The 576716-nt window shown below is 38.9% G+C and overlaps 7 protein-coding genes across 27 annotated transcripts; 4 read left to right on the top strand and 3 right to left on the bottom strand.

Annotated features, from left to right (window-relative positions):
* The first annotated feature begins 10997 nt into the window (after positions 1-10997).
* ARL5A (ADP ribosylation factor like GTPase 5A) lies at positions 10998-32927 on the top strand. 2 transcript variants are annotated; one of them, XM_052635574.1, is made up of 6 exons: positions 10998-11172; positions 21537-21597; positions 22703-22850; positions 24607-24690; positions 29349-29500; positions 32089-32927. In XM_052635574.1, exons 1-6 carry the CDS (start codon positions 11127-11129, stop codon positions 32135-32137), a joined length of 540 nt encoding a protein of 179 aa, XP_052491534.1. In that variant the 5' UTR covers positions 10998-11126; the 3' UTR covers positions 32138-32927. The 2 variants fall into 2 exon arrangements, with proteins under 2 accessions (XP_052491534.1, XP_052491533.1); XM_052635573.1 differs by lacking the exon at positions 10998-11172 and having other exon boundaries at positions 21485-21597.
* Positions 32928-79803: 46876 nt separating this feature from the next.
* Positions 79804-296821, top strand: NEB (nebulin). 19 transcript variants are annotated; one of them, XM_052636102.1, is made up of 172 exons: positions 79804-79864; positions 80483-80567; positions 81115-81179; positions 84460-84501; positions 86257-86457; positions 88305-88412; positions 88884-88988; positions 89664-89768; positions 90662-90766; positions 96253-96357; positions 99669-99773; positions 100425-100532; positions 103295-103411; positions 105240-105344; positions 105434-105541; positions 105639-105743; positions 106157-106255; positions 107524-107628; positions 108691-108798; positions 108884-108997; positions 110152-110253; positions 110353-110460; positions 110550-110654; positions 111699-111797; positions 114417-114521; positions 115096-115203; positions 115289-115402; positions 119024-119221; positions 121220-121327; positions 123362-123460; positions 124247-124351; positions 124439-124546; positions 126021-126332; positions 126437-126643; positions 128703-128807; positions 129755-129862; positions 131764-132075; positions 133036-133242; positions 135040-135144; positions 136624-136731; positions 137826-138137; positions 138661-138867; positions 139334-139438; positions 139600-139707; positions 140564-140875; positions 142025-142231; positions 145263-145367; positions 146198-146305; positions 147802-148113; positions 148231-148437; positions 148835-148939; positions 149915-150022; positions 152848-153159; positions 153364-153567; positions 156994-157098; positions 158250-158357; positions 158713-159024; positions 159396-159599; positions 160101-160205; positions 160294-160401; positions 162024-162335; positions 162616-162819; positions 163291-163395; positions 166549-166656; positions 168278-168589; positions 170630-170833; positions 171171-171275; positions 172629-172736; positions 174517-174828; positions 175110-175313; positions 175785-175889; positions 179043-179150; positions 180772-181083; positions 183124-183327; positions 183665-183769; positions 185123-185230; positions 187011-187322; positions 187631-187834; positions 188861-188965; positions 192170-192277; positions 193384-193695; positions 194735-194938; positions 195398-195502; positions 196468-196575; positions 198107-198418; positions 199890-200093; positions 201468-201572; positions 201706-201813; positions 202175-202486; positions 203327-203530; positions 204342-204446; positions 205320-205427; positions 206797-207108; positions 208143-208346; positions 209781-209885; positions 210452-210559; positions 211404-211715; positions 213722-213925; positions 214267-214371; positions 218869-218973; positions 219074-219385; positions 220064-220168; positions 220703-220801; positions 221064-221165; positions 221291-221398; positions 221881-222192; positions 223487-223591; positions 223701-223805; positions 224161-224268; positions 225765-225872; positions 225974-226087; positions 226538-226735; positions 227301-227405; positions 228103-228207; positions 228304-228408; positions 231064-231171; positions 233262-233375; positions 233686-233883; positions 234205-234309; positions 234929-235033; positions 235991-236098; positions 237662-237769; positions 239101-239208; positions 239758-239862; positions 239962-240066; positions 240689-240787; positions 241110-241220; positions 245510-245614; positions 246289-246393; positions 246648-246752; positions 248921-249025; positions 249179-249283; positions 250010-250114; positions 251102-251206; positions 252447-252551; positions 254675-254779; positions 255151-255258; positions 257870-257974; positions 259522-259626; positions 260055-260159; positions 260798-260902; positions 260991-261101; positions 261984-262094; positions 262309-262410; positions 262518-262622; positions 266957-267067; positions 267666-267770; positions 268317-268421; positions 269946-270050; positions 271477-271587; positions 272004-272114; positions 272705-272818; positions 273365-273469; positions 276944-277048; positions 277589-277693; positions 278307-278399; positions 279345-279437; positions 281246-281338; positions 281821-281913; positions 282976-283068; positions 284692-284784; positions 285704-285796; positions 286316-286408; positions 287919-288011; positions 288307-288399; positions 288719-288811; positions 289650-289757; positions 289863-290046; positions 290179-290271; positions 291205-291351; positions 291637-291743; positions 296068-296821. In XM_052636102.1, the coding sequence occupies exons 3-172, from the start codon at positions 81144-81146 to the stop codon at positions 296239-296241; spliced, it is 23925 nt and encodes a 7974-aa protein (XP_052492062.1). In that variant the 5' UTR covers positions 79804-79864; positions 80483-80567; positions 81115-81143; the 3' UTR covers positions 296242-296821. The 19 variants fall into 19 exon arrangements, with proteins under 19 accessions (XP_052492062.1, XP_052492061.1, XP_052492064.1 ...); XM_052636101.1 differs by lacking the exon at positions 252447-252551 and adding an exon at positions 253177-253281; XM_052636104.1 differs by lacking the exons at positions 252447-252551; positions 285704-285796 and adding an exon at positions 253177-253281.
* Positions 296822-304450: 7629 nt separating this feature from the next.
* On the bottom strand, positions 304451-360292 carry RIF1 (replication timing regulatory factor 1). The gene is made up of 35 exons (XM_052659607.1): positions 360189-360292; positions 359141-359219; positions 355755-355851; positions 354163-354290; positions 353985-354079; positions 352788-352977; positions 350934-351026; positions 348686-348824; positions 346589-346740; positions 342196-342310; positions 341303-341473; positions 341013-341123; positions 340293-340355; positions 339958-340058; positions 338456-338542; positions 335770-335843; positions 335402-335582; positions 333976-334083; positions 333486-333635; positions 324586-324685; positions 322334-322598; positions 321214-321256; positions 320102-320304; positions 319460-319559; positions 318214-318333; positions 316770-316921; positions 315783-315863; positions 315647-315701; positions 312070-315282; positions 310014-310160; positions 309632-309709; positions 309427-309542; positions 308889-309042; positions 305258-305366; positions 304451-304784 (listed from the first exon to the last, which is right to left on the bottom strand). Exons 1-35 carry the CDS (start codon positions 360290-360292, stop codon positions 304570-304572), a joined length of 7389 nt encoding a protein of 2462 aa, XP_052515567.1. The 3' UTR covers positions 304451-304569.
* Positions 360293-395229: 34937 nt separating this feature from the next.
* Positions 395230-412276, bottom strand: TNFAIP6 (TNF alpha induced protein 6). The gene is made up of 6 exons (XM_052635873.1): positions 412154-412276; positions 407665-407802; positions 406075-406236; positions 401832-402060; positions 399438-399478; positions 395230-395408 (listed from the first exon to the last, which is right to left on the bottom strand). Exons 1-6 carry the CDS (start codon positions 412245-412247, stop codon positions 395230-395232), a joined length of 843 nt encoding a protein of 280 aa, XP_052491833.1. The 5' UTR covers positions 412248-412276.
* Positions 412277-465932: 53656 nt separating this feature from the next.
* LOC128060667 (60S ribosomal protein L5-like) lies at positions 465933-466843 on the bottom strand. The gene is given in 2 exon segments (XM_052653047.1): positions 465933-466294; positions 466297-466843. Coding segments are annotated over 2 exon segments (909 nt in total).
* A 3112-nt stretch (positions 466844-469955) lies between these two features.
* NMI (N-myc and STAT interactor) lies at positions 469956-490110 on the top strand. Of its 2 annotated transcripts, none has more exons than XM_052635833.1 (9): positions 469956-470011; positions 470138-470368; positions 478177-478266; positions 479781-479876; positions 482377-482539; positions 485701-485807; positions 485892-486078; positions 488965-489071; positions 489824-490110. In XM_052635833.1, exons 3-9 carry the CDS (start codon positions 478183-478185, stop codon positions 490007-490009), a joined length of 930 nt encoding a protein of 309 aa, XP_052491793.1. In that variant the 5' UTR covers positions 469956-470011; positions 470138-470368; positions 478177-478182; the 3' UTR covers positions 490010-490110. The 2 variants fall into 2 exon arrangements, with proteins under 2 accessions (XP_052491793.1, XP_052491792.1); XM_052635832.1 differs by lacking the exons at positions 469956-470011; positions 470138-470368 and adding exons at positions 473416-473443; positions 474811-474884.
* A 12813-nt stretch (positions 490111-502923) lies between these two features.
* Positions 502924-509455, top strand: RBM43 (RNA binding motif protein 43). Its single transcript, XM_052653057.1, has 4 exons — positions 502924-502932; positions 506520-506727; positions 507772-507860; positions 508615-509455. The coding sequence occupies exons 1-4, from the start codon at positions 502924-502926 to the stop codon at positions 509344-509346; spliced, it is 1038 nt and encodes a 345-aa protein (XP_052509017.1). The 3' UTR covers positions 509347-509455.
* The last annotated feature ends 67261 nt before the right edge of the window (positions 509456-576716 follow it).

Below are 576716 nucleotides of genomic sequence, written 5' to 3' on the forward strand. Positions count from 1 at the left end.
CTTTAGTCTCCTCAGATTTTAATATTTTTTATTTCTCTTCTGGCACAGCTGTTGTATTCAAAGTATTTTGCTTTTTTGTTTCGTCACAACTGTTACCATGTTTGAAGTTGGCAAATTCAACATTTCTTTAGCAGTGAGAGAGGATAGTAAAGAGAAGCCCAATCATAGTTGGTTATGCAACATTGAAAATGGGGTGTTGTTTCCCCTTTCATCAATTTGAGCACGACTACATCCATCCAGGAATCTGAAGTCAAACTCTAAGGATAACACAGATCCTCCCGAGTGCAAGGCTAAACATCTCCAGTTGAGATTTCATCTGTCCCACTTACCACAAATATGTTTGTGCTTCCCACCAGCACAATTCAGTATCTTTCCATTGCTTCCCTCAGTCTCTGCCTTTGAGTGTCTGAATGTGCTAGCCCTTCACCAAATTCTTCATAATCATGCTACGGGTTTTTTGTTTTACATGAACACATTGAATTTTGATATTGAAAGCTGTGTTTATACAAAATGATTAATTGAAAAACTGTGAAAACGAATTTAAAAGCTTGTAGTAAAAAAACTCGTAGATTCAGAATAGATTTGTTCACTAAAATATCTTTTTTATTTAAGAGAATTATAAAGAATTTGAAGATTGAACTGCCTTATTTCTAATGAACACTCTTCTTTACCTATTAAGTCTTCACAGTTTTTCCAGTGGCTATAAGAATGGAATCGGTGATCTTATGTCTTATATGATCAAAGAAGCCTTAGATTCACTCTGATTCAAGAAAACTATTGAAATTGACTCTTTTATACAATACACAAAAGTCTTTAGGAAAAGACTTTTGTTTCTAAGAGTCTGTTTTTCTAAAGCCCCCATAGGATCAGGCATAAAAATCCTTTTCTACTACTACGTCATAAAGCCTATTTTTTTGGAAAACAATGATAATTCATTTTCTGTTATCTTATTTCCCCCCATCCAAGCCTTTCAGTGTTTATGCTCTCAAAGCATGCACCAGTTAAATAATTTTCTGACCATGAAAATAGGTTCCCTACTCTTGATTAGTTATATCTTGAACCTCATTATTGACCCTCCGCAATGCCCTCTCCTTCTGTTGTTCACTGTGCATACCCCATTATGAACCTGTTTAGCTGATAATGAGGATATCCATAGTTATGTGAGTTATTGAAATATTTGATAGAATTAAAAACTGTGGGCTCAGTGAATTCTTGAAGTTAATATGTGATACTGGCTTGTGAGGTTCTTTCGTCATCTAGTGAAGCTTACAAAACTTTCAGTTAAGACATTTAAAAGACTTATATCCACTAGGCACTTTAATAAACATACAACCTACCATTATTAAATACTTTGTTAGAGCACAGAAGAGCATTTTCCAGCAAATATATTTATTACATGTACAGCACATATTTGCATGAGAAAGAAGACATTAGCCAAAACATTTTTCTATATGCTTTCCTGGTTTCTTGTTTGTGCGCATAAAAGTATTTAATTGCAAGGAGTGCACCAAGGTGTTTAAACTTAGACTAGACAGCTGTTCAGCTTTTTCTGCAGTAGCATTAGCAATCTGGTCATTTAACTACTTTAAGATACTTACATTTTACAGCAGGTAGCTGTAACAGCATTTACATATATTTCCTAGTCAGCAAGATTACCATATTCTTTCAACTTTTAAAAATCTATTATTTTTGAAGACCTCTCAATGCCTAGTTTCTGTGTCTTCCATGTTATGCTGATAAAAAGAGAGGTCTGTTCAATGTCTGTGCACAAGACCAGTCTTTCCTTTACCATCTAGCATCCACACCTGTTTTGCTTTGTGTTCTTATTAAAAAGCTAACAACCTTGGAAAGGGTATAATGTATATTTTCTTGATGGATATACTTAAATTTTTACTTGGCTTTGGCACATTCTTTCCCCTTCCTTTTCTAATAAGTTGTCTTTTCCAAATGAATAAGGGATATGCATTTTCCTTTTTTTTCTTAAGCCTTAGAGTTTATTGTGCAACTGATACTAAAATACAGGTACATACTAAATGAAAAGTTTTATTTTTGCCAAGCACATCAAGAATCTTTGGAAAATACATAGTCCACAAATACTTTGTTTTTAATGGGTTTCATCTAACAATAGCAAATGATAAGGAGGGGAAACAAGTCTTAGAACGTTTTGAGGCTGTATTAACTTGTAGTATAAACCACATATTCTGTACTTTCAGCATATATAATTTCAGAATATGTAAAACATATTCTGTAATTTCAGTCAGCAAACATGTAACAATGTAGACTCGTGTGACCGTGTGGAAATGCAGTCTTGGGAAAAAAAGGAATGCAATTTGTCAATCCTGATGTTGATTCTCAAGGCTGTAATGTGACTCCAGTATTATTATCAGCAATGTTTACTCCAGTATTTAAAGCAGCATTTAGATATGTTTTTAAATGACTGATAATTCTCTCTTATCTTTATACATTCTATTGGAAAGAAAATTAAAATTCACAATTCAGACCGATAGTCTTTCCTAATAAGAGAGTCTTAATTATGTGACAGTATGTCTTTGCACTTAGTTCTTAATGAAATGAATTTTTTAAATATAAAACAAATTCTGAGAAAATTTTATGTTCCCTTTGAATAATTTGTTAATTACTTTAATTATTATTGTTGTTGTTTGCAAAGTGTATTTTTGGAATGTTAACCTCTTTTCATACCTGCATACTTGAACTTGTCTTTTGTGTGAGGGCCTTAAAATTCATAATAGGAACCTAGGGCAGTGAAAGGGAGGGAGAGAAGGAATCAATGCCAAAAGATGGTTTGCAAATTTAAACTCCTTGGATGAACATATCATAACATGTTGCTGAGACCCAGGATGTCTGTTAAGAATGTTTCTAGGCAACCTTAATTTGCATGCCAGTGTACTTTCTTAATTACACAATTTTATTTTGGTATTGGGTAAAAAATAAAAACAACATAATGCCACTACAGAAGCTCAACTGGTAAAGAATCCACCTGCAATGCAGGAGACCCCAGTTCGATCCCTGGTTTGGGAAGATCTGCTGGAGAAGGGATAGGCTACCCACTCCAATATTCTTGGGCTTCCCTGGTGGCTCAGCTGGTAGAGAATCTGCCTGCAATGTGGGGGACCTGGGTTCTATCCTTGGGTTGGGAAGATCCCCTGGAGGAGGGAATGGTCACCCACTCCAGTATTCTGGCCTGGAGAATTCCATGAACTATACAGTCCATGGGTTACAAAGAGTGAGACATGACTGAGCAACTTTCACTTCACTATAGAAATTGCCCTATATATTGATATTTACACTACCTCTTCTCTAGAGAAGACAGTCTGTCTTTAAAGAGAAAAACACTTTTCAATAAGTAGTGAATTTATTACTCTTACTGCTAACCCTTGCTGCAAAGCTAACTGAATAAATTGTTAAAATATACTTTCCCTTTGGATTTTAAATTGTTGCCAAAATGCTCATCACCCTTTCATTTCTTCCATGTTAGTGAAATTTTCTTTGAATCGGTTCACAGTTTATCAAGAGGCAAGGTAAACATTTAGTAAGTCAGTAATCATAGGAAACAAGACAGACTGCAAGGAAATTGCTTTTTTATGCAATTTGTTATATCATCAAACTCTAAAAGCAGATTCAGAGACCTGATGTTTAAGTGCAGCTGGTTTGCAAATTCAAATTTTGTTGATCCTTGACTTTTCCTGCATACACTTGGCCATCTTGGAAGCCCAGGCCATTGGAACAAATTCATATGAATGTTTCAAATAAATGGGAATGTACCCCTATTTCTTTTATATTTTTGCCTATATTTCTGTCTTTCATAACATTGTTACATGTTCCTTTCTTTATGAATTATATAAAACTCACTCTTTGAATAACTATGAATGAAAACATGATAGAAAATTATATAATTAGTTTCTTCAATTCCTTATACCTTTAAATATTGTTAATGCCATAATTGTTAAGTTACTTACTAAAGCTATGTCTATGGGACAGAGCACAGAAAAGTCCTCTTCTTTTAAATTATAATCATAACCAAACCACTCAATATTATAGTTGTCAGACACCAAGGATAACTCTTTTGTTGCAGTCAAGTTAGTCAAATAGTTATCAGTTTTATATCAAACAGCAACAGCATTCAAAAATTACTTTTTAAAGGTTTATCCATTTGTTAAATAGACTTGCTCAAATGAAACTCATCCTCATATAGCAACTCTTTCTCTCTGCTTGCGGATGGTTTCATACCAAATGCTTCATGTAATTAAGGGATGATTTGAAAGGACTAGATAATATTTCATTGGATAATCTTGACTAAGGGCTGTAACTCCCACTTACCATGAAAACATATAAATAAGAGTGAATAGTCATGAGTTTGGGGGAGTCATAGTTACATATGAAATTTTCCTTTGTTTCTTTTGATGTATTTAAAACGTTCGTAGAAAGATGGTAGAAAATGTTACTAATGCATTTAGAGTGTCTGGGGAATACACTGATGCTTCCTCTTTGAATTACAGCGTAAAAGTGAAGACTATCTAGGAACTAAAAGTGGCTGGCCTCTAGCTTTTCAATACTTTGTAAGTGTTCTTGGTTATGTTCTGAACACTTAAATTTCTCAACAAATGGCTATGCGTATATGTAGGGGTCACTCTTGCACTGCTTGCATGCCACTTTCACACATCTTTAACTGAAATCAGTGTGAATTCTGTATGTATAAGGGATGTATTTAAAGATGCAGGATCATTAATGCTATATTGTTGCATACTCATTTTCATATGCCTTACAATATTTTCTGGGACATTATTAAAATGAAAGCATTTTATTGCCAAAATAAATCTATGTTGTTATTTCTAATCTGCATTAGCAGTAGAAAAATAATGTAGCAAAAACATATATTGTACAGTACGAAATTATAAAAGATATATATTTTGCCAATAATATAAAAATAAGTTGAGGAGAAAGAAGCACATTTGTTATAGCACAAACTTATAACAAAATCCACTGTTAAATTTGGCAGTTGTATTTTTTAAAAGTATATAGATTTAGTTCTAAGTTTTATCAGATTTATTTCAGCTACCATCTTTTTAACTTGCTGCTTGATACTTTTCCAGCAATTTACTTCAGAGCCTTGCAATCTGTGGATGTAATTTATTTTACTTTATTCCCTTCTATAAAACTCATTAAATTTTATTTTGTGATGACTCATACTATATTTACTGTTCTTATTTCTTCTCCTTCAATAACCACTACAAAAGGTAACATCCAGTGAGCTCACAGGGCTCCTCTGAATTGTGGACATGTTTGAAATGTTTTCTGTTTTTCGCAGCCTATAGTCAAAATGATAAATAAAGATGTCCCAATAAGTATTTAGGGATTCTTCAATTTGTTTTATACTGCATACTATTTTGAAACATAAGTAAAAGCCATTAGCAGTTGTTTTGAAAGGTTGGTGGGAGGGAAAAACAGATAAACTTATTAATACTAAAAGTAAACATGGCAAACTGATGTGAAAAGATTTCCCTGCTATTCCAAGAACTGTTGATACCCCAAGCTATTGCTGTGTTTCCAGCTACAAAGTGGAAAAACAAACAAAAAATAATAACAACAAAAAATACCTTTATCCAGTATTTTTCCTTTCTTTAAATTTTAATTATTTATTTTGATAATTTACCCCCTTTTATTTCCTTATATAGGTATATGTGTAGCATTCTACAAGGCATGCTGGGTAAAATATACTATGCAAATGTGTACAGTTCTGCATGTTTTGTTCTCCCTCTGCTTTAGTGGCTTTAAAGGAAAAAAAATGTGTTGTTATTTTTGTGAACCAGAACATTTAACAAAGAAAATGCAGAGTGCATGCATATAGTATTCTAATTTCTATGGATTTGTTTTATGGAATTTAAATGTGTACAAACCAACTGCATTAATTTTTTTTCTTTTATACAATAAATGAAAAAAAACAAAAACACTGAAACCAGCGTTATACCTCTCCTTTATATTATTCTGGAGATATACTGAAGATATACTGGAAATCAGTAGGTATATTCCTCTATCTCTTAAACAAAAAAAAGTCTAAACATTTAGCCTCAAAACTCAGAATCAATTAAATGACTCATACCTGAATACTCTGCTAGGTTATATGAAGTACTTCACAAAAGAAGTACTATTAATATATTGGGAAAGAGCATGTAGTTAAATACGTACACATACACACACAAATGCATAATCACGTGTGAAACAGAATGTTACAATATATGTATGAAATAGGATTGAATATAGAAAGATAAACAATAAACTGTATTGTTCACAAGAAACCTCTATATTATTAAAGAATTATCAGTAGTTTCCAAAGGTATTTTGCACTAGTAAGAATTCCATGGATGGCATGTAGCTTATGACGTGACGTTTCACAGGCTTAGTGTCAAGTGTCTGTGCTATGACTTGATCACACTTGACTTTTCTCTCAGTGTACAATAAGTTCAAAAGAAATGTGTTCTGTGTTTATTATTAACACAATATTGGGATTATACAGTGATTTATTATAGCCAAATTATTTCACAAGCATTATCACATTTGCTCCACCTGCCCTCCATCCCCATGGAAAATAGGCAGAGCATAGCTTGTTAGACACAACTAAAATGAATAAACCAAAGCTCACTGTAACCTTTCTCTGTGAAGTACTTTTATCTAAAAAATATATTAGATGCTTTTAAGCTGGTAGGCATCTGAAGCATACATAACCATGCCTGAAATACAATAAATATTACTGAGTGAATGGTACCTCAGTTATTGGAGACGTACTAAATAAGGATGCCCCAACTGTCAAGGAATTTCCACCAACAAACTGCAAGTTCCAACTGGAAGAATTGCAGCTCACTGCAGTCATTCCATCAGCCTGGCCCTATGCCTGAAGTCAATCAGTACATCTCCACTAATGAGATACTTGTAGAGGGAAGCGTCTTGCTTGTCCTGTCATACAACATACAGGTTAACATACTGGTTAGACTGTGGCCTCTAACCTTGGCTGGGTTCAAAGCCTAGATCCAGCGGTAACAAGCTATGGTTTTGGAGCAATCAATCACTTAACTTCCCTGGGCCTGTATCTATTTTGGTAGAGCAATTTTCTTTTGGTTATGGGTCATAACTCATGTTTCTTTGAATGTCCACTAATTTTTTATTGGATTCAAGGTATTGTAAATTTTCCACTGTGAATGATTTGATCTTGTCATCTTGATCTGTGAAGAATATTGGACTTGCTTTGATAGACAGCTATGAATTAGTTTGATCCTTTCAAGGTTTGTTTTTAAACTCCTTTAAAACTGGTCTAGGGTTTTCCTTGTAGCTCTGTTGGTAAAGAATCTGCCTGCAGTGCGATCTCTGGGTTGGGAAGATCCCCTGGAGAAGGAAATGGTAACCCACTCCAGTATCCTTATTTGGAAAATATCATGGACAGAGAAGCCTGGTGGGCTGCAGTCCATGGGGTTGCAACGAGTTGGCCACAACTGAGCGACTAACACACAAACACAGAGTAAGATTTATCTTTAGGTTAACTTAATTCCTCTTTAAGGCCTCTGGGGTATCCGCTGAATGTCCTATATATATTCTGTGTCTCCTCCTCACACCGGCCCTTTGTTATCTCTGGAGATTACTTGTTTTATAGCTCCTCAGTGCTTGCTTTTTCCTCAAGTCATTGTTGACTAGCCCCGTGGACGAGCCTCGTACTGGTTTCACATTACACACATACAGACTGATGTGCAGCGGAAGGCTCAAAGGCTCAACCTGTGTAGATTTCTGAAGATTTTATCTGGATAGTTTCTTCCTTTCAATCACTCTGCTTCACAGATTGTAGTAGCCTTGATCTCTCTCTGTTTTCATCTTAAGGAGATTGCCAGACTCTATCTGAGTTTCCTCTCCCACTGTAGCTAGCTAGGATTGCCTCCAGGCAGAAATCCACATAATAATAAAACTATCCCCATTTGTGTCTCTTATCAAGGATCTCAGTCCCGTGCTGGGTGTTGGCCAATATCTGAAAACAGTTGTTTTCTATATTTTGAACAGTTTCCTATTTATTAGTGGTAGGAGTGTAATTCAAGACCACCCCTCTCTCTTACGTATGGAAGCAGAAGTCTCTCCAATGATATTTTGCCCATCATTATAGTCATGAATAAATTAATCTTTAAAAAGTCTCACAATAAGTCTTTTTACAAACAGTTTCATAAACATTCAACAAACGTTCCCAATTACCTCTATAGTAGTTCCAAATTTGTATTTCACCCATGGGTCCTACAGTTGGACAAGACTGCATTAGGGAAAATTCTTTTCCCTGCCCTGCCATTTTTTTTTTGAGAGATACTTAAAAAATAAGCTGAGAGACCATCTCCTGGGTAATAATGTAGGTTTGTAAAATATGAAGCCCTAACTTCCTAAGTTAATGTGGCTATGACATCCATTTAATAAGTTGACACAGATGTATGAGGAGTTTGTAAAAAGTCTTAGAGCTGCCAAAAGCATTATCTACAGTGTGCAAGAATGGAAATATTAAGAGAATTAATATAAATTTGTTATGCAATTTTTTCCTAAACAGTACTTTATTATGTAAATATAAATATAACAATCCATAAATTAAAATGGATTAAATCCATAATCCATAAAATAAATTAATACTGTAATATTCTTTCCCTTCATATGTCTCCTATAAACTTTGGCTGTTTAACCATAAGCCCCAAAAGAAATCAAAGGAGTTTTTTTGAACAGTTGTTTAAAAGGAGACATGCTTCAGTCCTCAATGTTGCCCTTTGTTTTATAGGTAGAAGCTTTCTAGGTCAGACAACTAAGAAAAACTGTAGACTGTCTTAATGTCTTCCTTAAATGGGTTATTTTTCTATATATTGACATGGGATAGTGTATGACTAGGAGAAGTGGGGTGGGAAGGTGGAATTCATTGTTGATCTTGTTTCATTTCATTCAGCTCTTGCAGATGAGGGACAGAGCAGTTCCAAATGACTTTTACAGCTCTCTTACCTTTTTCTGTTCCTTTTTACCGGTTAAAGAGAATAGAATGGGTTGGAGCTGTTTTTCTTTGTGGAAGAGAAGTAAACAACCTTGGTTTCTTGTTTTCCCACCTCTTGACTCTAATAAATACAGACTAATTATCATAGACATCCAATGATCTAGAATCAAAAAAAGACCTTAGAGACAAACCCTCTGCTTCCATATGTCAAAATGGAAGCCTGGTGAGGCTAAGTAACTTGCCCAGCTAAAAAAAATAACACGTAAAACAAGAAGTTTGATATGTTACTTAATGATTCACTTGTATTCTAGCTTTCAGCTAAGTAAGTATCCCACACTAGAGGCTGGCTGAAATAGTGTGACACTTGCATAGTAGGTGACACAGCTGTTCAAGGTGTGCAAGCCTTAAAGAGCAGAGAGAACATTTCACCAGCTGTTTAACCAGCTGGGAATAATGGGAGTTACAGCTGGAAAGGACAGTTGAGGCCAAATTGTGGAGTCAATGCATATATCTCTAAGGTATTTGGACTTTACTGCTCAAACAGCTTTAGGTGCCACTACACATTTTTAAACCTGGGAGTGAACAAATCAAGATCGTTGTTTTGGGTAAAATTAATCTACAAGTGGAGGGATATTGGAACGCGAACAACCTTGAAGTACAGGACGGCCATAAGGCCACTGCTTAGGTAAAGCCACCCTTTTGGGTGTCGGCGTCGAGATTTGAAGGATAAAGGTATTCAGTTCAGTTCAGTTCAGTCGCTCACTCGTGTCCGACTCTTTGCGACCCCATGAATCACAGCACACCAGGCCTCCCTGTCCATCACCAACTCCCGGAGTTCACTCAGACTCGCGTCCATCGAGTCAGTGATGCCATCCAGCCATCTCATCCTCTGTCGTCCCCTTCTCCTCCTGCCCCCAATCCCTCCCAGCATCAGAGTCTTTTCCAGTGAGTCAACTCTTCGCATGAGGTGGCCAAAGTACTGGAGTTTCAGCTTTAGCATCATTCCTTCCAAAGATATCCCAGGGTTGATCTTCAGAATGGACTGGTTGGATCTCCTTGCAGTCCAAGGGACTCTCAAGAGTCTTCTCCAACACCACAGTTCAAAAGCATCGATTCTTCGGCGCTCAGCCTTCTTCACAGTCCAACTCTCACATCCATACATGACCCCAGGAAAAACCATAGCCTTGACTAGACGGACCTTTGTTGGCAAAGTAACGCCTCTGCTTTTGAATATACTCTCTAGGTTGGTCATAACTTTTCTTCCAAGGAGTAAGCGTCTTTTAATTTCATGGCTGCAGTCACCATCTGCAGTGATTTTGGAGCCCCCCAAAATAAAGTCAGCCACTGTTTCTACTGTTTCCCCATCTATTTCCCATGACGTGATAGGACCAGATGCCATGATCTTCGTTTTCAGAATGTTTAGCTTTAAGCCAACTTTTTCGCTCTCCTCTTGCACTTTCATCAAGAGGCTTTTAAAGACCCTGATGGAATTCACGTCTTCGAAGGCTAGGAGGTGGGGCTTTTGATGAAATGTGCGCGCAAGGTTGGGGAAGAGCATGACTTGTTCACACTATGGCTCTGTGGAAGAAAGGTAGAAAAAACGCCAAAGCAAGCAGTCCAGAGCCACCTGCCCCAATCCGGAGCCCGCTTTGCCTGACCCTGGGGTTCAGTCCCGCCGCCTACAGGTCGCTTCGATTGACAAGTAAGCCTGGGCCAGGCCGGCGCTCTTTCCCAAGCCCCTCCCCTCCGGCCGCGCGCCTGCGCCTTCCCGTCCCCTCCGCCCCGCCCCGCGCCTCCCCCGCCCGCCTGGTCGCCGCCGCCGCAGCCGCCCGAGAGGAGCTGGGGGAGGACGGTGGCCCGCGAGGTTCGTCGCACACAACGCGGCGGCGATGTCCGCGAGCCAGGCGGGAGCCGCGGCGGCAGCGGCGGGGCCTCGCGCACGGCACGGCGGCCTGGGCTTCGGCCTCTCTCCGGTTCCTAGGAAGCGGGCCGACGGCCAGCGCGGCAGCAGCAGCGGCAGAGACGGAGGCTCCGGCGCGTCTCTCTCCTCCCCTTGAGCCTGAGCCGGGGGAGGCCAGGCGGCCCGGGTGGCTGGAGAGGGGTCCGCTGCCCGAGAATGGGAATTCTCTTCACCAGGATATGGAGACTGTTCAATCACCAGGGTGAGGGGCACGGGCCGAGCGCGTACGGGTAGGGGAGAGGGTCACCCGTGGCCGGGTGGGTGGGTGGGGGTCTCCGAATACTTCCGGAATGTGGGCGCTGCGGTCTCGCGCGGTCTCTGCGCTGAGTGCGGGGTGTTGCGGCTGCGGGCCTGGGGCTGGTCGATCCCACTCCCAGCTCGGGAATGGTTCCCGACTCGCTGCCCTTTTGTCTTAGGAGACCTTCCTAAGAAATCCATTCCGCAAATACACCCATTGCTCCGATTTCTGTTGGGAGTGGAAAAGGTCTCTTGTCCCACGTTCGACGCCCTTTGAGTGGCCCAGCCTGGCTCACGTTTCGGTCCTTTTACCTTCGGCGATTGGGTTTGCACAGCACGAAGTACTGGGGTTCTCTGGGATGAAGGTTATAGGTTGTGGCCCCAAACGCACCCCTGAGCGACCGAGGATTGCAGAATGCGGAAAACACGAGAAATCTCTCTTGACTTAGCCGGTACGTTCAGGTTTATGAGCCTTCCTCGCGCCTCCACCTCCCCGTTCCTCCTCCCCCACGCCTTGGGAGGATTCTTCTGCATCCTGAGTAGTGATGTTCCTCTCTCCGTTTGCCAGATTTGTATCTGTGTTTAAGGTTAAGCTTAAGGTCATTTTCCTACTCGTGTTTCTTGTTTCTTATTTAAGTGGAGGTTTTTATGAATGGATTTAAAATGTTAAAGTATCACTGAAAGCACTTAAAAATCATACCATGTGAAACATCTGTTAACTGTAAGTGACTAGTAAGTTACCAGATATGGAGTGTATTATAAAGAGATGCTTAAGTTCATCTAAGCTCAAACATTACCTTGAAATGCAGATCCGATTTATTGACATTTGTTACAAAAATAGGTGTAAAACTGGGGGAAAGAGGATGCAATTTTAACAAAAAGAACACAGCCATTAAGATACAAAATAGTTACTGGTGTACTTTCATTTCTTTTTAACTCAAGTTGGGTGATTCATCATCCCGGCTGTCCATAACTTTGTGTTTTCCTCCTGTGAAGCTGGTGTTACTGTCACAGCCCAAAATTTTCCAGTAAAGATGTAAATGAATGGTGGCATCTATTATGTGCAACCATCCCTGCCTCCTCCTTGGTGATCCAGCTGCTCCTGCAAGAAGGCAATGGGAAGGGAGCAGAACTGGAACTTGTGATCTCTAGTTTATCTTTTAAAAAATAATGATAGTGTAGATCTCATGATACTAAATGGAAGAGCAACATTTCAAATGATTTTCAAATGTTGTGGAGAATTTTCATGAACTGGAGAAAGCCCCTTCTAATATACGCTGTCTCTAGCCAGCTGTTTCTGTTGAGAGAAGGGTGAATAGAAACCAGTCACTTAACCTTTGTCCGTCTGGGTCTCACCTAGAGTAGCAGGAAATCTTGACTGTATGACCATGGAGCCCACAAATCCTGAAAACTTAATCTGTAGGTCTTAAGAACTGAAACTTAACATTGCCATGATACTGGTGGTACTTACAGTAGATAGTCTGTTTTAATGCTTAAATCTGTAGTTTTGTATTATTTTTAGCAAAGCTAGTATTTCGACTCTACTGTGAAATTTAGAAAGGTTGTTAATTGATCTATAATCCTGCAAGAAAAATTAGATATCTCCACTTTCTATTTTGAGTCAATGATAAAATTGTCTCTGTTAGTGAAGAAAGAATTTGAGCTTTGCCAGCAGCTACTGGACAGTACTAAATAATGGTGTGTGCTTTGTTACCACTAAAAATCACTGAGTAGTGTTCTTATTACCTCTATTTTGTGGTAATTTTTGACTGGACCTTTTTTTCAGTATTGGGAAATAGTAAGAAATTAATGAAGTTCTAAAAATTTAGATGTCAGCATTATGAAAATATGAATAAACTGTCTCCTGTTAAATGATGTGATTGTCTTATCAGCAGGGTCACTTTAAATCCATCAGGTACTTGTTGGTCTTTTAGTTGTGCGTTAAACTTTGTTTTACCTCCAGAAGATACAGAACACCGTCCTATGTTCTTTTCACATAAACTCTTGGAAGGAAGTTTTGAGGGATAACAGAATTTGCTATGCTGACGAAACAAACTATGTGACATCGCTATCTCCCTTTAGACCAGCTTTTTCAATGTAAGCTTAGCTAGGTTGAGTGCATAGTGAAAACTAATAGAATATTGCTCAGACTTGAAAACCCAGAGGTTGCATTTACGTGATACTTAAATTAATAGGGTACAAAGTTTGTTCTAGATGCTGTTGTATATATCATTAAGTTTCTACAGTCCTTTAAAGTAGTTTTTCTTTTCTCCTGAAAATAGGAAACTGAGGTACCAGTGGAATGATTTTCCTGGGTGATGCAACTGTAAATACTGCAGAAATATTTTGCTGACACCGGCCTTAAAGAAGTGACTGGCATTGTTTTTGCATGTGAATTCTCCTCCCGCCCCCAGTCCCCACTGCTGTTTCTCAGTTACTAAACTTTAAGTCTTTACAACTTTAGGGCTTGGAAGAGTTGCCACTAGTATCTTTTAGTATAGAAGGGCTTTTGATCAGAACTCCATTTGTTCATTGAACAAGTATTTTGAACACCTGTTGTGTGCTGGGGTCAGTTGTAGAGGGCTTCCCAGGTGGCACTAGTGGTAAAAAAAAAAAAAAAACCTGCCTATCAATGCACGGAGACACAGAGATGCAGATGGGGTAGACCGAGAGCAAAACAGACAAGACCCCCTGCCTTTGTGTGGGGAGATAAGCTAACTTCATCTTTATAGATAAAATGATAGTTAATACTGACTTGCAAGGTTAGGGTCTATGTGTTTCATGCAGTTAATTTAGTCTTCACTTAATTGATTGATTCTTAATAAGAACCCTGTGAGCCTGATAGTCTCCAGTTTTTAAGGCAAAGAAACATTAGGTATTTGTTCCAGGCACTACAGTTAAAAGTGATAGACCTTTGGTGCTAAGTTGCTTCAGTCGTGTCTGACTCTTTGCTGCCCCACGGACTGTAGCCCACCAGGCTCCCCTGTCCATATGATTCTCCAGGCAAGAATACTGGAATGGGTTGCCATTTCCTTCTCCAGATTGAACTTGAGTCTCCTGCATCGGCAGGTGGATTCTTTACCGCTAGTGCCACCTGGGAAGCCCCTTTAGATTGAGACTTTAACCAGGATCATCTAGTGCTTGAGTTGGTACCCATGAAACCTAACAAAAACTTCTTTGTATAAGAAGGATTCATGTTAGATAGAAGGAACTTTTAGACTCTCATGTGAACTGTGAAAGAAGTTATGAAGTTTCCTCATGGGGAGCATTGTTTCATTCTCCTGATTAGCTCACAGAAAAGGAATGATCCATTGTGAATGAATTCTGTAGAAGCTGCTGGTGCCGCAGGACCTGGTGCTGGGAAAGCCACCTCTGCTTCTGTTGTTCTTTACATCGTGTGGGAATTCAAACATGTAAACAAGCATCTATAGAAGCTGAGTAGCCAAAGGGGTGAACTGTGCCAGTTATTAAAACTTTAGCTCCAAACTCACCTTTTTGGTGTGCTCTGTGCATACAGAGCTGGGTCTTTAAATACTAGTCTTTTAAAGGCATGGTGTCAGGCTTTGTTGGTAGGTGGCGCTGCAAGAGGAGGGGGTTTTCTTTCTGGATACGATGCGCCTCTCAGCAGGCCCTCTCCTGCTCGTGCAGTGTGGACGCCTTCTCCAGCCGCTGGCTCTTGCACTGTCTAGTGGTCACAGCAGCTTCCTCTAGTACCCACTTCAGTTGGTTTCAGAATGGAGGTCCTTCAGGGAAGCACTTCCCAATGAACAGCTTTCCCCAGCATGCTAGAGGGAGGATTTTGAGAAAGATCCACCGGCGAGTCCACACAGCTACTTCTCTGACATTCAGTGAACCATGGCCAGGCCCTCAGCAAGGTCTGCATCTCAGTCCTGGGGAGCTGTGGGGAGAAGCCCTGTCTCAGCCCTGGGGTGGTGAAAGCGCTGTGTGTTTGTCATTCCTTTAATCTTTATTGTTATTTCTTGTTAGCCAGTCCCTCATTACTCCAGTCCTCTGGAGTAGTTATTTTCAAGTTCAAATTGCTATGTGGTTTCTGTTTCCTAATTGGATCTCTACTTTTGTCATGTATAATTGTTGCTTTTCATCCAGCCAAGTTTTTTGTTCCCCCCCCAGCCGAAACTTCACTACCATTGCTGTAAGTTGCAAGTTTATTTTCAAACTTTGTTTTTTTTAATTGATGATGCTTTTAGATTTTGCAAATTGAATTTTTAGTATGAGGGACTTTTGTCGGTTATCTCCCTTCTAACCTGTATGTCTTCCAATTTTGATTTATTTATTCATTCATACTTTATTAAGCACATGGTTTACTCTAGATTCTGTGTTAAGACCTGTGAAAACTATAGTATACCTGACAGAAATGGGATTTTTTGTTCCTTGTGAGACAGAATCCATGGGACTTAGTTTGGATATGAGGTGAGAATGAAGAATCAGGGTGACTCTCAGTTTATCTGCCTTAGTATTTGTGTTTTCTAGCTTTGGTATGATTAACAGAGATAGAAGTTCTCCAGGATAACGATGACTTTTTTTTTTTCTTTGCTTAATTTACTAACTGGTAGTTGGCAGGATACATATTGACTTTTAGAACCTGTTAGTAAATAGAACTGGTAGGCTGCCTGAGTATATCAGAAGGAAATAAAGAAGGGAAACAAGCATTTTGATGAGAAGAGAGTCAAGTATTGATTGGGAGACTAAAGCCCAGGTGATAATGCAAAATTCATCCAGGTACTGTGACAAGTGTACAGTTGTTTGGGCTTATCTGAAAAACTGCAAGAATGCTGTGGCATGGATACTCTAAAAGAAAAATCATACTAAGTAGTAAACTTGTCATAAATCACAGGCATCAAAGCATTGAAACAGCCAAAAGTTCGGTTACATTTTCACATAACAACTCTCTCTTGTATACACATTGTATTTTAGGTTCTATGTAGTATTTGTTTTGAAGTGCATTGTAACACTTTAGCTGGAATATGTGTTTTTCATAGAAGGCTCTTCTATCCTGGTAGTGAGAGAAACAGGTTGAAGTGGTGAAAGAATCTAAGGCTATTCAGAGAAGGCCGATTATTAGAAAGTGTGAATAATCTAACCCTATAGTTGGGGATAAACCAACTCTTCACCTTTGACTTGGCACCTTTATCTTTGAGCCCATTGCACAATGATGTCTTAATCTTATAGTTCTCACTGCGACCCACATGCTATACCTCAGAATTAGGAAGCTATTGAAAATAGCCATGTTGCTTTACTGTAAAAACACAGAAATTCAAATAGAGAAAAAACAAATCTTGGGAGGAAGTAGATATAAGTTGGTATTGAATGTGGCTTGTGGGTGTTGGGATGATGAGGTGAAGGGCCTCTGACTCGTGGCCTCATTGGACTGTCCTGATCTCAAGACTGAGCCACAGAACGTGGGGCTCCCCAGAGGTTTTCTGGATTCTGCACATGTTTGATGGAGAAGGCAATGGCACCCCACTCCAGTATTCTTGCCTGGAAAATCCCATGGACGGAGGAGCCTAGTGGGCTGCAGTCCATGGGGTTGCTAAGAGTTGGACAGGACTGAGCGACTTCACTTTCACGTTTCACTTTCATGCATTGGAGAAGGAAATGGCAACCCACTCCAGTGTTCTTGCCTGGAGAATCCCAGGGACGGGGGAGCCTGGTGGGCTGCCGTCTTATGGGCTTGCACAGAGTCGGACACGACTGAAGTGACTTAGCGGCGGTAGCAGCAGTACTTGTTGGATGTGAGATCCTTTCTTCTTTTTCAAATATTTTAGCTGCTAAAAAACCTTCATGTGTTCAAATACGTTAGCTTGTATTTCCTTGATTGACGTTGGAAATCTGCTTTATGTCTTAAGAGTTTGGGGGAATATTTGCATATTTATGCTTTTGTAGGTGACGGTTATTCACTGAGTTTGTAAAATTAGTTAGAAGAGGGAGGTTGCTTCCAGTATGGAGAGTGGTTTGAGTTGCTTCTTTACTTCGTCTGTGAATATCTCTGACACTCTTTTCTCCTGTTTATTTTCTACCACACCAGGCATGAATTCTCGCCCTGTATCATCAACTATGCCTTCTCTCCCTAGTGTGCTGCTTTTATTTCTAGGCACTAGTGAAGAAAGACTTAACAAGACTTTACATCTTTATCCACCAAATTGTGTGACCTAATTTCGTCTTATTGATTCTCTAGTTCATTCATTCAGTGGCTTGTAAAAGACATTGTATCTTGAAACTGTTCAACCCATCCTATCTTCCACTTGTGTCAGGAGAAGATGAAATCCCACTGTGAACTTCTTGTGCCATCTGCTTTATCTCAGTGTATGTGTGTTATTTCACAATGGTTGGTTCACAGTAGTTTGACTTTATCAAGTTCATCTTGTGGTCAGGTATGACACAGATCCTTCTTTAGTTTTTTCTTTTTTTTGCCTAGTTAGTCTTTCCTCACAGAAATGGTAGAAAATGTGTTAGAAATCAAGAAATAAGTCCTATGGGGCCTGGCTAAATTAAGGAGACCACTTTAAAAACAAAACCAGTTAGGGTTGTTCCCTAAAAGCAGTTAGCCTAGGAGGCCAGATAGTTTTCTACTGATTACTTTTTCAAATACCTTTTGAAACTGCTTTTAGAATTTTTTTAGAGGCATATTTTAAAATTATCATTTAGGGATCACACCTCATTTAATAATGAAAAGGTATCACTCATCTTAACTGCTTTTTACCTTATGACTGAGATGATACCACGTGACTCCCCTCCCCTTTTAAAATCAGATTCATCTTCAGGGGTTAAACAGTGACCATTGGGAATGTTCAAAATAGTGTGTCTCAGGCTCTGAAAGCAATTGCAAGAGAAAATTGCAGAATATTTTGAAAAATGGCAGCATGGTTAGAGTGTTTAACCACCTTTAGGGACTAAGGACCTTGCCAGAGATAATGCTATTGTATTTGTGATCTCTCTGTGTGAGATTCATAAACACACACACATTTTTTAGTTACTGTGTAGTTATGTATAGATCCTTGCTTAAATTTGTATTGGTTTTGCCCCTATTAATTTCGTACTTTTTTTAGAGTACCATTTCTCTCATTGGTCAGGGTAATTGTATTTTCTTTCTGAGTACTGGCAAGTCTGTCTAAATTTAGTGCTGCAGCTAATACAAAGAGGTTAACAAAATAACATTCCTGAAACTTAAAAATAAGCTGATGTTTTATGAATTATATTATTAAAAACTGGTATTCTCTTCAAGTGGGAAACTAAAGTCAGAGGTCAGAGAATAGCCCAATGTGAATTCGGCTTATATTAAAATGTTTTTATAGTTGCTAGTATTAATAGAACTGAAAAAGATATCTGTCATCACAGGGGAAGTGCTCAATTTGAGGATATAGAAAAATATAGAGTCAGGCAGAATTGCCGTGCCATTTAAAAACTTCCCAGGTATAAAGGTTTCCCTGCTCCAAGGATTTAGTAATCTGGCCCTGTTCAGGTGTGCGCTTCCTGTGAAGATGGATTTGCCACTGCCTTTTTAACACTCTTTGAGGAAGCCCGTGCTTCTGATTTTAATCCAGTCACCCTGTACTTTTCCTTAGGGAGAAACTGCCCTTGTCAGGTAGTTCTCATTTTCTCAGTTCCTTCACCCTCAGTTCAGTTCAGTTCAGTCGCTCAATCGTGTCCGACTCTTTGCGACCCTAGTCATCTCTAAAGATGAAATAGACTGGGCCCTGCATTTTTAAAATGACTTTTAAGAACTTGTTTTGGGGGAGCATGGTCACGTCACTTTAGGATGCTAGTGGTTTTAAGCTGCCTGCTCTTCAAAGATATGAGTGACTGGACAAAACTGATTTTATTAAAACTTTCTGGGGCTTCCCTGGTGGTCCATTGGTTATGACTGTGCCTCCACTGCAAGGGGTGCAAGTTCCCTGATTGGTGAACAAAGATCCTGCATGCTGTGCAACCTAAAAAAGAAAGCACTGGCCTGCTAATGTGTATTATTTAAAACAATTTTTTTTCTGTTTACTTGATCTTCATATTTTTGTGGAATGGGAAGTACCTATATCACATTAGGAATTCCTCGTAATGGTAAATGTTGTGTTTGAAAGACATCTACCACCTGACTGCAAAAGCTTTCTCTTGAAGAGCTCCTTTATCCTTAGCATTTCTTATTTATAGAATGAATATTAATTCAGCATTTATTATACCAGAAAAGTTGCAGTTACTAGGAAGTACCCTTGCAGGGTGCCTCATTAAACTGAGATGATTAGTGTTCATGTAAATCATTTTAAGTGCTCTGTTAGAGGTGTGGCAGAAGAGCAGGAGAAAGTGATTTTTCTTGGGAAGCTATACCTTAAAGATTAGTAGGAATTCTTGAAATGGAGAATTGAAGACGATAATTCCAGCACAGGCAAACACCATGAGTAGAGGTAGAGAAGTGTTTGCTGTGGATGTAGGTGTCAGCTTGTGTAGGAAGAACAACTTGAACTCCAGCTTAGATGCCTGCTGGTCACGGTGAGGGATAAAGCTGAAGCATACTCATTTGGGACTGGCTTTGTATACAAGGCTTAGAACTTCTACTTTGTTTTCCTGTCAAAGTGGAGAGCCATCATTTAAATAAGAGTGTGGCATTATCAGCTTTATAGTATAGAAAAATTACTCAAGAAACAACAGGAAGATGGATTGGAGATAGTCCAGTTAAGTACAGTAAGAGATGAGGAGGACTGCAGCTAGGACGGTGGGGAGGAAGTAGGTCCAGAATATATTTTTGAGGGAAAATAGAACTTAGTGACAAATTAGATGTTGAGGTTGAGGGACTCCAAAGGCATCTGAAATCATGGTAATACCAGTAAGCAAATAAAGTAAGATAGAATCAGGAAGAGGTTTGAAAATTGGGTTTGGGGATGTGTTGAGGGGCACTGTCTCTATCCACTAAGATTGGAGCTTGGGAAAGATATGGGAACGTGGATTAGGAACTGTCTTTCTTGGTAGTGGGCTCTGCCCGAGTGCTGTCTTACTTATATAACCCTGAAAGATAGCATTGTCCCTCCCTGTTTTACAGTGAGGAGGCTTAGGGTTAGAGGACTGTCATTTGCTCAGCATCACACCACCACATGTGTTTTCCCATCTTGCTTCTGTTATCTGTTGCTGTGTAACAAGCCAATTCTTGTAAATTTGATGACTTAAAGGAATTATTTATTACTATCTCTCGTGGCCCTATGAGCTCACTAAGCTCAGCTAGGAAGTTCTGGCTTGGGGCTCATTTGATTACAGTTGGATGGCAGCTAGAACTGGAGTCATCTCCGGCTCCACCTGGCTGCATATCCAAGGGGGCTTCTTTGTGTGTCTGGCGTCTCAGCTGGAATGGTTAGAAGAGCTGAGGGCAACTGTCCATCTCCCGGGCTTCCTCACGTGTGCACAGCAATCTCGGGGTAGTCGGACTTGTTACCTGGTATCTGGCTTACTCCAGGGGGAGCTGTCCAAGAGCTGGGCAGCAGCTGCAAGGTGTGAGATGATCCAGGTGTGGAAGTCACACAGTCAATTCTGCATTTTGTTGGTTAAAAGCAAGTCATAGGACCAGCCAGGATTTAAGGGGGCATGAATATCCAGAGACCGTCTTTGGAGATTAGCTTCTTCCATGTACTGCTGTCTTTGGAAGTCGTTTTTAGACTGGATGGCAATAGATGGGCCCCAAGATACCTTGCTAAAATGTGAAAGGAATGAAAGAAAACAGCATGAGTGTTTGAAGGAGGGCCCAAGGAAAAGGAGTTGGTGGAAAAAATTAATCAAGAGAGGAAGAAAAAGTTGGAAAAAGTAATGCTGTAGAAGGCAAGGGGGCAGGGAGTCACTGCCGCCGTAGCCATAGGTCCTTAAATTTGGTTAGAAGGACCCTGTGGTTCACATGTGCTCAGATACGTAGAGATGCCTGACAGCAGCTTTAAAAGGCTGCCCTTTTTCTCCCTGCCATTCACCCGTCTCACCTGTACATACCCCATTAATGCCTTAAATTCATAATTAGAACTTAAGTAACTTAGTCCAGTGTGAAACATTAACACGTTAAGTCTTACATAAATTGTTGTGCTTGCGTTTGGGATAGTTGACTGAGAGTCGGCTTCCAAGGAGTGGAAAGAATGCAGAACTTCTGGCTTCCTAGACAGGTGAAACTTCTCAATGTAGAATGAGGGGTTAGACCAATAGCATAATTCTCCTGTTGCTGTGATGTTCTTTTCAGTTACAAAAAGGAATAAAATGCCATACACTGAATTATACCATGGTTGTAAAGAGTAGATGAAATGGGAAAATTTTTAATGAATAAATCACTGTCTGTTTGTTTTTTCCCCCCAGAGCACAAAGTTATCATTGTTGGGCTGGATAATGCAGGAAAAACTACCATCCTTTACCAATTGTAAGTACTACCTACCTAAAAAATTGTATCTTTTTGTTCATAGTTACTTTTTCTGCCTGAGTGATACTTAATTAGCAAAAGCAGTAAAAAATTGCATGGAATCCACCTTACTCTGTAAGAAAGCAGGTTGGCCATGAACCAAGAGCCCAATTTAAGCAACTGCTTCTAGAGAGCGAGAACTGTGTAAGACGTTGAGCGTGTGGTCCAGTTGTTTGCTTGTAGAGAGCAAAGAAATACTTGTTTCTGTCGTTTCTTGGAATGAAACTACTGAGTGTTCAAGCTAGTCCGCTACCTAGTTCCACCTCTGTTTTGAACTCTTCATTCACTCTTTTCTTTTTTTGAAGTTTCAAAGAGCTTAATTGTTTTTATACAACACATGATAGTGATGTATTTCAGATTTTACCAAAGAGCACATCTTATTAGGGATGGTTCATATCTGTGATTCCAGGAATATAGTTTTTTCAACACAGAGAGTCCAGTATGTGTATTTGTTAGTATTCTTCTGAACATAATTTATTTATGTGTGTTGTTATTGTTGTTTAGTCGCTAAGTTATGGCCGACTCTTCTGTGACCCAGTGGACGGTATTCTTCTAGGCTCCTCGGTTCGTGGGATTTCTCAGGCGAGAATTCTGGAGAATTCTTCTCCAGAGAATCTTCCCAACTCAGGGATCAAGCCTGCGTCTCCTGCATTGGCAGGCAGATTCTTTACCACTAAACCACCTGGGAAATCCTAGACATGTGTGTAATATATGTGTAATATGTAGTATCCTGTTTTATTTATTATTTTTTTAAATTTGGAGTACAGTTGCTTTACACGGGTATGTCAGTTTCAGCTCCTCAGCAAAGTGAATCAGCCATACATAAATACATATCTCCTTTTTTTGGATTTCTTTCCCGTTTAGGTCACCACAGAGCACCAACTAGAGCTCCCTGTGCTGTATATACAGTAGTGAACCTTTTGTTCAGTCTTAATAAACCTAGTGGAAAGGGGATATTTGGGTATAAAATATAAAAGGAGGTTATGCTGGTTTATCCCTTAGTTGAAAAATATTCAAACAATCTAGTTTTTTTGCTAATTGTGATATATTTGAACTTTTTCCCCAGTTCTATGAATGAAGTTGTACATACGTCCCCAACAATAGGAAGTAATGTAGAAGAGATAGTGATTAATAATACACGTTTTCTAATGTGGGATATTGGTGGCCAAGAATCTCTTCGTTCTTCCTGGAACACTTATTATACTAACACGGAGGTATGTTTCTTAATATACTAAGTCTTTTGTAAATATAATACTTGGGAAACACTTTCTAGATATGAACTCTTAAAGTTATCTTTTTGAAATATCACAGTATATTAATGTGAATATAAGTAGACTTTAAACATAATGGAATCTTTAATTCCCTCTTTCAGGGTCATTGTTCTGTATATCCATTCTCACTGAACCTCTGTAAGAAGAATTGGTGATTGATTAGTCTGATTTTATACTGATCTCAGAGCTTGTCTTAAATAGTTGTTTTTCTAAAGAACTCCATTTCACAGTTTGCAACTTCATTTTTCTCGTACTATTGACTTGTGTCTGTATAGAGGAAATCCGAGTTAAGTGAGAGGACTCTGGTAGTTTGAATCCTTATTCAAAATTTTACTGTGTATTTTCTTTTATGCAATGCAATTGCACATTAAAGAACTCTTTTTATTATAAAACAGTTTAGATATAATCATATGTTTCATTTACATATTATTTGTCAAGAGGAAATTTCTGACCAATTTGAGAGCTTGCCTCTATAGACCTTGTAAGATTAAAGGCTGTGACATTTGTTTTTGTAGTGCTGGTTATAAGTTAGTAAGTCTCCAATTGTATATATGGATGAATATGGTATCACTGAGGCACTATTAAATATCTCTAATGACCCGATTCCCTAACACTGTGTTAGGAATTTGATTATGTCTTTTGGAGAAAGAGGAGTATTTATATGATTAGTATTCCCATATAAAATGCTGCATGTATTATAAATTCGTGCCAACTTCTTGAAAATCAATAGCTTTGTTAAAAGGTTTAGAGTAGGACATGTCTTAGAGCAGAGCAATATAACCACATATCAGTAAAGTCTCAATGAGAGAAGAGGTCAGGTAGCAGTTCTCTTATCCATCCGCATTGTGGTTGATGAAATCTGAAGAATAGAAAAGATCCTGAAAATTAAGTGGTTTGTTTGGAAATGAAAAGCTAGTTCTAAACAATATATAGTGCATACTAATAATAGGCAGTCAAAATTGACTTGGACATAGCCAGTGCCATCATAAAGTGACTATGCCTCTTCCTGTTTCCCTGGTGCCTTTTGGTGCTCATGGAGTTGAAGGAGGGGCCACTGTAGCTCTGTCCTGCACAGCTCCTTTATGAGTCTTTGCATCTTCTGATGCTGGTCTCATCATCAGTTCAGGAAAGAGTTGTGCTTGCAGTAGCAGGGACCACTTACATAAGGAAGAGAGTATGGTTTTAGATACAAATTTATTCTTTAAATTTGTTGATTTTTTTTTTTTTGGAAATTAACTCTCGTATTACTTTATTCTCATATACCTGCCCTTTTAGATTTTTAAATTGACATTAATAAATAGTATCTGTCTAGAAGTAACTTAAATTTTGGGCCATATTTTTGTCTTATGGACTTACAGTGCAAATAAAATTAAGATACTAGATATTAAGATATTATAGAATTAAGATACTAATTTAGAAAACAAATGTTACATTTTGCTTAGTTTATTAGCAGAATATTCTAATAGAATGATGACATCATATTTTTTATTTTTTCTTAAAAATCAGTAAATATGTTTGAATTAAAGATTAGACCTTTAGGCTTCACAATGTATAGTGGATATCTCTGGTTTTCAATGATGTATACCATAAGGTTCTAATTTCTTGATAGTCGTTAGACTGTAAATCAAATAAAGACTTGATAAATTTTACAGATAGCAAATTATGTAATCACTAATGACTTTTTTTATAATTATTTTAGTTTGTAATAGTTGTTGTGGACAGTACAGACAGAGAAAGGATTTCTGTAACTAGAGAAGAACTCTATAAAATGTTAGCCCATGAGGTAAGTAGGATTCTGGCATTAGATGTGTGTTGGGGGGATATTTCTATCAGATTCTTACTTTCCATTTTCTCATGGGGATGCTATTTCAGATTTTCGGAAAAAACTACTTACCTGCTGAGTCTGTAATTTTGACGCTTTCCAATTTGGAAGTGTATCTGGAAGCAGTAGAAAGATTGTGGAGTGAGTTGTAGATTTTTAACTCCATTTGTCTTGGATAAATTTGGTTTAGAAGTTTTCCTGGACAAAAAGATCTAAAGTGGCTTTCATTTTTCATTTTAAATAGATTAATCATACAGAGGATTATTGTTAAGACTTTACAGCGTCTTATTTCTAAGACACACAGCAAGTTCTGATTATAACTCAGTTATCTGACTAATACTTAAATTTGTTGCCCTTTAGTCTCTGATAGTTTTCCCTCAACTGAATAAAACTATATAGCTACATTTTCTTAGTCCTTGAGAAATATAACTGTTAACATAATTTGAGAATTAAATGGACTGAATAATATAGTCAGTAATGATAATAGTAACTGTACCTCTGTGTTAGCAGAGTTTTGGTTCTAGGATGCCCGTAGGTACCAAAATCCAAAGATGTTCAAGTTCCTTGTATAAAATGGTACAGTATTTGCATATAACTTATGTACACTGTATACTTTGTTCTCTGTAGATTGCTTATAATGTCAAGTACAGTGTAAATGCTATGAAAATATGCAGCAAATCCAAGTTTTGTTTTTATCCAAGTTTTGCTTTTTGAACTCTGGAATTTTTTTCCCTGAGTATCTTCAACTTGAGGTTCACTGAATCTGTGACTGCAGAACCCATGGATAAGGAAGGCCAACAGTAGTGGCATCTGATTATTTTCTCTTGCCTTTTATCACAGATGTTACTTTCTCAACTTGAAGGTGGTAATAGAGTAGTAAATACTTAAATGTGTTGTATAATTTTTATTTGGGTGGAATTTTAATAAAGCTTAAGGAAACTGGGATATCTTTGTAATGAAGTTTTTATTAGTTTTAATTTTGATTCAATGTTTTCCTTTTGTGATTTTCATTAAGAATTTTGGTATGTTTCACATGTAAGGAAGCTTGGTGAAGTAGTTATGTAAATTGAAGTTCCTGTTTTGCTTGTGGTGGTCATACCTACCAAAATGCCATTTTGAACTGATTCTAGCAGCTGTTAAATCCTTTGGAATTTTTTTTAAAAAATTCATCTTGCCTTTGTAAATGTATTTAACAATTTTCAAATCTAGTTTGAGAAAGAGTAAACAGTAAAAGAGGCACGGGCTAAGGATTTTTAAAATTTTCCCTTTGCATTTTACAACAATGCATCATTCTTCAGTTTTTACCAAAGAGTTATTCTATTGTTGTTTTATCAAGACTTTAGAAAAAGAAAATTAAGACGCAAAACGTATTTGTCTCTTGACTATATTTTTTACTCTGTTAACAGGTAGCCTCCCTATTTGATTCTTACCCTAATGGGCCAATATGTAGGACATCAGTATTATAAGAAGTCCAGAGAGTAGAGCTCTAACAGAGTCGTTGGATTTTATGAGTTGAGTCGTTAACTTGCATAGATCAATTAACCTCGTCTTTTATGGATTATAACACTGAGGCCCAGTAGTTGATGTGACTTGGTGAGCTTTTTAATTTAAGCATTCACATCGTTCAGGCTCTTCACTAGGAAAAATAGTAAAAGTCAGAAATAGAGCCTAGCTGGAAAGTGAAAGGGGATGAGATTAACAGAAAAGAAAGAAATTACAGGTGAAGTTGGGAACTAGAGTTAAGTTACTTATTAGGGTCAGGAAGAGCCAATAGACAGAGTTCTGGGGAGGAGCTTCCAGCTCAAGGATGAGAATTTGTGAATGAAAAACAAATTGCAACATGGGTCAGTCACGTGCTTCATGCATACCACAATAAACAACAGTCTTCTTATCATCACCAGTAATGATTCTGTGTATTACGAAGTACAGAACTACAGCATTGAAATACATTTAAAGCTTCATCTTAAATGAAGCACAAAAACGTTGAAACTCATGAATTTTTTAAAAAATTCCAAAGACGAAAGAATAGATGAATTTTATTCAGAATGACTCAACTTCTAGTAATTATCTTTACAAATGGAGCTTGAGAAACAAATAGACAACTATATATGGCATATAGACAATGCTAATAAGTAAATATGTCTGTGTTGTGCTACTATTCATTTCCTTGACTAAACTAAAAACTATTTTTAGACTCGTTTAAAAACAGAAGTCTGTGGTATGGAGCAGAACTTTTTCAAACTGTTTAAAATGGGTGATGTACAAAAGATCACCACTCTTTATCTTGTACTTCGACCTCTTGTTAAGTTAACAGCCTTAATCCAGTGTATCTCTTTTCTACTATTAGCATAATGCATTGTTGTGAGGTTATTTTAAGAAAAAGTAAAGGAAGACTTAATTTTCCTCTTTTCCAAAATATTTAAATTTAGATAACAGAGCTTTAGAAGAAAATCAAGAACCTTAAATAAAATTTGAGCCTTTAATATCTAGAAAAGTTACATTCAGTATGGGTTTTTTTTCTTTTTTTTCAGATATTGCAGTACCTGGTTCTGTTTCTTAGGTTTTCCAATTTTCAGTCTACAGGCCTCTCCAAATAATTTTGTTACTAAAAGTGATGAATATAGGTTACTTATAAATAGCATAAACTATGTGTCCTAACTTGTGCCAAATATTTCTGTTGTCAGATATTTCTAAAGTTTGTTCCTTGAACATGCCAGCGTTACCTGGCATGACCTATATAAAGATTGCAACACATGCTGGCAAGAAGAGATAGTGAAACCTAAACGATAGGAAGATAGGAATTAAATCCCATGGAAAGTCCATCTACTCAGTGATTCAGCCATATATCAACTATTGATAACTGTTCCATTTTCCAATTAGGATCAGAGAAAAAAATCCATATACTTGATAATGCATATGAGCACTAGTTATAGGTCATCCCTTCAACTTTTTGCCTTATATAAATAGGCAGGTGATCTGAATTATAGGTGAAACAGATTGAATTGGAACTCTCTTGGGGGAGGGGTAGGTTTTTCTTTTTTAAATTTATTTTTATTTGAAGGATAATTGCTTTATAATACTGTGTTGGTTTCTGCCATATATCAGCATGAACCAACCACAGGTATACATATGCTCCCTCCCTCTTGAATCTCCCACCCCATCCCACCTTTCTAGGTTGTCACAGAGCATGGGTTTGAGCTCCCTGAGTCACACAGCAATAAATAGGAACTCTTAGAACTTAATGTTTTCAGAGCAGTGGTCCCTGACCTTTTTAGCACCAGGGACTAATTTTGTGGAAGACAATTTTCCCACAGTCCCGTGGAGGGGAAAGAGATGGTTTCCTGATGATTGAAGCACATTACATTTATTGTGCTCTTTTATTTCTGTTATTATTACATCAACTCCATCTCAGATCATCAGGCGTTAGATTCCAGAGGTTTGGGACCCTTGTTCTAGAGTATCCCTTTTCTGACCAAGTTATTCAGGTAACTCTGTCCTTGTCTGTAGTACTGTAGTGCCGTCCTGCAGAGGGCGCTGTAACTAAGTCAGTCTCCAGTGTTCATGGAAAGCATACAGCAGAACTCCTTTTAACCGAGTAAGAAATCTACTACTTCTGTTGTTTATTTACTTCAGAAAGAATGAAAAGCCATAGAGACTCTCTTCTAGCAAGAGTAAAATAATGTGGAACAGTCTGTTTAAATCTACTGAAGACTCTTGCTTCAAACACAGAAACACATGATTGAAACCAAAATATTCTCACTGAGATCCCTGAAAAGAAGATGGCATTCAACAGAGCTGGGAACACTTGCAGACATAGCACCAAAACCTTAGTTTTCTCTGTATCTCTTAAAATATATAGGCAGAGTTTTATGAGAGTTGAGTCCACTAGTTGAGTGGATCCATCATGGTTTCTTAGCCCAGTATTCACGAATGGACTTTAGGATATCTATGAACACCCTTAAATTGTACAAAAACTTTTTTGGGCATATATGCATACGCACATTTTCATGAGGGAGAAGTCTATAACTCTCCTTAGGTTTACCAAGGAAGCTCTACCTAAAGATAGATTGGGCAAGAATTTTGAAAAGCTCTTGAGTGCCATGCTAAAGAGTAATTAGGGTTGAGGTGGTTATTGTTTAGTTAAGTCACATCTGACTCTTTACAACCCCGTGGACTTAGCCCATCAGGCTCCTCTGTCCATGGGATTTCCCAGGCAAGAATACTGAAGTAGATTACCATTTCCTCTCCAGGGGATCTTCCTGACCCAGGGATCAAACCTCTGTCTCCTGCGTTAGGAGGTAGATTCTTTACCATTGAGCCGCTTGGGAATCCTGGGGGAATGGTTAGACACGTATTAAATTGGAAGGTGTGACTGTTAAATAGAGCACGTAGGACCATAAAAATGTAACCTAGGACTGTAAGAAATATGTAAATACATGCAAGTATAGATTGATTAATTTAAATGTGTTCAGTTTGATGTTTACGTTCCATCATAAGAGCTATGAGATACTTTTATGTAAAGTAGTTGAGACAATTTAGGTTACACAGATTATAATCTGTGTAGTTGGAAAGTATTGAAAAAAATGAACTGACCTTTACAGTTTTGTTTGCTTTTGTAGGACCTAAGGAAAGCTGGATTGCTGATTTTTGCTAACAAACAAGATGTTAAAGGATGCATGACTGTAGCAGAAATCTCCCAGTTTTTGAAACTGACTTCTATTAAAGATCACCAGTGGCACATCCAGGCATGCTGTGCTCTTACTGGCGAGGGGTAAGATGTCTTCTTCATGAATAACATGTATTTAGCTTTAAAACATGTATTTCTTTTAAAAATCAAATATTTAAGGTTACCACGTACAGAACTTTGTGAGGGAGAGATGTACGACACCACCCATGCAAGTCAGGAAGTAGTTCCTGCACTGTTGTTGAGCCTTACATTCTAAGAAAGAAACTGGCACTTGCTGAGCATGTCCTGTGCCTTGTGTGCTTTCTATAAAGTGTATCATTTATTCCTAACAGTCATGTAGACCAGTTGTTTTAAATTCATGTCTTATGCATAAAAAAGCTGAAATAGAAGATTTGCGTGAGGGACTAGTTTACAGATATGCTAACAGTGTTGCCCAAAGGAAGTTCCTGCACTTCAAAAAACAAAAGAGTTAGAATTGGAGAGAGCGTGGCAGAAGAGTCCTTGGCCCTGGAGGGAAGGGTGGTGCCTGCAGTAGAATTTTGCCCTAGCCTAAGGCCCAGGGGTGAAAGGATTTCAAGCAGGCAGAGCTTGTCAGCATTGTTATAGGTAAGATACAGAACATACAATGTTATATGAGGCATAGCCAGATAGTGTCAATAATTCAGTATTTGGTTTATCTTTCTCTGTGACCTTAAAAGGAAGGGAATTTCTGACACTGCAGGTAAATTCACATCTATGCGTCAAGCTTCTGCCCTTTTCTAACACCTGAAGAACCCCACCACCAAATTTAAGAACTAAATTGGAGATGAAGCCAAATCTTAGTGAAATAGAAGGTACCATTACCTGATTATAGGTATTTGAAAGAGCGTAGTTATTAGAACCTCAAAAAAACAAATCTGTTCATTAAAAAAAAAAAATCAGATAATACCGACTATCCACATACTCATTTAAGTAAAAATATCTTCTACATAGTTCTTTGTTAAATAGTTGATATACATATATACATATAGGATACATATATAGATATCGGTATATCTTTATTTGTATTATCTTTATGGAAAGTCTTAAAAGCACTGATTATAATACTAATCTGACAACAAAGATAAGTGATCTAGGACTGATAAAAGATTTAACTTGTATACTTTGAGTAATTGTGTGGAAAATATATCATTAGTTAGGATACATATGAATTCTGTGTTAAGAACATTACTTATTAAATTAATTTTTGTGGCAAAATATATGTAATATAAAACTGGTAATTTAACCGTTTTTAAGTGTACAATACATGGGCTTTAAGTACATTCACAGTGTGATACACCCATCACCCCCCTTTATTTTGAGTTCTGGCAGTTTTATTTTTAAAGGGGGACATCAGCAGATGGTGCCATCTTTTCAGCTTTGGGTTTATGTGGCCTTCCATTTGCAGGAGTTAGCAAATGGAGATGTTTGGTTTAGGGGAAATGTTGTTTCCTGTGTAAAGTCTTGGTTTTAGTATTGGTGACATTTTGACTCCGACCTGTCATTTGCTCACCTGTCTAAGTCAGGCTCCCTCTGTAATATGGGAAGGGTTCTGGTCCTAGTACTGTGAAGATTAGATAATGGATAGTAAGTGCTTAGTAAAGTCTCTAGTTTGCTCTTAAGTAACTCCTGTACCTTTAACAGTGTAGAATTGATTAATTTACTCATCTTGTTATTGTATCATTTCCTGTGAATAGTTGAAAGGTAACGAATTAATGGGGAAAAAGTATGGGCCTATACCAAAACAATTGTTTATTTACTTCATTGCCCTCTTTTCCTTCTATTTCTATTGTCTTAACATTTTTAAACTTAGGCACACAAATCTGAGTTCTGGCTTTTTAAATATTAATGGGGTAGCATTGTTTCTCATATCTGTAAAACCTCCTCATAGATGCTGATTGATGGTTCATAACAGTCCTTCATTTTGTTATATTTCCCTCTTGCTAAATAAACATTTAGATTCTTTTACCATAATATCTCTTTCTGTATTTTGGATTATGCTCAATTACCCATTGTTCAATGATAACTGGTGTTAGTAATATGAGATTTTATTTCCTTCAGATTTTTTTGATGTATAGATGTCACAAATACTACATGCATACTTTGTTTTAATAGCTACTGTATATTAAATATCCTGCCATTTCTACTTCATTTATATTGCGAGCATTTTGTCATATTGTAAAACAGTCTTTGAAAGGAATTTTTTAATACATCATCATTTATGTTCCATAATTTGTTAAATTTTTTCTCTTTTGCCAGACATCTAGATTTTACTATTTCCTATTAAAAATTTACTATTTCCTATTAATAATACATAAACATGTCTTTATCTTTTTTAGGATATATTTCTAAAAGTAGAAAAAAGGGTAGAGTGTTGGTATTTTAAGCATTTTTGATACTTCTTACTAAATTACTTTCTATGAGCATTCACTGTTGAGCTTCTCTTATGTATCAGGCAGTATTCTATGCACTAGAGACATAGCAGAACCAAAAATGTATGGTTGTACTGTATGGAAGTATAGCACCCACATTGAATATTACTGATTTTTCTAATCTTTGTTGTTTAGATAGATAAAAAATGGTACCTTCTTTTAATTTGCTCTTCATAGCTTTTTAGTTGGGAATTTGATCAAGATATTTTATTTTCTTTATAGATTATGCCAAGGACTTGAATGGATGATGTCACGACTTAAGATTAGATGATCTCTGCTGACCTCTTCTCATAGACTTTGTGTAAATGAAGTGCTGGACTTTACCTGAAAGCTGCAAAAATTAATGGTTTAGATATATTTATAATAAACTGATTTAAGCATTTAAACTTTTTCTATAAGAAGAAAAATTAAGACCACTTATTTGAAAACACAGATGAAGTTTCACCTTTCAATCTGCTTTCTCATTAGTTCCTTCCAAAGCAAGGTCTTAAAGCTGTGATTGACATTTTTCTCATAATGAATCCTCTCAGGACATTGTGTAGCCTGTGGTAAGTACAAAGGGAGAGGAAGACATTTTTAACTTTCCGAGCTTTATTATCAGCATAACCCTCCCTTGTTGAATGTTGTTCTTTTCCTGTTCCATTAAGTCAAAATGCAAATCAGCACAGATACTCAGTTTCCAATATTTTAAAATGTAATTATGAAAAGTATTTTGCATAAGGTTGTGTATGTATTGTGTATATACCTCAAGTTCGAGTTAATGGCTTTGATTTATGTTCTTAAAGAAAAGCAAATAACACAAAAACTAATATCCTTAGTTACAAACATAATGGGATGAGTACTGGCACTGATGGTGAGTGCCGTTTTATACTTCCCCTGTGTTCTCTGTATTATACTAACCCACCCCAAATCATTGAGCCACTCTTTAAAACAAAAAAGAAAGGAAAAGCTTCACATTGTGTCCCTAATCTTTTATTGAGCAAATCACATACATGGAAAGCTGTAACCTAGCTGAGTGGAGTATCTGTCATATTCTTGACTTAGTATTACTGGTGGACGGAATAGCACACTGAGCAGTTATCAGATTGCTCCCTTTATTGGACCTTATGCCATCTAAATTTACTGAGTGGAGTGTTAATCCATTAATTGGCCAATCATTAATTGTGATTAAAATTATAAAGTGATTTTTTTCAGCATTAATTGGAAACTGTTGTGTGAAATATGTCTACCAAGAGAAGTATCACACCATAAACATTGTCAAATAATTTAGCTACAATCTTCTTAGATACCAAATTATATGTCAAGCATTTAAAGTGAATTTGAGATGAAAGGTGAAGCATATTTTGTAAGCAGTGAAGATAATTTCTTAATTTAAAAATTTCTGATTTCTTATCTTAGGAGTTGAAATTGTTTGAGGTTTTATTTGTGTCTAAGTTTTCTTTTATCATCTTACACCACGTGAATGTATTGTTTGACAGTTACAAAATATGAATTTTTTCTAATACTTTTAAGAATTTGGTTTAAAAATTGATCAACATAATGTATTATTTTTATTAAGAAGTAACTTAGCCCCCAAACTTTTTATGTTTACTTGGATATTTCTTTTTTCTGCATCTGAAAATCTAAGGTGTTTCAGTTGTAACTGTAAGCAAACTTATCCTAAATATGTTAAAACATATTCTTGGGTACTATGTTGGTATATCTTTCATGCCCTGAAAACCTGATGACTAGTGCAAAACTGACGTGCTTAAGAATATTCAAGGGAAAAAAATTACTTTTAATACCAGCCTTTTAAATTTCAAAGATTTTGATGATAAATAGTACATACTAGAATTATTGACAAAACTCGGAAAATTCCTTTCTATAAAATACTCATTATATAAATCCAAGTCAGGCATGGGAGATCAGTGTTTAAAATTATATGTTATGTTTTCTTTTATATTCAAAATGCAAGCATAACACTTTAATATTTGTCAACTTCCTTTTAGAAAGTAAATCCTAAATTACTAACTTTAGTTGTTCATATGTCCTCATACTTTTTCAAATCACTGTAAGGAATTGCTTGTATATTAAAAACCCAGATCTATTTTGTAGATGTTGCAGCGTCATCAGAAACAAATAACTCTGTAAAGTAACCCAGCAAATCCACACCTTTTATCTTTTTTGCCTTTCAATTTGAGTAATTATAATTTAGTTCCTTGAATTGCTGCCACATCAGTTCAGCTGTATACCTGCACAATCTGTCCCTTGTCATCAAGGTGTTGGCCAAAATTTAATCCTAATTAGATGTTTAAAGCGTGTCTTACCTTGTTACAGTTGGTGTAGTGATTGACATGGCATCGTGAGAATGCATGTACTCTTACACCACATTGATAAAACATGCTTTCTTGGTTATATCTTACCCTCCAGGCCAAGCATTAGAAATAAGATGGGTACCTTTATTGTTGTTGTTTTAGTCGCTAAGTTGTGTCTGTCACTTTTGTGACCCCATGTACCGTGTAGGCTACCTTTATACTTGTGCATAAAACCAGAATTACAGCAGAAAAATTTTTTTAATTTGTAATGTGAAAATACATCAAAATCATTTTAACAGTATTACTTCTGAATAACATGGAGCACCTCATGAATAGTCATGTTGGCAATTTATATGTAGTTTTTAAGTGGAATTAAGCAAAGGGCATTGTTTTTGGTTTTTTAATATACTGCGTTTGGGTTAAACAAACATCTTATATAGGATTATTATGCTCAACTTTGGAAAGAACAAAGCTCCATACCTCTGTTCATGCGACTGGATTTAAATATCCTATGTTTGATACTAATTTTTAAAATTGTGTAACTTCTCTCAGCACCGTGATAAAAGGAACCATATTGCTAAATGCATTTAAATATGTTTAATTTTGTCATGCAGCGTGTAGAAAGCATATCTTACACATTCTAATGAGGATCCTCGTTTGAGATTTTCCAGTTCTGTCTTTTTTGGCCCTCATGGATGGGCAAAGAATACATGGAAGGCTGGTGGTTTGGGATGCAGAGGAAAGTGGGTAGGGAATATGACATTTTGCCTTAAGAATAAAAAAGTGCTTCACCTGCTGTCTGGCATTGCTAATGCAGGTAGTTAAAGTGATTTTAGAAGCACGGCATGAAATAGAAAAGTTTCTGCTTTCTGGTCTTCAGGAAGTGCCTGGTAGGTAGTGACAGTGGGATCAGGGGAGTGCAGGGCCCCGAGCAGAGGCAGGCAGTGCCTGAGGCATGCTTGGCTCTTTTGTCTGAGTGTATAGCACTAAGATGCCTAGAAGTGGGATTCGACTGTCCCATCTCTTAGGCCCTTTACATTTCTTGCTGTGACTACAGCAACCACATTCAGTACAGACAACCTCAAAATTTGTCTATATTTGTGTAAATAGAAAAACTGTAGACAAGTTTCTAGTTTTCTCTGCAGGCCTTTTCAGGAATTTATCTGTTGTGTTCTACTTTGTATATAGGGGATAGCAGCACATCCCAGACTACCTGTGAACTCTGGGGTTATCTTCTCTCAATTGCCCAGTCGTATCCTGAAATGAATCCATCTTTCAAGGCCGGGTTTTGCATGACTTAACTTTGAACCCTGCCACTGTCCAAGTATAATCTGGAACTTCTTGCTTTGGGATTGGCTTTCTTATAGCTTAGCATCCCCTGCACTCCTTTCCTCATCAACAAAGATATGTTCTCTTGGTCCTGGAGATATTCTCAACTTTACCTATATCCATTATTCTCCAAACTGCTAACCTCTGAGTTGGTTCTGTTGTCCTGTGCTATCCTCCACTGGCTTGATTCATTGATTTGCACTTTGCTTATTAGAGAGTATTGTCAGAGTTGTTGAGTACATCACAAACTGGCTTGCTGTGTGCACAGCACATAAATGCCTGCAGTAAAGTCCTTTAAATTATACTGTATTTAGCATTTTAATATCTTAACTTTAGCTTCTCACATTGAAAAGTAGATTCAGAAAGAAGAGAAGCACCTAGACTGCCAGCTCCTTGAGCTGCTAGTTAGATGTGAAAGGGATTGTTATGTACATGTATTCTCTTTCCATTACCAAAATAATATCAGTACAAATAATATGAGGAGAAAGATGACAAACCAAATCATACATGTAGTGTTTAACCTGAAGCCATCCCCACATCCTTAAAACCATAAACCACATCCCATTTTCCCCCCTGACGCTTACTTAAAGAACAGAGGTAAACATTAACTGTCTAAAGGAATTAGTAATGAGACACTTATCATTACAAACTAAACCTGTTGAAATGAACTTTAAAAGACATCAGAATTATCAGCCATCATGTTTCGACACTGTAAATGCAGATTTAATATAGAAAATAATTTTTTTTAAGTTCTGCTTATATAAAAATAATACTTCTGTATCATGCTCCTACAAAGAATATGTGATATTTAAGACCGGAATGGTGGAGTAAAGGAAAGAAAGAATTTAAAAACTTTGGATGCTAAAGAATGCTTCTATAAAACTCTAAAATTGTGTATGGAATTATGAAGAAATTGTAACAGGGTACAGTTGGGTTAATTATGCAATATATCTTATCAATTGTCTAGCCCTTATGTATTGTTCTAAAAACTAAAGTTTGAATCTTTATGGTCTTGCCTATTAGAAATTATGTTCTTTGGTAGAGAATTCCCATAGTCTGTACTCAACAAGTGCCTAAAATTGATTTGTGTTGATTTTTAAGTCCATCTAATAAATTATATGTGTTTTCTATGGTATTATATGTGCTTGGCTTACTGATGATACAGCCTTGAGGGTTTTTAAGTCATAATTTTTGCTTTGAATAAAAAGCCTTGAAAATGAAAATACCCATCCTAACCCTGAATAACTCATAGGTTAAGGAAGCGCGAGCAAATCCATTTTTTCTCTTTCCAAGTACAAATATTCCCTGACTCCGGTGTTAGTTAATGCCCAAACTAGAAAACACTCTGTTGCTGTTTTTTAAAATAGTTTTAACACACAGAAAATTATATTGTGTATTTTAAAGCCTTAGTAAAAGTTTGTTGCCTGGGTAAGAGTAGCCTCTTAATTCTCCTCGTGCTTAGTACTTTTAGTGGCTGGTAATTCCGTCATATCATTTAGATCTTGAGCCATTCCATGTGCATGCACACCAGAATCCTTCCTCTTTAGATTCTTCTTAAAAAATAAAATATTTGATAGGCTGCTGATATATTTCTCTAATTCATTCTTCTTTTTCTCTCATTTTTTTCTTTCCTTCTGCCTCCTTCCTTTCTCCCTCCCTCCCTTCCTTCTTTTTCCTTCCTCTTTTCCATCTTTCCTTCCTCCTTTCTCCCTTCCTCTCTCTCTCTCTTTGTTGACTGTGAACTCTAGGGGCAAAGACTTGACTGTTTTCTTCAATGATTTACAATTATATTTTGTTTCTATTTTAAACAATCTTGCATGAAAAGTAAAAGGTATATATGATTTTAATTATTATATACTACCCTCTTCCCAAACTTCTTACATTTGTGATATAAAGAATTCCTCTAATTATTTTTGCTTGAAATAGTCCTTTAGATTAGAGTAGCTTTTTCTTACTTTATGTCCCTCTGTGGTTCCTTAAGAGGAAGTGATACCTGCAGAGCACTTTTAAAGATATTTTTTAGGTTAATGTTCAAGATAACACATTGAAAAGAAAGCTATAATTATGTCCAATGAGGGCTCTTTTGGTTGCTAGAGATGAGGAAAATGTATACTGATTTTAATTTGTGCTTAAAATACATTTTACTAATTAACTTGATTTTTAAATATGATGGATTCTTCTTGTAGATATTAATCTTCCTTACTGTCTTTTCCTAGAGAAACCTAAATGAGGATGTATTCCAACTAGTCTCTGTATATTGGCATATATGCTGTATGTATATTGACATAATTGAAACTGCATTTAACACACCAAATTAGAAACTTTTTGAACATTTCTTGTATTAAATTTTATGATGTCATACAAGGTTTTGACTCAGGCTTTGTATGCAAGAAGAGGTGGACCTTTTTTCTTATCTCTTTGTCATTTTATTAACTTGTATTTCTCTGTATCCTAGGAAAATTTTACATTCAAGAAATGTTCCAAAGTAATGATCTTAGGGCACTTGGGTGCTTTTGTATTTCATCAGTGCTGATGTGTTAGTTATGTAGGGAAATAATGCTTCTGAACCTTCCTGACAAGACAACTTTGTGGGTGACTGGGGGATACTTATGTTGGTGCTCATGTTGGACGTCACGGCAGATGATGTAGGGACTTCTCCGTTGGTAAAATAGTGCAGTCAGCTTTTTTGCAGATGTGTTACTTCATTATACTTGTAACATCATTCTTGTGTCCATAACTGACTGAAATGTCAAGCTCCAGAAATGTAAGTTACTGGGTCAGGTGACTGATTGTAGGACCTTGTTTATATTGAAGTAAAGAAATAATGTTAAGGTATGTTTGAGGGGAAATAACAAATACGATTTTACTGGTGAATTTCCGTGTTTAATATGTATATTAACTTTTTTTAAAGTTGCATGTAAACCTGGTATAAAGTATTGTCTCTGCTTTATGCTTTGAGTAAAAAGAAAAAAAAGATGAGTTAAACTGTTACCCTATTATGTACTCTTACAGATCCTTTTCTTTTAGAAAAGGTTAATTACAGTTACTATTCACATGTCCAATGTTGTCAGTGTTTTCATTCTGGTTTTTTGTCTTAATGTGTTCAGACTTGGTGATGGCAGCTCTGTTAACTGCCCAGGACTGAGATCACCAGGGCAGTTGAAAAGGTACGACAGCTGTATTCTGCAAATGAAAACAAAAATGCTTGTCCTAATCTCTAGAATCCTTTTTGTGCAACTTAATTAATAGCATTCTATCTTTTATTTCTAGATATTTGAATTGGACATGAATGAACCTGATAAATAGTGACCAGTTTGTGTGATTGATTTGTCTTACAATGTGAGGAAAGTCCAGTCTTTTTGTTTTAACTGAAATTTTTAAAGTGAGCGTTCGTGAGAATGGTTGATAGTAAACAGAAGAAAAAGGAGGAAAAAAGTTATGGATGGCAGGAGCAACATTCCCATCTGCATGCTTATCTGATTATTGGTCTTTCTCTCTCCTAGAATATGCGCTGTGGACCACTGTGTTTACAGTCTGTGTCTCAGCACTGAACACAATGCCCTAGTACATAACACGTGTTCAATTTATATGTGTTGACCAATCAGTGAACAGACTATTAATATTTTTGTGCTCACTCCATGTATGAATTTTTCTTAACTATGTGATTGTAGCATAGAACTACCTCATTTAATTGTCTCAATTCTTACCTCAATTTTTATTTAATTCTGCCTTATTTCAAAAGGAATTCAAAGTCACTATATATTTTTCTAACTAGTTCTTCTAATAGAAATAAGATTTGTTTTCTTAAAAATGGCCTAAAAGCATCATGCAGAACAAATAAATATGTACAAATCTTATTTCTTTGAGATCTGTGTGACTCTGCATCTAGGAATGTCAGGAATGCACCAGAGTTTGTGGTTTAGCATCTGCAGACATTGAAATAATAAATGGTACAACAGCTCTTTTGGGAAAAGATCTGGGTCGTCATCATCTTGATCTTTTATGCCCTTTTTTTTAGTTTTCACATCTGAAATATCCTCTTTTTGGTGGTAAATAACCTTTGTCCCATGAAGAGAGTGATATTTTCATAACAGAAAATAGCCTCTGGCAGTCCTTTTGAATGTGTTCCTTATGACTTACACCGACTTTGGGGAGATTGCTTGAGTTGGGCTGCCTGAGTGACCAGTTTCTCATATCACTACATGCCTTACATTCTAGCATATCCTTCTGTATCAAAATGGATAAAGTCTTTGAAATAGATCCAGTGTTTGAATTCTTCTACTATTTAAATCCCCAAATAATGTTCTACTGTATTTCCATTATTTTCTTTTACAAGGAACATCGTGATGGACAGCTTCCACTGAAAGTTGTTTTCATACTTCAGAGTATTCTTTTATTTATTTTGGCTGGAATCCCAGCAGAAAAACGATTGGATTAAATGGTTTGATGGGATTTAAGAATGCCTATTTTTCCGTACTTATTAATATTGTATACTTGGAGGGGGGCCTTTTCCACTCTAATAAAAGGATAAGCATGTTGTCTTATTTTGCACTTATTTGATTATTGAGACTATTTTTCTTACATGCTTCAGTTTCTTAATTATTCTTTTGTTCATTTATTATTAGAATCTTAAGTGTTTTTCTTGTGAATGGAATAAGTTCTTTAAATAGAAAATATATTAGTCTTTAATCATTAGATTTTCCCATTTGTCCCTTTAATTTTTGTAATTATCTTTTTAGCATATAAAAGTGTTTGTGAATGTAAAAAAGTTAAGAAATGCATGATTTCTTCGAGTAAAAACTAGAAAAGAGACATAATAGCAAAAAGAAAATTCGTCCATTGCTCCATTGTTCTAATAAAACCACTGTCAGCACTTTGAAATGGGTATAAATTTGAGTCAATATTTTGAATGCAGAATTTTAAAACCCTGTAATTTTTTTCACAATGTACTATAAACATATCTTACATATAAGACATTATTTTAATGGATATATTGTGTTTGCTTGTTTGGATTGTTGTAATTTATTTAACCATTCTAATGTTGTTAAATTGTTCCTTATTTTTTACTACAAATAGTACAATTAATACTTAAATTTATTTTTTAATTCAGTTTACAAATTGAATTGCTGAGTAAAGGTGTGTCGATTTTTAAAAAGCATTATTTACATATTGCCCAATTATCTTCCCAAAAGAGTACCCACATCCTGGTCAATTCTATCTGAAGAGATTTTATAGTATAGTAAGATTTGTTAACCTGTTCATCTCTGTTCACAGGCAGTTCACAGGCCTGCTCTTTCCAGGCGTTTTCAGGTTGTGATACAAGCTCATTGGTTAGTTCTCCCTGGCTCAGCCAAGGGCAGTACAGAGCTTCTCTACCCTCAAGTTTTCTGTAATCTTTAACCTTTAATTATTGTGCAAAGTTTACTTGTTAATCCTCTTGTAATGTAACCATTGACTTAGCAACAACAGCAACAGTAAGCCAAACAGTAGGCTGAGCTACAACCCGGGCTCTAAACTTAGATGTACCACGTACACACTTTCCTAAGACCTCAACTTCCTACTTTTCAAAGTCGTTTTAGCAATGGAACTCTTTTTCCTTAAGTGATGTTCTGTGGAATGCGAAATGAAAACAGGTAAAATTGATGTTTTATTTCTGCAAGTTCCCATATTTACTAGGTGAAAAAAAAGGGGGAGAAGTATAATTAAAAATTAATTTCCAACTTAATTAAAATTTTACATTCATTTAGAATTTGTTAATGTGTTTACTTTTTGAAAGTATGAAAATAATTGACAAAAATGAAAAGATCAATTTACTAAAGATAGAAATAAATTTTAAATATTTAATAGTCTTTGTAAATAGTGTTAACATTTTGACTGTACAAAAAAGGATATATTTTAGAGAATCATTTTTTAAAGAAAATATAAAATCTTTGTTTCAGATTATAAAATTGCCTGTTTTTGTATTTAATAAATGAGAACCAAATTAAAATTATTTATAGTTTAATGGAATGCTTCACTAATATTTGCCAGATGGTAATATTACTTTAATGAAAGATGTTTATACATTTTTCATAGTAGTATGGCTCTCAAATATCTTATTTTTATATTATCATTTGATTAACAAATTCATTTAATTCAGACAAAATTATTTGCTACCCCTAAAAATGAACACATACAAGAGCCTATCCATGAAAAAGCAAAGCTGATACATAGGGGTGGTTAACAGATGCTCTCTATAAGCAGTGGGATTGCAGGAATGCAGTCTAACTTTTATGCCAGGTATAAAAATGACTTAGTTATAACTATTAAATTTTTATTTAATCATTAAATTTTGTAATTAGTACCAAATTTATTGTAATTAAACTATTATAATTTTGATGTAAAATTGGAATAGAGAAGTATAAAATATATCTAATGAATAATGACTATAAGCAAATAAAATTAATTTTCAGCTGACATCAAAATTCATGTGCTGAATCTGAAATATGAGAAAACATATCAAGCTAACATTTTAAACATTAGTAATGTATTAAAATGACTGTTACTTTAAAAGAGGATTCAGGTATTTCATGCCAACCTCTCTTTTAATTTCAAGTTGCTAACTGATAGAGTACCAGCATGATAACTTTGTGAGCACTGTTGCTGTCAACAAGCATATATTCGGTTCCTGCTCTGTGAAAAAGAGCCACATGTAATGATTGTGGTCTTATTCAAGGACAGAGTGCTGATGATATCATTTCCATAGACAGTACAATGCTGCAGCTGGCTCTGTCAGTCTAGGAGGAAAGTGTACTTAAAAAAAGACCATGAAGTAATTAGCAATTCAGGGGCAGTGTTTTAAAGGAAATGAGCTGGAAGTCTATTCATTAAAGTCAAAGGAAACCTGTGCTTTTTGTGTGTGTGTGTGTCTTCAAAGTACAACCAAGCCAGCTTGCATAGCCCACATTAGGAATTCAGGAAAGGCTGACAGGAAGAAAATAGAGGTGGCTAGAATTTAAATCTACATTACTAATTTCATCTAAGACAGTTAAGAAGTATGTTTCAGCGAGTACGTTTATTAGTTATCTGTTTCCTCACAGAGCAAGGCTGACAGGCATATAAGTGCACAGTCCCAACGGCATGAAAGCAAGGAGTCAGAATTCCCATCCTCCTTGGCTCAAAGGAAACACAAATGAAGTGAGTAGCATTCAGTGACCAACAACCTGGCCCAAAATCTGTAAAGAATATAGCTAGTTTTCCTAGGACAATATTTTAGCTACAAGTGACTTTTTGACACCATGTGTATCTCTTCACTCCCCTTCTCTAGTGTCCAAAAGTGCATCTTTCAACTTCCTGTATACAATAGCAAAATGAAATTCAATAGATACCTGAGTACTTACCATGTCTTAGAAATAGTGCTAGGAGACAGAGACAAGAGAGAATGAATGAAGCCACATATGTTCACAGGTTGCTTAATCTCATGGGGAAGACTTAGAAGCAAATAACTTATGCAGTGTTAGAAACATCTAACATACCACATGTAAGTATTTCTGTTTCTAGTTGTAAGGTTTCTGGCCCAGGATCTATAAGAAATAAATCTATGCCAGAGCGTCTCTCCCTTTTATTATGTATCAATTATATTGTTTGGTTCTTCTTTGGGATATTTTTTCATATGTGTGCCTACTGACTTCTTTTTTATCCTATATTGTGGGAGTTCCTCCCAATACACCACTGCTCTGCTACTCTAAGTCATTCGGGGTTTTACCAAACTTCCCTGTCTGTTCATGACAATTCGCTTTCTATTTAGACTCATGGCATCTACAGACGTATGTTGCCTATGTGTTCAGGTGTCTGAAATGTGATGTGTCTGTCAACAACTTATCTTCCCTACTCCTGACCTCTTGCTTCCTTCTCCCGTTCTCTGAAATTTCAGTACCATTGATTGAGTCCTCTCGGGTCTTAAAGTAACAACCTCCTTAAATAGAATAGCCTTCCCTTTTCCGTTCCCTCTCCCATTTTTCTTAGCAGTACATATGTTTCTTTCTTTCAGACTTCAAACAAATGTTTGAAAGGTTCTGGTTTGAGCTTGAAACTTTATTCCTTCCTGAAGTCTAGTGTAATGTTTTAGCTAATATTTCTTTCAGAATTACCATTCAAGTTATTTAATACTAATCAGTTACTTTATCACAGAAGTATACTAGTAAACCAAGTATCACTTTTAAAAGATTTAGTGGAACAGTGACAACATTTAAAATAATGTTTGCTAGTGATTATGCATTTAAATTAATGTTCTGTATGCGTGTGTTTCTTGAATTCCTAGTCCACTTGACAAAAATGGTATTAAAATTGATTTAAGATATTGTTTAAAAAGTAAGCTGGTAGGGAACAGCTCTGAGTTGAACTTTAACGTGTATTGAGAGATTTTCTAGTTGTCCAGATCTTTATTCTTTTCTACTCCAAATACTGGCACCAACCTAAATAAGCCCATTGAATCTTTCAGTATTCAAGAACCAAAAGTCCCATAAAATGATCAAATGGTGCTGAAATTAACTAATTTTCTACACATTTACTGTTTACCTGTAAACCGATCCTTTTTTAAAAAAACAACTTTTCTTTAAACAGAAGTCAGAGATTCCTTAAAGTTGTTTATTTCTCCCATAATTGTCCAAGGCAGGTGTTCCATTTTGATGGCCAGGTCCTTCCATCTTGTGGCTACCCGTCCCCTGGGCCTTGCTGTCAATTGCATCAAGATAGAAGAAGGAACAGACAGTGGAGGAGGTATGTCTGCTTCTTAAACTGTTTCAGCCCTAAAAGTAGCATGCCTCATTTCTGCTCACATTCCATTGGCAAGAGTTGGTCACATGGCCACCTCAGGATGCAAGGGAGGCTGGGAAATACAGTTCCTGTCGTAGAGCTGCTTCCTGGTCATCACTGTATCACAAGCCTTGGGAGCAGTGGGATTTGTAGACAACAACCCTCTGTCGTGTAGCACACTTTGACAAGTTGACAACAGTATGGCCATAAAGAATACATTAAACTCTGTTAATTCAGACTGGGAGAGAGGTCAAGAAAAGCTTTGGGGAGGGAGTGACATTTGAGCTTTGTTTTAAGAATCTAAGTAAACCAGGTGAAGAAGAAAGTGATTTGGGGCAGAAAAAGCTTGTGAAACATGAGTTATAGAAGTATATGGCCTATTCGGAGGACAAAAGTAGTGCAATATATGTGGATTGTATTGTGGAGTCAGGATAAGAAGGTGAGCCAAAATAGGTGGCTAAAGAGGTTTTAGATTCATAGGAAATGTTTGTAGGGTGTAGAATCCACAATGTTTGGCTGGGGGACGAGGTCTGAGAGGTAGTAAGAGGCCACACCACCTAAGGCCTTGTAACTGTGGGTGAATTTTCAATCTTACTGTAAATAAGACAAAACTAAGGAGAGCTGGACTGTGAAGAAAGCTGAGTGCTGAAGAATTGATGCTTTTGAACTGTGGTGTTGGAGAAGACTCTTGAGAGTCCCTTGGACTGCAAGGAGATCCAACCAGTCCATTCTAAAGGAGATCAATCCTGGGTGTTCTTTGGAAGGAATGATGCTAAAGCTGAAACTCCAGTACTTTGGCCACCTCATGCGAAAAGTTGACTCATTGGAAAAGACTGATGCTGGGAGGGATTGGGGGCAGGAGGAGAAGGGGACGACAGAGGATGAGATGGCTGGATGGCATTACTGACTCGATGGACGTGAGTTTGAGTGAACTCCGGGAGTCAGTGATGGACAGGGAGGCCTGGTGTGCTGCAATTCATGGGGTCGCAAAGAGTTGGACACAACCGAGTGAGTGAACTGAACTGAGCTGAAGGATACATATGTACTTATTCAATCAAACATACTTTGTCCCTACTTTCTGAAATACAACAGTTCCTAAATGGTTCATGTCAGTATAGTGTAGTAGTATGGAACTCTATTTTAGAGTGACATTGAGTTTATGCAAATGAATGTTCTCAGCTTTGCTGTCTCATGGTGCAATAGAAATAGATAAAAATAGGTATAGGGAGACGAGAGAGTGTGAAAACAATACCAAACAATGCTATTGTGAATTTTTTCTAAAAGTTTGGATATCGTTTTGCAAAAGCCAAGGAAAGATTCAGTGTTGGGGGAAATCTCCAAAAAGAAAGTTTTCCTCTCATGTAAGACAAAGGCGTCATTTCCCCCAAAGGCTGAGGCCCAATTCTTGCGGTGTCTGTGACAGCCCCTGACCCAACAACTCCCTGCAGAGGATTTGGGGAAGGTTCAAGAGAGGGTCAAGAGAATTTATATGAGAAAACACTTGCCTCTAAACAAGATTCTGGGATGTGATAATCCAAAAATGCAGTTTTCAAAAGTGCCTTCTTTAGACCCAAGGAATAATTTTAGAAAAGGGAAAGTCTCAGAGTTAAGGAGCAGATGTTGACACAGTTGCTTATAGTATATGATATGAGAGGCATTTCTGAGAGAACTTCCTATTCAAAACAACAATATATTAATAACTAACTTTGAATAACTAATCCCTGGACCCCTCGCTAACACCAGGAACTTTCCAAAGTGCTTGGTATTAAAATGGCTTTCCATTGGTTAAGGTGAAATTTTTATCTCTTAACAGTGGAATACCCTTACCTGAGTATGGTAGATACGATAATAACTGAGTAACAGATGGGAATCCCATTTTGTACAGAATGCATTCTGAAGTACCTAAATCCACACACAGCTGCTGCCCCCTCTCCTTGCCCGTATGAGGTATTGTAGCCCCTCAGTGGACAGCTAGGGTCTCCACCATTTTCCTTACTTTCCTTAGCCCAAGCTCAGCAGACAACCTTGCTTTGTAATTAAAAAAAAAAAAAGGCTATAAGGTGTTCATTTCTTGATTTTCCTGGCCTCTTCTCTACATAGTTACCTCCTCCTGCCCATTTTCTGATTATTTGTTTCCTCCACTCACAGAGGAAGACATATGGATTCTGCAAGATGTGTCCTTGAATCTCTAGATGTCTAGGCAAAAGGTGGATTCCCAAAAGGGAGGGGAGCAGGTGATGGTGCTTTGAGGAGAAAAATGACCTTGCCCTTTGGCCCCGTCTCTGCCAGGAGGAGGTGTAGGCTGCTGATGGCCAGGCAGGGTTTTAGCTGGATTCAGTTTTCAGTCTCTCCATCCCTGATTGGTTGTAGGATTTGGAGCAAATTATTCTCGGCCACCTCTTTTAGCTTCACTTTTCTTCTTCATGAATGGATGTAACGTCTACTTCATGAGGAGAATTAAATAAGGTCGTACAAATGTGGAGGAAAGAAAACATGATTTTAAAACCTAATTTCAGATGCTTCCACATGAAAGGTCCTCAACAGAGGAAAATTTATGCCTTTGATTAAGAAAAGATATTGATGGGCCATCTACTTCTGAGAGGCAAAGTCCAGACCCAGCTGGATGGGAGAGATCGGGATAGAGTGGGTATAAAAGTAGCTTGCTCTGAGAAATGAAGCAATGGGATTTTCAAATTTTCTCCCTGGAACCAGAGGGAAAAGCAATACAACCAGAGTGCTCTTCCTAATAGGCATGGTAGATAATAAAGTGAAGGCTGCGTTTTCTTTGGTGCTCCAGTTTCTTGTTACCCTTTCCTGTGTCTTTAGTGGAGCTTTGCAGCTTCCTTAGACTTGAATTAACACTGCTTTAAGGAATCAAGAGAAGGATTGATTGGGACAGGCTGGGGCATCCTGCAGACATTGATAAGGGATCAAGTGTTGTGTCTAGAGCAGAGACCAGGAACAAGTGGTGAGGAACCACCAGGAAAATGTAACTTCCTCTCTGGTGATCCTCAGAAACATTAAGAAGGGAACTGAACTCTCCTAGTTATTCATTTGCATTTGATGATCTTTGTGTCCCTTTGAGCCCAGAAGCCTGGAAGACTTCGGGACAAGTGAAATATATTGAGCACTTTTTACTGCTACCACCTTAGAATAAGTTACTACCCTTCTATCCTGAACTCCTGCAATTGCCTCTTTTTTTTGTTTTTTTTTTTAACTTCAAAAAGTTTTAATGGCAAATCTTATCTGTATGCAAATACACTACAAGTATATTTTAATATAAACATTTGTAATAATAAAAAGTATGCTATTTATAAATGCAATTATCTGATAATCTGAAGATTATCAATTCTTTGAGTGCAGGAGTGCTTGGCATGCTGTAAATTATCAATATGATCTCATTGAATTAAAATTTCATTTTCATTTATTTATTTTCAGTCATTGTTGAGAGATTAAGCTATTGCTTTTTGAATGTGCTGATTGAGGACCCCAAAGCAGAGAATTTATAAACAATAGGAAATCATTAAACGCTAATTTTAAGAATAATCAAGAGTGAATTTTTATATATGTTCTACCACAATTTGTTCCTATTTATATCTCTACAATATAATCTAATTTTATCATGTAAAAATAATATGCAGAAATAGGTATATTTCTGAATGAATAGTCACTTAAGCAAATGAAAAATAAAGCCAAACAATTACAATAAGAAATGTCTGTTTCAATCAGCCCCCTTAGCTTGATTTAAAATGCCATGTGGTATATTGATCTGTACTTGACATCTGCCCAATTTTTTTTATAATACTTTACAACATTGTATTGGTTTTGCCATATTTCAACATGAATGCGCCATGAGTGTACACGTGTTCCCAATCCTGAACTCCCCTCCCACCTCCCTCCCCATACCATCCCTCTGGGTCATCCCAGTGTACCAGCCCCAAGCATCCTGTATCCTGGATCGAAACTAGACTGGTGATTCGTTTCTTATATGATATTATACATGCTTCAATGCCATTCTCCCAAATCATCCCACCCTCTTGCAATTGCGTCTTAACTACAGAATCTTCCACTGTCCCTTCCAATCCATTCTTTACGCAGTTGCCAAAAAGACGTATTTTAAGCATAAAATGGATCAATCTGCCACTCTTTTTAAATCCTTTCTTTGGCTTCCCATTTGCCTTGAGTAAAATCTGAACTCCTTTTGACCTGTCAGGCCTGCATGTTTCCATGAACAGCCTCATATGGTATCCAGTGGTCCCCTTCACCAACAGTGCTCCAGGACCCTCAGGGTCTGTACCGACCCTTCTCTCTTCTGAAGTCCTGCTCCTCCTGGGTTTCATGCATCTGGCATATCACCCTCAGGTCTCTACACCAGTGTTACCTTCTTGGTGCAACCTTCCCTGGCCACTCCACATAAACTGGCCCCAGCCTCTCACCATTGCTATTATCTATTGCGATACTCTGGTGGTTTCTTTGGCCACCTGATGTGAAGAACTGACTCATTTGAAAAGACCGTGATGCTGGGAAAGATCGAAGGCAGGAGGAGAAGGGGGCGACAGAGGATGAGATGGTTGGATGGCATCACCAACTCAATGGACATGAGTTTGAGCAAGTTCCAGGAGTTGGTGATAGACAGGGAAGCCTGGCAATCTGCAGTGCGTGGGGTCACAAAGAGTCAGACACGACTGAGCGACTGAACTGAGGCTGTTTCTTTGTCGTACCTACCCTGTATTGTGATTATCCATCTTTCTGCCTTCTTATTTACTGTCTTTATGAGGCCAAAGGCTTGGCATACTTCACAAACCCCACCAATGCATGCTTTAGTGCCTGAACCCTAGTAGGCCGTCAATAATATTTGAAGGATGGGATGGATGAACACTTGTCCAGAGTAACGTCATCCAATAGAAATATAATGTGGGCCACATATGTAACTTTAAATTGTTCAGTAGTTACATGTAAAAAAGAAACAGTAAAATTAATTTTAATAATGTATTTTATTTACCCAGTGTATCTAAAATCTTATCATTCTAACATGCAATCAACATAAAAATTGTTAATGAGAAATTTTACAATTTTTTATACTAAGTCTTAAAAACCCATTGTGTATTTTACACTTTCAGTACATCTCAATTTGATGTAACCACATTTCAGGTGTCCAGTAGCCACATGAGGCTCTTGACTCCTGCACTGGACCGTGAGGTCTAGAGTGTATAGGGCTTGATACGCTGTAGCTATTAGATAATAAAAGTAATGCAAAGCTTCAGAGTAAGAAAGGCTCATTGCGAGAGCTGCAGAGAAGAGCTGTACCTACTGACCTGAGGCCTCTTCATTCACCTGCTAGCACCTGGAACCACAGGGAGACCTAGTGTGCCCTAATGGATAAGGCCATAGGATGAGGGACAAGATGGACATCTGTACAGAAGGCAGACACCCACAGAGCACGTGCAGAGAACACCAGAAGGACAGCAGCATTGTTGCCGGGGCGGGAGAAGAAAATGGGCAGCAGGCTTTGCCAGAAAGTTCTCTGCCAGCGGAGAATCTCAGAACGGAATCCATTGAGACACCATCGGAGATCTCGCAGAAAGATACTATTCTTGGGGTTTGTTGGTGACAAGAGTATGTAATGCTGATCATTTTTTCTTTTCTTATTATGAAAACTTCCTTTGGCTAATTTGTGGCCAGCAGGTTTTCAGTTAGGAATTTGAAACAAGTCAACTAGGCTGTCTACTGAAGACAGTTTTCCAGGTAGGAAATTGTCTCCTGAAATTGACTTTTAGATGAGAGCCTCTTGCTAGATAATATTCACCATTGCATCTATGGCACAGTGCTTGAGAGAAAAATCCATTGTGTGCATTTAAAACTCAGTTGTCATACTCTGAGAGTAATATGTGTGCAGTACAAGAGGTAAGCCACTCACTTGTATCCAAAGCAAGAACTGTCTTCCACCTGCACTTGACTAATGATTACATTTCGTTGGGTCAGAACCATCATCATCTCTTGTCACTGTGAGTTCCTGAATCAGAAGGACAAAAGGGCCATTAGTGCAGAGTCACTGAGCCCAGCTCTGCTCTGACAGGGCAAATCTGGGGGGTAGATTCTGAATCATTTTGCACAAAGTTCCTGAAGGTGTCATGGGGATCTGTGAACAAGAGCATGTTTAAGGATATTTAAGGGCAAATTCCACAATGCATATCTGAGAATGGTTTTAACGTGTTGACTTCTGAAAATGAAGACCCACTCTGCACAAGTTTCAAACAGTATCTGCCAGTAAAATTTTGTTAGAGACCCATGGTCTATCTATAAATGATCCAGTAATTTTCATGAGAGGTTTCCAAAGTGGGGTGAGGAACGTAAGACTGTTTCCCCAGCACAAAAGAAGCTGCAATTTGACAAAATACCAGCTCTCTTTGACAACAAACATGCTGTGAAAGCACAACTCTTATTTTCAGACTGTATTAATAGAAAAATCTAGTAAACAGAAAAGATTAGTACAAAAATGTTCTACTAAGTAGATCCGATTTCTCCAAGGAAAACTTAATCCATACTTGCTACCAGCTTTCACATTAAAAAAAAAAAAGAGTCATCATTGTCTCACTGATTATTTTAAGAGAGTTTATAAATGTTAATGGATGTTTGAGTCAAATGAGTCTTTTATTTTTTTCCTCTTCAAATATTTATAAAGAGTATTATGGTTGTATTCTTAATGAAACAAAACATTAAAATATATTTTTAAGTTCTTATGGGCTCCTTGCCAGTTTCAATCCTCTTCCCACCTAAACTATTTTATCATGTCTGTGCTCCTTGCATGTTTTCTACTTGCTACATATGCATATATTCCAGAGGTGAAATACAGTATTGCCTTTGCATATTTTGATTTTCAAATAAATAATTACTTTATATCTTCTTGCAGATTATGAATATGCAAGCATATATAATTTTTACATAAATAAGCTCATATGCACATTTCTACACCTTGTGTTTTCCCTTAATATGTCTTAGATATCTTTTGTTTTTACCCATGTAAATCTGCCTCATTTGACTTAGTAGCTCTGAGTATTCCATGCTAGGTGTAACTCAGTTTATTACCCTAGTTGCTTATCAATAGAAAGGAAAGTTGTTTACTTAACTTCTATTGCAAACATTCCTCTATTACAGATATTGCTGAAAATATTTCTATGCACTTACAAAAGTATATTTATGAACTAAATTTCATTTTTTAAAATAAATTTATTGATTTTAATTGGAGGTTAATTACTTTACAATATTGTAGTGGTTTTGCCATACATCAACATGTATCCCCCACAGGTATACGCGTGTTCCCTATCCTGAACCCCCCTCCCTTCTCCCTCCCTGTACCATCCCTCTGGGTTGTCCCAGTGCACCAGCCCCAAGCATCCAGTATCATGCATTGAACCTGGGCTGGCAACTCGTTTCATATATGATATTATACATGTTTCAATGCTATTCTCCCAAATCATCCCACCCTCTCCCTCTCCCACAGAGTCCAAAAGACGGTTCTATACATCTGTGTCTCTTTTGCTATCTCGCATACAGGGTTATTGTTATCATCTTTCTAAATTCCATATATCTGCATAAGTATACTGTATTGGTGTTTTTCTTTCTGGCTTACTTCACTCTGTACAATAGGTTCCAGTTTCATCCACCTCATTAGAACTGATTCAAATGTATTCTTTTTAATGGCTGAGTAACACTCCATTGTGTATATGTACCACAGCTTTCTTATCCATTCATCTGCTGATGGACATCTAGGTTGCTTCCATGTCCTGGCTATTATAAACAGTGCTGTGATGAACATTGGGGTACACGTGTCTCTTTCAATTCTGGTTTTCTCGGTGTGTATGCCCAGCAGTGGGATTGCTGGGTCATAAGGCAGTTCTATTTCCAGTTTTGTAAGGAATCTCCACACTGTTCTCCATAGTGGCTGTACTAGTTTGCATTCCCACCAACAGTGTAAGAGGGTTCCCTTTTCTCCACACCCTCTCCAGCATTCATTGCTTGTAGACTTTTGGATCGCAGCCATTCTGACTGGTGTGAAATGGTACCTCATTGTGGTTTTGAATTGTATTTCTCTGATAATGAGTGATGTTGAGCATCTTTTCATGTGTTTGTTAGCCATCTGTATGTTTTCTTTAGAGAATGTCTATTTAGTTCTTTGGTCCATTTTTTGTTTGGGTCGTTTATTTTTCTGGAATTGAGCTGTAGGAGTTGCTTGTATATTTTTGAGATTAGTTGTTTGTCAGTTGCTTCATTGGCTATTCTTTTCTCCCATTCAGAAGGCTGTCTTTTCACCTTGCTTATAGTTTCCTTTGTTGTGCGGAAGCTTTTTAAGTTTAATTAGGTCCCATTTGTTTATTTTTGCTTTTATTTCCAAAGGCTGTATTCATTTTAAATTTCAATAGTCATAACTGAATTGTTCATCAAGAAGAATGGTGTGTTTCCCCGTGTTGTTGGGTATTATCAGATGATTTGACATTAGTCAAGGATTGGTGAAAAATGGCATTTCATTGCTTGAATTTATATTTCTCTAATAATGTTTGTCACCCTGCTTATTTAACTTATATGCAGAGTACATTATGAGAAACTCTGGGCTGGAAGAAGCACAGCTGGAATCAAGATTGCTGGGAGAAGCATCAAGATTGCCGGGAGAAATATCAATAACCTCAGATATGCAGATGACACCACCCTATGACAGAAAATGAAGAAGAACTAAAGAGCCCCTTGATGAAAGTGAAAGAGGAGAGTGAAAAAGTTGGCTTAAAGCTCAACATTCAGAAAACGAAGATCATGGCATCTGGTCCCATCACTTCATGGCAAATAGATGGGGAAACAGTGGAAACAGTGTCAGACTTCATTTTTCTGGGTTCCAAAATCACTGCAGATGGTGACTGCAGCCATGAAATTAAAAGACGCTTACTCCTTGGAAGAAAAGTATGACCAACCTAGACAGCATATTGAAAAGCAGAGACATTACTTTGCCAACAAAGGTCCATCTAGTCAAGGCTATGGTTTTCCCAGTGGTCATGTATGGATGTGAGAGTTGGACTGTGAAGAAAGCTGAGCGCTGAAGAATTGATGCTTTTGAACTGTGGTGTTGGAGAAGACTCCTGAGAGTCCCTTGGACTGCAAGGAGATCCAACCAGTCCATTCTAAAGCAGATCAGTCCTGGGTGTTCATTGGAAGGACTGATGCTGAAGCTGAAACTTCAGTACTTTGGCCACCTCATGTGAAGAGTTGACTCATTGGAAAAGACTCTGATGCTGGGAGGGATTGGGGGCAGGAGGAAAAGGGGACGACAGAGGATGAGATGTCTGGATGGCATCACCGACTCAATGGACGTGAGTTTGAGTGAACTCTGGGAGCTGGTGATGGACAGGGAGGCCTGGCGTGCTGCGATTCATGGGGTTGCAAAGAGTCGGACACGACTGAGCGACTGAACTGAACTGAATAATGTTTGTAAGAGTTGGACCATAAAGAAAGCTGAGCGCAAAAGAATTGATGCTTTTGAACTGTGGTACTGGAGAAGACACTTGAGAGTCCTTTGGACAGCAAGGAGATCCAACCAGTCCATCCTAAAGGAAATCAATCCTGAATATTCATTGGAAGGACTCATGCTGAAGCTGAAACTCCACTACTTTGGACACCTGATACAAAGAGCTGTCTCATTTGAAAAGACCCCGATGCTCGGAAAGACTGAAGGTATGAGGACAACAGAGGATGAGATGGATGGATGGCATCACCGACTCGATGGATATGAGTTTGAGCAAGCTTTGGGAGTTGGTGATGGAAAGGGAAGCCTGGCATGCTGCAGTCCATGAGGTCACAAAGGGTCAGACACGACTGAGCGACCCAACTGAATAACGTTTGGAGTAAAAGCTCTTTTCATCTGCTTACTGGTCCATTTTTGTCTTGTGAACTCCCTATTCATAGCCTTTTCTCATTTTTAAACTTTGATTCTTTTATCAAATTGCTATATAAGTGCTTTCGTGTATTAGGAAAATTAACCCCATTCTTACATGTATCACAGGGTTTTTGCTTTTTTTTTTTAACCAGTTTGTTTTCTTTTGACTTTGTTTATGGTATTATTTAAGTTACTAAACCATACAGGATTTGATTCTTTCTTCTCTTTCTTCCTCTAGGCCGGGTCCTTGCTACTTAAAAGATTCTGTATTGAGGAATTACAGAACCAAAGCAGAGCATTACTAATAAACCTGCCTCAAAAAAACTGAGGAATCTCAGACCTTGGAATGGTTCAAACAGGCACTAAAATTTATCTCACAGGAATGTTGTGTGGAGGACAGGGAGATTAGATTTGAATATATTAAAAGTTCCTTTCACTTTTCTGTAAAACCCATGGTGCTATGAGGAGTCTGATAGGAATCATTTTTTGGAGTCTTTTCAGAGTGAGTGTTTTTTAGTTCACTTTGTAATCTGTAGTTACTTGTATTTATTCTAGGAGAGTTTACTGTCTTGGCTGCAATTGATGCACATGTGACCCTGTGGAAATAAAAGAGGGTGGAAATAAAATAGCCTGACTCAGGGCCTATGGCCAAACACCCTCCTCCCGCATCCCACACCTTTGCTGCCCTTGAAGGTCCCAGCACTTCCCTGACCCGGGTGGGGAACGAGTAAGTGGGTTTGTATGATGTGTGAGGCCTCCAAGGGCTGTAGAATGAAATGTACCCCCTTCCCAGCCCACATGTAGCGTGTTTGCCAGCTTCTTGACGATGGAGATGTTGCCTTTTCTGTTTACTCCATAGGCATTCAGTAGACAGCAAATGTTGGTAGTCATAATAATCCATGGTTGCCCTGAAAGACAAATTCTTGAGTAAAACCAGCATTAGTGGACTCCAAACAGATGTCATATCCCAGGCGCCTCCGAGCCAGCTTGCTGTTTGGTAGCCATGACCTTTCGGTGTGAGCCTGCCCCTGGGTGTCACTGGAGGGGGACCAGCTGCTTTCCCAGAGTGCTCAGAGGCAGCTTCCGACAGCTGTTTGCTCAACTGTTTGATGTCACCTCTCTATTTAGTCCATGAACTAGATCTGAGAAAAGAAAACACAACAGCAAGTTCTAAACTGTAAATATGACATGGCAATAAAATGGCTTATCTGCTTAGATATTGGGAATGCTCCATAGAGGCCAGGCTGAAGGCTGGAAAGGGAGGCAAGGCTAAGGCTTGGGGGTCCCTATTTCTAAATTAAGGCCTTCAGAAGTCTGGATTTGTTTAGCATGTAAATTCCTTAGAACTGGTTTTCCTTGATTGGAGAGTCTGAATCTGGGCTGCCCGCAGAGGGAAAGTTGATGGGTCCACCAGAGTTATTAATCATCTCAGGTTTCTTCAGTCCCCTAGTTCTGGCACTACCTGGGCCAAGATATTTTATCTATAGACATAGTTTATCTCAGTTTGCCTATCTGTGTAATGGAGAATCAGACCTCATTAGATTGTCCATAAGGCCTTTTCTGGCCTCTGACTCTCAGAGCTTCAGTAACCTTTGCAAAGTTAAACAGAGACCAGAAACTAGGAAGGTGCATGATTATCTTTCCCGTCTTCCTACTTCTTGGAATACAGATGAGGTGGTTTGAGCTATAGCATCCATCTTGGACCAGGAGGTGATTTGAGAATGGGTATCATGCTAAAGTTTCTAGAGAAAATGTAGGAGTCTGGGTTAATGTTATTAATTAATAATGCTTGAGAGCTGCATGCTAGCCCAAAACTGCTTATCTTCAGACTTTTTTTTACGTGAAAGAGCATTTTAAGGCATAGTTCCTTAGTATTTAAAAAAATTTTTTATTAAAATATAGTTGATATACAATATAACATAAGTTTTACAGGTGTACAATATAGTTATTCACAATTTTTAAAGGTCAGGCTCCATTTATAGTTTTTATAAAAGACATTCCCTGTGTTGAACAATATATCCTTGTAGCTTTTTTTTTTTGGCTGCATTGTGTCATGTGGGATCTTAGTTCCCTGACCAGGGATTGAACACAGACCCCTTGCAGGGGAAGCACAGGTTCCCACTGGACCACCAGAGAAATCCCCCTGGTAGCTTATTTCCTTTTATAGTTTGTACCTCTTAACTGCTATACCTATCTTGCTCCTCCCTCTCCCCACTGGTAACCACTAATTTGTTCTTTATGTCTGTGAGTCTGTATCTTTTTTTTATTATATTCACTAGTTTATTTTTTAGATTCCACTGATAAGTAATATCATACAGTATTTGTCTTTCTCTTTTTAACTTATTTCACTTAGCATAATGCCCTCCAAGTCCGTCCATGGTGTTGCAAATGCCAAAATTGCATTCTTTTTTATGACTGATTTATAGTTTCATAAAAATATATATTTTTTATGTAATTTCTAAAAAAGTTCCATGATTTTAAGAATAATAGTGGTAGCTAACTTTTTTTGCCATGTGTCAGATACTGCAAAAAGTATATTACATGTATTATTTAATGCTAACAGTAACTGTATGATAGATGCTATTATAGTCTCTATTTCACATGAAGAAACTGTGTCTTGGAGAAGCTAGTTTCCCAAGGTCACAGAACAGGTTACCAATAGAAATGGCAAGTATTTCCTTCCTTCTTTAAGAAGGTTAGTGAGTTCTTTCTGTCACCCCAGACAAGTGTAAGATGAGTATGGAGTGCTAAGCAGAGAGTTTTAGGCTAATGAGAGTATTTATCTGGCTAGTTCATAGAGCCAGGACATCAATTTTTGACTCCTGAGGTTTTGAGTACATTTGAGGGTCTCCAAGCATGCTGTCCGTAGTAACTTTTTTAAAAAATACATTACAGGAGAGAGTTGAAATGTGAGAAATATATGTAAGTTATCTCTGAAAGGCAAAAATAAACCCCCAGTTTATAAATTTATCTTCTTTCTTACAGATTCAAACTGAGCAATTTGGGGATATAGAGAGAAAAGTATTGCTTATAAACCCTATCTGAGTCATAGTGACTTTAGGAAGTGGTGATTCAGCAAAATGATTCAATGCAAGTTGACAGTAAGTGAACTATTTCGAGATCTCTTAGAGTCATAGAATCAGAAGGACTGCAGCATGCTGAGGCCTCCCCCAGCATCCCAAATCAGAGGCTTTGCAGCCATCTTCTTGTACCCTTTGAGTTACAGCAACTATCACCTTACCAAGCAGGCTGCCCCTTCGTCGGACAGCTCTGGTTATAAGAATGCCTGTCCATGTTAACCCCCAGTCTACCTCTGTGACCTGCCTCACCCTCCATTGAGTCTCATTCCAACATTTGGAGCTGCTTAGATTCTCCCTAATCCCTCATGCACGTAATATTAACCTATGACCCTATTTCCAAGTTTCAACCCTGAGGTTAGCTACCGCTGATCAAAAAATGAATGTGTGCGTTTGTGTGTGTGTGTGTGTGTGTGTGGCCAGGAGGAAGCAGAAAAGACAAGTGAGGTAACCACTCCAGGCCTGGCTGGTTCACTCTCGTGCTTGAATGTACACCTCCAAGCTCACATTTGCTCAGCGCAAAGATGGTAAAGTGTCTGCCTGCAATGGAGACCTGGGTTTGATCCCTGGGTCGGGAAGATCCCTGGAGAAGGAAATGGCAACCCACTCCAGTACTCTTGCCTGGAAAATTCCATGGATCCTGGTAGGATACAGTCCACGAGATCGTAAAGAGTCAGACACGACTGAGTGACTTCACTCACTCACTCAGGTTGGCTTGTTAGTCTCAAAGGTTGTCTTGCCCAGTGATCTCTAGCTTGGAACAGCCACCTGCTCTTCCTGTTGCCTGTAAGTTGACACACGAGGAGGGATGAGAGCAACTCCTTGGAAAGGTGAGTGGCTGAGTTCCCTCAGTCCATGGAACCCTCAAAGGATGGATATCTGGATGAGCTATCACTCCAGGAAGCACCTCTCTGCCTCAACCCACAACCCACATGCCCTGAACCCCAAATCAAAGGTAGGGCTATTGCCACAATGCTGATGAGGGTCAGTGCATGGCTCATGAAGAATCTGAGACTATAGCTCACCATGGCCCTGGGACATCGCAGTGCTGGAGACACTCAAAATGAGACTCAGCGTCTGAAGCAGGTGGGTCACGTAGGAGAGAGCTTTCTGGCAGCAGCACTGCAGCTAAACAGCCATGTTCCTTCCTTCCTTCTGCTGGCCAGTGTCTTCATTGGTCGCATTTGGTAGGAATCATTGCCTTGCAGGCTTTAGCACCAATATTTACTCAGTAGCTCTAAACTTACTTCATTTCTTGGAGGTAAGAAACTGAACTTTGAATGTTGAAACAGGAAGTAACTTACTGAATATCATTGAGTTTTCCCTTGTGGTTCATTATAAGGAAGAGAGACTATGAATGAATCAAAGGCAGCGGGGTTGGTAGGAGAATTTGGACCCCTGGACTTCTAGCCCTGGGCTCTGCGGCTAACTGGGTTGCTTTCCGCAGCTCCCCTGCATCTCTGGTGGTGCAGAGAGGTGAGAGGTGGTGGAGGTGAGAGGAGGGGGTTGCGGGGGGAGCCGGGAGGTTAGTAGGCCTGGTAGGGCCCTTGGGAAAACTTGTGAAGTTAATGAGTGCAGGCAGGAGGCTGGAAAGGGTATGCCTTCCAGTTCGTCTTGTATTTGCAAAGTCTGAGTTCACTGTTTGGTGTGATGAGAGAAGCCCTGTCATCTTCCACTTTTCCCTCTTCGGTTGTATTTTCTCCTCTCTGAGAACACAGATGCAGTTGATAGCAGTGCCTATTTTTTGTCTCTTAGCTTACTTTTAAAAATATTTGCTAAGCTGAATAATTACGTGTTGTAGATAAATTGTTCCCATAGTACCCTCGGTCATTATTTCAATAAAATTTTTTGAAAGCAAAGAACGAAAACCGCTGCTCTCCTGGCCTCAGTGTCTCTAGGGTGCGTGGCTTTGTGGGCTGATATATATGTGTACATCTTTTCAGAGGGGTAAGCCCTCTAAAATAAACAAAAGAAATAATAGAATAAAATAAACTGATAAATAAAAAGGGCCAGCGTGGGCCTGGATTCATGAAGCTAAAGCAAAAAGGACAGATACTACTGATGGACATGGATCAGCTACCTCCCAGACCTCAGATCAGATGTTTGTTCACTCTTCTTTCCCTATGCTTGGACCAAGTTGAAAGATTCAAACTGGATAACTTGCATTTTGCATTTTATCTCCTCTCCCCAGTTTACCTTTCCCAGAAGTCTAATGAGGAGGAACAGCTCCTAAGGGTGGGGAGCAGGAGGAAGGAGAGAAACAGTGGGTAGGGTGATTCCCACTCTTGAATTAGCCCCATGGGATCTAAGAGAACTTTTTTGCCTTTTCATACTGTTCATGGGGTTCTCCAGGCAAGAGAGTCCCCCTTGCACTGCAAGGAGATTAAACCAGTCAATCCTAAAGGAAATGAACCCCGAATATTCATTGGAAGGACTGATGCTGAATCTGAAGTTCCAATAGTCTGGCCACCTGATGCAAAGAGCCAACTCACTGGAAGAGACCCTGATGCTGGGAAAGATTGAAGGCTTAAAGGAGGAGGGGGCGGCAGAGGATGAGATGGTTGGATAGCATGGGCATTAATCGGAGCCAACTGAGAGATAGTGGAGGACAGAGGAGCCTGGCATGCTGCAGTCCATGGGGGTCACAAAGAGTCGGACGTGATTTAGTGACTGAACAATGACAACAATCCAAGATACTGGGATCAGAATTCATCCTCTACAAGGATTGCTGACTCTCTGGCTACCCCTGAGAAGTCTGCCAAGGACACCGAGTTGTTAGAACTAATGCCCTTTCCAGGATTATCCGTGTGGTTCAGTGTACATAGCTGCCACTCCCTGACTCAGAACCTACCAAAACTATAACAAGGGCCCATGGGATCTGACCCTAACATGAACCGCTCCTTGCTAATCTCCTCCATCAATCTCTTCCTGCTTCCTTGGCTCCACTCTTGCTTGAATAGGTCAGGCATATTCCTCTCTCAGGACCTTAGTATTTGCTGCTTCCTCTGCTCGGAATCAGAGAAGGCAAAGGCACCCCACTCCAGTACTCTTGCCTGGAAAACCCCACGGACAGAGGAGCCTGGTAGGCTGCAGTCCACGGAGTCGCTAAGAGTCGGACACGACTGAGCAACTTCACTTTCACTTTTCACTTTCATTCACTGGAGAAGGAAATGGCAACCCACTCCAGTGTTCTTGCCTGGAGAATCCCAGGGATGGGGGAGCCTGGTGGGCTGCCGTCAGTGGGGTTGCACAGAGTCAGACATGACTGAAGCAGCTTCGCAGCAGCAGCTGCTTGGAATGGTCTCCCTCAGACATTCATGTGGCTCTCTCATTTCACTGAGACCGGGCCCCAGCTTCACCTTATCGCAGAACTTCCATGGCTCTCCAGACGAGCAGCTTGCCTCGCCGCTCTTCCCTCGCCTGTTACAACTTTGATCAGTCCACTGTGTGCAGTCTGTCTTCCTTGCCAGAATGTAAATTTAAGAGGACAGAGACTTTGTCTTTTTCAGTCATCGCCATATCCGCATATCCACATTCCTAGCACATTGACTGCGTGCATGTGTGCTAAGTCACTCAGCCGTGTCTGACTCTTTGTGACCCTATGGACTGTAGTCCACCAGGCTCCTCTGTCCATGGGGTTCACTAGGCAAGAATACTGGAGTGGGTTGCCATGCCTCTTGCAGGGGACCTTCCCGACCCAGGGATTGAACTGGTGTCTCTTACATCTCCTGCATTGGCATGGGGGTTCTTTACCACTCGTGCCACCAGGGAAGCCTAGCACATTAATTGTCACTCAGCAGATGTTCACTGGATGCATACTTTGATTGAGGGGGTGGAATCATACTTGCTGGTCCAGCAGTGTCTCCAGCACAGCTAGCTACATGAGCTTATGGATGTCATCTTCATTGACTATATCCCCTGGTTACATGTGTGTATGTGTATTCATTTGAATGTTAAGAATAATAAAATTGCTACTTTTTTATTTTTAATTTTAAAAATTTAAAAAATAGGCACAGCTACATGTTCAGAAACCCATGTGGCCAAAAAGCAGAGGAAACTTTCAGAACTTCAGCCTCAAAGGCTTCCACTAGTGCTCAGGTTGCCAGACCTTCCCATTGTCCCCTAGCAGAGGGGAGATGCTGTTGAGGACATGTCTGGCCTCTGGGTAGTGCTGAGGATGCATCTCAAAGAGGGGATCCACTGGGCTAGTGGTGCTAGGAACTGTAACATATTGACCTAGATCTCTGTGCAGGGTCCTGGTATCTACCACACAGCCCCAGGGCCCTCTATGGTTTCAACCACATGTGGTTGATGAGTTTGCTTTTTTTTAAAAAAAAATTATTGGAATATAGTTGATTGCAATGTAGTGTTAGTTTTAGGTGTACAGCAAAGTGAATCAGTTATATATATATATATCTCCACTCTTTTTTGTTTGGTTGGTTGGTTGATCTGTTTCTATGAAGCTGTTAAAAGTTGTAAAAGGATTTCAAGACCTCTGAGTTTCCTCTCTCATCCGCAAGAGGACTAGTTGATGGTGCATGAAATACCCATAAAGCAGTACCAAGAGGAAGATCGTCACCTGTGTGTCATTCCTATAGATTTCGTTGACTAGATCTTTTTAGTCTGATTTGCATTCTTAAGCAGTGACATTATTTAACATTTGATTAATCCAAAATTCACTAAGCACATATATTTTGAATCTTTTGAGTCATTCAATAACTATTTACTGAGTAGCTACTATAATACATTCAAATTTAAAAAAATCTGGCTTGCTTATCAGGAGCAAAATTCAAACATGTAAAGGAGAGGTGGATATGGAGAAATTCTGTGTTGGCTATTCCTGGAGCAACCCCAAGAAAACTCCTTCCAACCACTAGGGTTCCAAGAATATTTTTAAATGCTCCAGAAGTATGTTTTGTATCAATCACTAATTTTGAGTAACATACCCCAGTTTAAAAAGCACAGTCTCTGTTAACCCTCTGGCAAACTACTGGATTTCACATTGCTTGATAGGTAGGCCAGAGTATGGATTCAGAGAAAGGAAGGTCCGTGGTAGCCAACCATCACATCTAAAAGGTGTGTGAAGGGGTACCCTCAATGGGTCAGCGTTCTCTCTGGCACTGTGTATCCCACTGTGCTCAGAGCAAGGATCTGAGCGTTGGTCGTCAGATGTGTTCATGGCAGCGTGGTCAGCGTAGCCAGTGGCAGGAGGCGGTTCTCCTGCAGGTGATTGATTCGAAGGCCAGGGGCCCTGAGAACATGGATTTTCTGAATTTTTTTCTCAGGCATATGGCGAACAGATGGTGAGCACACAGTCATTCTCTTTCCCATCTGATCCTCTGGGCAACTATTGAGGTTGCCTGGATGGTTCTGGTGTTCAAGTCACGACGATCCTGTTAGAAATAACTCAATTTGCATCTGGGGTAAATAACAAAATACAACTTTTTCTAGTACAGATTGGGTGTCTTTGAAGTTATATATTTTGAAGAACTTAAAATGTCCAGTACTTCTGAAAACAAATAACCTTTAATGGGTTGATTTTTATTTTACTGTTTCTTTTCCTTTTGTTACATATTTCATCTTTCCAGAACTGACATGGTTAATGATAACATGATTATTTTCAACCAAATGGTTGTGTATACAGTAGTGGCCTAGTTGTAAAGGTCATTGAATATCAACTCAAAGGCTGTTATCAGAAATTTATACACACAGCTACACACACACATGTACTTGTGTGTGTGTTCATATGTGTGTACATAATATATGGAGAAGGAGAAGTATCGGATACAGCTAATATCTGCTACATGTGCACTGAACATTGAAGTGATACTCATTTTTAATATCAAGGAGTTGTTTCCCAGGCAAATCAACTTACTTTTAAAAAGACCCAAAAGTGTGTGGCTGGAGGCTGGTCAGAGGTAAGGGGCGAATCTGAGATCAAGGCTGTGTGGCCAGCTTAGTGTATCAGATCCTATAGTGTCCTCCAGGGCCATTTGCTGCTGCCCTGGTTTCTCATCCCTGGCACCTTTGTATACCTACTAATCTGGAAAATAGTTCAGTATTCAAGGGCTAAAGGCTGAAGGTGGGCCAGCAGCCACGGTGAATCCCAGAGGCTCTTTAAGAATCATTCATTCAATTAAATATGCATTTATCAAACAACTATTACAGGCTGAGTTAAAGATGAATAAGCTCCTGCTTATAGCTTAGTGAGAGAAGACAAACAAGGCAACACTTGGGACCCTGTTCTAACAGATACCTGGCCCAGAGTCTGTGAAAATAGAGGGAAGATGTAACCTTGTGTAACAGTTTCCTAGGGCTGTAGTAACAAAGTCCCTCAAATTGAGTGGCTTAAAATAACAGAAATTTACCTATCTTACAGTTCTTGAGGCTGCAAGTCTGAAATCAAGGTGTTGGCAGGACCAGGCTCCCTCAGAAAACTGTAGTGGAGAATCCAATCTCACCTCTTCTTGCTACTGGTGTTTGCAGGTAATCCTTGGCTTATCGAGCTGCTTGTAGGCACATGGCTCCAGTCTCTGCCTCCACCTCTGTGTGGTCATTTTCTCCTTTGTGATTCTGTCTCTGCACATAGCACTCTCCTCTGTGTTGCTCGTCTTTTTATGAGGACACCAGTCACACTGTTTAAATGTCTATGCCGCTCCACTACAACCTCACTTCTTTAGTCACATCTTCAACAGCCCTGCTTCCACACGAGGTCACAGTCTCAGATCCCGGGGGATTAGAAGGTCAATTTACCCTTGTGGGGGGTGGGGGGCTGGGAGACACACAGATCCATAACATCCTGAGGTTCATTTTGTAAAAGTAACATAAAGCTTCAGGAGACTCAGTGCCTGGTCTGTTCCACTTTCACTCTGGAGATTCATGAAACAACTTTTAAAAAGCATTGCAGCAGGACTGCAAGATTATCAACATTGTGGGATACTTTGAATGTTTTCAATCAACAGATTAACTTATAACACAGAAACAGAGTGCAATATAATGTTATTCACCAGATAACTGTAGGACTTAACTTCAAAATCTTAATTTACAGTGTACTCTAAGAAGTGGGACCCAAGTTTTCAGTTCCCCAATGAACAGTGACTCATTTTAATCCTGTTGGTTTATCTTGGTCAACTATTGGTTACCTTATTAAACTTAAGTTCAGAGGCCTCTTCTTGAGATCCTTTGTGAAAATGAGGCTGGGCCACACAGACAGCACAGTCCCCCCACCCCCACCCCCACCTCAGAAAGAAGCCACTTTTGATTGAAATGCACTTGGTTTTCTTCCCTTCTGCCCACTGAGCCAACACACACTGCATTCGCTCTGGCTTAGCTTTCCTCACACCCTCGTGCCCCTGACTCAGAGCAGTGCCTGCTGTCTCCTGCCCGCTCCTCGTCGGCACCCTGCCTGCTCCTCGCCAGAGGGTGGGCACATTCTGTCCAGCCTGCAGGAGGCCGCTATTTGCAGCAGTGAGCTCCACATTCAGCACTGTACTGACCCCCGGTCTTGAGCCTGTTTGTTCTTGTCTGTTGACCCAAAGACAGGTCAAGGGCTCAAGACAATTTTCTTGGTACTGCAAGCATTCTCTGGAGACATGTGATGGCTCCTATAATGCATTCTTCACATTTTGGTAGAGAATATTGCTTTGCCTGACCGCATGGTTACTGCCCCCAGAGAAATGATAATAATAACCAACGCTGATTGAATACTTATAGATTAGACACAGTGTTCAACTTTTTACATAAATTCTTTCACTTAATCTGCACAAAATTTTGAGGCCAGTACAAATGTCTTCCTCATTTTACAGGAAAATAACCCAAGGTGCAAAGCAGGCAGGTTACTTGCTCAGGGTCACACTGTAGTGTCTTTTTACTCAGGCGCTCTGACCCAAGGAATATGACCCTTCACCACTCCAGCCACCAATGGAGGACAGTGAATGAGTGACCAGTGAGTAGGTAGACGGATGGATGGATGATAGAGCCATAGATTGATCCCTGTATAGTGAGTTTAACTGGCCTGTGCTAGAATATGTCAGGCCCTTTGAATAATGTCACATCCCTACAGTCACGGACATGCCCATAAAGAAGTAGCATATAGGAGTTAAGAAACTGGGCTCTGAGCTGACGGTACCTGGGTCTGAATCCTGGCTCCATTACTTTTAAGTAATGTTGGGCAGGTTATCTGTAATTTCTGCTGCCTCAGTTTCCTCTTATGTAAAATGGAATTATCGTAGTATGTTACTCATGGATCATTAAAGGGATAAAATAAAATGGTGCACTTTATGCTCAGATGAACCCTGGCAAATAATTAACGTCCACTAAATGTTGGCTAGTGTAATTGTTACAATTATATGACAGTGATACCTTACTTTTGTCTCGTACTTCAGAGTTTACAAACTTTATAAATGTTTTCTCATTTGAGCCTCAACCAGCCCCATGTTTTACACAAAGCAAGCATGTATCTCTAGTTTACAGAGGAGGAATTCATCTCAAAGAGTTTAGGGACAAAAGAAACCCTAGAGCCAAAGATAGGGAATGCAAAATGGGCTAGAAGCCAAGTGCCCTCACTGGTCCCTGAGAGGTAAGACCTGCCTGAAGCAAAACTGAAAATGTAGCGGGGGTGGGAGGGGGGGAAATCAAGCTTTGGCCCCTCCCTCTCCCTCTCTTCATCCCTGCAGCAGAGATTGACTTGAAGGGTTGTTTGATGCTGGGAAAGATTGAAGGCAGGAGGAGAAGGGGATGACAGAGGATGAGATGGTTGGATGGCATCACCAACTCGATGGACATGAGTTTGAGCAAGTTCCAGGAGTTGGTGATGAACAGGGAAGCCTAGCACACTGCAGTCCATGGGGTCACAAAGAGTCAGACGTGACTGAATGGCTGAACTGAACTGAACGGCTTAAGGAGGAGCTCTAGCGGGGTCTTTAAGATCCTAAGGAATGCACCTGTCATAGAGGTGGTTCAGCCACTCCTTGAGGGAGTGAATGGGGAGGTAAGCTGTAGGTACTTTGGCGTGTCTGAAATCCAGGAAAAGTTAGGCAGGATCCAAATCACCGATGGCCTTGGGTCATAAACTTACCTTTAGATGCCAGGCAGCACTGAAAGTGTTTGAAGCACTAGAAAGGACACAACAGGTTTGCATTTTAGACACACACACCTAAAGACTGATGGAGAATAGAGGGGAGACATATATTCAGGGAGACCAGTTGGGGGACTGCATTGATAATTCAAGAGAGAAATGTAGATTGGCCTGAATTAAACCAGTCGCATTGGAGAGGGAGAAAAGAGGTCCATGTGAGAGAGATTGAGGAGGCAGCAAGAGAGTTTGAAAAATTGTGGAAGAGGGCAGGGAACTGGAGTTGGAGGTTTTTACAGCTAGATTGTGGGTGGCAGGAAATACTTCCGAGAGCAGTAGTTCTCAAAGTTGATCATGCAGGAGAATCACTTGGAGGGTTTGTTAAAATAGAGATGCTGGGCCGCTACCCAAGAGAATCTAATTCAATAGCCTAGGGTAGGGACTCAAGAATGTACATTTCTAGCAAGTTCCCAGGTGATCCTAATACTGCTAGTCCTGGGACCACACTTTGGAAACTATCCTAGAGAATGGCATAGTCACTTTTTTACTTTGCTGTAGCATGCAGGATCTTAGTTCCCAGGGGTTGGGAGTGTAGCGTCCTAACCACTGGACCACCAGGATGTCCCTATAGCTTTTGATGTAGCTTCCAGAAAAGATTTAGACATAAATTAGCTGAGAAGATGGAGGGGACGTTTTGGGGAGAGGTCAAAGGGACAGGCAAGGCAATCATAAAAGCCCACTAGAGTGGCTTCTGGAGAGCTTGAGCATGATGGAAGAGGTTTTCCTGGACAAAGATGCACCTTTGCAGAACATATAATGTTTTAGAGAACTTCGCCTCCTCATTGTGAAATGGATATGCTGCTGCTGCTGCTAAACCACTTCAGTTGTGTCCGACTCTGTACGACCCCATAGACAGCAGCCCACCAGGCTCCCCTGTCCCTGGGATTCTCCAGGCAAGAACACTGGAGTGGGTTGCCATTTCCTTCTCCAATGCATGAAAGTGAAAAGTGAAAGTGAAGTCACTCAGTCGTGTCCAACTCTTTGCGATCCCATGGACTGCAGCCTACCAGGCTCCTCTGTCCATGGGATTTTCCAGGCAAGAGTACTGGAGTGGGGTGCCATTGCCTTCTCCAGTGAAATGGATATACTAATGTCTTAATGTGGATTTTCCCAGGTGCAGACACTGAAGATGGATTTAAGTGAAAGTACTTAAGAAGTGGTGATGAAACCAGTCAATCCTAAAGGAAATCAACCCTGAATATTCATTGGAAGGACTGATACTGAAGCTGAAGCTCTGATATTTTGGCTACCTGATGTGAAGAGCCAACTCACTGGGAAAGACTCTGATGCTGGGAAAGTTGAGGGCAGGAGAAGAGGGAGGCAGAGGATGGGATGGTTAGATAGCATCACCAACTCAATGGACATGAATTTGAGCGAACTCTGAGAGATAGTGGAGGATAGGGAGGCCGCCGTGCTGCAGTCCATGGGGTTGCAAAGAGTTCAGACACGACTAAACAACAATTTAGGAAGTGCAAACAACTCCAGTAAAGGAAGGCATGTAATACAAGGAAGGGAAGGCAGAACTGTTAAGCCACAGGGAACCTGGGATCAGAGCAAAACACGTGCCTCCGAATTATTCCTATCAAGGTGGGAGTGAACTGGGGTATTAATACAAAATTTCCTGACAGTCACAATTGAGTGTGGTAGCTGGTGACTGGTGTGGTATGCTAATTTCTTTTCACATAGGTCTGCAGCTTGCTGGGCAGTATGGCTTCCTCTAAGCCTGAGGAAAAGAGCCTCAGGGACAGAGATGCAGATTAGGCTTTAGAAATGATGGAATATGTCTAGAGGGCCAAGGGACAGATCATACATTGATAAAACACCACCTGTAGGTTTTCTTGAGCTGAGTGCCCAAAATGGTCTCTGATAAGGCCCCCAGTCTGGATTTTTAGGTGGCATGGCAAAGCAACAATCAGCTTTATAATTCAGTGTTTATTTCCATTTTGTGCATTTGGATAAAGAGAAAGTCAGGAAGGTGAACTGAGCTGAGGTCCGAGGAAGGATTCCTTTGTCTTTCTATGGATGCCAGGTATTTAGCCTCTGGGAATTGTGCATTTTAAAGCTAACAGTCTCTACCTATTCCCTGTGTATAGGACTTGACCTACTTGACTTACTCCTTATCTGTAGAACTATTTTTTGCTTATTTCACGAAGCAAGTTCCAAACTGCTAATGGGGTTAGAATTTTGTTTTGGATACTCACTTGAAATTAATACATTGCTAGTTTATTATCTCATAGTTTCTTGCTGGAAATACCATGACTTAAAATTAAGCAATATTTCTTTAAGTATTTTTCCTTGAAAGCCATGTTTTCCTGGGCATCTAAATTAGATTTGAACTTTACTATTGCTCCGTCTCAGCCTCTGCAACCTTAGATTCATTTTTATATCAGTTGGTGTTTAGACCCTTTTGTCACCATTCAGAGTTAAGCAAAATAATAGAGAAACAAAATGTTTCTGCTAGTTGTTAAACCCCTAGCATGGTTGAATGAGGCATACCTGTAACCAGTCAAGAAATGTACTAATCATGCTGAAGAGTCTTTTATTGGTTTCTGGAGTGGGTAGCCATTCCCTTCTCCAGGGGATCTTCCCAACCCAGGGACCAAACCCAGGTCGCCCACATTGCAGGCAGATTCTGTACCAGCTGAGCCATGAGGGAAGCCCAAAAATACAGGAGTGGGTATCCTATCCCTTCTCCAGCAGATCTTCCTGACCCAGGAATTGAACTGGGGTCTCCTGAATTGCAGGCAGATTCTTTGCCAACTGAGCTATCAGGGAAGCCCTTCATAAAGAACAGGAGGAAACAAATAGAAGTTTTCTAGGTTAAAAAGTCGTATTTAACCCTAGTGGCTCCTGGGATAGCTCTAAGGTGCATTGAAATGCCTCTTGGTCATTGACCTGTCTGGAGAAATTGCTTGGGAAGTACTGGTTAATTCTAAACATTTTTTATTTTTAAATAAAAGTTAGGACTGTGCTTTCATACTTCTTAAATTAAAACTGTACTATTGCTTTATAATATAATGTTTTTTAAATAGTGTAAAATGTTTTCTCATGGAGTTCAAATTGGTCTTGTTTGAAAGTTACTATGTGTCAATCTTCAGCTATAAATTTATCCTGAGACCCAAGATATGGAACATCTATTTATGGAAGATTAGCTGTGTTGTCTGTCACTCAGCAGCCCAAGGAGCAGTGGAGAGGTCAAGTTCTAAAGTGAACCTCACACATAGGAAGATATTTTATGCAATGACAGAACTGAAAGGGTCACAGAGCTCACTCATTTTACAGATAAAGAAAATGAGTCCTGAAGCACGGGGAGGATTTTCAAGAGTAATACAGTTAGTTCTCAATTAAATTACATGCAGGTCAGAGATGGGAAAGTTAGTAAACCAACTCTCTCTTCCCAGCCCTGGGAGCCAGTTTTTTCTGTGCTGGTCCCCAGGGTTTGTTTAGACTGAGGCAAGTCTGGAATTGCCACACTGGACAAGTCTTAATGTCAGGATCTGCAAAGTATATTCAGTGGGACAAAATTAAATATATTGTTCTGGGTCAAATAATTCTCAGACATCCAAGGTAAAACCAAACAAACCAGTAGATTTCTTTTCCTTGGAGGCCATTTCTTAGAGCCATTACAATTGAATGTGCCTGCAAATCGCATTGAGGGGTTAGAAAGCTCAGCACTTCCCATACTTCTTCACAATGGAACCCTCTTTCCATGGACCAACTTGTAAGGCTAATGATTCTCAAGAACTTCTATGGGGAAAGACCAGTCCCAATTTTCTTGGTTACTTTTAAGAAAAGGAAGTCATAGAGAGGTTCTATAGTACAAGCTTCCATTTTGGGAAAAAAACTATTTTCAAGAGTAACCAAGTACCAATTATGCCCGCTTAAGGCAGCTGTCTACTGAAATGATGATCCCAGGAGTGTAGCTCTTTAGGCTGCAGTTTGGATCTGAGATTATCTGTTTAATTCAGTTAATATTGCTACCCTCATCCTCCCTAAAGAATATCTTAAGTCACTGAAGAAGATAGAATTGACCCTGTTTTCCTGTGACCTCCAGACCACCAGTGTTCAATAGGTCAGATAGATTGCCCATCCCATGATGAACTGGATTTCAGGAACAGACCTGCATTTTGGGGTCTTCCTGGAACTACACTGAACTTGAGAATCAATTGGACAACTATTGTCCACTGTTTACCTGCCCATATTTTCTATCTTGTCAAACATCCAACTTCCAATGCTATGTGAGTGCTCATAAAAACATTACTGGCAAACTCTCTCCTCTTCACTTTCCTTCTTGAAAAATGAACTGTCCTGATCCCACTAACAGTGACAGACAGGTGAGTTAGATATTGGTTCAAACTCTGTCAAGTGAGTTATGCAGTTCTGGACTGCTTATAACTCAAAGAGCATTAGGAACTGGTTAACTTTTTTTTTTTTTAAAGATTAAAAAAAATCATTGTCCAAGAATGGCTTAGGTGGATTGGTTTGGCATATACAGGACCTCATAAAATCCCACCTCCTTCACAGTCTTTTCTTGCTAACTAGAAAGTGATACAGTGGCTACCTCCCCTAAGACCAATAAATATAAAAACTAATACATGGAAATATGTATTTAATTTTAAAAATTGTCATTTAAGCTACACGCTCCTATTGTAAATTCTATGGCTGCCTCTCTCTTTAGATTTACATATACACAAATATATATAATGAATAATTTTTGAACACTAGATCTTACTTTTAAGAACAATGTAATGGCATATATTCAAACTAGTATTTAGGAAGTCATTTCCCTCAAAAAGAAATACACACACATACTTATATATGCATGAAAGGATTCGCACCCACGCACACATGTGTTTGTGTATGAGGGCAAGAGTTGGAGGTATTACCTATGGAGTGAAATCACAAGAAAACCATCTTTGTTATTTTATTAATATCTTTATATCTCAAGTTGGAAACTTTTTAGGAATGTCAACAATTTAAGGCTGACATTTTTTTGACACTCATCCATTGCCAAAGTTTGGTTGGAAACGGGCAGTAAATTGTAAATTCTGTTAATTTACTCCATAACAATTGAATAACCATGGGTAGTGGGTTGAAAGGACAATTTGGGGTAGGCTGTGGAGAGAGAAGCACCCAAGGAAAAACAAAGAAAACCCTTGGCTGTTCTCAGTTCAGTGCAGAGATTCAGAGACATGCTGCTTCAAAGTCAAGACTCTAGAAAAAGGAAACTTAATGGAAATCTCACTTAAAAAATAAACCTGTGTCCAAGTCCTCCTAGAAAGCAGGGACAGGAGAGAAGGAACCCAGAAATGGGCCAGAAGGTAAGATAACATTTAAAAATTTCCCTCTTCCATGTTTATGTGTTTTTCATGGGTTCTGATTGCAGGAAAACTCAGTAAGAGGAGGTGGGAGAATTTAGAAGGGTGAGTAGGCAATATTGCTGAAATTTAGTGTGTCTGACATGGCTTTTGAAAAGCAAATAACACCTGGGAGTTTTGATAATTTGAGAAAGCTCCATTTCATACCTATATATCCTGCTATGTTGTTGAATTTGCATGTTTCACAATTGAATGTGTTTAATTGTATATGTAATGTGTTTCAGATGTATGTTTATTTAACTACTGCCTGACTAACTTAAAGCTCTACACTATGTAGAGGAGAACAGCAATACGACATTGTTGGAGCATTCCATTTTTCTACTCTTAGCTGGGCATTCAGGGTCCTTCACAGCATAGCTGCTGTTTTAGAGTCTTCCATTACTTCTCTACATATACCTTGAAGAAGTGAAGTGAAGTTGCTCAGTCGTGTCCAACTCTTTGCGACCCCATAGACTGTAGCCTACCAGGCTCCTCTGTCCATGGGATTTTCCAGGCAAGAGTACTGGGGTGGGTTACCATTTCCTTCTCCAGGGGATCTTCCCGACCCAGGGATCGAACCCAGGTCTCCCACATTGTAGGCAGATGCTTTACCGTCTGAGCCACCAGGGAAGCCTGCGTATACCTTACCTGACCTAAATCACGTTAATCTTCATTCCCTGAACATGACATACACTTTCCCATCCCTATGTGGTTGTTAATACTATCTACTAATGCTCTTCCTCCTATCATTTTTGGCTCTGAAGTTCTATCCAAAATTCCCTCAAAATTGCTGTGTCCATGCATTGGCTTCAAGACAGCTGACTGAGCACAGACATTTATTTCTACCTTTCTCAAGGTCCTAATAAGTTTTATTAAAAAGTTATTAAGGATAACAAATGATAAATCAATAATAGGAATAAAGAGAGGGACTTGATATGTAGTGTCTACCAGAAAGTCTATACAAAATTGAATTCACAATGAAAGTAAATGCTTTATATTTCTGGTGGTGGTTTAGTTGCAAAGTTGTATCCAACTCTTGTGACTTCATGGACTGTAGCCCACCAGTTTCCTCTGTCCATGGGGTTTTCCAGGCAAGAATACTGGAGTGCGTTGCCATTTAATATGCCTAGGAATACACTTATTTTCCTGGTGGCTCAGTGGTAAAGAATTTGCCTGCAATACAGGAGACCTGTGTTCAATCCCTGGGTGGGGAAGATCCCCTGGGGAAGGGAATGGCAACACACTCCAGTATTCTTGCCTGGAGAATCCCCACAGACAGAGGAACCTGGCGAGCTACAGTCCATAAGGTCACTAAGAGTTGGACACAACCGAGCCACTAAGCATGCACGCATGCTTAGTTTATTTAATGTATAAGATCTATATAACAAAAACCATAAAACTAATGGATGTAAAACATCTAGATGGGAAGATTACATTATAAAGTATCAATTCTTGCAAGATAAATCTACAAATTCAATGCAATTATTAAAAAAAGAATCCAAGGACAATTTTCATGGAACTGGATAAGCTTGTTCTCAGAACTTCTAAAAGAACAAAAGGATGAGGGTATCTAGATGATTTTTAGAAGTCTGTAAGCAACTTGCCCTACAGATACCAAAACGTAAAAGAGCTACAAGACCTAAAACAGTGTGATACTGACTTAGGAAGAGTCAAATAGATTAGTTGAATGAATGCTTTTTAGGGAAATTGATAAGCTGCTTCTAAAATTTAGTTAGAATATCTAAAATGAGTAGAGCCAAAACCCTGTTAAAGATAATATGGTGGGAAGACTTGTTCTTCCAGACATCAAGACAGATTGTAAAGCTAAGAAAAACAACAGTGTGGTATTGTAGACCAGTAGATAGAATAGAGAGTCTGGAAAGAACTCATATATATGTGGATAAGATTGATAGCAGAGGAGGAATTTCATCCAGTGGGGAAAGAATGGAATTTTCAATAAAATTGACACAATTGGCAATCCATAGGAAAAAAGTAAAATTAGATTTCTTGTTTGTGTTATACACAAAAATAATAATTTCCAGATAGATTAAACATAAATCTGAAAGGTAAAATGCCTAGTATCTGGAAGAGTATACAGGAACATAGCTTCATAATCTTATGGTAGAAGGATTTTTTTATTGAAAGCACTGGTCACAGTGGAGAAACTTATTAAGTTAATTACCTGAAAATTAAGAACTCCTGTTCATCAGATGTCAGTGTGAAACTAATGAAAAGAACCATAAAGAAGAGAAGATATTTGCAACACATAACTATCAAAGGATTCATATCCATATAAAGAGGGCTTATAGATCAATGAGCAAATGTCCAACAACCCAATGGAAAAATGGGCAAGAGAATTAATCAGATATTTCTCAAAAAACAACAAAATATCCAAATGTCTACTAGACGTATGAAAAAGAGTTCAACTTTACTAGCAGTAATGAAAATGCAAACTAGAACCACAAGATTAAATTATTGCATTGCCATCAGGCAGACAAAATTTAGAAAGCTTTACTACAGCCAGGTTAAAAGCATACATGACTGATGAGAATATAAATTGGTACCAGCTTTGGAACCCAGGTAACATTATTTAATAAAGTTGAAGATTAGCATATTGTTTGACCTATAATTTGCATGCCTACATACATACTCTGGTCATTTAATTGTCTGTGAGTACCAGAACACCTGTGCAAGAAGGTTCATCTTTGCTTTTACCTGACAAAAGCTGCAAATACTCCAGTCCTCCTCACCAGCTGACTGGATAAATAGAGGTAGAGTCATATTATAAAATATTTGAAGTATTACACAATAGTAAACATTATTACCTGGAGAAGGGGATGGCAACCCACACCAGTAATCTTGCCTGGAGAATTCCATAGACAGAGGAGCCTGGCGAGTTACAGTCCATGGGGCACAAAAAGTAGGACACAGCCGAGCAACTAACAAGCACACACACAAATATTATTATATAATTAAAAATCAACAAAGAGTGTTAAGTGAAAAGTTATACTGTAGAAATTGCATATAGCATGAATCCATTATGTAAAATTTAAAAACAAAACTAAATTGTTTAGGAGTGCATACAGAGGTGGTAAAATTAAAAATAAGAGCAAGGAAATTGTTACTCTCAAGGACAGGACAGAGATCATCTTTTTGTACCTGAGGGATATTTATATGAATGTTCACTTTACCCCATTTGCTAAATTGTTCACAGTGGCTCAGACGGTAAAGCGTCTGCCTGCAACGCAAGACACCCGGGCTCAATCCCTGGATCGGGAAGATCTCCTGGAGAAGGAAATAGCAACCCATTCCAGGACTCTGGCCTGGAAAATCCTATGGACTGAGGAGCCTGGTGGGTTACAGTCCATGGGGTTGCAAAGAGTCAGACACGACTGAGCGACTTCACTTTCACTTTCACACGTAAGTTTGGGAGAAGGAAATGGCAACCCACTCCAGTATCCTTGCCTGAGAAATCCCATGGACAGAGGAGCCTGGCAGGATACAGTCCATAGGGCCACGAAGAATCGGACACGACTGAGTGAATAACGCACACATAAGTTTTACATAGTTTTTTGTTTATATTAAAAGTCACAACAAACACAAACAGTAAAAAAGCAAAACTCCAGAAAGGAAAAGGAAAGTGAAACAAGAAAAAATACTAGACTCTAGAAACCGACATCCAATTTAATTCAAGAAGTACTAAAAGTGGCATTTAAATTCAATTCACCTATTAAGTAGTGTCAAAGTTGGAGAGGGATTTCCTGATTTGACTGCATATGGATTTAAAACATCTCTATGGCCACAGACACCACAAACAACTTAGAATGTTCACAACATACAGAAGAGACATATGGTCAATGTCTATAATATATTAAGAATGACTATAAATCAGGGTAGGCGGAGAGATATGGGCTGAAAATACACAGAATAAAATATACAAATAGTCAATAAACATGAAAAGATAACCAACTTTATTAGTGGCAAAGTGAAAAATAGAAAAAAATTAATATTAATACACTGCTGCTGCTACTGCTAAGTCACTTCAGTCGTGTCTGACTCTGTGCAGCATCATAGACGGCAGCCCACTAGGCTCCCCTGTCTCTGAGATTCTCCAGGCAAGAATACTGGAGTGGGTTGCCATTTCCTTCTCCAATGCATAAAAATGAAAAGTGAAAGTGAAGTTGCTCAGTTGTGTCCGACTCTTCGCAACCCCATGGACTTCAGCCAACCAGCCTCCTCCATCCATGGGATTTTCCAGGCAAGAGTACTGGAGCGGGGTGCCATTGCCTTCTCCGATATAATACACAGGAACATTTAAAATAATCACAATGTAATTATTTGTGCAATTATATATTTAACTCATTGAAGTATAAACTAATTATGAAATATAAAAATTAAGGAAGTCACTAAAGACTAAGGCCCCTTCTAGCTTTACATTTCTTAGTACATAACTTATACCCTCATAGTCTCAATGTGGCTGCTCTGCCCTTAGACATGATATCTGTGTTCTAGGTCTAGAGAAGGGAGGAATGGCAAGAGGAAAATAGTGCATGCCAACTGAATCTGACCCTGCTCATCAATAAAATCATACCTTTCCCAGAAGCCTTATTCTCTAGTATTGCACTTAAATCTTACTGGCAAAACTGTCACAGTTTTCCCCTAACATTTAAGGAATTGAAGAGGAGTATATTTTTTTAATTAGCATATTTTTGTCCAAAACTAAATTTTGGTTCTGTTAATAAGCAAGAAGTGGAGCATATATGTTGCGTAGTCAATGCCTGCTGCATGGTGGAAGCACCTAGAACAGTGCCTCTTATATTTTACATAATAAATATTAGTTCAATAAAGGAATGGGAATTTTCATATTATAATCCACATAATCCCCAGAATAACAGTGAAGGGGATTCAGAATAAGTCCTGAGCGCCAGCTACGGAAGAAACTAGGCCAGATGGATCAGATGGCTCCCTGAGAGGTCTAAGATGAATATAACTATAGAATGCTGGGTTTTCCCAGGTGGCGCTAGTGGTAAAGAATGCCACCTGCTTTTATGCTGGAGACTCAGGTTCAGTCCCTGGGTTGAGAAGATTCCCTGGAGGAAGGCATGGCAACCCATTCCAGTGTTCTTGCCTGGAGAATCCCATGGACAGAGGAGCCTGGCGGGCTGTGATCCATAGGGTCGCAAAGAGTCGGACATGATGGAAGCCGCTTAGCATAGAAACACACATAAAATGCTGCTTGATGTCTTTGAAAAGGACAAGAGCAGATTTAGACAGCAAGTCTGAGGTAGTGAAACATCTCTAGAATTGTGCTGTTCAACACCATAGCCACCAGCCACCATGTGGCTATTTAATCACAAATTAAACAAAATATATAAATCTCGGGTCTGCAGTCATGCTAGACATGTACTGAGTGTTCAATAACCACATGTGGCTAGTGGCTACCATCTTGGTAGTGGTATTAGAATGTTTCCAGTACTGCAGAAAGTTGTATTGGATACTGCTTGTCTATAAAAATGAAGCCAGTGGAGAAAAAACAGAAAGGAAAAAAAAAAAATCAACTTGCAGAAAAATTAACTGTTGGGCATGAAAAGGAAAATAATTATAATATATGGGGTTCCGCTGTGAACAGCCTTTTGTTAATTATAATAATGTAAACATTGAATTCTGAATTACATAAAAAAACCTTATTGGGAGTATAGAGATGGGAGGTGAGGCTTGTGTCTGGTGAGAGTGGGGTTTTATATAAAAGAAAACTAAAGCCTCATCTTCCAAGGTAGGAACCTGACAGATAATACCCATGACTGAAAAAAATCAGAAAAGAATAATAGAGACATTTTTGTTAACTGTGTAGAGATCAATAACAAATGATTCCGCTAAAATGGTTAAAATGATTGTCTCCAGGGTGGGGAGAAGAGAGGCATGATGGAAACAGGAGGCACTGATTTTAGTAAGAAGCCTTGCAAAACTATTTGATTCTTAAATAATGTGCAGATATAATTTGGTTAAAATAATGAAATCAAACTGCGACAACAGAAGCTCTAGTACAATGCCATCTCCTCCATAAAATCTATTATGGTCTCCAGACATGACACTTCTAAACTTTGGTATTTCAGAAAACATCATCTGAAGCTCTGCTACTGGTACCTAACTGTACCCTGCTTTGTCTTGTAGCCAGTTATACAGTCTTACAGGCTCCCCTGGTGGCTCAGTGGTTGAGAATCCACCTGACAATATAGAAGATGCGGATTTGATCCCTGGGTTGAAAAGATCCTCTGGAGAAGGAAATGGCAACCCACTCTGATCTTCTTGCCTAGGAAATCCCACGGACAGAGGAGCCTGGTGGGCTACAGTCCGTGGAGTTGCTAAAGAGCTGGACACAACTTAGCAACTAAACAACGTACAGTCTTACAGCCAAAGTCCTACTGATTCATAAATTCTTAGACTACAGTCTGATTTCAGAAGTTTCACAGTAAGTTAGCATTTCAGTCTAATATAAAGAGTAAAGATACCAATAAAATGTTTAAAAATGTATTAATAATTTAAAAAATAATAATGGTTAACATTTATTGAGCACTTATGTGAAAGGCACGTAAGGAGCTACTGATAAATCAAGGTATCAATTTATTCTTCTTCCACAGAAGAGGCCGTCAATAGGACTGAAAAATAGAGGAGTTCTTTCATCTTGAGGGCATAACTCCAGGTAAACATTAATCTATACGTATTTTTTACTTTATGTATTTTTGTACTATATGTTTTTTTAAAAGACCCATATTATTTTTCAATGTAACACCATCTTTTAAAAAGCACGTGGTGAATAGTAAGTCACCATTCTTCTAGTTTGCAGCTTCCAGGTAAATGATCATATTACACACAAATATTTCTTGGTGAGAAAACTTGTGAAAATAAATGAAATCAACCGGTATAACTAATTCAGACGGAAAGATGATGTTCAAATTTTACTACCATATGAATCACAGAAAAGGGAGAAGTACGTATGTTTGAAATGTGAGATTTCTTCCTAACATTTAACCTCCACCCCCCCAAAAAAACATAACAATATGTTTAGTTTCAAATCCACGTTAAGATGCAAGTGACCTATCGAGTTTTGCCTGAGAACAGGGAGTGGAAAGACATTAGTCAGAATCACCCGCAGGTAGAAAGCTGTTGGATAATTTTTATATAGTGTCTCACCCTCTGGCTTGCAAATAGAGCGTTATTTTCTAATAATTTACTGATTTCCATTTTATTTGCTCTTGCTCTTCAGAAATTGAGCCCCTTTGTACCTGCATTCATATTTTGCCCCTCAGAGTCACCTGAAATAAAAAAGAAATCAATAACCCAATTAGCTATATCTGAGGGAGGCTCTGTATTCCTAGCAGCTAGGCTTGCTTACAAAGGGCGAAGGTAATGAGTATGGTCTTGGCATTCCCCTCACTGGTTTAGTAATAGAAAAATGATGGGGCTAATCTCTCTAATTATGCCCTGTGGGTACCTTATCTAACGTCACCATGAAGTATTTTCACCTATCACATCATTTTATCACATTTTTAAAATTGGTTTTACCAACTTGATGTTTTCTGGATCCTATCCCTCTATTTCTTTCATATCAACACCTGTAACTTACCAGGCTCACCAGGTGAGCTGTATAAGAGCGAATTTATTTATCTCCATGAAGATGGAAAAACTGGTGAGAAAGCAGTTTACAGGAGGGTTAAAGCCCCTCAACGTCATGCTGATTTTCTTCTAAGTTCTTTTGCATGAATATGATATTAAACAGAGCAGTAGGAAATGAGAGATTAAATCTCAATTTGAACCCCATACGCTGGAAGTTAGGTAAAATTCCATTACATTTGAATACTTCTATGCAAGCAATTTGTTACCCTTTATCCTTTAGTGGAATTGATGAACAGGTGGTTTTCAGAAGATCACTTAGTATATTTAGCTTCTGAAATTTGAGCGACTTGGGATCTGATTGGCTGCTCTGGCCACATGATAATTCGGAGCCCATGCTCCACAGCGGCTCTTGTCTGGGGTTGTCAGGAGGGGAGAGTTGGGAGAGGCTTTGCTGCTGAGGAAATTTATTTGGTAGATTGAAGGTAAGGCCAATTTATGGCTTTTTTTCTGTAATATTCTTTTAGGAGAAATTTTACAACTTCCCTTGAGGTATTTTCCAAAATCTGGGTCTTAACTGGGGAAATGAGTGATGCAAACATGACTAGGAAAGTCTATAACCCTATGACCCAGCTCAGGTCTTACTTATACCTGACATGTAGTGTGTGATTAAAGTCCTATACTAACCAACTTACTGCTTGACCGAGTTGGCTATCTTGTCTAATGAATTTTTTTAAATGTTTTTGCTTTTGTTTTTCCTTTTTTCTAAATATATTAGGATGAAAAAAGATCTATGTCCTTCGTTCCTATATTTATCTGGTTCTACCGGACTTCATTTGACTCAGAAGGAGAGGCAGTTTTGCTAGCTTAACAAAACCAGCCACAGCTGGGGTATTGGTTTACAAGCAAATATCTTTGGGTGAAGGGACAGCTGCTTCAAAACATCATCTACTTTTACCAAGAGAGAGAGAGAGTCCTCCTCTCTGGCGTCAAAGACGGCCTTGGGAGATCCCTTTGCTGGTTCCTGAATTAGCAACTTGGGCCCAAGACCCACCATGTCGAATGAACTTCAGTCAATGCTTTAACCATTTGCTGTTTTTCAGGTTTGATCAGAGCTACAGAAACGAAAGAGGAAAAATCCGTACAAGCCAATGGTGTTTGGGAAGAAAATAACCCCGTTGCCTTGAGGTTTCTATTTTTTCTTTTCAAGTCCGTTGACAGATTTATTTTTATGTGTTCTAATTTGAAGCATAGGCTCTGTTGCATACAATGTGGTGTAACAGGATGGAGACCTAAGGCAGCCCTCTTAGAATTTTGGCGCTACCAGGAAAAACTCCAACTTTTTTCTGAAAGCCAAGTTGAACTTTCCCAAAAATTTTTCCTTGAAATTTTGCTTGAAAGTATTTTTTTTTCCTCCAAGTATTTGGAAACGTAAATACTCTGTTTCTTTGACTCCAAACCCTCTCACTCTGTCACCTCCGCTTCATTTTACAACTTTAACTAGGTTGATCATATAGCTATAAGTAGCAATACAAAACACATTCCTGAGGGAATTGAGAAATTGGAAGCCTGCTTTTTTAGACCAGAATTTACAGATCTCCTCTCACTTAGCCTGCAATAATACATGAGTATATAGAACAGATTAGCTTCTAGTTTTGTTTTTGTAATATTATAAGGTGATTTCATTCCTGGGGATAGATTCTAATGTATTTTCGTTTGTCTGGAATATGTTAAGTTTGTAGGTGCCACTACTACTCTGGGAAAATGGCAGATGACGAAGAATATGAGGAGGTGGTGGAGGTAAGATTTTTAAAACTCCTGACTCTGACAAGTGTATTTATGTGGCAATAGTCAAAGCCGTGTGGGTGAAAATCGTTTGAAAAATAAGTTGTCTATTATAACTTCACAAAGAGTCATTGTTAAAGCATAAGAAAAGGAGTATTTTACGTCCCGTTTCACTATAATTATGTGGGATTAGAACTGAAAAGAAGTATCACTGTTACCCACTTTTGCTTTTCTTTAAATTCCCCCCCCCCAAAAAAAGTATGGGGTAAAGGTGGATTTTCAACTGTCTTCTGAAACTACCTTCTTCCCCACTTCCCAGCCCCTGTGGCCAAAGAAACAGAGGAAATGAAGAGAAAGTTCTGAGAACTGAATCCTATTTCTTAATATTTGCACAGCCACAGAAGGAAAAACAGCTACTTACTCCTTGCTTCAGCAAGCTAATTATCTATGTTTAGGGTGAAATGGATTAAACATTCAGAGTTATTTATATATATATATGAGATATATATATATGTAAGGGTTTATACATGTGTATATGTGCACACACACAAACATGTAAAAATCATGGGGCTCACAAGTGACAGTTGGAGCCACACTTACCCACAAACTCTATCCTATTTACCCACGGGAACAAGACTAGCTTTTGCATTTGAATTTTGAAAAAGAACAAAAGACCATAGTGGGCACCTTGAAAAATTCCTTCAAGGTTATTGGGATATCTGACATGATTTATAAAGTTGTTGCTTTATATTTATTTTATTTTAGTTTTTATTGTGATTTTTCTTTACCACTTCTTGCCTTTAGCATCCATGTAAATATATTGCCAATGGAATCTGTAACTCCTTAACGATTACCAATTAACGATGATTTAAATATGTGAAAATATCTCTAAGTGCTCAAGATACGTGGAAGCAGTTTTGAAAATCTGTGCTTTTTAGTAAGAGTGAAATTTAAGTTACCCAGAATCAAATTCTGAATGAACATGCCAAAATCTATCTTTGGAACATTATTTTATTTGACAGTTTATACTTAGATCAAGAAAATTTTATTTTATTCTAAAAATACAATTGCTTTTATTATTGAAGGATATGAAGGAAAAAACAGACTGACCTTCATTCAATGTAACATTCAACCTCTCTGGTTCAAATGGCAAAGGCCAGATCTTCAGTGTGCAATATTTTCACTAGTGCACATTTTACATACATCCCTGCTGGTCACAATAATCACTGTCAAGCACTAACAGAATTATAAATTAAATTGCCTTCTGTATGATGGTAATACCAGGAATACCTTTTAGCCTCTATCTCAAATATACCTTGCCTTCCTTAGAATAATGGCATTAACTGGTCATTGGAAATTGCCCTTAGAGCTAGATTTGAAGGGTTTAACCAGATGTCATAAAAATGGAGGAGCCTATTTTTAGGCATCTTTTTCTTGCCATATTGTTCCCTGTTTCTGGGACTAGCAGGTGATAAACTAATAGACTTTCTGCCAGAAAGAATTGAACCAAGGTCTCTCTGACCTCAAAAGATGCCATGAGAATGGATTGGTGGCAGATTCAAGGAAATAGGTAGGGAAGAATTCACAAAACTAGGACTAGCTATAAAAACATTTCTCCTGGGGTTCTTGGACAGCTGAATGAAGTTGTACTGTCCTTCTCTAGTCAAACTTAAACTTAGAAAGAAAGGAAAAGGCAAAGATGCACTATCATACTGTCTATTTAGTGGCACAGCTCTAAAAAAAAAAGGTGAGATTTGGCTTACAAGTTAATGCCAACCATTTGGATAATGTTGCCTTTTTTGGTAAGCTTTTTTCTGACATATTTACTAATGATGAGAGCTTAGCAAAGGTAAAATTGGATGGCTACCAAAGAGCTGCTTTTACTTGGATGCTAAGAAAATCCAAAATAGTTGTGAATCATTCACTTTAGTTGAAAACTTCTTTTCAAGTCACTGCTGCTTTGTGTGGCCAGAAAAAGAGATGGTTCCATGTAGATCAGCATCAAACAGCATTCCCTAAAGTGTCTAAATGGTATTTCCCATGTGATGAAGACATAGCACATAAAAAAGTGATTCTCTGTCCCGTAAGAGCTTGTGATTTCTGTTGCTATGTGTAAGGACACAGAGACAAAATTAGATTTCAAAAATTAAAAAAAAAAAAAATAGTACAGGAGCAAAGGAAGCATAAGAGTGGGAGACATTAAGCAACTTTTATGCTAATTTTATTGCAAGTGAAACAGAGCATGTGGCCTATGGACCATAGTTCAGTAATTTGATGAGAGATCACTGAACCAAGGGCAAAAGAAAGGAGGCCTCTGAGGGAAAGTTTGCCTTCTATGTTTTTTTTCCCTCCATCCCAAGTATATGTTTTGGTGGTCAAGAAAAGATGAAGCATAAAATGTTACTCACTTTGTTAACTGCGAAAATGAGCTAAATGGTTTCATTTTATCCCTTTTCTGTATGCCTTGGCCTAAACCAGTCTTTCCTTCTGTTCATCCAGGAAAGCTGGGTGATGCTAGGGGCAGGATTCCACTCTCGTTACGCATCTGAAACAAAATGTCAGCCAGTTCTTATCCACATCTATTTATTGCTAGTGATGTCAGAAGTAGTACAAAAGTAGATTTGATTTCAGATCCAGCCTGCAGGCACCTCAGAACCATCAGTGGCAAATTGCTGCCTAACTTCCCCACAATTTGTGATGAGGAATCTCATTGCAGCACCCCTTTTAGGACCTTCATGTTACCAGAAGGGACCTATTCATAACTCCAGAAGAAACTCTTATTACTTAGTCAGCAAGGTGATATAGGGATAATTAAGATGTGTATATGCTTTCTGATCTATCATTTTCTATCATTTTAAAATTTTATTCACACTGAGGTTTCTGAGTTTTTTTTTTATAGTTAGCAAACAGTGAGTTTTTTTTTAATCACAGTTCCTCTCTGCCCAATCCACACACTCAAGATATTGTTATTATATTCTCAGCAAACTCTGAGAGTACCATAAGAAAACATTTTATTTCTCAAGCAAAATAGCTTCACCAGATAAATGGCCATCCTCAGATGCCTTTCTCATCACCCTGCATCTCCTTGTTCAATCTGATGGCTTTTACTGTGGCTACTCTGATGTTTCACATAGTTGAAATGGGTTCCAAAATATGTACAGCCCCCACCATCTACTTCCTTCCCACCAATGTTGGAAACCAACTGGACCAGTGAAATAACTAAGTGGTTTAACTGCGGCAAAGCAGAGGTGATTCCTGCTTTGGTTCTAATGATACCTTTGTTTTCTATTTATAGTATTACACAGAGGAAACAGTCTATGAAGAGGTGCCAGGGGAGGTAAGATCCAGCCCACATCTGAACAGGCTGCATGCTCAGTAAAGCAGAAAGTTTTCTCCTTTCTCAAACTCCCAGGGCCACCAAGCTGGCAAAACGGAGAATCTGGAGGTCACTCACCTATGTGCCCAGCAGTCAGCAGTATACGTATGAACGTTACCTGTTTTTACTATTCAGTATATCCAAAATGGCTAGGGATGGTTCCTCCATTACTTGGGTGATATTTTCGGTGTAAGTGATGTTTATTAGAATAATGCGATTGGCTGTCACCACTCTCTGCAACAAAGGTGGGGCCTTGGACTTGAGATCTGTGTGGGGACCAGCAGTTTCACTGTGTAGAGTCATAACTTCTTGGGCACCAACTCTGCTTAAAAGAAATGGAGCCTCCAAGCCTTTGTCCTTGACGATACGATAAAATGCTACTTAGAGTTTGGCACATTAGGAATTCTAAGAAAGTCATTTCCATAAATATTCTAAGCTGGGACTTTTTTTTTTTCCCCAAGCTGAAATCTCTCTCATGCTTAATTTCCTGCATGGAGCTGCTTCTCTTAAGCATGACACATGGTGATATGGATGGCTAACCCTGAAACCTGCATAAAAACTAACAACTGTAGATTTGGTAAACTGGTTAGTTTCTCACCATCAACCATACGTCAGTAGTAAGGGGTGGAGAGAAATCTATTAGCAGTGATCTGACCCAAATCAGGGTGTTTGTCACAGATGTACAATTTCCTTATTATTTAGGTTTCTCTTTTTCCTAATTGATGCTGGAACTCTTCCTTTGGTACAGATGATATAAGCTGAGATGCAGTGAAAATTTAACTGCTTATCTTCTTTTCTTACATATATATTTTTTTACTTTATTTTAATTTACAATACTGTATTGGTTTTGCCATACATTGACATGAATCCACCATGGGTGTACATGCGTTCCCAAACATGAACCCCCCTCCCACCTCCCTCCCCATAACTTCTTTTCTTACATATTTTTAAACTTTGGATTAGACCCAAACTTTGGACCTTGGTTTCTTCCACTATAAAGTCTATTGTAACAAGCAACAATTTCCCAGCTGCCACTTACTGTTGTGAAGCTAACTACCCCATTATGTTGTCATCATTATTTGTATTCACCTAGGCATTTATTAGTGTAAGTGGCACTCTAGTTCACTTTAATTAACTGACTAAGCCAAGAGAATGGTAATCACTTGCATTATTGATGTGATTCATTTTTTCAAATTCATCATTCTTTGTCTCATGTAACAGAATACTTAAACACCTGAAGAACAAGCAACTTTTTCTTAGAATCATTTAAAAGTTAATATTAAAGTCAAGAATTCAAGTTATTTGTTTGCCTTCATTTATTTTGTTCCCTGATCCTAGTTTGGTTTCACTTTACCCTGCAGTTTAAGAAGATTTTTAAATGATTGAGAATATTTTTGTTTTATTTTTTATCCTATCTTCAAGTGTTCCTTTAGGCAAATGGAGTTTTAAGGCAATGTTGCAAGTAGGTAAGAAGTAACCTTTTTGTTCCAGGCAATCTGACACAGTCAGCATTCAGACTTATGTAACATAATGTGCCTTCATGTGGATATAGCATGTGATTTCCTGCTTTGGCCTGTTTTAGATGTAAAGAAGTATTAATAACACCAGGAATATCAATCTGACTTGAAGTTAGAATAATGTATATCAAGATCATAGTATTACAGTTTTTACTTTCATAATGTCAAATTTTGATATAACTTCATGCCAAATTTTCAGACAATAACAGAATTCTATGAAACTACGACAACAAGGACATCTGACTATGAGCAATCAGACACCTCCAGACCGGCCTTGGCAAAGCCAGTACCTGAAAAGCCGGTGGAGAGGAAGAGGGTTATTCGAAAGAAGGTGGACCCTTCAAAGTTCATGACCCCCTACATTGCACACAGTCAGAAAATGCAGGATCTCTTTAGCACAGTAAGTTTCAAAAAACTTCTGCTTATCTGGTTTTACTACTGAGAAATTACTGATCACAACCAACTGTGTTTTGGATGCTGGCTGGACTTTGTTTCTCAACATTGTATGAGACAAAACTTATTTTATAGAAATATAATGTCTCAAAACTCTTGAATTCTGCTTTCCATTTACTTGCACCATTGCAGCCAGCATCAGGGAAAGCATCCTTATTGAAATTATCCCCGCAAAATAAGCATAAGGCCAATTGTAAAGAATTTACTGGTGTTTAATCATGATTTGTTGGCCAGTCTAGAATAATGAAATGAGAGTTACAAATTTATAGAGTTAGATATAGATTTAGATGAAATCAGTTCACATAAACTAAATAGCATTTATTTATGCTATGTCTGAGCATGATGCTTCTCAAATAGACTAGCTAACAGTGTCTCCAGGAGGTATAGAGTGAAAAAGAATGTGATCTTTTAAAAAGATCTTAAAAAACCAAGATCAGACTAAGAAAACTTATCTGAAATTGAGGATCAGAGTGCTCTACTGTAACCTGAAACAGAAGTTTTTTAACTGGCTGCACATTGGATTTCCCTAAGATTCTATGAGCTCTAAGACTACCGATGCCCAGGTTGTGCTAGTTTATTTGGTCCAGGCAGGCTTGGGACCTGTAGAGGATTTTGAAAACTTCCCAGGTTCTAATGGGCAGCGCACACTGAGAATCACTGCTCTTGAAGATGCCTGTCCTTAAATTTCCATGTCCAATTCTATAAGTTACACTGACTGGCAGCAGGTTTAAACCCTTTAAATGGAGCTAACTTGTTGATTGTCCAGGGTAGACTGACATCTCACTAGGTGGCCTGATTGCACATCTTCTGGAGGCTTAAAAAAAGATGAAAAGTACTCAAGGGAGCATCAGATTATATAGGATTAATGCTTATGTCAAAAGCATCATGTTGTGGTTGGCCAATAAGTATTCATTTCTGGTCGAGTGTTAACTACTGGGGACTATTTGGTAAATTTCTACTTCAGAGTCTTGAGTGATTCAAAATTTAGGTTTTCTAAGACTTAGATTTTTAAAAACAAAATTATCTTGCCTCTTTTATCACTGTAGTATTCACCAAAGATAGAAAAATTAATTGTCAATTTATTGCCATAAACACCTCATTAATTCAAACAGCAATATCCTAGAATTTCTGATAGTCTGAACAAAATGTTGGCAAATGTTTGCAATATTTTTAAAGTGGTTAGAAATGAAATCAGTAGTATAATTTGGATTGTTGACTATTCCACTCAAGAGTCTTCTTGAAATATTAATAATGATAAATTATGCATATTATTGTTAAAGCAAGAACTCATATATTTAGTAGAAATAATAAAATTTCATTCCTTTTCAAAATTCTTCATAATTTATACTTCCCATTAATTCAGCTGGTGTCTCAGTTATCCAAATCACTGAGATTTAGCTGCAACTTCTGAACTGAATATTTTTTCATTGTATTAGCAATCAGATCTTTTTAGACTTGACTAAATTTCTATATTTCCTAAAATTATTGAGGTTCCAGCTTTTCATGTGTGAATTCAGACAATAAAAATATTGAAAGAATCATTTGAGGGCATTTCCAAGACAATATAATGAAATTTCTACTGTCTCCAATATTCAGCCATGCTTGGGAAGAACAATTAACATGTCTATTTTAGTTTCTGTTGAGAATCAGAGTAGGGGACAAAAACAAAGCTGTTATAATTGATAATTGTTATAACTTACAGGATTAAAAAAATAATACAGGGTGTATGTATTGCCTGTAATTTCTGCTGCTGTGTTGTCATGTTTTAGGCTAATAATCTGATACCTTTTTTAGAATAAATACAAGGAGAACTATGAGAAAGCAAAAGGGCAGCCATACGCCATCACAACCGATACCCCAGAACTTCGCAGAATCAAGAAAGTTCAAGATCAACTCAGTGAGGTGGGCCGCATTGCTAAAATAGAGGAGAGAGTCATTTCAGAAATGTCCCTACCACTGGGAATAGAGGGCTTTAAATAGGTGGAGAGAGACTAAGGAGTCAAATGACTGTGAGCCAGTCTAAAAATATGGAAGAAGCATTGGCCATAGATTATGTTGTTCTAAATGTGAACCTAAAGAGACTTCTAAAAGCTTGGCTTAAAGGTAGTGTGAGATGGGTGTTCCAAGTCACCGAGACTGTCCATTCTGGAGCACAGGGAGGCTGTAACTTGGGCGGGAAAACAGACAATCAGTAAATACAGGTGCTCTAAGGATAGTTGGAGTGAGTTCACAGCTTTCTACCTAAAAGGCAGAAACTTGACTTTGGATGCAGACATACAGTGATTGGGTCAATGTTCTTTATTATAAGATATTCTTTAATATACTCATATATTCATGCCTATCATGGGTTCTAATTGTGCATTATTTTGGCAGGTTAAGTATCGAACGGATGGCGATGTTGCTAAAACTATTTGTCACGTCGATGAAAAAGCAAAGGACATTGAACATGCAAAGAAAGTGTCGCAGCAAGTCAGTAAGGTAACAAGGTTGTGGTATGGATGGCTGGAATACCATGTAGCATGTGCATTATAACTGCCTGGCCTTGGAGGAGAAAACTGAACAGGCCCAGATCCTGCTCCTCAGTTCCATGCGAGCCCACAGGCATGGTGGGGTCTAACAGCCACACATGTCAGGCAGTCTGTACCAGTGACTAAAGTGGACCATCAGAGCTATGGGGGTTGGAAAGCCCAGGACCTTAGCTCCAGCTACAGAATTCAGTCCCAGTGTCTCCAGAGTCTTTTTTTCTTTTTGAGAAGTTGGGAGGTGAATTTTTAATGAGAAATCTCCAAACTTCAAATGTAAGCAACTAATTAAAAATATTTTAAAAATACCATCTAAGTCAAACACATCTACCATCCAAGTTCAGCCAATGACTGACAGGTTTCAACTTTTGAAAATAATCTATAGAGAATCAGAATCGTGATTCAACTGACCAAATTAGACTTTTCAAGTGAAAGCTTACTAATGCAGGGAAAGGATCATGGGATGTCGACCTGGTCAACATTTCCGTAGTTGATGCTGGTGTCACTTCAGCACACTTCAGCCTTCACGTGAGGACAACTTGAGTGTGGGTTACTCTTCCCCTTTGTGCTCTAAACCCGCATGCCTTTGGGGGAGACATCAAGCCACAGGTTCTCCGCTCTTTCTGTGCAGGTTTTATACAAGCAGAACTGGGAAGACACCAAGGATAAGTACCTGCTTCCTCCTGATGCCCCTGAACTTGTCCAGGCCATCAAGAACACAGCCATGTTCAGTAAGGTAGGGGCCTCTGCTCTGTTGCTACTTCTGTCTTCTTGTGTCCTCCCACCACATCACATAGAGGGGTACCTGTAAACTCTGCCTAATCTAAAATATGGTTCCCCAGCCATTTTGTGAGTAGCCTTGAGGCATGTGGGGCTGCGGGGATCAGGCTGGCTAAGAGGAACTGAGAAAAATGCTCCTGGGCCTAATGGAGGAGGGTCTGAACAACTGGGGAAGAGTGCATGAGGAAAACAAAGATGTGCCTGAGGGGACTTCCCTGGCAGTCCTGTGGTTAAGGCTTTGCCTTCCAGTGCAGCGGATGAGGGTTCGATCCCTGATTGGGGAGCTAAGATCCCACATGTCTCGGCCAAAAAGCCAAAAACATAAAACAGAAGCAATATTGCAACAAATTCAATAGAGACTTAAAAAAAATTGTCCACATTCCACCCCCTCCCCAAAAAAAGATGCATCTGAAAGCCAGTTCTGAGACCCACAAAGACTCACAAAGTGTACAGCCCGCACTATACGTCGGACATGCCTGGCTGTCACTCTTATTAAAAGTTTAATTTTTTCACTTGTATTAAAGGTTTATTAAAGGTTTAAACATGGAAATTATGCTAAGTGCTTCCTGGCTCCTTATACTTTCCTTAGTACTAGTTGCAGAAGGCAGGTAAAGTCAAAGATGAGATACAATGAGACACATCCACTCTGCGGTAAATAAGATATGTCAGAACAAGCCAGGTAAGCTATTGATAAATATGACTTAGATTGAATGGAATCTGTGGATTCCACTTACCTTTGCTCTCCCTCTGCCCTGGGTTCTGTATGCCGCTGATGGATGAATTCAGAAGTATATATTTCAAGTCAGTGTGTTCTCGCATTCTCATAACTTTCACTCTTCTCTGATTTAGAAACTATACACTGAAGACTGGGAAGCTGACAAAACTTTGTTTTATCCATATAACGATAGCCCGGAGCTGAGGAGGGTCGCCCAAGCCCAGAAAGCTCTCAGTGACGTAAGTGCAGTGCAGTGCGCACAGTTGAGAGTGTGGGATCAGGACACCTTGAATTAGGACATACTTCTAGCCAGAAGTTCATTGCAACTCTTCATTTAAAAAGACTAAATGCTATTGGGACTTTCCTGGCAGTCCAGTGGTTAAGACTTTGTCTTCCAATGCAAGGGGTACAGGTTCAATCTCTGCTCAGGGAGCTAAGATCCTGCATGCCTCATGGCCAACAACAACAACAACGAAAACATAAAACAGAATCAATATTGTAATGAATTCAAAAAAATACTTTTAAAAAGTGGTCCACATCAAAAAAAATCTTAAAAAAAAAAAAGGATTAAGTGCTACTATTGCAGAGGAATATATTTCCAATTCTAATTTATGATGTCTAAACTAGATTTTATCATTTATATTAGATATTATTTATTCTCATGCTGTCTTCTTACTGGTGAGGAACCCGAGTCTAAGGTCACATTAGTAGTCTGTGGCAGAGCTCAGATCAAAAGCCTGTCTTGTGATCCAAGACCAATGTTCTTTCCGCTAGAACATGTGTCCTCCCATCACCTTGGCTGGAGTTAAGTTTCTCTGTGACAATAGAGTGGCATTAAAAAAAAAAAAACTTTTTGGGATTGTAGCCACTTCCTGAATGTATTGCGTGAACAATGTTCTGAAGGATTTTGATTTGCTGTCCTAATTGTAAGTCTGAACTGTGGTAGTCCCCTTCTTCTGCACAGGGATCTGACTACATACTTGTCCAAACATCTTAGTGTGGTTACTTCACAAAGAGCGCCTCCCATAGAGCATATGTAAGGGGATATTTTAGAGTTAGTTTAAAAAAAAATCAGCAGCCCTTCTGGCCAGAATTTTAGTATCCTAGACCTTGAAAACTTTATTAGAGGAACTTAAAAGGAGTAATAGAATCCTTACTGTTGAAGGCAGCAGCAGAGACCCCAACTTCAGCCTTGTTTTGAGTAGCCCTTGTTTTGAGGTACTTTATTTCTTGATCCCTTGATCTGCTAGAGGCCATATTGAAAATAATACTGTTCTAGTCTTCAGGAAAACTGTATTATAGAATGAGACGTTTATTCTCTTATATTCAATAGACCTGAACCTCTTACATTCAGTATGGACTTAAGTCACTTGGCATTTTGAGACTCATCAGGATTTACTTCCAGTGCATCTTAGGATCCCATCTTGTCCTGATTATACCCATCTTGTCTAGTTACACATATGAATATGAGTTATACATACTCATTTGAAGGTATCTCCAACTTTTGAGGTCTGTTCCTTTTAGTTCCTATCATTTGATATCAACTAAGTTTAACAGACATATTTCTATCCTAGTTTTCATATAACTGAGGAAAATATAACATATAATCCTAACCTTCTATAGGGTAAGCTAGAAAATAAGCATAACAAAATTTTAAAGCCATTAGTAAAAGTCATCAGTTTTAATGTGTGGGGACCTTCTGCTTCTCTTTTAAGATGAGCTTTTTGGCTTTGTATCTCATGAATAAACAATGTTGTGTGTGGCCTTTATCAAATGATCAATAATTTTTTAATTAGACCATTATGCATGCATACCTGGCAGGATGAAAAAGTACAAGAAATTTTCATCCTTTCTCCTGAGAATTTAAAAATCAGACTGGTAAGATGAAAGAGATATATACTAACAACAAGAGAAAAATTTTTTAAAACCCACAAACTCCACAGTGTGATATTTGCTAAGACAGGAATATGTGAATAATGAGAGAAAGCTGTGTGGAGGTGGTGATCCAGAGGGAATAAGTAGTGATGAAAAGTAAAGGCATTTTGTGGAGAGAGAGTGCTGGACAAAGAGACATACATGATGTGAGTCTGGAGTTTTAGGAGACAAAGAGAGTGAATGCTTCTTGTGATAAACCATAATGGAAAAGAATGTATATATGTGCATAACTGGGTAACTTTGCTATACAGCAGAATTTGGCACAACATTGTAAATCAACTATACTTTGATTAAAATAATTTAAAAAAAGAAAAATGAATGCTCTGGGTGCTGAGTTAGGCAGGCACTTGTAACAAAGAGGTAGCAGGACCTTGAAAATCAGACAAAATAACTTTGATATGATGTCTCGCATTGCCTACCATATCATAAGATTCTGGAGAGGAAAATAACATGATAAAAGTAGAATCTGAAGAAATTTTGATGGACCATATGGTGGATTGAGACTAGAAAACATCATGATTTATAGAATACTATTTTAGTAATATAGACAAATTGGGATGATGGAGACAAAGGAGAGGAAGAAAGGAATCTGAAGGTAATAAATGTTTTAAAGTGTTAATGACATTTAGATATTGGAGACAAAGGTGAGAAAGGAAATATCCATGAGTTTGTGACAAAGTTCTGGTAGTCTAGGCGAACAGGGGTACAGGTGGTAACAATGCATTAGTGAAAAGAGAAATAGAGTCGATATAATGGAAGAAATATTCAGATCAAGGCATTTGCACAGGTGTGAGATCAGTACAAGATATTAATATGTGAGAGTCAAATAATTTTTAAAATGTGACAACTGCAGACGGTGGATGGCCAAGGACAGAGTTCCGGAGGACACCTACTCTTAGGACACCTGGGTGGGGTTCAGGAGAAGACGGAACCAATGAGCAGAGAAATTGAAGGGGAACCTGGGAATACTATGTCATGCAAACCTAGGGAGAGGTTTCCAAGAAGGCATTTAATCACCAGATGTCTCCTCTTACCCATAAAAGGGAGAGATGAAGGGTCACCTCCATGCCACTCTAGTGCTATGGACTTTGAACAATCAGAGTTGACCACATTTTTTTTTATATATATCTCTCAATAAAAGACATAATAAAGAGGGACATATAGTAATGAAGTAGAATCTTCCTTTTCTTGCCTCAGAAAGACTTGGCAGTTGAGATATGGCTTTTATTTTTGTGATAGACCAAGTATTAGGTTACCAGCATGCCTATTAATACTGTTGCCAGCACCGTGGGCATCTAGTTATTAGGCACAGAGCCCCAAGCAAGCTGTTGTCCACCGAACCTGCCACTGGCTAAGCTTGTGGATTCTGAGCTAAGGGTTTGGTTTCAGAGACTCCCTCTCCTTTTGTCCCTCCTAACCCAACTTATCATGTTTTTCTAATTACCTAAGTAGAGACAAAATACTTTGCAAAAACCAAGAGCCTTTAAGTTGATCCAGAGTACTGAATTCTAACTAGACAGAATTCTTAGCAAAGGTTCTTGAGAAACTAGGGCTTCTAGATCTGAATTCTCAGAAAACTCTTGACAGGATGTCATACTTAATAAGCATTCCTCCTAGTAGAATGTTGCTTCCTCCTTAAGGGCTTAGGCAGTCACAGAACATACAGGTTGCCCTATGCCTAAAGTAAGTCCTCCCTTATTTAAAAGAAAGTAAACCATGGAATTATTAATAATACAAATACATTTTAAAATTTGTCTTTTGTGTCCCAATTGATTTAATTTGTGAAAGCATTTGTTATAGGCATTAGGTAGATATTATTAGAATAAGATATAGTTAGATTATGGCTCAATGGGTAAAGAATTCGCCTGCAATGCAGCAGACGCAGAAGACACAGGTTTGATCCCTGGGCCATGAAGGACCCCTAGCGAAGGAAATGGCAACCCACTCCAGTATTCTTGCCTAAAAAAATCCCATGGACAGAAGAGCCTGGCAGGCTATAGCCCATGGGGTCTCAAAGAGTTGGACACAACTTAGTGACTAAGTATACTCACAGACTTGGTTAAAGTATGAAGAAGATGATTGTGACTTTGGAACTATACGACCTCTTTATAAAAAAAAAAAAAAAGATACAGCCACATGGAAGGAGAAATCACTTATAGAAGTCTCACAGCTGAGTAGTAGAAGAATTGGGAGGAGAATTCTCCTCTTCAAACCTCCCCCGATGGCCTCAGTGTGTAAAACGCACACTCAGAAGTCATTTATTGAACCGTTGCTCCAGTCAGGTACTAGACAGGGAACAGGGTTCCCAAATGAGAGGTGTGTTTTCTGCCATGCCAGAGCTCACTGTCCAAGGAGGGACAGACATGTAAACAACCAGGTACAGTGTCATCTGATTTGTCATCTGATTTTATTTTAAAAGGAGGTAAGGGTTGTGGAGTGAGATCCTAGGAGAAGGTCATCAAGACAAAGACTCAAGAGGGAAAACTGTGCCTGTCTTGGGACGTGGAGAATGAGTAGCAGCTGGCAGGCAGATGGGGAGAGGGTGGAGTTGGGGCTTCCAGGGAAAGGGAACAGCATGTCTGAGATTCAGTGAAAGGACTTCATGTGTCTGGGGATCAGTGAATAGTTCTTATTGTTGGAAGTAGGGGTCAAGACTGGTGGAAGAAAAAGAGGAGTCAGTAGTGAAGGGAAAAAAAAAAAGAGCAGGAGCCAAAGGGATGCATAATGCATAGACGTGGTGAGAGAGCTGTTGAAGCTGTAACCAAAAAAAGGGTAACTGATGGAGGGAAAATTCAGGGCTATCAAAGGGAGCAGCACCCTGAGTGCAGGGCTTGGGCTCTGCCAGGGGTGTTCCCTCCAAACCATGCAGCCGGTGAAAGAAGCAGGGATGAGGAAAGACAGAAGTGTACAGCCCGTCTTTATGAAACAGGAAGCTGAGAGGAGTATGGAGTTGGTTGGAGGCCATTGGGGTTTTAGATGAGCCACCGGGAGTAGTGACTGACCAGAGGCACAAAATGGGATATTCAAGCTTCAATAAAGGCAGAGTGGCAATTGGGTCCTGTAAATGTAGAGTACTCGGCACGGAGCGCCAAGCAAGTTGCTGTTCACAGGACACACCATGGGGCAGACACAGAAGTTTCAAGCTAATGGTTTGAGCTCAAGAGGCCATCTCTCCCACCTCTGCACCTTCTTCTGGTGTCCTTTTTAACCCTGCTTATCTGGAGGATGGCATGGCAACCCACTCTAGTATTCTTGCCTGGAGAATCCCCATGGACAGAGGAGTCTGGTGGGCTGTAGTCCACGGAGTCGCAAAGAGTCAGACACGACTGAGCAACTAAGCAGCAGCATGCTGTTGTCCTGACAGAATCCGCAGAGGTGTGTGACTTTCCTCAGCAGCACTCAGTATCCTGGACATTAAGGACAACCGAGGTGTGTGGCTGGCTTGACCCAGAGCGTGGAGAGTGTGTGAGCAGGTGTGATGTAAAGACAAGAGAATGGGAGGTGAAGATGCTGGTTAAGAGAAGAATATTAGTTGTGAAGCATGGTGTGGAGACGAATGGAAGGGGATGGAACTAAGGCCAATAGTCTTAGAGAAGGAACACTCAAAGAAATTGAAATCGCTAGTAAAGCTGAGAGTAAGGGCCTCTAACATCCAAAAGGATAAATTATGGTACACTCAAATGTAAGACTTCAAATAAAGGGGAAAACAGTCTTTTCTTTTTTTTTTTAATGCCAGTAAATGGAATGTGGGAAATAGATTCATGAGCATTCCTGTCTTTTATTTTGTCAGATTACCTACAAAAAAGGTCTTGCTGAACAGCAAACTCAATTCACATCTCTGCCAGATCCTCCAGATATAGAATTTGCCAAGAAAGTAACCAATCAAGTGAGCAAGGTAAGTAAATAGGGCTGAGACACTGTCTCCCTTGAAAACCTCTACTGAATAATCCAACCATCAGAGAAAGTAATTAAGATAAACCTATAAACACAACACAAACACTAGCTGTATTTTCACCTGTGTCCCTGAAAACTCTACAACACATCCATTGACACCATGGAACCATGTTAATAAATACTTGGTCATCTGGATGACTCAGGGATTGGTAGATGGGAAAGTGTTTTGAGAACAGAATCCACATCCTGATGTCCTTTGACATTCTGACTTATGAGAAGGATACTAACAGAGCAACCAAGTAACCGCAGATTTCCACAAAGACTCTGATTGTTTTCATTCAGCACAGACCCTGTAGAGTTTTATGCTTAGAATCAGACTTGGAGAAAATAAGAATGTACGAGTGCTCTCTCAGAGGCAGCTTGGTTAAACAACCCTGTGCAGTGCACCTCATAATTTCCTAGGCCTGGCAGACAGCTTAGTCTGTCTATATTTAGTCTGGTAAACTAGCTCTGAGGAACGCAGCCCTGACAGGGAATGCAGAGAGACAGATGTTCAACTCATGAATAGATCCATGCTAAATTCCTATTTTAATTTGGCCCAAATCAGGCCACTTTCTCTTGGAATACTGCTGCTTTTAAATACTTTCCTTTGCCCTTTGTGGAGTTGACTGTTAGTTTGGTTTGTGAATTTTGGTTGGACCTCAAGATTTCTGTCTTGTTTAAGTATTTTGGGGGAAGGTACATCTTTAATAAAGGAGAAGGAAGAAAATTATGGATGATGAAGTCTGTTCAGCAATATTTTTTAGTGTCTGATATTGTAGATTACCTACTGGTGGGAACAAGGACTATTTGGGATAAAAGATCTAGTAAGTATAGTAAATTCTCACTGATAGGAATACCATGAGCCCGAAATTTTGCCTAGGCAGGGTTAAGCAGAAATTAACTTCAGAGCGAACTATTGACAAAGAGTTGGCCTCTTGAAAGTGTTGATATTGTAAATAAGATTGGAGAGAAGAACAACTTAATTCTTTTTTGGAAGAAAAATTAAAAATTGCTTTCAAATATTCATTTAGAAAGAAAAATCTATTTTAAATTTTTATTAAAGGCATATTTTAAAAGAAATCTTACTAATGCAGCATTCTTCTACCTCATTTGAGTATACAGAGTGAGTACTTAAAGATTCTTTTAAAAAATCTGTTTTGAACTCCTCTATAACCAGTCTCTCTGCTAATGTAGGCTTGCCGGTTAGTCTAGAGCTGCACTCTTAACAGAGTAGCTACCAGTCACATGTGCCTATTGAGTACTTACAATGTGAAGGTATGAATTGAGTCTACATGGATGAAATACACCCTGGATCTTGGACACTTGTGACAAAAGGAATGTAAAATAGTTCACTAATTATTTTATATTGATTATTGTGAGCTGACACTATTTGGCATCTATTGTATAAAGTAAAATAATATATTTTTATTAGACTTTTTACTTTGTATTGGAGTATGGCCAATTAACAATGTTATGACAATTTCAGGTGGACAGCAAAGGGACTCAGCCATACATATACATGTTTCCGTTCTTCCCCAAACTCTCCTCCCTTCAGGCTGCCACATAACATTAAGCAGAGTTCCATGTGCTATAAAGTAGATCCTTGCTGGTCATTAAAATTAATTTGCAACCTGTTCCTTTTTTATACTTTAAAGTATGGCTACTAGAAAATTTACCATGATGGCTTGCAATATATACCTATTGGATTGCAACATTCGGTTGGATGCAGAGACATTATTGAGTACTTTGAAAGCATTGCTAGGGCTGCGTTGCTTTGTGGAATAACAGTATTAGCCAAGGGAAGGAGGGCTGTGGATGAAGGTCATCAGATTATCCACCATGGTGATAATTATTCACCCAGTCTTACCAGGTCTTATAGCCTCCAGTTCATATGTTAACATAATGAACACATATCTGTAATTGTCATATTGCTGTTCCATTCTGTTTACCAGCATTCGTTATCGTACCTTTCAGAATCAATTCTCTCACCTATGTCTTTGCCCAGAGTCATCAAGCGCATGCCAGCGCCTACTCCTGGCTCAGTGCATTCTGTAGAGATGTGTAGGCAGGCAGGGCTGTTTGTGTCCGCCACGCACATTGCGACTCCTGCAGGTGGAGTTCTGTGAGCAACACTGAGCTTCTTGAACTCCTTGAGCGTCTCTGCTTCCTTCTAGACTCACAATAAGAACATGCGAGATTTCAGGTTGGAATTTCCAGCTGATACTAGGTCTGCAATTGAAAGGAGAAACTGGGATCTAGAAAGTTAACCTTTGAGAAGAAAGGATATAGGGCATTAGAGAGAGGGCTAGATTTCCTTAAACTTAAATTCACTGGCTCTGCATCTCTCTCCCCCTTGGTACTTGTTCTTTAAAGGTATACCAGAAAACCACTTTCTTTCTTTTTTTTTTTAGTATGGTGGGGGTATGCAAACACCTTGAGACCCACTGGTTATGTCTGTTGACGCATTCTATCAGCCAAGGTGGGGAAATTGCTCTAACCCATCTCTGACTCATGTCCCAAACTTGGGGTTGGCTGGATTAATTCCATTTCAAGAACATTCAAGCCAAAGTAGTAAAAAAAATCATGGACTAGGTTCAATTTAGTGTAGTCAAACAAACATTTGTGAGGTAACTTCTGCATGCTGCATTTTGTGTTGGATTTTGAGGATACAAAAATGAAGAACATATAATTCCTCTCACCAAGGAGCCTCACGGTATAGGATTCAGGTAGTGTGGTGTTCGGGAGTTAATATGGGATAGCAGTTTAATTTTTTTATTGTTTGTCAGTTCTCATTAAAATTTTGTAAGTCTATACCAGAAACTCTTATTAATTGGCCTACAAGCCAAATTTTGTTGTAGTGTTGCTGTCTGAATAACTAGGAGTTTCAGTAAAGCTCAGAAATTAATGGCTGAGTTCACCTGGCATGAAAATCTGGGGTTGAGTGATTTTATTATATCAATAACCATGAATTACAGAAGGAAGATCTTCTGACTCTCTCTTCCCTCAAATTCCAGGGACCATCTGTGAGTTCTCTGTGAACTAAGTCCTTAAACTCAGCAAAGGGGAGACTGATATCTCTATCCCCTGCATCCAACTTTTTTTGTGGGATAAGTAATACTATACTAGAAGATTTGAAGACATCTGTTAAGCACCCAGGAAGGGCCTGGTCAAGATATTTTTGAAAGCTGACCACTACCACTTAATTTGCTGCATTATTTGTCAATTTCCAGATTTTGCTTGTCTTATTTTCTTTATTTTTTTCCATCCTAGCAAAAATACAAGGAAGACTATGAAAATAAAGTCAAAGGCAAATGGAGTGAGACACCTTGCTTTGAAATTGCAACCGCCAGAATGAACTCTCAAAACATCAGCACAGTAAGTAGGAAGGGATGTCCATCCAAGCCAGATGTCCTTGGGTTGAGAGGTTTATTCTTTCCTGTATGATGTCTAGCCACTTGCTGCTCCTGAAATGGTTCCAGAACATTTCAATCCAGACAACTCTTCCTGGGAGCAAGACCTGTGTAGGGTCCCTATTTAGAAAGAAATTCCACCATCTTTCCTTCCTTTTGCAAAGCATTGTTTTGATTGGATTCCATTACTCTTGCCTCATTTTTCATTGGAACAATATGGTTTCATGGTGAGTACAGATGAAAGAGGCCCTTTTTTGATTTGTTCTATGTCTGGGCACTTGAGCAGTACATTTATGAGACTGATTAATCTCTTCCCAGATCCCCTCCCTGGAAAACATAAAAAACCTCTTTTTCTTTTTTCTTAAGTTCTCTGCCTCTGACCTTTGAAAGCTCCTTCTTTGAGGTTGTCTTCCAACCTATTATAATTGCTCCAAGTTTCTGTTAAGCTGCTAATGGCTTTTGAGATAGCACCATATTCTATAACTGTAATCTGACCCACAGAAGGTAAGAGGTGCATGGCTTTGGGTAATGTCTCCAAGTGGCCTCTGTCCTCCCATAGAAGACTTTTGCCTAATTGTTCCCACAGCAGTTCTCCAGCATGTTTCATGTCTTACAGAAAAAATACCAGGAAGACTTTGAGAATACGAAAGACCAGATCTACTTCATGCAGACCGAAACCCCAGAGTACAAAGTGAATAAACAAGCTGGGGTGGCAGCTAGCAAGGTATGGGCATATCCTCTCATTGGTCTTCATCTAGTCTCAGTGTGGGGGAATTTCTTACAACTCTTGCTTTTTTATATAATGGGGGGAAGAGGTTCTTATGGAAACAATAAGAAAATATTTGGGGATTATCATAGGGCTACCAATTTTTTTAAAAAAATTGCCATGTAGGAGAATTCACAATACTAAGCTACCATCTTTAGCATTTCATAGACTAAAGGACATTTTGATACCCAGAAGTAGAAAGGACAAAAGAACTTCTCAAGAAAAGGTAACTGGCAGCATTCTTTGAATACAGACACTCTCACACTTGCAACTACCATTGTTTTCTATTTTCGTATTAACTAGTGAAAATCTGGTCACAGACAAGACGCATGAATCCATGGATTTGCTCATATAGTCTATAGAGTGACTTTGGTAACTAGTCTACTCCTAGGCATTCAAAAGGGGGCTTCCCTGGTGGCTCACGGGTAAAGAATCTGCCTGCAATGAAGGAGATATGGGTTCGACCCCTGGGTCGGGAAGATCCCCTGGAGGAGGAAATGGCAACCCACTCCAGTATTCTTTCCTGGGAAATCCATGGACAGAAGAGGCTAGTGGGCTACAGGGGGGCCCATAGGGTTGCAAATTGTTGGACACAACTTAGCAACCAAACAGCAACAGGAGTTCTAAAGCACTAGAAAGAGCAATAACTTCATAGCCAATCAGATTTGATTATAAGCCTGGCGTTGGCTCTGCAGGAGGAGTGAAAGTAGGAAGATCATGTCACTTAGGAGACTATTTCAGGATCCGGGTGCAAGGCAGTGATGTTTTGGATCAGGAGAGTAGCCTGGAAAGTGATGAGAAGTATTAAAAAATTAGAGCTGACCTGATTTGCTGAAGAGTTGAATATGGGATATGAGAGAAAAGTGTTGGTCTAAGCAACTAGATGGATAGGGTTTCTTTTTGTCAAGATAGGGAAGATGGTGGAAGGAGTAGGTAATTTCTTATTGGAGGGGAAACATGAGCTCAACTTCAGACATGTAAATTTTGAGATGCCTTTGAGAAATGTAAATGTCAAGTAGGCAGTTGATTATATGAGTCTGCCATTTCAGGGGAGATATCTGGAAAGTCTGTATAAATTTGGGCATCAGTAGCATATGAATCATATTTAATACATAAGACTGGAGGCCATCAAGGGAGCAAGTGTAGAGAGAAAACTCTAAGGACTGGACTCTGGAGTGCTTCCTTGTGAAGACATCAGTAAGATGGGGTAGAAGCAAAGTTAGGTAAGAGTGATGTCTTGGGAAGCTGGTGAAAGGGGAGGGGAGGGAGTAATTGTGTCAAATGTTTCTGAAGTGGGTTTATCAATGAATGGTGTCTGGTGAACTTAATAAGAGCGATTTGGTTGAGTGTTTAGAAAGGGTTTGTGAGTGAATGAAAAGAGAGAAATAGAATAATATGAGTGTACTTGACTCCTGAGAAAAAAGAAGAGAAAGGAGTAGTAGCTGATGGATAAGTAGGTGAAGAGGGAATTTTTTTAGGTAAGAGGCGAAAATGCCATGTTTCTAGGCTGATAGAAAAATCAGGTGTAGAGGGAAAATGAGATCATGTTGAGGAGGGGAGGGAGAGTGGTTGGAGCATTGTCCTAGAGTAGGAAGGGGCAGGGACCTGGTGCTTAGGAGCAAGGGATGACTTTCCCTAAAATAGGAGAGGAAGCTGTGAATCCCAGATGCTGGTAGGGGAATGGTAGGTCTGTGGAATTTCCTTTCTAGTTGTTTCCATTGGTCATGGAGAGAGATAATTCTACAAGAGGCTGTCTACATCCTCAACTTCTGAGGAACATCCTCTGTGAGTCCCTACACCCCTGCTGTAGGGGTGGTACATCTGTGTTTCAGTTGTGTATCTCCCACCTTTGGAGACCAAGGCAATTGTTTTCTGAGGTTCTTAAATATTGATGGATTATCTAGGGTTTCCAGAACATGTCTGTGTTCTAAAATTATTTTGCTTGAAGAAATAAATGGCACTGGGGCTCATGGTCAAGGTTAGGATCTGTTTCTTTTTTCCTTCTTCTTCTTCCCTTTGGACATGCTCCTGAGGGGGGCTTTTGTGCCCTTACTTAAAGCTTCTGTTGGAGCTGGAATTAAAGGTGAAAAGTAGGGAGGGCAGAGGAAAAGATGAGGCTGTCCCCGTATATCTAGCCCCTACCCCTTCCTCCTCCCATGCCTACATTAAATATACATGTGCTCACACACACAGTCACAGATGAGGCATAGAAGGCTAGATTGATGATGCTTCTAGCTTTTTCTTTAAACATGTGTTGGCAGATAGGCAGCTGGAGGTTAAGAGCTGAATGAGGGTTCTGGAGCAGCAGGTATCCAGGACATGATGCACTGTCATTATTATGATGTATATCTTTCTTCTATTATTTCTCTCCCCTCCCCCGCTCTTCTTTTCCCCCTCCTCCTTCCCCTCTTCTATCCCTCTCTGAGGGTAGGGACCATATGTTACTGTTTCTTGAATCTGTCCCAGAACCAGGAGCATAATCAATGCCCTATGGATACTTTTGAATGAATAAATGATTGGAAGAAAATATATCCTGAAAATATATGCAGTTTCTCCACTGTTGTTATGAGTTACTATGAATATTTTGTTTACAAAATGTCAAGCTGCCAGGTTTCTGAAGAGAAAATTGATTCCTGGAGCGATGTCTTAATATGTGTAAAAGAGAACGAGAACAAAAGTAACATAGAGAGTTACTTTACCACTTTATTTCACTCCCACAGGTAAAATACAAACAAGACTATGAAAAGAATAAAGGAAAAGCAGATTATAATGTACTTCCTGCTTCAGAAAACCCACTGCTCAGGCAGCTGAAGGCGGCGGGAGATGCCCTGAGTGATGTAAGTATATTCTTGTCAAAAGTGGGTTTTTTTAACCTGAGCTGCAAGAGGGATGAAATTTTTCTCCTTCTATAATGACTAAATGCAAATAGAACTTTGCAAATACTTGAAGGTTATGGGGTAGCAGTTTCCCTGGAGCTGTCTAACAGGAAGGCGTTAGTGTCTCTGAGTATGATATGTGTCAATCTGGGGAGCCTGTGGACTAGTTCAGTGGGCAGGGAAATCCTCATTTCCTTGGAACTCCAGGAGCCTGTGCCTTTGTGTGGGCAAAGAGTACCTTGGAGGAGTTTTGCTGTGATTCTGATGGAGGCAGGAGACTGAGAGGGGAGGACTAGCAGCTGGAGCCCTTGGTGCCTTACGCTTGTGCTCTTCAAGCCTGCTGCTGGAGAGAAGGGAAGTGTCCTGAATTTCACAGCTTCTCTCCCTAACCTCCACCGCTTTCTACTCAGGTTTTGACTCCAGAAACCATCATTTGCAGAGAGCAAAACTGAAAAGGTGGCTCCCTAAGTCTTCACAGGAATTTCTAATAGTGGAATATTAAGAGCTTGTCTAATCCGCTGTTTTTCAAATACACTAGATAAGTGAGAACTGGCCTGGCATTAGAAGACTCACAGCTCAAGGCCACTTTGATTATGTATATAAAGAGACTGAACATACTGTCAGTTGAGTTTTCCCCTTTTGATTAGGTAGTGTTAAGTTTCCCAGTATTTGAGATTATGTGTGGGTTAGTTATCTTTGTCCCTTGAGTTAAATCAGCACCATAAATATGTGTACATGTGACTGTGGAGGGTGGGGTGAGTGATGTGGCAGGTAAGAGGACAGAAATGAATCTGTTCAAATAGCTCTACTGGGAAATCACTGCAAAGCACTGTTTCCTGAATGAAGGTCATCTTTATTGAACATAAAAACCCAAGTTCAAATCCATTTTGTTGAAAAAGACAACAATATCAAAATACTAAAAATGAACAACCTCAGTATGTGTATATATGACTGATTCCCTTTACTGTCTACGTGAAATTATCACAACATTGTTAATTGGCTATCAGTTCAGTTCAGTCGCCCAGTCGTGTCCGACTCTTTGTGACCCCATGAATCGCAGCAAGCCAGGCCTCCTTGTCCATCACCAACTCCCAGAGTTCACTCAGACTCGCGTCCATCAAGTTGGTGATGCCATCCAGCCATATAGTCCCAGATAAAATAAAGAGTTAAAACGAGCATGAAAAAAATGACAATGATCTGCTTTATCAGTTGGGCATTGTAAAATTCAGTAAAGCTTAGAGCTGAGGATAAGTCTAGAAGAGGAGAAGGGTTGGTAGGCTGTATGTACCTTATTTTTAAGATACACAGTCTGTTCATATAGTAGGAATCTTTCCTTGGTAGAAGGAGGAAGAGTGTGTATTTCCCTGTGTGCTAGGCTTTTTTCATGAAGGTTTGTTTTTTAAAAAATGAAAAAGTTACTGTTGCTCAGAATGTTCCTATTTCTCAGGGCATCATTAGTGAAGAAAGAATATGTCAGTTGACAGGTAGAAAAGGCAGTAAGTCAGAAATACTCAAGCACCTCTGCAACTGAGGGTTTGGTCTGAGGCAATATATTGGTTTCTTAATTTTCTGGAGAATATTAAACATTTAGGCTTTATAATAATTGCTAATAGAAAAGGTTTAAATCATTCACGAGACCCCAATGTGTGATTGTTAGATTTAAGACAGTTGACAGGTAATACCTTTTTTTCTTCTTCCTTTTTTGGTGTTGGAAAATACAAGTGCAATAATCATGAGCATGGGAGTGATAGGAACCTACTTTAATTGATTTTTTTCTTTCCTTTAACAGAAACTATACAAGGAAAACTATGAAAAGACGAAGGCAAAGAGCATAAATTACTGTGAGACACCCAAATTTAAGCTTGATACAGTTCTGCACAACTTCAGCAGTGATGTAAGACCCCCCAACCCAGTCATTCCCTCTGTGAAAGCGAAGACCCATCATTTTGCCAATAAATAAATGATATATGTTTTGTCTTTCAGTCTAAATATAAAGATTCCTACTTAAAGAATATTTTGGGACATTATGTAGGCAGCTACGAGGATCCGTATCATACACACTGCATGAAAGTCTCAGCTCAGAACAGTGATGTAAGTTCTAAGTCAGTTGTTTGACTTTCCAAATAGCACATTTTCAGGGCATGAGTAGAGTGGTTGCATCCTTTTGTCTGATTTCTTTTTCTTGTAGAAAAACTACAAGGCAGAATATGAAGAGGACAGAGGCAAAGGCTTCTTCCCCCAGACCATAACTCAAGAATATGAAGCAATCAAAAAACTGGATCAATGTAAAGATGTAAGTCTGTGGTATATACTATGAGCATTACCAATCTCCACAGTATCTAGTGGTCAAGATATTTTTACAAATTTGACACTTCTGCAAACAAATGTAAGCAGGAGACTGTAAGAAACACAATTTATTTTTTAATAGATATACTATTTTCCTTGTGGTCACCCATATGACTCAAGGGTTAAACCTAGCTCATTTTCCCAAAGAAAAGTAATCAGGAATCTGAAGACATGGGACAGTTTCCTATATAGATGTAAGAGCATCCCTCAAACTACAGTCTAATTAGAAAAAAAATGTGTTTTATTTCCTACAACTTTCTTTTCTTTGGGGGGGGATGGGGATATGCCAGCTTGGCCTATAGGCTAGCTCAGATTTTGCCAAGTGATACTACGCTAAACCTGATTTCTTTTCCGCCACAGCACACCTACAAAGTCCATCCAGATAAGACAAAATTCACTCAAGTTACTGACTCTCCCGTTCTGGTGCAAGCCCAAGTCAATTCCAAGCAGCTGAGTGATGTAAGTTCTCTTAAATATTCAAGAAATCCATTTTTAAGGGATGCTATATCATAGCTCTGTACTTAAAATCCATTTATAAAAAAGGGTTTTTATCCTTGTCACGTTTATTTTAAAAAGACTATGTAAGTTTTAACGAGTTTAACTTGTATACATTTGTAATCACCTAAAATACTTATTTAGTTACCTTGCATCTTCTTGGGTGGATAACAATTGTAATAAGAGTTGAAGAAGAGAAACTAAATGTAGCTTAACGCACTGGAGAGCACTGATATTTGGGGGTCAGACAACAGTGAAAGTGAAAGTGTTAGTCGGTCAGTTGTGTCCAACTCTTTGCGACCCCATGGACTGTAGCCTGCCAGGCTCCTCTGTCCATGGAATTCTCCAGTTAAGAATACTGGAGTGGGTTGCCATTCCCTTCTCCAGGGCATCATCTCAACCTGGGGATTGAACCCAGGTCTCCTGCATTGCAGGCAGATTCTTTACTGTCTGAGCCATCAGGGAAAACTGGATTCAAATTTTAGCTCTGTCTTTTATGACCTGGGGGCCTAGGCAAGCTGTTGAACCTCTCCATCCCTCACAGTTTCCTTTGATAATATATGCTTGTTTTGAAGATGAAATGAAAAGAAATATGTGCATGGTACACACCCTGGCCCAGAGCAGGTATTCAATACATCGGATTTCTCTCTCTTGTGCAAGTTTATTTTTGGGAAATGGAGTCTTTGAGATATGTTTTATCATATGAATTTTAAGTGTGAATTTTCAAATTTATGTTGAACTAAAAAAAACATGAAAATAAAAATAACTTGAGTAGATTTATGGCCAGAAATGAAAGCTTCAGTTAGAGTATCCACAAACCATCATGCATGTGAGGGGACATAATCAGACTTGTTAGAAAATATTCTCCAGTGTGTGAGCAATGACAGCTGAGAAGAAAGGCTGACACTCTCCAAATCTACAGGACCAACTGTGATATTTAAGGAGGGAAGCTTGTGTCTATGGAAAGTGGCCACCTCCTTCCATTAGGGTCCTACCATGGTGCCAGGTGTGATACGAGCATCAGTGACCCATCACACAGGTGCTGATAAGAAAGGTGGCCTACCCTCGCTCTGGATTTCTCTTTTGATCGTGACAGCTCTGTCAGTTGTTATTTAACAAAATGTATTTACATTTTATGAAATGTACTCCACGTGATTTTTTCTTTTGTATTTTGTAACAATTCTTCTGAATAGAGGACTAATTTGCTCATTCTTTCCCTCCCCCATCCTCAGCTAAATTACAAAGCAAAACATGAAAATGAAAAGTTCAAGTGTCATATACCTCCAGATACGCCTGCCTTTATCCAGCACAAAGTCAACGCCTATAACCTGAGTGATGTGAGTTTCTCATGCGCTACGCCTTCTGTTTTACTGACAACTGTGCTTTTACTTTTGAGCTGCCTCATTGAATAAACATTTCAGTGTTAAAGATGGGAATAAGGGTTAACGTTTATATTGTGTTCCCTCTGCCAGGGTAACTTTGAACTCCCCTTATAAAATGTGTGTAGCAATCTTGTAAGTAGCTTCACACAAGGAGACAATCTTAATATATTTTAGGCAACCCTCAAAATGTCACTGTTAGTGTATGTTTAATCTCAAATCTTAATGTTCTTTTAGCCATGTATTCTTTTATATTATACTATAATTTTCTTTCAGGACCTGATATTTAAGATACAGTTTGATTTCATTTATTTCTCAAGCCTATAATTTCCCTTATATCTCACAAACAATACTTATTTTTACATGTAAGAGAACTTGGCACTGACAAAGATACAGGGTATTCAGAAGGCATAAGGCCAGGTATCCATTGCTATTTTTCATTTCCAAACTTAATTTTATAGAAAAGTCAAGTTACCCATGAGGATTTCAATTTTTTCAACAATTCTATAAGTATTAAAATTATCAAGCATAAGTGAATATTATAATGATCTGTAAAATAACCTTTTCAGAGAACTTTGAGAGCAAATGAAAATGGTGCCTTTATATAATACTAAGTAAGTTAACTATAGATTACCTGTGCTAGTCTGTAAAATATTCGGTGTTAGGAATCAAATATTAGTATGATAACTAGAATGAAGTTAATGTAATGAAATATTCTCATGGTGAGCAGAGAAGCTTAATCTTGGAAAACAGCAAGATTCAGATTATTATTATTATTTAGATAATAAATTATCTAAAATTTTATTACTTATATATATTATTTATATTATATATGTTATAATATAATATAATAATATTATTGTTATTTAGATAATAAATTATCTAAAATTTCTTAAACAGTGAAAATGGTCTATTTTATATTGAGACAAACTATTGGGTACTGGGTTACCTTTAGTCTATAAAGTATGATAACATGCATATCACTTTTGCCTACTCCTGTGCTGAAATTTTTCTATCCAGAATATTTATAAGCATGACTGGGAGAAGACCAAAGCTAAGAAGTTTGACATTAAGGTGGACGCCATTCCCCTGCTGGCAGCCAAAGCCAACACCAAGATCGCTAGTGATGTGAGTATGGCCTGGGCACCTGGGTGGGGGGGCCTCAATGATGCTTCCTGATGAGTGGGATCTGACTCATATGATGTCCTTGCAGGTGATGTACAAGAAAGACTATGAGAAAAGCAAAGGGAAGATGATTGGGGCTCTCAGTATTAATGACGACCCCAAGATGCTGCACTCGTTGAAGACGGCCAAAAACCAGAGTGATGTGAGTGCTTTTGTGAACCTGTCTTTAGATGTGGCTGTACTTACTTTTAATATAAGCTTGGATGAGACGTTCGCCTAAATGAAATCTCAGATTCAGGATGACAAATCAAACATTAAAACCCAGCGGTAAAGAATGATTAACTTCCTCATTCTTATGATGTCTCTACTTTGAGACACCAGAGAGTATTGTAAAGCTTCCTTTAATCCCTTAATGCCTTCTGTTTTATTAGGAGGTAAATTATATTAACAATTTTCCTTATTGTTTTTTCTGGAAATGAGCTCAGTATCTCAGTATGTCTGACCATCTATTCATTCCATGCCATGACCAAACTCTAGGTACTTAACAAAAATATATACAGAAAAATAAAAGCCAAGAAGTGAGAAAACCAGGCTACAAAGTAGGGAAAACTCAGTGAAGCTTAAGTATTTTAAGAATTTTATAAAATACTGATCTCATATTAAAGACTTAAAATATTTTATTAAAAATAAATTTTTATACAAAGATTGCTTTTCTAATTCATAGCAAAGAAGAAATATTACCTATTCTGTATCGCTTATAACTATTACTGTCTTTATTGAGGATATTTTTTGGATTTATTTATGGAAGAATTAAAAGAGAATGTGAAGAACTGCATGATGCACTCAATAACACAGAAAAGTCATATTTCGTATATCACTGTTATAAAGTAAAATTTAGGTTTTAATGATAAAAGCCAGCTTCCAGAGGTATTGTAAGATGTGTTTTCGTCAAGTACTGAATGGAATACTTTTCTACGACTGTGCCTAAGTATCTAAACTCCACTTTATACTTTTTACAATATTTCATGCCAATGCTTAAAAAATCATTTTCCTTCAAACACATTCAAGTGGGAAAAAATATTTTAAGATATAAAGTTGCTTAGACAGCAGCATTGGTGAGCTGTGATTTATTCTGGCAGAGAAATATTAGGATAAGTACTATGAACATATTTATGGTTACTGCAGACTAGATCATATAAGACAAGAGCCCCTACCATATTCATTCTGCTTTTCTGCTTTGTAGACAATAACTGCTGAAGAAATACAAAAATTTCCATTCCAGTAAAGTATATTCATAGACATGAATAGCTTCTATTCCATGAGATATATTCTTTTATTTTCTTTTTCCTTTGACAGAGATTATACAAGGAAAACTATGAGAAGACAAAGGCAAAGAGCATGAATTACTGTGAGACTCCCAAATATCAACTTGATACCCTGCTGAAGAACTTCAGTGAGGTTCGAAAGGCCACGGTTACCTCTCGGGTTTGAGGGCTCTCCTCCTGTCTGATAAATAACTGTCTATTTGAGTTTGAAAACATATGTTTTCTTTTTCAGGCTAAATATAAAGATTCGTATGTACAGAATGTTTTGGGACATTATATAGGCAGTTTTGAGGACCCATATCGAGAACACTGCATGAAAGTTGCAGCTCAGAACAGTGACGTAAGTTTGAAGACAATTGTTCATGCTTCTCAGCAACATTCTTGGGGACAATAGAAATCAGGATCTATTTTTGTTCTTTCTTATTACAGAAAAATTACAAAGCAGAATATGAAGAAGATAAAGGGAAATGCTATTTCCCTCAGACAATAACACAAGAATATGAAGCAATCAAGAAGCTAGACCAGTGTAAAGATGTAAGTCAACGGCTCTGAAGTTTTGAGATTGTGTTTGGCATTCTTGCGCCATCTAGTGGTCAGTTCAGCAGTTTAAATGCTAGCATCTAATGGTTCGCAGATGTTAAGTTTTATTTTTTGGATAGAATTGAGGAGTGTAAAAATTACTATGAAGAAAACTATTTGTTACAAAATGATTTATAAAACCTTTATTTCCACTAGTCTGTATATACATATATCTACACACATACACACACACACACACACACACACACACACACACACGCGCGCGCGCGCGCGACTTTTGGGGAAAGAGTGAACATGGTGATTTGTAAGAGATAGGTGTATATTTTACATGATGGGCTGGCATGTGCCAGACACTGTCCTTGGTGCTAAGAAGGAATAGGGGACAAGAAGGGCTGCTTCTTGTTCAGTGTGCATCTGAGAAGGAGAGACAGACGATAAACAAAGAACATAGAAACTAGAAAGATCAGAAAACTAAAGTGATGCTATAGGGTTAAAATAGAATGATGTGGGTGATGGGGACTGGATGGATACCATAGGTTGGGTGGTCAAGGAAGGTCTAAGGCAAAGACTGTATAGCCGTGCCAAGACTCAGGGAAGAGCAGTGGGAAGAACAGCCTGAGAAGAGACACACTCAGCATGTAAGGACTTCAAAGGATGAGGTAACTGACATATACCAGGGAAGGGACAGCAGTAGACGTAAAATGGTAGGAGATGAAGGAGGGAGGTGGATTCTGTAAGGGAGGGCTGGTAGGCCAATGTACACTTTACACTGAACTCGAGGCCAGTGGTGAGCCATTGTAAGGCTTCCGCAGGTGGAGGCTAATCTGGTTGCTGAATTATGGCAGAGAAACCAGTTTGGAGGCAACTTCAGGAGAGAGGGAGATAGAGAAAGAGAGAGGAAGTGAGAATGCATCAATCAAGTTTTCAGAACAAATGCACTCTATTTTTGGCTGAAAACTTTGTACATGTTATTGTGTATATGAACAAGAATCTGAAGAAACATTATGAAATTTCATTAACAGACCTCTTCTTTTGTAGCATACCTACAAAGTTCATCCAGATAAGACCAAATTCACAGCTGTTACTGATACTCCTGTACTGTTGCAAGCCCAGCTCAACACAAAGCAGCTTAGTGATGTAAGTGCCCTGATTAATGCAAGTGTGGGTGACCCAGAATGCTTTGCTTATTGGACATCAGCATCTACATATTTCACCCTCGTGGGCTCATCTATTTTTCCAATAATGTGACTTTTCAAGATATATTCAATAAAATGCAAATGAGCTGCAAGACTGAATTGTAGCCTCAGGAAGAGTGGTGTCAGACAATAGTAAGAATGACTAATAATTCTGCAATAACTCCTCGATTTTTAGTGGGAATTTGCTCATTAGGAGCTCTCACATTCCAAGAATAATGCATACTAAAATCTCAAGGCAACTTAAATGACAACAAAAACAGCTACTTGAATAGGTAACAAGGCAAATTTTTCCCATTTCTGACTTTGCCAACAAAGGCTTTAGAGAAAGAAAAAGAGCACAGAAACAAGCAATATGCCAGACAATAATACAAAAACTAATATAGGATGTTGATAACATAGAATTCAAATCAGATGATGTGTGAGAAAGTGATGGCGGTGCACTTTGGATTAGGAAGTCAAGGGAGGTCTAAAGTAGAATGACCCAGCCATGCGGCTGCTGCTGCTGCTAAGTCACTTCAGTCATGTCCGACTCTGTGCAACCCCATAGACGGCAGCCCACCAGGCTCCCCCGTCCCTGGGATTCTCCAGGCAAGAACACAGCAGTGCTTCTCAAATATTGACGTATATGTGGGTGATAAATGGAGATTCTGATTTGGTAGGCCATGAGGGACTTATATAAACTCCCTAGTCCCCACTTTGAGTAGCTAGGTATGTGTTCATTGCTCAGTCTCGTCCGACTCTGGCAACCCCATGGACGTAGCCCACCAGCCTCCTCTGTCCATAGTTTTCTCCAGGCAGGAATCCTAGAGTAGGTAGTCATTCCCTTCTTCAGGGGATCTTCCCAACCCAGGGATCAAACGCAGGTCTCCTGCATTGCAGGCAAATTCTTTACCCACTGAACCGCCAGGGAAGCCCCGAGTTGCCAGCTAAATCCTGAGGAGTAGCATGTGCTCCTCAAGACAGAAAGATGTAATATTCCATTTGCCCTACTTTGGTTTTTAGTAACATGAATTATCTCATGTGCAGTCGGTAAAGGAATGTCTACCATTTTTCTACATTGTACATGCATGCATTAATATATGATTAATATATATAAATCATACCAATATATGATTTATATATTACTAATCATATTAATATCATTAATATATATCAATATACTATAATATATTTAATATGTTAGTAGTGATCTTAATAAAATATATTACTATATTAATCATACTAATATATGATTAATTTGTTTTTCTGACTTCTTTACTCCATATGTCAATCTCCAGGTCCTACCATGTCTCTGAAAATGGCACGAGTCTGTTCTTTTTTATGGCTGAGTAATATTCCATCATATGTGTGTGCCACATCTTCTTTACCCATTCCTCTGCTGATGGACCTTTAGGTTGCTCCCATGTCCTTGCTGTTGTAAATAGTACTTCCATGAACTTTGGGATGCACGTATCTTTTGGAATTATGGTTTTCTCCATAACACTGTAAGGCAATTATACACCAACAAAATTTTAAAAAGAAAGTAATGGTGTCAATGTAATCCAAAAGACATATTGGTTCATGTGCAACTTTTCCCAGCATATTAATATTTTGTGCTCCAATAAAGGACAACTAGCTAACATTGGGCTTCCCTGGTAGCTCAGCTGGTAAAAAATCTGCCTGCAGTGCAGGAGACCCCAGTTCCATTCCTGGGCCGGGAAGATCCCCTGGAGAAGGGTTAGGCTACCCACACCAGTATTCTTGGGCTTCCCTGGTGGCTCAATTGGTAAAGAATCTGCCTGCAATGCGGGAGACCTGGGTTCAGTCTCTGGGTTGGGAAGATCCCCTGGAGAAGGAAACGGCTACCCACACCAGTATTCTGGCCAGGAGACCTCCATGAACTGTATAGTCCATGGGGTCGCAAAGAGTCGGCACAACTGAGCGACTTTCACTAGTTTCAAATACTAATAACATCAGCGCTGCAACTGAGCTTGGCAAGCGACAGAGGAATGTAGTCTTGTGCGTGGTGCCCAGGAACTGCACTCTCTTCTCGTCCTGGTGAGGTCAGGTCTTGAAGGATCTGAAATGCATGGTTCTTCTCAGTGCATTTGCCTTCAACTCCAAAATTCAACAGCCTCATTCCTTCTTTACACTCTCTTCCTTCCACCTAATGTCACCTTTTAAAAATTTCAAATAAAGTCCCATATCTTGTATTTTTGATAAGAATTTATGTATCTTTTAAGCTGTTCTAGCATTCTATTTAGAATTATTATTTTTGTCAGTGCTCCCATTACATAGATTTTGAGTGTTCATGTTCTCGAGGCACACCCCAGAGGACAATGAGATTCCCATATATACATCGTGATGGCATTTACAAAATGATAACCCAGAGTTGTTTTATACCAGCATCCATGAAAGAGGAAGTGAGTCTGGATCCTATGCTGAATTTTGACTGGATAGACTATTTCTTTGAGTCATTTTTCTAAAAAGGAGAGTAATGACTTAGCTATATACATTCTCTTTTGTAAGTTCAAGGAATTTCCTACCCTGACCTGTTTGGCTATTCTCTATTGCTTTTTAGCTGAATTACAAGGCAAAGCATGAAGGTGAGAAGTTCAAGTGCCACATACCAGCAGATGCTCCACAGTTTATACAACACAGAGTCAACGCCTATAACCTGAGTGATGTGAGTACCATACATGTTGGTGTATGGATGAAGAGGAAATATTATGAATGCTTAAAAGGACCGGATTAGGAGTTATGCAAATAAACAACTGTTGAGATGCTTGCCAGAGTGCCAAGTGGAGCTTTTGAACTTAAATGCCCTTAAGACTTTGGTAGCCATTAGATTTCATTTTCCATAGTCTCTGTTACTATCAGAAACATTCTCTCAATCACTCTGCCCCCTTCCTCCCCACCAGTCTCTAGAGTTTCACAAGATCTCTCATACCCTCATAAGCAAATGTCACATTTCCCCTTCTCCAATTGGTTGTCACTTTATATTATCCTTTATGTATCAAGATAGCAGAGTCTTTAGAAAGTTTACAGAACATTGGAAAGAGTATATTATACTTATTTTGTGGTGGAGGAGAGAAGCTAGAGGATAGATAATAAGCTATATTATCATTTGGTAAATATAGCATTAAATAGGTAAATTAAGTCTCTATATACAAAGTTTCGATCTGTTTTTAAATTTTTACTGAGTTAATCTGTATTAGGTATTGTTCTTAAAATTCCTGTGCTGAAATTTTTCTGTCCAGAATATTTATAAACATGACTGGGAGAAGACCAAAGCTAAGAAGTTTGACATTAAGGTGGACGCCATTCCCCTGCTGGCAGCCAAAGCCAACACCAAGATCGCTAGTGATGTGAGTATGGCCTGGGCACCTGGGTGGGGGGGCCTCAGCGATGCTTCCTGATGAGTGGGATCTGACTCATATGATGTCCTTGCAGGTGATGTACAAGAAAGACTATGAGAAAAGCAAAGGGAAGATGATTGGAGCTCTCAGTATTAATGACGACCCCAAGATGCTGCACTCGTTGAAGACGGCCAAAAACCAGAGTGATGTGAGTGCTTTTCTCAATCTGTCTTTTTAGTATTGTGTCCCAGTTAATATGGCCAAGGATAGTGATGTAAAAGGATTGCATCAGGTTCATAACAACAAACTGCTGAGCAGAACTTTAAAAATAGAATGATTTTCCAAGTTTTTTTACCTCTCATGTTTGAGGAGAGAAATTATTTGTACTTGATTACCATTTCACTTTGAAAGACCTATGTGCTCATATTTAGTAGAATATTGAGTATAGTTTTTAGCATCATTTGGAAAACATTATGGTATTTTCATATTTTCTAATTGAAAAGTAACTTTTAAATTATTAAGTTTTTTTAATATAAATTTATTTATTTTAATTGGAGGTTAATTACTTTACAATTAATGGTATATTTTTTCTTAGATCTAGGCCGTTACTAAAGTCAATAAAGAACAAAGTTTGCTCTACTAAGATTTTTATCTCTGACTTATGATTTTTCTTGCCACTTTGGCCTTATTTTGAAAGAAAAATCATGAGTCAGAGATAAAAATCTTAGTAGAGCGAACTTTGCTCTTTATTGACTTTAGTAATTAGTATTGGCCTAGATCTAAGAAAAAATATACCATTAATTATAGTTACATTTGAGAATCTGATAAAAGATTTGGACCATCTCTTTAGAAAGATGGAGATTTTTTTGCACCTTTACCTTTCAGAGAATTCATGGATTCCCTAAATATTGCCTTTAGGCCATCTATCATCTTCCAGTTAGAATTCTTAGCATAGAGAGGCAAACATACACTATCACAAATTATACACTATATTTTAAAATGCTTAGCGAATCCCTTAAGAGTGGTAAGAATGTTCAACATAGCTTGAAATATTAGTTTTTCATGATGAAAGAGAAAGGTGTTTATATCTTTTGCTTTCATTTTAACCATGTGAAAGGATGAGATTTAGAGCATTCCCTCCATATACAAAAATAAACTCAAAATGCATTAAAGACCTGAAATCATGAAACTCCTAGAAGAGAACCTAGTAGGACACTCTTTGACATAAATTGTAGTAATATTTTTTGGGATCTGTCTCATAAGGCAAAAGAAATAATAACAAATGGGACATAATTAAACTTAAAAGCTTTTGCATAGCAAAATGAAGAGACAACCTATGAAATAGAAAATATTTGCAAATGATATAGCTCACAAGGGTTTAACATCCAAAATATATAAACAGCTCATACAGCTCAGTATCAAGGAAACAGTCAAAAAAAAAAATGGGCAGAAAATTTGAATAGACATTTTTCCAAAGAAGGCATATAGATGGCTAACAGGCACATGAAAAGATGTTCAACATGGTTGGTTTTTGGCAGAAACCATCACAATTCTATAAAGCAATTATCCTTCAATTAAAAAATGAATTTAAAAATTTTAAAAAAGTGTTCAACATAGCTAATTATTAGAGAAATACAAATCCAAACAACAATGAGATATCACCTCACACCTATTAGAATGCCTGTCATCAAAAAGTCTAAAAATAATAAATATTGGCAAGGATATAGAGAAAAGAGAACTCTCCTACACTGTTGGTAGGAATGTAAATTGGTGCAGCCATTATGGAAAACAGTAGGGAGATTGCTTAAAAAACCAAAAGTGGAGCTACCATATGATCCAGCAGTCCCACTCCTGGGCTTATACCTAGAAAAGAGGAAGACTCTAGTTCAAAAAGATACATCCATCCCAATATTTGCAGCAGCCTTATTTACAATAGCTAAATATGGAAGCAACCTAAGTGTCCAGCAAATGAATGGATAAACAAGATGTGGTACATGTATACTACTGAGTATCGCTCAGCCAGAAATAAGAGGGAAATTCTGCCATTTGCAGCAGTGTGGTTGTACCTAGAGAATATTATGCTTGTAAAATAAGTCAGAGAAAGACAAATATTGTATGGTATCACTTGAGTGTGGAATCTAGAAAATAAAATGAATGTACATGACAAAACAGAGATAGATATAGAAAACAAACTTGTAGTTACCCGTGGAAAGAGGGAGAGAGGGGCAAGATAGGGATAGGGGATTAAGAGATACAAACTACTTATGTAGAAAATAGATACACAATTAGGATATATTTTAGAGCACAGAATTATCACAGTTATAGCCATTATCTTGTAACTTTCAATGGAGTGTAATCTAATAAAACTACTGACTTACTGTGCTATCCACCTGAAACTAATATTGTAAGTCAATTATACTTCAATTTAAGAATATAGCCGTTTGGATCTTTGACAACCTTTTATATGTACTGACAGGTGTGAGCTGGTTTGAATGACAGTTAGAACAACATAGTTGAGGGAATTCCCTGGTGATATAGTGGTTAGGACTGTGCTTTCCCTGCCAGGGCATGAGTTTGATCCCTGGTCAGGGATCTAAGATCGAATAAGCTGCGTGACCAAAACAGTTTAGTCAAAAGCATTTCCACACACCAACTGCTATTACAACATTGCTTTATCTGTTTATTTCTAATAAAGACAAACTGTATTTTTTCTGGTGTTCTTGCATGCCATCAGAAAGTTGCTGTATTTTATCATCATAAACCAGGGTCTAGATTTTACAATTAAGAGATATATTTATTCTATGAAACTGACTACCCATGAAAGATGTAAAGGAAGATTACATTCCCTAGTAAAGCCAAAATATCAGATTATTTGCAGAAGGAATTCCTACGGGAACTTTATAATGCACATCCATGCTTGCTTCCTTGGATCACTGTCTTAGCACTTATGTGATTATAGGGAGATATAATGGGTTTAGAATTTTTCTAAGTGTACTGGGCCAGAATTTTTCTCTCTGTTAAGGGAATTGGTGAGCAAACATGATGAAGCTGGGCTTTGACCTAATCAGCACCCTCTGCAATCATTTCAGAAAACCAGCCAATAAAATTCCTTCTGAGGCCCAGTCAGGACATCTGGCTTATGAGAACACTGTACAGAAAGACCAAGGTTACTTTCATGGCTCAGTTTCATAAATTTTTCTCCTTTGAGGTCTTGTAGCTGCTGAAATCTGAAGCTTCTTTTAAATTGTAACCAAAATTAAACTTAGGATGAACAAAAACCTTTGGGGTTCTCAGTGGAGCTTATTTATTGTCCAAACTAGAATAGTCAGATTGAAAAATCAGTAACTATTCATTTAAAGATGACTTTAGTAAAGTCAAGAAGTCAAGTGTACAGCCCTATTTATGAAGTAGTCATTTTATACAATCAGAAGTATGAAGTGATTGTCATCTAATTTTTGACAATTTAAAAAATACTTCTTTAGTGGAAAACTCTTCAACAGTTATTACCTTGGTAGAAATAATGCTTATTAGTGGTCCTTGAAAAACCCTATTTTAAAATAAAATAATAGCTGGCTGAAGCAGAAACTGTGGCCCATTCATAATGTCTGACAGTTCCTCTTTAATCTAAAAAAACGATTTGAGAAAATCTGTCCATGTATGATTTGAGGGGGGAGGTGTTCAATAAGTGAAACATATCAAATTTTAAGAAAAAACCACTAGATGTTTGGGTCTATATCTCTAACTTGTATTTATTGCTTAATAGAGATCTCTGCTTTTCTGCAAATCCATTGAAGGTTTCAATTAATAATTGGTAATTTCTTATTCACAGCGTGAATATCGTAAAGACTATGAAAAGTCAAAAACTATCTACACGGCACCTCTTGACATGCTCCCACTCACTCATGCTAAGAAATCTCAGGAAATTGCCAGTGATGTGGACTATAAGCACCTCTTACACAATTACAGCTATCCACCCGACAGCGTTAACGTGGACCTTGCCAAGAAGGCTTATGCACTGCAGAGTGATGTGAGTAACCACATTTTCTCTATTCCTGCTATTTAAGGTAGAAACTGAGAAGGGTTTCTAAGCTTAGTGATGTTTTTGGCAATTCTTATAAGTGTTTGCACTGTCTTCTGTATGTAGCAAATATGTGATGAGAAAGTGATCCTGGGGATTCTATGAGAGCACACTCTTCAGGGTTAGAAAGGCCTGGGACTGGCAGGCACTCCATCACATTGATTTTGGGAAACTGATCAACCTTGCTGAGTTTAGAGTCCTCCTTATAAAATTGGAATAATATAAAAGAATTGTTTTGATTATTTAAATGCATTCAAAATACTCTTAGCATGGTGCCAGGCCCTGGTGTATTCTCAATAAACATTTGCTAGTTTTATAATCACCATTAGCATAATTATCACATTCATCAGTCAGTAAATTTTGTATAGGTTGCTATCTTGTCTGAAAATAAAATGTATGATTTATCATATTACTTTTTATAATAGCTAGGTTTTTTCCTGCAGATGAAAACATCTTTAGCCAAATCGATTTGTCTGAGCTATACAATTGAACACCTTGTCCTAACAATCCAATTTTTTTTAATGGTAAAATATGCATAACATAGTGTTGGCCATATTTACCATTTTTAAGTGTACAGTTCAGCAGCAGTTAATTACACTGTTGTAAAATCAACCTCAGAACTTTTTCGTCTTACAAGAATTAAATCTTATGTGCATTAAATAATTCCCATTTCCTCTTCCCCTCAGCCCCTGTCAACCACCCTTCTACTTTCTTTGAGAGCTAGGATACTCTAAAGATCTCATATCAATGGAATTATGTACTGCTTGCCCTTTTCTGATTGGCTTATTTCATTTAGCATGATGTCCTCAAGGTTCATTCATAGTGTGTGTGTCAGAATTTCCTTCCTTTTTGAGGCTGAATAATGTTCCATTTTGCATGTATATATGGTATTTGGTTTATCCATTCATCTGTCCGTGAACATTTGGGTGGTTTCCACCTTTTGACTGTTGAGAATAATGCTACAGTGAACATGGGTGCATGAATATCTTTAAGACCCTGCTTTCAATCCTTTTGAGTATATACACAGAAGTAGAATTTCTGGATGATAAAATAGTTCTATTTTAATTTTTTTGAGAAAATGCTATACTATTTTCTGTATCAGCTGTACAATTTTACATTCTCATGTTTTATGCATTATTATCCTTTTGTTTGTGTCATTTTGTTATGTTTCTTCCTCCCAAATAGATGACAGTTTTCTCAAAGGCAGGAATCAGTGGTTTCTTGATTTTTCATTCCATTTAAAAGGCCCCCACTGATCTAAATTTTGTATCTAGAGCATATGTTTTAGGTATCATCTATAGCCAGACAGCAAGAGTTGGTTTAAGAGTAGGTTATTATTTTAGTAGCATCAAGTAACTGTCCCCCAGATAGGTTCAATTCCAAATGATAACTGCTCTCCATAAGCAAATTATTGAATACAACTATTTTAAAATGCTTTGTTAGCTAATGGAGAAACACTCTTAAGCTGACCGTTACACATGAAGGCAATGTGTGTAAACACTTAATACAAATAATTTCTATCAAGTTTTATCAGCAAATAAGCAAAAATATCTATCTTCAATATGGCCTTTAGTGACATAGAAACACAATACTAGTGTTCTAGTGAACAAACAGATCTGATGATCAAAATATAGCAATTTCATTTATTCTTTGAAATACAGTTTCGAATTTAGCATTTTCCAGATTGGAATTATAATTCCACATACTTGGGAAATAAGGGTGAAGGAGAATATATGCCAACTAGCAATAACATTGAAAACCTGAAGACTGTTAAAATCTCTCCCCAAGGAAATGTTTAAAATAACTTCAGTGCATGGAGTAAGGAACCTGGTCAGAAATCTTGCAAGCATTTTTGTGGGGCGAGGGGTGGGGGTGGGGAATGTTAATGATTTTACAAATAAGGATGGCTCTGAATAAAGAAGTGTAACCTTTCTCTCGGTGTTCTAGGTCGAATACAAAGCTGACTACAACAGCTGGATGAAGGGTTGTGGCTGGGTGCCTTTTGGGTCCTTAGAAATGGAAAAGGCAAAGCGAGCGTCAGACATTCTGAATGAGGTACAGCCATCACCTCTCTGTGTGTCACAGAGACAAAGTTGTGAATGTGTCGTGTTAAACTCCCCCCAAACCATGGGAAGGGCCTCCTTTACCACTTCATTTTCTGGTATTGTTGCTACAGGAAGAAACCAAATTATCACGTGTATTCATTGTCTCAGTAGATAATTGTACCCCTTCACATCACCAAAGTCATTTATGTTAACCATTTATGGCAGAAATATCGTCAACAACTTTATTGAGGTATAGTTTGCATACCCAGAATTTACATATTTTTAGTGTACCCCTTGACAAGTTTTATTAAATCCATACAGTTGTATAGCCATCCCCACAACCGAATTTTTTTTGAATGGTAAACACATCTTTATTTTTCAGAAGCAAGCTAGTAAATGAGTAATACACTTTGAAATACATAAAACAGTGAAATCATCATGGTCAAGGGAGGCTGGACTGGAAATTTGGTTAGGTCGTTGGATGTATCAAGAGATTAGTTCAAAGTTGCTTCAATTTTGGCCTTGGGTTTCATGAGATTCTCCCTACTAGTTAGGAATTGTTTTAGCAGCAGGAAAAAGAATATTTGAAATTATGGAGGCTACTCACATACTTTGCCTTCAAAATGGTTAGGAGGGAGTTGGCTGCTGGCATATATTCAATGATGTCAGACCCACAATTGAATTTTAAGATGCTAATTTTTTCCCCCAAAATTCCCACACCCATTTTCAACCCCAGACAATTACAAATCTTCTTTCCATCTCTATAATGTTGTCTTTTCCAGAAATATCTTTTGAATCAGGATTCCTTCACTTAGCATGTTTTTGAGGTTCATCCATATTTCTACATGTGTCCAAAATATATTTCTGTCTATTAGTAGTATTCCTTTGTATGGCTATATCACATTTTGGTTGTCCAACTCGGCATACAGATTTTTTCCCCCCAAAATATGGTGATTGTAAATTATGCATATAATGACAATTATAGTTATACTTTTCTTTGAAGTATTATTGTTCCCTGTGCTATATTCTCGATGACTTTGAAGTAGTGTATATATTCAGTCTAAAAAGAAACAGTGGTGATCCTGGGGTTCTGAAAGCAGTCCCTTCTTTGACAACAGCTGAACATTACCACTGCTGTAAGGTGAATCTGTCATCCAGGAAGTTAGACCACATGAAGCAGGATCAGAGGTGCTAAATGAGGCTTGTCTTCCACACCCGAGTTTTTGTTCTTGTTGTTTTGTACTGCTGTTTGTTTATTTTGGGTCGAAACTCTTTTATCTACTCAAGAGAGATCATTCAGAAAGAGCTCTTCTGGGTTGGTGGTTTTCAGAAGTCTGAAGTTGAAAGAGGGGATGCTTCTATAGACACAAGAGAGGGATTATAATATGAATGAAGGAAGAGAACTAGGAAAAGAATATAGGAATGAGGGGGGCTAGATGTTGATAGCTCCCAGTTGAGACACCTTCCCACTGTTTCCTCTCCTGTGTCTCTTCAGCACTTTGGTGATAATTTATATATTAACCACATTAAGGCTTGCAAAGTGAAAGTCCTCCCTTCTTTGTTCATAATCCAGAGCTGTTGCCCTAATTCCTCAACTGGAAAACTTCAGTTGCTGATGGCATGACAGGGAAAATGGCACCCCTGAGAGCTTCTAAGTGTCATGTAACACTACTCTACTTGTCCTTGCCTCTTTTCTGTTAATCCTTTAGAAAGCTCTGTGAGGTTTCAGGATTCTACTGAGCTGACAGTGCCTTCTTTCATATCATAAGCAAGAAATTAAAAGAGTGAAGTCAGTTCCTGAAAGTTGTATTGGTCTGTACTGTCCCCAAACAATTGAAAATTAAAATGATCTCTTTAAATGCTGGCTTTTGTATTGTATTGTATTGTATCCCCCTGCGCCCACCCAAGCCAACAAAAAATCTAGTATTTTTACATTTTAAAAATCAGGAAAAATTCTTGTCTCTACAAAATGAATTTGTAAGATTTTGATACAAATTTGCCTTTGGTGAAAGTAATATTTTTCTCTTTTTAATTCATCAAACAGAAAAAATATCGCCAACATCCAGATACTCTCAAGTTTACTTCAATTGAAGATGCTCCAATTATAGTACAATCTAAGATTAACCAAGCCCAGAGGAGTGATGTAAGTGCTAATTCTCTCTGTATTTAAATGTTAACTAATACAAATATATGTGTATTCCAAATGTAATGATCACTGTACTTATCACACAATCTAAAGAGACTCGAGTATGTGAGCAACAGTATAATCCCTCAGCTCTTCATTAATAAAATCACACCCTATTTATATCTTTAGAAGATTATGTATTTTGTGCTGACAGTTTTTTTTTTAGCACAATTATACTTTGCTTTCCAAGGACAGGGTAAGAGGGACTTCTTTGATAACCAGAAACACAAACTTGTATCTAGGAAAGATTAGGAAAGTGAATGTAGATACTACATCATATGAAGGAGTTACTATTTTAAGTCAGAATTAACACAAAAATCATGCTTAGTAAAAACTACCCCTAAGTTCTGTTAGTCACTTACCGCTCACAAAGTATAATATAGGTAGTTTGTGAATCCTACCCTATTATCTTTTCCTATGCTCAAAAAAGTGTCTGGAGGTTAACTTTGTCATTGGGTCACCTCCCTGGGCTCCTAGGTGGGTGCCCCACCTCAATCTGGAGGTTCTTAGCTCATACCAAGGGACTTTTGCCAAGGCTAAACTGGCACTAAGATCAGACCCTGTGCAATGGCATAGGAGACCTTAAATGCCTACAGATATTTTCAGGTGAATATGGAGATGGCTCTGAGTGTGTGTTTCATAAAAAACTCCTCTATGCAGTGTGATCTGCTCAGAAATTTTCCTGTGCCATTAAACACTTTCCTGTACTTTATTCATTTGTTTATACTTTCTGTTCCCTTTCAGGTTGCCTACAAAGCCAAAGGAGAGGAAGTTATTCACAAGTACAGTCTGCCAGCGGACCTGCCCCAGTTCATTCAGGCTAAAGTCAATGCCTACAATATCAGTGAGGTGTGCACGTGGGTTCAGTTGCTCATGGAGAGTTAAGCCTTTTCTGCATGTGGTCTGAATTATCTTCAAATAACATTTTTCTTGCAGAATATGTACAAAGCAGACTTGAAAGATTTGAGCAAGAAGGGATACGACCTGAGAATTGATGCGATTCCCATCAAAGCTGCCAAAGCAGCCAGGCAGGCGGCAAGTGATGTAAGTCCAGCTGGTGGTCTCCTGTATGTATCCAGAAAATGTGGGTTGGTGGGCTTGTTACCCAAGTCACCATGTCTGCTGTCCCTGACTTGGAGCAAGCCAGGCTGAAATAATTCGGGAAGGAAAGTTCTCTAAACAGATTGGAATTTTCATGGGGGTAGGGATTTGTATAACCTTGACTGATCTGTTCTAATCAAGCCCCCTAATTTTAAATTCTCTACTATAATTCTGCACAAATTCATGTCATTCCTCTGATAGATATAAAGAAGTTACTTGCTATTTGCATCATTGTAACCTCCTAATGGTAAACCTTTATCTCAAAACTTGCTTAATTTCTATGAATTCTCTCTTCTTTGCTTCTACAGACTGATGAAAGGACTTCCAGTGTTGGAGCCCCTAATAGTCAGTCATTAGGTTTCATTAGTTAAGACTTGTTTTTCTTTTCCTATCTTACTTCAATTCAGACAGGAATTGAAGTCACTTCCTCTGTGAGATTTAAATAAAATGGCCTCAAGGCCTTTCCTGCTGTCCTGCAGGAAGTGGGATGCCCTCCCCACCATTGCTTCTTTGCCTGAGGCTTTACCTTTTCTGACCACCTCAGGCTCCTGATTTGCACAGGATGCTTTTGCTCTGGCTCAGCTGGGCTTTCCTTCCCTGGACTTATTCTTTCCCCTCTGCACAATCCAGAGATGGAACACAGCTGCTGCTTCTTGGTATCTTTCCAAATCCTAAGTACAACTTGACTGGTTGTTTGATATGAAGTTAACACTGCCCTAGGGTAAATACCCTAAGACTGAATAATGGAAGTCCGTGTCCTAAAAGCAGTGCTCCAGGGTTTCTCACTGATCTCCTTTCTCTGTGGTGTTCCCTTCCAGCCACCCCATCCCAACACTCATACAAACCTTCCCTTCTGTCTCTGCTTCCCAGCTTCCTGGGCTTCTTCCCAGGTCTCCTCAAGGACACTCAATTCTCTCCACTTTATTATTCAGAGCCAATTAGTGTTGCACACTACTTGTTGTGGGTCTCGTTTTGAATATCCAAAGACTCATTAAAATTGTACTATTACTAGTAAAATTCTTTTTCTACTACTGCTCCTAAAATAGCCAGGTATTTGGTTTTAGAAGCATAGTATAATTGGTGGAGATTGTGAAATATTTGGGCTTCCCTCATGGTTCAGACGGTATAAGCCACCAAAGAAGTCCAGATATTTAAATTTTCATTTGTCTCTATCACTGTCGAAGTGGAAAAGAACTTGTTTTACTTTGTCAGTGATATGAATTATAGTAACATCCCCACCCCACCCTCTCTTGTGTGGCAGAAGCAACTATAGGCAAACAAACAGACTCTAACATTTTAAGTCTACCAGGCAACATTGCAAATATCAAATTGTTTGGTTATGAAAACAAATCATGGTCTCAATGTTCAGTAAAATCTTCCTAACTTAAAAAATATACCCACCTTTTTTTCCCAATAGGTCCAATACAAAAAAGATTATGAAAAAGCCAAAGGGAAAATGGCTGGCTTCCAAAGTCTCCAAGATGATCCTAAACTGGTTCATTATATGAACGTGGCCAAAATACAGTCGGACCGGGAGTATAAAAAAGACTATGAGAAGACGAAGACCAGACACAACACGCCCCATGATATGGTCAACATTGTGGCAGCTAAGAAAGCTCAAGATGTTGCCAGCAATGTCAACTATAAGCATTCACTCCATCACTACACCTACCTGCCTGATGCCATGGACCTGGAGTTGTCTAAAAACATGATGCACATACAGAGCGATGTAAGTGATGTTTACTCCACAAGACAGTCTCCGTCCAAGGTGGGGGCCTTGTGAGAGAACCCACTCCCTGGGGCACTCACTCCTGTCTTCCCCTTTCACTGTAGAATGTCTATAAGGAAGACTACAACAACTGGATGAAAGGCATAGGCTGGGTACCCATTGGCAGTCTGGAGGTAGAAAAAGTTAAAAAAGCAGGTGATGCCCTGAATGAAAAGAAGTACAGGCAACATCCAGATACCCTCAAATTTACCAGCATCGTGGACTCCCCAGTTATGGTCCAGGCAAAACAGAACACACAGCAAGTCAGTGATGTGAGTACAACAAAACGGAGCATGCAAGAGGATGGAGGGAGGCTTTAAAAAATTCAGCTTGCCATTTTTATTCTCTAGACAAATTTGAAAATTTTATTCTGTTCCTTTTAGAATTATTATTTTATTTAAAAATAATAATTATAATTATTTTTACTTTGGATACTAACATTTTCTATTTTTCTTTTTTCTTGTCTTTTTAAAACATCTTCCATTTTTAACGGCCTCGAAATTCTGTGTTATTGAATAAATTTGACATAGTGTAAAACACTCTATTCTTAAATCCTCACATCTTATTGTGGCAAATTCATCATAGTCCATTCTGTATAAAGACTTCTGTATTTGCTTTTCCTATATAAAATATTAATACAGTGAAATAATACACGAGTAGTTGATTTTGCACCTCAGAATTCATCATACACAATTATTAGACTTTACTTATATCTTGGCGGAGATTAGTAAATTGTTTGCCTGCCTGTCCATGAATAATGTATATGCTCTGGCTAAAGATAGATCTAAAGGAAATTTTGGTGTATGGAAGAGTAATAAAGGGACATCAAAAGCACTCATTAATTCAATGAATGAATGTTTTTGAATACTTTCCACTGTATTATTTGCTGATAATATAAAGATGGATGAGAATGAGTAGGATGTAGGATAAAACAAATACAGGAAAGGAGTATAAGACAGAAGCATGGATAAAAACAGCATTAGCATATACAGAGACAGATGTTACAGGAGAGGCAGGTGCCAAGTAGGTACAAGGGGAGAGAGCAACTCCTTGCCAGAGCCTCTCTGGCAAATAAGAAATGCCACTTTCCTGACAAAACGAAAAATATGACTGTCAAGAACTAGTGAATGGAAGGACAGTGAAGGATGAAGAATCCAGGATTATAACCCATTATTGAAGGTCTTGCATGCTAATTCATAGTCTGGACTTCAGTGGGTAGGTAACAAGAAGTTCTGAAGATGTTTAATCCATGGAGCTCTATAATGAGATCTGTGTTTTAAAAGTAATTGGCAAAAAATGCCGAGGTTGTATTGGAGAAGGGAAGGATTGGAGACAAGGAGATGAATTAGAAAGCTGCTACAGAAATTCAACAGAAGCCTTATTTGGGCTTAACTCAGGCAATAGCTTTGGGAAAGGAAATGTTTAGAAGGTGAAATTAATGAGATTCTCTGAATGAGTAGAGATGGGTTCTAAAGGCAGTGAGGAAGAAGTGAAGATAGCTCTTAGATTCCTGCAAGGAATTATTTTGTATTTGGATGGGGATTCTTTTAGATATTAGTCTTTTCAGATTTTACTTCTGATACATGTACACTGATTTCCATGTGGTATTCCATGCTAAAGAAGTGGAGGTATATACAATAAATGATAATCGAGAGATGAAAAATCTGCTTGAGATCCTGATTCTGTTTTAGTTTTAGAAATTAAGCAACTCTAAAAAAATTATCAAGAGGAGGACACAGTATGATTCCTACGCCACACATTTTGATGTCTTTCAGACATCTTTAAAATGACAAAATAGGGCAAATTTGAAGTGGTAAACCTTATGGCATAAGCTAGATTTACATGTAAGCACCTTTACATTATGAGAAAATTATTATGTGCCTTACTGATATGATTTATAATAGAAAGTTTTTTTAGCAGAATTGACTCATTCTAGCTAACTTTTTCTAAGAATAAAAAACAAACGAACAAAACACAAGACAGTGAGAACTACTAACTCTACTAACAAAAAAAAAATGACTTTTTTCTGGCTTTAGTGAATTGTTTTATTCATGTTAGGATTTCACATTTGAACTCCTTTTTTATTCATTTCTGTCAAGCAAAGATTTCAATTTTCTTAGGATTTTTCTCTCTCCAATACAGAGGCTGTTGTGTTTTCCTTAAGATATCAAGATCTTGAGTTTCTTAAAATAGGAAGATGCCTTTGATCAGTTTAAACAATAGAAATAGTGGGAGATTATGCCAAGAAAATCTCCTTTAAGCATGTGATTAATATATTTTCCTTTTTGTACCATCCATAATGCATTTTATTTTTGTGACTATGTGTTGCAGATCTTATACAAAGCTAAAGGAGAAGATGTGAAACATAAATATACGATGAGTCCTGACCTTCCTCAGTTTCTTCAGGCCAAGTGCAATGCTTACAATTTAAGTGATGTAAGTATGGTTTTTGATGGAGTGTGAAATCCAGACCTGGTAATAAAATAACAGAATTTTAGAGTATGACAAGGCCTTGACAATTTAGGTCAATTTTCTCTATAACCCTGTTAGATAATACCTCATAATGATTGTTCTGAACTTCTTGAGTTGGCCTTTTCAAGCGTGGTGGTGGTGGTGGTTTAGTCGCAAAGTACTGTCCAACTCTTGTGACCCCATGGACTATAGCCCACCAGGCTCCTCTGTCCATGGGATTTTCCAGGCCAGAAAACTGGAGTGGGTTGCCATTTCTCTCTTCAGGGTATCTTCCCCACTCAGGGATTGAACCAGTGTCTCCTGAACTGTGGGCAGATTCTTTACTACAGAGACAGTGTGTACTAGGACAACTCTTAGGGGATAGCCTTTTTCTTTGTTTAGACCTCAACCCCTATTCCTCTCATTTTCCTAGTTTTGCACATGGAGGAATGTTTTAATCCTCCAGAAAAATAAGGATAAATGATTTTTTTTTTTTTTAACCAATAACCCTAAAAATTTTACAGCTAACTACAGGTCTTCCTTGGATCTTTCTTTCATAAGATGGAACAATTTCATTTTCTCCAGTTGGTCCTTACATACTGTGGTTTCTAGAACCTTGATTACTCTCCTCTGGATCCACTCCAGTTTCTCAGTATCCCTCTTCAATATGTGCCTAAACCAGACTTGGGTGAATAATTAGTACAGAGTCTAATAATTTTATACTGTATAAAGTAGGACATTTTGCTAAAGTGACTTTTTTTAAATTGAAATCTAGTTGATTTACCATTAGCGTGACTTCTCACAACAGTGTGTGCTATAGGAGATTCTTCTAGCTTCTCTCTGGGAAAGAACAAAACAATCTCAGCTGTTGAGGAATCACTGTTGCTAGTTACTCCACAGCATGCCAACATCTTTTTCCTTTTCCATCCTAGGTGTGTTATAAACGGGACTGGCATGATTTAATAGCCAAGGGCACCAATGTGCTGGGTGATGCTATACCCATCACTGCAGCCAAGGCATCGAGAAACATTGCCAGTGATGTGAGTCGAAACTCTGGGTGAAATCTTGGTGGACTGTATTTTTTTAAGTAATCAAATGGGTGCTTGTTAAAGTGATACCACGTTGAAAACAATATGTTGAATTAATGACATTGAAATTCTCCACAAATACTGCTTTGAAAACCTGTCACTTTTTCAATAATTTGTGATTCTTTTCAGTTGACCCCACTTGGTACAGCTGTCATAAATCTGAAAGCAGCTTTCTCCTCTGATTCATAGCCCAAATTACCTTCCCTGACACATTTCCCTCACAGCTCACATTTATTTTCAAGGAGAACACCCTGACTGACACTAACACATTAAATTCAGATGACTGCCTGCATTATAATTGTATTCAGAAGGTTGAGAAGGTGTTAGATAAAATGGATAGATTTTATAAACCAAATGTGAAAAGCCCACTTTTCTAGAATATAATTTTGATTTATTTCATATGTAGTAGAATTGATAACCCATTTCATCTGTAACAGAAAAAAAATATACACTTGACTTCTTCCCATCGTTGAAAAACAAAATTTTCCAAAAGCATGCACACCCATAGATTTCACTGTCATGCCCTATTCCAGTGGCTACAGTTTCTTTCTTAGCTTTTTAATTTGTATTGCGGTATAGCCGATTAACAGACAATGTTGTGACAGTTTCAGGTGAATAGTAAAGGGACTCAGCCACACATATACATGTATCTATTCTCCCCCAAACTTCAAAGAGCCTACAGTTTTGGTTTGAGACAAGAAAAGAAAGGAGCCACATATACAGACCATGCAGAAGATAGGGTATAAGAATTCTACAGCCTTCCGTGTAGGGCTGGGACTGAAGATGTGTTCCTCAAAGGTTTGCTCATCACTATGAAATCTAGTTTAAGGAGAAAGTGAAAGTCTAAAATATGACATTATCGTTTCTCTTTTTAGCCCTTACATAGAACTTTTTCTAATATGTCTAGAAATCACTGGATAGTCCTTTTGCCTGCTAAACTCTTGTTTATAAATCAGTGCTTAAATGGCAGGAACAGAGCATCTTCAGAGTTTGGGTAGATTTGAATTCCCATACATAAAATTTGAGGGTTGGATCTATTACCTGGAGTATAACTTAATCTATACCCCATTGCCAATTTTAGCTGTGAGAAACCTCAGACAGCAGAGCTTTTGCAGTTAGGTTTTTACTGACAGGGAAGGGGCTCAGGGGTTCCTCCCTTATTCTTCAGTTACTCAATTCATCTGCACTGCCTCAGCAGTGAGCTTGGAGAGTAGCTGCTGAGAAATGGGGTTGGGTGAAAGCCCAGCTACTTACCTGCCTATGCAGCACCCAAGTTGATGCCGCTTAAAAAGAAGAGGGTTTTTTTTTTTAAAAACCATATGAAGTTAACCTGAGACAACATAGTAATGTTTTCTATCCTCCACCCTAAAGAGATATGAGTATAAACATCTTTCATGTAGTGTTCTTTAGAGTTTCTTCTGCACCTGTTGTATACATATCACTGGGCCAATCAGAATAGAAAACAAAAGTATTTCTAGTATTCTGTGATGTGAACCAACATGATGGATTAGGAAAATTCACATCCTTGGAAAACCAGGGGAGATTGGTCTTACATTTTGGAACGTGTCATGTTTATATTAAGTATGAAAACTCAGTGGGCTTTATATGAAGTTTACCATGCAAATCATCTATAGAATTCATAACAAAGAAAAGAAACTGGTCCTGAATTCATTGTGACATTCGTGTATAACCTAGCACTGCTGGAAATAAATGCTTTCACTCTAGACTCTCTCAGGTTGGAGGGTGTTGGGTGGTCTTTCAGAAAGTGATCGTATTCTTTATGTGTGAATATACTTGCTGCACCCAATGTTCCCAGTGCTTAGGACTTTGCTAATCCAATTCTTCCTCTGCAGTATAAATACAAGGAAGCTTACGAGAAGGCAAAGGGAAAGCAAGTGGGTTTTAGAAGCCTCCAGGATGATCCCAAGCTGGTTCACTATATGAATGTGGCAAAGTTACAGTCTGATCGTGAATACAAGAAGAACTATGAAAACACCAAGACCAGCTACCATACCCCTGGGGACATGGTTAGCATTACTGCTGCGAAGATGGCCCAGGATGTTGCCACCAACGTCAACTACAAGCAGCCGATACATCATTACACATACCTACCTGATGCTCTGAGTCTTGAGCATATCAGGAATGTGAATCAGATTCAGAGTGATGTGAGTATGTGTGATATAGCAGACCTAGAGATGTTCGTAATAAATGGGTGATCATTTCTTCCTATTTTAGTTAAACTTTGCAATACAATAAGATATTTGAAAAATGCACTTTAAAATACACAATCATCATTGAAACAGTAAGAAAGGCATGGTAGGCAAGCTGTGTTTTACTAGCTTTCTGTGCTCTCATCACAATCATTGACATCTTTATTAACTTATGGATCAAATATAGCGCCATATTCTACTAAGTGGCTCTCAACAAGAGGGAATGGTTGCTCCTGGTGGCCTGCTTTGGGTGATATGTATAATGCAAAATATGAGCATTCTCTATTCTTTCTGAATTCAAGAAAGGTTTTTTTTTTGTTTGTTTGAACTCAAGGTCACACTCTCATGTATGTGTCTCTATATAGCGAGTCATCTGTAGTGAACCGGGAAGGTTTTGTGATTGCAGTGTGACTCATGGAGAGCTATATGAGGAAGGTGTTCAATATTCAGGGCATTTCCTGCTGCCGGAGCCAGGTTTTTGTAAAAATTGTCCTTGGTAAAAGGAAGAAATGGTGTTCATTTATTGTTGCTCAATGAGAATGTCTCTCTCTCACTGAGATAGAGGGGCCTAGGTGGACAGTGTGGGTGAAATGCAAAAGTAGTGGAGTTTTCAGTGAAATCAAAGGGAAAGCCCAATTTATTGTCAAAAGAGGCACATTTTTAAAGCAGTACCTGTGAAAATATGTGTCCTGGATTCCCTCTTGGAATGTATAATGCACTCTAATGACAGAACTGCTTTTTCTTATGATCAGATTCTGAGTAAGAAGCTCTGTGGCAGACAGCCAAGAGAGCCACTGTAGAAACAAGCAGGCTGACAGGCTGCTCTTCCTTCCCCCTGGATAGAATTGCAGATTTCCGGAACATCCCTTGAGTGTGCTCTAGGATATCTTCTCATCGGAGGTTACTCTCTTACAGAATGTATATAAAGATGAGTACAACCACTTCTTCAAGGGCATTGGATGGATACCAATTGGTTCTCTGGAGGTTGAGAAGGTCAAAAAAGCAGGTGATGCATTAAACGAGAAGAAGTACAGACAGCACCCAGATACCATCAAGTTCACAAGTGTGCCTGATTCCATGGGCATGGTTTTGGCTCAGCACAACACAAAGCAGCTAAGTGATGTAAGTGGTTTCCCCTCAAATGGTTTTGTCTGTGAATAACCCCATGACCAGCTACTCCACCATCCTTCTTAACTCAATCCGTGAGCATGCATCTGTGTTAATAAATCAGCTGCTTTCAGAGTTAAATTCAAAGGGTTTTATCTTGGAAGCAACTTGGGACTTGAAGAACAGGGAGGAGAGAAGGAAGATATTCCAAGTTTGCTTTGTTTTCCAAATGTGGAGAGTCGGTGTTGTTCATAAGCAGTCTCCTACATTATCGATGTGAAAAGAAATTATCACCTGTGACCTTGTCTGAACTGCAAACCCAAGATATTTGTTGCTCTGAGTTGCAAGAGTTCTACCTAGGTAAATGAGAAGAAGGCTAATTGAAACCTTAATCTTTTTCCAAAAAAAAAAGAAAAAGAAAACCCATAGCCTGATATTCTGAGAGAGGCCTCTAGGGAGGGGTGAAGTAGTTTACTTTCAGAGTCATCTGGAGTCTCCTTTCTAAGCTCAGGTCTATCTGGACCCTTTTTCTTAGTCAGAGGCTAATAACAATGCTGTGTTTTACCTCCTTTGATAAGTTCAGAGTCATGTTACGATACCTCCACCAGAAAAAGAGCGATAAGTAGAAAACAAAGGAGGGAAGAAATTATGTGTGTTTGGTCCTAGATATTTGAAGATGGGAAATGCATTCTTTGGCTCGGATTTGAGGGTTAACTGTGGATTTTGTTTCTCAGACCAGTCCCACATTACCACAGATGTTTCAAGATTAATCCAGTTTTAGTGGCACTAAATGGTGTAGATTCTTGCAACTTCTCTTGTACTGACAAAGTGTCACTTTCCACTGTGTTTTTCCTGTTAGCTAGGAAAACCCTACACTCAGTTTATGAAGAACTCCCTGTCGCCATAAATGCCATCCACATCTCCTTAGTTTCTCAAGCTTGAAACCTGGCAGTCACCACTGACACCTCGCTGTGTGAACCCGTGCAGCCAGTGCATCTGCTGAGTTATTCCCCACTCTCTCAGCCATCCTGTTGGATCCTTCTGTCTTTTAGCTGCCACCAACCCTAGTTCTGGCCTCCGTCTGTCTCACGTGGGCAACTACAGTAATCCATTATCTGGACTCCCTGCCTGAGGTCACACATGACAACCAAAAAGACTGTCGTTTTAAAACATGAATCATGTCCTTCTCATACTTAAAGCCTGTTAGTAACTTCTCGAACTCAAAATCTAAACTTGTTAACTTGGTTGAAATGAAAAGGCCCCCAGCTCTGTGGTCCTGCCCTCCTCCTGTCTAATCCTTCTGGGACCCCCTCAGAGCCCTCTGTGACCTTCAGTCTCTCAAGCTGGCCATGCCTTTCCAGACCCAGGTCTCTGAATGCTCCTCTTCTGCCCAGACCCTTCCCCTTTCTTCACGTTTGAGCATCAATGGTACCTTTCTATTGAGCCTTTGATGTCCCCTTTTGTTTCTTTCCTAAAGTTATTTTATTTATACCACAAAAAGTTTATGTGTTTATTCTGTTTCCTCTACAGGACTATAGACTCCAAGGTCAGCTTTATTTATTAAATAAACTTGAACACTTTAAACACAGGACCTACCACACTGCCGATTGTCCCACACCATTGTACAATAAATATTGGTGGAATGAGTGAATGGATATGTCCATAAACACTCCCTCTGCATGATAGAGTAGCTAATTGCCTTGTAAATGGAAAAGCACAAATGGGAGCCTTCCTTTTTAAAGGGACGTGTGCTAGGTGAAACTTACACTATGTTAGCTAATTCAGCTTGCATGCTGCCTCCTTTGTTTTTAGTTGAACTACAAGGTGGAGGGAGAGAAAGTGAAGCACAAGTACACTCTGGACCCCGATGTGCCTCAGTTTATTCAGGCCAAGGTCAATGCCTTCAACATGAGTGATGTGAGTATTTGGCTGGGTGCCTGTCTTAGTATTGCATCAGGGGCCTCCCCTTTCCAGCTCTGTGTAACTCCAGCACTGAGAATTTTAGAGGGAGCCAACTGAGTGTGGGCCCTTTGAGTCTTTGTTAGAGAAGATCATTGAGAGGACAAGACTATCAGGTGACCCTGGAGCTGGACCCGGGAAATTGGGGGCTCCTTATCCCACTCCTGTCCTTGGAATGTACATTCTGCCCACTGTTCCCACAGTGGGAGCCATTTTCGAGGACGCGGCCTTGAGAGACCAATGTGTTGTTGAGACCACTCGGGACTGAACCTAGCTGAGGCCTAAATAAACTAGTATGGCCCTGGTGGGCAGTTGCAAAGATCTGTCGCGTGACTGCCCCCCAAAACTCACTAATTTAAATTCTCTTGTTTATGCCAAGCTGGAGAGTTTAGCCTGTTTAAGTTTCTCCTTGCCCTCCTTGTGTGGGGACCAATTTGCAAATCAATAGTCTCCAGATTGGATTCTTATCATAGAATATGGGGCTAGAGGTAGCATTCATTTCACTTAATGCAGACTTTTTCCAACTGTGGGCTATGATTCATTAGCTGTTAAATCAATCTAGTAGTCTGTGTTCCATTTTTTAAAAAGTGAAAGAAATTGGGACAAACAGATTGGAAAATCAGGAGTGTATAATTTGTAGTAACTGTAAGTATGGCTATCTCTGACTTTTGGCTGTTTGTTAAACTTCTAAAAATGCTCACCACAATTTTCTTTAGAAAGTCTTTCTTTGTATGTGACTAGCATCTCTCTTGGATACTTAATTAGTGGTGATGTTTACATGTACTATTATGAATTATTTCATTTTGCTTTTAAATCAAATTGGTAAATTCTAATTTAAAGACATAGTCAAACCTGGATAAAATTGTTCATTTCTTAAAAGATGACTTAGTCATTCTTCCTAACATTTTAGACTCTCTTTTATCGCCAAATAAACAATCTTTAAGTACTCATTTTTATGCTTTTGGTTTATATAAAACTTTTTTCCTACTTTTATAAGTAATATTTAAACATTAAGGTTAATTAAAGCAGGGTACTATGTCTGAATTTTTAATTTTACTATCCACATCTTTGTGTAAGTTTAAAATGCTTCATACAAAAAATACAAGAAAATAAAAGCATTACATGCTTATTATAGAAAAATTGAAAAGTATAGAAAATTATGAAAAAATTAATATTGTTATCCCACATTCAAAGCATTACCTTTCCACTGGTTTTTTATACACACATATACGTTTTTTACAGCAATTGAGATCATACTGTGTGTATAGTTTACTGATATATTTTTTAAAAAGAATCTAATAGATCCCTAAAAGATGAACAAAGGGCTCTAACTCTGAATTTTTTAATAGAAAGGGATATATTATGAAGATTTTGGCATCCTGTTTAATTTTTCTTTTAATTATGTCAAATATTAAAATAATCTCTTTTTTTTCCAAGTCTCATTATAAAGCAGATTGGAAGAAAACCCTTGCTAAGGGTTATGATTTGAGACCAGATGCTATTCCTATTGTTGCTGCAAAAAGTTCAAGGAATATTGCTAGCGATGTAAGTCTAATTTGAAAGTAGCAAGCTTTCTTGGTATTTTACAAATCTTTACATGGTGTATGAGGTTATATGAGCTATATTGAAAGCAAGTAAAGGTTGTAATATAAAAATATTTCCTAATATCTTATGTACCAATTTTTTTATCTTGCTTCACTTAAAAATATTTAAAAGCTCAATTCAGTTACCTAGGATAGGACTTTTTTAAACTCTGAAATACTGGAAATTCTCATTATTATTATTATTATTAATGTGAAAACTGCTTTTTATTTGGATTTTGTTAAGAAAAAAACCTTGGTATATGGAAATATCACTAAAGCAAAAAAGTCTCCCAGTATTTTATTTTATTTATTTGTTTTTTTTTTTGCCACATGGCATGTGGGATCTTCATTCCCTGACCAGGGATTGAACTGGCAGCCCCTGCATTGGGAAGGTGGCGTCTTAACCGCTGAACCAGGAAAGTCCCCTCTCCCAGTATTTTAAAAGAATATAATATTTTATAATTTCCATAAAGAAAAAACTCTGGTGACTTATGGAAAACCAGGAAGAATTATAGATTAAATGACAGTATTTTAGTTTTTTGTCATAAATTTTATGCTTACTTATTTACTTACTTAGTTTACTTTTTACAAATTAAGTTTTATTTTCTATATGAATTGATATAATACCTTGATATAATAGAAACATTCATTTGGAGTCTAGTATGCTAGTTTTTATAATGTCTTTGCTGAAATTTACTCAGGATTCTGCAAATACTTAATAAGGTAATCCAAATTAATCAAGGAAACATAGTAAAAACTATGTACACCAAATCGTTAATAAACTTTTTAGGAACCTTTGAGCATATTTAGAGAATCTACTTATGACTGATCTAGATATAAACTGTAACTTATTCCAGTTTTAAATATCCCCAGAGCAGATCCCAAGACCATCCATTGGAAATATTTTGGTAGTTATTTATTTAAAAATAATAAAACCTTAGATGTTATGTAGATTCAGACAGTTTGTCTAATGCTTAATCTGTGATATAAATTCAATTGAACACTTTCCTACAGTCAACCCTGTCAAACTTCCATCTGCCCTTCTTTTTCATATAGTTCAAATATAAGGAGGGCTACGAGAAAGCCAAAGGCAAACAAATTGGATTTCGCAGTCTTCAGGATGATCCTAAACTGGTTCACTTCATGAATGTAGCCAAAATGCAGTCAGATCGCGAGTATAAAAAGGGCTATGAAGCCAGCAAGACCAAGTATCACACACCTTTGGATATGCTTAGCGTGACAGCAGCCAAGAAATCTCAGGAGGTTGCCACCAACACGAATTATAAACAGCCCTTCCACCACTACACCCTGCTTCCCGATGCCTTGAATGTGGAGCACTCCAGGAATGCGATGCAGATTCAGAGTGATGTACGTAGCATTCATCAGACTGTCAGCATAGAATGAGCTGGCCGTGTCTACCTGTGGCCCACTCCTTCCTCAACCTGGTTGGACTCACTGTAATTAGGGACCCTCTCCAGAACTGGGGGGTTTAGGATTTTACTCATTTGAGCTGAATGTATATAGTTTTCTTTGGTTATTATATACATATTTTTAAACTTTGGATGTCAGACCCAGTATATGATGTATTCTGTGAATGACTAAGAGGTGCAAATGGATGCTATATAATACTCCTTCCAATGTAAAACTTTGTTAACTTTCCTCCAAGAGATTTAAATTTTTAAAGGGATTGGGTCAGGATTGTCAGTTCAAAACCACCATGAATACATTCACTTTTATAATTAATTTCTTTCTCTGAAGAATGGTAGGGAATAAAATACGGGTTATTCTCCCCATCCCCCATCCTTTTTTTTTTTTAACGGACAAATAATCTGTCTAAAGAAACCTAAGCCTTGACTGTTTCTGCAATGAAATTTCCTTTTTCCTTGTAAAGAATTTGTACAAATCTGACTTCACCAGCTGGATGAAAGGGATTGGCTGGGTGCCATTAGAGTCGCTGGAGGTAGAGAAGGCAAAGAAAGCAGGAGAGATTCTCAGTGAGAAGAAGTACCGCCAGCACCCCGAGAAGCTGAAGTTCACATATGCCATGGACACAATGGAGCAAGCACTAAACAAAAGTAACAAACTGATTATGGACAAGGTGAGAACTCACCTGCTGGTCTCAGCCTCAGAGCTCCCGCAGTGCTCAGGCCATTGAACCGGGCATCACCACTTTGACCTTCATCAGAGTTTTCATCTTTCTGATGATCATGGCCAAGGTGGTGGCAGGGTATCTAGATTTGTTGTATCTAGAGAGCTCCAACTTATACTGACCCCAGGCTGGCTGTCAACACCACGCTGAATGTGTGATGGAACCACAAGACCCCATGTAGTGTGTGGTTAGGGCAGGAAGGCATTTGTTTCAGTAGAAAGAGGGCTCCCATGTTTGATGGTTTTTTAAACTCATGTGCTTAGTCTCATCAGCCCATCTTCTTGCTGTTTGCTTCATTTTCCAATATCAAATTGACCCTCTCCTGCCCTGGAACTGTGGGTCTCTGCCTCACGTTGTGATAGCACACTGCCGATGAGTCCTGCTATATAATCATGTGTGGCCTTTCTTGTTGCAGAGGCTCTACACTGAGAAATGGAACAAAGACAAGACCACTATTCATGTCATGCCTGATACTCCAGACATTTTACTCTCCAGAGTAAACCAGATCACCATGAGTGATGTAAGTAGGTGAACAACAGCAACAAAAATGAAGGGCGGGGAGGCTGATGGCAACTAGTTTTTGTGGAATATCTGTCTCCCACACGCCAACCACTTTAAAATCAGGATCCCCGTTCTAAGCTGACTAACAAGATGCTGGCATTTTTCTACTTCATCATTTAGAAACTGTACAAAGCTGGCTGGGAAGAAGAAAAGAAGAAAGGATACGATCTGAGGCCTGATGCCATCCCAATAAAGGCTGCAAGAGCCTCCAGAGACATTGCCAGTGATGTAAGTGCTTCCTCTGGGCTTTATTTAGTATAAAGGAAAAAAGCAAATGAGCCGAGCTTGTGGATATGTAGGAGCTGCAGTCAGCTCTTTTTAGTGTTGGTGGGACCCCTATCCTTTGTAACACACAAGACACGCCCCTTCACCCAGCCCAAGGACCCTCTTATCATGTGTTCATTATTTAATGTAAAAGGTAACAGGGCCTTGTTAAAATAATTAAATTGTGCTATGTGCCAAGTTGCTTCAGTTGTGTCCAACTCTTTGAGACCTCGTGGACTGTGGCCCTTCAGGCTCCTCTGTCCATGGGATTCTCCAGGCAAGAATACTGGAGTGGGTTGCCATGCCCTCTTCCAGGGGATCTTCCCAGCCCAGGAATCAAACTCGTGTCTCTTACATCTCTCGCATTGGCAGGCAGGTTCTTTACCACTGGTGCCACTTGGGAAGCCCCAAAATAATTAAATTGTTAGTGGGAAATTCTAAGCAAACATCAGGATACAAGCTATACATTTTACACAGAAGATTTATTACCAGGCTCTTTCCTGAATGTAGAGAAACGGTGCCTGCAGCCTTTTCCATTGGTTACACAGCTGAGTGGGAAAAGCCTCTTTCTAAGTCTCCTTAAAGCAACTTATTTACACCTCTCTTTGATTAACTCTGAGATGATTCTTTCCCTCATGGACTCAATTCTGGCAAGAAATTTGAAGTAAAGTAGTTTGCTCCCTGTCCCATCCCCAGCAAATCTTCCTTTTCTAAATTTAGAGTAGCCCTAAACCGATGACTAAGCTAATGGCATCCAGTGAATTATATTTCGTTCTCTTTCTTTCACTATCTCATGTCCATGTTCCTTTTCCATCCACAGTTCAAGTACAAGCAAGCCTATGAACAAGCCAAAGGGAAACAGATTGGCTTCCGGAGCCTCGAGGACGACCCCAAGTTGGTGCACTTCATGCAGGTGGCCAAGATGCAGTCGGACCGGGAGTACAAGAAGGCATATGAGAAGTCCAAGACATCCTTCCACACCCCGGTGGACATGCTCAGTGTGGTGGCTGCCAAGAAGTCTCAGGAGGTGGCCACCAATGCCAACTACAGGAACGTGATCCATACCTACAACATGCTTCCCGACGCCATGAGCTTGGAATTGGCCAAAAACATGATGCAGATTCAAAGTGATGTACGTGACAGCCACGTTTGCAGAGCATTTACTTTGAGATAATAAGCAAATCATGAAAGCCTCTAAGTAATGACATTTTGAAAATCCAAGAAGATATTCATATGTAATTTCCCAATAAGATGTTTCATGTTTTACCTTAGACTGAGGTTTTTTTAACAGAAAGGAATGAATCTGATCTATTATTATTGTGAGCATTGCTGGATGTTAGATTCAGGAATAGCAAATGAAATCTGGTTTCAGAAAGGATTTGTTGAAAGAAATACAACTAGCTGAGAAAGTTGGCAGTTTTTATGGCTTCCATACCTTTTATGGTTCCTGATTAAGGAAGAAGAGGTGAAGCAAAATGTCAGATAACTTGAGAGCTACTGCCCCTCATTCCCAAACAGCTTTCATTTCTGACTTTGTAATTGCCTATCTTACTTACTGATGAAATAGGAGATGATGGCTGAAACAGCTATTAGGATAAATGTAAGGAAGGTACAAAGGGTGGAAAACCAAGAATTCAGCTATAGAGGCCCTTTGGTGGCTGGAAGAAGTGAATTTATATTATGAACCAAAGGCAGGCCACACCAAGCCTATATTTCTCTTTAGAAATGTAGAAGCTGAGCTATAGTTGGAGGGGTACATAAGTATCTGAGTGAAAGCAACTATGGTACAGTTATAGAGGGAAACATCAGAACTGAGGAGGGAAGCAGTGAAATTTGCACAAGGTACTGGTGAGGTTTTCTGGCATACCTGAAGCAGTTTAACTGTGGTGGCTGCTCAAAGGCTTATAGCTAAAGATAGAAATGGGGTCCCCTGAGTCATCTATTAGCCAAGGGGACTTGGAGGTTTTTGTAAGAGAGTCAGTCCAACATGGTCACCTTACTTGAGATAGTAGTCACATGGTAGATTGATCTATTTGGTATTTCTTAGTATTTTTTTTTTCTTTATGAAGGTATTGAGAGAAACAAATCACAAAGATACTACTGCTTGTTTTAAATTTCTAACGCAAAGAAATGTGAAAAAGAAATTTAGGGATATAGGTAGTTGAAGTGGAATATACTATTGGTTGAAAACTGAAGGGGAACTTATGGAATATTAAATACCTGCTAATGATTATAGGAAGCTGTGATTTCTTCTCATCCTCAAACTTTTCCTCTTTTGCAGAATCAGTACAAAGCTGACTATGCTGATTTCATGAAAGGCATTGGATGGCTCCCTCTGGGCTCCCTGGAGGCTGAGAAAAACAAGAAAGCCATGGAGATTATCAGTGAAAAGAAGTACCGCCAGCATCCTGACACTTTGAAGTATTCCACCTTGATGGACTCAATGAACATGGTTTTGGCCAAGAAAAATGCAAAAATTATGAATGAAGTAAGTCTTTCAATAATGTAGTGTTTAACAGGAATCAGAAATAAGCCAGGAAAATCTTACATTTAATCTACAGGTTTTGATAATAGTTTTATAGCTTCATAGTTAATGTTTCCTCTAAAAAAGGGTCTTAAAGAAAAAGATATAAATTAGTCCTAATAAAATGCCCTCTTCAAATGTTCAATGAACCACCCTACCCAGTAGACGTAAGTATAGACTTTTTTAATGCAAATCTTGAAAGTGAGTCCCACTTGTTTAAGGTGAAGTTGAGTAGAAGTTCATAATGCTGAATCAGTAGATTGTAGGGCTTATAACAGCTATGTGTTGCAGCCCACTCCTGCTTCCTTGCTTTTTGCTGGAATAAAAGAAAACTCCTAGATTACATGGCTGTAGCAGCATTTCTGAGCCAGAAACTTCTCTGGCCAATCCTGAGAGCAATTGTTCTCCACCACTAGTTCCTTGGATCAGTCATGATTCCAGTCTTCAGGAAAGTCTCACCGTAGTTTCACATTATTAGTGATTAGTTGATTTCATGACCAACAATCAAACAAGCACATCACCCTGTTTTGTTTTTACCCTCTTTCCTTGGACACCTGTTTTCAAGTTGCAGATAACAGAAAAATTATAGCAGCATTGGTTATATTGTGCAGATCACAACTAGAAATGCCATTGATTAACCAAAAATGGGAAAAATAATTTGGATCTAACATGATACAGTTGCAGAAAATGATGTAGAAAGAGCTGTAGTATGCTAAGTCTCTGAGTAAATCCTCTGGAATCTTCTGAGAGAGAAATTTTTCAAGTAGATCAGCCTCTTTGAAAGGGACTTGTCAACACAAGGCACAAATCTCAGTGTCCCTTTAAGATATAGAATTTAAACTATCACAAACATACATTTATTTTTTAAACACTTTTTCATTTTTCCAATGTTAATGATTATCATTTTAGACTACTGATGCCAAGATGAGAATCATAGAAATAGCAAATGCTTGCACTAAGAAGTATCTTGGTGATCATCAGGTTGAATCCCTTTGTTGCAGGGTTGAGGAAAGTGGGGCCCAGAGAGGCAAGGCACCTCCCTTAGAGACACACAGCAGGTGAATCACCTGGTCTAGACTAGAGCCAGGACTCTGAGGAATAAGTATTGCTCTTTCCACTAGAATTGCCCTGTCTGATACTATAGTCACTAGCCGCATGTGATGACGAATCTAAGTCAAATAATAATAATTCAGTTCTTCATTTACATTAGTTACATTTCAAGTGATTGATAGTCCTGTGTGGCTAGGAGCTGTCATGTTGGTTGACACAGAACATTTTCATCACTGCATAGTTCTGATTAGTTGTGCTGGTCTTGAACAGAGATCAGAAAATTACTGCTTAAGTAAAGTTTCATTGTAACACAGCCACAGCTCTTCATTTGTATATTGTCTGTGGCCACTTTTGCACTGCAATAGCAGAATTGAGTAGTTAATGGCAGAGATTCTGTGACTCGCAAAACCTAACATTATTTACTATCTGAGTCTTGACATTTACCCACCCCTGATCTAGAAGAAAACTCTAGAAGATTTGTTTTTATTTTTTAAATCAAACCTGGCTAAAACAAAGAGATAGCATTTTTCACCTACAAGATTTCCAAAAATTAAAAACTTGTGTGATATACAGTATTGGAAAGAAAGTTAATGTAAAGTAGTTTTGCTAGTGTTAATTAAAATTCATCCGCCCAATACCCTTCAGAAGGCCTTACGTAAGTGCAAAGATATAATATATACATATACCTATTAGTATTTTTTGCAGATTAGGGTCTCCAAAAGGAGATGCTAAGGTGGAATTTGGAGTACAGGGCATTTTTCGGGGATCAGTACCCATGGGAGGCAGACATAGCAAGGGGGGTCCAACTGGGATGGTGGCCTTACAAAGCCTAGGTCAGTGCCACAGGGGGCTCTTGAGGGGACATAGCCTGTCAGGAGTGTCCTGCACTGGGTAAAATGGCCAGGATTTTGTACCTCGACCCTGAAGATCCCTGAATGTGGCCACCAGGGAGATGTGCTCTTGAGTGAGGCAGCAAAACCCTAAAGCAAGTGGCAATTTGGAGGCTGTCTGCAAACAGTTGGGGCACCAAGTCCTTCTTTGAATGGGTAGCTGCCTGGTGCATCTCTAGATCACCGCAAAGATTATGGCATCATTGCTTACTATAGAAGAAAATGAAAACAACAAATTAAATGTCTGTCAATGGAGAACTGGTTAAATCAATTAGGTGGATACCTCTTCATGGAATACCACATAGCTCTTTAAATGAATGAAGTTAATTATTTTGAGAAGGCTAAAAGATGTCTATACTATAATATTAAGTAAAAAAGCAAGATGTAGAATAATATATATGACTTCATTTATATTTCAAAAGGACTAAATATGGACTTTAATATGCCTAGAAAATTCCAAGATGGAATTGCTATATCCAGGCTGTAAAATAGGAAGACAGGACATTTTACGTTCCATTTTACATCCTCTCCACTATCTTGTTTGACCACATTTTTCTTTTAAACTTTTAAAAAATAAGAGTGAGCTAACAAAAATACATAAAATATTGATATTTGTGTAAAATAATATGTATGTATGGGGCTTCCCTGATAGCTCAGTTGGTAAAGAATCTGCCTGCTATGCAGGAGACCCTGGTTTAATTCCTGGGTCAGGAAGATCCTCTGGAGAAGGAATAGGCTACCCACTCCAGTATTCTTGGGCTTCCCTTGTGGCTCAGCTGGTAAAGAATCTCATGCAATGTGAGTCCCTTGGTTGGTTTGGTCCCTGGGTTGGGAAGATCCCCTGGAGAAGGGAAAGGCTACCCATTCCAGTATTCTGGCCTGGAGAATTCCATGGACCATATAGTCTATGGGGTCACGAAGAGTCGGACACAACTGAGCGACTTTCACTTTCAATATGTATGTACTAAATGACTTTAAAATTTTTAAATATTAACTTCTATTGATTTCTTTTTCTTTCTTTCTTTCTTTCTTTTTTTTTTTTTTTAACTTTCCAGCACCTCTACAAACAAGCATGGGAGGCCGACAAGACCAAAGTCCATATCATGCCTGATATCCCCCAGATTATTTTGGCAAAGGCAAATGCAATTAATATGAGTGATGTAAGTAAGACTCTCCCCTGTTGTCTGTCATCTTTCTTTCCTACCCATTTGAACTAGTAAAAACAAAGTAACAGATTAATGTTTCAATTTTGAGAGTGAATGTTTTGAAAATGAGTGGGAATCCACAAATGAGCATCTTTCTCTTTCTCATCTTGCTTTGATAAGAATAGGAATAGGCCTATTGATGGGCCTTGGGTCCAGCAGTTAGGAATTCGAAGGGAGTTGGATTTTGTTCTAGGGGTAGTTACTTTTTATCAAACTAGGAGAATTAAAGAGAATGGCTTTAGAGCCCAGGATAAGAGATAAAGAATGAATCCCAGGACTTTCCTAGAGAGTCCTTCTACCAAGCTTTTGGAATGTTTCTAAAGAAGGAGTATTGGGAAAAGTTAAATGGAGAGGGAAGAACATTTTGAAGAATTTAGGTCAAGCCCCATAAGGAATGTGCAACATGTACTGTTAGAAACTGCATAGGGGTTTTATTTCACTTCCTTTCTCATCCTAACCAGTTGCTAGGAAACCCTCAAATCCTAACAGGTGTTTTTTCTTTTGTTTGTTTGAATTACATAGGGATTTGGGATAGTTGACTTCTTTTTGGATTGTAGAATCCATACAATTATATACATAAAAATGTCCATTGCAAAACAGTGAAAGTATTTTGATGCAAGAACACAGCTATTTTGTTTTCTTCTCTTGACTCTTATTTGACAAAATGCATCAATAAGAATATACTGGGTTTTCACATTTCTAACTTCAGTGTCAGTTTAGTCTTTGAAAAAAAATTAAGATTTTCCTATTTAGAAGAAAACTGTTTCCTTTGCTTCCCTTTCCAGAAACTTTACAAACTTTCTTTGGAAGAGGCTAAAAAGAAAGGCTATGATCTCAGAACTGATGCAATTCCTATCAAAGCTGCCAAGGCCTCGAGAGATATTGCAAGTGATGTAAGTCTAAAGGAAAGCAGTCACCTGACTGGGGGTTTCTATCCTACCAAAATAATAAGGGCTGAGTTCTAAAAACACTGAATGAGTAAAACATGAGAGGAAAAAAAAAAAGCATGCCTGCTAACAGTAGCCCCATTATGTTCTATGAACATGTCTTAATCTTGCTCTCGTGTTTTTTTGGATAATTTCAAAAAAATGGAATGCCAGTCACATTATGACCACCTAGATGTCAGCTCCCTGACTCATGAGATCTGGGTGAATTAACTTTGGTCTCCCTCACCGAGACCATGGCCTGTAGAAATCCAAAGCCATTCACTAAGTCTTTAATGAAGACTCGTGTTGTCCTTGCCTACTGCCTCTTAGACTGTCTTCCTAATAGGATGTCTCAGAAAGGGCTGTGCTGGGGGTGCTGATCTTTTGTTCTCATGATAGCTGATTATTAAATAATTAGGAATTTTGCAAACCCATTGTTAAACTATTGACAGCTTGATACAGCTGTGATGGAAGTGTTTATACTAGAGAAATTGGCAAACATTATAAGTTGGGGCTCCCTCCCCCAACCCCAGAGAGCTGGTGTGCCTCCCTACCATTGCCATAACACGTCATCTCAATGAAATTCACTTCTTTCATTTGTTTGTTTCAGTAAGAAATCCACTCACAGTGAACATTAATGATTTGGGGGAAGTGGGAGGAGTGCATTCAGAGCACTCTTTCCTTAGCCACCCCCAGGCATACTTTCTCTTTCCTCCCCCTTCTCTGCTCTTCATCTTTTCTTCCTCTCCATCCCTACCCTACTCCTGCATCATCCCCAGAACTCCTCCCTCTATTGTGCTGGAATCATTTGGCTCTCCCAGATCGTAACCCCTAACTTGCACACCTGAACCCACAAGAGACGGGCTGAATATGAAGCTTTCCATGTATCAGGATCTCCCCACTATAGAGGGACGCTGGTGATAAATAGCAAAATTTCTTCCCCATTACACCAGTATGGAGAATCTGAAAAAGAACTCCACAAATACAAAGCTACCCTGAAAGTATACTGTGTGTCTCATAACTAAGCCTATTATCAGTGTAAGACCGGCTGGATGATTTCTTGGGGCAACATTAAACTGCTTGGAGCAGTCTGCTTTTCTTCTTTTCTTGTTTGCTGTACTCTTATTACCTACTACAGGTCCCTTTTAACAACAGCATAAGAGCGGAAATCAGTGTGGTGTGTCATCACAAGATCAAGGTTCTAATCCTTAGGGACCTTAGCAAGTCACTCATCCCTCTGGATCTCAGTTTACTCATCTATGAAATGGGGGCAGTAAGAATAACTTTGCATCTACTTCACAATATATAGTTGTATCATGTTACATAAATAAATGTGAAAAACATATTCTCTGAACTGCAGAATTTTATACAAGTATCATTTTTTATGAAATACAGAACACTGACACTAGAATGGTATCTGGTCAGGGAATTGCTCTGAATAAATATTCAAATTTTCTTCACAGTATAAATACAAACACAATTATGAAAAGGAGAGGGGGAAGATGGTTGGTTTCCGCAGTCTTGAGGATGATCCCAAATTAGTTCATTCCATGCAAGTGGCCAAAATGCAATCTGACCGGGAGTACAAGAAAAACTATGAGAAGACCAAGACCAGCTACCACACCCCTGCTGACATGCTCAGTGTCACGGCCGCCAAGGATGCCCAAGCCAATATCACCAATACCAACTACAAGCATCTGATTCACAAGTATATTCTCCTCCCTGATGCCATGAACATCCAGCTGTCCAAGAACATGAATCACTTACAGAGTGATGTAAGTGATCTTTCTGGGTGATGATGGCATTCCTAGCATGAGAAGGGAGATTACAGGCTCCTATGCTACATTCTTGTGTCTGAATTGATAAAGTCAACGTGCTTCCTCTGTTTATAGAATGAATATAAGCAGGACTACAATGAATGGTACAAAGGGCTTGGCTGGAGTCCAGCTGGTTCCCTAGAAGTGGAAAAGGCCAAGAGAGCAACTGAATATGCCAGTGACCAGAAATACCGCCAGCATCCTAGCAACTTCCAGTTTTCAAAGCTGAATGACTCCATGGACATGGTGCTTGCTAAGCAGAATGCCCATACCATGAACAAGGTAAACTGAAGAGCCAACCTTCCCTGTAACTCGCAGCCAGGCAGGGCTAGCATCCTCTGGTTCTTGTTTGGGAAATTTTTAATTTGGACTCATCACTTCTATGCACTGGCAAACGGTACCAGAGCACTCCCCTATACCATTTTTTTTCTGCTTCTTACCTCTTATTTTTATTTCCCTTGCCCTTCTAATTGAGTTAGAAATAATTCTTTCTTTTAAATTATTTTTTAAGTCTGATTTTATTTTTGGTATCTTTGCTGAATTATATATTCCTTTAGTTACTAAATTAATTTAACCTAATTCAAATTGAGTGCATTCAAATGTTATGTTATTTTTAAAAATTTCTTGTTTGACCTAAAAAGTTATTCCAATTTTAAATGTATTTTTTTTAACTTTCTAGTACTTATACACTGTTGATTGGAACAAAGATAAAACGAAGATTCACGTGATGCCAGATACGCCAGATATTTTACAAGCCAAGCAAAATCAAACCATGTACAGTCAGGTAAAATATGTAATTAAATGTTTTATATGATGTCATGGTATATAATTGATGTAAATGCTGAAGCTATGGAAATGAATGACTCAAAGTGGTTGATAGAGGAATGTTACAATTTATGGTGGTTAGAAGCAAGTGAACGGCTGTGATTATATATTCCATGGAGGTAGGTACTGTGCCTCTTTTGTTTATCTCAGTACTAATTGTGTTTGGCACAGTATAGAAAACCAATAAATCTCAAGTTATTGAAAGAAAAATGCACCAAACAGACCTGGTATGAGCTTTGACTTTCCCATTTATGAGTTGCGTAATATTGGGTTTAAGCCTTAGTTTGTTCATTCCTAAAACTGATACCTTAAAAGTATCTATGACATTGAATTGCTATGAGGACCAAATGAGGAATTCCATGCACAGCTCTCATCACAGTGCCTGACACACAGTAAGCACTGGATGGCCTTCAATTATTTTTATTATTGTCCAGTTTAAACATACATGCATCAATTCAATGAATTTGAGTCAAAAAGATGAACTTATTTTTTGCACCTTACAAAAGGCATTTTGTTTCCTATTACTTTTATCATTTAGATAATTAAAATTTTGTTACCTGACCTTTTTAAAATCAATTATTTTAATAAATATATTCAAATTAGTAGGCCTAGACTGTACTTAATGATAGAGGAAATCTACCTAATATACCTGATATGAACACACTGTGTCTGAATGAAAAAAGCCATACTCTACTATTAATACCAAGGTAGTGGGGAGCGAGTCTCAGAGGCAAAAAAAAAAGTCGAAGCCAGATCACTTGATGCTAAGTCATTGCTCTGTTAAACAGCTTATATTCTTTTTCATCCATATCTTTAGAGATAAGATAGATGATGTTAGAATCTGATGTCCACTCTTTAGGTAAACTTCTGTTCAATAATCCTTTGTGTTTTTAATATACACTGAATAATGGTAAATACTTTCTTTAATTTTCAGAAACTCTATAAACTTGGATGGGAAGAAGCTTTGAAAAAAGGCTATGATCTCCCAGTTGATGCAATTTCTGTTCAGGCAGCCAAAGCTTCCAGAGACATCGTTAGTGATGTAAGTATTTTTTGACTTATGTGAAGATATATTGATGTCTGAATCTAGTACCTTAATGAGCTGGTAATGAGTTTTACAGATAGTCCTCACCTTTCAAAATGTAATGCAATCTCCTTCATCTTCTCCTACCCTCTTCACTTATCCCAATCCACTCTCCTTTCTCACTGATTGAATATCAAAAAAGGGGCTTCCTGAGTAGAGACTGAGCCAGAGCACCTATAAGACACATTACACTAAGTCGTGATGCTTCTACACATTGCAAAAGAACCAAAAATTTTGTTTTCCCACTTGCCTGCAAATAATTTTCCTGTCTATTTGCCTATTTTAGACAAACTCAAAGTGCCAGACAATACATAACCTCAACAACCTCAATAGATTTTTCTTTGCACATATTTAAAACTCAGTCAGTTTTTATTTAGGCCATCCTTGCTTTTACATAATTCTAATAAATTGGCTCAGGGTGTAGAAAATACAGGAAGTGGCAGGAATTTAGATTTAAGATACAGAGGACTTAACTTTCCCCTGAATATCTGGTTGAAAGATCATAAAACAAAGATATTTGCTCTTCAAGGCAACTTTTTTGTTTTTTTTTTTTCCTGACTGCATGCAGCTGGTGGACTCTTGGTTCTCCCACCAGGGATTGAACCCGGGGCCATGGCAATGAGAGCTCCAGGTCTTAACCACTGGCTTGCCAGGGAACCGCCAAGGCAACTCCTAATTATGATTGGAAAGGGTAGTAAATTTGGTGAAAAACTGGATACAGTTCCTATTGGTCAATTAAATTTTTATAAATATTCAATTTAAAGATTCTGCAAACTCAAAGATATCATTTTGTTAACCCCAAAAATTAAACACCAAAAATTTGGAGAATTTCAGCTATAGAGAATAAATTACCAGAATTTTGTCACAGCGTCTTAATCAAAATCTTTAAATCAAAGCAAAACAAGGATTTGATTTGGAGAGAAAACGTCTAAAAACAATCTGACAATAAATTCTAAGAATATAAGGGAAATTTCTCTCTAATTCGGTTAATCTGTGGCACTCCAGAAGTGCTGGGAAATTAATTAGATGATGTGTTATTACCCACTCTCTGGCTTGCAGGTCAATGTCTCATTAAAATGAATTGATGTGATGGTGAACCTAAAGCAGTAGTGATGTCTGAATGGTCCTCAGAAAGTAAACTCATTTTCATTTAATGTTAGAATTCCCTATGAGGTAAAAGTAGTTTAACAAATTAAGACATTGCATCAATACTTTCCTAAGAAACAACATTTATTTTCATGTAAGTCTGTTAGAGTTTTTTTAAATCTTCCTCTAAAATTGAATTACCTTTAAATGAATTTCCCACCATTGTAGAGATTATATCTCCTCTCAGTTTCAAATGATTCTTGTATCTATGCCACATAAAGAGATTAGAGCTGTTTTTATCAATACTTAATAAGTTAGAATCACAGAATTTACAGTTAGAAGATAACAAATGTTTATTTAATCTAATCTCCCACTCAACATCATTCTCTCCTTTCTAATAGGTCTACTCTCCATTCCAATAAGTCTCTGGATATTTATAAATATAAGAATTTTTGTGTCTTTCAGGGCAGTTTGTTTCTTGGCTGGCTCATTTCTAATTGCCATTACAAATTTCTTTATTTCAAACTTAGACATGTTACTGGTCAGCCTTAGATTAGAGTAGCATATTTCCCTTTTCACCTGATATCCCTTCAAACATTTCAAATTTTTCATTTATTCTCCTTTGGTTTTAGCTTTGTAAGTCCTTAAATCATTACACTTGTGATGTATTCTGTATTTTCAAAACCCCTCTCAAAATAGAGTACCTTAAAACTTGGTGTTGTGTTCCTGTTTCAGGTTAGGCCAAGCAAACGAACTTCTGATTTGCCTTTATTTGTATTCCTACAGAATCTCTTACAGAAATCTACTTTTTAAAAAGCAATTTTGTCATATTGCACAAATTGAACTGATGGTCCAAGTAAATTCCTGAGCATTTTTAATAAGACATAACCGTGAAGCTAGGTATTAAGAGAGAGTAGAACCTACTTTTGTAAAGTATAATGTGTGTTCAGCAGCTGGCATCAATTACTCTTGCCATTGTCACCAACAATAATGCAGTTTTCCCCAATTGAATCTAAATATTGGGTTTCACTATTTCTTACATTTATGCCCTTCATTTTGACCTATCTTGGCAGTATGTTGAGATCTTGTGGAATTTTGTTCTATTCTAACATATTTGGCAGTTTTTATGAGCACAGATGAATGAATCTGAACAAGACAAGTTTATATGACACAATTATATGGCAAACCACTAAAAAAACCCCTGCAGTTTAATAAATTAATCTACACTATTAGGCCTGCTCATCAAGTCCTGAATCTTCCCAATTATTTTTTGCAACTTAGCCATACTTTTCCCATTATTCCTATAAGCATTATCAAATGCTACCCTAGAGTCAGCATACATAATGTCCAGCACACTCCAACATACAGTTCCGCCTCTAGTTGAATTTAATTTTTCATCATAACCTGTCCTGATACTCAGGTACATTATGTCTTTTTAGAAGCCTCTGCTTAAGCTTTCACATTTCTTTTTTTTCTTTCCTCGTTTTTAAATTTAAATTTGTTTATTTCTAATTGGAGGATAATTGCTTTACAATATTGTATTGGTTTCTGCCATATATGAGCATGAATCAACCAGTTTTCACATTTGTTACTAAGTTAAATGAAATTCTCATTTCAGTTTTGGAAACATGCAAACAAAGAAAACAGAGTTTTACTTGTGTTTATGTTAATAAGAGAATTGTTTCCTCTGATTTCAGTTTAAATACAAACAAGGCTACCGCAAGCAAATCGGCCACCATATTGGATTCCGGAGTCTGCAAGATGATCCAAAGCTTGTGTTGTCCATGAATGTAGCCAAAATGCAGAGTGAAAGAGAATACAAGAAGGACTTTGAGAAGTGGAAAACCAAGTTTAGCAGCCCAGTGGACATGTTGGGAATGGTGCTAGCCAAAAAATGTCAGGGCTTGGTCAGTGATGTGGACTACAAAAACTACCTGCATGGGTGGACATGCCTGCCTGATCAGAATGATGTGATCCACGCTAAAAAAGCTTATGATCTACAGAGTGAGGTCAGTTTCTACTAAATCTCATAATTTATGTGTATAGTACTTCATATCCCATATGAGTGATCATTTAATCGTTAAGAGACAAACTACGTAGACAAATTATTATTGAATATCTAAAACATACCTTTTTTTGTAATGCATATAATTGTTTGAGTCAGGGGTCCGGATGAGGATGGAATTTTGATGGCATGCTTTGTATTTTCACAGAATTTGTATAAGTCTGACCTTGAGTGGCTGAAAGGCATAGGATGGAGTCCCTTGGGTTCTTTGGAGGCAGAAAAGAACAAACGGGCTTCAGAAATCATCAGTGAGAAGAAATATCGCCAGCCTCCGGATAGAAACAAGTTCACCAGCATTCCTGATGCCATGGACATAGTTCTGGCAAAGACAAATGCCAAAAATAGGAGTGATGTGAGTACCTCTTCGGAGATAAAAGAAACTATACTGCCTGATACCCAGTAGGTGCTCAACAGTATTTGCTAAATAAATTAATAGGATAACACAGCATTGCATCACACAGCATCATTTTTTTATTTGGTTATTTCATTTGAATTATCACTTACCCTACAGTGGATCTTGTAAAAATGAGTTAGTATCAATTTTTGTTACCTAGAGCTTGCTTGCTTATTTATCCAAAGCATAACAAGAAAACTATCAAACATATTTCTTTATCTGAAACTTGTGTGCATTGAAGACCCAGGTGTGTGCATTAGAGGGAGATATTCTGAGTACCTTACACAGGCACAGGGGAAATGTCATAAAGGATATATTTTCTTTCAAGTGATTATAATACACTTCACTTAGCTGAATCACAATAGATTATATATGTTTATTTGTATTTGTATTTATATATCTTCCATTTCCTTCTTATTTCCTTTTCCAGCACTGATTCCAGTGTCTGGCATAATAATAGGTGCTCAGTAAGTATTTACTGAATAAAATAAATGAAAGATGTGTAGAGCAATTCTATGCAAAGAAGGGAAAGATCATTCTACCTTCCTCAGTTAGAAGCATAACCCTGAAAATTACAGAGCATTGAATTATGGGCACTAAGATTTTGGAGTTAAGGACATTTAAATAGATTTATAATAATAACTCTTTGGGCCTTAGAAAGACCTAATTATATATAACATTTTATATATTTTACATATATATTCGTTTTTATAGAATATATGTAAGCCCTTAATTAGCATATAGTAAGCATTTTGATAATTTCCCAGGATGGCTCAGTGATAAAGAATTGTCTGCCAGTGCAGGAGATGCAGGTTTGATCTCTGGGTTGGAAAGATCCCCTGGAGATGGAAATGGCATTCCACTCCAGTATTCTTGCCTGGGGAATTCATGGACAGAGGAGCCTAGCAGGCTACAGTCTATGGGGTCACAAAAGAGTTGGATACAACTTAGCAACTAAACAACAACAACACAACAAAAGCAGTTGGTAAACTGTGGCTCCTCTCTGCCCAATCACCCCCTCATAAACGTCTTGCAGTTTTGATATCCAAAATTTATAGTAATTGCTGACCTGTCAGTTTTATTAGGAATGTTCATGTTCCCATTTTTTTTTAATTTTATGGTAGCAATTCGAATCCATCAGGTGACTAATAAAGCAACAAATTTCTACAAATTATTTCCCCCTTTAGAAAAGTTTCTTGTTTCTCCATGAAACAGGGCTGTGTATAAAGTTCTGAACTAATATGGTGGCCAATAAAAAAACCCTGCAGTGTGCCCCTGTTACAGGATACTGATCTCCTTAGGCCTCAGGAAAGGGCCACCGGGGTCCTTGAGCCGGCTATCTCTCCTTTTGTATAGGCCAGTTCATCTATCTCAGTGTAAACAAACATTATTTGCATTTTCTGTTTTCCATGAGGTGAAAGGGACACATGGCATTGAAATGGTCCAACTCAGTGGTTCTCAACCAGGGACAGTTTTGACCCACAGGGGACATTTGGCAACACTCATAACTTGTCATAACTTGAGGGAAGCATGCTACTGGAATCTAGTGGATTGAAGTCAGGACAGCTCCCCCACAACAACAAATCCTCCAGTAAACATCAATAGTTCTCAGGCTGAGAAACTCTGATCTTTCTGAATCATAAAGGTTAGTCCAAGATAAAGGTATAAGGAAATTCAGAAGACTTGCTTTGTTGTAGTCCTGAAGGTCTTTGGGTTACAAGGATCATAGTAAGCATGTCAGGAAGGAGAAAGGTGCCAGGCCCTCACACCCCACACTGCATGCCTCAAAGGGAAAGGAACCAATGAGACTTTAAAGTTTTTTATACTGAAATAATTTCAGCATGCAGAAAAGTTGAACTTAGTACACATAATTTATATGTACATGTATATACATATATATATGTATGTCTTCACCCATATTCACCAGTTAGCATTTTGTCACATTTGCCTTTTTTCTCTTTCCCCCGCCCCCTCTCTTTCTTTCCTACATGTGTATGCTTTGTGTGTGTGTGTGTGTTATTTCCTGATACTGCTCTATCCCTAAATACTCCAGTGTGTTTCCTGAAAATTAAGAACATTCTCTTATGTAACCACAGTGCAATGATAAAAATCAGAAAAGTAGTGTTAAAATAACACTAGTATACAGAATTTACTCAATTTTCCCACAAGCATCCTTTATAGAAAGTGAAAAAATCTTTTTGATCCAGGATCCAACCCAGGACCACACATTGAATTCATTTGTCATGTCTTGATTTTAATCTGAACTGATTCCTCACTTCTTTGCCTTAAAAGTCCTTGATATTCATGAAGAGCACAGGCCAGCTGTTGTACAGAACCTCTGTAAACTTGGGTTTATCTACTGTTTCCTCATGATTAGACTCAGGTTCTGTATCTTTGGCAGGATAGCATATGTTGCATTCTCCTACACAGCATGGCAGGAGGCACATGATATCAATCTATCCTATTACTGATCATTTTAGCTTTGATTTCTTGGGTGAAATGGTGTCGTGAGGTTTCTCCACTGTCTAGTTACTATTTTAATCTTTGTAATTGATCAGTAACTTGTGGGAAGACTCTCTGACAATGTAAGCACACTATTTTTTCATCAGACTTTTACCCCATAGTTTTAATAAACCAATGAGATTTTTGTTTGGGTCCCTTTGTTTTCTGTTGAAGAAAGAGAATGACCTTTGGACATACAAGAGACTTTGATGAATCTCATACAAAATCCTTTGGGGGAATCCTAATCCCCTCAAATAATTATGAGGTATAACTGTATGATAAACCACATAGGAAATAAGACTCCCTAACATCTAGACATACCCAAATATGTCATTTTTCCAGAAGATAAGATGCACGCATGCTCAACTGTGTCTGACTCCTTTGCAACCCCATAAACTGTAGCCCACCAGGCTCCCCTGTCCTTGGGATTCTCCAGGCAAGAATACTGGAGTGGGTTGCCATTTCCTCCTCCAAAGGATCTTCCCGATTCAGGAATTGAACCTGCATCTCCTGCATTGGCAGGTGGATTCTTTACCACTGAGCCCCTGGGAAACCAGAAGATAAAGGCTGTCTCCTAATTAAATCCCTGGGGAGATTGTTATAATCCCAAAAGGTGGAGAACTGCTGCTCTGTTTGATGAAGCTGGTAAAAGCTTTAACTACTTGGGCTGATTTCTTGCCAGCAGGGTTCGTTGCAACTTTGAAAAAGCAATCCATAATTATGTTTTGAAAGGCAACTGTGTCTCATAAGTCATGAAATGCTATACCTATTTTCTGCTTATGCTACTATAATGCTTAATTTAGATGAAGTAGTAACACTATTTGAAATTAACTATGTCACTAACTAAGAGCACCACTGAAAAACCCTTTTATCTCATTTTAGATACTTTACAGAGAAGCTTGGGACAAGGACAAGACTCAAGTTCACATCATGCCAGATACACCTGACATTATTCTGGCTAAAGCAAACTTAATCAATGCAAGTGATGTAAGTTTCCAATGAAACACTTATTTTCAGATAGCTCCTTTTGATTGCTTCTGAGGCAGTGAATTTATTTGGAGGCTATTTTGAATACTTGAATCATTTTAACTAACAAACTTCATATGACTTAGCATCCTCATTTAATGACTTTTAGCTTGAACATCCCAATAACTGGCATTTTCTCTGTTGGATGGAGTTGGAGGGATGCGCTCTCTGCTCCTTGTGGTTCATTATTACACACGTTGTCATATTTTAATGGTCTGTATAGCTCTTCCCTGTGTGGACAGAAACTTCGTGTGGGGCAGAGACAAATCATATTGTATCTACAGTGCTTAGCCACTATAGTGCCTGACACACATGCAATTCAATAAAATTTAGATGAGCATAAAAAAACTCATGCAGGGTAATTTCATTTTTATTTTTATAGTCATAGTATAACCTCATGAAATTTATAGATGTAAAAATTAATATTTTAACAATCAATTCTAATATGAAGACCTTAGCTTAAATAAGATACTGAAGTAATACCAAAAAGGACTAAAATATAAAAACAAGTCCAAGGTCAATAGGTACTTTAAACAATCTGGCTTCTGAATGAAGTGCATTAAATTATATTCTCATTTAATTATGTAACAAATCTGAAAAAGAAATTATTTCACTTAAACTTTTAAAATTTGATATTTAAACTTTCCTAAAAGAAAATCTTACATGGTAAAAAAATATGAAGGGCTTTGTTTCTTGCCTAAAAATGTGGATCTTACTTTTGGACAACCCTATATGGTGAAATAGACTCGTGTTAGATGGCAAAGACATTGCTCATTTCTAACAAAAACTTCTATTGAAAGAGTCAAAGTTAATTGGAAAATAGCACCTTGATGATATTTTATTTCATTTATCTACCAATTTATTCTGTCTCATTCTCATAAATATTTGGGAAGAGCTGACATTTAACTTTGTTGGTCTAGGTAATTGAAGAGCTTTAGAGTTTAAAACAAGATCATCATCAGTCAATGGGCACAATATCCAGTACATTTGAGTATTCTAGAGCTCAAAAGCTATTCTCATGAACTCTTAAAATAGTTAGCACATTGGATTCATTATGCTGCAGATGTTAATGGGAAACAGTTTTTTTCAAAGTGATTTTCATCTCTTAACAGAAATTCTACCGAATGGGTTATGAGGAGTTGAGGAAAAAAGGTTACGATCTTCCCGTTGATGCCATACCAATCAAAGCAGCTAAAGCGTCCCGGGAAATTGCCAGTGAAGTAAGACTTTATCCCTTGTTTGTACTGGTTAGATTGCAATTTTCACTTCAAAAAAGTCTCAGTTTAATTTTAAATTGAACAGAGTCTTCCAAGTAACAAATTAAAAATAGTGAAATGATCCTAGAGATGCAGCATGGGACAAGGATAAACTCAAGGATGTATTTATTATGTATGGAATCTGTAGTTGGATTTAGCCTTTAATCTTTCCTATCAAAAAAAAAAGAACAGCACTTAAATCTGTGGCTCTCTAGCCTTATGAAAATATTTGGAGTTAATATGCTTTGTAGTTCACCACAAAGGTAGTAACATAAGTAATCTTCAAAAGACCAAGACATGTTTTTTTTTCCTCCTTCAGTACAAGTACAAGGAAGGTTTTCGCAAGCAGCTTGGCCACCACATTGGAGCCAGAAACATTAATGATGACCCCAAGATGATGTGGTCCATGCATGTGGCCAAGATCCAGAGTGACCGGGAGTACAAGAAGGACTTTGAGCAGTGGAAGACCAAGTTCAGCAGCCCAGTGGACATGCTGGGGGTGGTGCTGGCCAAGAAGTGCCAGACCTTGGTCAGTGACGTAGACTACAAGAACTACCTGCACCAGTGGACGTGCCTGCCCGACCAGAGCGATGTCATCCATGCTCGGCGGGCCTATGACCTGCAGAGCGATGTGAGTCTAAGATTCTCTTTTGGCCCAAAGAAACCATGTCTGCTTTCCTAAGTGTCAAAGTTCCCTCCAAACGAAGAGAGTTGACTTTACATATCTGAATTCTACTTCCTGGACTAAGGTCCACACTCTATTTAATCTAGTAGAATTTCGATGCTCTGTGTTCTTCCGTTTAAAAATGTCTTTCAAAATCTGTTTCTAATGTGAATATTTTGTGGATTCCCAAGAAATACAAAAATTTAAAAATTTCCCAGGGAATTCAAGCATTGAAATGTATAATGTTCTATTTTATAATGTAATATAAAACAAAATTTTATATCTTTAGGGGACTATCATTATACTTCTGTTTAATGGTCTATCACTTAAAATTTCAGAATTTGTACAAGTCTGACCTTCAGTGGCTCAGAGGCATTGGCTGGTTACCTAGTGGCTCTCTTGAGGATGAGAAGAACAAGAGAGCTACCCAGATTTTGAGTGACCACGTTTACCGTCAGCACCCAGATAAATTCAAGTTTTCCAGCCTTATGGACTCCATCCCAATGGTTTTGGCAAAAAACAATGCTATTACCATGAACCATGTAAGTCCTTTCCCTAACTTGAGGTGGATGTTAATTTTTGTATGTGTGTGTAAACACTGAAATCTGTTTCTATAAAAGAAAAATTACGTTCAGTTCTTTTGCTTGGCCTTAAAGCGGTTTTTAAGTGGACTTCCCTGGTAGCTCAGAGGGTAGAGAATCTGCCTGCAATGCATGAGCCCCAGGTTCAGTCCCTGAGTTGCGAAGATTCCCTGGAGAAGGGAATGGCAACCCACTCCAGTATTCTTGCCTGGAGAATTTCATGGACAGAGGAGCCTGGCAGGCCCACAGTCCATGAACTCACAAAGAGTTGAACACGACTGAGCAACTAACGCTTTCACTTTCAAAGTGGTTTTAAAGTAAGTATTGCGCTTCTTATTGATGTGAGATCTAGACCCACAAAGGTGTCACAAGTACTGACTCACAGAGCAGACTCTTTACTCTCATTAAGAACTAGGTTCATTACTGACCTGAGCTAGTCACACCTGTTTTTGTTTATTTCAGCGCCTCTATACAGAAGCTTGGGATAAAGATAAAACCACTGTCCACATTATGCCAGACACTCCTGGAGTGTTACTAGCTAAACAAAACCAAATAAATTACAGTGAGGTAAGCAATGTGTTCGTGCTGCATGATAATTTTTCTCTTACACTGTACTTTATAGATCAGACTTACAAAGATTTATGTCTTTTTTCAGAAACTCTATAAACTTGGCCTAGATGAAGCCAAGAGAAAAGGCTATGATATGCGGATAGATGCCATTCCTATCAGGGCAGCCAAGGCCTCCAGCGACATTGCAAGTGAAGTAAGTGCACCTGCAGAGTTCTTTGCTCAGCTTTGGTTTCTCTCAAGGATATGTAGCAAAGCAAGTGAGCTGTGAGGTTAAGGTTTTAGCTAATGGTGTCTTGTAAGTAAATAGTTTAAAATAATGGTAATGAAGCTCTCAACATAAAGGCTAACTTCTGGCTATGGTTGAATCCATAGCAACATGCATTTCAAACTAATGTCCATTCCCCGCTGAACAAAAAGATTGGCTCCTTTACTATAGCTCAGAGAGCCTTTTGACTTTGCCACATGATGTATGGAGTTTCTCTGGTGGCTCAGTGGTAAAGAATTTGCCTGCCAAGGCAGGAGATGCAGGAGACTCAGGTTCGATCCCTGGGTCAGGAAGATTCCCCCAAAGGAGACATGGCAACCCACTCCAGTAATCATGCCTGGGAAATCCCATGGACAGAGGAGCCTGGCAGGCTGCAGTCCATGGGGTTGCAAAGAGTCAGACATGACTTAGCAACTATGCATCAGCAACAAACAATATGCCATATATGCAGTTGAACTCATCATAGGATCCCTTCCAAACCCAGCCATTTCCTGTGAACCAGTAAACCTGAAGGAATGGAACACAGTATTCTGTTTATAGTCCAAACATTCCCGTGAATTGTATGTTTATCTCTGCATCCTGTAATTGGCTGTGGATATTTATTGGATATTTATTTACTTTAAAAGATGGATTTGCTTACATTTCTAGAAATGTTTATCTATTTCTATTGTCTGTGAAGTCAAAAGCGTATTTTCCCTTTAAATCCAAAATATGGGAAGTAGCTGTCATACTTTTCAAAAAAATGTTCAACAGTCAGAGAAGGATTAAAAGTATTATAATACAATATACTGGAATACCTGCTGCCATTAAAAATCATGTTTGTAGGGAATATATGGGCTCGCCTGATGGCTCAAGCAGTAAAGAATCTGCCTACAATGCAGGAGATACAGGAGACATGGGTTCGATCTCTGGGACAGGAAGATGCCCTGAAGGAGGAAATGGCTGACTACTCCAGTATTCTTTCCTGGAAAATCTCATGGACTGAGGAGCCTGGTGGTCTACAGTCCATGGGATCACAAAGGGTTGGACACACACGAGGGAACATATAATGACATAGGAAAATGCTTAAATAATAACTGAAATGAGCAGACGCAAACTCATCTACAATATGACCCCATTCTAATTTTATTAATATACTCTCTCTTACATGTACACACATCCCCACAAAAAGTCATTTTCATCAGCAGTTATCACCAAATGGCAGAATGTCTTAATTTCTGTTTTCTTTTTTATATACATATACACAAGCTTTATCTTCTCAATGGTTTATAAGATGCGGATGCACATATTATTTATATATTCAGGAGTGGTGGTTTAGTGACTAAGTCATGTTGGACTCTTGTGACCCCATGGACTGTAGCCTGCCAGGCTCATCTGTCCATGGAGTTTTCCAGGCAAGAAATATTCAGGGGGAAAGCATTTTTAATGAATATTTTTGTTTTTATTTCATTTTTAATGAAAGCATTTTGAATGAAATCTGAGCCTAGCAATCTTTGTACCTTGTACTAACAGTTATACTAGGTGACTTATCAGTAATTTTCTTTTTCTAGTTCAAGTACAAAGAAGGCTATCGCAAGCAGCTTGGCCACCACATTGGTGCCCGAGCGATACATGACGACCCCAAGATGATGTGGTCCATGCACGTGGCCAAGATCCAGAGCGACCGGGAGTACAAGAAGGACTTTGAGAAGTGGAAGACCAAGTTCAGCAGCCCGGTGGACATGCTGGGGGTGGTGCTGGCCAAGAAGTGCCAGACCTTGGTCAGTGACATAGACTACAAGAACTACCTGCACCAGTGGACGTGCCTGCCCGACCAGAGCAATGTCATCCATGCTCGGCAGGCCTATGACCTCCAGAGTGACGTGAGTACCGAGGATCATAATGACATGCAAAGGTGGGAAATCAGTGAATTGACATCCGTTGGATAAGTGGCACCAACCAGTCCAATTAGGGGAAAACATTTCTTCTTTTCCTGTGAGTGTTCAATGTCAAACCCTCCAGACCACAAAGGAATATTGTCTGATACCTTGTCTGTGCACCAAACTGCATTTTCAAAAGTGCTCTTACTTTATTTCATGTCCTGTTGATGAAAATGTTTTCCCAAACCAGAGGTAAATACTTACTGACTATTTTTATTAACAGAATGTGTACAAGTCAGATCTCCAATGGCTAAGAGGCATCGGCTGGGTTCCCATTGGCTCTTTAGATGTGGAAAAATGCAAGAGGGCGAGTGAAATTTTGAGTGATAAACTCTATCGCCAGCCTCCAGACAAATTCAAATTTACTAGCGTGACTGATTCTCTGGAGCAAGTGTTGGCCAAGAACAATGCCATCAATATGAACAAGGTGAGGCTTCAAAATCAGAGAGGCATTACTCTTAAAGCTAAACCAAAGGAAAAGAAGCATGATCAAGAAAAGAAAGAAATAGAGAATTGAACAACAAAAGATATTCTCTCTCTGTATATATATCTATTCATATATAATATCTATGCCATTTATATTTTAACATTTACTTCAGTAGTTATTTCATGATTTTGATAAAATGGCACATTTTTGTGGAAAATCTCTACATAAGATATTCTGAATTTCCTTATGTTAACATATAATTCTGAGTATCAAAAGAAAACTCATACATATCTGTTCTTCTATGAACTGATTACTTGAAGTAAATAAACAATAAAATACATAAAATACATAATGTATATAAAATGCATAACCTCTTGTTATCTTTGTTTCTAGAGTTCTTGTGGCCCTGAAATTTCTATTAAATACACACTGAATTATTTTCCTGATGACATTTTTTATTTTCCTTGCTAGCGTCTGTACACAGAAGCCTGGGACAAAGACAAGGCCCAGGTCCACATCATGCCAGACACACCAGAAATTACGCTGGCAAGAATGAACAAAGTCAACTACAGTGAGGTGGGAGCAGATGCTAACTCTATGACATTTGCATGGCGTTTCATATTTCAATTAATCTGTTCCATGGTGATGTAATATAAATGAGCAATTTGTAAAGAATGCCATTTCTTGCTCCATGTGAGTACCAAATACTCTTGCATTTCTCAACTACCATCCTAAGCATCAGTCTTGAAGTAGCACAAATTACCATTTAGGCAGTGTAAATTTTAAGAACTGATAATTAAAGCAGTAACCAGAAGATTAACTAGACTTTCTTCTTTTATTAATTTAAGTTAGGAAATTGGCAATATACCAAAACACATTTATCTCTTCCTTATCAGGAGACATAAGAGATGCAGGTTCACTCCCTGGGTCAGGAAGATTCCCTGGAGGAGGGCATGGCAACCCACAACAGTATTCTTGCCTGGAGAGTCTCATGGACAGAGCAGCCTGGTGCACTACAGTCCATAGAGTCGCAAAGAGTCAGACACGACTGAAGCAACTTAGCACATAGCACATATGTTACATAGCTGTGCTAAATTTATTTTCCACACATGCTTTATTTTTCCTAAATTATAGTTTAGGGTCAAAATTTACAATTTTTATAAGGTTTAAGTCAAGGATTAAAATCACAGTACAATCAAATAACTGAGAGACAGAAGGGACCTATCAATATACACATTAGCAAGTCCATTTCCTATTTGTTTTCTGTGAGCATAGAGCTGCCCCATAACAGAACCACAGATTTTTGTTTAATTGAAGTATAATTGCTTTACAGTGTTGTGTTAGTTTCTGCTGTACAACAAAGTGAATCAGCTATATGTGTACGTATATCCCTTCTCTCTTGAACCTCCCTCCCACCACCACCACCACGCCACCTGTCTAGATCATTGCAGAGCAGAGCTGAGCTCTCTGTGTTCTACAGCAGCTTCCCACTAGCTACCTATTTTAACACGTGGTAAAAAAAAAAAGGGGGGGGGGCGTAATATGTGTCAATGCTACTCTCTTGATTGGAACCATACATGTTTAGGCTGAGAGGTCAGTCTCTGCTCTAGGCAGGAGTCCTCACCCAATAAGCCATCATCCTGCTTTAGCTTAAGTGTTCTCAGTGACAGGATGCTTACCTCATAAATCAACCCATTTGTTCTGGCAGTTCCTTTACAAACTGTTTCTCATGTATTGGGTCAATGGTTTCTCTCTGCAGACCCACATAATTGTCTAAGACCATAGTCTGTGCCTGCCCCGCAGAGATGGGGTTGCTGCTGTGTGCCTCCCCACCAACTCACCCCGTGTTCTCTTTCTAATCTAAACATCCCCACTGTCTCTCAGTTTTTCCACCTGAAAAGTGGGTTTAACATTATAATAGTACTCTTCTCAGAGTTGTTAGAAGTTTCTGGACATTCCTCACCTGACATCCCTGCAGAATGTGACTCTTAGAACTGAACACAGTCCTGCAGGTGAGGAATGACTAATGTAGATTACCGCTGACTTTGCATTTCCTCTTCTGGACGTTTGCCCTCCATTTCTTCACCCTGTGCCTTAGGAGTCCTTGGCAACTATGTCACTGCTGGTGCATATGGGACTGGGGGTCAACCAAAACCCTAACACAACTTACGTGGGCTTAGAGGAAATCTAGTTTATCTTGTATTTATCCATTTGGCAACTTACATTTCAGTTCAAAGACTTATATTTATATCTCGGCCTTTTTTTCTTCTTAGAATGAACCTATTGATTTAAGGCTATGGAGATTTTTGTGAATCCAAGATTCTGTCCGCTGATGTATTAGTTATTTCTCCCAGCTTTGTGCTATTTTCCAGGAAAATATTCTTTCTCAGATAGCCTATTTTAAAATGTATTCCTCTTCTGCAGAATTTAACTGAAAGAATTTAAATTAATTAGTCACCAACTTAAGTCATTTTATTTTTTGGGGGTAGAAACTATATTTTTAATGCTTATATAACTATAAATTGTCATCCCAAACTAAAAACATCAAGTGCCACTCTCAAAGAAGTGAATTTTCAGCTAAACTTACAGTATAGGTCCCATAATGCTACAGGAAAGTACATGCTGTATGAACAAGTGTTTTAAGAGGCAAAGGGCCCCTAGCCACTCAGCATTTCTGGAATTGTCAGCTCTGTGTTTATTGCAAGAGCTCAGAGCTGCTGTATGTTGCAGTTGGTTCAAAGAGGCCCAGGAACTGAGTGCCTCACCTGCCTGGTCTGCTTTCTCTGACTTTTCTCTATTAGCTTAGTTCAATTCTGTTGTGTTTCTTTGTCATTTAGGACAGGAAGATAAAATGCAAATTTGATGATGTCATTCTCCCTCAAATATTGTTGTTGTTTTCCCATTTCATATAGAGTTAAGCACAAACTTCTCGCCAGGCCTTCACAGCCCAACTCCTGACTTTTTTCAGTCCTGTGTTGCCATTTCCTATGCCTGGCGCTGCCCCCACTTCCTTTGACATCCCTGTAATTCCCCCCCGCCCCGCCATACTTTCATTCATACAAGTCCCTGTGCCCTTGACCACCATCTCAGTCTATTGAAACCATATTTATCACTCAAGGTCCAATGCAAAGATTACTCCCTCTGCAGAAAACTTCCTGATCTTTCAATTTGGAATCAATTTCTCCTTCCTGGAGTTTGTTCTAATAACATGGGTAAAGCACCATTTGTAGTTTGACTTCTTGGCAGCTTGTTCCACATCAGTCTTTCCATCAGTTCTCCAGCAATCTTGGAAGTGAAAGAGGTCATATTCACCTTTGGCTCTCAAGAACCAAGCATTGCCACAGCACAGAGTTGGTGCAAAATAAATGCAGATTGAATTAGTTTTCCTCCTGTCCACTTTTGCCACCTAGACCCATTTGTTTCAGCTTTCCAAAACTGATTCATTGTTAAAACTCAAAACTTTAAAACAATGAATAATACCTATATATAGTTAATATAACATAACTTAAAAAATGAAAACCAAAGGTACCATGTCCCATATCATTTTTAAGACTCAATTTTGCCAAAAAAAAAAAAAAAAATCACAAAGCATAGGACACTCATCAGTGAGATGACCACAGGCACCTACCTGTGTAGAACTTAGTGAATTGTTTTAGTTCTCTGTTAATATTTGGATATGAATGTCAACATCTCCCTGATTTATTTATTTATTTTTTTGCTCAAATTTAGAGTCTGTACAAACTCGCCCACGAAGAAGCAAAGAAGAAAGGCTACGACTTGCGAAGTGATGCCATCCCAATTGTGGCAGCCAAGGCCTCCAGGGACATCATCAGTGATGTGAGTTGTCAATTTTACTGCAAGTATGTGGTCAGTCTGAAGGGATATTTTCACTGAACTAAATCTTTGAAAAGAACTTTCCTGGCCTTTTGGAAATAAAGCCTGATGTATTTATGTAGGATTTTTCTAAAATCTAGCTTTGAGGGAAATGAAAAATTGAATGTTTATTAAATTTTTACAACTGTTAAGACACAGTGTCTACAGTGAAAGCTGATCCACCAAGAACAGAGAAAGAGCCATTCATGTGGAATTTGTTAGAGTATAGCTGCAGGCTTGAAGGTACTTATATAAAATTGTCACAGTGCTGATGGAAAGAGTGACTCATAATCTTAAGTTCTCCCAGTGAGAATCATGGCCTGGCTTTATATAGCATTTTAACTCAAAAAATGCATATGACACTTAACATTACAATTCACCCTTATACAACTATGAGAAGAAGACAGTTGATCAGTACCAGACTAGCCCAAGCTTGCACCCATAACCAGCTCCTGGCTTGTGGCTTGTACCTTACAGAATAAAACCATCATCCTTCCCTGGTACCTCAGGGGATTCTTGGAGAACAGACCACTGCTCTAAAATTCAAGGCCCACTATTTGGGAATATGGTAATACACTGTGTTTTATGTAGAAAGATCAATTAGTGACTCACTTTAGTTTACATACGTTGGGCCTTTCCTACAAGTGGATTAATGCAAATAATAATAGATACCAAAATATTAATAACCAAAAGCACTGAGAAATCTGTGCTAAGAGTGTTACATGCATTATATCACTTATTTTTCATAATTACCCTAGGATGTAAGTGTTGTGATTATCCCTGTTTTGTGGATTGCTTAAGCAACTTGTCTAAAGTCAAACTCTTAGTTGGTGGTGGAGTTGAAATTCCAATCCATCTCATTCCTTCCCACTGTACTATATTGCCTCTGCTGACTAATTTATACTTTCTCACTCAGTTATCTTTGTGACTAGAAGCTTGTATTTTGGATAATTAACTTGGATTCCAGGATGATGTCATTGGCCATGGAATAATAAAAACACTGTTGGTCCATGAGAGATGAGAACCTATGACTTAATTAGGAACATGCTCTAACCCGCTGGGCTGCTACGTCAGCTCCCCTAGTTTAGTCAGTTTGCAAAATAATGCCATATTTGCCACCATCACTGAATGTCTGAATCCATTATGAAATACTAAATTCTTTTCTGTTGCTGCTGCAGGTAGTCCTTGACCTTGACTTTATCCTCACAGAAACCAGACAATCATTTTACTACTTATTAAACCCATCTTGTCACTGAGCACATCTCTTTTCTGATACGCTTTTAGTGTCTAACCCATTTCTCCAAGTTCCTTGGTCCAAATGGCCTCTCCACTGTGTGCATGTCCTGCCTCAGGGACTATTCATTATTACTAGGCTATAGGTGATTTGGGGTATACACTACAATCATATCAATTCCATCTATTTTATTACCACTATAAGCTTCTAGAGGAAAGGTAAGCCACTGCCTTGAGTTTTGCTTATTAGCAAAAGTCAGCTTACAACTGTGATATAAGCAAGATGATTTGTACAGACTTGTGACCTCTAAAGGCTTCTAATGAAAATCTGATTTGTGCATTTTCATTTCAGTACAAATACAAAGATGGTTACCGCAAGCAGCTTGGCCACCACATTGGCGCCCGGGACATCAAAGATGACCCCAAGATGATGTGGTCCATGCACGTGGCCAAGATCCAGAGCGACCGGGAGTACAAGAAGGACTTTGAGAAGTGGAAGACCAAGTTCAGCAGCCCGGTGGACATGCTGGGGGTGGTGCTGGCCAAGAAGTGCCAGACCTTGGTCAGTGACATAGACTACAAGAACTACCTGCACCAGTGGACGTGCCTGCCCGACCAGAGCGATGTCATCCATGCTCGGCAGGCCTATGACCTCCAGAGTGACGTGAGTACAGTGTCTATAACAGCCGTGTGCAGAAGGAAATCGAACCATATGAAAGCCATCCTTTGTAAACAACTCACTGGGCTACTCAAACTAGGATTTCTTGTGTAGTGAATGAGATGTGAATCAAAGAATAGTTTCACTGTTTAATTGTGGATGCACTGCTAGGCTTTATAAGGAAGTGAAATTTACTGAACGGACTTGGTCTTATAAAAATTAAACGGGAATTAAGCAATGCTGGAATTCCAGGTCTACCACAGGGAGACCTTTTATTTTATTCTTTTAAGGGGGAAAGAACACATTTTTGTTTTTTAAAAAGTTACTCAAGAATTGTCTTAGCTTCCTTGAAAAACAAATAAGTTTATCATTAGTAGAATACTGCTGCAAGACTCACTGTTGTTCTTATGAAATAAGAGAAGTCACTGAGTCTGGACGCTACTGGGTCATTTTCCTGGCACTTTCTCCTCTCGGCAGGGCTCTCTTTGTGGAGTAGTCACAAGGTAACGACAGAACCTAGTACCTATTTGAAGCAGAGGCGCCATCTCAAATCTGGATGTGAGAAGTGCATTTTTTGCAGCATATGTTTTATAGATGTTTGAAGGAATTATTAAGCATTAGAGGACTTTGGAGAATAACATGAATTAACAATGATTATTCATTAAATGGTTGTTCCTAGACATTGTGTAGCCTACCTGTGGCAACTCCCACATGTGTTCTGTAGCCTTCCACAAGATGCAGAGCCCTGTGTTTTACAAAGAAGGCTTTGCCTGCACAAGGAAGGTGGTTAAAAACAGCTTAACGTCACCCATGGGGTGACCGCATTGACAGACCACTTGCCTGCATCTGTCAGGTGCCCTTTGAGATCCCCTCCTTCTCATAGTGACATAGTCTTAACAATGTGGGGAGCATATGAAAGGTAAACAACCCAGAAGTGTAAAATGTCATTGTTTTCATTCTTGCTGTTATTTAAGGGGCCATAACTACTCAGCATAAGGCAATTCCAACCGGCTTTTAGTCTAGACAGTAAAAGAGCCACCTGTATGCTCTCCTTTGATGCTGTTCCAGGTAAAAATCCTTCAAATGAGCTAGGCAAAGGTCCAGTTCCACCACTGTGAAGTAGTTATGAATGAAAGTCTTTAGCAGAGAAAATTACTTAAAGTGTCAAAGACATGGAAAGACAGTTCTGGAAAGGAGTCCATGCTTCCCATCCTGAGAATTTGGTGAAGAGCCGGGTTGCAGACCAATAAGATGATCATTTTTTTGTCCTGAATCTTGAACAGCGTTAAAGTAGCCAAAGGTCTGCCTCTGGGCTTCAGAGGTTCTCTGTCATTATTGTTCTGTTTTGCTTTTACTTTCTGGCCACATGTGGAATCTTAGTTCCCTGAGCAGGGATTGAACCCACGCCCCCTACACTGGGAGCACTGTCTTAACCATCTCCAGGGAAGTCCTATTATTACATTTTAACTTCTTTTCTTGTTGCTTAGAAAGACAGCATTACAGATATTTTTGAAATATAAGAAAAAACACATAGAAGGCAATAATAATCCAACTACTGAAAAGCCCTCTCCTGCTCATGTAATACACATATTGTTTTCTATGCTATTTTTTGTTAGCATCATATTAATGACATTTCTACAAGTCACTGATATTCTTTAAAATAGGCTTTTAATAGCTGCAGAGTGTTTCGTTTGACTAGACCTAACATTTATTTACTGAAAGCCTGTAGCTGGATGTTTGCACAGTTTCTCTTTCTCTGGGTTAGCTTCTTTTCCTGTTGACACAGAGTGAACATCCACTGAACTGGCTGACAGAAGATATTCATTTCAATTACTCCTGTCCTAAAAACCTGAAATATTTTATCATTTTTTGTTACTCTTCTGGGTCATTTTTGAACATACTTCCTCTGCTGGTTTGCCTAATATGACGAGCCTGTTTTCTATAAAAGCAACAACCAGAATCGTACTTTATTATTGATTCTATTTGTATCTTGACCCTAAATTTTTCAATCTTGCTGAAGAGTTCCTGCCTTTTTCCTCCTCACAGAATGTTTACAAGTCCGATCTCCAGTGGCTGAGGGGCATTGGCTGGGTCCCCATTGGGTCTGTGGATGTGGTCAAGTGTAAGAGAGCTGCAGAGATACTGAGTGATAACCTCTACCGCCAGCCTCCAGACACGCTGAAGTTCACCAGTGTGCCTGATTCCCTGGAGCAGGTGCTGGCCAAGAACAATGCCATCAACATGAACAAGGTGAGCTCCAGCTGCCTCAAGCTTCTCCAAGATGCAAAAAGAGGTTCTGAGACATTAATCATTAGTGGAGTTAAAATTGTCCACGCAAGTGTGGGGTCATGTTTACCTCCTAAATGACATACTTGAAATCCTCTGAGTAATTTCTCTTATCCTCAGTTGTAACCCTGATAACCATCATTAAGACTCAAACCTCAGCTGAATACTCTGTATCTTAGTCTGATTTATTTTTTCCTAATTAGGTCAATAACATTCCAGCTTTAATTGACTTTTTGTAGTTCTGTTTCAAATGGTCTTCTATAACATGTTCTTTCTTTTCTATCAACATATTCTTTGATAGCGCTTATACACAGAAGCCTGGGACAAAGACAAGACTCAAATTCACATAATGCCTGATACCCCGGAGATCATGCTGGCAAGGCAGAACAAACTCAACTACAGTGAGGTAGGGGCAAAATCTTGTGGGCCCATACTTGTGGTTGTCATTGTAGTTTGTTTTCTATACTTACTTTTAAGAAGAATCTTGGACCTCTGCTGTCCTGGAGGGTATAGCTCTGTGATATGAACACTAAGCCCATCCAACCTTTCGTCTGTAGTTGAATAACATATGCTATAGGATTCCAGGGGAAAACGGAAGCCACGTTTTCTTTTCCATTTATGGTCTTTACTGATGTGAGTCAGTGCAACTGGAGAGTATTTTTGGTTTTTCCAAGGGGTAGTATGACCAGACATAATACTGATTTATTTATATGAAAACATTATTTGCTGTTTATCTGAAATTGGGCATGCTATCTTCCTATTTGTTAAATCTGGCAGCCCAACCAAGGGGGCCTCTAATTATACGTACCTCTTTCCCACCTGGATCGTGAATGGAATTGAGAAGGAAAGCAAAGCAATGAAATTAGAAGTCAAAATCTCACATCTTTTATTACTAAAGTTAGTTTCAAGGACACGTTTGTATGAGAGCCAAGTGAACTTGCTAAATGAACCCCAGAATTAGGTTCCTCATCCAGGTATAGGCCGCCCTGGAGCAGGAGAGTCGGCTCCACTTCCCTCAGGGGTGAGTCCTGCTTAGAGCACTGAGATATGCAGAGGAGGGCACTGGGCATATTTTCCTAAAGGGAGCAGGGGCAAATGAAATAATCGAGCTCCTTTTATAGAAACAGAACCTTAGGCATGAGAAAAACATGCTCTCCGTTGACAAGGCTGATTACTTTTTTTTAAAGTAAAATGCAATTTTATAGGTGCATGTTTTACTAACATGAGGCAGCCAAAAGTTAGAATCTTAAAGTTGTGATTATACTCGTTAACTTTAAGTTCATCATTTTCTCATTTGTTTTTAAAATATTATAAAATATTGCATGATTGTCAAAAACTTTTAATAATGAGTATATGTTATTTTTTATCAAGTGAGTAATATTAAACATACTGTCCTGCAGGTTTCTTTTCACTTAAGATGTATAAATTGATGCTTTGTTCATCAGTCTATATCACTAAATTATATTAATCTATGTTGGTATACATAATATATCACCTACATATTATATGTATATTAATCTATAATGATATAAATAATAGGTTATTCTATGTTAATACTCATTGATACATTTCATTTGTTTCTTATGCTACAGAGTTTTTTGGTAAAATATAATTTATTTACTTTCCAGTACCGCTAGGAAGTTGTTTCCAGAGCCTTTCCTTTTTTAAATTTTGTGATATGTCACTCGATAAACTCCAGATTGTTGCCATCAGATCTTTCACTGTCAAACCTGCTTTAACTCTTACTTTCCTCCTATAGACTCTGTATAAACTCGCCAACGAAGAAGCAAAGAAGAAAGGCTATGACTTGCGAAGTGATGCCATCCCGATCGTGGCGGCCAAGGCCTCCAGGGACATCATCAGTGATGTGAGTACCAGCACTCCATGGATATACACATACACATGACTGGATGAGGTGGGAAGGCAGAATCAGTATTACAATAGCATGGTTCTTCGGGGTGTCGGTTAAAGCACATTTATTGTGCTTTAAATGAAGTCTTTTATTTGTAAAGCCCTTTAATAATTCAACTCCAAAATATTTTAGTATTCAGACCCCATAGGCAGAGCAAGTATCCTAAACTTCAGGGAAAAAAAAAAAAAAAGAATTTGAATCTACATTTGTTTGTATCTTTTTGCCCTTTCATACTATGACCAACCTAGATAGCATATTATGAAGCAGACATTGCTTTTCTGACAAAAGTCGGTCTAGACAAAGCTATGATTTTTCCAATAGTCATGTATGGATATGAGAGTTGGACTATAACGAAAGCTGAATGCCAAAGAACTGATGCTTTAGAACTGTCGTTTTGGAGAAGACTTTTGGGAGTCCCTTGGACTACAAGGAGATCCAACCAGTCAATCCTAAAGAAAATCAGTCCTGAATATTCATTGGAAGGACTGATGCTGAAGCTGAAACTCCAGTACTTTGGCCATCTGATGCGAAGAACTGACTCATTGGAAAAGACCCTGATGCTGGCCAAGATTGAAGGTGGGAGGAGAAGGGGACGACAGAGGATGAGATGGTTGGATGGCATCACCGACTAACTGGACATGAGTTTGAGGAAGCTCCAGGAGTTGGTGATGGACAGGGAAGCCTGGCATGCTGCAGTCCATGGGGTTGCAAAGAGATGGACACAACTGAGTGACTGAACTGAACTTTTTCATATCCATAATTATGAGGCATTCATCTGCATATTTGGAGCACACAGATATAAGAAAATGACAGGGAAAAAGCTGGAAAAAAATGTGGTTACATGCATTGGGTCAATATAAGAAAAAGATCTGATACAGACAGGTTTAGGAAAATTTGCCTTTCCCCAAACCTGCTTGGGATTTTTGCCAACCCTTTCTTTGAAAAACTACCTTAAGTGCTTCCTTTTGAGTTATTTTTAAATGAAAAAAAGAGTTTTATGACATCCTAAACCAACAATATAGTGAGCCTGATTTCTCTTTCTGCTGTCTCTGAAAGAAGTGCCTTTGGTGGAGAATTCAGACTTCTGTAAATACATGCTAGGATTTGTGTAATGTTGTTCCCTGAAGTGGACAGAAGATAATCCACAGTCCACTCTTACTGCCACCAACAACAGACCACTTTCTTGTCGTCATATAATCTATTTTTTCCCCCTCAAGGAATCCCAACAAACCTCACCCAAATTTCATCTCCAATAGACCAGGTACGCAAGGATGGAAACACAAGCCAGTCCGTTTCGGGAGTCCTGTAACTCAGTGAAAGTCAGCAGAGCCACATTTGGGAGGGGTGCAGCGGGCTGGGGGTAAAATAGTTCCTGTGCACTCAGGAGTAGCATTCTCCAAATCACATGTAAAACTTCTGGGTTAACAATTTCACTGGCCCAAGATAAAAAAAAAGAAAAAAAAAGGCCGCATTAACTCCGGTTGATTTTCTGATAAGTGTTGCTGCCTTTATTTCCAGAGACCTAACATCTGCAAACCATAGCACTATGTTGTTTGGCCTGCTTCCCATTAGAGTATTGCTGTGAAGTCTAGTCCGAGTTTAGGATGAGGAGATAAGTTGATATTCAGATGATTCATTTCTCTACAAGAATTACCAATTTTAAAATAGCAGAGTTTTATATTAATAAAACTTATAGCCCATTCATTCATTTTTTTAATGACTACTTTTATTTCAGTATAAATACAAAGATGGTTACCGCAAGCAGCTTGGCCATCACATTGGAGCCCGGGACATCAAAGATGACCCCAAGATGATGTGGTCCATGCACGTGGCCAAGATCCAGAGTGACCGGGAGTACAAGAAGGACTTTGAAAAGTGGAAGACCAAGTTCAGCAGCCCGGTGGACATGCTGGGGGTGGTGCTGGCCAAGAAGTGCCAGACCTTGGTCAGTGACATAGACTACAAGAACTACCTGCACCAGTGGACGTGCCTGCCCGACCAGAGCGATGTCATCCATGCTCGGCAGGCCTATGACCTCCAGAGTGACGTGAGTACCGAGGATCATAATGACATGCAAAGGTGGGAAATCAGTGAATTGACATCCGTTGGATAAGTGGCACCAACCAGTCCAATTAGGGGAAAACATTTCTTCTTTTCCTGTGAGTGTTCAATGTCAAACCCTCCAGACCACAAAGGAATATTGTCTGATACCTTGTCTGTGCACCAAACTGCATTTTCAAAAGTGCTCTTACTTTATTTCATGTCCTGTTGATGAAAATGTTTTCCCAAACCAGAGGTAAATACTTACTGACTATTTTTTATTAACAGAATGTGTACAAGTCAGATCTCCAATGGCTAAGAGGCATCGGCTGGGTTCCCATTGGCTCTTTAGATGTGGAAAAATGCAAGAGGGCGAGTGAAATTTTGAGTGATAAACTCTATCGCCAGCCTCCAGACAAATTCAAATTTACTAGCGTGACTGATTCTCTGGAGCAAGTGTTGGCCAAGAACAATGCCATCAATATGAACAAGGTGAGGCTTCAGAATCAGAGGGTCATTACTCTTAAACCTAAACCAAAGGAAAAGAAGCATGATCAAGAAAAGAAAAAAATAGAGAATTGAACAACAAAAGATATTCTCTCTCTATATATATATCTATTCATATAGAATATCTATGCCATTTATGTTTTAACACTTACTTCAGTAGTTATTTCATGATTTTGATAAAATGGCACATTTTTGTGGAAAATCTCTACATAAGATATTCTGAATTTCCTTATGTTAACATATAATTCTGAGTATCAAAAGAAAACTCATACATATTTGTTCTACTATGAACTGATTACTTGAAGTAAATAAACAATAAAATACATAAAATACATAATGTATATAAAATGCATAACCTCTTGTTATCTTTGTTTCTAGAGTTCTTGTGGCCCTGAAATTTCTATTAAATACACACTGAATTATTTTCCTGATGACATTTTTTATTTTCCTTGCTAGCGTCTGTACACAGAAGCCTGGGACAAAGACAAGGCCCAGGTCCACATCATGCCAGACACACCAGAAATTACGCTGGCAAGAATGAACAAAGTCAACTACAGTGAGGTGGGAGCAGATGCTAACTCTATGACATTTGCATGGCGTTTCATATTTCAATTAATCTGTTCCATGGTGATGTAATATAAATGAGCAATTTGTAAAGAATGCCATTTCTTGCTCCATGTGAGTACCAAATACTCTTGCATTTCTCAACTACCATCCTAAGCATCAGTCTTGAAGTAGCACAAATTACCATTTAGGCAGTGTAAATTTTAAGAACTGATAATTAAAGCAGTAACCAGAAGATTAACTAGACTTTCTTCTTTTATTAATTTAAGTTAGGAAATTGGCAATATACCAAAACACATTTATCTCTTCCTTATCAGGAGACATAAGAGATGCAGGTTCACTCCCTAGGTCAGGAAGATTCCCTGGAGGAGGGCATGGCAACCCACAACAGTATTCTTGCCTGGAGAGTCTCATGGACAGAGCAGCCTGGTGCACTACAGTCCATAGAGTCGCAAAGAGTCAGACACGACTGAAGCAACTTAGCACATAGCACATATGTTACATAGCTGTGCTAAATTTATTTTCCACACATGCTTTATTTTTCCTAAATTATAGTTTAGGGTCAAAATTTACAATTTTTATAAGGTTTAAGTCAAGGATTAAAATCACAGTACAATCAAATAACTGAGAGACAGAAGGGACCTATCAATATACACATTAGCAAGTCCATTTCCTATTTGTTTTCTGTGAGCATAGAGCTGCCCCATAACAGAACCACAGATTTTTGTTTAATTGAAGTATAATTGCTTTACAGTGTTGTGTTAGTTTCTGCTGTACAACAAAGTGAATCAGCTATATGTGTACGTATATCCCTTCTCTCTTGAACCTCCCTCCCACCACCACCACCACGCCACCTGTCTAGATCATTGCAGAGCAGAGCTGAGCTCCCTGTGTTCTACAGCAGCTTCCCACTAGCTACCTATTTTAACACGTGGTAAAAAAAAAAAAGGGGGGGGGCGTAATATGTGTCAATGCTACTCTCTTGATTGGAACCATACATGTTTAGGCTGAGAGGTCAGTCTCTGCTCTAGGCAGGAGTCCTCACCCAATAAGCCATCATCCTGCTTTAGCTTAAGTGTTCTCAGTGACAGGATGCTTACCTCATAAATCAACCCATTTGTTCTGGCAGTTCCTTTACAAACTGTTTCTCATGTATTGGGTCAATGGTTTCTCTCTGCAGACCCACATAATTGTCTAAGACCATAGTCTGTGCCTGCCCCGCAGAGATGGGGTTGCTGCTGTGTGCCTCCCCACCAACTCACCCCGTGTTCTCTTTCTAATCTAAACATCCCCACTGTCTCTCAGTTTTTCCACCTGAAAAGTGGGTTTAACATTATAATAGTACTCTTCTCAGAGTTGTTAGAAGTTTCTGGACATTCCTCACCTGACATCCCTGCAGAATGTGACTCTTAGAACTGAACACAGTCCTGCAGGTGAGGAATGACTAATGTAGATTACCGCTGACTTTGCATTTCCTCTTCTGGACGTTTGCCCTCCATTTCTTCACCCTGTGCCTTAGGAGTCCTTGGCAACTATGTCACTGCTGGTGCATATGGGACTGGGGGTCAACCAAAACCCTAACACAACTTACGTGGGCTTAGAGGAAATCTAGTTTATCTTGTATTTATCCATTTGGCAACTTACATTTCAGTTCAAAGACTTATATTTATATCTCGGCCTTTTTTTCTTCTTAGAATGAACCTATTGATTTAAGGCTATGGAGATTTTTGTGAATCCAAGATTCTGTCCGCTGATGTATTAGTTATTTCTCCCAGCTTTGTGCTATTTTCCAGGAAAATATTCTTTCTCAGATAGCCTATTTTAAAATGTATTCCTCTTCTGCAGAATTTAACTGAAAGAATTTAAATTAATTAGTCACCAACTTAAGTCATTTTATTTTTTGGGGGTAGAAACTATATTTTTAATGCTTATATAACTATAAATTGTCATCCCAAACTAAAAACATCAAGTGCCACTCTCAAAGAAGTGAATTTTCAGCTAAACTTACAGTATAGGTCCCATAATGCTACAGGAAAGTACATGCTGTATGAACAAGTGTTTTAAGAGGCAAAGGGCCCCTAGCCACTCAGCATTTCTGGAATTGTCAGCTCTGTGTTTATTGCAAGAGCTCAGAGCTGCTGTATGTTGCAGTTGGTTCAAAGAGGCCCAGGAACTGAGTGCCTCACCTGCCTGGTCTGCTTTCTCTGACTTTTCTCTATTAGCTTAGTTCAATTCTGTTGTGTTTCTTTGTCATTTAGGACAGGAAGATAAAATGCAAATTTGATGATGTCATTCTCCCTCAAATATTGTTGTTGTTTTCCCATTTCATATAGAGTTAAGCACAAACTTCTCGCCAGGCCTTCACAGCCCAACTCCTGACTTTTTTCAGTCCTGTGTTGCCATTTCCTATGCCTGGCGCTGCCCCCACTTCCTTTGACATCCCTGTAATTCCCCCCCGCCCCGCCATACTTTCATTCATACAAGTCCCTGTGCCCTTGACCACCATCTCAGTCTATTGAAACCATATTTATCACTCAAGGTCCAATGCAAAGATTACTCCCTCTGCAGAAAACTTCCTGATCTTTCAATTTGGAATCAATTTCTCCTTCCTGGAGTTTGTTCTAATAACATGGGTAAAGCACCATTTGTAGTTTGACTTCTTGGCAGCTTGTTCCACATCAGTCTTTCCATCAGTTCTCCAGCAATCTTGGAAGTGAAAGAGGTCATATTCACCTTTGGCTCTCAAGAACCAAGCATTGCCACAGCACAGAGTTGGTGCAAAATAAATGCAGATTGAATTAGTTTTCCTCCTGTCCACTTTTGCCACCTAGACCCATTTGTTTCAGCTTTCCAAAACTGATTCATTGTTAAAACTCAAAACTTTAAAACAATGAATAATACCTATATATAGTTAATATAACATAACTTAAAAAATGAAAACCAAAGGTACCATGTCCCATATCATTTTTAAGACTCAATTTTGCCAAAAAAAAAAAAAAAAATCACAAAGCATAGGACACTCATCAGTGAGATGACCACAGGCACCTACCTGTGTAGAACTTAGTGAATTGTTTTAGTTCTCTGTTAATATTTGGATATGAATGTCAACATCTCCCTGATTTATTTATTTATTTTTTTGCTCAAATTTAGAGTCTGTACAAACTCGCCCACGAAGAAGCAAAGAAGAAAGGCTACGACTTGCGAAGTGATGCCATCCCAATTGTGGCAGCCAAGGCCTCCAGGGACATCATCAGTGATGTGAGTTGTCAATTTTACTGCAAGTATGTGGTCAGTCTGAAGGGATATTTTCACTGAACTAAATCTTTGAAAAGAACTTTCCTGGCCTTTTGGAAATAAAGCCTGATGTATTTATGTAGGATTTTTCTAAAATCTAGCTTTGAGGGAAATGAAAAATTGAATGTTTATTAAATTTTTACAACTGTTAAGACACAGTGTCTACAGTGAAAGCTGATCCACCAAGAACAGAGAAAGAGCCATTCATGTGGAATTTGTTAGAGTATAGCTGCAGGCTTGAAGGTACTTATATAAAATTGTCACAGTGCTGATGGAAAGAGTGACTCATAATCTTAAGTTCTCCCAGTGAGAATCATGGCCTGGCTTTATATAGCATTTTAACTCAAAAAATGCATATGACACTTAACATTACAATTCACCCTTATACAACTATGAGAAGAAGACAGTTGATCAGTACCAGACTAGCCCAAGCTTGTACCCATAACCAGCTCCTGGCTTGTGGCTTGTACCTTACAGAATAAAACCATCATCCTTCCCTGGTACCTCAGGGGATTCTTGGAGAACAGACCACTGCTCTAAAATTCAAGGCCCACTATTTGGGAATATGGTAATACACTGTGTTTTATGTAGAAAGATCAATTAGTGACTCACTTTAGTTTACATACGTTGGGCCTTTCCTACAAGTGGATTAATGCAAATAATAATAGATACCAAAATATTAATAACCAAAAGCACTGAGAAATCTGTGCTAAGAGTGTTACATGCATTATATCACTTATTTTTCATAATTACCCTAGGATGTAAGTGTTGTGATTATCCCTGTTTTGTGGATTGCTTAAGCAACTTGTCTAAAGTCAAACTCTTAGTTGGTGGTGGAGTTGAAATTCCAATCCATCTCATTCCTTCCCACTGTACTATATTGCCTCTGCTGACTAATTTATACTTTCTCACTCAGTTATCTTTGTGACTAGAAGCTTGTATTTTGGATAATTAACTTGGATTCCAGGATGATGTCATTGGCCATGGAATAATAAAAACACTGTTGGTCCATGAGAGATGAGAACCTATGACTTAATTAGGAACATGCTCTAACCCGCTGGGCTGCTACGTCAGCTCCCCTAGTTTAGTCAGTTTGCAAAATAATGCCATATTTGCCACCATCACTGAATGTCTGAATCCATTATGAAATACTAAATTCTTTTCTGTTGCTGCTGCAGGTAGTCCTTGACCTTGACTTTATCCTCACAGAAACCAGACAATCATTTTACTACTTATTAAACCCATCTTGTCACTGAGCACATCTCTTTTCTGATACGCTTTTAGTGTCTAACCCATTTCTCCAAGTTCCTTGGTCCAAATGGCCTCTCCACTGTGTGCATGTCCTGCCTCAGGGACTATTCATTATTACTAGGCTATAGGTGATTTGGGGTATACACTACAATCATATCAATTCCATCTATTTTATTACCACTATAAGCTTCTAGAGGAAAGGTAAGCCACTGCCTTGAGTTTTGCTTATTAGCAAAAGTCAGCTTACAACTGTGATATAAGCAAGATGATTTGTACAGACTTGTGACCTCTAAAGGCTTCTAATGAAAATCTGATTTGTGCATTTTCATTTCAGTACAAATACAAAGATGGTTACCGCAAGCAGCTTGGCCACCACATTGGCGCCCGGGACATCAAAGATGACCCCAAGATGATGTGGTCCATGCACGTGGCCAAGATCCAGAGCGACCGGGAGTACAAGAAGGACTTTGAGAAGTGGAAGACCAAGTTCAGCAGCCCGGTGGACATGCTGGGGGTGGTGCTGGCCAAGAAGTGCCAGACCTTGGTCAGTGACATAGACTACAAGAACTACCTGCACCAGTGGACGTGCCTGCCCGACCAGAGCGATGTCATCCATGCTCGGCAGGCCTATGACCTCCAGAGTGACGTGAGTACAGTGTCTATAACAGCCGTGTGCAGAAGGAAATCGAACCATATGAAAGCCATCCTTTGTAAACAACTCACTGGGCTACTCAAACTAGGATTTCTTGTGTAGTGAATGAGATGTGAATCAAAGAATAGTTTCACTGTTTAATTGTGGATGCACTGCTAGGCTTTATAAGGAAGTGAAATTTACTGAACGGACTTGGTCTTATAAAAATTAAACGGGAATTAAGCAATGTTGGAATTCCAGGTCTACCACAGGGAGACCTTTTATTTTATTCTTTTAAGGGGGAAAGAACACATTTTTGTTTTTTAAAAAGTTACTCAAGAATTGTCTTAGCTTCCTTGAAAAACAAATAAGTTTATCATTAGTAGAATACTGCTGCAAGACTCACTGTTGTTCTTATGAAATAAGAGAAGTCACTGAGTCTGGACGCTACTGGGTCATTTTCCTGGCACTTTCTCCTCTCGGCAGGGCTCTCTTTGTGGAGTAGTCACAAGGTAACGACAGAACCTAGTACCTATTTGAAGCAGAGGCGCCATCTCAAATCTGGATGTGAGAAGTGCATTTTTTGCAGCATATGTTTTATAGATGTTTGAAGGAATTATTAAGCATTAGAGGACTTTGGAGAATAACATGAATTAACAATGATTATTCATTAAATGGTTGTTCCTAGACATTGTGTAGCCTACCTGTGGCAACTCCCACATGTGTTCTGTAGCCTTCCACAAGATGCAGAGCCCTGTGTTTTACAAAGAAGGCTTTGCCTGCACAAGGAAGGTGGTTAAAAACAGCTTAACGTCACCCATGGGGTGACCGCATTGACAGACCACTTGCCTGCATCTGTCAGGTGCCCTTTGAGATCCCCTCCTTCTCATAGTGACATAGTCTTAACAATGTGGGGAGCATATGAAAGGTAAACAACCCAGAAGTGTAAAATGTCATTGTTTTCATTCTTGCTGTTATTTAAGGGGCCATAACTACTCAGCATAAGGCAATTCCAACCGGCTTTTAGTCTAGACAGTAAAAGAGCCACCTGTATGCTCTCCTTTGATGCTGTTCCAGGTAAAAATCCTTCAAATGAGCTAGGCAAAGGTCCAGTTCCACCACTGTGAAGTAGTTATGAATGAAAGTCTTTAGCAGAGAAAATTACTTAAAGTGTCAAAGACATGGAAAGACAGTTCTGGAAAGGAGTCCATGCTTCCCATCCTGAGAATTTGGTGAAGAGCCGGGTTGCAGACCAATAAGATGATCATTTTTTTGTCCTGAATCTTGAACAGCGTTAAAGTAGCCAAAGGTCTGCCTCTGGGCTTCAGAGGTTCTCTGTCATTATTGTTCTGTTTTGCTTTTACTTTCTGGCCACATGTGGAATCTTAGTTCCCTGAGCAGGGATTGAACCCACGCCCCCTACACTGGGAGCACTGTCTTAACCATCTCCAGGGAAGTCCTATTATTACATTTTAACTTCTTTTCTTGTTGCTTAGAAAGACAGCATTACAGATATTTTTGAAATATAAGAAAAAACACATAGAAGGCAATAATAATCCAACTACTGAAAAGCCCTCTCCTGCTCATGTAATACACATATTGTTTTCTATGCTATTTTTTGTTAGCATCATATTAATGACATTTCTACAAGTCACTGATATTCTTTAAAATAGGCTTTTAATAGCTGCAGAGTGTTTCGTTTGACTAGACCTAACATTTATTTACTGAAAGCCTGTAGCTGGATGTTTGCACAGTTTCTCTTTCTCTGGGTTAGCTTCTTTTCCTGTTGACACAGAGTGAACATCCACTGAACTGGCTGACAGAAGATATTCATTTCAATTACTCCTGTCCTAAAAACCTGAAATATTTTATCATTTTTTGTTACTCTTCTGGGTCATTTTTGAACATACTTCCTCTGCTGGTTTGCCTAATATGACGAGCCTGTTTTCTATAAAAGCAACAACCAGAATCGTACTTTATTATTGATTCTATTTGTATCTTGACCCTAAATTTTTCAATCTTGCTGAAGAGTTCCTGCCTTTTTCCTCCTCACAGAATGTTTACAAGTCCGATCTCCAGTGGCTGAGGGGCATTGGCTGGGTCCCCATTGGGTCTGTGGATGTGGTCAAGTGTAAGAGAGCTGCAGAGATACTGAGTGATAACCTCTACCGCCAGCCTCCAGACACGCTGAAGTTCACCAGTGTGCCTGATTCCCTGGAGCAGGTGCTGGCCAAGAACAATGCCATCAACATGAACAAGGTGAGCTCCAGCTGCCTCAAGCTTCTCCAAGATGCAAAAAGAGGTTCTGAGACATTAATCATTAGTGGAGTTAAAATTGTCCACGCAAGTGTGGGGTCATGTTTACCTCCTAAATGACATACTTGAAATCCTCTGAGTAATTTCTCTTATCCTCAGTTGTAACCCTGATAACCATCATTAAGACTCAAACCTCAGCTGAATACTCTGTATCTTAGTCTGATTTATTTTTTCCTAATTAGGTCAATAACATTCCAGCTTTAATTGACTTTTTGTAGTTCTGTTTCAAATGGTCTTCTATAACATGTTCTTTCTTTTCTATCAACATATTCTTTGATAGCGCTTATACACAGAAGCCTGGGACAAAGACAAGACTCAAATTCACATAATGCCTGATACCCCGGAGATCATGCTGGCAAGGCAGAACAAACTCAACTACAGTGAGGTAGGGGCAAAATCTTGTGGGCCCATACTTGTGGTTGTCATTGTAGTTTGTTTTCTATACTTACTTTTAAGAAGAATCTTGGACCTCTGCTGTCCTGGAGGGTATAGCTCTGTGATATGAACACTAAGCCCATCCAACCTTTCGTCTGTAGTTGAATAACATATGCTATAGGATTCCAGGGGAAAACGGAAGCCACGTTTTCTTTTCCATTTATGGTCTTTACTGATGTGAGTCAGTGCAACTGGAGAGTATTTTTGGTTTTTCCAAGGGGTAGTATGACCAGACATAATACTGATTTATTTATATGAAAACATTATTTGCTGTTTATCTGAAATTGGGCATGCTATCTTCCTATTTGTTAAATCTGGCAGCCCAACCAAGGGGGCCTCTAATTATACGTACCTCTTTCCCACCTGGATCGTGAATGGAATTGAGAAGGAAAGCAAAGCAATGAAATTAGAAGTCAAAATCTCACATCTTTTATTACTAAAGTTAGTTTCAAGGACACGTTTGTATGAGAGCCAAGTGAACTTGCTAAATGAACCCCAGAATTAGGTTCCTCATCCAGGTATAGGCCGCCCTGGAGCAGGAGAGTCGGCTCCACTTCCCTCAGGGGTGAGTCCTGCTTAGAGCACTGAGATATGCAGAGGAGGGCACTGGGCATATTTTCCTAAAGGGAGCAGGGGCAAATGAAATAATCGAGCTCCTTTTATAGAAACAGAACCTTAGGCATGAGAAAAACATGCTCTCCGTTGACAAGGCTGATTACTTTTTTTTAAAGTAAAATGCAATTTTATAGGTGCATGTTTTACTAACATGAGGCAGCCAAAAGTTAGAATCTTAAAGTTGTGATTATACTCGTTAACTTTAAGTTCATCATTTTCTCATTTGTTTTTAAAATATTATAAAATATTGCATGATTGTCAAAAACTTTTAATAATGAGTATATGTTATTTTTTATCAAGTGAGTAATATTAAACATACTGTCCTGCAGGTTTCTTTTCACTTAAGATGTATAAATTGATGCTTTGTTCATCAGTCTATATCACTAAATTATATTAATCTATGTTGGTATACATAATATATCACCTACATATTATATGTATATTAATCTATAATGATATAAATAATAGGTTATTCTATGTTAATACTCATTGATACATTTCATTTGTTTCTTATGCTACAGAGTTTTTTGGTAAAATATAATTTATTTACTTTCCAGTACCGCTAGGAAGTTGTTTCCAGAGCCTTTCCTTTTTTAAATTTTGTGATATGTCACTCGATAAACTCCAGATTGTTGCCATCAGATCTTTCACTGTCAAACCTGCTTTAACTCTTACTTTCCTCCTATAGACTCTGTATAAACTCGCCAACGAAGAAGCAAAGAAGAAAGGCTATGACTTGCGAAGTGATGCCATCCCGATCGTGGCGGCCAAGGCCTCCAGGGACATCATCAGTGATGTGAGTACCAGCACTCCATGGATATACACATACACATGACTGGATGAGGTGGGAAGGCAGAATCAGTATTACAATAGCATGGTTCTTCGGGGTGTCGGTTAAAGCACATTTATTGTGCTTTAAATGAAGTCTTTTATTTGTAAAGCCCTTTAATAATTCAACTCCAAAATATTTTAGTATTCAGACCCCATAGGCAGAGCAAGTGTCCTAAACTTCAGGGAAAAAAAAAAAAAAAGAATTTGAATCTACATTTGTTTGTATCTTTTTGCCCTTTCATACTATGACCAACCTAGATAGCATATTATGAAGCAGACATTGCTTTTCTGACAAAAGTCCGTCTAGACAAAGCTATGATTTTTCCAATAGTCATGTATGGATATGAGAGTTGGACTATAATGAAAGCTGAATGCCAAAGAACTGATGCTTTAGAATTGTCGTTTTGGAGAAGACTTTTGGGAGTCCCTTGGACTACAAGGAGATCCAACCAGTCAATCCTAAAGAAAATCAGTCCTGAATATTCATTGGAAGGACTGATGCTGAAGCTGAAACTCCAGTACTTTGGCCATCTGATGCGAAGAACTGACTCATTGGAAAAGACCCTGATGCTGGCCAAGATTGAAGGTGGGAGGAGAAGGGGACGACAGAGGATGAGATGGTTGGATGGCATCACCGACTAACTGGACATGAGTTTGAGGAAGCTCCAGGAGTTGGTGATGGACAGGGAAGCCTGGCATGCTGCAGTCCATGGGGTTGCAAAGAGATGGACACAACTGAGTGACTGAACTGAACTTTTTCATATCCATAATTATGAGGCATTCATCTGCATATTTGGAGCACACAGATATAAGAAAATGACAGGGAAAAAGCTGGAAAAAAATGTGGTTACATGCATTGGGTCAATATAAGAAAAAGATCTGATACAGACAGGTTTAGGAAAATTTGCCTTTCCCCAAACCTGCTTGGGATTTTTGCCAACCCTTTCTTTGAAAAACTACCTTAAGTGCTTCCTTTTGAGTTATTTTTAAATGAAAAAAAGAGTTTTATGACATCCTAAACCAACAATATAGTGAGCCTGATTTCTCTTTCTGCTGTCTCTGAAAGAAGTGCCTTTGGTGGAGAATTCAGACTTCTGTAAATACATGCTAGGATTTGTGTAATGTTGTTCCCTGAAGTGGACAGAAGATAATCCACAGTCCACTCTTACTGCCACCAACAACAGACCACTTTCTTGTCGTCATATAATCTATTTTTTCCCCCTCAAGGAATCCCAACAAACCTCACCCAAATTTCATCTCCAATAGACCAGGTACGCAAGGATGGAAACACAAGCCAGTCCGTTTCGGGAGTCCTGTAACTCAGTGAAAGTCAGCAGAGCCACATTTGGGAGGGGTGCAGCGGGCTGGGGGTAAAATAGTTCCTGTGCACTCAGGAGTAGCATTCTCCAAATCACATGTAAAACTTCTGGGTTAACAATTTCACTGGCCCAAGATAAAAAAAAAGAAAAAAAAAGGCCGCATTAACTCCGGTTGATTTTCTGATAAGTGTTGCTGCCTTTATTTCCAGAGACCTAACATCTGCAAACCATAGCACTATGTTGTTTGGCCTGCTTCCCATTAGAGTATTGCTGTGAAGTCTAGTCCGAGTTTAGGATGAGGAGATAAGTTGATATTCAGATGATTCATTTCTCTACAAGAATTACCAATTTTAAAATAGCAGAGTTTTATATTAATAAAACTTATAGCCCATTCATTCATTTTTTTAATGACTACTTTTATTTCAGTATAAATACAAAGATGGTTACCGCAAGCAGCTTGGCCATCACATTGGAGCCCGGGACATCAAAGATGACCCCAAGATGATGTGGTCCATGCACGCGGCCAAGATCCAGAGTGACCGGGAGTACAAGAAGGACTTTGAAAAGTGGAAGACCAAGTTCAGCAGCCCGGTGGACATGCTGGGGGTGGTGCTGGCCAAGAAGTGCCAGACCTTGGTCAGTGACATAGACTACAAGAACTACCTGCACCAGTGGACGTGCCTGCCCGACCAGAGCGATGTCATCCATGCTCGGCGGGCCCAAGACTTGCAGAGCGATGTAAGTACTGAGACCCATTAAATACTGCTGCTGACCATGCTCATGATGGTTATACATAGTAATATGCAGATAATGGTCTAGGATTGGTAAAGTCCGCAGGAAAAGAACAATGTGTTTTTCCTCCCCACCCTTAATTTACTGTGCTTTGCTTTGCTTTTAGAGAGAACGTAATACCGTGAACTATATCCACTTGGGCTTCATATTTTAAAAGACATAGACATAAAGTTTGCCTATCCACATTTTCCATTTTTGAAATCAAGTGCTGTAACAGCTTCAGTAATCCTTGCTTTTGTGTTTGATCTCACCAGAACATTTATAAATCAGATCTCCAGTGGCTGAGAGGCATTGGTTGGGTCCCCATTGGGTCTGTGGATGTGGTCAAGTGCAAGAGAGCTGCAGAGATACTGAGTGATAACCTCTACCGCCAGCGTCCAGACGCACTGAAATTCACCAGTGTGCCTGATTCTTTGGAACAGGTGCTAGCCAAGAACAATGCCATCAACATGAACAAGGTGAGCCCTCAGTTTGGGGGAAAATAAAGTATGGCTGTATGTCCTTGAGAATATCTATGACTAGCTAAGTCTTTTTTGTTTTATCCAATTGCCATCCTGTGTACGGTGACTTGGTTTGGTATTCTCAAAATGTATGTAGAAACTTCTGCTTTGATATCTCTTGTGAAATAGTTAGAAGTAGGATAGCTGTTTGGTGTTTAAATTGCTTTAAGTCTAACAGTTATACATGTTTGATATCAAGGTTTTTTTTTTCTTGTTTTGTACTTACCTAAATAAATATAGAACAAACAAGTCAGGTGCAAGTCTTCATGACATTTATCAAAAAGAAGTCTAGACATGGCATAACAGGTACATCTGCAGCCAATAAACAAACAAAATCATGGGATGGATTTGCTGATATAACCTCAGTACATATAGATGTGTATACATGCTTAGATAATACTTGCTTTTAATTTAATTGAAGTGTAGATGGTCTTGTAACAAAATACACGTTTTCTTTTCTTTTTTTTTTTTTTTTTTTTTTTTTTTTTTAATTTTTATTTTTATTTTTTATTTTTTTTAATTTTAAAATCTTTAATTCTTACATGTGTTCCCAAACATGAACCCCCCTCCCACCTCCCTCCCCATAACATCTCTGTGGGTCATCCCCATGCACCAGCCCCAAGCATGCTGTATCCTGCGTCAGACATAGACTAGCGATTCAATTCTTACATGATAGTATACATGATAGAATGCCATTCTCCCATATCATCCCACCCTCTCCCTCTCCCTCTGAGTCCAAAAGTCCGTTATAGACAGCTGCGTCTTTTTCCTGTCTTGCATACGTTTTCTTTTCATATCTTATCCTACACTTTTATTTAGTGACTATATAGTAACATCAAAGAGATTGAAGAATATTGGTGTACAGCACACAGCCCAGATAGTAAGGATGCTGGCTTTCAACTTTGTCATCATCACGAAGTTGGAAACCTCTGTTTACAACAACCATTGTTTTCCTAATTCAATAACCTTTTTTATCCTTCACAGCGCTTATACACAGAAGCCTGGGACAAAGACAAGACTCAAATCCACATGATGCCTGATACACCTGAAATTACATTGGCAAGACAAAATAAAATAAATTATAGTGAGGTAAGACTGTTTATTTGAACCTGACCATGTTGATTTTGCTGATGTAGCAGAAAGGTCAGAATTATGGGTTTAATTCACATATTAATCAGTTAGCTTAGTTTTATTTATTTATTTTTGTCTATAACCTACCATGGATATATGTATCCTTGTATTAAAAAATAGTTATAGAAGAAAGTAACATATCATTGTATTATTAAATCAACTATTTGTTGTTGTTCAGTTGCTAAGTTGCATCCAACTCTTTGTGACCCCATGAAATGCTACATGCCAGGCTTCCCTGCTCTCCACTATCTCCCAGAGTTTGCTCAAACTCATGTCCATTGAGTCAGTGATGCTATCCAACCATCTGGCCTCTGTCACTCCCTTTTCCTCTTGCTCTCAATCTTTTCCAGAATTAGGGTCTTTTTCCAGTAGGTCAGTTCTTCACATCAGGTGGCCAATGTGTTGGAGCTTCAGTTCTGCATCAGTCCTTCCAATGAATGTTTGGGGTTGATTTCCTTTAGGATTGACTGGTTTATCTCCTTGCTGTCCAAAGGACTCTTAAGAGTCTTCTTCAGCACCATAGTTCAAAAGCATCAATTCTTGGGTTCTCAACCTTCTTTATGGTCAACTCTCACATCCATACTATACTTCAATTAAAAAAAAATAGAAAAAACAGATAAATACAAAAGTATCTCCATGTCACATGTGAGAGGGGAAAAAACTCTCAAAGTCAACTATTAATGATTAAATCATATTGTGATTTTAATTTAAAAATAATTACTGCTGTTTATCAGGTTAGTACTTGCTTCAAAATTTGTTCAGTGAGTTTTCCTTTAGTCATCTCATCTGTAAAATAAAATAAAAATGGCTACTGAAGAATTTTTATGTGTAGAGCCTGGCACATAATAACTGCTTAATAAACTAATTTCTTCCTTTTACACTCAAGTCACCATGAAAATTAGATTTATTTAATATATGCTTAAAATAGCCTGTTTATTTGATTTATGCTCAAAATAACCACAGTTTATTTACAAAAACTGACATAAGAATTCTTAAATTCATCCATCTCAAAACGGTAAGAACAATTAAACCAAAAGACATTTTTTAACATACTCTCTCTAGCCCCACTAAATTTGTCATCACATATCTTTGCAGAATAGGAAACAGTTTCTTACCCAGTTGTTCTCATAAAGGTCAAGAATTATCTGGTTCATTCGAGATGAATGTTGATTTCTTACATGCTTCTGTGTATCTTCATTCAAAAAAAAAAAAAAAAAAAGAGGGTGGAGTTCCCTTTAGTTTGAAAACACTGGAAATTTTAAGTACTCATTTTCAAGTCCTGACCACATTCATTATTTTACTCCTGTTAATGACTTTTTCCTATCATCATGTAGCCCTGAAGAAGAGGCATGACAAGTAAAATGAAGAGGAGTCAGTTTCCTTTTGTCTAGCATTATAAAAAGGCCCAAAGACAAGTCTGATCATGAGTGTCTGACTGACCTTGGCTTCAGTCATTTTTGAATGAACAATTTTCCTCTTAGCCACAGAGCTTCTCTGTTGGATTAGCTTTTCCCAGATGTTCTACCTCACCCTAGACAGATGCTGTTAGTTTCTATGCCAAGGGGTAATGATGCTTTTAAGCCTCTCCCTTTTGTTACAATTAGGTCAGATGAAGTAGGATTTCTTTTTTTTTTCTTTTCAGACTGCTGAGAGGAAATTAGGCTATTTTTTTTACTTCTCAAATTTTCAGCTGGATTTATTTCTTTGAAATTGCATAATTATGTTAATTCCCTAAAGACCATCTTTGAAGATTAGATTTTAGAATGGCCCATGTGAATTTCTTCTCAACGCATTACCAATGATACCTTCACATCATACTTAGTAAACAAAATAAAATATAGCAACCATATCTTCTTTTTTTTTCTCTTAAACTCACACTTACCTGTTCTAGTTCTCTTGGAATATTCAGACTTACTAGACATTCTTTAAAATGTCGCCTTGATGACACTAAAAGTGTTTTCTTTGAAGCCCTGCCTCTTTTTCCAGTGTTGAAAGAACAAAATGTTTGGCCTAAAGCCACAGAATGATTCAAGCACATTTTTTCCCGCTTATACATAAGGGCAAACTTGAGAATTTATTGTTCAAAGGAAAACTATAAAGTATAAGAGTATTGACTCTCTAGTTACAAAATAAATACTTCTAGAAATTTTTAAGAACAAATGCCCTCCTTTGGGATTTCATCTCAAATACATTAAATTTATTCTTGTCCATTTTAGCTTTTCCTTGTAAAAAGTTGCAACATAAGAGAATGCGAATTGTCACACATTAATAATCCACATTAAAAACATTCAATTACATCCTTCTCAAACTCTAAAAGTTATTTAAAAATTATTACTAATTAAGAATTAAATTCTTGCAATGGTTCACAGGTAAAAGACTGAAAACTGCAGGTAGAGATGACTTAATGCAGTGGTTCTCAAGCTGTGTGCCCATTGGAATACCTATGTTCTAACTTCTGTGTATGTCTGTCTTGCCACAGAAACTGAACAGCGGGTATTTTGCCAATTCATAAAGAAATTATTATAATTTCATCAGTTTTGTCCTTTTGACTCATAAATCCCTGGTTCTTGCTACCCCTCTGTCTGCTAGCAATTGCCAGCAATCAACAAAATGAATAGAGAGCAAATAGTATTAACAGAGATATTCAGAAACAATGGATGATCCTTAGTTTAGCACTGTTAGAATACAGATACCTGCTCATGGTGGTCGTGTTGTTATTATATCATATTCTCTACTGGTAAAATTGGTCCTAATTCAAGTTTGCAGTTAAATAAACAGACATTTTCGGGAATTTCATGAAAAGAACAAATGCTGAGCAAATTCAAGCAGATTTCAGAGTTACTAACTTAATGAGTAAAATTTGAAGGAGTTAAACCTGCTGAAAGTAAAATTTCAATTTCAACAAATAACTTGCACACTGTGTAAGTAAGAAGTAAAAGAAAGAGATCTTTAAAAAAATTTTTTTATTTAAGGCTGAACATACTAGTTTTTGTTCTGTATCCAAAAGTAGTCTTCTTTTCATCACAATATTGTAAAAGCAATTACCCTCCAATTAAAATTAATTAAAAAAAAACAAAAGTAGTCTTCCTTTGATGGAAATATTAATATATTTTTAGAGTGAAAGTGAGCACTGTGTCTAAAAGTTACTACTTCTTTCCTCAGAACCTCTATCGCCAGGCCATGGAAGAAGCCAAGAAAGAAGGATATGACTTAAGAAGTGACGCCATTCCTATCGTGGCTGCCAAGGCCTCCCGGGAGATTGCAAGTGACGTAAGAGCTGATCACGTGCTTACCTCTGTTACCAACAGCCCAGCCACCTGCATAGGGCATCACACTCTTGGAACACAGCTGAGAGTCTCTAGTCATCATCCACCCAACTGCCTTCATTGCACAGTCAAATAAATTGAGGCTTTGAGACAGTCAGCCACCTGTGCGAGTTTCACAGAGATACAGTGGGCTGTGGTTCCTTTGATGCTCTTTTGGTCCTTGCTTAGTAAGACTGAGTACCTTGAGCAAAGTTAAGTGGGCATATGTTGAGCTACTCATAAAATCTCATGAGCTCTCCTCAGGCTACACTCAAGGCAAAGATGCCAGGAAAGAAACAGCTTTAACTGAGTTCTTCCCCTTGACTTGAGAAAGGACATAAAATAGCAAAAATGTTAAATATTTCTTGGCTGTGGGGTCCACAAAAATCAATATTCCTTTACCCTAAAAATGAATATGTGAGGTTCCTGTACAACTTAAGTATTAATCCAAGAGTAGCAAAATTGTCTGTTTTGGTAGGTTTTTCTTTTAAATCATAATAAAATTGAATAACCATTTACCACTTTCAGTATATAGTCCATAAGTATATTCACACTGTTGTACAACAGACTTTCAAAACTTTTTCATTTTGCAAAATTGAAACGCTATGCTCATTACCAACAAAAATTGCCCATTTTAAAACTACTCCTTGCCAATTATTATGCAGAATGCTTTAAAAGAAGAAAATTAATGAGCCATTATAAAAACATCCCTCCAATATGTTCTCAGTTTGGTCTGCCCACATGACTGACTTCTGAGAAACTGCTGTCACTATAACTGAAGCTCATTCTTTCAATGTTCACTTTTCTATCACATTTTTTTGTGGTTAAAACATACATATGCTAGGATAATATAAATGAATCACTGTGGAGTGAGTTATTCTGTGGAGGTGAAATGAGCACCACATCTTCTCTTTTAAGAGAAAGCATGCCCCAATGTGGAGCATCACAGTAGCTGGTTTGATGAAACTCCTCTGAAGTCCTGAGGATTTTGTAGAAAAGCGTCACCACAGAGAGAGCAGCAGGGGCCAGCCCTTGATGCTTTCTCCTTGTTTACTGGGTTCTCTCTTTCAGTACAAATACAAAGAAGCTTATCGTAAGCAGTTGGGTCACCATATTGGTGCCCGAGCGATACATGATGACCCCAAGATGTTGTGGTCTGTCCACGTTGCCAAAATGCAGAGTGACCGTGAGTACAAGAAAGATTTTGAAAAATACAAGACCAGGTTCAGCAGTCCAGTGGACATGCTTGGTATTGTTTTGGCCAAGAAATGTCAGACTTTGGTTAGTGATGTGGACTATAAACATCCTCTGCATGAGTGGACCTGCCTGCCCGACCAGAATGACATCATCCATGCTCGGAAAGCTTATGACCTCCAGAGTGATGTGAGTATTCCCGATGCTGCTTCTGGATCCTAGTGTTAATAATAATAGTGCAATAATAATACTGGGCTTCCCAGGTGGTGCAATGGTAAAGAATCTGCTTGCTAATGCAGGAGACACAGGAGATGCAAGTTTGCTCCCTAGGTCGGGAAGATCCCCTAGAGGAGGAAATGGAAACCCACTCCAGTATTCTTGCCTGGGAAATTCCATGGGCAGAGGAGCTATAGTCTACAGAGTCACAAAGAGTTGGACATGACTGAGTGACTGAGCACACTAATAATACAGTTAGCATGCCCTGTTGAGAGTAAAAGAAAGCCAGTAATTAGGAAATGTATATTCTCTCTATAGCACCCCATTACCTACTTTATATTTTGTGATTTTGAAGATGAAAATAAAAGTAAGAGTTTATTAAAAATTTCCCATGAGGGAAAAAAAGTGTAGGTATGTGTAGTGATGGATCTTAATTTGACATGTTGAGATGATCATTTTGCAGTATACACACATGTTGAATCATGATCTCATATACCTAAAACTGATATAGGTCAATTATATTTCAATTAAAATGCATATCAAGAGTGTGATATGCAAAACTTAACATTACTGTGTGTTGAAACTCATGACCGTAATTGAATTTCAACTCTTTTCCTTAAAAAAAGAAAGGCAAGAATTTTTGTCACTGCAGTGCTTACACAGTGTTGGTCTAAGTATATGGTCTTTTGAGGGGCTATTAGAACACCTTTTTCAAAGCTAAAGAAACTCTGCTCTTAAGTGAACATCTTTTAATACCCTTAAGGGCAGGACAGTGTCTTTACTTTTTAGAAAGATCTTTTGTTGTTCCTAGTACAATCCTCTATGCCAAGCAATGCTTAGGAAAAATGTACTCAGGAGTCAATAAGGCTTATGAATGAGTGATTAATTGAGATGGCAGCTTTACCTGTTCAGTGCTTTTTGTGTTTCTCTCACAGTATGATCCATTTTGTGACTCTGAATCTGAAAAAACTAATTATTATCATAACTGGGTTACTTGTTGGTTGATTTGCAGAATTTATATAAGTCAGACCTTGAATGGTTGAAAGGCATTGGCTGGGTTCCAATTGGCTCCTTCGAAGTAGTTAAAGCCAAGCGGGCCGGAGAGATACTGAGTGACAACATCTACCGCCAGCGTCCAGATACACTGAAATTTACTAGCGTAACTGATTCCCCGGAGCAGGTGCTGGCAAAGAACAATGCTATAAACATGAGTAAGGTGAGTCTTCACTCCTCAGCATCAAGTATAGGAATTTACCATAGAACAAAGTAAAAATTCTGACACGTTACTACATTTTAAAGATTCCTATAGGATTTATGAGACCTTTAAAAGTGATTTTCCCATTATAACACCGTAGTTACTTAGTAATACTTCAGGATATTAAGCTGTTAAAAACACCGTGTGCTGCAAGTATTTCACAATTACAGGTATTAAAAACTGCAGCCCAATCCTACATTTTAGCACTGTTAGAAAAAGTTTTCATAAGAAAGAATAAAAACTGAGTCAATGAAATAGTAAGCTAAATTCTTTTGGAAATAGTAATTTGTCTACTTGAAAAGTAGGAATTTATGCAACTTTATTAGTTTTATTTCTACTTTGTACAAAGGAGAGGTAACTGGCACATCATCAAAAAAATGTGAACCCCAAAATAATTTTTCTCATCTTTTTTTTTCATAGCGCTTATATACTGAAGCCTGGGACAATGACAAGAAAACAATCCATGTCATGCCTGATACACCAGAAATCATGCTAGCCAAGCTCAACCGAATCAACTACAGTGATGTGAGTAACCTACTGATCTTATCATGAAGAGAGAGGCAAAAATGAACTACTGTAACAGTTTCCTTGGTGAAATGTTTTAACCAGTTTATTGTATACACTGCAAGCCAGTATTGTCACTAAAACAGATAGTTCTCCTTTGATTCAAGAAATAATTTTCTTGATTCAATTTTGGGCTGTGTGGTGGGTCCACAAAGTAGACCAGCCTTTTATGAAGATGACATCATGGAATGAAATGCTTATGGAGAAGTATCCCCAAAGGGATTATACTACTAAAGCCTTGTACACCCCTAAGGGCAGTGTGGTCATCAAGTTATTAATTTATCCAGTAACTATTTAGCAGGTCGACACTGGGTTTAGAACGCAGTGAGCTGCTGTACTGTGCATTCTTTTGCTGCTTCATTGTGTTCTGGTTACCATTTAATGTTATTTGCAAGCATTTTCCTATGTATCTTTCAGAACCAACATTTTCATTAGAGTGGTGATTTTGAAACCCAAATCTACAGATGGATCATAGTCTGTGATGATAATCCATGGCAAAAATGGAAAAAAAACAAGAACAACACATTGAGTGGTCAAATGCAAATATATTCAATTTAGAAACAACCATACTTATTTTTCTCCTTCTTTGTCATTAAGATGACCTTTCTTTTATATTAAAATTGTGATAATAAACAGTTGGGATTTTTTTACATGTGCTTGTTTGGCAAAAGAGAATTTTAGCAACCAGATACTGATTCCTCCTGAAAAACTTTTGTGATTTGCTAATCAATAAAATATCAAAGTTTAAACCATGTCCCTTAAAATCCTTGAGCACCTATGAAACGTAGTTGTCTACAAACCCATACTAATACTTAACTTTGTGGATCTGTTTCTGTAGTTTAAATGAGGACAGATAAAGCTTAATAATAAATAGCTTCATTTTTTTAACAAAAGGAGCACTGATGGATTAATTCTGTTTTGTACAGAAACTCTATAAACTTGCTTTGGAAGAGTCCAAGAAGGAAGGTTATGACTTGCGTTTGGATGCCATTCCAATCCAAGCAGCCAAGGCATCAAGAGATATTGCTAGTGATGTAAGTTGATATTTTTGGAAGATGCATTTCTTACTCAAAGATGTTTACAAATGGCAGCTTTTACAGCTTTTTTTGCCAGAAATTTAGCCTGAAAGTCCCAGTCTCCTTTAATGACTCCCCCATGTACAAAGTTGCGAATGAAAAAGAAAACAAAAGATACTATGTTCAATACACATTAATCTGCAAAGATGGAGTTACACTCTTTAAAAATAAGTATTTTATGACCACTAAAAATGGGCTCCTATTTCCCCACCCAGGTTCTTTTTTTAAAAATTTATTTATTTTTACTGTACAATATTGTATTGATGTCCTGCCACACATCAACATGAATCTGCCACGGGCATACGCGTGTTCCCCATCCTGAACCCCCCTCCCTCCCTGTACCATCCCTCCAGGTCATCCCAGTGCACCAGCCCCAAGCATCCTGTATTGAACCTGGACTGGTGATTTCGTTTCTATTTTTGAGCCTCAGAAGTTGAGCAGCTGATAACCCAGATGTTTGTAATAAAGAAAAAACGTTTTTGTTAAAGACATTGATAGCACATGTAAATCAGCTAATGTGAATGTGAACTCTTTCCTACTACTGTTCATTTATTCTCACACTAAGAGAAAATGTTAATTATCGGTTCATTTTAGAGTTTTCTTTAATCCTTTGTTGACCAAGATGCTCATAACTGGACACAAGAGCAAGTTGAGAAGAAAGCAAAGCGCTTACTCAGCACCCGCTTTTCTCTCCTTTCTAGTCCTGCACATCTCATGAGAAACATCTCCTGAGGGTGTCCAGTACACTCATGCTGTACCAGGGCTCCTTAGGATTCAAATCCGGACTTTCCTTCTGGAAGTGTCCCAGACCTTAGACATACGGTTCATCTCTTCCTTTATCAAAACTGTTTCAGGCTACTAAGCTGGAGAAGCCCACACTATGACCATCTCATGGTAAAATGGACTATAAAGTGTTATTTTTGAGTACACTTTTAAAAAATAGAGTGTTAACCCAAGGCATTTACTCTCTCATGGTTAAAAGTTCAATGACATCGACAGGCAAATAAAAGAGGTATTTCCTGGTGAAACTTTCTAAGCACAGCTCATATGCTTGACTATGGAATTTACTATAAATTCTAATTACAAGGAAAGTATTCTAAAACATTCATAATATCAAAACTTTTTTCAGAAAAAGTCACATCTTTAAGTAGATTCTCTTTTAAATTGCACAAAATATTTTTGCCTTACTTGTTAAGCAAATGTAAGTGAGGCAGGATAGTTTAGTTGACGGCAAAAATATTAGGCATCAGAAGCTCTCCGTTTCAGTCTTAGCCCTGCCACCTGCTTAGGGTGTGACCTTGAACAAATCACTTGACTCGTGGAGACTTCAGTTTCTGTTTTATAAAATTGAGTTGATGTAATATTAATCTTTTTCTCTCACATTAGTGGTGGGGAAAATCAAAAGAAATAATACATCTATGAAACTATGAACTATGATATAAATAAGATGTCCCTATCATTAGATTTATATCTCTATTCTTCTCTTCAGTACAAGTACAAGGAAGGCTACCGCAAACAGCTTGGCCACCACATTGGGGCCCGAAATATTAACGATGATCCCAAGATGATGTGGTCCATCCATGCAACCAAGCTCCAGAGTGACCGGGAGTACAAGAAAGACTTTGAGAAGTGGAAGACCAAGTTCAGCAGCCCAGTGGACATGATGGGTTTGGTGCAGGCCAAGAAGTGCCAGATCCTTGTAAGCGACATAGACTACAAGAATCTGCTTCACGAGTGGATCTGTCTGCCTGATCAGAATGACGTCATTCAGGCTCGGAAGGCTTATGACCTTCAGAGTGATGTGAGTGGATTTGCTACTCTTCAGCAAGGTTTCAAGAAGGGAATCTAACTTTCTCGTGTGCCATGGAATCTTTTGGCAGTCTTGTGAAACCTGTGGAAAATTTCTCAGGACAATATCATGAAAAGCATAAAATTATATACATTGGTTTCAGAAGAAAACAATCAAATTTGAAAATGGTTATCAAAAGTATTAAACTAAGGAAGGAAAAGGATAAATTAGGAGCTGGGGACTAACAGATACACTCTACATAAAATAGATGAACAGCAAGGCCATACTATATAGCACAAGGAGCTATATTATCTTATAATAACTGAAAATGGAAAAGAGTCTGAAAAAGAATATATATATATATTCAGCTATATAACTGAATCACTGCTGTATACCTGAAACTAACACAACATTATAAATCAACTATACTTCAGTTTTTAAAAATTAAAAATAAAATTAGAGTATCAGGGAAAAAACTAAATCTGTGAGGTACTAATATATATATATGCTTTTTACTGAAGTGTATTGTGTATTATATGTTACAGGTGCACAATACCATGGTTCACAATTTTAAAACATGCTTCATTTATAGTTATTGTAAAATGTTGGCATTATTCCTAACATTGTACAATATACCCTTGTAGCTAATTTTATGCATAAAAGTTTATAGATTGTCCTTGGGACTCAAATACTACCTTATTGGTATAGTAGCTCCTTGTTTTCTTGATCAGGCTCTGATAAATAGTCACTTTTGAGAGAATGATAAAAGAAGTGGCATTTAAAAAAATAGTTTCCCTAAGAGCCATAAAAACAAAAAAACTGTAACTGTTACTTATAAGAAAAATTCTTCATCAGCCAATTATTTAAATTTAAAAAAGAAATGTGAAAGCAAATGTGACAAAATGTATTTTTTTTGCTTGAACTACAACACAAGAAAGGAGACTGAGGATAAGCTAAATAAAAGTAAAAATACATATGCTCTTTGGTTTAGAAGCATGAGTATAGAATCATGTGAAAAATGATCCCTTTTTTGTTGTCCCCAGAAAACACATTGATTCAACATGCAGCAGTATTCATCCTTTCTTTATGTTGCACAAAGGCTGCGAAGGCCACTGCTCAAAGAGATAGGAAGACATTGTATTCTAACAGAAAATTATTCCCATACAGACAGGTATAGGCAATCAAATCAGAGAATAAACATTTTGTATTGGGAGGCAGGCAGAAATTTTCTTAAGGTGGTTTGGTATCAATGAAATCATGTATTATTGGAGACTTCATAGGTCTTTAAAACAGCAGGAATTGACTACCTTCGGGGACAAAGTGTTGAACTCGATGTTCTACACCAAAGTAAAGCAGTGCTGTGTCTTTTCAGAAATTTACACAAGTGAGATGCAAAATTACACACCATCTGTCTATGCTAAAGCATGAAACATCAGGTTGTGGAGGTAATTTCTACAAATATTTGACATTATTTCATTTTCAGGCTATTTACAAGGCTGATCTTGAGTGGCTAAGAGGCATTGGGTGGGTGCCCATTGGCTCTGTGGGGGTCGAGAATGTGAAGAGAGCCGGAGAAATCCTGAGTGAAAGGAAGTACCGCCAGCCTGCAGTCCAGCTCAAGTTCACAAGCATTACAGACACCCCAGAGATTGTTCTAGCAAAGAATAATGCCCTGAACATGAGCAAGGTGAGTCTTCAGCTGTGGCCAGTTGCCTGAGTCATGCCTTCCTTATCCTGGGCTCGTAAAGTGAGAAATGTCCTGGAGGGTTTCCAGAGAAAGGGGAGGTAGGTGATGGGCCTGATTCTGATGCAGGCCTTCAACAAGGCTCGAATCCTAGCTGCACCTGCATGCTCTTCTTAACCCTGACCCCACGTTTCTGTGTGCATGGGGAAGCACAGCCAAAACAAGTTCTCTGGGGGTAAAGCACACATTCTTCTGAGCAGTGACCTGGAGACGTCCACAAATGCAATACTTTTCTCTGCACATTCTCCTCAGCAGAGCTGACTCAAGCCATTGGTGTCTCTTTATCCATCTTGTAAAAAACATACAGCTGTTTCACATTTTGTTCAGAAGTCTGAGAAGCGCTGTGCATGGCAGTGTCAGTGCACGCCCCAAATTAGTTGCTTGTGGAAATCCCACTTTGGAAAGTGAGCTGTTACTGCTGCTTTCAGTTTTATTACACAAAACAGATGATTGCTTCTTTCCTCCAGAATTCTGGCAGTCTGCTTATTGATATTGGGCTAATTTCTTCATCCAGTAGGTAGGCCCTTAATATGAACATTTGAAGTTGAATTGAACTTTTCTGAATTCTCCCACACCTCCCTGAATGTCTTCCAAATATCAGGGCAATGAAATTGTGTGCTCAGTGCAGAGTATGAAATTGGCTCTCAGATAGCAAACTGCAAAGTTTGGGGTATTAAAACTCCAGAAAGCCTGTTCTATACCATACTCATCAACAGAGCACCCACCATGAAAATAACAATAGGAAACGTCATAAAATTTGTTGAGTTCCTTCCATGACTCAGGCATTATACATAGGTTATGGTTAATCTCCAAAAAAAATATTCAATAAAGTTAAATACCAGTTTCACCTCAGCTAAAAGAAAGAGACAAGCAAAAAGTTTTTTAAAAAACTTTAATTAGGTATGATGATCATCCCCCCTCAAAAAAATGACAAGTGTGAGGCCTTATGTACCTTTCTCAAGATCACTCAGCTTAGACATAGAGGAACTGGGTTTGACCTTGGGATTGTGTCTGAAATCTAGGGATTTCTACTATATCATAGTTCTATAGCCAAGCTCCATCCTTGAAGGTTCTGTGAGTAAGCCTGAGAGTCACAGAATAAAAAGAATTAATCATTGAGATTGTGATGTTGTTTTCCATTGGCTATAAAACTGTTATGTGTCTGTTTAAACATGGCCATGACTTTCTCTCTCCCCTTTTGCTTCCCTCACCTCCAAATAAACTTTAAAAGGTTATCTTACAGCTAAATGAAATAAATTTGATAATAACTGCAAGGTATTGGCTTTAACAAAGAGGTTTACCTTACTTCCCCCCTAGCATTTATATACAGAAGCCTGGGATGCTGACAAAACCTCCATCCATGTGATGCCAGACACCCCGGAAATCTTGCTGGCCAAGAGCAATTCTGCCAATATCAGCCACGTAAGAGATTTCCTCATTGTTGTTTCAGCCTTTAGAACTAGTTAAAATCCTGTTACCACCTTCCTTACTAGAACTGGCCTATTAACTTTCTACAACACCTTTCTTTTTCTGTTGTATATTATTCTCCACCTAGAAACTTTACACCAAGGGATGGGATGAATCAAAGATGAAGGACTATGATCTGCGAGCTGATGCTATTTCCATCAAAAGCGCCAAGGCCTCGAGGGACATTGCCAGTGACGTAAGTGCTGTCTGTCTAACCCGCTTGGGCTCACCTTGCTGAGCAACTGTAGTGCAGCTGGTGGGCCACACTTGGTAATTGCTTCCTCTTGTTGTTTCCTTTTGCTGTCCCAGAGAAGAAAAACACATTTTGAAATTGTAGTCACAGTTGCTGCATAAAAAGTTTTCAGCAGTGAAGATATATGATTATAGTTACCTTTATGATAGCACAAAACATTAGTTTAAAATTGTTCAGAGATATCAAAATATTTGCAATGTAAAACTCTTGTCCATTTCTTGTGGGTTTCCACTATTGTCTGTGATTGTCAGCATGCATATTGTATTAAAGTCGGGCTTCTAAACCTATATGTCTCATGTTTTAGTACAAATACAAAGAAGCATATGAGAAACAAAAAGGCCACCACATTGGAGCCCGGAGTGTTGAAGACGACCCAAAGATTATGTGTGCCATGAATGCAGGGAAGATTCAAAGTGAAAGGGAGTACAAGAAGGAGTTCCAGAAGTGGAAAACCAAGTTCAGTAGCCCAGTGGACATGTTAGGCATCTTGCAGGCCAAGAAATGTCAGACTCTGGTCAGTGACATTGATTATCGAAATTACCTGCATCACTGGACATGCTTACCTGATCAAAACGACATTATCCAAGCCAGGAAGGCCTATGACCTGCAGAGTGATGTAAGTAATGTGAACTTCGGGAAAGGCGGAATGGGAGGGCATAGATTTGTTAATTGTCCAGATAGTGCCTCTGTGGAGTGACCCATGAGTTGTTCACTGCACCACCTCAGGGGGCACCATTCACATTGTTAAAACCTCTGTTTAGGAGTTACATTATGGGAATCAAAGAATGTTAGATAAAGAACTCTGCTTAGGTCATATCCTTTTTCCCTAGCCTAGATTCCAGATTATTTTTTTTACATCCTTTGTACTGTCTGGCAATGAAAATATATTTTAGATTAACATAAATTATCTGAATATTAAAACAAATAACTGCCACTATTGTACTTATCCAAAACACTAAACAGAGTTTCCTTGGGTCGGTTATTATGGGATGAAAATGGAATGAGATTCAACAAAATATCTTTAAATTTTTTCAGTTATATGATTTCTTTGTAATATCGAATCATCATGAAATTTAGCAATATTACCATTTTATTCCTATTCATGCCTAGCATAAAAAATTATTCTTTAACATGGATTTCCCTGGTTGAAACTCTGTGCTACCAGTGCAGACAAAGGTTTGATCCACTGGTTGGGGAAGATCCACATGCCGTGTGGCTAAATGAATGAATAAATAAAGCCCTTATTTTTAAAAAAATTATTTTCCTCTGGATATTGAAAATTGAAAAATTACTCTGGATATTGAAACCCCTGAGTCATGTAAAATCTCAGGTCCTACTTTTTCTAGAACCACCATCTCTTGTGCTTATGAACCCCTCAACCCCATGAACTTACTTTTCAATTCAGGGATCCTGTGTCTAACACTTGGAACAATTTTTGTGTCTAATGTCTCTGTAGAATGTGTACAAATCAGACCTGGAGTGGCTGCGTGGCATCGGCTGGATGCCAGAAGACTCAGTGGAAATGAACAGGGTGAAGAATGCTCAAGACCTGATCAATGAAAAACGCTACAGGACACGCCCAGAAGCCTTGACATATACTTCCATTGTCGACACACCAGATGTCGTCTTGGCAAAAGCCAATTCTCTGCAAATGAGTGAGGTAAGAACCATCGTACTTACAGGCTCTCCTCTTGTGGGGCTTTCTCTTCGGAAGATGCCACCCCAGTGGAGCAAATGGATTGTGTCTCTGCAAAGACCTAAAGTGGTGGGAGCAACTCTAAGAGTCTCTTGGTTAGTTTAGTGAAGGCACGTGCCAAGTAGAGCTGTGACAAATGCCAGTGTGCCTTTCTGCTATCTCACACACAAATTTGGAAGCACTAACATGAAAACTGTCACTACGCGACACTGCAGGAAAGCAAATACCTGTTACAAAACGTATGGCATAATGCTCCACATTAAACGGTAGAATACTGCATTAGTCAGGGTCCTCCAGAGAAACAGGGCTAAATGGGATGGATGAGACAGAAGTTTATTTTATGGAATTAACTCACATGATTGTGGAGGCTGGCATGGCCAAAGTTTGCAAGATAGGCCAACTGGCTGGAGACCCAGGAAGACAGGTCCAAGGCAGTTGGCTGGCAGGATTACCCTTGCCCAGGGGAGGTCAGTCTTTTTTTCTCTTAAAGACTTCATCTGATGGGATGAAGCCCCCCACCTCCCATATCACAGAGGGTAATCTACTTTACCCAAAATCTGCTGGTATGAATGTTAATCTGTTCTAAAAAATACCTTCACAGAAACAGCTAGAATAATATTTGACCAAATACCTGGGTACTGCGGCCTAGTCAAGTTGATACAAAAAACTAACCATTGCAAATATAGCACAAAACATTTTTCCAGGTTAAATAGTTGTGAAGGCTTAAGTTTCAAATATCTATCACTGTATTAAAATATTTTCCTTCTCTCCACAGAAACTGTATCAAGAAGCCTGGAATAAAGATAAAACCAACATAAGCATTCCTTCTGACACACCACTCATACTGCAGGCTCAAATCAATGCCATGCAAATCAGCAATGTAAGAGGCATAATATGGAGTATAAAGGTCTTTGAAGGACAGTATCTGTCAGCATATGGAATGTGTTATAATGGACAAATTACCCACCTTAGAAGTGTTTATAGCTTGGGGTGCCAGATACTTTCTATTTAGCTACCATTCCCAAGGCAATATGAATGGAAATTCTCCTTCAAACATTAGTTTAGATACACATCTGGGTCCCTGCACTGTGAGAGTTGGGATACCTGAATCTTATTGATGTCCTCCTTTCAACCTGGAAGTCATTGTCCTACATCCAATGCCCATAGCTCAGTTTCATCATATACTAATTGAAAATAATGAAATCCCTAGTAAGTGCCTCTTACACAAGGAAGTATAAGAGGTAACAGTCTGTATTGTATTTATAGGTTTTGGATTAATCCAGAACTTTCTTGTTCGACATTTCAAGGCCATAAGAAAAACCAAAACTTTTAAATATGTGGAGAGTGCAGGATAGGTATGTCACATCTCTTTAGCAGAGTCCTTTGAAAAGTCAAAGGGCAGCATTAGGAAAAAAATCTTACCTAGTCTTATATGGTAGCTGGATGAAGGTTTTCTAGGTTCACGGTTGATTCTTAGTTCCCATGTGTAAGGGGATAGTTTCACATTGTACTACCTTGTGATGGATGCAAATAATACAAGCATTAGTAGCTTTAGATGTTTAGCTTTAAAGTATAATCACAAGTACCCTGTGCTCCATAAAATAAATAGGCAATAATTGAAAGAAGCAGAAGTGACTGTTTTTTCTTAAGCTGCCATCATGTACAGAGTGCTTCATGATTCATAGTATAACTACTTTGAGTCTGTCTACTGATTTTCAATTCTTATAAGCAAACTTGTGTTTTCCCTCGACAGAAACTCTACCAGAAAGACTGGGATGAAGCCAAGCAGAAAGGCTATGACCTGAGAGCAGATGCCATCGAAATCAAGCGTGCTAAAGCCTCCAGAGAAATTGCCAGTGAGGTACAGCTCCTTCTAGTTCCTCGTGGGTTTTCTGCTCTATACAACAATTGGGAAAGCATTTTTCAAGAATTTTGCTTTGGTTTGATTTGCTTTTAAATTTTTGTGCTAAAAACTCTATTTTAAAATATTTAAATGGGATGAAAAACACTAAGGTAAACATAGGTGAAGTCTATGTGTAAATCACTTCTAAGTTGTTTATAAGTAGAAGTGAAATACCATGAAGAATCTATACAAAATTCTCAGGAACAATTTAGGAGCCAGTACAGTGTGATTTTTAATCCTCCACATTTTTTATGACATTCTCCATAAACACAAATCAAAGGTGAAAGTTTTATGTTAGACTTATTACTGAAATCACATTTTATATATAAGATCTTATGCTGGAGGCATATGTATAATGTTCTGAAGAACTAGTTGAAGTTCATTTAACAGTAATTAAAAAATTTACCAGCAGTCAAATCAATTATCCTACCAAGGCCCAGCTCTAAATCTTTAAGCCACCTTCATTCCTTTTCTTCAAATTCTTTATTTTTTATCTTATGTATCCAGCTGTCTCTTCCTTCTTATTTCTTATTTTTATCTCTAAAACCATAGTCAGTCCACAGTATCTGCTGTATTCCCAGTTTCTCTCTCTCCCCATGTTGTCCAAATGTTCCTGTGTTACCCAAATATAGGAAAGAGAAGCTGTCTTACTCTGGCCCTAAGACACTTAGAGTGGAGACTCTTGTCCACAGGCCTTTTGTTGTCATCTTCTGATTTGAACCATCAACCTTGTTTCCCATTCCTAAAACATGCACCTTTTTGTCTGTCTCCAAAACCACACATATGACTTTTTCCTACCTCAGCTACCTTCGGTACTCTTGGGGACCATTTGACCTAATTTCCACTTGCCAGGCAACCTTGGGAATAATGATTGCCACCCCACTGTGCCTTATTTTTCCCATTTGAAATATGTGATAATACTAATATCAACATCATAGAGATGTTATGAGGATTAAATGAGGTTATAATTGCATCTATTCAACTATTTTTACCTAAAGAACTCAGCAGTTTTATATGAATTGATCTAATACTTTGAAGCACTCATAATAGTGTCTGACATATAGTGATTGCTCAGTAACTGTTAGCTATAATTTTTTTTATTAATCTTGTCCACCATACTATATCCCTCCTGACTTGCTCATGTCTTCAATGAAAGTGTCTAAAATAGCCCTGTCTTATTTCCTTAAAGTGAATTGAAATATATAATGACTGCCCATGTTGAGCTAATTCACACTAAGGCTAAAAAATATTCCAAAAGCATTTAATGAAAAGTCCTCTTCATACATTATTTTCATATGTCTTTTTATCTATTTTTTCATAACTGTAGTACAAATACAAAGAAGGTTACCGTAAGCAACTGGGCCACCACGTGGGTTTCCGCACCCTGCAAGATGACCCCAAACTGGTATGGTCTATCCATGCTGCCAAGATTCAGAGTGACCTAGAATACAAGAAAGCTTATGAGAAGTCTAAAGGAATTCACAGTACACCGCTGGACATGATGTCCATCGTTCAGGCCAAGAAGTGCCAGGTCCTGGTTAGCGACATTGATTATCGCAATTACCTGCACCAGTGGATTTGTCTGCCAGATCAGAATGATGTGATCCAGGCGAAGAAAGCCTACGAACTGCAGAGCGATGTGCGTATCCTGTCTCCAGACTCCTGGTAGATGTGTGTCTGTGTGTCTAATCACAGTGTATTCCCTAAGGATGTAATTTAAATACTGATCTTAATAGAAGCTAACATAGTCGGTATATTTCCATGGAGTTTTTTGGAACATTTTATATCATATAGAAGATCCCTTCTTTTAGAAGGCCTTTTTCATCAAGATGAAAATCACTCTTATTCTATGTAATTAGGTAGAAAATTTCAATCTCAGTTGTCCTGATCCATTGCATTTGCATGATCAGGTATCTAAATGTCAGAAACAGATGTAAGCATAAGAAAATGTTGGATTTCAAGTTTATTTGACACATATAGGAAAAAAGTGTAAATATATGTTTATATATTTTTATATATATTTAAATAATTTTAGAGAGAGAAAGAGGAGAAGTGTACATAGATGTAAGTATGTATTTTATTTATCATTATACATGTGGTATAGTGGTAAAGAATCTGCCTGCCAACACAGGAGATACAAAAGACGCAGGTTCAGTCCCTGGGTCAGGAACATCCCCTGGAGGAGAAAATGGCAATCCACTCTAGTATTCTTTCCTGGAAAATACCATGGACAGAAGAACCTGGCGGGTTACTGTCCATGGAGTTGCAAAGAGTTGGACACAACCAAGCAACTGAGCACATACCTGCTTCTAAGGACCTTTTTATCTCAGATTCCTACAGATGTTATCCCCAGTGGCATGTCAAAGGCAGCCTTCAAGTAGTGAGCACAGAAGCTCAGTCTTCCGTAAAAACAAAATTACGTGTCATTGCAATCTCTCATTCCACAAGTGCTAGTTGCCAGCCCTGCTCCAGTTCCTATATGATCCTCTAAACTTCTTGCATAGGTGTGTGCCAGAGATGTAACACTCAAATGTTAACATCTGACGTAGATCCTTGAGTTTTCTGGCACTGGCACCCAGCTGGTTTAAGTAGAGGTCGTGTGTGGTTTGCTGGCATCGTACTCTAGTACATGAATGGACTCTGCTGAGCTCTGTGGTCCTCTCCTTCTTATAGAACCTGTACAAATCAGACCTGGAATGGCTGAAGGGTATTGGATGGTTGCCAGAGGGTTCCGTGGAAGTGATGAGAGTAAAGAATGCCCAGAATCTCCTGAATGAAAGGTTGTATCGCACAAGGCCTGAGGCTCTCAAATTCACCAGCATTGTTGACACCCCCGAAGTTATTCTGGCAAAGATCAATTCCGTACAGATCAGTGAGGTAAGTCAATTGATGATATGTTTAGACAGATTGAATAAGTCTCAATAAAAATTATAATTGTGAACTTTATTTTCTAATTTTCTTTGTTATGGCTTCTTAGATTCACCCATCATTTAAAAACGGACATTTAATTTTCAAATACATGGCTTTTTAAAAAGCGACTTTGATATTAATTTCTCATTTTGACATTAATTTCTCATTTAAATGCTTTCTTCTCTGCAATCACCGTCTGTGTTTTTTCAGTCTTTTAGCTGTGTTGATGCTTTCAATGGCTAAGCCAAAGATCTCTCTTGGTAAATGTCACATTGCACTTGAAAATATGTGGGTTATTTACAGATACCTTTTGATATTGATTCCTAATATAATTCCTCAGTGATAAGGGAACAGACTCTGTATGGTTTTAATACCTTTAGTCCATGAAATTTTTGCATGTTATTTTATGTCCCTGGATATGTTTCAGTGTCTCCTGGTTTTTTGTCTATGAGAACTAGAATAGAACTTGTATCCTACTGTTGTGTGAAAATTGTATAAATCTTAATATTGTAGAATTGGTTCATAATGCTTTTCAGGTCTGCTATATCCTTCTACTTTTCTGTATATTCATTTTGTTAATTTTTGAGAGTTTGATATTGAAACTCTAATTGAAAATCTTCATTTATCTACTTAAGAAATAACATATTGTATAATAGAACTATATGTAACTTTGTTCTGTAGCTTCCAAGTCTCCTGTAAATGTATCATACTTTCATAATTTAAAAAAGAGAAAAGAAAAAATTATAATTGTGAACTTTAAATTGCTAACACCAAGATTAGAATCTTGAATCTTGAACATACATGTATCCAGATAGAATCTCATATAACCAATCAATAACAGCATCCACATTTCATTTGCCTGGATAACTCTTTGGTCAGTATAAGTGTGGTAGCCATTTTCATGCTCCATACACTCTGATGTGTACTTTGAACACATTTTGAAACCTGGCCTGTGTATAGGTCCACCAGTTAATACCATGATCACAAAATTGCCACCTTTTTGTTGCTATTCAATGGTGGAATAAGTTGAAAGTCCAGAGGCTGCTCTAATATTAGACATTATGATAGTTATTTGGGCCAAGAAAGCCAGGACTCAATTAGAAATGTGGATTATCACAGTTACCTCAAATGAGGGCTTATCTGCCAGATAATTACATGTGAATAAATAAAGGATGATAAGTTCATGTTTCTGTTTCATTTTACATTTATAACACACATGAATGTGTTCTTGTTGAAGTCACTTTTGGCACCTTTTGAATCAAAACACAGATGAAAACAAAATGCGATTTACATTTATATCTGAACACATCCAAAGAGAAACTTTCATCATACAGATAGTTTTACTCATGTGGTAATTGGCTTATTTACTAATCAACGATCCTTTGTTTTCATTTTTACCAGCCATTGTATCGTGATGCCTGGGAGAGAGAGAAGGCGAACGTGAATGTACCAGCTGATACTCCCTTGATGCTGCAGTCCAAGATCAATGCCATACAGATCAGCAATGTAAGGCCCTGCACACCCACTTCACACCATGTTCTCTGCCTCACCAACCCTCTCGTTAGTGTGCTCCAGAGAGCGCTTAGCAATAGGCATTTCATTAACATTCCTTTTACTTCTAGTCTTTAGTGATAAGTGTGCACACACACCTGAGACTGTGTTTATGTCTTTGTCTTTTTTAGTAGGAAAAATATAGTTTACACCAAACACATGACATCAAAACATAGATATGCATGTATAGTAATATTTAGTTTTCTTTTTTAGTGCCCTATCATTGATTTTTCCTTTTAAAAGCCAAACTATGTACACATAATTTTTCTCATTTTCATATGATTTGTTGTCTTTTAAATTCTCTTCTTTAAAAAAAAAAAGATTTGGGAAGAGAATTTTACTAAATGTCATTAAAATGTACTAGAATTTAAGTTCAGTATGAAACCTGTCTATTTTATACATCTTAAGGGAAAGTCAGTTTTTCAGTGTAAATGTTAACGTGTATTCTTGAACACATCAGTAGTGCTGACTCAGTAGCCCCCTCTTCAGATTGACTGTGTCATTGCAATCCCCATTTGCAGAAAAAGTATCAGCAAGCTTGGGAAGATGTCAAGATGACTGGCTATGACCTGAGAGCAGACGCCATTGGGATCCAGCATGCCAAGGCTTCCAGGGACATTGCCAGTGATGTGAGAGCCCCTATTTGCTTGGCCTTAACAAACACTAATTCACAGACAGTCAGAGAGATAAAGCTGTACTAATCTTTAACATAATTCCCCAGGAATTATATTTAAGTAGAATGAAGGGCATTGTTACTAATGTCTTGCTTTAAAATTCCAAATTCAAGAACAACTTTGACGACTGACTTCTCTGCTTATTTCCACACTTTATATATTTAAGCACAGATTTGGATTTTCTTTTCAATATCTTATCAGTATCAGTTAATGTATAAACTCTTACAGAGATCCAGTGGGCACAAAGAATTTTATTGTTTCTTGAAGTGCAGCATGCCTAGGTGGTTCCTGGGATAATTTTATGTAGTACATGGACTAGCATTTTTAAAACAGTTACATTTGTTTTAATGTGTGCTAGAAAAACACTGATTTTGCCCACTTAGATAGGATTATAAATTTTAAAATAAAAATTGTAAATAAGTTTAAACTTTAAGATACATTTATGTAAACAAGAAATCGAGTTGACAAAGTAAAATATGAAGTACAAGTGGCATTGTCACAAGGTTTTATGGCAGAACGTGTGCGACTGGCACACAGTGGCCAAAGTCTGGGAAACAGTGGGCAATCCTATGCTGGAGCACAGCCCAGAAGCACAGCTCTTACCTTGGAGGTGTTCACAATGTTTTCATGAATACAGACGTAGAAGGCAAACCAAAGTATCAAGTATAAAACTTGTAGTATGAATTTAAAGAAAAACGGGGCCCCCAAAAGGGTAATATGAGGGAGTTATTTGAGCAGGCTGTCCAGAAAAAGTTAGTTTGGAGACACAAATCTTCTTTCTTCTGTTCACATCCACCAGTATCTATACAAAACTGCTTATGAGAAACAGAAAGGTCATTACATTGGGTGTCGCAATGCCAAGGAAGACCCTAAACTGGTCTGGGCGGCAAATGTGTTGAAGATGCAGAATGACAGGCTGTACAAAAAGGCATATAATGACCACAAGGCCAAGATCACCATCCCGGGGGACATGGTGTCCATCAATGCTGCCAAAGAAGGCCAGGCGTTAGCAAGCGATGTGGACTATCGCCAGTACCTACACCAGTGGTCTTGCTTTCCTGACCAGAACGATGTGATCCAAGCCAGGAAAGCATATGACCTGCAGAGTGATGTAAGTTGCTGCTGTGGTGCCTGGGGGCGTGGGGGTGGTGACTGTTCCCCAGGAAGACAGCCTCCCACAGCCTTGCCCGGTCACTCCTTCCAATGTTCAGGAATGCTTTCCCTGCCTGAGCACTCCCCTGGGATATTTTAGTAAGTTTGTTAATCACAAGCCTTACTTCTGGGCTTATTCCGAAAGTTTTCCTCTTCATTGTTGGTGGTACTACCAGAGTTTTTCTATAGATTTTGTTAACGTATTCATTGTCTGACATTGTGTTTCTTCAGTTGAAGAATGACAGGGGCTGTCTTCCTTGAAATTAATTTAAAAGATTAGCAGCATGCTCTAAGCTCACACACTTCCCTTTGTATTCTTCACAACATTTATGTTTCATTAGTTTGCCCAAAGTATTTTTAGATGTACTTATATTTTCTAACCATTCGATCTTTTGAAAATGATGAATTCTATCAGGATATTTTTTTCTTGTATAGAATGAATTCCTTCTTTTAATTATCTGAACTTCCCTTAAGCTTCAGGAGATATTTTAATATGATAGATGAATTTGTTATAGAAGAGTAAACCCATCATTTGAAATAATTGCCATTTGGTGAATTTAGTCCAGTTTCTAGATAAATGCAGTCTCTTCATTAACCTGAATCACATAAAGAATGCATATCAATCAAGTTCTTAAAGAATGATAAAGGGAAGCTTCAAAACCTATGTAATCTTCTTCAAGAATCCTTTTACATTTTGGGTATCTGTCATACTTCACACACTAAAACATATAACCTTCTTCACTAAGGTAGAAATTTCCCTGCATTCCCTCTTACCCCTTATTTTAGCTTGATATTTGTATCCTATTAATATTAATGTACCATATCTGAAGAACACAATGGTTTTTTAACGAAATTCATAACTGGTGTTTCACATTAAGCAATTTTATCTGGTTAACCACTTACATGTTCCTGAGAAAACATGTGGAGATAGCCAAGAAAATGCAAATCCCAGTTCAAAAGGAAGTGTTGTCCTGAAAAAGAAAACCCAAGTGGGACTGAAATTGTGGAACTAAGGATTGATTCTTAATTATCCCTTTAAAAATATTTATTAAACCTGCCATGTACCACGTCTTGTGCTGAACACTAAAGGCACAATGGTGAATAAAGAAGAACAAGATGAAGTTCCCGACTTAAGGAAGTTCCCGTTGATGATAAAGGAACAGATGTCAACTAATGAACATCAGCAAAAATGGGATGGCTGAAAAAGAGTGGTCATTGCACTATGAAAAAGTGAGGTGGGAAAAGCTTCTCTGGGGAAATGCTGATTTAGAGAGAAGAAAAGAGAATGGGAGTTGGTTGTGAGGAAAACGCAGTGAGGACATTCCTGCAGAATGACCAACATACACAAAGCGGGGTGTATGTAAAGCACAGACTGAAAGGCCAGTGTGGTCAGAACATGTGGGTCAAAGCCCGTGTCAGATGAGGCTGGAAGAATGAGGAGGGACTGATGCTAGACCATCAGCACAGCCTAGTTTATGTTAAGATGTTGATCTTTATCCTGAGACCAATGGGAAGTCATAGGTTTGGAGGATGTTGTGACATCAGATTTGAATGATGAATTTTGTAGAGACCATTCTGGCTTTTGTGTGGAGAACTTGTTGGAGAATCTATTGTTTTTTTCAAAGTCTGCATTGGCTAATGAGATGATAACCAAGATATTCAAAAATCTCCCACACATCCCCCAAGCAGGGCATCCCTTCTGCATCATTCTCTTTCTAGAATTTGTGTATGTGCATGAACACACACACACACACACACACACACACACACACACACACACACCAGAGAAGACAAGCAGGACAAGTGCTGCTGTGCATATGAAAAATTCTTTCTGTTAGCCCCATGGTCAGCTTAATTTTTGTTTCTGGAAGAGAAAATGTAACATGAAAAACTGCTTTCTTTCTTTACCACAGATTAAAAAAAAAAACAAAACCCTGCCTCTCCTGACTTTGTTTCCTTTCCCAGGCCATCTACAAGGCTGACTTGGAGTGGCTACGTGGCATCGGCTGGATGCCTGAAGGATCTCCGGAAGTATTGAGAGTCAAGAATGCCCAGCATATCTTCCGAGACAGTGTCTATCGGACACCTGTGGTGAAACTCAAGTACACAAGTATTGTTGACACACCTGAAGTTGTCCTTGCTAAATCAAATGCTGAAAATATTAGCATTGTGAGTCACATTTTTGTTCTGTATTAAAATTCATGTTATAAAAGGAATGCTAAATAATTAATCTGGTAATCCATTTGTAAGATAATAATACTGATGATAGCAAAGATTTTAGTGATGTTGACACGGTTGTTTTGTTACTGCTTACTAATTTTAAACAAAAACTCAAAGTACACATGAAAGGTAGTAATGCAGATTTCATAACAAATTTGAGTAATTTATGCAAAAGGATTCTGGAAATTTTTAATATGAAAAGATTTCGGACCAGAAAAATCAAAAGTTGTACACTGCAACTAGCAAAATTACAAACTGTGATGTAATTTTGTTATTGGTTCTTTCCACAGCCAAAGTACAGAGAAGTTTGGGACAAGGATAAAACTTCAATCCACATAATGCCAGATACTCCAGAAATTAATCTTGCTAGAACCAATGCTCTTAACGTGAGCAATGTAAGTACTGCAACAGACTCCCTTTTTGTTTGGAAAGTCGCCCGATTGGTAGGAAGCTGTCACTAGGGAACTCTTCCTAGCCAAGGAAGAGAAGATCGTGTGGGTAAGGAGGCCCTTGCCCAGGAGTGAGGAGAGAGGCAGATCCCTGGTTCTGAATCACTGGGTAAGGCCAGTTACTGTGAGGCGGTCTCAACATGAAAAAAGAGAGAAGGGAACAAAGAGAAAGATGATGAAAGAGGAATGAAGAGACACAAACAAGAAAGGGGAGTGAATGACAGATTCAGATGAACATAAAATAATTAGAATTCATTTCACAATGGTATTTAAATTGATTTTAAAACCCAGATATATAGGAGATTCTTTTTATGAAATTATAAACTACTAAACTTGACTCCAGGAAAAGAATAAAAACATATTATAAGAAGTGAAGAGGGTTATTAAAGACCTCTCCTCACTCCTCTATGATGTCAGGGTCTCCCAGATGATTTTATAGGGCAATTCTTTCCAAACTTCAAGGAATAAATAACTGTAGAGCCTAATGAAAGAAGGAAAGCCTTCACCATTATCAAAACTTGTCCAAGTGCCTCAAATGAAAACTTTAGACCAATAATAATGAGGAAATCTTAAATGAAATATTAACAAATCAAATTTGATAGTACGTGAATATGATATGATACAAATAACTAAGATTCATTCAGGAATGCCAAAAATATTTCATATTCAGAAAACAGATTATGTGCTAGAACAAAAGAGAAAAATTGTATGCTCATTTTATTACATTTAAAAAGATGTATGACCAAATCAAATATCAATTCTTATTTTTTTAATAAAATCTTAGCATAATAAGAATAAATGAATGTTTTCTTGTCATAACTAAGAATAAATTTCAACTCAAAGACAAGGCTCATCAAGTAAGTAAGTTTCTCATTCAAGTCAGGAGTAAACAAAGGATGCCCACTAGTTTAGTTCAGCTCAGTCGTGTCCGACTCTTTGCAACCCCCATGGACTGCAGCACGCCAGGCCTCCCTGTCCATCACCAATTCCTGGAGTTTGCTCAAACTCATGTCCATTGAGTCAGTGATGCCATCCAGCCATCTTATCCTCTGTCATCCCCTTCTTCTCCCACCTTCGATCTTTCCCAGCATCAGGGTCTTTTCCAATGAGTCAGTTCTTCGCATCAGGTGGCCAAAGTATTGGAGTTTCAGCTTCAGCATCAGTCCTTCCAATGAATATTAAGGACTGATTTCTTTTAGAGTGGCTGGATCTCCTTGCAGTCCAAGGAACTCTCAAGAATCTCTTCCAACACCACAGTTCAAAAGCATCAATTCTTCGGCTTTCTTTATAGTTCAGTTTTCTTTATATTCCAACTCTCACATCCATACATGACTACTGGAAAAACCATAGCTTTGACTAGATGGACCTTTGTTGGAAAAGTAATGTCTCTGCTTTTTAATATGCTGTCTAGGTTGGTCATAACTTTTCTTTCAAGGAGCAAGCGTCTTTTTATTTCATGGCTACAGTCATCATCTGCAGTGATTTTGGAGCCCCTAAAAATAAAGTCTGTCACTGTTTCCACTGTTTCCCCATCTATTTGCTGTGAAGTGATGGGACCAGATGCCATGATCTTAGTGTTCTGAATGTTGAATTTTAAGCCAACTTTTTCACTCTCCTCTTTCACTTTCATCAAGAGGCTCATTACTATTTTTTAACATTTGCTGAAAGTAGCTTAGTGATAAGCTTCTCATTTATGCCAAAATAATTAATTAACAGTAAGGATAAGAGGGCTTCCCTGGTGGCTCAATGGTAAAGAATCCACCTTCCAGTGCAGGAGACACAGGTTAATTCCTGGTCCAGGAAGATCCCACATGCTGCAGAGCAACCAAGCCCACGTGCCACAACGACTGAGCCCAGGAACTGCAGCTACTGAAGCCCGTGTGCCCTAGGGTCTGTGCGCCACAACGAGAGAAGGCACTGCCATGAAAAGCCGATTACTCTGCAACAGAGTAGCCCCTGTTCGCCTCAACTAGAGAAGAGCCTGCACAGCAATGAAAAGCCAGCAATCCATAAAAAAAGAAAAAAAAAGAGTAAAGAGAAAAATATCAGAAAGAAAAAGGCAGAATTATCATCCTTTGCAGAATAAATCATTGTATGCCAGGGGAAAGGGAGAGATCAACTTAAAACTCTGTTAGATAAAATGAAAGAATTCAGTTACATGGGTAGCTTCACAGTTTAAGAAAGTTCAAGAAAGGTAGTACCTTCATGAATCACAGAGATTTTTCTTTGTGTGGAACAGTATGACCTTAGAAGGATACTGTCTTTCTTAACACAGTCCATGATCGCTCGGAACCTTTTATCTTACAAAAAATAATAAATCTTTGTGAGAGGAGTCTACCAAGTAAAGATTCCTCACCATGTGCCGTACTGCACCACCAACTTTATTGTAATGAGCCTCTTAGGAGCTAAGTTTTTCCAAGGGCTGGGAAGAAAGCAAAATTTTGATGCTTCTTTTGGACTAGAATTGGTACAGTATATGGCACAGTATATGGTGCACTCACTCATCCAAGTGAGTAGATGGAGAGACAGCCAGCTCTTCACTGCATAGAATCAGCCTCTTCCTTCCAATCCATAGACATCTTTGGAAAAAGAATTCTGGAAAGTCTCATGTGCTATCTTTTGCATGATAACTCTCTCAGCTGGAAATACCAGAACGCTACCATTAATATCAGGCTTCCTAGGTGGCATTATTGGTTAAGATCCTCTCTGCCAAGACGTAAAGGGATGCGGGTTTGATTCCTGGGTCAGGAAGATCCCCTGGAGGAAGGCATGGCAATCCACTCCAGTGTTCCTGTCTGGAGAATACCATGGACAGAGGAGCCTGATGGGCTACAGTCCATAGGGTCGCACAGAGTTGAACACAACTGAAGCAACTTAGCACGCATGCACACACCGTTAGCGTCATGATATAAGCAAGACTAGTATTTGACACCATGCCAAAAGTAAAGTTGTTAAATTTAGATACTAATGAGAATGGCTTCTGTTTTGGAAGGTATCAAACATCCTATTTGAATACTAAACAAAATATTTACTTTCTTTATACATAGTGTTGCTAGTACTATAGTCTTGATAAATTCCCTATTTTAAGTAATTTTCAGCATTTAGAAAGCAGTTTTTTCAGAATATTTGTATATAATATTATGGGTAACCAAACAAATTCATGTTAAATTGATTCATTTAAACTTGACACCAATCACATGGGTAAGAAAGTGAGTGTTCTTTTGTTTTTAATCATATGAGAAAGTTCAGACTTAAAAAGATTAAAGAATTTTCCCACATTCTCACAGTTAGTAGGTGAAGAAATTAAGTCCTAAGTCCATTTTTTTTTGTAGCTCAAATAAAAATTATATCTGACCACATAAAAAAAAGTGTATCACATAAGAAAAAATAGTGTAATATATGTAATAAACACAAAAAATTTAAAACAACATAATTACAAATTTCCATTAAATATTCTCTATTATAATACATTTAAATGTGGAAAACACTTTCTTTTGTATGAAAACAAGTCAAGCATTAAAATAGGCCCACTCAAACTTAATACAAAAACTTGAATAAAAATTCATATAAAACTTATCCATACTTACAAGGACAGATCCTATCTAAGCACTCATTTTTCAAAATGCAAAGGCCATGAAACTAATTGAAATTCACATCTCCTTTCTGCCTTGTTCAAGCTCTGAACAATGGTGATAGGTTTGATTTCTGAATTATACATTTAAATTACTACTATTTCTAACATTGTTAATACAGAAGTTATCCACTTAAATGTGAACATATTTTTAGAAAGTTATCTGTAAATCAGCCACTATTTTCATTGACTTCTCTTTACAAACACAACAGCGCTACACTTAGAAAATGGCCCATTACCTCCAATCAGTGCTTCAGTAAAAAGATCTAACACTCCCAAACAATATGCATCAACAATTGTATTAGAAGTTCTGAAAAGAAAAAGCCGTGTAGAGAGGGAAAAACCCTGTTGTTTTTCAAATGTAAACCCTTCTTTTTCAAATGAAAAACCCTCTTGCTTTTCAGAATGTAAAAAGTTTATAATTCTGAAGGTTACAAAATTGAAATGAAGAATTAAGTAGAATTATTAAGAAATTCAATAATAGCCCATTAATGTCTGAACTTAAACTGATCCCAGTGCTATCAATACAAGAAGCACCTAAACTCTTTTACATCAACCATAAACAACTATATTGAAATTATAATTCAAATTAAAAAAAAAAAAAAAGCCTTGTCAAGTCCAGATCTTTAGATTCCAGACATGATTTTGTTCTCCAGTACGTTGGTCCATAATGATTCTTTGACCTATTCTCTTTTTGTAAACTGGTTCTAGGACTTCAAAACTGTACCCCTTTGTTATTAATTCCACTTGAACCCCTGTAGTCACTGATGAGTTTGAACCGGGAACAATACCTTGTTTTTCCTCCTCTTCAGAAACTTTACCGTGAAGGCTGGGATGAGATGAAGATGAGCTGTGACGTTCGGCTGGACGCCATCCCCATCCAGGCTGCCAAGGCCTCCAGGGAGATTGCCAGTGACGTGAGTGTGGCCTTGCTTACACCGCAGTTTTCCATGCAAACGCCCCAGGTGCATAGCGAGTTCGTGCTGCGATCCATCTGCTGTGTTTTTCTGTCTCCAGTATAAATACAAGCTTGATCACGAGAAGCAGAAGGGACACTACGTGGGCACCCGCACAGCCAGGGATGACAACAAGATCCGCTGGGCCCTCATAGCTGGCAAGATTCAGAATGAAAGAGAATACCGGATGCACTGGGCCAGATGGAAGTCTAAGTTCCAGAGCCCCCCGGATATGCTCTCCATCGAGCACTCTAAAAATTCCCAGACTCTGGTCAGCGACATTGATTACCGCCATTACCTGCACCAATGGACGTGCATGCCTGACCAGAACGACGTGATTCAGGCCAGGAAAGCTTACGATCTGCAAAGCGATGTGAGTGGGCTGCATTTTAGCCTGAACTCTTTCATCATTTTCCCAGGACTCCCAGAAAGTTTATGTCATTAAATCTTGCATCATCACTTCATGTCTTTATACAGCCAAGAATTTGGTTTTGGTTAGAATTTATAGTGTGGTATCAAAATCACCCGTACCATGAAGGATAAGGAAATAAGTGGTAGTTGAATATAGTTCTTAATTGTATCACGTTAAAGACAACTACTCTGAAAGTATTACTTCTACAGAACTTAAGCAGCAACAGAGGTTTAAATTGTAAGTAAAATATTGGCAGTCCATGGACAGGATACAGGCATAGATATGCTGTTTTAGTTGACTCAGTGTTTTTAAATTTTGAATTAAGTTTTAAAAGGTTTTAAAATCAGGGAATTTTGTATACAAATCTAGGATTTCCCATTTTGTTGAAAAAAAATTAGAAGATGCAGCTCCAGACATGAACTAGCCATTGGCAGTCATGACCTCGAGCTGAATTAAGGCTAAACCCCTTTAAATAGCAAATATGGCCCCCAATTTATTATGCTGCTGCATTGTTAATTTACTTAAGTTACTTGTCTGGTGCTTGAGTATGTCATCCTTAAATTGCATTTCTCCATCAGACCAATGAATAGAATAAATGTGACCAGGCTCACTGACTTCTTCCTGGTCTTATTTTCACAGGCTATTTACAAGGCTGACTTGGAATGGTTACGTGGGATTGGGTGGATGCCAGCTGATTCTGTTTCTGTCAATCATGCCAAGCATATGGGAGACATCTTCAATGAGGTATTCCAAGATCTTATCCTGACATTCAGCACATTTCCTAAGAGACTAAACAAAAATACACCAGCTAACATGCAGTCATTCCCTATCAACAATTACAATTTCAATTGCTGTCCTTTCCAAAATAATCTTGTACTGTCCCTGACACATTGTGGGACCACACCCATAAGAATACCCGTAAGACCACTCAGTGATGCTTGGAATTGTATAAATGGAAATTTTCTTCTGTCCTCAATGGCAATACATGTGAGAGAAATTTGAAAATTGAAAAACACATAGATACACACTGAGTACACGTAATGATATATTACATGATTTTGGGAGCTAAGCAAACCTGCTACCTTAAAATATGTGGAAGGTATAAGATGTCAACCCATTTGTTTAAAAATAAAATGCTAAGAAGAAAGCCATGTTGCCAAAAAGATGCCATTGAAATATGACATTCTATACTTCTAGTACAGACATACCTTTAAATGCAGCGTATCTTGCTCCATCCCAGAGACAATGATTTTCTAAAAGAGATTTTCTTTCCCATAGAAAAAATATCGCACAAAAATAGAAACTCTCAACTTTACTCCTGTGGATGACAGAGTTGATTACGTGACAGCAAAACATAGTGGTGAAATCCTGAACGATGTAAGTACATGACTGTTGTTCTAAAATGGCTCAGTTAAATTTTTAAATAAAGATGATCTGTTAAAATTTTTTTTTAATAATAAAATTTCTGTGTTTGGAAGATGTCATTTCCAAAGCTTTTCTGCTTCCATATACACTCATTGTACAATCACTGTCTGAGATACAGGTTGTAAATATTGAGACGACTGATGCTAGCAGTTGCTTGGACAACATTATGTGTTCTTAATATCAAGGAACTTACCAAGTTGCTTCTCATTTCTAGATTAAGTACCGAAAAGATTGGAATGACACAAAATCAAAGTACACTCTCACAGAAACCCCTCAGCTGCACGCTGCCCAGGAGGCAGCCCGGATACTGGACCAGGTAAGGATTTTGCCTGGACGCCTGACACTTTCTGTGAGGATGGAGGACTCTAACATGTCTGTAGGAGACTGAGCCCTCGATTCCGACTCATTGGTTTAACCCTTTGTCATGTCTCTGTCTTTTAGTATCTCTACAAGGAAAGCTGGGAGAAACAAAAAGCCACCGGTTACATTTTGCCCCCAGATGCTGTGCCATTTGTTCATGCCCATCATTCTGGTGATGTTCAGAGTGAGGTAAGTTATTCTGATAGGAGTGCACCCTGCAAAGGGTGGCCATTGCCCTTACAGGGACCCAGTTACCCTAAGACATAGCATCATGGAGAGCTCCTTGCTGGCTGGCAGGCCTGGCCGGCCTTGGGGATGGCCAAAGTACCTGCTTCCTTCTTGTCCTTTTCCTGTGGGCTCTTGGCATTCTTCATATTTTTTTTCTCTGCTTCTTCAAAAACTATTGTTTGAGGTCTTTATTTGTTTCTTCTATTCTCTGCTTCCCTAAAATCTCTAAGCCTTCAAATAAGATATTGCCAGAATTAGAAAATAAGTGTATATTTTTCTATTTTAAATTGGAATTTCTTTCATCTCTATTTCAATTTTTTTCATATTTATTCTTGCGAGAGTAACAGAAATATCTGGGGGCCTGAGGTTGCCTGATGTTTCAAGCCCCCTCTGCCTTGTGTGTGTGTCTAAATTGATGGAATCTCTGTTCCTCTTCCCACCAGCTGAAATACAAAGCTGAACACGTCAAGCAGAAAGGTCATTATGTGGGTGTCCCAACGATGAGAGATGATCCTAAACTGGTTTGGTTCGAGCACGCAGGCCAGATTCAGAATGACAGACTTTACAAAGAGAACTATCATAAAACAAAGGCCAAAATCCATATACCTCCTGATATGGTGTCGGTGTTGGCAGCCAAGGAGGGACAGGCCCTTGCCAGTGACATTGATTACCGCACTTACCTGCACCAGTGGATATGTCACCCTGACCAAAATGATGTTATTCAGGCAAGGAAGGCCTATGACCTACAGAGTGATGTAAGTGATTTTTGTCTCTTAATTATCCAGAGGCATATGGTCTACTCAGAATCATAAGCACTAACTTGGAGCCTCCAGTCTTTGAAACTCATAACCATAAATATTTAGTTTGCTCTCAGAAGGGAACTGAGGCTGGATATGAAGTAGAGAAAGGTTGGGAGCAGTAATGGACGGCTTTGCTTACTGACTGTGCATTTCTGAATAACATTCAAAGTCAAGTTTTAAAAAATTGTTTCTGTACCATCTCTATCATCAACAGTTCTTCACATGTGCATGGAAAATTGTCAACTGACTTAAAATAATCATTGGCTTGGACGGGAGTTGACATTGATTTGGGATTTCAATAATATTACATGATAGTGTAGTCAAGACCTGGGAATGCCTCCTTCTTGCTTTGCCAAGCATCTCCTTCCTCAAGGCTTTCACGAAGGAATTGCTTGCAAGGAATCAAAGCAAAAGGGACAAAATGTACTGATGAGCTGCAGAAGGGCCAGAAGCCCTTATACAGAAGTTGGCAAAGTTGGGATAGAGAATATATCTCAGGTCACCTCCCCCTGACGCCTGAATCAAGATCTCTACCTGCCACCAGTAGTCTGTGGAAAACAGAAACACAGTGCATCAGTGTGATGCTCAGGAGTGCCGAGAAGCTAAGCCTACCTGGGTCTTCTCATTATTAACAAAACAGGATGTCAGATTCTGCCTGCAGCATAGGTACTAAACTTGAACATCCCCTCTCGCTGGTGGCTGCAACTCCTCTTTATGTGGTGTGCGGTGGCCTGAGAGAATCCAGGAAGTGGGGGCGAGGATAAAGATAGACAGGGAGGGGTGGCCCCTAACCCTACAAGACACGAACATTTACTTGTGTGACTTCCTTTGTTTAGTCTGAATACCCCACAGATTTCTATATAACTATATATATCAAGTCCATCTAAAACTATAACTTCGTTGGCAAAACCTTGTCTTATGCTCACAGGTGAAAACGGTTCCCTACCCTTAACTCCCACAGCATCTAAGTGGCCTTGCTCTCGCAGCACCTCCCACTGTGAGATAACTTTTCTCTACACTTCAGAGACTTTATACTCATCTCTCAAATCACCTTGCATAGTTCCTCATTCATATTAACAGCCATGAGAAATATTGCTCAGGTGTACAGATGAAATCACGTTTGAATCAATGAGGCATAGCCACTAGAGAGAAAGCCTTAAAAACCTTCTGAGATAGTTGTTTCTAATCTGCCTGATATCGTGTGCCCGAGTTACATACACCCGCATTGTGTCTCCCTTTCTGCTCTCAGAATATCTACAAAGCTGACTTGGAGTGGCTCCGAGGCATTGGTTGGATGCCCCTGGATTCTGTGGACCATGTGAGGGTTACCAGGAACCAGGAAATGGTGAATCAGGTATGCAGAGCCTTTTTTTCCTATATAAAGCCTGGCCTCTTTACCCACCATGTGGGGATAGGTACCCTGTAGGGGACCACCTGTCTCAATCGTCTCTATTCCTTTGCAGATAAAATATAAGAAAGATGCTCTTGCCAACTATCCTAACTTTACAAGTGTGGTGGATCCTCCAGAGATTGTTCTCGCCAAGATTAACGCAGTCAATCAAAGCGATGTAAGTATTCTTTGTGTATAATAAGGTATATAAACTGAGAGCTTAACTGTCTGTCATTGAACAGACTTTCTTTAACTCCAGATAATGGTTTGTAAGAAAATGGGGAGTAAATTATAAGAAAATCTTCAGGGGAGAATGTCTTGAAAGTCACTAGTAGGAAATGTACTGTGCCCCTTGTAGATAATATCTAAATTATTATCCCAAACATTCCATTGTGTTAATTATAATATAAATTATATAGTGAAATTTAACCCATTGATTAATCTCTAAATGTAACTATTTTTTGCTAGGTAGATCTTGTGAAACTTTATATATTTAGAATAATCAAAGGTTCTCTTTTGTTTTCTCTCCTCAGGTAAAATATAAAGAAACATTTAATAAATTAATAAAGGGCAAGTATATCTTTTCTCCAGATACACCATATATCACCCACTCCAAAGACATGGAAAAACTCTATAGTACTGTAAGTTCTATTTTAAGTGATGTACAACTCAGTTCTGAATCTTAAGCTTTTGTTAGTATGCATGCTCTTGGCTGACTTTATGAACAGCTGAACTTATAAGGAGATCTATTATTTTGTTGTATTTATTCTTATTTCATAGTGTATTATTTAGAGCAAGTAGTATTTATTCAGCTAGTATTGTTTGCGGACAAGGCAATGGCACCCCACTCCAGTACTCTTGCCTGGAAAATCCCATGGATGGAGAAGCCTGGTAGGCTGCAGTCCATGGGGTCGCTAAGAGTCAGGCACGACTGAGTGACTTCACTTTGACTTTTCACTTTCATGCATTGGAGAAGGAAATGGCAACCCACTCCGGTGTTCTTGCCTGGAGAATCCCAGGGACGGGGAAGCCTGATGGGCTGCTGTCTATGGAGTCACACAGAGTCAAACACGACTGAAGTGACTTAGCAGCAGCAGCAGTATTGTTTGAAGCCGTGTGATGTGCCAGGCACTGAGGGAGACACTGAGGAGCTAAAGATCAATAAGATAAGACTTTCAGGAGCATCTGCAAGTGAGGGAGATGATGTACAAATAAGAAAGTGGATGAACCTAGAGCCTATTATACAGGGTGAAGTAAGTCAGAAAGAGAAAAACAAATATTGTACATTAATGCATAATATGGAATCCTGAAAGATGATACTGATGAACCTACTTGCAGGGCAGCCATGGAGACACAGACATAGAGAACAGGCCTGTGGACGCAGCAGGGGAAGGAGAGGGTGGGACGAATTGAAGGAGAAGCGTGCAAACATATGCATTACCACATGCAAAACAGCGAGCCAGTGGGAATTTGCTGTGTGACTGAGTTCACTCACCCCAGTGCTCCGTGACAACCTAGAGGGGTTGGATGGAAAGGGAGATGGGAAGGGACATAGGCATACCTATGGCTGATTCATGTTGATGTATGGCAGAGAGCAACACAACATTGTAAAGCAGTTATCCTCCAATTAAAAATAAATAATTTTTTTTTAAATACAATAATGTAACAAGTGCTATATCACTTCTGGGCACATGTAGAACCAAGCAGCTACCATCAGAAAGAAGAGAGGAAAGGGTGGTCCCTTTTTAGTAATCATGTCCAGATATCTCCAGCCAGCAAGTGGAGGACTTACTCTCCAAATTTTAATTCAGCTTATCTAAAGGGTGTGTGTGTGTATGCTGAATGGGAAGCAATCTTTGGTGATTCTCTCCCTATGGGCAACTTTGTTTTCACTTTTATTAGAAATGTAAATAAAGTTAAACTCTATTATAAAATGTCTTGGGGTCAGTAGGTTTAATTTGCAACTAGTCCAAAGACTCTATCCTGTTCTTAAGTAGGCACACTATTGGCTATAAATGAAGATTCAGGCCTTGCCTTTAAACATAAATACTTTACCTTGGTTTTACTATATTCTTTCAAGTGACATCTAGAAGAGGCTGAATGCAAAGTTTTGTTGATAGGCATTTCTTTGTCCTAGATACTGTATAAAAGGGCTTGGGAGGGAACCAAGGCCTATGGCTACACCCTGGACGAACGCTATATCCCCATCGTGGGAGCCAAGCATGCTGACTTTGTGAACAGTGAGGTCAGTAGGACTTTTTCCTTTCGTAAGTTTGAGAGTCTTTCTAGCCACAAAGGGCTGGTTGGAAAGTCCTAGTGATTCTCAATGCCGTACCTCCTTCACAGCTGAAATACAAAGAGACGTATGAGAAACTGAAGGGTCACTACCTGGCTGGAAAAGAAATCAGTGAGTTCCCCAACGTGGTTCACTGTCTGGACTTCCAAAAAATGAGGAGCTTGGTAAGCAAAGTTCACTTTAACAGGAGGATTAGCACGCTTCAGTGTACTACTCTCCTGCCTATTTATAATCTGCCCTTTGTTTCAAACTCAGCTGGGGGTGGGAGAGTGAGGAGTGAACCAGTCTTGAGACTTTCCCCCATCCCTGCCACGTAGCCTTGCACCCCTTTGGCAGCTCTCAGTTTTCACCCTTTCCCCACTATTCCTCGGAACATGGTGAGGGCTCTGTATTCGGAAAAAGGAGAAAACAAGGTTGGTTCCTCTTTACTTTGTGTTATAGTAAAGAGACGGGAAATTTTTGAAGAAGTAGAATATATTAAAGTATCACTTTTTTTTAACCTTGGTCCAGTGTAGAGGTATTGATCTATATTGAAAATAAGACTCTAGAAAAGATTGATCAGAATAGCTTAATGGCTTTCTTATTGTTGTCTTTAAATATGTATCATTCTTTAGTTGAACTACAGAAGGCATTATGAGGACACCAAAGCAAATGTCCATATCCCCCAAGATATGATGAATCACGTGTTGGCTAAAAGGTGCCAGTACATCCTCAGTGACCTGGAGTACCGACACTACTTCCACCAGTGGACATCTCTTCCAGAAGAGCCCAATGTTGTCCGGGTCCGGCATGCGCAGGAGATCTTGAGTGATGTATGTGGTTCTTTCTGCAGCTTGATTAAGTTAGAGCCTTCACCCAGCCCTGCCCGGGGCCCCATGCTCTTGTTGTCTCTGTATTCCTAAACCCTGCTGCTTTTCAATACAAAGTGGCAGGAATAACCTTTTTTGGTGTAAAGAGCCCCTCAGAACAATGAGACACCTGTGTTAATTATTTAATCTCTTCAACACTAGACTAAAACTGAGCTGTTACTCTCCTCCTAAACTTCTTTAGACTAGGGCATTGGGCTTCCCTAGTAGCTCAGCTGGTAAAGAATCCTCCTGCAATGTAGGAGACCCCTGTTTGATTCTTGGGTTGGGAAGTTCCCCTGGAGAAAAGATAGGCTACCCGCTCCAGTAGTCTTGGGCTTAGCTTTTGCTCGCCTCCTAAACTTCTTTAGGGCATTTAAAGACTTCCAGCTGTTGAAAAACCCACCCTATGGCACCTTATACCCACCCTGAGTATACTAAGCACAGCCAAAGGCTGACAGGAGAAAATCAAATGCTTGATTGGAAGTTCAGTTAGTACTGGTCACCTTTCACTGTTCCTTCTTTCTTGCAGAATGTGTATAAAGATGACTTGAATTGGCTGAAAGGCATTGGGTGTTATGTTTGGGATACACCCCAGATCCTCCATGCGAAGAAATCGTATGACCTCCAGAGTCAGGTGAGCCATATTCCTAGAAGGACTAGCTCACTGTGGATTGATGGACTCCATGATGCTCCCAGTGAGGTAATAGCGAGACTGTCCCTGTGCCCAGGCGGGGAAAGTGGCTCTGTGACAGTACACAGTCTAAGGGAATCAAGGACCCCTGCCCAATAACACCTCTTCTGGTGGCCGGCTCTTGTGCTGGCCTTCCTCAGTTTGCGTCTCCCCTGTGGTTTTAAGGCTATAGACGTTTATAGCAGACTGTTATCTGGGAGCTATTTCATAGTGAACTACTCTCAAGCATGTATACCTTAATTGATCAGGTTAACTGGTAGGGAGTAGAAACCAAATGCATACGTTGACCATAAGTATTTAACTTTTGAAGTAAGAAGTAGTTATTTGGAAAACTCCACAGCAAAAATTCATCTCGGGGAGGGCAGCTATCGGATGGGTGTTGAAATTGAGGGGCTGTTGTCAGGGACAGAGTATAAGCAAGGAAAAGACAACATGATGAAGAAGGGACCTGGCAAAGACCCAGACTCCACTTTTGGTCAGGAGAAACTGTTAGTTTCGACAGCTGTGCAAAGTCTGCAGGACTGTCCAACCTATCCTTTTTGTTAAGATTAAAGCAGAAACCCAGAAATGTACATCTAAGTTGGCACAAATGGCAGACCTGCATTTTACCATTTTCAATAACTTTTCTTTTTCTTCACAGATACTATACACAGCAGCAGGTAAAGAAAATCTAAAGAATTATAACCTGGTCACAGACACACCACTTTACGTGACTGCTCTTCAAAGTGGCATTAATGCCAGTGAGGTGCGTCTTCTGTGCACAACTCTCCCAGGACAAGCTGTTTTTGTCTTACATGTTGTCAAATAATAGAAAAGAATAACCTGTCTTCTTTGTCTGTAGGTGAAATATAAAGAGAATTATCATCAGATCAAAGACAAATACACGACAGTTCTAGAAACAGTGGATTATGACAGAACCAGGAATCTGAAGGATCTGTTTAGCAGTGTGAGTTGAGTTTTCTTTTCTCTGTATTTGAGTTACCCTTTCCACCTTTAAAGACAATAAGAGATTAAGGAACAAGCAACCTTACCCCCAAAGGTCTTTCTAATCTTTTTCCTGGAACTTTAAGTTCCTACTTTATCTTATAAATTCTAACAGGTACAAGTAAATAAGCACCAATGTGAGTATTGTTCTATGTCATGCAGTTCGATACAGATTCACTAACTTGTTCCCTAGTGCAAACAGGTACTGTTGGAGCTATTCTTTGTTGACCCTGAACTTGTTTTTCCCTAGCTTTTCCTTTGGCCAGTGACTTATAGATCACAGAGACACTCTTTTTTTTCCCTCCTGTGAATTGGTTAATTCATCAAACATTTTTTAAACTTCATTTTGAAATAATTTTAGATTTACAGAAAAATTGCAGAAGTAGTAAAGAGAATTCCCATATACTTTTCTCCATAGAACAATTACCGAAACAAAATAAATTAACATTGTAATGATGTTATAGACTTTATCCAGACTTCAACAGTATTTCCACTAAAGTGCTTTTCTGTCCCAGAGGCCAGTCCAGGATCCCATGCTGCATTTGGTTGTCATGAATCCTTAGTCTCTTTGTATCTGAGAATTTCTTAATTCTTCCTTGTCTTTTTCTGATCTTGACCGTTTTGAAGAATTCTGGCCAGTTATTGTGTAGAATGTTTTGAAGCTTGAGTTGATCTTAAGTTTGCTCATGATTAGGTTTAAGGTATTCCTTTTTTTGGCAAGAATAGCACAGATGTGATGTGCCCTTCTCAGCACATTATAGCCAGTGGTACATGGTATCAGCACCTGGGAATGACCTTGATCACTTATTTTAAGTTGCTATCTGCTGAGATTGTCCACTGTAGACTTTCTTTTTTCCTTTGTTATTAATAAATATCTTGGAGGAGATTCTTTGGGACTATGCAGTTATCCTGTTTCTCCTCACACTTTCTCTCATATATTTTAGCATCCATTGATGGATCTTACCTGCAAGAATTGTTACAGTTCCCTACCAGTTGTTTTCTCTTTCCCTTATCCCTTCTACATTTATCAATTGGAATTCTTCTGTAAGGAAAAGCTGTTCCTTCTCCACTGTCAGTTTCTCTGTTTATTTGTATCAGTATAGGTTCATGGATATTTATTTTATTCTGTGGGATAGATGCTTGAATGGTTTCAACTTTGCTGTTGGGAACTATTGTCTAATACAGTTTAGCACCACAGGGTTCATTCACCTTTTCCTTGTTTGTAACTTACTTTTCCAACTTGTAACTTTCTATTTCCTTTCCAATGAAAACATTGACTTTCATTATCTTTGATATATCTACTTATTTGTGCCACCCTTGTATGCATATAAAATACTTTCAGAATTTCTAACACACACCCCTGTGAGAAACAAATTTATTAACTAGAGGAAGGTGTTTTGTGTACAGTTACTTTTGCCTATAGCCTTAGAGTATTCAGTCAGTATATCCATTTTATAAACTAAGTCAGTTGTTTTCTTCACCACTTCCTTCACTGTAGCTTTGTTATACATTTGTAATATAGTTAGATTTATTTGCTACAGTTTGTATTCCATTTTAGTTCCCTTCCCCATCCTGATTATTGGTTGTTTTAATTTGCATACAGTAAATTTTACTTTGTGGTACATAGTACTATACTTTTGACAAATACATAAAATTGTATATTCACCATTATAGTCAAGATACAGAAAAATTCTATATCACCTCCAAATTAACCCTTCCTGCCCCACTTCTCTCCCCTGGCATGCACAGAGCTTTTTTCCTGTCCCTATTGTTTTCGTTTTTCCAGAATGTCACTTAAATGTGATTACATGGTGTGCAGCCATTAGGTCTGGTTTCTTTCTCTTAGCAAAATGCATTTATGTGTTAGCACATAGCTGCCTAAATCAGTACTTTATCCTTTTTATAGCAAAACAAAATTCTAAACCATAGTTTGTTTGTTTTTCCAGTCACAGCTAAAGGCACATCTGAGTTGCATCCAGTTTTTGACAGTTATCAGTAAAGATGCTGTATACAAATGCGTATAGGTTTTGTGTATTCATGGGCTTCCTTTGTGGCTCAGCTGGTAAAGAATCCACCTCCAATGAGGGAGACCTGGGTTCTATCCCTGGCTTGGGAAGATACTCTGGAGAAGGGAAAGGCTACCCACTCCAGTATTCTGGCCTAGAGAATTCCATGGACTAGATAGTCCATAGGATCGCAAAGAGTCGGACACAACTGAACGACTTTCACTTTCACTTTGTGTGTTCATAGCTTTTTATTTCTCCTGAGTAAATAAATACCTAGAAATGGAAACATTTTATCTCCTACTATATATCTATTTAATATTAGTGGTTTTCATCCTCTAGGAATCCTAGACCTATGGAGGAATGAAAATGTCATCAAAATCTCTGATAACTGTCAAACTGTGATAAGTGCTATGGGAGAGAACAAAATAATGGACTCTGAAATTATGAACAAGACAGTAAAACAGTTATTTACTTAGGAGCACTTGGCTCCCACAGAGTGAGATTCAGGGTCGTTAGGGAATGTCTGAGAAGGACAGAAACAGGGAAAATTTGCCTCTGGAAGCTATCCAGATTGCATTATTCTGTGTTCACAAGATTTTTAACCCCTACAGAACCTGTACAAGGAGGCCTGGGATAAAGTGAAAGCCACCAGCTACATCCTGCCTCCTAACACCGTGTCCCTGACGCATGCCAAGGACCAGAAGCACATGGCCAGCTATGTAAGTCAATTACCCTTCCCACCATTCCTTGCCCTTCCCTGTTCTCCTCTCCCAGAATGTTTCTGGTTGGTTCTTGTGCTGCCCAGAAGGACCCTCAGCACTTTCAAAGGGGCACACCAGCAAAAAATTCCAGGTGCTCGGTGACCACAAAGTCTGTGCATTTGTTCTTCCTCTCGAGGGCTGTAAGGTCCAGAGACAGTCACACATGCATGAAGGACACCAATGTGACCTTTTAGGCCTCCTGTGTGCAAATGACATGGGTGGATATGGATATTTTAGCCAGAAAGGGAAGAGGGGACATAATACACCATATAAAATACACTCTTTTTTTTAATAGAATTATGTGACCTTTGCTAGAAAATAAACCAGTGAATGTGATAACCAGTTATTTCATCAGCCCCCAATATGATTTGAGTAAATCATTAACTTTATATCTATGAAATATAAAAATTTAGAAATCTTTTGAAACTGTTTTTTAAAAACAAAACGTTTTGTATAGACATAATTTTCAAAAAATCCTAAATCACATGAGTTGTTTGAATATAGTATAAGATCTTAGCACTTTTAACCCTTTATGCCTAATATGTTCTTAAGTAAAACCTTTTATTGTAAAACTCCCTATAAATTTCATTGCAGTTCTAATAAGCCTAGTTTTCTTTCAGAAACTTTGCCTCTATTAGAGACTTTTACCTCTTAATTTTGAACATTTTATGTAACACTTTAGACCCATATTTCTCAGATCTTTTTTCCCACACTGAGATACCTATTTTCTTCTGCAGATCAGCACATACACACACACCTGAAGTTTTTGAGAGTTCCTTCTGACATAAGTATTTTACAGAAGGGTACTTATTGCTACACTAAAGACAGTGCATCCTGATCTTTCAATTCTATTCTCTTAATCTTCATATAAATGCTAGAGACCCAGGAAGTTGGTTTCACTACCATCTAATGGGCCTGGAAATGCACAGTTTAGAAAAAGACTTTGTTAGATAACATATGGAATAAATTTTTACCCAGAGGGAAAAATTAAATCTATATGGTTTTTCCCAGAACCAACTTAATTTGGAAGATTACAAACAGACTAGCCCAAAGGATCGAGTTTTTCATTTGAGAATTTTTTTGTAGATAGTTTTCAGAAAGCTCAGCAAAGGCTTTTTCCTTTAGTCATGAAAAAAACTTACAGATGCAAGATTCTCCAGGCAAATTGTTCTTGAAATGATATCAAACATAGAGAAATTAATTTTTAAAAGAAGGATTTCAACTTTAGTTTTTTTTTTTTTAATGCCTTTGAATACTATTTTCTTTGTAACTGAGAAATAGCTTAGATATAAGGAGCATGTGAACTAATGTTCTGGAAAATTCTGATGGGAATTTCCTTGATTTCCATCAGTGAAGAGCTTTCCTGAAATTCTGCATAGATACTCCTATCTTTCCTTTTTTTCTCTTAACTGAGATGTGGGCCTCTGAGTTGTAAGAGGATTGTTATTTTATCATATGCCAGAAGAGAGGATCCCAGTCTCTGTAAAGGCCTTTCCTCCTAGTTCATAAAATAAAGAAACATTCATTAATAGGCAATATGGCTTAAGAACTAGACATTGGTTTTCCCGTAGAATTTAGTTGAACTGTATTTTTGGAAAACCTCATAGAAACTGAAATTCAAGGATTGAGTCTCTTAAGCACCAGACTTGTCAGTTATTAAAAACAAATTCCTGAGCACATTTTTCATCTTTTACTATGGTTAAGAAAAACAAAGCCAATATCACAAAAGAGATCATTTTTTAAATTACATCATCTTTAAAATCAGTTGTAGTAACAGCAGAAAACTTCTATCGGTATGAGAGTTTTAAAAATGATATGTAGAGGATGTTTATACATAGCCTGATCTAATCTTCAGGTAATCCTATGGCAGGTACCATGCTTCCTCTACTTCTGGGCACAGACAGGGAAACAAGCTCAGAAAACTGCTGACCCCAAGGTGGCCCATCTTCAGAGCTGGGTTCTTGTTAATTAAGTCTCATGTTCTTTTAACAATATAGATCCATCGCTCTTCAAAACTGTTTTACTTCCTTTCTATTTTCTCTCTATAGGTCAAATACCGCGAAGAATATGATAAGTTCAAAGCTCTTTACACTTTACCCAGAAGTGTTGAAGATGATCCAAACACAGCGCGGTGCCTCCGAGTTGGCAAGTTTAACATCGACGTAAGTGATCCTGAAGGCTGGTTTCAAAAGCCAAGTAATGGAACCACCAACTATAAGTCCGAACATCATTCTCTTTAGCGATGCGCGTGGCACTGACTGTGCACGTGTGAAGAAGCTGAGAGTTATTTCAGCCCATGCTGCCTTTCCCCACCCCTATCTGCAGAAAGTGTCAGAAACATCCAGTCCCCATCCTGCCCCCAGCCGATTGCTCTAAGTGGCGCCCCGACCTCTGTGGGCTCTAAGAAAGGCTGTGTTGCCATGATCCTTGCATAGCTCCCCGTGTAGCTGGTGTGTTGTGTTATCGCCGCAGCGCCTGTACAGATCTGTCTATGAGAAGAACAAGATGAACATTCACATCGTGCCTGACATGGTCGAGATGGTTACCGCTAAGGATTCTCAGAAGAAGGTCAGCGAGATCGACTACCGCCTTCACCTCCACGAGTGGATTTGCCACCCTGACTTGCAAGTCAACAGTCACGTCAGGAAGGTCACAGACCAGATTAGTGACGTAAGTCCACTGCTTATGAAGGTCCTCTTCCCCAGCCCCGCACACGCCCCCCACCAATAGAGACTGACTCACTTGGTTCTTCAGCTCAGCCCTCTTCCAGAATCACTTTCCTGTACACCCAGGGGTCTACCAGGAATTCGAGCTGTCTCTAGAAGCAGGGCTCTGCATGCTGAAGTCTGCAGAGCACCCATGGCCTCAGGGCATAATGTCTTGCTTTTCATTCCGCAAAGTCATCCTGGGTCTAGAGCGTGTCTGTGTCTTTCGTGTTGAAGTTAGTCAAGTTTTCTTGTTCTGACCCCCTCCATCTGTTGCAACCCCCAGATTGTGTACAAGGATGACCTCACCTGGCTGAAAGGCATTGGTTGCTACGTCTGGGACACTCCTGAGATTCTCCACGCCAAGCATGCTTACGATCTACGCAATGATGTGAGTTCACCTTGTTTTTTGGTTTTTGGTTGTTTCAAGTATGCTTCCTTCCCTGTGTGGTCTAGAGTCAAGGGGAGAGGACATCAAATACAGACACTGTCATGCCCCACTGTGTCTGAAGTGGTGCTGAGGATGGCTGAGCTGGAGGAAGATGCTGAAGAGCAGAGCAGCCATTTCTCAGGAATGCAGGCAATGCAGATGAGCTGTCCCATTGTCCCCGGTGCAGAAGGGACTCCTGGTTCTTCTCGCCACCTTCCAAATGATTTTGGATATATTAATGAGCACATAATTCCTATTGTTAGGTCTCATTTATTAGGAGTCTGTGATGCTATAGACAGGATCTATTTGTAAGGAGAGGATTTGCTAGGCAAGGTAATACTATAATCAAGATTTTAGTGAGAAAGCTTAAATATTCCTAGCAAGGCAGTTGTCAAGCCTCCTGAAGACTCTAGACTACCCATGTGACTATAAGCATTGATTACACTGATTGTTATAAAATTCAGTGCTAAGGTATGTGCATGCCATGAGCTAAAAGCAACCAATCTCTATGTGAAAACCAACAATTTCAAATATACTGAATGGTCTAACACAGGCTTATTTTCTTTCTTCTTTTTGACAGATCAAGTACAAAGCTCACATGCTGAAAACAAGGAACAATTACAAGTTGGTTACTGACACTCCTGTCTACGTTCAGGCTGTCAAAAGTGGGAAACAACTAAGTGATGTAAGTGCCCACTGGAGACGTTACTTCAGGGAGAGTAAAACAGGGCCACTGCACTAGCAGAAGTGGGAAGAACGAAAGACAGGGCAGGCCAGGCCATTTCTCAGTAGGAGACCAGTGCTGGTGCCTTAGAAAGTACTGAAGATTCTTCTCTGATTTCCTCAAACCGGATGTGTTCTATTCGTTTCCTGGAGTGGTGTTGTAAGTAATCCAAGTTTATGAAATCCTTAATGTTTTAGAACTTCCCAGGTTGCTTTTTATATCCTTGTGTCATGAGCAATGGTTTATGCCTCATCGTCTCAACTTTCTAATTCACTTAGTGCTCACTGTGGTAAGGGAAGATCCCCTGGAGGAGTGCATGGCAACCCACTCCAGTATTCTTGCCTGGAGAATCCCATGGACAGTCCATAGCATTGCAAAGAGTTGGACGCGACTTAGCACATGTGCATGCATGATAAGATGGAGAGAAGAGGGTCTCTGCAGTTACTGATGAGGCCTCTAGCACATGTAATCCGATAGACTTGAGAGACGCACTTAATCCCCTGAGCCTCAGCATCCTTATGTGGACAGCGGGAAAGTGGATGGAAAGCACCTGTGTGATAGCACAGTGGTACAGAGCAGGCTGCCCCCTTTTCACTAACCCCACAGGTTAATAAGCAAATATTACATCCCACCAGTGAGTCAGAATGTGAAAACCTTTTACGGTGGAGCTCATGGTGGTAAAACACCCGCTCTTCCTCTTCATATGCCTGAGCTGACTCTTCCACTGATTTGTCAGCGTGGGATCCACACACTGGCCCTATTCCACTGGACAAGGCCCAGTATTCGAGATAGAGTTCCTGAGGCAAAGGGAGCAGGCTGCCATCTTTATATTAAGAGACTTGGATTTGCATTTACTTAGCTTCTTTCAAGCCTGAGGCCACAGTGCAGTCCACTCACTCTGCTTCCCTCTGCATCCAGGCCGTCTACCACTATGACTACGTGCACAGCATCAGAGGCAGAGTGGCTCCGACCACAAAAACCGTGGATCTGGATCGGGCCCTTCATGCATACAAGCTCCAGAGTGAGGTGAGCAGTGAGAGCTGGGCAGACTGCCCGGCAGAAACCCAGGACGAGGGCCAGGCCTCTGTAGAAGTGGCCTCTCCTGGGCATCCTCAGCCTGACCTTGTAATCATAAAGACTGTTCCAGTCACATGAGCTAAGCAAAACAGAAAAACAGTGTATCACCTGTCTGCCCTCTTGGCTGAGAGCAAGCAGTGGGCATTTTTGGAACAGTGCACACATAGAAGAGGATCAATCAACTATCCCTGCTCTCAAAAAGCTTGCAGTCCAAGACAAGAGGACAAAGACAGGCATATAGTCATCAAAGACTGTGTACAATAAGAAATAAAGCTAAAGGTTACTGTTAGGCTTCAGAAGAGAAAGAGGCTAGATTCCACTTATCTGGTAGTCAGGAAGATCCCCTGGAGAAGGGAATGGCAACCCACTCCAGTATTCTTGCCTGGAGAATCCCATGGACAGAGGAGCCTGCTGGGCTACTGTCCATGGAGTCGCGAAAGTGCCGGACGCAGCTTAGCGAATAACACTTTCACTTTCTCAGTGTTACATTGGTCTCAAGGTTAATGCCTCTCTCCTGTATTGAATGTTAAAAGTAATTTGGTTTTGAATATTTTAAGTATTAGTCTTATTTCCTATACCTCTCCTGAGAGAGAGACTATTTCAAATCACAGATAGAAACTCCTTTCCTCCTCCTGCATGGAATATGAGCCTCCCGACCCAACAACCTAACATCAAGACATTGTGTTTATGGGGCTCTGAGGGCTCCCAAAGATGTGTCTTATAATTACTACTATCTCAGGATTGGTGATGGCTTGAATATCAGCTAACCATAGGGTTAACCACAGAGGTGGCACTGGCTGCCTGTTTACTTTTCCCAGATTATTGCTGGATGCTATTCTGTGAACCAGGCATATCTTTAGCAATAGAGGTATTTTCTTTAAGCCTCTTCACTCATTGCTCTTTTAAAAAATATATATGTTGAGTAATTTAATATGTATGGATGTGAGAGTTGGACTATAAAGAAAGCTGAGTGCTGAAGAATTGATGCATTTGGACTGTGGTGTTGGAGAAGACTCTTGAGAATCCCTTGGACTGCAAGGAGATCCAACCAGTCCATCCTAAAGATCAGTTCTGGGTGTTCATTGGAAGGACTGATGCTAAAGCTGAAACTCCAATACTTTGGCCACCTGATGCGAAGCGCTGACTCATCTGAGAAGACCCTGATGCTGGGAAAGATTGAGGGTAGGAGGAGAAGGAGACGACAGAGGATGAGATGATTGGATGGCATCACCAACTCAATAGACGTGGGTTTGGGTGGACTCCGGGAGCTGGTGGTGGACAGGGAGGCCTGGAGTGCTGCGGTTCATGGAGTTGCAGAGTCAGACACGACTGAGCAACTGAACTGAATTTAATTCATTGCTTGACTCTTAGAATTTACTTAATTCCTTCTTGAAATCAATTCAGTGAGTGTAAGTAGATTGAAAACCTAACACAAGCTGGAAATGATTTGTTTAACTTAGATCCATCATTTGACATAGTTGTCATTTAACTTGCTCTTCTTCATCCTGGCAGAATCTGTACCGAAAAGCTGGCCTGCATGCCCTGCCCACTGGATACAGGCTTCCAGTCGACACCCCTCACTTCAAACACACCAAGGACACCCGATACATGAGCAGCTATGTGAGTGGTCTCCTCCTTGGTGAGATGGGGCTTAAAGTAGGAAGGAGGATACTAATATTTATTAATAGCTTATTTTCATCCCCTTAATCACACCCTGAAGTTTCAGCATGATACAATGATGGGAGGAAATTCCCTCGTGGTTCAATGGTTACGACTTGTCACTTTCACTGAGAGGGACATGGATTTATTCCCTGATTGGGAAACTAGGATCTTTCATGTCATGCAGTGAGGCCAAAAAAAAGATGGAATTAAAATAGTTTTTTTAAAAATGATGGTAGCAGGGAAGGGGAGATGGTGTATTTTCTAGGCATGTTGCTTCTGCAGTTCAGCAGTGCCTGGTTAGCATGATGGGTTAGTAAACGACTTTTCACGGGGTTCTATCTGCATGACACAGTGACCTTGGCTCAGCGATCATGGCTGCCATAATGCTTCTAATTCTGTTGGGCTTAACACAGAAACATCCTGAACTATCTCAAATCACCTACTGGAAATGCTCCTTCATATGTGTACTACTGCTGTGTGGCAACAGTATAGTCTGCCTTCTGCAATATCTTATTATAAAAAAATACAACTTCACCGTGTGTTCCTTTGAAAAGAAAGACTCTGATACTTGCCTCATGACTGACCTTCTGGGCCCGTTTCCTAGAAAGCTCGGAGGGTACTTAGGTTCTCATTACCTGCAGCTTTCCCAGGCATTAGCGCTAATGGCAACTTTTCCCACTGGTGTCAGGCTGGGATGTAATGAGCAGACCTGGAGAGGAATTGTCTGTCCTGGTGACCCTGGCCTTCAGGCCATACCCACAAACCAGCCATCAGCTCAAAAATGAAATCTTCCTTCCATACTGCCCTCCAGAGCCCTGGGAATTGAACCCACTGACCAGTGAACTCCCATAGCCAGTGGCCCAGTAATATGGTTTCCAAAGCAAAGTCACAGATTTAATTATCTAACATCATTGTTTTCAACAGTTTATGAAGTTGTTCATCCATCAGTCTTAAAATCAGTCTCTCATTTCTGCTTTGCATATTCTTAATTTCCCAGCCATATTGGGACAAAAAATACAGGGTTTTTGTTGTGTTTTGCCTACCAACTTACAAACAGACTTAATCTAGGCAACCATGAATTGTATTCCTTTCTGGATCTGGCTTTATTAGCCAACAAAATAATTTTCAAGACTTAGATTATTAGAGAAATTTTGTCAGTGATTTTTTTCCATGCTTAATGCTTAGAGAGTAGTTTTCAAATGAAAGTGACAGTGCTCTTCCGTTTGACAAACGTGACGCTTACTCTTTGTTCATCCATCAGAGATCTCCTTCTCACTTTGCTTTTGCAGTTTAAGTACAAAGAAGTTTATGAACACATGAAGGCATATGGGTACACACTTGGACCCAATGATGTCCCATTTGTCAACGTCCGGAGGGTCAACAACATTACCAGTGAGGTACTGTGGTTGTTAATTCTGTGAGGAGTTTCAAAGACCAGGGCTTTGTTTGCAATGCATTAAGAATTAGTCGTATTTCAACTACAAACTTCAATTTATCAGCAAGGAATAAGGGGATCCTTTCTGTCATCATTTTGATACTGGTGTCCTATGGCAATATTTTTATATATTCAGTAATACCTTTGTTGAGACCCACCCATCCATAGATTATGATGCAAATTAATTCCTTCCTTTGACATTTGTATTAAAAATCTTTAATAAGTTTGCATATTAGTCTGATTCATGAGCCTGAATAGTTTTCTATGTGAACTATTGGTTTGAATATCTAACCCTACTTTCCAGCCATCTGATAGAAAGTGGAAGCCTGTGCTTCAAATTTTTCACCCAAGTAAAATAAATACCATTTTCTATGTTTTTCTAATTTCAATCACTTTCTGTACCTTAATCTTGCCTTTCATGGCCGTTTAAATATGTGAAATATTTGATTAATGTACAGATGCTCTCATCATCCTACACTAAACACCTGGAATGATTTTCTCCCCAATGCAGAGACTGTATCGGCAACTATACCACAAACTGAAAGACAAGATCCACACCACTCCCGACACGCCTGAAATCCGCCAAGTCAAGAAGACTCAAGAGGCTGTCAGCGAGGTGGGTATTTTCTTAGGAGAGAGGGGAGGCCATGGAACCCAAGGATGAAGGTCACACTGGTCTCTAATTTATGTGTTTATGGGCATTTTCCCCCTGCAGTTGATTTACAAATCAGACTTCTTCAAGATGCAAGGCCACATGATCTCGCTGCCATACACACCCCACGTGCTCCACTGCCGCTACGTGGGCGACATCACCAGCGATGTAAGCATCTCATAAGGGCTTTCTGGGGGACGCTTAACAAGAAGCAGGCTTGCTCTCCACATGGAAGCCAACCAGTCTTTGGCAGCCTTTTGCACTGAGTACTTGTAAACTGAGTGTACAACTTGGACGTAAAATTGTGCGGACCTCACATTTCTCCAAGTAGTAAGAGGACCACTTGGGAGATACAAGAATTGCTGACCACCATTCTACATTCAACACCAAATCATTACTAGCACCTCATTCCAAGTGGCCTCTGTCCTAGGCACATTTAGTATCTTTCTCTTGCTTACCACTACTCCCACCCCCTTTCACCACTTCCTATTGTCACTGTTTTTTTTCTCCTTGAATGTTTCCTTCTCATAAAAGACCACTCCATTTAATCTATGGTATTTTTCATCCATATAATAATAAAATAATAGCCATGTCCTTTTTTTAGGTCAGGGTTAACAACTTAAAATTTAAAACCCTGTGATTTACTTGAGTTCAAGCAAACTCAGAGGACGGGGTGGATGTGCTGAACCAAAATGAAGATCCTTCAGTATAAAAGCATCACTGCTCTGTCTTAATTGTTCTTGTTTTGAATTTGCTCACAACTTGCTATATTTCTATGTTTGTGACACAGATTAAATACAAAGAGGACTTGCAGATCCTGAGGGGACTGGGCTGCTTCCTGTACGACACTCCAGACATGGTCCGCTCCCGGCACCTGCGGAAGCTCTGGGTGAGTGCCCCCACAGCTCTGCCCGCACAGCTTCACAGGCTGGGCAGGAAGAATCTTGGTCTATAGCTTCTGTTAAGGGGAAATTTGCCCTCAACCCCCCGAGCAAGTCATGACTCACTTAAGATGATGTATGCCTCCTGTAAAAGGTAGTGAACTTAGTAAAATGATGAATTATTCTTGGTCCTGCCTGGGAAGATGCCCAGGACATAGAGAGGGTCAGCACGGCTTGCACGTGGCCACCATTTGAAAGACAACGCGTGACCACGACATGCAATTCCTCAAGCGATTAATCGCCTTGCATTCCCATTGTTGCCTTCTCAAGTCTCACTACCTGTACACCGATAAGGCAAGGAAGATGCGGGACAAATACCAGGTGGTGCTCGACACTCCAGAATACAGGACAATGCAGGAACTGAAGACACATCTGAGCGAGGTGAGCGCGTCTGTCCCCACACGGGCCTCATTCCTCTGGCGGTCTTTCTTCAGGTCATTGTGCTAGGCCCAAACCTCCTCCTGCCTTCAATTACAGAGTGTAGCCACCCTGTGCAAACAAGTTGGTTGACCTCACTTTGCCTCAGTGTACTTATTTTGTCCCTTTTTAATAAGATGAGGCTGTATGATACTTGCCCTGCCTATAGCGGAACATTTGCATGATTTTGTAGATTAGAGCGTCCTGTCTTACACCGTTGTCGTAGTCTCCAAACTGAATTTATTTCTAAACTTTCTCTGTCGTTAATCCCTGCTGTCAGGACTCTGATCATGGCAGTGTTATCAATGGCTCTCTGCTCCGCTGCCCTCTCAAGTTCCAAAAGACTGTTTCATTTTCATCTGCCCCGCCTCGCACTAAGGCTCCTGACTGATTGCAGTTAGCTGTGCACAGATGTGACCCTTTCTCCTATGTTGGTCCGTTGAAGATTTGCCCCCCATCTTATTTCCATGTGTATCCTATAATGCTTTGGTCATAACAGATGTCCATGTTTGCCAGGGACTAAAAGGTGCTCCCTAGAGATAAGGTCATCCCACAAACGTAAATGGTCAGTGGGCCGTTCTCATTCAGCCCAGTTTGTCTTGCGGCCTTATTCATCAGACTCCATCCAGCTGTCAGGTCACTTCATCAGCTCTCCTTTCTCAGTAACTCTGATGTGTGCTGATTAGGAATGACTGATGTTCTTAGACTGAGAGGAGCCCTGGAAAACCACACATCGTCTTTGGTGGAGAGGAGTTGCAGCCTCCTATGCTCGGAGTGAGCCAGGGCGGAGGATGAGTCACCCTTCAGCTGTCACAAATGCTGCCCTGGGCACGTTTGCTTTCCTGAGCGCTTCCCTCTGCTGTTTCAACCAGCGCAGCACTCGGATAGGAACGCATGTAGGGTTCTTCCCCCTCTGGAAAGGGACCTCTCCACTCTGGCTAACTATCAGAATCATCTCTGAAATATTTTAAAACTGCCCTTGAGTGGACTCCAATCCCCCCACGCTAGACTCTGATTCTCTGTCTGGATATCTGTGTGCTTTTAGCTGCTCCATAGATGGTTCTAATATTCAGCCAGCACTGGAAACCACTGCTTTAAAGTAGTACATCTCTCCTCCAGCCACCAAATAATTAAGTTGTTTGGGAACTTAAAGTGCTTATTGGTATCTTTGAAATACCTTTACTTCTCTTAGCTGTCTGGGTTCAGAATTATCTAAAACTTTAATTTCTCTTCTTCCCAATTCCTAGTGTGATCTTGCGCATATTATGCAACAACACTGAGGAGGGAAAATGGCATTTTCTTTAGTAGTGCAATCTCTCTCACACTTGCCTCACAGTAGAAGGACCTGGCTTGAGAAAACATCAATTCGAGCTACTACCCTGGATTCAGGTCTGGGGTAGAGCCTGCAAATTGTGCTTAATAAGGGCTTTGGGGGTTCTTTTTTAATTGAAGGATAATGGCTTTACAATATTGGTTTTGTTTCTGACATACAGCAACAGGAATTAGCGATAGGTGTACATGTGTCCCCTCCCTCTTGAACCTCCCTCCCAACTCCCATCCCATCCCACCCCTCTAGGTTGTTACAGAGCCCTGGCTTGAGTTCCCTGTGTCATACAGCAAATTCCCATTGGCTATCTGTTTTACATATGGCAGCATATATGTTTCCATGTACCTCTCCATTCATCTCACCCTCTCCTTCCTCCCCAAGGACTTTGGGGTTTTTAAAGATCAGGAAAGTTTTGGAAACACTGGCTTAGTAAAAAGTTGATGACCCAAAGTTCAACTTATTGATTTTGGAGTTGTCTTTAAACTGTGCAACTTTTTGACACGTATTTATTAGTAGTACTGGGAAGCAGAGATGTTGTCCAAAGGAGCATAAACAATGCATACCAAACAATGCATACCTAAGTACAGGGGAAATATGCTTCAAAGAGAATTATAGAAATGGCATGGAGGCGAGTCTTAGTTCCAAATTTACTTCCATTTTGTCATGTGACCTTATCTAATTCACTTCAACACCCCAACTTCCTGAGCTAGAGAATTAGACTAGATGATGATTTGGGCTTCTTTTAGCCATAAAATTCCATGATTTTGTGGATTTGATTTATTCAAAACTTTGGCCTGGGAGAAAGAGTAAATTTCTATTTTATTTCCTTTCTTTCAGTAGTAACACCAAAAACAGCCCCAAGCAAATGAGCTAAATTTTGTTTCAACTTGTACTTAAATATAATTTGATGTAAGGAAATGGACATGAACATACATATGTGTATATATATTATTTATTTCCTACATTTTATCTGTTCAACCAGCATTTTTATCCATGATTAGGATAAATTAGGATTTATTCTCCATTTAGACTTTCTAGTTTGCCTTATTATATTAAAAATACTAAATAGCCTCAATATTTACTAGCGGGCTATTATTTTTCAGATCTTTTATCTAAATACAAGGTGATACTGGGATGACCCAGAGGGATGGGATGGGGAGGGGGGATTCAGGATGGGGAACACGTGTACACCCATGGCAGATTCATGTCAATGTATGGCAAAACCAATACAATATTGTAAAGTAATTAGCCTCCAATTAAAATAAATAAATTTATATTAAAAAAAAAATCTGGTGGTTCCAGAAAAAGGCTAAATAAATAAATACATACAAGGTGATAAAAGAATGATAAACTAAGCTTCTGCATTCCATGGGCTCATAATCTCTGAGAAGAAACAGATATCAATAGGATAAGTCATATCCTACAGGAATGATCAAGACAGTATGGAGTCTATGAGTTCTTCAGGCAGATAAAACAGGGAAGAAAATTCTAGGTAGAAAGTATTTGAAATGGGCCATAATGAGGTCTAGAAACTGGGACTGGTTTCAGATAGCACATGGGGAACATGGAAGACTATTGGGAAATGAGAGTGGAGACCTAGGATAGACAGGCCAGGTTACGAAGACTTGGACTTGATGAGAAGTCACTGAAGAATTATTTCTGAGCAGGATAGTCTGAACATTAAGACCTGATTAGTCTGAACTTTAAGAAAGTCTTTTTCTCAGGCTTTTTAAAGGTGGGTAAGCCCTGTGAAGTGTCCAGTAGAGGATTTGGGAAGGTGGTTTAGAGGCTCTTAAGGATGTGTAGTAACAAGCAGTATAGGAGGCTGAACTAGGGCATTGGCAGGGGGAAAGGAGAAGAAGGTCATATTTAAGAACTGTCACAAAGTTAGGAGTCCAGGATTCATGACTGTTTTGATGTGTAGATGAGGGAAAAGGGCTCTAGAATGACTCCCCAAGTTTCTGGCCTGTGTGGCTAGGATATCAAGGAGCTATTTAACAAAATTTGGAAGCCATCAGTCTCAGACTGATGGTTTAAGTCCTGGGTACAGATGAGGTTATCCAAGCAGAATGTATAGGGTAAAAGGAGCCAAGCCAACTCTTAACTCCAGCTAATAGCTGTCTTTGGGGGAGTGCAGAAGGAAGCTGAGGAGTGCCTAGAAAGATGGGAGGCCACCTAGGGGAGAATAGGGGAATGGAAGGCAGAGAACAGAGTTCAGGAGTGAGCTTGCTGAGCAGTTACAGTTGCTGCAGAGAAACATTCTGCTGCTGCTGCTAAGTCACTTCAGTCGTGCCCGACTCTGTGCGACCCCATAGACGGCAGCCCACTAGGCTCCTCTGTCTCTGGGATTCTCCAGGCAAGAATACTGGAGTGGGTTGCCATTTCCTTGGATTTGACAATTGTAATGTTTGCGGTAGTCTTAATGAAATTCACTTCCTTGGAGTGGTTGGGTGGCAGCTAAACTATTCCCTTGAGAAGTTAATCAAAAGAGAAAAGAAAAACACATAGTCTGCTTGGTTGTGAAAGAAAGAAATAAGGCCTTTGGCAGAAGTTGGAAACGACCTGATGGAAAGAGGGACTTGGGTCTGTTTGTAGAAGAAGGGAGCGGGCTGGAAAACCAGAAGGGCTGAAGGTTTAGAGAGGCAGGGGGTAACTGCTGGAACAGGGTCCCAGAAGGCATGGGTGAGAAGGGACCAAGAACACAGCCAGAGGCTGGACACTTGAACAGGCTGCAGAATGTCTCTAATTTTGATACAAGGGGAAAAGAAAAGGAGGGGGTAAATAAAGTATTGGTTTATTGGACAGAAGTTGAGGTTGTCACAGTGGGAGAGCCCTACTTTGTCTCTAAAGTCAGCAATAAAGGCATCTGCAGGGCACAGGATGTGTCAATAAAACAGAATGATGGTTATCACTATTTTATGTCCAGCTCGTGTACAGAGCATCCGGAAGGAAGCAGAAGTCAATCTTCACTTCAGTTCCTGATACACCTGATCTCATAAGAGCCAAGAGAGGGCAGAAGCTTCAAAGTCAGGTAACACTCATACATGAAGATTCAGAAACCTCCCGGGCTGGCACCACGGGGAGTGTTTGTGTGTGTGTAGAGGGCTGGTTCTGTTTTCCTGACCACTCCTGTCAGTAGCAGACCCTCATACCTGGTGGTCCTGATGAAGCCTCGTGCCCTTTAACTTCAAGAAGCTGTTTTCTCTGGGGGCAGTTGTCACTATGGTTAGGTTTCACATGAGCAGGTAATGCCAAGCCATCTATTCTAAGTTCTATACAGTTCTAATCATTGGATGACTGGTCCGTGGACTCCAGGTGCTGAAAATAAAATTTAAAAATTCGTTCCATAGAACCTATCTTTTGTCCAGAGAAAAATGAGGCCACATTTCATGCATTCAGGCAAAAATGGGGGAAAATATGTTGAGGAATCTATCAGGATTTTCTCGTTCTTCTGTTGGCATTTTATTACATGTGTTTAGATTAAACTGTACTCAGCAATAAGAATGTTAGATAACTAGAGTGTGTGCCTGTGTTTCTTAACATGAGACAGAGAAAGAAATAAACAGAAACATACGTAACAAACAAAAGGGCAAAAACAGGTAGATACTGCCCTTCCGTTTTAGGGTTAGAAATGAGTAAAGAGGACTGAATACTAAGTATGGTGTTTCATCTTTATAACATCTGATCCCTATTCTTATTATTTAGTATCTGTATGTTGAACTCGCCACCAAAGAAAGACCCCATCATCACGCTGGAAACCAGACCACAGCCCTGAAGCACGCCAGACACGTGAAGGACATGGTCAGTGAGGTGAGTTGGGAATTCAGCCCTGAGGCACTGGCAAAGAAAACAAATCCTTCATTCAAACCTTTACCTGCTGCCTCTGATCAGAGAGCTCCTTTCTGATACTGCACTCAGCAGTAACAAGACACAGAAGGCAGAGCTATTCTCTTAACGAGCATTATCCGTTGTGTCCCTAGGCTGGATCTGTGACATGGTTGAGAATTGGGAAGGATGAACACTCCTGAGCTTAAATTTCTCTCTCTTCCATCTTCATTTCTTAGAACAAGTACAAGATTCAATATGAAAAGATGAAGGACAAGTACACTCCGGTTCCAGACACACCAATCCTCATCAGAGCCAAGAGGGCTTACTGGAACGCCAGTGATGTATGCATCTCTCCTTTCTTCCTTCTGCTGTTAGAGGGCAGCCAAGGTGGTGGTACCTAAGAAGCATGAGATATTATAGTTACATCTGTAATTCAAAGTCCTGCCTCACAACATGAATCAGGAAAAAAACAAAAACACAAAAGCCAAACAAACAGGCACAAACAATACCCATTTGGCAAAGTCGCTAAGAATAATGCTGGGAGATCCTGAAAACCTACTGCTTTTCTCGTTACTCTTCAGAGCAAAAATATGACCCTTCTGATTATTTGGTAGCATTTCCTAGGGATACTTGCTGACTAGTTGTTACTTATCCATACAATGCTGCCCTGGGAGCCAGCCAAACACGGTTTCAAATCCTGATGCTGTTATGTGCCTGCTGTACGACTCTATATAATTTACCTATTTTTTCTGAGACTCTTTTCTTGTATTTGGAATGAGGATAAAATTGTGATAATTAAATTAGACTAAATTTCAGGATAATGGTACACATTTTTAAAACAGTACTGGTCTCTTAGTTGACATTCGGAAAATATTTGTTCCTCTCTTGATTGCTAAGTCATGTGAATGATACATTTGTTAGAACTAGCAGGGACAGATTTTCATCTCCCATACCATATGATCAAAGACAAGAGTGTCTTTCAATGGTAATGAGATTTTCTGTTAATGAAGATATGAAATAAATCAACCCCGGGTAGATGGCTGGTCCTTACCAGTTTTGTGTCCCAGAACCCAACTGTGAACTCATTGCACCTGTTCAGATAACAGGTAACAACCCCATCACCCTCAACTCAGCAACATAACTCTAGGATTTCAAGGCATCCTAGCTAGGTACAGTGATCCCTAAACTGAAATGTGAAAAGGTACAGCCAATTGGGACAATATCTCAGTTCTATAATTTTGTCATAAATTTTCACTTGCAGCTAAAAGGAGTCTGCTAGTTGGAAAAAGGCCATGTCAGTTTGCTTAAAATATAAGCTGAAAAAATTATAGTGTGAAAGTGTTGGTCACTCAGTTGTGTCCAGCTCTTTGTGACACCATGGACTGTAGCCCGCCAGTCTTCTCTACCCGGGGAATTCTCTAGGCAAGAATACTGGAGTGGGTAGCCTTTCCCTTCTCCAAGGGATCTTCCTGACCCAGGGATCCTACCCTAGGTCTCCCGCATTGTGGGCAGAGTTTTCACCATCTGAACCACCAGAGAAAATCATATGCTAACCTCAAAACCAATTTGCGTGGGTATTTTTTGTCTTTTTGTGACATCCCCATCTTTATCACTTCAAGGTTACTGTTGAATATTAATTTGAACCAAACTTACTCTGCATCACCACTTCTCAGAGATGTCCACACAGTGAAATTGGCCCCTGGAGCTCATTTTACACCAGTGTAACAAGGGTGGTATCTCACATTAAGTTCAGCCTATCTACCATGGCTATCCCCACAAGTAGAGCAAAATGATCTTAAGAGATTACCCATCTGAAAAACAAAGGAATCCTTCAATATGTGTTTGCTCAGCTACCCGGAAAGGAAGGATTTGTTTGAGGCTGAAAACGGTGTGCTGAGAGAAGTATTCTTTTAGTGTAAATGAGACGACTCTTCTGTGATATTCCTAGGCTAAAGTCAGAGCTATATCTTTTGAAACATCACAAAGATAGAGATTATAATGAAATCAAATTTCAGGATTGCTCCATGGAGAAGACATTTTAATACCAGGAGGTATTAAAACTAAATCTTTCTTCTTTTTCCATGTACATTAGTAGGTCTTGGGCTCAACAAAGTTATGCTTTTTTTTTTCTTCTCAAATGAGCTTTTGGTTTGCTCATTTTACATTTAAATAAACTTTTTAAGTACTTGTAGATTTATAGAAAAGCTGTAGCAATAGTATAGTACAGAGTTCCCACATAGCCTGCACCCAGGGCCCTATTGTTAACAGCCTATATTACCATGTCACAAGCCAATATCGATACATTATTTTTAACTAAATTCCATACTTTATGGCAAGTTTCATTAGTTTTCTCCTAAAGTCCTTTTCCAGGATGTGAAAGAGCTTTTTGATCTCTCCCAAATTTATTCAAGAGAAAAATAAGAAATAAGACAAGAGAATTCAAGGTTAAAAGAGCTTCTTTATATAATTCGGCCATTTTTCACAATCCATGTGCTTTTTCTCTTTCCAGCTACGCTATAAAGAAACATTTCAAAAGACCAAAGGGAAATACCACACTGTGAAGGATGCTCTAGACATCGCTTACCATCGCACAGTCACAGACCACATCAGCAAAGTACGTCCCTACTTATTTCTGCTTGTGTTGGACTCAGTAACCCACCATCATTTTTAAAAGTATCCTCCCTTCCCTAAAACTCTCTGGAAACAAGTAGATTTTTTAAATGTTAACTTTGGATGAGATGTTAAAACTGTCTTTGTGGTTTTACAGATAAAATACAAGGAGAATTACATGAGCCAGCTGGGAATCTGGAGGTCCATTCCTGATCGCCCTGAGCATTTCCACCATCGGGCAGTCACTGATGCAGTTAGTGATGTGAGTTGTGAGATCTGTTTTTACACATAAATTCATATGCCCACATGACTTATGAAATCAAACACTGTATAACAACTGATTGAAACTTGACTAACTTTTAGTTCTTGTGTATGGAATTTCAAGTCCCAACACTCATTGCTGAATAAGTGAGATTCAACTTGGGGAGACAGAAAAATGTATTCAAATTTATCAGCCTAATTTTTCTTTTAAATGTGTTACATCATATTACATGTCTGGAAGTGATATACTTCATCTAAACAATAACCTATTTTTGATCTACTGAAGAGTCTACTTCATGAAGCAATTAAGACACATAACAATGCTCATTTAGAAAGAAATTTTAGTTCTTTGTATGAAAATACAGCTGCCAGCTTAATGATATACTCTCTAGGAAAGTATGCCTGTTAAATTTGAATTGCTTTAATTGGTATTAAAATGAGAATTCCACATGTAAGAATTAAAGATTTTAAAAATTTAAAAAAATAAAATAAAATAAAAAAACATAAAAAAATAAATAAATAAAATGAGAATTCCCGTATGCAGTACAATATACCATAAAGTGGGCAAAAATCAGTATTAATGGAAACACCTCTTAAATAATTATTTCAGTACTTTATTATTCCATATATCTCACAGTCAGAGTTTCTATTTGTTCTACTTTTGTTGATCCTAACCTACTGCTATTTGGAGGTAAGTTCTTAAAACTCTTTGATGTTCTTCTCCCAGGTAAAATATAAAGCAGATTTGACCTGGCTTAAAGGCATTGGTTGCTATGCCTATGATACTCCCGACTTTACTCTGGCTGAAAAGAACAAGACTCTCTACAGCAAGGTATGTATCTACTCAGGGATAATGGCCACATCCATGCAGTGTGCTCCACTGCCCCCAGAGAGTACTAGAACTGAGGAAACAGCATCTCATATTTCCATCTCTGTCCTTGCTTCTAGACCCTAAAGTAGGAACATACTGCGTTATTCGCTCTACTCAGGAATATTTTAGTACTGACCTCATTGACAACAGTCATCATTTATTTATATCGTTCCTTGGAATTTGATAAAAGGCCATCTCAGTACAACTCCCCATGGCTCTTCCAGAATTTCCTTCCTAGTAATATGTCTCTGGATGATTTGATATGGCAGCAGATATAAAGTGAGATTATTTTAATTCACAAACTTAACATGTGACTTGAAGCAAATAACTGTTTTTTATGGCCTCATTTTCCTACTTACAAAATAAAGCAGTCAGACTAGTTTCCTTTGAGTTCTAAAATAGAAGTCAGCAAATTTCTCTGAAAGGTGCCAGATAGTAAATAGTTTAGACTTTGTGGACCATGTTCATTCTGTCGCATATTCTTTGTTACAATCCCTAAAGATTATTAAAAAAAATTGTCTAGTTTGTGGGGCTATTTAAAAACAGGTAGTGGTCTAGATGCTAGCATATTCTTACTCTAAAATATTATAATTATCTGATTAATTCCTGGAAAACTACTTCTAATTAAAGAGTTAAAAACTGCCTTCACATACACATGGAAATATCTTCAAAGTAAAATAATTATCACTATAAACATTGAAACAAAGAAGAAACTGATTTGAATTTTTACCCAATATGGGAATAGATCCTTTTGATGTCTCTTCAATGAAAGTATGTATTTGGGGGGCTAGTTTTCAAGGCATTGGGGTGGTATGTGCTTCATTGCTTTGGGAGATAGAGTATGTTCAATAATTACTTGTTAACTCTATGAATGAATTAATCACACATGTCTCACTCTTAAGATAATCACAACCTGCTATCAAGTAACCATGTTTCTGTTTTCTCTAGTATAAGTATAAAGAGGTATTTGAAAGGACAAAGTCAAATTTCAAGTATGTTGCTGATTGTCCAATCAATAGGCATTTCAAGTTTGCAACTCAACTGATGAATGAGGTACGTATGACCTGATCCAGTTCAACCTATTAACTTACCTTACTAGTCTATAAGTGACATTTGATTAAAACTCAACACATGAAATGACAGGAAAGCCTTTGAGTCTTTGGGAAGACACTTACGATATCCCTGTTTTATCGGCTCTGCCAAAAGCAGGAATAAGAGCTAATGAAAGGCCTGTACAGAGTGGAGTGAGGGCCCACAGCCAGCATGGCCTCTGCCGACACTGGCGTGGGCCAGCACAGCCCTCTGGGTGCCTCTCAGCTGAACTCCCTTCAGCAGGATTCTGTATAGAGTTGGGAGACCCAGAAGTTCAAAGTTAATTTAGTATCCCTTACCAGGGCCCTGAAATGGCAGCTCTAATCATGTAGTTGTGATTCACACATTCAAACACGTTGCCATAGTTACTCACACATTGCAGAGAAGTGTCCATTTGCACTCAAGATATTCCTCTGTCTTCTACCCAGTGTTTTGTGGAACTGGCTTTGCAATAGTTTAAGTTAAATTTAGCTTAAAATGATGAAATAAGCAAGCTATGAATTAACATATGTTTGGATGGTTTTACATTTAATTTCCTGTCTTTGTATTTTCTACAGATTTACATAAATTCAAAAACATTAGAAAATTAGTAAAATGAATCTAAAAAATGAAAATATAGCCAATGGTATATTTATTTCAATGTATTTCTTTTTTGTTTTTAAATTTGCTTTATTTTCAGTAGATTTCAAGGTGGGATGACTCTGAAGAATTACTGTCAGTAACTTCTTAGGAAGACAGTCTTGATACATTTTGTTTCTATTTTTCTAATTCATGAAGTATTTCCAGGTCTCTTTTATAATAAGATTAAATTAACTAGCATTAGAATGTGTCCATGAATATGCTTTTGATTCTACCAGCATTGAGTAGTAAGCCTATAGCTTGTCAGTGCCCTATTATAAATACAATATAGAATGTCATAAAACCAACATTGCTATTGACATCATATATAAAGATGGGACATTTTAGGCACAAGGTGCTTCCACTTGGGTGTCATAATTGGTCTAGCCCAAGCCCCAGCCTTCTCCAGGTGATCTTCCTTTGTTTAACTCTCTTTGCCTTCCTGTTTTCATTACCCTGGATGCTTTGGGGGCCCACCTCTAGAAAGGACACGTTTCTGGCTCTCTGAAGTGTTTATCTTGGGACATTTCTATACAGCCTTGAAATTGTACTCTTGCTATAATTTGATATGATGTTTGAGCAGAAAAAATACAGAGCTGATTATGAGAAGCGGAAAGATAAATACCACCTGGTAGTCGATGAGCCTAGACATCTGCTGGCTAAGATCGCAGGCGACCAGATCAGTCAGGTACTGTGATGGGGCCGCCTGGATGGCCAAGCAGGACTGCGCTCCAGTTTCTCATGAGATGTCGTCCCGTCTGCTGCAAGGATGTCATAGGTTCTGCCTATGATATTGGGATGTTCTGTTCCAGAGTATCTGTCTAGCCACCCAAAGAGCCCACGAGCTCTTTGAGTGTGCCAGTCTCTGCTCTGTGTCCTCACGTGTGCTGTGGTGAAGAGGCAATGCACAGCTGGGTCCTTCCACCCTTCATCCTTCTGGATGGCCCGTGTACCAACTGCAGGTCCAAAGTGCAAATTAATGTGCAAATGCAGAAACAAACAAATTAATGGAAAGAAGACAGAACTCCTTACTGTATTTTTCTACTCCAATGATGTCACCTTTTCTATGAGGCAATTTTGGTGGGTCTAGCTCCGTTGTTGCCCATTCACAAAGGCTATGGTGGTCAGCAGCAAATTCACAGTCAGCCTGCTTGGCATTATAATGCATTTGGTGTCTTCACCCACACGTACACATGAGAACACAAAGTGTGTACGCCTACATCTCTTCACTCAGAGGTGACCGGGATATAGAGCCGCCGTCTTTTCTGTCTTCATAAGTCTCTCTTGTGCTTCACTGCTCTTTGCATGAACAGAGAAAATATAAATCTAGTGCCAAGATGCTTCTGAAACAAGGATGTAATGAAATCCTGCGTCCAGACATGTTGACTGCCCTCTACAACACACACATGTGGAGCCAGGTAATGTCTGATGAGATGGGAGGAGACTGGGAAGCCCTGGGGCATTCATCTCTAAGCTTCCCCTGGTTTCCTGCCCCTGCCCCTGCCCCTGCCCCAGCTGGTTTCACATGACAAAGCTGCATGAACATCCACGCCCTGCCGATTACCTCTGGATGCGGCCGAGTGCAGCGCCGCAGGGGCTAGCATCTCTACGTCTTCTGACACCTTTGGAACGCCTAGTAAGACAGGCTTTTTCACACTGCCAAGGTTTTCCAAATTGGTGTGACATTAGTTTATGTTTTTCACTGTTTGCCCCAAAGAAATAGATTTCTTAGAGATAAGGATCTTAGTTAAATTTGACAGTATTTAAAAGGTCTGAATATGTAAAATTTTCATCCAATGTGTACATTGCTCTCTAATGACTACTCTGCACCATTTTGAAGAGATGAGGATGATGGTGCAGCTCTTTAAATATTGGACATTTTCATGGCCCCTCTTATGTTTAATGCTGTATTCGTTAGGTTATTTCAGCACATCTGTCCTCACGCACACATGTTAACAATAGTACTGATCACCTTGCCTTCCTACAAGGTCATCTGAAGCATACTCCACCACATTTCCATCATATGTTGAAAGGTAAATTTGAAGCAGAAAAAAAACAGTGGTCATTGCCTAACTACCAGATACAATGTTAATAAAATGCCATTGTTTCCCCACCCCCAAAAAGTTTTTAATCAATCTTTTGTATTGGGAACTTATTTTATCACTTTAGTCTGACATCAGACCCACACATGAAATGAGGATGCCTTCCTATGGACATACTATTTGCCTGAACTTTTCTCTTCCTCTTGATATGATCAGCGGAGAGTTGTGCCTGGAATTTTGCTGCGCTCTTTGTGTCTGCTTGAAATTGCTTATGTGCATGAAAAAAAAATCATGACTTGAAAGTTTCACAAGTGAATGTCTTTTAAAATAATTGCTTTGAACTGTATGTATTCATTTTTTTCATGTTTCATCTTTGATATGAAAATATAGCTTAAGAAATTATATATTTAATGCAGCTTACTGTGAGTGAATCATTACTTGTCAGACTCCAGAGAGCATGGGTCTAGGCCTGGCTCTGAGATTTCACTCTACACATGCCCTTAGCTTATACTCTTAACCTCTCTGGGGCTCAGTCTCCACATGGATAAAAAATCTGGAAACTATTATTTTATTCTTATTATAATTTTCTCACTCTATTACCCAATTGCTATCAAAAAGATTTAATATGAAAGCATGGCATCATTCTCCATATCTATGGCTTATATAATAATCCTGTTGTTTTCCATGGGACTGTCTCAAAAGGAAAGCTAGAGTCCCTGAAGGCCCTCTCCTACTTCAAGTTAACTTGTTCTTCTCCTCTGCAATTTAGATCAAGTATAGAAAGAATTATGAAAACACGAAGGACAAGTTTACCTCAATTGTGGATACTCCAGAACACCTACGTACTACAAAAGTCAACAAACAAATCAGTGATGTAAGTACAGGGACCTCTGAGTGGTTTCTTGACCTTGGGGGTATTTGCAAATGTGGAAGGGCATTTTAGATGGTTACCTGTTTGGAAGACTCTACTGCCATTTAATGGAAGGGAGGTAGGGACACTGAATGTCCTACTCTGCTCAGGACTCTTCTTTTAGAGTAAAGAGTCATCCCAGCCAAATTAGCAGATACCCCATTGTAGAGCCATGGGAGCGTTTGCAGAAAGCATGAAAACCTGATGAGTTTATAGGAATCCTTTGTATATACTCAATGACAAAAGCAACAATGTTCCCTTTATATTTTTACATACATCACAATATAAATTGAGATGCATAAAGTTGGCTCTTTCTGCCTTGACATCTCTTTCAGATACTGTATAAGTTGGAATACAACAAAGCAAAACCCAGAGGCTACACCACAATTCACGACACACCCATGTTGCTACATGTCCGGAAGGTCAAAGATGAAGTCAGTGATGTAAGTACTGGGATGGCTTTGCAGCCCCTCTCACTTTGGCCTCTTTCTAATGTGATTTAACAAATCCAGGACCAATTACCTATACCTGTGTAACAATCAATCTAAATTGTAGCAGTTTGAGACAGCAGTCATCCTTTTTCCGCTCAGCACTCTGTGAGCTGACTGGGCATAGCTGAGTAGATGCTCTATTACATGGGCCAGCAGACAGCTGCAGCTCAGGAGAGCCACAGCAACCAAGCATTGTTTGCTCCCAGCGCTGGCGCCTGATCGCAGCTTGGCTGGGCACTCAGGGCACTCAGGTACAGACAGGAAGCTTTATATGTGGCCTTTGTGGTTTGGATGTCTCACAGCATGGTGGATGTGTCCTAAGAGGCTGGGGTAGAAGATTCCAGACCCATTAAGGGCTACTCCTAGAATGACACAGCCACTGTTACATTATTTTGCTGGGCACAGTATGCACCTAGATTCAAGGGGTGAAGAGACACAGGCCTCTGAGTGAACAAATGGGAAGGTCACATTGCAGAAAAGCATGTAGCGTAGGAGGATATTGTTGAGACCAGTTAAAAAATGCAGTGGGCCATAAACTCTATTAATAAATACTCTATGAGCTTCATCTCGGCTAAGAGGAACAAGGTAGCCATTAAATCCTAATACTTTGAGTAGAAATTATATCCATATACTTTGATATACATAGCTAGATTCCGTGGTGGAAAACTGTCATCATTTTGGTTGGTGGTGTTCAGTCACTGAGTTGTGTCCAACTCTTTGCTGGACTGCAGCATGTCAGGCTTCCCTATCCTTCACTGTCTCCTTGAGTTTGCCCAAATTCATGTCCAGTGAGTTGGTGATGCCGTTCAACTATCTCATCCTCTGTCCCCCACTTTTCCTCCATCAATCTCCCAGCATCAGGGTCTTTTCCAATGAGTCAGCTCCTCATATCAGGTAGCTAAAGTATTGGCGCTTCAGCTTTAGCATCATTCCTTCTAATGAAAATTCAGGGTTGATTTCCTTTAGGATTGACTGGTTTGATCTCCATGCATTTTGGGTAACAAATAGATTAATATTTTAAAGAACTCCATGGCTTTATGGGCATCATAAGGAATACTAAAAGCAACTGTGGAATCCCTACCCCAAAGCCTTGACTGAGGCGTTCTTTGGTAGATAAACAAATGGGTTCACACTATTGACTTTGAATTGCCTAGAAAAATGTTTAATATATCCATGTACTGTTTATGAAGGCAGAAATGTATAAATCATTAAAAAATATTTATTACATTTTTCATATAAAATAAGTTTTGGCACTTCAAACATGAACACTGGGTATTCATAAAGATCTATAAGGTAGATCCCTTATGTGAAGCAGCCCATTCTCTCTCACTGGGAAAAAAAAAAATGAAGCAATTCTGCATCCATTTCCTTAAGCTTTCTGATTATAACAATAACCCAAACTGATGAAAAATATGGGTGTCCAGGCCTGAACCCTAAAGCTACTGATTTGCTACATTTATGAAAAAGCGCAGAAAACTGTGATTCACGTGATCAGGCAAATTTAGTAAGCACTACCGTGGCCTCCTTTGGACAGTTTTATTTCAGATTTAACCATGTTAAGACCTAAGATCCTTCTGGAATAATTAGTGAGAAGGCCCAGATAAGGCCCCAGGGCCCTGAAATTTAAAAGGAGCAAAAATGGGTGAAGCTAGAAATTCCAGGCTCAAGGTGGAAAAAATGACCAGTCGGGCTCACAGAGGCTAAGCCTTCCCTGTTTCTCCCCCTCCCACCGAAACTCACTAGTGGTGGCACTAGCAATGGCAATAGTGATGACAGCATTCATCCATCAGTACCTTGATTCATCAGGCATTTGGTTCCCTGGGGGTTTCCCAGGTGCCACTAGTGGTAAAGAATCTGCCTGCCAACGCAGAAGATGCAGATTCCAGCCCTAGCTCAGGAAGATCCTTGGAGGAGGAAATGGCAGCCCACTCTGGTATTTTTGCCTAGCAAACTCCATAGACAGAGGAGCCTGGCAGGCTACAGCCCACGAGATTGCAAGGAGTCAGACATGACTGAGTGACTGAGCACATATGTTGTATGTTAAGTGCCTGCTGAGAGGAATGAAATAATGAATGGTGCACAACTTTGCCCGCAAAGGATTCAGCTCAATAGAAAGAATAGACTGATAAATAATTACAGCATAACATGATAACAGCTACAACTCCAAGGGTGTGGAAGGGGGACAAGCCTGATCCCATTCGGGTGAGCCATTGGGGGAAGTCTTGTCTTCCATCAATGGTTTTTAGGATGTTCTAAACTCTGGAGTTTCTGATTTGGGGAAGGGAAAATACGTAGACTGCTCTCCAGCTGTTCTTTACAGCACAAGCTCAGAGGACATAAATTCTATGGTGACTCAGTGAACAGATGCAGTGTGTCCTGAGGGGCAGACTCTAAGATCTGAGACGGGATAAGTGCATGTCTGCTAGATGCGATGGCTGCATCATTTCTTCACAACAGATGTATTCAGTCTTAAGAAGCATTGTGTACTATAGTTACAGATTTAATTTTTTTTTAAGACACTTGTGGGCTGCTTTAAAAAATTCACCGGTGTTTCCTCCTGCAGCTGAAATACAAAGAAGTTTACCAGAGAACTAAGTCCAACTGTACCATTGAGCCAGATGCTGTTCATATCAAAGCAGCCAAGGATGCCTATAAAGTCAACACCAATGTAAGTCCCCAAATCTAACAGGGGTTCATCAGCTTCTGCAGCACACATGGCCTCTTTTGGCATCACTTCAGGTGGTTGCGTTCTAGTGACTCCAGATCAAGGGCTGGGCCCTGGAGCATGAGTGATAATGCTGACCTCTAAATGCTCCCATGGTTCTCACCAGGGAAAGGTGGGAAAAAAGCAAGGATGGCCCAGGGATATTGTACCCACTCAGCCGCTGTGTCAGGAGATTGAGAAATGGGAGTTTAATTCTGAAATGAAGGTTACATTTTTAAAAGTGTCTCCAGTCTTATGTATTTCTCCTGCCTCAAACTCTGGAGCCTGCTTCTTCTGAAAACAGAGAACACTTGAGCTGCTTGATGCTGTCAGGAGTTGACCTAGACCTTCCTCCTGCTCACGTCTCTCTATGCTGATTCTTCTTGTGTGTGATGGGGCATCTTAAAGCCTCAACCACAGAAACATTTTTGTGCATTTAGATAAGTATTGACTTCTTAAAAATATATGTGGTTATATAATGAAAGATTATAAAATCCAAGCTGTGACCACTAGTGCCACAGAGAATTGTATTTATTAGGGCAAACAAACTGAAATGCCTTTAGGGGCTGACAGGGAGCTTACAGGTGTCCTGAGAATGGACCGAGAGAAAGGTAGCAGCATAGATGTGGGACAAAGCAAATGCAGTGAAATGTACGTTGTAGAATCTAGGTGCTGGGTGTACGGGTGTTCTCTGTAAGACTCATGCAACTTTTTTTTTTTTTTTTTTTTTTGCGACTCTTCATATGCTTGAAATTTTCACAATGAAATGGAAAAAATTTGATCAAAATTAATACATGAAAGCATGTGTATCTTATTGTACACAAATGATACCTTGACCAAGAGAAAGGAGAGACAAAAAGAGTGAAGAAATGTGGCCGATAGTGAGGGCAAGGCCACTCAAATGATATTACGTACACTCTATTCCTCAGACTCAGCCTGAGGTAGCCAGTCCTCCAGCTCAAACGCAAACCAGGCAAGGACACAAGCCCTTTGCAGTCAGGCTGCCTGGGCTTGAACCCCAGCTCTGCTGCTCACTAGCTGCTTCACCTGGGCAGCCTACTTAGCTCCTCTAGACAGTTCCTCAGCTGCTGAGTTCATGAAGTTGTGATGAAGATTAAATGAGTTAATATTTATAAGGCACTTTGAGAAGTAAGTGCCTGGCAGAAAATAAAAAGTGTTTAATAATTTTTTTAAAGTTGTCTGAATTTAGTTAGAAGTTAAAAGTACTTGACTTAAAATAATTAAACTGCCCTGGCAGAGTTAGTTTGAAAAATCATTTCATCTGGAACCTTTAAAAATTATTAGCTTCTATTTTGAGGCCAAGGGGTCCCATAGGATGACAAAACTAGTTGCGTAAATTGTATAGAAATTTTAATTGGGGCTGTCTTTTTGCATAAAGAATCATGATTTGTTAAATGTTAAAATGCAAGCTGAGTCCCTCTGTGCTGCGTTTGTGGTTGTGAATTCCGGCCACTTAATGAACTGACCTGTTTCTATCTTGTTAAAAACAGTTGGATTACAAGAAGCAGTATGAAGCCACCAAAGCCTACTGGAAATGGACCCCTGACCGCCCAGACTTCATCCAGGCTGCTAAGTCGACCCTGCAGCAGAGCGATGTGAGATAAGAGAGAGAGAACTGCATGACATACCCAGGGCAGAAACATCCCTCATTATCCATAGTTACCACTGTCGCTGTGTTAACCCTAGCTCATTTGAGATCCAAGAAGGACAGGAGGGTTGTGAAGTGTGAAAGGCAAGCTCAGGAAGTAGGCCTGGCCACACAGCTTGGTCTCACATGGCTGAGCCCAAACACCAATGGCTCTTGAGGGAGGCACGGGAGGACCAGGAAAGCTTTGTCCTGGCCTGGGGGCTGGCGAGGAGGAGCCCAGCTTGCAGTGGACCCAGCCAGGAAAGCCTTGCCCCCATCCTGGCAGCAAATCCTCATAGTGCTCTCAAGAAGGCTCCCTAGGAATTTAACCAGATATCATCTTGCTCCTGCGCTTGGCACCCTTTTCCAGCTTCCTCTGCCTTTCTTCTGTTATAGTTTGAATACAAGCTGGACCGAGAGTACCTCAAGGGTTGCAAGCTTTCCGTCACGGATGATAAAGACATGGTGCTGGCCCTGAAGAATTCTATAATCGAAAGTGACGTAAGCATGCGGTCCCCTCCCAGAGGCCTAGCCTCACGCAGGGCTGTCTTCTGCAGCCCAGTCCCCAGGGGCACCCTGGGAACCCTGTGGACTGAGGAGGGCTGCTGACCCCAGTCCACAGCAGTAACTTGGCAGAGCAGGGTGGCAGCAGCGGGAAGCTGTTACAGTCAGGTGGCCGGGCCTGATATAGAGGCTCCACGAGCCAGCCCTCCCAGCCAGAACTGGGGATTTGAGGGCCTGGCTGGACTCTATAAGGCAACATATTCATTTTCATGGAGTCACACTCTTCCTATGCTTCCTGTTTCCTCAGCTGGAAAGGAGGACTAATAATGCCTCCCAGGGCTTGGGGGAGGTTCCAATGACATTTCAAAGTGCTCTGAACTAAAGCTGCATATATAAAGATTCATCAGAACGTTCATTCTGATTGTTATTAAAGCCTCAGCTTGCACGAGATAAAAGAAAATCCTTTTTTGGTATTTCCCAAGATTTCTAAACATCAAATCTTATACTGAGTTTAATGTTTCTAACTATGTCAATGACACTACTCTCCCAGCTCTATTTAGTAACTCAGGAGCTTGATAAAAAATTTGCAGGAGACTCAGAGGAGCTGAAGAAATGCCTTTTTCTCACCCCTGCAGCTGAAATACAAAGAGAAACACGTCAAGGAAAGAGGAAGCTGTCATGCCGTGCCTGACACGCCACAGATCCTCCTGGCAAAGACAGTCAGCAGCCTGGTGTCCGAGGTACCCCTCCGGCAGCCTATATGCTCGCCTTCTGTCCTGGGCTGATGCCCCAGGCCGGCATTGTAACAAGCTCTCTATGCTTTCCCAGAACAAGTACAAGCAGTATGTGAAGAAGCACTTGGCGCAGGGTTCGTACACGACGCTGCCAGAGACCCGGGACACTATTCATGTCAAAGAAGTGACCAAGAACGTCAGTGATGTAAGTGACCAGCCCCAGGACTCTTGGCCACAGCAGTGCCACTTTATCTTAGCAGCCAGCAAAAGACTGAAAGTCATGTTTTTCCTCACACACACTTTCTTTTACGTCACTTCACTCTTACAGCCAGTACCTATATGTGAACTTTGAACACTGGCTTAAAAGACAGTTCAGTAGGAACTTCCCTGGTGGTCCGGTGGCAAAGACTCCGTGTTCCCAATGCAGAGTTCGATCCCTGGTTGGGGAACTAAGATCCTGCATACTACATGGCGCAACCAAAAATAGTAATAATAAAGACTCAATATTTATTGACTTTCCAGTTTTGGCAACTGTGGTAGATATGGGTTTTACCATAGGATGTCTTGTCTGGCACTGAGGATATCACTACCCTAGTGGTAATAAAGGGAGGAAGCTTTGATAGTGAAAATCTATCTGTCTCATCATCTCTCTTCTCCTTAAACTGTTGAACAATTTAGAGAATCAAAATCACATCTTCATATCTCCCTAATCTCTGCCCACTACATCCGTATGGATAATGCTTTAATAATCATGTATTTATTTTTGTATCATGTATTTATAATAAATCATATATTTAATAATTTGTATTTATGAGCCTTATAAGGTTCCCTTTATTTTAAAAAGATGAATGAAAGAGTTTGCTTTGCCTGTCATTCATTCTTTAAAGAGTGGCGTGTGGCTCAATGTCAGGCTCCAGGACAGAAATGACAGAGAAGAACCAGAATACGGGCAAGACACCCCAGTACCAAAATGACACCAAAACAGGGAACCATGGATTTTTCCTTGAGGTCTTCTCACAGTTCTTCAAGTAAAACAATTCTGTTCCCGGCTTCCCCTCCTCACCTAAGTAATTCTGGCTCTTTTCAGACAAATTACAAGAAGAAGTTTGTCAAGGAGAAAGGCAAATCCAACTACTCCATCATGCTGGAGCCCCCAGATGTGAAACACGCCATGGACGTGGCCAAGAAGCAGAGTAACGTGAGTTCCTCTTCCCACTCTCCGGGGCCCACCTGCACCAGGGGATCCCACACTGGTGCACGCTGGGCTGCGCCCAGTGAGTGGTCGCCCTAATTTCTATATCTGGTGGTTTAAGATATATGGTGGCGGGATTGATTTGGTTTTAATCAGAAAGGTTCCTTTCAGAAAGAAAGTCTGTTTCTCAAATGAGCCAATGTATTTTCTCCAAATGAAGGTCGCTTACAAAAAAGATGCAAAAGAAAACCTGCATTACACCACAGTGGCCGATCGGCCAGACATCAAGAAGGCCACGCAGGCTGCCAAACAGGCCAGCGAGGTAAGTGGGTGGTTAAAACGTTGCCAGTCCGCCATGCACCGCGAGCAAGCAGTACAAGGCACCGGCCACCTAGAGCATGTTGTCCGTTTTGTTTTTCTTTGCTTCAGGTGGAGTACAGAGCCAAGCACCGCAAGGAAGGCAGCCATGGGCTCAGCATGCTTGGTCGCCCCGACATTGAAATGGCCAAGAAGGCAGCCAAGCTGAGCAGCCAGGTAACACACATGGGCAAGCAGCCACTCTACTGCGAGGAAATGCTTGGAGACCCTGCAGGAAGGAGTGATTCCCAGAATGAAAGTGCAGTATTAGTGATCAAAGAGATACGGGGTCTCTGATAGCACTCAGGGCTTTGAAAATTATATCACAAAAGGCTTTGAAAATTTCTATCAGATGCAGTCACTTTAGCTTTTTTATTTAACAAACATATATTGAAAGCTTGGGCTAGGAACGAGGGGGAATAAATGTCCTCAGACTCTATGTCTATGGATAAATAGTTACATTTTGGGGTTGTGTCTGATTGAGGTATGCACAGGGAGCTGAGGGGGAATGCCTGATGCTAGCAGATTCCATCTTAGTGAGAAGATGGACTCAGAAATGTGCCCAAAGTTGATTGCCCCATTACCTAATTTCCCTTGTTAGACTAATTATGTAGAATACTCCTGAGTTATGACAAGTTTTCGGACATTAGATCAGAGACTCCATGACCAACACCAGATCTTTCAGAGAGCAAGCTTTACTCCAGAAAGACAAGCTCAAGGATCTTATTTCTCCTCCCGTTCTGAGACCCTGCCTTCCTCTTTTTTTTCTTAAATATTTATTTATCTTCTTCTTTACTGTTTTCTCAAGTATTTGTTTGAAGAAATAGGTTTAGGATACCTTTGGTGATTGTACATATGCCTTTCAGCAATGCCAGACATGGAATCCCAATCTTTTGGAAGATACAAATAGTAACATCAGGTGACAAGAAATGGGAATTATGAAGAGACAAAAAGTTCAGATGTCTAACGATAAGCAAATATGATTTTTTAAGTTTTTATTTTTAAAATGCCAATGCAGTATTTTTATTACAAATTAATGGAATGGTATAAATACTTGAAACAAAGATATGAAATCACCCACAAAAAGTAGTGGAATCTCTAAGAATAGTAAAATGTAACAAGAACTTTTCAATTTAAAACACTTTTAATGTATTTTTTAACCAAGTTCATATTATTAGCAAGTTAAAAACAAGTTGAAATCTTGAAGACTTTGCTGGTTTTGAAAATAGCGAGGCCTGTATTTCTAACCTCAGGTGAATCCTGTGATGTGGAGAATGACACCCGACCAGGTGGTATTGTGAGCTCCCTTCTTGGGATTACTTCCTGGGAAGGCTTCCTCAGGATTGACAGTGTCCTGGTGTGGCCCCTGGTCCAGGAGACCCCATCTGTGTGGGCCCTGCCTGTTCTGACTTTGCTGTCTTGCTGGCACTCTAGGTGGAATACATCAAAGGCCAAAGGAGAGGTCACGGGCACGGCGCCGCATCTTATGACACTCCTATCATGAGGCAGCTTAAGAAAACTAATGTGCTCATCAGTGATGTAAGACCAGCACCAGCAAGCCTGTATCTCCGTCTTCCTCTTTCTCTTGTCTACCATCTTAGCCTTGGTCAGGGGACTGACCAAGTTGCACTCTTTTTCTGTTGGTCTTGTGTTGGAATGTGTAGAATGCTGTGGAAATTTGTCAGGGGATATACTTTTGCACACACCTATCTTTTCCTGCATGAAACGTTCCCCCTGGAACATACCTCCAGAGTCGGAAGGTAGAGTAGTTTTGAGATGGTCTACTAACTTCTCTAGGCTGCTGACACTGATCAAAGGATGAAGTGAACATAGACTGGGCATCTTTATCTCCAACCACAGAAAGAAAATCTCCGCTGATGACTGTCGTTAGCATTTAATACATTTAAGACTGGTTATTTACTGTGGTCTCGCAGTTCAGACGTACTCCAAATCAACAATATAAACGGCTCAAAATGTTTTCATTTGTAGCTTTCACTCTATGTCTTATAGTCTCAATAGCAAGAAATGTTCTAATTCTTGAACCTGCTCTTCAGTCTTTAGAAGCGCCAATATTATTGTCCTGTTCAAGTCTCTGCAAAGAAGTAGAACTGGATGTTAGATCTTTGTATTCAATTGAACGTTGAAATAGTTGCTTGCAAACGTCTTTCCCACACTCTCTGAGCCTGCTGGGATTATGGACACTGATGGTGCCATTTGCAACGTGGCGCTGCACAGCTGCATCTCAGGTTTCCCTGGTAAACGAGAGAAAGAAGGCTTTCCTATTCCATGTGCCACACGAATGTGGCTTTACTGTACTTTCCACCGAATCCCACACCTTTCTAAGAATTTTCGAAGTCCTGAATCCGATATGTGTCCTTATCATGCAAAATGGAGTAGTACTTAAGAAGATTCCGTCAAAAAGGAAGGTTGGACATGGTGGCTCATATTCCTGGCAGTAGTTATGCTCAACTGCATTTGCGAGGGGCCTCCTTGTGGAAAGAGGAGGCATAACTTTTTAATTAAAAAGTTAGAAATTTAAATCTGCTTAAAATTAACAGAAGAAAAAGGAACTGAAGGCCAGTAGAAAGCTGCTCTTGAAGTACTTTTTTCAGACGTGAGTTATTTTCTAAAAGATAGAGGGGTTTTAGCATTCTTCTAAAGAAATGGATTTTATTCACATCAGAGGTGGGCCTTTGCATTTTCTCTTCCCCAGTCTCGCCTCTGCACATCTACCTGACTTTGCTTTTCTGTGTTTCTCAGCTCTTGGGATCAGCCCTATTCTTAGGGTTTCTGTATCCTTAGGAGAAGTTTTCTCTTGGCCCAGACACCAGCTCACCACCTCTGACATTCCTTAGCAGGCTCTTCGTTTTATCTGGGGAGTGAATTCCCTTTCAGAGAAGGGCCACCGTAGCGTTTCTTTATGTTGTTTTTCTGTTCTGTTGCTTCTGCTCCCTCCATTGTGTGTCTGACTCAGTGTGCCCGCAGCCTGCTGTACTGCTCTGCATGCTTATTTTGTCCGTGCGTTTTCACTGGAGATTTATTCAGAATAAATGAGTCTTAGCACTGTGAATGCTTCTCCTTGAATGTGACAGACTTCATTGTTCTTAGCACTTGAGTGGCCTCCTGTTGTGCCTGTTCTGCTGGATGGGGAAAGTTGTGGGGAGGTAAAGTGACGAAGCGTGAGGGGACTGATTTTAAGTGTCTACAGTGCGAAATATCTGGGCAACCAGATCCTGGTGTGCCAACTGTGAATGAGCAAGTCTTTCGTTTTACCAACAGCAGAAACTCTAGGTGTCCCAGAGCATCAAATATTGCCCCGTTAGCTGGCTAACATCTAGAAAGAGCTTATTTTTCTTTCTTCCTAGCATAAGTAACTGTGCTGTGCTTAGTCACTGTTCTGTCCAACTCTTTGCAACCCCATGGCCTGTAGCCCGCCAGGCTCCTCTGTCCATGGGGATTCTCCAGGCAAGAATAGTGGAGTGGGTTGCCATTTCCTCCTCCAGGGAATGTTCCCAACCCAGGAACTGAACCCAGGTCTCCCGCATTGCAGGCGGATTCTTTACCATCTGAGCCACCAGGGACGCCCAGAATAAGTAACTAGTAGGGTTCTATTTCTGGTGTTAATCCTAGTGTCAAAGGAATCAGTCTATCTTTCAATAAGGAAGTGTTTCTGTCACTTTCAGTTTATTCTGTCGAATATTCCTGTAAGTAAATCTCATCTTTAGCTATTTTGCTTAGGCATTATGACTGTCTCTTTCCTTCATCAATCAAATCACATTTATTAAGCAACTATTAGTGCCAGGCATTGCACTTATATTTTAAATTGAAGTTATTTAATCCTTTGCATTTTCTTTTATATATCCTGCAAGTAAAATATATTTAATCTTATTTTTCTCTTTATGTTAAATTTATCTCACTTCTTTCCTCCTTCTAACCTGAAATTATATCAAAGCCATTAACCTCCAAATTCTGTTCTTTTACTTAAAAGTTATGCCAATATTTTGCCAATTAAAATTAAAATGATAAAGCTAAGGTACAAAATAATAAATTCTCCTAAAGTCAACAGATTCCTTACTTCTCACTTATCTTGATCATTTATAAAGCCTCTTTGAACTCCTGGTAATAGACCTAAAATGCTTTTGGTTTTGCTAGTTAGGAGGACTGAAATGCTTCAGATCAAATATATTAGATCGTCTCTGAATTTAGCCAGAAGCCTTTTCCCATGCATTTTTGTCCTGCATCAAAAGGAAGTGAATCTTTCATACCTCTGGATAATATAAAAATGAGCAAAACGAATACTATGTCATTTGTTCTTATACTCAATTGCCTGTTATCCCTGCATAATTATTAATAATGCTCCCTTTCACTCTTAAAAGTGGCCTAATTTGGATAATAAATTACATGATCACTTTATGTGTAACGTATTCTTTTGCATTTACATGTCCCCTGTTCCTCAGCCTTCAAATAAACTGACATTCAGGAATAATTTGGATTTTTGCATTTGCTATTAGGTTAAATACCGAGAAAATTTCAACAAAGAGAAGGGCAAGACACCAAAATACAATCCAAAAGATAGCCAGCTCTACAAAGTCATGAAAGATGCTAATACTCTTGCAAGTGAGGTATGTGCTTGTTTAACTGTAGTAAAATATATAGTGTGAATTTGCCATTTTAAGTATTTTTAAGTATGTAATTCAGTGGCATTAATTACATTCACAATGTTTTCCAACTACCACTATTAATTCCAAAGCTTTTTCATCACCTCAGAACACAAACTCTATAACTATTAAGCAATAACTCTCCATTTCTCTCTCCCACCAATCCCTGGTAAGCGCTAATCTACTTTCTGCCCCTATAAGTTTGCCTATTAGAGATTGCATGTAAGTAGAATCATGTATTATGGGTCCTTTTTTGGTCTGGCTTATTTCATTTAGCTTAGTGTTTTCAAGGTTCGTCTGTGCTGTGTAGCGTATGTCAGAACTTCATTCCATCTGTGGTTAAATAGTATTCCACTTTATGTATCTATCACACTGTGTTTGTCCCTTCATCTGTCAATGGATACTTATTTCCCGTTTTTGGCTATTGTAAATGAGTATGGTTTTTTTTTTAATCACCATTTCCAGCATTTGTTTCAGGATGAGATATCGTATTATGATTTCATTAGTACCATTTTCCATTTCCTATTTATATGATTTCCTTTTTCCTCTTACTGTGGCACAGGTTAAGTATAAGGCTGATTTGAAGAAACTTCACAAACCTGTGACTGACATGAAGGAATCTCTAATAATGAACCATGTCTTGAATACAAGTCACCTTGCCAGTTCTGTAAGCTCAATCGTTTGTTCCAAAAACAGCTTGCTTCACCCATTTACAGCTAAATTCCTTCTTTGAGGTCACATGCATCTCCTTCTCTGCTACTGAAAGCATGTCTGTCCTCTGAGTGCATTCTTCCAAATGACAATATTAATCTACCAGTGCGCCACTGACTGCAGCACCTCTCAGATTATAAAAATGCTTCTGTTTGGAAATATTTTAACTTCTTTTTCTCCCAATTAACCACTGCCTTTCCTCCTCCTAAAAACATAGACTTAACACTTGGAATAGTTTCTTTCACTTTTAACTTTTTACTCTTAAAAGCCTACTTTGAATAAGCCACATAATCTAAGTGCTTACATCCTTGTATTTATTAACTGACAATATTGAACATGTATCTTCATCCTTTAAAACGTTTTCTTCACCCCCTATGTGGTGTTCGCTAATTTTCATTTGGTCTTGATGCTGCTGCCGTGTAAATATCCAACCTAAAGAGAAAAACAGGAATGCGGAGCAGCTTTGCCATCAATGTGCCTTTTTTTGCCTCCTTCCCCTCAGTACCAGTACAAGAAGAACTATGAAAAGAGTAAAGGTCACTACCACACAATACCTGACAATCTGGAGCAGCTTCATCTCAAAGAGGCCACAGAATTACAGAGTATCGTAAGTTGACCAAGACTGTCTTTTTTCCCGCACATTCACCTATAATGTCAAAAGTTTTCATGGATTCCCCTAGAGGACAGTAGTTACACTTGTAGCAACAATTGCTTGTGAAAATGCCCAAAGATATTATGGGCTTGGAATTTAGCAACATGTTGAAACAAATGTTCATGTTATGAATGATAACAGTATCTACATACACTGGAGAAATAGTCTGTAGGCATGCAGGATGTGTTATTCAGGTTACTCACAGGGACTGGAAGCATAAAGATTATATCACCAGGGAGACACACCCCTTAGAAAATATTAGTGGGACTTCCCTGGTGGTCCAGTGGCTAAGACTCTGTGCTCCCAATGCAGGGGGCCTGGGTTTGATTCCTGGTAGGGGATCTAGGTCCCACATGTTGCAACTAAAGATCCCGCATGCTGCAGCTAAGACCTGACACAGCCAGATAAATCAATAAATATATTAAAAAAAAAGAAAAGAAAAGAAAATATTACTAAGAATGATAGGGAGTCTTTGGAGGATTTTGGGCAGAGGAGAGATATGCTCAGGTCACCACTGAAGTGGTCTCTGGGTGTGGAAGAAATTTCAAAATTTATATAAGTAAGATTCTCACAGGAAAGAACTCGGGGAAGGAACTTGCTGCCACATGATCTTCTATTTCACAAATTCAGCTATTTCCGTCCCCACTGGGCATTAACAAGAAGGCTGAATTAGTGGAAATGCCGTCCATCATCCGTAAAGCAGCCCGTGTTCCTGGACCTCTGTGTTAACGTGTTGTCATAAGCAAGAGAGCAGAGATTGGACTTTGCTATGAAGATGCTGTGTGACCCAGGCATCTTTCAGCGCCTCCTGTGTAAATTAGGAATATCTGTAGGCTCCTCCCATTCCTGAGCTCCTGTGATGAGGATGAGGAGTTTGTATTTGTAAAATAGCCTTGGGGTCTTTTTGAGAATGTCAGGTTTGTTGGAAATTCAGTCAATGACTAGTCAACTGGCTTCCATTTTCATACCAATCTATATTGGCAGCATTGAATATGTGACCAGTTATTACCTCAGTTGAATTGATATGTAAATAAAAGTTGTATGCATTATCTATTAAGGCCCCAGGTCCCTAATAAAAGTTCTTATGAAGGGAAGATTGGAGATTTTTATTAGAAATATTGGCTGATGCTCAGGCTAAAATATTCACATCTATACACATCAAATCTCGGTGAACCTTCCCTGTGGGCAGTTTTCCCGTGAATTTTCTTGTCTTAATGCTTGTCTTGGCTGATTCTTCTGCAGTGATCTTTTTGTCTCCTTGATTTGAACACAAATCATGACCATGCCTTGCAGACAGTTATGGTGTTATCCTGCCAGGCCAAAATAAAAAGTTACTTTCTGAAACATGACCGGAAACTGTTTTGCATGGCAATGAGATGCCACCCAATTGGACATAATGTATCAATTAAAAACGCTATTGTTAAACTGGTCTCTGTCTCAGAATGGGCCAGAGATATCTCATAAGGGTTTTATCACTAGGTGAAATACAAAGAAAAGTATGAAAAGGAACGAGGGAAGCCTATGCTAGATTTTGAAACACCAACGTACATCACTGCCAAGGAGTCTCAGCAGATGCAGAGTGGGGTAAGTCCTGCACAAAGCCCAACACAGCAAATATACCATCAAGCTAACGCGAACAACCTCTACCCGCAAAAGTGTTGAGCCTGTTGTTATCCCAAAGGTGTGGATGATGAGGTTCTTCAACATATAATTACCAAAATCTTTTCTATATCTCAAATCCTGTGGTTACATTATATATATATATAAAAATGTTCTGAATAATAAACATTTACCATATATGTTTTATCTCAACTACCCTTTTCACAGAATTAGGACATAGCAAACTCTTCCTAATACTGAAACAGATTATTTTGAATGTAATGTAATTTTTTCTTTGAATCAGTTCCCTCTATGCAGACCCACTGTTGGCTTTGAATTGTTCTCTTAATAGGAAGCCTCCAGTCCCAGAAAGGAAGATTTTTTTTTTAATCAGGATTTTTATCAAAATATCAAAAAAGTCAGTATGTCATATTTCCTATTTTAGAAATGTATGCAGAGGCATCTAAAATAAAATTTAAAAAAATTTTAATCAATAGTGGAGAAGAATGAATCTTATTTTGAAACTGAGAATGTCTGTCTTCATTGGGAAACAGGCTTATTTTGGATTTCTTCTGCCTCACCTCCATGGGCATATCTCCAACCATAAAGATAAATGGCTTTTAATATAAGTAGTAGTTTGGGGAGCTTTCTGATGTGTAGAATGCCAGATAACAGAAAATTTTAAATTGTTTAAAACAGTTGGTAAACCTGAGGAAAGCATCTGTAGGAGCTCCTTGTACTATTCTTACAACTTTTCTGTAGATGTCAAATTTTATCAGAATTGAAAATGACAAAAATCAAGTCCCAAAGTCTACTCCAAGCCTCCCAGTGATTCAGCCTCATCCAGAGATTTGAGAGATGGGGGAGGTGGTGGCCCTTCCTCCCAACAGTGAACAAAGCCTGATAACCTCTCTAGGCTTCATTATCCACCTTATTTGTTCGGTGATTTAGAATAATAGTTGAGGATTATGAGAAAGGGCAAATTTGCATTTGGTGCCCTCAAGATCCCCTTCCTCTGAGTGGTTTTTTACTTTCTTCCCCTGAGTCACTTCTAATTCAGAAGCAGAATCTTTTATTGCCTTCAGAAAAGTGTCATCAAGAGAGAGGACAATGGATTGAGAGTCTTGGGGGTACATCCATCCTTCCCCTTTCAGAGGGCCAGCCCCCATGGGAGCGATAGACAAGCAAATGAGAGGCCACCAAAGGTTCTCAGCCTCTAAGTTCCCTTGGGTAATTTGCTCTGCCCAGGGTATTTCCAGAACAATCAAGTCATGTTTCAAATGTGTGATTATCAGCAGAACTAAGATCAAGAAGCCATACACAGAAAGAAAATGTAATTGTTTTCTTCCTACGGTTGAGAAAGAAGTTGTAACACACATTCTTTCTTGTCTTTCCTTCCTACTTACATTAGAAAGAATATAGGAGAGACTATGAAGAGTCCATTAAAGGCAGAAACCTGACTGGCCTGGAGGTCACACCAGCTCTATTACATGTCAAATATGCAACCAAAATAGCCAGCGAGGTAGCGCCCACTCGGTCTTTCCTCTCCCTCCTGATCCAAATAATGGCACTAATGACACTCATCAACGTATTCCCACGGTTTTCACCACCACCTAACTCTTCGGGTTCCAAGCTGGGTTCCCATGTGTTCCATACTAGCACCTAATCTATTACCCATATTAATTCTCCTAATTTTTTAATTGAATACCTAGTAAAATGTGCTTACCTTAGCATTCTATTAATTTCTAGTTTCTTATTTGATATTGGATATTAACTGATGAAGCTTATACCCTGCCTTTATTGATTTTTTTTATTGACTAAACTGTAACTGTTTGAAATTAGGAGGTTTTTGTTTTGTATTTTGGTGAGGGACTTTTCAGCAAAGAGGAACAATCCAGGCTTTCTTGTGAGCACTGTTGCTTGTATTTTGTGCTATAGAAAGAGTACAGGAAAGATCTAGAGGAAAGCATCCGTGGGAAGGGTCTCAGCGAAATGGAAGACACACCGGATATGCTAAGAGCAAAGAATGCCACCCAGATCCTCAACGAGGTGGGCACCCAGCTGACTGCATGCGCAGGATCAACTGAATATCTTCTCCTACCTAGCCAAGCTGCATTTTAAAAAAAAAGTGATAAAAAGTTTTTGAATTTCAGTTTCTCTGAAACTGAAACATGATTATTAATCATTACATAAAAATATCTCGATTTCTGATGAGTTGATATTGTAACTGTTTCCATAGTGGCTATGCCTGTTCTTTATCTAGTAGCTTTTGATTTAATCTTGATACATTTGTTGTGCCCATTTAAGTAAAAACACCACTGGAGTGGTGGGCACCTAAGTGTAATTGTTTATGCACCAAAGCAGATTTACAATATGCTTTGTACTTGAACGTTCTAAGCAGAGAGTGCTAGAAAGCGCCCTGGAGGTGGCTGGCGTGAGCCTGGCAGTTTTCTGAAGTGGCCTTCTGCTGTTCCCACTGTCCCACCCCAGGGAGTGGTGAGGTGGCACTCGCAATGCAGGTGGCATGTTATGTGGGCCTAGCTCCACTCTGCACATTTGTTATCTTGGCCTAGCTCCACTCTGCACATTTGTTATCTTGCTGTGACAGTTAGCAAACATTTCTTTTCATGCTACTATAGAAAGAATATAAGAGAGATCTGGAGCTGGAAGTCAAAGGAAGAGGTCTGAATGCCATGGCCAATGAAACTCCCGACTTCCTGAGAGCCAGGAATGCTACAGATATTGCCAGCCAGGTGAGTGTTCCATGTCAGTCTTTCAAAAAAAAAAAAAAAAAAAAAAAAAAACCAAAAAAGTAGCTGTGATTGTAAGAACACAGCTTTTTCCTTCTGTTATCTTACTTGTTGGTCAATTACAGTCAGATGCATATAATGGCATGGTGGAATCTGTTCTGATGAAAGGATCCGGGACCTTCGCCAGAGCTGCTCTCATCTGTCCTTCCAGCTCTTCTGAAAACAATCAATGCTTTACTATCTTGATTATCTCTCTCCTTCTCCTTTCCCAAACCCTGCACATCTCTCACCCCACCTACTCCCCAATCAACTAGATAGAAAGTCGAGGACTCAACCTTTCTTTCCGAATCTCACTCCTTAGCATAGAGCTATAAACACAAGAGAAAAAATTGTTGAATAGCAAGTGAATGAATCCTTTTATTTTTTGTTTTTATTTTGAATAATGAATCCTTTTAGAAAAGAAGTATTAATCACTTAATACTCAAACTGAGCCAACGAATGTTGTGTGCACTGTGAACATTTACGAACTATTGGATGTTCCTTTTGTAGATTAAGTATAAGCAATCAGCAGAAATGGAAAAGGCCAATTTCACTTCTGTGGTTGACACTCCGGAGATCATTCATGCCCAGCAAGTCAAGAACCTTTCAAGCCAGGTAAGGACATTTATCTGAATATCACACACTGACCCCAATCACAAAGAACAAGTCTTTCCATTAATAGTGAAGGAGATTCTTTCAAATCACAATTTTGCCCAGTAAAAAAGAAGGGATTCATCTATGATGCAAGTTTGAGTTAGACTTGAGATTCCTATATCAGAATTAAAATAAAGGAGAGAATTTTAAGGTACTGAAGAACTCTTAAATGGTTCCACTCATAATTTTTTAAGGGCTTCCCAGGCGGTGCCAGTGGTAAAGAATCCACCTGCCAATGAAGGAAATACAAGAGACATGGGTTTTATCCCTGGAATAGGAATTGGCCACCCACTCCAGTATTCTTGCTTGGAAAATTCCATGGACAGAGGAGCTTGGCGGACTACAGTCCATGGGTCCGCAAAGAGTTGGACATGACTGAACACACACATACATCACATAATTTTTTTAATTTATTTTCCCAGTTTTATTGACATAAAGTTGAATGTATCACTGTATAAGTTTAAGTTGTACAGTGTAATGGTTTGTGAAAGTCGCTCAGTCATGTCTGACTCTTTGCAATCCCATGGACTATCGAGTCCCTGGAATTCTCCAGGCCAGAATACTGGCTGCTGCTGCTGTTAAGTCGCTTCAGTTGTGTCTGACTCTCTGCAACCCCATAGACGGTAGCCCACCAGGCTCCCCCATCCCCGGGATTCTCCAGGCAAGAACACTGGAGTGGGTTGCCATTTCCTTCTCCAATACATGAAAGTGAAAAGTGGAGTGGGTAGCTGTTCCCTTCTCCAGAGGATCTTCCCAACCCAGGGACTGAACCCAGGTCTCCCACATTGCAGGCAGATTCTTTACCAGCTGAGCCACAGGGAAGCTCAAGAATACTGGAGTGGGTAGCTTATCCCTTTGCCAGCGAATCTTCCCAACCCAGGAACTGAACCGGGGTCTCCTGCGTTGCAAGCAGATTCTTTACCAACTGACCTATTAAGTGTAATAATGGTTTGGCTTATATTAATTGTGAAGTGATTACCTCAATAAGTTTAATTAGCATCCATCACATAGTAAAAAGAGAAAACAAAAAAAGAAAATTTTTCCTTATGATGAGAACTCTCAGGATTTAGCCTCTTAACAACTTCCACACACCACGCAGCAGTATTAACTACAGTTGTCATCATGTTATTCTTACGTCCCTACTACTTTATAACTGGAAGTCTGTCACTTTTGACCACCTTTCTCCAATTCCACCTCACCCCCAACTCCCAACTCTGGCAACCACAAATCTGATCACCTTTTCTATGAGTTTGTTTGGATTTTAGATTCCACAGATATGTGAGATCGTACACTCACACATTTGTGAGATCAAGTATTGGGCTTTCTCTGACTTATTTCACTTAGTGTTGTGCCCTCCATGTCTTGTCACAGATGGTGGGATTTTTTGTTTTTATGCCTGAATATTATTCCATTGTACATATATAGCACAACTTTTTTTAAATTGAAGGGTAATTGCTTTACAATGTTGCACTGATTTCTACCACACAGCAATGCAAATCAGCCACAATTAAACATATATATCTATGTGTATATATATACACACACGACAACATTTTTCACCCATCATTTGTTGATAGACGCTTAGGTTGTTTCCATGTCTCGACTATTATAAATAATGACGCTGCTGCTGCTGCTAAGTCGCTTCAGTCGTGTCCGACTCTGTGTGACCCCATAGACGGCAGCCCACCAGGCTCCCCCGTCCCTGGGATTCTCCAAGCAAGAACACGAGTGGGTTGCCATTTCCTTCTCCAATGCATGAAAGTGAAAAGTGAAAGGGAAGTCGCTCAGTCATGTCTGACTCTTCGCGACCCCATGGACCGCAGCCTACCAGGCTCCTCTGTCCATGGGATTTTCCAGGCAAGAGTACTGGAGTGGGGTGCCATTGCCTTCTCCGAATAATAATGCTATGAACATCAAAGTGCAGGTATCTTTTCAAATTAGTGCTTTTATATCCTTCAGATATATTCCCAGAAGTGGAATTGCTGGATCCTGTGGTAGTTGTGTTTTTAATTTTTTGTGGATCCTCTGTACTATTTTCCAGAGGCAAAACCAGTTTACAGTCCCACTGGGGCACTGTTCTCCACACCCTCACCAGCATTTGTTTATCGCTTGTCTTTCTGATGATGGCCATTCAAACAGGCATGAGTTACCACCCATAGTTAAAAAATCAGTCTCTTAAAATGTAGATGTAAAATTTGTGTGCAAATCTGGAAGAAACAAAGTTGATCACCCACATTTGATTATCAGTTTCTTTAACAAGATTGAGATTATGTCATCAACACTAACCATACAGTCTAATAACCCTGATTCTTCCCGATGGATAACTCTCTCTCTTCCTACAGAGAGATAAAGAAAAGTATGCTGTCCTTCATACTCCAGGATATATCCTCATTTGTTTTAATCTTCACTGCTGATCAGGAACCTGCAATTTACTTGAGTAGCCCCAAATTAGAGTTTTTTGCTTGTCTCCTAATCGAGTTAGAAAGCAGTAGTTGCTTGAGTGGGCTATACTTCATAACACCTGGGAATGTAGTTTTCCTGGCCCCATCTTGGAAGTTCTTGTTTGACCTGCCTCCTGGCTCACCCCTGTAGCCAGGAGCCCAACCATACCTGCTTACAGCTCAGTGACAATATCTTTGTCACCAACCAAGGACTGGCATTCAAGAGGCCTTACTGATGGCTCTCAACCCTCCTACTTTTCTCTGTTTTGCCTGTTGAATAGTCTGTCCCCATCCAGTTCACTACAGCATCGCTTTGTCGCTGCCAGGAGCCTCAGGGGCTGTCACCGCCCCATATGGCCACTTGGCCAGTTTAGCCATTGACAGTCTTGTTGTTCAGCTGCTCAGTTGTGTCCAACTCTTTGCATGCTGGACTGCAGCCCGCCAGGCTTCCCTGTCCTTCACAAACACCCAGAGCTTGCTCGAACTCATGTCCATTGAGTTGGTGATGCCATTCAACCATCTCATCCTCTGTCATCCCCTTCTCCTTCTTCCTCCTACCTTCAATCTTTCCCAGCATCAGGGTCTTTTTCAGTGAGTCAGCTCTTTATATCAGGTGGCCAAAGTATTGGAGCTTCAGCCTCAACATCAGTCCCTCCAATGAATGAATATTCAGGATTGATTTCCTTTAGGATTGACTGGGTTGATCTCCTTACAGTCCAGGGGACTCTCAAGTCTTCTCCAACACCGCAGTTCTTCTCAACACCAAAATGACAATGGGTCATGACAATGGATCCTGGACTCAGTTCTCCTGGAAAGAAGAGGCCTGGTGCTCACTGATCCAGGGGCCCTGCTTTACAGCTCCCTAACATCCTTAAACATTAAAAAAAAAAAAAAAAAGACTCTCTCTCCACTGAGCAGGAAGGGCTATTGTAGGTCCCATTGGCCTATATCCATGTGTTGTTCACCATCCTTATTTCTTGGAATCTGTTTCCAGAAAAAGTACAAGGAAGACGCAGAGAAATGCATGTCATATTATGAGACCGTTTTGGACACCCCAGAGATGCACAGGGTCCGGGAGAACCAAAAGAACTTCAGCCTTGTGAGTTTTTATTGATTCTAAGGCACAGCTCACTGGGACCTGGGTTGACGTTGGGAAAGAAGGATGCCTCTGGGCACACATGCTTAGGTATCCAGCCTATAGCTGCCCTCAGCACCTCCCACCCCTGCCCAGGAGATGTGTGTTCCAGTTTCCTCCGGGCTCACCTTATTATCTCAGTCCCAAATCATCTCACACTTTGTTAGTGAATTCTTGTCTTTGAATATGAACTGTCACCATCTTTTCCAGGTGGTGACATCTTTTTCAAGATAATTCTAGGCAAGATATTAAAAAAAAAATACTTTTAGGGTTTTAAAGTTTAGTTTCAAAAAAAAAAAGTTTACTTTCTCTCCAAAATTCTTAGTGAATTTCTCATTGGCTATCTATGATTATTGTGGCAGATACATTTAAAAAATATATATATATATAAGGTTTTAACTTCCCTTATACAATATAGGACAATTAAAAATATATAAAAACAATGTTGAAATCTTAAGATGTGTACTCTCTTTTCGTAACAAGAAGTTTACTCTTTTTCCATAGCTCCAATACCAGTATGACCTTAAAAACAGTAAAGGAAAAATTACAGTTGTTCAAGACACACCAGAAATACTGCGTGTTAAAGAAAATCAAAAGAATTTCAGCTCGGTATATTTACTATTTATTCTCCATTTAATGCTAACCTAATATTTTCAGTCTCTTCTTTAAAAATATACTAGCCTCACGCTGATTCAGACAATTAACATCTAACCTCCTCAGTGAATGCTAGCAGTTATTTGTTAAAATTCCCCATAATTTGCTCTAAAACCACCACTCCAGAGACCGTTAGAAATAACAATTTAAATCTGCTAACAAAGGAGCTTTTAATCCCAGGGCAGTAACACGTGTTGTCTTGCTCCAAAAAGACGGATTTCTTTTCGACACTGTGATTTATTATCCTTCCCCCAAATAACTGACTGACTTTATATTTATTTAATGGACCTTGTGTTACACACTGGAGTGTTTTTAAATCAATATTTTCTGGTTTTTCTTATTATGTATTACTACAGTATGATAATCTTAAATCTCCAGGTCTGAAAAGTGACGCGTGTTGTTACATGTTTGAGTTACTGGGGCTGACGCAGAAGACACTCCAGCACTTGCCTAAGAACATTCTCTAGTGTCTTTTGTTTTCACAGAAGCCATGTTTCCTACTCTTTCTCCAGGAACGGTTGTGTTGTCCTTTCTTCTGTGTAACACTGTCCTAATTCTGAATACCCAGGTTCTATATAAAGAGGATGTCTCACCAGGAACGGCGATTGGAAAGACACCTGAGATGATGAGAGTGAAGCAAACCCAGGACCACATTAGCTCGGTAAAGACACCCACTGGGGACTCATTTTCAGTATCTTCTGCCTCCCTGTGATCATCCACACTGATGGCTGAGCTGCACTCAAAGCTTTTGTCACCAAAATAAGAGGGACATCCCATAATGCAGTGTTGAGGCAGTTTTCATGAGGGCTTGTTAGACGTGAAAAATGGAGAGCCCTGTGTCAAAATAAACCAGAGTTGGACAGTAGTTTAGTCAAAAAAAAAGATTTTTATTCAGGACAATATAGAAGAAAAGAGATCTCCGTACAGAACTGAGCTCAATTCTGAATACAAGGGAAGGTAGGGTTTTATGAGGGCTGGATGGATGGGGTGGGATGGAGGAGAATGGGAAGGTGGAGAAAAGATCAATGGATGGAAAATTACTCAGAAAAAAGGAGGTAAAGGGGGGGATTATGGCTAAAATGGCAGATCAAGGTAGTCAGACTTCACCTTGGGGCTGGAGTTTAAGGAATTTGATTAAATATTAAGGAGGATGAGATATCTAGGGTGGGAGATTTTGGCTAAACTGACTTCGCAGGATTCTTGCTAAAACTGGGCAGTACAAAGATGTCCAAAGGCTAAGGCCTAGTTTGGAAGAAGATTCAGAGGAGACTGACTCAAATTTGATCAAGAGACTCCTTGTCACTTGTGAGTCAGATAATGGCCCTTCCTGGGTGTGTGTGAGTGTATCTGCCCTGGGCACATGAACTGTGACATAAGACATGAGAGACCTCAGGGAAGAGAAGGGGCTTCAGTCTAAGTGTGGACCCCAGCCCTAAAGAAATCAGAGAGAACCCATGTGTCTTTGTGCTGGTTCTCCTCTGACCCAGTATCAGAATGTGGCCCCATCCCCACTAGGTATAGAGGTTGTGCCATTTAAACCGTGACTTTGCACACTGTGGGGCAGCTAACCAAACACATGCTCATGTTCCCATTTTTATACCTGCAGGTGAAGTATAAGGAGGTGATTGGACAAGGAACGCCCGTCCCAGACCTGCCTGAAGTGAAGCGCGTCAAGCAGACACAGAAGCACATCAGCTCGGTAATGGCCCCTCCCCGTGCTGGCCCCTTCCTGCATCACCCCTTCCTCCTCCTACCCGCTTGGACAACCCTCCCTGCCCTGCGACGGGCAGTGCAGTTTGCAAAATCAAGATAAGGAAATTCTGTCTTTATATAATCAGGGAGCAGAAGGGACTTGGCTTCATGTTTAATCATCCTGTGTGCAGTTCCTTAAAATGTGCTGACAGTAGTGATAAGGTTACTGAGATGATCTTGTTAATTACACAAACATATAAACATAGAATATAAAAGCTGTGTACATGCGTGTACCTCAAGATAGTCTCCCCTCTCCGGGGGACCCTCGGTAGCCTTGTCAAGTCTACATAGCCTCCCCTCGCCCTGTGTGTTCTGAAGGTGCTGGCTGTCATCTTACCCACAAAGGTGTATCTTAAGCCTGTTCTCTAAACAGGAATTTCAGGCTCCTGTGTCCAGTGTCTCTGTATATATTGGGAGACCCGCCACACTTGAGACAGCAGGTTTAGCACACATTTCTCCTGCCCTCTGTCCAGCGAGTCCCACCTCCGCCCACACCCTATCCCCCCCAACACCACTCGCCACTCTTTCCCATCCACAAGCAGTTTCTAAGCAGTTGCTGGCTACTAGCCAAAGACTGTGTGAAGTCTGGGAAATAGTTTGTAGCCGATAAAAGGTGAGGATCTTGACCTGAGATTTTCTTGGCCACTGGAGGACATTCAATCCCATTGAATTTCCATTAGAGAACACTGGCTGTCTTGCAAGTCGTCTGTATCCTTTAGACCTCATTCCTTTTGCATTCTCTGCTTCTACCTTCGCTCCTATGGTTACAAGCTGCATTTAGAACTGCACATCCACTCATCCAGGAAAGCCAGCCCGCATCACCTTTGCTGATCTGATGCCAATTTCTTGCCTTTCTCTGGTTTTGTTTTGTTCCGTGGTCCATGATCAGTTCCATTGCCTTGCCCAGTAAAGAAATACAACTTTGTTCGAAGACGGTAGATTGTGAAAGATCTTGAATAGTTTCCTAGCAAAATAGAGACATTAGCACTAGTGGCAGTGATTTTAGGAATTAACTTGTGACACAAACCCCCAGATTTTCCATGTTGCTCCCCAGCCTATGCTCTAGTACAACATAGAATCCATCCACTTAATTTCTTCCTTCCTGTAGGTGGACAATTGTTAACACTGTGAGGGAGGGTAGAATGAGGAGGCCAAAAGGCTCTGGAAGTTCCTCACTTGTTCCATTAACACTGGAACACTTGAACACTGTTCAAAAACACTAATTTACACGATTTACAAAGTTGCTCTTGCTGCAAAAATAAACTATTCAAGTCTCATTACATTAAGGGATACCTAAGACTAAAGACCAGTTAGGAATTTTCTGAAGAAAATACAAAACAAAATTCTCAATATCCCTCTAAGAAGAGTACCCATGATTAGAAAAATTTAAACCAAGCCCCCTATTTATAACCTACTGCGGACCTACTATATTCAAGGGACTACTACTAGATGTTATGAAATGCTTAATTTTTTTTCATTGTCAATGTATTAGCACTATTTAATGCATTTTAGGAATGTATTGATATTAAATGTTGACTAAAGAAAAGTGCCACAATTTAGTACAGTCATCAAGGTAGTAACTACCTTTGAAGAGAGAAAATAAATATTTGTGGTATTTTTTTCCTTATTCCTAAATGTCATGTTTGAAAGCTAGATTCTTTCTGTGAGTTTCCACCAAATAGCTGGCATATAGGTGTAAATCTGAAGGATTCGTGGTCATTTCACTTTTTTAGATGTTCTAATTATCTTCTACAGGTTATGTACAAAGAGAACCTGGGAACAGGCATTCCAACCCCTGTCACTCCAGAGATTGAGAGAGTCAAACGCAATCAAGAGAACTTTAGCTCGGTATTTACAAATACATCAATTAATAAACTTGACTTCCCATTTAAAAAAATTACTAGAATAATCCATCATTCTTTTAAAAAATAACATCTTAACAGTTTTGTGTGTGTGCTGTGTGTGTTACCACCTGACCAAGACCATATAGTCTTACACAAAATGACTCACTTTTCTGATGTTATTTTAACCCTTTTGGTGACTGACCAGTGTGACCATGTAGATCTGAAATACTGTAAATAGAATTAACGTAAGATTTCTCATCATTACATTCATATCCTGTAACTCAGTGCTTTCTGTTGTACTTTCTCATTCCCAGAATTAGCAGAATTTATCCTTAAAACTTGAAGTAACAAGTAAAAGTATTATTCTTACTAAATATAACTCACTAAAACTCCCTCCTCACACACCCCCCCACCCTCAGTTTTCTCTCTTCCTTGATCTTTGTGCCTGTTTTGAATGTCTTTTGGGTACTTTTTTGTATCTCACAGGTTTTGTACAAAGAAAATTTGGGGAAAGGAACCCCAACACCTATCACTCCAGAGATGGAGAGAGTCAAACGCAATCAAGAGAACTTTAGCTCGGTATTTCTTAGGGGGAAAAATTTTAAATCCCTTAATTTTTATTTAAAATAATATTGTTAACACATTACCAATATATAATTTTCTTCCTATAAAAATACTAAATTCATAGAATGAAAATGACACCAAATGTTACCTCAGTTTTCAATCCAAATCTAATTTAGTATTGTAGTTCTGGTGTGAAATTTTAACTGTTTTTCCTAAAACATAGCTATTGATCACATTCCTTAAAAACCTAAAATACTTAGTGTTTCCTTCCTCAAATCCTTGAATAACAGTAGATGTTTCTAACTGTTGTGGCACAGATCAAAAGTAAAATCTAACATGCCTTCAAAAGGACAATGTTAACTAGAATTCTGCTTGTATTTACTATGGCTCTGTTTGATGTATTCTGTGTTTGCAGCATTTCTTAAAAGAATGTGATTCTTGAACATTTTCATTCCAAAGACAACTTAGCAATTCACAGGGACTCCGAAATACAAGTTTACTTGGCTCAGCTATTTTTTGTGTATCACAAGAGATATAAATGGGTTTCTTTGGAATAGTTTCAGGGTTATTGAAAACTAATATTTATTTAGCTTTTAATACTTATTTATTTTATTCCCCAAATCCCTTTCTTTTTGGTCTCCTGGGAATTACCAACAGCTCATCATGCATATGAATTTCAGTTAACTTGAGCACTATTTGGTAAATCCTAACCCTGCCTTTGAGAAAAGGCCTATATATGTATGGGGATTGGCCAAAAAGTTCATTTGGGTTTTTTGGTAATATCTTACAGAAAATCTCAATGAAATTTTTGGCAAATCCAGTAAGTGACTCCTGCCTGTAATCTGAAAGTTCTGTGGGTATTAATGCCACTGTTTTTGTATGAGACAGACCTCATACTGTTTGTGATGAAATGACCAAAGGTAATCTATACTTGTTCTATTTCTTAAATTTATTTAGGCCTATTTCATTTCATTAGGAAAACAAACAAGCAAAAACACTTTTAGAGCCTACCTTAAAAGCTAAGTCTACCTAAACAATGGATCGAGGCTGATCTGATTGTTGGTTTTATACACACAGATTCTGTACAAAGAGAACTTGAGCAAGGGGACTCCCCTCCCTGTCACCCCTGAGATGGAGCGGGTCAAGCGCAACCAGGAGAACTTTAGCTCGGTATTTGGGAGAAAGCTCCTTTTAACTTCGTATTAAAAAATAATAATACCTTTCTATCAAAACTCCTTTTAGTCCCTATAAAATAATCAGTTTAACAAATTCTTTAAAAAAAAAACAAACTCATCAACTGAATTCTTCCTTTTTCCAGATCTCTTACTCACCATTTGATTCTAACATTTTATACTTCCTATAACAGTCCTTTACAACTTTTCACAGGTTCCTTTCCATGTTTTATAGGACTTTTGAAGTTAATTGATATCCAAACCCCCCCAGTACTATATAGCTTTTACTTACTTAGAACTATTTTTATTTGATGTGGCTGGGTTAGCATTGTAAGAAAAGACACAGGACTTGAGGCCCCATGTAGAAATAATGGCCCTTGCTGAGGACAGGGATTACCTTAACAGAGATCCTACCTTTTAAACAGTGGCAACAAGAGAGAAAACTGCTCAGAATCAGAACCCAAAGGAATCTTGATACTTGTTCCAAACAAGACATTCCATCAGTAGAAATCCAGACCTTCTGATTTTTAAAAAAATATTTGAATTAGATGAGTTTATGTTTTTCTTAATATTTTTGTTGAAAACTATAATACTCAATAATCTGTGAAGCTTTTATATAAGTATCTTAGATTCACTTATGCCTGAGATGGAGAATCCAATGTCATTAGGAAAATTTAGCTGGATTCTTTTTTTGGGGGGGAAGGAGTAGAGCAGTAGGGAGAGGTTTCATCCTAAATGTTTAATTGTTCATTGAAATAATTATGTGAAGGAATCAAACTTCCAGATAACATCAGTAACTTTCTTTGGTCCCACTGTCTTTTTGTGTTTTGTTTTGTTTGTAATCACTATTCACTAACAATCTTTTGATTTTATTGACTTTTCAGTATAAATTGATATTTTTAGAATGTTATATTTACTGTTTTCCCTATAGGTTTGTTATTATTATTCCTTCTTTTGGAAAGGTTTACATTAATTTTCAAAGTTATTTAAAAATTATTTTCATCTATATTAGAGTAAGTATATCATTGTTTATATCTATTTGAGATATTAATGATCCTGATGATCCTGGACAATTTCTTCCTTTAAGTAACCATTTGTGTTAATTTTTACATAGGTTGCATTTAGGCAAAATTGTCCAGTAGTGCATAGAACCTTTAAAGATTCTGTATTTAGACTCAACCACTTGTATAACTTGAATTTACACAACAAAGACCTATTTCCTATATTGCATAGATTTGACCCGAGGTTTAAAATATGTTATTCTGTAAAATGAATATTCTGTGTAGGGAAAATGAATATTTGCCCTCCGATTAAAAAATAACCTTTCTATGGTACACTAAGTATTTTAGTACTTTTATAAAATAATTTTTCTTAAATTTTAACACAGAAAATCAACATTTAACATAAGTTAGCATAAAAATTGAATATCAAATACACTGGCCCTTTAGCCAGGGAAATGTGGAACATGTTCTCATCCAGACCTGTACTAGAAAAGACAGGTTGACTTGGTGATTTGTCTTTCCTATGTGATGTCTGTGTTTCATAGGCTCCCTAAATGATAGCTGAAAGGGCTGTTTTGACTGCTCTTGTTCTTTTCTGGATGCTTTCTTATGTCGTACAGGTGTTATACAAAGAAAACATCGGGAAAGGGATTCCAATTCCCATCACTCCAGAGATGGAGAGAGTCAAACACAATCAAGAAAACTTTAGTTCGGTATTTAAAAAACAAACAAAAAACCCTTTAACTAATTTAAAATCCTTTTTAAAAAAGATTAATGGCTATATCTTAAAACCTAATCAACTTATTCCAGTAAAAACTTTGACATGACATGTCTTGTTCCCAACTTAATGCTGCCATTTCCTGTGAAATCAGTTTCCCCAGTTTGGTTAAACATTAATATCACTTAAAAAATGTTCAATATTACTTTCCAACCTTTAAAAACATAACATACCCATTCTCTAAGCCCCCACATCTATCCTGCTTTGGCAACTTTGAACGTAGAATTTACAAAAATTTGTTCTGTAGATAAATATAAACTGTTGGCCTTATTTCCTATTCTAACCTTTTTGATCTCTACTGGTATTTGTATAGATATTTTCAAGTTCTTTTAGCATTTTGTCACTGGTCTCCATTTGCCTCAAGTATAATTCCTCCCAATATTTCACCCAGACTAAAAATTTGACTTCTTTTGAAAGTCAACAAAAGAAGATCTGTGTGTATGTACCTTCAAATATGCAATGTTTATGAAACCTAAATATCCTTATGTGGTTGATTAATATTTCCAAAGCAAAATAACTTCCTCGGTTCTCCTGTCTCTGCCCTTTCTGTTTTCTCCCATCCTCATACCAAGCTTGGGGGTGCAGCTCATGGTTCCTTTCTGTGGTGCTCTCCTTTGCTCAGCATTGCAGAGATTAGTTCAGCAACAAAACTTTCAAGTTTTTGCTGCTCCTTCCTGCATTCCCTTGCTTTTAAGGATGTCTTTAGGCTCCTACAGGATGGACCTAGAAGCTTCTGGTATTTTCCTTCCTCTAACTCATTCTCTTCCTCTCTGCCCTGCTACTCGCCACTGCTCTGCAAGAAGGGGAGAGTGGCTGACTGCTTTTTTTGTTCTGGATGCTTTCTTATCACACAGGTGTTATACAAAGAAAACCTGGGCACAGGAATCCCAGTCTCCACCACTCCAGAGATGCAGAGAGTCAAACTCAATCAAGAGAACCTTAGCTCGGTATTTTGGAAAGAAAGGGAGAAGATAATGTCATTTAACCTCGTAAAGAAATTGATACTTAACATTTTTTCTTCTTTTAAGCCTACTTCCCTTCCTTTGCTTCTAGTACACCTCACTTAGCAAAAGGACATTTACTCATTTCTGTGGTACTACTATGGATCCTTTTTCTAATTCTGATTTCTATTCCACCTGGCACTTAAAAATATTTTTTAAAGGCTGTTTTCTTTTAGTTTGCTTGGATAACAACAAAACCACATTCTAACAGTCTCAAATCCTCATGTGATTATTTGGAAGGTAATTTCACAGCTTTTCCCCAGCAGCTAAAGACCCTAGATAAAGTCAGTCTCCTTATCCCAAGAATGGCTATCGTTAAAGTTTTTGGTGGCATCTTCTCAGCATATAACTCCTGGCTCCTTGGATTATTGTGTCGTTTGATAACAAGGAAGTTGAACTCACCCTTAAAGTCTCACAACAAATGTTACTTACGGTTGTTTTTCTGGATGCTTTCTCATCACACAGGTGTTATACAAAGAAAACATGGGCAAGGGAACCCCTTTACCTGTCACTCCAGAGATGGAGAGAATCAAACACAATCAAGAAAATATTAGCTCGGTACTTGTGGCAAGACAAAAAAAACACTTCTTTAATAGTTTAAAATAATACATATTAATCCTACTTTTTAAAGATAACTGAAATTTTGTGAATTTCTTAATCACATTTATCCTTTTTCCTTCTTTAGGGCTACTCCTGGACTTAACCTCAGAATAACAATGTTGCTTTAATCCATTATTTTAAAGTTCTAATATCAGGAAGTAACAGATTTTCCAATGTCATCCTTTGCTCGTCTCTCCCTAAACTTAACTATCCATTATCCCTAAGGTCTCTTTGTTTTATGTATTTGTGAAAAGTGGGGAGTGGAGTAGTAGGTGTGACAGGATTCTTTCTGGAACATCAGAATTGCGATTTTATTTTTTTTTTGCAGCTGACTTTAGGTTATAATTTACCCCGTCAGATTTGGACAAAGAGACCTTGGGAAAAATAACCCCTATCCTATCCTTCAGGCATAATGACATAAATTAAGATCCAGTAGTGGTTTTGCCAAATCACTGTCCATTTACTTTAAAAGGAGTGTCATTTGAACTGTTTTTGTTTTACCAATTTTAGTTATTTCTGTTCTTCTGTCTATCACGGTCTTTAAATGCTAATTTTAGTAAGCCACTTTTTGTAAGCCTGCGTTCTGTGATGTAAAGAGATGGCTGTGGATTGGGGTTCGTGTGGGGACACTGCCTTACATACTGGAGAGGTTCCTCCGATACTGGAACTACTGAGACTTTAGTGTGCTTCAGGGTCACTGGGGCCCCAAGTCTCAAGTCTCTTATTCTGTAGATCTGGTATGGGGCCAGATATGTTGCAATTCCAGAAAGTCTCAGGTGATGTTAACCTTGTTGTCCAGGGACCTCAACTTTGAGAATCAGTTCTTTGATAGAATTCTTCCTCTTGAATGCCATAGCTCAAATCTTCTGTGACATCAAGAATGACACTGGTGACAGGGAGGCTGGGAATTTTTCACAATGCATTACTGTTGTTTCCTACTGACTAACCCTATTAGTGATGTAATTCCTGAAAACATTTTTACTTACTGATGAGTATGATGATGTTCTGAATTAAAGCGAGAGGCACAACACAGATACATTTCCCTGATGTGTGTGGCGAAAGGGTCCAGTCTCCCACTCCGCTTTAGGGAGCAGCCTCCACCTTCTGTGTTATTCAAGTGCCTGTTCCTAAGTATTCAAGCACCTTCTCCTAAATCCTGACATGATCTGTCAGGTGCTTGGCATGCACAGACTAGTGGTAGAGTAAAGGTGGTCTCCCATCTGGGCCCCGGAACTAGGCACAAAAAGCTATAGTTACGTCTGTTAGGCCGCAAGGATTTCAGGACAGGGTTCTACTCTGGAAATGTGCTCTAACTATTATCAGCTTGCTTTGGAAACATATTTCTTTCCATCTAATCTTACTGCCCAAATAGTTTAGCAACCTGAGCCTCCTAACAAATGATCTGTTCTGTTTAATCTTTGGTAACTGTCACTCTTTTTTTCTTTTTGGATCCACTGGACTCACATAGGTTTTGTACAAAGAAAACGTGGGCAAAGGCACCCCAACCCCTGTCACTCCAGAGATGCAGAGAGTCAAACGCAATCAAGAGAACATTAGCTCGGTATTGTCTTGAGAAACAAAAGTGCTTTTTATTCTGCAAAGTAACCCCTGCCGTTTGACCTGCTCCTAACTCCATCCCAGGTTAAAAAGAAAAAAATGCCAGTTTTTTTAGAATCTCCCCTAAACGACATACTACACTGACTGTTGCCATTAACTGTTTTTTAAAGCTTTTCCTTGAGTTGTTCTCACTAATAGTAGTAGATAAAACCTGGGTTTTTCTCCCCCAAACCGCATTACATTGAATAGCCTGACTGCTGCCCCCCAATGACTTTCGGGTCCAACTTTGTATCTCACAGGTATTATACAAAGAGAACCTGGGGAAAGCCACCCCCACACCCTTTACTCCTGAGATGGAAAGAGTCAAACGCAATCAAGAAAACTTTAGCTCGGTATTTGAGAGAGGGAAAAAGAGATGATGACACTTTTAACAAGCCTGGCAAACATAGTTATACCACTAATTTATCTCTCAGTTTCCTCCAAAATTTATCTTTTCAAATCTTTCTTTACCCACTTAAAAACCATACCAACCCTGCCAGCTCAAACTGATTTCTTTCTTCACCTTTTGCTTCATACCATAACATTTTAATGGCTTCTCTTCGTGAGGTGTTATAGAGTGTGACATAATTGAGCCATAACAACAGCTAGATGGTGGTTTTCAGAATTGGGTTTCTGCTCTCTGATATCTGGATGCTCTCTTGGCTCCTCTAGGTGTTGTACAAAGAGAATATGAGAAAAGCAACTCCGACACCGGTCACTCCAGAGATGGAGAGAGCTAAGCGCAACCAAGAAAACATTAGCTCGGTATTCTCCAGGACTAAAAAGGAGTAGTGCAACAACTTAGAAAATAACAATTTAACATCATAAAGTGTCTTTCTCATTCAACTGGAAAATACACTAAAACGAAAAGAGAAACGCAACATCTTGAAAATAACATTTTAACACCATAAAAATGTGCATTTTTTTATCCCACTGAAAATTCACACTAAAATTAACACAACTATGCTTTTAAATCCCAAATGATTGTACTAAGACATAACAAGTTAATTGCCAATGTTTTCTTTTCCCTTTTACTCTGAGGTAGTCTTACATAACTGACTGTAACATATTGACTCCCTAACATTCTCAGTTTTCAGCAATCCTTTAAGATGCTTTATGAAACAGGTAATACTATGAAATGGATGCCTTATTCTGACTTTGATATTTTGGGTTTTTCATGTCTGAGACTTTGATTTCTGTATTAGCACACTGGTTTATAAAATCTAGACATAACCCTTCAAAAAATGATCACTTATTTTAAAGGATAGATCTTTCAAATATATCACACTTAGTGCCATATACCATCCAATGTACTGGTGCTACAATTCCCAGCAAATTCAAGAACGATTCTTTTTTCCCTTTCCTTTCAAAATTATACTTTGCCCCATCTCCTTTGAAAATGAAAGTTATGTTTTCAGAGTCAAAACAAATCTCATTCAAGCCCTTGCTAGCAGTTCTGCTGTCACGGGCTTGCTGGGAATTTTTAGGTGACTCATGCTTCCCTCCCCAGCTCCCTTCACTTCCATCTGTTGGAAAGATTTTGAGACTTCAGAATTAGAATGGTACCGTAACTTGCCCTCATCCATGGTTTCTCCTCCATCAGGTGCTTTATTCTGATAGCTTCCGGAAACAAATACAAGGCAAAGCTGCCTATGTCTTGGACACGCCAGAGATGAGACGGGTGAGAGAGACCCAGCGCCACATCTCAACGGTGAGTCAGGAACTCCTCAGATGGGGTGGGCAGCCTGCTGGAACAAGGGAGAAAGTAAATGATCGCACCATCCTATTTTCACCGAACGAATTCATGAAATTTCAGGTGAAGTATCATGAAGACTTTGAGAAACACAAGGGCTGCTTCACGCCGGTGGTGACGGACCCCATCACTGAGAGAGTGAAGAAGAACATGCAGGACTTCAGTGACATTAGCTACCGGGGCATTCAGAGGAAAGTGGTGGAAATGGAACAGAAACGGAATGACCAAGACCAGGAAACTATTACAGGTAACCGGGATCTGGGGGAAAGCAGCTTTAAAGTATCCAGTCTGCCTGTGGTTGGTTAGGATCACGTTTCCATCTCCAAATTTTGCGTCAGAGTCTGAGAACACCTGTGCTGACCCTTAACCTCACTTTCAGGTTTACGTGTCTGGCGTACCAATCCTGGCTCAGTTTTTGACTATGATCCAGCAGAAGACAATATTCAGTCCCGAAGCTTACACATGATTAATGGTAAGTGATGCTGCAAAAGGCTTACTACATAAACATCACGATTTAGTGGGTTAGCGCCAGGGGCGTTTAGGCTCAAAGTTGTCTCCTCCAGGGCTTTCAATTTCCTGAGTTGCTCATTCAGCATAAAAACATCTCCTTGACTAGTGGGCCAAGCTCACTTTCTAGACAAGTTCAAATTAGGAAAAGATGGTTTCACTGCCTCAAGGTAAGTCCCCTTTGGTCCCCATTGTGATTTTTTTTTTCCTAAAGAAAAACAGGTAGTAAATTTTTCTCTTGGAGAAATAATGACAATAAAATACGTAAGTAAAGGGAAAAAAACGGGGTTGACTTTTAGCAACTTTCTGAACTCCCTTATGTCAAGGAAGATAGTCATTCAACAAGAGGCCACATGCCTTCATACCCTTTATTCATGTTCAAAGTAAAATAATACGTAGTGCCTGTAAATCTCAAAGAATTTATACTCTAGTCTGATGAAGAGACCAGTAAATCAGTAGTTATTCCCTAACATGAACAGTTTTAAAGGTCTTCACACAGATTATGGAAACAGAGAGGGCATCTAAATAAATTTGGAAATCAGGGGAACTTTCTGGAGAAGGTGAAAGGTGGAATTTGAATATGAACATTACTACCTGTTTGTTTTGGTGAGCCAGGAAAATGAGCAGGCTAGAGGGAAGAAACAGTAGTCAAGGACAGACTCAGGGATTGGAAGCCTGACAATACCACTGAATGGTTAGGGGGCCTTGGGTGATTAAACTCTCAACTGGAAAACGAGGACCACCTTGTATTATAGAGTTTTGAGGGTTTAATCCATGGAAAACTACTAAAAACTGTTTGATAATGAACAAAAACCAACTGAGATTTACTTACAATTAGGGATCACTGCTAGGGAAATTTCCTTTCTGCCCGCTCTCTGATGGATCTTACCTCCTTCAGCACAAGCTCAGCGCCGGAGCCGGGAGCAGTCTCGATCAGCCAGTGGGCTGAGCGTCAGTGGTGGTGAGGAGAAGTCTGAGCATTCAGAAGCTGCCCACCTCTCTACCTACAGTGATGGGGGCGTCTTCTTCTCTGCAACCTCAGCAGGTACAAGTGGATGGCCCTGACTTAGACAGCCGTGGGAGCCAGTTCACTGGATGTTACTAAAAGAGATGCTTTGAGTAGAAACAAAAAAATCTGGACCTTTTCTTCTAATGAGTCTAAAATCGTGGAGATGTACATACAGTTAGCTATTTAATTTTCATTCCTCCTTTCTTGGAAATCATTCTTTTTAAATTAGGGGGTAAAGACACTGCTGCTCAGTTGCTAAACACAAAGTAAATGATATCTAGTCACATTTTCTCCTAATGCTATTTTCCCCTTTCCTTTCAGGTTACAAACATGCAAGAACCACAGAGCTGCCACAGCAACGATCATCTTCAGTTGCTACCCAGCAGACAACGGTATCCTCCATCCCATCCCATCCCTCCACTGCTGGAGTAAGTAACCATCACTTACTCAAGTCATCCTTCTATTTTGATATGTGAAATAATGGTTACAGGTGTGATCTTTTTTTTAAACCAAAACTTCTGTTTTGTATAATGTTAACAGTAATAAACTGGAGAAGGCAATGGCACCCCACTCCAGTACTCTTGCCTGGAAAATCCCATGGACAGAAGAGGCTGGAAGGCTGCAGTCCATGGGGTCACTGAGGGTAGGACACGACTGAGCGACTTCACTTTCACTTTTCACTTTCCTGCATTGGAGAAGGAAATGGCAACCCACTCCAGTGTTCTTGCCTGGAGAATCCCAGGGACGGGGAAGCCTGGTGGGCTGCCGTCTATGGGGTCACACAAAGTCGGACACAACTGAAGTGACTTAGCAGCAACAGTAATAAACATCAGAGAACCTTCATTAACAACTCACATAACTAAAGAGCATTATTCAGTGATTTAAAAACAAACACACGGACACACACAAAACACACAGAAAAACTAAAGCAAAATAATCATTGTGGGCTCATCAGACCCACCCACCATCTTAAAGCAAAGCATCTGTTGTTTGGAATCATTCTTCCATAGTATGTGTGTGTGCACATGTCACATGTAGTCTAGTCATACCTTATATGTACAAGAGAGAAGTCAAATCATGCTCACCAGTTCACCAGACTATCTTAAAACTCAGTCTAAAACCCTGGATCTCTTGGGACTTCCCTGCTGGTCCTGTGGTTAAGACTCAGCTCCCAATGCAGGGGGCCCAGGTTCGATCCCTGGTCAGGGAACTAGATCCCACATGCTGCAACTAAGACCTGCTGCGCCAAATAAATGAATAAATATTTTTTAAAAACCCTGGATCTCATAATATTACAACATAATATTATAATTCTTTACGACTGAAATGAACAATATCTGTATGAAGAAAATCTTTATTAAAGGACATAAAGATCGGTAAAGGACATAAAGATTGGTAAGTATTAAAGCCTATTATAGTTCAGGAAGGGAATCTAGCAGTCATTTCTCCAGAAATAAATCCATAAATTCAAAGTAATTCCAATCAAATCCTAGTATGATAATTATAATAATTTTATACATTAATCCTAAAATTTATTTGAAAGAGTAAAGATGTAAGATCAAGCAAATTTTGAAAATGACAATAGGAAAGGACTTAACCATAAAAGTAAAATATGCTAGAAAGCTATTGTAATTAAATATGAATTTAGCATGAGAATAGATTTTAAAACAAGTGAAGTCCAAAAACAGACTCGAAAAGAGTTACAAATAAGCAGAGGGAAAAAAGCAAAATTGTAAAATAGTACAGAAAAAGATTATTTTTACAATATTGGAGAATGGAAAATCTTCCTTGGCAACTTCAAAAATCTAGAAACGTAAAGGAAAAGACTATAACAAAAAGAAATATCAAACTGGGAGAAATTATACATAACAAAAGATTAGTATCTAAAACCGCATAAAGTATCCAAAATTCATTGACTTTATTATTCCCCTTCCCTTCAAAATGAGGCCTGGAAGCATATGACTAAACCATCTACAACAAAAGAAATAAAAATGGCCAAGGAAAAGAGGTTCACCATGACTACTAACCATAAATATGCAAATTATAACAAAAAGTATTCTGTTATAGTAGCAAACTTTTAAGAAAACTTAAAAGGCAAATAACTTTGACCTGATACATTCAGTCCAAAGACAGACACCTGAAGACAAAAACTGTGGCGTTAGTGGACGAATACAGAGTGATAGTTAACTGTCTAATAGAGTGATAGTTAACTGTCTAGAAACACAGAAATGGCTAAATAACTTGTGGTTATTATTAAAATATGGAATTCTCTTCAGAATAAATCTATATACAGACAGACCTCCAAGCTATATCAAATGGGAAGAACAAGTATTGTTTATAGTATTCCACTTATGTGGGGGGCTATCCTTGAATGTGAATCTGTGTGTTTCAAAATGCTAGGGAAAAATATGTAGGTTTCATGCCAAATAACTAACCAGTGGCTGCTCCTATGAAGAAAGTCTGGGCACTTTCAAATTTGTATCTCTAAACTGTTAGTTTGTAAAACTTTCATTGTTGTAAGGACACTTAACATGAGATCTACCTACCCTCTTATTTTTCAGTGTACATTTACTATAGATTCAAGGTTGGGTTGTCTCTAGAACAGCAGAACTCTAGCATTCCTTCATCTTGCTTAACTGAAGCTTTATGCTCTTGATTAGCCACACCCCATTTTCCTTTCTCACCATACTGTATTTTTTGTTTTCACCATTGTTCAAATTAGCTTTCCAGAAAAACTTATTTCTGGTATGCTTCCAAATTCTCAAAGTGAGAGAAATATGCACTATTGCTGATTTTTTCAAATTCTTTTTCTTTAATAAAACATTCAGTTCAGTTGCTCAGTCGTGTACGACTCTGCAGCCCCATGAATCGCAGCACACTAGGCCTCCCTGTTCATCACCAACTCCCAGAGTTCACTGAGACTCACGTCCATCGAGTCGGTGATGCCATCCAGCCATCTCATCCTCTGTCGTCCCTTTCTCCTCCTGCCCCCAATCCCTCCCAGCATCAGAGTCTTTTCCAATGTCAACTCTGCATGAGGTGGCCAAAGTACTGGAGTTTCAGCTTTAGCATCATTCCTTCCAAAGAACACCCAGGACTGATCTTTAGAATGGACTGGTTGGATCTCCTTGCAGTCCAAGGGACTCTCAAGAGTCTTCTCCAACACCACAGTTCAAAAGCATCAATTCTTCAGTGCTCAGCTTTCTTCACAGTCCAACTCTCACATCCATACATGACCACTGGAAAAACCATAGCCTTGACTAGACAAACCTTTGTTGGCAAGGTAACGTCTCTGCCTTTGAACATGCTATCTAGGTTGGTCATAACTTTCCTTCCAAGAAGTGTCTTTTTATTTCATGGCTGCAGTCACCATCTGCAGTGATTTTGGAGCCCCCCAAAATAGTCTGACACTGTTTCCACTGTTTCCCCATCTATTTCCCATGAAGTGATGGGACCAGATGCCATGATCATAGTTTTCTGAATGTTGAGCTTTAAGCCAACTTTCTCCCTCTCCTCTTTCATCAAGAGGCTTTTTAGTTCCTCTTCACTTTCTGCCGTAAGGGTGGTGTCATCTGCATATCTGAGCTTATTGGTATTTCTCCTGGCAACCTTGATTCCAGCTTGTGCTTCTTCCAGCCCAGCATTTCTCATGATGTTCTCTGCATATGTTAAATAAGCAGGGTGACAATATACAGCCTTGACATACTCCTTTTCCTATTTGGAACCAGTCTGTTGTTCCATGTCCAGTTCTAACTGTTGCTTCTTGACCTGCATATAGAGGTAGGTCAGGTGGTCTGGTATTCCTATCTCTTTCAGAATTTTCCACAGTAGTATAACCGCCTATTTAGGACATATGTGAAATCATGTAATATGTGGCCTGCTGTGACTGGTTTTATGTTTTTAGGTTTATCCATGTATCATTTATCAGTACTAATTCCTTTATATTAGCAAGTATTACTACACTGTATGAAAATGTTTGTTTCCTTCATCAGTTGGTGGGCATTTGAGCTGTTTCTAGTTTTTAGCTATTATGAATAAGGGTATACAAGTTTTTGTGTGGACATACGTTCATTCCTCTTGGGTATATACCTAGGAGTAGAATGCTAGGTCACATGGTAACTATCTAAAATAGAAATTTCCAAACGGTGTGCACCATTTTCCATTTCCATCTGCAGTTTATAAAATATTTCAATTTTTCCACATCCTCCCCAATACCTTTTTACAGTTACCATTCCAGTGTGTAGTGGTATTGCATTGTAGCTTTACATTTTCCTGGTGACTAATCATGTATTTTCATGTGCATGTTAGCTCTTGGTGTATCTCCTTTCGACAATTCAGATCCTCAGCAAAGGATCTGAATAGATGTGGTGTATGTAGTCAGTCGTGTCCGACTCTGTGACCCCCATGGACTGTAGCCCACCGGGTTCCTCTGTCCAGGGAATTCTCTAGGCAAGAATACTGGAGTGGGTTCCCATTTCTTTCCTCAGGGGACCTTCCTGACCCAGGGATCGAACCCAAATCTCCTGCATTGACAGGCAGATTCTTTACCATCTGAGTCATCAGATAGACAGTAATCCTTATTAGATATACGATTTGCAAATTTTTTTCCTAGTTCGTCCTTTTAGTTTTGGTGGTAGTTGCACATTCTGTTTCGTGCAACTTAAGTTTTTGGTGTCATAAGAGACTTTAAAATTAGCTGTTTAGGTTAATTGTTGCAAATCTAACATTTCCCTTTTTTGTCCTTACCGACAGAAAATCTTCCGTGCCATTTATGATTATATGGCTGCTGATGCAGATGAGGTGTCCTTCAAAGATGGAGATGCCATTGTCAATGTTCAAGCTATTGATGAAGGTTGGATGTATGGCACTGTGCAGAGGACTGGCAGGACTGGCATGCTCCCAGCCAACTACGTTGAAGCTATTTAGACACTTCAAAGCATCAATCCTGTCTACAGAACCTACAAATCTTGTTAGTATTTCAGTTTAGACTCTCCACTATTCTGAGTTCTCAAATTGCTTAATAGTTTTTGTTATGAGTTACTGTTGTACCATCCCTTAATTTGTTTCTACACCTACCTAAGTAATTCACCAGTATATTAGTACAATTAATCTATCCAATTATTAAACTAGACTTACCTCTATTTTCTGGACTTGCACATAAAACCTGAGACAACATTAAACCCATAGGTTTTTTTTTAATAATTAAAAAATTTTCTTTTGGGTTTTAAAATGATTTCAGCATTTTAAAAAAGTTTATGCATTGTTATATTATTGCTGTATCAACCCAGTCTTTCTGCATTACTAAAATGTTTAACAGTATTTCTTTTCTAAATCAAGAATTCTAAACATGTTAAACACATTTAAAAAAAATGGCAGATACTCCTTTTCCTTGCTTATTAACTGCTGATACTTTTATTTCTAATCCAGTTCTGGAGTTATGAAGCTGATAGTCAATATAAACTGGTGTTATACTAGTGTCTAATAAAGTCTATAATTCTGCAACAAACACCATTGACGGAATGAGCATTACTTTTTAATAGTTTTAAGATCTACAAATAAAAACTTCAACAGAGCAAATCTATGCTAGACTTCACTACAAAAACTAAACTTAAAAATGCACAAGACAACACTGAAAATCAACTATTTCAATTAAAAACATGAACAAATGTAGGACTGTGTTCAGCAAGCTTTCCTTATGGCTTGGCTTATAAAGTTTTAGAAATAGCTGTGGGATCCAATCCTAACTTCAAGGGCTCTTCCTCATCTGGATCCAGTAGGTTGGCAGTTTGTGTTAAAGACATTAAATGGGCAAAGAAAGAGTGGAGTGCCAACCAATAATGGCTTGTTGCTTCAGTGTACAGATTACCTTTACTAAAATGCAAAAGATCTGTCACGTTATTTTATTGCTGTAGTAATACTGCTCTTCCTAAGCTCCTTAATTTGTGTCTGGAGACACAGAGCAAAGAGCACATATGAAAATGAAGGCAGAGACTGGGGTGATGGAAAGCCAAAAATTGCTAGCAAACCACAAGAAGCTAAAGGAGAGGCATGGAATAGCCTTTCCCACAGCCCTCAGAAGGAACCAACCCTTGCTGACACCTTATGTCAGACTTCTAGCCTACAGAACCAAGACAATAAATTTCTATTATTTAAGCCTTTCAGTTTCTGATTTTTACAGAAGCCATAGTAAACTAATCACAGTATCTTTCAACATCACTAAAAGTCTTACACTTTTTCTTAGTTAAAAGTATGAATTTACAGTCTTCTAAGCAAAATAAAAGCAAAAATAAACAAATGGAACCTAATCAAACTTTAAGCTTTTGCACATCAAAGGAAAACCATCACATAATCAAAAAGACAACCTCGGAATGGGAGAAATATATTTGGAAATGATGCCACCTATGAGGGCTTAAGTTTCAAAATATACCAACAGTTCATGCGACTCAATACCAAAGAAACCAAACCACCCAATCAAAAAACTGGCATAAGATCTGGACAGACATTTCTCCAAAGACAACATGTGGCCAACAGGCACATGAAAAGATGCTCAAAATTACTAAGTATTAGAGAAATGCCAAATCAAACCTATAATCAGGTAGTGTGTATATATATACATCATACACAATATTAGCCATAATAAAGAATGTAACATTGTCATTTGAAACAACATGGACTGACCTAGGAAATATCAGACAGAGTCAGTCAAGTATCTTGCATGCAGAATCTATAAAATACAAATTGGTCTCTATAAAAACACACTCATAGAAACCAAACCTATGGTTACCAAAGAGGGAAAGGAGGAAGGGGGATAAACTTTTAACTATAGGAGTAACGGATAAACACTACTATACATAAAACAGATAAGCAACAAAGATTTACTGTGTAACACAGGAAACAATATTCAGTATTTTCTAATAACCTATAATGGAAATAATCTGAAATATATAAATATAAAACTGAACCATCTTGCTGTATACCTGAAATTAGCACAATATTATAAATCAACTATACTTCAATATTTTTTAAAATATGAATCTAGAAGTGTGTGGAACCCTTGAAACTATGAATAAAACAGAGATCCTCTCCGGTTAAAAACAGGCCATAAAAGAGGGCAAGAATATGAATGGTTCATATCATTGTGGAGGAATACAATACTAATTTTTGGCTGGTGTCTGAACCATTTAATTTCAGGAGGCCTCATTGAAACAAACAAACAAAAAAATTAAAAACCCAAACACCAAAGAAAAACAAGTACCAGAATTTATTTTTCTTTTTAAATTTTATTTCAGATTAAAGTGCATTTCTTTAAAAATGTTTCAATATCCAGTTTCGATTGGCAAGTGATAACAGTCAACTCTCAATAGATCATGAAAGCTTTACTGTGGATCAGACACAGATTCTCTCTCCTTCAACCAGTCATAATGAACCTGAAAATACAACTTTAGGTGTACCTGCTTCAAACATTGTATAAACATTAAACAAAACTGACTGCACCCTTATTTCCCATCTACTAGTATAGGTAATCAAGGAATGAACACTTACTTCTGTGAAGTTTCAACTTAAATCATTCGACTTATCAAATATAAATATTTCTGAATGTAAAACTAAGCTCTCTTAGAATTTATCAAATGATGAAAACAAGAATATTATAGGGCTAATAAAACGACTGATTTGGCTTCTCTCAGCCCTCTTCTAAGTGCATATCAGTCAAGCCTATCCACAAGAGGTAGTGTTAAGATTGAGGGTAACTGATTACTCACCAACACAGAGAGCAAACTCCCAACCCCTCCCCATTTGTTTTACAGGTGTGAGTTAACCAATTAGTGCCAGATGCCTTTCCTTCACGTATCACGTCCCTTAATATCCATGGCAAATACATAATAATGTTTTAAGAATTTAAGGAGAAAAAGGTATACCTAAAAAATACTAGTTAAGCAACAGTAAGACATAAATGAAATCAGGGGAACTCATTTTATAAAATAAAATCTAAACAATGGATATAGAAATTAAAAAACCCTATTCTGCCAGCCAGCAGTAACCAAACTGACGACATGCCATATATGAACAAAACAACTGCATATGTCAAGGACTGGCACAATTTACGGGCCAGCAAGTAGTAAATATGTAATTATGTTCATTATTACAGGCCACCCAGTCTTCAGACTACTCAATTCTGCCACGATAGCAGGAAAGCAGCCAAGCATGTAAATAAGCAAGGCTGTGTCCCAGAAAAACCTGGTTTATCAACAAAACAATTTTATGCATTGTCAAAAAATATTTTCTTTTCAACCACTAGAAAACATAAAATTCATTCTTAGTTCCTTAAATGTAAAAAAAAGTGTCAGGCTATAGTTTGTCAATCCCTCCCTGCTCTTTAAAAACTTATTAAAGACTGCTGTCTTTTGTTTCCTATTATCAAAATCAACTATTAATTCCATTTTTTCTAGAAAATTTCCATTCCATAAAAATAAAAAATTCTTCAGATACCTATTATTCAATTAAGTATCAAAACAGCTATTATTCTACATTCCATTTTCAGTTTCATAACACTATTGTGAAAGTGAGCTTTCTACTTGTATGCAGTTCATCCATTTAAGAAGTAAGTCTTTTGTTGGAATTATTTACTGATGGGAGGTGGAGTATAAAATATTTCTAAATAATTACCCAAGGGATTAATAAACTATTATGATACTGTATTATATATAGAATAACTCAGGGACCACTGGCTGTCAGCTACTTTCAAAATATAAAGATAACTGTTTCTCTGTACTTAATGGCCTAATTCTTTATTGCTATTTCAATCGATCTCTCTTCATCATTTATCAGTGCATCAATCTCAATCAACATGTGAATTTGCTGATAAGCTTAGTTTCATCCAATTATAAAATGGTACACTGTGGCATAAAGATATTCTTCCCTCTATTACAGGTAGAAAACCAAAAGCTACGGAGGTTCTTTTCTTCCATGTGACATCAATTTAAAATACTGTCTTTAATTTTATAATCACAGGTAAAGGGAGAAGTTAACTTATTCTAATGGCATATTTCAGGGGAGTAAGCATTTACAGCTTGGCACTTAGTTTTAACTGTTCTTTGGAGAAAGGCTTGGCACAGAAAGAAAAAAAATGGTAAAGATCACACTGTAAAATTTAACATTCTATTCTAAGAACTAAATGAACACTCATAATTCTACTAGACTACAGATCTAATTTACAGATTTTCAAATCAAAATGACTCAGATTTTAATGGAACTTTCAAAGAGCAATATACAAAACCTGGCATATAATAGACACAATTAACTGGGCCATGAAAAACCACAAAGACCAGATTTGTTTTACAGTTTGAACAATCAATAAATCTTGATAATCAGTTTTTAAAACCCATTACTCTGACATTTCCTTAACTAAGTGCTTTAGATGAGGGCAGTTCTTACAATAAAAGTATTCGTTTTTAATAAACACAAAAGAAAATATCATCTTAAAAGAATGCCAAAAAAACCCCTCATTTTTGAAGATCAGACTACTCAACTCTTTCAACTCCATTTTACAACAAAATAGGAAGGTTCAATCATATGCTGTCACAGCACTCACCAGAGGTCTTCAGTAAACTGAATATCAAGACATACTTGTCAGAATGGACTTATTACAGCACTGCTAACTTCACTGCCAAATTAACCTTTGTCAGGGGTAGCCTATTTTCAATGTTTATTAATAAAATAATGAAGTCCTATAACCTAGAAGGCAAGATTTAGAGACTAAATTCATCTCCAGTATTATGAAAATTTACCTTTTATTAACAAAAAAAAATCAGAACATAATTCATATATACTTGTAAGACTCCACATTGTCTGAGCTGCTTAATCAGGTTCTTCGTAGCATAAAATACTTATCTTCTATATTAAAAGACCCCATATTAGGCAAAATTCTACCTTTAACAGTTTTATTTTTTAACGTTAATATGAAGCCTTCAAGACCAGTCAGAATCCTCAATTCAGACATCTGAAAAGGTTTCTTAAAAAAAGACTAGTAGTTATATTTTAGCAATAATTTTAAGGATATAAATCTGCCTGGGTTACCAAAAGCTAATTTGGATCTTGAAGCCTCTTAGACCTATGACCACAAATGCAGTACACAGATATCAGCATTTGTATGGATCACATGGGAATTCTTAGAAATGAACTATTAGGCTCTCATCACATACCTACTGAATCAGAATCTGCATTTTAACAAATACATGCAGGTTTGAGAAGCACTGTATTAAAAGTCAGGACTTCACTCTCATGTTTATATACAAAGTATAAGACCTTTCTAATGGCTTAGGGATAAAATGGACATGTGTTGTAATAACAAGCAGGCAGCTAACTCCCCTGACTCAAGCCCCAGCCTAATAACATTAACAACTGCTTTTTTTTACGACCTCTAACCCTGGCTCACAAATAATCTCCCAGAAAATCAGTTATGAAGAATACTAGATAAAAACTAGGCTTTTCTTAGTGGATTATAAAGTCAAAGCCGGAAGGAATGGCATTAAAAGAAAATGAGTTAAGTTTTCACATCTTTTGTTAAATTTCAACTAAGCCTGCCTTTAAAACAGCACTCACTTTTAACTACTCATCTCTTTAAAAATCAAAACAAAACTCTACTTGTATATTTTCCACATAGCCTCCCATTTTTCCAATTTTCCCAACTTTCTTGTCTTCCCTCCGACCTTTAGTCAAAACATAACTGAATTTTCTTGACATTTTTATGATTCTTAAATATAAAACACCCCTGACTACTACCAACCTGCACATAAACAGAATCATGGGAAATTCATATTCAAATCTTATTTTTGACTGTTGCCCTACTGCATTATTAACCTAAATCATCCTATAATCGACAAGGAAACTAGAGCAAAAGCTCTCCACTATTCAACAATGGCTTTCAAACTTGTTCAAACTGCAGAGCATCTTTAATTATGTGCTCACTGAAATAATGGAAATTCATTTTTGAACATGAAAAATTATACTATGGTTCTACATGCAACTATATTATTTATAAATGCATAAAATTACAAATGACATTTGAGTGTTCTTAGTAATGTTTGTCATGTTTTATTAACCATTAGAAATTATTTGAAAAAACTTATTTCACTTTAATGGTAAAAGGACACACACTGGAGCTGATCATGGAATATTAATGCTTTTTGCTCTTCCAGAAACACTCAGGAAAAGAATCTGCAGAAAGTTTTATGGCAAGAATATTGAAAATAAGGAGCCTAAATAAACACATAACTATATCAACAACTGAAGATTTAGCAAATTGGTTTTTAAATATTTTAGAATATATCCTTGTTAAACTAGGATGTTCTAAAATTAGTATCTGCACTTGCATCAAACTTGTGATTTAAGTAAATGGTATTCATTTTGGTCACATTTTCTGCTATACTGTTCACCCTCCCAGGAACTTTAGTCCACCAGCAAGTAAGTTTAGCTCACACAAATATTAAGAGGTCACGAAATGAGTTAATTCTGGTTCCTCTCAACATACATACATATACCTTCTACTAACACCTGTTCAATCAAAACGTGCCTATTTACTCAAATAGAACTTGGGGAATAAATGACAAACAAATTAAGCCAAATTATAAGTGTTTAAATTCAAGCTACAGTCCTTCAGGTTCAATGGTCCCAGATTTTCTTTTAAAACCATCCTCAGCATATAAATATCAAACTTAGACCCCAAAATATTTACAATGTAATGATAATGGATCATGAAAATGAAACCAACTTTTATCATGACTGGGTGGCAGTCCCCTTCTGAATATAAAGCTAACCAAGCCACAAGGATTAAACTTTCCGTAAGTTGTTAAAGAATGCGTGCCTTTTCAAGTAGGGGTTACTTCTGAATTAAGTCTAAAACTGAGATTAGTCATTCTATTTAGAAAACAAGTGAGATATTTGTTAAAAAGATGAAACAAATATGGGAAAGGCAGGCTCTAATACCAGTTGGTAAAATTAGAAATGTTTTAATTACATACATCCTATTTTTTTAAACTCAATAAAACATACATATTTTAAAGAACAGTTTTCAGATTTCTCCCAAGTTTGCTTTAGGTATAGGTGGAAAGAGCAGATAAGCTCTAGGTTTCTTATGATCCAAGTTATAATGAAAATACTCAAGCGAACTCCCCATTAAAGAGAAATATAACGAGGCACTATTTCTAGTGGCTGATCCCCTCTTTCAAACCAAAAGGGAAAAAAAAAAGGTTATGGGAATGAATAGCAAGGTTGTCATGTAACACTTTCTCATTTCTAATACTTGTTCTGCTTACTTTAGAAAATAAACTCATGTTTAACTATTAACTAAGTACAAAACTTTTTGTTGTTTTATTTGTATACAGAATCCTACAAATATCTGCAGCAATTCCACGAAGCACATCTATTATCCATACTGATATCTCAGTATTCAATATATACAAAATTATGTTTCTATTAAACAAAGGTATTCACAAGAGGCTACAGAAAAACTCATGCAACTAATGAAGACTGAAATTCATAAATTAAAGATTTAATCTATACATAATGTACAAACAGTCGTGCATTTTTAAATGAATAGTATATATCTCATAAGAGTATATTTTCACAGGCAAATGCTGCTGCACAAGTATTTGCTAATGCAAATGAATGGAATCACTAAATTCTGCTTTAATATTTAACCCTCAAAGTTGAAACTTTTGATTATTTTTCTTGAAAGCTGTCCAAATGAAGCTGCTTTGTCTGTGAAAAACATTCCAAAAAATTGTTTTGTTGCCTCTCATTTGGGGTGTTTTACCAAGAACAAATTTCTTAAACCTCAAGCACCGAAAAAAAAAAAGAAAGAAAGTATAAACATCTTATCAGTTAAGCAAAAACTTCAAATAAAAATTTTCAGTTTTTCTTACTTAGAAGAGGTATATTACATAAAATGTTTCATTAAAATATGCATGAGTACGTAAAACAAAATTTATGCTTTTGCTTGTAGTTTCTGCTTTCACATTTCAGTAAACTACTTTAAGTTCTGGAAAAACTATGCATAGCAGCCAAGAAAATACATTATACAGGAAAGATTGCTCTCACTCACAAAATTTAACTTACTTAATAAGCTATTGCTGTTTAGCATTTGAAGTTACCAACTTTGCAAACATTCAGTCCGAAATTGTGCTCTATTTCAGAACTTACTTTATGAGTCAACAAATCCAGTGATTAAAAAAAAAAATCCAATTTTCTCTTAAAACACTAAAAAGAATTTTCATGGGCTGGTGACCTCCAACGTGACTGCAGATTTTTAATTATAGAGTTTGCCATGCTACCAAGTTTCTCATGCATTTCAAATAGCTGGCTTCCTGAATAATTATAGAGATCTTCTGAATCTAGTTGAAGAGCAAGTGCACTAATCTGTGCCATAAGATTTTTAGATAACGGAGCTTCTAAAGCAACAGGATCAATTAAATCTAAAGGAAAGAGAAGAAAATAGCACAATTAAAATCTATTCCAGATAACATTTTAACTTGCATCTCCTTCTAAGTTAATAAAAAATTTAAGTGCCTAGGTTTCAAATTAAGAGTGCACACTGAGGTAGCCCCTGCTCAAGATCAAGAGAGTGAGGCTACAGAAAAATCACCATAGCTTACTCTGTGCCACTAAAGAAATCCTGACTACTTCATTTTCATGAACATAACATAACTGGATCGCAATGTTTAGTTTATATCCTGATTTTAGATCTTGATAGAATAAAAGCTGTCAATTAGAGAAAAAGCAACTGGATATACTTGAAGTCATCAGTTATTTTTTCATGTATTTGACAACTATCACACAAAAAATTCCACAGAGCATGCTCAAATTAGAACTAAAAGCAGAGTAACAAAATGTTTCTTCAATAAAGTCAACCAATCTTATAAAACTGTCCCGTTTTGTTAAAATATACCTGAGGCAAGTCTTTCTTCATCAGGAGAGATAGATTTATTTTCCATTCCATTTATTGCTTTTTCAGAAATATCAAAAACTGGAATCTCTTCTAGTCCACGAGACTTCACCTTGATTTATGCATTAAGATAAGTAAAAATAAAAACAAAAGTGACAAACTGAGTTATTTTTAACAGGACTAATAATAATAAAACCACTAATACTGGAAAAGAATCTGACATACTATGTTTTACAGTCTAGCTAATATTGTTAAGAACCCATGGTTTTACTAATACAAAAACAGAACTATGTAGTCTTTTTTCAAAGAGATGGCTAAGGAATTTATATTATTTCTTAATGAATTTGTCCAGAAATATAGCCATGGTAGCCAAGAAAAATGACATTTTATTCTCCAGGTTTGGGAACATGGGAAAAGCAAGTCTAAGGCAGACATTTTCAAGCTTAATTATATGGACTCCTTTTTTAAAAAAGAACACGATTTTCAAAGGTCTGGGAACAGGGCTTATTGATTGCTGATTGAGAAAATGCTACTTTCAGATTGTTAAAGTTTTTGCTGTTTAGTCATTAGATCATGTCAAACTCTTTGCAATTCCATGGACTGATAATTTCATCCAAAAAGAAAGATCCCTGAATTCAACGACTTAAAATTTATCAAATTTAAATTCCCCCTTCCTCAACACCTGTCCATCAACTTTTTCACCATTCCCACAACTTAGGTTTATAAAAATGTGAAGGGACACTACCTGCAAGATTTGTAATCTGGAGAATAAAATTAAGGGGTTATACTTAGCTGCTTAAAAATCACTGGGGGTTATTTAGTCTCTATAAACAACTGACTCTTTTGGCCACTCCATGGACTACAGCCCACCAGACTCCTCTATTCATGGGATTTCCCAAGCAAGAAAACTAGAGTAGGTTGCTTTGTCCTTCTCCAGAGGATCTTCCTGACTCAGGGATCTAACCGGCATTTCCTGCATTTGGCAGGCACGTTCTTAACTGCTGAGCCATCAGGGAAGCCAGAGTTCTCATATGACCCAGCAATTAGATTCTGTTACAGATATACCCAAGAAAAATAAAAAACCATGTCCACACAAAAACCTGTATATGAATGTACATAACAGCACATTTGTAATAGAAAAGGGTGTAAACAACCCAAATGTTCAATAAATGATGAATGGATAACCAAACTGCTGTACAGTCATAGAATGAGGTATTATTAGGTTGGTGCAAATGTAATTCTAGTTTTCACACTGTTGAAATTCATCATTTGACATTGAAATACATTCCAAAATAAATGTGGTTATGTTATACATCTTTTTAATGAGCATTTCTCACTTTATGTGTTTTTGCTAATGACTTATTACTTGCTATTTGTATTTATTTAGACTATGGAAATGATATTACACAAAAAACAAGTGTGAGCAATTTTCTTATGAGTTCAAAATGAGTCACAAAAAGAGCAGTCAACTTGCAACATCAACAACACATTTGGCCCAGGAACTGCTCATGAACATACAGGACAGTGGTAGTTCAAGAAGTTTTGAAAAGGAGACAAGAGCCTTGAAGATGAGAAGTATAGTGGCTGACCATCACAAGTTGACAAAGACCAACTGAGAGCCATCATCGAAGCTGATCCTCTTACAACTACAAGAGAAGTTGCCCAAGTACTCAACGTCGACCATTCTACAGTTGCTCCGTGTTTGAAGCAAACTGGAAAGGTAAAAACGCTTAATAAGTGAGTGGGTGCCTCATGAGCTGACTGCAAATCAAAAAAAAATCATCATTTTGAAGTGTTGTCATCTCTTATTACATGTTAACAACTCAACATTTCTCAGATTGTGACATGCAATGAAAAGTGGATTTTGTATGACAACCAGCAATGAATAGCTCAGTGGCTGGGCTGAGAAGCTCCAAAGCACTTCCCAAAGACAACATTGTACCAGAAAATGGTCATGGCCACCGTTTGGTGGTCTGCAGCCCACTGATCCACTACAGCTTTCTGAATTCTGGCGAAACCATTACATCTGAGAAGTATGCTTAGCAAATCGATGAGCTATACCGAAAAGTGCAACCCCTGCAGCTGACACTGGTTAACAGAATGACCCCAATTCTTCTCCACAATAACGTCTAACCGCATGTTGCACAACCAACACTTTAATTGAATGAACAACTTGGGCTACAAAGTTTGCCTCATCTTCCATATTCACCTGACCTATCGCCAACCAACTACCACTTCTTCAAGCATCTGAACAACTTTTTTTCAGGGAAAACAATTCCACAACCAGCAGTAGGCAGAAACTACTTTCAAGAGGTTCATCGACTCTCAAAGAATAGATTTTTACACAAGAATAAACAAACATTTCTCACCAGGAAAAATGTGTTGACTATAATGGTTCCTATTTTGATTAATAAAGATGTGTTTAAACCTAGTTATTCATACAATGATTTAAAATTCAAGGTCTGAAACCACAATTACTTTTGCACCAACCTACTATTTAACCATAAAGAGGAATGAAGTACTAATACTTGTGAACTTTGAAAACACTATGCTCGGTTAAAGAAACAAATCACAAAAGACTATATACAGGTTATAAGAACCCACCTTTTATGAAATGTCCACAATAGGAGAGACAAAATTAATAGTTGCCTTGGGGGTAGAAATGCAGTGACTGACGAATGAGTAGAGAGGTTGTTCCGTTTTTTAAAAGAATAAAAAATGTTGTAAAATTAGGTCTTGGTGAAGGCTGTGGTACTTTGTGACTGTACTAAAAAACCACTTGTGTGCTTTCGGTGGGCGAATTTTATGGTATGTGGCTATACCTCAATAAAGCAGTTTCAACTCTTCATCTTACAAAAATGCAAATTACTAATAGTTTTTGTTCTTCTTGAACTGGTTAAATGTTTTAAAAGATCAAACAAAACTAGTAATAATTCAAGGACTTTTAAGAACACTGAAGTCTTCAGTAGCCTGCAAACTCCAATCTCAGAAATTCTAATAGAACACCGTTTTCACTCTTAACATACTCCCTTTTTTATTTATTCACAGTTTTGCCTATCGATGATGGTTTATGAGTGGGTTTCAGAAGAATTTGTAAATTCTTCTGAAATGATATACAAAATTTTCCATATGTATTTTTAGAGGGAAAAGAATCTCGGTTTTCATAAGAATCTAAGAAATGCCCTTAACCTGAAATGTCTGTGTATTAAAAGCTGATGGGAAGAACAAGTTAAAAAAAAAAAATTGATCACAACTGCTTTGGATATCAAAATCAAAATACTGTTAACCACAAATCTGTAAGATTTTGGGGGGTAAATGTTTAGATTTGAACGTCTAGGTTTTGGAAATGGCAGCCAGGAAACCAATCACTTATTTGGTAGATATAAAAGACAAGCTAGAAAAGTAGAGTTCAAAGAATAAAGAGGTGTAATACACCATAACAGTACAAAATAAACAAGTAAATTTCTCTGTGGAATTAAAAATCAACCTTTTAAGTTACTCTTGACTGTAGGGGAAAGGAAGTTAAGGCATCATATAAAATGAGCTTTTAAAGCAAGAATACTTGAAATGCAAACTTTTGGAGTTGTACTGTTTCGTCATTTACTCATACGCAATTTAACATCTCCGTCTTTACCTGCTGCTCATGATACATTCTGAGAGCCTTTTTTACGTTAGACACTTTTGGAGAACGGATAGGAAGAGTTTTTATTTCAGATGCTGTAAGGGTACTCAAATCACCAATTGTTTTTATATTCTTGGCTCTAATGAGCTGTCCCAGTCCTCTTGCCCTAAAGAGATAAGAGAAACAGGAAAAATGTCACAAAGTTTTATATTTTCTATTTATAAGGGCCTATTCAATTGAATTTCCTGATTTAAACTCAATCATAACAAAATTTACATAGACATACCTATCTTACAGAGAACAGACATGTGCATTTAAAACAAAATTTGAATCTGATGTATATGCCTGGCTCAAGCAAGATCAACTGTTCAATACTTCTATTACTGCCCTATCTCAACCATCTTCCCAGCTGTATTTTCATTTACTTCTAAAATAAAATGTGTCAAAGTATGGATAAATCAATTATAAACATGAGAACCCTGATCATTTAAACATCCCTGTTAATAAAGTGGCATCTCTAGGTATAGGCCAGAGATCAATAACCACTTACCACATGTTGGATGTAATCTGAGGTAAAATGATTTCAACTGGTGCTACACAGTTCACCAAAGCCGGGTAAACACTTTCTGTTGGGCATGGCACAGATTCCTTAGCCATTTCTGCAATCTTAGAATAAATTTCAAAAGCTGTTAAACGGAGGTCACCTAACTGAACATGAAAATATAAAGTTGCATGAAAACTAAAGCACTTCTTACTAAACACTTCTTTGAGCTCTTAAATTTAGAGCTACGTGATCCTGGGGACAGAAATCCTTTGGCTGAAGTGGTATTATGCTAGACAGAAGAAAGGAGAAAAAAAACTCAGAACCCTAGATTTACAAGTTTATTTTTACAACTGACAGACTGCAGTCATATCTTACAATTTTCAGAAAATGTAAAATGTAATAATAATACTACTGGATCAATTACTGGCTGGCTCATCAATGCTTCTTACCACCTCTTCTCTTCATGCCTGCTTACCAAGTAAGCAGACAAAAGGAAAATATATCCAAACGAAGTACGTTTTGTTTCTTAAAAAGACAAATTACCCAATGCAATTCTGTGTTTGCGTATGTACTTTTTAAAGCCTACAGCTTACCTTAGATTGCACAGTAGGTGAAGTTCTAACACTTTTTACCATGAGAGAACTATTTGAAGAATGGCACCTAACAATAGAGCATCGCCTATCAATGTCATCTGCCAATCCTGCTTGGTATATAGGATCTGCAAAGGAGACACGGCGAACCTGAAAACATTTAAGTCATGTTTTTATTTTTAAAAAGTTTTTAAAAATACCATAAATTCTCATTATAAGGTCAGCCAAAAATAGCATGTATGTTTAGAGGCCTGATTTATCTCACTAGAAGCCAACTGCACATACTTGCAGTTGTTCCTGGTGACTGTTTTCACAAACATTACTCAAGACCAAGGGTCATTCCAAGTATCCATGGTCTAAACTGTCTACAAAGTACAGCAACAAGGAGAATGAAAAGATAGTAGCAAAAACTTGATGAAATTGCGTGACAGTTAAAAGAATACAAATTTCTACTAACCTCTTATGCTTACTACAGACCATAAAGAACGAGGTAAAGAGGCAGAGACAGTACTAACGGGCCTCTGGTATACCTTAACAATCTCAGTTCCTAAGTCTTTGAGGGTAACAGAGTCACAGCAATGGGGTGGGATTTTTTGTTAAAACAAAAACAAAAAACAAAAGCTTAGCCCAGCTTGAAGTTATTTTGGCCTTTTCTAAACTCTTTATTCAGTTACTCAGCTATCTGGTAAAAGTATTCAACGGAGCATGTAAAACCATAATATGTATATAAATGTCTTATTCCCAAAATATTGGGAACTTTTTGTAAATATCTGCTATAGAAAACTATCATATGTAAATAAAAATTAAACATGAGCTACTATCAAACAAAACATGGCTATAGTTAACTGGCATTAACAATCTAAAGTATACTGAAGACATCATTTCATCTTCATAAAATTTTCAACAACTTTTATGGCCTATTTAAACCTAAGATTAAAAGAATCAAAAGAAAAGCAAGACCAAACCAAAAACCCTCAAGTGTTAAGTCTTCCTAAGAACTAATCTTTGAACTCTCAATATAAAAATTTTTAGTATATTTTGGGCAAGTTTTCACAATGTGCTGGCTAAAGGCAAAATTACATGTTAGTATGACTTTTATCTATATATACATGTTTGTATACATAAATACATATATTCCACAGTAAATGGTAGGTCCAATTTCAAAATTAAGGAATGCCCACACAGTAGCTTTATAAAATAGCTAGTTACAGAGGACAAGCGGAGCTATGTAAAGCACATGCAACTTTTTCTTTCTAAACTATGTGCAAGTCACAGGGTCAGAGACTAAAGCAGATACATAGGTAATCCATATGTGTACAAACTAAAAGAATTAAAATGTAGTGAAGAAGATGGGGACATTAACAAGATTAATTACAAATGAAATCATATGCAGAAATTAATGAAGACATAGCCTAAAGAAATTTTTAATTAGAAAAGGTCTAAGTTTATATAAAGACTTAAATGTGAAACAGACAGCATAATGTCCTAGTACACAGTAAGTGGTAACTAAAGCTCCTTTATTGGTTTCTAAGTGTTTCCTTGTGTATTATATGAAGAGCAGAGAGAAAAAAATCACCATGAGAGATCATCAATTTGCAAAATGTGAAAAATGGTGATGGTTGTATAAAGATTTATAGCTAAGTGTTAAGCTTCCCTGGTAGCTCAGTCAGTAAAGAATCTGCCTGCAGTGCAGGGCACCCAGGTTTGATCCCTGGTTCGGGAAGATCCCCTGGAAAAGGAAATGGCAAACCACTCCAGTACACCTGCCTGGAAAATTCCATGGACAGAGGAGCCTGGCAGGCTGCAGTCCATGGGGTCGCAAAGAGTCGAGCACAACTGAGCGACAGACACCAGGTCGTGAAATAAAGGAATACCTAAAGGGTTTCAGTCTCTTTTCTCAATGTCTTGCCTTCTGCCTGCCCTTTTCCCTTGTCCTAGCATATATTCATAATGAATGGTCATGTAAGCCCAATACCCTACCATTCACTACGTGTCAGCACGTGGCCAAACTATCCCCATTAAACTTGGACTCATTAGCATTCAGCCTCCATCCCCCTACCTTGTGGACAGGTGACGAGATTTCATCTTCTTGGGGTCTTTTTAGTCCTCTCTTTAAAATGCTGGTGGATGGAGAAGCCAAAGGAGACCACACACAACGTGTGTGCATGCCACTAGGACTCTCGTTTGCTGACATGAGTAAAGGATCAATATCCTTTAATTTTTGAGGAGATGTATTACTATCTTCTGAGATCAGTCCAGAAACACCTGTTTCAGATGTCAGAGGTTGTGGTATCTCCTCTACTTTCTCTGAAGTATGGTGAACTTCCGGTAAAGTTTCATTACTTTCCACTACCATCTGATTGTCATCTAACTGTGTTTCCTCCAATTTATTAGGTTCAATATTCGTTTCAGTTTTGTTAGGGTCAACCTTTCCTTCTTCTGTGATCATCTCAAGCGTGTCAGGAACAAAGCTATTGACTTCTGTATCTAACCCCTTTGTTTCAGCTTCTACAGGCAGAGAAGCTGTGGTAGTTAAATCTTCCTCTTCTGTTTCAGTGACGTGGTCAGATTCAGTAGTCACCTCACCAACCACTGTTTTTTCAGAATTTTTCATTTCAGCGTTCACTTCTTCAGATGAGCCTGGATCAGATTCATCACTTCCTCTGCCTAGCTCCCCCACCGTTATTTGTTCAGAGATCTCTACCTGAGCATTCCCTTTTACAGGTGTCGGGTTATCAGCAGCTGAATTAAATTCCTCAGTTACTGCTTCATAGACTTTCAGTGATTCAGGTGTATCCATTCTTTCACTGTTTTCCTCTGTTACTTCTTTCTCTGCAATACCAGTTTTGACACTCTCTTGTTCAGAGAAGCCGGCTTCAGACTGATCATTTTCTATATTCAATTCCATAGCATCTACTACTTCTGGATTTGATTCTGCATTTGACTCAACAGCAACAATGTTCTCTGTACTCAATTTCTCTTTTGGAGTGGCCTCTGACTTTTCTTCTTTGGTCTCCAAAGAAAAACATTCCAATGAAATATCTTTGGAAACATCTAAATTTGGGTCAATAGTTTTACATTTCTTATTAGATGGCTCCTGGCTTTCTAGAGATATTGCTTCCTCAGAATCCCTATGAGAAGTTTCTTTAAATTTTATCATTTCAGAAGGAAGAAAGCTTTGAGTAGTATTTTCTTTCAACTCAGTTTCAGATATAATTAATGAATCATTAGTAGTATCATTCTCTTCCTTGAGATCCAAATGAAAATTCACACTATGATGCTCATCTAAAAGTTTAACCTCCGAGTACAGATCAGCTTTCGAAGTTTCTAAAATAGATATAGGTGTTTCCACATCTGTCTTTTTTGTTTCATTGACTTTTACATCGTAATTTTCTGTATCCTTTAACTCAGTAAATGACTTTTCCTGAGGCTGTGATTTTTCTCCACAACAATCACAACCTTTAGATCGCCTCACCCTCCTACTTCTCTTGTGCTGGCATTCTACTGTTTGAAGAGTTTTTTCAGAAAGCAAAGAAATGTCTGATGTCCCTATTTTTGAGGATTCCCCCATGCTATTTTCTATAGAATCTCGCTTATGTAACCTCTTATTGGCATTTCTAGTCCTTAGATTTGATTCTGGTACAGAAGGATTTGAAAAGGAATGTTCTGCATCTTTGTTACTTTTACTTTTTCCCTCAGAAGTATTCAATACATCATCATAAACTTGCAATAAATCTGGAGATACTGCAGAATCTTGAAGAGTTATAGTATTACTTTCCTCTCTTTTTTCACAGATTTGAGATTTTATATCTTTGTCTACTTCAGGATTCCCTTTATAATCATGTGCCTGATTTTCAACTTTTATACATTCCTGTTGTACCATTTTCTCTTCTTGATCTTCAATGTCAACACTGTCACTGCTTTTGTTCTTCCATTTTCCAGATCTTTTCTTTTTAGAACCTTCTTCTTTTGCCTCAGAACTATCAGATTCTGAGTTTTCAATGCTGGAAAGTAAACCCTGGGATGCTCTTCTCGTTTGATATCGTGTTCGTCCCCTTACTGGTTTCTCAGAGGATTTATCTACAATGTCCTGCACACCATCTCCTTCAGATTTAGTATTCTCAAGATCTGGCTTCCTTCTATTTTCATCAGTTTCAGCATTAGTACTGGTCTCCCCAAAAGCCTTCTCATGTAAATTATTTCCTTTGTCAACTAAGTTTTCCTGTACACTTTGTTCAGAAATCAATTTTTGCTTAGGTAAAACATCATCTTTTACATGTAACGGACTCTTCTGTGGAGTCTTTTCTTCTTCTTTACGTCTTTCCCTTTTTTGATGATTATTTTCTTTATCTTGGCTATCAGTGGTTGGTTCTGCTATTTCTGAACGTCGCCTTAAAGATCGCCTAAGGGTTTTCTGATTTGGAGTTACCTGAATATGACTATCCTCACTTACTGTCTGATCCGTTATTATGGCTGGGGGTGTATTTTCTTTGGTTTCCAAGTTGATTTCTAAGGTTCTCTCTTCTACAGTATTGTTTTCTAATACTACAGTATTCTCCACTGTTGATTTAAGCATTGTATCCTCACACTCCATTGTAGATTCAGAGAGATGAACCTGATTATCTAACACACATTCTGTCTGATTAAGCAAGCCAGGTGGGTTATTTTCTAAGGCTATTGTGCCATCAACAGATTCTTGAGTACTTTTCTCTTGTTCAGATCTCATTAAGGGTTTAGACTTTTTACTCCCTATTGGTTCAGGTTTACTCGACCTTCGGCTCGATCTCTTAGTCCCATGTGTTTTTTCAGAGTCAGGTTTGGAAAGAGCCACTTCTCTTTTCTTTGCTTTTGATGGATTATCTGTTTTAGCCATGCCTTCCTGGTTATTTTTCACTATTACAGTTGATGACATATTATTCAAGGGTGACGGACTAAAAGGTCTATTTTCTGAACCATCAAACTTTTCCAAAGTAATAAAGGATTGCCTTCGACTTGCAGGCTGTAAGGGAGCTCCAGAAATGGTGGCATTAGAAACCGAGCTACTGGGGACACCAAATGGATTTTCTGTAGTAGATGCACATTCAGTTGGTTTATTTGAAGCAATTAAAGCTTTTTTTCTGGCATCATTATTACTGCTCGGTATTTTTGGACTGGTTTCCTCAATAGAACCACACTCATTATTCAAAAGGGAAGCCTTTTCAAGATGTTCATCCATACCGCAGTTTTCCATGACATGTTGAGGAACGACAATGTCATTCTCCTTTTGTTCCTCCTGCACAAAAATGTACACATACATACAGATTAATCGGCAAATAAGTCTGACTTTCTGGAGAAATTCTGTTTAAAACTTTAGCAATTCAAAGGGCAATCTGACTTTCAACATTTTGCAAATATTCCAAAGATGATGGTAGATGCTCATTAATTTGTGTTTCCAATTAAGTAGTCGATAAAGCCAAATACATTTAAACAAACATGCACTCACACAGATACAGATCCACACATAAAACAACTATAATTCTGCTAAAGACTGCTAAGGAGAGTTAAGACACTATAGAACAAATCTTAACATTAATATAAGAGACTCAATAATGGAAAGCTGATTTGAAAAACCCCAAAATATGAAAATAACGATATACCTTAAATATCATCTTGGAGTCTTCTTTTGATTTTTCAATTAAAGTAGAAATTTCCCTGAAATAAATAAGTGTGCAAATTAGAATACTGTTAATAAAGAACCAGAAAATCAGTTACTTCAGCAATTTCTATACTTACATAGATTCTTCCTGACTATATTGAGAAAATAAAGTATCTTGTGAAACATCCAGATTATTATACATGGCAGGAATATCACACCTGAAAAAGATTTTAAGACTAACTTTGATATTGTGTCTATTAAGTCTCTCAATCATGTCTGACTCTGCATCCACATGAACTGTAGCCCACCACACTCCTCTGGTCCTTGGAATTCTCCATGCATGAATACTGATTTCCTTCTGCAGGGGATCTTTCCGACTCAAGGATTAAACCTAGATTTCCTGCATTGCAGGCAGATTCTTTACTGCTTGAGCAACCAGGGAAGCCCCTTGAGAGTACCCTGAATAGCAAGGAGATCAAACTACTCAATCCTAAAGGAAATCAATCCTGAACATTCACTGGAAGGACTAATGATGAAGCTGAAACTCCAATACCTTGGCCACCTGATGCAAACAGCAGACTCATTGGAAACGACCCTGACGCTCGGAAAGATTGAGGGCAGGAGAAACAAGGGGCAACAGAAGATGAGATGGATGGATGGTATCAACAACACAATGGACATGAGTTGGAGCAAACTCAGGGAGACAGTGAAGGACACAGAAGGCTGGCGTGCTGCAGTCTATAGGGTTGCAAAGAGTCAGACATGACTTAGCCACTGAACAACAACTTCAATATTTGATATTCTTACAATTAAGCTTACAATTCTACATCTAGTTACCTTTTAAGAACAATATAAAATCAAGTCTTAGATGCCTGTTTCCCAGATTTTCCATGAAACCATTTCCCTGATCTTTCAAGACCTTAATAAAGGGATTCAGTTTAGGAACATTTGGTGCATTTCAAGATAGCCACATTTCATAGTGTGTCGGGCTATGTACAATCTTTTTGACATTTAAAATACAGTACAATATACACTATCTTAGTTCTAAACTCAAAATTACATTTGCTGCATGAAATCTAAATCTAAGTACAGAAAACTCGATTCAAGATAAAAGTACTACAAACCTCTTTGTTTTGAGTACTTCTTTCTGGTGTTCAGTTAGTATTCTTTCCTTTGTTTCTTTTACTTCTGGAGGTATAAACACAAAGTCAGTAGACTTTTCTTCTTCCAAAGGCATTTCACACTTTGCTTTTGGAGTTGAAGACTCTAGTTTCAACTGGAAATTGAAACAGTAAATGCACATTTTAAGTTTTTAAATTATTTTCCAATACATCAATCAATCTCTTTGGCACTCTGATAATGGTTTTTGATGATGACTAAGAAGTTTGAAGTTCAAACCTATAGGATATTCCTGCATAATTATAATTAGTATTGTCCCTAGTTTTCTTTTCATTTTGCCTGTATTAAATACTCAGAAAATAAAATTACACCTCTTTAAGAAGTAGGCAAATGTGTGCTTACCAGGGAAGAATGGGCAAATGTGTCTTTCAGCCCAGCACGCAGAAATCAAGTGGTTTGGCAGGAAAAAAGTACATCTGTGATTTCAAGTTGAAGCACAAACTACTCAAGTAAAAGTTGTCAAAATCATATGCCCAACATACTAATATTGGTACCTAATGCCACTTTTACACAATTTCAGCACAGCTGTTTCCATTTTACTTTATAATGCTATAAGACTGTGTCAAAGTTATTCTTTAAATATATTTTTCTTTCATCTTCCGAGAGTCATGGTCTCAAGATTCTAGAATAACCCCTTTACCGGAAGAAAGACTATCTGAAACTTGGTTAATTTGCCACTAGCTACTAGATATCCAGTTTTATATATGACGTTATGACAAATGTCTTATGTAGGCATTCTCTTTCTAGTCAAGAAAGGAAGCTCTAAAATACTCTCCTTTCATCCTACCTGCTGCTGCTAAGTCACTTCAGTAGTGTCCGACTCTGTGCAATCCCATGGACTGCAGCCTACCAGGCTCCTTCATCCACGGGATTTTCCAGGCAAGAGTACTGGAGTGGGTTGCCATTGCAACTTCACTTTCACTTTTCACTTTCCGGCATTGGAGAAGGAAATGGCAACCCACTCCAATGTTCTTGCCTGGAGAATCCCAAGGACTGGGGAGCCTGGTGGGCTGCTGTCTATGAGGTCGCACAGAGTCGGACACGACTGAAGCGACTTAGCAGCAGCAGGTAGGATGAAAGGAGAATATTTTAGAAGTTATTCAAATCTAGCTTCATTCTATCCGAAGAGGGTTACTGCCTGGAGTAATTATACTAAATAAATGCTTAGTATTATACAGATTTAACTTTACTAAGAAGTAATCATCTCCCAAAGTGTCAAGATTTCCATACCATCTTAATAGTCTTCCTAGGCCAAACTATATTTCCCTATAATCCCATCTTTTATTTAGTTTTTAACAGCTTTTTCTTCCAGTTAGAAGCTGTGTGTTCTTAAGCTGGTATATATTTTAATCTTAAGAGTTCTATTAAATACACTTTGGAAAAACATACTTTAGCTGGTGGTTTCATACTGTCTTTTGTATCCTTTGTTTGTGCCAAAAAAGAATCTCTTTTTCCACTTGATTTTCTTTCCATGCCACTTATCTTCATATTTAATTGTGAATTTTCTGTCTGTTTTTATAAAAATAAAACAATTTTATTATGTGCGAATGTTTTTTATTTATCCTTTTCACATTGGTAATTACAGTGTAATCAATATTCATTTCAGATTTGAGTATTCAAATCTACTAGATCATGTCAAAGAAAACAAAGCCACTGTCTGATACAGTAACAGCAAACAGATTTGGTGTCTCCAACTTATACAGCATTAGTTTTGCATCATTTAATTTTATAAATTCTAAAATAAGCTATACCAAATAAATATTCTAAAAACAAACTACAGGACTCAAATATCCCACTTATTTCTGAAAACTTTAACAGAAAAACCCAAACCATAATACTTTGAACAATAAAACATACATGACACAAAATATTATCAGGCCCTCCTATCAGAATATATGGCTTTTTTGAGCCATATTACACTGAATGAGTCTCAACAAGTCTAGATAAATTTTCTGATAAGAATTTTAATTTTATCCAAAAAACAAAACTAAATAGAGTACTTAGCTATAACGTTTTCTTTACAGGTTCTAAACAAATAATAGCTAGACTCATTTGTTGTTGAATAGGAACAAAGTGTCCAAGAGTGTTCTACCTGATGAGTATACAGTACTTTTATCTTTACTCCTTAATCTTTATAGTCATCTAGTATTATTAACCACAGTAACCTTGTTCCAAATGGAAAATGTGGTATCAATGATTTGTTTCTCTAACAGAGAGAATGAGATTCAACGGAAAGAAATGAGAAAATGAAGTGTAGGTCTTACTTAGGTGGGGAATAGTAACTAGAATTCCTAGTTTATACATAGCAACATTTAACCATATCTTAATAATTCTGACCTTTGTAAAACAATACATGAGATGCCAGTTTTTTAAAATAAAAGATCATTAATGAATAAGAATTGGGTATTATTTACATAAGAATCTATGATGAAATTTACTGCCTTTTAATTTGTAAGTTTTCTAGGCCACACAACTAACTGTATACAAAACCCCTATGTTGTCAACTCTTCTGTTCAGGTTTTGTCATTTCAATCAAACAGTCTTAACCTTCTGTCCTTTTTAAAGTTACAATGATAACCAATAAATCACTCAAACATCATATAAAAGTAAACAAAAACATCCCCCCCCAACTTACTGTCTCTGAATACGGTCCACTGGATTCCTCCATAATTTCAACATTTTCCAAACCAGGCAATAAAAGTAGAGATTTCTGTTTGGCTTGTTTTAGTATTGGCCTTCAAATATAAATAAATATACTTAGAATTAAGTAGTACTGATAGCACGTTAACAAGAACAGTTCAATTACAATTTTAAAGTGATAAAACTTAAGACTGTTTCTCTTAAGACTCTACATACATAAAGCCGGGAGAAATTTACAGACAATATTAGAATTTTTCTCTAAACTCTTAAGTTTCTGAATTTTATTCTTTAAAAACTTCTCAAACTTTCCGAATTTTTACCATAAAATTTCAAACAAGAGCAGACTGTTACATTAACTACATATCAGCTAGATTTAACAGCCATCAGCTTCCTGCCCCTTGTTGGAAACTTTTGTTAAGCATAATTTGAAACTGCTTTTTATGTTTCTAAAACTAAGTTTATTCTAAGGACCAAAGCAAAGGGTCAAATAATTTTAATAATTACCATGTACTCCAAATAAGAATATTTTAACTAGGAAATCCTCTACAGTGATTCTACATAACGATTTATGTTAAAAGCAAAATCTCAATTTACATAATCAGAATAGAGTAACTATATAGTTTTATTGTTAGCATACTTTAACTCCTCAGGATAAATCAACATCGTCACTTTAGCAAATGTGGCATTCCAGAACTGAGCACTTTGTTTTCTTATCTGTTTGTTCTTGTGTGAAAATATTATGCATAATAATGGCGAGATCTGTTCAAGAAGTTCACTGTCATAAGTTCCAGTGTAGCTGACATGTAGACAAGCAATAATTTCTCCTAGTAACTTTTCTAACTAGGAAAAAGAAAAAGTTCATTAGGGTAACACTTAGAAATGTTACTTTTCAAAGAGAAAAAATAAAAGCACAAAGCATACTAAACAACTCACAGAGTATGTTACCATTTCAATTTTTAAAACTCAAATGACTTTAAAACGATTTTATTGACTTATTTTTGGCTGTGCTCTGTCTCTGCTGCTGCAGGCTTTTCTGTAGTTTCACAGAATGGGTGGGGGCTACTGTCTAGTTGTGGTGCCTGGGCTTCTCGCTGGGGTGACTTCTGTTGTGGAGCATGAGCTCTAGGGCACACAGGCTTCAGCTGCTGCAGCACACAGGCTTCAGCTGCTGCAGCACGCAGGCTCAGCAGTTGCAGCTCCAAGGCTCTAGAGCACCGGCTCAGCAGCTGTGGCATGCAGGCTTACATGCTCCGCAGGATGCAGGATCTTCCCAGATAAGGGACAGAACCCATGTCGTCTGCATTGGCAGGCAGATTTTTTACCACTGAGCCACCAGGAAGTCCTCAAATGGCTTTTTAAAAGCTATCACCTTCAATATATAATACCCTTTATAAGCTGACAAGAACTTACTTTATTGATAGAACAGCTTGAATTCAAGCTTATTTTCCATTAACAGAAGAAATTTGTTTTCACATAAATTATGAGATTAATAGTTGCCTAACCTTGGAGCCAATTACCTTTGCACATAAAAGAATGAGACAGGAGTAGTTGAGTTATATGAATTTAAGGCAATATTATTAAATCATGAATGATCCTTGGATTATACCCATTTCATATCAAAAGTTCATTAAAATTAAAGTATAATGATATCCCTTTAAAACAATCAGCAGAATTATATTCAAGGGAGACATTTAAATTCTAAAACTTTTCTTCGTGAAAGTATGTTTTACGAACAATGTCTATTTGTACCTTGTTGTTCATACAACTATATACTTTAGGAACTTCATCAGACCTAGAAGAAAAACAAAGAGTACCATTTATATTTTAGAACATTAAACCTAGAAACATTGTAATGCAGCCAAAAACTGAGACGTGTAGTGATATAAAAAGGTGCCCAAAGACTTAACAAAAAAATGTCAAACTGCAAACATTAAACATGAAACAAACCTGTCTTTCAACAAAGGAGTTAAAGAAAAACATCTGGAATAGACCTCAAATTATTATTACTAGTGACCTGTTTCTATGCTTTTTAAAAAGCATATTTTTATGAAGTTTAAGGACTAAAAAAGACTTGCAAAAACTTAATAAATTTGAAGTTCCATTAAATCTGTTCCTAAAGCTTCCTCTGTGTTTACGAAAAACAGACTGTATTATTACTGAACCACATAAGCTTGCGATAAAGAACACTGATGAATTCTCTCAAAATGCTTCTTTAAAATACGTTGGGATTTTTTCATGGTTTTTCTCTCATATGCTGCTTGCTTTGGTTCAAATGCAAAAGGTAATATAAAACACCACAAACTTCTGGAGAGTAATTCAGAAATTTAAATGCACACACTTTTTGAACCAACAGTTTCATTTTAGGGCCCTGTTCTGCAGGAATAGTGGCAAACGATTTATGTACAAATATATTGACCTGTGATATTGTTAGTTATGAGAGAAAAGACTAGAAAACATGTTCAACAGGAAATTGGGTAAAGTGTCATGGAGTCCTGCACAGACATTAAAAACAATGAGATACTTAGGTTAATGAATATCATATACTTAACTGCTAAGTAGTATGTCAACTCATATACATTATATATTTAACATATAAGCTTTCTGTATTAACAATTTTGTAAAGAGATGCACTAAAGTAAAAAGTATGTTGGATAAAGAATGAAAAATAAAGGGACTTCCAATTTCTACCTCATATTTTATTATTTGAGCTATCTTTTTAACAAAAGCATAGTTTCATATATTATCCACTCCAGTAAACTTTAAAGATTAAGATCTTTAACAACAAAGCTGATATGACAACAACAGAAGTTTGCTACCGTATCTAGTTATACATGTTTAAGTCTAAGAGCTATTACGGCAAAATACTTACTTTGAGTTCTCATAAAATAATGCCAGAGGTCTTGTTAAAGTTGCAAATATATTCCGGATCATAGAAGGCAGAGAAATACGTCCAAGAACATTGGAAAGAATGCTGGTGATTGAGTTGCCAATAGTGAGGAGAGTATCAGAATGTACTTCCTTGAGGCTCAACGTGTGAAAAGAACAGATCACTCTCACAATAAGTTTAATTAAAGAAGCCAACTTCCCTAAAGGTTCCTTCTTCTTTTTGGACCAATCTGTAGGTCTCTGTGGTGCTAAGATAAAATTAAACAGTGACAGCTTTTAGAATTAACGGTAATTAAAGCAAACTAATGTAATTAAATGAAAAATATGATCTACTATTTCGGGAAACTGTTTTAAGCAAGAAGCATCAATGGGTGAATAACTCATGAATCAAAGTATGCTGAGTAACAAGATATTTACGAGTCTCAAAGTACTTGCCACAAAACATTAATTTTGTTTCCTAATGAATTTCATAGTGCAAAACTGACAGATATGATCTTAATCAAACAGTAAATGTTAACATCATCAATAGTGGGACAAACTGACTTATATGCCTGTTGACATAATGCAGTGATAAGAAAATACCGAATTACTTCTGTAGCATCCCCATAAAGAAATAAAATCTCAATCTAATATTGAGGAAATACTGATAAACCCCAATTGAGAGACCTTCAAAATCTAACCTTGCCTTTACTTCACTTCTAATGGTCATGAAAGACAAGACTTGGGGAAATATTTTAGATCAAAGACTTGTCTTAACGAGTGCTGTGAAATGTCCTAGGAAATAAAAGTGGAAAAGGGGGTGGGGGTGAAAATAAGACAAAAGAATCAACTGAAACTGAGGGATCCTAGTAAAAAATATTTTGTGTCTGTGTTTAATTTTTGCAATGTTTCTCTAAAACAAATATTACCAAGTAAAAATTATCAAAAACTCTCAGTGATCCTGATGCATATTTATGAATAATAACAATTTTATTTTAACTATTGGTAAATTTTGTTTCCTCTCAGCTTGTGCTGGCAGTTTTTAGATATTTCCCCTAGTTTCAATAAATTTAAACAGCCAGGAACACCTCTTGCAAGACAAGGATTGAAAACAAAAAAACATTTCTAATTCTGGGTTTATAGATGATGGATAGAAATGATATTCAGTTAATTCTAATTTTTCAGAAGTTAACAAAACATGTAAAACTTTCAACAAGGAGATCATCATCTATGCCTTATCAAACTTTAGGGGCTTAAAAAATAAATTCTGATATCATTTTCTATATAACCTTTCTATAGCTCAGGTATTTTAGAGAATTTTATTTTTCCTGACAAAGAGATAATCAGATTAAGTGTTGTTCAGTCTGAAAGGGGACTAAGACTAAAGAAAAAAAATCTACTTCTGTGGCTTGAGGCTGGGATGCTTTAATTACCAAACAAGTTATTCTATATTACTATAAAAATGAAACACCAAAAACAAAAAGGCACCAAAAACTACCCCCACCCCCAAAAAACCCTGCAAACATTTTATGTTCTAGAAATCTTTACACTAATTCAAAGAAAGATGTTATTAAAGGAAAATTGAGTATGTTCCCACTCTTTAAACAGGAAAAGTAACCTTTAAACAAAGTATTTTTTTGTAACTAGAAGGTTCTTTTCTATTCAGTATGATCATATATAATCACTGGTAGAAAATATATAATTTCAAAGAACCAATTAGTACATTAACAGCTCATATTATAATATAATCTAGAATTAATCAAGGCATAGTTATGAAAATAAGATTTGTTAAGATTGCAATTGCCGAATTTTACACAGTAAAAACTGTGTTACACTTTTAGAATCATTTTACATTTCCTATAAAACCATAACCAATTAACCACTGCCATGATTTTCTATGCAATTTAAGATCAATTCAATGATCATTTCAGATAGGGCTATCAAATAAGAACATTTTAACTAACTTCAAGCTTTTTGTCCAGATAACCTCTTGTAACCAAATGGAGTAAGTAAAACCATCTGTATTATCAGGCAATCTCTACATAGGACAAAATTTGTTTCTGGAGTTATACATTGCAGGGGTGGGTGAGAGAGATACATGGAGACAGGGAAAGAGAGCAAGCATGTGAACTAGCAAAATAGCATGGTTATATAACATTAAAAGTAGGTAAAATGAGGCGGGAAAAGCTATTAGGATTTGCCCTGATACAGTTCAGACACCCTTGCTTATACTGAATGAACAAATAAAATACTTACATTTAGTTTTGGGTTGATATTTAATATTATATGGTGAAAAGTCGATGCAATCAACCATTACAGTAATAATATGAGTGATCCTATCCAAGAACAATAAATTCTGGAAAAGAACAGTTAGGTATTGCATGACAATTTTTTAACTAACGGCATGGTTTATAAAACTTGTAAGCATGAATAAAAAAATATAACACTTTAACTCCCATGTATGACGTATAGTAACACACATCATAGTTTATGCCATTTAAGATACATTAACTATATGTGTGTGTGTTAGTCCTTAGTCGTGTTGAACTCTTTGTGACCCCATGGACTGCAGCCTGCCAGGCTCCTCCACCCATGGAATTCTATAGGCAGGAACACTTGAGTGGGGTGCCATTTCCTTCTCCAATTAACTGTATGGTTATGACTATTTCCCAGTTATCTGCTGTGTGCCAAGTATTCAATACTATACCTTTTTTTCCCTCAATACTGAAATCGAAGTGTTCACTAAACCCAGAAAAACCAAACATAAAAAAGTTGCTAAGCTTCCTGATATTCTTTCCATCTTCTTCCTCAGATCCAAATGAAACAGAACAGAGGAAATCCCAGTACCACCAGTCAAGAACATCTCAAAACAAAACAAAACAACTCAGTGAACTTTCATAGAAGAAACTGAGTAACAAGACACAGGGAGGGTTCTGAGAAAAAGATCTAATCATTATTAGAAAAACCATATGGGTAAAAGACCACTGTAAAGTCCTATACATTTGTCCTTCCTTTATTCTCCAATACTGTTCACTTCTCCAGTTCACTGGACTAATTCACAGGGCTGCCAAAGACAACCTTCCCCAGTGGATGTTAAGAACCAAGAAGGGGAAGGGAGAGCCCCCTGGCCTGTTAACCTATGGATACCACATGGAAGGTTCAGTCCAAATGACAATCTACACACCCATACAGAAAAGATATTAAAGATCTAGATGCTTCCATCTTGATCACAATTACAAGGCAAAGCTGCCTTCTAACTACAATTTGCTATCAAAGCCAGATAAACAGGAGTTCTCTCCTGGGTTAGGAAACACATTCCAGCTAATAATATCGCTCAACATTAGCCTTTATTGTCAAATATGAAGAAGGTGTGTTAAATACCAACAGAACTAATCAACAAGGAAAGAGGTAGTAACCGAAACAGAAGAAAATACCCTCAAAGGTAAGAGGAAATGATATTCACTTAAAAACATTAAATGTAAAAATAAAATTATAAAACACTTCAGCATTTAAACCGAAAGGCAGACACAGAAATATCAAGCTCCCAGAAAGCAGTACCAGAAATAAAGCAAAACACAAAGAGATACAGAGAAAGAAGAGACACAGATGATGACGCCTCAAGACCTCAGTACTTTTCCCTCAGATGAAGGCACAGCTCCTTAAATTGAAAGGATCTACCAGGTACTTAAAAGAACAATTTTAAAAGAGGCCACAAGACACAACCTTGGTGAAATGTCTAAATTCCAAAGGTAAAAAGAAAACCCTAAACTTAAACTAAAAAACAGGTTGATAATAACAAAATTAGTATCAAATGATGAATTTGCAACAGCAACAATAACAAAAATAACAAGTCTTAGATGTATAGTTTGTAGAAAATGAAAAACTTTACAGAAAATGGAACAAATGAGCCTATCTTTAACTTCAGAGCTGTGATAAACAATTTTCTGGAATCTAAAACTTGTAACTAATTGGTTATATATTTGACAAGATGTTATTAGTCACACAATATGTTTATCATTTCTACAATATAAAAATTGGACAATGAGGAACTCCAATCTCACATATGAAGGTATCTGCAAAAAATCTTAAAAACACTAATCTACAATGTTTGAAAAGAATTTCACTGTGACCAAGAAGAGGATCTCAAGGACACAAAACTGGTCTAATATACAGAAATGTAAAGAGATTTCAAATATGCTAGCAGTAACTAAGTACAGGCAGGGAAGAGACCATTTATACTAGATGAAAACCAACTATAAAACCCCCCAAATCAAGCAAGCTAGGTTAAGTTTAGAACTAAAAAAATATTTCTGAACAGAAAAACTCAAAGTTATAAAGATATAAATTATTTTCCACATTAATCTCTGAATGCAATATAACCAATCATGCCAAGCAAAATCCCAACAGGGTATTTTATATAATTTAGGAAGATTCTAAATTTCTTCAGAAAAGAACAAAATGTTAGTCCATCCAAGACAAGAATTTAAAGGCAAAAACCAAGGGTCAAGCTTTTCCCTAAAAACCACAAAAGCATTCAACAAATTCACTGTCTCTGTGGCCAGTAACAGCACACTTTTAAAGCCACTCTGCCAAATACTATGATATCAAAATTCCACAATCACAACCGACACATTATAGCAGGGTAACCACATCAAGGACTAGAAATCTTTTCAAATTAATAAAATGGTATGCTTCAGAGTAATAAATAAAATAAATTTCAACTGGGAAGAACACTGTATTCACATATGTATGTGCATATAAATATGTAGCTTATTGGTTTATTCTAGAATGATACATACCAAACTGCTGACAGCAGTTATTATTTTTATAGAATAAGGGAAAGGTGTGAATAGGAACCTACATTTTTAAGACCACAAACTTCCAAAGGACAGACTTTAGAAAGCTAATAGGTATATTAAAGACCTAAATGTAAGACCAGAAACTATAAAACTCATAGAGGAAAACAGGCAGAACACCGTAAGACATAAATCACAGCAAGATCCTCTATGACCCACCTCCCAAAGTAATGGGAATAAAAACAAAAATAACAAGCGAGACCTAATTAAACTTAAAAGCTTTTGCACAGCAAAGGAAACTATAAACAAGGTGAAAAGACAACACTCAGAATGGGTGAAAATAAGAGCAAATCAAACAACTGACACAAAGTATACAACCAGCTCATACAACGAACGCAACACCAGAAAAACCCAATCAAAAAGTGGGGAAAAGACCTAAACAGACATTTCTCCAAAGAAAACATGGATGGCTAATAAACACAAGAAAAGGTCCTCAACACTGCTCATTATTAGAGAAATGAAAATCAAAACTACAATGAGGTATCACCTCACATGAGTCAGAATGGCCATCATCACCAAAAACTCCACAAACAATAAATGCTGGAGAGGGTGTAGTGAAAAGGGAAGCTTCTTAAACTGTTGGCGGGAATGTAAATTGATACAGTCACTATGGAACACAATATGGAAACTCCGTAAAAAACGAGGAATAAAACTATCATTATGACCCAGCAAACCCACTACTAGTTATATATCCTGAGGAAACCGAAACTGAAAAAGACACATCTACCCCAATGTTGTGAGAATTGGACCATAAAGCAAATTGAGCGCCTAAGAACTGATGCTTTTGAACTGTGGTGTTGGAGAAGACTCTTGAAAATCCCCTGAACGGCAAGAGATCCAACCAGTCCATCCTAAAGGAAATCAGGCCTGAATATTCATTGGAAGGACTGATACTGAAGCTGAAACTCCAATACTTGGCCACCTAATGCAAATAACTTACTCATCTGAAAAGACCCAGATGTGGGAAAGATTGAAGACAGGAGGAAAAGGGGATGACAGAGGATGAGATGGTTGGATGGCATCACCAACTCAATGGACATGAGTCTGGGTAAACTTCAGGAGTTGGTGATGGACAGGGAGGCCTGGCGTGCTGCAGTCCATGGGGTTGCAAAGAGTCAGACAAGACTGAGCAACTGAAGTGAACCCCAAGGTTTACTGTAGCACTATTTACATTAGCTAGTACAAAGAAGCAAACTAGATGTCCATAGACAGATGAATGGATAAAGAAGCTGTGGTACATACTTTTTCTCAACTGCACATGGAACATCCTCCAGGAAAGGCCACATCCTGGACCACAAATCAAGCCCTGGTAAATTTCTAAAAATTGAAGTAATTTCAAGCATTTTTTCTGATCACAATGCTGTAAGATTAGATTATCAACCACTGGGGGAAAAAATGTAAAAAACACAAACATATGGAGGCCAAATAAGGATCACTAAGGAAATAAAAATACGCATAGAAACAAATGATAATGAAAACACAAAAACCCAAAACTTATGGGATTCAGTGAAAGCACTAAGCGGGAAGTTCATAGCAATACAAGGCTACCTCAGGAAACTAGAGAAACATCAAATCAACAACTTAACCTTACTCTAAAAGCAACCAGAAAAAAGGACAACAAAAAAAAAAACCCAGTTAGTAGAAGGAAAGAAACCATAAAATTCAGAGCAGAAATAAATGGAAAAAAAAAAAGGAGACTATAGCAAAGGTCAATAAAACTAAAAGCTGGTTCTTTAAGAAAATAAAATAGATAAGCCATTAGCCATACTCATCAAGACAAAAAGGAAAAAGTCTCAAATCAATAAAATTAGAAATGAAAATGGAGAAATTACAACACAGAAATACAAAGGAACGTAAGACACTACTATGAGCAACTATATGTTCATTAAATGGACATGGAAGAAATGGACAAATTCTCAGAAAAATATAACCTTCCAAAACTGAACCAGGAACAAATAGAAAATTTAAACAAATCACAAGCACAGAAATCGAAACTGTATCTTCCAACAAACAAAAGTCTAGGACCAGATGGGTTCACAGGTTAATTCTACCAAAAATTTAGAGAAGAGCTAACACCTATCCTACTCAAACTCTTCTAGAAAACTGCAGAGGAACGAAAACTCCCAAACTCATTCTATGAGGCCACCATCACCCTGACACCAAACCCACACAAAGATGCCACACAAAAAAAGAGAAAACTACAGGCTGGTATCACTGATAAACACAGATGCAAAAATCAACAAAATTCGAGCAAACAAAATCCAACAACATATTAAAACGATCATACATCATGACTAAGCAGGCTTTATTCCAGAGATACAAGGATTCTTCAATAGTTGCAAAATCTATGTGATATACCATATTAACAAATTGAAAGATAAAAACCACGTGATTATTTCTATAGATGCAGAGAAAGCCTTTGACAAAATTCAAACTCATTTATGATAAAAACTCTCTAGAAAACAGGCACAGAAGGAACACACCTCAACATAATAAAACCCAGATATGACAAACCCACAGCAAGCATTATCCTCAATGGTGAAAAAAAGGAAAGCATTTCCTCTAAAATCAGGAACAAGACAAGGGTGTCCACTCTCACTGGAAGTCCTAGCCACAGCAATCAGAGAAGAAATAAAAGGAATTCAGACTGTAAAAGTAGTAGTAAAACTATTTGCAGATGACATGATCCTCTATATAGAAAACCCTAAAGATGCCACCAGAAAATTACTAGAGCTAATCAACGAATATAGTAAAGTCAAAGGATATAAAATTAATACACAGAAATCCCTTGCATCCCTATATGCTTACAATGAAAAATCAGAAAAAGAAATTAAGGAAACACCACCACTCACCACTGCAACAAAAAGAATAAAATACTTAGGAATAAATTAACTTCAAGAAACAAAAAACCTGTATACAGAAAACTATAAAACACTGATGAAAGAAATCAAAGATGACACAAACAGATGGAGAAATATACCATGTTCTTAGACTGGAAGAATCAATATAGTGAAAATGAATATACTACCCAAAGCAATCTACAGATTAAATTCAATTTTTTTTTAAAACGAAAAAATTTCACAATTTATATGGAGACACAAATGACCCTGAATATCCAAAGCCTCTAGGAAGAAGACTGGAGCTGGAGGAATCAACCTTCCTGACTTCAGACTATACTACAAAGCTACAGTATTGTACTGGCACAAAGACAGAAATATAGATCAATGGAACAAAACAGAAAGTCTGGAGATAAACCCATACACCTATGTATACCGTACCTTTGACAAAAGTGACGTCGTTCAGTCGTGTCCGACCCTTTGCGACCCCATGGACTGTAGCCTACCAGGCTCTGAGGAGCCTCTCAGTCCATGGAATTCTCCAGGCAAGAGTACTGGAGTGGGTTGCCATTTCCTTCTCCAGGGGATCTTCCCAACCCAGGGATCGAACCTGGGTCTCCCGCACTGCAGGCAGATGCTTTACCATCTAAGCCACCAGGGAAGCCTTTGACAAAGGAGGCAAAAGTGTACAATGGAGAAAAGAACAATCTCTTCAACAAGTGGTGCTGGGAAAACTGATCAACTACATGTAAAAGAATGAAACTAGAACATTTTCTAACACCACACAAAAATAAATTCAAAATGGATTAAAAACCTAAATGTAACATCAGAAACTGTAAAACTCTTAGAGGAAAACAAAGGCAGAACACTCGATGACATAAATCACAGCAAGATCTTCTATGACCCACCTCCCAGAGAAACTGAAATAAAAACAAAAATAAACAAATGGGACCTAATTAAACTTAAAAGCTTTTGCAGGAAAACTGTAAGCAAGGTGAAAAGACAGTCCTCAGAATGGGAGAAAATAAAAGCATATTCAACTGGTAATTAATTAATCTCCAAAATACACAAGCAGCTCAGCACCAAAAAAATGAACCCAATCAGAACGTGGGCAAAAGACCTAAACAGACATTTTTTCAAAGAAGACGTACAGATGGCTAGTAAATACATGAAAGATGTTCAACATCACTCATTATTAGAGAAATGCAAATCAAAACCACAATGCGGTATCATTGCACATAGATCAGAACCGCCATCATCAGCAAGTCTACAAACAATAAATGCTGGAGAGGGTTTGGAGAACAGGAAACCCTTTTACACTGTTGGTGTAAATGCAAACTGGTACAGCCACTGTGGAGAATAGTATGGAGATTCCTTAAAAATCTGGGAACAGAACAGCCGTACGACCCAGCAATGCTACTGCTGGGCATATATTCTGAGGAAATTAAAATTTAAAGAGCAACCTAGAGTCCTTTGGCAGATGAATGGATAAGAAAGTTGTGGTATACAAACACAATGGAGTACTACTCAGTTATAAAAAGGAACGTATTTGAGTCTGTTCTAATGAGGAGGATGAACCTGGAGGCTACTATACAGAGTGAAGTAAGTCAGAAAGAGCAAGAAAAATATTGTATATTAACACACTTATATGAAATTTAGAAAGACAGTATCAACAATTCTACTTTTATGGCAGCAAAGACAACACAGATGTAAAGAAGAGACTTTTGGACTCAGCAGAAGGCAATGATGCGATGATCTGAGAGAGTAACATTGAAATATATACACTACCATATGCAAAACAGATGACCCATGTGAGTTCGATGCATGAAGCAGGGCACCCAAAGCTGGTGCTCTGGGACAACCTAGAGGGACAGGGTGAGGAGGGAGGTGGGGGAGGGTCACACGTATGGCCAATTAATGTTGATGTATGGCAAAAACCATTGCAATATTATAATTATCCTCCAATTAAAAAAAAAACAAACTAGGAATAAAACTACCATATGACCCAACAATCCCACTACTAGGCATATACCCTGAGGAAACCAAAACTGAAAACAACACATGTAACACAATGTTCTCATTGCAGCACTATTTACAGTAGCTAGGAAACAGAAGCAAACTAGATGTCCATAGACAAATGAATGGATAAAGAAGCTGTGGTACATATATACAGTGGAATACTGCTGCCGCCGATAAGTCACTTCAGTCGTGTCTGACTCTGTGCGACCCCATAGACGGCAGCCCACCAGGCTCCCCCATCCCTGGGATTCTCCAGGCAAGAACACTGGAGTGGGTTGCCATTTCCTTCTCCAATGCATGAAAGTGAAAAGTGAAAGTGAAGTTGCTCAGTCGTGTCCAACTCTTAGCGACCCTGTGGACTGCAGCCTACCAGGCTCCTCTGTCCATGGGATTTTCCAGGCAAGAGTACTGGAGTGGGGTGCCATTGCCTTCTCTGACAATGGAATACCACTCAGCCATAAAAAGGAACATATCTGAGTCAGTTCTAATGTGATGGATGAACCTAGAGACTATTATACAGAGTGAAGTAAGTTAGAAACAGAAAAATATTGTACATTAGTGCATATATATGAAATCTAGAAAGATGGTACTGATGAACCTATTTGCAGGGCAGTAATGGAGATGCAGATGTAGAGAACAGATTTATGGACAAGTGTGTGGGGAAGGAGAATGTGGGATGAATGGAGAGAGTAACATGAAAACATATACACTGCGCTAAGTCACTTTAGTTGTGTGCAACTCTTTGCAACCCTATGAACAGTCTGAGCCCACCAGGCTCTGTCCATGGGATTTATCAGCCAAGAATACTGGAGTGAGTTGCCATGTCTTCCTCCCAGGGACCTTCCTGACCCAGGAATCAAACCACGTTTCTTACATTACATGCACTAGCAGGCAGGTTCTTTACCACTAGCACCACCTGGGAAGCCCAACATATACACTACCATACGCAAATTAGATAGCCAGTGGGAATTTGCTGAACGACTCAGGAAACTCAAACGAGGACTCCGTAACAACTGAAGATGCATGGGAGGTGGAAGGAGGTTCAAGAGGGAAGAGACCTATGTATACCTATGGCTGATTCAAGTTGACGTATGGCAGAAACCAACACTATATTGTAGAGCGATTATCTTTTCACTAAAAGATTTGAACAAAAAAGCTAACAGGTATGAAAAAGCAAGATACAGGATGGCAAAGTCCTGTACTGTTCATCTAGAATGGCAAAGGCATACCAGAGCAGTAAAAGCACATCACCATCAAGTGGTCCTGATACATGGACCTTAGAGTCCAACGACACAAAACTGTCTCGCAAAGCTGTTACCTGTTTTATACCTTAACTTCATTACTTATAAACTAAAAGCATTAGTTAATGATAGTTCACAAACATTATCTCTATTTACTTGAAAAGAATTTAAAGCAAAAAAGGTCGGTATCAGAATAAACTCACTGAAATGCCTTCATCTTCCAAACTGGACATTATCTTGGAAGAAAGTTCCTCACAGCATAAATTCTCTTCCGCAGTTGCCACCAAAGCTGCACAGCGAGCAAATGCTCTATATAATTCTGACCAAGTTTTAAGTAAGGTCTTCATGGTGACCTAACAATAATTTAAAAAGATTTAGAAAATGTGTATGTACATAGCAAATAACTTAATAGAATATATCTTTAACATTTTAAAAACACAGTAACACTTAAGGTGTCAGAAGAGATGAGCACAGGGTAATAAGTTTGCCCACCTTCCCAGAGCTCTAACCAAAGAGCTGTAATAATACCACAATACCAGCAATTAACAAAGGTGAAGAGGAACTTCACTCTCTTCACCACTTTCCTTTCTTCTAAGCTGATTATAAGTCAATAGAAAGTCTTATAGAAGCTCATTACAAAGAGTAACATAATATTTAAAAACTGCAAATTCCTCAAGTAAAAATTTGCCTTACCATTGGAATTTTTTGTGCTGGAAAAATATGGTTTATTGGCAAAATCAGTGCACCATAGATAGCACTGAAATTATGTTCTAAGGCATCACCTTGATTCACTTCATTGGTCTGAAAAAAGAAAATTAATGAAGTTAGACAAATCACCACCTAATTCTAGTCCTAAATAGTGACATCTTACAGTAAGAATCATGTACCCCAATGCTGAGATGTTAAAACAGATGGTGAACTCCTAACCTCTGTAATCTTTGAGATTAGAGTCCTTGCAGATGTAATCATGCAATAAGGAAGTCATGCTGACTTAAGGCACGCTCTAATCCAATAACTGGTGTCCTTATAAAAGAGGAAGTTTAATAGAAGATACTTGGAAGAACACCATGTGAAGATAGGCTGAGATTGGAGTGATGGATTCACAGCATCAACAATTGCTGGCAGCTAAGAGAAGCATGGAATACACCCTCTTTTAGAGCTCCAGAAGAAACCAAATCTGCCAACATCTTACTATTTAAATTCTGGCCCCAAGAGCTTTAAAAAATAAGTTACTGTTGATTTAAGCCACCAGTTTGTGGTAATCTCTTAAGCAACCCTGGGAAACAATATTATACTGTGTTTTAAGTCCTAAAAAAGAATCCCAGAAGTGATTCCAGAATCTTTTACTATACACAGAAGGTAAGACTCAAGCAAGGACTAATAAAAATGGCCTCTAGCAGACCTCAAACAGTAGGAAACCATTTAGGAACATAAATCTTGTTCTTCCAAAAGAATATATATAATGGAGTGTTGGCTCAAGTAGCTAAAACAAGGGCTACTGTATAAACACATAATTCTTCAGATTCCTCACTCCATTTGTAAGTAATAACAGACTATTTCACAAAGAATAATTCCATTTAAAGATTGATAAAGCTGCTAATGAACTATTAATAGTGACAGAACTTGAGCTCCATACTTTGCCAATATTATCACTTTAAGTATTTAAATGTAAAGGTCAGTCAACTCAACAATTAAAGGTTTAGGAACTACTACATGGCTTTGAGATAATCACCAACATGATTTGACCACAGAAATCTAAAAATATATAGTTTAGTCAAGACATCCATATTATTCCCCACAGCACAAATGAAAGAATCCAAGCTATAAACAGGGAAATCCACATCTATCATGTGAGCCTTCTGGCTTTCTAATCATAAGAGAAAATGGACTATTTAGTCTCCACTAAGTTACACTTTTTTGAATAAGAAAGAAACACAATGAAAAGAAATCAAGTAATTTAAAGAACAGAAAATTAACCAATCCCACAGATAAAATATGTAATATCTTCCATTCAAATACAAATTTCTATTCATATACTCATGTGCTATATAACAAACAAAGAAAAAAAAAGACAAGGTACTAAACTTGAGCGAAAACATGCAGCTGACTTATATCATACCTGATTAATCAATTCTGTTAATGGGGTGACTATAATATTCCACATTCTCCAAAGATGCTCCTTGTTGTCCAACTGCTTTGCATTTTGATTAATAACATTTAAGACAGAGTCACTGAAAGCTAGTGGTGAAGTTGGACCAGAAAGAACACAGCCCACAAGTGTTTCCAGGTTGAGAAAAAACCTGATGGAAAAAAAATTTTGAACTATGCATTGACTGTACTTTTTGTAAAAATAATTTAATTACAGCTAAGTTACCCCCCAAAATGAATCTCAACTTTTTTAATTTTTAAAAAATTTATAATAGTAACTCAAAAGAATATCATTCAACAAACTTTCCAAAATAAACAAAATAGGTTGTTTAACATTACCTTTCGTCTTCCACACCACATTCCAATAGATTATTATTGAAAATTAACTGAATTAAGAACAAAGCAGGGGTTCCCTGAAGAAAGATGGGAGATGGCAATCAATCTTCTTGTTACCAACAGTACACTCCTCTTGTTACACTTGTTTTGTACAATTATGTGAAATATGACCCTTTTAAGTTTGAGGAATTTTGAAATTACTTAGGATACAACAAAAATGATAGCAAATGTACTTCCATAAACTACACACAAAAATCAAGTTCTTTATATTTAATTATAGCTGTTCCATCTAGTCAAGCAATTGAACAATATTAAGAGACTCCAGATATAAACACTGACTTAAAACTTGCTGGATCAACAATACCTACCATCCAGCAGATATAAAATATATTTCACTGTAACTAAGCCAGGGTTACAAAGCTTCCAAAACTTGTAACAGTAACCAAAACTACATTTACATAAAAGCAAAGAGAAACCTTTTATTCTAGAACCCTTTAATCCAGGAAAATAGTTCCATCAATATGCCATTATTTAATTCCTCACAAGCATACTTCATTGTATTGTGCTTTGCAGATAAACGGCATATTTTACATATTGAAGGCAACCCTGTTTTGAACAAGTCTACTGAAACCCTTTTTCTAATAGTATTTGTTTACTTTGTCACATTTTGGGTAATTCTCACGATTTTTCAAACTTAGTATGTGTCCTGACTGCTCAATGGACCAGCTATAATTTTGTCACCCTCCCTCTCCTCTGGCCTCCGCATTCCCTGAGACTCAGTATTGAATTTAGACTAATTAACAACGCTAAAGTGGCCTCTAAACGCTGAAGTGAAAGGAGCTGCACATCTCACTGTCAACCAAAAGCTAGAAATGATTAAACTTAATAGTGAAGGCATGCTTAAAGTCAAGACCAGGGGAAGTAACTACAGATGTGGTGGAAACAGCAAAGAACTACTGGACATGGAACAACAGACTGGTTCCAAATAGGAAAAGGAGGACATCAAGGCTGTATATTGTCACCATGCTTATTTAACTTCTATGCAGAGTACATCATGAGAAACCCTGGACTAGAAGAAACATAAGCTGGGATCGGGATTCCCAGGAGAAATATCAATAAGCTCAGATATGCAGATGACACCACCCTTATGGCAGACAGTGAAGAGGAACCAAAAAGCCTCTTGGTGAAAGTGAAACAGGAGAGTGAAAAAGTTGGCTTAAAGCTCAACATTCAGAAAACAAAGATCATGGCATCTGGTCCCATCACTTCATGGGAAATAGATGGGGAAACAGTGGAAACAGTGTCAGACTTTATTTTTTGGAGCTCCAAAATCACTGCAGATGGTGACTGCAGCCATGAAATTATAGACGCTTACTCCTTGGAAGAAAAGTTATGACCAACCTAGATAGCATATTGAAGAGCAGAGACATTACTTTGCCAACACAGGTCTGTCTAGTCAAGGCTATGGTTTTTCCAGTAGTCATGTATGGATGTGAGAGTTGGACTGTGAAGAAAGCTGAGAGCCGAAGAATTGATGCTTTTGAACTGTGGTGTTGGAGAAGACTCTTGAGAGTCCCTTGGACTGCAAGGAGATCCAACCAGTCCATTCTGAAGCAGATCAACCCTGGGATTTCTTTGGAAGGAATGATGCTAAAGCTGAAACTCCAGTACTTTGGCCACCTCATGCGAAGAGTTGACTCATTGGAAAAGACTCTGATCCTGGGAGGGATTGGGGGCAGGAGGAGAAGGGGATGACAGGATGAGATGGCTGGATGGCATCACCGACTCAATGGACATGGGTTTGGGTGGGCTCCAGGAGTTGGTGATGGACAGGGAGGCCTGGTGTGCTGCGATTTATGGGGTCGCAAAGAGTCGGACACAACTGAGCAACTGAATTGAACTGAGAATTAGGATTAGAGCCTGAAAACGTGATTGAATTGCTGCAATTTTGAATTGCTCCTTATGGATGAGCAAAGAAAGTGGTTTCTTAAGACGGAATCTACTCCTTGTGAAGATGTTGTGAAGACTGTTGAAATGACAAGATAAACTTAACTGATAAAGCAGCATGAAGATTTGACAGGACTAGCTCCAATTCTGAAAGAAGCTCTACTGTGGGTAAAACACTATCCAACAGCATTATATGCTACAGAGAAATCATTTATGAAAGAATCATTCACAGAAAACATCACTGTTGTCTTAAGAAATTGCCATGGCCACCCCAACCTTCAGCAACCATCATTCTGATCAGTCAGCAGCCATCAATACAGAGGCAAGATCCCCAAGCAGTAAAAGATTATGACTTACCGAAGGCTCAAATGATTAAGTAACAATTTTAGCAATGAAGTACTTTTAAATTAAGGTATGTACATTGTTTTTTTTTTAAGCCATAATGCTATTTACTTACACTTAATAGACTATAAAATAGTGTAAACATAACTTTTACATACATTAGGTAACCAAAAATTTCATGTGACTTGCTTTATTCTGATATTCACTTTCTTAGCAGTGGTCTGGAACTGAACTTTAATTATCTCTGAGGCACACCTATACTTTTGTGATTTTTTTCCTTTAATATAATCAGCATATTCAAATTCAATTCTTTTCGAACTTTACAATCTAAGTTTCTCTAGCTTAAAAACACATGGATTTTTAGCTAATTTAATCATATCATTACATCTAAGATACTTGCATTAAGAATATCCATATTAGCAACCTGATATGCTGGAGAACCTAATACTTTCTGAGGAAGTCCTTTAATTGTAATTTCCATGAGAACCTAAGAAAAACAAAAGGTTTTACAGTACATTAGTCATATTCATTATAGTTTTAACTATTTATTATAAGTAATGTTCACTCATTAATGTAAACACATTCTTATTAGCTTAAAACATTCAAGTACAGAAATACAAAAAATAAAATAAAAAGGTCCTTCCTTATCTCCAGGAATAATCAATGCTGTCAGTCTGGAGTTTTTTTAGACCTAACTTTCCATATAAAGTACACAGAGAACATAACTTCCTGAGCTGGCTGTCATGTATCTATTCTTTTATGACATTATTGATATTATACCATGAGATACTTTGAACTTTCTTCACCTGACTGTGAAACAGTTTTCAGTCTACATAGACATATTCTTAACTGATAAAACAAATATGCACAGCTTATTCAAACTTTTTAAAAACTAATGGTCCTAGAGGCTATTTTTAATACTACAGAAAGAAATTCTGCAATCAATTATGTACTCACTAGCGCCAGAAGCCAATATTCAAAGGATTTCTAACTAAAAGCTGGATCTAAGACACATCTCTCAAATGTGACAGAGCCTATCAAACTGCCATCCAAATGTATTATTACACAAGTATTAACCTGAAGTATGTAACAGTGACATGACAAAATTATTGGTGAAAATGATTTCACATACTCTCATTTTGAACAGAAACTAATGATAATTATGCATTCGTAGACACATTTACTTTGTTCCAGCCCACAGTGCTCTGCATTTATCAACTCATTTAATCATAAACTACTACTATATCTCTTCTTTACAGAGAGGCAAGGGAGTAGATGAAGTGTCCAAGTTCACTCAGTCAGTAGTTAGGCTGAGGTTCAACCTCATACTAGAGCCTGGCTATTAACCACTATCCTCTACTGTCACAGCAGATATCACTGTCATGGACATAAAGGAAACAGACTCAAAGTTTATGTACGGGTATGGTTTGTTCCATCTGGAGATTATTTTGGGAAACTCACTATTACAAAAAGTATGCCCAATTTTCTTTTCTCTACTATATAGGTCACTGTTAAAATGGAAAAGCTCTACAAGATTATTACTAGGTATTTTTTCAAATGTACAAAGTAACAATTAGTGGAGCTCAGCAATCTTGTTATAAAATTAGTGTTCATCTGAGTTTCTCCAGTTCAAGTTTCACGCTTATCCCATTTTCTCTGTATAGCCAATGCTTTTTCTCATCACATTGGAAGATTTTTGGAGTTGCCATTGTCATCATTTACTTTATTAAGATTTTAAATGACCCCAAAACCAATGGGACAGCATTTATTTCAGGGTTAAACTGCTGATAAATACTTGATATAAAATGTCTTCCCAAATCTTGATCTGTGCTAATACCTTCAAAATAAAATTCAATTTCAGAGTATGGTTTTAAAATTTTAGCATACAGGTATTGTACTTACCAGTGTTTTCAATACAGGAAATACTTCTGAATTTACTATGCTTTCCAAAGATTTTAATAGAAGAGTCAAAACTTCAGAACCTGGTCTCTCTTTTTTGTTACCTATCCAAAAGCATAAGAAGGGTTATAGTTCTAAAGATGTATCTTTAGGAGTGAAAATACAGTAAATTCAGGAGTAAAAATATATACTCAGAGCTATTAAAAAGCAATTTAAAAAAATAGAGTGATTTAATAGAAGTCTAGAACATACAGTAAGTGATTTTAAAATAAATTTTATATATGAAAGCCAAACAATTCACTGACTGCTATAAAAGTCTTAATCATTACAGTGCTTACCTGATTCAATAACTGACTTCACCAAGCTAATTAACTCCTTCCAAATAGCATTAATAACTACATCTGCCAAACAAAATAAAAGATACTTTAGAATGAAGTAGATATAATTACAAAGGCTCCCCCTTTTATGCTTATACTATAGAAATAAACTGAGCAATACTTTGAAATACAATTCTCCTTGTAATAGTCAACATTTTAACTCAGTTTATAATATACTATCACCTCATTTCAGTTTAGAGAAAGATGTTTTCAAATGGACTGATACACTCTGGGTAATTTTTTCTATCAACCATATTTTCTGTTATTGAACATTTCTTATTTTTGATACAAGGAAAAACCAAGATTCAGAAGGATATCTGAAAGCCACTAGAAAAAAATCTTCCAGCAAGTTAAATAGCAAACTATCTTATTTTTGAAATGTGTCATTATTTGATAGGCTTTAGAACACAGGAAGTTTAGGTATAGATACTAAAATCACAAAGCCCAGGTTTGAATCATAGCTCTATCACTTACTACATAACCAGGCAAAAGTTACTTCTCTGTACAACACAATCCCTTATCTGCAAAATGGGCTAACACATAAGGTTACTATTAGGATTAAATGAATTACACATAAAGCTCTTGCAGAACAATCTAGAAGCAAGTGGCACAATATAAATATTTACTATTTCCTTTTTAAACACAAGTGTAAGCAATAAAAATCTTCTCTTAAATATTCACCAGAAGCATCTTTTCCAACTGCAACAAAGCTATCATGAACAGCAGTGATAAGTGTATTTGAGTGTTTGGAGAAAAAAGAAGAGCTGCTGATTAATGGATGTTCAAGCGGCTCTAAAAGAGAAAAAAAAGACAAGTTATTCAAAACCAAAGCTTTATGAAATAAATTTCCCAATATAAAATGTTAGGTGGTCGGCTATGTTTTCTATTAAAAGACACAAAATTTCTTCACCCCAATTTACAGTGTTCTGAATTGTTTTGATAATTGAAATTATTTTAAAAAAATTAAATACCTAGGCTCAGTATAAGTTTGTTTTGCTTAGCAAAACTCACAACTTCTGGACCCAACAAAAAATGAAGCAACATTTCAAGCCCCAAAAGTTGTATAGAGGGGATTGTTGCCATTCCAAAATTTGAATTCAAGTTCATCCGAGGGGTTACGGGAGATCCATATGGAGAAGCACCTTCAAAAAACAAAACAGCTAAGTTATGTATGATTAGTTACTGAAATATATTTTACTTCATTTCAGTGCAATGTACCTTTAAGACTAAATAATGTGTTTCTCAAATAAAAGTTGAAGAGTTTTTGTTTAAAGCCCATAACAGAGTTCTTAATACTAATCTTACTAAGGACTTCCCCAGTGGTCCAACTGATTAGACTCTGCACCCTAGCAGAGTGCAGGTTCGATCCCTGGTCGAGGAAGTTATAACCCCAAAACAAAACTAAACATACCAAGTTAAGAACAAGATTAGAGTCTTACACACAAAAGAAATGAGTGTCATACACCATTTAAATGAAAATAAATCTCAGGCTTTTACCTATACCCTTAAAATACTTATATGCAGGTATTTCTAAAAATATAAAATATGACTCAGAATAGACCTGCTACTTTTAATAATAACTCTGAGATTCTAAAAACAAACCTAAGGATCTAATGCATTTCACATCATGTCATGGAAGAAAGTTGGTCTTATCCAACTATAATAAAGCAATGACAGCAGTAGACAGTAACTGGATTCTTTACCACCTGAGTCACCAGGGAAGTCCTAATACATACAGAATACAAAATGATTTTGATATGGGAGCCAAAATTACGGGATTGATTTTATGTAAATTACATGGAACAAAAACTTGATTCAAAGTCTTTAAAAAAAAAATACAACAGCAAGTAGGTCTACCTCTTACCTTTGTGTACTGGGGTCATAGGGTTTAAACCTGGAGAAGCTACACGAGATGAACTCCCTTGAGGTGAAGCATTAGAATCAATGCTTATTGTGCTTTGAATCAGAGGCACACAAACCTATTGGGATTAAGAAAAAAAAGAGACAGACAGAACTGTGTCTGTGAACTACATAAATGTCATTTTTTAAAAAGTCTTACAAAATACAGTTACATTTCCTTAAGAAGCAGTATCAATTGTCTCGGTATGTTGAAATTTTATTAGCCTTGATGCACAAAGTAGAAACTGAAATCTGGAAAAGTGAAAAATTATATTTGCCCTAAACATATATTATTTATAAATTTCAGTACTACATTCCAGATGGAAAATTATACACGTAAAGAGCTTTTACAAATAACATATACTTGAGTTTTAATGTTACTGGCAGATAGGCCATTTTAAGCTTTTTAAAAAAACAACTTAAAAAATATGAACTAAGACAACTTCAAGTTCATTTCTAAGATTATTCCAAGACCTGTCAAATCTAGCCAGTAAGTAGATTATGCCAAGGAATGGATGGGACAACTGGGTAAGATTAGCCTACAAGGAGGGCATCCCTGGTGGTACAGTGGTAAAGAATCCTCTTGGCAATGAAGGAGACGCAAGAGATGGGGGTTCAATCCCTTGGTCAGGAAGATCCCCTGGAAAAGGAAATGGCAACCCATGGAAAGAGCCTGGTGGGTTACAGTCCCTGGGGTCAGAGAGTCATACATGACTAAGCGACTGAGCACACACAGCCAACTAGGAACTAAGAATGGTAGAATTTGGGAAAATTATGATCTCAATCACATGCTAGCAATCAACGTCCAGTTTTAATTAGTTCATGCTTTAAGCTGAAACTCTAATACTTTGGCCACCTGATGCGAAGAGCTGACTCATTTGAAAAGACCCTGATGCCAGGAAAGATTGGGGGCAGGAGGAGAAGGGGACGATGGAGGATGAGATGGTTGGATGGCATCACTGACTCAATGGACATGGGGTTTGGGTGGACTCCGGGAGTTGGTGATGGACAGGGAGGCCTGGAGTGCTGTGGTTCATGGGGTCACAAAGGGTCGCACACGACTGAGCAATTGAACTGAACATGCTTTAACAAATTTAAAAACTTCAATATAGTAAGCAATTAAGCATTTAAAAAGAACTTGCTAAAAAAACCCAAGTATACCTGAGGAAGAAATGATAAACGAATTCAGCAAGGTATGCACAATACCAGGTGAACACACAGAAATCTGCTGCACTTCTATTCAGTAATATCATCAGAAACGGAAAGCAAAAAATCCCTTTTAAAATCACATAAAAAAATACTTAGGAATACTCTTGATCAAGGAGGTAAAACTCTTTTATTCTGAGAACTACAAAACATTAATAAAGGAAACTGAAGATGATTTAAAGAAATGGGAAGGTCCGTGCACATTTACTGAGCCTGTGCTCTAGAGCTCAAGTGCTCCAACTACTGAGTCCGGTGCCATGGTCTATGCTCTGCAACAGAAGCCACCGCAATTAGAAGCCCGTGCAGCACCACAACACAGTAGCCACCGTGCCTCAAAACTAGAGAAAGCCCGAGCAAAGTAATAAAGAACCAATACAGCCAAAAATAATTAAAAATTATAAAGACAAAAAAAAAAAAAAGAAATGAGAAGATATCCCATGCTCTTGCACTGAAAGAATATTGTTAAAATAGCCATACTACCCAAAGCAATTTAATGGGATTGCTATTAAATTAGCCATATGGAACCATCCCAGAATTGCCAAAGCAATCCTGAGGAGAAAGAATAATACAGGAGTATAACCTTCCCAGACTACTACAAAGCTACAGTAATCAAAACAGTGTGGTAACTGGCACAGGAACAGATATATGGATCAATGGAACAGAATAGACAACCCAAAAATAAACCTTGTGGTCAATCAATCTTTGACAAAGAAAAGTAAGAATATCCAATGGTGAAAAGGCAGTCTCTTTAGTTACGTACTGTTCGGAACAATCAATGAAGTAGAACACTCCCTTACACCATACACAAAAATAAATTCAATGTGACTTAAATACTTTAATGTAAGACAGGACACCATAAAATTCCTAGAAATTAACACAGGGAAAATACTTGCTGACATAAATTTTAGCAATGTTTTCTTAGATCAGTCTCCCAAGGCAACAGAAATAAAAGCAAAATAAAACCCCCAAATGGGACTTAATTAAACGTATTCAGTATAGCAAAGCCCCAGTAGAGTAAAGGAAGGCATAACAAAATGAAAAGACAATCTACCAAATGGGAGAAAATATCTGCCAAGTGATGTAATCAACAAGGCTTAACTTCCAATGTGTATGAACAGCCCACACAACCCAGTAATGAAAACCCAACTGAAATGGGCATAAGACCTAAACAGACACTTTTCCATGTCTATAGGCACATGAAAAGATGCTCAATTTCATTAACTGCATTAGAGAAATGCAAATCAAAACTATAAGGAGGTACCACCTCACATCAGTCAGAATGGCCATCATTAAAAGCTATAAATAACAAATGTTGGAGGGTGTGGAGAAAAGGGAACCCTCCTACAATGTTAGCAGGAATGTAAATTTGTACAGCCACTATAGAAAATAGTATGAAATTTCCTCAAATAACTAAAAATAGAGTTGCCATCTGATCCAGTAACTCCATTTCTGGGCATCTATCTGGACAAAACACTATACTTTGAAAACACACATGCACCCCTATGTTCACAGCAGCACTATTTGTAATAAACAGCTGGGGACATCAGAGAAGGCAATGGCACCCCACTCCAGTACTCTTGCCTGGAAAATCCCATGGACAGAGGAGCCTGCAAGGCTGCAGTCCATGGGGTTGCTGAGGGTCGGACACGACTGAGCGACTTCACTTTCACTTTTCACTTTCATACACTGGAGAAGGAAATGGCAACCCACTCCAGTGTTCTTGCCTGGAGAATCCCAGGGACGGGGGAGCCTCGTGGGCTGCTGTCTATGGGGTCTCACAGAGTCGGACACGACTGAAGTGACTTAGTAGTAGTAGTAGCAGTAAGGACATGGAAGCAATGTAAATGTCCATCAGCAGATGAATGCATTAAAAAACATGGTATATGTATACAACAGACTACTGCTCAGTCATAAAAAAAATGAAATATAATAGCATCTGCAACAACATGGATGGACCAACATTATCGTATCAAGTGAAGTCAAAGAGAGACAAATACCACATGGTATCACTTATATGTGGAAATAAAATGACACAAATGAACTTATTTTCAAAACAGACTCACAGACACAGAGAACAGACTTGTGTTTGCCAAGGGGGAGGGCAGGTGGGGGAGGATTGGACAGGGAACTTGGTTAGCAGAGGCAAACTGTTAAATACAGGATGGCTAAACTACATGGTCCTACTGTAGAGCATAGGGAAATATATTCAGTATCCTGTAATAAGGGAAAATATGAAAAATATGTAACTAAATCACATTGCTGTACATCAGAAATTAATACATGTAAATCAACTACACTTTAATAAAAAAATAAAGGACTTCCCTGGTGGCAGAGTAGATAAGAATCTGTCCCCAAAGAAGGGGACATGGGTTCAATCCTTGGTCCGGGAAGATTCCACATGCTGTGGAGTAACTGAGCCCATGTACCACGATTACTGAGCCTGTGGCTCTAGACTGAAGTCCACTCGTCTAGAGCCTGTGTTCTGCAATGAGAGGCCTCTGCAATGCAAAGTCCACACACCAAAGAGGAGCCTTGCTTGTTGCAACTAGAGAAAGCCCATGCAAAGCAACAAAAATCCAGCATAAAAATAAAATTATTAAAATATAAATAAAAATAAATAAGAGTAGTTATCAGAGCTACCCTTTTTTACTTAGACAAAATAACAAGTTTAAATGCCAGCAAGGATATCAAGGGATAAATTCATGTGTAACAATGAAAAGCTGCAAGGGTATTAAATGATTGGTTATCACTACATAACCTAGAAAGAGATTTAAAAATTAGAATTACTCCAACTTTGTATCATCTACCCAGTGTAGCACATGATTCCTATTTCAGTAATGCTGACTCTACTCTCAATTATATTCCAAGTCATATGCAATTCCTTTAAAAAAATCTTTCATAACGCCTCTAGAATAAGAACAGACATATGAGTGTCTACTGATTAAAAAGGTTCTAGAGGTCCATTTCAGACAACTGGCGAATATCCTTTAAGGAAAATGACCTCAAGTTCTGTGTCAGGGTGAAAAACATTTTTTATATGTAACATGGTCCGCTGGTCTGCTAAGCACTGAAAGTTAAGACTGATAGGATTTTAAGAACATACTATTAAAAAAATACACATCAAGTATCATAATCAACACTTGTAATGTTACCTGTTCAAAATTAGCAGGAAGATGAGGTCCTAGTCTCATCAACAAATACCACCAGACTTCTAGTTTTGTCAGCGCTAGAGTTTCTGTTCTCACATGGATAGAACTCAAAGGCTGCATCAACAACTTCAGTCTTTTTGCACTACATAGTATTTCTTAAAAGAAAATAAGCACCCAAGTAAAAACACTGAAGAACTAAAGATTAAACTTTAAGAATGACAGCATGTAATAGTCTTTTACTTTAGCAAGAGAATTAAAAAATTTTTTAATCAGTAGCTATTCCTATTTGCCCCAAAATTTTCATGCTGACAAACTCTAGTACAGTTAGGTCACAATACTTAATAAGACTTATTAAAAAATAATAATAATATTTATTAGATGCCCTATGCCAGGGCTGATTTTCCCACCATTCAGCAATGTCTGCCTGTTGTTCCAACTGGGAGCTAGGGATAGAGAGAGCTACTGGTATCTAGTGGACTGCATCTAGGAATGCTGCTGAACTTCCACTGACACACAGGGCAGTTCTTCACAACAAACTGCCCAGCCTAAAGGCTAAAATGTTCAGTAACTCTAACTGCTTGAGTATTCTCATTATCCCCATTTTACAGATCACAAAATAGAGCATATTTTTTAACCTCATAAAAGGCTGTCATTTAAAATTTGTATTCGTTTTTTCAGTTTTTATTGAAAAAAATTTTTTTTTACAGCACTGCTTCTATGTTTGGGTTTGTTTTTTGGCCACGAGGCATGTGGCATCTTAGCTCCCCGCCAGGGATCAAACCTGCATCTCCTGCACTGCAAGGCAAAGTCTTAATTCCTAGACCACTAGGGAAATCTCAAAAAATCTACCAGTTATTTCTGTTGTCAAACATTTTAACTGTTGGTGCCATGAGACTTAGGAAATCTAAATATTCACATTTATTTAGAATTAGGTGTCTACTTTTGAACTACTTTAACTAGTCTCCCATTTAGCCACTCTCCCAGTGAGATTTAAGCAGAAGTATATGTGGAATTTCTGAAACGCTGTTTATAGATTGTTGACTTTCCGGGAAGAAGTTCATTTTTGCCCCTTCTGCCTTCCCTCCTTCCTACAGGCTGCAACAAAGGCATATTGACAATGACAAGAGGAAGACAAGCATCTGATTCCTTAATGAGTTCATAAATACACAGTATCAGTCAGACTCTCTAGATCTTGACCTATTTCAAATCAGATAGCATTTTATTGATCTTTAAGTCACTGCCATTTTATTCTTTAACTCAAAGATCTATAATTTCAGTAGAGTTAATCCTCAACAATACAATACCTCACACTGAAAGCTTATCAACAAAGGTGGCATTTCCAATTAAAATATATGCCTGCCAATATTTTCAATAAAAGTAGTTGTAGTTAATGCAAATAATGCACATTTTCAAAGGGAGCAAGAATTATTTATGGTCTTTGCAAGGGAAAACAGGATGAAATCAACATTACTTAGCATATCTTATAAACTATCAATTATATCCAAGATTAACTACAGTTACATAGGCAGACTCATACTTCTCACTTACGGTAAAAATACTTTCTCATACATATATTAAACACTTCCAGTGGACAATAAAAAGATAAGGGTAAGAAACATCAAAAGGAATCACTCCTATATATTAATGTTAACCCACTATTAGGTGCTATTAAAGGTCCTGAAAAAAAATTCCTGTCACTGATACCTGTATTCCACAGCAATCACAACTGTTTGCTGTAGTCTACTCGTTTTGTGACTTTTGATAATACTTAATCGTTCTGGAAGTGTTAATACTTACCATCTGAAGTCTATTATGATAACTGAGAAGCACATAAGTGCTCAAGTAAGTGCTGGAATGTATTAAGAAAACCACAAATGGCATGTCACTTTGTTCAGTTTTTGAAATACTGTAAATTTTATACCTATGATTTTCAATAATGCCTGGCCTTTACATATTCTATTGTTAGCTACAAATTTATTCCCCTAAAATACTCAATGATAGATAAATATTCAGTATTAAGTAAAAAAAAAGGTCATAAAAGCTTTTTCATCTTGCTTAAGTAAAACTCATAACAAAAATCAGTCTTAAAATATTACTTACCTGGATTTAAAGCAAAATTATCTATTAAACTCTTCCAAGCAATAAATGCTATTTTTTTAATCATGGGTGCTCCACTACGAAATCCCAGTTCTTCCAGCTGTAATAGAGAATTTATGAAACTCCCACTTCGATGCAAGGTCTAAAAAGGAAAAATCATTAGGAAGTTTTTTACTTGCCTGAAACAATTATAGGCACTATTAACATTCATTTGTTTAATGTATTCCAATAAAAAATACACAGGATAGAACATTAACAGTCACAAGTGATTATATTCCACACATAATCTGAACAGAATATAAATAAAAAACTGGCTTAGAAATTCACAGAAACTGTTAAGAAAGCCACTAGAGCTAATAAAATACTTTCAGCAATGTTGCAGGGTACAAGTTGTTGTTTAGTTGCTAAGTCTCGTTTGATTCTTTTACGACTGCAGCTTGCCAGGCTCTCTGTACAGAGTACTAGACCAACACACAAAAATCAGTTGTTTCTACACAAAAGCAATGAACAGTCTAAAAAGCAAATTAGGAAAGCAATTCCATTTATAACAGCACCTAAAAGAATACTTAGAAATACGTTTTATCAGAGATGAAAGACTTAAACTAAAGGCTACAAAGTACTGTTGAAATTTGAAAAGACCTAAATAAATGGAAAACCATTCCGTGTTCATGAACAGGAAGATTTAATATCATTGTAATAGCAATATTATCCAAAGTAATCTACAAGTCCAATGCAATTTCTATCAAAATTCCAAAGGCCTTTTCCAACTGAGAAATAAAAGCTTACCCTCAAAAATTCATTATTTAAGAATCCCATTTAGCCGAAACAACTTTGGAAAAAAAAAATTATGAAGTTGGAAGACTAACTCCCTTGACTTCCAAATCTACTACAACACTAGAGTAATTAAAGCGTATGGTAGTGAGGACTTCCCTGGCGGTCCAGTGTTTAGGACACCATGCTTCCAAACCAGTGGGCATGAGTTTGACCCCTGATTGGGGAATTAAGATCTCTCATGCCACATGATGCAGCCGCCAAAAATAAAGCTATGGTAATAGTTTAAGGAGAAACATAATAGACCAATGGAATAGGGATTTCAAAAACACTCTCACAAATACTGTTAACTGATTACCAATAAGAATTACCAAGATTACCAAGACCACTCAATAAGAACAGTCTTTTTAACAAATGGTGCTTGGAGTATTCACCTGCAAGAAAATGAAGCTGGATCCTCGTCTTATTCTACATACAAAAATAAACTCAAAATGGAACCAAGATCAAAACTTATGAATTAGCAAATAAATTCAGCGAGAAAACAGAATAGAGGTTATGAGGGGCTGCAGGAAGGGGGGCAGAGGGAGCCACTGCTTATTTAACATGTACAGTTTTTGTTGGGGATGGCAAAAAATTCTGGGTATAGACAGTGGTGATGTTTACACAACTGTAAATGCTTTTAATATCACTAAACTGTATACCTTAAGATGGTTATGATAAATATTATGCTTCTCACAATATAAAAAAAAAATCACAACTTCCCCCCTCAAAACCAGGCTTAAAGAAAGAATATACAGTCAATTCTCATTATTCATAGTTATGTTCTATCAAGTTGCCTTGATACTGTATTAGCAAATTCTGTGCCATGGCTTCTAAGGAAAATGCAGGATTAGGTTCCTGTAAGCCTCTGATCACATTTTCATCAACCATCTGACACACAATCTTGCTTCATGTGTGTTTGGTCTAAAGACAACTTATTTAATATGTACAGTTTGATTCACTAACATTGAGCTCACAGCAGACAGCGCTATAACTCACGCCTTTTCTCCTAAGGCACACAACAGACTTCCTCTGCTTAGCAACCAGACAGCACTTCAGCACTACACTTGGGGGCCATTTAAAACTGAAATCTCCAAGAAAAAGTGCAAAACATGAAAAATGTGGCCCCAAATGTATCATGAAATGGATATCTGTCTAAAGGACATTGAGAATTAAAGCAAAAAAGCAGAAATAACCCTGGCTCAACCTCAGACTGGAACATGCATGCTTCCATGTGAGACTCAAATTTGTTGCCACTCTACATGTCTACAATTGACTGTAAAAGCAGCGCACATACTGACACTGGGTTTACAAATAAACTTTAATAAGTAGGTCAATTTTGATATATATGGCACGCATGAATAATGAGGATCAACTATACTATGGAAAGTTAAGAAAATAAAAGGTCCAGTGTGTATAAAAACCTTAACAGTGAACTTACCTTCCCAAGAAGTTTGACAAATAAAGGCCATAATTTTAACACGTAAGTCTCATTTTTACTCATAAACAGTTTCTGGAGTTCTGAAAGTAATTTCTGAAAAAAAAAATAAAAAAGCGAAAATATTTACCAAAAGACTCCTGAAAAGAATGCAGTATTAAATTGATTGTCTCAGCCAAGTAACTTTTCCCAAAATTTTATCAGGAAGTTTCACACATATAGCAAAGCTGGCAGTTTATAGTAAATGTCCAAGTATAAAGACCACTAACATTTTACTATGCTTGTCTTATCACCTGTCAGGCCATTCTTCCATCCGTTAATATAGCTTTCTTTTCCCCCACCAATATACTTTGCTCTAAAAACTTCAGCATGCATATCATCAGAGTTCAAATGATAATGTTTTGATTTCTCTATTAACTTAAAAAATACATTAATAGCTTCATGGGTAATACATCTGATAAAATTTGAGTTCAAATTTATTATTAAGAATTTTATACAATGGACGCTTGAATAAAGTTTGTTAACTGTGTGGTTCACTTACACTTGGGTATTTCTCAGCAGTAAATACCACAGTACTACAGTCCGTGGTTGGTTGACTCCAAAGGCGCAGAGGAACCACAAATACAGAGGGTCAATTATAAATTATACACGGGTTAAACTGGAGCTGTTCAAGGACTGTCTATATTAGCTCTTAAAAAATTAATAAATTTATCAGTTAAAAATCTCACAAAAACATTGGAGTAACTTTCAGCTCAGGCATTACCATGAGGAATCCTGAATTTTAAAAAACGAAACAAACAAAACCCCAGGTTTTAGAATGTGGCATCTGCCCCTCTGCCTGGATTACTGTACTACCTCCCAACTAGGTTCCCTGCTCCTATGCAACCCCTGCCTAGAAATTTTTTCAACATAGGCAAAGGGATCCCCTTAAAAGCCAAGTCTGCACATGTATCACTCATAGACTCAAAACCTTCAAATATGGTTTTCGATGTAATCCAGATGCTTTAAAACCAAGCAATAAAACAACAGAAGGCAAGTGCTTACAATGGTCTACAAGGTCCTATGTGGGTTGGCCCTGTTTCTGACATCACCTTCTACCCTCTCACCCTCATTCACTTTATCATACTGCCCAGTGTTTGATGAACACAACCTAGCACATCAGAACAAGGCCTTTTGCTTCCATGGTTCCTCCTAACTTGAATAAGTTTACTCCTTATCATTCAATTAACTAACTCCTATTACACCTTCAAATCACCTATTCTTTTTCCTTCCCTGACCACATCACCTTTCCTCTTGGAAAGCACTTTCATCCAGTCCCCACTGTTTCCCATAATCTCCTTCCTAAATGTACTACATACTTTATTATTGCTCCCACTAGAAAATAAGCTCCAAAACAAATTGCTTTTCTTCACTGCTATATACACAGTACCTAAACCAATGTCCAGTATATAACAGGTACCCAATAAATGTTACAAGGCAGGCTGAAAAACCTGAAAATTTGGGCAAATAATAACTTTAGGAAATTGTACACACTACATGCACTTTTATGCCTTAAATCTGTAGCTCCTGGGATTGTGCTGTAACAATCCAGAAAGCGATGAATCAGATAATGCTCTCCCTTTTCCAAAAATGCAATTTATTCATCCTTTGGGGATGAAATAAAATGCCTGGATTGCAGTTAACACTGAATAGACAGCTCCTTTCCTTACCGTAATTAGAAGTGGGTGACATTAATTCAAGCAATTCTTAAATTTAATTCAAAGAGGAACTTCCTAGATCATAGCGCAATTACATCAATATGAGTTCTGTGCTCGGTGCAAAACCTCACAGTGCAATATCCAAAAAAGTATTACTTACGGTAGTCATAAGCTGCTCTGTAATAGATGCTATTTCTTGTTGTTTCTGAAGCAACAAAGGCATTCCCATCTCTAGAGCAGTGGCTCCCCGCAAATGTACTTTTTGGGCTGAGTGAACCAGTAAAGGTATGACCAATTTTGCCCACCTAATTGACTCTTCTCCCATTTGAACTGGGGCTTGCTCAATTAGTCTGTAATAGAGAAATCAATGACTAAATTAGTTTAAGTAGTTTTATTTCTAAACTACCTTTTTGTCTAAACTACCAGGAAAGTAAACAGTACACAGAAATATGCACAATATGGTCCATTTATTTTAGAATATTATCTATAATACACACACAAAAAAATAGATCTAACATAACAATTTGTAGACTTCCCTATTTTAATAAATTTTTCAAATAATGAAAACATATCATCTTTCTTCAGATTAAAAAACTTTAATAATTATTTTTACACAAATTATATTCTTACAGGAGAGACCAGCTAGAGAACCATGATATACTGTGAACATCAATCAGGGCATCAGGATACTAGTTAAAGCATATAGCTCAACAACTAAAGAACACTTTCAACTAAAGAATGAAAAACAAGTTAAGACAAAGCACATCAGTAGTTTGTGTTGTCAGCATATCCACTGTGAAAAGCAAGGATGGGTAGGAAGAAGATAGAAGATTTTCCTGTTCCCCTCATCCACTGTTAGAAATTGTTTTCATACTTTCCTAAATACCTGCTACCGGGTTCCCTGGTGGCTTAGATGGTAAGGAATCTGCCTGCAATGCAGGAGACCCAGGTTCCATCCCCCAGGTCAGGAAGATCTCCTGGCAAGAGGGATGGCAACCCACTCCAGTATTCTTGCCTGGAGAATCCAATGGACGGACAGTCCATACGGTCACAAAGAGTCAGACACGACTCAGTGACTAACACCTTCACTTTCAAATTACCTGCTATAGCCAACTTAGAAGTCTCTATTTTTTAAACTTTTGCAAAAGCTTTAACAGAGATATTTTTAAGAGTATTTCAGTAAAAATAAAGAAACCTAGTAACTTAATGCACATCTACTTTCCTCTTCCTATTGAGAATTTTAGTCTAGAAGATATTTCCTTCTTTCATATGTCTAACTCAATTTCAAGTCCCAAAAGATTACTCCAATTCTAAATTACTGAAACTATTCTAATTTACATAGTATCCAAACTCATACCTTATAATGACATTTAATGCTTCATAATCCACAACAGCAGAATGCATCTCTCCTCTATTAAATACTATTTCTAATGAGTCAATTATACTAGACACCTGAAAGACAGAAACAAACCGAGTAAGCTTGTATTTTTTAACTGGCATGTAGTTAAGACGACATATACAAAAACTATACTCACTACTTTGCCAACAACTTCAGTGGGAAACGTCTGCTTGGATATCACCCAAAGTGCCCTAGTACGAACATTTTTATCTGAACTTTTAACAATATCATTCAGTTTTGAAAGCAGTTCTTGAATATTTATCTCTGAAAAACAAGCAGAAAAACAATTATGCAGAATCTTTTATATCCTTTAAAATCCCTAATAGATAAAAATCATTGTCATTAAAATTAAATGCATATCCAGAAAAAAGGACCAGAAAACTTATGCTAATAATCAAACTTTTCCCCAAAACACAAAATTCTGGTCAGAGAGAAGGTATACTCAGCGAAAACAGATGGTAGACTTGAAATCAGTAATTTTTCAACTAAAATATTTCTTTACGATCTTATTATTAGATTTGATGCTTTCAAACTGTGGTGTTGGGGAAGACTCTTAAGAGTCCCTTGGTCTGCAAAGAGATCAAACCAGTCAATTCTAAAGGAAATCAGTCTTGAATATTCATTGGAAGGACTGATGCTGAAGCTGAAACTCCAACCCTTGGGCCACCTGATGTGAAGAACTGACTCCTTTGAAGAGACCCTGATGCTGTGAAAGACTGAAGGCAGGAGAAGGGGATGACAGAGGATGAGATGGCTGGATGGCATCACCCACTTGATGGACATGAGTTTGAGCAAGCTCTGAGAGTTGGTGATGAACAGGGAAGCCTGGCATGCTGCAGTCCGTGGGATGGCGAAGAGTCGGACACGACTGAGCGACTAAACTGACTGATTAGGTTTGAACGTACGAGTCAATTTTTGGCAAGATGTTATAAATCCTGTATCTCTGCTACAAAACGAACAACTCCTACTTCAGATTGCTAACATTTCTGTATATTAAATAAGTGAAAACTTTTCCCTCAGAAAAAAAGATGGTAACAACTCTCTGATATCTTTATTCCCTATTCCTAATTATCCATCTCTAAAGGTCATCCCCATACCTATACTATGAGAAGCTACTTATAGAGCAACAATTAGGATTACAGTCCTCCCCAGATATCCATGGGGGATTGGTTCTAGGACTTCCCCTCAGGAATATAAAACACCAGGAGATGCTCAAGTCCCTTACATGAAATGGTGTAGTACTGAGATCTCCATATCCATGAGTTCTGCATCCAAGGATGCAGAGGGTCAAGGATACTAGAAAAATCAGAAGAGCATCAGATACTGTGCTTTCATTAACACTTTTAGCTCCAAATTATCTAATTTACCACTAAGTAAAAGAACTTTTCTAATAGCAAATTCCTTAACACATGCTTGTATAAAATAAATGACCCATCCAATCTCCCAAAATTAATTCCATCTAATTATAAACTTCCAAAGCAGGTATGTTTATTATAAAAGATGGTTTTCTCAACATTTTAAAATAGGCTTACTGTATTTTCTTCTAGAACAAATTTTATTGTTATCAAAGCTAGAGCTATGTCTAAGAAACTTTACTACAATGATATAATCTACAGACTCATTCTCAAAAGCAAACCCTAAATTACAGGTTGTGAAATTGAGATTTAACAGTACTTTTAACAATATCAAACTATAAACTCTCAAAACATTCCATCACAACAAACTTACCTGATAATCCAGAGGCAATTTTGGGATTATATAAGCAAAACCCCAAGGCCTGTAGAGCAGCACTACTGAGCTCTGAGTTTTGACTGGCAATGTGAGCCTACAAAAACAAAACCACATTTTTACAAATAAGTACAACTGCAAATGAACTTTTAGATGGAAAAGTTGATAAAAAACAAAATTATATTTTAAAGGCAAAAATCAGCAAATCCTTGAATAGATTAAAAGGGAGTAAGATTAAGAAGCCAGGCTTCAGCAATACATGAACCGTGAACTTCCAGATGTTCAAGCTGGTTTTAGAAAAGGCAGAGGAACCAGAGGATCAAATTGCCAACATCCGCTGGATCATAGAAAAAGCAAAAGAGTTCCAGAAAAACATCTATTCCTGCTTTACTGACTATGCCAATGCCTTTGACTGTGTGGATCACAATAGACTGTGGAAAATTCTTCAAGAGATGGGAATACCAGACCACCTGCCCTGCCTCTTGAGAAACCTATATAAAGGTCAGGAACAACAGTTAGAACTGGACATGGAACAACAGGCTGGTTCCAAATAGGAAAAGGAGGACATCAAGGCTGTATATTGTCACCCTGCTTATTTAACTTACATGCAGAGTACATCATGAGAAACGCTGGGCTGGAAGAAAACACAAGCTGGAATCAAGATTGCCGGGAGAAATGTCAATAACCACAGATATGCAGATGACACCACCCTTATGGCAGAAAGTGAAGAGGAACTAAAAAGGCCTCTTGATGAAAGTGAAAGTGGAGAGTGAAAAAGTTGGCTTAAAGCTCAACATTCAGAAAAAAGAAGATCATGGCATCTGGTCCCATCACTTCATGGGAAATAGATGGGGAAATAGTAGAAACAGTGTCAGACTTTATTTTTGGGGGCTCCCAAATCACTGCAGATGGTGACTGCAGCCATGAAATTAAAAGACGCTTACTCCTTGGAAAAGTTAAAAGACGCTTACTCCTTGGAAAAGTTATGACCAACCTAGATAGCATATTCAAAAGCAGAGACATTACTTTGCCGACTAAGGTCCAACTAGTCAAGGCTATCGTTTTTCCTGTGGTCATGTATGGATGTGAGAGTTGGACGGTGAGGAAGGCTGAGCACCGAAGAATTGATGCTTTTGAACTATGGTGTTGGAGAAGACTCTTGAGAGTCCCTTGGACTGCAAGGAGATCCAACCAGTCCATTCTAAAGGAGATCAGCCCTGGGTGTCCTTTGAAGTTATGATGCTAAAGCTGAAACTCCAATACTTTGGCCACCTGATGCGAAGAGCTGACTCATTGGAAAAGACTCTGATGCTGGGAGGGATTGGGGGCAGGAGGAGAAGGGGATGACAGAGGATGAGATGGCTGGATGGCATCACTGACTCGATCACTGACTCAATGGATGTGAGTCTGAGTGAACTCCGGGAGTTGGTGATGAACAGTGAGGCCGGGCATGCTGCGATTCATGGGGTCGCAGAGTCGGACACGACTGAGGGACTGGACTGAAGACTAAGAGACCATGGATACAGCTTGACAAAGAAAGAGGGAAACTATGTGGAGATCAGCTAAATATTTTCCTTAAAAAAAAAAAAACAAAACTCTGCACACCTGAAAGCAAAAAAAAAAGAGGGGGGGCAACAAATGGAAGATGGTGAAGACATTAGATAGGAAGTAAAAGTAGGTGCAAAACTTACATAAAGTAAGCAAAGATTCCAAGGCAAAAGCTGACATTCAGCTATAGAGTGGAACAACACCTCTAACAGAGAGGGAAGGAGTTAGAAGTAACGTTCACTAAGTAGCTAAAGTGCAACAGACTTTAAACGTCATCTCAATACTTCAGAGAGAAGACTGAATCCATGACCATTTGGAATTCAAAGCCCAACCCCATATTCTGCATGTAAAAGCTATAAAATCTCAAACCTGTCATAGTCTTGCCATTTGTTCCTAATCCTACATTTACTTGTAGCCTTGCATCTTTCTTGGTACCATTTCCTATTCCAAACTAATGTATCTCTGCTGCTGCTACTGCTAAGTCGCTTCAGTTGTGTCCGACTGTGTGACCCCGTAAGTTTCCCCATTGCTTCTAAAATCAGATATCCAAGAAATCCTCAACTATTTGCTATGCTTGACCAGGAAGAATGGTAAATGTTAGCAGTCATATATAAGAACAGACACTTCCTTGGACCACCCATTTTATAATTAATCAAACCAAACATCCAAAATACTAAACCCTGAGATACATGGGAGATTAAGGCAATCAGTTCAGATAATCACAAATAGATGAAGTCTTACACACTGAAGACTATGAGAGCTAATACTGTATCTCCTAAATAGCAGCTAGCATATGTGTGATCAACTTTTGATCATCCTATCATTAACCACCCACAGGCTTCTAAATAATTATTCATCAGGCATTTTAGTTACCAACTCTATTTACAAACAATGCAACTTGATTCAAATTGCATGTAAATGACTTCCCGATCCTACATACTCTCAAATACCAAATAGATGATACATGTCATCATCACATCAAACAGTACTGAAATGTGAAAATGACAAAGAAAAATGGGATAATACCGTTAACATTGCTTACTTATTGATAAGTCTTGAACTATTACACAGTGAAGTTCCTGCTTATATGAACAAAAAGAACTGAAAGCTATAAGAATATTTAAGGTTAGGCAAGGCAGTATCCCCAGTGCCTCAATATTTAGCCAAAAACAATGTTTAAGTGTGCAATAAACATCTTTAGAGTACCTCCACATAAAAGCACAAAAACAGGGTTATAAAAATAAGAACTCAAAGGGACTTTGGAGATTTAGTTCAACCTGTTCATTCCAAAAACAAGGAAATTAAGTTAGGTGTTTAGGAAAGCCACAAAGCCACAGTATACTCAAACGAGGACAAGAATATATGTCCTCAGTTTGATGCTAAACTACACAACCTCCCTATAAACAAGCAAACAAGATAAGCATAATAACTGTTTTTTAACCAAGTAAGAATAGCAGAAATATGGGTGAGTGAAGATAAAACAATAAATGTTACCAACACAGTAGATCAAAGACAAAACCACAGAATCATTTAGAAGCACTGTTATATTAAGAGTGAAAGTTTTGGACTCAAGTGGTCACTGCAACTAAATTTACACACGTTAAACTAATTTCTTCTGCAAAGTGTGGATTAAAGAGGAGCCTCAGCTGGACAGGGAGGATTAAGTAAGAGAAAACAAGAAAATTAGACAGCACTTGATACATTGCAAGTCCTCAAATAGTACTATAATAAACCTGCTGTTATTTTATGTTAGAGTCAAAGTTTTTGAGTTAGGTAGCAAAATCTTACCCCCCCAAAGTAAAAAAAAACTATTTACTATTTACAACAAAGATATGTACCTTTAGAACTTTAAATAGCTGAGGAAGTTTTTTCTCAATTTCTGTAATGATTTCTTTTCCATCTTCTCCAGTCATACGACTTAAAAGCAGAAAGAACATTAAGTTTATGCAATTGGCAGATACAAAAATGAACTATGAAATACCTGCACAATCTTTTTAAACATCATGTTAGAACATTGGCAAATTGATCCAGTACTTAAGATACTTAGGAATATTTAATACGATATACATCTGAAATAAGTGAAGCTTCCCTGATGGCTCAGCAGTAAAGAATCTGCCTGCCAATGCAGGAGACGTGGGTTCGATCCCTGGCTCGGGAAGATCCCCTGGAGAAGGAAATGACAACACACTCCCGTATTCCTGACTGGAAAATCCCATGGATAGAGTGGGCTACAGCCCATGGGGTCGCAAAGAGTTCGACACAACTTAGCGACTAAACAACAACTAAACGTGAATAAACCTCAGAATAACTTGGGCATCCACACAGTACACGTTTTGACAGATTCACTAGGTGAAGAAGAAACAAGGAAACCTATCGCTAGTTACAAATTTACTGAAACTTACTAAACATTTATCGTTTTGTATCGATTTCCAAACAACCGACAGATAACTCGGAAAAATACAGTCTGCAGGGGAGAAAATAGTGTGAAGCACTTGCGGTTAAATAAAACTCGAGTTATTGCTCTATATTAAAAAACCAATTCCGGGTTTCCCCACTGTCCCGAAATACAGGTGGCTTACACTGAAAAACCACTTCTCTGGCCAAATCCCTCCCAATCAAACTTTTCTTAATCCTCCTCTTACAAGACACACGTGCAGGCTTCCTCATTCCAACAGACACCGTTGAAGGGCTGCAGCACCTGCACCCCGGAATGTCACCCAGCACGCACCCCCCACCCCACCTCGCCTCACCAGCGACCCCGGCGTCCCCCCGCCAGCTCCCAGGCTTCTTGAATACACAAACTCGTTCGGCGTGCAGCACCCAGACTGTCTTCCCCCCACGACCCCCCAGGGTGCCCCACCCCCACCCACCCCCACCAGGCCTCACCTGGTCAGGGTCAGGTAAGCGTCGGTCTGCTCTCCAAGGGAGGCGGAAGGGTCTTCCAAAGTCTCCAACAGCGGTGCCAGGGGGCTCTGATCCGCGGCCGTCATGTCGGCCACCCTGAGGCCCGGACCGGAAGAGCAGACAATTCGGTGACCGCTGGAAACCGACCCGGCGGCCCGGCGTTAGTCCGGGTCCCAGACCCGCGCTCCCGCCGCGGGCTCACAGCCCCACCGCGTCCACACCGGGGCCTCTGGCGCACAAACCCAAAGGCCTAACCTTCCCCTGAGCGCCGCAACACGCACCCAGGGCCACGCTGCGCTCCGGTCCCGACCCGCTCCCGCCACCACTTTCCCGGGCAGCTTTCAACAGGGGGAGGAGACCAGCGGGGGGCGGGAGAAGCCCGGGGAACGAGGCGTCTCGCCGCGAGGGGGCGGAGATTGACCAGGCTGAAGGTTCCCCGCAGCCTAGCACTGAAACCCCAGCATTCACCCCGACGTACGAGGATAGGCCTGCGTCGTCTCCGCCGCTGCCCTGCAGCACCCGGACGTGGCCGCAGCTCCACTTACCCGGTTCGGGCTGTTTACTCCCGCGTGCGGCCCACTCCGTCCTCGACCAAGATGGCGGCGGGGGCGGGCCCCGGAGCGCGCGGGAGTAAAACAGGCCTAGCGGGAGAGGCTCGAGCCAATCCAACAGGGGGCGGAGTGCCCAAATCATCGATCGCCTCCCTTCCCCGCCTGTTGTCCCTCCCTACCCCTCAGGTCACCTTGCGGGATGGAGAAGGAGGTTGGGCCCAATTTTTACCTTCCAGAGACTTGAAATTCAAAATGGAAGCGGATCGCCAAGTTCACCAGACTAAATTTAGTGGATCTTCAAACTGCAAGTCCAGTATTTGTTGAAGTATTAGCAACAAATCATTTAACAACAGGAGATAACTGTACTGTGATATTTACGAGCAGCGTTTAGATTCGTCTAGATTCCAACCCTAGTTCCGCGTTACCTTCGCAAGTTTATCAACTTTTTTATGCCTCAACTTCCTCCCGTGTACAATATGGATGATAATAGTACCGATTTCAGGTGAAAGCCAAGTGAGAAAACGTTGAAGAGGCCAGAGGCTCTCATGTTTTAAGTGTACAGTGCAGCAGCAGCAACAATGGCCGGGAGCATATTCACGATTCAACTGCCAGTGTCTGCCCCCCACCCCCTCCAGCCTTAGATATTGTGATTCAGTTGATTTAGGATCGACATTCTTCTAATTGGCCTCAGGCGTTGAAGGGTGGGACTTGATTAACACTTAACACTTGGAGACTTAATACTTGGAGAACCTACTTATACCCTTAATAAAAGTCCTTGAAAGTGAAGTCGCTCAATCGTGTCCGACTCTTTGCGACCCCATGGACTGTAGCCTACCAAGCTCCTCAGTCCATGGAATTTTCCAGGCAAGAGTACTGGAATGGGTTGCCATTTCCTTCTCCAGGGGATCTTCCCAACCCAGGGATTGAACCCAGGTCTCCCGCACTCTTTACCATCTGAGCCACCGGGGAATGAAAGTCCTTACCCTCTTTATAGACCTTTGAGCACTCAAAATTATATCAACTTTAAAATAGACATCTAAGGCCCAAGAGCAACTGGTCTTTCCACCCTGGTCTCATGGGTGCAGCCACCCGGCTTGAGCCTCTACTTATCCACACTGTACAACTATCAGCTGTACTGAATTCAGGGCTGTGTTATCTGCACCTAGCAAAGCGTCTGCCAAACCAAGCTCTCAGAGCGTGTTTCTTAAACAAAAAGATGAAGGAAAAGAGAGGAGACACACAAGTCCTTGTGAGCCAAGCTGTGGAAATTAAAGAAATAGTTTAAAGCTGTGTGTGGATGAAATGTAGAGACACTTCAGACATAATGGAGGAGAAAGCTTTTCAATGCAGTCTGATAGCAACTCCTTAAACATTTGGAGGGAAATTTGCTCATTTTCTGCATTTTGGCAAAACACAGATACTTAAGAAGGGAAAGAGGTTATTAGACTCAAATATATGGACAGCATTGCATTGCATTGAGATTTCAGTATTGTGGAGCTCTTGTGTTGGAAAGAGAGAGGATCTTGAAATCCTGTTATTTTTTATGAAGGCTATGAGATTAGTGGAAAAAATATTAACTTTGTCTTGAGACAAATATTCAGTACCTCCACCCAGCTGGTGTGCCTCACTGGGCTTTTCTCTTCTAACACTTATCACACTCTGATATTTCATTGTGTATCTATTTTTTTATTGTCTGTTTCTCCCTACTAGAATATCAATCCTTTGTGTATAGGGCCTTTGTTCTATTCTTTCTTTTTTCTTTTCCTAATTCCTCATTTATAATTAAAGAGGTTGAGGTGGTCATCTTGCTCCTCTTTCAAGTGTGTACAACCATGCTCTTCCTGAGATGTTTTGTAATATTTTATCATTGTCACTCTCACACCCGAGATCCTTTAGCAGTTCCCATCAATCACAGGATGAATTTCAAAATTCTTGGCATAACATGCAAGCCTATTATTGGGTCACTGCTTCACCTCCAGCCTGAGCCCCACTTCAGCCAGGTACTAAACAATCTGCCAAAATCTGTAAATTTTCTGTGCCTTTGAAGGTCTATGTTATTCTTTGTGTTTAGAACACTAAGTCAATTTTTCAAGTGTGATAAATGTCAACTAAAATATACCTTTTAATGAAATCCTTCCCTTATCTCCTTTATCCCAATGGAGAATTAAATGTTATCTCCCTGCTGGGCTCAGAGCTTAAAGCGTCTGCCTGCAATGTGGGACCTGAGTTCGATCCCTGGGTCGGGAAGATGCCCTGGAGAAGGAAATGGCAACCCACTCCAGTATTCTTGCCTGGAGAATCCCATGGACTGAGGAGCCTGGTGGGCTTATAATCCACAGGGTCGCAGAGCCAGACAAGACTGAGGAACTTCACTTTCACTTTCACTTTCTCCCTGCTGATAGCTCTTTGTATGTAAACCTATTTAATTATCTTACATATGACTGAAGTGGAAGATTTGCAGGTTAGCCTGAGGGGCATTGTTCCAGCCATTATCTCAATCATTGCCCCCTCCCTGTTCTTTGGTGTTTTCTCAGTCTGATCTAAAGTATCAATACTAAGATATTGTAGCCTCTAGACAAATCTCATTCATCACATAGACCCTTCTCCAGACATCTTTCCAACTAGATTGCTATACCCAAGCTTCTCTTTTATAGGAATTCTGAAGCAACCACCATGAACCGGCTCCCACTGAATTTTATATTATCAGACACCCAAAGGATATTTTGTTTTAGTTTATCAATTTGTCCATGTATTAACTCATCCATCTTTCATCTATTCATTCAACTAATTTCTATCTTCTCTGCCTCTCCAAATCCTGTATCTCTGTCTCTCCTCAGAACATAAAGGTCTTGCACGGTCCCATCACTTCATGGGAAATAGATGGGGAAACAGTGGAAACAGTGTCAGACTTTATTTTGGGGGGCTCCAAAATCACTGCAGATGGTGATTGCAGCTGTGAAATTAAAAGACGCTTACTCCTTGGAAGAGAAGTTATGACCAACCTAGACAGCATATTGAAGAGCAGAGACATTACCAACTAAGGTCCATCTAGTCAAGACTATGGTTTTTCCTGTGGTCATGTATGGATGTGAGAGTTGGACTGTGAAGAAGGCTGAGCGCTGAAGAATTGATGCTTTTGAACTGTGGTGTTGGAAAAGACTCTTGAGAGTCCCTTGGACTACAAGGAGATCCAACCAATCCATTCTGGAGGAGATCAGCCCTGGGATTTCTTTGGAAGGAATGATGCTAAAGCTGAAGCTCCAGTACTTTGGCCACCTCACGCGAAGAGTTGACTCATTGGAAAAGACTGATGTTGGGAGGGATTGAGGGCAGGAGAAGGGGACGACAGAGGGTGAGATGGCTGGATGGCATCACTGACTCGATGGACGTGAGTCTGAGTGAACTCCGGGAGTTGGTGATGGACAGGGAGGCCTGGCGTCCTGCGATTCACGGGGTCACAAAGAGTCGGACACGACTGAGTGACCGAACTGAACTGAACTAAAGTTGGTCATAACTTGCTTCCAAGGAGTAAGCATCTTTTAATTTCATGGCTGCAGTCACCATCTGCAGTGATTTTGGAGCCCAAAAAAATAAAGTCAGACATTGTTTCAATTGTTTCCCCATTTATTTCCCATGAAGTGATGGGACCGGATGCCATGATCTTAGTTTTCTGAATGTTGAGCTTTAAGCCAATTTTTTCACTCTCCTCTTTCACTTTCATCAAGAGGCTTTTTAGTTCCTCTTCACTTTCTGCCATAAGGGTGGTGTCATCTGCATATCTGTGGTTATTGATATTTCTCCCGGCAATCTTGATTCCAGCTTGTGCTTCTTCCAGCCCAGCGTTTCTCATGATGTACTCTGCATAGAAGTTAAATAAGCAGGGTGACAATATACAGCCTTGATGTCCTCCTTTTCCTATTTGGAACCACTCTGTTGTTCCATGTCCAGTTCTAACTGTTGCTTCCTGGCCTGCATATAGGTTTCTCAAGAGGCAGGTCAGGTGGTCTGATATTCCCATTTCTTTCAGAATTTTCCACAGTTGATTATGATCCACACGGTCACAGGCTTTGGCATAGTCAATAAAGCAGAAATAGATGTTTTTCTGGAACTCTCTTGCTTTTTCTATGATCCAGCGGATGTTGGCAATTTGATCTCTGGTTCCTCTGCCTTTTCTAAAACCAGCTTGAGCATCTGGAAGTTCACGGTTCACGTATTGCTGAAGCCTGGCTTGGAGAATTTTGAGCATTACTTTACTAGCGTGTGAGATGAATGCCATTGTGCGGTAGTTTGAGCATTCTTTGGCATTGCCTTTCTTTGGGATTGGAATGAAAACTGACCTTTTCCAGTCCTGTGGCCACTGCTGAGTTTTCCAAATTTGCTGGCATATTGAGTGCAGCACTTTCACAGCATCATCTTTCAGGATTTGAAGTAGCTCAACTGGGATTCCATCACCTCCACTAGCTTTGTTCGTAGTGATGCTTTCTAAGGCCCACTTGACTTCACATTCCAAGATGTCTGGCTGTAGGTGAGTGATCACACTATCGTGATTATCTTGGTCTTGAAGATCTTTTTTGTACAGTTCTTCTGTGTATTCTTGCCACCTCTTCTTAACATCTTCTGCTTCTGTTAGCGCCATACCATTTCTGTCCTTTAGGGAGCCCATCTTTGCATGAAATGTTCCCCAGGTATCTCTAATTTCCTTGAAGAGATCTCTAGTCTTTCCCATTCTGTTCTTTTCCTCTGTTTCTTTGCACTGATCGCTGAGGAAGGCTTTCTCATCTCTCCTTGCTATTCTTTGGAACTCTGCATTCAGATGCTTATATCTTTCCTTTTCTCCTTTGCTTTTCACTTCTCTTCTTTTCACAGCTATTTGTAAGGCCTCCCCAGACAGCCATTTTGCTTTTTTGCATATCATTTCCATGGGGATGGTCTTGATCCCTGTCTCCTGTACAATGTCAGGAACCTCCGTCGATAGTTCATCAGGCACTCTATCTATCAGATCTAGGCCCTTAAATCTATTTCTCATTTCCACTGCATAATCATAAGGGATTTGATTTAGGTCGTACCTGAATGGTCTAGTGGTTTTCCCTACTTTCTTCAACTTAAGTCTGAATTTCGCGATAAGGAGTTCATGATCTGAGCCACAGTCAGCTCCTGGTCTTGTTTTTGTTGACTGTATAGAGCTTCTCCATCTTTGACTGCAGAGAATATAATCAATCTGATTTCAGTGTTGATCCATCTGGTGATGTCCATGTGTAGAGTCTTCTCTTGTGTTGTTGGAAGAGGGTGATTTCTATGACCAGTGCATTTTCTTGGAAAAACTCTATTAGCCTATGCTCTGCTTCATTCCGTACTCCAAGGCCAAATTTGCCTGTTACCCCAGGTATTTCTTGACTTCCTACTTTTGCATCCCAGTCCCCTATAATGAAAAGGACATCTTTTGGGGTGTTAGTTCTAAAAGGTCTTGTAGGTCTTCATGGAACCATTCAACTTCAGCTTCTTCAGCATTACTGGTTGGGGCATAGGCTTGGATCACCGTGATACTGAATGGTTTGCCTTGGAAACCAACAGAGATCATTCTGTTGTTTTTGAGATTGCATCCAAGTACAGCATTTTGGACTCTTTTGTTGACCATGATGGCTACTCCATTTCTTCTAAGGGATTCCTGCCCACAGTAGTAGATAGAAGGGTCATCTGAGTTAAATTCACCATTCCAGTCCATTTTAGTTCGCTGATTCCTAGAATGTCGACGTTCACTCTTGTCATCTCCTGTTTGACCACTTCCAATTTGGCTTGATTCATGGACCTAACATTCCAGTTTCCTATGCAATATTGCTCTTTACAGCATTGGACCTTGCTTCTATCACCAGTCACATCCACTACTGGGTATTGTTTTTGCTTTGGCTCCATCCCTTCATTCTTTCTGGAGTTATTTCTCCGCTGATCTCCAGTATCATATTGGGCACCTACCGACCTGGGGAGTTCCTCTTTCAGTATCCAATATTCCTGCTCAATTTCCCCATTCTTTATTTAATCACATATTTTCCAGCCACAATCAAGCCTATGCCATGTCTATCAGTGACTCCTTTGTCATACTTGTCCCTGTGTCCTAATGAATCGTCCTTCCTAATAATTCTTAGATCTGTCCTCCTGTCCAACTAGAATCCAGTTTATGACCTAAACATATTTCAGAATTATAATATTGCTTTTCTAAAAACTGTTTCTTACTGAGTGCCAGATGTTTTAATATACGATCTCATTTATTTCTCATGATGGTTCTAAGATGAAGTACTTTTCCTGAGTTTACAAATAAACAATGTGAATCTCAAAGAGTAAACTAGGGAACTTTAATGTAGTCGTGTGTAACCCAAAATTAATCTGTTTAAGCTACATTCATTCATCAACTTTTAATGAGCTCTGCCTTGTAGGATATGATTTTTATGGTGGATTTACTCTTGAACATTGTAAGAGTCCTACAAAAGCTCACTATTGAAAGAACTCTTTTAGTAACCATTTAGTAACATAAAATATCTATCTGTAATCCAAATTATTAAAGTTAATGCAGTGAGCCCAGTTTGGGAATCAAATAGGTGAGGAGTGAAATACTGCTCTCCCACTCTGCAACTTAGGATCCGCCCCTAAAATGCTTAACTTTTCCATGTGTTCATCAGTAAAATGAGAAGAAAAACACCATCCTCAAAGTTCAGTAAATGATAAATATCCTTGCTTAATGCCTAGCACAAATCCTGGTGCATAGTAGGAATTTAACTGGTTTTTATTACATGAATAGTCTTCCCTGGTGGCTCAGACAGTAAAGAATCTGCCTGCAATCCAGGAGACCTGAGTTCAGTCCCTAGGTTGGGAAGATCCCCTGGAGAAGGGAATGGCAACCCACTCCAATATTCCTTTCTGAAGAATTCCGTGGACACGGGATCCATGGGATTGCAAAGAGTCAAACACGACTAACACTTTCACTTCACTATTACATGAATATGTTGATTGAAAAATTGCATATTTTTTCTGAAATATATGAGTTAGTTTAATTTTGTCATTTAAAAACTGTGGAGTATAATGATTTCAATACTTTGGCCACCTGATACAAAGAGCCTACTCATTGGAAAAGACCCTGATGCTGGGAAAGATTGAAGGCAGGAGAAGGGGATGACAGAGGATGAGATGGTTGGATGGCATCATAGACTCAATAGACATGAGTTTGAGCAAACTCTGGGAGATAATGGACAGAGGAGCCTGATTTGCTGTATTCCATGGGGTTGCAAAGAGTTGAACATGACTTAGCAACTAAACAGCAACAATACAGGTTCTGAGAGATGTTTGAAACATTACCCAACACGATAACTATTTTGCTAGATTCATTTAAAGAAGGGCAGACTTTGAGATCTTTTTAGCTTTTTAAATCCTATGTTACTAAGAGATCCTGTGATGGACTTTTCAATAATTAATAGATGGAAAAAAATTTAAAGATTATTTTATCCCATTATTAGTTCCTATACAATAAAAATATAGAGCTAACAACATTACCCATGACCATCATGAAATCTACTACCCTTGCATTCTATACAATGTTATATAATTATATTAACTGAGAGGTGTTTTAATCCTTTCACAGACCAAGAGCTTTATCTGTACATGTAACTACACACTTTCCACTGTGCAGAAGGTTCCTGCCATTTAGGACAAAGTCAACTCCTTTTCAGATGAGAAAATTGAGTTCCTTCAAGTTAAAATGAAAAGAGAGGGGCAATATAGTATGAGAGCGGCTGATTACTAGGGTTTAAATCCTGACCCTACAACTTCTTAACCATGTGACTGGCAAGTCACTTGATCTCTTGTGCCTCAGTTTCCTTTTCTGTAAAATGGGAGTAATTGCACTTGCCTCATAGGCTTATGAGGTATATGTAAATCAATACATGAAAAATGCTTAAACAATGAGTGGGTACATGCTATAAATATTCAGAAAATATTAGCCATAGAAACATTGGTTTCTCAGATTTAAATAAAACATGTTAGAAAACCATGAATACTCTCCCAACAACAACAACAACAAAACACTTTTTCATTGAGATGGTTTTTCTAGCCCACATTAAAAGTATGAGACTACAGTTCATTAACAGTTATTTAATGCTATATTTCTCAAAATGTGGGCTTCTTTTGTGACTCAACTGGTAAAGAATCTGCCTGCAATGCAGGAGACCTGGGTTCAATTCCTGGGTTGGGAAGATCCCCTGGAGAAGGAAATGGCTACCCACTCCAGTATTCTGGCCTGGAGAATTCCATAGACAATATAGTCCATGGGGTCACAGAGTCAGACACAACTGACTTTCACTTCAAGTCTCAAAATGTGGTTCCAGAATCACTACGTCATGAACTGGAAAGCTTTTCAAACTGCAAATATCTGGTCTGTATCTCTCAGACCTACTGAATCAGTTGTTCTTGGACAAGTCAAGTAGTCTACATTTTTAATATGCCCCTGAACTATTCTTTTCAAAACCAAAGTCTGAGATTCCTACTGTGCTCCAGGCACAAATTTTCTTTAACTTTTATAGGACAGCTTTTAACTATTAATACTATTTGTAATTGAAACACAGATATCTGCTTTTGAAAGGACCCCTCGGTATATGGCGGAAATCATTTTCCTATATCTCAAACATATTTATGGAGGGAAAACAAGTCTTTAGAAGCTCGAGAGCTACAAAGATAATTGAAACTGACAGTCTTGAGCAGCCAAAAGGAATAGTGACTCATTGTTATACTTCAGGCCTTTGTGGAGAAAGAACATAACCACAAATCCAGAAAATTAATCCAGTTTGAATTCATCACCAGGGCTACTCATGGGCAGGATTATATGTTCTACTTTTCCTGATCACTGGATTAAGGAAATTTTTCTTAAACTGCCTATTCTAGTAAAATAAAACAATCGAAAATTATAAGTCGTCTAAGTGTACTATGGATAAAACAGTATTTTGACCTAAATTTGTAAGCTTCATTTTTGGCCCTCATGATACTGTTAGAAATGTTAATTGGTGCAATCTCTAGGAAAGACAATTTGCAGTATTTATCAAAGCTACAAATTCTTTGATGCAAAAATACCACTTCTAAATGATTATCCTACAAATATGCTCATTTGTAAAGTTTGGAGACATTTCATTGCCAGATTGTTTGATTTAAGAAAAAAGATTGGAAACAACTCAATGAAGGCATGTTAAATAGATTAGGTACAACTATACTGTAGAATACTATTCAACTATCTATGTACTTACTAATATGTAGTGAAATCCAAACTATTTTAATGGGAAAAAAATGTTTCACTGAAAGGATCCAAACATCCTTAGAGAAATGACTAATACCAGGGCTGGGTTGAGAAAGTATAAGAAGAGCCTGGAATATCTTTTTTTGTGCCAGAAATTAACAAGTGCTTTAAAAATGTTGGGAATATATTTAAAGGACACAAGAGCCAGCTTGAAGGGCTCCCACTGGCTGAATCTGGAACAGTGGAATCATAGACCATTGAATAAAATAAGAATTATGAGCCTATACTGATACTAAAAATATTAGTAAATAAAGAAAAGAGACAGAATGACAGAGTTAGGAAATGCCATTGTGCAACCATGATAATTGATTCAGGCAATAATTATCAGTAATGTTAAAAACCATTGACCAAAAGTCTAAGGAGGAGCACAGTCTCAAAGTATCTCCTCATAAGATACTTAGTAAATAAGAGATAAATGGTAACTTTACAGTGGAGACAACTATGAAAATCACCAAAACTTGCACAAATTAGTATCACTCAGGTTCCATGAAGTAATTCACTGGGGTAACAACATCACTTCTGTGATGTGCTTACCAATAATTTATAATCTAAATCTATCCATTAAGAAAGAATCGGAAAAATCCATATTGAAGGGTGCTCTTTAAAAACCAAAGTCAAACAAAAAGCTGGCCCATGTTCTTCAGATAACAAGGTCATGAGAAACAAAGAAAAGCAGAGGCACTGTTTTAGAATAAAGATGATTCAAGGCCCATAACAACTAAATGCATGCATGATCATGGATCAGTAGGGACTCTCAGGAGTTTTCTCCAGCACCACAGTTTGAAAGCATCAGTTCTTTGGCGCTCTACTCTTTCACTCTCATCAAGAAGTCCTTTAGTTCCTCTTTGCTTTCTGCCATTAGAGTGATATCATCTGAACATCTGAGGTTGTTAATGTTTCTCCCGCCTACCTTGATTCCAGCTTATAACTCACTAGTAAATCAACTATGCTTCAGTTGAAAATTTTTTTGCTCTAAGGGAGTAGTGAAATTTGAACAATGACATGTTATAACAAATATGTTTAATAACTGTCCTATGGTTCTATAAGAAAATCAGAATGAGAAATTCTCACAAATTTAGAAAAAGATGGATTTTTCTGCAGCTATAAAAACCAAGTCAGGCTTCTCAGGTGGCTCAGTGGTAAAGAATCTGCCTGCCAATGCAGGAGATGTGGGTTCCATCCCTGGGTCAGGGAGCTCCCCTGAGAAGGAAATGGCAATCCATTCCAGTATTCTTATCTGGGAAATCCCATGGACAGAGGAGCCTGGTAGGCTACAGACCACGGGTTTGCAAAGTCGGACACAACTGAGTGACTAAACAAAAATAGAACCAAGCCACGATGAGAACACATTCAGCTGATAAACACAACTCATCTCAGTGAACCTGCTTTTGTAAGCCAAGTGATCATCGTTAGCCTTTTGCTTATAAAAGTCAGCTAATCAGGGATAAACTCAATCCAAAAAATATGCCTTAGAGTACCAACCAATCAACAATAGTCACTTGCATAACCAAGCTTTTAAGGATCATGCCAACCCTTCTATGCTTCTCAAAGCCCACCCATCCTGAATGCCATGCTTTCCAAAGACTATGAGTCCTGCAGTTAGGTTTGCTCAGATTCTGCCTGACCAGCGTAGTTCTCCATTACTATGGTAAGGAGCAAATTCAGCTTTGTCCTTTTATTTCAGATGGCAATAGAAGTCTCATTATCCCTTGGCAATTCTGGAATTTCTGCTAAGATTGTTTTAAAAGCTGATTTTGCATTATCCCAGGTAAGCTCTGGGTCAACAGGTGCTTTTACTGAGCCCTTATGTCCAAACTTTGTTAAGTCAGCTCCCAGATGAGTCAGTTTCAGTAACCACCTGAGCTCTACTTTCATTGACTTCTCATTATTGTGTTTATTGTTTTAGCCTGGGATGTTTAACTAAGTTTTTTGCATAAGGTTGTTACACTTAGGTCTTTGTTCTAAGTAATTAGACCTTTTGGTTTGGAGTAGTGTCATTTGGTAGCTATATGGAAGAGTTTAATAAAGTTACTAGACCTTTTGCTTTGAAGCTCTACCATTTGAAAATGTTTGCCATAGACCTGCATATTCTCCTGCTGCTTGCTTTGGTTTTGTTTTGCTAGAAATTTTAAAACATTTACTTTTAAAATTCATTTAAAAACAAAAACGAGTCCACTATGTGTTAGTATAAATAATATATTTTAATGACAAGATTTTATGAAAATTATTAGAAGTATAGCATTATGTTTTACTTTTTTGTTTGTCTTAACAGAAAACAGCTGAGTTCTCAGAAAGTATTCTGCCTTTAATTTATTGTGCTGTGTTGTTTTGTTGAAGAACAGGAGGAAAATCCAGCCTGGCATAGGGAGGTAGTTGGAAGAAGGAACAGTGTTTTTATAGCCTCTTCAAATAATTGTGGATATTTTTCTTTTATGTAACAGCAGAACTTGACAAGCAATGGTTTCTTTCTTTATTTTAATTTTAATTTTTACTTTATTTTACTTTACAATACTGTATTGGTTTTGCGATACATTGACATGAATCCACCACGGGTGTACATGCGTTCCCAAACATGAACCCCCCTCCCACCTCCCTCCAAGCAATGGTTTCTTAAAGATTCATTGCAATGTGGAATCTGAAATCAGATGAGCTTTTTATATTCTGTTACATTAAAGTACTTTAGTGTATCTTGAATTTTGAATGGATCTTTTAATCATGTATGATTTTGTATCAGTTTGCATTGGTCATTTGAAAAATATTGTCATTGAGTAATTTGGATCCTTCAAATGTTTACACATTTCAGCATGCATGTGATCACTACTAATCTCTTTCTATTGATATATACTTACTGGAATTTCTGAGTCACAGGAAATAAGAACATAAGGCAATGACAACTCGTTTTCCCAAGTACTGTTACTAATTCATAATGCCACAAGCAATTTTATAGGAGAGTTCAATATTTTTTTTCCTAGAACTTGATAATTTTGAACACTGGTGTAAAAGAGTATCTTGCTGTGGTCTTGATCTGCCTTTTTCTGATAATGAATTTGAGTAATTTTTCATATTTATTCTTTTATGTGAAATAAATGTCATGCTTTTCATTCCTCCCTTTTTTTTCTAACAGCTTTATTGAGATAATTTCCATTCCTTACAACTTACCCATTTGAAGTGTACAATTCAGTGGCTTTAGTATAGTCACAGATTGTGCAACCATCACCAAAAGGATATACAATAACAGATACATCAATTACCTGATATCTTCATGCTAAAATAATTGCTGTCATAAAGCTAGACACTCAGAGATATTACAAAGGTGAGTATACTATTCCATAATCACTATAGTAATACTTTACATATACTATATAAACATGTTTACAGATTGTCATGCTAAACAGATTTCCCTGATTAAAGTAGTTATACAGGAACATCATTAAATCATCAAAAACAAAAATAAGAACAATAAATTCATGTAGAAGTTTAAAGAGTTCATCATAGATGGATAAAATCTGAATACCCAAATTCTGAAAATAAATACTGGGGATGATTAAGGTATCTAATCTATGAGGATAAAGTCTGGCAAATCCATAATGGCCATCTGACAGCACCCAGTAACACCCCAAATGAACACTTGTGGAATCTTCCATGAAACAGCCCATCGTAGTAGGGACAAATTGGCCACAGAATCAAACAGTTATGTGAATACTTCCAGGAACAGAGGACGTAGTCAGTTCATGCCCTGTTACAACACAAATTAACCTGGAAAAATTGTGAAAATAAGGCAAACACTAAGATCATGCCCTAAAAGATCCTTTGAGATCACCGAAGGAATTGTAGCAATTGGTTCCCTCTATCATTTATGAATATGTACTATTAATAGTACATTTATTTTCTGGATAAGTTAAGACATTTGCCTGTTGAAAAGCCACAACACTCACAATGGTTAAAATACTATTAGATCTTGAATTTCCTGTATAGAATATTTCATCTTATTTATCCAGCAATATAAATTGATGCTTTTGAACTGTGGTGTTGGAGAAGACTCTTGAGAGTCCCTTGGACTGCAAGGAGATCCAACCAGTCCATTCTGAAGGAGATCAACCCTGGGATTGATTTCTTTGGAAGGAATGATGCTAAAGCTGAAACTCCAGTACTTTGGCCACCTCATGCGAAGAGTTGACTCATTGGAAAAGACTCTGATGTTGGGAGGGAGGGATCGGGGGCAGGAGGAGAAGGGGACAACAGAGGATGAGATGGCTGGATGGCATCACTGACTCGATGGACATGAGTCTGAGTGAACTCCGGGAGATGGTGATGGACAGGGAGGCCTGGTGTGCTGCTATTCATGGGGTCGCAAAGCGTCGGACACGACTGAGTGACTGAACTGAACTGATGGGGTAAATTTTAGTTACATAGGATTCTGTTCTTTACTCCAAACCTTATTGTCTATACCACTGACAATCTTCTAGAAAAATATAAAGACCTTAACACAACTGAAAAGTTACAGCTATTGGAGATACTAAACAGACATTCTCCAGAGACCCTCCAATAACTGATGGTTCCTGAAAGTGGGTTGCTGATTCAAGATCTTAAGAATAAGCTGGTAGCTACACACTGTAAAATGTGTTTTCCCAAGACCTCTGGGGGATTTCCCTAGCGGACTAGCAATTGGACTTTCACTGCCATGGACTGGGTTCAATCCCTGGCCAGGGAAATGAAATCCTTCGAGCTGTGTGGCCAAAAGAACAGAAAATCAGAAAAAGATCTATAATTCCCAAGAGAGCTGGAGCAATACTCTTCTATATATAACACTTCTTCTTAAATTATTTTACACAATAATACTGATTGAAATTTTGTATTTTAACAAAATTGTAATTCTTTACTGATTGAAAGTTTGTATTTTTTATTCAGTCCATCATGTTCCCCTAATGAATAATAATGATGTGCTTAGATGTAAACTTTACTAAAAACAACCACCACCTCTCCTCGGTAAAACTGGAAAAGAATAAAATTAAATAAATAAACGTATTTTTTAAAGCTGGAAAAGAAAAAAAAATTAAAAATAAAAACAATCACTTTTCTAAATCTATAATTTAGTTCTGCTAAGCTTTGCTAATACAGCCAGGTTGAAAAGGAATTGAAGGTATGTTAGTTACATAATAAAAATTAAATATTTTTAAAATTTATATGATATTGTAACATACAGTATTATAATATATAATATAGCTTATATATTAATAACTATATTATGTAATACACTATATATTAGTTAATAGTGTATAAGAGATTATATAAAATTAAGTATAACATATAAATGAACAGAAATATTCTTTTGTGGCAAGAGAAGGATACAACTATTCTTGTGCTTTAGTGGCAATTGTTTCTCCTAACTATACCCAGAAACAACAGATCTGTAACTTCTAGATTGATCATGCCCTTTGGGTACCTCCTGGATTTTTTCCTTTGCGAAAGTCAGTCTCTTCAGTGCTGACCCAGAACCAGGGTTAATGATCTGGAGGGCTATTTGTGAGATCATTCGAGGAGTTCAACTCCTCAGCACTTTGAGTGAACTACATTTCTTTAAAAAGAGTCTAAAAGATAAAACCTTTTGTGGGAAAAGCCTCCGCAAAATGTTTTCCCCTACCCGCAAGCACAACTTCAAATGGTAACTGAAAATGTGTTCCTTATCATTGAGTGAGCCCTACAGGTAGTAGAACAGAATAGCCTTAATTTTCTTTTTTCGGCTAGCCAGGAGAGAGTCTGTGCTATTACTAAAATTTCTCCTCGTATAGGCAAGAACACGTTAGGGGAGAAAAAACTAATGTTGGAAGAAAAGACAAAACTAAGGTCAACTCGGTGAGTTGTTAGGCCTTGTTTTATTCCTCAGTCTTGTAAAAGTCTTGGTGCATGGCTATGGTGTATCTTCATTTCCCTTTGAATATTACAGGAACTTCTCATTGTATTTGTTGTGTCACTGTTGTTCAGTGTCTGTCGTCCAAACTTTTAAATGATTCCACCCAGCCACTGGGCTAACAGTGATTCAGCAAATGATTCAAAGATAAAAGCAAGATAAAATCACAATGATGAATGTGCAAATTGAAAATCATATCTCCATAAAGGGAACCTCACACTCTGGAACAGTCAACAAAAGTGGTGGTAAAAATCTGGACATTTGGTCGCTTTTTCAGCTTGACTGAATGAGGATGAAAAGAGAGGACGGATTATAAAAGGATCCCCATGAATGCTGGAAAACACTGTTTCCTCAGAAGCCGTAATTATAAGTAACCATCACAGCTGCCTGTTCAATTGATCAGCAGCTCACCTCAGCGAACACGGATTTTAAAAGCAAACTGATCAGCATCAGGGCCTCGCTTCTGAAAGTCAGCCCATCAGGTATGAACTCAGTCCAGTAAACATACGTGGAGTGCCAAAGAGTCAACAGGAGCCCAAGTCACCACACCACAATTAATGACGTTAGCCCATGGATGCTTCCAAAAGCCTGCCAATCCCCAAAGTCCTATTTTAAAACCTCTTTTCTATAGTAAACAACCAATTCGACACTGTTATATCAAGTGTTGATCCTGTCATCATTTGACAAATATCATCCTGTTTTAAAGAATACACATGAAATACTTAGAGTCAAACATATGTCTGCAACTTAACTTCAGATAGTTCAGTGTTTGTTCATATGAGAGACAGAGAGAGAAAGCAAATGGGTGAAAATATTAGCCATAGCTTTGCTAGTCAACTTAGGTGAGTGTTCATTATAGTAGTCTGAACTTTTCTGTAAATTTGAGTTTTCAAAACTGAAAAATGTGAACAAGAGCAGTGATAGCAAGAAGATGGTAGAATAGGAAATTCCAGGCCTTTGTTCCCCGTGGAGACACTAACTTAGTAACAGTGGAGGTGCCAGGACTCCCTGGTGGTCCAGTGGCAGAGAATCCACCTGCTGGTGCAGGCGACGCAGGTTGGACCTCTGGTCCCGAAAGATTCCACATGCCCTTGGGGCAACTAAGCCCGTGCGCCACAACCCCTGAGCCAGCACGTCCTGGAGTCTGTGCTCCAAACAAGAGAAGTTACAGCAACGAGAGCCTACACACCACAACTAGAGATTGGCCCCCACTCTCCACAACTAGAGAAAGCCCAAGAGCAGCAGCAGAGACATAGTGAGCCAAAAAACAAAAGATAAATATCTAAAAATTAAAAAACACAATAGAGGTGCCAAATTGCCTCTGTGAGAAAGCAGTTAAGAGGCTGCAACAGCCAAGTGCAAAGCCAAGAAGAGACATAAAGAAGCAAGGAGGAAAGATCTTCCCATTTGCCTATCTTAGCTCCTCTGTCTTCCCCGCCTGCTCCCAGTAAAGCACTGGCACTCCCAACTCCTAGATTCTCCCTTGGAAGGGAAACAAAAAAGTGAATCTAATGGTCTGGTTTTTCTGCCCAAGGGATTGATTTCTGTCTTGTCTGATTCAATGTGCTGATGGGAAAAGAATGGATGTGAACATTAAATACTGGGCTGGGGGAAGCTGAAAAGGACGCCGTACAACAGCTGTTATATCAGGCAGAAACTGGAGCTACCAAGAGAACATTTCATGCAAATATGGGCACAATAAAGGACAGAAATGGTAAGGACTTAACAGAGGCAGAAGAGATTAAGAAGAGGTGGCAAGAAGACATGGAAGAACTATGCAGAAAAGGTCTCAAAGACCTGGATGACCACAGTGGTGTGGTCACTCACCTAAAGCTAGACCTCCTGGAGTGTGAGGTCAAGTGGGCCTTAGGAGGCATTACTACAAATAAAGCTAGTGGAGGTGGTAGAATTCCAGCTGAGCTATTTAAACTCCTAAAAGATGATGCTGTGAAAGTGTTGCATTCAATATGCCAGCAAATTTGGAAAACTCAGCAGAGGCCACAGGACTGGAAAAGGTCAGTTTTCATTTGAATCTGTAAGAAAGGCAATGCCAAAGAATGCTCAAACTACCGCACAATTGCACTCATCTCACACACTAGTAAAGTAATGCTCAAAATTCTCCAAGCCAGGCTTCAGCAATACGTGAACCATGAACTTCCTGATGTGCAAGCTGGTTTTAGAAAAGGCAGAGGAACCAGAGATCAAATTGTCAACATCTGTTGGATCATCAAAAAGCATGAGAGTTCCAGAAAGACATCTATTTCTGCTTTATTGACTATGCCAAAGCCTTTGACTGTGTGGATCACAATAAACTGTGGAAAATTCTGAAAGAGATGGGAATACCAGACCACCTGACCTGCCTCTTGAGAAACATGTATGCAGGTCAGGAAGCAGCAGTTAGAACAACAGACTGGTTCCAAATAGGAAATGGAGTACATCAAGGCTGTATATTGTCACCCTGCTTATTTAACTTATATGCAGAGTACATCATGAGAAATGCCGGGCAGAAGAAGCACAAGCTGGAATCAAGATGGCCAGGAGAAACAGCAATACCCTCAAATATGCAGATGACATCACCCTTATGGCAGAAAGTGAAGAAGAACTGAAGAGCCTCTTGATGAAAGTGAAAGAGGAGAGTGAAAAAATTGGCTTAAAGCTCAACATTCAGAAAACGAAGATCATGGCCTCTGGTCCCATCCCTTCATGGCAAATAGATGGGGGAACAGTGGAAACAGTGTCAGACTTTATTTTTCTAGGCTCCAAAATCCCTGCAGATGTTGATTGCAGCCATGAAATAAAAAGACGCTTACTTCTTGGAAAGAAAGTTATGACCAACCTAGAGAGTATATTAAAAAGAAGAGACATTACTTTGTCAACAAAGGTCCGTCTAATCAAGGCTATGGTTTTTCCAGTGGTCATGTGGGGATGTGAGAACTGGACTATAAAGAAAGCTGGGTGCTGAAGAATTGATGCTTTTGAGCTGTAGTGGTTGGAGAAGACTCTTGAGAGTCTCTTGGACTGCAAGGAGATCCAACCAGTCCATCCTACAGGAGACCAGTCCTGGGTGTTCATTGGAAGGACTGATGTTGAAGCTGAAACTCCAATACTTTTGGCTACCTGATGTGAAGAGCTGACTCATTTGAAAGACCTTGATGCTGGGAAAGATTGAAGGTGAGAGAAGAAGGGGATGAGACAACAGAGGATGAGATGGTTTGATGGCATCACCGACTCAATGGACATGAGTTTGAGCACACTCGGGGAGTTGGTGATGGACAGGGAGGCCTGGCGTGCTGCAGTCCATGGGGTTGCAAAGAGTTAGACACGACTGAGCAACTGAACTGAACTGAACAGCGTGTATCATGCGAAATGCCAGCTGGATGAATCAAAGCTGAGTCAAGATTGCTTGTTGAAATATCACTTTGCTGACAAAGCCATGGTTTTTCCAGTAGTTGTATATGGATGTGAAAGTTGGCCCATAATGAAGGCTGAGCGCCGAAAAACCTGATGCTTTCGAACTGTGGTGCTGGAGAAGACCCTTTAGAATCCTTTGGACTGTGAGGAGAACAAACCAGTCAATCTAAAGGAAATCAATCCTGAATATTCATTGGAAGGACTGATGCTGAATCTCCAATACTTTGGTCACCTGATGTGAAGAGCTGACTCATTGGAAAAGTCCTTGATGTTGGGAAAGATTGAGCCATGAGGAGAAAGGGGTGACAGAGGATGAGATGGTTGGATGGCATCACCAACTCAACGACATGTGTGTGATTAGTTGCTCAGTCATGTCAGACTCTTTGTAACCCTATGGACTGTAGCCCACCAGGTTCTTCTGTCCATGGGATTTCCCAGGCATGAATACTGGAGTGGGTTGCCATGCTCTCCTCCAGGGGATCTTCCCAACCCAGGGATTGAACCCAGGTCTCCCGAATTGCAGGCGAACCCAATTCTCCCTCATTGCAGCTGAGTTACCAGGGAAGGCCCAGTGGACATGAGTGTGAGCAAACTCTGGGAGATAGTGAAGGACAGGGAAGCCTGGCGTGCTGCAGTCCATAGAGTTGCAAAATGTGAGACAGAACCTAGGGACTGACCACCACCACCCAACCAGAGAGACCGCAGTACCTCAGACAGACACTAGAGGGAGGAGAAGATTATGAGCTCCAAGAAGCAGCAGAGGCAAACCTCTGACTGGGAAGTTACCTGCACAAGTCCAGAGAAGATCCTTACCCAGAAAAGTTCTTATAGGTCCCCAAATCTCTAGCTAAGCTAGTTTTCATATGCCCAAATCTCTAGCTAAGCTATTTTCAGATGCCCAAATCTCAATAAACAAGCACAAAGTAAAGAAACAGAAACATGGCCTATTTAAAGGGAAAACAATTAAAATGAGAGAATAACCAAAACAAATTGTAAAATAAGCAGAAATTTGGAGAACTTCCTGATTTCAAAGCTTATTATAAAGCTTCAATAATCAAGTGAAGGTGTATAAAGATAGACCTATAAATCAGTGGAACAGAATCCAAAAGTAGACCTATACATGTATAGTCAATGGAATTTTGACCAAGATGCCTATGCAATTTAGTGCGAGGAAAGAAAGAAAGATGACCATTTGCCATTTGTAAATTAAGTCGTATTAACTGACCTAAATGTGAAAATAAAACCTATGAAATTTCTGGAAGAAAATACAGGAGAAAATCTTAATAACTTTGGAGTAAGTAAATATTTCTTAAATAGGACTTAAAAAACATAAGCTATAAAGGAAAATGATACATTAGACTTCATTAAAATGTAAAACATGCTCTTCCAAAAAATACTGTTAAGAGAGTGAAAAAACAGACCAATAGAAATGTTTGCAAAACATACATCAAAGGACTTGTATCTAGAACAAAGAACTCTTCACTTCATTTCAGTTCAGTCACTCAGTCGTCCCCGACTCTTTGCAACCCCATGGACTGCGCAGCACACCAGGCCTCCCTGTCCATCACCAACTCCCAGAGTGTACTCAAACTCATGTCCATTGAGTTGGTGATGCCATCCAACCATCTCATTCTCTGTCGTCCCCTTCTCCTCCTACCCTCAATCTTTCCCAGCATCAGGGTCTTTTCCAATGAGTCAGCTCTTCGCATCAGGTGACCAAAAGTATTGGAGTTTCAGCTTCAACATCAGTCCTTCCAATGAACACCCAGGACTGATCTCCTTTAGGATGGACTGGTTGGATCTCCTTGCAGTCCAAGGGACTCTTAAGAGTCTTCTCCAACATCACAGTTTAAAAGCATCAATTCTTCAGCACTCAGCTTTCTTTATAGTCCAGCTCTCACATCCATACATGACTACTGGAAAAACCATTGCCTTGACTAGATGGACCTTAGTTGACAAAGTAATGTCTCTGCTTTTTATTTATTTATTTTATTTTATTTTATTTTTTTTGCAAACGCCGAAAGGGAATTTATTTCTAGCTCGAGCCAGGACCCAAGTTTCATCCAATGCAATGGAGTGGAACAAGGGCCCCAAGCCCTGAATTACAGGAGTATTTATAGGGTTAAAACAAAGACAGGGAGTTGACAGGGGCGGATTGGTTGCAAGGGTTCCTTAGCATCTGCTAATTGGCTAGATTTTCGCGCATGCGGGCTTTCTCGGGAGTCTCTGCTTTTTAATATGCTGTCTAGATTGGTCATAACTTTCCTTCCAAGGAGTAAGTGTCTTTTAATTTCATGGCTGCAGTCACCATCTGCAGTGATTTTGGAGCCCAGAAAAATAGTTTGTCCCTGTTTCCACTGTTTCCCCATCTATTTGCCATGAAGTGATGGGACCGGATGCCAAGATCTTAAATTTTCTGAATGTTGAGCTTTAAGCCAACTTTTTCACTCTCCTCTTTCACTTTCATCAAGAGGCTCTTTAGTTCTTCTTCACTCTTACAACTCAATAATAAAAAGACAAGCAAATAAAAATTTTAAATGGTCAAAAGATTTGAACAGACACATCACTATAAAAAGTATAAAGATGGCAAATAAACACATGGAAATGTGCTCAACATTGTTAGCCATTAGGGAAATACAAATTAATACCCACTCAATGTTTGCTAGAATGGCTAATACAAACAAACAAAAACAACAACAACAACACTATACCAAGTATATGATGATATGACCACCTAGAATTTTTATTCATTGCTGTTGGGAATGCAAAATGGTAGACATTTTGAAAGCAATAGGCAGATTCTTAATAAGTTAAATGTAAATTTATTATACAACCTTGGAATTTCAGTCCTAAGTATTTTTTACACCTAAGAGAAATGAAAATATCCGTCAAGACAAAGCTTGTACATGAATGTTCATAATAGCTTCTTTCATAGCAGCCAAAAACTGGAAAAAGCACTTGTCCATCAACTGATGAATACCAACAAACTGTATGCAAAGGAATACTGCTGTTGCTGCTGCTGCTGCTGCTGCTGCTAGGTCGCTTCAGTCGTGTCCGACTCTTTGCGACCCCATGGACTGCAGCCTACCAGGCTCCTTCGTCCATAGGAGTTTCCAGGCAAGAGTACTGGAGTGGGTTGCCATTGCCTTCTCTGAAAGGAATACTACTCAGCAATAAAAAGAAATGATACAAACAGCAACTTGAAGTAATCTCCAAAGTGCTATGCTAAATGAAAAAGCCAGACACAAAAGACTACACACACTATGATTCCATTTCAGTGAAATTCTAAGAAAGACAGAATTCTAGTGAAACAAACTCAGTTATTGTCAGGGGCCAAGGGATGGCAGGAAAAGACTGACTGCAAAGAGGCCCAAGGTTGGCATTTCAAAAGTTATAGTTATATTCTATACCATGTTTATGGTGTCAGTTATGTGAGTGTATGCATTTACCAAAGCTCATTGAATTGTACACATAAACTTGGTAAATTGTATTATTTGTGTAATGTATCATAAATGAAGTTAATTAAGACAGAGATGAGGAAGAGAAAATAAAATATATGTATCTGTGTGCAAATATATATATTTGCATTTATGTAGGAGACTTCCCTGGTGGTCTGCTCTGAGACACCATGCTCCCAATGCAGCGGGCGCAGGTTCAATCCTTGGTCAGGGAACTAGATCCCACATGCTTCAGTTAAGAGGTTGCATGCGGCAACTAAGAGTTCTCGTGCCACAACTAAGGATCCCGAGTGCCACAGTGAAGAGTGAAGATCCTGAGTGCCGCAACTAAGATTCGGTGCAGCCAAATTAAAAAAAAAATAATTAAAGTAAGTAAATAATTGCTTAAAAATATATATGTTTATGTAGACTGTTTTTTGCAGGCTATCCGAGACACTGGAAATAGCTCTCAAGGAGTAGAAATGAGTAGACGGAGAAGTAGAATGAGTAGTAGGATCGAAAGAACAATACTCGTAATACATCATCTGTCAATTCTTAAGTTTTGTTAATATGAGCCGACAAACTAGCCCCAAATTAAATTAAATTGAAAACAAAAAGAATCAGAAATCTTAGTTGACTTACATACCTCTAGATGGAGGGGTATGTAAATAGATGATCCAGTGTGCTGCACATACTGCCATTGAGGCAACATGTTCTTTTTCCCCATAGCAGTGAAACTGTAGCTGGAACGCCAGCGTTCATCGAGCAATGCATTGTCCTCCACAGCATTCTTAAACTTAATGACATATAGCCTTTAAATTGAAAAGAAAAAGTCAGCTTGTCACACTTCACAATTCTAATCATTCTTATCTTCTAACCTTGCTCTTTCTGGTTTTGCAAGAAACAGCTCATATGCTGGGGCAATTTTTCCTACTTCTGCCTACAATATATGAATTAACTGTTGATGAGGCATACTTATTAGGTATAAAAATAAACATGGAAAAATTTGATTTCAAATGCAGCCAACCGTCTAGACTCAACCTGCTGTGTTTTGCTAATCACTCTGGTCTATGCACCCCTCCAAATCTGATTCTCTGTGACAGCTTGTGTGTTTTTTTTTTTTTTTGGCCATGATCCAGGGCTTGCAGGATATTAGTTTCCCCATCAGGGACTGAACAGTGACCCCGGCAGTGGAAGGTGACAAGTTCTGACCACTGGGCAGGCAAGGAATCCCCCTCTCAGTAACATTAAAAGCCTAATGCTATTTTATATTTTCAGATTGACTTTAGGGCAGGAGCTATGTCTTATATATCTTGAATAAACTCTTATAAAGGGGAAACTGTGTATTCTATTGGAAAATACTTTAAAGCTTAACTTTCATTGAGAATACTTGAAAGAGAATGTTTTAACAGCCTAAGAATATAGCAAACAAAATTCAAGTTCAGGCAATTTTCATGCCTGAAATCCTTAATGGACCTAAGTTTTCCTATAATTGATGTATCTTAGACTTTTGTTCAAAGTGTACTGCTTACTATTTTAAGAAGATCTTATTATTGTAATTCAAACATGAACGCTTCCCAGCAAAAATGACAACATAAGACATATTTGTAATTGCTGCAGTTAATATTAAATGTTTCTAATTCTTAAGCCTTTCATCTTTTTACCTTTGAATTTATCATTCCTGAGCAGCTCACTAAATTGATCAATATAGCTATCACTTATAACATTCAAATGAATTTGTCCAGAACGTGAGCACAGATGACATTTTTACTTTGGTAAGTCCACGTATTCCGAAGGCCTGTATATTTCAGATGGTGCTTCTGTGGGATAAAATCTTGGCCTATATCATAGAGTCTCCTAAAAATATAGGTTTCAGGTAGGAAATATGCATTTTTCCAAATATTCAGGAGTATATAAAATAGTACTATTTATTATAATTTTGGGAAATAGACATTGTGCTGGTATTCAGTTCATTCCTTTTCAGTTCTAAGTATTTCATTGTCTGCTCTGTGATAATGGAGATGGGCCCTTTAAAATTGATCCTTTATGAGACTTCCCTGGTGGTCCAGTGGTTAAGACTCTCTGCTTCCAATGCAGGGGGTACAGTTTTGATCCCTGGTTAGGAAACTGAAAACTAAAGTCCCACATGCCATGGGGTACAAACAAAAAAAATTTTTTTTAATGAATAAATAAATAAAAAGAATTAAAAAAAGAAAGAACTTGTTAGGTAATAAAATATATGTTATAGGATTACAAATATTCCATCAAACATGTGAATAAAAAAAAAGAAAAAATTTTAAAAGTTTATTGTTTATGCACCTTTGCACAGTGTTAAGCTTTGTCAGTGGAGAGCACTGGAGAGGTGGGGGAGGGGCTTTCTGCTTTCCCTCCTGGTTTTACAGTGCTTACTCAGCAAGTTCTTAGGGTACACAGGGCTTCTTCAACATCCAACTCCTGCAGTGCTTCAAGACCAATAGCACCCAGGTCTCCTTAGCTCCCACATCAAATGATTTGAGTAATGAGGGGTCTTCCACGAGACACCGCTCTATGAATAGCTTTCCCCAGTAGGGTGCTTTCCAGAAAGTTCCACATGCACTGTCCTGTTACAAACTGAACTTGAGTTCACTTGCATGTTGCACAGCAAAGCCAATCTACTGACTCAGGATCATGGTGATGGAAAGTACAACATTTATTTGCAGGGTACAACCCACTCCAGTATTCTTGCCTGGAGAATCCTCATGAACAGAGGAGCCTGGCGGGCTACAGTCCATAGGGTCACAAAGAGTCCGACACGGCTGAAGCGACTTAGCATGCATGCAAGTAAGGATAATTGGCAGCTAATGTTCAAAACTCATGCGAAGAGTTGACTCATTGGAAAAGACTCTGATGCTGGGAGGGATTGGGGGCAGGAGGAAAAGGGGACGACAGAGGAAAACCTGGATGGCATCACTGACTCGATGGACGCGAGTCTGAGTGAACTCCGGGAGTTGGTGATGGACAGGGAGGTGATGGATGCAATACTGGCGTGCCGCGATTCATGGGGTCGCAAAGAGTCGGACACGACTGAGCGACTGAACTGAACTGAACTGAACTGAATGTTCAAAAGACCTGAACTCCCCAATGACTTTCAGGCAAGGATGTTTACAGGCAGCATTATGACTAAGGGTCACAGGGTGCACGGTCAGCTTGTAGACATTCTTCTGATTGGCTGGTAGTGAGGTAGCAGGTTAATGTTTGTTTCAGGAATCTTGATCAGTCTTCTGGTTCCAGCCAGTCTGGGGTCTAGTGCTTTTACCTCAGTATCTTCTTTCACAAAAATCCACTGTTTTTTCTGTGTGTGCTCCATCGTGTCTGATTCTTTGTGACCCTGTGGACTCTAGTCCACCAGTCTTTTCTGTCCATGGAATTTTCCCGGCAAGAATACTGGAGTGGGTTGCCATTTCCTACTCCAGGGAAACTTCCCAACCCAGGGATCAAACCTGCATCTCTCGTGTCTCCTGCTTGGCAGGCAGCTTCTTTACCACTAACACCACCTAGGAAGCCCTGGGGTCTAGTGCTTTTGATCAGCACATAGTCGACATCCTCCACTGTGTGGTGGGTGGGTAGGGGTTTAGCTTCTGCAAAATCATTCAAAAATACACATCAGATTGTTATCTATATCCCTTGAGGAGAAGCTAGGAATCCTGTGATTCTGTTTATCACTGAACTATTGTTCAAGAGAGGAGGAGGCAATGGCACCCCACTCCAGTACTCTTGACTGGAAAATCCCATGGACAGAGGAGCCTGGTGGGCCGCAGTCCGTGGGGTCACTAAGAGTAGGACACAACTGAGCGACTTCACTTTCACTTTTCACTTTCATGCATTGGAGAAAGAAATGGCAACCCACTCCAGTGTTCCTGCCTGGAGGATTCCAGGGACAGGGGAGCCTCATGGGCTGCCGTCTATGGGGTCACACAGAGTTGGACACGACTGAAGTGACTTAGCAGCATTGTTCAAGGTAGTATTACTTTCCTGGCTTGATTGCTTTTCCTTACTTTCTGTATTCTCTCACTTCTCTAATCATTAATTGTTTGAGTGTGCTCTTTGGAACTCAGGGAAGGCCGAGGAGACTAAAGCTTTTTCCTATAAATAAGAAGTGGGGACATAGAGGGGCTTGTACTTGGGAGGACCCTGCAGGGTCCTGCTTGATTTCAATACCACTGTGACTTCTTTACCACCCAAGAGCCAATGTTACACACTCCATCAAGGTCTGGGTCTCAGTCCTGGGGGATTCCATCAAGGATGCTCTGTCTTGTAGAGCTCATGGTTCTATGTACCTATGCTGATATCTCTTTATATTTTTACTTTCTACAAGCCAATATATTGCTGCTTATAAAAAATCTCTTGTAGTAGTTAATAATTCTTTATGTAAACTTGCCTTGTTCACATTTTAATACTATGTGGTTTCAAGCCTCCTGACTGGACCCTATTGATAAAGTGTAAAACATACACTTTATATTACCTGTATGCAGGTCAGGAAGCAACAGTTAGAACTGGACATGGAACAACAGACTGGTTCCAAATAGGAAAAGGAGTACGTCAAGGCTGTATATTGTCACCCTGCTTATTTAACTTATATGCAGAGTACATCATGAGAAACGCTGGGCTGGAAGAAGCACAAGCTGGAATCAAGATTGCTGGGAGAAATATCAATAACCTCAGATATGCAGATAACATCACCCTTATGGCAGAAAGTGAAGAACTAAAGAGCTTCTTGATGAAAGTGAAAGAGCAGAGTGAAAAAGTTGGCTTAAAACTCAACATTCAGAAAACTATGATCATGGCATCTGGTCCCATCACTTCATGGGAAATAGATGGGGAAACAGTGGAAACAGTGGCTGACTTTATTTTTCTGGGCTCCAAAATCACTGCAGATGGTGATTGCAGCCATTAAAATTAAAAGACACTTACTCCTTGGAAGGAAAGTTATGACCAACCTAGACAGCATATTAAAAAGCAGAGACATTACTTTGCCAGCAGGTCCATCTAGTCAAGGCAATGGTTTTTTCAGTGATCATGTATGGATATGAGAGTTGGACTGTGAAGAAAGCTGAGGGCCGAAGAATTGATGCTTTTGAGCTGTGGTGTTGGAGAAGATTCTTGAGAGTCCCTTGGACTGCAAGGAGATCCAACCAGTGCATCCTAAAGGAGATCACTCCTGGGTGTTCATTGAAGGACTGATGTTGAAACCGAAACTCCAATACTTTGGCCACCTGATGCGAAGAGCTGACTCATTGGAAAAGACCCTGATGCTGGGAAAGATTGAGGGCAGGAGGAGAAGGGGAAAATAGAAGATGAGATGGCTGGATGGCATCACTGACTCAATGGACATGGGTTTGGGTGGACTCTGGGAGTTGGTGATGGACAGGGAGGCCTAGTGTGCTGCGGTTCATGGGATCGCAAAGAGTTGGACACGACTGAGTGACTGAACTGAACTGATTACTTAATTCTTGGCAGATAGTAAGAATATTCATGGTAGCCCATACTTAATACTTTTTCCACTTGACTTTATGAGTTTGTTGTTTTTGTTTGGGTTTCCCAGGTAGCACAGTGGTAAAGATCCCACCTACCAATGCAGGAGAAGCAGGAGACGTGGGTTTGATCCCTGGGCTGAGAAGATCCCCTGGAGTATGAAAGGACAACGCACTTCAATATTCTTGCCAGGAAAATTCCAGAGGAGCTTGGTGGGCTGCAGTCCATGGGGTCGCAAAGAGTCTGACACAACTGAGCATGCGTGCATGCACCTGTTGTTCAGTTACTAAGTCATATTCCATTCTTTGTGACCCCATGGACTGCAGCACACCAGGCTCCTCTGTCCACTCTCTCCCAGAGTTTGCTCAAATTCATGTCCATTGAGTCAGTGATACTATGTAACTGTCTCATCCTCTGTTGCCTGCTTCCTTTGCCTTCAGTCTTTCCTAGCATCAGGGTCTTTTCCAATGAGTTAGCAATTTGCATCAGGTGGCCAAAGTATTGGAGCTTCAGCATCAGCATCAGTCGTTCCAATGAATATTCAGGGTTGATTTCTTTTAGGATTGACTGGTTTGATCTCCTTGCAGTCCAAGGGACTCTCAAAAGTCTGAGCGGGCTTCCACTTCCTTCTCCAAAGAATCTTCCAACCCAGAGATGGAACCCATGTTTCCTGGATTGGCATTCTTTACTGCTGAGCCACCAGGGAAGCCCTTATGAGTTTTAAGCAAGTTATATTTCATATACTGTATTTCATTCTAGATAAAAGGCTAACACTAATAATTCTTTCATTTAATTGAGGATCTTCTATGTGATGGCTCTTTTGCAGGGCCTATAGATAGAATAGTTAAACAAGCAAATAAAATCCTAGCAAAAGTCACTGTTGTCATGGAGCTTACATTCCAGTAGGAGATCAAACCAAGGTAAATAATTAAATATGTAAGTAGCAATAAGTTCTAAGGATAAGAATAGAGTAGGGAAGAGAGTATGAAATTTTAGGGAGAACATGTTTAGAATAAAGGGCCCACTAAGGATATCAGTGTAGCTGGGATGAAATAATTGTGGATGAGGGGTGAGGGAAGAAAAAGGAGATGAGATGAAAGAGGTTAGAGGGAGGGGGCATGGGAACCATTGGCTTTTCTTGAGTGAGATGCAAGGCTATCACCACTGGTGTCATTAATACACTGTCACTTACTTTATTTGGCTGCACTAAGTCTTAGTTGCAGCATGTGGGATCTAGTTTCCTAACTGGGAGTAGAACCCAGGCCCCCTGCACTGGGAGCATGGAGTTCCAGCCACTGGACCGCCGGAGAAGTCCCAGTACCCTGTTATTTTCAGTGTTCTTGTTTGTATTCGAAAAATGTTAATTACTAAAATACTTGGTGTTTTATCAAAGAGAAGTAAAAAGAACACTATAAAAATTGTTTTGTGATTCTCATTCACTGTAGCAAGGATAATATTTCAAAAAGCAATGAGAAAATTATTTTTTGTACTGTATTCTACATGTAATTTTATTTTAAATGAGTGTCTCAATTCAGTTAAATCTAATACCACGTAACTTTTCTTTTGACATCAAGAGAACAACTGTAAAGTTATTAATACTTAGGCAAGTAATAGTCCTGTCTATAGTTGTTTGACAGTCAAATTTTTATTTTTTAAGAATATTTTAAAAATACTCTTAAGGATGTGGCTTTCCCAGCAGAGGCCCAAGAGTTTGTGTTTTTAGGGAATCTACTTTTATACATTGAGGTTTTGTGGGATGTGATTTCTTCTTGTGGTTTTCTTTGCTGGGCATTTGTTCAGAAGGAAATTAAACAGCTATAGATATATATTTTAGAAATTTAAAAACAATACAAGACATGAAAACAACTTCCATTCAAAATAAACAGAGCCTGGAAGAAAATATTTTTTTGAGAGGAATGAGTTATAAAACATATTCCTAAAAAACTTCCTTTGCAAAAAATTTTCTTCAAAAAAATATGAATTTGAATGCTATGTTAAATAAAATACTGAATATGTATATATATATATAAATATTAGTAAATTTGTTTTATTTTCAGAGAATAATATTGCTATCACATTCAATTGAAGATCACATTCAATTGAAAGTAACTAAAGCTTAAAAAAGAACCTCCTAAACCCACACATAAACATGACAAAGAAAAAAAATAGAGAAACAATCTACAAACACATCTGAACAGGTATTAAGTTGAAAACATTCAAATAAAGTGAAATTTCTAGAATGTAAAAAATATTAGATTAGAAATACAAAAGATGCTATATTGAATTAAGAAAATCATGTTTTTAAAATGCTCTATGTCAGTTTTTCTTTTACTCATTTTTTTATACTAAAATTTTTGCTAAAAGTTATCTATATATAACTCTTCCTTTCCAAATATTTTTATAGATCTTAGAATATGATCATAATGTATCCTAAATCTCAGTAGAAAGGTTTGTAAATGATTCAGCCAAATCTTTAGAAGTCATTATAACCTGTTTCTGATGGTGTATAATCTTCTCACAATACCATCTGGATATAGGGGAATCTAGGTCAGTGTGATAATGCCATCTATTAAAAAGAATATTTAGAATATCATTCTAAATATTTCACTCATTTTAATATTATTTTCTGGAAAAATTTAGAGGATTTATATTTACCACCACTATCATCAATAATAATTCCTTATATCCTAGACAGCATTATAATTTTCAAACATTTATACATTCTTCAATTTATTATTTAAATTCATATTCATGGTACAAATATAATCAATAGTATTCCTTTGCCAACAAAGATCCATATAGTCAAAGCTACAGTTTTTTCAGTAGTCATGTATGGATGTGAGAGTTGGGCCATAAAGAAGGCTGAGTGCCAAAGAATTGATGCTTTTGAACTGTGATGTTGGAGAAGACTCTCGAGAGTCACTTGGACTGCAAGGGGATCAAACCAGTCAGTCCTAAAGGAAATCAACACTGAATATTCATTGGAAGGACTGATGCTGAAGCTGAAGCTCCAATACTTTGGCCATTTAATGCAAAGAGCTGACTCATTAGAAAAGACCTTGATGCTTGGAAAGAGTGGAGGCAGGAGGAGGCGGGGACGACAGAGGATGAGATGGTTGGATGGCATTACTGGCTCAATAAACATGCGTTTGACAGGCCCTGGGAGATCTTGAAGGACAGGGAAGCCTGGCATGCTGCAGTCCATGGGGTTGCAAAGAGTCAGACACGACTGAGTGACTGAACAACTTTGTATGGTGACAGATGATAATTAGACTTACAATGGTGATCATTTTGTAATGTATAAAAATATCAAATCACTATGTTGTACTCCTGAAATAATATAATATTGATAGTCAATTATCCTTAAATTTCTGAAAACTGTGGGAAAAAAAGACCAAAAAGCCTATGGATGTGAGGGAAAATTTTTTTAAAAAGGATGAAAAAAAATTAATGAGTAAGGAAGTGGAAAAGTATTAGATGTAGGCAGGAGAACATAAGAACAAAGAAATGATATACTAGCCTTAAATAATATTTACCTAAATTAATTTTGCTGAGTTTAGAGAAACAACACTCTTCTGTTTATAACTTCTTGTGTATGCTTTGTTATCTAGAATTAGACTTTTATTCTTGTGTCTAAGCCTGCATGAAATTGATTAAAAGGTGTATTAGCTTTTGATCACTGCTGCTGCTGCTGCTAAGTCGCTTCAGTTATGTCCGACTCTGTGCGATCCCATAGACGGCAGCCCACCAGGCTCCCCTGGCCCTGGGATTCTCCAGGCAAGAACACTGGAGTGGGTTGCCATTGCCTTCTCCTTTCTATCACTGCTCCCCTCAAATTATAGCATACCCAGTGGCTTCAAACAATATGAATGTATTATCTTATAGTTCATAGTTCAGAAATCCAGTGGGGACTCATTGGGCTAAATCTGAGTCAGCAGAGATGCATTCTGTCCAGAAGCTCTAGGGGAGAATTTCTTTCTTTGCCTTTTCCAGCTTCCAAAAGTCGCCCACATTCCTTGGCTTGTGGCCCCTTTCCTCCGTCTTCAAGGCCATCAATGTTGCATCTTTCTGGCCTTGCTTCTCTTGTCACGTATTTTCTCTGACTCTCTTTTCTTAAGCTTCTTTCATCTACTTTTAAGGACACTTGTGATCACATTGGGCCCACTTGGACAATCCGGGATAATATCCCATTTTAAGATCCTTGACTTAATCACTTGTGCAAAGTCCCTTTTGCCAAGTAAGGGAACATATTCATAGGTTTGGGGGATTAAGTTGCAGACATCTTAGGGGGAGCGCTGCTGTGCCTATCATAAATTTAATGTCTCATTCTCAGATCACAACCTACTATCTCTCCAATGTGTCCCTTTTCATACTGATTCGACAGCCCTTTAAGCCCCCTTGAGAACTTCACTTCCGTCTACTGCTTTTCTACTATTCCTTATTTCCTGTCTTCTCTTTACTCTTTAGGAATCTAAATTTCCCAAGTTATCATTGCAACACCTCCTGACCTACATCCTCTATTCCCTTACCCCTGTCTTATCACACTCACTTGGCAAAAGCTCAACTCTGGTGATTCCTACTCTCTCACTAATCTGTCCTTGTCCTTGTATAGCTGAACATGGTCAGAGGAAAATAGGCTTGCTGACCCATCTCCAATTAAGGTCCATACCGCAGGGAATTCCCTGGCAGTCAGTGGTTAAGACTTCCACTGCAGGGGGCACAGATTCTATTGCTGGTCTGGAAACTAAAAAATCTTATGCCATGTGGGGTGGCCAAAAAATTTGAAAACAATTTTTTTAGTTAAAAAAAGAAAGGTCAATATCACAAAGTTCATATGTGCCCTGCAGTTCAGTTCAGTTCAGTTCAGTTCAGTCACTCAGTCGTGTCCGACTCTTTGTGACCCCATGGAATTGTAGCGTGCCAGGCTTCCCTGTCCATCACCAACTCCTGGAGTTTGCTCAAACCTGTGTCCAGTGAATTGGTGATACCATCCAACCATCTCATCCTCTGTTGTCCCCTTCTCCTCCCGCCTTCAGTCTTTTCCACCATTAGGGTCTTTTCAAATGAGTCAGTTCTTCATGTCAGGTAACCAAAGTATTGAAGCTTCAGCTTCAGCATCAGTCCTTCCAATGAATATTCAGGACTGATTTCCTTTAGGATGGACTGGTTGGATCTCTTTGCAGTCCAAAGGACTCTCAAGAGTCTTCTCCAACACCACAGTTCAAAAGCATCAATTCTTCAGCACTCAGCTTTATCGTCCAACTCTCACATCCAAACATGACTACTGGAAAAGCCATAGCTTTGACTAGACAGACCTTTGTTTGCAAAGTAATGTGCTATCTGGGTTGGTCATAGCTTTTCTTCCAAGGAACAAGCATCTTTTAATTTCATGGCTGCAGTCACCATCTGCAGTGATTTTGGAGTCCCCAATAATAAAGTCTGTCGCTGTTTCCATTATTTCCCCATCTATTTGCCAGGAAGTAATGGGACCGGATGCCATGATCTTAGTTTTCTGAATATTGAGTTTTAAGCTAACTTTTTCACTTTCATCAAGAGGCTCTTTATTTCTTCTTGAATTTCTGCCATAAGGGTGGTGTCATCTGCATATCTGAGATTATTGATATTTCTCCCGGCAATATTGATTCCAGCTTGTGCTTCCTCCAGCCCAGCGTTTCTCATGATGTACTCTGCATATACGTTAAATAAGCAGGGTGACAATATACAGCCTTGACGTACTCCTTTTCCTATTTGGAATCAGTCTGTTGTTCCATGTCCAGTTCTAACTATTGCTTCTTGACCAGCATACAGATTTCTTAGGAGGCAGGTCAGGTGGTCTGGTATTCCCATCTCGTTCAGAATTTTCCACAGTTTATTGTGATCCACACAGTCAAAGGCTTTGGCATAGTCAATAAAGCAGAAGTGTATGTTTTTCTGAAATTCTCATGCTTTTTCGATGATCCAGTAGATGTTGGCAATTTGATCTCTGGTTCCTTTGCCTTTTCTAAATCCAGCTTGAACATCTGGAAGTTCACGGTTCACGTACTATTGAAGCCTGGCTTGGAGGAGTTTGAGCATTACTTTGCTAGCATGTGAGATGAAATGTGCCCTTAGTGTGCCCTTAAAACCTACTATTTTCCTAGTCCATCCACTTTCTAGCTTCCCTAGAAGATACCTTCGTCTGCTGAGTGAGTATGGCCCACCTGCCATCCAGCCTACCACCCATCCCATTCAGTGTCATAAAGTCCAGCTGATCTACCTCAAAATTTTTTTATTTTAATTAATCTCTGACTTAGTAATTCCACCTCTAGGACCCTATCTTGAATAATTAGAGGGATGTCCAAATACATATATGTTCAAGGATGTTTATTGAAACAATATTTATAAAAACAACCAATAATTCCCACAATAGAGACAGGTTTACAGAAAGTATGGGACAATCATACCATGGACATTTTACAGTTATTCAAAATCATGTTTTTGCAGAATACTCAGTGATAGGGGAAAATGTGTATACCATAAAGTTCAAGGTTAAAAAATTCAAGATGTCAAACTGTATATAGAGTAGGATTCAATAATTTGAAGTATGAATACATATAGATGCATATATACATATACCACAAATTGAAAAATGACTAAAAAAGTATGTATAAATTTAATGCTTGCTATTTTTATGCAAGGAGATTATGGGAGATTTTATTTTCTCATTCAGAGTTTTCTGTATTTTCCAGTTTTCCTCAAATTATCAGGTATTGCTTTCACATTTAGAAAAATAATAAATAAATGTTAATAATAATAATATAAAAGTGAGATCAAAAGTGTTCCAAAAGATAGAAACATAAATACTGAATGTCTCTCTCTCTTTTTTTTTTTTTTGCTTTTATAGATGGCTAAATCTTCCAGCTAAAAAGTTTTTATTTCCAGTAGAAGTAGTACTTGTAGTACTTGCATTCTTTCCTTGACTGGATTTGGATAGAGGATCCACTGCGACGTATTTGATTTGGAAACCTCCTGCAGTCACTGAAGCATCACTTAGGAACTTCAATGTCATGACGTTTCCTGGGGAGGAGGAAGATGCAGAAGAACCAAGATGTTACTCTCCTTCAAGTTGGCTGACACTTCAACGACTCATCATTCTCATATGGAGAACATAAAAATTCTTGAACAAGACTCCTAGAATTCAGAACTATATTTTCAAGTTGTTGAGTCTGTAGTATCATTGCCAGGTGAAGCAAGGACTTCCAGATTTTTCCTGTGGCTCTCTAATCTGTCCTACAGGAAATTTTGTCTATTCTGTTTTAAAAGGTTTTCTTTGTAGAAGGAATATCCATAGAATTACAGGATAATAGCAGGCAGTTCAAACCAGTGAGATATAGATCGGTTATTTACTAAATGATGGCAACAAACCTTACATTTGTTAAGAAAACGAAAAAAGGAAAAAAGCCACAAAGCTAGATCTCTCTTTTAAACAAAGCGCTTAACTACGTGTTACCTGCATTAAAGACCAACATGTACCAAAAATAAAAAAGAAAAACTTCTTTATATGAAATATGTAGGGATATTTTTCTTTTTCATGTGGGAAAAGCCTTCTTAATCCAAATCATAAATCCAGATTTCTTTGCAAAATCCCCATACACACTGAATGCTGATGCTTGCTTTTGTCAAGCACAGCTTTAAGTATCTTTCATCTTATCTTCCACAGTAACATGATGAAGTGCATACTATTAAAATAGTCATTTTATAAATGAAACTGAGGTACAGAGAGCCTGGGTAGCTTGCCCAAGGCCACAGGGTTTTAAATGGCAGAACCAGGTTTGAACCTAGAGTTCATGCTCTGATCTACTGCACTCTTCTCAAACTTGGGAGAGCTGCTTAAATGAAAAAAGAAAATTTTCTTGTAGACTACTCAGTGGTTAAAATAAAAATTGGCACAGTAGGGCCTAGTGCCAATTTGCTGGCATCTATCCACATCTATGGCTTCCACGTGGCACAGTAGTAAAGAATCCGCCTACCAATGCAGGAGACACAAGAGCTGTGGGTTTGATCCCTGGGTCAGGAAGATTCCCTGAAGAAGGAAATGGCAACCCACTCCAGTATTCTTGCCTGGAAGAGTCCATGAACAGAGGAGCCTGGCGGGCTACAGTCTGGGGGGTTGCTAAGAGTCAGACTCAACCGAACAGACACACACACACACACCCCTAAGTGTACATTACTTGTGACCCCAACATTTCACTTTTAGGAATTAACTCTGAAAAAAAAATAGCACTAACAAGTAGAAGTAGAAAATATCTAGGGGACTTCCCTGGTGATTCAGTGCCTAAGACTCTGCACTCCCAATGCAGGGAGCCAGGGTTCAATCCCTTGTCAGGGAACTAGATCCTACATGCCGCAACTAAGACCCAGCACAGACAAATAAATAAACATATATTTTAAAATGTCTAGTGAAATGTTGAATAGCAAAAGACAAAAAAATCAGCAACAACTGCCTTCAGGATGTTAAATATTGGTGTATGACAAATTATGGCACCTATTAAGAGTCATTAAAAAGAATTAGAGTGATCTAAATATACAGGGCTTCCCAACTATACTGTGACTTTGAAGTAGCTCCATGGTCTCCATGTATGTAACGTTTGTTTGTTACAGGAAGACATCGGGAAAGGTGGACACCACATAGTTGTCCAATGCCTTTCTTGGGTAGGGAGAGGTGAGAAGAGTGGGCACTTTCTTTCCCTATATACCTTTTATTAAAGTGGCATAGCTATGGGTAGTTTTTAGTTTATTTTTTGTTTTTGTTTTTTAATGTAAATATCCTGGGGTGAGTAAGCATATATTTAAGAAGAAAACTAGATCAAAATGGAAACAGCACTATCTTGACTGAGAGGATAGTACTTCAAACTTATTTTATATATTCTTTTTCTATTACTCTGTATCAGTGTGTATTCTTCTTGCTGTTTTGCTAAATCTTTGGCATTTTATTCAACTATGTTCTTTCTGTTGATTTGTTTCTTTTTGAATAATAAATTGTGTGGGTTTTTCTTTTTTTAGCTTCTTGCAGTTGTGCCAGAAAAACACTGATTTGGTATTACATTTGGAGTCTGTTTTAGACAAAATAAAAAAAAATGTCAAGTTTCAGGCTTCCTTTGGATTCGCCCTCTGTTTTACTTTTTTAAAAATAGAATTCTCACCCCCCTCCTAACTACCCTCCTACATCTCATAAAGTGTCTTCTTTCAGTTTTCTGTTAACATGAAATATGTTCTCAAGTAAAGAATAAGAGATAAATAAAAAGTTTAAAAGATTACTCTTCCTAAGGAGATTGTGACATAGTAATGAATTAATAAACTTTAAGCTTTAATCATTCCAATATTGAACAATAATTTCCATCTCTTGTAATGATTCATCAATGAAAATTGCATGCACTGCAAAGCTCGGGTGTGGGACTAATTCAGCTTGTAGTATCTCAGTTTAAGGACTGTTTGGAAATTGCAACTCAATGTAGCTTTGCTGTTTTTAGTTGCAGAAGTATTGTGATAATTTTTTTTTTTAATGTTGCAGAGGAAAACGAGCCAGAATGCGAATTACTGGTGCAAGTTATGAAAATAAAGAGAAAAATGAAGACATCAAAGAAAGTAAAAGTTCTTAGCCAGAAAGTAGCAGTTTGAGGCAATAGCAGTGGTATTGCTCATTGCGATAAATGTATGCTGCTCCTGGAACATTTCTAGATGCACATTTCAAGGAACAGTCTCATAAAATAATTAGCAAGAGGAAAAAGATCTGGAAAACATTGCTCACTATAGTTAGTCTTTTAAGATTAACTATGGCAAAAAGTGAAGAGGAACTAAAAAGTCTCTTGATGAAAGTGAAAGAGCAGAGTGAAAAAGTTGACTTAAAGCTCAACATTCAGAAAATGAAGATCATGGCATCTGGTCCCATCACTTCATGGGAAATAGATGGGGAAACAGTGGAAATAATGTCAGACTTTATTTTTTTGGGCTCCAAAATCACTGCAGATGATGATTGCAGCCATGAAATTAAAAGACGCTTATTCCTTGGAAGAAAAGTTATGACCAACCTAGATAGCATATTGAAAAGCAGAGATGTTACTTTGCCAACAAAGGTCTGTCTAGTCAAGGCTATGGTTTTTCCAGTGGTCATGTATGGTTGTGAGAGTTGGACTGTGAAGAAAGCTGAGCGCTGAAGAATTGATGCTTTTGAACTGTTGTGTTAGAGAAGACTCTTGAGAGTCCCTTGGACTGCAAGAAAATCCAACCAGTCCATTCTGAAGGAGATCAGCTCTGGGATTTGGAAGAAATGATGCTAAAGCTGAAACTCCAGTACTTTGGCCACCTCATGCGAAGAGTTGACTCATTGGAAAAGACTTTGATGCTGGGAGGGATTGGCGGCAGGAGGAGAAGGGGACGACAGAGCATGAGATGGCTGGATGGCATCACCGACTCGATGGATGTGAGTCTGAGTGATCTCCGGGAGTTGGTGACGGACAGGGAGGCCTGGCGTGGTGCAATACATGGGGTCGCAGAGTCGGACATTTCTGAGCGACTGAACTGAATTGAACTGATGTGTACTTAGCATAGTAAAAGTTCTCTAATGTCTTCTAACAAAGAAACCTGTTTAACCCAATGTTTCCCGAATTTACCTGACCTTAGAGCCCTTTTATCATGTAATATCTATTAAAAACACCTAACAGATCTGTGATTTTCATAAGACTTCCTTAGGATTGCTGTACTAATGTGAAAATGCAATAAATACAACTTAAAATTTTCTTCAGTGATTAAAGATATTTTTAACAACTTGACAAATTACTTCAATCCTTTATCAATGGAACATTTGGGCCTTTTGTTACCACATTTTATGGGAATTAGAAGATACAGCAGTATTTATGGGTTTGCAGACTCAAGACTGTTTCAGACTGCATTTGCTGCAAGTAACCAGAGACTACACACTTTAGCAAGCCATGTCTGTCTTCAGTTGTCAACTTTAGAAAGTTATATAGTAATAACTGTTGGATCCTTCACTTTCAGTGACACTGAGAAAGCAAATCATAGTTTTGTTCCTCAATTTAGAGCCATTACCTGTACTAATGATGTCTTCTGGAAGGTCATCTCCACAGTATCTGAAAGAGAATTTTTAAAAAGGAGAGGCCGCATGAATGATTATAATATAGCTCTTGCAAGTGACTAGCTGATAATTGATGTACTTTACATTTCCCCTAAGAGGTGCGTGTGTGCTCAGTCCTGCCTCTCTGCAACCCCATGGACTATAACACACCAGGCTCCTCTGTCCATGGAAATTTTCCAGGCAAGAGTACTGGAGTGGGATGCCATTGCCTACTCCAGTTCCTCTAAGCAATGGCTCACTTTTCTATTATTTACAACATTGGCACCCCACTCCAGTACTCTTTCCTGGAAAATCCCATGGACGGAGGATCCTGGTGGGCTGCCGTCCATGGGGTCGCTAAGACTCGGACACGACTGAGCGACTTCGCTTTCCCTTTTCACTTTCATGCATTGGAGAAGGAAATGGCAACCCACTCCAGTGTTCTTGCCTGGAGAATCCCAGGGGTGGGGGAGTCTGGTGGGCTGCCGTCTATGGGGTCAACAGAGTCGGACACGACTGAGGTGACTTAGCAGCAGCAGCAGCATTGTTTATTTATTTTTACTAGGATTTATAAGAGGGCCTGCATGAGTGCTAAGTTGCTTCAGTATGTCTGACTCTGTGTGACCCTATGGACCATAGCCCGCCAGGCTCCTCTGTCCCTGGGATTCTCCAGGCAAGAATACTGAAGTGGGTTGCCATGCATTCCTCCAAGGAATTTTCCCGACCCTGGGATTGAACCTGAGTCTATTACATCTCCTGCACTGGCAGGAGGGTTCTTTACCACTAGAGCCCCCTGGAAAGCCCTTGTAAGAGAGAAGAGAGGCTAAAATATTGCTTGAAATAGACTTCTTGCAGTATTGAGACTCTTAGGAAAGAATTTGTGGCATTTCTACTCTGTGTGTCTACAAAGCTTTATGTGTGGTAGACAATTTGAATCTATTTGGGAAATTTAAAAAATCTGTTTCTGATTAATCTCATGAAGTTTTCTTCACAGTTAAAGAATGGGGAGTATGACTGATTTAAAAAGGAAAAAATTACTTTGGACCTTATAAGATGATGTGATTTTATCTGAATCATGGCTTGAAAGGAATTCCCTGGCACACAATTATATAAAAAGTAAGGGTTTTTGTTAGTTTCTAAAGAAAAAGTAGTTTATTCCAGAGAAGGAGAAAGTCTATCATAAAGGTAAATCACACAATATAATCCAATAAATAACAAATTAGCCTGTAAATTAAAAAGTCATTTTATCTAGAACTGTAATTGATTTCTGAAACTAGATTTAGAATAAAAATGTTATCTTAAGTCCCAAGGTAGGAGAGCCATTCTTTCAAAACAGACTTTGTTCTTAATTCCTCAGATCCTACTTCTAGTCTTCTTCAAACTATTTTTTAAAACTATTTGTATTTCTTTCCATAGTAGTAGTCTCAGCTAAAGAACAAAACAACAACAACAGCAAAAAAGCACGTTCCATCCAAAAACTGCTATTTACTTATACAAGAAATACCTTTGTCTATTTAAGTTACAGATTTCAAAGTCAAGAAAAATATACTGTCTATTATTTTAAATTACCCCCACTACTATTTTCTTTCATTAAATTACTATCATGGATAATAGAGAATTGATAACCAATAGTCCATTGATGATAGATATTTTAAAATACACATTAAGTGGGGACCTGAATATATAGAACACCTAACTGTGCTCTCTTTAATTTATAATATTTTATACAATGTTGCAAAATTTGTATTGTAAAATGTAAACTATATTAAAGATACTGGGTGAGAACACGCACCAAAAATATTGTGTCCCAGCATGTTGAAAAACCAGGAGAGAAATACTGAGGAAAGGAACATTTGTTTTTTCATGGCAAAGAAAGCTATTTTTAAGAAGATATCCATTGTATAATTAGCTGAACTGTATGAGAGAAGGGCCTCTAGTGTACTTGTTTACTTTATATCCATAATGCTTAGTACAATGCTTTGTACACAGAAGAAAGGCAACAATTACTGAATTTAGGTTGACAGAAATCAGAACACTTAAAAACCCCAACAAATTTCCCATCCTACATATCTTCTTTCTCCTGTTAGTCAAATCTTGAGGTCTGCATAAATAGAATATTTAACTGTTACAATTTAACAAATCAAAAAGTAGCTATCACTATATTTATCATAAGTAGAGGTAGCAGCTGACTATGGCTTGTTAGGACTAACAGTGGAAAGAAAAATCTTGGTTAGGAAAGGAAAGGATGTTGCGGGGGAATAGATAAACTGGAAAATCAATATTGTAGGGATAGTTGGGGAGAAATTAAAGAAGCATCATGCAAAATATCAGATGTTCATTAGCTTCCTGTATGGAGAAGCAACACATACCTTCCCACAAAGCCATGGACATCATCGTAACTGTCGTATACTTCAACATAGTCAGCCAAGCAAGCTGGGTCATCTTCAAGGTCAAAGTCCAAAAAACTCAGGTGAATGCGCTGACCATACTTGAGTCTAATGTGCCAGTAGCAGATTTGGTTATCATCATACTCATCTGGGAAGCCTGGAGATTTAAAAATTCTCTTTGGATCTGTAAACACACCACCACACTCCTTTGCTGAAATGAGAAAAGAAAAAATAAGCATTTAAAAAGATGATTCCTACTTTAAAAAGATATTCATTTCTTAGTGTCCATCTATTTAGTACTTTTTATGAAATAAAAATAAAGACATGAATAAATGTATAGCCTCCATAGTATATTGTGTGTAATTTAGCTGAAGAATAACTGTATTTTTTTGTTAATAGTTGCTAAATTCTCGAAAATAAACATAGACCACTTGTGATTTTTTTTTAAGTAAAGTAGCAAAAAGAAATAATTGTGCTCCTGTTTACATTTCTTGCTCTGTTCACATTTTAAGCATAGAGCACACATCTTCAGTGCACACTTAAATGTGTTTTGACAAATCTTGATACATATACCTACCTGTATTACCAACATATACCTACTTCACCAACATATATCTACATCACCAGCCATGACAGGGATTTTGTCCTGTGGTGTCACCACTGTGTCTTCAGGGACTTGAACACTTAGAACAATGCATCCAATAAATTCTGTTTGGAAAATCCTTATAAAGACCACTAGGGAACTTGCAGGTCATTCTAATCCAGTTAAAAGGAAGAATTTATAACCATTCTATACTCCTTTTACTGGTTTAAATTAGCAACTTAATTCTATTTGAGGGTTTGATGGACATATCTATGTTGCTTTTTTCAAGTCATTTACCATTTCACAGATTTCTGTCATGTCCCATAACCTCTTATAAAAGCGAACAATCTCTACCAGAACAGTAACTTTGCAGTATGACCTAGAAGGAAAGCTATAGCAGGGTTCCAGTTCATTTTAATTCCATATCAACTAAATGTCTAGCATCTTAAAAAAAAAGATAGAAACTGAAAATTCAAATATAATCTGACTGGTGGTGTGGAGGTGGTGACTTGGTAGTATTCAAAGATATTTTTATTGTATCAATTAGAGGCTTTTTACAAGAATATTCTTCTTTAAAATAACTATGATAAAAAATTGTGCTAGAATCCTTAACACCGTAGAGGTTAAGGAGCTTGTGTCTCCAGGGCAGAATAGGCTCTTAGAAAGGCTAGGGAGTGACAGGGAAGGTCAGCAACCTAGTCTGAGCTCGGTGACCAGTCTGTACCTCAGTGTCTTCATCGATGAAATAAATGTAGTCATCCTCTTCTATTACCTCCCTCACAGCACTACTCTGAGGATAAATATAGAGGATAGCTTAATGGTATTATGCAAAGTGTAAGCTATTCATATTGTGTTATTAAATATTATAAAATATAGAGTGTTTATGGGCACATAAGGGCTTCCCTGGGGGCTCAGATGGTAAAGAATCTTCCTGTAATGCACGACACCCGGGTTGGATCCCTGGGTTGGTAAGATTCCCCTGGAGAAGGGAATGGCTACCCACTCCAATATTCTTGCCTGGAGAATTCCACGGACAGAGGAGCCTGGTGGCTACACAGTCCATGAGGTCTCAAAGAGTCAGACATGTGATTAACAAGTGCCTACTTTGGGAGTGATTTTCCCTGTCCCATAGCATCCTACATTTACATATACACAATATCTATATATAAATTATATATATATATATATATATATATATATAGCCCCATGTCTTGTGGTTTGCACTGTCTTACTTCCCCATCCAGGGATTGAAACCACACTCTTGGCAGTGAAAGTACAAAGTCCTAACCACTGGGTCACGAGGAAATTCCCAGCCTCCTGTATCTTTGATGTATATATCACTAGATTAGGGAAAAATCCAAATATTGAACTACTTTGGTTGTATATTTAGCTATACCTACCAGCTCTATATTTCATGTTATGTATAACTGTTGCCTCATCTCTGGCTTATTTAGAAAATGACAGATTTATGAAGCAGACTTCTTAAATCTGACTTTATAAATTTGAGCACTGACTGCTAATTGGCTAAGAAGTGTTTATGCAGGAGGGAGTCAGCATCATGCCACATGGTCAGAACTTGAATGAGCAAGGTTACTTCTGAACACTTCTAAATGATCTTGTTCTTCCTTGCTTCAAGCAGCTGTAACTTGGTGATACTGATTAATTTATAATCATTAATTCAGCCTCTATGAGAAATAAATACAACTTACAAAAATTTGTAAGTTAATTTGGCATTCTTATAAAAGAGCAATGAAATGTACAGACTCCTAGAAGACTTGTTCTTACTCAATTCTCAGCTTATTTTTAGATTCAGTGACACGCTGCTTATTTAGGATGTGGTTAACCTGAAGGGGACTGGGGGCCTCCTGAACTAGCAATGGGAGAAACATAGTTCACTGAAAAATGATTGGAATGAAAAAAAAATCATAACAGTATCAGGAAAATGATGATTACTAATTAATCAGTATCTCCAAGATAGAGTAAAAAGAGAAGTGCCTGTATAATATATTTAAGGAAAAGGGGGAGTTCCCTGGTGGCCTAGTGGTTTGGATTCTGGGCTTTCACTGCCTTGGCCTGGGTTCAATCCCTGGTTGGGGAACGGAGATCCTGCAAGCAGTGCAGCACAACCAAAAAAAAAAAAAAGGAAGAGAGGAGGGGAGAGAGAGGAAAAGGAGGAATATAAATTATTAACAACGACTAAATACGGGACTAAATGTACGCGTGCTTGCGCGCTCAGTTGTATCTGACTCTTTGCGACCCCATGGACTGTAGCAAGCCAGCGTCCTCTGTCCGTGGAATTTCCTAGGCAAGAATACTGGAGTGGGTTGCCATTTCCTTCTCCATAAACGTAGTGTAGTATAGGCTTAACGTATGTCAAAGTGGTTTGAAAGAGTCTATATGAATGCGCTGTAAGTATTTATTCATATTTTGTCTCAAGCGGGAGTAGGTGATAGCTCTAGACAAAATTCGTTTCTACCAGAGTACATATTATTTTGAAATATAGGTTAGCTACAAACATGAGAAACTGTTCTCCAATGACTAATATTATTAAACGGTAACATATTCTATAATACTATGCTAGAACTTCACTGTAACTCTCCTACTGTGTTACAGACTTTCTCATAAAGTAGATCCAAATGGGATGCCACCTGAGGATATTTATGATCATAAATGTAGGAAATAGTTTGTGACATGTTGTAACAGTTTGTAATATTATCCTGGGGGAAATAAATTCCCCGTCTGTTTTTGTCTAAGAACATGGAGCAAGAATTACTCTTCATAGTAATTATGATGAGTTAATTTTCTCTTTAAATTTTTCCTGACTACAATCAACCATGGAAAAAGAATATGAATAAAACATATACTATATAACAATAACTAGAATATCCAGTACATATTCATTAAAAAAAACAGAGTGGGAGTTGCTTAGTTTGGAAGTTTAAGAATTTATACACAAAAAGAAATTAGGAAAAACAATTTGTTTATTCTGTCTCCTTTTTCTCATTCTATTAAAAGGATAACTTTGAACAGTTAACATTTTGTAGTATTACACTACTTCATAGTTTTAGCTAATTCACTGTGATAAGTTTATAATCTGCTTTTTTTTTTTTTTTCTTTTGTGCTCAGGAAGTTCCCTGGCACAGAAAACTAAATTTGAGATCTCACTTGCCTGCTAATTATCAGCTGTCTGATCTGGGGAAAGTACTTAAGTTCTTGAACTTTCAGTTTCCTGAAGTCTAAAATGAGTATAACAATAACTTCTTGCAGAGTTGTGAACATTAAGTGACAGTGTGGCTGAAGGGACGTAAGTCAGCATTTGGCACAACATAATCATTCTATGAATGGTAGTTGTTATTAATAATTATCATTACTGGGGTCTTCCCTGGTGATCCAGTACTTAAGAATCTGGCTTGCAGTGCAGGGCCCACAGGTTTGATCCCTGGCTGGTGAACCAAGATCCCACATGCCATGGGGCAGCTGAGCCCACACGCTGCAACTAAGACTTGATGCAGCCAAATGTATGTTTAAAATTTTTTAAAAATTGTCATTATTAAATTGATTTGTCTCTGGAAAAAGAAGACATTTCTTTTTCATAACATGTAACTGTTTTTGCATAGTATAAAATTACTGTTTTCCACAAACCATGTGGGTTGTAGCAATATGCATCCCATCTTTCACTTCTATTGAGACGGATTCCATAATCGATAATACCAGTTTTTCCAAATCCACAGTTGGGCCCTGGCTTCACAATAGGGTATCCAACTCTGCCCTTGGCCATCCACCCAGCAGCACAGACATGAAATCCTGTAAGAGAATGAAAGGGTAATGGCTTAACTTGTATGTTCCCTCAGCTAAGCAAAGGTCATCTCAACCAAGATGGCCCCTCCCAACAGGGACAGGGTCTTAACTGCAGAAATCCAGTTCATATATAAGGGGGAAAACGGTTTTCTTAAAAAATAAAGTTTGAACACATATAAAAGTTCTTATAACATCTCACTTTTACTAGAAAATGACATCTTGGCAAAAAAAATAAAAAAGATGGACTAAGAAACAATAATACCATGGATATGAAAACAATCCAATTTCAGAGCTGGCTTCTTTTCACAAATGACCCTACTAGTGCCATGAGATAACTAAAATTATCACCAATACTGAAAAAAATCTTTTCAAATGATAGTGTCTCTTTCAGGATCAATTAAGATATTGCTAATATTTTTAAAAATTTGAATAAAGATAAAAGTACTCAACATTTCAAACAAAGCCTTAGCCCTGTTTTCCTTGCTCAGCTTTGGAGGCTCTTTTAACATTTGCCAATGCCATCCAAGAACGATTTGACTGCGAGTCCCTGGTGGCTGGGAATGACTCTGCTTTTGCCTGCATTGTTCCAGTTGCTGTGTCACACACAGCCCTGTGGGTATAGACTGAGCAGTCGTCTGGGGAAGACTCTGGGCCATTTGTAAAAACACCTTTATTTTTGTCTTGGGTAATATAAAATATTTGCGTGAGCTTTGCCAGGTATGTTCCTATAAGCAAAGGGATTTCTTTAATGGAGAAGATAATTCTGAATGGAGGTGGCCTTTTGGATTCTCCTGAAAGTCCAGGAGAGACAGTAGCAGCCCCCTCGCTCTCTCCCAACCCCCAGCTTTTATCATAAAGAAGCAAACAGTATTTGTTAATTACTGGGTTTTCACCAGGTGTCCTGACATCATCTTCCCAATATCTTTCATCTGGTGCTTTACAACTCTTTTCCTCATGGCTTTTGATCCTAAAGTACAAATGCATTCTCCCACTTAATGTTAAAAACGAAAAGGAAAAACTTGAAAAAAAATCACTAAATTCACTATTTCTTCTACCAAGTGAATTTCTTTGTAAGATTTAACATAGTAATATCATTTAACAGCTGAGGAAACCCACAGAGATCAAGAAAAGATAAAATGGTATAATATTAAAAATGAATAGCAATGGCTTAGAATTAATGAGTAAATTAAATGATATCAAGATGATATCAAGATGATATCTTCATTTGCTTTTGACTTTAATTTATTTGCTCGGAATGGGAAGTGACCCCAACTCAGTTGCTTATTTTAGAAAGTGTCCACCATCTAGCTCTAGGCAGAGAAAACGGGAGAAGCAGAGGTGGAGAAGTAAGTCTTAATAAGAGGTTGCAGGAAAGGTGGAAAAATTTTTTTTCCAAAGGTGAAAAAGAAGAAATATTATATTCAAAGCAGTTACCAATTTTTCTGGCTGCCTCTAACTGCTTGTAGGTGGCAAGACTGCCACCTTCATATTCACACACCGCCTTCGCTTCTGCATAGGTGAGCTTGTATTTGCCAGACCGTGCTTCTCTGTGGTACACGCCTGCTGCTTGTTCTGTGAATTCACAAAATGTCATAAATGCACTGTTATCCATTCTTGTCGAACAAGGGAAATTTTGTGGCCTCATCTGGAAGATTACATCAGCTATTGTCCCTGCCAAAGGGTTCCCTGGGTCGGCTGCCTTGAGTGGCTGAGTTTTCATTGTTAGAAAGCTTTGGGAAACATTTTGAATGAGGGGAATTTTGGGGGGACACAGAGAGAAACTTAAGACTAAGTTATGTTTTTGAACTGAGAGCCTGAAATAAAGTTTTAATACAGCATTGTATTTCTGCACTATCCAAAGGTGATAAAGTTTTAACTTGTTTTTTTGGCTTGGTTTTAAAAACTTGGAAAGGTAAACACTAGGAAAAGAAAAGGAATGAAAATTGAAAAGAAAAGCCAATGAAAATTGGCTCATAATGAAGGAGAAAAATAAGCCAAAATATCCATTTGAGGGAAATGAGTAATGCAATGTAGTTGAGAATTTAGTAAACAAATTGAAAACTGAGGAACAGTTTGAAAGAATCCAAAGGCACCAAATAGTGCATTAAAGAAAAGAAAAATAGATATAACTACAGCTGCGAAAAAGTGGGACACACCTAACTACCAGTTCCTAGGCTCTTTACCCGGTTTGTCTTTTTTTAGTTCACATTTGTTCCCAGCACAGTTTAGATGGTATTAAGTCATACGTGAGCTGTGTCCTAGTAGATCAGTTTAAATGGATTGTTTTGAGTTTGGAGTGCATTTTGCCATAGAAACAATGTGAAAAGATTCCCAGGACAATAATCATAACATAGCTCTAATAGTTCTGTGTAGACTATCAAGATTATTGTTAAGTCTTTGTACCCCGACCTGTGTAATCAGCCACCATTAAGACCATTTCCAACAAGAATTTATATTTCCAGCCTTGCAGCAAGATATGAATCCAGCAGTATTAGAAATACTGTTCTTTACTCTCCACGCAAAGCTGAAGTTGACAATGTCAATTCAATAGGAGATGCTGCTTGGCATTTTCCCTGCTTTTCTAGACTCAAGAGATCCTGCTCATATACCTTATATGGTAAAAGCCTATCATGCATACACAGTGGGTTAGTCAGTCTGATACTTAGAGGTCAGAAAACACAAGGAACATCAAAGTCATTCGTTCTTTTGAGAGTTACCTACTTTCCAAGTGTCCTTCATAGGTAAAGCCTCATTAACTCAACTTTTACCAGTTTCCAATGTAGCTGTTTTGAGAGTTTACCATGAGGTACTTTGCTAGGTTCTGGGGAATCAAGCCCTGTTTTTAAGCAACTTGGGCACTAATGCGCAAGGCAAGTACATCTATTTTGAAGTACAGGGATACTGAGGCTTTTAGTAGAGAAGAGGGACACGTAGTACTTAATGATATATGTGATGGAGATGATTGTTACTTTTAAAAAGTGTTTGAATTGTATTTGTATTCCAAAAGGTGTTTATTTGAAAAAAATTTGATTTTGTCTGCCCAGATTTCTCAAACTAAAATTTCCTTTATATTTTACTCCCCAAATAAAAATCTGATGTATTAGAAACAAGACAGCAAGCTAAGTCCCACGTCACCAAATGAAGACTTAAGTATAGTTTCAGCTTACCCAGAAATGGAATCTTAAACCAGTCAGTCAGAAGACTCCTGATCATCACTAGTTAGATCATCTGTCTGATAGACCGCTACTATCTCCTAAAGGAATGTAACTTAGCCATCAAAAGCCTACTGTTTTGCTAGTAAAACTTCCTTATGCCTGCACCTTTCTGCCTATGAAAGTTTTTCATTTTGTACCACTCTTTGGAGCTCCTTCTGTTAAATTGGATGCTGCCGAATTCAAATGGATTGTTGCTCAGATAAACTCAAAATTTTAAGTATGTCTCAGTTTTTCTTTTAACAGAGGTTTGGAGGGGGAAAAAAGAAACAGAAAGATTAAAAAATAATTTTTAGTTTTATTCCCAGTAGTTTTTCTTAAAACTTTGGTACCTCTTGAAACTTGTCTAGTAATAAGATAGTAACTTAAATAGCAGCAATGTCTATACTATAATTTTTAATTGATTAAATGATATTAATATACCACATTGCTCCTGAAAGAGATCCAAACTTCCCATTATCTTGCCTTATGAACAAGTTGAGAACTCTTGGCATATGTACTTGAATATTTTAAGCACAGATTTATTTTAAAGTATTTCTTAATTCAGAATTTATAGTACTAAAATGGTCCTTTGATTAATGAGTCTTAATCTAAAGAGTTTCACTTTTCAGAAGAAGTAATAATTTATTAATTTTTCTAGCTGTCATTCATTAAAATTGAAAATCTGCTTAACCAATAATTTCCTTTTCCTTCTATTAATAGTAAGTGGTAACAGTAGCAGGTTGGCTCTGATTTCTGCTTCTGGTTCTGTGATAGACCAGTTGTGTGACCTTGTATAAATTACTGCCTGAATCTCAGTTTCTTCATCTATCAAATGGGAATAATGACAGTTATTTTTTGGAATATACAAACTATGAAACCTATAAGCATTGCTTCTGGATTCTAATAGGAGCTCATGATAATGTTACTTTTCCCTTCTCCTTTTTCAGATTTGAAACAATGGTTAAAAGGAATTGCTTATTTGTACATTTTTTGATTTTCCATTTAAACTAGTTGAAGTCACTTGTCCTTATGTGTCTTAAAATTTACTATCTAAGAAATTAAGAGTATACAAGAGTTAAAAATAAACCTTACGGTCCCTTACTTCAGACTTCTCATTTTACCAGCATGGAACTGAGACCAAGAATTTTAAGTGCCTTGTTCTTGATAGTTGCTAGCAGATTCCTGCCTTATAATTCAACTCTCTTCTCCCTCTAAACAGTTTTCTAATACTACATTGATCTAACCAACTGTAAACAGTTTATGCCAGGCTGACTGGTCAATAATTTGTCCCACTTTGAAGCAATATGCAATCACTCCAGGCCCCAGATGTGCAGCATACTATTAACAAATATTTGGGTTTGCTTCCCTCTACCTCCGGGACAGTACTTCTATTGTCCAGGTTTCTATTTTGGTGATATACAACATCACTTTAAAAAAAAACAACCCAAAACTACATTTTGCTTCATCATTAGAGAATTTGACAGAATTTCAGTTTATCCATTTGGGTTCAACTCTTACTAGCTTTATGATCCTCTTTTTCATTTCTGACAAATAGGTGTATGTTTCCCAAGTTCAATGGTGTGTAATGAAAATAAACAGAAAGACTTGCTCATTCCTCTAGTAAATTCCAGACCCCATCTTGGCCAAATGGATTGCACTGTTCAGCATGAAAGTAGTTCACTGGCTCAAGCAGAAAAAAGAGGCGGTAAGGCTGTGCATTGCAAATCGAGCTTTTTAATGAAATCCGCATGGCTGTAGTTATACCAGAAAGAAATAAGCTGAAAGGGAAGATATACTACAACTCTGTGCTGCTTAGCAAGCCTAAAATCAAGATCTAGGTTAATTTTACTTTCTCTTTATTTCTTTGTTTTATATAAGGATCTGTCAATTTTCTTCTTGAGCAATTCAAAAAATTTTCACCATCAGATACAACAGTGAACATAAAGCAATAATAATCTGTATCATGAGAATTAAAACATTGTTTAGAGTACTTTATCGAGCATTTGGGGTTTTAACTATTTAGTTTTTTTTTTGGTCTATTGTTTATATTCTCAGTTAGGCCTGTGTCATTTCCTTACATTTAACAAAACAAAACAACAAAAGAAACTTTCCTTGTCTAACAGAAGAGGTAGTAAAGTATTTAAATGGCTAGCTCAGATAAAATAAATCAAGTGATAAGAACACATTCAGAAATACAAGCTTTTTTCATTTTTTCTATATTACAAGATGGCTTTGTAAAACTAGTTGAAAGAAAAACGTGAGTTATACTATAGGTCAGAGTACACAGAGCAGTGATTGTAAAATTATTTTATATTCTAATTTACCTGTTATAATTCTCTTATGGTTACCTGTTATGAAATATGACTGCAAATGCATTGAAATACGAACAAAATAATGTATTAGTAACTTTATTTTGTTAAAGACACTTTCCCCATTATACTACCACACCTGCTTTGAAAATTTTAAAGGACATATTCATATGGACTATAAATATTAACTTCTATTTTCTACTCAACAGTTCTCTTTATAAAAAGCTATTCTAACATTTTAGAAGGCAGGAACACTTAAAAAAAATGATATATACACTCCATCAGCTGTTTTTCCCAAACAATTTTCTTAGAAAACATCAGCCTTAAACAGAAGAGAAAAATTTACAGCTTTGATTCACTTCTGTATGAATTCAAAGAAGTGACTTCCCCAGCAAGAAGCTCATGAGTGAAGTTTCTTACCAAGCCATATGGAGTTATGAAAAATTCCATTCTTGAATCCCCATCCGTGAGCCTCTTCCCATAGCAAGACAAATAAGTAAATTAAGATGATCATATCTCAGTCGTAGAGAAAGAATGTCCTGTCAGGGGCTGCTCGGGATAAATTCTCAGAGCAGAGGCTGAAATGTGTCTGAAACATCTGGTTTCCACATCTTTTAAATGTGTTTTTTTTTTTTTCTTTTCAGCTGTGAGGTCAGCACGCGCTCTCCAATGGCATTTTCTGCTGTAGAGTTACACAATTAACTCACTGTCTGAGGCAAATCCTCTGACTCATTTGCATTGGCAACTCAAACTAAGGATATAGAACGATCATCTACATTTTAAAATTCGCTTACTTGGAAAGGGGATAATTTATTCCATCTGTCACGGACACTCCTCTGTTAGGAAGTTCTTTGTAACTTGGTGCAGATTCAGCAGTGGTTTCCAAAAACAAAAGAAAGACACTTCAGTAAGAATTTTAAGAGAAACCCATTTGCAATAATGAGTATCTCATTTGCAATAAGTCAAATGTGGTATGGGGTTTGGGGTTAAACATTAATCTTGAACTTGACCCTGGTAGTATTATTAATACTTCAGTTTCCCCTAAACATTGTCAAGCTTGAATAGAAGGTTTGAAACAAAAAGTGTGCATAGCTGGCCAATTCTGAACTGTCTCCAGTGTTGTAGGATTTTTTTACTTTCTTTTCTGTCTGCTTCTGTCTTAGGGTGGGGTTTGTCGCAGTCCTTAGATTACTGTGGTCCAAGGTAGGTAAATACATCATTTTTCAGAAAAGTAGTTCAGTTTCAGATGCTTAGGACATTCCAGCAGTTTGGGGCTATCTTATTAGTACACAACATTTTCCAGGTCACAAATCCTTGTTATTTTGGGAGGAAGGAGGGTTAGTAGGTTGTCATAAAGTCAATTAAAATACGGTGCTAGCTTCCCTACTCTAACTGTGAAGATTATCAGAATAATAGGTACAGTTATCATAGTGAAGTCACCATGCCTTAAAATACCCAAACTTTCCTCTCCTCTTGTTCAGGGTCTTTGGGTAACCTGTTCGGTAACCCCAATGCTCTGATGCTCCCTGGCTTTTCCTGTTGATTGACAGCCATTCGGGGAGGGGCAGCTTTGACATCTCTTTCTCATTGGTCATTCTTTGCTACTTATCCTCTCTACTCCTGCTACGAAACTGCTTCCATTTGTTCCTATTATATTCATTTCTCTCATGCTTTTTTAGTTCCTCCTTTGATATTCAATCTTTTGAAATGGTCAGCTTTCTGGACTTGCTCTGATCTAAAGTTAACTTGAATCTCTTAGGCATCTTTGCATAGTACATCAAAGGCTTGCCCTGATCTCATCTCCCCTGGAAAGAGCAGTTGTAGGAGGTAGGCTGAGGTTACAGAATTTACTAGACACTCACGGAGGCTGGATAAAGCTGTCAGGATTCAAAAATCTCTATTTTGGACCCAGAGCAAATGAGAGATGAGATGATTATACACCAGCTCACCCACAGAATTTCGAGGGTTTGAGTTTGGTGCCAAGAAGAATCTAGTCTAGACCAGGTAGGTGTGACTATGAAGATAGGTATGGTCAGCGGGAATAGGATGAAGAGATAGTTGGAAGGAACAAACCATGATATTTCTCTGGAAAATGGAATTATATGACTATTTTAAGCCATAGTTTAGGAAGTAAATATAACTTTACTTGGGCAAGGCAACAGCTGAACTGTCACAGCTTCTCCCATTCTTTGCCTGGTCACATTCTCTGCCCATGTGTTTTCTGCATCTCTCAAAGGTACTCAGTCCCTTCTTGTCCTTATTCATAAAAAATTATTACTAGAAAAGGGTTGAAAATTAACCTTTAACTAGGCCAAATAATGAACAAGAGATACCCTTCTTTATTCATCTTATTTATTTATTCATTTTAACAAATCTCCAAGTATGACAAGGTGTACATGTTCACCTTATTTTAGCATAAACTTTTAATGATTACTTTAATGGATTAACCCAATCAAGGGGGGAGGGTTTCTTTCTCCTCCTCCCATTTCCTATGGGCACTTCCCCCCATCTCTGCACAGTGTTTGGAAACCCTACATTAAGCAAAGAGGAAACACTGCCTAATCTTGTGAGTTCTGGTTTTGAGGGGGTGTTCAGTTCTATTGTGGAAGAAAAAAGGAGAATGAGGGTTTTGTGTGGAAAAGATGCTATGGGTATGGGTGGGAATTCAGGGAGGAACCAGAGGGAGAAGGATAGAGGAGAGAAAGAGTTTTGTTTGTGAACTTAGCTTGAAAGTTGCCCAAGAAAACAAACCTTCCCTGCCCACCCCCCTTCCCCCCAGTACACACTGCTGCTGCTAAGTCGCGTCAGTCGTGTCCAACCCTGTGCAACCCCAGAGACGGCAGCCCACCAGGCTCCCTGGTCCCTGGGATTCTCCAGGCAAAAACACTGGAGTTGGTTGCCATTTCCTACCCATGATGTATTTGAGGAGTTGAGAGAAGATACATTGATGAAAGTTCCTTTCAAAGGCTAGAAGACTTTGCTAGTCCAGTGTTCAGCCTTTAGAGATAAATGTCACCTTACTTCCCTACACCTTCCATCTCTTGATTGCACTTGCCAGTCACTGACTACAAGCCAGGCAGGACCTTTTTTTTTTCTGGCGGAGGCAGGTCGCCTTTCAACCGCTTTCCCAGTGTTTCAGTGCTCATGAGCCCAATCCCTTCTAGACACCTAAAGACAAGGTGGGGAGATTGTCATACTTGATTTGGGCTAACAGTGCATTGAACAAGCTTTAAGATTGCCTGAAGTGGCACAGTGGTATGGTGATGTCACTATTCCACAAACTTTAAAAAGAGAGACTCTAAAGAGAGACAGAATGTCAAATGTCAGAGGAAGAGAGGAGACATTTAAAACCTTTTCAATATGTTCAACCTCAGCTAACAGGGAAAAGCTATGGAGAAGTGTCAGGTGGATGCGGATCAAGCAGTAGAGAGAAGAAGAGAGGAAAAAGAAACACGTTCTAAGAAATCACATGAATAATTATAATAATCTAAACAATACAAAATAGCTAGACATTGTGGGGAAACAATTGTTTGGCATATAGTATTAAAACTAAAGCATAAATTATATAATTTGTTGTTTATGTCATGTATTTTGTAATCTTGGGAAGTGAAGGAAAGAGCAAGAGAAGATAAGAGAAGAAAAAGGTGGAGCTCAGTGAATTACAAAATACGTCAGTAGAGGACAAAATTAAGAACATTGGCAGTAAGGCCATGAAATTACAGTACAGGAGTTCTCCACCCATCCCAAGAGCTTCATACAGACCATGGTGTGAATAAGGGCAATAAAAGAAATAAAACTCACTTCCCTAGTGCACAATTTAAAACAATTGGAGAGAAATTCTAATGCATGGCATAGAGCAAGGTTTAAGAAACATGTGGGTTCTTAAACTCATTTATTCAATAAATAAATATTGAATAAATTTAAATTTCCACTCATTTATTCAATAAATACTTAATCTTCAAGTGGAGATACTCAGTCTTCCAGTGCTGCAAACTTTTAAAGCACCATTGAACTGAATGGAGTCTATGTAGAACGATGGGAAATATATGGAAAAGTGAAACATTTAATTATTTTATATCAAAAAGCTTTTTAGAAACTGAATATGACATTGAACAGAACAATGTGCTTTCAAGTTTATGGGAAAACAGATGTCAGAAAGAGATCTGAAACTGACATTGGACTTCCCATAGGCATATAGTGTGACAGTAATTAGTAAAACCTGCCAAGTATTTCTTGTTCTTCACCTTCCAGCAGCACTTTGGTAGCATTGTACCCTATGGTTTGGTGAGATCATGTGACTATTTCTGGCTGGTGAGATATGAGCAGAGATTTGGTGTGTTATCTCCGAGATGAGCATTTGATTGCTGATTCTCTAGAGCTCTCTTTCCCTCCGGCATGGAGGGAAATGTTTAAGATAGTGGCTGGTCTATCACTTGGATCCCTGACTGAATCTGATGTTACGTGTGTGTGTGTGTGTGTGTTTAATTGCTAAGTCACATGTTGTGTCCAACTCTTTGTGACCTCATGGACTGTAGCCCATCAGGCTCCTCTGTCCATGGGATTTCTTGGATGAGAATACTGGAGTGGGTTGTCACTTCCTTCTCCAGGGGAATCTTCCTGACTCAGGATTGAACCCACGTCTCCTGCATTGGCAGGCGAGTTCTTTACCACTGACCCACCAGGGAAGTTCCTGATGTTAAGTAGCGTGAATGAAATATAAACCTTTATTGTTTTATGTCATTGAGATTTGGGGGTTGTTCATTACTGTTAGCATAACTTAATCTGTCCTAGTTTATAGGAAGCAGTGAGTATATGTGTTGTGCTGTGCTGTGCTAAGTAACTTCAGTCGTGTCTGACTCTGTGTGACCCCATGAACTGTGGCCCGCCAGGCTCCTCTGTCCACGGGATGCTCCAGGCAAGAATACTGGAGTCGGTCGCGTATCTGTATATGGGTATTCATAGCAAAGAATTACTTCAGAAGTTTGGAGATCTAGGGACATTCAGATACAAAAGTTAAAGCCAGAAGAAGAAAGAGGAAGAGGAGAACAAAAGAGAAGGAGGCAATGATTAATATACTTAATACCCTTCCTCTCCCCACCCTGCCTCCTTATAATACACAACACCCCAATTTGCGTATGATCTGTCTTCCAATTTTTTTTAAATTGGAGTATAATTGCTTTACAATGTTGTATTAGCTTTTGCTGTACAAAGAAGTGAATCAGCTATATGTATACATACATCCCCTCCCTGTGGGACCTCACTTCCACCCCCCACCTCCCACCCCCATCCCACTCCTCTGGGTCTTCACAGAGCACTAAGCTGAGCTTCCTGTGTTTTACAGCAGGGTCTCACTAGCCATCTGTCTCACACATGGTAGTGTATATATGTCAATCCTAATCTCCCAGTTCTTCCCAATCTCCCCTTGCCCTCATGCCCACACGCCCATTCTCTATATCTCTGTCTCTATTCCTGCCCTGAAAATAGGTTCATCTGTACATTTTTCTAGATTCCATATATATGCATTAATATATGACATTTGTTTTTCTCTTTCTTACTCCCCATATGCATTCATTACCATCATACAGTTCCCTGTACCTCTGGTAAATCTTAAAAACTCTTGCTTCCTCCTCTCTACCTCTTATCTTCCCTTACTCTAGATAGAGAATAACAGAACTCACTTTTGGGGACTTAAAGATCAACTGGTTCAAATTCTACCTGTGTTGTAAATCCCTGCTACGCTGCCCTTACTTATACTGACCTGAAACTCTTTTAGTTAAATTTTGACTCATTTGTGTTATTGAAGTCCATAAAGTAAGTGTTATCTATATCTGCTTTTAGGAAAAATTACCATGATGTGTGAAGCTGGAACAAACAACACATATTTGAAAATAAATTTAAAACATTCTCACTTGGAATTTGCTTTTTAAATACTATTTAAAATGTAGGTGCAGAAATATTAAGTTCAGAGTGATCCTATCTTGATAAAGGAGGGATATATATAAATATATATGAAATATGAAGTCCAGAAGGGTATACATACAGATGCCAAATATCTCAGCATGGTTCGGTTATAAGCATTTTATATTTTCTTCTTTTTGTTTTTAGTTTTGTATTTTGTAAATTTTTGTTCAATAAATTTGTATCATTTGTATAATGAGTGAAAAAGTTACAATTCATATACATAGATTTTAAGACATTAACTTAATTAACATGACAATGAAATTGATAGAGAATACTAAAAAGAATCATGAATAGAACAGAATATTAAATTTTTAGAAGTTCTTAAGAAAATTAAGTATTTTGCATCTAACAAGATAAATGGGTGGTTTCGAATTAAGCATCTTTCCAAGGAAAATGAGATTAGTCATAATGGGATCAAAACTGAAGCCAAACCATTGTTCATAAATTCGTACTGAGGTCTTGTAGTATACTTGCTTGCTTTCAGATAACTTGCTATATATAAACAATCTTGACCTTTCAGTTCAGTTCAGTTCAGTTGCTCAGTCATGTCTGACTCTTTGCAACCCCATGAATCGCAGCACGCCAGGCCTCCCTGTCCATCACCATCTCCCGGAGTTCACTCAGACTTATGTCCATCGAGTCAGTGATGCCATCCAGCCAACTCATCCTCTGTCGTCCCCTTCTCCTCCTGCCTCCAATCCCTCCCAGCATCAGAGTCTTTTCCAATGAGTCAACTCTTCCCATGAGGTGGCCAAAGTACTAGAGTTTCAGCTTTAGCATCATTCCTTCCAAACAACACCCAGGGCTGATCTCCTTCAGAATGGACTGGTTGGATCTCCTTGCAGTCCAAGGGACTCTCAAGAGTCTTCTCCAATACCACAGTTCAAAAGCATCAGTTCTTCGGTGCTCAGCCTTCTTCACAGTCCAACTCTCACATCCATACATGACCACAGGAAAAACCATAGCCTTCACTAGACGGATCTTTGTTGGCAAAGTAATGTCTCTGCTTTTCAACGTGCTATCTAGGTTGGTCATAACGTTTCTTCCCAGGAGTAAGCGTCTTTTAATTTCATGGCTGCAATCACCATCGGCAGTGATTTTGGAGCCCCCCAAAATAAAGTCTGACACTGTTTCCACTGTTTCCCCATCTATTTCCCATGAAATCTTGACCTTTAGCCTACATATAAATATTTAATTTTTCACAAATGTTTCTGCTAAGTCGCTTCAGTCGTGTCCAACTCTGTGCGACCCCATGGACAGCAGCCCACCAGGTTCCCTCGTCCCTGGGATTCTCCAGGCAAGAACAGTGGAGTGGGTTGCCATTTCCTTCTCCAAAGCATGAAAGTGAAAAGGGAAAGTGAAGTTGCTCAATTGTGTCTGACTCTTTGCGACCCCATGGACTGCAGCCTACCAGGCTCCTCCACCTATGGGATTTTCCAGGCAAGAGTACTGGAGTGGGTTGCCATTTGCCTTCTCCGACAAATGTTTACAGAGGGCATAGTTTATGTTAAGTATGCTGTATACTAGGTTTGGATATGAAGATTTAAAAGGTGACCTCAAAGAGTTCAAAATTTCCTTTTAAAATGTTATCAAGTAGGCTTGATTCTTCACCTGGGAGTCTGGGGAAGGGGTATAGTTAAAAGTAAAACTATGCCCATTGTCTTTGCACATCCTCTGACTCAGTGAAGGGAAAACCTACCAGGAAGATTTTTGGTCTTAGCATCTTCAGTATGAACAATGCTGGTAAGACTAGTAGCTGCTGCTTGCTGCACCAAGACTGATGGCTGCTCACTTAGTATTAGGTATACTTAGCCAGGTGAGTGCACCCTTCTTCAGGGAAATACTTTATATCATCAGGGACAGTTTCCCTTTAGAATAACTTCCTCCCTCTCTGCCTTCATGTTTTGCTCAATTGCTATGGGCAAAATCTTTGTGTCTCCTTCTCTTCATCTTCCCTCATAACAGGTGAGATCAGAGAAAGGTGAGGAATCAAGCACACATCCTAGGCATTCTTCTACCCCCGTTACCAAGCATCACTAGTGAGAGAATTCTGAGACTTCTTTCTTTGGGGAACATTTTATTTTTTATTGAGGTATAGCCAGTATGGATATGAGAGTTGGACCATAAAGAAAGCTAAGGGCCGAAGAACTGATGCTTTTGAACTGTGGTGTTGGAGAAGACTCTTGAGAGTCTCTGGGACTGCAAGGAGACCAAACCAGTCAATCCTAAAGGAAAACAGTCCTGAATATTCCTTGGAAGGACCGATGCTGAAGCTGAAGCTCCAATACTTTGGCTATCTGTTATGAAGAACTGACTCATTGGAAAAGACCCTGATGCTGGGAGAGATTGAAGACAGGAGGAGAAGGGGTGACAGAGGATGAGATGGTTGGATGGCATCACTGACTCGATGGACATGAGTTTGAGCAAGCTCCTGGAGTTGGTGATGGAGAAGGAACTCTGGTGTGCTGCAGTCCCTGGGATTGCAGAGTTGACATGACTAAGTGACTGAACTGAAATGAACTGAACTGAACTGATAGCCAGTTAACAATGTGAACTGAATATTGTGATAGTTTCAGATGAACAGTGAAGGGACTCAGCCATACATATGCATGTATCCATTCTCCCTCAAACCTCTCTCCCATCCAGGCTGCCACATAACATTAAGCAAAGTTACCTGTGCTACACAGTAGGTCCTTGCTGGTTATCCACTTAAAATATAGAAGTGTGTACATGTCTGAGGCTTCCTTCTTGATTCCTCTCTTCCTCTCATCAGTGTCACACAATCCTTTTCCAAGTCTTGTTATCTCTACCTCTGAAAGAAAATGGCAGCAGAGATTGATGAGTACCAAACCAGGTTCCCTTTCCAGCTGGGCACAGTCATAGATTACCTTTCTTTGCCTCCTTGGCAGTTAGGTGCATGGAGTATGTGATTAGTTAACACACCGTATGAGGTTCTAGTTAACATAGTGTGGGTTAGCTTGATGCATAACAGTTTCAGACCAGGCCCATAAAAATCTCCCACAATTGGCCATGTATTTGCCATCTGATAACTGAATGAGGAGGACTTCCATAGCCCTGGAGGAGAGTGCAGTCAGAAGGTAGACGGAGCCTCATCCTCTATGTACCAAATAAAAGCACACCAGTCAGGAAGACCAAAGAGAATCCTACTCTGCTAAGCCACGGAGATCAGGATTTACTTGTTATCCTAACTAATATAATAGAGTTATATGGTATCTGGGGGCTTCCCTGGTGGTGGGTAAAGCAGGTAGATGCATGAGACACAGAAGATGCAGGTTCAGTCCCTGGAATGGGAAGATCCCCTGGAGGAGAAAATGGCAATCCACTCCAGTATTCTTGCCTGGAGAATCCCATGGACAGAGGAGCCTGGTGGTCTATAGTCCAGGTGGTCTCAAAGAGTCGGACACGACTGAGCGACTAAGCGTGGAAGCATATTGTGTTATATCTCCTTCTTTCTATCTTGATGTTTTCATCCTTTCTATCTCTGTGTTTTCATCCCGTGACACCATAATCTCTTGCTTGGACTATTTAATAGTCTCCTGTGTCCTTCCTTCCACTCTTGCTTTCTACAAGTCTGAATGATCATTCAAAAGCAGAAATCAGAACTTGTAACTCCCTTGCTTAAAAACCTAAGTTTTCCTGTGGCACAAAAATAGCCTTAATCTTTTGATTTTGGTTTCTAACCTCCCCCCTGTTCTGGGTCTTGTTCACTTCTCCAACCTCACACACTGTGCTCTAACTTGAGTATGCAAAGCTCATCCCCACCATAGAGATTTTGCGAAAAAAAGCATGCCTTTCAATTCACCTTCTTCCTTACATTCGAATCTCAACTTAATGACAACCGTCTAGGTGAGGCTTTGTTGTACAACCCGAAGCAGTCTTCTGTAGCTTTTTATTATAGGATCCTATTTTTTAAAGGTCAAGGTTTTCAAGACTTAATTTACATATGATGAGTCACCCTTTATAAGGTATACCATTCTATGAATTTTGACAAATGCACACAATTGTGTAACCACCCTAAGGAAGATGTAGAGCATCTCAGAGAGTGGATATATGTATATTTATAACTGATTACTTTGCTGTTCACTTGAAAGTAACACAGCATTGAAAATCAACTGTTAAAATTTTTTTTTCTAAAATATGTAGACCGTCTCCATCACCTCCAAAAATTCCCTTAATATCCCTACTTTAAATCCATCACAACCTAATATTCTTAATACACTTATTGCATCTAATATTTTTCTTGTTTATTTATGTATTTGTTTATATTTTGATTCATTTATTTGTTTTATTGTTTATCATCATCTGCTAGGATATATAGATCCATGAAAGCAGGGACCTTACCTCCTGGTTTACCTCTGTTTGCAGCGCTGAGAATAGTACCAGCCTCATCACAGATTCTGAACAAATATTTGTGCAAGGAAGGAAGAAAGAAAGAAAGGAAAGAGAACTTCTTGAGTCTTGCTTGACTCATGTTTTCATATGTCCACCAGGGATATGTAATAATATCCCTTTTGGAGTACCCATGAGGACTGCGGGGGATGTTGGTTGACTCTAAGCGCCCCTGGCACCATGCTGGCGTTTCGTAGCCTTCAGTACAGAGAGCTCCTGTAATGTCTGAAGTCAGTTCACAGTCTTCCTTGGCCTGTTTGGCGCTTTCAGCTGGACTGGTCTTCTTTCTTCTGCTTTTGCTATTTTGTTCTGTGGTGCTGCCCTCCACGGGTCTAGGGCTTCTCTCTCACTAGTCGCATCTCTTCAGGTCAGGGTGGTCACTGACCTCCCTCAGTGGCCTCCATAGTAGCTGAAGAGAGAAGCTTCCAGATTCCTTCCTGCTCTGGCCGATAATTACATGTGTTTCCTTCATGAGACCCAGAGGGCTTTATGAGGAGCAAGATAAGGGATTCTCTGTTATTTTCTGTCTTTACGGCTCCAGTGACTCAGCAAATCGAGTAGCTCACCTAGCTGTGAGGTTCTGGGTTCTCTCAAGGATTTACTCCCCTCTCTAAGACGTCGTCAATGCTCATCCTTGGCCCAAACCTCAAGAGAGTCAACGCCCTACATATCAGCCCTGACATCCTTCTCCAAGGGATGGCTGCCCACAGCTGAAATTCATCTAGCTCCAGGTTACAATTGTCAGACTTCAAGGGAAAGTGCTTTGTCGCTATTCTGAAGCTTCCATCTCTAGGGGACTTTTATCTGCATACACTGGAGACCTTTGTTTTAATGCTGCTTAGCCAATAATCCCATGGGCCAAGGAGCCTGGCAGGCTGCAGTCTATGGGGTCGCAAAGAGTCGGACACAACTGAGCGACTTCACTTTCACTTTTCACTTTCACGTACTGGAGAAGGAAATGGCAACCCACCCCAGTGTTCTTGCCTGGAGAATCCCAGGGACGGGGTAGCCTGGTGGGCTGCCGTCCATGGGGTCGCACAGAGTCGGACACGACTGAAGCAACTTAGCAGCAGCAGCAGCCAACTTATGGTGGGAACAAAACTCAGAGCACAGACTTCTTGCTGTAAGTAAAGCAGATACATTAGAAAATATGCAACTTCTTACCAGGATGTTCCCTCTAACATTCTGTATAATAAGACAGAAAAATAGAAGTGATTGTGATGTACATCAGCAAAGGAATGATTATATAAATGATGGTCTGGCAATATCTTGGGGTACTGGGCAGCAGTGCAAAGAATGAGAAGGAAGAACTCTGAGAACTGGTGGGAAACATTTTTCTTTTAGTGTTATTTGAGTATTTTAATAATATCGTTGGTTACTGAGTAATTAAAATAATTCAGAATTTAAAAAAAATTTATTTGATCTGCTACTAAATTAGAAACCTGGGAGAAAGGTGAGGGAGCATCTTTCTAGCACCCTCATGTAGAGGATACATCCTCAGTGTAGAAACCAAGGCTGAGAGAAATTAAATTGTCTTGGTTTGTCAAAGTCATATTGATCAGAATCTGGATTAAGACCCAAGTCTGCTGAATCCTGTTCACACATCATTACTGAAGTCAATAATGTTATCATTCTTATCTCCCAGAGAAGGAATAATAAGGTGTTTCTGAAAGTCTTTTTACCTATCTAATACCCTGTCACTGCACAGGCAATGCTCCAGAGATATTGATGGTCTTAGGATCAAGGAGAGGCTGACTTGTACATCATGCTCTGGCATCCTTGAAAAGGAAGATAATGTTGCATATCATGGGCTGAAACATGGTAGCTAATTGTAAGAAATACATTATCAGTTGAAGTCTTTAAACAAAGAATTATCTTTAAACAGTGTTACTATTTGGATGTGAAAATCTTGCCAGTGACGAAATGTTCCAAGCAAAGGAAGGCTCAGAAACTGAAACTGCTGATAAATTTGGAGAACAGCAAGTTCTCCAGTTTAGCAGGGAAAAGGGCATAGTAGATGGGGAAGTGATCGGAGGTGAGGCCAGAGGGAGGCCAAGTCAAGTCTTCTTTGCAAACCTAAGGAATTTGAATTAGATCCTGAAGTTATAGAGGGTGCCTTTTAAGGGCCAAGAAACAATCTCCCACATGTTTCTTTCCTTAATTTTTTCAAACTTCACAACTCTTTTTCAGGAGTCCTCTAGTTCATAAACTTCTATGAATCCTTGGTCCAGTTAAATGCATTTATTTGAGAGAATTAAGGACTGCAACCTGTTTTAAAGGAAGAGACTTTTTAATTGAATGGAAAAGTGTGTTTGTGTGTGTATGCGTGTTACCATATATTTAATATATTTTGCCATTAGGTACTATTGGGAGAATAAATAAATAGAATTAAATACATACAAAAACACACACATGTATAATATTTTTTGGCCGCATCATTACTGTATGTGGGATCTTAGTTCCCTGAGCAGGGATTGAACCCATGCCCACTGCATTGGAAGCAGAGTCTTAACCACTGTCTTAACCACTGCCAAGGAAGTCTGCAAGAACAGATACATATACACAAAGTTTTGAAATAATTATTTATTTACTCATGTTTCAATAGCACTCAATGGCATATCATCGATATTTAAGTCTCTGTAAAGTCAGACAGAGAAAGACAAATATATGATATTGCTTATCTGCAGAATCTAAAAAATGATTATACAAATGAACTTATTTACAAAAGAATAATTTTGTAATAATAATTTACAAAAACAGACTCACAGACTTAGAGAACGAACTTATGGTTGCCCGGGGGAGGGATAAGGGGAAGGAATAGTTAGGGAGTATGGGATTGACATGTATACACACACTGCTATATTTAAAGTGGATAACCAACAAGAACCTACTGTATAGCACAGGGAACTCTCCTCAATATTATGTAACAACAAAGAGAATTTAAGTCTCCTCCATAGGAACAGATTATAGCCCTTAAATCTCTCCTATATAGACATTCCACAGCAGCCACAAAATAAAAAAAAATAAGAGAAAAAATATAGTCATAGAAGGACTAAAAATCAGGGAAAATGCCATCATTGCACAGAAATTTTGAAAAACTCCAAAGAGAAACACACATGATTAGCTAAGAAGAGGAAAATACATAAGCAGGAAGGTGCTTCTGCCGAAGATGGGACTGGCTCCAGGATTGCTCTGAACACATAACAGTGACTGTAAGGAATAGAAAGGATCTCTTCAGCAATCATTTGTATGATTAAGGAAGCATCTAGAATGGTCAACCAGGTCAACCCTGGCCCAGCAAGAGGAAGCCAGCAGAACCGTCCCCTCCTAACTGAAGCAGTGGGGGTGAGCACTTGAGTCCAAGGCAGGGCAGTATCCTGGGTGATTTTTACCCTCAGAAAGGAGCTGGTATTTCCAGAAGATAAACTACTGTAAACAGGCATCAGATTCAACTCTTTCCTGATGATAACTGATGCAGACTCTTTTGAACAGAAGCAGAGTTCTCAGACAGGTAAATGTAGGATCTCAAATACACAGAGGAACTGAAAACCAAAAATCATCAACCATTAAAGGAAAAATCAAAACCACGAAGGGAAACATGAAACCCAGCTAACATCTGCAGAGGCTGGATTTATAGAGCAAGAGGTAAGAGTGGATTGTAACCATGAAACAAGAACAGAATATTATGAAAGAGAATCAATGAACAATGATGGCAATGAAAAATATGATCATTGAAACGAAAACTAGATGAGCTGAATAGCGGAATGGACACAACTGAAGACTGAATAAGGCCTGGGAGATAGAAAAGAAGAATTATCTTGGAGCTTAATATTGCAAAAGGACAGAAACTTAAAAAGTATGAGAGACATTGAGAATATCTTGTAGCCCCACAGTTTTCACATTTACTTAGTTAAATCCTAAAACAATGAGATAAATATAGTCTCATAGGCTTATTGATCATTTGTATTTCTACCTCTGGAACTTCATTTTTATGTTAGGCTGAACTATTAAAACTGGGTGAATTTTAAGAATTGATAGGAATAATGATTCAGACTTATCTGAGGTTACGTTTGCACAAGGTCAAGGAAACAGTTGTGTAGGGATGCTCCTTTCTAATGCACCTCATAGCATGAAAGCATGTCTGAAGTTTGGTCATCTCTGCTACCTGTAAGAATGTGGCATTCTTCAGATCAAGAGATCCCAGAATTGTGTGGCTTTGTTTCTGTTGTTGTTATTCAGTCACTAAGTCGTGCCTGACTCTTTGCAACCCCATGGACTGCAGCATGCCAGGCTCCTCTGTCCTTCACTGTCTCCAGAGTTTGCTCAAATTCATGTCCATTGCATCAGCTTAGGGAAGAAGAAATACAAGTCAGAAATGTTAGCACTCATGATTCTACTTTATAATCATTTCAAGTATTACAAGGACATATTTACAAGTTTCATTTTCACAGTTCCCCTGAATCTGCTCAGAGTTTCAGTGTTCAGTTCAGTTCAATTCAGTCGCTCAGTCGTGTCCGACTCTTTGCGACCCCATGAATTGCGGCATGCCAGGCCTCCCTGTCCATCACCAACTCCCAGAGTTCACTCAAACTCACATCCATCAAGTCAGTGATGTCATCTAGCCATCTCATCCTCTGTCGTCCCCTTTTCCTCCTGCCCCCAATCCCTCCCAGCATCAAAGTCTTTTCCAATGAGTCAACTCTTCCCATGAGGTGGCCAAAGTACTGGAGTTTCAGCTTTAGCATCATTCCTTCCAAAGAACACCCAGGGCTGATCTCCTTTAGAATGGATTGGTTGGATCTCCTTGCAGTCCAAGGGACTCTCAAGAGTCTTCTCCAACACCACAGTTCAAAAGCATCAATTCTTCGGTGCTCAGCTTTCTTCACAATCCAACTCTCGCATCCATACATGACCAATGGAAAAACCATAGCCTTCACTAGACGGATCTTTGTTGGCAAAGTAATGTCTCTGCTTTTCAACGTGCTATCTAGGTTGGTCATAACTTTTCTTCCAAGGAGTAAGCGTCTTTTAATTTCATGGCTGCAATCACCGTCTGCAGTGATTTTGGAGCCCCCCAAAATAAAGTCTGACACTGTTTCCACTGTTACCCCATCTATTTCCCATGAAGTGATGGGACCAGATGCCATGATCTTTATTTTCTGAATGTTGAGCTTTAAGCCAACTTTTTCACTCTCCTCTTTCACTTTCATCAAGAGGCTGTTTAGTTCCTCTTCACTGTCTGCCATAAGGCTGGTGTCATCTGCATATCTGAGGTTGTTGATATTTCTCCCGGCACTCTTGATTCCAGCTTGTGCTTCTTCCAGCCCAGCGTTTCTCATGATGCACTCTGCATATAAGTTTAATAAGCAGGGTGATAATATACAGCCTTGACGTTTCAGTGTTGGAGACCTGCAATTGCTTTTCACACGAACTTTGCCATTTTTTGGGTGTTGACATATGCCATTTCTAAATGTACCACATATGTCTATGTTTGCCCGTTCCTCCACTAGAAAAAAAATCTATTTGTAACTCAAAATTTTGTTCCCTCTCCTTTATGAAAGTTTCCTTTATCCTCCCTAGGTAGAATGAATTTCTCTCAGACTCTCTTAAGAGTTTATTCTTGTGGTAGTGTTCTCTGAATTAAAAGTGATTTCAGGACATCATTGTCACATTGGTAAGGTTTGTTGAGCAAATGAACCAACATATTCTTGAAAACAAGCCTGTTTTGGAAAAGCCCTGCCACAAACATAGCAGTTATTCCATTGAATTCACCTTCAATCTGAGAAGCATAGCCATAATAATAATAATGATAATTCATAAGAGAGAGACAGTATGGTACTGAGAAGAGAACAAATTTGAAGTCAGACGAATTATCTTTGTGACCCTGAGCGTGTTTTATCTCGCTGAACTTCAGTTTACTTGTCTGTAATATGTGAGTAAATAGATTGCAAGGTTCCTGCGAGAGTTCAGTGAGCTAACACATGAGAAGTACTAGGCACATAACAGGCACTCAGTAAAGGCTAATCCCTTTGGGGCTTTATATCACATTTTTCAAAGAAGTCTCTGTTGATTATTCCACCAGAGTATCACAATCCAGATAGCATTTTTAATTTTGGAAAATTAGTTATGCTACATGAATGCTAGTCACAGGATACATCGTTTGAATTAAAACATAAGTCTGAATTTTAAGCATTTTAAATTTTATTTACTTATTTATTTTGGCTGTCTTGGGGTCTTCATTTCTGTGTGGGCTTTTCTCTCAAGTTGTGGCAAACAAGGGCTACTCTCACGTTGTGCTGAGGATTTCTCACTGCGGTGGCCTCTCTCGTTGTAGAGTCTGGGCTCCAGGGTGCGTGGGCCTCCGTAGTTGCAGCTACTGGACTCTGAAGCATGGGCTTCATAGCCGTGGCACACGGACTTAGTTCCTCCCATATCGGGGACTGAACCCACGTCTCCTGCGTTGGCAGATGGATTCTTCACCGCTGAGCCACCAGGGAAGTCCTGGATCTGTATTTTAAAAGGTCTCCTGAGAGAAAAAGTCTTCCACTTAAGGTGTCATTGTCTCCGTACCTCTCCCCCTCGCCACTAGAGCAGGGTGGCAGAGACAGCAGAAGTGCAAACCAAATCGGCAGTTAACAGCTCCAAATTCCCCCTCCCTCCCTCCCACTCTCCTTCTCTTCCTCCTTCTTCTCTGTCTCTCTCTCTCTCACACACACACAGTTTGCTTGAGGAAATAAAGAGAAGAAAGATATTCCAAGAAATAGTGTCCGTTTAGGATTCTCCTGGCCACCTCATATGAAGAGCTGACTCATTGGAAAAGACCCTGATGCTGGGAGGGATTGGGGGCAGGAGGAGAAGGGGACGACAGAGGATGAGACGGCTGGATGGCATCACTGACTCGATGGACGTGGGTCTGAGTGAACTCTGGGAGTTGGTGATGGACACGGAGGCCTGGCGTGCTGCCATTCATGGGGTCGCAAAGAGTCGGACACGACTGAGCGACTGAACTGAACTGAACTGAACTGAGGATTCTCCAAGTGGAGTTTCCTCTCTTTCCCTTCTTGGCTTTTGTCCCTCTCATTTATGTACACAGCTGGATGTGAGGAGCAGGAGAGTCCTCAGGGGCATGTGTACTCTGACACTGTCCTATCCCCTTCTCTGCCTGGGGTTTCCCAATTAAGAAGCAATGAGGAGATGGAAAAAGAGATTTTTGGCGGGAGGATATGGAAGATTACTCTAAACCCGGGGAAAGAGGAAGTGGGGAAACTCAGTGCAGACAGACGTTTGCTACTCTCTTTTCTCTTAGTTAACATCAGTTACTGCCAACTGTCTGCTGCTTTTAAAAAAAATGTATCCCAAATTTTCCTCATTTCTGTCACTCTTCTCCTGTGCTTGTGGTTGAATGGTTATAGAAGCTCATTTGTAAAAGTGGCAGACACAAATTCTTTATTAAAATTGAGTTTTTCCAAAATAATCAATAATCATAAAAAAGGTTGAGCGCCAAAGGATTGATGCTTTTGAATTGTGGTGTTGGGGGAAGACTCTTGAGAGTCCCTCGGAATGCAGCGAGATCAAACCAGTCAATCCTAAAGGAAATCAACCCTGAATATTCATTGGAGGGACTGATGTTGAAGCTTCAATACTTGGCCACCTGGTGAGAAGAGCTGACTCATTGGAAAAGACTCTGAAGCTGGGAGAAATTGAAGTAGGAGGAGAAGGGGATGACAGAGGATGAGATGGTTGGATGGGATCACGGACTCAATGGACACGAATTTGAGCAGCTCCAGGAGTTGGTGATGGACAGGGTAGCCTGGCATGCTGCAGTCCATGGAATCACAAAGAGTCAGACATGACTGAGCAACTGAACAACAACAAAATCAATATATTTATTTTAAAATATGGTTATTTTATTCTTGAATATTGAATATAATTATAAATGGTAGTGTGACACTTCAGGCTACTTGCCACTACTTGCTCATACCCACTCCTTGCTAATCTGCCTGCCCTTTTGCTTGAAATAAGTTCCATATTAGCTTCTTAAATATTTATCTCTATCTTAGCCTTGTTGTTTTATGTTCTTCTTCTTCTTTTCTTTTCTTTTTTTTCCCCGGATTACAGGTGTTTGGTGGTTGAGGGTTGGGGAGTACTGCAGATGAGCAATTGCTTAACTTATTCCTACGTTATGATTTTAAAAGCAATGTCAGGAACTATCTCCCACCACTCTAGACATATGGAAAGCCTCACTTTGATGAATATGTTTTTCCATGCTGCTATGGTTTTTTATCAGGTCAGGTTCAGGTCAGTCACTCAGTCATGTCCAACTCTTTGTGACCCCATGTACTGCAGCACACCAGGCCTCCCTGTCCATCACCAACTCCTGGAGTCCACCCAAACTCATGTCCATTGAGTCGGTGATGCCATCTAACCATCTCATCCTCTGTTGTCCCCTTCTTCTCCCGCCCTCAATCCTTCCCAGCATCAGGGTCTTTTCAAATGAGTCAGCTCTTTGCATCAGGTGGCCAAAGTATTGGAGTTTCAGCTGCCACATCAGCCCTTCCAATGAACACCTAGGACTGATCTCCTTTAGGGTGGACTGGTTGGATTTCCTTGATGTCCAAGGGACTCTCAAGAGTCTTCTCCAACACCACAGTTCAAAAGCATCAATTCTTTAGCCTCAGCTTTCTTTATAGTCCAACTCTCATATCCATACATGACTACTGGAAAAACCATAGTTTTGACTAGATGGACCTTTGTTGGCAAAGTAATGTCTCTGCTTTATAATATACTGTCTAGGTTGGTCATAATTTTCCTTACAAGGAGTAAGCATCTTTTAATTTCATGGCTGCAATCACCATCTGCAGTGATTTTGGAGCCCAAAAAATAAAGTGTCATTGTTTCCACAGTTTCCTCATCTATTTGCCATGAAGTGATGGGACTGGATGCCATGATCTTAGTTTTCTGAATGTTGAGCTTTAAGCCAACTTTTTTACTCTCCTCTTTCACTTTTACCAAGAGGCTCTTTAATTCTTCACTTTCTGCCATAAGGGTGGTGTCATCTGCATGTCTGAGATTATTGATATTTCTCCTGGCAATTTTGATTCCAGCTGTGGTTTTTCACAGTGATGCATAATTCTGGAGGAGTGTAACTAACTTCTGAAATGTTTCTGTGTAACAGATGAATATTTATTACTTCTTCAAAATCCTATCAGAATGCCCTCTCTTGTGAAATGGTCTTGCCTTCTCTTAAATAGTTAATTTCTTGACTCTTCTACTTGTCCGTTCCCATAGCACATGGAACACATCTCTACTATTCATAGTATGGTGTCTTTTTCATATATGGTCTCCTCCATGTAGACTGTAATGGGTCTGAAGGTTTTAAGGACTTTTAATACATAATACCAGCTTGCTGTCTAGAAAAGTTTGCATTCATACATGCCACCTTCAGTATGAGTACCATTTTTCGTCCAAGCCAACAAGTATTACGTAACATAATTTTAAAAATCTTTGCTAATTTGATAGACCAAAACTGACATCTCGTTATTACTCAAATTTATATCACATTGTGATAAAACATTGAACAATATGTTTTGTATAATATCAGTTATTTGCTGTATGAACTAATCATATTTTGAGGTCAATTCAATTCTATTATTTTCCTATTAAGTGCCACACCCATCCCAACCCCTTACCCCATTCTATTTAGCACATCTGGGGATGATAGTACTTATGCTGCAAAACATTGCACTATGGTGATCTGATTAAGTTCCTTCATGGGAAAATACTGTTAAAGTCATAACATTTTCCTGGAAAATAGTAGTGCTGACTTAATTCTGTGTGGTCATCCCTGCTTAGTCACACTACTTCTGAATTACACATCACTACCCGTAAGTCCAATAAAAATTTATTACAAGTGACATATCCCTAATAAATCTGGAAAAAAATTTGAAAAGTTCCTGGGAGTCAAGATGAAATTTTTTTATGCTAATAAAACTTATTATATATTTTATGTGTCTGTGTTGAAGAAACTTATCAGGGAAAGAGGAAAGGAATTTAGCAAACGATTGGAAATTTTGTCAGTATTTGATTTCATGTGACTTTTCGTAGTTCCCTGTTAATGATGATAATGATAGTGAACAAATAGTAAAAACAACAATAATGGGTAAGATATATTGAGTGTTTAAAAGGTGATGATCCGGGACTTCCCTGGTGGTCCAGTGGTTAAGAAGTTTTAATCCCTGGCTGGGGAACTAAGATCCCACATGGCTCAGAGCAACTAAGCCTGCATACCACAACTAGAGAGCCCGCGCACCACAACTAGAGAAAGCCTGCCTGCCAAAATGAAGACCCAGAGCAACCAAAAAGGAATAAATAAATAGAGATGGCCAATATTCTAAAGACTTTATATATTGAAACAAATCTAGTCTTTATGACTTGGAGAGGGCAGTGGCACCCCACTCCAGTACTCTTGCCTGGAAAATCCCATGGATGGAGGAGCCTGGTAGGCTGCAGTCCATGCTAAGGGTCAGACACAACTGAGCGACTTCCCTTTCACTTTTCACTTCCATGCATTGGAGAAGGAAATGGCAACCCACTCCAGTGTTCTTGCCTGGAGAGTCCCAGGGACGGGGGAGCCTGGTGGGCTGCCGTCTATGGGGTCGCACAGAGTCGGACACTACTGAAGCGACTTAGCAGCAGTCTTTATGACTTACTCTCCCTGCTTTCACTTTACTTGGTCTCCTGGGAGTTGAGGTTCACAAACAACACTGTTAGAGTTCCCCATCTTTGGGATGTCTGGTCCATGGGAACAGGCAGGAGACTGAAGGGAGGCAGAGGGAAAGAGGCTGGGGCCTTTATTTCCTGGCCTCCTTCCTGTCAGCTTGAGACAGTTGTCTGCATCCTCTCCTAAAAGATGCAACCCTTGTCTTACGACCCTCTGCATCTTAGGAATTCATTCTTCTCTTTGTGCCCTGGTGGGAATAGGCTCTGCTTGAACCTTCACAATCAGTTCCTTTATTCAGCCTTCTCCATTATCCTCCTGGAGGGCACCCTCTTCCTGACTGATATGCTTGATTGATAATTTATAGATTTCTCAGTTAGAAATTACCTTCTTCGGAATTATAATGACATTGCTTCTGAGATTTTTGTTCCTAAAGTGTCTGTCTCCCCAAGCCCAGAATCTTGTTAAATCTTCTCTTTTTCTCTGGTACTATGAAGTTTCACAAAGTTGTGTCTTCTTTGAGAGACTTTTCCCATCATTGTCTTGGACAATGGGCTCTTAGAATCTGGAATTTACACCCTTGAACACTGGGAGTTTTTCTTGATTGTTTTGTTGTCTTCTTCTGTGTTTCTCAAGTTCTTTCTTTCTAGTATTTCGTATTACTATATAGTAGATGTTAGAAATTCCTTTCTTACCCTCTAGTTTTCCCGATCTTTTCTTCTGTTTCATACTTGTCTTTTTTGTTTACTCTTTGAGAGATGTACCCAACTTTACCTTCCAACACTTCTATTGAACTTTTCATTTTTGCCGTCATACCTTCCCTTCCCCCCATCACTCTTATTCTCCTGAAATTAATCATTTTAAAAGTTGATATTTCTATTTTGTGGATATACTATCCTTTTTAACTATGTGAGGATATTGGTTTGTTAGATTTTTGTGTTTGTTAGATTTTGAATTTTGTTCTGTCTGCTTAGTCTCCATTTCCTCCACATTCCTTTCATTCGTATATTTTCATCATTGTTTTTTGTATTGCATACTTTCTCAATTCCTGGTAACCTTTGAGTGTTTGTTCATATTTAAGAATTGCAAGTAAAAAAAGGAACAGAGACCTAGAGCACACAGATTAATCTTGTTGGCCATGATCTTCATTTTAGGGTGACTTGGCTGAGCTGTGTTTTTGTGAAACATAGCTTAGGTCTGAGCTTTTGCTGCTACTACTGCTAAGTCACTTCAGTCGTGTCCAGCTCTGTGTGACCCCATAGACGGCAGCCCACCAGGCTCTACCGTCCCTGAGATTCTCCAGGCAAGAACACTGGAGTGGGCTGCCATTTCCCTTCTCCAGTGTATGAAAGTGAAAAGTGAAAGTAACGTTGCTCAGTCGTGTCCGACTCTTTGCGACCCCATGGACTGCAGCCCACCAGGCTCATCCGTCCATGGGATTTTCCAGGCAAGAGTACTGGAGTGGGTTGCCATTGCCTTCTCCTAGATCTGAGCTTTTAGACTGGTCCTATTCCCCAGATGGCTTCCCAGGTGGTACATCACTGTACCATTCTTTATCACTAAAGAATCTGCCTGCTGATGTTGGAGACACAGTTTCGCTCCCTGGGTCAGAATGATCCCTCTGGAGGAGGGATCAGTAATCTTGCCTAGGAAATCCCATGGACAGAGGAGCCTGTCAGGCTACAGTCCGTGGGATCACAAAAGATTCAGACACAACTGAACAACTAAAAACCAGCAGTTCCCCAGATAAGAATCTTTCAATGATTTACTTTGGAGAGACAGTCTGGCTGCCATACCTAAGAGCCAAGTAGGGAAAGAAGCCAGGGCTTCATCATTCATTATGAAAATATCCACTTAATCGCTCTGGTTTAAGTACATCATGTCTCCTCTCTATTGTAATTGATTTTTTTCCTATCTAGACATCTTCTACTTTGCCCTCTTCAAAGGGGAAAAAATGCAAAAACCAAAAAGAGCTTGAGTCTTCTACAGGAGGAGAATGGTGGTTAAGTTGATCAGCATTCGGTACAGATCTGGGAGTTATGATGATTCCTCTACACTCTTCACTTATGCAAGTATATGGCACTATCAGTTTTTGAGCATTTTTTTTCTATACAGTGTAATTGTTGCTTCTCAGCTTCCCTCACTATTAAGACAGGATTTAGTTCCTTGTTTTGCTAAGGTAGTTGTACTCTCACATCTGCTTTCTAGCATCCAAAATCTTCATATTAGATAAGGATCTTTGAAAATATATCCATTTAGGAAATTTCCAGGCAGTCTAGTGATTATGACTCTGTGCTTTCATTGCCGAGGGCAGGGGTTGAATTCCTAGTCTGGGAACTAAGATCCCACAAGTCGAGAGGTGGGGCCAAAATTTTAAAATAAATAAAATATAAAAGAAATTTAGTGTCTTTTAGTGGGCTTTTGGGGCTTTCCTGATGGCTCAGTTGGTAAAGAATCCACCTGCAATGCAGAAGACCAGGGTTCATTCCCTGGGTTGGGTAGATTCCCCTGGAGGAGGGCATGTCAACCTACTCCAGTATTCTCACCTGGAGAATCCCCATGGAAAGAGAAGCCTGACAGGCTGTAGTCCATGGGGTCACAAAGAGTTGGACATGACTGAGCGACTAAGCACAGCACACACAGTGGGCTTTTGGGAGGGAAAATAGTAATATTAGTAATAGTAATGCATCTGTTAAATCCACCATATTTACCTATTTAAACCTAATTATAACTTTCTATAGCTGAAGAAAAGAGATCCATAATAGCCTGTTGTTTGCCATCTATATACTTTAGAGCACTTTCTTCTCCAATAATTGGCTGTTTATTGATTGCAAATGAAACAAGACCACTTTCCACTTCATAATTATTGATACTGGGAAGATGTATAATTCTTATATGAAAATCAGTGATCCTGTAAAAAGCAGGGTAATTCAACAACTGTGCTCTGAGGTTATTGTGAAAATACCGTTGGTTGGTGTTCAGTCACTAAGTCATGTCTGAATCTTTGTAACCCCATGGACTGCAGCATGCCAGGCTCCTCAGTTCTCCACTATCTCCTGGAGCTTGCTCAAATTCACATCCATTGAGTTGGTGATACTATCTAACCACCTCATCCTCTGCCCCCCTTCTTTTGCCTTTACTCTTTCCCAGCATTGGGGTCTTTTCCAATGAGTCAGCCCTTCGCTTAAAGTGGCCAAAATATTGGGGCTTGATAATACTATCTTAACAACTTAATATTAACAATAGTCCACAATTTTGCCTTTAGCCATGGCCACCATGAAACTGTATTTATTTTGTTCTAGCACTCTCATCGTCTATCTTTTGAGATATCTCCCAATACGTGTGTTTTCCGTGGGAGATAGTAACCATCTTGGTCTCGACAGATTTAGGGGACATACAGCTTTGGATCTCCCTATTGGACACTGTCCTACACTTTGTCCTGCAAGGTTGTGAAGTCAGGTTTATTACAGAGGCAGAGGCCTTGTCCTCTGAGTGACCATTGTCAGGGTTTCTGTTACTCAAGCTGGTCGTACAGTCTACTCTGAGATTATTCTCATTTCTCAAGTGGGGTTATCTGGATTCTCATCAATTCAGTCAGCTCTGATGACCTTATAATAAATTTCTTTTTTGCTTAAGATAGCCAGCTGTTTTGATCACTTTGAGACAAAAATTTTGACTAATAAACATGGCAACCAAAAGAAGGCTATCTACAAGTGCCACTGGAGGCTGCTGGCAGTTGGCATGGATAGGCACAAATTCAACAGGTCTTCAGAAAATAAATGAAAAGTCTTACCCCATCAGGAATAGATGGCCAGTATACCCTGCCTACAGAAAAAATGGTCGACTTTTTACGCTGCTGGTTACAGTCTAAGAGTAGATCAATGCTCACTTCTGTGCCTCTGAAATCCCATGTTTTTTTTTATGAGAGCCAAAGAAAATGACTCATTAATGAGCACCAGATTTGCCTTTGTCTAAAATGCCAGGGGAGTTGTTTGGTAATATTTGGGATCAATCCCTGAAAAAATAGCATAAATCTAAAGAGTCTTGATCAATTAAGAGTCTTAATAAATTAAGTGGGAAAACAAAGTCAGTGTTGGTCGACCAGCATTATATTAGTCCTATGAGTGGCAGTTCAGTCGCTAAGAGGTGGTTTAGTCTGACTCTTGAGACCCCATGGACTGTAGCCTACCAGGCTCCTCTGTCCATGGGATTTTCCAGGTAAGAATACTGGAGGGGGATGCCATTTCCTTCTCCAGGGATCTCCCTGGGTTGGGAAGACCCAGGGATTGAATCGAGTCTCCTGCATTACCGGCGGATTCTCTACTATTAAGTCACCAGGGAAGCCCAGTATTACTCCTATACATTCAGTTAAACAGGTTCAATTTGACTTATGATAAGAGTTACTTGAGGTTGCAAAGTGACAGTGAAAGTGAAGTCGCGTCCGACTCTTTTCGACCTCCTGGACTGTAGCCTACCAGGCTCCTATACATTCAGTTAAACAGGTTCAATTTGACTTATGATAAGAGTTACTTGAGGTTGCAAAGTGAAAGTGAAAGTGAAGTCGCTCAGTCGTGTCCGACTCTTTTCGACCTCCTGGACTGTAGCCTACAAGGCTCCTCCGTCCATGGAATTTTCCAGGCAAGAGTACTGGAGTAGGTTGCCATTTCCTTCTCCAGGGGATTTTCCTGACCCAGGGAATGAACTCAGGTCTCCCGAATTGCAGGCAGACACTTTGCCACCTGAGACACCTGGGAAGCCCTCCTATACATAGTGTATCTGTTATCCCTACGTATCTTTACACACATTTGTAGATCTGCATTTTTACATACTTGTAGCCTTATTATACATGTTACTCTGTGACATGTTTTCATTTATCCAATACACCTTAGAGATGTTTTCATTTAAATACTTAGATGTCCTCCATTGTTTTTAATGCCTACGGAGTGTTAAATAATATGGCTAAGAAGAGTTGACTTATTGGAAAAGACTCTGATGTGGGGAGGGATTGGGGGCAGGAGGAGAAGGGGACGACCCAGGATGAGATGGCTGGATGGCATCACTGACTCAATGGACATGAGTCTGAGTGAACTCCGGGAGATGGTGATGGACAGGGAGGCCTGGCGTGCTGCTATTCACAGGGTCGCAAAGAATCGGACATGACTGAGCGACTGAACTGAACTGAAACACAATTAACTTGGTGAGTCCCACAGTCATGAACTTAAGCTGTTTCCATTTCTCTGTTAAGAACTGCTAACTTGGACACGCTGGGCTTTACTTTTTTTCAAGTATTTATTTATTTGGCTCCTTGGGCCTTAGCTGTGGCACATAGGCTCTTTTAGCTGTGGGATGTGGGATCTAGATCCCTGACCAGGGATCAAACCCCACCCCCTGCACGGGGAGTGCAGAGTGTTAACCGTGAGAGCATTAGGCAAGTCCCTATATTTCTGTACGTGTTTATGTTTTCTGTAAAATAACTATTTCCAGAAATAGCTGCTGCTGCTGCTAAGTCGCTTCAGTCGTCTCCAACTCTGTGCAACCCCATGGATAGCAGCCCGCCAGGCTCTGTGCATATTTAGCATTTTGAAAGATCCTGCCCCCTCAAAGATCTCCTATGACTTTAATTTGTGTTTCTATGCTTTTAATGAGTTTATTAGATATCCTTATTAGATATTCATTCATTTCTGTGAAATTGCCTGTTTATACTATTTTGTGCACTTTCCTGTTGAGTTGGTTTTCTCTTTCTTGTTAATTTGATTGAATAACATATTTATAGTAAACCACACATGCATGCATGTTCATGTTAGGCGCTAGAAGTCTATAAACAAATGGCCATTTCACCTCCTTACCCCCATTAATTGAAGCAATATAAAAACTTAATGGCTTACTCAACTATAATGCCAAAGAGTCAATCAGTGCCAGCCATGGGCATTAATCCAACTTGTACTATATGTCTCAAAATAATTGAAAAAGACAAATGTATGACTCAAATAGTATTCTCTAGATAGCTCTTTTAGGCTTCCTAGGTGGTGCTAGTGGTAAAGAAACTGCCTGTCAATGCACGAGACATGAGACTCAAGTTCAATCCCTGGGTCAAGAGGATTCCTGGGAGGAGGGCATGGCAATCTACTCCAGTATTCTTGCCTGGAGAATCCCATGGACAGAAGAGCCTGGAGAGCTACTGTTCATAGCGTCACAAAGAGTCGGACACTACTGAAGGAACTTAGCATGCATGCAGATAGCTCTTTTAAGTTATATACATTTAATTAATTTAAAATTAGGGTATTTGTACACCTCAGTAAGTTTCCTAGTTAAGTTTATTCTAAAATTTATATGGAAAAATGTTGTCATTGTTATTTAGTGACCCCACAGACTAGCCTGCCAGGCTCCTCTGTCCACAGGATTTCCCAGGCAAGAATAATGGAGTGGGTTGCCATTTCCTTCTCCAGGGGATCTTCCCCACCCTGGGATCGAACCCAGGTCTCTTACATTGGCAGGTGGATTCTTTACCACTGAGCCACCTAGGAAGCATATGGAAAGATACAGGTCCTAAAATCACTAAAACAACCTTGAAGAAGATGCACAAAGTGAGAGGAATCACACTACCTCATATAATTTGCCCACCAAGTAGCTCTAGTGATCAAGAGAATGTGGCACTGGCTGAAGGGTAAACACATAGATAAATAGAACAGATAGAGAAATAAACTCAAGTATGTCCAAGTAATTTTTGATAAGCATGAAATGCTAATTCAGTGCAGGGAACCTAGGAATAGACTTTTGTTACTGAACCAGGTTTATTTTGCCTGAAGTACAACAAGGTTTGCAGCAAAGAGAGGGTTTATTTGCAAGGCAGACCAAGGAAGGAGACAGGAGAACAAATCCCAAATCTGCCTCCCTGAAGGTAAGCGGCTTAGGGCATTTATGGGATAAAGGTGGCTCAGTGGTAAAGAATCCACCTGCCAATGCAAGAGACCTGGGTTTGATCCCAGGGTGGGGAAGATCCCCTGGAGAAGGAAATGGCAACCCACTCCAGTATTCTTGCCTGGGAAAGGTGATGGACAATGGAGCCTGGTGAGTTAGAGCCCATGAGGTTGCAAAGAGTCAGACATGACTGAGCATGCACAGTGGTTCACGCTGGGATAAAAAATAAAGCAACAGGGCAGTTGGAGGCATGGAGAGCATGAGGAAAGGTGTTGGGGAAAGTGCAATAAAAATGGTTCTGCACAGGCTTGACTGAGCTACATGACTCTGTGTGTCCCAAAGGTCACTAAGTGGTCACTCTTGAGGGCCCAATTGAAGGGTTGGTGACCTCATCCAGCTTTCAGCAGCTCAGCTGGAACTACACACAGCTGACTCTTTGCTTAGCTCAAGCTAAATGAAGATGACTCCAAGTTTGTAGAAAAATTGCTCAGGCAACATCACATTGTTTATGTGCAGCTTGGAGGACAAGTCTTTCGTAGCCACAACTAAAACGACATTGATTAGTGAATGCAGGTTAGAGGGGAAACGGATTTAACTAATGATTACTCACCAAAGGGCTTCCCAGGTGGCGAAAGTGGTAAAGAACCCAACTGCTAATGTAGGAGATGTAAGCAATGCAGGTTTGATCCCTGGGTTGGGAAGATCCCCTGGAGGAGGGCATGGCAAGCCACTCCAGAATTCTTGCCTGGAGAATCCCATTAACAGAGGAGCCTGGCAGGCTACAGTCCATAGGGTCACAAAGAGCTGGACCCAACTGTAGTGACTTAGCATGCACACATGCATACCCCCCAAATGGTGCTACAGCAACTGAATATCTGTAGGCGAAAAAATGAAACAAGACTTAAACCTCACATTTTATTAAAAATTAGCTCAAATGGATTATGTACTCAAAGTAAAATGTAAAACCAAAACTTTTAGAGGAAAAAAGAAAAAGGAGAAAATCTTCAGAATCTGAATAGGCAGAGACTTCAGGATCAAAGGACTAGGTGTTAGATTGGACTCCCAAACACTATCTGTTAAAAGCAAATGCTAATGAATTGTCCCTCATCAAAATGAAAAAACATTTTTTTCCTTTACTCTAGGAAAGATTCTGTTAACAAAATGAAAAGACAAGCTACAAACTGAGAGAAAACTTTGAAATTCATATATCTGAGAAAGGACTAGTATCTAAAATAAAGAACATTCAAAACCAAAATAGTCCAATTGGAAAGTGGGCAAACATATAAATAGAATGTATAACTCACTGAAGAAAGTAGATAGCTGGCAAATTGCACATTTAGATATTCAACATCATTAGCCATCAGAAAATACAAAATTAGAATATCATGATGCATCTATCAGAATGGCTAAAATTAAAGAAACTGTCACCACCAATGCTGATGAGAATGCATAGAAAATGGAACACTCATACATTGCTGGTAGGAATAAAAATGATAAGCACATTCTAAAAAACAGATTGGTAGTATTTTACAAAATTAAACATGCAAGGACAACCGTCAGAATGGAAGAAAATATTTGCAAAATCTGATAAAGATCTAGTATCCAAAATATATAAAGAACTCTTACAACTCATCAATAAAAAGACAATGCAATATAAAAAATAATAAAAGGATCTGAACAGGCATTTCTCCAAAGAAGATATACAAATGGCCAATAAGCACATGAAAAGATGCTCAGTATCACTGGTGATCAGAGAAATACAAATCAAAGCTACAATGAGATACCACTTCATACCCTACTAGCATGGCTATAATTAAAAAGTCAACTAAAAATTTTTTTGGGGGGTGCTGCACCACACAGCTTGCAAGATCTTAGTTCCCCAACCAGGGACTGAACCTGGGCCGTCAGCAAGTGAGAGTACAGAGTCCTAACCACTGGACTATCAGTGAGTGAAGGTTGCTCAGTTGTGTCCGACTCTTTGCCACTCCATGGACTGTGAAGTCCACGAAATTCTCCAGGCCAGAACACTGGAGTCGGGTAGCCGTTCCCTTCTCTGGGGAATCTTCCCAAGCCAGGAATCGAACCGGGGTCTCCCACACTGTGAGTGCTTTCTTTACCAGCTGAGCCACCAGGCAAGCCCAAGAATGCTGGAGTGGATAGCTTATCTCTTCTCCAGCAGATGTTCCCAACCTAAGAGTTGAACTGGGGCCTCCTGCATTGCAGGTGAATTCTTTACCAGCTGGGCTACCGGGGAAGCTCTTGGACCACAAGGGAATTCCCTACATTTAATTTAAAATTTTTATCAGAGTTTGCAAAGTCAGTTCTGTAAGACAAAATACAGCAACCTCTTGTCTGACCTCTCTTTAATCTGCCCCACCCATTTAATTTCTACTTTGTGTCAATCATTTTAGATTCTTTCGGTAGTTTCTTTAGGTATTTATACCCCTGCATTTCTGTTATAATATGCTATAGTACTATTTCTTAATTTTTAACTTTAAGTTATTATCCACTGGTTTTCTACTATGAAAAATAAAGATTTAGGTCTCATCTCCTTATCATCTCCACACTTTGCCACCCTCATCCTCCCAATATAGTTGAAGTATAAACATGTATTTAAGTGCTTATACTACTATGACTATGCATATTCTTAAATGGCTCTCTTTAGCTGAGTCAGGTAAGTATACTATGATTAAATAGGCATTCCTGTATAAGATGGATATTTTCTCTGAAGATACTATCTCTGAAGGTAATACTTGCCTTTTTCCCCGTTTGTTCAGTTTTCTCTGCCTGTATTGCTATTTCAGCTCTAAACCTCCTGCAGAATGATACGGCAACTTTCCATGTAGGCAAACATGTTCATGAAGCTATCTGTTCAGATTTGCTTGGCGATATCTCTAGGGTCCTTTAAAGAGGAGGAGGGTGTATTTCTTGGCTGTGCAGGGTAGTGAGGAGGTCTAGTGGTTGAACTGCTTTTATGCTCTTGTTTACAGCTTCATCTGCTTCCCCTGTTGTGGGAAGACAATTTGTGGCTCTAATTTCTGGGCTTTAAAGGATTTGGTGACTTAATCCACATGCTTCTTGGCATTCTCTGGCCTCACTCTTACTGCACATTTTATTTCTTCTTCCTCTAGTCTGCTAAGTTATGCTGTCTGTGTTGTTGATGTCTCTTAGCAGCTATTATCTCCTCTCCCACCCTCTCTATGCTTGTAAATTTTTGAGGTTTTTCTTTTAAGAATTTTTCTACCATGATTCCAGTGAGATTTTGGGGTAATGACAATGAGGGTCAAGAGGTGTTTTTGCTTTGCCATATTGGAATGGCAGTCCAAACTTCTTGCATTCTAATATAAATATAAAAGGTAATTATTTCCCAACGGTCAAACTTATGGAGCATCAGAAGAAACTGTGATCCCTTCTAATTGTCCTCCACTAATTTTTGGCCAATCAAATACAAATAACTGATGAATACTAGCTCTGGTACCTGGCATATGGACATTGACATATATGAAAGAGGCACCCTAGAGATGGCAGATCAACAATGTAAAAACTCTAAATCCTTGACACTGTGATGCTGTCACACCCTTGTGCTTGCAAAGTTTTGTGGGAGAGAAATTAACTTCTATTTTATACAAACTTCTCTTACTGCTTTTTATTTATTTGGTTGGTTGGTTTACAGTCACTAAACCAGTACCTTACATAATGAACAGCAATATTTTTTGTTAATGAAATCAAGATATGAGAACAATCATGAAGAGGAAGGTTGAAAAAGAGAGGAAGAAAGGAAAGAGAAATATTAAGAATAAGTTTTTCCTCTGAGTGATTTTATACTTCATTAAAATAAAACAACACTCCTTTAAAACTTAGAAAGTAAAATTTCTCATTCTGCTTTTGGAAATCTTTCTAAAAAGATCTTCTGTGCACCATGAAACTTTGAGTTTTTTCTGTAATATGAAAATGTTAGAGAAAAAGTAACATTATGTTCTACTTGGTAGTTGACTAATCTTAGGTTTATTTTTATTATTAGTGAAAAATGGAAATCTTTCCTCCATTCCTGTATTCTAGTCAGACATGATATCATGCAAGCTGGTTGCATTAAAATAGTTTTTCTCTGGTGATTCAGAATCTTTCTCATTTCTCGCACCACCATGTCTAAGTTCTTGGGTTTGAAGAAGATGATGTTAGACTGATATGTTTTATTGAACATTGATTAAAAGAGTTCAGAATGTTGACAACTTTTGTTTTTAAGAACTAGGCCTAGATTACTTTTTAAAGACTTATTTTTTACATTTTTTTTATTATTCTTTTAGTAGAGGTATAATTTACATAAAATGTACAGACTTTAGATGGTTTGTTCAGTGAGTTTTGATTAAATAAGATATAGAACACTTACAGCTCTCAGAACTTTTCCTGTTGCTCCTTTCCAGACAATACCTTCAAACAGCCCGAGGTAAGCATTGTTCTAATTTCTGTCATCACAGATAAGTTTCGCCTATTCGGGACTGTCGTTTAAATGGAATCATATAGCGTATTTTCTTTTCCAGTTACTTTCTTAGGATATGTTAGATGTATTATTGTTCTAATGACTTGGTGCCTGAATGGATGCAAGGAACCCATGAAATAACTTCAGCATTCACAGGTTGGAAAATGTGGTTCTGAATAAGGTTGGCAGCTAGGTTCTTTGTTTTCTCAAAGTGTTCCTGGTCATGGTGTTCTTGTGCTTTAGTGCAAAACCTGAGCCGAGAATTCTGGCAGCAAGTGCAAAGAACAATGTGCTAAGGAGTGCAACGCTGCTTGAAAGCAATCTTTCCGGCCAAGTTAGGGGAGATTTGTCTCCATAGCCAATCATTGTCAATGTAATTAGGTTACCAGTTTATTTTAAAAGGATATAAATCAGAAATAGCCAGATGATAGAGATACATAAGACAAAGTTTGTGAGAAGGTGTAAGGAACTTCCAAGCTCTTCCCAGGGTTCCATTTTCCCTGAAGCTCCATGTTTACCAACTCAGATACTCCTTAGAAAATTCTTGACCACTGTCTCCTCACATGCTTCTTTTTCCCATTCTTTCTCCCTTCTTTATGGGGACCCAGTACATATAATATATGTTAGATCATTTGTTGCTACGACTCTTGGATTCACTGTTCCATTTTGTTTTCTCTCTTTTCTTTCTATGTTTTCACCTGTATTTGAGTTGATCTTTCCTCTGCTCTGTGCAGACTTCTGTTGAGCTTGTCAAACTGATATTTCTTATTTTTTGTTTCAGATTTTACATTGAGTTCTTTTTGATAGGTTCCATCTCTTTTTGATAGGTTTCCATCTCAAGAAATTATCCATTATTCGTGCAGATTATCTAATCTGTCCACCAAATCGCTGAACATTTTCACATGGTTACCTTAAAGTTCCTGTCTCTGGTCTATAGTTTCAGCTTGAGGTTTGCTCTCTTGACTACATCCTCTCTTAAAATTAGGTCACATCTTGCTTCTTTATGTGTCTTACAAATAAATTTTCATTGTATGCCAAAGATTTCGAGTGGAGATTTCAGTTGAGACTGAGGTGAACAAATTGCTTCCTCTGTTAGGCTGCTAGTCTAGTTGACTGCGTCAGTCTAATCTATGACTTTCTCCTTCTCTCTCTTGTCTGCTGGTATTGAAAGCAGCTGTGAGCCTCATCTCTTCTAGAATGGGCTTATTACTTTCTGTAATTTAATTAACCTAAGGGAGATTTTTTTTGGGGGGTGTTCTTAGTTCTCTGATATATGTATATATATAAATTGACATGTAATTGACATACATTGTATTCATTTCAGGTGTTATGATTTTGTTTTTTTTTGAACTATGGTTTTGTAGCTAATACCTTGTTCTCACCAGTAGAGTAGAAGCAAGTGTCTCTCAAGACTTTGTAAATTTTAATTTGAAACAGAAATTTCTGGGTTTTGTTCTTAATCTGTTTGTGGAAATACAGGCAAATGTGGACTTACATAGCTCAAGAATCAGTTTTTCTCTCCATTGAAAGATCAGAAAATAATGTGAAAGACTTTAAAGTGAGCAAAAGTTTACTGGTAGCATTTTCAATGGAAAATTAAGTATTGTATATTGTGCTCTTTACTTGTACCATAGCTTTGTCTAGCTCAATGTAACTGTGAGCCATGCCATGTGGGGCCACCCAAGATGGATGGGTCATGGTGGAGAGTTCTGACAAATGTGGTCCACTGGAGAAGGGAAGGCAAACCACTTCAGTATTCTTGCCTTGAGAACCCCATGAACAGTACGAAAAAGCAAAAAGATACGACACAGAGAGATGAACTCCCCAGGTCAGTAGGTGCCCAATATGCTACTGGAGATCAGTGGAGAAATAACTCCAGAAAGAATGAAGAGATGGAGCCAAAGCAAAAACAACTCTCAGTTGTGGATGTGATGGGTGATGGAAGTCAAGTCCAATACTGTAAGGAACAATACGTCATAGGAACCTGGAATGATAGGTCCGTGAATCAAGGCAAATCGGAAGTGGTCAAATAGGAGATGGCAAGAGTGAACATTGACATTTTAGGAATCAATGAACTGAAATGGACTGGAATGGTGAATTTAATTCAGATGACCATTATATCTACTACTGTGCACAAGAATCCCTTAGAAGAAATGGAGTAGCCATCATAGTCAACAAAAGAGTCCAAAATGCAATACTTGGATGCAATCTCAAAAACGACAGAATGATCTCTGTTCGTTTCCAAGGCAAACCATTCAATATCACGGTAATCCAAGTCTATGCCTTGACCAATAATGCTGAAGAAGCTGAAATCAAACGATTCTATGAATATCTACAAAATCTTCTAGAACTAACACCCAAAAAAGATGTCCTTTTCATTATAGGAAACTGGAATGCAAAGGTAGGAAGTCAAGAGCTACCTGGAGTAACAGGCACATTTGGCTTTGGAGTACAAAATGAAGCAGGTCAAAGGCTAACAGAGTTTTGCCAAGAGAACACACTGGTCATAGCAAACACCCTCTTCCAACAACACAAGAGAAGACTCTACACATGGACATCACCAGATGGTCAATACCGAAATCGGATTGATTATATTATTTGCAGCCAAAGATGGAGAAGTTCTATACAGTCAGCAAAAACAAGACCAAGAGCTGACTGTGGCTCAGATCATAAACTCCTTATTGCCAAATTCAGACTTAAATTGAAGAAAGTGGGAAAAACCACTAGACCATCCAGGTATGACCTAAATCAAACCCCTTATGATTGTACAGTGGAAGTGACAAATATATTCTAGGGATTAGATATGATAGACAGAGTGCCTGAAGAAATATGGACGAAGGTTCATGACACTGTACAGGAGGCAGGGATCAAGACCGTACCCAAGAAAAAGAAATGCAAAAAGGCAAAATGCTTGTCTGAGCATTAAAAATAGCTGAGAAAAGAAGAAAGGCTAAAGAGAATGGAGAAAAGGAAAGATATACCCATTTGAATGCAGAGTTCCAAAGAAGAGCAAGGAGAGATAAGAAAGCCTTCCTCAGTGATCAATGCAAAGAAATAGAGGAAAACTACAGAATAGGAAAGACTAGAGATGTCTTCAAGAAAATTAGAGATACCAAGGAAACATTTCATGCAAAGATGAGCATAATAAAGGACAGAAATGGTATGGACCTAAACAGAAGCAGAAAATATTAAGAAGAGGTGGCAAGAATACACAGAAGAACTATACAAAAATGATCTTCATGACCCAGATAACCATGATGGTGTGATCACTCACCTAGAACCAGACATCCTGGAATGTGAAGTCAAATGGGCCTTAGGAAGCGTCACTACAAACAAAGCTAGTGGAGGTGATGGAATTCCAGTTGAGCTGTTTCAAATCCTGAAAGATGATGCTGTGAAAGTGCTGCACTCAATATACCAGCAAATTTGGAAAATTCAGCAGTGGCCGCAGGACTGGAAAAGGTCAATTTTCATTCCAATCCCAAAGAAAGGCAATGCCAAAGAATGTTCAAACTACTACACAATTAGACTCATCTCACATGCTAGCAAATTAATGCTCAAAATTCTCCAAACCAGGCTTCAACAATATGTGAACTCTGAACTTCTAAATGTTCAAGGTGGTTTTAGAAAAGGCAGAGGAACCAGAGATCAAATTGCCAACATCTGCTGGATCATTGAAAAAGCAAGAGGGTTTCCAGGAAAACATCTACTTCTGCTTTATTGACTACAACAAAGCCTTTGACTGTGCGGATCATGACAAACTGGAAAATTCTGAAAGAGATGGGAATACCAGATAACCTGACCTGCCTCCTGAGAAATCTGTATGCAGGTCAAGAAGCAACAGTTAGAATTGTACATGGAACAACAGACTGATTCCAAATCGGGAAAGGAGTACATCAAGGCTGTATATTGTCACCCTGCTTATTTAACTTATATGCAGAGTACATCATGCAAAATGCTGGGCTGGATGAAGCACAAAGTGGAATCAAGATTGCTGGGAGAAATATCAATAACCTCAGATATGCAGATGACACCAACCTTATGGCAGAAAGCAAAGAACTAAAGAGCCTCTTGATGAAAGTGAAAGAGGAGAGTGAAAAATTTGGCTTAAAACTCAACATTCAGAAAAATAAGATCATGGCATCTGGCCCCATCACTTCATGGCAACAGTGACAGACTTTATTCTGGGGGGCTCCAAAATCACTGCAGATGGTGACTGCAGCCATGAAATTAAAAGATGCTTACTCTTTGGAAGAAAAGCTATGACCAACTAAATAGCAAGTTACTTTGCCAACAAAGGTCTATCTAGTCAAGGCTGTGGTTTTTCCAGTAGTCATGTATGGACGTGAGAGTTTGACTATAAAAAATGCTGAGCGACAAGAAATTGATGCTTTTGAACTGTGGTGTTGGAGAAGACTCTTGAGAGTCTCTTGGACTGCAAGGAGATCCAACCAGTCCATCCTAAAGGAAATTAATTGTGAATATTCATTGAAAGGAGTGATGCTGAAGCTGAAACTCCAACCCTTTGGCCACCTGATGCTAAGAGCTGACTCATTTGGTAAGATCCTGATGCTGGGAAAGATTGAGGGCAGGTGGAGAAAGGGATGACAGAAGGTGAGATGGTTGGATGACATCACCAACTCAATGGGTATGAATTTGAGTAGGCTCTGGGAATTGGTGATCGACAGGGAAGACTGCTGTGCTGCAGTTCATGGGTTCTCAAAGAGTTGGACACGACTGAGTGACTGAACTGAGTGCATAACTGATTCTCTACTCTAACGGACTTTATAGATATTCTTGTCTTTCATTATCTGTGAACTATTTCACAACCTTGTAAATTAAATAAATCTGACAGTAATGTAACTTATTCTCATCCATACAGATGTAAATAAAGTTGTCCAATGGAGATACAATTATTGTCCTGTGGATATTGGTCAGTTTTGTGTCTACTAGTTAATTAATTTCAGCATTCCTGATGCTCTATATTTTGTGGGATCTCAGTTCCCCGACCAGGGATGGAACCCGGGCCCATGGCAGTTAAAGCACCAAGGCCTAACCACTGGACTGCCAGGGAACTCCCTATTTGTTTTTCCTTTTTTAGCATTTTACTGCATTCCTAATTAATTAATGAGTTACAATGAAATATGTGTTTATTTTATATTTTATTGAGAACTATGACTGCATCCTTTATAAAAATTACTTTTTAACACGAGTCACCTTTCTCTAGAAATGTTGCATGAAATCTTGTATTCTCTCTGCGGCTCCAAGTCACACGTGAACCATGACTCAGTTTGCTGCCATTTTCTGGGCTTTTTGGGCACAGACTTTCAATAACATGCTGTTTGCTCTTGCTCTGATTCAGCATCAGGTAAGCGTGTGATAAGCCTCAGTTCCACTTAGAGCTCTTTTCCTTTATTTGCTATAACATCACCACTTAAGGTCGTCAAATGTTTTTACACTTTAACTTCAGGATTTGATAGATAGCAGATATCTGTAAGGGCTTCCCTTATAGCTCAGTCAGTAAAGAATTTGGCTGCAATGTAGGAGACCCAGGTTCGATTCATAGGTCAGTAGAGCCCCTGGAGAAGGAAATGGCAACCCTCTCCAGTATTCTTGCCTGGAGAATCCCATGGACAGAGGAGCCTGGCAGGCTAAAGTGCATGGGGTTCCAAGAGTCTGACACAACTTCGCAACTAAAGAGAGAAAGATATCTGTTATTTGTGCCTAACTGGAATTTTTGAACACATTCTTCAGAAGAAGAAGAAGCTGCTGCAGCCAGCTTCTCAATCATGACAGATGCAGCAATGGCGTATTTTACATAGGGATGAATGAGTGGGATAGATTATTATACTAATGACCTTCAGTGAATCATGTCTCTCCATTTCTATGTCCCTGTGTAAGATGACCTTGCATTCACTTCCTCAGGAAATGAGTCTCTTTCTTCACTGTCTGGGACCTAGTTAGCCTTGATCATCAGGCTGTGAAGACATCCAGATTAGCCTAGTGGAGGATGTGGGATTGCGTAGAGGAAAAACAAAGCTCCCCTGTCAGCAGACAGCATGATGTTCTCAGAAATGTGGTGAGGTCTTGGACTTTCCAGGCCAGCCTGGCTTCTGCTTGAAAAGAGTCACATGACCAGCAGCTCACAGTTCAGGTGAGACCAGCAAAATCATGCAGCATGCCAAACAGCGAAATTATAAGAAATGATAGACTATTAGGGATTCCCTGATGGCTCAGGAGGTAAAGAGTCTGCCTGCAATGCGGGAGGCCTGAGTTCAATCCGTGGGTCTGGGAGGTCCCCTGGAGAAGGAAATGGCACCTCACACCAGTATTCTTGCCTGTAAAATCTCATGGACAGAGGAGCCTGGTGGGCTACAGTCCATAGGATTGCAAAGAGTCGGACTTGACTGAGCAACTACACTTTCTTTCTTTCAATAAATTATTGTTGTTTCAAACAATAATTAGGTGGCATAGAGTGTTTTGCTCTATGTATAGAGCAATAGATAACTGAAACAGAAGTTGGGCTGTTCTTACAACAAAACCTTAAAATATTGGTTTGGGAATTAGGCAGTAGGCTGAGGCTAACGAGGTGGCAGGGGAACTATCAGTGGAGGCTGGAAGGCTTCAAAAAGGGCAACTGATATAAGGTAGCTGCTGCTGCTGCTGCTGCTAAGTCGCTTCAGTCATGTCCGACTCTGCGACCCCAGAGACGGCAGCCCACCAGGTAGCAGTGGAAAAATTAGTGACATGGTCAACTTCTTCCTAGTAAACTGGAGATGGCTGATGACAACACTGAAGGTGCCAAATGGCTTCTTTTAGCTTGGGATAAAAAGGTGTCATAAAATAAAGAGGAACTAAGAAAGGAACCATTGTATTTGCAAGCAGAATGCAGAGGAAATGTGCACAGCCTGAAACTTGCTCGCAAGTGCCACACATCCAGTATTTCCTATCTGAATTTATCTTCCTCTTTCTAAGCCTACCCGTATATTGGTAATGGTATCAGTAACATCGGATGCCCAAGCTGGAAACTGGGACTGACTTTAGACTTTGCCTTTTTTTATTCATGTATCCGTTTATTTATTGCGAACTTAGATACTTTGTGCCAGCGGATATAATTTTGTGTCTATCAATCCTGCATCCTCACAGACCTCATAACCTGAAAAACTCTAATTGGTCCCCAAGTTCCACTACTTCTGCCCCCTAAATATGTCTGAGATCTGTCCTTCCCTCTCTCTCCATTCTCTCAGCCCCTACTTTAGTCCAGTTGTCATCCTCTGACTGTTCTGTGTTCTGACACATTTCTGCCTTCTATTAATTTGTTACTTGGATACAAGAGTAGTCTTTTTACTTGCAAGTCAGAGAGTGTCCTCCCTTTCTTAAAATCCTCCAGAATAAAGTTTAAACTCTACAGTTTGATGGTAACCTATATTTCCACCCTGCCCAAAGGTGCCATTCTTTTTCTCAACTCTCTGTTCTGTGTTTCTTCTCTCTGAAACACATTTGGTGAATTCATTCTTCAAGATGATTGGATCTCCCTGGTGGTCCAGTGGTTAAGGATCTGCCTTCCAATGCCAGGGGTACGGGTTCAATCCCTGGCAAGGGAACTAAGATTCCCACCTTCTACAGGACAACTAAGCCTCATGCCTCAACTAGAATGCTGTGGAACCCGGGCTCTGCAACTAGAGAAAGCCCACTCACCACATCGAAGAGCCCACATGCCCAATCATTCTATGCACATTTTTAATATAGCACTTAGGACATGATATTATAAATCTTTTCTTGGTTATATTCCCCAGTTTTGAGTATAGGAATTCTAAGTATACAAGAAGGTATATTTGTCTTTGTTTTCTGAAATACTACCTGGTATATAACTAATTCAATAAATTGTTTTTGAGTAAGTGAGTGAATGAATGAGCCTGTGTAATGGGTATAATATTAAGCTCACCAAATCTACAAACATTTTCTCTTACACATTTAGCAACTTTATTCAGCACTTACTTGTTTCATGTCTACTTTGTGCCAGACATCAATCCCAAAACAGTAATGAATAAGACGTAAAAAATTACTACTTTTGTGGAACTTATATTCTAGAGACAGTGACAGATTAATAAAGCAATAAATAAATAAATGAGAAAATTACCAGATAATGATAAGTACTTTGCAGAAATAAAGTAAGGTGATATGATGAGAAAGACTAGGAAGCTTCCAGAAAAGAAAGTCAGGAAAGGCCTCTCTGGGGAGGTGAAATTAAAGCTTAGATCTGAATGAGGTGAAGAAAGCATCAGGCAAAGATCAATGGCCAAGTGTGCCAGAGAGACTGAAAGGCTGGAAAATACGCTCTGGGGCAATTATGAACTTGGCCTCTACGCCAGGGACAGAAAGGAGACCACGGTGATGGAACTGAGTGACAGGGGAAAAGCAGGCAATGACCAGTACTATGTGGTTATGGAAGTCACTTCAGCAGTGTAGGCTAGTCTACATGCAGGAGGAAGCCATTGGTTGTTAAGCAGGAGATGTCCTTGGTGGTCCTAGTGGTAAAGAACCTACTTGCCAAGGCAGGAGACGTAAGAGATGCTGACCCCATTGCTAGCTTAGGAAGATCCCCTGGAGGAGGGCATGACAACCAATGCCAGTATTCTTGCCTGGAGAATCCCATGCAGAGTCGGACAGAGGCAACTTAGCAAACATGCAAGCCATGATTTAATCTACGCTTTAGCAATATCCTTTTGGAATCTATTTGGAAAATAACTCATGGTGGGTTAAGAAGGAAAACAGGAAGTCATGTAAGGAGGACTTGCAGATGTCTAGAGAGAGAAATGGGATGGTGTCATGGATAGTGGTCGTAGCTCTAAAGAAGGGGAAGAAGTGTGCTGACTTGGGAATATTTTGGTTTGGAGGTTTGCTCCTGAATTTGATGAACAGATGAGAGGATAAGAGCTTTCAAGTGTAATTTGATTGACTTTAAGTCTTTTACTCACCTTTGTTACTAGTTCTTTCTTATATTCATCACGAGAAGAAAGGGTGTAGAAGGACATTCAAAGATCTTGCTATGGCTATTGAACAGAAAGTCAAGGTAAAGAAGAGTGTGTCCTTGGAGACAGGGCATCCCTGGAAAGACTGAGTCTTTTCTTGAGGAAGAGAGTGCCCAGGTTACAAATCTTTAATAATTTTCCCTCTCTGTCTGACTTACAGACAGTGAAGGTGAAATGTCATATGACATCCCTTATTGTGAAATCTAACAAAGAAATGATACAAGCAAGCTTACTTGCAAAACAGAGACTCACAGACATAGAAAATGAACATCATGGTTGCAGGAGAGAAGGCATAGGTAGGGCCTTTGACAAGGTCATGTATACACTGCTATATTTAAAATGGATAATTAACAAAGACCTATTGTATAGCACATGGAACTCTGCTCAATGTTATGTGACAGCCTGTATAGGAGGGAAGTTTGGGGGAGAATGGATACATGTATATGTTTGACTGAGTCCCTTCATTGTTCCCCTGAAACTATCACAGTATTGTTAATCAGCTATACCCCAATACAAAATGTTTGTGGTATTAAAAAAATTAAATTAAAAAAAACATAAATATTTAATAAGTCCAGGCCAAAGCTCACCAAAACAGATCAGTCGGGGGTACATGGGATCTGCCCACACCAGTGATATCAGAAGTTGAAGATGCCAACACGGAAAGAGCTCCCAGGCTTTTCCTGTAGGTAACTGTGAGGTATGCAGAGACAATGGGATGTGGTAGACCAAAGTTTTTTCTTTTTTTTTTTTTAACATTTATTTGGCTGCACCAGGTCTTAATTGGGGCACAGGAGATCAATTTTTGTTGCCGCATGTGGAACTTTAGTTGCAACATGAGGACTCCTAGCTGCAGCATGTGGGATCTAGTTCCCTGACCAGGAATGAACCTAGGCTCCCTGCATTGGGAGTGAGGAATGTTAGCCACTGGACCGCTAGAGATGCCCCTAACCAAAGTATTTCTGAAAACACCTTCAAAGACAGCATCAGGTTGCCTACTGGAGCACTTCTAGCCAAATAGGAAAAGTATGAGTGCCTTGAGAGCAAGGATTTTAGTCATCTTTGAATTCCTACTCAAGGCTTAACACCTGGTGTGACATAAGATAAACCCTAAGGTTCAACATGTATTGAATAAAGGAGTGGGGTGGAGAATCAAGCAAAGAGAAAAATGACAATTGTCTCAGATAATGCCCAGTCCTTTGTATTGTGTTATCTTCAACATCAAATTTATGTATTATGGTTTAGTTTTGATCCTATGAATACTAATCTCTCTGTCCTTGGAAACAGAAGGCCATCGCCAATTCCTTCACTCCATTTGTTTGATTACACTCAATTCTCCCAAGTATATTTCAAAGTTAATTCATGTTTTTTGTTGTGTTGCAAATATTGTATCATTATATAACTAGTCACCACTTCAATTCTTTTCACTTACATGAATAAACACACTTTATAGATACTTTCTTCTTCTTTATTGAAAAAATAACAAACCTCAGTTGAATAAAAATTACAAGATACAAATAAACAAAGGTAGAAAATAAAGAGCACCCATGACTTTACTTGCACAGAAACTATATATTTCTGTGGGGACTTTTTACTAGGTATACACAGACACACATTTGGGAAGGGACAAAAATGGGATCACTATAGACTTAAAGGTTTTGTAATTGGATTTTAATATTCTTTTAAGATAAAATTAATAAGTAAGAAAAACTTGACTTTTAGTTTAGAGTGTGCTTATTTCTTTTTTGTCCTGAAAGTAGTTATTTTGTAAGAATAGTCTGTGAGCCCAACTTAAAAAAAATGAGTGAAAGATCACCTGAGTAGGATGTCAGCCCTACTGAAGGAACAATTGTGTAGAGAGGATTCAAGCATCTGGCTAACAGTGGGACCACATGACCTCTGAATTCTCCAACTCTGAGATTCTGTGAATGAAGAGAGGAGACAGGAATTTCTAAGGCTAACCAGACTGAAGTGGCTAAAGGAACTAGTGTAAGGGAGTTCTGGGAAATTAGATTGGAAAGTCAGATTTCAACTTGGTTGCATTTATATCTTGGATCCAAAGCTGGGAACATAGTGTGCGTGGAAGCTTGTGGGAGTGAGTTTGTATGAGAGTGCCAAGGTCAGGAGTCATTTTCTCCCTCTTCTTCCTCCTTCCTCTTTTGTCTTCTCTTCCGTTTTCACCGTATGATCAAGTTCTTTCAACATTCTGAGTCTCCTCTTTCTTGAATTCCCGTATGAGAAATAACTTTAGCTCACTTCCCAGATACATGAGAAATTTAATGCCAGATACACAAATCAGTCTTCTTTTTACCCCATCGATCTGGAAACGGTAAAATAGTGATTGATTTTACTTACATCATATACAAAACTAACATGCAAATAGGACTACAATTTTTAATTGTGGTAAATAGAATTTTGTTGTTGTTTAGTTGCTAAGTCACGTCCGACTCTTTGCAACTTCATGGACTGTAGCCCACCAGGCTCCTTGGTCTGTGGGATTTCCCAGGCAAGAATACTGGAGTGGGTTGCCATTTCCTTCTCCAGGGGTTCTTCGCAACCCAGGGATGAAGCCCACATCCTGCTTTGGCAGCTGGATTCTTTACCATTGAGCCACCAGCGAAGCCCAGGTGGAATTTTCCAGTAACCATTTTAAGCTTGCATTTCAGTGGCACCAAGTACATTCACACTGTTGTGTAATGATCATCCATCTCCAGGCCTTTTTATCATCCCAAACTGAAATGCTATATCAAATCCTCCATTTCCCCCATCCCCCAGCATCTGGCAACCATGGTTATACTTTCTGTCTCTATAAATTTGACTCTTCTCAGTACCTCATATAAACATTGAATCATAACAATATTTATCCATTTGTGACTAGCTTATTTCACCTCGAATAATGTCTTCAGGGTTCAACCATGTTGTAGCTTATGTCAGAATTTACTTCCTGTTTAAAATGATAACTCCATTGTACATATTTACTGCATTTTATTTGTCCATTCATCTTACCAAACATTTTCTAATAGTAATCCTATAACCCATAGTTAAAGCCTTTTACTACTATTTCGCTTGAAAGTTTCCCACATTTCCAGATTTTGGCAGCCTAAAATTCTTTGAGTTGTTTTTTATTCTCAGACATAGCTGCTGTTCTCGCAGGGAGCAGGCCATCTTAGAGCCAGGGCTGTGGTGTAAATAGGTAAAGAGTGTGGTCAAGGGCATGAGTTGATTCATATTACCTTATTCAACAAGTATTCCCAGGTTGCTTCTGTGCACAAGGCAGCCTCTTAGTCACTCTTCTGATAATGGCCAGGTGGCCGTTTGGTGGAGAGAATGGACAAGAGTGCTAAAACAGTAGGCTTAATGCTCCTTCAACCCTGTGTGCAATAACCAAGACAGATTGCTGGAGAGAAGTTGCGTGTTTCACTCATTGCATAGGGATTGCCCTAAGTCAAGAAACAGCAGAAGACAGTCAAGCAACTCTGCTTCCCCTTCTCCCCACCATCCCGTCCTTCTCACCACGACTCCTTGCTTCTCGTAGCTTGGTTTCGAGAGCATGTTGAATTAGCTGCACAAGAGCAGGGGAATTATTTCTCCTGATGCGCATTCCCTCGACCGCCCGAGATTCCCTTGATCGCACAGTCATCACAGTGTTTGCGCTATAGAGAATGACAGAGAGAGAATTCATTTTCTCCTTTTCAGGCACTTCCATATCCCATCACAGTTGTCAAAGTGGATGAAAACTAGGGCTGCCCCGAGTCACAGCCTGTTTTATTGCATACCCTCTCTTCGACATGTGTCCAGAGAATGATGTAATTTCTCCAAAGAGTTCTTGGAAAATATCTACTGTTTTTTTGTGTCTCTCAGTAATATTACTTTGGTCTTTGGCCAGAAAAGCCAAAGATTAGCTCTAATTTTTTTCTGGTTGTTGTTGTCTGAGTGTAGTTGATTTACAATGTTGTGATAATTTCTGCCATACAGCAAAGTGACTTAGCTACACATGTATAAACATTCTTTTTTATTTTCCATTATGGTTTATCACAGGATATTGAGTACAGTTCCCTATGGTATATGGTAGGACTTTGTTGTTATCAATTCTATATATAATAGTTTACATCTGCTAATTCCAAACTCCCACTCCATCCGTTCTGCACCCCCTCTCCCCTTTGGCAACCACAAACCTATTTTCTCTGTCTGTGAATCAGTTTCTGTTTCATAGTTAAGTCCATCTGTTATATTTTAGATTCTGCATATAAATGATATTGGATGGTATTTGTCTTCCTCTTTCTGATTTACTTCACTTAGTATGATCATCTTTAGTGCCATCCATATTGCTGCAAATGGCATTGTTTCATTCTTTTTTTATGGCCGAGAAGTATTCCATTGTATATATATATACCACATCATCTTTATCCATTCATCTGTTGATGGACATCTTGTGTGTGTGTCTGTGTGTGTGTGTTTTTGTGTGTGTGTGAATTAAAACTTATTTTTATTTTAATTTTTTTAGTTGGTCCTAATATTGTTATCTAATTAATTTTTTAAACTGGAGTATAGTTGATAAATAATGTTGCGCTAGTTTCTGCTGTGCAGCACAGTGAGTCAGTTATACATACACCTATATCCACTCTTTTTAAGATTCTATTCCCATGTAAGGTATTACAGAGTATTGAATAGAGTTCCCTATGCTATTCAGTATGTTCTTATTAATGATCGACTCTCTACATAGTGGGGTGTATATGGGCTTCCCAGGTGGCACTGGTAGCAAAGAATCCACCTGTCAATGCAGGAAATGCAAGAGACACAGTTTCAACCCCTGGGTCGGGTAGATCCCCTGGAGTAGGAAATGGCAACCTGCTCTAGTATTCTTGCCTGGAAAATTCTATGGAGGGGAGCCTGGTGGGCTACAGTCCATGAGGCTGCAAAGAGTTGAACATGACTGAGAGAGAGAGAGTGTGTGTGTATATCCGTCTCAATCTCTCAGTTAATCCCTTCTGATTGGCTCTAATTTTAATTGGCATTTACTGCCCTGTTTTTCCACATTATTATCTTCTGGGGTTCTCTTCACTATCCACATCTATTGATAATGTGTTCATACTACTAGTGAGCTCCAAAAACAATCCAAAGATTAATATTCATAGTATATAGATTTTCTACTTTTTTCAAGAAGTAAAGGAAATCAGTGTAAAATATGAGGAAGTATAATTTTTCTAGACTTTCATGTCTCTACCATAGCAGGGAGCTCCCTTATAAATAAGTGCTCTTCTTACAGCAAGAAAGAAATTTATTACAAGAGGCCAGTTAACTACCTCGGGGAGTTGATGGAAGTCCCATCTCTTTGAGTCATGGCGCGTAACTCAGTGGGAGTCAATTCCGTACAGAGTTCTAGTGATGATGATCTCACTGTTTTATACTTCACATCTATGTTTTAGTTTATGTGCCAAGTTTGCTTTCCCTGCTGAACAAAATTCTGTCTAAGACAAAGTTGATCTTGCCTTTTCCTATGTTCCTTTTCTCCATAGTTAGATATACTTCGGCCAGTGGTACCTGTTAATGAATTCAACCAAAGATGGTCCCACTCCAGATTGTTACTGGCATTCGTTATCTGACGTCTACGAGTATAGCTGGCAACGTGTGCACTTTAGCTGAAACCATAGTCAGCAGTGCCACATTTCCGGGGAGACTGGACCATTACGGCAAGCATGTGGGTCCTGCTGCTCTTCTGCCTTCCAGGTAGAGGCAAGGAGATCGGCACTGAGATACTGTGATCCCAGCGGTGACCTAGGATGAGCTTGCCTAAATATTTCTCACTGGCTTACCAAGGGAGCATCCAAGTTAAGTCTTTAGTAGTTGTAGGGCCTTGCTGTGGCCTGAGCCACTTGTCCTGCTCCAAGATGCTTCAAAACCTTATTCAAAATAGTACCGATGAACCTACTTTCAGGGAAGGAATGGAGATGCAGACAGAGAACAGCCGTGTGGACACGGTGGGGGAAGGAGAGGGTGGGACGAATTGAGAGCGTGGCCTTGGCACGTATAGCAGTACCATGTGTGAAACAGAAAGCTGGTGGAGAGCTGCTGCGCGACACAGGGAGCCCAGGCTGGTGCTCTGTGACGACCTAGAGGGGCGCAAGTGGGGAGGGAGGCTTTCAGGGAGGGGACATATATATATAAATGATTATGGCTGATTCATGTTGTTATACAGCAGAAACCAACACATCATTGTAAAGCAATTATCCTCCAAATGGAAAAAAAGGTTTGGATCCCTGGTGAAACCCTACTGGACTCAAGTTTACCAGGAGATTTGGGTAGGAACAGGGTTGATGGGCTTCACTGTTTATAAAACCAAGAGTGCTAATAAAAGAAATCGAGCTTTGAAAGCTTCAGGTCCGAGGCCTGCTCATAGTCATCATTAACCAGCTTTACTTGGAGTGTACATTGGGTGAAACACGGTCTGGCTGTAAATGTCAGCAATTTCTCTAAGACAGGAATATGAAACATTTGTACCCCTGTATAAGGGCCGTTTCCTTATAAATATACTTATAAGTACAAAACCAAAACAAAATTCAGTTAATTATTTAGGTTTATGTTCTGGTTCTATAACATTCCTTTTAAATCACAGACCTTAACCTAGATTCTATGGACTCCCAGGAATCTCTGAATGACTTTAGGGGATATATGAGATGCCCGAAATTGTATGTAAAATTTTGTGTGGGTATTTCTGAGAAGAAAGTGTCTAGCTCTTCTCAGAGTCTCAAAGATGTCGGTAACTCCCTCACTTCATAAATGAGGTCATTTGAAATGACCACATTATGGTGTATATAGTTCCCAGTTTCTCATTCGGTCCATTTTCATTAATAAATATAGGATAAGTGATTGCCTAAAAAAGGCAAAGAAATACTTGACATTTAGGAAGAAGCAGAGTTACAGTGTAACTCTTGTTTTGGAAAAGATTACCCTCAAAAAGACAATTAACAATTCAAGGCTATGAATTATGATTACCTATTAAATGGTATGGGTGGTGGTGATTTAGTCACTAAGGCATGTCTGATTCTTGCAACCCCATGGACTGTAGCCTGCCAGGCTCCTCTGTCCATGGGATTCTCCAGTGGTATGGGTAAAACATGCTAAAATAATTTAGAGGGGGTGGGATCATTGCCTCTGGGGTTGTTGCACAGGAACTTAGGTTGAGCCTGGGGAGGCAACAGCAAAGCCTGACATGTGTTCAGCCACTGTGCCCTGGGTGTTTTCATCTCAGATGTTAAATAATGAAATGTTTCTGTGTCATTGGTGGCAGTCTCCCCTGCAGCCCACTCCAGTGCCACTACTGCCCTGGCCATATCTCTACCAGGAATTCCCAACAATTTCCCTCTTCCCTCCATCTTCTAGAATCTAGTTAACTGTAGGATTGATGCCTGGCCTGGAAAGATCTTCTAGACACCATTCCAGCCTCCTGGCTAGTGCTTTTCTGGGGGTTCAGTGTCCATTCTGACCAGCTATTGATATCTTACATATCACTACCTTTAAAGGTATGATATGTGTTTGTTAGAAGTTCATGTGTACCATCGTATGACTGAAATAATTGAAAGGAAAAGGAAAACATCTCAGGAAGGGGAAATGGTGAAAGAAACAAAACCAGTTGGTTGATAAGACTATTCTGGAATTGGAGGATAGCTGACTAATTTGGTTGGATACAGAGAAGAAGAATGAATGAACAATTAAGTTGAAAAGATGATCTGTAGCCGGCTTGATGAGGAAACAGTTTGGGCCTGGGAGCATGGGACGGAGGCTGGGTCTTGCATGCTGGAGTATGGGCTGTGTATATTAGATGTCACTTGCAAATGCTTAAGGTGTGGAATGGCATGATGACAGCAGAACTTGTAAAAGAATAATGTGGCAGGGGTGTGTAGGATGAAAGGGTGAAGGAATCATTAGCGAATAAATTCTAGATGTAAATTAGCCATTATGAAAATTCCCCTCCCTTTTGCATTTCCCTCCCACCGCTCCCATCCCACCCATCTAGGTCATCACAGAGCCCCCTATGCTATACAGCAGGTTCCCGCTAGCTATCTATTTTACCATGGTCGTGTGTATATGTCAATCCCAATCTCCCGGTGCATCCCACCCTCCGCTTCCCCACTGTGTCTGCATGTCTGTTCTCAGCATCTGCATAACACAAGAGGGTGTGAAGAAAAAGAGACAATGGCTATGGCACAGAATGAAACTGTGTGGAATATCTGAAGTGAAGTCTTAAGAAACCTGAACCATCTGGTCACAGTGTCCCTAGGAGAGGGCAGCTGAGGTTAGTGGCCACAGAAAGAAGCCAGTAAAGAAGAGCTTGGAAAACTGTATCACTGCTTGGGGTATCATCAGGGTAGTAGGACAGTGTGTGTGTGTGTGTGTGTGTGTGTGTGTGTGTGTGTGTGTGTCAGTGTGTGTGTGTCAGTTGTGACTATTTGTGACCCCCATGGACTGTAGCCTGCCAGGCTTCTCTGTCCATGGGATTCTCCAGGCAAGAATACTAGAGTGGGTTGCCACTTCCTTCTCTAGGGCATCTTTTTGACCCAGGGATTAAACTGGGTTCTCCTGCTATGCAGGCAGATTTTTTACCATCTGAGCCACCAGGGACCCAGTAGAATAGAGACTAGAGCTCACATACACACAAAAAACCACTCAACAATTACTTATCTGTCTTATGTGAAGTTCATAAGGTAACATGAAAAGATGGTTGGGAGAAACAGTGAGAATATGAATGAATCCTAAACTTGTTATTTGACTTGTTCTTACTTCTTCTATGTAATTCTAGACCGGCAAGCAAGCAAATCTTGGCTGTCCAGAGTTCCTCCCCAGCAGGCATTGCACATTTCTGGAACACCAGGAGAAGTACAATGAACAATCACTGTGGTTAGTCATTTCCTTGGTGACCCCATGAGATCCTAAATTTTATTTAAATTTTCTAGTTATTTCTCCCATCTACAATCACCTCTCATTTCACGATTACCTCCTATTTCACAATTACCTCTGAAAATCAACTCAAAATCCAATATTAATAATATTATTTTTACATTTACTATTCAAAAAGCATTTTTATGTACATTAGCTCACCAAACACCGTATAATTGTTAGGTAGAAGTTATTGTCTTAATTTTAAATTTGAGGAAACTAAGAAACAAAACCTTAGAAAATTCAAGGAAACATGATCAGAACTCACATTTTTTTGAGCACCTATTTTGTGTCAGATCCATCACATATGCCCAGATTCACAGAACTGGTAAGGGTCAGAGCAGAGACTATGCCTAGTTCTCTTGGAGATTTTAAAGTGGGGCAATTTCCATGACAAGCCAATCTACCAGCTGTTGTTCATCCACCTGAGAAAGCTTTGCTTTGAGTATTGGCACCAAAATTAAAGTTCTTATTCTTCAAATGATTGAAAAACAGCTGAGGTCAACCTCCCAAAGGCAATAATGTTTCTATTCCATTTCATAATGTCACCAAGCAGATCTGAAGGACACTTCTTTGTTTTGTTTTCATTGGAGATGAAGATGTTTTTCCTCTATAATTTCTCTGGAGGAGTTCAAGCATTTAGAGGGATGAATTACCTCTGGCTTTATGTGTCCAACATCATCAGACTGCCCCATGCAGATATTTTGTTATTAAAATGAGCTCTGTGTGTGAAGTCATTCTATCTTTTTACAGTGGACACCAGGGCAAACTATTTAGAATAAATTGAAATGAATAATGAAATAGAAAAGAATAGTCCTTTCAGGATCCCTGAATACACCAGTCCTGTTCTTTTTTTCTGGCTTCTCCTTACTTCTTCTTTCCACTTTTGCATCATTTTGACCCGTTCACCCTCATGGCTTTTTCCTTCCTTTCTATTTCAGAGTAGCTGTAATGGCGGCCTAACTGCACACAAGGAGACTCTGTTCTCCGAAATAGATGGCATGAAAGACAGGAACTGCTGTTGTCCTGTCTACCATGCACACCAGGAAATTTCTTGCCTTCTACCAGTGAACCTAGGCCAACGGGCTGGCAGACAGGAAAAGGTCTGTGCTCCCTGACTGAGCCACTGGAGTGCCCCTTCCACCCCTTCTTTGCTCTTCAGTGAACCAGTTAGTCGACAGCCTTGCTACTCAAAGTATAGTCCAAGGCCTGGCACCATCAGCAGCACCAAGCAAGGTGCAAAATGAGGAACCTTCACCCCATACCTGTGGTATCAGGATTTGCATGTTAACAAGATCCCCAGCTGATTTGGATGGGCATTAAATTTTGAGAAGCCGTGGTATACAGGGTGTTCTCATACCCGCAGACACATTTTCTTTTTTGTGACTTTGAGACATGATTCAACAGAAATTATATACTACACTGAGATATATCTTAGTGGGAATTATGCCCCTACGTATAACTGGGTACGCTAAGTTCAAATAGAAAACAAGTTTAACTTAGAACGTTGAGCTCTTTGCCTGATATAGTTTTAATGCTCTGAATAGACTGGTGAATTTCCTTGTTTCCATGACTTCACACCTCTTGTAGAGAAATATTCAAACCAGGGGAATAATCAGAAACAACTTATTCAAACACCAACCCAAATCTTGCTACTTGGCAATTTTTAGAACCTCTCATACAGCTTCTCAGGCAAAAACAAACTATAAATTCCCAAATCAAAAATCACAGATGGTCAAGCAAATTAAATTTCTTATCAATTTCTTTAGTTGTTTTCACTATGTTTATGCACATTCTCTTAACTGCTGAACTCCCTGAGAAGCCACATTGATCTATTTGGATGCTTTGCCCTATTCTTTCTCATTTGAGATTTTTGGTGATAACATAATTAATTTAGAATTTAATATTTTGATTTTTCCATCATTCCAAAGCTATGTTCTTTTTAAGCGTTATGAAAATCTCAAGGTTCTTTAAGCTTTTCCTCCCCTGTGATCTAAAGTTCAAGCCAAATGGTTAGATTTATCCTATCACTTCAGCCTGAGAGAATTCTGTAAGAAGCAGTATTCGGTTTGTAAGCAAAGCAGGAAAACGTCAGCAACATTCTCATATTCCCTTAAAATAATTTCCATAATATAATATTGAGGTTTACTGCTTGATGCCTTACAGGCTTGGATATTAAGGATCAGTGTTTATTTCTGAGCATCTATTTCACGAGCAAAACAATTACTTGTTCTTTTCAGCATTGTCCAAAGACAGTAGCTTTATTCTCTAAATACTGTAACAAAAACCCAGAATTTTCTGACTGATCATTTATGTTTATATGAGAAGTTAGTGGCTCAGGCATGATTTAAGAAGATAATGTCCTTTATACGTTAATTTTATTATTGTTATTTTACTTGGATTAACTTCTATTTCTAAATGCTTGATCAATCTCACAATATTTTATGCACTTAGTCAAACTTTCATACACTAACATGAAAACCTATTCAAAGGGGTTATAACATTGGACCCAGAGTGTTTGACTCCTATTTCTGTATTTAATTACTAGTTAGAAATAAGTATTTATATTGCATGTACTAAGCAACTGCAGGTGACACAAAAGAAATAAAAAATGGTCTTTGTCTTAAAAGTATCTTTTTAGGTATGAAGACAAAGCAGAAGAAATATACAAGGAAAAAAAACTGGAAAAAAATTCTGGCCCGTGTATAAGATAGTAAGTAATAGAAGGGAATTCCCTGGTGGTCCAGTGGTTAGGACTCTGCAATTTCACTGCCAGGGCATGGTTTGATCCCAGGTGGGGAACTAAGAATCCCTCATGGTGAAGTGCGGCCAAAAAAGGAAAAGATAGTAACAGCTACCTGGGCTACCAGTGTCAAGCTAAATGAGCACTTTTCCTGGGTGATGCACTGTGCTTAGCCTTTGACATGTAGCAGTACCTCAATCACAACAGCTCCATTCTACAGAGGAGAAAAATGAGGCTGGGAAACTTCAGTAATTTGAAATTGGTATTCAAACCAATAACTCCTACCAAAACCTTGCTCTTTATGTAGTACTGTCTTCCTGATAGTGAGTGAGTGAAGGTCACTCAGTTGTGTCTGACTCTTTGCGACCCCGTGGACTGCATGCAGCCCATGGAATTCTCCAGGCCAGAATACTGGAGTGGGTAACCGTTCCTTTCTCCAGGGGATCTTCCCAACCCAGGGATTGAACCCAGGTTCCCCGATTGCAGGGGGATTTTTTTTTTTACCAGCTGAGCCCTGCCTGATAGTAAGGGATAGAATATTCATTTTCTTTTACTTTTTAAAAAACCTGTTGTCTACTATTTTACTAATTTTTTTACAGCTTTGTTAAGATACAATTGACATACAAAGTATTGATTTGTTACATTTGTGTAGTATCAAATGATTACCATAGATAATACCTCCATCATGTCATGTAATTATCATTTTCTATTTGTGGTGAGAGCCTTTAAAATCTACCTTCTTAGCAACATTCCTTTACTCTAGATATTTCAATTCAAACCTCTTGAAAACCAGAATGATGTTACCTAATTCTTTTGTGGGCTTCCCCAGTAGCTCAGTGGTAAAGAATCCCCATGGAATACAGCAGACTTGGGTTCAATCCCTGGGTGAGATGATCCCTGGGAGAAGAAATGGCAACCCACTCCAATATTCTTTTTTTTTTTTGCTGCTTGTTCAATAAGTTTATTATTGTCTCTATCTGAAAAATCTTGCTAGAAAATTGTGGTTTTGTTTAACTCCCGGCAGCCCATTCCCAAGCTCTAAGGAAGCCTGCTTGCTTCTGAGCTACCTGATCTTTCTTCTGGGCAAGTGACATTTCGGGACGGCTCTGCCTCTTCTTTTTAACTTCTTTCTTAGGCTTCTTCTCATACACTGAATTTTCTCGTGTTACAGCATGAGCTTTCTTATACATCTCCTCCGTCATGTTTGGAGTTATGTTTGTTATGTACTGAGAAAATTGTTTCTTGTAAGCATCTTCATCTTCTTCAATTAGGTAATGCATGTAATCTACAACATTCTGCCCCATGATGTGCTTTCGGTGTACCTCAGCACTGAAGTCTTTGCTTTCTGAGTCATAACCAGGGAACCGTTTGTACCGTGAGGGATAGACAAGCCTCCATTGACAGCTCCCTTTAGGGCCTCAAAAACTGTATTCCTGGTAGTAGTTCTGGCAAGTCCTGCATCTAGGTAACAAGTGAAGGCACCAGGTTGACCATCAATGCCTTCCACATTGTATTTATCTCCAGTCACCTTGACTTGGCGTTCATAAATTTTGTCCATACCAAACCTATTAATAAGCCTGCAGGCCAGCAGCAGGCTAGTACAATATGCTGCAGCAAGATTTGTCAGCCCAACCTTCACACCATGTTTTGGGAGTTCATGAGCATAAGCTGCACTAACTATCATATCTCCTTCTATACAGGCATAAGAAATCTGACAAATAATATCTCTGTTCGTTACATGAACGATCATTCTGTATTTAGGCGTGTTGTACTTATTTTTATCTTGGATTACCAATCGTTTCTGAGCATAGTTGTCAGTTTTGCCCTCTTGCTGTCTTCTGAATTTCACTTTGCATCTCTTGAAGTATCTCTTTGTATCCCTTGTAACCTTGTTCTTGACAACTTGAACAATCCCTACCATGTGGAACAGAACCCTGACTGGAGGGCTTGCCACAGAGCTGCAGGACCAGCGCGGTTTTGGAGGTGGAAAAGCCTCGCTCCAATATTCTTGCCTAGGAAATCCCACAGGAGACTAGGGTTCAGTCTGTGGGATCGCAAAGAGTCAGACACGCTTAGCGACTAAACAACAATAACGATTCCTTTGTATCACTCTGTACCCTGCACAGTGCTTGGCATGGATGGTACAAATGTTCCAACTTCCCCAAGCATGAACTGCAAACAGAATTACCAAAATCATGGCCACAGCAGTATAAACTTGGTGTGCTAGACTTTTCTAAAAGAAAGAGTACAACATAAGAGGTATCAGGTGATTTTTTCGTGGTTTGTATACCCACTTAACTCTTGGTGCCTCCTGACTTGTTTCTTTCTTTGGGGATTTTTCACCTGAACTTTGATCTCAGTTCACTTCCTCTTGCCTTTAAGTGTGTGTGCGTGCTAAGCTGCTTCTGCCTTTAAGAGACAGCTCAATCTTCACCTGTTCTGTGGAGGGAACATTCCCTGACTTCTTGAGGTAGAAGCAAGTCCTTTCTCCTTTGTGTTCGGCTACTCCTAGTATCACACTTCATAGCTACGTGGGACAGTATGTAACACTGATATGTTTGTGTGGGGGTGGGGGTGAGGTGGTGCATTTACAGGGAAGCCTGGGAGAAGTTCATTGCCATCTAGTGGGGAGATATATCTGTAACACAATATACATCTCACATCATGGCTGTGTAGATTTACATGACATGTTAAGATATATAAGTAGGTAGACAGGTAGGGAGATAGAAGGAAGAAGTGTTCCTTGACCTTCATAGGATTCCTGGCTAGGTCTAAAAATGAAACTGACAAAGACAGAAGAGCAAGAGAAAAGCACACAAATTTATTTAATGTAAGTTTTACATCACATAGAAGTCTTCAAAAGGAAATGAAGACTCATGGGAATTCCCTGGCCATTCTGTAGTTAGGACTCTATACTTCCACTGCAGGGAACACAAGTTCCATCCCCAGTCCGGGAACTATGATTCTGCATGCTGTGTGGCGTAGCCAATGAAAAAAAAAAAAAGAAAAAGAAAAAAGAAATGAAGACCCACAGAAATAGTTAGGCCTGAGTATTTTTATGCTAGATTTGATGAAGAGAGTATAGTCATGGAAGAATATAATAGGCTAGAGAATATGAGGTAATCAAAGTAAACTGGGGAAAACTTAGCAAAGCCGATTGGTTAGGATTCTTTTCCGGGTCCATTTGTCTTTGGAGAAAGAATGCTCCTTCCCTACAGGTATAGAGACAGCAACTCTCACAGGAGGTTCTTTGAAAGGTAATAGTGGGGAGAAGGTCAGAGTAACTGTTTTAGAGCTTCTATTGTTTTCTCAAACTCCTTCCACTTAAAATAGTCAGTATCCAAGGTGCCATATTTTGAGGAATCAAATCCCCGACCCCATCATTAGTAAAGCATAGTTCAAATTGCCCCACTGGAAACTTCTCAAGATTTAAATAGCTGTTTCTTGAAAAATAAAAAAGAATTTAAAGGTCAAGTTAGTTTGATAAATTCAAGATTAAATAAAGTTAAAAATTTAAATGTATGCTTTAATTTTTCCTTGCAATATTTCTCAAAACTCTTGATGTGTGGATGTGCATTGGGAACCTCCCAAGTGTGAATCCAGTGTGCAGCATTTCCTAATCACATGTGCCCATAGAATTCCTTCTTTTTTTCACGCCCTGTAGAACAAAATGTAGAGTTTGATTTCATGGTTGAGAATAGAGAAAGACATTACTGTCATCATGGATTCATTGCCTACATTTGGATCAGCATGTTAAGTTTCCTCATCTGCAAAATGGGGATAATACTTGTTTCATATTGCTGTTGGCAAATCAGAAAAGGTTTATAAAATGCTTAGGTGTTCTCGGTAGATCTTTGCAATTACAACTATTAACAACAATATATCTGGGATCTGACTATTTATCTTCAGAACCTCAGTGCTTTGCAGAGTCCTGAATCTGCTGAGTTGAGTTCAGACTGTTACACATGGCTCAGCTTCAGCTCCCTCCCAATGGCTTCCCTCCTATCTGTACCCTTTGTCCTTTAACAATACTGGAGTCAATCTTAGATGAGTCCCATTGTGGTCATGGTCCTGTTGCTTACTATCTTCTTGTAAAAAACAAAAATAAGATAAAAGAAGAAATGAGGTTTGAACTAAATAATTTCCAGAGTTCACGTTCTCTAAAATTTTAAGGGGTGGGATTTTCCTGGTGGTTCAGGGGTTAGGTCTCAGTACTTTCACTGCTGTGGTCCCATGTTCAATTCCTGGTCAGGGAACTAATATCCCACAAGCTTCATGGTGCAGCCAAAAATAAAATAAAAAATAAAATTCTAGGGGAGACCAAAAGTAATTCTCAAGCTGTATCAGGTAGCGTTTTATTGCTCTTTTGACTGGGTTGATGAGCACAAATGTCTATATACCTTTATTTTTTTCAGTTAGGAAGTCTAACGTAAACTAGATTGCCATCAGCATTCTTGATATAAAGGAATTTGATTTTGGTTAATCTTTTATCAGACAATATGTCAGTTTTGCATATTACTATACAGCACTATCAACTAGAATTTCTGTCTAGAAGTCATTTTCATGCATCTGTTCCCTGACCTATTTACAGTAAGTGCAGCTGTGGGGTGGTTCTCTATGTAGGATTCAGAAACACTGCCATTTTCGAAATAAACCAGATGTTTTCCGTTTCAAAGAAAAAGATCACACCTAGTGAAGTATTTGTTTACAAGCTTCACAATAATACCAGAGAAAAGTTTCAAGGGACATGGATCACAGAAATCAGCTGAACACCACATTTTTCCAATTTCCTGCGAAGTTACAAAAGAAACACCCCAAAGCAGACTCCGTGCTGGCTGTGAGGATTTGTAGATTAAGGCTGCAGTGACCAACAGATTACAGTGAGAGTTATTGTCTGAAGAGAGACTGCCACTTTATTTGGTTTCTGCCCAGTTTCCCAAAACACGTCCTGGGATACACATCCGAAGGAGTGGTTTTTAAAACATGTCTTAAAATGAGTGTTTATGGAAACTTCAGGAATACTTTGGGAGTAGATTGCCTCCAAACAAAAACAAAACCAACACATTTTAAAAACCGAAAGTGAAAATAGGTATAACTTGTTAGTGACTAATCATTGGGGAACCGGGATTGGTACTCGACCAGTGACTAGACTGAAGCAAAATCATCCTTCGGTAGTTTTCTTCTTTTATTCTCTCTTTCTTTTTTTAAAACGAAGCAAACTGTTGATCCGCGGGCCATCCATTTGAAAAAGGCTGAAGGCGCTTCCGGACGAGGGAGCCCCAGCCAGGCCCGGAGGGTTCCAGCGACTACCCGCGCCGCTAGCGAGGTTTCCGGGAACCTGGGCGCGGCGCTCGGCCGGCCGAGGCGCGTGAGTGGGCGACCCCTTCCCGCGCTGCCATTCCTGCTCCTAGTGGGCCCGGCTGGAGAGGCCGTGAGTGGCGACCAGGTGGGCTCCGCGGGGCCGGGGACCTCCGGGGGGGTTGAGGGTTGGTGGGAACGCCTGGCGGAGAGTGGGGTGTCGTTGGCTCTGCGACCCCATTACCTGCGCCGCCCTTCTGCGCTGCCCGCTGCCGAGGTCGTGGGGACCACCTAGCCGCCGAGGGGGCGCGGCTGCCCCCTGCCCACGGGGCTTTCTGCCTGCAGCCCCGGCCTCTGACCCCGTCTCCTTTGCTGTGCTTCATTTATGAAATTGAAACTTAAAATGGTTTGTTTCCCCACTGTTTCTGTAGTGTCTCTGGAGAAAGTTCTTAGGAAAACAGATTCCTTAGGGAGATTTAGTCTCCTGGCAGGCGCAGGGTTTGGCACTCGTGCCTGATTTTTCAGAACATACAGGGATTTTATTTAAAGAGACATCCAAAACGGAATGTGGTGTTTCCCTATCTATGCGACACGCATAAGTTAAAAAACAACAGGAAGCAATCCTGTCTGTGCATCTCCACCTCCTTTTCCCCTTCCTTTGCCTCATTTCCTTTGTTTTTTGCTGCCAGGCATGCGTATGGGAAGATTTGCCTTAGGGAAATAGGTGGTGAACAGGTGGAGGTGATTTGTACTGTTTTTTTCATTTGCTGCCATAATAAATTACCATGGACTCAGTAAAACCTTAAAAGCTGCAAATTTATATTAAAATTGTGTATGGGGGATTTCCCTGGCTGTCCAGTGGTTAGACTTTGTGTTTCCATTGCAGAGGTCATGGGTTTGATCCCTGGTCGAGGAACGAAGGTCCTCCATGCCCTGCAACCTGTCCAGATTACCACACACACACACACACAATTCAGTATAAGTCTGGGTGGCCTTCACTAAGTTAAAATCAAGGTGTTAGCTGCTCTGCCTGCCTTTCTGGAGGTTAATGATGTGAACCTGTTTTCTCGTCTTTTCTGCTTCTATAGATTGCTCATCTCCTTTGGCTCAGGTGTGGTGCCGTATCTCCATCCTCAAAACCAGCAGCATTGCATCTCTCTGACTATTCTTCCCTTGTCACATCTCACTCTGATTCTGCCCTTCTGCCTTCCTCTTTCACTTTGAAGAAGGACCCTGATGATTACATTGTTCCCCACCAATAATCCTGGAAGAGCTTTATATTTTAAAGTCAGCTGTAAATTAGCAACCTTAATTCAGTCTATAACCTTAGTTCTCCTTTGCAGCATAACCCAACATTTGCATAGATTATGGGGGTTAGGATGTGGACCTCTTTAAAAGGGCCATTATTTTGCCTACCTTTTGAGTGTATAAAAGGAAAGCTATTACTATACATGCCATTCATCAAGGAGGGAAAGTATCCAGATACTAGATATGCTGTAACAAGTTCTGCGAATATTATGTAGTAGACCATTTATATGAGTTAAATGTATTATTGAGAGCTTTTATTACAAGCATTTAAGAATAGACTTAAAAAAGCAGTTAAAGAACTTTGCAGTTTCTGCTTTCTGGAAATGTGATGAGAACATTTCATAGAACATTGCATGCCCCAGGTGTCCGGGGCTGAGCAAATACCTGAATCAAGATACCAGGCAGTCCTATAAACATTAACTGTTTTCAGCATGTGAACTCGTGCTCCGAATGGATACAGGGAAGAGGGAATGTAGGCCCTGGCCTCAAGGTCATGACCATCTTGTCATGGAAAATGACGGAAGTAGGCTAGTGGGCTGCCGTCTATGGGGTCGCACAGAGTCGGACATGACTGAAGCGACCTAGCAGCAGCAGCCCCAGCAGACAAATAAAGCTCCCCAAAAGAGGTAATGGGGAAGAAGTAACATCATTTGGGGGAATCAGAAAAGACTTCAAGAACTTGGGGGAGGAATTTGGGATGGACATTGAAGAACAGTAGGATTTCATGAAGTGGAAATTAAGGTTGGCAGGGGAGGGAGGATGTGACATTGAGGAACATGAGGGAGAAGAGAAACCCTTAGGCTGTTCAGTGTGGTTAAGGAACTTGGTCCAGGAGCTGTCTAAATAAGACTCAGCTCAGTTCAGTTCAGTCATTCCGTAGGGTCCAGCTCTTTGCGACCCCATGAATCGCAGCACGCCAGGCCTCCCTGTCCATCACCAACTCCCAGAGTTCACACAAACTCATGCCCATGAAGTTGGTGATGCCATCCAGCCATCTCCTGCTCTGTCGTCCCCTTCTCCTCCTGCCCCCCAATCCCTTCCAGCATCAGAGTCTTTTCCAACGAGTCAACTCTTTGCATGAGGTGGCCAACTAAGACTAGTTGGGGTTAAATTGTGTAAGATCAGGGATGAATAGCCTTGTAAAGACTGCAGTTGTTGATGCAATAAGAACTACTAATATGTATCTTTAAAAATTTTTTTGAACCCTTGCAAACTTACAGAAAAGTTACAAGTAACAACTTATCTTTTTCCTGAGTTATTTGAATGCAGGTATCATGACCCATTAACCTGGAAGTCTTGAGTATTTATTTCCTGTAAAAAAAAAAAAAAGTATTCTTTACGTAACTACAATATAGTGATCAAGATCAGAAAATTAATATAGGTATATTAATGCCATCTAATCCTTTGATCTAATTTGAATTTTGCCGGTTGTCCCTATTATAGAGTGTCTAACAAACAGAGCCAAGAATTATGCATGGTGTTTAGTTATGATGTATCTTTAGCCTCCTGTCTGGGACAGTTTGTCAGTCTTTACTTGGCTTTCATGTGCTTAACACTTTTGAATAGAACAGGCCAGTGTGTCTCCTGTTTCCTCATTCTTAGATTCAGCTTATGCATCTTTGGCAGGAATATCACAGAAGTCTTGCTGTGTTCTTGGTGGGCCTATCATATGTCAGATAATTTTGATGTATCTCATTATTTACTTTGACTACTTCATTATAGTGGCATCTGCCTGGCTTCTTCACTAAAATTTACTCTTTTCCACTTTGAAATTAATAAGTTTTTTTTTTGGGAAGTATTTCTTTTGTTTGTTTTTGTTTTGCTTTAAGAAGCTTTCTTCATAGTGACCCCCAAACTGGAAACAACCAAATACCCACCACCAGGAGAATGGATAAACCAAGTGTGAACTATCCATGTAAGGAATACTACACAGCAATAAAAAGGAATAAGCTATGAATACATGCAATAACGTGAACAAATCTCCAAAACATGTTGAGTTTAAAACTACTACTACTACTACTAGTAGGTCACCTCAGTCATGTCTGACTCTGTGCGACCCCATAGATGGCAGCCCACCAGGCTCCGCCATCCCTGGGATTCTCCAGGCAAGAACACTGGAGTGGGTTGCCATTTTCTTCTCCAATGCATGAAAGTGAAAAGTCAAAGTGAAGTCGCTCAGTCGTCTCTGACTCTAAGCCACCGCATGGACTGTAGCCCACCAGGCTCCTCTGTCCATGGGATTTTCCAGGCAAGAGTACTGGAGTGGGGTGCCATTGCCTTCTCCATTAAAACTCTAGCACATATAAAAGAATACATGCTAAATTATTCTACTTATGTGAAGTTCAAGAACCGGTTGCTCAGTGTAAGGAAACTTTAACACAATTTAAAAATATCATTTCTTGAGTACAAACCATGTCCCTAGCATTCTTTTGGTACTGTTCCAGTATCCTTCTGGATAAAGTAGGGCATACTTTCGAGAACAAAACAAAAATCACTGCCCTTGTGGTGCTTATATTCTTGAAAATCAGCTTGATATGTTTAATGCAAAAGGGCAAGCTGAGAGTTACCCCTACTGAAGTTGTTGATCTCCTTCAGGGCTGGTGAGTGCCAGAACTGGTGAGTCCTCAAAACACCTAAGTGGTTGAGATTGCACAGGAATTTGGTTAGCAGTACTTGTATTTTAAGCTACTTAAATGGTCCTTTTTTCACAAAAATATAAATTTATCTATCTGTTTTAGTACTAAGTGGATTTAATTATTACTGTCATTTATCTCTATGCTTAATCAATTCCCAAATTTTCCCAGTAAGAACCCCCTCAAGCTGGACTCTGTTCTTGTGACATATTCTCATCATTCTTTGAGCACTTCTTGCTTTCTGGCATCATAAGACACTTGTCTTATACTTTTCCTGTCCCAGTTCTAGAAACGGCCATTTCTCTGAATAGCCTTGGTTCCTAGTAGCTGAGAATAGTATTAGAAACCAAATTCTGGATGCTAAATGTGCTCATTGCTATTGTCTTTGTTTCCAGGCCCCTTTAGCAGACAGAACTGGGAAATATCACACATATGCACACGTATACCTATATTTAAATTTCTGTACTTTCCTATCAATCCATCAGAAATCATGAGATTATTCTGATATCTCCAGTTCCATTTTGTAGCAGTAATTCTATTTTTTTTCCCTTTCCATATTTACAATCACCTTCTCTGACAATGAAGAACCTGGCTCCTATTGTCCTCCACATATTTACTTACTTGATAAATCATGTTTATGTACCTTTAGCCACTGGGAGCTCCATGTTTGCAGCTTTTGACCACTTTCCTCCAAATCACCTTCCATACCACCCTCTACCTCTGGTAAGCACACACACAAAATATTTCCAAACCATATATCTGATGCATGTATATGTACAGTGCTTAGTCATGTCAGACTCTTTACCACCCTTTTGACTGTAGCCCTCCAGGCTCCTCCGTGCACGGGATTTTCCAGGCAGGAAAATCCAGTCCATTGGAGTGGGCTGCCATTTCCTTCTCCAAGGGATCTTCTCAATCAGGGATCAAAAGGGTGTCTCCTGTGTCTCCTGCATTGCAGATGGATTCTTTACCTGCTGAGCCACAGGCAAAGCTGCAGTATATCTGATAAGGGGTTAATATCCAAAATATATAAAGAACTCATGAAACTCAATACTAAAATATCTAATAACTCAATTAAAACCTGGGCAAAAGGACTTAAAAAGACATTTCTCCAAAGAAGATATATGAAAGATCTATAGGAACGTGAAAAGATGCTCACCATTACTAATCACTGTTGCTGCTGCTGCTAAGTTGCCTCAGTTGTCTCTGACTCTGTGCGACCCCATAGACGGCAGCCCACCAGGCTCCCCGTCCCTGGGATTCTCCAGGCAAGAATACTGGAGTGGGTTGCCATTTCCTTCTCCAATCCATGAAAGTGAAAAGGGAAAGTGAAGTTGCTCAGTTGTGTCCGACTCTTCGCGACCCCATGGACGGCAGCCCACCAGGCTCCTCCGTCCATGGGATTTTCCAGGCAAGAGTACTGGAGTGGGGTGCCATTGCCTTCTCCTACTAATCACTAGTGCAATGTAAATTGAAATCCCAGTGAGATAACATCTTACATCTATTGGAATGGCCATCATCAAAAAGACAAGAGTTAACAAATGCTGAGAGGATGTGAAGAAAAGGGAACCCTTGTGCACTCTTGATGTGAACGTAAATTGGTACATTCACTATGGAAAATAGTTATGGAGAATCCTCAAAAAATTGAAAGTAGAATTACCATATGACCAATTTTTTGGACACTGCTTGGGTTCACACTGAGTAAACTAAGCCATAATTAATTTTTTGCTTATCTTCTATTATATTTTTAAAGAGGAATACCTGTCTTTTCTGTTTGTTCTATAGGAATAGTGAGAATTTAGTCAGTTGAAATCTTGGAAGATTGTGTTACTAGACACATTATTAATATGCTTCTAAAACAGGAAAAATAGTGGTGGTATTCCTTGTGTCATATTTCATCTGGGACTTCTCTATTTCGGTAAATTCACATGCAGGCAAGAGTTCTTACTCTTTTGATGCCAGTTTGATAAAGCCTATGAGCTTTTCTCAAAAAGTTTTTTAAGTAGTCTAAAACAAAATACAGAGAATTATAAAGGAAACCAATTATATTGAAATATGATTATCAGTGTTATTTAAAAAGCAAATTTTTAATTTAGTAATGTATACCAGTATACTGATACCTTCCCAGGTGGCGCTAGTGGTAAAGAACGTGCCTGCCAGTGCAGGAGACCCAAGAGGCTGGGGTTCAATCCTTAGGTCATGAAGATCTCCTGGAAAAGGGCATGGCAACCCACTCCAGCTTTCTTGCCTGGAGAATCCCATGGATAGAGGAGCCTGTTGGGCTAAAGTCCATGGGGTCGCAGAATCGGACACTGAGCGACTAACACTTTGCTTCGCTTTCCACTTTACCAGTATACTACAGTTTATTATAAGGCTGTATTATTATGGTCAGGAGTTTAACAGCTGTCATAATTTTGAAGCAGGGTTAAGCACAAGCAATGTTGCAGGCTATCTGGGAGAGTTAAAATATTTTATGAAACTATATGCTGTCCTGGTGACGTTTTAAAAATTAATTAATTGATTAATGTTTGGCTGCACTGGGTCTTCATTGCTGTGAGGGCGTTTCTCTAGGTGTGGTGAGGGAGGGCTACGTTCTGGTTGCTGAGCTTGGGCTTCTCACTGTGCTGGATTCTCTCGTTGCAGAGCATGGACTCTAGGGCACAAGGGCTTCAGTAATTGAGGCACATGCCTGGTGACTTTCGTCACAGGTGCTACAAGTACCATGTGACTTGTTGCCATATTCATATTTGAAGAGAATGCCATTTCAATCAGAGATTTTTAGAAATAAATATGAATTTTGTTTCTCATGTTCTAGTGTATGAACTCAGGGGAAGTTTTGTGAAAACCTCTGTTATCATTGAGGAAAGGTGTTTGGAGATATTTTCACTCCATTACATTCTTGGAGTATAATAAGGAGAATTAAATGTTTAAATTAAAGCCTTTGGAAAAAGTCTAGAGGACTGAAATAATAGTCTTTTAAAATGGAGTGTCATGTCGTGATTGAGATGAGAACTACAAAGGAATATTAATGCCTATTATGTTCTATTATGGTATTGAAATGCAAAGGATTTTTAGAACCTTTTAAATATTTATGGATGTGAAAGTTATTTGAAATACAGAATTTGTTTGAATGTAGTTCACATGATATTAAAGACTTTGGTGGTAAGGGAAAAGATATAGCAAAGAAGAGATATTTTATCCATAAAAGGGTAAAAGATATTTTTTCTTCTTGACTGTGTGTATGTACCATTTTTGAAGTATTTATTTATTTTAATTGGAGGCTAATTACTTTGCAATATTGTGGTGGTTTTTGCCATACATTGACATGAATCAGCCATGGGTATACATGTGTTCCCTATCCTGAACCCCCTCCCACCTCCCTCCCCATCTCTTCCCTCTGGGTCATCCCAGTGCACCAGCCCTGAGCACCCTGCCTCATGCATCAAATCTGGACTGGCTATTTATTTCACATATGATAATATATATATTTCAATGCTATTCTCTCAAATCATCCCACCGTCGCCCTCTCCCACAGAGTCCAAAAGTCTGTTCCTTACATCTGTGTCTCTTTTGCTGTCTCACATATAGGGTCATTGTTACCATCTTTCTAAATTCCATATATATGCGTAAATGTACTGTATTGACGTTTTTCTTTCTGACTTACTTCACTCTGTATAATAGGCTCTGGTTTCATCCACCTCATTAAAACTGATTAAAATGCATGCTTTTTAATAGCTGAGTAATATTCCACTGTGTATATGTACCACAGCTTTCTTATCCATTCGTCTGCCGAGGGACATCCAGGTTGCTTCCAAGTGCTGGCTTTTGTAAGCAGTGCTGTGATGAACACTGGGGTACACATGTCTCTTTCAATTCTGGTTTCTTCTGTGTGTATGCCCAGCGGTGGGATTGCTGGGTCATATGGCAGTTCTCTTTCCAGTTTTTAAAGGGATCTCCACACTGTTCTCCATAGTGGCTGTAGTTTGTGAAGTGTTTATTTTTTTATAATAAATAGGGAGTCATGGCAGCTGATGAAGATAACAAAGAACAAGTTCTTAAGGAATGTGAGCAAGCTGAAGAAGTTATGAAAGATAAACAAAACCAGGTAAAAAGGAAAAATTACTGAGTACTATTAAAAATTGACCTATCTATTGGTTTTGCAGTGAGGCATGTTATATGTCTTTGTCCAACATTAACTTGAATTTGGGAGAGTATTAGGGTTTTCAGGTTTTTTTTTTTTTCACTTCTAATATTCAAGACTGACAAGAAGAATCACCTTTCTATTCTTTCTCTTACACAACTCACATTAACTGCTTTTTTATTTCCTTTCATTTCTTTGACTTGCACCTAGAAGTTAAGAGCTTTGTTAACAATTATATGATCAGATCCAAGATGGAATGGAGGCTATGCTTTAAACTACCTGAGCTATATTGTGGGAAAAAAATCTGTAATTGCCCCAGACTAACATATGTCCACAATTATGGTGCAATTTAAAATTCATGTTTCGAGTCACAAATAGCTAGGAATGAGTTGGTAGAGCACTGAGCTAAGATTCAGAAGACATGGGTCTCAATCCTTGCTCTACTATAAACATTTCTGTGACTTTGGTAAGCATGAAAGGTGGTTTCCTTGTTTATATGATAGAGATAATAATCCTTGGCAGTCGTAGGAAAATCAACAGATAATGATGTATCAGTGCAGTTCAGTTCAGTCGCTCAGTCGTGTCCGACTCTTTGCGACCCCATGAATTGCAGCACGCCAGGCCTCCCTGTCCATCACCAACTCCTGGAGTTCACTCAGACTTATGTCCATCAAGTCAGTGATGCCATCTAGCCATCTCATCCTCTGTCATCCCCTTCTCCTCCTGCCTCCAATCCCTCCCAGCATCAGAGTCTTTTCCAATGAGTCAGCTCTTTGCATGAGGTGGCCAAAGTACTGGAGTTTCAGCTTTAGCATCAGTCCTTCCAAAGAACACCCAGGACTGATGTCTTTTAGAATGGACTGGTTGGATCTTCTTGCAGTCCAAGGGACTATGAGTCTTCTCCAACACCACAGTTCAAAAGCATCAATTCTTCGGCGCTCAGCCTTCTTCACAGTCCAACTCTCACATCCATACATGACCACTGGAGAAACCATAGCCTTGACTAGACGGACCTTTGTTGGCAAAGTAACGTCTCTGCTTCTGAATATGCTATCTAGGTTGGTCATAACTTTCCTTCCAAGAAGTAAGCGTCTTTTAATTTCATGGCTGAAATCACAATCTGCAATGATTTTGGAGCCCCCCAAAATAAAGTCTGACACTGTTTCCACTGTTTCCCCATCTATTTTCCATGAAGTGATGGGACCAGATGCCATGATCTTAGTTTTCTGAATGTTGAGCTTTAAGCTCAACTTTTTCACTGTCCTCTTTCACTTTCATCAAGAGGCTTTTTAGTTCCTCTTCACTTTCTGATGTATAACATTGTACAAATGTTTATTCATGTGATCATATTTATTCTGAGACTATCTAATGTCTTTCTTTGCCTTGTTCAGAGAGAGAAATTTTGCTTCTTTAACTCATTTGGAAAAATGAGGTTGGGGCTCTTTAAATTTGGACTGTTATTTTATTTTATTTTTTAGAAATCAGTTAGTGAAATCATAAAGGAAAATATTCAGTTAAAGAAGGAGATCCAAAAACTTGAAGCTGAGTTACAAGAGACCACCGGGACCTCTCAGGTACCCCTTTAATTATTTTTGTATCTCATTTTTAACAGATGCTATTTTTTTTTTCAGGAAAAGAAATTTAATGATACAGAAGTCATTTCTAAGACATTATGATCATTCATGTCACCACTGTTTTCCAAACTGAAAACAATCAACTCTCCCTCCATAGTAGAATGAATTTATAAATTGGGGTGTATTCACATAATGGAATACTGCACAGCAATGAAAATGAACAGGCAATAACTATATACAATAATATGGATGAATTTCATAGACACAGTGTTGAGCCAAAAGAGGAAAAAGAGGGCGTACCATATATTTTGACTTAAGTAGAGCACAAAAGCACAGTGTTAGAAGTTAGTATGGTGCTTACTGTTAGAGGCAGGTAGAAACTGGAAGGGAACCCCAGAGAGCTTCTGAGTTGTTGGTCTTGTTCTGATGATTGATCTGGGTGCTGGTCACAGGTGCATGACCCCTCCATAAAATTTCATCTTGCTATATATTTATGCTGGGATTCCCTGGTGGCTCAGATGGTAAAGAGTCTGTCCGCAATGCGGGAGACCTGAGTTCAGTCCCTGGGTCTGCAAGATCCTCTGGAGAAGGAAATGGCAACCTATTCCAGTATTCTTGCTTGGAGAATCCCACGGACGGAGGAGTCTGGCGGGCTACAGCCCATAGGGTCGCGAAGAGTCAGACACGACTGAGCGACTTCATATATTCACTCACTCACTCACACATTTATGCTAATGCATGTTTTAATATTCATTATACATTAATACAACACACACAGCCTCCCAGGGATGGTCATTATCAATCACTTTTGGATCAAAGTCTTGGTCTTCTCGCTAAATTTTTTCATTGCTCTCCTCATCCAAGTAATAATTTAAGTGCGTTTCACAGTTAAAAAAAAAAAATTGGAAGAGTATCTTCACCATTTAAATTCTTTCTTAATTTTCCCTTTGTTTGAATTAGACAGCTCTCACTTCTTTTTTCTTCATCAAAACCCAGATTGTTAAAACACTTACTTTAAAGCATTATCACTTTTTATTTCTGAAGTTGGGGGTAGAATGTTAAATATCAAAAGTGAGGTTTCTTGTGTTTGTGAGATTTAGAGAAGTCTCTGTTAAGATCCTGCATAATTTTTAGACCGGAGCTAGAATCACTTAATTCTACAACCCAAATGGGCCTTGGGAATCCAGCCAGCTCAGTTGATCCGCTTCACAGAGGACTAAAAACTGGGCTCTAGGGACCATGAGTGCATTGCTCCCTGCCATCGTGCACTCAGGACTAGAAGCAGGCATTCCCGCTCTCACTGGGGAAAGCTCTTGACACTTCTGGGTATACTGGATGTTTCTCGGTTATTGGGAAACACTGCCTTTTCACACTGCAGATTGTTTTGAAATCAGACTTAATGGTAATCAGAAATTCTACCAAAGTGACATGTCAAATTGTAGAATAAATGTCAGATTAGACCAAATGACTCATTGGCTGTTTCTAATCTCTTCATGATAACACTTTTTCTTGCAACATGTAAAATAACCATGAGAAATAGAGATGAAAACACCTGACTCATTTGTGCATTTCTGTGTGACTGTACTGTCTGTTCGGGGCTTCCCTGGCAGCTCAGTAGTAAAGAATCTGCCTACCAATACAGGAGACATGGATTTGGTCCCTGGCTCGGGAAGATTCCCTGGAGAAGGAAATGGCAACCTTCTCCAGTATTCTTGCTTGGGAAATCCCATGGACAGAGGAATCTGGCAGGCTATAGTCCAAGGGGTTACAAAAAGACTCAGACATCACTTAGAAGCTAAACAACAAAGACCTGTTCATCCTAGTGATTTTCAGCACCAAAGTATAACCACTTAACTTTATCCTCCAGATTTTTTTTTTTTTAACAAATCTTGCTAGTGGTGTCCCTCCACATTTTTATAAACCTAAGTTGTGGGAATGGTTAAAAGTTGATGGACAGGTGTTGAGGAAGGGGGAATTTAAATTTGATAAATTTTAAGTCACTGAACTGAATTTAGGAGTTTCTCTTTGGATGACATTACCTGAGTTTGCTGTCAAAATAGCTGCAGTATGCACCCACGTCTATTTCATACCTCTTTGCAATGAGACCAAAGATACTGTGCAATGATTCCTTTGTGAAACAGCCTATTATTGGCATAGTTGTTTAGAAGATACTTTTCTGTAGGAATGATGTAGGCTTAAGAACCAAACAACACACAGTATTGACCAGTTTAAACATTGATTGATTAGAAAAAGTTAGAGACTATATACTTATAATTTCATCTGTGAAATAATATTAAAGGATCAGCATTTGACTAGATTACTGAGTATTTTTCTGGGAAGAAGCAATTACTAGTGATATGAAATAAGACCACACTCAGCGTTCTGTGGAATTCTGAAGTCAGTGGAGAATGAATTATTGGATGATGAGATCACATTATCATTAGAAGGATTTAAGTTACTTCTTGTGTTGATTTTAATCAAACCTTTCTGTTTGAATTAGATTAATGAGGATATTCCTGAAACAAAGATAAAGTTCACATCTGTGGAGAATCCTGAGAGTGACAGCGAGTTTTCAGATATCTCCTATTCATGTCAAGTGAGCTCAAAAGTCCCTTATGAGCTGCAAAAAGGACAAGCACTTATTACCTTTGAAAAAGAAGAAGGTATGACTAATATTCAAAAACTTGACCATGTTACCTTTAGAAAGCACAGGGACTTCCAAAGAGTTTTTGTAGATATTTGGCCATTGCTTTAGAATTTTTATATCATTTCGTCTTATCCTCATAGGGGTGCCCTGAGGTAGATATGATTATTCCTGTTTTACAGACCAGAAAACAAAACTCTGAGATGTTGAGTGATTTGAACATGATCACTAGCACAGAATGTGAGTGCTCTAGAAATCAAACCCATGTTGTGATGCCCAATACCAGCATTTTTATACTACTCCTGCTACCTGCAAATGATAATACTAGTAATAATGTTTCAAAGTAGCAAAGCAGAGAGTTCTGACAGACATGATCTCATTTTATACTCACATGACTCTGTAAAAGTAATAAGATAGAGATACTGTTTACATCATTAAGAAACCAGATTCTCAGATGTTTAAGTGATTTACCTAAGTGCACAAGGCATGAGACTGAAAAGAGCTCTGGAGTCAAAGATTTGGAGTGGGACCTGAGGTTTGCCATGGTGGGGAACCCTCTTGAGAACTGGGGACACCTTAATGAGAATCTGGCTTTGAATACCAGCTTTGCCTCTTCTTTTTTTAAACAAACCAAAACAGCACTTTATTTATTTATTGACTGCGTCGGGTCTTGGTTGCATCACTTGGGATCTTTGTTGCGGTGCGTAGGCTTAGTTGCCCCGCGGCATGTGGGATCTTAGTTCCCTAGCAGGGTGTCCAACCCATGTCCCCTGCCATTGGAAGGCAGATTCTTAACCACTGGACCACCAGAGAAGTGCCAGTATTTTTATGTATTTGTTTGACTGCACCAGGTCTTGGTTGTGTCATATGGGATCTAGTTTCCTGACCGGAACCGACCCTGGGCTCCCTGCATTGGGAACAAAGAGCTGTAGCCACTGGACCGCCAGGGAAGTCCCCAGCTTTGCCTCTTTACAGAAGTGTAGTTTGGGTTGGGTTCTTTATAAATCTCAAGTTTTTATGGCAGGCCTTGTGACAATGCCTACCTCATGGGGTTGCTTTGAATATTAAATGAGAAGTGTTGAAAAAATACTTAGCACAGTATCTGATACATAATAAACACTTAATAAATGTTAGTTGTCATTATTGCTCCATGCTAGAAATTTTTCAACTAAGGAAACAAAAGCTTGCTTGCATAAGGTCCATACAGGTAACAGACAGCTGAGCTGAGAGCCAAACACCGAGTACTCTTGTACTTTCTACTGGACCGTTATTCCGCTGAGCAGGCCACCATCTGGGCCTCTGTTCTCAGATTTGTCAAGTGATGAGTGGGATCAGATATTCACAAGCCCTTCCATTGCTCAGGTGCTGGGAGTCTATGATTATAACTCATGTCTCCTGATGCCTGGTTAGTTACTATAGCCTGAAAATAAATAGAAAGGCATTCTGGCAGGTCACTATATGCACACACTCTTTGTCCACCCTGGCTCCATCCTTGTAGCTGCGGATGGAGGGTGAGGTCAAGAGCCCTGTTGGCCATTGGCGGTGGTCCCTGGGATATAACTGAAAGATGGAAGTGAGGCTTTGGGAAGTTGGGATCCCGCATAGAAATCACCTGGGGCTGCTGAGAATAAGATTCTCTTCAGAGATGGCTGTGTCACTGCTTCCACCCTTGGCATGACTCTGACGTCCTGCTCCTCTGGGACTGCTTTGGGTTCCTACACAAACCAACGGGAGTTGGCTTTTGACAGTCAGAGTCACAAGGGTTGAAATACAAGTAGTGCCTCTCAACTGCGTCAGATCACCAGATGTTGGAGGTTTGGGGGACGAGGGAGAGGTGGGGATGGGGAGGGAAAGGTCATCATCTAAGTATTACTTATAGTTGGCCTCCTCTGTTATTGTTGCCTGTTGTCATTAACAACAACCAGAAACGCTATAATTCAAGTGACAGAGTCATATCATGGTACGAGGCATCTGAATTCCCACATGACAACGCCCTGTTTCTCTCTTTCTCTGGCTGTGGTGTGCTGTCTGGTTGTCATAAACACATGTGAGGTTTACAAGCCCAGGATTGGGCATCTTTTGTCTTCATGACGTATTAGAATAAAAGCTCCAGTATCAACAAGTAAAGTGTTATGAACTCTCATGTCACACAGTTTAAAAAAACTCACACCCACATTCATTTTAAACTGACATATAGTTGCTGTTGGATTGCTAATGATTTTTGCAAAATTATATTACAGAGCCTCTCCTATTTGCACGGATAAATTAGATTTGATAGTTTTGTGGTCAGTATACCAAGGCTATTGACTTTTTAATGAATGATCTCAAGAGCATTTTAGTAAAAGTAGAATTCTTTGTTAAATATGACCCGCCTTCCAAAAAAAAATGAAGACTCACTCTTTGATATTTAAGTCTATGTGGTCTTTAATATGTAATCTTTGGGAAAGACGGAGATGAGAACAAATATTTATTTCTATGGTGCTTGTAACATATTAAGAAGAAGTGAGAAATGATGAAAAGATTAATTGTCAGAATGACACTGACCTACAAAAGTCTTCCCAGCTTAGTCAACCTGGAAGAAATTTCTGGCTGTGCTTTAATGTACTGAGGGAATTCGCTGATAATTCTGTCAACAGTGGAAAGGAGGGGTGTGGACTGTACTGAATTTCTAAAGGATCATCAGGCTTATCTCTTAAACTTGAGGATTTCTACATTGTAAGTTTATGCTGATGTATTTTGGCATTAACATATCCTAGTATGGAGGCAACACCATTATCATTTAGAAATCCTAAGAAAAATGTAAAAATAAGATCCCTGAAAATTAAAGAAAATTTGGAGACTTCCCTGTGGTCCTGTGGTTAAGAACCTGCCTGCCAGTGCAGGGGACGCAGCTTTGATCCCTAGTCTGGAAACTAAGATCCCCACATGCCTTGGGGCAAATAAGCTGGCACACCGCAGCCACCAAGCCCACTCTCTAGAGCCAACGTACCACAACTAGAGTGGAAGCCCCACTCGCCGCAACTCAGCATCACCAAAAATAAACACCACCAAAAAAACACTTTTTTAAAATAAAAAAAATTAAAGGAAAGCTCAACTACCCAGGATTATTTTTTTGTTAAGCCAAACATGTAAAAATGTATTGAAATATTGGAAATTAATACTTCCCGAATTATTTTTCAGTTGCCCAAAATGTGATCAAAATGGCACGCCATCTTGTGCAGGTACAGAATGAAAATGTGATGCTCATGGCCAACCCAGTTCCATTAAATTCAGGAGTCAGATTCCAGGTAACACGGTGATCACAGCTTTTTAGAATGCTATTAAGCACGGATGTTCTCATCCATATTCCTGAACATGAAACAATTTCCCAGGTTCATGTAGGAGTGTCTAAAATGAAAATCAGCGTTACTGACATTCCTGATGAATTGCCAGAAACTCAGATGAGAGACAAGCTAGAACTGAGTTTCTCTAAGTCTCGCAACGGAGGCGGAGAAGTGGAGTGCGTGGAGTATGACAAGCAGACCCGGAGCGCCCTCATCACCTTTGTGGAAAGTGGAGGTATTCCAGCATTGAGAGAGTTAAACAGTGCTCTAGCGTTTAAATTATGCTTTGCCAGGTCTGAAAATATTTCTTTTTCTACTTCTTTTCTTTGGAATTTATTAGGCAGCATAATAACAGGGATGTTTTTAACCTTATAAAATGGTAGTGTCCTGAAAATGATTTTCCTGAATACTGTTAAGAATAAGGTTAGAAATAACAAGTCCCCCCATGTTAGTGCCTTCCTATCGCCTGCCAGGCATAGAGCGGGGTGTTTCATATATATATCTCCTCTGATCCATAGCACAGCTCTAAACGTAGGTGTTACATTCATTTTAATGATGAGGCAGCTAAGACATATGCAAGATAAGTAGTTTATCCAAGATCACACAGTGGGTGTGTGGCAGAGAAATTTTGCGGCTCCATGGACTATAGCCTGCCAGGCTTCTCTGTCCATGGAATTCTCCAGGCCAGAATACTGGGGTGGTCAGCCTTTCCCTTCTCCAGGGGATCTTCCCGACCCAGGGATTGAACCCCGGTCTCCCGCATTGCAGGCAGATTCTTTACCAGCTGAGCCACAAGGGAAGTCCTACATATATATATATATATATATATATATAGCTTCCCTAGTGGCTCAGCTGGGGAAATCTTACATATATATATATATATAAAACAAGCTTCCCTAGTGGCTCAGCTGGTAAAGAATCTACACACACACACACACACACACACACACACATATATATATATATAAAACAAGCTTCCCTAGTGGCTTCTTTACCAGCTTGTTTTGTATATGTAAGACTTCCCCAGCTGAGCCACTAGGGAAGCTATACATATATATGTAGGACTTCCCTTGTGGCTCAGCTGGTAAAGAATCTGCCTGCAATGCGGGAGACCGGGGTTCAATCCCTGGGTTGGGAAGATCCCCTGGAGAAGGGAAAGGCTGACCACCCCAGTATTCTGGTCTGGAGAATTCCATGGACTATAGAGTCCATGGGGTCACAAAGAGTTGGACATGACTGAGTGACTTTCACTTTAACACATATGTATCTATATGTATGTATATATATATAAAACTGTCTCTTCCATCGCACTTTTTACCATTGACAAGGGCCTCTTAGATGGAGGGAATCGTTTCCAGGAAGGAAAAGGGGGAGAGCTGTTCCCTTTTTCCGTAGAAACGGACTTTTAAATAATCTTAGGGAGGTTTACATTATTACGATTAAAAATAGAAGGTTCTCCAGCTGCTTCTGTTAATATGTGCAAGTGACTTTCTTTTTTATTAATTCATTTTTAGTTGGAGGATAATTGCTTTATAATATTGTGATGGCTTCTGCCATACAACAGTGTGAATCAGCCATAAGTGTACATATGTCCCCTCCCATTTGAACCTCCCATCAATCCCCTACCCATCCTCGCCAGGCTGTCACAGAGCACCACGCTGAGCTCCCTGTGTTAGACAGCGACTTCCCACTAGCTATCTGTTTTACATATCTGTTTTATTTTCAGGGCTGCTGTCTCAATTCCTCCCACCCTCTCCTTCCCCCACTGTGTCCAAAGTCAAGTAATTTTCAATTAAAAAAAGTCTCTTGCTCTGGTTAGTTCTTAGGGCTTCTCCTGAGTTTATTACATATGATAGAAATCCAACCATACAATAAAAGCCATTGCCTGATGAGATTTTTTCATAATAAAAAAATACATGCTTTTTAAAGAAAATTGAAAAAATAAAGAATATTAATTTAATAAAAATTGAGACATTTCCTTAAATTTCCAAACTCCCTTTGTCCTGTTATGTAGTTATGGTTAGGTGAATGTTTTTCAAAATCTTTCTGGAATTGCTAGGTAATGTGGTAATTCTATATTGAATGTTTGAGGAACCGCCATACTGCTTTCCACAGTGACTGCACCATTGCATTCCTACTAGCAGTGTATCAGGGCACCAATTCCTCCACGTTCTCGCCAGCAAGGGTCTGCACTCTTAATTGCTGTACCACATTGCTGATTCAAGGTGGACTGGTGAGAGGAGAAAAGAAGGGATCAGATATTCCTAAGAACTGTTTCTGTTAAACTTTATGCAATCTTGACACATTAGCTGTTTCCCCTCTAGGAGAAAAATGCTTCTAAAAATAATTTTGATTATTTTTTATGTTGGAGAAAACCGATGAATTCTTTTTTTTATTTGCATTCATGTTTTCTGGATGACATTCAGCACCCTTCCACCTTTGATTAACATCATTACAGAGGTTTATTGAATGTCATGTATCAGTTACAGTAATTTTATATATATCATAGTAATAGAGTAATTTTCTATAAATCTCTCACATAAAGATAGAGAGAGACTATTCTAATCATATTTTTCATGTATACTTCTTGAAAGATTGGGAAATACTGGGTTTTGTTAGGGTGGCTGGGTTACTTTTTGCAGATGGTTATCCCATTTTATGTAGCTCAAGGTGGGTCTATCTGAGGCCTTTGTAGCACATTGTCCATTGACTGACTAATAGTGTAAGACAGATGGAGCTGAGTCTGTTTATCATTTGGTCTTATGTTTTTCAAAACTATGTACTGTGAATTGTTTAAAAGCGACTTTCAGTTCAGTTTAGTTGCTCATGTCCGACTCTTTGTGACCCCATGAGTCCCAGCACGCCAGGCCTCCCTGTCCATCACCAACTGCCGGAGTTCATCCAAGCTCAAGTCCATCGAGTCGGTGATGCCATCCAGCCATCTCATCCTCTGCTGTCCCCTTCTCCTCCTGCCAGAGTTTCTTAAAAATTAATCACTCAAGTCACTGTTTACTTTGACATTCTATTTGAAGGAAGTTTTATCTTTGGTTAAAAATGTTTATGATAAAGAAGAAAATGTCTATAATAAAGAAGAAAATAATTTTTAAAAATTTATTTTTAGTTGCTGACAGGATTTTGAAAATGAAAGACTATCCTCTTTATATAAATCAAAACTGCTATAGAGTTACAGTTTCTCCATACACAGAAACACACTTGAAAAAGTTTCAGGTAAAGTCATCTCTTTTCTTTCATTTTGGAAGCTAATTGCTTGACTCCCCACCCCCACAAAAATAAAAAGTTATGATTCTGTTTTCATTTGAATCTTATTAATGAGGAATATCAAAATAGTCTCTTCGTATCTGCTTGATACAGAATGAATTTTTCTATTTTAAGAATACTTTTTAATGTAAAACTGTACCTTATTTAATTGACTGTGGCACAATATTTTTATATGTGGAGACATAACTACATTTTTCTCATATATCTACTATCATTGAGCATTAAAAATGGTTTTCCCTTCTTATTTTTTCTGAATTCATTATCTTTACTCCAAACCTGCTGCTTTTTTCTGTTCCTAAAAGAAAGATCATCTTTTCTGTTCCTAAAAGGTCATCATGATCTGCCTAGTCTACCATCCTGAAAACTAGAACTCAAGCCTAACTCTTGGTTTAGCTTCACCTCCAACATCCATTTAATCACTCAGTTTTTTCACTTCCACTTCTCACTACTTCTCTAACTGATCTCTCTGTCCATGGAGTTGCCTTCCTTTCCTCCACTTGTCACAATTCTGCTAGAGTTATCTTTCTGAAACTCACGTCTAACTCTGATATTCTCTTCCTTGAAAAATCTTCCTGAGGCCCCTTGTCTCTCTTAGGATAATGTCCAAAATATTGAGCAGAGCTTATAAAATGTAAAGTTTTGCAATTCAGAGTTCTTAGAAAATTGCTGTTTATCTTTTATTTTTCTATTTTCCTCCTTAGGTATTTTCAGGAGTATCTAAGAGGACAGTGCTTCTGACAGGATTGAAAGACCTTCAGATGACAGATGAAGAAACTGTAGAGGATTTCATTAGCATTCACTTTCAGCGGGAGAAGAATGGAGGTGGAGAAGTCGAGGTGGTCAAATGTTGCCTCGGGCAACCTCACACAGCATACTTTGAAGAATAGGCTCATGGAATCCTATGAAAGTTGGAGCTTCTCAACCCAACTTCCTGTCAGTGCTTGACAAAAATGATTGTCCCTTTCCTTAAAAAAAATGGAACATGTAATTCTTTAGTATTCGTTTGTCCTTAGATACAAAATATATTTCTGTGATTTTAAATTCTTTGTTTCCAACTGTGCTGCATGTTTACAAATGCAGTAACTGTATTAAAACAGTTTTGTTCATAAATTTTGTGGCTGGATGCCGTGTCTGTTGAAAAGAACCGCAAGTCATCCAGTTGTCCGCCTGCCGTGTGGGCTCCTTCGGTCATAGTCTCGTGGGCTCCAGTCTGTTTTGGCTCTAGGTCCACCAACATGCAGACTTGACTCTTAACATTTCCCCAGAGAAATGTTGCATTTAGCAGTTTGTAATTTCTGTAGACTTTACTGACTTCTCAAGGAACTTCAAGAGCAATGCTTTTCCACTTGGCCCAGCATTTCATCCCACAGCCCCAAAGTCTTTCTCAGAGCTGAGTGTGGTCTTTCTCTTGAACTTTCACCCAGAATGCCAAGTGTCCCCTGATTCCTTTCAAGACATCTCCCCTCCAAATTGAACTTGTAAACACTGGAATGTTCTTTTACACTTATAATGTAAGGAGTCAGTTTAACAGATTGAAAAACCTTGGAATAAAGAGATTAAGTGTAAAGCTAGTGACTCATCATACATCTTGGGAGATGCTGGGAGTGAATGTCTGCACCATCCCTACCGGTTAGGGGCTTAAAATTTAGCTGGAGAGAGACTGAGTTTATTACCATCACGCTGTGTTTAATCTGCAGAAATTAAATGGGAATTTTTAATCTGCAGAAATTAAATGGGAAAATTCAAGGTTCCTATCGAAGAAGGTAAAATTCGCTTTGGTAAAGAATATTTGGACAGTTTTAATCCTAATGTTTCGTGAAGAGCCAACAGCAGAATTAAATTCATATTAAAATGATGGCAGAAATGACATGCTTTTAGAAAAGATTATAAACCTATCCAATGCTGCCTGCCATCTAAAATAAAGGGAAAACTAAAGAAAAAAAAAATTGGTTTTGCTTCTGATATTTTATTTTTAGGTTTTAAAGTTGTTATTGTGTGTGTGCTCAGTCATGTTTGACTTTTTTGTGACCCTATGAACTGTAGTCTGCTGGGCTCCTCTGACCATGGAATTTTCCAGGCAAGAATACTGCAGTGGGTTGCCATTTCCTCCACCAGGGGATCTTCCTGACCCAAGGATCGAACCAGCGTCTCCTGCATTGCTGGTGGATCCCTTACCGCTGAGCCACTGGGGAAAGCCTTAAAGGTGTTATAGTGGCATCAGAAATATTCATTACTCTCATATTTCTCTTTGGAATAAGAAATGGTACCTAAAAACTGGGCAGTTTATGATAAATCTTTGTGTTCACCATTTTAGGGGAAAAAAGATCTCTCATTTTGTCAGTTGTTCTTTGGAAATAGTAAGATTAGTTCAAGCTTCCCAAAATATTAAGAAGAAGAATTTAAAGAACCTCATTTAATTTTGATTGACACAGTCTCATAGCACAGAGGGGGTCATTTTGAATCTATAGCAGACTGCCAATCAGAAATAAATTTTTCCTAACATTTACAACAAAGTTGGACACTGTCACTTTTGTTCCTCTGGGGGCCTTCTTCAGGCAGTACAATGGATAATTTCATTTCATTTTGAATTGTCACAATGGTTTTGATATGTTACTTATTCTAGAAAATTATACTTTTCCTTTGGGTTCTTTCACCATTTCACCTAGTGTGATCTGACTGAAACTCAGAAATCAAGCATTGACGTTCCTGCTTATTTCCAGAGTTTTAGAGATTTTACAAGAGGAAGGTTTTCTTTAAAAATTTACCAAAAAATACTGTATTGACCATTTAATATATTGCATATAATGTTAAGAACCCTTCAATTGTGCATCCAGGGTGAGCTAGCACCACTTATTAATGTGTGAAAAGATTTTGTCAGTATATGTCAGGAAAAGACAGATATGTGAAGTTACATGTGCATTTTGCTGTTTGTAGACTTATCAGTCAGGAGAGGCTAGGTCACACTCAGATAACACAACCTTCCAAGTCTTAGAGACCTAGCAGAATAAAAGTATAATTCTCACTAGGCTAAATATCCAGCAGAGATTGGTAAGGGACTCTGTCCTGATCACTTCAGGCCCCATCTTGAGGCATGCTTCCAGAATCATCAAGGTGGGGAAACCGAAGTCTGGAAAGTCTTGCACCAGAAATTAAATGCTGTGACTGGAAAGTGACCTGTGTTATTTCCTCTCATATCTCACTGACCAGGAAGTCACATGGCCTCACTGAAACATAAGGGGACTTGAAAATTCTGTCTTATAAAAATGAGAAGAACTGGATATAGCTGAGCCCAGAATACTAATAAGGGTAGTCTGTGCTGTCCTACTGGTTATCAATATTTGGATCACTCCTCTTCACGCACAAAATACACTCACCCCATCTCCAACGTAAAAAGTCCTCAAATTTCACCCAATCATAACATCAAACTCAAGGTGCAAAAACTCTTGATGATATGTAGAAATTTCTATATCAAGTCTGAGAGACCCCCTCCCACAGACAGTAGTAGGACCAGAATAAGATAACTGCTCTCTTGCATTTGGAAAAGGAAAGAATGGGAGGCAGAAAGCCATCACTGGGCCAGAGCCATTGTGAAATCCTATGGAGTTTTTGATGCGACTGCGACTCCCTGGAAATTTGTCTTTTGCTCATTGTTCTCATAGGTCCTGGACCTTCTTCTTTTTCCATTATTCTCCTGGGCCATATCTAGAATGGACATTCATAATATATTTTTCTTGGAGGCTGAAAAGCTTCCTCACTTGGTACACTTTCTATGATAAGTGTTTGGGACCAAGTTTTTAAAGTTTTGAACAGTCATAGTTTCTTTACCTGGGCCAGTGGCTGGTTAGCTGGTATATTTAAAAAACTTAATAGGCTTTCTCTCTACTAAAATAGACTAAAGTCTGGTCAGCTTACATATGCTAATAGCCATACCTTTGGTTTTGTTTTCCTAGATTTCTGGTTTTAGCTGTGCTCAATTGTGTCTGACTCTTTGACACCTGCTCTGTCCATGGGGATTCTCCAGGCAAGAATATTGGAGTGGGTTGCCATGCCCTCCTCCAGGGATCTTCCCAACCCAGGGATTGGAACTCAGGTCTCCCTCATTGCGGGCAGATTCTCTACTGTCTGAGCCACCAGGGAAGGCCAAGAATACTGGAGTGTATAGCCTATACACTCCTTCTAGAAGGAAGCCTATTCCCTTCCTCAGGGCAACTTTCTGACCCAGGAAGTGAAACAAGGTCTCCTGCATTGCAGGCAGATTCTTTACCAGCTGAGCTACAAAGGACGCCCTCTCTTTTTAGAGTAGCTATAATTCTCTGCTTTTTTGGCTCCCTTCTTCTCTCCCTGTCTTCACTTGATTTGAGTCTATCAGGCCACTTATAGTTTATTTTCCCTGAATTAGTTTGTTTAATTGAAAGTGTTTATTGAATTCCACAGCCTTAATTGCCATTTTTACTCTGAGGGACCTTAACTTGTTCAGATTTAAACCTTGATTTGATCACTGATTTTATCCTTGCAGAAGATCTAATCAGCCTTTTTTACTCAAAGGTCTTTTCAGTTTTATCATTTAAGAATGAAAAGGATTTTATGTCCAACTCTGCAAGTTCCCATAGTTTTGGATTTTACTCCCCATGTTTCTGGCTTTCAAATTGGCCAACTCTTTGTTAAGCTCATTTCTTTCTTATACTATTTTGTTAAACTCACTGAGACATATGCTACTAATTCTGGTTTTCACACTGTCTTAAAAAAAAACAAAACTGCAAGCTAATAGGTACATTATCTGTCTTCCAAGCTATCATGTGTGATGGTTTTACCACATGTTTTCCCACTACATAAAATGAACTACCATCCTAATCTCTATTTTCTAATCATCTGCCGCTTGGACTCTGAGCCAAAGCCAAGTGTTTCAGATTGTGTTGTGGATTGTCTGTTTCTTTTTTTTTTTTCCCTACAAGATCCTTTGGAGGAGGAAATGTCAGCCCAATCCAATATTCTTGCCTGGAAAATCCCACGGACAGAGAAGCCTGTTGGGCTGCAGTCCATGCGGCTGCAAAGAGTAGGACACGACTGAATAATTGAGCGTGTGCGTGTGTGTGCGCACACACACACACACATACAGCAATACTCCAGAATGCCAGTTTCTGTATTAATTGTGTTAGAATATGTGATGTTAATGTGATAAATTATCTCTAAGTTTTAGAGACCTAAAGCAACAAAAGTTCGCTTACTGTTCATGCTACATGTCCATGATGGGTCAACAAGAGGAATGCCCATGGTAGACACTCAGTGACCACCAGCTTTATTGCTGGATGCAATGCCAGAGAAAAGGAGTTGTGAAGTCTCGAACTGACAGTGAAATTCTTGGTCCAAATATGTTCCTTCCATTCACAACTGAACTAGAGCTACATATATGGCTCCACCCAACTGTAAAGGAATTTGGATATTCAGTCCCATCATATGCTTGGAAGGCAGAAAGCCAAAACTGTATGCTGCTGCTGCTGCTAAGTTGCTTCAGTTGTGTCCGACTCTGTGCGACCCCATAGACGGCAGCCCACCAGGCTCCCCCATCCCTGGGACCCTCCAGGCAAGAACACTGGAGAGTGAATAGCATTAACAATATCTAGTTGATACTTAAAAGAAAAGGATGCTTATTCTTGAAAAATACACAAAGTATGATGAAGATGATAAAAATCATTAACACTTTACCCTCATGGATAATGGAAAATATTTTTATGTCCTCTTTTCTAGTTTTTCATTTTTTAATCATGTTACATTTAATCTTATGACTATATCCTAGGCTATTATTTCCCCAATTGTTTGACATTAAGATTGTTTCCATTTTTTTCACACTTAGAAGTGATAAGTTGTCCATAAACCCTTGTATATCTTGTTACCCAATATCTTTCTGCATTGCTGACCTTATTTCAAGGTGATACTTGTTAGGTTGATATGTTGAGGATCTTAAGTTATGGCTTTTAAGTTAACTTTTAAGGATCTTAACTTATGGCTACAATTGCTTTCTGGAAAGGTAGGCATCAGTCCTATACTTGTATAAATTGTGCAGTGAAGAACTATCCCACTGCTGCATTTCAGCACTGACAGCTACCCCTTTAAAAATAACTTTCTTTCCATCCTATCTTTGGAGATCTTTACAATGAATACCACATCTTAAGAAGATAAGTAATTATCAAGATACAGGTAACATATCTAGTAATAGGCTTTGTTTTTTTCTGGTATCACAGATTAAAAACATTCAGAAAAATGTCAGCCAACTTGATTTTACTTAGGCTGTGAGACAGAAAAAAGTGTACTGAGATAGGAAGCTTTCTAACTGGGCCTATAAAAGGTTAAATGTTTTTCTTTTGGATGTAGTTTTAGTAATAAACTGCCAGGATTATTTTGGCCACATTTGGAGTCATGATTCCTCAGAGACAGTCTGACTCGGTGTGGGAGACACAAGTTTTCCTTAAGCCTCTTAGAGTGCCTGGCTGGATATGGAAATTACATTGACAAAGACAGATTAAGAGAAGAAAAGTATACACATTTATTTAATATCAGTTTTATGTGACATGCTGCTGCTAAGTCACTTCAGTCGTGTCCGACTCTGTGCGACCCCATAGACGGCAGCCCACCAGGCTCCCCCGTCCCTGGGATTCTCCAGGCAAGAACACTGGAGTGGGTTGCCATTTCCTTCTCCAATATGTGAAAGTGAAAAGTGAAAGTGAAGTCGCTCAGTGTGTCTGACTCTTCACGACCCCATGGACTGCAGCCTACCAGGCTCCTCCACCCGTGGGATTTTCCGGGCAAGAGTACTGGAGCGGGTTGCCATTGCCTTCTCCTTTTGGGAACCTTCATAAGGAAATTAAGGCCAGAAGAAATGGTTACACCTGAGTGTCTCCTTGCTAGAGTTGAAGAGTGATGGTAGAAGGAGGGCAATGACAGGATACAGAGTATCAGCTAAGCGTGCTTCCCCACTGACTCAGCAGTAAAGAATCTGCCTGCCAGTGTAGGAGACAAGGGTTCAGTCCCTGGGTGGGGAAGATCCCTTAGAAAAGGAACGGCAACGCACTCCAGTAATGTTGCCTGGAAAATCCCATAAACAGAGGAGCCTGGCAGGCTAAGTCCATGGGGTCATAAAGAGTCAGACAGGACTTAATGACTAAGCAACATCAGCTAACTATAATAAAGGGAGGGGAGCTTCAGTTCAGTTCAGTTCAGTCGCTCAGTCGTGTCCAACTCTTTTCGACCCCATGAACCGCAGCACGCCAGCCCTCCCTGTCCATCACCAGTTGCCCGAGTCTACCCAAACCCATGTCCGTTGAGTCGGTGATGGCATCCAACCATCTCATCCTCTGTCGTCCCCTTCTCCTCCTGCCCTCTATCTTTCCCAGCTTAGTGAAGCCTATTCACTCAGATTCCTCTCTGTATCTCTCTGTCTCTGGAGATCAGGCTGTTCCTTTCCCATGGGTACAGGCAGAGCACCTCTCACATGAGAATTTTACGACCTGCTTTGGGAGAAGTTCAGAAAGTCCTTCTAGTACCTCACATTTCCTTCAGTTTGGAATATTCAATATGCCAAGGAGTCATTTTGCAGGGTAGTGTATCCGGAATGCTATAAGCACATACAAGTTGAAATAGTTGGCACATACAGTGTTAAAGGCCAATCTAGGCCGGGTTTGATTCCACAGGTGAGTTAGCCCTGCATTGTTGACTCTATTCTGAGATCTCTCATTATTCCCTGCAAAGGAGGGATTCCCAACTGGGATTATGGTATTCATGTCCATCTACAGTTAATCTTTGTTTCCACCTCCAGCCCAAGGCACTGCTTTTCTACTTTCTCTCTTCACATAGTTGTCTTTTCTGGTTAAGTGTGGCACTATGTGTCTAGTGTTTTTGTACTTAGCAGGATTTTCTTGAGCTTCCTCCTTGTTATAGCATATATCAGTATTTCATTCCTTTTTATTTCCAAGCAGTATTACCTGTGTGTATATATATATATATATATCAACATAATGCATTTTATTTATCTATTAAGCAACTGATGGCCATTTGGGTTAATTCTGCTTCTTAGCTATTATGTATAATGTTATGAATTTTTGCTTGTAAGTGTTTGCATGTTTTCATTTCTCTTGGGGGATTATTCAGGAGTGAATTTTCCTGGTCACATGGTAACTTTATGCAGAAAAACTAATCAACTATATTAAAAGATGGCTGTAACATTTTACTTCCCCACCAGCAATGCATGAGAGTTCTCATTTCTCCACATTCTTGACATTTGCTGTTATCTGTCTTTTTGATTACAGTCAGTATGGAGTGAAATTTCATTGTTTTAATTTGCATTTCTTTAATGACTAATGATGTTGAGCACATTTTCATGTGCATATTAGTCATTCATGTATCTTCTTTGACAAAATGTCTATTCAATTTTTGTCCATTTTAAAGTGGGTTATCTTATTTTTGAGTTGTAACAGTTCTTTGTGTATTCTGAACACAAATCCCTGACCAGATGTGTGATTTGCAGATATTTTCATGGTGTTCTTTTATTCTAGTGTCTTCGATATACTAATAAGAGTATGCTAGGTGATATTGCTGAAAAAAGGCTCAGTGGTTTTAAACATCAAAGTTATTTCGTAATCATGTAAATTTTGTTATGGGTTCAGGCAACTCCCTCTTGCAGCTGTGTTCTATGTGTGGGCTCACTGACACATGTTCCTTTCAATACATGCTTCTATGAGCACCAAGGCAAAGAGAACATGGGCGGCTCTTGGGCTAAAGCAGTGAAATTCTCCCATCCAAATATTAGACATATCAATTCTCCCTACATTTCTTGGCTGAATGAATCTTATGACCATGTCTAGCATCAAAGGGAGGCCAGTCCCTCCACATGAAATTGAACTGAGGACAAGCAGAATATTGGCGAGCAGTACTACTGTTAGGGAAACCATTGAGCAAAACTGCCCATCCTGGCCAGGCCTGATAGTAGGCACTTGCTTGAGTTATCATAACTAACAAGCTGCTACCCACCGGAAGAATTCAGGATAGGCCAAAAGGAGAGAGGAGATGCCAGCCCATATGTCCTACCACTCTCCCAGAATCCTTCTTGCTGGATTTCATCTTGGCTGAGCAATGCACAGCACACCAGGAAGGACCCTGAGTCAGGATGATTGGCCAGAGAGCCTGGAAACTAATCCCATCACCATAAAACCTGAGCCTGTCAGCCACATGGCAGAGCCATTCTCCTGGATTCCCTTACCCTCTCGCTCTCCATCCCATTGCCCCTTTCCCCAAAAATGTCTTGTTCTGCCAGCACATATGTCTCCTCGGACAGTTCATTTCTGAGTGTTAGACAAAAGCCCAGTCTCCTGCCTTGAAGGGGTCCCCCTTCCTACTACCCTACTATATGTTGTGTTGGTGCAGGTGATGGGTTAAGAGAAAAGAAATGAAGGTATGCAGATAGTTTAGAAAAAGGTGAGTGTTATTAAGATGGGATAATAACTAGGGGGACAAATTTGGACTCGGTGATCAGAGTCTCTCTGAAGAGGGCTCATTTGAGCTAAGGCTTCACTGAAAGCAGTGAGGCAGTTAAGTGAATATCAGGGAGGAGCCAACAAGGCCAAGAGGTAGAAGCAGGGCCAGGGAAACCCCCTTGGTGGGGATGTAAATCTTACTCAAAGTGCAATGGAAAAACAATGAAGTGTTGAACAGTGATCAAACCTGATGTACATTTAAAAAATATCTTACTGGGTGTGGTATCCGGAATGAATTGACGGGGAACAAGGCCAAAAGGCTGGGTTGATTTGGGTGGTAGAAATGAAGTTGGAGAGTGTGCAGTTAATGGAACGTACTAACCCAGCTGGGAAAAGAGGGATTAAGGAGGGCAAGTGAGTCTTGAATTTCAGCTCCTTGGTGGGTGCTAGTGCAGTTTACCAAGAGAGAAGAATGGGAGGAAGTTCTCACTAAATTTTACATGCTTATCGGACATTAGAGTGGGCTTTTAAGTGCAGGGATCTGAATATAAAATATAATTGGGGAATTGCACATAGATTTACCTCACTGTTTTAAAATCTTCATAGCCCTAGGCCTGGCTCATTAAATGTGCCATTATTGGCCATATAATAAATAGTTATATTCTTGGTTAAACTGGTGGATGCCAGTGTCTAAAAAAAAAATTGTACTTCAAGCAATGCACAGTTAAAATTTCTGTACAATATCTTAGTTATTCTTGTGCACTGTAACTTCAGTTCAGTTCTGAAAATGGAGTTGCTAATTCTAAGGATTTATGCATTTTAACTGTTTTTTTTTTTTTAATTTTGCACTTTACATTTTTGAGAGGGGCCAAAATCCTTAAAATGTTTATACCTGTCTACAGTTGCAGCAACATTGATGCTTCCCCACACTGGCCAACAGTGGGTATTACCAAGACTTTTTAATTTTTGCCAATCTAATCCTCAGAGAAAGGGATTCTGTTCTGATATCAGCTTGTGTTTCTTAGTCGTGGAATTGGATTTCTGCATACTAGTCAGCCACCTTGTTTTCTTATTCATGCCCTCTTTGACTCTGAAGCTATGTATATAGATTCCCTGTGTCCCAGTAGGTGTCTGGCTGAGGAATCTGAGCACAGGGTGGACAGGGTGCTGAGCTCTTTTTTGGCAGGGAAAGTGAGCCGTCCATCCTGGGCCCTGCGCACCTGGCTACTGGCCCTGGGTAGAGGAGAAACAAGCACCGCGTAGTGGGAACAGGGCTAGAGGGCGTAAAGAAGGATCATTCAGATTCTACTGCGCACAGGACACAGCCGCAGGGAGAATCCCCGCACTCCCACTGAGGAATCCTCTGGCCTCTCTCCAGCTTGGTTTCAAAAGTTGCAAAACTATCGGGGGCGTCCTGACAGCCGCTGTCCCAGGTCCCTGCTCCCCTCCCGAGGCCTCCAGGCCGCAGAACCGCGGGGTGGGGTGGAGGGGCGGTCTCCAAGAGAGCGGGAACAGAAAACCGAAACCAAAACCTGTGCGCCCGCCCAGGCTCCCCCAGCTCTGGGCCCCGCCGGCAGCCGAAGGCGAGTCTCTTCTCCGCCATGGCAAGTTGCTTTTGTTTTGGGTTTTGCAGGGCGGAGTGGTCCCCGTGTCGTCATCCGGTCCCCCAAGATCCGGAGGACAGGCGTGAGTGAGGGGTGACCGGAGGAGGCGCGAGGAGGGACCCCAGAGGCAAACCCAGCCCAGCCTTTCCGCACCTGCCGGGGTGGCAGTTGAGCGCGCTCCTGAAATTGACCGCGGCTGTGCGGCCAGCTCCGAAGGCGCGCATCGCCGCGGCCGCCTCCCGCACCGAGTGCCCCGCTGTCCCGGACACAGCCGTTTGGTCGGGGAGTGGCAGTGTTAGGGCTAACTGTTGTCCTCCCACGCTTTGGGGAACAGGAGCGCAGAGAATTGCCCAGAAATGGAGGCCACCGTTTCCTTTGTTAAAGGGCCAGCCCGAAGAGTTGGAGCCAAGGACACAAGTTGGGAAAGCAGCGTGGTGTCTTAGCGGGAATTCTTTTCTCTTGTGGCCTTAGTTCTTTCTCTAGACACAAAAGGCTTTGTGTTGTCACCATCTTTGATGCCTCGCAAGAATTGTTAGCAAATTTAAGATTTAGACTTCCGTGTTCTTTCCATCGGGTGGGGAAAATCCCTTGGAGGAGGACATGGCAACCCACTCCAGTGTTCTCGCCTGGGAAATCCCATAGACAGAAAGGAGCCTGGAGGTCTACAGTCCAGGGGGTTCCCACAGCACGGGACAAGACAGGGCGACTAAGCAGGCAGGCTCCTTTTTTCCATCAAGCGCCTGAAAACAGTGGCAGGGGCCTTTCATTTCAGGTGAGAAACGCCAAAGCAGTTGTGAGTTTAAAGTGTGATTTTGTTTACCGAGGGTGGTAAAGGCAACGTGAATGAAACCAATTTTAAGAAAAGGAATGTAGGTAAACGAAGGGACGGGGGAGCCTAGTGGGCTGCCATCTCTGGGGTCGCACAGAGTCGGACACGACTGAAGCGACGCAGCAGCAGCAGCAGCAGCAGCAGCAGCAGCAGCAGCAGCAGCAGCAGCAGCAGCAGCAGCAGCAGCAGCAGCAGCAGCGCTTTCCTTACAAAAATAAATTCAGTTTTTCTTTATATCTTTTTGCTTTCTGATAGGATGGTCAAAAGTCTCTTAAAACGTTATCACTGATACAGGGAAAATGCCATCACCTTGATAGCTCCTGGTCAGAATGTTGCTCTTATTTAAAAAAATTTGTATCTCCATGTGACAACTGTTGAAAGGGCTATCTCCAAGACCTCTCTTTTTCTTCTTAATGATGGATGGAAGAGATGAACAGCAGTCTGTTGATTTCAAAGATAAATTTTAGACATTTGAATAAAGAAATATGACACTAGTATTGCTGAAGGTAGTGGCGAAGAAGTAAGATTTTCTGAATTTAAATTGATTGAAAGGTTTTCTTTGATATTGATGAAGGACAAAAAGGATGCTTATTCATTAGCCACTTTAACCACGGACTGTTAGAGCCAGATGCATAGTAAGTCAAGACAAACCTTGTATGAAACAAGATTCCCTGAATGTCTGAATTGTCCGTCATTTTTTTTTCTTCTTCTAGAACTATTTTGAGATAATTACATCTTACACTTGGGGCTAGAATGCAGGAACACATTTTTATATTTTTCCTGTCTCCTATGCAATCGAGTTGTCCCAAATATTTTAAGAAACTGTTTTGCTCCATTGAAAGTACCTAACATAACAGAGTCAATTATGAATTTCCCTTTTAGGAGACACGAAGGACCTTTGCTTTCTTTGTCTCAACAGAAGTTATTTGCATCCTCCACTCCTCTGTCCCTTTGTTTTGCTGCGAACTCTGTTTGCATTGTTAATTAAATTTGACCACTAATTAAAATTTGACCTCAGCCATCAAGGTCTCTCTTTCATGAAGCCTTCTTTGACTGCTTTAGCCAGCACTAATCTTGCTTCCTAATTCTGAATGGCTTCTATTGTGTGTTTTAGCATTTTCTTGTGAATGGTCTTGTATCCTTTCCACATTTTCGGTTGTTGGTCTGTTCTTGTAAAGAAGACCTTCCTCTTTTCGTGTCTACCAGGCACTGCTAAAATGATTTATGTATGTGTCTGCCTCCTCCTCGCCCATAAGGGAGGTCCCCTTTGTGTTTTGGTAATCCTAAAGCCTGTCCAGGTGCCCCACACATAATAAATGTTCAGTAAATTTTTATGGTGGAACAATTTCAGGGTAAGGGGTGTTTTATATCTGTGTGCGTCATCTTTGGTACCCAACATATTGCCAGGGATAGAACACATGCTTAGTTAATACTGTATTAGTTAATTGATCAACTGATTGACAAGATATTATGTATTCTAAGAAAGGCAGGTACATTTTTGCCACCCTATTTTAATAACTACAGGCTGAAATGTCAAAGGAGATACTGAGAGATCAGTTATTATTGGCTTCAGTCATTTTCTATTGAATTCCTGTTGTGATAAATGACGATTTCACGGAAGTGAACTCTGCCTTTTCCCTTCTTCCAAGTTTGGAAGTTTTAATAGTATTTTAAATTCTCTTATGAATTATTTTTGTTTCTTTCATAAAACACTTAAGATCTTGATAGTATTTACATGATTTTCTGTAATATAAGTTAGATTTTTCTTTTTTTCTCAGCTTCTGTTAGTTTTGCCTTTAGGGTTGAATGATTCCATATTATTCTGTAATCATATTTAAGTCTTCAGTAATTTTGAAGATTTTTACAGAATTCATCTAAAAGTTTATGAGAGTGTTCATGTCATTATGCAAACAGTAAGTATTGCTTACAGCAGGGTCTAATAGATCCTGTATTACTTTTTCTCCTTTTGGTCCAATATCATGTGTGTTTTTCCTTTTTCCAGTTACAAAAAAATATTCCTAGCAGCTGTGTCAAATAGAGTCTTTATTTGTAGTCTGTAATTTATTCCAAACATGCCATGCTTTAATTTTCTGATGGTCTTTAGGCTTGGGCTTTTTCAAATACCAGAAAGCAGGGGAGGGGTGTTTGCTCTGGGGTGCCAGCACCCATACTAGCAGGTCAGATTCTCCCTAGAATGTTCAGTTAGTTTTGTCTTGCTGCTAGCTTTTCAACTAATCATTCTGGTTTTGGTCCCTTTTTTAATTTCTGAGGTTCTGCCAAGAAGGTTGTCCCCTTTCCATTGCAGCCCTCACTTCTTTACTCTGGGTTTCCCCTATCATATCCTTCCACATACTTTTATGTCTTTCCAGTCTTCAAGAAATTTGCTGGAATCTCTCCTGTGCTGCTGATTGCTCCCCTTAACTGGATTTATTCTCTTTTTAATTCTATTTTCATTTTCATTTTAATGTACTTTTGGGATAGGACATTGTATGTGTGCTTAGACTGTTTTCCTTATCTGGGAGGTCAGAAGCAGTTTGCCTATCACCAGTAACGTCTGACTCTGAGTATACAGAGTCCTCTGAACTGAAAACCAAGACATCTTTGTGATTGATCAACCATGACTTGGACCCATGAGACATCCTGTCCTCCTTGGGGATAATTTAGGAATAGATTATATCCACGTTCTGGTGCAATCAGGCTGGACTACCTATACAAGCACTGGGAGAAGTTTATAGGTCCAGTTCCCTAAATGAGCTGGGGAATAAATTAAAACATTAATAAAAGAAGTTAAGAGAGAGTGTATTATAATCATAATCCCTTATGATTATACAGTGGAAGTGAGAAATAGATTTAAGGGACTAGATCTGATAGACAGAGGGCCTGATGAACTGTGGATGGAGGTTTGTGACATTGTACAGGAGACAGGGATCAAGACCATCCCCAAGAAAAAGAAATGCAAAAAGGCAAAATGGCTGTTTGAGGAGGCCTTACAAATAGCTGTGAAAAGAAGAGAAGCGAAAAAGCAAAGGAGAAAAGGAAAGATATACCCATTTGAATGAAGAGTTCCAAAGAATAGCAAGGAGAGATAAGAAAGCCTTCCTCAGTGATGAAGAAATAGAGGAAAACAATAGAATGGGAAAGGCTAGAGAGCTCTTCAAGAAAATTAGAGATATCAGGGGAACATTTCATGCAAAGATGGGCTCAATAAAGGACAGAAATGCTATGGACCTAACAGAAACAAGATATTAAAAAGAGGTGGCAAGAACACATAGAAGAACTGTACAAAAAAGATCTTCACGACCCAGACAATCACGAGGGTGTGATCACTCACCTAGAGCCAGATATCCTGGAATGTGAACTCAAGTGGGCCTTAGGAAGCATCAGTACAAATAAAGCTAGTGGAGGTGATGGAATTCCAGTTGAGCTATTTCAAATCCCAGAAGATGATGCTGTGAAAGTGCTGCACTCAATATGCCAGCAAATTTGGAGGACTCAGCAGTGGCCACAGGACTGGAAAAGGTCAGTTTTCATTCCAAACCCAAAGAAAGACAATGCCAAAGAATGCTCAAACTACCACACAATTGCACTCATCTCACACGCTAGTAAAGTAATGCTCAAAATTCTCCAAGCCAGGCTTCAGCAATACATGAACTGTGAACTTCCAGATGTTCAAGCTGGTTTTAGAAAAGGCAGAGAAACCAGAGATCAAATTGCCAACATCTGTTGGATTATTGAAAAAGCAAGAGAGTTCCAGAAAAACATCTATTTCTGCTTTATTGACTATGCCAAAGCCTTTGACTGTGTGGATCACAATAAACTGTTGAAAATTCTGAAAGAGATGGGAATACCAGACTACCTGACCTGCCTCTTGAGAAACCTATATGCAGGTCAGGAAGCAACAGTTAGAACTGGACATGGAACAACAGACTGGTTCCAAATAGGAAAAGGAGTACGTCAAGGTTGTATATTGTCACCCTGCTTATTTAACTTATATGCAGAGTACATCATGAGAAATGCTGGGCTGGATGAAGCACAAGGTGGAATCAAGATTGCCAAGAGAAATATCAATAACCACAGATATGCAGATGACACCACCCTTATGGCAGAAAGTGAAGAAGAACTAAAGAGTCTCTTGATGAAAGTGAAAGAGGAGAATGAAAAAGTTGGCTTAAAGCTCAACATTCAGAAAACTAAGATCATGGCATCCGGTCCCATCACTTCCTGGCAAATAGATGGGGAAACAGTAGAAACAGTGTCAGACTTTATTTTTTTGGGCTCCAAAATCTCTGCAAATGGTGATTTCAGCCATGAAATTAAAAGACGCTTACTCTTTGGAGGAAAGTTATGACCAACCTAGACAGCATATCAAAAAGCAGAGACATTACTTTGTCAACAAAGGTCCGTCTAGTCAAGGCTATGGTTTTTCCAGTGGTCATGTATGGACGTGAGAGTTGGACTGTAAGGAAAGCTGAGCACCAAAGAATTGATGCTTTTGAACTGTGGTGTTGGAGAAGACTCTTGAGAGTCCCTTGGACTGCAAGGAGATCTATCCAGTCCATCCTAAAGGAGATCACTCCTGGGTGTTCATTGGAATGACTGATGTTGAAGCTGAAACTCCAATACTTTGGCCACCTGATGCGAAGAACTGACTCACTATAAAGACCCTGATGCTGGGAAAGTTTGAAGGCAGGAGGAGAAGGGGATGACAGAGGATGAGATGGTTGGATGGCATCACCGACTCAATGGACATGAGTTTGGGTAACCTCTGGGAGTTGGTGATGGACAGGGAGGCCTGGCATGCTGCAGTTCATGCGGTCACATAGAGTCGGACACGACTGAGCGACTGAACTGAAGTGAACCGAGAGTGAACTCAGGGAAGGATCTGCTTGCAGCTGATCCTGTGTCCAGGGTTCCATGGTCTGCAATAGCATGTGCTCAGTGGTTGGGTTGTATCTAGATGTGTGCTGAAAGGTAGGGTTTACTCCACTGCAGTCTCAATATTATTGGTAGGGTTTCATTTATTTTTTTATGGTGACTTTTCCCTAGTTTTGACCAAAAAGAGAATGTATTTCTATTGTCTTATGTACTTTCAACTCTACATTCAAGAAGACAGTCAACTCCAAACTACCACATTTTGTGATTAGCTTGACTTAAAAAAAAATTTGATTTAGAAAACTCTTTCTTAATTTTTTCCTTTGTGATTACTATTATTTTTAGGTCTTTCTAACATCTGACAAATATTAAGCAGTGTTTTCCATTTCTTAAAAAAAAGGTTTTACATTTTCCATTTTAACTCTCAAATTTATATAGCATTTATGATGGTATATGTTGTGAGGCCAGGCTCCTTTCCTTATTTTTCTCTTCAGGTATCTGATCAGTCCCAGAGGGCCTTTATTGAATAAAGTCTATTAAATAAAATAGCCTTTCCCACTGGTGTGTAATATTGCCTATATTAAGTAGAATCATATCCTTAAAAAGTGTCGTATTGTTTCTTTCACAGGCATCAGTTTTGAATGTTAAGGAATCCAAAGCTTCTGAAAGAACAGTTGTAGTTGCTGGTCTTCCAACTGATCTTGATGACCAGTTACTGACCACAGTAGTGAAGATTCGCTTTGAAGATACTGACAGTGGGGGTGGCGTTGTTGAAGATGTGATATATCCAACAAGAACGAAGGGAGTTGCATATGTAACATTCAAAGAAAAAACAGGTATTTCCAAATCAAATGTTTATAACCTTAGAAATACTTCTGGAATGAAATTAAAAATTGAACTGCAGTAGAATAATTCATGAGATGGTTGGATAGCATCACCAACTTGATGGACATGAGTCTGAGCAAACTCTGAGATAGTGAAGGACAGGGAAGCCTGGTGTGCTGCAGTTCATGGAGTCACAAAGAGAAGGACACAACTTAGTGACTAAACAATGGCAGCAACAAAAACAACAACAAAATAATTCATGGGATTTGTAAAGTTTAAATTTAAAAAACAGTAATTCTATTCTTGAATATAAAAGTGGCACAATAGTGCGTTAGGAAGAATATATGTGAAAGTGCCTTATGATAGAGTTGTCAGCAACCGAAAAAGTCTTAAAGACTTCTTGTTTTCTGTATTTTATATCCATCTATATCATGAGATAAAGGTGATACATTTTATTGTAGAAAACTTGCAAAATACAGAAAAAAGCCCCACAAAAGCTATCCATAACTTCATAAACAAGTACTGTTTTATTAATGGCAAAGTTGGACTGGGGAAATATGGCTTGGGTCTGAGGTCACATTGAGCCAGTCTCTCCCTGGCCTACACCTGACATAGGTGAGAAAGTTGGGTGTGCGGAGCTGTTCACCCTTCTAGCCTCGTGGATGGTGCATGCCTTGAGAGAAGGGGGAGGGAAGGAGAATTGGTGAAGGAGACTGAGCAGGTCAGCCAGTGAATTGGAGGAAAACCAGCCAGAACAGTGTGATATCCTGGATTCAGAAAGGTGAAGTCTCCTCATGACTGTAATTAACAGAGTGGTGGGGGATTTACTTTTAGGTGTTTGTTACATATGTAACATATATAACAAACATGTGTTATATATATATATGTTTAAATTTTAATATGTTAAACTAGAAGGAAAAAGGATTTAAATGCTGAATTTAGAGGAAAAACAGAAAAGGTGTTTTAAAAGAACTGAACATCTCTATTACTATTAATTAAAATAATTATTACTGTATTATGCCACAAAACTTTCTGAAGGCCCCCCTTCCACTTAGTTGCAGAGAATGTCGTCAGGAAAAAGAAACACTATATAGAAGGCATGGTTGGATCTGCTCAACTCATAGTCTCCCACTTCAGTGAAAAGGTAGGTGTGATGCTGAAGGCATGTTGATTGTCTAGATCCCATGTTTTCTGCCAAGTGTCTCCTACACGGGAGGCACAAAGCACCCTCACCCCATGACTTCTAGAAAGAAAGTGCAAGGTCCTTAACCTGGGTCAATGTTAAAAGCCAAACCTATGTCTTGAGAGTTTTTTGGTTATTGCTTGTTCTATTTTCCTGTTTTTCTATGATGCTCTTGATACTTTTAAAGTGACAATGAGCTCTTATACTGTCATGGATGATGTCTGGCATCTATCTAAAGACTTATTTTGTGGGGTAAAAAACCAATTTGGATGAACATTAAAAAGGAGCTTTGAAGACACAGGTAAGGAGGAAGTAAGAGGAAAAAGTAAAATTCAAAGCATTGATTTAAAACTATTCTGTAACAAAGGTAGGGTTCTCTGCAGCCATCCAGTGACCTTCTCATGAGGAGGGAGGGCTCTCTCCAGGGACCCCTATCCACAGAGCACCCCTGCAACAGTTTATCTATGCGTTCTGCTTAAAACTTTGATTCAAAAAAGCATTCTGCCTCTAAATAATATTTAATCAACTCTGTTTGGGAGAATCCAGTGAGGAACTGTGAACCTCAAAAGGAACACTGTGGCCTTGATAGGTTGTGGGGCCCCTTGGAGGACTCATTAGGGCTGCTGCTGGGCAGACAGAAAGTGGCAAAACAAGAATGTATTTATGCAGTCTTTCCCCTAGGTGGTGCTGTTTTAACTTTTCTGTTTAATTTTAGGTCTTCGGCTCTGTAAAGGCTGTCCTTGATCTTTCTGTTTTTCGGAGTCAAATCCGTCTAGAAAGTCTGGTAATGGACCTGAAAATGGAAATCCCAACGTTATGCTTAAGTCCTTTGGAAGCCAATGGAAGAATCTCCGTTCAAGGAACATTTCTGGCTATCAAGAAGCTCAAAGAATCTTTGCTATTAAAAGCAAGTTTTCTTTCAGAAAAAAATAGGAACAGACAGAGCCCCAGGGGAAGTACACGGAGAAGCAGTCACTCTTTAAAGCCCCCCAGGTGGTTGACACCTGAGACTACGAAAAGAGGAGAAAGTCTTGTTCTTGACACAGATACTTTCCTTTACCTGAAAAAGAAGACAGACTTTTATGAAAGCACACTGAGAACATTGCATGTTCTATGTCAAGAGACAGTGGATGGTGAAATTACCACACTTTGTATAAAGAATGCTCAAGGTAGTTCTCAGTCAAACAATGAAAAACAGGCGAAAGAGTTCATTGAGAAATATTCACATGCTCTTCACCTTGAGCTTAGAAAGGAGACACTTCTTTTAGAAGGAAAGGAAGATAGAGAGAAAGAAAATATTAAGCTGGCATGCAAGCAGCTAAGTTTGAGTTACCTTCATGTTCTGGTTAATTTCTATAAGACACACATTGATGTTATAGGGCCTCCTTCTGACACATACTTGTTTAAAAAAGAGGTCATGGAATTAATAAGGCAAAAAGTTAGGTAATAAAATCCTCAGCAGTAGTAACAAGAAGGGCTGATTGATTCCTTCCCTTACTGAGCAGTGGTGATGTCATGCATGATGCCAGCTTTACACACATTATCTTATTTAATTTTTTTTTGGCTATATCACACAGCTTATGGGTTCTTAGTTCCCCAACTAGGGATCAAACCTGGGCCCCCTGCATTGGAAGCTCCAAGTCCTAACCACTGGACTGCCAGGGAACTCCCTATCTCATTTAATTCTTGTGACCATCTTTCATCATAGGCATTGCCATTCTTATGCTACAGGAGAAGAGACTAGGATTTGAGAAGGTAAAAACCCTTGTCTGAAGTTACGTAGCTGTCCATCAGTAAGAGTTAAACCCAAAGATAATATCTAAGGTATAAAACTTAAAAAACTCACTAAACTTTGAGGAAACCTCACTTTTTCTGCAACCCCAAATTCTTAGGAAAAAAAATAGCCTTCAGTGAACTCAAACTGGGTCTCTGTGACAACCTCGAGGGGTGGGAAGTGGGAGGGAGGTTCAAGAGGGAGGGGGCATGTATATACCCATGGCTGATTCATGTTGATGTATGGCAGAAACCAACACAATATTGTAAAGCAATTATCCTTCAATTAAAAATAAATAAATTTTAAAAAGAGCCTTCATTCTAATATATAAGAAGTTTGAATGATTATTATGCCATAGACAATATTTATACATTTATAAAGTTATATAGGCTTAACATTTATAAAGTTCGTGTTTACTATTAATAGAATTAAAATGTTAGCAAAACTTGCCTGAGAAGCTACTTAGATGGTAAATATTTCTGATGCAGGTAGTCACTACTTGACTAAATCCCATATTGGTATAAGGCTACTGGACATACAGGACACTTTTCCTGCCGCTTACTTAGCCTAACTGCTTATATAAAATGTTGATTCTCTTGTTGAAATTATGTAGTGTCTATTGTATAGTTGTAAAAGTAATAGCATTTCAGCAATAGGATCATGGATGATGGGAATAATAGCATACACTTACTTGCTAGGCATAAGTTTAAGTACATTGCGTATCTTTACTCATTCAGTCCTGACAGGAACCCTGTGAGGTAGGCGCTGTCTTTATCTCCCTTTCTCAGATGAGGACACTGGTGCCCAGTGACATGATGTAACTTGCCCATGCTCTTGGTTAGTGAACTTTTCTTTTCCCTTTCATAGTCTTCTGAATGCTACTTAAACACTTGAGAAATGTTTCCTTAAAGATGACAGAAGGATTTGAAAATTTTTTACTGAAGAAGGGAAGTAAAACTTGGAAGTCATTGGGTTGTCTGTGATTGTCCTGCCATTTAATTTAGCATTAAGCCAGTTTTCAGTATCTGGGGCACTGCAGAGACCCTCCCAGGATTATAAAACATACATCTTGCTCATCTCAACGTAAACAAACATGATTATGATGATTTGAACTGTTTGTAGCAGTAGAAAAGCTTAAGACAAGTCTATGTGCTTTCCTTTTTCTTAGCTACCTAAATCCCAACTATGTAAATTATCTCCATTTCTTTAAATGTCTTATTTCATTTCTGTACGGCTAAACTTTTTGTCATGGGAAACTTCTGTTTATAGTAAGTACAAAGGAGATCAGCCCTGGGATTTCTTTGGAAGGAATGATGCTAAAGCTGAAACTCCAGTACTTTGGCCACCTCATGCGAAGAGTTGACTCATTGGAAAAGACTCTGATGCTGGGAGGGATTGGGGGCAGGAGGAAAGGGGACGACAGAGGATGAGATGGCTGGATGGCATCACGGACTCAATGGAGGTGAGTCTGAGTGAACTCTGGGAGTTGGTGATGGACAGGGAGGCCTGGCGTGCTGCGATTCATGGGGTCGCAAAGAGTTGGACACGACTGAGCAACTGAACTGAACTGAACTGAAGGTATCTTTAAAAAGATGTTTGATTTTCATTTTGCTTCTGGGGGTATTGTCTCAGTCTAGGTCCGATCAGGAGAGAGGAGGCGCACAGTAATTTGAACAGGCAGTTTAAGAGAAAGGATTGTTAGCAATGACAGGGAATTGGGATAATGAGGGATTGGCTCATAAGAAATAGAGAAAACTCTACCAGATATAGAAATAGCAGATATAAGGAGTTTAGACAGAGCACCCGATGAAGAACCTCCTCCCATCCACCATGCACCCCAGAACTGAAATCCAGACTTCGCTGGAGGGTTTGTGCCAGGGGATCTTGCTAGAAATCCATCCTCTAGGGTACTGGAAGAGTCTGTTCACAGTCGCTGTCTGACCAGGGACTCGCCCTTAACATACATGCCTGGAGGGTTCCTGCTAGCCACTGTGTACTACAGCTGCTGAGTGGGGGGAGGTCTTCTTTGGGGGGTTGGGGGGGGCTGGACACGGGAGCATCCGCCCATGCTGCAGGAGCCTAATGTTGGAGAAGCTGCCTGTGCTGAAGAAGCTGGGTAGGTATGGGGGGAAAGCTGGATTCTGAAGAGCCTGTCAATTTAATCCACTGAAGTAGGAACAACACTCTTTCTTCGCGCAGTGCCTCTCCAGCGCCCTCTACTGAGGAAGCCTAACATCTTGTCAGCTACAAGGGGGAAATATTTAAAGGGCCCAGGTTTGTTGTTACTGAGTAGGCATAGAGGATGAATTTAAAGCTGAGTTAATAAATTGATAACTGGTGCAGTTATATTTGATACCTGCACAGGTTTTCATTATTTACCACAAGTTTAACACCAATATAATAGGCTTTCAACAAAGAGCTGGGTCAGAGTGATAATCATTCCTTGATAGTGTAGACTGAATGTTGCTAACTGGTTTGCAGGTATGAATATTGCATCTTCTGTTTGAGAGGATTATTATTGTTTCAGGTGTTTTACATATTAATGTCCATTTTAGAGTTCATTTAGTGACACTCTGCTTATAATATGCTTGTGTAATCAATTTCTATCCTTAATAAAAACTGACCCTTTAATCTTCCAGTTGGTAGTAGTGATTTTTATTAAAATTTATTTTTGAAAGTTACTGATGCCTAGGAAGATAATGTGAATTCTGTTCTGCTGTCAAGCCTAAACCCTCCTATGTGTCTGCCATTGGGAGAAAAAGCTATCATTTAATTAAATAGTAAGTTGGTACTTTTCAAAGAGGCTGCAGAATGTGATAAGAGCCATTATCAAATTAAAAAAAGAAGATGTGTGGGTTTCAGCTCATGATGAACAAAGGAAAAGAGTAGGAGAAAGGACTCTGAAACATTTGAGTAAGAAACTCAGGGATTTTTGCTGTGCTCGTCCTCTGGGTTCTGGAGGCAACAGTGTGACGTGAACAGAAATGTTCACTGACTGTTTAGAATTCAACCTGTAGTCTGGCGGAGAAAGAAGGTAAACAAGCCATTGCAGCAGCCATCACAGCAGTGCTTGCTATACACACACGGAAGCACTTGGGGTAGAGTTGGAGAGTCAGCTCTTACCTATGATATGTTAGTCATTTCCCAGTTTTTAGCACAATTCTCGTGGAAAAACGTGTGTCAAAGTTTTATCTACCTTATTGTTGAGGAGTAAATGAGCATAAAGACAAAACCGATTCTAAAAGAACATAAGAAATGAAATTGAAAAGTCAACGGGAGAAAGCATGTTAGTAAAAACTGCTAAATTAGAAACCAAACTTGTCAGTGCAATAAACCTGATTTGGAAGGTTGTTTTCTCAGCTAAACAGAAAATAATCACACCTTAGCAGTTTTTTAAGAAGTTAAATGTCTAATTTTACAGAGTTGTAAAATGTCATTGCCCTAATCAATTGTGATATTAAGTGAAACAAACTTATAGTCCTCAAAGAGATGACCCAAAAGTGGGCTTATTAGAGCTTGTCTAGCATGGCATTAAAGGTCACAAAATCATTTTTTGCCTTCTTTTTGTGTTTTGAGTGTCAGGAGAAGCTCCCAGAGCTTAAGGATGAGAGCCTATGGATGGATGTTAGTCCAATGGAGGGATGAGAAGGGAGAGCAGGACAGTGCTTGGTTTGGTAGATGAATGCCAAGTTTAGGGATGGCTGAATTTCTTTCTTAATGCTTTCTAAAAGAGGTCATTTATTGGATAAAATATAGGAATGCAAACACTGCCAAATCATCAGTAAAGATTTTACTCCAGTATTTTCTTTTTTCCAAATAATGCCCATTTACAAATCACGGAATATTTGTGCTTTTTTCATATATGAAATTTTTATTTAATATATGGAATTTTAATTTGCAGAATTTTAACTGCATTTAGCCATTCAGAAGTTAAAGTTCTGAGTACATTGTCAATATAATAAAATTTAGCTATAAAGTATGTTGCTATTCAGAAATTAAAAGTTACAAATAAACCTTGGACAAATAGTGCATTTTGTATTGCTTTTATGTTACTGCCTTTCTCTGAGAACAGAGCATCTCTCAATTTCCACTAATAACCTATATAGGGACTAATAGGTTGGCTCTTAAAAATGCATTTACATTATAAAATCCTACTTCCAAATGAGAAGGATGGCTGAATCTTGACAGCTTTAGTTATTATATACAACTTCTAACTTAGGGACAAGATTCTTTGATTCCTCTATAGAAAACTCACATATATAAAGGAGTAAAGGGAAGGAAATGTCAAATTTGCCTTGAGAATTTCTCCATCTAAACCTTGTTAGCGACAAGGTATGGAGCTCCCCAAAGATAGTAGTTTAAGGAATGTAACTATCCTGTCAAAATGTCATTACTCTAGGACCATTTCCTGGTATGAATACTGGCTTAGGAAACTCAAGTGGGAACTTTTCCATATTCTCCACCCACCGTTTCCCTTTCATCTTTTACCTCTTCCAAATTGAATGGTTTTGGAAAAATTCCTCACCCCTCTAGCTTCAGTGTTCTCAGTTGTAATCTGAAAATAATAGCTATTTTGCAGGGTTCTTGAGTTTTAGAAAGCATGTTAAGCAAGAGACGGTCAAGAATAGTAGTTGTAGCAAATTCCCTGGTGGTCCAGTGATTAGGACTCCATGTTTTCATTGATGACACCGTGGGTTCGATCCCTAGTTGGCTAACTAAGGCACTTTTCTAAGCAGTGCAGTGCAGCCAAAAAAAAAAAAAAAAAAAATGAATAGTGGTTATCATCTTAAGAACTTGGTAACACCAACAGCCCAAGAAAAGCTCCCTTTGCTTGGAATACCTCATCTCAGAGCTGGCACCAACATGTTACCTAAACTGGAACACAAAGAGTCATTCTGGATTTCTTCTCCTTTCCATTCATGTAGCCACCACCTTAGATCAGGCCTAGGTTGTTTCTTGCCTGGTCTAGAGGGTTGAGTAGTATTCCCTCAAAATTCACGTCCTCTTGGAACTTCAGAATATGACCTTATTTGGAAACAGGGTCTGTGTAGATGTGGTTAGTTAAGGGTGAGGTCTTAACCCAGTGACTGGTGTTCCCGTAAGAAGGGGAGAGGATACTCAGGGGAGAGACTCAGAGGAAAGAGGGAACGTACTCTTGTGATGACAAAGGCAGAGGGTGGGGTGACACAGCTGCAAGGAAGGCCAAGGACGGCAGGGAACACAGGAATGGGACGAGGCGAGGCGATGTCTTCCCTGGAGGCTTCAGATTGAGCGTGATCCTGCCAATACTTTGATTTTAGGCTTCTAGCCTCCAGAACCGTGAGAGAATAAACTTCTGTTGTTTTAAGCCACCAGCTTTGTGGTAACTTGTGACGGCAGCTCCATAAACCAATACACATGACTTTCCTTCAAAAACTCCTGATCCTTGCATGGACTCTCTCTGTGGGACCCTGTTGTATGCTCTATACCCCCTCTCTGTGATAGGATTTCACCGTGCTTTTTGTTGGTTTCTTGTCTGCCTTTCCCACTACATAGCTGTGGATTCCTTGAGGATTAGAAATTTTTTATAGGTTTTTCTTATAAGATTTTTCTTCTTGGCCATGCCATGAGATTCTTCAGTTCCCTGACTAGGGATTGAATCCATGACCCCTGCAGAGGAAGCAAGGAGTCTTCCACTGGACCACTGGGGAATTTCCAAGGGCAGAAACTTTTGTCTTTTTTCTACTTTATCTATCCCCTGTTTATAACAGACTGCCCGGCACAAAGTGGGCATTCCACAAATTAGGAAATATATGAACAATTTCTGCGTTCCTCACAGAATTTAGTACAGGATTTTGTACTGAAATAAATGTCTTAGAAATGTGTGTTCATTGGAATTTTCTGTCTTTTTACGTAGTTGTCCCACTTGCCAATATCATAAAGCTAATATCTCTAACCCTCTCTTTAGGATGTGTCCTCAATTCTTGTATCATTTCCTTTTGTATAGGAAATTCTAGCAAGACAGACTCAAGCAGCTTGGCCAGTTATTGCCTGGCAGAAGAGGACTAGGCATGTTCCCTGAATTGCCTCCATTTGCCTAGCTCCTGACTAGGTTTCACCAGTAAGACAAAGATCGCTTGTGACTTAATTTGAAAGTTATGAAGATTCACTGGGTCTCTCTATGCTGGTGTCTGGCTGTTGTCAGTTCTAGGAGCTCACTGGAGAAGTTATGAAGATTCACTTACTTGTGTAAGTATATTAAGAACATCCCACAGTTAACATATTTCTGAGGAAAGCAATACGAGTAGGATATTAATACCTCCTTTTGATTTTCTATGGATTAAAGATGGGAGGAAATTAGTCTAACAAATATGTCACTGATTCAGATATTATGAGAAGATTAACTTAAAGAGTAGGGACTTTTAGGGAGGGGGTGAGTAGAGGGACATAAAATATAAAAAAGGTTCTTTTTGTTGGTGGAGAAATTTGTTTAAAATAATTTCTTGAGGACAATAAAAAGATAAAATGTAAAAATGGTATGCCTTTTCCAGAGATGTATATGAAGATTGGGAGGAACAACTTGCTCCTGGTGAAGACAGATGTTTGAGGTTTATAAAAATGTCAACCAAGTTAGACAGCTCACTCACCTTCTTTCTCCCTGGCAAGACACCTGTTAGACTGAAAAGCTCACAATTCCCATCCCTCACCAAGCATTTTGGATTCTATCTCCATAACATCACTTGCATTTGTTTCTTCTTTTCTGTTCTTAATGGCTCTACTGTAATGAGCTCATACCTGAGCCATTATAAATTCTAACTGGCCTTTCTGGCTCTGCTCTCCCCACCCTCATGCCCTCAATCCGCCCTGTATGCCACTACAAGATTAATGTGTCTACAACGATTAGCGGAATTTGGGAGCTCTCAACTGCTTGGCTGGTGTTAATTGTCCTACCCTGCAATTTCATTGCAACATTTAATCTTATGTTCTTCTTATCCATCTACAGCATGTGTTTTCTAATAGGTACAGCCTACTTATGCTCATAAAAGATTAGTGTTTTGCCATATATTAACTAATATTCTCTGTTTTTTAAATGTCTAATATTCAGAAGTGAATAAATTTTTCTTTATTTTCTTTTTATAAGCTAGAGCTAGTAGGCATCACTTACAAGTAGCACTGTGTCAGAAGAACACATGTGGTATGTGTTATGTGGTATTGCCTATTGGTAATCAAAAGTACAGAGACTGAGAGCTTAGTCAGCTTGACAGTCTAAGATTGAATTTTAGCAACGCTGCTTACTGACTGATGACTTTGGGCCTTCAGTTTTCACATCTATAAAATGGGAATAATAACTCTGACCTCATAAGGTTTTGAGCTGATACAATGAAATTCCCAACCCAGGCTTGGCTCCCTGTAGTAAATGAGACCCATTTCTGTCACACCTGTCACTCAGAGGAAAGAATTTGCCTTGGTTTAGAATAAATATAGTAAGATGATTTGAACAGTTTTCCTTATATTTGCTTTTGCTTCAAGCCTTTATCTATAATAGGAGGAACATGGGAAGGAATAACTTCCCAGGTGGCTCAGTGGTAAAGAATCAGCCTGCTCATACAGGAGACATGGGTTTGATCCCTGGGTTGGGAAGATCCCCTGGAGAAGGAAATGGCAACCCACTCCAATATTCTTGCCTGGGAAATCCCATGCACAGAGGAGCTTGGCTGTCAGCAGTCCATGGGGTCCCAAAGAGGCAAACTTGACTTAGTAACTGAACAGCAGCATGGGAAGGCACTGCTTGATATTACAAAATCTCTCTTATAAAAGAGAACACCCTCTTTTGTCACCCTATAGGTACAAATGTATAACTGAAGCAGGATTCATTGTTTCACAGCATAATCTTGGGAGGGAATATCAGAATGTCTCAATATTTTCCAAGCCCCAGGGAAAGAGGAAGTGGTTTCTGTCCAGGCTGATAACAATAGGCGACACCAACTCACCCCCTAAGAGAGCTGAGCTCTGGCTCTATTATGTTAAGGGACGTGACTTTCTGCAGCTTTTAGCCTCCAGGGGCCTTGGACCAGCTAATAGATTCTGGTAGTTTTCAAATTTTCCCTTCAGATTTTTTTTTCTTTTTGTGAGTGGGGAAGCAAGCACGCGAAGAGGGAGTACTGGAGTGTATGTCTGCAGTTAGCTGCATGTCATCAACCACTATACATAGCAAACTGCTTTACACCCCCTGCAAAATATTTTTAAATATTTATTTTTGGCTGTGCTGGGTCTTTGCTGCTGCACAGGGTTTTGCTATGGGAGCTTTTCTCTAGAGCAGGGGTTATCTTCATTGCAGTGCACCGACTTCTCATTGCAAGCAGAGCACAGTGCTTTAGGGCACTCTGGCTTCAGGAGTTGTAGCACCTGAGCTCAACAGTTGTGGTTCCCTGGCTCCAGAACCCTGACTCAGTAGTTGTGACACATAGGCTTAATTTCTCTAAGGCACGTGGGGTCTTCCTGGACCAAGTGTCTCCTGCATTGGCAGGAGGATTGTTTACCACTGAGTCACCAGGAAAACCTTGCTTACAACCTTTTTAAATTGATCTATTCTGTTCCATCACATGGGGGTATAAAATGGAACTCTTTAAAAATATTCAAATAAATGACTCTAATCCTTATGATTATTATTTTCCATTGTGAGAAGGCCTTTCTTCTTTTTTTCTGGGGTCCTCACTGTCTCTGACTCTAAAATCCCAGGGATACTTTCTCAGCCAGGAGGGTCAGACCTGAAACAAAGCCAACTGGTAAGCCCGCCCATTTGCCAGAGGAATTCATCCTGGTTAATTAATAAGTTTCAAAAGAGGTTTGTCATTTCAGTGTGTCAACCTAAGTAAAGAGGTAAACTGAGGCAAACTCACATCACCAAAAACTGAATTTATTCAGGAATAGCTGAGGAACTGAAATTCGGAAAATGCAAGCTATAGCAAGTGACAGAGCATGCTGAGGGTTTAGGGAAAGGAGTCCTTGATGACGGGAAGAGTTCCTTGCGGCATGCTCACGGGTCTGCAGACACGTCTCCGTCTCCAGCCAATCAGGCGTTGATGCAATGTCTGTTTCAGTGCGTAGGCGCATTCTTTCGAGGGCGCATGCGTGAAAGCCGCCATGTCTTCTCCTGCGGGCCCAATTTTGATCCACATTCTTTTGTAAGAGCGACCCTTGTCATCCAGGTGGTCAAGAGCAGTGCCCATCACTGATCCCGTAGCAGTTTCTGCGGGTGAAAAAGAAAGGCTGGCTGGTGTCATACTAGGTGGTCTTCACTTCGCTCCAAGCAAGGTAGGCCAGCTCCTGGGGAGATGCTTCTTTAGGAACGGAGCTTGCTCTTCTCAGACAACACGGTCCGTTGTCATTATTCGTGGATTCTGTATTTACAAATTCGTCCATGCCATAAAATGTATCTGCAACCCCCATTCCTGAACTTGAGTGCAAGCTCACAAAGTTTGAGTGGCCCTATAGGCCTGCTCCCAGCTGAGGGGGCCAAGGTAGCGCACAGGCTTTCCATTTCAGTTCTGCCACTGCCGGCAGGTGTCTTCTGTATGGTATTCAGTGCCATGTTTTCCACATGTCTGTGCTCTTTGGGGGTGATTTTGCCTTTTAAAGTGGCTGCGGTGCTGTGCAGTGTCCGTGGATGTCAGAAGGCTGCCGTGGACTTTACTGAGAAAAGGCGTGTGGTTGATAAACTTCGTTCAGGCATGACTTAAATACTGGATAGGAATTCCGTGTTAATGAATCAATAGCATATATTAAACTAGATGCCTTTCAGCAGAAGCTCGTGTAAAACAAGGTTCTGGGTTGATGTGACCAGAGGCTTGCGGGAATCTAACCCTGTGTTTGCCTGGAAGTCAAGGTCAGACACGACTGAGCGACTTCACTTTCACTTTTCAGTTTCATGCATTGGAGAAGGAAATGGCAACCCACTCCAGTGTTCTTGCCTGGAGAATCCCAGGGACGGGGGATCCTGGTGGGCTGCTGTTTATGTGGTCGCACAGAATCGGACACGACTGAAGTGACTTAGCAGCAGCAGCAGCAGCAGCAAAGTTCAGTCGGGCTTCCCAGGTGGCTTAGCGGTAAAAAATCCACCTGTAGTGCAGGAGCCAGAGGAGACGCTTGTTCGATCCCTCGGTTGGGAAGATCCCTTGGAGGAGGTCATGGCAACCACTCCAGTATCCATACCTGGAGAATCCCATGGGCAGAGTAGCCTGGCTGTCTGCAGTCCATGGGGGTCCCAAAGAGTCAGACATGACTGAAGCTCCTTAGCACTCACCAGGCACAATGGTTCAGTACGATCAGTTGTTTCAGTGTTTAGGGCAACTTAATGGGATATGCGGGTCAGGAAGCAACAGTTAGAACTGGACATGGAACAACAGACTGGTTCCAAATAGGAAAAGGAGTGCGTCAAGGCTGCATATTGTCACCCTGCTTATTTAACTTCTATGCAGAGTACATCATGAGAAACGCTGGGCTGGAAGAAGCACAAGCTAGAATCAAGATTGCCGGGAGAAATATCAATAACCTCAGATATGCAGATGATACCACCGTTATGGCAAAAAGTGAAGAGGAACTAAAAAGCCTTTTGATGAAAGTGAAAGAGGAGAGTGAAAAAGTTGGCTTAAAGCTCAACATTCAGAAAACTAAGATCATGGCATCTGGTCCCATCACTTCCTGGCAAATAGATGGGGAAACAGTGGAAACAGTGTCAGACTTTATTTTTTTGGGCTCCAAAATCACTGCAGATGATGATTTCAGCCATGAAATTAAAAGACACTTACTCCTTGGAAGAAAAGTTATGACCAACCTATATAGCATACTAAAAAGCAGAGACATTACTTTGCCAACAAAGGTTTGTCTAGTCAAGGCTGTGGTTTTTCCAGTGGTCATGTATGGATGTGAGAATTGGACTGTGAAGAAAGCTGAGCACCGAAGAATTGATGCTTTTGAACTGTGGTGTTGGAGAAGACTCTTGAGAGTCCCTTGGACTGCAAGGAGATCCAATCAGTCCATCCTAAAGGAGATCAGTCCTGGGTGTTCTTTGGAAGGAATGATGCTAAAGCTGAAACTCTAGTACTTTGGCCATGTTATGCGAAGAGTTGACTCATTGGAAAAGACCCTAATGCTGGGAAAATTTGAAGGCAGGAGGAGAAGGGAACGATAGAGGATGAGATGGCTGGATGGCATCACCGACTTGATGGACGTGAGTTTGAGTGAACTCTGGGAGTTGGTGATAGACAGGGAGGCCTGGCATGCTACAATTCATGGGGTCGCAAAGAGTTGGACATGACTGAGAGGCTGAACTGAACTGAATGGGACAGAACTACCCCTGATAATGAGAACTGATAGTCTGGACAGCTCTTTTCCTGAGATGTGCCCATTGTGTCAGGAGGATGAGTCAGAAGTGGTCCTTCTGGAAGGACCAGGCTCTCCTAGTTTCAATGGGGTCAGCCTTGGACTTCTTGCTGTTCTTCACTGGGCTGGAAGCAACCTGGGGGATGTCACTTTCTTGTCATTCATTGATATTTGCTTGGGTGGGGCAGTGGAGGAGTGGCCTAGAGTGGGAAGGTAACCCAGGTATATGACTATGCAACTTCACCATGCATCATGGGCAGCCTTCCACTAACCCCAGTCCTGTGTCTCTCCTTTGAACCCAGCTGTGGAGGAAATTCCTCATTCTGGCCTCAGAATGAACTGTAGTGGGAATATCCACTGTCTTGCTCTCATTCCCTTCAACGTGTAATTGCAAAAATAAAACCATCAGACACTCATCCATTTCCCCAAGATCTGAGCTATCCAGTTGAAACCAAGGTCACCCTGATAGAGAGTGATGAAAACACTAAAAACGTTATCTATTGGTCCTGTTTCTATCATTCCTAGAATAAAACCTGAGGCTTCATTGGAGAGTGAGGAATAAATCAACATTGCCTGCAGTCAGGTCAGGTTTGAGCTGGGCTGGAGATTGAATTCGTGTTTAATCAAAATTATATTGGATTTTGTTGTTGAACCTTAGCCTTTTGTGAACAATTCGAAGGTGGCAGTGTTTTCCTAAATTTGGCACGCTTGACACAGTTGAAAAGATTTCTCACATGTTTAAGAGACCTGTCTTGCATAGCTAAGTTACTGCTACTCTGAGAATTTCTATATGAAGGACTTTGTGGGGGGTTGTTCAACTGGTATTTAAGAGAATGGGTATAATTTATTTATTTTAATTGGAGGCTAATTACTTTACAATATTGTGGTGGTTTTTGCCATACATCAACATGAATCAGCCACGGGTGTACATGTGTTCCCCATCCTGAGTCCCCCTCCTACCTCACTCCGCATCCCATCCCTCTGGGTTGTCCCAGAGCACTGGTTTTGAGTGCTCTGCTTTATGCGTGGAACTTGCACTGGTTATCTATTTTACACATGGTAATATATGTGTTTCAATGCTCGAGAGAATGGGTATAATTTATGCTTTGCTTCTTTTTCACTTTAATTCAGCTTTATGCTCTTCTTTCAGTAATGCATTTTAAAGAATGGCTTATGGCAGAACAATGACACTTTTTAAACATAAACAAAAATATGTTTGAAGCTTAACATTTTGGCAGAAAATGCATGCTTATCCACATACTTAACTCATAGATGTTAAAATTATTCAAGGCAAACAAGTCTTACTTGATTAGGTGTATCTTTTCTTTCTCTTTGTTTCTCTTTTTTATATCAATTATAGCACTGTATGATCAATTATTATTTTCAAATATATTGATTTAGCACATGTTGATAAATAACATCTATACCTCTCTCTTCTGGTGGGGCCGGCTACTATCTCCCAGTTCTAAGGATTGTTGTAATAATCTGTTTTTCTTTCATTGTATCTCTTTCTTCTATATTTCATTATCCTGTGCAACTTCAAAAACAACTATAAGACATTTATGTCTTATATCTTTTATAAGATACTCCGATGTACCCTTCAAATACAGTCATGTATAGAACAAAACAATAGCAGTTTGAAAGAAAGGTGCTGTTAAAACACTGGGGTAGCTGGGAAATAGCAGCAAGATGTTCAGCTATAAATGTACTTTGTAAATGGTAATGTAGATGGTAATGTACTTTGAATGATGAAGTATGATCTTCCATGACAGAAAATATTGTGAGGAATTGACTGTGTACTTGGCATTCAGTAACTTAACTTTCATTATCAAGAGGAAGAAATAATTCCGTTCTTATAGTAGTATGATATAAGAAACATGCAGCTACAAGGTTGAACAGCATGGAACAATAGTTCCATCATCAGGATTATTTTTCTGTTTCTTAATTGGTTTGAGAATCAGAAACGGTTATAATTTGAAACAAGCATTAGAGGGCGCCAGACCCCTTTCTGATGAATTGTTTGCCTTGGAGCTAGAGCACAACTCCAGCCCACATTTAGATCAGCTTGTAAGCTTGTGAATTTAGTGCTCATTTCAGTCCAGAGATGTGATTACTTGTGTATTTGAAAATTAAAAATGACAGATTTTAGAGAGTAAATTTTTACACATTAAAAGGGACTTAGACCTATTATCTGAATGTGGTCTGTGAACCTTGTTTGGGCTCTGATTCAATGAAACCAGCCTGAAAAAGATGTTTGTGGGACAACTAGGGAAATTTGAACAGGCGTAAATGTTACATTAGGGAACTATTGTTAATTTTACTAGGTGTGATAATGGATACTAAAAAATTCCTTTTAAATCCGACTGAAGATACATGCAGAAGGGTTTTTGCTTGAAATTATATGATGTCCATGATTCATTATAAAATATTCCACAGTAAAGTATGTGTGTATTTATGCATGTGTGTAATAATAGATGAAATAAGATTGACAGTATCTTGATAATTTCTGGAACTGGAGTTCATTACATTATTCTACTTTTGTGAGTAGCTTGAAACTTTTCATTAAAAGTAAAAATAAAAAAATGCAGACATTATTTTCTCACAATTTATATTTATGATCTAATTGATGATCATTTTTGACTAAGGCATCCTTCTTAGGTTACAAACTCATGTGTATAAGAAAATCTCATTTTTCCCCTGCAGGGTAGCAGAATATGTTACTCCAAACTCTTACTTTAGGAGTTTAGGACAATCTATGTCAGAATATGCTGCTTTGGTTTATTTTGAGCTGTAGGCACTTTAAAAGCAGCAAATGCAGGGAGAGGCTTTCTCCTAACTCCCCTTTTCTACCTAAAGACACATCCTTCCAAAGGAACTCACCTGTCAAAATCCCCTCCCTGAGAGTTTCATCGACTGAGGAAAACTGTGCTACCACATTGCTAGCACCACACCCAGATAAGCTTTATCTTAACTTTCATTCCTCCTATCTGTTCTTCAAGGGCGCATTCATCTTTCTTAAAAATCACTTACTCTGCCCCAGGAGGCTGACGTGCCGCTTCCCTTTTCCAGTTAAGATGGGCTTTCAATCTTGAGTTTTAAGCCATCTCGGGGAGTTACTCACTTTTCCCTGGTATCTCTCAGGTATATATGAGTATATATACCTGTTTGTTTTTCTCCTGTTAATCTGTCTTTTATTACAGAGGTCTCAACTAGAAGCTCAGAAGGGTAGAGGGGAAATTATTTTTTTCCTTCCTTATACCCTTCACATGGGACTTCCCTGGTGGCTCAGACGGTAAAGCGTCTGTCTACAATGTGGGAGACCCGGGTTTGAGCCCTGGGTTGGGAAGATCCCTTGGAGAAGGAAATGGCAATCCATTCCAGTACTATTGCCTAGAAAATCCCATGGACAGAGGAGCTTGGTAGGCCCCAGTCTATGGGGTCGCAAAGAGTTGGACATGACTGAGCGACTTCACTTCACTTCACTTCACTTCACTTCATACCCTTCATAATTTAATTTATATTTTGAATTTCCATTCTATTGTTGTTTAGTCGCTAAGTTGTGTCCGACTCTTTTGTAATCCCATGAACTTAGCCCACCAGGCCCTTCTGTCAGTGGAAATTCCCAGGCAAGAATACTGGAGTGGGTTGCCGTTTCCTTCTCCCAGGGATCTTCCCGACCCAGGGATTCAACCTGCGTCTCCCACATTGCAGGTAGATTTTTTTATCACTGAGCCACTGGGGAATTCCCTATCAGATAATCAGAAACTAAATATCATTCAACTCAGTATAATCTCATGTTGTGTTGAGACAAACAGTTCAAGGTAAACTTAGCCAGTTTTGGATTTTCCTACCTCCATCTGCACAGCAGGGTCTAAATCCAATAGAATTGCTGAGTGAAAGTCAGTAAGTGGGAGGTGGTGATGGTGAGGCAGGGGCTGGCTTTGGTTGCCACCTCTGTAAGTCAGACATCCTGAAAGACAGCTTCTGTCTTCTCTCCTGTCAGTTTGTCCTCCAGATGACAGTCATGTTGTTGGACAAACTTTTGCAGGGCCCCTCCAGAGCTGCCTCTCCTCAGGGTGGCCAGACCTCTTGGAATGAGGGAAGGGACCCAGAGGTTGTCCTGCCATGTTTGTCATGGAAGTTTTTGAAAGACTTCTCTAGGACACTTGCCACTTTCACAGGCTCTATTTGGGCACAAAAGCACATGTACTTTGTCCTTTCAAAACCCTTTATACATCTGGGGACTCTGGGACATACTCAGACAAGAGAGATGCACGCAGGCCACCATCTTAAGAAAATATCACAGTATCTAATATCTCTCCCATGAAGAGAGATGTCCAGAGAAGAGAGAGACCAGTGTCCGTCTGGTCTGATAGGAAGACCAGCACATAATTTTCAATAACAACTGCATATGGCATAAACGTGCCCAAATTTTTCAGCGCTCCAGATGCAGAGAAGGGTCAAGGGTTAGCAGGAATTAGGAAGAACTTTTTCCATCAAATAAATGTAATAAAACATTATCATGTTGAATATTTTAAATCCTAAGCTTACTGCTTGCTTCTCATGCAGAAATGAAGGGAAGCCGTAGGTAAATAACAGTTATGCCTGTGGATCCTCAGCTTAGTTAGACCAGTGTTCTAATCCTGCGTCTATGTCCTCTAATTAACAGTAGAGATCAGCACGCATTTGTTAAGTTTTTTAAACTTCAGTTTCTTGTGTATAAAGCAGAGGCAGTAATATCTAAAATGTTCTGGGGAGAGTTAAATAAGAGTGTGTATAGAGAGTGTGCAAAGAGAATTTAGCCCTTTGTATAAAACCAATACATGACAACCGTTTTTTATTTATAATATCAACACAAAAAGGCCTATATGCAATTTTTGTATCAGGTTAGTGGACCTTTTTCCTTGGCGTTGTTAGATCAGATCTTATAGGACCACATGGGAATTTGGGTGCTGCCCCAGAAAATTGAAACTACTACAACTTAGAAAAAAATTATCTTTCTGGTGTACAGAGCCTGAATTCTCTTGATATTTTAAGAGTAACTGCTTAGCTTTCATTCCCAGTGTGGCCATCCTTTATGAACTGTCAGAGGAAAGGAAGCAGATGAAAGGAGGAATTCCAAGAGTATAATATCACCATGGCCTCATGAAACAGGGGAAAAGAAACCAAACAGTTCATAATGGGCAAGCTTCCAGATGTTTATTGCCAGGACCTTCTGCTCAGAATGAAAAGAAAATCCAATCAAATGCAAGGTCCCTCTCCTACGCTATTATAAAAAGGAAAGTTACTCACTTTTTTTTTTCCACTTTCTTTTTTTTCCCATTCGATTTGGTATTCTGGATTGGGCAGGAAGGTAAATTGCTCCCCCATTTTCTTGGAAAGACTTGACGGTGATTCTCTGTTGAATCAGTGATTTCTGATCCCTCTTTGCACTTGGACACTGGATTCCAACCCTCTTGGTAGAGACGTCAAGATTTGTAATTGACCATTTTCTAGAGGTAGTGTGGTGCTGGCAAGGTGCCAAGAATTGGCTTGGAGTTAGAAACTGCAGTCCCAAATATATACAGACTCTTTGTTCAGATACAATCTGTTAATTAATATTATATACCCAGAGTGTTATGTTAAATTTTAATGCTTTACTGATTAAAGTCAGTTCTGTGAAAAAAAATGTGATTCACATTTGGAAATCAGTTGATCTCAAGCTACTATTTAACATAAAGCTCTTAGATCCAGCTAATTTTTCGAAAGTGTCCTGGGTGGGCACTTGTATTAGTTTCTGTTGCTGCTGTGAGCTCTGTGATGGGTCTGTCCAGACAATTCCTCCATTTTAAAGATCCTTAGTATAATCGTCTTTACAGAGTGGCTTTTTTATTATAACATAGTTGTAGATTTTGGGGACTAGGAGGGACATCTTTGGGGGCTACTGTTCTGTCATGGTCTACCTTCTATCCCCTTCAAATTTACTTCTGTTCCACATGTTAAATACATTCACCAGCACCTCCAGAAGTGTCAACCCATTGCAGATCAACTCCAAGTCCAAAAACCTCATATAAATCTCATCAGCTCAGAAGTCCTAAATCTCATCAGTTATGGATAAGGTTCTGGGTAGTCATGCAGCACAATTCATCCCCATTTGTGAGTCTGTGAAATTGGAAAAACAGATTATTAATACCTGCTCCTCCAAGACAATGGTGGGATAAGCATGGGATAGATATAAACATTCTGGTTCAAAAGGGGAGAAAATGGAAGGAATAAAGGAGCCACTAGTCCCAGGCAACTTCGAAATACATCCATGCAGATTCATCCATCCATGAAATTAGGTTTCAAGGCCTGGGAATAATTCTCTGCGGTTCGCAGCTCCACCCTCTGGACTTGAAGCTCTCTCCTTGGAGTCATCCATCTTCATGAGGGATAGCATGTATTTGCAGATGAGTAGTTTTATTGGCCTGTTTCTTGCCTATACAACTTTGGGAATCTGACAGTCTTCTTTTATTTCATCCTCTCCTTTCCCCGCTTATAGTGCCTTCTATACAGTGAAAGTCAGTTTGGGCTGCAAAAACATATTAGGGATTAACACCTGAGGAAGGAAATGAGCAGACACAGAGAAAATATTTGGACTTTGATGCAGGTCTGATAAAAAAACCTTGGCCAACTCGAGGCTAATTGATGCAGAGTTGTCCTGTGTTGGGCCAAAATGGTCAAGCTTTTATACTCCCTCTTTGCTCAGCCACAGAATAGGCATTATCTACAGTAAGCGAGCTCTCTTGAGTGGAGGAAGACTGTGAAAGAGCTAACAGTTGGAGACTATCTGCTGATTACAGGTCAAGAGAAAGTCCTCCCATGAAGAGTGATCTGGATCATGCATGAATTTCTCACACATATTGGCTTATGGTGAACATGAGAGAGATTAGAAAGTAGGCCTGTTGGTTCTTACAGCCTTTTAGGGTTAAATTGGTAGCTTCTCCTGGACCAACTCTGTTGTTTTATATTGGAATATAAGTGAAGTGAAGTGTTAGTCACTCAGTTGTGTTCGACTCTGTGTGACCCAATGGACTGCAGCCGGCCAGGCTCCTCTTTCCATGGGGATTCTCCAGGCAAGAATACTGGCATGGGTTGCCTTTCCTCCTCCAGGGGATCTTCCCAACCCAGGAATGGAGCCTGGGTCTCCTGCATCGCAGGCTGACTCTTTCCCAGCTGAGCCACCAGGGAAGCCCATTGGACCAATTAACAATTTGTGATAGTTTCAGGTGGACAGCAAAAGGACTCAGCCATATAGATATATGTATCCATTCTCTCCCAAACTCTCCTCCCATCCAGGCTGCCACACAACATTGAGCAGAGTTCCCTGTGCTGAAGTCCTGAAACAGCCATGACAGAACCATCATGGTATTTAAGGCAACCAGGTAGTTTAGGAAAGAGCTCAGTTGTGTTCCAGGAACCAAAGGCCATTATGGAAGTTTTCCCTTTAGGCTGAAGGCTCTTCCTCTTGGAGGTGGGTTGTAGGGGAGTCTAGTTTATTTAGGCTCAGACACAACCCTCTATCTTCATGCCAGTAATCACTGTCATTATCATATTCCACATTGCTGATATTTATTGAACACTTGCTCTGTATCAAGCACTGTGCTAAGGAGTTTATGTGTAAACTTATCTTTCAGGACGCCTCAGAACTGTTCAAGGAGTAGTTGTGGGTTAAGTAAAGGAGCATACAGATGTTCAGTTCTGTGCTCAGTGATTCTGAGATGTCCTGTCACAACTCAGCGACAGTAACCTCCTCCTGGTCAGCATTTACTTTTGCCCAGGTTTCCAGGTTTAACTGAAACATGCAACCTGGTACCGCAGGGTTCAGTGAGTTAAGTTGCTTGAGTTCTAGAGCGCCTAGAAACTGTGCCAGTCCAGTGTTCTCTAGAAGGTGCTGCCTAGTCTCCTTCACTTTAAATTTAGATTTGGGCCTCTTTCTTGGTGGGTCTAGGTCAAATGGGAAGCAAGATTTGTCATGCTATTTGTACCATTAAAGTTGGATTGCACACTGAAAGTCATTGGTAAGACTACCAGTCTAGAGGCTGTAACCGAAACCAACCGTCCTCATTTTCTCTGGTGCTATTACATTTTTGTGTTTATATTTTCCTAGGCTTGGTAATTATGGTAATCAGGAAAACATTGTATAACACATCTTACATAAAGATATTTGCAAACATTTCCACATTTTACGTATGATCTGGTGTCTTTTTGAAGTTTTGGGCTCAGCTATGAAAATCTGTTCCATTTTTGTATTTTTGTGTAACTAAAATTTTGACTCTTTAAATTTAGACTGTGACAGAGTGTAAGTGAAAGGCAAATTAAATCTTCTCATTGTGTACTTTTGGATTTAATTCTAGGTCACATGTTTGAAGTCTCTTGCATTATGGACTGCATGCATAATTTCCCTGCAGTGCGAGACTCTGCTGAATTCTCTAAAAGAATAAAGAGCTTCCCAAAGCATGTTCCTGTAAACTGGATTTCAGGTTCTAAATGTATATGGGCTTTTAGTTGGTTCTTATCAGGATTCTGAGTTTTCTGGCAGCAAGTAAGCTTGAGACAAGAGCTTCATTGTAGAAATAGAAATCTCTGGACAAATCATTAATGCAGTCCTTGAGAGAGAAGATAGACACAAAAAACTGCAGGTTTGTTTGATGGGACAGGACCTCGACAATTCATTCTCAGTTAGTGAGTCTCTTCTGCATTACCTAGGGAAAAATCTTGTAACTAGCCTGATTTTTGTTTTTTGGCCGTGCTTGACAGCATGTGGGATCTTAGTTTCCCAACCAAGCATTGAACCCACACCCCCTACGTTGGAAGCATGGAGTCTTAACCACTGCACAGCGAGGGAAACCCAGGAGTTCTTAAGCTCAGGCTTTCATCACATCTACCCTGTGTTAGTTTCCTGTTGCTGCTGTGATGAATTATCACCAATTCAGTGGCTTAAACCAGCACAGACTGTTGTAATTCTGGAGGTCAGAAATCCAAAGTGTGTCTTATGAGGATAAAATTAAAGGCTTGGCAGGGCTGGTCCTTTCTGGAAAGTCTAGAGGAGAATCCATTCCTTGCCATTTCCAGCTTCAAGAGGCTGCACTCATTCCTTAGCCCATGGTGCCACCTCGCTCGGCACTTTGTCATGTCTGTGTCCCTGGCTCTGACTCTCTTGCTTCCCTCTTATAAGGACCCCATGATTACATTGGGCCCAGCTGGATAGTTCAGGATAATCTCTCCACCCCAAGTTCCTTAACGTAGTCACATATGCAGAGTCCTTTTTGTGATGTTTGGTGACATGTACCAGGTTCGAGCGGTTAGGTCATGATCCTCTTTGGTGAGTCATTATTCAGCTTACCATGTACCCATTCATATCGAGCCTCCCAACTCAAATCACTCCAGTGAGACATCGTCCTACTTCTTCCAACATCAAATCCAGATTTGGGAATGCCTGCTCCTCAATCCGTCTAAATCCTACTATTCTTGAAGGTTTATGCTCAGATTTTGCCTTTTGCCTGAGACTTCCCCTGAAAACTTCACCTTCTTTGCTTTCTTTCTTCATGGTCTTCAAAAGCATTTATAAATTTTGCACACAGATTTTGTATACATGTTTATACATACAATATTAGTCTTTTGCTATTACTTCACTTGTGTTTTTTTGCCTCATTTTGATTATAAGCCCTTTGAAAGTAGGAAAAATATCATATTTCTTTTGTATATTGAATCACTCTTAGCATGATGCTAAGGACGTGGGAATGTCAAATAAATATTTATTCTGCCTCATTTGAAATTCTCTTTGGTAGGTCCATGACTTTCAGAAACTTCCATTTAGAATATAGTAAAAATATACCTCAACTTAGTATTTACTGAATAAACCATAGAGGATTCTGTATGGATCTGTTCCATAACCCACTGTAAAGCTCTTTTTCTTCGTTTGCATTTTAAGATCTGTAGTTTATAATCGTTGTAACTGAACTTTCTCCACATTTTGATAAACTGGCATACTGTGCAGAGTGCATGCTCTGTCCCAAGGGGACTTAGCTCTGTGTGGTACTGTGGTACTCCTTTGGTTTATGGAGGGCTTTGTTACCTTTCCTGAGCAGGTAATGTCCTGCCATCAGAACTTTGTTGCTCTGGCCTCAGAGTGAACCTTTCGTGCAAGGGGAACGGTGGAGGGCTTGAACACAGAGTGGGGCTTTCTCAAACTTAAAACAATAGATTATGTGATTATCCTTGTGTTTGCTTGCTAGTAATTGCTGGTGCATTTGGTAGAATTTTGCCTAGGAGTTCCTTTTATTTTAATATTCCACCAAGAAGGAAATTGTGGGGAAGGGAAAGGTGCTCCTCTTTATGTTTTTTTTTTTTTTTTTGGCTGTGCTGGGTCTTCTTTTCTGTGCGGGCTTTTCTCTAGCTGCGGTGAGGGAAGGCTACTCTCTAGTTATGGCGTGCAGGCTTCTCATTGTGTTGGTTTCTCTTGTTGCACAGCACGGGCTCTAGGGCACCGCAGCTTCAGTAGTTGTGGCATGTGGCCTCAGTAGTTGTAGCTTCCTGACTCTGAGCACAGGCTCAGTAGTTGTGGCACATGGCCTTAGTTGTTCCACGGCATGTGGAATCTTCCTGGATCAGGGATCAAACCAGTATCTTCTGCGTTGGCAGGTGGATTCTTTACCTAAGTCCCAGGGAAGCTCTCCCCTTTACTTTGAATTGTGGAGTCTATTTCAAGGCGGTTTTCATCGTTTACCAAAAGAACCTGATAATTGTTGAATAGCCAATTTGGCTTGGATTACTGTGCAATAACAAACCTAGGAGAAAGATATTATCATTAATTATTATTACTGCCTTCATTTTATTGATGAGTGTACTAAGGCATATGACATTAAATGACTGGGCAGTGATGAAGCTAGGATTTGAATCTAGGCAGTCTGACCTGAAGGTATTTGCTTTTATCTTTACTTTAAATAACTGGGGTATGTTTATGTTCATTCAGGGTAATTGGCAAGCCTGATATGTGAAGAATATAAACTGACGTAGAGTAGGGCAAGAAAATGTTTAAAGACTTGAAAGTGCTGAAATAAAAATGGCTTCTCTTCTAGACTAGAAACATTTAAAAGCAAGGTACATCTTTTGCACATTAAATAGGCTTGTTTCTTGCTTCTGTTGTTATGGAAGAGAGGGTAAGTAGAAAGGACCATATTGATTTCCTTCAAGGCAATTTAATAGTTGCACTTTACCTGGAAGAAATTTTTGCTCAGATTTCCCAAGGTGGTTTAGAAGACTGTTGGCCTGTATAGACAAGTGTAATTGTTTACATGGTAATTGATTCCTGAATATATAAACCATATATAGAAAGTATAGGTATATGGAATATATCTAAATGGGATATATAGGGAATATATATATTTTATAAAGCTGTTTGATTAATTTCAGTCAATTCATTTTTCTCTATCTTAAAGTCTCAAATTATAGAACTATTTCACATTTTTTTTTAAGCCAGAAATACCTAGGCCTTCAAGGAATATAAATATTGACTATAATGAAATACCAGCATGTTGCTTCTACATTTGTAATAATTAGGATGGATATTAAATAAAAATTAATTTTAACCAGAGCCTTTTATCTTGGGATATCATTTTCAGTAAAATTTATGAAACACTTGACATAGCAAAATAAAGAATTTGGCTCTTAGCAGTAACTACTGTTGTTTGATTTATGCCCTGTGAACAAAATATGATACAGCTAACTGCATCTCTGTAGCTTATGGAAGATTAGAATAATAATAAATAACTACTTTTTACAAAAGACTCAACAATGCGAAGTGTCTGTTTTTGTTTTTTTTTTTTTTTTTTACTAGCTGGTAGAGTTATCTCAGCTGGGGGACATGTTTAATCATCATCAAATAAATAAATCCTTGCTGTTACTCATTTTGGAGCAGAATTCATAGGGTTTGCCCACATGAGAAGCAGCCCTATCACAAACCAGTGCCTTTATTATATATATTATTTGTCTTTATAACTTCTGATTTATGGTTCATGTTGGAAGCTTCAGTTTATTTTCTCTATTCAAAAAATTTCAATATAATATTTTTTTTCAGATCGTTACTCAACTTAGTGTCTTATGCTTCAGTGTCTGCTGTTTTTAAGCATTGTAGTCTGTATATTTGCTGTGTTCTCTGGGTTCTTCCCAAACACATTTAATGAACATATATCTTTTTTTTTTTTAATGTCCAAGTGATTCCAGATATAACTCTAAATTTGATTAAGAGTCTGATTAGGTCTTTTTTGTTTGACATAGTTATAAAAAAAACATAAAAATTTAACTATGTAAAGCAGAACGTGAGGAATAGGGACTGAAATACAAAAACAAAGCAATAGTAATAATAATAATTAATTCCCAAGTTTGCTGGTCTTTTTACTTTCTTAATGGTGTACTTAAATGAATAAAAATTATAAAATAAAATTAAGTCTAGTTTATTGATCTTTTTTTTTCCTTTTTTTTTTTTTTTTACTTCTTAGTGCTTTTTATGTTCCTTTGAAAAATATCCTAGCCTCACCTGAGATCAGGAACACATTTTCCTGTGTAATCTTCTGGGGGTTTTGTGCTTTGCCTTTCACATTTAGGTCTACGATTCATTTGGAATGGATATTTATATATATGTGGTATGTGGTAGGCATTGATATTTACCCCCTGACCTATTGATCTTGAATCATTTATTGATAAGATCACTTCTTCTCCACAGTATTACAAGTGTCTAGGTCTGTTTCTGGACTCAATTTTTTCCACTGGTCTATTTGTCTCTTTTTGTGCCAATAACATTTTATTTTCTGTAGCTTTGTAATATGTCTTGATATCTGGTAATGAAGTCTTCCAATTTTGTTTCTCTTCTTGAAGATGATTTTGGCTATTTTATAATCAAGTTAATTACCCTCTAGCCTACTGCTAGCCTACAACTGAAAGACTGAACAACAACAAGCCTACACCTAAGTGGTAGCGTTTTGATTGGGATTACACTGAATCTATAGACCAATTTGGAGAGAATTGACATCTTTATAATATCAAATACTCTAAAGCATGCCCATGGTACTTTTTGCATGGAGGTCTTGCCTATCTGTTATTAGATTTTGTTTTAGGTATTTGATGTTTTTTTTCTGATGCTAGTGTTATCATCTTTTAAAAAAGTTTATTTTCTGACTTTTTTATTGCCCATTATTGTTCAGTTGCTGTTGTATCAGACTCTTTGTGACCCCATGGACTGCAGCATACCAGGCTTCCCTGTCCTACACTATCTTCTGGAGTTTGCTCAAACTCAGGTCCACTGAGTCAGTGATGCAATCCAACCATCTCATTTTCTATTGACCCCTTCTCCTCTTGCCCTCAATCTTTCCCAGTGTCAGGGTCTTTTCTGATGAGTTGGCTCTTCGTATCAGGTGGCCAAAGTATTGGAGCTTCAGCTTCAGTATCAGTCCTTCCAATGAATGTTTGGGTTGATTTCCTTCAGGATTGACTGGTTTGATCTCCTTGCTGTCTAAGGGACTCTCAAGAGTCTTCTCCAGTGCCATAGTTTGAAAGCATTAATTCTTCAGTGCTCAGCCTTCTTTATGGTCCAACTCTCACATCCGTACATCATTACTGGAAAAACAATAGCTTGGACTATATGGACCTTGTCTCTGCTTTTTAATACACTGTCTAGGTTTTTCATAGCTTTTCTTCCAAGTAGCAAGTGTCTTTTAATGTCGTGGCTACATTCACCATCCACAGTGATTTTGGAACCCAAGAAAATGAAATCTGTCACTGTTTCCATATAAAAATTCAATTGATTTATAAATATTGATTTTGTATCTTGTGATCTTGCTAAATTCTTTTGAAAATTTATGTTCACTTTTATTTTTTTAATTTTTTAAAATTTAAATTTATTTATTTTAACTGGAGGCTGATTACTTTACAATATTGTATTGGTTTTGCCATACATCAACGTGAATCCGCCACGGGTGTACACGTGTTCCCCATCCTGAACCCCCTGCCACCTCTCTCCCCATACCATCCCTCTGGGTCATCCCCACGCATCCTGTATCATGCATCAACCCTGGACTGGCGATTTGTTTCATATATGATATTATACATGTTTCAATGCCATTCTCCCAAATCATCCCACCCTCTCGCTCTCCCACAGAGTCCAAAAGAGTGTTCCATACATCTCTGTCTCTTTTGCTGTCTCGCATACAGGGTTATCATTACCATCTTTCTAAATTCCATATATATGGGTTAGTATACTGTATTGGTGTTTTTCTTTCTGGCTTACTTCAGATATATGTATTTATTTTGGCTATTCTTTGTAGTAGATATATTTTCAACTGTTCTGTTGTGATATTTCTCCGATCTAAGGAAAATGCCTTTCATTAGCTCTGTAAATTTTTCTGCTTTTGTTTTGGTTGAATATAGGTCTTCCATGTTCCTAATTTTTAAATTCCTCTCTTTCAACTAGAGATGTTATTGTAAATTTGCCAAAAACAAAGAGAAAAACCCACAAAGCAACCTGAAAAAAAAAGAGATTACTTACAAAGGAACAATAGCTAGACTGGCAACAGATTTTACATTACCAGAAATAGAAGCCCACGATAATGACCAGTATATTTAAAGGGCTGAGAGAAACTATCAACTGAGAATCCTATATCAAACTAAATTTTCATTCAAGAGATAGGGTGAAATAAAGACCTTTTCAGAGAAAGACTCATAATTTAATTCTCCTTTGGCATTGCTAAGATTACTAAATGATGCATATCACTCAGAAGAGAGAATGCAGAATAAAACAATATTAGAGAGATGGGGAACTACTGATGGTAAAAGGATTTAAGCAAGCATTAGAGTTTATCGTGAACAGTTTTCTACCAGTGCATTTGAAGCCTTATATTAAAGAAACAATTTTCTAAAAAAATAAAATAAACGTTTTCAAATTGGAGTAAAGAAGAAATAGAATACTAGAACAGACCAAGTTTCATTTACAACATTGAGTAAAATAAAATCACCCCCATGTAAAAAATACAAAATACATAGATGGCTTAAGGGTAAATTCTAACAACCCTCAAGATACAGATTACCTGTATATAAGTTATTGTAATAAATAAAGAGGAATTTTCTATTCTCAGGCTCATTTTATGATATTTGTATAACTGATAATAAAACAAAATATACAGGATAATATAAGAAAGCAAAATTATGAACAGAGATATAAGAATATAAAATATAAGCAAACAAAATTTGCAACTGCTTATCATGATCCAATGCATCATATCTAAGTTAATTTTACTCCAGGAATAAAAGACATTAACATCAGATAAGACGTAACTGCAAACCAGGAGCTCCTTGTAAGCTGAAAAATCGTGTCAAATGCACAGCAAGTATCATGCATAGTGGTGATACATTTGAAAGGAAAACAGACTACACTCTGCCCGTCAGCCATGTTGCTTATTTGGGATTTGTTTAGGATGACTGAAAAATGTTTTCATTTGCATCTCAAAGAACTACCTATTTCAGAACTTTTGTACTGTGATAAACTGCAGTTCATGTCAGAAGAGCTGTGATCTAAAAATTGTTAATTCTTTGACATCAAATGGCTCATTCAAGCACTTCCAGATATTAGTGGTAGATGCTTGGTTTTGACATTTGGATAAAGACAGGCTGCTTATATTTTAGAGCAGTCCAACTTAAACTCATCCCTGAATCTTATTGTATATATATTTCATATAAGATCTTATCCATATGTAAATAAAATACAAATGCATTGGAAAAACCAATTAATAGAGGTATTACTATTAGGTAATAATAATGATTGCTACATAAACATTATACTGAGACTCCTGCTATTATATGCCATAAGAAAGAAATATAACAGGTATAAGAACTGGAAAACAAGAAACAAAATGGTTGGTGTTCATAGGCTGTATGATTGTCTGTCTAGATAATTAAAGAAAATTAGAGTCAGTAAGAAAATTCAGTAAGTTACTAGATAACAATAAAATTATGGAACAGTTAATGGCATTTTATTCAGAGACAAAAAGCAATTAGAAAATGTAATTAGAATATCGATCTCATATACAGTGGCAACAGCAGTGATAAGGAACCAAGAATAACTTTAAGAAAAAAATGTGTAAGATCTTATTTCTAAAATTATAAAATTTTACTAATATGAAAGAATATTTAGATAAATGAGAAGCATTCTCTGTTTATGGATTAGGTTGAAAGTGAAAGTGTTAGTTGCTCAGTCATGTCTGACTCTTTGTGACCCCTTGGGCTATAGCCAGCTGGACTCCTCTGTCCATGGAATTCTCCAGGCAAGAATATTGGCATGGGTTGCCATTCCTTCTCTTGGGGATCTTCCCAACCCAGGGATCAATCCTGGGTCTCCCACATTGCCGGCATATTCTATACCATCTGAGTAACCAGGGAAGCCCCATGGGTGAGACTACCCAATGCCATATAACAACTGTCCCTAAATTAATTTGTAATAAGTGAAATTCAAATGAAAATATCAACAGTGGGTTTTTCCATGAAACTTGTGATCTTGAGTCAAGAAAATTTTGAGGAATAATAATGACACAATTAATTATTTGTAATTAATTATATTACTATAATTAATATAGTAATTAAAACAAATTATCAGTACAAGGATCAACTGATGATTGGAACAAAATTAAAAGCCCAGAAATATATCTATACACATATGAAAACCTTGTGCATTTATTCATCCAATAATTATTAAGTACTCTGCTTTTGGGGAGCATCTTCAGGTTGTTTTCCAGGTTCTTTTGACATGATCCTAAGAGTCATTGATAACTCCCTTATTATTGGTGACAAAATTTTCCAGCCTCACCTGGTACATTTCTTGCTCCTAACCTGGAATCAGCCATTTCTCCAAGAAGCCTTGCTTTCTCTTATAGGAAGTAGAATTTTAAGACCACATTTATGTAATAGGGATGCTCATCATTGCTGGGTTGGGCAGTATTTTTAAGCCTTTTCAGCTGACAGTGCTAAAAATTAAATGTATATAACATATGCACGCACACAATATATCCATAAATATATGTTTAATCTAGATTATCTACATATTAATATGTTACATATATTATATGTTAATATATTGTCATTTGTTGTTTAGTCACTGAGTTGTGTCCAGTTCTTTTGCGACCCCATGGACTGTAGCCCACCGGACTCCTCTGTCCTTGGCATTTCCCAGGCAAGAATACTGGAGTGGGTTGCCATTCTCTTCTCCAGAGGATCTTCCCAACCCAGGGGTCAAACCTGCATCTCTTGCATTGCAGGTGGGTTCTTTACCACTGAACTGCCAGGTATAGCCAAGTACATACTATATATATATTTAAAGATTAAAAGCCTCATGAGTTCATACTAATCCTTCCAATTCAAATTCGGAAACACAAAATTTTTACTTATATTCTCATATATTAAATCTTTATCTCCTTTGACATTCAGAATCATGGCTGTCAAGGACTTAAGAGATGAGAAAATTGTAATATACTTTCATTACTAGCTTGTTTTATACTTTATTACACACACATCTTAGAATAATAATACTAATACAACCAGTGCCAATATGATAAGTGAAAACACTTTGTTATAAATATTGTCTATGGGTTTTTTTTTTTTGGCATGTGTGTAGTTGTTTTGTCTGTTTTTATGTGGGGATTAAAATCTATGCTGTTGCTTCTGTGGAACAGAGTCCTCTTTTGAAAAGTTTTGACATCTTTCATGGATAATAAAAAATACCTAAAGAGTAATCCAACTGGCTAATCCTTGTTTAGTTCCGTCTAGGATGCACTTTGTGGTTTATTTCTAAATGCCATTGTTGTGTCATTATTGTATGTGGTGACCTCTCTGGTTAATCCTGCTGGAGATTCCAGAATAAGGTCAAAGAAACTATTATAGCAAATCAGGGGGTGTCTTTGGGGTTGTGGTCAGTAGAGGGGGCCCAGCTGTGGCTTGGAGAAGCTTAAATTAGCCAGTAATTTTCAGCAACCCTTCAAATTACCCAAATGGAGTCAGAATCGAAGTCAAAGCTGTGCCATGGCTAGTGAAATGCAGCATAAAAAGAAAAAAATAAACAACCCTATTGGGCTTCCCTGGTGGTTCAGTGGATAAGAATCCACCTGCCAGTGAAGGGGACATGAGTTTGATCCCTGGTCCAGGAAGATCCCACATGCCCCAAAACCACTAAGGCCGTGTGCCACAACTGCTGAAGCCTGTATGCCTAGAACCTGCGCTCTGCAACAAGAGAAGCCAGTGCAACGAGAAGCCCGTCTACCGCAACTAGAGAGTAGCCCCCACTTGCTGCAGCTAAAGGAAGCCCTCTTGTAGCAACGAAGACCCAGCACAGTCAAAAATAAAGTAAAATTTAAAAAATACCCTATTGTCTCCTTTCAACCAGATTGCTGTTTTTGTGTAGACATTCAGGAGCTGGCACTGGTGGTTGTAGACTTATTTTGGGCTTTGGTTCCCTATCACCCATTTTTCCCTGTTTTAGCATAAGCACACTAATTTCCTGTTTTTTTTTTTTTTAAATTAAAGGTTTATTTCTTATAGCAGTTTCAGATTCTCAGCAGAATTAGGGGAGGGTACAGATTTCCTGTCTATTCCTTGCCCCCACATATGCATAGACTCCCTCACTACCAACATTCCCCACCAGAGGGGTGATTTTATTACAGTTGATGAACCTACACTGACACACTGTAATCACCCCAAAGTCCATAGGCTGCGTTAAACATTACAGTTAACTCTTAGTGTTGTACATTCGGTGGGTTTGGACAAATGTATAATAATAGCATGCATGCATCATTATGGTGCCATAGTATTTTCTCTGCCGTCTGCCTCTTCATCCTTCCCTCTCCTCCTCCCACTGAGCCCTGGCAACCACTGACCTTTTTACTGTTCCATTGTTTGCCTTTTTCCAGAATATCATATATTTGGAATCTTAGAGTATATAGCTAATTTCCTTTTGAAGAATTCTCTCTCCCTCTAGAAATTTTCCTGCCTTTGGAAAATTATCTACCCACTAGGAGTAGGAATGTGTTACTAGCTAGATTAATTAGACCCTTGTGAAGCTTCCAATATTGATTGGACTAATGCAGAAAGGTCATAAGGTGGTAGATGGATCATTCCAGTGATGGTATTGTGGTAAGAATGTTGATTAAATCCACTTACTTTGGAACTGCCCTGATTCTTGACCTTTTCCAGCTTGTTTCTCCAATCTTACTGTCAATTTTGTGTATTCTTGGATATACATTTAACACATTCATTTTTTGTTTAGAGCTGCTTTCTTTTACTTGTAGCCAAACAACTGTAAGTGATTTGGTGGTGATCCTTAGAATATATTAGAAATGTTTAGTCTATAGCCCTACCTTTGTGGGTTCCAGACTACTGTAATAAAGTTAATATTGCAATGAAGTGGGTCACACGAGTTTTTTGGTTTCCTAGTGCATATAGAAGTTACATTTATGCTATACTGTAGTCTATTATAAAGTGTGTAATAGCATTATGTCTAAATAACAATGTATATACCTTAATTAAGAACTTTTTGATTACTAAGAAATACTAATCATCGTCTGAGCCTAGTAAGTTGTCATCTTTCTGCAATAGTAATGTTAAAGATCACTGATCACAGGTCACTGTAACAAGTATGATAATAATGTATGTGTGTGTGCTTAGTTGCTCAGTTGTGTCCGACTCTTTGTGACCCTTTGGACTGTAGCCCACCAGGCTCCTCTGTCCATGGGATTTTTCAGGCAAGAATACTGGAGTGGGCAGGCATTTTCTTCTCCAGGGGATCTTCCTTGACCCGGGGATCAAACCTACCTGTCTCCTGCATTGCAGGTGGATTCTTTACCCGCTGAGCCACCAGGGAAGCCCTGATACCAGGCTCCTCTGTCCATGGGATTTTACAGGCAAGAATACTGGAGTGGGTTGCCTTTCCCTTCTCCAAGGGACCTTCTTGACCCAAGGATCGAACCCAAGTCTTCTGCATCTCCTGCATTGGCAGGTAGATTCTTTACCAGTAGCGCCACCTAGGAAGTGAAAATGTTTGAAATGTTTGAAATATTGCAGGAATCACCAAAATGTGACAGAGACACGAAGTGAGCAAATGCTTTTGGAAAAATGGTGCCAATGGACTTGCTTGATGGAGGTTGGCCACATACCCTCAATTTGTAGAAAATTCAATATATGAGAAGTGCAGTAAAGCAGAGTGCAATAAAATGAGGTGTTCCTGTATATAAATTGCAACCTCTCTTCCAGTAGTTCTTCTGATCCTCCTTTCCCTATTCTATTAAAAAATATACTTTATAATTTATTTTTTATCTATGTTTTATCTCTCTACTTTACTATAATATAAGCTTTATGAGGGCAAGAATTCTTTATTTAAATCTGTTTCTATGAATCCTGTATCCCAAGTACCTAGGACAAATCCTGGAGCACAACAGGTGCTTAAGAAATATTTGTAAATTTAATTAATAATTAAATCAAATCTGCTGTTTTTTGAATCTGTTGATCATCTAAATGGAGTCGTGCTTAGTCCCAGTTCATTGTAAAATGTTGGCATGCTTTTGCTGCAGATGGTTTTGTTTTGTTATCACTGTGTGGGTTGGGAGAAAATGTAATTATATGGCAGCCAGTAACCAGCTGCTCTCCACCCCCAAGGAAATGAACAACACTGTGGGCTCCTTAGACAGTTAAAGTTATACATGGTCTTCCATATCTTGATACCTAACGTAAGCTTATTTTATTTTTTAAGGGAAATTTTGAAAATATAATGTCATATTAAGGTAAAAGCAGATTTAATTGAAGGATTAAAAATAATGCATTCATTTTTATAAAAATATAAAAAATTAAAATTTGCCCTACTGCAGCTAAATGGCATAGTATCCAAATGAGATGTGGATCCAACTAAAACTGAATCAAGAGAGGACCTCAGATTGGAGAGGATGGCTGGTAAGTGGTTGGAGGTGTCATTATAGAAACCAAGTCTCATTAAAATGTTACAGTTGCTAGTGGAAGGTCAGTTGAACAACTAATCTTGGACGAGGAAGGGAAATTAATATTTATAAGCAAGTCTGATCTTTCACATATGTATTATATATATTATTTGACATATGCTTTTCATATGTTTTTCATATTATCCTCAAAATGAACCTGTAACTTGTCACCTTCATTTTATAAACAGAAAAACTGAGAATAAAAAGTTAACTTGCATTCACATAACAAGAAGAAAAGGGTCAGACTCAAAATCTGGCTAAGGTTAATCTAAATCTTCTACTCTTTTCACTATATCACCCCAACACAGGAAATTGAATCTGAAACTGGAGAAAACAAGCCTTTTTTTTCTAGGTGAAGATAGTGGATTGTATATATACAATAGCCATCACTTGCTTGTCAAACAGCAAACCTCTTTAAAACAAGAGTAACTATTTTTTTAAAGGCGTAAACACACAAAGACAAGAGAACAGGAGAGGAATGAACAACAAACTTTGAGAAGTTGGTAAGTAGATGGAAAAGTGGGAATTAACTAAGCAGACCTGGGGTAACTGAATTTCAAGTCAGCAATAAAGTTGAGTAACAGATGGATTTGCACCATTGTGTCTCTGAGGCTCAAGAATTAGAGCTAATGCCCATATGTAAGGTCAAGGAAAGTAGTCTGATTTTGAAGCTCCCAGTTCAGTTGCCAGATTGATATCCCAACACCATAGACCTATATGATGACTTGCTCTTCTCACATTCTGGAAGACTGAAGATGTATTCTCTGGAGAGGGTAACGTAGAAAGTCACTGGAGGACCCCAAGCACAACTGAGGACAGGTGACTTAGCACGCTGAAAGTGGGAGGGAGGAGTTAAAGTTTGCACACCCAACGCTGAAATCATTGACTGTCTTTCCCTACACACCTCAGAGAAAGCTGGCAGCCAGCCCCATAACCTTTTTGTAAAAGAGGAATTTGGGCAATCATTCTTTGGAATCTGAGCAGGCCATGGCTCTCCAGGAGGAAAGCTCTTATGACATTGACATCAGGGATTCTTCACTGAAATAATTTGTCTTACCACTTGGAAATGAAGCCCATGGCAAACCAGTCCCACCTTAGTGCTCAGAGTTTCTAACCAACATTTTAAAAAAGTTAATTTAAATTGTGGTTAAAAAAACGGGTAACATAAAACTTGCCACCTTAGTCATTTTTAACTATACAGCTTAGTAGCATTAAATACATTCACATTGGTGTACAGTAGACCTCCAGAACTTTTTCATCTTGCAAAACTAAAACTCTGTACCCACTGAACAACTCCCCATTTCCTTCTCCTCCTAGCCCCTAGCAGCCATCATTTTTCTGTTTCTGGGTTTGACTGCTTTAGATACCTCATATCAGTGGAATCATACAGTTCTCATCTTTTTGTGACTGGTTTAATTCACTTACCATAGTGTCCTCAAGCTGAATCCATATTGTAGCATGTGACAGGATTTTCTTTTTCAAAAAATTCTGAAAAATATTCCAGTTTTTCTAATCAACTTTGGACTCTCCAGTCTTAAATATGTGCAGATGTGTACAATTACCAGGCATCAGAGGAAGCCCTCTTTCATGGAAGACAGACACAAACAAACATGAGACACCAGACCATTCAGGGATAAGGTAACTTCTCAAAACACATCAAGTAAAATATTGGAGAATAGAAATATCATAGGAAGCAAAAATAGGATAATTAATTTTTTAAAAAGAACAATAAAAACAATAAAGAAACAAAACAAAAAGAGTTCTTGGAAAAACTCAAAGAATGGTGGAATATCAAGTTGGGGAAATGTCTCAGAAAGTGGAGAAAAAAGAAAATAGATGGAAAACAAGAAAAATAAGGTAAAATAAGGGTAACAGATAGGAAAATCCAAAATCTAAAATAATAGGTGTCCTTAGGTAGAGAGAACAGAGAAAGTGAAGGGGAGGAAACCAACAGAATAATATACAATCTAGAATGGAAAGGGATGAATTTTTTGTTTGAAGGATCCACTGTAATTCCAGCAAAATAGCACAGCATCATGAAATCTCAGGAACCCAGGGACAATAAGAACACTCTACAAATGTTAGAGACAAAAAAAATTTAGGATTTGGAATGACATCAGTATTAAAGTAGCAATGCTAGAAGCTAGAAGATAAGGGAGATTTGTGTTCAATGGAAAAACCATCTCCAAAGTAAAATTCTCTACCCAGCTAATTTATTAACCAAGGTATTTAATGAATATTAATTTTGTGAGTGCCGAAGCTGTACTTTATCATTTCACTTGCGGGGAGCTGTTGGAGAAATAAATAAAAAAGGAAGACAGGTCACTGCTCTGTACTTTATTATTGTTGTTTTAAAATAAATGTTTAAATTTAGGATAGTTTCAGATTTATGGAAAATTGTGGAGACAGTAGAGTTCCCACTTCTCCACATCTAGTGTGCCCTATTATTAACACCCTACATTAATTAGTATTGTACATGTCACAACTGATGCACTAATATTGATATATTATTGTTATCATCTAAAGTCCACACTTTATTCTCATCGCCTTAGTTTCTACCTAATGTCCTTTTCCTACCCTGGGATCCCATCCAGAACACCACATAACTTTTAGACATAACATCTCAGGCTCATGTGGCTAGGAAAACTTTACGAACTTTCTTATTTTTTTATAACCTTGACAGTTTTGAGGAGTGCTGACAGGTATTTTATAGAGTGGTCCTCAACTGGGATTTGTCTGATATTTTTATTATGATTAGACTGTGGTTTTAGGTTTTTGGGATGAAGATCAGGAAGATAAACAATCATTCTCATCAGTTTGGCCTCACTGATAATGTTGACCTTGATCACCTGACTGAAGTACTGTTTATCAATCAGGTTTCTCCACTGTAAAATTACTCTTTCCCCCTTTTATTACTATACTTGTTGCAAAGTCACTATGTGCAGCCCACACTTCTAGGGTGAGAGTTATGCTGCACCTCCTTATGGATGGAGTATCTACATAAATTATTTGGAATTCTTCTCTGTAGTAGATTTGTCTTTTTTCCTTTAATTTATTTTTTCAATAATTTTGTTCAATAATTTATATCAGTATTGACTCATGTGTAGTAATTTTATACTTTGGGTCATAACCCAGTATTGCTAATGTTTACCTTGTATATATATATTTTTGTAATACTTATTTCAGAGGTGCTATGTCACAAAGACATAGAATAGTCTAGTTGTCTTTCTTCTAGCCTTGTATCCTTTGGATTAGATCCCAAGCAGGTAAAACTGATACACTGAAGAAATGTTCTTCTACTTATACACAAGTCACAGACTTTAATTAAAATAAATGTAGTCAGCATTCTCTGGTAGCAATGAAGACCACTCTGTGGAAGGCACAGTGCCTGTGGAGCTTATGTTCTGTTCACTTACTGTAATGCCATTTCCCTCAAATTAGGTCTGTTGAGATGAATTTATGGTGTCGTTGACCTGAGCTCCTATGGAACTTGAGGCAATAAAATGCTTCTTACTGTACTGATTATCATCTGACTCATATTCCTGTCAAGCAGTATATGTAACAAAGTGTACTTTCTTTAATTTTTAGAAAACTTTATCGCAGAGAATTCTATTTAGAGAAGTTAGAGCTTCTTCAGCAGGCTTATGGAAAGAAAACAATCCTGAAAATGTTTAGATACTAAATTTTGAGTATTAAAAATATGTTTGTTGTTTGAATTTTCTAACTAGTTTCTCTATCTGTGCTCTTCATGACCAACTGTTCACCTTCAGTCATATGCATTACTGTATGCTCAAAACAAGGACTCATGAAAAGTCATCAACAATGTAGAAAAATATCAGTGATAGAAGTACTTGTCTTATTCATAACTATTAAGTTTCATAATTAAGTATAAGATTTTCTATAGGTTGCTGATAGAAGTATTTTATCAAATTCAGGTCATTTCCTTCTATTCCTTGCTTAATGAGATTTTTTTTTAAAAATTGAGAACTAATGGTAAATTTGTCAAATACTTTTAAAGAAACTTCTATATTTTTTTCCTCCTTTAATTTCTTAATGTAGTGATATGTATCAGTAGATTTTCTAATGTTGACCATTCTTCTGTTCCTGGGAAGAGTGCTGCTTGGTTCATTTGGCATAGAAATTACCTGTTCTTTGAGGATTTGGTAATGCTTTCTTATAAAAATATCTTGGTACCTTTACTATGAGGGCAGAGTTTTTAGTACTTAAAATTTTTTCTTCTATGTTTATGAATCCATATAAATTTAAGAAGTCTTCTTGAGTCAATTTAGTTAATTTGTATTTTATAATCACCCATTTTATCTGATTTTCCAGTTCATAGATATGAAGTTGTATCATATTATCTTGAAATTAAAAATATATTTAATATATATTTTGTATTATATCTCTTGATGCTATATTAATGTTGTTATTTGTGGTTTCTTTAACCATTTTGGGGGGGTCTACAATAATAGGTCTTATATTTACTTGGTTGATTTATTCTTTTCTATTATTGTTATTTATTTTTCTGCCACATGATGCCACATATGGGATCTTAGTTCCCTGACCAAGGATTGAATCTGCACCCCCTGCATTGGAAGCGTGGCATCTTAATTACTGGACCAACAGAGAAATCTTCTCTATTATTTTTTATAAACAAAGTAATACTTAATGATCATTTAAAAAGTTAATTCTTTTTGGACAGAATTTTGACCAGAAATATATTGTGATGAAAAAAGAAGTCCAACCAAGTCCTGCTTCTTTCCCTTCCCACAAAAATAGAAGTTTTGGGTTGCTTTAATTCTTCTAGTCTCTTTTTTCAATAGGAGAGAAACTTTATCATGATATTCACAGATGTGTTAGGCTCCATTCCATAAGAATGCTAATGGTGTTGTCTTAACAAACTAACTTGAATGGGACCGGAATAACCCCATGCACGAAGAATGCCTGCTGTTTTAGTTGTTACTGTAGACCTCTCCGTAATGCATACAGTTATGAGTTGATAAGGAGACTGTATAATGAACAGGGGAGCAGCCTGGGTAAACCAAGTTATATAGCGAAATAGGCAAATAGTTTTGCATAAAAATTATGCATCCATTTTGAGCTTGCATCTAAAATGCATAGAAGACTGGCTTTTAGTAATATTTGAAAACAGCTGTACCAGTTCTGTTCTGCCCCTGGGGTCCTTTTATGACTATCCCTGCAGGAAAATTTCAATAATAAGGGAGAAAATGAAAATATTTGCATTTTGAATTAAGTTTTGCCATCATTTTGTCTGTCTCGCTTCTTTATCCTTACTCATATGCATTTTTTTTTTTTTTTTGCAAACATCAAAGCCAGAATTGATTAGAACAAGAATTCTGTGGTCACACAACACATGCTAAATCAACACTCTTGTCTGGGAGTTGGACATTTATCTTTCCAAGCCAGGCAAACACCTAATTGTCTCCACATTGTGAGAAGTGTAAAGGCCATCATGACAGTGGGGCAGAAAGTTTACCCAATTCAATTTATTTAACACCTCATAACACTCTGGAGTTTTCTTCACTGCCCAGGCTTGTAAAATTTATTATGAACTATTAATCCCTATCCTGGCTTTCCTTGGAGTTTTAAAGTGAATGTAAAACAACAACAAACAGGGTGTATAAAAACATTTCCACGGCAGCAGCACATGCGGCCTTGCACATGCTATGACTACAGCTTGAAAAATCTGTTCCCAATGTGTTAGACTTTTCAGACTTTCTTACACAAACTTTGTCTTTCTCTCATGTGAAAGATGTGGACAATAAGTCCATATATATATAGTCTTTTTCAGAATTTTTTCCATTATAGGTTATTAACGGCTTTGAATATTGTTCCCTGTGCTCTACAGTAAATCCCCGTTGTTTATCTATTTTGTTGTGCATCTGTTAATCCCATACTTCTAATTTGTACCTCCCCACGCAGTCTTCTTTGGTAACCATAAATTTGTTTTCTATGTTTGTGAGTCCGTTTCTGTTTGTAAATAGTTCATTTGTATTATTTTTTAGCTTCTACATATATGTGATATCATATAATATTTGTCTTTTTCTTACTTCACTTAGTATGATAATCTCTTGGTTCATTCATGTTGGTGCAAATTATTCTGTTTCTTAGGTGAGGTCTTGTTCCACATTTTAATTTTGGTACTTATTAGCAAGCACCTTGGCTTTCACTTTCTTTCTTTCTTTTTTTTTTTAGATTCCAAGGAATATCCAATAGAATGACTGGTAAGAATTTACCAGTATTAAAAAGAATTGTATGATTAGTTAGAAATGATAGTAAGAATTGATTAAGTTTTTTTCTTTCTTGATTGATTAACAAAGACCATCACGACTTGCTAAGATTTTTCCATCCTTGCCTCCTGTGTTTCTATGGGTTATTGGGTTTTACAATCTTTTTTTCAAAGCCTCTGAAATGACTTTGAGATACACATAGGAGGCCTCCCTCCTGATTCTGGGAGGTCTGGACTGACTACTAATTCTGTGGCCCAGATTGCCTAGCAGCCTGTATGACCAAGTTTGTTGATGTTCTTACTGTATTTTCAAAGTCACTGGTTCTCTTCCTGAGCTTCTAATCTTCTTTTGGGTATAGTTACAGTATCTAATGCTTATTGCTGACACTCAGGAGATATTCAATCTCATACAAATTAATTACAAATAAAACATTTAGAAGAAGACAGGACAAGAGGGAGCAATGATTTACTGTTGGAGAAAAAACTTCATTAAAAGCTTCCTCTCTGATGGCAGGGCTCTTTTCCACTGGAATTTCTTTACTTGCCTTCTTAGATTTGGAAATGATTCTGTACTCACTCTCCCATCCCCTTCAAAGATGCTGAAGGCAGAGTCCCAGCCTGCTGGGAAGATAGTGGGGAAGACAAATGCTTGAGCAAATAAATTGCCGTACAGCCTTGTATAAGCAACAGTATGCAAACTTGTGATCACTTCTGAAGAGTGTGACAAGCTCTATTCCGGTGGGAGTAGTGAGTGAGGTGTGATGTCAGGGCAGATCTTGATCTGGGTTTTGAGAGACTAATACATCCGTTATGAAGTGTGGGCATAAAAGGATCTTGAAAGACTTCTATGAGTTAAAAAAAAAATCCCATAATTGAAGTGTTGGGTGATAGAAGGTACTGTTAAAAATGGATATGTGTGACTAGTTAAGTTTTTTCACAGAAGGTATGAAACTATGGGTGATTTCTTTATATACCACGTATTTGTATAGAGACTGATCCAAACGGTATTTGAGTGATTTTTTTGTCCTAATAATTGTAATATAGTTTAATAAGACACTATATACAATTCATATCATTAAAAATACATGCATAATTACACAGAATATACATTTTTATGACCCACAATTAGATTCCCCTTCTCCTAGTCACCTGTTTATTTTTTAAAACTACAGTTTAGATCTTCATAGAAGCACTATATTTTACATGATTAGATCTCCTTGGAAGTGTCATATTTTGCAACAAGGAAAGGTCTTTGAGTTGCCCCAAATTCATAAACCTATGTCTAGAGATTTTAACTTCCTTAGTGAAGCACAAAACACATATGCTTAAGTAATTAAGGATACTTATGGGGTTAAAACATATTTAAAGTCCCCAAGCAAATGTGTAAGCACTTTTCCAGAGGACTTCTTGTTTGAGAAAGGTTATGCCAGTGGTCAGCATGGCAGTGATTTGCACCACTGAACGGAGCACCTGATGACTAGCTTTCCTCACCACGTAAGTTTGATTTTTTAGTTTGATTGTTTTCGTCTCTATGTACTGAGAATGTATTGTTGTACTTATGGCTTGGAGATATGGTGAGTAAATGATGGAAAAAGAGTTTTAATGTCCCTGGTTAGGCTTTCTCCCTGTTGTTGATGTTGCTATAACTAAACCTAGGGTGTTTTCCTAGAATGGTTTGATTTTGTTCTCAGTGATCTGAACCCAGTGGTGGTCTGCATAAATGACTGACAGATACAGTAAATCCGTTTTGCTTGGTGGATGTCATAGTTCTGGTCCATGGCACGAAGTGACTTTGGTCACCTTGGACCAGCCTTTGAAGTAAGGTCTTATACCCTTTGGTTAGTTTTTCTAACTTCACTGTCCAGATCCTTTCTTTTCTTTAACTTTTTACCTAGGAGAGGCAGAAGAGAGGCAGTATAGCACTACCTTGTGGGAATTGGTACTTGGGGGACCAGTATAAGAAAATGCTGTTACTCTGGCTACAGCAGTGATCAGTAATGAAGTCCTTTATCCCTGATCCAGGAGTCTCCTGTCTTCTGCCAGCAATTGTGAAATAAGTTAGCCTGCAAGTTGGGTAAAATCTCACTCTTCACAGTTTTTTGGCATTTCTGTCCTAAGCCTTTCTGTGGTTTCCTTTCTTTGCTCACCTCATTTAACATGGATGCTTCTCAGAGTTCTGCTCTTGATTCACTGCTTTTTTACTTCCTTCATCCTAGTCTTATGAGTGCAGTTCTGAATAATGGAGGATGCCTTCCAAATCTGCATTAACCTCAATTTGTCCTGTCAGCTCTGTACTCATATACCCCGCTTGGATGCTCAGGGCACCTCAAAACTTAACATATCTTATGCTAACTACCTGTCCCATAAACTCCTGCCTGGGCTCTCATTTCCAGGGTCTCTGCCTCTTTTGGGGGTATAGCCAGTGTCTGAATATAGTGTTGTTCAATAAATGTTGACAGATCAACTGTTGAATTTTAAGTCCCCCAAAACTCCCTATTGGAGTGGGATGGAGGAAATAAAAGAAGAGAAAATAGAGATCTGTTTTAGTGACAAAATTTTTTTAAAATCCACCATGAAGTTAGAGATTCTCTTGGGAAAGTAACTTTAAACTTATAAGCAAATTGAGGGTTTCTTTTTGAGCATTGATTACCTGTAGGGTCAAAGACTGGCTGTGACTTTCTTCAACAGTAACATAAGGCTGTTTAGTTCCCTCCTAGATATCTATGGAAGGTTTAGATTTTAATGTGAGGATAAGCCTGTGAACTCAGAACAGGGATGAGTGATGGCTCTCATACTAACAAGTAAGATAGGCTGACACTTCAGAAGAATTGTTATTAATCATTATTACTGTTATTTTTGAAAGATTTCAAGTGCCTGAGAACACTGTAATTAGGTTTTTTTTTTTATTTTTTTTTGAGACTTGTACTTAATGCACAGGCATTTTTGTTGCAAGGCAGTGTTTAGTCCACACACCATATTCTGGGCACCTGAAACTATGGCAACCATGATTTGTAAGCAATTTAATTTGGTTTAAATATTTAGAAGCATTATTTTGTCAGTTATTTCTGGAAATGATTGAAAAAACACTTCAACAGACATAAAATTTTATTTTATTTTAGTGCTTTTCTTCTGAACCATTGTCTTGCTTTTCTCTCAGTTTCCCAGGGGAGGAAGTGATTTACAGCCATAAGGCTGTCTGTATGCTCATGTACCATTTACTTAGTTTTTGAAATTGGGCTCAAAGAATTCAGTGTAGGGCAGAGACAGGTATTATCCTCTAAAGAAAGTCATAATGCCCCTTTCTCATTTTTATCTTAAGTTAACACTCTGAGGAGGTTCAAGTAATTTTAAATCCTTAATTGCAAACTGAGGTAAAGATAATTGCTGCTGCTTTTATGTGTGTGTGACAGAGTAGGATGGTATGATTGTTTTTTATAGCTATTAATTATAAGAGAAAAGTACATCTAAGTTCTGCCAAGCAGCCTTTTAATCTAATCTTGCATTAGCTTTTCCATGTAGATTAGCTGAATCATCTATAGATTTTAAAGATTGTTATCACACACAAGGAACAGGTTGAGTTTTAATCCTAAAAGCCTGATAACTAATGTTCTTCACAGGTCTCTTACAATTGGAATTTAGAAGCTTCCATTCAGAATGACTCAAGATAAATTCCCCACATTTGTCAAAATCTGTGGATGTGTATGGAAATTTTTCTTCTGTCCAACTGGAGGAAGACGGTTTTAGTTTTGTTCTTTCTCGTTGTAGTCAGTGGGTTGGGGAGTGCTAAAACTTCTTGTTGATAAAATATTTATAAGACAGTATTTTCAAAGTTATAATCATGGTGGTAAACACATTTATTCAAAATTAAATGAGGCCAAGTGGAGTGTAGTTAAATATCTTCTTAGAAATTTTGGCAAGTTACAATGGAGATAAAGATTCTAAGTCATTTGAAAATAGGATTCAATAATCTGTTATCTTTCATCCCTTTTGTAATTGTAATTAGGGAGCCATAAAATTATACAGATATTAAGATTACTTATTCAGATATTTGTTTGACTTGCCAATATCTTTACAACCTATTTTTCTTTGTTCAGATCACAAGCCTGACTACATATTAGTTTTGCATTTTGATATGTGAACTGGGATTTGTTAGTGGTAGAAATATTTTTATAAATAAATTAGAATAAATTTTAAAATGTCTTTTTTCTGTATATAAACATCTATCAGCGCAATTAACCCTATATCCTCAACAGTGCTTTGGTACTATGAGATTAAGAAATTAAGCAGACAGTGCAAGGAGTCTTGATTAGGGATCCCTTAGACAATCCTCCATGGGGTTGCCGCTGCTGCTGCTGCTGCTGCTAAGTTGCTTCAGTCATGTCTGACTCTGTGCGACCCCATAGATGGCAGCCCAACAGGCTCCCCCATCCCTGGGATTCTCCAGGCAAGAATACTGGAGTGGGTTGCCATTTCCTTCTCCAATCAATGGGGTTGAGACTCTTCCAAATAAGTTCTACTAGCAGTTGAGATTTCCTTTCTCTGATTTCCAGATCATTCCCTATGTTGTAATAGATTCCCATAGACCTTAAATATAAAGTTGACTGGTGCAAATTTGCTTAAAAAATTTCACTTTGATTTTTGAAGCAAGATTGAGGAGTTTTTAATTTAAAAACTTTGCCTGGCTACTCCAGATTTTGAAAAATGTAGAATATGCCTGGCCACTCAATAAGTCAGATTAAACTCAGTCGCTTTATTGCAAGGGTGCCTGTTGCTCAGTCTCTGAGCCCCGTTAGGCAGTACTCAACATTCAGAAAACTAAGATCATGGCATCTGGTCCCATCAATTCATGGCAAATAGATGGGGAAACAGTGGAAACAGTGACAGACTTTATTTTCTTGGGCTCCAAAATCATTGCAGATGGTGACTGCAGCCATGAAATTAAAAGATTCTGCTCCTGGGAAGAAAAGTTATGACCAACCTAGACATCATATTAAAAAGCAGAGATATTACTTTGCCAACAAAGGTCCATCTAGTCAGGGCTATGGTTTTTCCAGTAGTCTATGTATGGATGTGAGAGTTGGACTCTAAAGAAAGCTGAGTGCTGAAGAATTGATTCTTTCGAACTTAGTTCACTTCAGTTCAGTTCAGTCGCTCAGTCATGTCCAACTCTTTGTGACCCCATGAATCGCAGCACGCCAGGCCTCCCTGTCCATCACCAGCCCCCAGAGTTCACTCAGACTCATGTCCATCGAATCAGTGATGCCATCCAGCCATCTCATCCTCTGTTGTCCCCTTCTCCTCCTGCCCCCTATGGTGTTGGAAAAGACTCTTGAGAGACCCTTGGACTGCAAGGAGATCCAACCAGTCCACCCTAAGGGAAATCAGTCCTGAATATTCATTGGAAGGACTGATGTCGAAGCTGAAACTCCAATACTTTGGTCACCTGATGTGAAGAACTGACTCGTTTGAAAAGACCCTGATGCTGGGAAAGATTGAAGGCAGGAGGAGAAGGGGACGACAGAGGATGAGATGGTTGGCTGGCATCACTGACTCAGTGGACACGAGTTTGAGTAAATGCTGGTTGTTGGCGATGGACAGGGAGGCCTGGCATGCTGCAGTCCATGGGTTTGCAAAGAGTCGGACACGACTGAGTTACTGAACTGAACTGAAGGCAGTACATACATAGCTGGCCAGTGCTGTTGCCTGGTGTCTGCTGGTCCTGTTGATGGACTTCTGTTTGGCTGGATTGATGATAAAGAACCCAGTTTTCCTGAGGACTTGTGGCTGCCAAACTGTACCTGTTTCCTTGATTTGACCTCCGAACCATCGTGATGTCCTGCCTGAAATGTTGAGAAAGATCTGTTCCCCTCCTCTTTGGCTAGAGGTATTCCCTTTGTTTCCCACTGTATTTAAGAAGTTAGGTAGAGGCATTAAATGCTGCTTGTCTTTTTACTTTGCTCTGAAAGTCTGTATTCCTGTGTAGGGGTATAATTCCTTACGCAAAGAAGAATCTGCTCTTGACCTCACCTTGGATCTAGAAAATCAGTCTCAAATCAGACTAATACACTCTCCCTGGTGTGTCATTGTGATCTCATCCTATTCATCATCTAATTTCTCAGTTCCCTTCATAATGGGTCAGCTCTCTTCCTTCCGATTTCTATTTGTACATGACATCAGAATTTATACAGATGATTACAAATTAATCAAAAGCTTTGGGAAAAATCAAAGCTCTATATCTTTAGTATAACTTGGTTTCTTTTAAAGTCACTGTTCTCACTTGGCAGTGGAAAAACAATCTTGTCACATTCATGTATTCTAGTCAACTAAAGTTTAAATCTTGCTTTAGGGTAAATGTTCAGTCACATTTACGAGGTACTATCTCTCATTTAGCTGTTCACGGCTCCTTCTCCCTGTCTTCTCTTTCTCTGACTCACAGTCCTGCTTCTAGTTCTTTGGGCTCTAGGTTCCATCACGTGGCAGTGGAAGGAAGAGAGGGAGTTTGTTTATGGGGATGGTGTATGCTGAGGCAACATAAAGGCTGTGCACTCCCTTAATCTCATTTCTTACCCTGATGCTAACGCTGTTAATGTTCGTTGTTGACTTTGGAGATGTGGATGACATCCAACATTGACTCTTGTGTGTTATATTATTATAGATGATCTTTGATGTCCAACGGGTACCCTTTATGGCCTATTGCAGAGGATCCTACAGAGACAGCATTGCTTCCCTTCCTTTCCTTTTAATTTTTTTTTTCATTCTTCTAGCAGGCCTCATCTGGGGCTAGCAAGCAGAATCATCTCACCAGATACTTCCAGGTACCTACTTGAAGTTCACAAGAAGCCTCAAAACCTCCACTCCACTTGGGAAACCAGAAGTGATGCTTGCCCAGCCCTGTCTGACCTTCCTTCTCTCTGTTGATGCCTTGTCAAGCCTCTTACTGGGTCTGTTGCTCATCAGACAGATGGTCAACAATTCTTCCTATCCAGAATCACTCACGTTTCTGGGGAGATTCTCTCTGGCACCTACTCTTCCCTTGAGATTACAGTAGGAAGTGGGGAGGGTGGTGTCCCAAACATGTTTCTTCTTCTTTTTCTCTGGTGGTGTTTCCCAGCTTGTTTTATATTTTGTCTTCTGAAATAACGTATGTTTATATCCCCTCCCAGGCTGTTTTTCTTTTACAGCTAGCTAGGTGTTCATTGAATAGTTTATGATCTAAATTTTAGTTCATGGTGTGTGTGTGGGCATGTTCACGTGCGTGCACTGGGTGTTTGTTTTTAAAGTGGAGAGTTGTTGCAGGGAGAAGAGAAAACCAGACTTGTTTTCTCTTGCCCCAGTTACTGCTTTGGGCATTCTGAAGAATGTAGCAGAATGGATGAGAAGAAATGAGAACTCTTAAGAGGTCCAAAGTTGGACTTCCTAGATTTTTTATAACAAAAAATATATTGTGAGCTGAAAATAGCAATATTCAACCAGCAATGCAAGCTGTTAGATAGTCATGGTTAAGTGTATATTATATGCTGATTTTTCCTAAACAAAAGTGCAGACTTCTCCTATAGTGGCAAATGTTGGTATTAGAGTTGGAAATGCAGATGGAAGATGGACTCAAATAAGAATATAAGACCAGAAGGGCCAAAGTCAGAGCAAGGTTGAAAGTGTCTTAATGAAAATTATGTTATTTCCAAGCCCAGTGAGTTTTTATAACATCATTGACATTGAATAATATTATCACAACTCCCTGAACTAATAAATCATGCAGCAGTCTTCCCCGTCTGAGGTGAAGTGATAAGCTATGTGTATCTGTGCTTTTCTTTCAAGAATGGAAGTTATACTTGTTTTACAACTGCATAAAATTTAGCATAATTGATCATGCTGGTAAAATACTGGTCTACAAAAATGACTTCATTCTTATCTCAGGAAAAAAAGGGGTAACAAATCTCCTCAGGTTTCAAGTGTTGAATAAAGAGTCCTTAATAGACTGTCTACACATACCAGGCGTCAGAAGTGGGTTTCTTTTAGTGAAGGATGTGTCAGACCAATAGAGCTGACACCGGACGTTTAGGTAGACCCACTGGGGAAGGTCCAACACAGAAGACTGCAGTGTTGAGAGATCTAGTGAGAGACAGTGCTATGCAGGTGTGAGTGAAAGAGAATGTAGGCAGGAAGCCTGGCGGTGCTGGAGCTTGGAGACCAGAGAGGAGGGTGAATAGAAGGCAGAGGCTGCTATCTAAAGGGCCTGCCTGGTAGGGCCAAGGGTCCAGGAGGGCAGGCAAACTCAGTAGGACTTACCGGCGGATACAAAATGTTGACTACAAGTTTGGAGTGGATAAGGAGTAAAGGTGACATAATCTAGGCAAAAATTTCGGTAACAGTTATGGCCATGAGAAACAGTAAAGATCATGAACTCAAAACTTAGGGTTCTAAGCTCAAGACTTTCTGCGATAGAGACCAGATATGGTCTTAGTGTGATGGAGATCAGTGAATATATGTGGCTAAAGCAAGTAATGTGGGCAAGGTATTCCAAGACTCACATCTCTAGAATATTACACACACACATACACACAGACACACAGGACTGAAAAATTACAGAGCCAAACATTCATAAAATCTCTCTTAGAAATATAATAAAAAGAAAATATGGGTGATGTCACTTTTTTTTGCCTGCTTATGCTTGTCTACAGTGAACATGTATTATTGGAAAAAATGTAAAAATGTTCTGTAAAAATAAAAAAATCTACCCGTAGTGAACTCTAGTGTATTTGCAAATTGTTTGAAATTTTGATATTTTGTACTGTGACTGAGTGACCGATCCTGCCTAGGTGGGGCACTGATGTAAGGCCAAATTATTGCAGGACACAACAAATTCTCTTGGAATTGGATAAATTTCCATATTCAATCTGCTTGCCTTTTATCTTCTAGGGGAAATTTCTGATTGACCTGTAAAACAGTTACTTTCTTCCAAAACAGTCATTTAGGCTGGGTCTATCTGGGACAAAATGAACTAAGAGTTGGAAATTGTTGAGGTGAGGTGATTAATTGGAAGAATTTGGACTGAATAAATTACTGTTGGATCCCAGTCTATGTACCCAGCTGGATACTTTTTATTGGCCGATTGAGCCTGTAATGGGATAATGGAATAAGGAGAATGTTGGGCTTTGTATTTTAGTTCATTTTGCAAATGAGAAAAGCCTTAGGCAAAGTTTCTTTTGTTCTTAATGCCAAAATATTCCACCATTAACGCAACACGAAATGTATTAGATAATAATTTTTAAATAACACTGGACCAATAAATCTCATAAAACTTAAACATGTTTCCTGCCCTAAATATTTTCACTAACCCCAATGATGTAAATGGAGCCAAAGCTATCAATAAAAGATAAACAAGTTCTCTTCTCCGTTAAGCTCTTATTCATACCTCAGGAACTGGGTAATAAGAAAAGAAATGTTTGGTTGCATGAATGAAATTGATATTCAAATTTGTTACACACACGTACGTGTGTATTATAATTGTCTGGCTCAGTTGGGAAAGTCAGTTTAAATAGCAGTCGTGATTTTAACCTATTCTTGTTTGTGTGCATCCGCTGAATTATGGAAAGCCATAGCAGCTTTAGGACAAAATGGAACGGTTTGGCTATAGATTGGATGCTAGATAACTCACATGCTGTGTCCTTAATTAATGCAAGACTAGTAATGTTTAGCAACGGATAACAAAATTGGCCATTGTCAGGTTCAATAAGTACATATCACCCTTATGGTGACTTGGCTGGATAAAGATCACCAAGGAGTCCATAGGGAATATAATGACACTAAATGGACCCTAAATATCCCATTCTCCACATAAGCACCTATTGAGGTTGTACTATAGAATTTATCAGAACTCTGCTAATTAAAAATCCTTTTTCACTCTTTACTAGAGTGACATAATGGACCTCGTTTAATATTGTCATTAGCATGCTGTGAGCCTGGTGATTTACTCCTGTACACAAATAGTCTCAGTGACTAGTGACGCCCTGCGTGGGTGATGGACATGCATGTTTTTGATTTGACTATTTGCTCTGTCATTAAGTCTTTGGAGGAGATAATTCAGGCTGCAGGGAACTTGGATGTGAGGGGACAGGTCTGGGACGATTAGGCCAAAGCACAGCTTCCCTTTAGTGTCTTCCCATCCTTTATGCTCCACTTAACAGATGTGTCTCCTGATGACACCAGCCCTAAGGGTACAGATGCGTCATCTTTTCTTTGTTGATCCTACCAATTGTTCTCTCCCACACATTCCCCTGGGCTTTCTTGCTCTTGGGTGACAGTGAGACTGCCTCAGTCACCGCTCTTATATGAGTGTGCTTGGGGCCACTAGGCTCAGCCGTCCGCTACCCAGTGCTTTTCTGGCTGCCATGTTCACTGTCGCTGCATGGTGGCCCTGGCACAGAACTTGAGTCACTGGGATGCCTTCCCTCCACTTCCATTCCAAAGTGCGATACCCTTTTCTTTTCTTTTCCTTTGCAAGGAGTTCAGCTGCTCAGGCCTTAGGGTTCAGGTTACATGGAATCCTACCAAGGCCTTGGGCCCTTTCTGTGTGATTTAAAAGTATATTTGAAGCAACTGGTGGAACCTAAACAAGGTTGTGTGCCTTCTTTTGCCTTACACAGGTTCTTTATGCCTTCTCTGTGCCCCGCATATGTTGGTCCAGGATTAGCTGTCTGGTTCCTTAAACCACTGAATGCAAGAGTTGGAAAGAGGTACCTATAGCAGGTTCTTGTGAGCTGCTGTGAGCAGGCACCAGCTCACTGCAGTCTTGGGTATCTCACACTTTGTGTTTGCTCCTAATTACAGTGAGAAAGTGAGGTTAAATTCAGTGGAGTAAACAGTACAGAGGCATATATTGGCTAATGCAATAGAAATGGCCCTGAAGACTGCACCTGAATAGAATATTGTTAATCATAAGGGAGGTCATTATTTCAGAGAAAATGTAGTAAAAAGCTTAGTAAAGCAAACATTCTGTTTTTGTAAAATTTTAACCATGCTTCCTGATTTATCTGATTTATACATTTGGATTTTATCTTTCAGATTTTTCTTTAAAGTAATACATGTATATAAAACTTAAAAAAAAAAAAAAAAAACCAACCTGAAGAGTTTAACGGGGGGCTGGGACTTGAGCAGGACTCTCTCGTGATTTTTCCATTTTTTTCTTGAGGGTTTCTTCCTTCCTTTCAGGTGGAAAAGTGACTGGAATCTTTGGCAACTTTTGATAGGCCCCTGGCAGTCACCTGCAAGGGCTTATTGTCTTCTGGGGGGAATCTGTGTAGTTTAGACTTTCTATTTTTTTCATATACTTTCTCTATTCCTTTGAACAGAAGCATAAGGAAACAAGGAAGTTAGATTAGGGCTCTGGTTCAGCCCTAGATGGCTGCATGATTTGAACAGATCAGTTGGCCCCTCTGGGTCTCCTTTTTTCTTATTAGTAAGCTGAGCAGACTATGAGCTCAGTCGTGTCAGACTCTTTGTGACCCTATGGACTGTAGCCCACCAGGCTCCTCTGTCCATGTGATTTCCCAGGCAAGAAACTGGAGTGGGTTGCCATTTCCCACTCCAGGGGATCTTCCCAACCCTGGGATCGAACTTGCATCTCTTGCGCCTTTTGCATTGTAGGTGGATTCTTTACCACAGTGCCATCTGGGAAGCCCCAACATGAGCCGAGTAGGCTTCATGATTGCTAAATTCGCATCTGCAGTGCAATTTTAAGAAACAGACAAACAAGAAATAAATTTTAGAGTCTATCTTTGGAAACACCACCAAATCATGAATTTCTTTATTCATATTCAAATGCTAACTAACTACGAGGGGCATGTGCTTTTCTCAAGGCAATTATGACAGAGCTTGTGGAAAACCTGTGTATTTAGTAGCTCTAAATGGTTCATGCAGTGGCAAACCACATTCTTGAGTAATGGCGGAATATATTTTCTCAGGTGAGAGCTTAAATTCATTTCTACTGGGGCTTAATTAAGGCATGCTGTCTGTAGTCACGAACAATTCTGTGGAATAAAATCACTGAAGAAATTGAAATGCCCCAGAACGCAATGCCAGTCTTTGACATTTGAGGTATAATGTGGTATAGTAAGCTTGGGTTTTTAAATTTGAAGGAGATTCAAGGCTCTGTTGAACGTGCTAGGGGTGAATCCCAGTGGCCTTGGCCTGTTGCAAAGAGCCAGGGAAGTTTATTTTGTGTCTGGGCTGTTGGGTGAGTTCCCGAAACCAATTTTCTGTTGGAAACGGTGTGTATCCTTCTGGCAACAAGCTGCTTGAGCAACGAGCTGTCACATTTCAATGCAGAAGCCTTTTGTTTGGCAATAAGATAATTTTAGTTCTTATTCTATCAGGATTCTATTTAGAATTTCAGCATAAATGCATTTAGAGTACACTGGACTCTTCACAGGGGAGCTGAGGTCCAGGTAAAACCATAACGTGTTTTTTTTTTTTTCCTACTTTCTCATCTTCCCCAACTTCTGCATGCCATGTTTTGATATAGGAAAAAGAACTCCAGAGGCAACCTGGAAAGCACAGTATGTGCGGAGCACAGGGAAGTATGTATGCAGCAGCATCCACTCCTCGCCTTCCCAGTGGCGGTCAGAGAGTGATGCCGAAGCTGAAGCTGCGTATATCGGTTACTGAGGTTTTGCTGGCACCTCCTGTCAGGACTTCCCAGGTCGCGCAGTGGTAAAGAATCCGCCTGCCAATTCAGGAGCTGCAGGTTCGATCCCTGGGTTGGGAAGATCCTCTGGAGAAGGAAATGGCAACCCACTCCAATATTCTTGCCTGGTAAATCTCTTGGACAGAGAAGCCTGGTGGACTACAGTCCGCGGGGTCACAGAAAGAGCTGGACATGACTTAGCGACTGAACCAAACAACAGCTGGCTTTTGGACTTGATAAACTTTATCAGCCACTTCAGCTTTAAACATCTAAGATACTAAAACAAAACTGGAAGTATTGTAAAGGGTGTACTCAAATTCAGATATCTCACAGGGCATGCCCTCTCCCATGAGGGCAATCTATCCAGTCTCGTTTATTTTTATCTTCAAGTTTTATATAGAAATTGTTCATTTATTCTTATATGCTATCATAATGGTATTCAAGCAGACTTTCCTATTATTTTGTGATTATTGCTTATATAAGGAAAAACTGGCATGAGAAACTTACACTGTTTTTAAGGTGGTTTATGTACGTGTCTGGGGCTTCCCAGGTGGTGCCAGTGGTAAAGAACCTGCCTGCCAATGCAGGTGGAAAAGGCGATGGCACCCTACTCCAGTACTCTTGCCTGGAAAATCCCATGGATGGAGGAGCCTGGTAGGCTGCAGTCCACGGGGTCACTAAGAGTCGGACACGACTGAGTGACTTCCCTTTCACTTTTCACTTCCATGCACTGGAGAAGGAAATGGCTACCCACTCCAGTGTTCTTGCCTGGAGAATCCCAGGGACGGGGGAGCCTGGTGGGCTGCCGTCTCCGGGGTCGCACAGAGTCGGCCACGACTGAAGCGACTTAGCAGCAGCAGCAGCAGCCAATGCAGAAGACACGAGATGCGGGTTCGATCTCTGAGTTGGGAAGATCCCCTGACGGAGGGCATGGCAACCAAGTCCAGGGTTCTTGCCTGGAGGATCCCATGGAGAGAAGAACCTGGTGGGCTGCAGGCTGTGGGGTTGCAAAGAGTTGGACATGATGAGCGACTGAGCACACAGGTGCATGTCTTCCAATACAGAGCTTTGTGTAAAATGTAGCCTGAACAGAATCGTGATGTCTTCCTTCCTTTCCAGGAAATTCCTGTTCACTTATCTTTATTTATGTACCAGCAGAGACCAAACTGCAGCTTTTCCTTTACATTTCCTTATATTTGCTCTTTCAATAACCCTTTTGAATTCAACAGACCATGTAATTATTGTACCATATAGAAACAGTTGGGGGAAACAAATGGCATAGTGCAAAGGGTATAATTTATGGAGGTAAGTCATCCAGAAAATCGTGGAAAGAATGTTCAATTTATATTAAATATCTTAGTACTATGGCCTTTCCCCCATTTCAGTTGTGCACATTAAATTCTTTGTGTGACACATGAAAAATTATTAAACGTATGCCTATATAAAAATCAAGCAGAAGTTAAAATCAAAATGTTCCAATTTAAATGAAAAGAGAAAACCAGCAGAGTTTAAGGCATTCATTTCCTTGGTTCAAGTGTGACTGTACTTGAGTCAAGACATTTTCAATTGTGAGCAGCTCAAATACCTATGCTCTTCAATCTTAGAAAGATGGGGAGGTGAGGTTCCAGCCTTACAGAGCATTAGCATGAAATGTGTGTATGTGTATCATGGTAGAATGGGTGTATGACTGAAATTTTGATGTTACTTTTATCCAAAAACCTGATGCGTAGAATACAGGACTGTAGTCATGTAACAATAATGCACTCACAAAGTTGTATTCATCACATATATGTTTGTGCCTATGTATGTGTACAAATGTATGCATACCTATCTTGTAAACTTATGAATAATATACTAACATATATAATCTAGGTGTTGCTGTTGTTGTTTCATTGCTAAGTCTCATCACATATGTTTGTATATACGTATGTGTACATATGTATGCATGCCTATCTTGTAAATTTATGAAGAATACACTAACCTATTTAATTTTGGTGGTGTTGGTTAATCACTAAGTCGTGACCTACTTTTTGTGCTCTCATAGACTGTAGACCTCCAGGTTCCTCTGTCCATGGGATTTCCCAGGCAAGAATACTGGAGTGGGTTCCTTCTCCAGGGGATCTTCCCAACCTGGGGATTGAACTTGCATCTCTGCATTGGCAGGTAGATTTTGTACTGTTGAGCCACCAGGGAAGTTCTAATTTTCCAAATAAACAGAAGTAGAAGAAACTGTTTTGGAGTGTTTACTTCAATATTTAGGTTATTTAGCTTCTATGTTAAATCTCCATGGTAACGCTATGTGTCTTCCATCTTAGAGCTCAGCACATTTCAGCACTGGATTCAGGAGAGTTATCTAGGGAACATAAAAAAAAAAAAAACCTCCACTGCACAGAGTCTATCTGTGGAGATTCTGATTTAATTGGTCTGAGAGTGGCGTTGGGCATTAGTAATGTTTAAAAGCTCCCTTGATGAATGTAATTGTTAGGACCAAACTGAAGCCAGAACAGGCTCTAAGGGGCAGGCTAGGCCTGAGGTTTAGTCTCTAGGAGAGCTGAGGCACTGGGAACTCCCGCAGGCAGTGTAGCTCGGCCAATCAGAAAAAATCCCTGTAGCCCCCTGCCCGCGCCAGACCTGAGCCAATCCGGATAGGGGTGCGAGGTTTAAAAGTCCCGCGTGCACGTACGGATTAACCAATCAGCTATGCTGTTACAGGAACAAAGAACCGCCTGTATAAAAGTAGATGTGATTCAGAGCTCGGGGCTCTCATCAAGACTCCACTGTGCTGGATGAGACTTGAGCCCTAGCTCGAGCTAGAAATAAAACCCCTTTGTGCTTTTGCATTGCTGTGAGCGTCTTATTCTCTCAGTCTTGGAGAACCGGACCGTGGGCATAACATTTGGGGGCTTGTCCGGGATTCCTCTGACTGGGGAGAATAACGCCCTCCTGGCAGAAGGGGTTTCTTAGCCTGGGGAAGGTTACAGGTTTGGTCAGGGATGAATTGATCGTCCTAGCCGGCGTAAGGCTGAGGCCCAGCAGTCGCGCTGGAAGGCAGCTGGCTCTGCGGGGGAAAGAGCTCCTCTCTTGATCCCGAATCTGGTGGGCGGTGGACGCCCTTCGGTAAGGTAACTTTGGGAGGCAAGAAAACTCGGGGCCCAAAGAAAACCTAGTGTTGTGTTCTCGGCCGACGTTTGTTTGTCCTCTGTTTGTCGTATCCTTGTGTGTGCCGGCATTGTCTCTGCTCTGTGTGTGTTCCTTTTGTTTCCTGTAATTTACTCTGTGATCATGGGTCAGGGAGCTTCTACCCCGCTGTCCCTCATGACTGACCATTTTTCTGATTTCAAATCTAGGGCGCAAGATCTATCGTTATTGGTGAAAAAGCCGAGAGTGACATCCTGACCACTCGGGGTACTCAGGGGCCAGCTTGCCTGCCCATGGACCAGACCCAGCGGCCGCAACCGGGACCCTTTTGTCCCTGGTCTCCTCCTGATGCAGACAACTGGCCAGAGTGCCCCGACCGGTAAGGAACAAGAGACTTTATTGATCTCTTTTCCCTTCCGTCTCTCTTTCCTCTCCTTAACCCTTCCTATCCTTCCCTGTTTTTCTAGTCCCCTGGTCCTAGACACAGGAATCTGGTCAAAGGGCCCTCAGCCTGAGCTGAGGATTGGAGACTGATCACCTCCTCTTGGCAGAGAACTCGAATTCTGGTTCTGATTTCTGGTAGGGCCGAGTTCCAGTCCTCCCTTCTCTGGAGGCCCAGGGAAAAGTCCCGTAACGCCTGGGTATCTGTAGGTGGCAGGAGACGTTTGTAAGGTCACCCCTTTTGCCCCCCTCTCCTGTCTCCTCCCCCTTCTTCTTTCAACCTGGCTTCCTTTCCTCCCTTGAAATATTTGATGTTAGTATTTGGATCTGAAGTTCTGTGTCTTTATAGGAGGTTTTCTGAGAGACTGTATTTTTGTATTTAAGGGCTTCCCTGGTGGAGCTGAGGTTAAAGCATCTGCCTGCAACATGGGAGACCCGGGGTCGATTCCCTGGGTCGAGAAGATCCCCTGAAGAAGGAAATTTTGCTTTGTCTGGCCATCGTGTGGTTTAGACCTGCCGCCATTTTGTTAGAACTTGATTTTCTTTCCCTGTGCCTTGAGACCAGGGCTCTCAGGAACACTTATCTAGACCATCTCTAACTCCTGACACTGAGGAAAAAGGGAAAAAAAAGACTTGAAGCTAAATCTTGCATTGTGTCTGTCTAAATATGTCTTGGTATGTCTCTGTTTCTGGGTAATATTTTTGAGGTTAATTTGTATATGAGCTCTATTTATTTGGCTTAAAAAAGGGGTAAGCACTTACAAATTAAGTAATTCTAAATTAAACAATAAATTCCAGGTTCATGTGAACTGGGAAATATTCAATGTTAAATACCTGATATTAATGTTTGTTTGTTGACCTATCTAATATAGACATGTCTTAGAGTAATTAACGTTAAGTAGAATGTTTTCATTGTACCTAGGTTTAAGTTAAATATTATATCTGTTACAAGTTTGTCAACAAGGAAATTAGAGTCAACTAGGTCCAAGATGGCGGAGTTGACTTTCACTAGACCTTGAGCCTTGGTATTTAGGCCCATTGTGGCATATCAACAAGCTAAGTGATACACCCATCAACACTGACTAAATCTGACCAAATGTTCTAAACCCTTTTAATTGATTTTTTGATAAAACTTCCTAAATGTAACTCTTTTGAAGTTCTTTAGATCTCTAGCTAACTTTGGGGTGCTTCAGAGGGCCCCTGGAACATCCCAAAGAAAGATATTAAACTGTGTTTATTTGGTTAAATTACATGGAAAAGATTATCAAATGAGTAATAAATCTGCTCATGTTATAATGTATGGTAAAATTACTAATACAGATATCCTAGAAATTATATGGAGTTATTAACATTCTGATATGTCCTGGTATTTTAATGAAAAACCTGATGACTTCACAAAAGTTAACGAAAGGACTGAATGAACTAGCGAATATGCTTATAACTTTTATGGTTTCTATTTGAAAAATTATGGGTTTGAATCTTATGTTTACAGGAAGTAGGGACGATCTTCCTCTCAAACTAATTATGACAATGCTTTGGTAAAATTAAATGTCATAAACAAAACAATTATATTTTCTATCTGACTCCTCCAAAAATTGGAAGTTCTTAGGTTTCCAGTAAGTTTATCAAATGAGTTAGGAAGGTTATCTCATGGGTACAAGAATCTCAAGAAATTTTTGAGACCTTAAAAAGGGAAGAATTCACCTAGATTTGTTAGGCAGAATCTGTGATAAGCCTTTGGTGTGAATTTCCCAGCCTTGTTTTATTTTAAAAGTTCAGTCTGAGACTCTATAAATGTTTCAGCAAAATAAAAAGCCTATAATCAATTATGGTTTTAAAAATCATCAGACCAAAATCAGTGAGAACAGACCTATTTTGCAAACAAACTAGCCTTAATTTGGTTATATTTAATAAAAATAAGGGTAACTATAAGGAGAAAAAGATATTTCAAAACGTTAAATCCCATTTGTTAATGGAGGTCTGCATCTAGTAAGACTCATCTCTTAGACAGTTCTTTGCTGTTAGGTGATATTGATGTAAAATTTAATTGAATTCTTGAAAAACACCCTAAGTTTGTTTCTGAAGCTTATCTCGGTAATCTGTCTTTGGATGAAGATCAGATGCCTCATGACCTGCAACCAGGACTGGAAAAAGACATAATTTAAGGGACTGTCTCCAACATGGATGGGAGGACTTTTTTATCAGGAGAAACGACACTACACCAGGATGAGAAGACGACGACATCAGAGGTAGACAGCTTCCCCAAGATGCTGGACCTGATTCGTATGATCATTTATGTTTTCTTGACTTCTTAGACCTTTGCATATAAGTCAAATGCTTTTCTATCATAGGCCTGATCCTATACTAGTTTTAAAAATCAATCCAATTGTTGGGTTTGTGGCCAATTACCTGTGTCTAGTTCTGGGTTACCTTGGTAAATTTCTCTACTACCAGACTCTAACTGGTTGGCCCTGAGAAAATTTACTTAAAAATTAGAGTCATATTCAGGTCACTATGATATTACTAGATAGGATGCCCTCACTGGGCCAATTAATAATGCTTGCTCTGACTCCGGCTATAAATTTGAGCTTTTTTCTATTACCCAAGCTCAATCAGAACAAGAAAAGTTTCTGCAAAAGATGGGAAAATCTCCCACAATTATGGGATGGATTTATATAGATAATAGCAGGCTACAGTAATTTAGGTTTAAAGTCTCCTCTATGTTGAAAAAAAAATTAAATCATACTAAAGATAATCAGTCTAGTAACACTAGAAAACTGGACTATGTGCTTTAGAGATGGTGCCAATATATAATTTCCCTGGAAGATGAAGATTCTACAGGGCAGACTAAGTCAGATTACACTGTCAAATATGTGTGTGAGGGCTCTAATAGAATAATATATAGTCCCATATGAGATCGATGATGGTAACAGTGTAACTCTAGATATGGCAAGAAGCAACAAGAGGGAATATTTTTCTGGACCAAAAAGCTAGTAAGAAAGGTGGTCCAGAGAATTTTGGATACTGTTTTTATGGCCTAGTCCGGTAACAGCACATTGAGTGGCCTGTTTACCTGAGAATGGACACTCTCAGCACCATGGGATAAAATGATCATGAAGTGCCCCCCTAACCATGGTCAAGTTTATGAGCAGAAAGGGGCTCTGCCAACTGAAGACTGACACTTGCCATCTGTATCTACAAAGATTAAATCATGGCCGCTGCAACTGCTGACTTTCAACGCCCCTGAAAGGAGTTCAGGGTGAAAATCAGGAATGAGGCACTCTGTGCTCTGAGAAAAACTGGCAGAACAGGCCTTCAGATAGTTAGATCTTTTCAGGAAAAGATTTTATGAGTCCCAATTCTTGCATCTTCTCATACCTAGAGAAACACTGACGTCATTAACGGTGAAATCTGCTTTGGCTATTAAGGAATAGTTTACAATTAAAAGTCAAAATAGAGTAGCTAAGGTTCAGATATCCTGGAAAATAACTAGGTGATGCTATGGGTGTACTTTCAGATTAGAGCTTGTATTGCTCCAAGCTGGGGCAGTCCTATGCCCCATTTTGACAGGAAGTTATCATAGTCATTGTTGCCTAGTTCCCTAAAATTAAAACTGAGTGGGACCCTGTGGGGCTCTGGAGTACAGATCTGTTCTGTGTTCTCCATTTCTTATCTGTAGGATATAGACTTTGTTCAGCCTCCTTGGCCTTCCCTGAATTCCAAAGCATGGATTCAAACAATTGCTAATCAGGGAAGGGAGGGGATATAAAAACAGAAACAATCAAAGGTTGGTACAGCCTCCAGACAGAGTCCTGGTTCCTACTCAAAGAAATATGCATAACAATGTCTTTGAGCCCCCACCCAGGTGGAAGATGGTAACTTCAGACTGAACACAAGATTCTTGGAGCACAGCTCTGCTGCCTCACAACCAACCAATCAGAAGGGGTCACAAACCCTGCAACCTCACCCCAAATGTTGCCTTCTGTTTCCAGGGACCAGAGATGACCATCCTGTTAGGTCTCTTGTTTGGCCCTTGTCTATTTCATCTCTGAGAGGGGCCAACTAAATTGCTGCAACTACAAGGGTAGAAGCTGGTTTCAGAAGTGAAAAACCCCAACTTAGATCAGGTAGAGAGAGACTTCTGCTCTGCTAGGCAGGCCTACGCCCATGCACAGCAGGAAGAAGTTACAGAAAAAAGAGACCTCTGCCCCAATTCCCAAAAAGTTTCTTGAGTATGAGGTCTCTCAGGGGGCCTATGTGCTGTGTTAGGGGAAGAATGTTGTTTTTATGCAGACCACACCGGGGTGGTAAGAGAATCTATGGCCAAAGTAAGGGAAGGGCTGGCCCAACGAAAAAGAGAACGAGAGGCCCAACAAGGATGGTTTGAGTCCTGGTTCCAACAGTCCCTGTGGTTAACAATGCTAATTTCCACCCTGGTGGGCCCTCTAATAGTGCTACTATTAATACTTACTTTTGGTCCATGCATAATAAATAAGCTTGTTGCCTTTGTAAAAGACCACGTCAATACCATCCAACTGATGGCACTGAGGCAACAGTATCAGGCCCTGCCCCAAAATAAAGAGGAAGATTCCTCTATGTAGCTGAAGACAGGGGGGAATGTTAGGACCAAATTGAAGCCAGGACAGGCTCTAAGGGGCAGGCTAGGCCTGAGGTTTAGTCTCTAGGAGAGCTGAGGCACCGGGAACTCCCGCAGGCAGTGTAGCTCAGCCAATCAGAAAAAATCCCCGTAGCCCCCTGCCCGCGCCAGACCTGAGCCAATCCGGATAGGGATGCGAGGTTTAAAAGTCCCCCGCGCGCGTACGGATTAACCAATCAGCTATGCTGTTACAGGAACAAAGAACCGTCTGTATAAAAGTAGATGTGATTCAGAGCTTGGGGCTCTCGTCAAAACTCCACTGTGCTGGATGAGACTTGAGCCCCAGCTTGAGCTAGAAATAAAACCCCTTTGTGCTTTTGCATTGCTGTGAGCGTCTTATTCTCTCAGTCTTGGAGAACCGGACCGTGGGCATAACAGTAATGTACAGTAGGGTTGACAGCTACTGCATTAGCTGTGTGTTGACAAGCAGCACTGGCAATATCTAACAACAACCACATGGAGATCTGGGGTTTGTTGAGATCTTTTCTGCTTTGTCCTGACTGCTGTTAAGACTCAAGTCAAGTGGGCCTTAGGAAGCATCACTACAAACAAAGCTAGTGGAGGTGATAGAATTCCAGTTGAGCTGTTTCAAATCCTAAAAGATGTTGCTGTGAAAGTGCTACACTCAATATGCCAGCAAATTTGGAAAACTCAGCAGTGGCCATGGGACTGGAAAAGGTCAATTTTCATTCCAACCCCAAAGAAAGGCAATGCCAAAGATTGCTCAAAGTACTGCACAATTGCATTCATCTCACACACTGGCAAAGTAATACTCAAAATTCTCCAAGCCAGGCTTCAACAGTTTGTGAACCAAGAACTTCAAGATGTACAAGCTGGATTTAGAAAAGGCAGAGCAACCAGAGATCAAATTTCCAACATCCGTTGGATCATCAAAAAAGCAAGAGAGTTCCAGAAAAAACATCTATTTCTGCTGTATTGGCTATGCCAAAGCCTTGACTGTGTGGATCACAAGAAACTGTGGAAAATTCTGAAAGAGATGGGAATACCAGACCATCTGACCTGCCTCCTGAGAAATCTGTATGCAGGTCAGGAAGCAACAGTTAGAACTGGGCATGGAAAAACAGACTAGTTCCAAATCGGGAAAGGAGTATATCAAGGCTATATATTGTCACCCTGCTTATTTAACTTATATGTGGAGTACATCACGAGAAATGCTGGAATGAATGAAGCACAAGCTGAAGTCAATATTGCTGGGAGAAATATCAATAACCTCATATATGCAGATGACACCACCCTTATGGCAGAAAGTGAAGAGGAACTAAAAAGGCTCTTGATGAAAGTGAAAGAGGAGAGTGAAAAAGTTGGCTTAAAGCTCAACATTCAGAAAACGAAGATCATGGCATCTGGTCCCATCACTTCATGGCAAATAGATGGGGAAACAATGGAAACATCAACAGACTTTATTTTTCAGGGCTCCAAAATCACTGCAGATGGTGATTGCAGCCATGAAATTAAAAGATGTTTACACCTTGGAAGGAAAGTTATGACCAACCTAGGCAGCATAATAAAAAGCAGAGACATTAGTTTGCCAACAAAGGTCCATCTAGTCAAAGCTATGGTTTTTCCAGTAGTCATGTATGTATGTGAGATTTGGACTGAAAAGAAAGCTGAGAGCTGAAGAATTGATGCTTTTGAACTGTGGTGTTGGATAAGACTCTTGAGAGTCCCTTGGACTGCAAGGAGGTCCAATCAGTCCATCCTGAAGGAAATCAGTCCTGAATATTCATTAAAAGGACTGATGCTGAAGCTGAAACTCCAATACTTTGGCCCCCTGATGTGAAGAACTGACTCATTTGAAAAGAACTGATGCTGGGAAAGATTGAAGGCAGGAGGAGAAGGGGATGACAGAGGATGAGATGGTTGGATGGCATCACCAACTCAGTGGACATGAGTTTGAGTAAACGCTGGGAGTTGGTGATGGACAAGGAGGCCTGGTGTGCTGCAGTCCATGGGATCACAGAGTCAGACATGACTGAGACACTGAACTGACTAACTGACTTCCTGCTTCCTCTTGCCTGTTGTTAATACTCAGAGCTGCTGAGGTTTGCAAAGGGTGCCACCTATTGCTTCAGACAAAAAGAAGCAGGAAATGTGAAGCAATAGAAATGACTTAGATTAAAAGTGAGGTGACTTGCATAAGAGTATAAGCTGAGATGGAGGGGGACTTGAACCTGGGTCTTCTCCAGTGATGTGATTGTGAGTAAGGGCTCTAGAGTCAGCTTGCTGTTGGCTTGAGTGTGTTGGCTCCTGCATTAACTAGCTGGTTGAGTGATGAGGGGCCTGCCATTCATTTGTCAGCCTGGTAAATACTTTGGAATTCAGTCCCTGAGCCAGTTATGTTTGGGGAAGAAAAATACTGTAGCAGTCACAGTCTTATGTGACAGGTCTTAGATACCGTATTTTGGCCAAAGTTTTCATACTTCCAGAATGGAGATAACTTCCCTGATGGCTCCAGTGGTAAAGAATCCACCTGTAATGCAGGAGACCCAAGAGATGCAGGTTTGATCCCTGGGTTGGGAAGATCCTCTGGAGAAGAGAATGGCAACCTACTCCAGTATTCTCACCTGGGAAATCCCATGGACATAGGAGGCTGGTGGGCTAAAGTCTAGAGGGTTGCAAAGAGTCTGATACAATTGAGCATGAGCATGCACACACATTGTTATGCCTACTTCATATGTTGAATGGTTGAGAGGATTAAATGATGTGATCAATGTAAGCCACTTGTGACAGTACCTCACACAAAATATCTCCTTAGTACATGAGGGCTAGTATTACTGTTATTACTATTATTTTTATTTGATTTCACATCCTATTCTCTTTCTACTATACAATGCCACTTAGATTGTGCATAGAAAACTCTATTTTAAGTTTTTATTCTCATGACTTGGAATCTTTTAGGAGCTGGACATTAAATCAAATTTGTTATCTCAGCACTTATCTGAATAATATTCTTTCATTGTTTTTTTTTTATTTTTTTCATTGTTTTTTATAACAGTTCCTTGGATGGCTTCATTTGCCTTTTCTTCAAAGTCAACTAGAGATATTGCTTATTGCTTCCCTTTTCCTTATGTACTGGACACTAAAAATAGAGGCTAAATGTAAATAGAATTAAAATAATATAAGTCCTTGAAAATGCAGTTCTAGCTGTAATAATACCAACTGTTTTATGGTCCTTACCGTGTGCTAATTTTGAATGTTTTACATAAAATACTTAAAACATGTTTTTATTATGGATAATTCCAAACACAAACAGGAGTATCTGTGTATAGAGAGTATATGAACCCCCACATACTCATGTTTCATTTTTAGCTATTATTCCATCATGGTCAGTTTTTTGTTTGTTTATGACCCTCCAACTCCCTTATCTTAGCCTCACAAATATTTTTCTCTAAACAGTTCTTGAAAAAACAAAGATCTTAAAAAAATATCCTCACAATGCCAGTATCACATATAAATGTAACCCTTACAAAGAAACATGATATGTTGAGTAGTGTTATCCCCATTTTACAAAAGAAGCAGCTAGGCACAGACAAGTAAGTTAAGTCAGACAAGTTAAGTAAGACAAGTAACTCTCCCAAGGCCACACTTAAGGCTAGTAAGTGACCAAGATGAAATTTGAAGCCAGGTGGTCTGGCTACTTGGTCTGTGTTCTTAATCACTTTGATGTACCAGCTTCTCTCACGAAAAATTGCTCTTGTCCATGAAAACTTCATCAGTCGATCTAAGAAAGAAATGGAAAATTTTGTTCAAGCCAGATTGAGGTTACAACCTGGGAACAGCATCTCAGGAAGCTCTGAGAACTATTCTGCCCAGTAGAAGTTAAGGCACAGTTCTGTTAGGTTGGTGCAATTGCAGTTTTGGACCTTGAATTTTAAATCATTATAACTAGGTTCAAACACATCTTTAATAATCAAAATAGGGGTCATTACAACCAACATGTTTTTGCCAACAAGAAATAAGTTTGTTTCTTCCAGGAGCATAAAAATCCGTGCTTTGGGATTCTGTCACTACACTCCTCATCTTCAAGACTCTTGTTTCCTTTTCTAAACCTCTTGAACCACCACTGCACTGTATGTTCCTTAGCAGTTCCTGGACCAAATGTGTTGTTGATGTTGCCAGTTGTCTCTGCTACTTTAAGACCCATTTTGAACTTGAATAAGAAAATCACTCGAATTTGCTTTTTGTCTAATCTTTTCCATAGTCTAAAGTAAATATAAAATAAGCAGCAAGTAATGTTATTAGCAAAAAAACATGAAGTGAGAAATGCACATTAAAATGATGTATAACATAACCACATTTATTTAAGAATGTATTTCAATATCAAATGGAGAATTTCAACAATGCAAAAACCACAATTGCTTTTGCACCAACCTAATGGAAGTGTTTTGAGACAGAGGGTTGTACAGTAAATGATGTATTATTGACAGTTTACACATTCCAGACCTAAGTGTCATCTTGGTCCCTTGCAAGATCAAGAAGGAATATTATCTTTAAAGATTTGTCTTGTTGATGCTAGGAAAACCTGAGTTTGAACCCTGGCTTCATCACTTATTAGCCATGTGACTTTGTGCCCAGTGCTTATCCTCTGTAAACTACAGTTCCTTTGTTAACATGATGATGTAACAATACCTACATCATGGAATTGTTGTGAGTTGATGTGTGTAGAGTGCTTTGTACCATGCCTGGTGCGTATTGGTACTTACATATTATTATATGGGTACATAAATTAGGCAGCTAAGTATCTAGGAAGACAGGTGTATATTTCCATGTGTATGTTTGGGGTATTTAAGTTGCATTTAAGTGATGACATTAACAAGTGTAGTTTTTTTTTTTTTTTTTAAATTGTTGAAAGGACACAGTGTACTTGATCAGATTGATTCTCATGACTCTCTGGGTTAGGCAACAGTCACTTTGAATGGTCAAGAAATGCCTTGATGATGACTTACTGCAACTGGTTTAGAAATACCTTTTAATTTATAGGTGGAAAGCTGCCAGCTTGTTAAATAAAAATAAATGTTATATTAGCTCATGTGAGCAAAGGAGCAGTATTTTCAAGGAATGATGTCTTTCTCTTTGAGCCACTTTAAAGTCGTTTGTCAACATCCATCCTTAGAATTCAGTGAAATTCTCGTGGAAAATGTGCACATCTTTTGTTGCCTGGCTTCTTCCACTTCAGCAGGAATGCATACTGTGAACAATGGGATGGGATGTGAAGAATGTTAAGATCACAGAAGTGTAAAATGTGTGTGTATGTGTGTTTGTGTGTATGTGTGTTTGTGTGTATGTGTGTTTGTGTGTATGTGTGTGTAGGAGTCCCTGTGTGGGACTCTAAATTTTGCCCTCTAAAATTAAATATAAATTATTTCTTAGTCACCTACTCTTTTGAAATTTATGTGCATTCCTATACACTGCTAATGTGGATAATTGATCACACACACAGTATTTTATGGTATTTTTCCTTTACTCTGTAACATCTGATATTCAGATACTCTACTCCATTCCAGATCTTTCTTTCTTCCTCATTCATATTGGTAATTCCCAGGATTTATATTGAACAATTCAACCTGTCAAAGAAGAATCATGCTTTCCCAATATTACATTTAATTGTGTGCCTTGTTACTTCTAATCCATGTAATTTATATACCTTGCACATTGTGTCAACATTGCCATTCCTTTTAGTATTCCCACTGGATAAGAGCACCACCCTGCAGCCTCGTCCCTTCTCCTTTCTCTGCTTTGTTATATGAAAGTGAAAGGGTTATTTTGATTTATAAGGAGCAGCTGAGCTTGGCTCTCACCTTGGTTATCCTTGCACATGAAGAAAACAAATGTTATTTTCCTCCACAAACATTATGTTTGAGAATTTTCTTCACATGGCTTTTGACTTCCTGCCCCTTGGTTTGGAATTCCTCCCTAGCCACTGCAAGTGAGAATTGTGGTGGAGGCTGATTCTGGGAAATTCTCGTGTGAAACCAAGTTTCTTGCCTCCAGCAGTGTATATATAGGGGAAATTAGGTTGCTAGTTTTCCCTAAAGCTGTGTCAAGGTAATAACTCATGCTGTCTGACCAAACACTTGGCAGGATTTAGATGACATGCTGGCCTCTTCGAGTTTTGCGTTAACAATTTCTGAATGAAAGAAAATCTCCAAACTGTGTTCAGTTTGGGAAATTCTAACAATTAGGAAATTGGTTTGTCACTCAGATGAGTTTGGTTTTGCTTCATTTTATCTACCTATCTGTCTATCATCTATCTACCTACTTATCTGTTTATATATATTTTTTTAACAATCCCCTTTTTGAAGTGAACTTTGTGTATACTAAAATGTGTCAGTTTTAAGTAGAGTTTGTTGATAAATGTATGCATTTAGGTAACCACTACCCTAACTGATTTACAGAACCTTTCTGTCACACCCCAGTCTTTCCTTGGGCTTCACAGGTGGCTCAGGGGTAAAGAATCCGCCTGCCAAGGCAGAAAACACAGGAGGCGTGGGTTGGATCCCTGGGTTGGGAAGATGCTCTGGAGAAGGAAATGGCAGCCCCTTCAGCGTTCTTGCCTGGGAAATTCCATGGATGGAGGAGCCTGGTGGGCTGCTGTCCATGGGGTCACAAAAGAGGCGACTCAGTGACTAAACAGCAGCAGCAGTCATCTTTCCTTATGCCTCTTCCAAGGTGATAAGAACACGCTTCAGAGACTGTCATTCTTAGATGAAGACGCCTTGTCAAACCTAGTTGTAACTAGGTGGCCAAGACTGGCTTTGCTTAACAACAGTCACTGTGATTGCCTTATTATAAGTAGAAACGTGCAGGCACTACACAAGTTCCCACTTTTGACTGACAGCTCAGAGAGGAGGAGCAGGGATGGGTGGAATGAGTGGATGCTGGGCAGCAGTTTATACCACTGCAGTCAGCTCAAGATGCTAGCTTCGGGTTTGGAAGGACCTGGCTTTCCGTGGCTATAGCAAAAGGGATGAATAATAGTGGACGTGTGCAACGAATGGAGAGAGATGATTCAGAGGGAAAAATGTCAGATGTAGTGGAGGTCAGAGAGCCTTGCTGAATTGTCATTCAACAAATGCAGGTTTGGTAATTGTCATTCAACAAATGCAGGTTTGGTGTCGAGACCAAAGGCAGCTGCCAGAGAGTCAAAAGATGTTGGGAGATATGTGTTCAAGAATAGAAAGTATCCAGAGCACACTGGTCAAGGTATTGGTCCTTTATTAAATCAAGCAATTCCTCCAGCTGGGCAAGGCAAAGGTGGGACTTTATGGTGGTTGACATAGTGGGTGAGAGGGCAAGACAAAGGTGAGGAGGCTGGTGATTCCAATTAAACAGGGTTTATTTTTGAGGAGCTAGGTCTGAGTTCTTTCCCCACCACATTTCTGTGGGCGTTTGATATTGTTCAGACAGCTCTATTATAGGATTTTGATGCCTTTAGTGGCTGAATCAATCATCTGC

The sequence above is a fragment of the Budorcas taxicolor genome, chromosome 2 (genome assembly GCF_023091745.1).
Source record: "Budorcas taxicolor isolate Tak-1 chromosome 2, Takin1.1, whole genome shotgun sequence".
Taxonomy (NCBI): domain Eukaryota; kingdom Metazoa; phylum Chordata; class Mammalia; order Artiodactyla; family Bovidae; genus Budorcas; species Budorcas taxicolor.

Bases quoted from the DNA above. Each gene is read 5' to 3' on its own strand.
- ARL5A (XM_052635573.1), top strand. From the start codon at position 21,485: ATGGGAAAATTTTTAATGAATAAATCACTGTCTGTTTGTTTTTTCCCC. The intron at 21,598-22,702 runs GTAAGTACTACC...CTTTTTCCCCAG, and splicing joins ACTACCATCCTTTACCAATT to TTCTATGAATGAAGTTGTAC. The intron at 22,851-24,606 runs GTATGTTTCTTA...TAATTATTTTAG, and splicing joins CTTATTATACTAACACGGAG to TTTGTAATAGTTGTTGTGGA.
- NEB (XM_052636102.1), top strand. From the start codon at position 81,144: ATGGCAGATGACGAAGAATATGAGGAGGTGGTGGAG. The intron at 251,207-252,446 runs GTACGTATGACC...ATGTTTGAGCAG, and splicing joins CAACTCAACTGATGAATGAG to AAAAAATACAGAGCTGATTA. The intron at 278,400-279,344 runs GTAAAGACACCC...TTATACCTGCAG, and splicing joins CCCAGGACCACATTAGCTCG to GTGAAGTATAAGGAGGTGAT.
- RIF1 (XM_052659607.1), bottom strand. From the start codon at position 360,292: ATGACGGCCGCGGATCAGAGCCCCCTGGCACCGCTGTTGGAGACTTTG. The intron at 334,084-335,401 runs GTATGATATAAG...TTCTTTTTTCAG, and splicing joins TAACAGAATTGATTAATCAG to ACCAATGAAGTGAATCAAGG. The intron at 315,283-315,646 runs GTATATCGTTAT...ATTTTTGTGCAG, and splicing joins ACTCCAAGATGATATTTAAG to GAGGAACAAAAGGAGAATGA.
- TNFAIP6 (XM_052635873.1), bottom strand. From the start codon at position 412,247: ATGATCATCTTAATTTACTTATTTGTCTTGCTATGGGAAGAGGCTCAC. The intron at 402,061-406,074 runs GTTTGTGGAAAA...TTCTCATTTCAG, and splicing joins ATATTGCTACAACCCACATG to CAAAGGAGTGTGGTGGTGTG. The intron at 395,409-399,437 runs GTAATGGCTCTA...CCTCCTCCCCAG, and splicing joins AGAAGACATCATTAGTACAG to GAAACGTCATGACATTGAAG.
- NMI (XM_052635832.1), top strand. From the start codon at position 473,416: ATGGATAAACCAAGTGTGAACTATCCAT. The intron at 474,885-478,176 runs GTAAGCACACAC...TATAATAAATAG, and splicing joins CATACCACCCTCTACCTCTG to GGAGTCATGGCAGCTGATGA. The intron at 486,079-488,964 runs GTATTCCAGCAT...ATTTATTTTTAG, and splicing joins CACCTTTGTGGAAAGTGGAG to TTGCTGACAGGATTTTGAAA.
- RBM43 (XM_052653057.1), top strand. The intron at 506,728-507,771 runs GTATTTCCAAAT...CCTTCCACTTAG, and splicing joins AACATTCAAAGAAAAAACAG to TTGCAGAGAATGTCGTCAGG. The intron at 507,861-508,614 runs GTAGGTGTGATG...GTTTAATTTTAG, and splicing joins TCTCCCACTTCAGTGAAAAG to GTCTTCGGCTCTGTAAAGGC.